Source organism: Cydia fagiglandana, chromosome 19, assembly GCF_963556715.1.
Source record: "Cydia fagiglandana chromosome 19, ilCydFagi1.1, whole genome shotgun sequence".
Classification (NCBI taxonomy): domain Eukaryota; kingdom Metazoa; phylum Arthropoda; class Insecta; order Lepidoptera; family Tortricidae; genus Cydia; species Cydia fagiglandana.
In genome coordinates this window covers 4,385,993-4,858,003 of record NC_085950.1, presented here as the reverse complement: position 1 = coordinate 4,858,003, position 472,011 = coordinate 4,385,993, and the positions used below count along the sequence as shown (strand labels likewise).

At 40.0% G+C, this 472,011-nt stretch overlaps 15 protein-coding genes and 3 long non-coding RNA genes across 26 annotated transcripts; 7 read left to right on the top strand and 11 right to left on the bottom strand.

The window, feature by feature from the left end:
- Positions 1-5,835: 5,835 nt before the first annotated feature.
- LOC134674189 (uncharacterized protein MAL13P1.304-like) lies at positions 5,836-24,590 on the bottom strand. The gene is made up of 9 exons (XM_063532246.1): positions 24,491-24,590; positions 15,384-15,621; positions 14,090-14,194; positions 13,556-13,608; positions 13,395-13,472; positions 11,771-11,854; positions 8,956-9,714; positions 7,109-8,791; positions 5,836-6,764 (listed from the first exon to the last, which is right to left on the bottom strand). Exons 1-9 carry the CDS (start codon positions 24,570-24,572, stop codon positions 5,836-5,838), a joined length of 4,011 nt encoding a protein of 1,336 aa, XP_063388316.1. The 5' UTR covers positions 24,573-24,590.
- A 14,848-nt stretch (positions 24,591-39,438) lies between these two features.
- Positions 39,439-118,231, top strand: LOC134673847 (uncharacterized). The gene is made up of 8 exons (XM_063531885.1): positions 39,439-39,598; positions 40,257-40,320; positions 41,929-41,991; positions 54,359-54,505; positions 113,691-113,837; positions 114,829-115,107; positions 115,344-116,948; positions 118,149-118,231. The coding sequence occupies exons 1-8, from the start codon at positions 39,539-39,541 to the stop codon at positions 118,190-118,192; spliced, it is 2,409 nt and encodes an 802-aa protein (XP_063387955.1). The 5' UTR covers positions 39,439-39,538; the 3' UTR covers positions 118,193-118,231.
- Positions 118,232-118,274: 43 nt separating this feature from the next.
- LOC134673842 (uncharacterized) lies at positions 118,275-162,173 on the bottom strand. 3 transcript variants are annotated; one of them, XM_063531879.1, is made up of 8 exons: positions 138,825-138,984; positions 127,116-127,177; positions 125,331-125,480; positions 124,417-124,518; positions 121,315-121,440; positions 121,036-121,116; positions 118,843-120,957; positions 118,275-118,521 (listed from the first exon to the last, which is right to left on the bottom strand). In XM_063531879.1, exons 1-8 carry the CDS (start codon positions 138,890-138,892, stop codon positions 118,382-118,384), a joined length of 2,844 nt encoding a protein of 947 aa, XP_063387949.1. In that variant the 5' UTR covers positions 138,893-138,984; the 3' UTR covers positions 118,275-118,381. The 3 variants fall into 3 exon arrangements, with proteins under 3 accessions (XP_063387949.1, XP_063387950.1, XP_063387948.1); XM_063531880.1 differs by lacking the exon at positions 138,825-138,984 and adding an exon at positions 162,169-162,173 and having other exon boundaries at positions 118,843-121,116; XM_063531878.1 differs by having other exon boundaries at positions 118,843-121,116.
- Positions 146,843-166,117, bottom strand: LOC134673880 (beta-1,3-galactosyltransferase 5-like). Its single transcript, XM_063531934.1, has 6 exons — positions 166,000-166,117; positions 152,760-152,925; positions 152,150-152,318; positions 151,536-151,755; positions 150,182-150,304; positions 146,843-147,565 (listed from the first exon to the last, which is right to left on the bottom strand). Exons 1-6 carry the CDS (start codon positions 166,073-166,075, stop codon positions 147,279-147,281), a joined length of 1,041 nt encoding a protein of 346 aa, XP_063388004.1. The 5' UTR covers positions 166,076-166,117; the 3' UTR covers positions 146,843-147,278.
- A 4,133-nt stretch (positions 166,118-170,250) lies between these two features.
- Positions 170,251-173,619, bottom strand: LOC134674093 (uncharacterized). Its single transcript, XR_010099560.1, has 3 exons — positions 173,365-173,619; positions 170,772-170,877; positions 170,251-170,480 (listed from the first exon to the last, which is right to left on the bottom strand). It is a non-coding gene; the product is annotated as an uncharacterized LOC134674093 (long non-coding RNA).
- Positions 172,086-173,084, bottom strand: LOC134673806 (splicing regulator SDE2). Its single transcript, XM_063531832.1, has one exon. The coding sequence runs from the start codon at positions 172,954-172,956 to the stop codon at positions 172,231-172,233; it is 726 nt and encodes a 241-aa protein (XP_063387902.1). The 5' UTR covers positions 172,957-173,084; the 3' UTR covers positions 172,086-172,230.
- A 174-nt stretch (positions 173,620-173,793) lies between the features above and the next one.
- Positions 173,794-174,965, top strand: LOC134673715 (ubiquitin-conjugating enzyme E2 C). Its single transcript, XM_063531715.1, has 2 exons — positions 173,794-174,035; positions 174,117-174,965. Exons 1-2 carry the CDS (start codon positions 173,935-173,937, stop codon positions 174,544-174,546), a joined length of 531 nt encoding a protein of 176 aa, XP_063387785.1. The 5' UTR covers positions 173,794-173,934; the 3' UTR covers positions 174,547-174,965.
- Positions 174,966-178,336: 3,371 nt separating this feature from the next.
- Positions 178,337-186,268, bottom strand: LOC134673815 (syntaxin-16). The gene is made up of 4 exons (XM_063531841.1): positions 186,095-186,268; positions 185,457-185,587; positions 185,038-185,210; positions 178,337-184,166 (listed from the first exon to the last, which is right to left on the bottom strand). Exons 1-4 carry the CDS (start codon positions 186,173-186,175, stop codon positions 183,532-183,534), a joined length of 1,020 nt encoding a protein of 339 aa, XP_063387911.1. The 5' UTR covers positions 186,176-186,268; the 3' UTR covers positions 178,337-183,531.
- Positions 186,269-186,861: 593 nt separating this feature from the next.
- On the top strand, positions 186,862-188,678 carry LOC134674246 (actin-related protein 8). The gene has a single exon (XM_063532308.1). The coding sequence runs from the start codon at positions 186,963-186,965 to the stop codon at positions 188,649-188,651; it is 1,689 nt and encodes a 562-aa protein (XP_063388378.1). The 5' UTR covers positions 186,862-186,962; the 3' UTR covers positions 188,652-188,678.
- Positions 188,679-192,167: 3,489 nt separating this feature from the next.
- Positions 192,168-201,560, bottom strand: LOC134673832 (XK-related protein 6). Its single transcript, XM_063531861.1, has 5 exons — positions 201,201-201,560; positions 200,354-200,473; positions 196,894-197,081; positions 194,704-194,856; positions 192,168-193,482 (listed from the first exon to the last, which is right to left on the bottom strand). The coding sequence occupies exons 1-5, from the start codon at positions 201,455-201,457 to the stop codon at positions 193,007-193,009; spliced, it is 1,194 nt and encodes a 397-aa protein (XP_063387931.1). The 5' UTR covers positions 201,458-201,560; the 3' UTR covers positions 192,168-193,006.
- Positions 201,561-202,734: 1,174 nt separating this feature from the next.
- On the top strand, positions 202,735-218,794 carry LOC134673968 (uncharacterized). Its single transcript, XM_063532012.1, has 6 exons — positions 202,735-203,094; positions 203,595-203,855; positions 204,106-204,290; positions 204,869-205,046; positions 205,914-206,011; positions 218,191-218,794. Exons 1-6 carry the CDS (start codon positions 203,038-203,040, stop codon positions 218,288-218,290), a joined length of 879 nt encoding a protein of 292 aa, XP_063388082.1. The 5' UTR covers positions 202,735-203,037; the 3' UTR covers positions 218,291-218,794.
- Positions 218,795-219,592: 798 nt separating this feature from the next.
- On the bottom strand, positions 219,593-225,762 carry LOC134673887 (vacuolar protein sorting-associated protein 28 homolog). The gene is made up of 7 exons (XM_063531942.1): positions 225,577-225,762; positions 225,442-225,502; positions 225,075-225,270; positions 224,040-224,141; positions 223,105-223,239; positions 222,468-222,608; positions 219,593-221,513 (listed from the first exon to the last, which is right to left on the bottom strand). The coding sequence occupies exons 1-6, from the start codon at positions 225,581-225,583 to the stop codon at positions 222,477-222,479; spliced, it is 633 nt and encodes a 210-aa protein (XP_063388012.1). The 5' UTR covers positions 225,584-225,762; the 3' UTR covers positions 219,593-221,513; positions 222,468-222,476.
- An 842-nt stretch (positions 225,763-226,604) lies between these two features.
- LOC134673837 (protein 4.1 homolog) lies at positions 226,605-366,634 on the top strand. 7 transcript variants are annotated; one of them, XM_063531866.1, is made up of 20 exons: positions 226,606-226,912; positions 320,203-320,310; positions 320,489-320,534; positions 321,067-321,214; positions 322,121-322,237; positions 322,695-322,878; positions 326,024-326,176; positions 326,807-326,992; positions 327,409-327,581; positions 340,534-340,634; positions 345,860-345,943; positions 348,998-349,085; positions 349,876-349,940; positions 350,269-356,574; positions 356,787-357,008; positions 357,960-358,064; positions 359,024-359,110; positions 361,009-361,116; positions 362,229-362,339; positions 363,089-366,634. In XM_063531866.1, exons 2-20 carry the CDS (start codon positions 320,222-320,224, stop codon positions 363,158-363,160), a joined length of 8,445 nt encoding a protein of 2,814 aa, XP_063387936.1. In that variant the 5' UTR covers positions 226,606-226,912; positions 320,203-320,221; the 3' UTR covers positions 363,161-366,634. The 7 variants fall into 7 exon arrangements, with proteins under 7 accessions (XP_063387940.1, XP_063387936.1, XP_063387937.1 ...); XM_063531867.1 differs by lacking the exon at positions 320,489-320,534 and having other exon boundaries at positions 320,203-320,356; XM_063531869.1 differs by lacking the exon at positions 357,960-358,064 and having other exon boundaries at positions 226,607-226,912.
- LOC134673915 (uncharacterized) lies at positions 336,220-338,432 on the top strand. The gene is made up of 3 exons (XR_010099517.1): positions 336,220-336,725; positions 337,223-337,351; positions 338,234-338,432. It is a non-coding gene; the product is annotated as an uncharacterized LOC134673915 (long non-coding RNA).
- LOC134673914 (uncharacterized) lies at positions 338,116-340,059 on the bottom strand. The gene is made up of 3 exons (XR_010099516.1): positions 339,635-340,059; positions 339,305-339,537; positions 338,116-338,385 (listed from the first exon to the last, which is right to left on the bottom strand). It is a non-coding gene; the product is annotated as an uncharacterized LOC134673914 (long non-coding RNA).
- Positions 366,635-368,080: 1,446 nt separating the features above from the next.
- LOC134673872 (phospholipase A1 VesT1.02-like) lies at positions 368,081-389,303 on the bottom strand. Its single transcript, XM_063531923.1, has 8 exons — positions 389,216-389,303; positions 385,913-386,176; positions 385,175-385,271; positions 384,286-384,446; positions 374,779-374,901; positions 371,189-371,431; positions 370,555-370,735; positions 368,081-370,378 (listed from the first exon to the last, which is right to left on the bottom strand). Exons 2-8 carry the CDS (start codon positions 386,169-386,171, stop codon positions 370,219-370,221), a joined length of 1,224 nt encoding a protein of 407 aa, XP_063387993.1. The 5' UTR covers positions 386,172-386,176; positions 389,216-389,303; the 3' UTR covers positions 368,081-370,218.
- A 28,353-nt stretch (positions 389,304-417,656) lies between these two features.
- Positions 417,657-444,747, bottom strand: LOC134673912 (protein 4.1 homolog). Its single transcript, XM_063531966.1, has 8 exons — positions 444,483-444,747; positions 428,312-428,433; positions 426,692-426,839; positions 425,388-425,504; positions 425,072-425,255; positions 423,713-423,865; positions 422,185-422,370; positions 417,657-417,777 (listed from the first exon to the last, which is right to left on the bottom strand). Exons 2-8 carry the CDS (start codon positions 428,423-428,425, stop codon positions 417,657-417,659), a joined length of 1,023 nt encoding a protein of 340 aa, XP_063388036.1. The 5' UTR covers positions 428,426-428,433; positions 444,483-444,747.
- Positions 444,748-446,204: 1,457 nt separating this feature from the next.
- Positions 446,205-471,406, top strand: LOC134673853 (nucleolar protein 9). The gene is made up of 7 exons (XM_063531892.1): positions 446,205-446,543; positions 447,370-448,267; positions 448,888-449,041; positions 469,000-469,128; positions 469,635-469,799; positions 470,131-470,286; positions 471,176-471,406. Exons 1-7 carry the CDS (start codon positions 446,336-446,338, stop codon positions 471,398-471,400), a joined length of 1,935 nt encoding a protein of 644 aa, XP_063387962.1. The 5' UTR covers positions 446,205-446,335; the 3' UTR covers positions 471,401-471,406.
- The last annotated feature ends 605 nt before the right edge of the window (positions 471,407-472,011 follow it).

Sequence of the window (472,011 nt, the reverse complement as noted above, 5' to 3'; positions counted from 1 at the left end):
AGATATGACCTAAATTCATATTAATGTTTAATAAATAATAATAATAGCCTACATACGTTCCACTGCTGGGCACAGGCCTCCTCTCACTCGCAAGAGGGCTTGGGCTATAGTCCCCACGCTGGCCCAATGCGGATTGGGGGCTTCACATACACCTTTGAATTTCTTCGCGGATGTATGCAGGTTTCCTCACGATGTTTTCCTTCACCGAAAAGCTAGTGGTAAATATCAAATGGTATTTCGTACATAAGTTCCGAAAAACTCATTGTTACGAGCCAGGATTTGACCCCCGGCCTCCGGATTGAAAGTCGGGCGTCATATCCACTCGGCCACCACCGCTTTTTTTTTAATAAATAAACAAATAATTTATTGCGAAAAGTAAATAAAGTCCAGTGGTTGCTCTTCCTGTTATTGCATAGAGCATAAGACTTCAACGCGCCTGTTACCTAATAGGCTTGCACTTCGTTTCTAAGTCTAGGTCTTATACTTACATAATTTCGTTTAACCGTTTAAATAAGTGACATAATTTAATAAAATAAATGACTGAAGCGTTAGCGAAGTTCTCCGTTTCAACGAGTAGCTACTCGTAGATCAGTTCCCCAAATGCATTATTCCCGATCGCATTTTTCCCCACTAGCGTTACTTCCGCGTAGCATTATTCTCGGTCGCATTTTTCCCCACTTTTCATGGACGTCACACTAAATTAATAGGTTAGGTAGGTTAGGTTCGTTAGGTAGCTTCAAATGCCCGAAGGGCAAACCGCCCAGAAATAGGAGCCCCGCAAAGCGGGGCTCCGTCTAGCTAAGTTGTGAACTAACGCTACGCGGAACGCGGAACTAACGCTGGTGGGGAAAAATGCGACCGGGAATAATGCTACCCGGAACTAAAGCGAGTGGGGAAAAATGCAATCGGGAATAATGCTACGCGGAAGTGTCCTTGGTTCGTATCCCGGTAAGGGCATTTACACACACACAAATATTTGGTCCTAAGTTATGGATGTTTTCTACGTATTTAAGTAACTTTATACTATATATACAACACAAGCCTTCTTGAGCTCACTGTGGGACTTATGGTCAATCTGTGGAAGAATATCCTACCATATTGATTTTATTTTATAAACAGATCATAATGACTCTCAGTCTCAATATCATCTATCAAAGAGGCACGAGTAGTTAACTAGCATTTAAACTTTAAATCAGTCCCATTCCCAGTCCCATAAATCAAAAAGTCGTAACAGACGCGGTGTTTATTTATATTAAAATCCACCATTTCGTAGCATAGATGTTTAATGGCGTGGTTAGGTAAAATGAGCTTTATTGTCATGATATAAGGTACTAATTTGAAGGTTATGTGGCAGTGTAGCAATCGTTCCGACTGGCTGCGCGGGCGACGCTATCACCTTCCGTTCTCATAGGGTTGGCAACGGTTGAAAAGTTATAACTAAAATTCAAATTTAAAAAATGTATTACTTCATAACTATGTTGAAATCGTTTGAAATTAATGACAAAATTACTAAATCGTTTGTTTTTTTTAGCATTAGAAATAAGGTAAACAATCTTGATGTGTCTTTTAATTGAAAAACACGTTTTAAAAATAAGTCACAGCAAATATGTAACAATTATGAATCTAATACGATCATTTATATTCTTCTGCTTTCATAAGTAATCGTTTTTGATTTTTAAAAAGCGTTTTTCAATTAAAAGACGTGTCAAAATCGCCTACCTTCTTACAAGTTCTTTCTAATGCTAAAAAAAAACGAACTATAAGTATCTTAAGAAAATAGAAACAAAAATTTATAACTTTCCGCCAACCCTATTTTAGGAACTCTTTAAAAATATCGATAGTGAAAATTGCACATTATTAATGTGATAAAAAAAAACAAATAAACAGTTTACAATTTAATATCCAAATAATAGAATACCTATAAATACAAAATACGAGTATATACAGCTTAAAACTAAATTGCTATCATTCTGCATAAGCAATCGTACATATACATATGAAGTTAACATAAAATAAACTGATTATATGATAACATGGCGAAATATTGTTTAAAACCAGTATGAAAATTCAATTAAATAATACTGATTTAATTCCATCTACATAAGCTAAGTAAAATCTTTGAAAGAATCATTCTGGATCAATTGCTATCACATTTTAACGTTAATAAACTATTCTATAAAGAACAGTTTGGATTTACACGGGGCAGGTCAACGGCGGATGCAGGCACGACTTTAATCAAACACATATTTGAAGCTTGGGAACAACAACTAGATGCAATAGGCGTGTTTTGCGATCTGTCGAAGGCCTTCGACTGTGTTGATCATGACACTCTTATTCGCAAGTTAAACCACTATGGCGTGAAGTGTGAGGCTCTTGATCTCATCTGGTCCTATCTTATAAACAGAATTCAGAAAGTAGACATAAATAAAACTAAATCGTCGGGGTCTATTACTTCAATGGGTGTCCCCCAGGGATCTATTCTTGGTCCATTCTTGTTTCTCGTATATATAAACGATCTGCCTTATATAGTTAATGAAAAGCATATGTTGGTTCTCTTTGCAGATGATACATCTATTATATTTAAAGTAAAAAGGAAACAGAGTGATTTCAAAGAAATAAATGATGTATTGTCCTCTATAGTTCATTGGTTTACTACTAATAATTTACTTCTCAATGCCAAGAAAACTAAATGTGTTAGATTCTCTTTGCCTAACGTCCAGCATACAAGTAACGCACAGGTTGTTTTAAAAGAAGAAACTTTAGATTTTGAAGATAAAGCTGTCTTTCTAGGCTTAACCTTGGATTCAAAATTACAGTGGGGTACGCACATTTCTACACTAGCAGGTAGACTAAGTTCGGCAGCATACGCAGTTAAAAGTATCCGTCAACTTGCAGATGTTGAGACAGCACGGCTGGTGTATTTTGGATATTTCCATAGCGTCATGTCTTACGGCATCCTATTATGGGGCAAAGCCGCTGACATTAATTCAATTTTTGTTTTACAGAAACGTGCTGTACGTAACATATATAATTTAGGGACACGGGTGTCTCTCAAGGATAAATTTAAAGAAATCAATATTCTCACTGTTGCTTCCCAATATATTTACGAAAATATAATGTATGTAAGAAAAAATATTGACATGTATAAATTGAATAGTGACATACACAATTTTAACACTAGAAATAAAAATAAATTGGCCATTCCAAGATTACGTTTAAACAGAGTAAATAATATGTCATTTATGGGGAACAGTGTGCGCTTTTATAATAAGTTACCATCTAATTTTACGAAATTGTCAATGAATAAATTCAAGTCAATTGTGAAACGACAGCTGTTACATAAAGCTTATTATACTGTTAAAGAATTCGTAGAAGATAAGGATGCATTTATGTTAAAGTAGAATATTGTATATATAGTTATAAGATGACATGTAAAAGAGCTAGCTTAAGCCTACTTACAGAATAAACGTTTTGATTTTGATTTTGATTTTGATTGATTTTTTATGGAAAATGAGGAGGCAAACATTTTTACATACCTACTTTAATAATTTAAAGATACATTTAAAAATATTTCTGCTAATTACTTGACCAACTCACACTTGATTGATATACTCAATCAATAAGGTTGGCGACGTTCCGACTACACTCAAAGAAAGGTTTGCATAACAATAACAAAATATTTTGTTAAACAAAAATTGTGACTTGTCAAATATATGTTACATCTGCCTACAGGCCGATTTGTAACAACAAAATCGGTTTTAGGATACTAATCAAAATTTCTTCATAACTTAAGATCAGTTATTTTATAAAATATACAATGAGTTAGCCATTTTTTTCAGTTTAGCCACCTTTGTGATACTACTAGATAGGGAAAACCTTATGATAGGGTTCTGATATTCAATTCACCCTTCGGATTCGAAACATAAAATAACTACATATTTTGACTATTATTTCAGTTTCGTTTTTGAATGCCTTATGTTGGATATATGTACCTACAGATGAAGTGCATAAATTGTTTTTCATCGTATTTTCTCGTCTGTCATGCTACTTCTGTTAACCTCAGTACTTTTTGTACCGAGACTGTCTGAAATAGCAAGACACGTTCGTACGTTTTCGTGAAAATACGATGGAAAATAACTATGCACTATATCTGTATAAACAATGTTTTTTTTGTGACAAATTACACGATATAAATATTTGAATGAAAAAGTGTTGTTCAATGATAAAAGACATCCATTGTTTTTAAACAACGTCATTCTCATGTATAAATATTAATTTAAATACGTGTAAACTTTTCAACATGGAAAAAAATGAATAATTATTAGATCCTAGTTTGAAAATTACGTAGTAACTAAACTGCTAAAACTAAAATAACAATTTTAATACATTATTTGTCCAGTGCGTATAACTAAAATCATTTATAAGTGGTATATCGTTTATAATAGATGTAATAAAAATCTAACTGATAGATTCTAATGATGTTTATCAAAAATGTGTCAACCCACATTCATTTTGCAATAACTCTACCCAAAAATTAAGTAAAAGCACATAATAAATAATAGGTAGTATACCGTACAGAAACGAAACTTTCTACAAAACCGAAGTTTGACAGCGGTTCAGGGACAAATGATGCTGCCCCTTTCTAAAAAATTACACTATACCTTTCAGCTATTTAGCGTTATCAAAATTCAAGCCATTATCTTATCTGTGGTCGTGCACGCAAAGGGACGTCAGCCGTAATAATTGCTCGGGGCAATGGGGGGGGGGGGGGAGGGGACCGCTGCAGGAGACCATCGATTGCGCCGACTTCTGGCCGAAAGGTGTCGTGTTTCGGAGGTTCCGGGGCAAACTGCCGAATCCGACACAAGAGCAGCCGATGCAACGGAGCCACGCCGTTTTATCGTCTAAATAGTGTTTAGTTTTAAGTTTATAAAATACATATGTATGTTAGTCTGTAACGTATTTGTAATATGGGCCTTGTTGCCTGAATTAAATTTCTAAATAAATAAATAAAAATAAAAAATAAAAATTAAAAAAAAAATGCTGAGCCGAACGGAGAGTTTGCCCGGAGGGAGGAGTTTCGCACCCCTGGTAAAATCTGACATTTCATTGCAAAATCAATGTGGATTGTATAGGTATTTGCTAAGTAAACAGCATTCCTATGATGCTAGTGCCGAATTTCTAAATAATTTATAAATAGTTAATATAAATTAATAATTGGGTCACACACTGATTTAATGTTCTCATGATCGAAACTTAAGAAGGGGACAAAAGATATGTGCAGCGTGATACTTGCAACCTATGAAATGGCTTTCTCTTTAAGCCGACCACTAACTAACAGTCCGCTGGACGATAACGATATAATATAGGTGCAAATGAAAATCATGATTTCTTTCTATCTACTTTTAGCAAACTTTAAGTTCTCTGAAGTCTTCCCTTGGTTAAAAAACTTTAAGAATATTATTGATAAAATGATCACCAATTTGGTAGAAACATACTCCTAAAAAATTTCGAGCTCTATAAGTCACAAATAGAAATTAGGGTCCATCCCAGCATCCTTAACTTTCTGATATAGCCACCTAAGGCCCAGCCATACAAATGAAAAACCCAAAATTTGCCACTAAAATGTGAACTTATAGTGCAGGGAATAGAGTTGATTTTAATTGTTGGAAATTTAACGAAACAAAAGAAATGCAACTCTGTTCCAATTGAATATGGGTTTTTCATCGAACTGAAGAGGCACAATAGGTAGGAGCTTGGCCCTTAGGAGAATGGAAGAGACGTTTAAAATCTGTCTGTGTATGACTCAATTATGGCCTTTTTTCTTCATATGAATTAAGTATTAAAATAACTAGGAAAAACCTCATTATGCATTGAATTTAACTGCGTTACGTCTCTTAAGAGACTTTCATCATCCATCTGAAAAGGATCGTCCTCTGTAGAAGCGCCAATGGGTTTCGGTAGTAAGCTTTCTTCTACTATAACTTTCCTTTTAGTTTTCTCTTCGTCTACTTCTTTCGTAATGGTACTAACATCGCTTTTATTCTCAACTTTCGTTTTCTTTCGTAGACGTTTATTTTTCTTGCGCCTCGACTTGAGATTCTTCGGCGACGGAGCTTTTCCTTTTATCTGTTTTTCGTATTCTTCATTCAGTCTATCAAATTGAGTCATAATTGGGGTTTCTGTGGCTGTAGTGCTATTATCTTTTTTATCATCCGTATCAAAAATAGATCTTTTTGTCGCGACAGATGGTTCTTCCACATTCTTGGCTGATTTGTTCGGTTTTATTTCTATTTCTGATTTCGTTTTTATTTCTGATTTGTGAACAGTTGGTTTTCTTTCTTCTTTTTCAATGTCACCATCATCAATGTTTTCATAAGTAGGGACCGTAGCTATATACACTTTTGGAATTTCATTCCCATTAAAAACCATATCTTCAACGTCAACATATTTTGTAGTTGTTGATGTCATTATGCCTGCAGATGCATCTGTAGTCTTTTTTCTATAGTCATATGGCTCTTCGTTATTTGGCGTCATTATTCGTGTGTCATTAAAATATTGTTTAGCAAAAGTCGAATTATCTTTAAAATCTTCATTTGAACTTTTGCTATTTGAATTGTCATCTTCGGATTCGCTGCTTGTTTTAGTTGCTGATTTAACCTTGGGAAATGAGGGCATTACAGACATATTATTATGTTTCTTAATCAGCTTTATGTCCGGGGCTCGTTTAATCGCATCTATTAGCAAGTCTATTCCATCTGTTACTGTAAGTAAAATTATAAAAGTATTATTATCAATTAGGGTTATTATGACATGTAAATTATGAATGTACAGTCAGCAGCAGAAGTTGCTAAGCCAGCGAGGTGTTCAAAACGCGAAGAGCGTGTTAAGGTAATTTTCAAAAGTCGCGTCAAGATCGTTTTCAACACCTAGCCCGCTTAGCAACTTCTGCAGCTGACTGTATATAATATTCCATGTTCTTATACACATGGCTTGTGGATTGACTCATTGTTATTCGATACGAATTATAAATTGATATCCAATACAGACTGCAATTACCACGACAATTACCAATAGCGGTTTTGTTATTATTTAAAGCGATACATACCTGGAGGAGAATTTACTGGATTATTGTGTTTCAACAAATACTCCATCAGTGTCAGCAGATATTCCACAGCCTGATCATTGTCCATAAGATCTCTCTTTATTCTTCCCTTTGCGCCCATCTTTAGGGCTAAAACCTTCAACTTTTCCAGATTGTAATTGATTTTATTCATATACCTGTCAACAGACTTTTTGATTCTTGTATCGCGCTGATAATTTACGTTTTTTTCGTAAAGTAATGCATTTTGCTCATTTTGTTTTTCCAGATCAGATATTGCTTGATACATGTTTCGCATAAATGAGTTCTGTAGCACGTTAAATTTCAAGAAAAGTGTTTTTATTTTATGTAATGGTTCACTCACTCTATGTCTGGTAACTCTCTTGATTAAAATTTTGCGTTTTCGTAGATTATTGAATTTTATTCTCTCTGTATGTATTATTCCTAAAATATCATTTAGAATAAAAGCAAACTTTCCAATTGAATTTACGAATATTTTTGTATTATTTTTAAGAAAATTTATCTGCGTCATTTCAGTTTCTGTTAGTGGGTTTTTATAACTATCTGTTAATACTGCATTTAATTTTTTTACATAACTCTTGAATGCCGCCTCGTCGTTCATATGTCTGTCAGTGCTATTTCCTTCATCATTAAGTGATTGCAAAATACCTTTGATAATTCTTATAACGTTCAAAGCTTTTTTAGTTTCTAATATAAGTTCAGTAATTTTATAATTCAATACTTCCATTTTATTAGTGCTAATTTTGCAGGGCCCAAAAGTATCACATATCGACTCCATGACAGCAATGTTGTTGAGCTGTGATCTATTATTTTTTGTTGACAGTAATTGACTATATAATTTTTTCAAATATTGTATAGCTAACATGCGATTTTGTATTGAATTATTTTTTGTTGTGTTAATTCTGTTACGAGAAATATTTTGCAACATTTTTTGAAAATCGACTGTACTTGATTTGAATGTTCTGCTGACTGAGGTATTTGGCTTAGCTGGGTACAGATTCACATAAAGTTCATTTGTTTTATTGTATTTTTTCCATTTGTCTAATGTATATTTCTTAAGATCTTTTATAATTTTGTCTATATCTGTAATATAACCTTTCTTAATAATGTTTTCTGTCACATTCCTAAGGTTTTCAGTGTTGTTATTTATTTTATTATCTGTATTGTTAATTTCTAGATTATTTTCGATAACAGTAGTTGTTTCCAAATTTGTGTAATCGGTTATGAATTCTTTGTCAGTAGAAACATTACTACCGGAAGAATAATCGATATAAGTAGTCGTTTCCAAAGCTTGGTTATTTTCTAAATCTAACTGATTAACTTGAGTTGTTGTTTCGTTGATAGTATAATTATTCAAATCTACTGATGTCAAGTCGTAGTTCATTTGCTGAGTTGTGGTTTCTACTTCTATATTCTTATAATTAGGCGTGGCCGTAGCTGTAATATCTCCGGTGTCCATATCATAATAATTATTTGTGATTATGTCTACATACTTTATCGTTGATTCGTAAACAATACCACTGTTTTTCACTTCATCGTCGTATTTTTTCGTAACAATATTATCAACAGTATATCTATAGTTGTTTAGGTCAGATGGAATGTTTTCATTTAATCCAATCACACTCGTCAATGCCTCAACTTGGTCATCGTTTACTATAGAGATGTTCACTGAAAGAAACCATTCATTAATGTATAAAAAATTGCATTAATTACAAGCGGTCACTAGACGATTATGCGATTTTGGTATAAAGAATAGATATTTTCTGAGAGGATCGAATGAATTTACCTGAGTTTGAAGTTAAGCCACACAAATAATATATAATTAAACCTACCCGTGTCATTTGCCATGTTTGTTGAATTAGTAGGAACCTCGAAGAGTGGCAGAACATTCCTCTTATTCCTTCTCATTCTAGGAATAAGAATAAGTGTTTCTTTGTTTTTGTAACTACCATTATCATGCTTTTTATTTTTATTAACACGATGTGCCTTTTTTATGCGTTTCCTTTCATCCGGAGTCAGCAGTTCGTTCTGTTTAGAATAAAAACTGTTAGTGTTAGTGAAAGTTTTCATGTGGTCTCGCTCTATTTTCCTTGACCTCATTTTTATGTTCCAGTCGTTGTGTCCTTTGATGTTCATTGGTTTTCTACCTTTAGCGTTATATTTTAGTTCGAAATGCCTTTTCTGTTTATTGTTCAGTATCTTCTCCAGTTTGATTTCACGTTTCCTACGTTGGGGATTGCCTGGTGTTTTAGTAGCTGCTTCATATTGCTGGTACAGTATCTGTGCCAATTTCTGAGGGTTATCTCTAAACTGTTGCAAAACTTCGGAGTTTATTGGAGATATAGTTGATATATATTTCTTAATGACTACAACTGGAGTATTATTATATATTTGGTCTTTGCGTATAAGCTTCCTTAGCGTCTTTACAGCAATTTTTGGCTTAATTGTTGTCGTGCTAGTCGTTGTAGTCGTGCTTGTCGTGGTTGTTTTAGGTTTAGGTTTTTTCTTGTGTTTAACATCAGATCTTTTGTCGTTTTTCTTTTTCGATATAGCTTTCATTGTGGTTACCTTAGCTTTTGGACGTGGAGTTTCTGAAATTATTAACGACATCGACAGTAGGATGACGGTCGATAGGCCAGTCAAATTAATATTTTTCCTGGTATTAAGTAACAATTCCCAGAAAGCTGGAAATCGTCTTAATACCTTCATTTGGTTTTCAATTAGTGTATCCGAGTTTGTTCCATTCCATCAGTGGAAAAATGTATGCTCTTTTTCAGATTTTTGCTTGTAGTTCAAAACTGTACGTGTGCAACCGAAAATTTTTCTCTAATCATGATAAAAATTGACATATTCGTAGTCAAATATTGTAAAAAATGGCCGCCACTTAGATTTTTTTTGGTATAATCGTTTTAAAATCCGATTTTGCTTCACCAGTGTCTGATCCACAATAACCTAAGTAGTGACATTGTAATTGATGGTGGGTTCCTTCTACAGCGAGTGGTTTTGTCAATGTAAGGTAAAATGTAATCCACACCTCCTGAGATGGAGCAAACTCGGATTTTACGCATTTAGGACCAAATGAAGATATTTAAATGATTTCCAGCTTGCTGGGAATTAAATCCTCAAATCGTTTTTTTTTTGGTCTAATTTGAGTGGCCTACAAATTAGACCATTGTTATTTTAAAACTCTAACCCCCTTATTCATAAACGTGTACTAAAGTTGACAAGCCGATAATAATCGTTTGTCCCTTTCCGACGAATTGGTATGATGAAAAGGGACAAACGATTATTATCGGCTTGTCAACTTTAGTAAACGTTTATGAATAAGGGTTAGTATTTAAATAATACAGTTATAAAAACATTTTTCTATACTTCAAATATCCTCCTAAGACCCAAGGTCCTTCCTGTAGTACTTATTCAGTTCGATGAAATTTAAATCATATTCAATTGGAACAGCTTGCTGGGAATTAAATCCTCAAATCGTTTTTTTTTTGGTCTAATTTGAGTGGCCTACAAATTAGACCATTGTTATTTTAAAACTCTAACCCCCTTATTCATAAACGTGTACTAAAGTTGACAAGCCGATAATAATCGTTTGTCCCTTTCCGACGAATTGGTATGATGAAAAGGGACAAACGATTATTATCGGCTTGTCAACTTTAGTAAACGTTTATGAATAAGGGTTAGTATTTAAATAATACAGTTATAAAAACATTTTTCTATACTTCAAATATCCTCCTAAGACCCAAGGTCCTTCCTGTAGTACTTATTCAGTTCGATGAAATTTAAATCATATTCAATTGGAACAGCGTCGCATTTGTTTTGTTTCCTTCAATTTTCAAACAAAACCAAAATCAACTCTATTCCCTGCACTAAAAGTTCAAATTTCAGTTCATTTGTATGGCTGGGCCTTAGGAGGACATAGGCACTGGTCCCACCGCGAGCTAGTAAGCTATGAGCTATCGGCTATACACACGAACAAAAGATAAGCACTCCCGTGTAAATAAAAGAGACACGGCGATATTTATAGTTACTCGCCCAGCGGTGAGCTATAAATATAGCCGTGTCTCTTTTATTTACACGGGAGTGCTTAGGGGTCATCCATTAATTACATCACACGTTTAGAGGGAGGGAGGGGGTCAAGAAAATGTGACATATTGTGACATGGGGGAGGGGGGACACACAAACTTTGTGACGTCACTTTAACTTCATCAGTAACCGAAAATTTATTTAAATTATTTTATTCGGTGTACATTTAAATAACAAGTTTTTAAAACGATAATCGTTTTTATTCGTTTAATTTTCTTTCCTAAGCAGTTTTAGGTTAGAAAATTACTAATATTTATATCGTCAATAATATTTTGATAATATATATTAATAAATAAATAAATATTAATAATACTTAGGTACTCACTTAATTCGATTTGGCGATTTCGTAGATAAAATGTGACGTCACACTAGGGGGGAGGGGTTTGCCAAATGTGACCAAGTGTGACAAGGAGGGGGGGAGGGGTCAAAAAACCTAGAAATTCGTGTGACGTAATTAATGGATGACCCCTCATCTTTTGTTCGTGTTTATAGCCGATAGCTCATAGCTTACTAGCTCGCGGTGGGACCAGTGACATAAAAAGACATATTCCAACTCACTATCTTCGCAGAAGCTCATGACATGACACTGCCATTCGCCATTGTCATCGCAGTCGCAAACTAAACATCCTGTGCACCAGTCCTCTGAAAAAAAACTTTTAAAGATAAAGATAAAGATAAAAAATAGTTTATTCAAGTAGGCATATTACAAAGCGCTTATGAACGTCAAATAAACCTTTACCGGCTCCAACCGTACACCTCTGCCCCGAGAAGATTTAAATCCCCCCTCAATTGGAGGAGGGTATCCCAATATGGGACCGGCAACAAACTCGGCGGGACACATCTTTTCAAAACATTATTACATCTTATAATTAACATGCATTACGAGTAATTAAGAAAAATACAATTTAAATTACTATAGAATTCATGCAATTATACTCAGTGAGTACATAACTTTATTCAAATACGTAGCTCTTTCAGAAAACATATCAAATTCTTACAAAAGGAAAAGAAATAAAATCAATAAAAGAAATGAGAATACATATTATATTATATGAATCTGACCACTCTCTGACTCTAACTTTAATTGTACCAACATAACAACAAATAACTAATGGAGACCTTTAAGACCAAGTTTTAGATGAAGGTTAGCAAAAATTAAGAGCCCATCAACGAGCACACAAGCGCCACTGCTGAATAATCGTGATTATTTAAATTTAAGAAAAGATATTTAAAAAAGGATGCCGCTACGTACTGTATTTTGTATTCAAGCACCTTTTGAATACATCAAACTAGTTTTTATGTTGCTGGATTGGTCGATCTATGAACTCAAAACAAAAACGGCCGTTTTAAGTTTTGGCGCATTTATTTTTCGTTAAATTTAAATAATCACGATTATTTAGCAGTGGCGCTAGTGTGCACGTTGATGGGCTCTTAATACAAAGGAACAGGAACATTGCGTTGGCAGAACTGCCATAAAATTTCAACTTTTGCGGGATTGTTGCAATTGGTGGTTTCTACGGGCATTTTCGCGTGAAGAGATCCAATCAACTTTTTTTCTTATGTAGGTAAATTTAATATTTTTCCTACTCAGATTCAGTGGAAGTTTGCATGGTAATGTATATCATATATTTTTTTTAGTTTTATCATTCTCTTATTTTAGAAGTTACACACATTTTACCACTTTGGAAGTGTCTCTCGCGCAAACTATTCAGTTTAGGAAAAAATTCTATTAGAAACCTCAATATCATTTTTGAAGACCTATCCATAAATACCCCACACGTATGGGTTTGATAAAAAAAAATAAGTTTCAGTTCTAAGTATGGGGGACCCCCATAATTTATTGTTTTTTTTTCTATTTTTGTGTGAAAATCTTAATGCAGTTTACAGAATACATCTACTTACCAAGTTTCAACAGTATAGTTTTTATAGTTTCGGAAAAAGTGGCTGTGACATACACGGACAGACAGACAGACGGACAGACATGACGAATCCATAAGGGTTCTGTTTTTTGCCGTTTGGCTACGGAGCCCTAAAAACATTAAATTTACCTACCTATTTTAGAAAAAAGTTGATTGGATCTCTTCTCGCGAAAATGCGCCACTGCAGTTGATTCTGTTTCTCAAAAGTTTGCCGACCCCTGGATGCAGTATGATTTGTGATAATAGTCAAAAGTAAAACGTACTTGGTGGACATCCTATACTCTTGCTTGATTTTGGCTTGCACTCTTCGGCGCTCGCTTGCGTCATACTCTTCATCATTACTGAAAAAAAGACAATAGATACAACCACCACCATATTTCGATTGCGATTAATATCGATTTTCCATATATTTGGAAGAACGTACCTTCTTTCTGGCCCTTGTCGAAGAATATCTCCATTAACCCTCGCCGGTATCTTCTGTAAAGACAACACATTTTTGAAATCATCATTGGAATAGGTCCTTATTAAATTGCCTATTAGACAAAATCTCTAAAAACCAAGTGCGAGTCGGACTCGCGCACGAAGGGTTCCGTACTATTACGCGAAAATCGGCAAAAAAATTACGTTTGTAATTACACGCCCCACTTTACGAGTCATATTTATTTTATTCTGTTTTATAGTGGCAACAGAAATACATTATCTGTGAAGATTTCAACTGTCTAGCTATCACGGTTCATAAGATACAGCCTGGTGACAGACAGACAGACCGATAGAGGAGTCTTAGTAGTAAGGTATTTACCGTTTTTACCTTTGAGTACAGAAACCTAATAATAATGTTGTATTGACCATGTACAACATTACTTGCATCACTACTTTACTTTTATTACTTGAATTATTTTACTTGAAGCTAATATAAGTTTTGCATCTTTTATAAGCTATCATTTTATTCTTATCTCACCTGCGTTTATTCTTTTCTGTCTTTTCTGCCGTTTCTTCTACATTCCAGTCTCCAAAATCGGTCTTTTCCACACTAGACTCGTTGTGGTCACAGCGCTCGCTATCCCTGATAGTTGAGACAGTCAGCGCTCGAAGAGTCGCCATCAGATATAACAACCAAGGCCTAAACTAGGTTCTAAACATAGTATTTATTCTTTTCTCACCTGCGTTTATTCTTTTCTGTCTTTTCTGCCGTTTCTCCTTCTTCCACATTCCAGTCCCCAAATTCGGTATTTTCTACACTTGACTCATGGTCACAGCGCTCACTATCCCTGATAGTTGAGACAGCCAGCGCTCGAAGAGTCGCCATCAGATATAAGATCATCATCATCATTTCAGCCTATATACGTCCCACTGCTGAGCACAGGCCTCCTCTCATGCGCGAGAGGGCTTGGGCTATAGATATAAGATATAACATCCAAAGTCGAAACTAACTTCTAAACATAGTATTTAATCTTTTCTCACCTGCGTTTATTCTTTTCTGTCTTTTCTGCCGTTTCTTCCACATTCTAGTCCCAAAAATCGGTCTTTTCCACACTAGACTCGTTGTGGTCACAGCGCTCGCTATCCCTGATAGTCCAGACAGCCAGCGCTCGAAGAGTCGCCATCAGATATAACAACCAAGGCCTAAACTAGGTTCTAAACAGTATTTATTCTTTTCTCGCCTGCGTTTATTCTTTTCTGTCTTTTCTTCTACATTCCAGTCCCCAAAATCGGTCTTTTCTACACTAGACTCGTTGTGATCACAGCGCTCGCTATCCCTGATAGTCCAGACAGCCAGCGCTCGAAGAGTCGCCATCAGATATAACAGCCAATGTTTAAACTAGTTTCTAAACATAGTATTTATTATTTTCTCACCTGCGTTTATTCTTTTCTGTCTTTTCTGCCGTTTCTTCTAAGTACATTCCAGTCCCCAAAATCGGTCCTTTTCCACACTAGACTCGTTGTGGTCACAGCGCTTGCTATCCCTGATAGTTGAGACAGCCAGCGCTCGAAGAGTTGCCATCAGATATAACAGCCAAGGTTCTAAACATAGTATTTATTCTCTTCTCACCTGCGTTTATTCTTTTCTGTCTTTTCTGCCGTTTCTTGTACATTCCAGTCCCCAAAATCGGTCTTTTCCACACTAGACTCGTTGTGGTCACAGCGCTCGTTATCCCTGATAGTTGAGACAGCCAGCGCTCGAAGAGTCGCCATCAGATATAACATACAAAGTCGAAACTAGTTCCTAAACATAGTATTTATTCTTTTCTCACCTGCGTTTATTCTTTTCTGCCTTTTCTCCTCCATTCCAGTCTCCAAAATCGGTATTCTCCACACTAGACTCGTTGTGGTCACAGCGCTCGCTATCCCTGATGGTACAAACAGCCTCGCCATCATCCTTGCAGTAGCAAAGGTAGCATGTGCCAGGGTAGTTGTGGAGATCCTGCCGCTCGAAGAAGTAGCCGACGCTGGGGCAATGGTCTATTGGCTTTTGGAGAGTTTTGGGGGGCTCTGTGAAATAATGAAATATGTTACAGGGTCATTTTTGGACCATTAGCCATATTGCGAGGTGATTAGGTAGGTCATACTGAACAACTTTTTCTATGGCACCGACCCCGAAATCCCTAAAAAAAATTTGGCCTTCCCATAGAAAACGTCGACATCCACTCTACCAAAATGTATGAAACGGCCAAAAAATGTTTGTGATTTCGGAGTTGGTCCCATAGAAAAAGTTGTTCATGTTCAGTATGGTCTACCTAATCACCTCGCACATGGCTAACGGTCCAAAAATGACCCTGTATTTGTAATCCCACCAAAAACATAAATGTAAAAAAGGAGAGCCAAGTTCAATACAAAATTATGCTTGGCTGTGGGGCTCGCCGCAAAAAGAATGGAGATCTAAATGAGTGCCACTGCCAAGTTCTATGCAAAATCCAAATATGTATTTATAGGAACAAAATAACATTATAAACAAGTATTAAACTCTATTTCTTTGCTTTATTGGATACCTAAGATAACAATTGCTGTTATTTAAAAAAATGTGAGATCTTAAAGTAGGTTAGATTTGACTTGGCCAGTTTTCATTACATCAATCATTTTATATATATTGTAATTCTGATAAAATCTGGCCAAGCCAAATCTAACCTACTTTAAGATCTCACATTTTTTAAAATAACAGCAATTGTTATAGGTATCCAATAAAGCAAAGAAATAGAGTTTAATACTTGTTTATAATGTTATTTTGTTCCTATAAATACATATTTGGATTTTGCATAGAACTTGGCAGTGGCACTCATTTAGATCTCCATTCTTTTTGCGGCGAGCCCCACAGCCAAGCATAATTTTGTATTGAACTTGGCTCTCCTTTTTTACATTTATGTTTTTGGTGGGATATCAATACTTTTTGTAAAGAAAACTAGGCAGGTATTGAGATTTAATGTTTTTTCTTGTGTTTCCGCTGTATGGTTTTTACTTCTGTTCTTTGTATAATTATGTGGTGCCGCGCGCCGCCGACGACACACCGTTGGCAATGAAATGAAATGAAATGAAATGAAATGAAATGAAATGAAATGAAATGAAATGAAATGAAATGAAATGAAATGAAATGAAATGAAATGAAATAATTTATTAATAACAATAGTTACATGTCAAATAGGTACCGTTTTTGGTATTATACATACATTTATTGAATATACGTTCGCAACACTGACTTATATTAAAATAGGTAGGCTAAAAAACTCTTCATAGCTATAAAATAAGTGAATCGCGAGCCACATTTTTAATTTATTCTTAAAACTCGCGGTGGTAGCTGCTTTTCGAATACTATCGGGCAAGCGATTGTAAACGCTAGGTCCCGAAATATGCGTCAATTTTGCTGATTTGGCGAGTCGGTGTGTTTCGACTACCAGCCTATTTTTATGTGTGTTACTGCGGAGGCTGTACCTGTCGTTAGTACCTTTACATTTGAACCTGGCAATATTTTCTCGCGTGAACATCGCTATCTGCTGTATGTAAAGACAAGGGAGGGGAAGGATCTTAATATCCCGAAAGAGGTCACGTGCGGGGGCATCCGCTGCCTTGCCGGCCATAGCACGGACAGCTCTTTTTTGCATGGCAAACACGCGTTTCCAGTCGGCTGCGCGGCCCCACAGTTCCGCGCCGTATGTCAGAAGCGAGTGCACTGTGGCAAAGTAGCACTCTCGTACCGCAGGTCTTCCGGCGGTGTGCGTAAGCCTCCGCAGCGCGAAGCACGCACGCCCCAGCTTGCCGCACAGCTCGTCGATATGCGCTTCCCATGTTAAAGCGTTGTCCAGCTGAAACCCGAGGAGACGTGTGCAGGTCACCTGCTGTATAGGGGCACCGCCCGCACACACTCTCAAGGGTGAGCTGGCGTGGCCGTTCAGTTTGATCGTCATGAAGGACGTCTTTTCCTTATTAAGTGCCAAACCGTTTGTTCGGAACCACTCGTACAGCTGGTCCATTACGTCATTTAGCGCTCTCTCCAGCCCCCGTCCAGATGTCGTGCTTACTACCGCCGTTACGTCGTCGGCGTACATAAAAATTTGAGCGCCTTTTATGGTTTTCGGCAAGTCGTTTAGCAGAACACTGAACAATGTGTTGGAGAGGCACGACCCCTGCGGGACACCCATTAGATTTTGTAATTCTGAGGACTTGATTTTCCCGCCATCACCGACAACGATTTGGGCTCTCTCGTTCATGAATGACAATAATAGTCGGGAGGCCGGTCCCCGTATGCCATAGTGGGCGAGTTTGTCGGCAACGAGGGCGTGATCCGCCGTGTCGAAAGCGCGGGACAGGTCGCAGCAGATTACCGCCACGCTGCGTCCTGCCTCGCGATCCAGCATAACGCAGCGCACCACGTCTCGCACCAGGTCGGTGGTAGATCGACCCTGGCGGTATGCATATTGACTGTCAGTGAATACATTCCTAGGTGACCAGAAATCAAGTAGTCTTTTATTTAATCCTACTTCGAGACACTTACTTGGGCATGGGACCAAGGATATGGGACGGTAAGATTTAATAGCTGACTTCTGGCCTTTACCTTTATACAGTGGGCTTATCTTGACCTTCTTAAAGCTCTCCGGGTACACACCTACTCTCATGCAGCAGTTAAATAGCTGAGACAAAGCATACGAGATCGCTGGGCTGGCTTGCCTGAGGAGATTGGCGGATAAGCCGTACACGTCAGTACTGTTTTTTGGTGCTATAGATGTTCTAAAGATCTGAACGACTTCGTCTGGTGTGAAGGGTTTGAGCCTTATTGAGCAGTCGGTGGCGGCGCGCTCGTGTGATAAGGTGGTGATGGAGATGGCGCGGTCGGCGGAGGGCGCGCCGCACACGGTGGCGGCCGTCACGAACTCGCGGTTGAGCGCGTCCACCGCGAGCTGTTTCGTGGCGTACGGGTTGCCGGCGCAGTCCACCAGCAGGTCCGTGTAGTCAACTCGCTCACGGGGGTTCCGTCCCAGCTCGGTGTTAATAGCGTTCCACATTGCTTTGCTTTTGTTTGTGTTATTGCTAATTAAGTTGTTAAAGTAATCTGTCCGTTTAGCTTTGAGTTTAAGGTTGTATAAATTAAAAATTTTGGCCGGTTGTTTAGAGCGTATTACAAGTTTTTTGTATGGGGACACCACTTATTTTTTGACTAAACTTTATTTTAATATAGCAAATATAATAATACATATATTGGGGTAGTTTCAAATATCTGCTTGTAACGGTTCCAACGCTACAATAAAAAAATATTTTTTTGTATAGGGACCCCCCCTATTTTTTTACTTTTTTTTATTTTTAGATTTTTTCCTACGCGTACACACAATAACCGAGCTGGATTCCAAATTTCATCCTTCTAGGTCATCTCGAAGTAGGTTAGGTTTAGGTACTTATATGTCAGTCCCAATAAAAAATGTTTTTTTTTGTATGGGGACCCCCCCCTATTTTTAAACTTTATTTTATTTTTAGATTTTTTCCTACGGTTACACACAATAACCGAGCTGGATTCCAAATTTCATCCTTCTAGGTCATCTGGAAGTAGGTTAGGTTTAGGTACTTATATGTAAGTCCCAATAAAAAATGTTTTTTTGTATGGGGACCCCCCCCCCCTATTTTTTAACTTTATTTTATTTTTAGATTTTTTCCTACGGTTACACACAATAACCAAGCTGGATTCCAAATTTCATCCTTCTAGGTCATCTGGAAGTAGGTTAGGTTTAGGTACTATAAGTCATAAGTCAGTCTTAAAATTTACGACTTTTTGACCTTCATACCTTTTATAACCGTTTGAGCTAGCTTCATGAAATTTGGGCTTCTAGATATCCTTATGGATATAATTAAACACACGTAGTTTTATGTGTTTACGTCAAAGATGTTTTGAGTTATAGAAGGGTCAAAAGTGGCACCAAGTGGTTCCTGTAATATTACACTCGGCGCTGGCTAACCAGTTCCTTTGCTTGAACTTGGCTTGACACGCTGCCGCGTGTCTAGATAGTACGAGTATGTTGTTCAACATAAAAAAATATGCTTAATATTTAATTTTTCGTACATTTAATTTTTCTTGCATTTGTTCTCTGTTTGGCCCGAGGGTTAATTGGTAGAAAATGCCTTCTGGCATTAAGTTCGCCTTTTGTACAATTTATACTGTGCAATAAAGTTTCAATAAATCAATGAAATCAAAAATTATTTTTTGAAAATCATCGATGAAATAGTATCAGAATCATGTAGTAAGAAACCGCATATTATTTATATATACTTAGTATTAGCTGTATTATTTTCTTTTATTGAGGTGTATAATAAATACCTACATGTATAATTGTAGGTTAAAGGATGACTCGCGCTAGACGGGACCGGGCCCGGGCCGGGGCGTCCGATATGTCTTAGATTCTATGTCGGCTGATCGGTGATCACGAAAACGAACTTTCCATAGAAAACGGAGTACATAAGTTCCGTAAAACTCATTGGTACGAGCCAGGATTTGAACCCACGACCTCCGGATTGAAAGTCGGACGTAAGATCCACTCGGCCACCACCGCTTAGTGGAGATATATTGAAGGGAAAATCAAAGCGATTTAACTGTTTAAGACGAAACAGGAACTGCTGAATTGTAATATTTTAGGTAAATATACCCGTCTCGCTAACGGAAGCGGCTCCTGAAACTAGTACGATAAGGACAAGGCGAAAAATCCTGCGTAAAAATCTCAAAATCGAGGTTTCGTACTCGACTGTTTCCTCCTCCAAACCTTAACCAATGGTAACCAAATTTGGAAATCTAAATGATTATGAAATTATCTGTGTCGGACCGTTTTGCTTTTTTGGCTAATTGATATCAGTTTTGAATACTACGCCTCTCATTGCGGCACAGTCAGAGGCAATTTTGGCCATTTTTGAAGGGCTCTAGCGCCTTAAAAAAACAAAAATATCAAAAAAACGCTAAACGGTCCGACACAGATATTGACAATATTAATCTGTGTTGAAAATATCATTGCTCTAGCATCGATACCCACGGAGGAAACGGTCGAGTACGTTTATATGGCGAAATGACCACTCCTGTTGGCTCTTAACGTTGGGATAATTGAAATTAAATAAAATACCAACATACCAAAGACAGTGTGTGAAATAATTACACACAATCAGAGGAACATTCCGATTGCATTGCTCAAACAATGGTGTAAGTCAACATTATACAGGAAGTTTAAAAATACATAACAAAACCATATTGCGAGTGGAAAACTCATAATATTATTGCATTACACAAGTGGCCATATTGAGGCGAGATTCCTCGACACCGCATCTGAAGGCGGGATGCCACCATAGGGTATTTGACTGTCATCATCATCATTTCAGCTTATATACGTCCCACTGCTGAGCACAGGCCTCCTCTCATGCACGAGAGGGCTTGGGCTATAGTCCCCACGCTAGCCCAATGCGGATTGGGGATTTGACTGTATTTAATAGTTATTTTTCACCACAACCAACCCGAAGCAAATACAGGGATACCTGGCTAAGTGAGGCCTGGATAAGTGAGAAACCTCTATAGCTGGGACTCATGGTGCGGTCCCGACACTTTAGCACTGAATTACCTCTGTTAGTGAGATAAAACGAACCTCTATAACTGGGATTAGTTGTTGTGTTTTAAAGTCACATTTACTTCTATAATTGAGACAGAGAGTGTATTTTACCTCTTTTATTACTGAGATTATATTTATAATACATATTACATTTTCCTAACAGTTTTTTAGAATTTTATAGAAATTGACCTCTGTATCTGAGATAACGTCAATCTATGACCTCTCTAACTTGGACTTTATTGATCTATTTCCGTATTACTAACTCTTAGTCTATCCACAAATTCCGCATTTGCTTAATTGTGTCTAAACGACCTCAAGTTTGATTTAGTTGCTTTATGTAGTTAAAACTATCGAAACGAAAGCCGAAATCTTGATAAGTAACACGAATCAAGAGTCCTTCATCAAATCTAGAGTGAACAGGCACCTTCTGGGCGAGCTCACTCCATCGTAGGCCACATCTACGCCTCGGCTAGTCTGTGGCCATGAGTAAGCCCATTCATAATAATAAAAAAAAAGAATAAACAAACTTTTATCTAATAAATTTCTAAGAAGCAATCAAGTCCGCATCATATTTAATTTTATTTGAAAATGTCTATCTTTTGTAGAGTCATTCAAAATAAATTCAAAGAAATATTTAAACAGACTTAGAAAATATTAAGGGTCAAGGATTACAATATAATACTCTTTATTGCACACCTCACATACACGTAGTTTACAAAAACCGGGCAAGTGCGAGTCGGACTCGCGCACGAAGGGTTCCGTACCATAATGCAAAAAAAAAAAAAACAAAAAAAAAGGAAAAAAGAAACGGTCACCCATCCAAGTACTGACCACTCCCGACGTTGCTTAACTTTGGTCAAAAATCACGGTTGTTGTATGGGAGCCCCATTTAAATCTTTCTTTTATTCTGTTTTTAGTATTTGTTGTTATAGTGGCACAGAAATACATCATCTGTGAAAATTTCAACTCTCTATCACGGTTCGTGAGATACGGCCTGGTGACAGACGGACAGACGGACGGACGGACGGACGGACGGACAGCGAAGTCTTAGTAATAGGGTCCCGTTTTACCCTTTGGGTACGGAACCCTAATAAATGGACAATAACATAAACAAAGACAATAGAGGTAACAACAGGCGGTCTTATCGCTTAAGAGCGATAATTGTACTTTAAGTATTTATTTTAAAAGATAATTACAAAATACCTTATCAACCACCTCTATAACTGAAATATACTCTATTCTCACCTCTATTAATGGAACCCTCTGTAAATGAGACAGGAACTTAATTGTACCTGGCTAACTGAGAGCCTGGGTAAGTGGAATACCTACCTCTTTAAGTGAGACAAATCTGCTCGTCCCTTGAAGTCTCACTTATCCAGGTTTCACTGTATGAAATGTAAAATATCAAACAAAATCAAATCCTAATGAATGTTATACATATATTAAATATTTATCATCCAAAATCATCATTTAAAAGTCAATACTACCAGCAAACATAAGAAAACAACTCAAAATTTGCATTTGATTACTTTGCCTCACATGTGAATTTTCACGTTTTTGAAATGCAAAGTAAGCATTTCCGAGCTGGTGTGGTGGAAAATAAATTGGTTTACACCATGTATGAAACAAAGCATCTGAAGATTAATAGAGAAACATAGACAGCAGTTATTTTTAGACCCAATTTATATTTTAAAACCCGTTTTAAACTATAAAGAGTAGGTAATTTGATTGTGACGTCACATGCTAGTGTTTCATATAAATTCCATAGTACAGCGGTTCTCAAACTTTTTTGGTGACGGAACCCTTTTGGAAAGCGAAATATTTGACGGTACCCCAAATTAAATATTTTCATATTTATCTTTTCATATCACTGTCGACCAGATATACCTATACAAGAGCTGGTTTTTTTCTTATTATTACAAGTATTTTCGCGGAACCCCAACAGAGGCTTTGCGGAACCCTAGGGTTCCGCGGAACACACTTTGAGAATGGCTGCAATATCGTTTTGACAGTTCGAAAAAAGAAACTGATTTGACTATTTGACTAATAGGTAGTCAAATACCATAGACTAGGAATCCTCTTGACCGAGTTTAGAGCAATTATTTCATGAAACCGATGATGCCAAAAATGCGGGGGTGCGCGGGACGAGGTGAGCGTAGTCCCGTGCCATGATTGGTCCGTTCAAAGACACGGACGTCACACAAAGACACTTTCGACTCTAACATGCGTGGCAGAGGGGGTAGCGCGACTATGTTAAATCTGGAGGATGTTTTGTCTGTGAGCTTAGGCGATAAATCCTTCGTAAAAATCTCATAAATCTAGAACTCATTCGCGGCATTTTCTTCCTCCAAAACTGAATCGATCTGTCTCTGACCGTTTTGATTTTTGCGTTTATTATTGCTGATTTTGTATGCTAGGCGCCTGCGGCGTATTTATTAAGTTAAGTTAGAAGGAAATGTGACGTCCCACGGCAAAAGGTACCTTATGGCGGCTGGCGCTTACGTTGCATGCGCCGCAATAATATCGGAGCGGCGTTAATAATAGGCTATTTATATAATAGGTTAATAATAGGAAATGGTACCTTATGGTGATTGGCGCTTACGCTGTTATTAACGCCGCAATAATATTGGAGCGGCGTTAATGATAGCGCCAACCGCCATAAGGTACCTTTACCCGTGGGACGTCACATATGTATGTATGTAACTATGTACGGGTCAAATCTAGCATTATTTTTATTAAATTTGACTCACTTCCCGGTTTTCGATGAAGCTGAAAATTTGCATACATAATGTAAGTCGGGTGGCAATACAATATTATGGTGTCATCGAGCTGATCTGATGATGGAGACAGGAGCCATATAGGTGCTCTGTGATAAAACAACGCAACCTAATTGTGTTTGGGGTTTTTAGAATTTTAGTCTCGATCAGTATTATATGCCTATGTAAAGAAAAGCACAGACAGAATAGAGTCAGACCAAGAATAGTCTGCAGTGGATTTGATAGCCCACGCAGTGAAAGTGTTATTTTAAACGTCAAACTTCTATGAAATTATGACGTATAAATAACACTTGCACTGCGTGGGCTATCAAATCCGCTGCAGACTTTTTTGTTCCGACTCTAGAAGCTTGTACCAAAAATTAAATTTTTGCCAAAAACTTATTGACAACCTTAATACGAAGATACGTTTCATGACTTGTCAAAAATCGGAGAAAACCGCAGGTTAGCCCTTAACAGCCCCTTAAGCTTACTGTGGGGCTAGGTTCGTGTAAGAAAGTCCTATAATACAATTAAAAAAAAACAAACCTGCACTGGCTGCCCCGAGCAGCAGCAGTAGCGGCAGCATCGTCGGCGCAAGACTGCAGTCGAGGGAGCAGCGCACGCGCATGTTAGTAAACACGCGCCGGACCCGGCCTGCGCAGGAGCGGATTTGGAATGTGATCAGTGCTATCCGTTATGTGCACGACTGCCGGCCTAGCCAAGGTTACAATCGCTATCGCTTCGACAACGAAAAGCAGCCAGGCCGCGTAGCCAAGATGCCGATCGCTTACGCTCCGTAGCGATCGAAACGCAACTGTCACTGTCGCACTAATATGGAAGTGTGATAGAGAGACATAATGGTTTTCGTTGTCGAAGCGATAGCGATTGTGACCTTGGCTAGGCCGCCTGGTCCGCCCGATTCGAGCTTTAAGATACGTCAAATACCTATCAATGCGTTTATTTACATAAAAGATATACAGAGTGTTTGGTACATCGTTTGCCAAAACGGCAGATAGGTTGAGTTATTTGCTTTCTTCTCAGGCCTAGAAATTTTTAATTTACGCACATTATTATTTCCACTTCTATGCCAGTTTTAGGATAGCAAATGACTCAACCTATCAGCCGTTTTAATTTGGCAAACGATGCCCCAAACACTCTGTATACAGTGGTACTATAGGTACTACACTTGAGGCGTACCAAGGATGCTGGCGGCATTTCTATTATATTTAGTTAATGTACATATTTAGTTTTAAGGATAATTGTCATACCAGGGTGCCATGCGACCCATTTCCATTGTATTATACCATGGTTTGCAATAAACGATACTATACTATTTCCTCGTATCGCAATGCTGATACGTTGTGCGAGGTAGCCGCCAGCTCTTCGGTCACCAGTTACGTCAACCAGACGCTTCGCTATTTCTGGAAACAACTTGTACGCGCTGGGACCCCAGATCTAGAGGCTCTACCGAAGCTCTTAAACTGTTCAAACAAAAACACAAAGGGTAAAAACGGGACCCTATTACTAAGACTCCGCTGTCCGTCTGTCTGTCCGTATGTCTGTCACCAGTAGGGAATGCTGCCGGTACTGAATTTGTATGACGAGAACCGGGAATTCCTGGTTCCGGTACTGTATTGGTATAGAAAACTAGTACCTACCTGGAGCACTCCATAGTCACCAGGCTGTATCTCATCTCTGGCTGTTTCATGATTTGTATGAACCGAGAATACAGTTGAAATTTTCACAGATGATGTATTTCTGTTGCCGAACAACAAATATTAAAAAGTACGGAACCCTCGGTGGGCGAATCCAACTCGCGATTGTCCAGTTTTTTTAACCTTTTCCACGCCGTGTCAAACACAAACGCCCCCGGACCCGGACGCCACGTCACCGAAGTGTCAAAACTGAAATTGAACTTTATGCATACGTAGGTCTATGTTGCTCTGTGATCTGTGACCGATTAATCAGTCTTTGGCGTTGAAGCTGCGGTGCGGATATATCGGTCATTGGCGTCCAAAAGGTTAACTGTGCGTAATTTATTAAAGTATTCAAGGTGACTTTTTTCATACAGTATTGTTCCTTATAAAAAGGAATTCTAGTTTTTTCGTGTCCAAGTCCGTGCCACCAATAACACAGTATCGCGTTACATTACATTCGCCGGTATTGGCGGCAGACATGTTGGTTGCGCTTGCGCTGCTCAGCGCTGTATCCGGTGAGTTTGACATTTCACACTGTCGTACACAAACATTCATTCAAGACTCATAACGTATGTTTACAATAAATGACGTGACGTGGCTCTTTCCCTTTTATTAGGGGTGACAAAAAAAAGCTAGCGACCCGCTCCGGCTTCGCACAGGTTATTTTGTATAATCTGTGCGAACAAATAGGGAATATTAGGCAAAGCTCTGCGTAGGTGGCACCTTTGTGGCACACAACACACAGTAAACAAACCACATTAACACATCACACGTCACGTCAATCACATGGCCTACCGCGAAACAAGAAAATCGAAATTCGTTATCTAATCTCTCTATCACTCTTGCATACTCGAGCGATAAAGAGGCAAATAAGTAAATGTCGATTTTCGCGTTTACCGGTAGGTCCTTGTTAACAAACCGCCTTGATGCATCAGGCCCCGTTCGCACGGCAGCTTTTTCAACGCGCGTTAAAAAAGCGTTTGAATGACGCAAATGGATAACCATGTATGTATTCACATAAAGGCGGTTTTTAAGCGCGGCGCTTTTTTATCGAGCACTGTTCGATTTTCGGCGTTGAGCGTTGGCGTCAAATTGAATAGAACATACGGAACTCTGTGTATCTGTTCTCACAAGCGTTAAAAAAAGCGCCGGCGCTGCTGTCAGTTGGCTGTCAAGTGTCAATTTTTGGTGTCAATCGTCAAGATTATTATTAGTTTCACCTTAAAAATGTCAACTTATGCTTACGAATTCCTGAAATATTCAAGCTATAGTCAAATAATACATGGTAATAGCAAATAAAGTATGGCTTTGCTGAGATGCATACGTGGCAGTACGACTCACAAGTGATTTTTAAGCGTTCATATGACACAAATATTGAAAACGGTAAAAAAGCGCCAACGTCGGGTTTTAACGCAACGCTTTTTAAGCTGTCGTGCGAATGGGGCCTCAATGTCATATTTAATTGTCTGTGAAAACTTGTCTTGTTGTGTATGTATAAGTTAGTCTATGAATTTACTGAGTCGGTAGTGCTGCACTCTGGCGGCAGAACATTGCAATAATATCCCCTATTATACACCTAAACCTTCCTCAAGAATCACTCTATTGGTAGGTGAAAACCGCATGAAAATCCGTTCAGTAGTTTTAGAGTTTATCGCGAACATACATACATAAGCAGACAGACGAGGCGGGGGACTTTGTTTTATAAGGTGTAGATATACCTTAAGGTGGATGTCTAGGGATGGGATGCCGATTATCAGCCAAAAGATGGCGTCACTGTGCACGAATTGTGGATTTTCACTATTTCTCCCAAAATACAAAGTTTCATAAGATGTGTTGATATGTCCGAAAACTATAAAAAATACTACATCCAAATCGAGACATGTTCAACTCAACATTGTCTCATTTCGTTATTATCGGAATCCAACTGCAAAATATTGCAATTTCTTGCATTCACGCACACTTACGTACTTAAAGTCACCTTAAAGTCAGTGTCAAATGTCAGCAGATTCGTAATGTTACAGTAAAGTAACCTAGAGGGCGCAGCGGATGAAATGTTTATTGTTGAAAAAAGATTGGAAATTAAATAATAAATTCTTGTTTGAGCAACGATGAAGAATTACAAGGCATTCAGAAGCAACTAATGTTTTCGACCGTCATCTGTCATGTGCTCGTGGCACCCGTAGCCTCTATTTTGAAAAAAATCAGATAGTAGCTAAGATACATGGTTCAAACCCCGACATAGCCAATTTTTTTTCATTTTATAATTTTATCATTTTCTTTTGAATCATTTTAAGCGTATGTTATTCTTCGAAACTAAACTTACGTGAGTAAAATATTTTCAGTATTTTAATTATTTTTTAATAATATTATGGGAAGATTTATAAAAGTATTTTTATTTTCCGGTTTTCAAAGGATATAAATAATGATTAAAATAATTTAAAAAAAGTCATGCATGAGGCGAATTAGGATCGCAGAATAGGTACATAAGAAGTCAACTATCGACGAAGTATAGCTGGTCAAGCAGATCTTGTCAGTAGAAAAAGCCGGCAAATTTGAAAAATGTAGGCGCGAAAGGATATCGTTCATAGAACATTTGGATTTCGCGCCTTTTTAGGGTTCCGTACCCAAAGGGTAAAACGGGACTCTATTACTAAGACTTCGCTGTCCGTCCGTCCGTCCGTCCGTCCGTCTGTCACCAGGCTGTATCTCACGAACCGTGATAGCTAGACAGTTGAAATTTTCACAGATGATGTATTTCTGTTGCCGCTATAACAACAAATACTAAAAACAGAATAAAATAAAGATTTAAATGGGGCTCCCATACAACAAACGTGATTTTTGACCAAAGTTAAGCAACGTCTGGAGTGGTCAGTACTTGGATGGGTGACCGTTTTTTTTGCATTATGGTACGGAACCCTTCGTGCGCGAGTCCGACTCGCACTTGCCCGGTTTTTTTACTGACAAGATTTGCTTGACCAGGTATAAAATAAAAGTTTCCAAAATTTTATTGAAATGATATACCTACATGAAATAATCAAATACAACACATTTACTTAAAATAACTTTTAAAATAAGGCATATAAAATTACCAAAAAGATGAAATAAAATAAATAAATAAATACAAAAAGAAATGAGTCTTTGTTCGTGGTTTGAACCCTGTCATGCTGTTCAACTTGTTAGACTTATACTCAGTAGCTAAAGGCCACTAGACCATTTGACCATAGTAGACCCGGGCGAAATATGCCTTCTTATTTAAGTAACCCATTACTGTCAAAAATATCAAGTTTGAATTGATTTGAAATATAATTTTTCATTGTCGACTTATTGACATCCAAACGTTGCGAGCATGTTGCCCTTTAAACCAATTGGCAACGTCGCGCGGGGAAACCTTCTATAAATGTATGTCCTTTTATATTTTGTTATTTATTAATTTATGACGATTCTTCTAATACTTATGTTGCAAATTGATTAAATTATCGAGAGAAAAATGCTAATGCAAAGAAAACAAGAAATATCCGTTTCATTTCGCATGCTATGAAAGACGGTCATTGTTGTTGTAAAAGGTGTGCAGGAAATGATAGGGTAGACCGGGGGCAATAGTACCATTTTTTGGATAATGGTTCCTAGTTCAGAATGTATAGGAGTTGAACCAAAACCGTACGTACCTACATATGAAATAGTAGGTTATTGATTTACGTATTTTTGAGGGTAATTGTTGTTAACGGTAAGAATATGGTAGAAAATCCCGTTTTTGGTCAATGATTCCTTGTGTTACAATTAGGGCTTGCAATATCGGATGGTCTCCAATTCCGGAACTGATTTTCGATATTGGATTCGAATTCCGGAATTCCGGAACTGGTTCCGGAATTAGGGGTTATCGTATTTTACTTAATTTTTTTTGTAAAATCCAACAAAAAATGTGAAATTCTGATACTTTACGTTTATTAAAGTTAATATTGTTTGAGAGAAATTTAATTTGAAGTACTAGAGATAATTTCATCTCTTTTTTACCACCTTATTAAAATGGTTACTTTTATTCAATTCTATGATACGGGGTAATTATTCGGGGAAAATTTAGTTGCTAGCAAACTATTCAATGGATAATTTTATAAAATAGTTAAATATAACAGCTCTATAATCAGCCTACTCTTCGTAACATAGTACGTAGTGGTGTTGTTTAAGAAGTTGAAGGTCGAAATTTGGCTTTTTCTTTCCTAGATCCTAATTATGATTCAGAATATCATATATTATATGCTTCTACAGGATCCGAAATCGTTGATAGAGAACACCTTCTATCTAAATCGAAGATTCGCTCATGTAGGATTGAGACTATTCTGACTATTCTAAGCAAGTAAATCACTTTTTTTTTATGAGCCCATATTGTCCCACTGCTTTATCAAAGCGAAAAGTAAAATATACCCATACTATAGGTCACTGAATGACTAAGAGGCACTTATTAACAACAAAAAAGATGAGTATAGTGTAGTTTCTTAACAATTTTCAATAATAAACGTATTAAAACCTGAAAAAAGTACTTAAATCCAATTCCGGAATTTTCGATATTCAGTTGTATCAATTCCGGAATTGTAATATCGGAAAATTTGTCCGAGATTCCGGAATTTCGAGATTCCGGAATTCCGGAATGCAAGCCCTAGTTACAATTGACCCTTCGTGCGGTGCAGGTCAATAGTACCAAAAATTGGAACGTAAATAAAACCCAAACCATATGTTTATTATATAAAGGTTTATTATTTTAGAGCTTAACTGTAATTAGTATTCTAATTCTAGGGTAACCATGCATGTCGTAAATAAATTAATAACTTTTTTTTTCAACTAGACTAGAAAATTTACGTTAACCTCACTGATACTGATACGAAACAGTTGCTTATAATTTACGAAATGCGCAGTGTTAGTCCTGCTCACGTCTCCTGAATCACCCTGTATAGTTACTTTCTATTGCCCCCTGTTACAATCAACCCCGCCTTAAAAAATACTGACATTCTAATTTTTTCACCAATAACAATCGACTTCGTTGTAAAGTATATTATATACATATGTATATATGGGTCAAATCATGACAGTCAAAATTGACTTCTTAGCTGCGTTAATGCGTGCGTGCGTTATGACAAGTCACACCGCTTGCTTGAGGTGTTTTTTTTTCCAATTCATAAATAAATGTACGTTTACGTGTCTGATGAGCGAATGCTCTTTAAGGAACCTTAAACTAACATATCTCATAGTAAGATAATCGCTACTCACAATTATGACAAGTGTAACTCAATTCCTGGCCCCTATATCACCAAGCCGGCAGTGACATATGTCGAGTGTCAATTGCCAAGTGACAGGTGACAAGTGACAATTTAGTAGACTGTTTTTGTATAGAAGTGCTTATAAACTTGACAGGCCTTAAGTTACAATTGTCAATCTTTCATTTAATGACAATGATTTGATGAATCAAGAGTAGTTTTTATAAGTCGACATGTTTGTCAATTTGTCGGTAATTCTTGACATGAAATCGGAGCTGTGTCAGGCTTAGGTGACAATTGTAGTGTTTTCGTTGTTAGCAAACCCCGTTATTGGCAAACGTTGGCAAAACAAACTTTGTACCCTAAATTCGCCTTTAGGGTACAAATAAAAATCGCTTTTAAATTCTTCTTAACAAGCATGAAATCATAATAACACTATAAATAGTAATTGTTGCCTACGAAGGCGTTTAGTACTTCAACATTTAGGATTTGGATTTGGAATAAGTTTCAGTATAGTTTTGATTGAGTTGGGGACAGGTAGCGAAATTAGGTATGTTTAGGTAAATAGGTAGGTATTGTTTTTTTTATAATTTACTTGGGCGAAGTTGGGCACTAACGGTAAAGTTAGGGTTTTGGTTAGCAAATGAATCTCCGCGAAAGTAACAGAGGTGACATTCTTATACAAGGGAATACATAAAGTAGGTAAGAATAGATTTCTACTTTGACGTCACTGCACTTGCATTTGCAGAAAAAATAACTTAAAAGTAACAAAAAAATAATGCTTTCACGCCTTGTCAACAAATAATGTAGGTACGCTGCATTAGGTGGGATTGGGATCTCAATCAATATCATGTTAGTGATGACAACACGGTACACAGAAAGCAATTAACGATATCTTGTCAAGAATTGACAAATATATCGACTAGTAAAAATTACCCTTGTTTCACAAAATCATTGTCATTAAATTTAAGATGGACAATTGTACCAAAATACCTGTCATGTTTATATGAAATTCTATACAAAACAATCTACGAAATTGTCACCTGTCACCTGTCACTTGTCAATTGTCACTCGACATATGTCACTGACAAATGTCGGTGTGGTAAAACAGAGGTCTGTCATTTTTTGACAATTGCCATACCTGTCGTAGTTGGTGAAATAGGGCCCTGGTCAGTACACTCTTCATGAGCCCACAATTGACAATTATCACATTGCACCCATGTTTCATTGGATCTGCTTATACTATAAGGCTCACCACAGACTAGGCAATAGTATTCTTCTACAGAATCCTCCTTGTCGTTGAATATTTTTTCCTTTTCCGGTCCCTTTCCCCTTGTCTATTACCTTGCCTTTTCCCTTCCCTTTTGCTTTTTCCGTCTCATATTTTTCCTTTATTTTTGGTTTCTCCTAATGCTTTTTTAATATTTTTGGTAACGTTGTTAAGGAGTCGTTTGTACCGCGGTGTCAATTGTAACGGTACAATTGTCCCCCCCAAAATTACATAAAGTACTTATATTTCAATTCCTTTACCTAACTCATCCCCATACTGTCCCACAAAAGAAACTTTGATAACTAACTAATCATAATCTAATACCAATCTAACTCTAGGATTATTTAGTTTTGAATAATATGACAAAATATTTCTCGTAAATACTTACTTTGATCACTCGAAAACAAAAATGGTCTCCGCGCACCTCCGTTCCGCGTCGCAGCGAGCGGCCGACTAGTGTAGTGTAGTAAACGAAGCAAGTTGTTGTATGGAGACCCATGCATTAATTTCTCAGTCGATAAAATTTTGCTTGGTTATTGTATAGTATGAGCCGAAACTAACATATACATATCCAAAAAAAAAACCACTCCTAAGTTAGGTATTTATACGTAAAAATACAAATCTGTTTATATATTGAACCGAGTAATTCCTCCGTCCAAAATTATTTTACCAAATAAGTTATTTGTATCAGTATCTGATACTAGAAAAAATCTAAAACTTTTGTCAAACATGAGAATATTTTTTTTACGATAATTCCTTTTTTGGCGCTCATTTTCATCGGAAAATTGCTCTGCCATTTTTTCCTTCTTATATGATCTTAGAATATAATTTGGCGTAGTGGGTAAGAAAATCCAAAAAAAAATGCATACCCAAGTTTATGTATTTTAGAACTATAAAAAACTGAGAGTGGAAAATTTCTCAGCCTGATTTCTTTTTAAATATATACTAAGTAGTCACGTATATACTTAAATCCAAAATATCCAAAAGAACTGTCATCCCTTGTACACCCCGCTCCTATACACTGCTCCCGATATGTTTAGTTTTGAATACGCTCGTTATTTTTTTGGATGTTTTTATAGTTGAATGGAAAGAAAACTGTGAACTTAATTCAATAAATAAAATGGATAGAGAAATTTTCCACAGCGAGTAAAAAGGCAATTTCTGAAAAAAAGTATAGTTACATGGTAAATTTTTTAGATTTTCAATTTGTATGTATAAATCGGCAATAAAATGGCATTCCAGTGAAAAAATTAGACTGAGCAATTTTCCGGTCCAAGCCACGCCAAAAAATTATATTTTGTTAATATTGGTATTTCTGCGGGGATTTTTTTTTTTGATATTTCATATATTGTTGCAATACGTTACATGAACATGTCCGGAGAAGAAAGTTTAAACGGAGCAATTTTCCGTAAAAAGATATTAACGATTTAAGACTTTAGGTATTTACTTAAATACTATTATTATTGTTCTTTGGAAATTTATACAATACTTTTTATTTATTGATACTTTATCATACTGTAAAGCTTTTTCTGGCTGAGGAATTACTGCGGGGTCCACTACCTTTATTTACTACACTAAGTGAGCGGGTCCAGACAAGTATTGGGCTTTATCGTATATACCCACATATTCATATTTCGTTGTAATTGTGAAGATAATAGCGATGGTACTATTGCCCCGTGGTACTATTGCACCCGGTCTACCCTACGCTTCTGCACTAGAGCAGTTTAGGTTCCAATTCCAAGTACGATTTTATTATTCTTTTTACAATAAGGAATTGAAATTTGGGTATAAATGGATTTGTTATACAATTTCCATTCTGATATTTGACTCCCCATTCCATAAATTACTTTTGGCCAAATTGTTAATTGAAAATACCTACTCTCAAAAATACCTACTATAAAAATGTATTTAAAAAAACACATGCATTTTACTTTCCTCGTATGCGAAATGAAAAGTAGAGTGTTTTAACTCGGGTGAAAGGCAGCATTTTTGAAAAAAACCAGGCAAGTGCGAGTCGGACTCGCGCACGAAGGGTTCCGTACCATAAGGCAAAAAAAAAACAAAAAAAAAAGCAAAAAAAAATCGGTCACCCATCCAAGTACTGACCACTCCCGACGTTGCTTAACTTTGGTCAAAAATCACGTTTGTTGTATGGGAGCCCCATTTAAATCTTTATTTTATTCTGTTTTTAGTATTTGTTGTTATAGCGGCAACAGAAATACATCATCTGTGAAAATTTCAACTGTCTAGCTATCACTGTTCGTGAGATACAGCCTGGTGACAGACAGACGGACAGACGGACGGACAGCGAAGTCTTAGTAATAGGGTCCCGTTTTACCCTTTGGGTACGGAACCCTAAAAATATCATCTACTAATGTTATTGTTATGCACAAGCAGAAGATATTATAGAATCTTGTTTATTTACAAGAAGATGACATTTTTCTCCACATACCTATATATTTTTGAGAAAAATATAGCTAGGTATTTTAGTTTAAAAATCATTGTTACAATAAATATCTAGACACGCGGCAGCGTGTCAAGCCAAGTTCAAGCAAAGGAACTGGCTAGCCAGCGCCAAGTGTAATATTACACGAACCACTTGGTGCCACTTTTGACCCTTCTATAACTCAAAACATCTTTAACATAAACACATAAAACTACGTGTGTTTAATTATATCCATAAGGACATCTAGATGCCCAAATTTCATGAAGCTAGCTCAAACGGTTATAAAGATATGAAGGTCAAAAAGTCGTAAATTTTAAGACTGACTGACATACCTATAGTACCTAAACCTAACCTACTTCCAGATGACTTAGAAGGATGAAATTTGGAATTCAGCTCAGTTATTGTGTGAAAGCGTAGGAAAAAATCTAAAAATAAAAAAAAGTTATAAAATAGGGGGGGTCCCCATACAAAAAAAACATTTTTTATTGTGACTGACATATAAGTACCTAAACCTAACCTACTTCCAGATGACCTAGAAGGATGAAATTTGGAATCCAGCTCAGTAATTGTGTGAAAGCGTAGGAAAAAATCTAAAAATAAAAAAAAGTTATAAAATAGGGGGGGTCCCCATACAAAAAAACCATTTTTTATTGTGACTGACATATAAGTACCTAAACCTAACCTACTTCCAGATGACCTAGAAGGATGAAATTTGGAATCCAGCTCGGTTATTGTGTGTAAGCGTAGGAAAAAATCTAAAAACAAAAAAAAGTTAATAAATAGGGGGGGTCCCCATACAAATTTCTTTTTTATTGTGACTGACATATAGTACCTAAACCTAACCTACTTCCAGATGACCTAGAAGGATGAAATTTGGAATCCAGCTCGGTAATTGTGTGTAAGCGTAGGAAAACATCTAAAAATAAAAAAAGTTAAAAAATAGGGGGTCCCCATACAAAAAACCTGTAATACGCGCTAAACAACCGGCCAACGGTGTGTCGTTGGCGGCGCGCGGCACCACATAATTAATACAAAGAACAGAAGTAAAAAACATGCAGCGGAAACACAAGAAAAAACATTAAATCTCAATACCTGTCTAGTTTTCTTTACAAAAAGTATTGATATCCCATCAAAAACATAAATGTAAAAAAGGAGAGCCAAGTTCAATACAAAAATTATGCTTGGCTGTGGGGTTCGCCGCAAAAAGAATGAAGATCTAAATGAGTGCCAAGTTCTATGCAAAATCCAAATATGTATTTATAGGAACAAAATAACATTATAAACAAGTATTAAACTCTATTTCTTTGCTTTATTGGATACCTATAACAATTGCTGTTATTTAAAAAAAATGTGAGATCTTAAAGTAGGTTAGATTTGGCTTGGCCAGTTTTTATCAGAATTACAAAATATATATGTTGAATAACTTTATAAAATGACTGATGTAATGAAAACTGGCCAAGTCAAATCTAACCTGCTTTAAGATCTCGCATTTTTTTTAAATAACAGCAATTGTTATAGGTATCCAATAAAGCAAAGAAATAGAGTTTAATACTTGTTTATAATGTTATTTTGTTCCTATAAATACATATTTGGATTTTGCATAGAACTTGGCACTCATTTAGATCTTCATTCTTTTTGCGGCGAACCCCACAGCCAAGCATAATTTTTGTATTGAACTTGGCTCTCCTTTTTTACATTTATGTTTTTGATGGGATAGGCTTTTCCAGAGAACATTTACCGAAACGTAAGCAGAATTCACAAGGGTTTTCGGTGGACGACCGTAACGCGAATGATTGCTTGGACTGACCTTTCTATATTAATATATAAAAGTATTTTGTTGTGTAATAATCATAATAATTATTTAGTTATATTAAATCTGGGAATGAAATTATATCAGAAAGGAGATTCTTAAATGAGTAGGTATACTCGTAACATGCTTTGTGCATTAAATATACCTCCCTCTATTGAGTGAAAATAAAACAAAATACACAGGTAATCTGTGTTGCGGTTTTAAAGTGCCATCTGTTACACCTTTGATAAATTAAAAATGATTGCTTGTCAAATGAAGTCGCCATGTTAGAATTACACCTACACTATAAGCATCACTCACACAAACAAGCAATGGGGCAAATTTTTACCAATATTCAAAGGCTTTTTTCTTAATAATATTAATCAAAATCTAGTATTTTTTTACGTTAAGCGAAGACAGAAGTATATATACTACCCAAACATTACATATACAAGTGAAGAAACCCTATATAATAGGAGCTAGGGTGCCAAGAAGTTTGTATGAAATTCGAGCAAGCAGAACCACCTTAATGCCTAATTTTATGAGAAACACCTTTCCTTCTTCTTTTTAATGAATTTTTGTTTCTTTTTAAAATAATTAGGAGCGCAAAAAAGTTTTTGGTTTTGGTTTGGTTTTGGTTTATTTCTGTAAGTTTGATTTCATGACCTCTGCGAAATAATTTAATTTATCTTTCATGTGTAAATTTATTAATGTTCTAAAGAAAGTCATAGCTTTTTAGCGATAAGACCGCCTGTTGTTTACTTTTCTACTTCTGTTGCTGTTTTCTGTATTATTTGTGACGTTCCATGGCAAAAGGTGCCTCATGGCGGCTGGCTCTTACGTCGCATAGCACCGCAATAATATTGGAGCGGCGTTAATAATAGCGTAAGAGCAAACCGCCATAAGGTACTTTTATCCGTGGGACGTCACATTTTTGCTATTAAATTGATCAGTAATAGTAATAAGTATATTACCTACATACCTAAGGCAGTAAGGTAAACAATGTCCTAGAGCGCATGGAACTGTCGGCCGAGCCAAAGCCGAAGTCGACAAACGCAGAACAGGCCGCGAAGTCAACATGCCAATTGCTTACACTCCGAAACGCAACTGTCACTGTGGCACTAATATGGAAGAGTAATAGACACATAAAGCGTTTGGCTGTCGTAACGATAGCGATTGTCACCTTGGCTAGGCCGGCAGAAAAGACTATTTGTATTGTATTATACACTCAGCGTCAAAAAAATCGCACATCTTAACTTTTTTCTTTAAAGCGGTTTTAAATCTTATATTATATAAGGCAAGATAAGATTATGGGGCCTTATTTGAAAGGTTATGAAACCCTCTATTGGAAAATGTCGTAAAATGGACGATTTACCCCATGTAAAAAGAAAATTTTCAGGAAAAACGAATCGACGTGTATTCAGGTTAAAATTGCAAAGAATAAAAACACTACAAAATCAACAGATACGGCAAAAACAAATAAACTTAAAACCTAGTGCTGCCTCCACTTGCCCTACGAGTAGCTTCCATGTGATCAGTCATGACTGTCATGATTGCCACAATGCGTTTTTGAGGAAAGTTGTTCCACTCCTCAATAATGGCGTTTTGAAGCCTGTCGAGAGTGGCAGGAGCAGGATCAGGTGACCGAACCCGCCGGTTTAGCTGATCCTAGTGATGTTCGATTGGGTTCAGGTCAGGGCTCCTTGCTGGCCACTCCATTACCGTGATCCCAACCTCCCACAGTTACTCTCACCCAAACAACGCAGTGTGACAGTGGGCGTTGTGATGCATGAACTGGAAGTTGGGTCCTACGAAACCATCATATGGGATCACATGCTCCTCGAAGAACACCGTTGTGGAACGCCGAGTAGTCAGGGATCCTTGGCTGTGACCACCTTCAGTGCGGGAAATGCACAGGAGATCAGTTTACTCATCGATCGAAATGCCGCCCCAGAACATGCGAGATGACGGCCCCTAAGCAGACGGTTTCTTCAGTGCAGGCCTGCGTAAATTGCTCTTCCTGCCTCCTACACACCCCCCCGCACCTGTTGTTGGTGTAAAGGCACACCCTCGTCTCGTCGGAAAAAAGGACATTCCTCTATTGTTCAAACGTCCAATCTTCGTGCAGTCGGCAAAATTGCCTCCTGGCTATTCGATGCTATTGCTTTAATTGGGGGCCTGTAACAGCTCTACGGGGCATCATCCTCTTCTCTTTCGGCTTTCTTAAGATCGTAGAGATGCTTACTGCTGTTTTTTGAGCTGCTTGAAGCTGCTGCTGCAGCTCAACAGCCTCGGAGAAACGGTTCTGCAAAGAGTTCGATACAATGTACCGATTGTCTCTAGCGGAAGAGCAGTGTTGTCTTCCAGGTCCAGGCTTCCTGATGTAACCACCAGTCACCTGGAACCTCAACAAGACTCAACGCACTCGAAAACCGCTTATGTTAAATCTTTCAGCAACTCCTTGCTGCCATACTCTTGTTTGCAGCAGTGCCACCTCTTGAGCAGCTCCTTCTGGACTGGTATCCATGACCAAGGGTTTTTTCTTGCTGTAATGGTTCATTAGTAACCTCAGTGACCTCTGGAGAGCGAATAAACCATAACTAACCTTTACCCTCCATTTTATACTCGTCCCGGATTGCACAACAACGGACCGATTAAAATTGGATCTCGGCCTTTTTTTAAACAAAACGCCTATGTTCGGCGATGGTTGTTTTTACGAACAATGACGATTTATCTTTTTAAAGTTCATTAATTGCGCTTTCAAACGATACCAATATTGATAGGGTACAATGCATTAGATAAGAGCTATATTTGCTTGAAACGAATTTTTGGCGAGGTGCGATTTTTTTGACGCCGAGTGTATCTTAAGGATGACTCACGTTAGACCGGGCCGTGTCCGGGGCTTCCGGCGCATAGTTTTCTACGAAAATCATCACGTGATCGCCTATCATGTCATAGAAGCGTAAGCTGCGGAAGCTCCGGCCCGGACACGACCCGGTCTAACGTGAGTTATCCTTTATGATCCAATCGTATTGCTTTCAGCCTTCGACCCATCTTTAACATTTCACTATGTGAAGTACCCTCGAGTTTTCCGTCGGAATGAGGTGGCTTGCCAAGTCTGCTATGGGGAGTTTGACTGTCTCAGCATGGAGAGGTGCGGCTACAACGCCGCAGTGACAGACATCTTGGTAGAAGGAGACGGAATGGTGCCTATCTCTGTCTAATGATGTGAAAGAAACAAAATAAATTTAAAATATAATGGTAGAGTCGAAAAGTGGTAGACCACTTTCTTGGGTGACTGTACCTACTAAGACTCCACTGACCGTATCTAGTAGGGTCCCATTTTTACCCTTTGGGTACGTTTTATATAACTCCTGATCTCTGATCAAATAATAAATTTAAGTGTACCCTGTGTACCTCTCTCAGCGTATCGCCCTAGCGATACAGAGAGGTAACGCTGCCAGTGTAATGGGTCCATACCACAAGCCGAACTGTTGGACGGGCCTTTATTTTTTGATTGGGTACTTTATAGGTTAGCCTTTTGCACCTCCTAAATAGTTTGATTTTGTTTTTTTTACATTTGTAGTCACCATAGTTTAATTAATATTATCATTTCTCCACTACCTAAAGGTTGTCAGAGATCGCTCTTTAGCGATAAGACCGCCTTTTGTTGCCTCTGTCTTCATGTATTATGTATGTCTCTCTGTAAATGTTTTTATTGAGGTTGTGCAATAAAGAGGATTTGTATTGTATTTAATTTTTATACTGTATTTATAGGAACTAATTTATTTAATAAATTAAGTTAAAGTTTTTATTTAAAACATTTCATCTTTAAATTAAAATAGTCAGTACTCTTTTTTTCAGAAAGTCGTTAACGATGAATTGAAGATTAAAATGGATTCAATGATGTATGATTTAGTTTTAGAAGGTAAGTAATATAAAAGGTCAATGTGGGTAATTCCGTCATAGGGGCTATTCTGTCCACTAGCGTTTTTCTTGAACAACAAACAACATTGATAAGTTCGTCGTCAAAGTAGCGATTGCTTTTAGTTTCAGTAATCAAAAGCAAATGGTTTTTTTCCTACTATTGTAAATATTAAAGAAATATGCCCTCGTGGATGGAATAGCCTCTATGACTGAATTAGCCGCATAGACATTTGTTTGCATTATGTACTTTTTTATTAAAACCAAATATTGTTCACAGTATTGTCCAAGTATTGTTCACAGTTTATTTGTTTGACGACCGGTCTGGCCTAGTGGGTAGTGACCCTGCCTGCGAAGCCGATGGTCCTGGGTTCGAATCCTAGTAAGGGCATTTATTTGTATGATGATACAGATATTTGTTCCTAAGTCATGGGTGTTTTCTATATATTTAAGTATTTGTATATTATATATATCGTTGTCTGAGTACCTACAACACAAGCCTTCTTGAGCTTACTGTGGGACTTAGTCAATCTGTGTAAGAATGTCCTATAATATTTATTTATTTATTTATTTGTTCCTAAGTCATGGGTGTTTTCTATGTATAACTATAAGTATATATTTATCTATATAAGTATGTATATCGTCGCTTAGCACCCATATAAAAGCTTTGCTTAGTTTGGGGCTAGGTACTGGAATCAGTTATGTAACGCTGCCATACATGACCCAAAAATTTTTTATTAAGCTATGAGCTTCATCACATCTGATATTTGAGTAATTCTAAGCATTTCTAGCCTGGGAGGCAAAAAGAAGCGTGCGTCTAATACGGCCGCAACCCGTCATCTTTAAAAAAAATCTATTCTGATCCTGGTGGCTACTAGGGCAAGTTTGGTATCATTTTCGTATAAACCAAAGACGTAGAATTAATTGCTGATATTTGTTTTTTTTCAGTTTCATAGTAATTTTAAGAAAAACGTAAAAAGGTGAAAATTTTGGTTGAAGATTTTTGCTACGCGGAGCCGAAACTACAAAAGATAGAAAGTTGAAATTTGCACACTAGATTACATTTATAAAGTGTACAAGAGATAAGAAGCGATTTTGAGAAATTCAACCCCTAAGGGGGTTAAAAAGGGAATGAAAGTTTGTATGGGGTTCATGTCTTATTTTAAGCTAGGAATTTGAAACTTTGTAAAACGATTTATTATTAAAATACAAGAAAACTAATTTCAGCGTTTTTGAAAATTCATCCCCTAAGATGGTGAAAAAGGGGTTGAAAGTTTGTATAGATATCAAAAAAAATTTCGAACGCGGGACTTGAATCTTTGTATTTGGGGATATTATTAAAAGACAGGAAAAGTAATTTCAGCGTTTTGTAAAATTCATCCCCTAAAAGGGTTAAAAAGGGGTTGAAAGTTTAAATCCATTACAAATCCGAGTAGACGCACATTTCTTATTGCTTCCCAGGCTTGAAATGCTTAGAATTACTCAAGAAACATATGTGATGAAGCTCATAGCTTAATAAAAAAATTTTGGGTCGACTTTATAACTGCTTCCGCTAAGGTTGATCGGTGTAAAGATGTCCCCAATATTTATTTATTTACTTATTTATTTACAGATTCGGTAAAAGAATACAATGTGTGTATTCCTTTCATCTCGTCGTATACAACTTGCAATAGAGGTACGAAGTCCAGTTTTATAATACTTTTAATACTTAGGATTACTCACTATATTATTGGCACTAATAACCCGACTAACTTGATTCAAATGATTCACATTACTTAAGGATGACTCACACTGGAACGGCCCGGGTACGGGCCGAGGCAACCGATATTTGGTTTTCTATGACCGGTGATCACGTGATGCTTTGAGTCATCCTTTAAGGATGACTCACGTTAGACCGAGCCGGGGCCGGGCCGGAGCTTCCGGAGCTTCGTTTACTATGAAAAGCACCACGTGATCACCCAATATAGTAGAAGAGCCGGCCGCAAATTTTCTAACCGACTTGATACCACGATGAAATGCACAATGGTTTCCCATAAAAGTGATGCTAAGTCCGAATTCGATAGTCTGCCACGGCGGAACTTGCCGAAAGTACGAGAAAGAAGGCCACTTCCGGTGCGAAAAAAGGGGGCTGATTTAACCCATCTGATACCGAAATAATAGTTATGGCAGCAGTTAGAAATTTACATGTAGACACATAAAAGCGAAGTCTGCCAGTATTTTTTTTGCCGGAAGTGCTTGGCAGACGCTCTCAAAGGTGGTCAACGGGACCCCTAATTTAACCCATCTGATACCACCATGAAACCAACTCCAGTCGGTAGGTATGAACCCTCATGTCAGGAATATATAAGTCTGCCATGGATTTTCCTGCCGAAACACCTTGGCAGACGAGATTATGTAAGCAAGGTCGGCATCGGTTACCCTACACTAACCCATCTGATACCACCATGAAACCAATTCCAGTCGGTAGGTACGAACCCCCATTTTAGGAATATATAAGTCTGCCAAGGTTTTTCCTGCCGAAACACCTTGGCAGACGAGATTATAAACAAGATGACCATCGGTTACCGTACACTAACCCATCTGATACCGCCATGAAACCAATTCCAGTCGGTAGGTATGAACCCTCATTTCAGGAATATATAAGTCTGCCAAGGCTTTTCCTGCCGTAACACCACGGCAGACGAGATTATGTAAGCAAGGTCGGCATCGGTTACCCTACACTAACCCATCTGATACCACCATGAAACCAATTCCAGTCGGTAGGTATGAACCCCCATTTTAGAAATATATAAGTCTGCCAAGGTTTTTCCTGCCGAAACACCTTGGCAGACGAGATTATAAGCAAGATGACCATTGGTTACCGTACACTAACCCATCTGATACCACCATGAAACCAATTCTAGTCGGTAGGTATGAACCCTCATTTCAGGAATTTATAAGTCTGCCAAGGCCTTTCCTGCCGAAACACCTTGACAGACGAGATTATGTAAGCAGCATCCACATACGAGGGATCCGTATTTTGGGATTATACAGATTACGGACATTATTAATAGCTGTGCTGTAGGCTTATTTATTACTTTATGCTTATACATATTTGTATATAATTATGTTACTAATAAAATATATTTATAATTTATTAAACCTAAACTTAATACATTGGGAATTCATTACCTGCTTACGGCAGTAGTAGGGATAAGTGGGTGAGTTCTGGCTCACTGAGCCAGGCCAACAGTCCCTCCCCCTTTTTTCTCTTGTTGAGGCCCTGCAACCTTGCCTTGAACCCAAACTAATGTCATTGTAGCTCGAATCTAACCTAATTTATTTTTATTGCTTTTAGAATATTTCAATTATCTACTTTTGCGAAGTTAAATGTTGAAATCTCTATTTCGCAAAATGGAATTTTAATGTGACTTTAATGTATGTGCAGTCTACTTAGTAATTGGGTTTAAAGATATAAAAACACACATTTTATTTCCTATCCTAAGTATTCTATCCTAAGTTTATTCAAATAATATTCTGAACATATATAGTAATAAGATTGGTCATATTTTTCATAAAATCGATTTTGACTGGCAAAGCATATTACTTTTTGGCAACCGGGTTTTTTAACCTAATTAGAACCCGCTGAATCAGAATTTGCCGGTTGCTCGATCGAAATCTTGACCGGAAGTGAGATATTTGACATTAAAGGTCCCTTTTTTTCGTTTTTCGTAAATAACTCTTAAACGGTGGCACATAGCAAAAAATGTTCTATTACATAAGTATTCTGCATAAAATTGCCTACAAGAAAGATTCAGTACAATTTTTCGCTAGGATCAATATTCAAAGAGATTTTAACGCGGGAAATTTAATTATAATCACTTCTAAGGTTCCGTTTTTTAGGTTTTCGTAAATAACTCATAAACGGTGGCCAATATCAAAAAATGTTGTTAGACGTTAATAATCTACACAAAATTTTGAACAAAAAAGATTCAGTACACTTTTTGCAGGGATCAATATTTAAAAAGATAATAAAGAGGGAAAGTTAATTATAATAAATTCTAAGGTTCCTTGTTTTTATTTTTTCGTTAATAATTTGAAAAGTATGACTCATAGCAAAAAAAATCTTATACATAAATAATAAACGTAAAATTTCCTACAAGAAACATGCCGAACACTTTTCGCTAGGATCAATATTTAAAAAGACAAAGCAGCGGGTAAGTTAATTATAATCAATTTTAAAGTCCCTTTTTAGTTTTTTGTAAATAACTCGTAAACTGTGTCCCATAGCGAAATAGGTTTTTAAGAATAAATTATCTACATAAAATTTCCTCCAAAAAACATCTAGAACACTTTTCTCTAGGATCAATATTTCAAGCGATATTAAAGGAAGAAAGTTAATTACAATCAGTTCACAGGTCACTTTTTTTTAGTTTTTCGTAAATAACTCGTAAACGGTGGCCGGTTGCAAAACAATATTCTACATAAATATTAAACATAAAATTGTCCACAAAAAAGGTTCTGTACACTTTTTCGCTACGATCAATATTTAAAGAGATATTAAAGGGGGTAGGTTAATTATAATCAATTTCCAGGTCCCTATTTTTAGGATTTCGCAAATGACTCGTAAAATAAGGCTCATAGCAAAATAAGTTCTTAATGTTCTTGTAAATAAATAATCGATATAAAATTTTCTACGAAAGACATATGGAACACTTTTCTCTTTTTAGGCTTCCGTACCTCAAAATGAATAAAAACCGGCCAAGCGCGAGTCGGACTCGCGTTGCAAGGGTTCCGTACATTACCCAATTTTTAACAGTGTATTTTATACATATATGTGAAACGCGAGTGAATTGCCTTTAAAAAACCTGTAGGGATCGGTTCAAAAACTATAAGTAATGTCCGACTCGCGCTTGACTGCATAATTCTAATAGGTTTTCCTGTCATCTATAGATTCTATTTTGGGTCATTCCACCGTTTCGGGTGTTACACTTGAACTCATAAAATAAGGTTTTATTCGATATTGTAACAGGAACTAGGAGGTTATAACTATTGATTCATCTACTACTTTGATAATATTTTCCTTTCCTGTACGCAAATTATTAAAGTATAAGAGAAATAACGAGAGAATCACTAAAAAGTAGCTGTTTCGGGCGTTACGCGAATTGGCCTATACCTTCTGACCAGCAGTACCAAAATGCATAATTAAGCAAATTTTATCAAGTAAGCTCCAGTTTTATTTATGTCAAGTAATAATAGTCGAAACACTGAAGTAACACTTAGTATCACTTCTTATTTAAATTTAATAAAATAAATTACCTATTTCGGGTGGATGGTTAGTTTCGGGTGTTACGAGTACGAAATTAAGACAGATTTATACGAAATTATGGCTCATTTTATTGAAATTATTGTCTTTGTAATAAATTCGATTAAAAATATAAGTAATAAATGCTGAATTATTTTAAAATACATTATCTTAACAATAAAAACTGTTTCTCGAAGATATCATAATTATTTTTCTTTCGATGCGAATATTTCCGAAAATATTCACTTAATCAAAAACTTGTTGATGGTGACACCTATTCATTTTGAAAGATCTATCCAATGACATCCCACATCATAGGTTTAAATGCAAAAAAAATTAAAAAAAAAATTTGTGTACAGGAGCTACCATAAAAAACATTTTTATTCGTTTTTTTTTGTGACATGAAGGTTCGGTATGTTTTCTATGGAAATAGGTTAGTTTTGACTTCTTAAACCAGTTTTCATTTTTCAACCCTTTGGTAGCGTTTCTTATGGAATGACCCTTCTGTGTATCTTTTCAAAATTTTAGACCCAGTAGTTTCGGAGATAAAGCCCCCTTCCCCAAAATAAAACATTAAAATACAAAAAAATACCCCCCCCCCTTTATTTCCGAAACTACTGGGTCTAAATTTTGAAAATAAAATAAAATAAAATAGTTCTTTACCTATATAGACGTAAACCTAAAAATAGGGACCTGGAAATTGATTATAATTAACTTACCCCCTTTAATACCTCTTTAAATATTGATCGTAGCGAAAAAGTGTACAGAACCTTTTTTGTGGACAATTTTATGTTTAATATTTATGTAGAATATTGTTTTGCAACGGGCCACCGTTTACGAGTTATTTACGAAAAACTAAAAAAAAGTGACCTGTGAACTGATTGTAATTAACTTTCTTCCTTTAATATCGCTTGAAATATTGATCCTAGAGAAGAGTGTTCTAGATGTGTTTTGGAGGAAATTTTATGTAGATAATTTATTCTTAAAAACCTATTTCGCTATGGGACACCGTTTACGAGTTATTTACAAAAAACTAAAAAGGGACTTTAAAATTGATTATAATTAACTTACCCGCTGCTTTGTCTTTTTAAATATTGATCCTAGCGAAAAGTGTTCTGCATGTTTCTTGTAGGAAATTTTACGTTTATTATTTATGTATAAGATTTTTTTTGCTATGAGTCATACTTTTCAAATTATTAACGAAAAAATAAAAACAAGGAACCTTAGAATTTAGTATAATTAACTTTCCCTCTTTATTATCTTTTTAAATATTGATCCCTGCAAAAAGTGTATTGAATCTTTTTTGTTCAAAATTTTGTGTAGATTATTAACGTCGAATAACATTTTTTGATATTGGCCACCGTTTATGAGTTATTTACGAAAACCTAAAAAACGGGACCTTAGAAGTGATTATAATTAAATTTCCCGCGTTAAAAACTCTTTTAATAATGATCCTAGCGAAAAATTGTACTGAATCTTTCTTGTAGGCAATTTTATGCATATTACTTATGTAATAGAACATTTTTTGCTATGCACCACCGTTTAAGAGTTATTTACGAAAAACGAAAAAAACGGACTTTTGATGTCAAATATCTCATTTCCGGTCAAGATTTCGATCGAGCAACCGGCAAATTCGGATTCAGCGGGGTCTAATTAGGTTAAAAAACCCGGTTGCCAAAAAGTAATATGATTTGCCAGTCGCATCAGGAAGGAGAGCGATTTTGATTTTTTTTGTCTAGTCTAAATATCATTACTTATTCTGTGTACAGTGGAGAAAACGAATGAAATCATGCAATTTGATTTTGCTATTTTTAAATAAAGAGTAACTAAACAGTATTTTCCACAGTTGTTGGTAATGATACCATCTCTTACAATTTCTCTTCATGAACATTTTATGATACCTAACCTTCCAATTTTTGCCCGAATTAATCAAAAAATTCACCAACTCCATTTACACCAACCAAATAGAAAACGGGTCCGTGTCCGAATTCGCGATCTCGAGTCCGGGTCCAGGTTCAGGTAGAAGTCGAATTCAAAATCTTGCTTGTTTTGCCAGTGGGGTAACTTGCTTAACAATCAATTAGAAAAAGACAAGTCGTCGAGGAGTTCCGTTCTGATCACCATCAGCAATACCACTTCATCAAATGCCACTGTTCTTAATGTAAATCCTTGTTTGCCTGATGAAAATACAAGAGTCACTATACAATGCCATTAAGATTTGTAGAGTTCCCTCGATTCCTTATGGATCCCATCATCAGAACTTGAGCTTCACGATAATATTACTTAAAAATCTAACGTGCTTAACAAACATAACGAAGAGGACAAATCCCCAAACATGAGCTATGCGTCGTTGAAGAGTTCCATTCTGATCATCATCAGCAGTTTCACTTTATCAAATGTCACAATTCTGAATGTAAATGCTTGGTTTGTTTAAAATACACCAGTATCACTATATGTTAGGGTGGTTCAAAAAACATTTTTTTTCCTAAGGGGCACCCCCTTATTTTGTTACACTTATTATGTTGATAAAATACACCAAGTTTCTTAATTTATCTCAACTATACTTCGTTTTTTTTAGCATTAGAAATTAGGTAAACAATCTTGATGTGTCTTTTAATTGAAAAACACATTTTAAAAATAAGTTACGGCAAATACACTCGCGTGCAAAAGTATTGCATCACTTTGCATTTTTTCGTCCGCACCCAATATCTTTGTAATTCTAGAGCCCATTCTGAAAATTTTGGTATCAACTGAAAGCTTATAATCTAACGCATTAGAAAATTGGGAAATTTAATGAAATTTCAAATCTGAAGACTAAAAAAAAATCAGAAACTGAAAGTAGCGACATAATGGTCGAGAAATAAATTTAGGAAAGTTAAGAATAAAAGTCATTTATTTAATACAAAATAAATTATTATTATTAAATTAATACCTGGTGTTGCCACCCCTAGCCCTCCTCACACAAATCAAGCGGTTTTTCATAGACCTAATTAATTTTCTAATGAAATCTTGTGGAATAGCGTCCCACTCCTCCAGCAAGGCTCCCTTCAGCTCCTCAACATTGGCCGGGGCAGGATTCCGCTTCCGAATCCCTTTTCAGGTAGTCCCACACGTGTTCAATGGGGTTAAGGCCCGGGCTCATCGCTGGCCAGTCCATGGTGTCGATGCCCACTTCGAGAAGGTAGGCTGCGGTGGCCCTAGCGGTATGACACGGGCATTATCCTGCATTAGGATGAACCCCTCATCAAAAATACCGGCATAAGGAACAACATGTTCCTCCAGGATGTCAGTAATGTATTTTGCAGCGGTCAATCCACCGCCACGGCCCCCGCCAGGCACGAAAACCAGCTCTGTTCGCGCGTCGTAGGAAACGCCGCCCCAGAACATCACGGATCCACCGCCATAGGCGACCCTTTCGGAGAAGCAACATTGGGCGAACCGTTCTTCTGGCCTTCTGTAGACTCTTCCTCTTCGGTCACATCCATTCAAACATATTCTGCACTCGTCCGAGAAGAGAACTGGGGTCCATTGCTCAATGGTCCAGTCCATATGATTTTCTGCAAACTATCTTCGGGCTGTACGGTGTCGCGCCAGCAATCTGGGCCCTGTTGCAGGCCTCCTGGGTGTCAAGTTCGCTTTCTTGAGTCTTCTTCTTATTGTCCACTCACTGGCAGCCACTCCTCGTATCTCACGCAGACGCTGCTGGATGGCAACGCTTGTTAGGTGTCGATCTCGGAGAGATGTTGTGACAATGAAGCGGTCGTCCCTCTCTGATGTAGACTTTTTGCGGCCGCTTCTTGGTCTTGAAGTAAAGGATCCAGTCCGTTGGAACCTATGGTAAACTCTGCAAACTGTAGATTGACTTAAATTCAGCGTGGCAGCTACTGAACGTTGGCTACGCCCCTCTTGCAGGAGCTGGACGACTTGGCGGACTTCAGCTTCAGTGGTTTCCATTTTTCACAGGTCTTCTTCACGGGAAAATATGCGGAGATCTGTACCGGTCAACTTTTGATAAGTGACTGATAACAACCCCTCCCCTACCCCCCTTTTTATAGGGGTCAAGGGTAGCGCAACTCGTGCGCGTGATAACGCGAAAGCGCTCACAAATCGGGAAAATGCCGATAATTTGAAAAATACTGGGCCGTTTTCCATGTTTTTTAACTTTTCGTAAAGCTAAAACTTCAAGGGACATGATCCCATTAAAATAATTAATGGAAAATAACCGGTTTACAAAATTATTGGGTGCAGTTGAAAAAATGCAAAGTGATGCAATACTTTTGCACGCGAGTGTATGTAACAATTATTAATCTAGTACGATCATTTATATTCGTCTGCTTTCATAAGTAATAGTTTTTGAATTTTGAAAAGCGTTTTTCAATTAAAAGACATGCTAAGATCGCTTACCTTCTTGCAAGTTCTATCTAATGCTAAAAAAAAACGAACTATACAAGGGGGTGCTTAACGACGTTGAAATTTTGTATGTTGTTTGAAACCCAACAAAAAGAGTATTTGTGATTCAGAATTTTATGTAAATATCTGGTTTCACACTATTTGCACATGTGATGTATAAGTTTTGAAGTAGAAAAACATTTTCTTTCAAAATAATATCTTTTAAATCACACTTTCAAATAATGTGAAAACTACTACTTACATAAAAATCAAAAAAATAATTACTTATTTTTTTTGATTTTATACAATTTGAAAAATTTCAAAGTATTTTGAGCACCCCCTTGTAGTTAAGATTGTAAGATTACAAACTTGGCGTATTTTGTCAACATAATAAGTGTAACAAAATGATGGGGTGCCGCTTCTTCTAGCTAGAGTGTGAATTTTTCCCATACAAACGTGAACCACCCTTACAAGATTTGAAGAGTGCCCTCGATTCCTCATAAATCTCACCATCAGAACTGGGTTTTGACAAAGACGGAACCAATCTGTATGTATATACTTACAAGTTACAACTCAACTAGAAAAATAATTTTCAAAATCGATCCCGAAATGACGGAGATATCAAACATTAAAAAACCGAATTAATACCTCCTTTTTAGGGTTCCGTAGCCAAATGGCAAAAAACGGAACCCTTATAGATTCGTCATGTCTGTCTGTCTGTCCGTCCGTATGTCACAGCCACTTTTTTCCGAAACTAAAAGAACTGTTAAAACTTGGTAAGTAGATGTATTCTGTGAACCGCATTAAGATTTCAACACAAAAATAGAAAAAAAAAACAATAAATTTTGGGGGTCCCCCATACTTAGAACTGAAACTTAAAATGTCTTTTTCATTAAACCCATACGTGTGGGGTATCTATGGATAGGTCTTCAAAAATGATACAATACAATACAATACTCTTTATTGCACGCCTCACATATACTTAGTTTACAATAAATGGACAATAACATAAACAAAGACAATAGAGGTAACAACAGGCGGTCTTATCGCTTATGATATTGAGGTTTCTAATATCATTTATTTCTAAACTGAATAGTTTGCGCGAGAGACTTCCAAAGTGGTAAAATGTGTGCACCCTCCCCTCCCCCTTTAACTTCTAAAATAAATTTAACTTCGCACTGAATGATGACATCGTACGGGGCTTAAAGCCCTCGTAACGCAGTGAACGTGTTAAAGTCACATTAAAATTCCATTTTTCGAAATAGAGATTTCAACATTTAACTTTGCAAAAGTAGATAATTGAAATATTATAAAAGCAATAAAAATAAATTAGGTTAGATTCGAGCCACAATGACATTAGTTTGGGTTCAAGGCAAGGTTGCAGGGCCTCAACAAGAGAAAAAAGGGGGAGGGACTGTTGGCCTGGCTCAGTGAGCCAGAACTCACCCACTTATCCCTACTACTGCCGTAAGCAGGTAATGAATTCCCAATGTATTAAGTTTAGGTTTAATAAATTATAAATATATTTTATTAGTAACATAATTATATACAAATATGTATAAGCATAAAGTAATAAATAAGCCTACAGCTATTAATAATGTCCGTAATCTGTATAATCCCAAAATACGGATCCCTCGTATGTGGATGCTGCTTACATAATCTCGTCTGTCAAGGTGTTTCGGCAGGAAAGGCCTTGGCAGACTTATAAATTCCTGAAATGAGGGTTCATACCTACCGACTAGAACTGGTTTCATGGTGGTATCAGATGGGTTAGTGTACGGTAACCAATGGTCATCTTGCTTATAATCTCGTCTGCCAAGGTGTTTCGGCAGGAAAAACCTTGGCAGACTTATATATTTCTAAAATGGGGGTTCATACCTACCGACTGGAATTGGTTTCATGGTGGTATCAGATGGGTTAGTGTAGGGTAACCGATGCCGACCTTGCTTACATAATCTCGTCTGCCAAGGTGTTACGGCAGGAAAAGCCTTGGCAGACTTATATATTCCTGAAATGAGGGTTCATACCTACCGACTGGAATTGGTTTCATGGCGGTATCAGATGGGTTAGTGTACGGTAACCGATGGTCATCTTGTTTATAATCTCGTCTGCCAAGGTGTTTCGGCAGGAAAAACCTTGGCAGACTTATATATTCCTAAAATGGGGGTTCGTACCTACCGACTGGAATTGGTTTCATGGTGGTATCAGATGGGTTAGTGTAGGGTAACCGATGCCGACCTTGCTTACATAATCTCGTCTGCCAAGGTGTTTCGGCAGGAAAATCCTTGGCAGACTTATATATTCCTGACATGAGGGTTCATACCTACCGACTGGAGTTGGTTTCATGGTGGTATCAGATGGGTTAAATTAGGGGTCCCGTTGGCCACCTTTGAGAGCGTCTGCCAAGCACTTCCGGCAAAAAAAATACTGGCAGACTTCGCTTTTATGTGTCTACATGTAAATTTCTAACTGCTGCCATAACTATTATTTCGGTATCAGATGGGTTAAATCAGCCCCCTTTTTCGCACCGGAAGTGGCCTTCTTTCTCGTACTTTCGGCAAGTTCCGCCGTGGCAGACTATCGAATTCGGACTTAGCATCACTTTTATGGGAAACCATTGTGCATTTCATCGTGGTATCAAGTCGGTTAGAAAATTTGCGGCCGGCTCTTCTACTAATAAGCCGTCATAGAAAATGACATGTGGGACGCCCTGCCCTTAATTGCTACCTACCATTAGGGTTGCCAACCGTACTATATTATATAGTATTGTACTATATTTTGGCTCTCTGTAGGTACCAGAGATGTGACTTATTTGAAATACTTGTATTTAAAATGCAAATACAAAATGCAAAATACCTATTTTGTATTTTGTATTTAAATACCTTTTGAAGAAAACTATTTTGTATTTTATTTGAAATAGTTTTTGGGACCTATTTTCTATTTTCAAATTACAAAATACTTTATTTAGGTAGGTAATGTGGGTAGGAGTTACAATCTCTTCTGATGTTACAATCCTGGCAACTCTCTCATTCTTTTAACATGGAGCTGTTGAATCTGTTTAGTAACGTCGCACATGACCACAAGCGTAGCGAGTGGTTAAAAAAGTGGAATCTTGAGTGTTGCGAGGGTTTCAAGGCACGAGAGGAGAACAAACTTTTCTGCCTTGGTGAAACACAAACGAGACGTTTTCATCACACTAACGAGAGGCATTGTACTAGCTGTAAAACATTACAAATTAATGCTTTAAAAGTTGGCCGTTAAAAACCATCATCCATACATCCTACCGGTTAATATGAGCAAACAACTAGAAATTTGCACTTTAGATAGAGGATTGATTTCAAAGAATAAAGATAGTCTTTTCAACTCGGAAATTCCGAGTAAATCTTTTTAATTCAGACTATAGTCCGTTTTTTTTAGCATTAGAAAGAACTTCGCACAAGTAAGCTTGTGGTTCCAAATCCGGCACTTTTAGCGGTAATAATTTGAAGTAAATTATATGTATTGACCATGCTACATTAGATAATTCAATAATTATTAACAATTAAAGAGCCTGATAAAAACTGCACGCGTGCTTCTGTGGAGTTCTTTCTAATGCTAAAAAAAACGAACTATAGGTATTCACTACTGAGAGTACCTTTTATCACAAAGTATTTGTATTTTGAAAAAGTATTTTGAAAATACCTATTTCGTATTTTGTATTTAAATACAAATTCAAAAACTATTTTGTATTTTGCATTTGAAATAGTATATCAAGGAAGTATTTGTATTTTGTATTTAAATACTTTTTATAAAGTATTTTTCGCATCTCTGGTAGGTACTATATACTTTTGGAAATATATATACTCGTAGTATGCTAAAATACTATATTTCCGATTAAACGTGTATTACACTCATGTTTAGTATTTTATCTAAAAGTACTATATTTTTGTGAAATGTACTATATTTTTGATGCATTATTCTAGAAAATACTATATTCCACCAAAAAAAAGTTGGCAACCCTACCTACCATAGACCTAGTATTACATAGATGAGCTATACGCGTGCCTCCGTGAGGGACAAAACATACGCAAAGCGACAATATTCAAAACACGTTTTAACATTCCTGACAACATACCAAAAACAATCTACGTAATTCGGTCGGGTTATTTGTTGCCCACCATAAACCATACTAAATTTATGGTGGGGAACAAAAAGTGAGACTGTGACAAGGACAAGCAATAATACCGCTTTCTCTGCTACTCCTACTGAAATTTCCATAAGTGCATCTCGTTCGGTCGTTTGGCCCCTCCCCCGTGTCATCTCTATATTATTGTACCTCTATGCTACCAACATATATGTATATACTTAAATCCAGATTTTTACCTTTCAGACAACATCTGCCTAGGCTGCGAATCGTGTGACTGCGACGAATCAGGACACTGGAATTGTAGTGAAACCTCGAAATGTAGCAACCTGCATTTGGACATCGACCATCGAATAATCAAATCAGTTGCTGAGAGTTTAAACGATGTTAAACGTAAAGTATTCCCTTAAAATCACATCATCATCATCATCATTCTAGCCTTCAGCCGCCCACTGCTAACAGTGGGATGACACTCCTGACTTCGGGTGAACTCGGCTCTGTTCGGCTCAGCATTGCTCCAAGCAATAGGTTTGGCACCACTTGACGTCCTTTTGCGTGCACGAACGCAGATAAGATAATCACTTTTGACAGCCCTACATAGCCGAAAGGGATATTAGTGCCGTACATTAGAAAGTTTTGACAACCCTACATAGCCGATAGGGACAGTGCCGTACATTGGAGAGGGATAGCATGATTCGACCCTGAATCGCTGTCAAACTTCGGTTTTGTAGGAAGTGTCCTTTCTGTACTATTAGAGGACGTCAAATGTTGTATTGCTATTTCTACATGATTTCTACGTAATGTACAGTCAACGGTAAAAATATGGGTGTAGACAACTTACTCAAAAATATGTCCCATAGTTCTTATTTCACTGACATAAGAGTTATGGGACATATTTTTGAAATGATTTGTACACCCATATTTTTACCGTTGACTGTACATATATAGCCATATATGTCAGTACGTACAAAAGTTTGCACAATTGTGTAAGGTTTTCGGCAGAGGGGTAAGCTCTTAAAGGCGACTCTAGTTATTAAATGCTCTAAGGGACCGGAGCTTCCGGCGCTTCGTTTTCTATGGAAAGCACCACGTGATTCTGATTACGGATCAGCCGTCATAGAAAGTGACATGGCGGATGCCTTGGCCCGGTCTAGCGTGTGTTATGGCTCCTCTACACGATGGGCCAGCGCCGGCCACTCCAGGGGACGCATTTATGCGTTAGAGGGAGCAAGTGATATTGCTATCTCATTCTACCGCATGGCTGCGTCCCTTGGAGTGGCCGGCGTTGGCCCATCGTGTAGAGGAGCCATTATGCTTTCTTCGTGTTTTCACTCGACACGCACACAATCACAGCTCGAGGGATAAAGGATGACTCACGTTAGACCGGGCCGACCGGACCGTGTCCGGGCCGGAGCTTCCGACGCTTACTTTTCTATGACAAATGACAGGTGATCACTTGATGCTTTCCACAGAAAATGAAGCGCCGGAAGCTCCGGCCCGGACACGGCCGGGTCTAACGTGAGTATTACCCTTAAGAGGTGAATGGCTCCAACCCGATTAAAGTGTGAAATCTGCTTGTTTTCTGAAATTACAATTTTGTCTGTTATATTTTCGAGAAAGGTATTCTTTCATCCTGTTGACGACCGGTCTGGCCTGGTGGGCCTTGCCTGTGAAGCCGATGGTCCTGGGTTCGAATCCCAGTAAGGGCATTTATTTGTGAGATGACACAGATATTTGTTCCTGAGTCATGATTGTTTTCGATGTATTTAAGTATTTATATATTATACCACGTACCCAAAATTCAACGATAAGTTGGCACCAGAAGATGGACCTGCTCACTACTACTCGAGGAAAAAAAGAATATATCCCAATTTATTATGGAATTACAAAAAAAACCGGGTAAGTGCGAGTCGGACTCGCGCACGAAGGGTTCCGTACCACAATGCAAAAAAAAAAAAAAAAAGCAAAAAAAAAAAACGGTCACCCATCCAAGTACTGACCACTCCCAACGTTGCTTAACTTTGGTCAAAAATCACGTTTGTTGTATGGGAGCCCCATTTAAATCTTTATTTTATTCTGTTTTTAGTATTAATATTATATATAGCTACAAGAATCACTGATTTCTCATATATATGTTTTATTTGGAAACTGTAAGACTTGGGTTAAAAAAAAAAAGTGATTCGTATAGAGGGCCGAAAATGTAGGTCCAGAAAAATATGGATTTCTGGATTCGACTCCCGGGTCGAAAAATGTTTGACGGCCCGGCCAAACGGTAAGAGGTAGAGGGGGGGTGTTCGACCAAATGTCATAGAGGGACCCTGGCAGTTTTTGACGCCGCCATTTTTTTTTCAAAATGGCCGACTTTTTTTTTTGACGTTTTTTCAAAATTGTCGTAGCGCGCTGAAATTTTGGTCACGGAATCTCGGGGTCCCCTGGATTCGTATGGTGAAAAAATTTTTTGAAAAAATTCAAGATGGCGGAAAAAATGGCCACTTTTATTTTGTATGGCAACTTTTAAACGGTGCGTGATGGGTGGGGGGTGCTCGACCAAATGTCATAGAGGGCCTCGAGAGAAATACAACTGCATTTAAAAAATTTCAAAATGGCCGACTTTTTTTTTTTTTTTTTTTTCAAGTTGGTCCGAGCGCGCTGAGATTTGGCATGCGGCGAGCTTGGGGGCCCAAGATTACCATGTGAAAAAAAATTTTTGGAAAAATCCAAAATGGCCGCTGATACGGGCAATTGAAATTTTCCAAGCAGGTTAAGCGAGCCCGAAGGGCGAGCTTCAGGCTGGGAGGCCGCAGGCCGACCCCGCGACGGGCCGTCAGGCCCGGAGCTTCACCCCGAATGTCCGAGCGCGTCCTACCCCCAGTAATTTTGGGCGAGGCCGAAGGCCTCGCCGCGGGAATGACGAACAAAGCAAAATCCTATACAAAAACTGTGTTGAGCGAGCCCGAAGGGCGAGCTGTAGGCCGGGAGGCCGAAGGCCGACCCCGCGACGGGCCGAAGGCCCGGAGCCTCCACCTCGACTCCCGAAACGCGAGGCCGAAGGCCGAGCTGCGTGAATGCGGTGCCTCCAAGCGTTCTACAAAGTCAACTGTCTCGATAAGCGGAGCCGGCGGGCCGAAGGCCCGACGGCGGAGCGTCGAGGCTCGCGAAGGCCGAAGGCCGAGCTCCGCGTAGGGCCGAAGGCCCGGAGCGTCCCTCACGAGCTCTCAAACACGCGAGGCCGAAGGCCGAGCTGCGTGAATGCGGTGCCTCCAAGAGTTCTACCAAGTCAACTGTCTCGATAAGCGGAGCCGGCGGGCCGAAGGCCCGACGGCGAAGCGTCGAGGCTCGCGAAGGCCGAAGGCCGAGCTCCGCGTAGGGCCGAAGGCCCGGAGCGTCCCTCACAAGCTCTCAAACACGCGAGGCCGAAGGCCGAGCTGCGTGAATGCGGTGCCTCCAAGAGTTCTACAAAGTCAACTGTCTTGATAAGCGAAGCCGGCGGGCCGAAGGCCCGACGGCGGAGCGTCGAGGCTCGCGAAGGCCGAAGGCCGAGCTCCGCGTAGGGCCGAAGGCCCGAAGCGTCACACGAGAGGGGGAAGTTGGAGCTTAAACACGACCCAATAGTAAAAGTGTCTTGACAAGCTCACGTCGGGCCTACGGCCTAGAGGGCCAAAAATGTAGGTCCAGAAAAATATGGATTTCTGGATTCGACTCCCGGGTCGAAAAATGTTTGACGGCCCGGCCAAACGGTAAGAGTTAGAGGGGGGGTGCTCGACCAAATGTCATAGAGGGACCCTGGCAGTTTTTGACGCCGCCATTTTTTTTTCAAAATGGCCGACTTTTTTTTTTGACGTTTTTTCAAGTTTGTCCCAGCGCGCTGAAATTTTGGTCACGGAATCTCGGGGTCCCCTGGATTCGTTTGGTATAAAAAAATTTCGAAAAAATCCAAGATGGCGGAAAAAATGGCCACTTTTATTTTGTATGGCAACTTTTAAACGGTGCGTGATGGGTGGGGGGTGCTCGACCAAATGTCATAGAGGGCCTCGAGAGAAATACAACTGCATTTAAAAAATTTCAAAATGGCCGACTTTTTTTTTTTTTTTTTTTCAAGTTGGTCCGAGCGCGCTGAGATTTGGCATGCGGCGAGCTTGGGGGCCCAAGATTACCATGTGAAAAAAAAATTTTTGGAAAAATCCAAAATGGCCGCTGATACGGGCAATTGAAATTTTCCAAGCAGGTTAAGCGAGCCCGAAGGGCGAGCTTCAGGCTGGGAGGCCGCAGGCCGACCCCGCGACGGGCCGTCAGGCCCGGAGCTTCACCCCGAATGTCCGAGCGCGTCCTACCCCCAGTAATTTTGGGCGAGGCCGAAGGCCTCGCCGCGGGAATGACGAACAAAGCAAAATCCTATACAAAAACTGTGTTGAGCGAGCCCGAAGGGCGAGCTGTAGGCCGGGAGGCCGAAGGCCGACCCCGCGACGGGCCGAAGGCCCGGAGCCTCCACCTCGACTCCCGAAACGCGAGGCCGAAGGCCGAGCTGCGTGAATGCGGTGCCTCCAAGCGTTCTACAAAGTCAATTGTCTCGATAAGCGGAGCCGGCGGGCCGAAGGCCCGACGGCGGAGCGTCGAGGCTCGCGAAGGCCGAAGGCCGAGCTCCGCGTAGGGCCGAAGGCCCGGAGCGTCCCTCACGAGCTCTCAAACACGCGAGGCCGAAGGCCGAGCTGCGTGAATGCGGTGCCTCCAAGAGTTCTACCAAGTCAACTGTCTCGATAAGCGGAGCCGGCGGGCCGAAGGCCCGACGGCGAAGCGTCGAGGCTCGCGAAGGCCGAAGGCCGAGCTCCGCGTAGGGCCGAAGGCCCGGAGCGTCCCTCACAAGCTCTCAAACACGCGAGGCCGAAGGCCGAGCTGCGTGAATGCGGTGCCTCCAAGAGTTCTACAAAGTCAACTGTCTTGATAAGCGAAGCCGGCGGGCCGAAGGCCCGACGGCGGAGCGTCGAGGCTCGCGAAGGCCGAAGGCCGAGCTCCGCGTAGGGCCGAAGGCCCGAAGCGTCACACGAGAGGGGGAAGTTGGAGCTTAAACACGACCCAATAGGAAAAGTGTCTTAGACAAGCGAAACGGCGGGCCGAAGGCCGAAGGCCGTAGGCCCGACGTGAGCTTGTCAAGACACTTTTACTATTGGGTCGTGTTTAAGCTCCAACTTCCCGCTTACGCCCCAAAGCAAAACCAACCCCCCAAGTGTTTTAATAAGCGAAGCGGCGGGCCGAAGGCCCGACGCTGAGCTTCGAAACCCAGCGAAGGCCGAAGGCCGAGCTCCGCGTAGGGCCGAAGGCCCGGAGCGTCCCTTACGATTTCCCAAGCACGCGAGGCCGAAGGCCGAGCTGCGGGAATGAAGTGCTCGCATGCGGACCTTTTCTTTCAAGCAAGAGTACAACTTCACTTCTTTTTCTCTTTGGAAAACAAAACTACAGCACAAACAACAACACCAACAACAGCACCAACAACAACAACAACAAAACAACAACACAAACAACAAGAAGACCGCGGGGCCCTCGGGCCCCGCGCACAACGCACAAAACTAGTTAATATTATATATAGCTACAACCCGATACATTTCTAATATAGATGTTTTATTTTGCAACTGTAAGGGTTGAGTTAAAAAAAAAAAGTGATTCGTATAGAGGGCCAAAAATGTAGGTCCAGAAAAATATGGATATCCTGGACGAGTGGAAGACCACGATTCTGCATAAGAGCACGCCGAAACGGTAAGACTTAGGTGGGGGGTGCTCGACCAATTGTCATAGAGGGACCCTGGCAGTTTTTGACGCCGCCATTTTTTTTTTCAAAATGGCCGACTTTTTTTTTTGACGTTTTTTCAAAATTGTCGTAGCGCGCTGAAATTTTGGTCACGGAATCTCGGGGTCCCCTGGATTCGATTGGTAAAAAAAATTTTTGAAAAAATCCAAGATGGCGGAAAAAATGGCCACTTTTATTTTGTATGGCAACTTTTAAACGGTGCGTGATAGGTGGGGGGTGCTCGACCAAATGTCATAGAGGGCCTCGAGAGAAATACAACTGCATTTAAAAATTTTCAAAATGGCCGACTTTTTTTTTTTTTTTTTTTCAAGTTGCTCCGATCGCGCTGAGATTTGGCATGCGGTGAGCTTGGGGGCCCAAGATTACCATGTCAAAAAAAATTTTTGGAAAAATTCAAAATGGCGGCTGACACGGGCAAAACCAATTTTCCAAGTACTTTAAGCGAGCCCGAAGGGCGAGCTTCAGGCTGGGAGGCCGCAGGCCGACCCCGCGACGGGCCGTCAGGCCCGGAGCTTCACCCCGAATGTCCAAGCGTGCCGTACACCCAGTAATTTTGGGCGAGGCCGCAGGCCTCGCCGCGGGAATGACGAACAAAGCAAAATCCTATACAAAAACTGTGTTAAGCGAGCCCGAAGGGCGAGCTTCGGGCCGGGAGGCCGAAGGCCGACCCCGCGACGGGCCGAAGGCCCGGAGCCTCCACCCCGACTCCCAAAACGCGAGGCCGAAGGCCGAGCTGCGTGAATGCGGTGCCTCCAAGCGTTCTACAAAGTCAACTGTCTGTGTTGATAAGCGGAGCCGGCGTAGGGCCGAAGGCCCGGAGCGTCCCTTACGATTACCCAAGCACGCGAGGCCGAAGGCCGAGCTGCGGGAATGAAGTGCTCGCATGCGGACCTTTTCTTTCAAGCAAAAGTACAACTTCATTTCTTTTTCTCTTTGGAAAACAAAACTACAGCACAAACAACAACACCAACAACAACAACAGCACAAACAACAGCACAAACAACAGCACCAACAACAAAACAACAACAAGAAGACCGCGGGGCCCTCGGGCCCCGCGCACAACGCACAAAACTAGTTAATATTATATATAGCTACAAGAATCACTGATTTCTAATGTATACGTTTTATTTGGAAACTGTAAGGGTTGAGTTAAAAAAAAAAAGTGATTCGTATAGAGGGTCAAAAATGTAGGTCCAGAAAAATATGGATTTTTGGATTCGACTCCCGGGTCGAAAAATGTTTGACGGCCCGGCCAAACGGTAAGAGGTAGAGGGGGGGTGCTCGACCAAATGTCATAGAGGGACCCTGGCAGTTTTTGACGCCGCCATTTTTTTTTCAAAATGGCCGACTTTTTTTTTTGTCACTTTTTCAAGTTTGTCCCAGCGCGCTGAAATTTTGGTCACGGAATCTCGGGGTCCCCTGGATTCGTATGGTGAAAAATTTTTTTGAAAAAATCCAAGATGGCGGAAAAAATGGCCACTTTTATTTTGTATGGCAACTTTTAAACGGTGCGTGATAGGTGGGGGGTGCTCGACCAAATGTCATAGAGGGCCTCGAGAGAAACAAAACTGCATTTAAAAATTTTCAAAATGGCCGACTTTTTTTTTTTTTTTTTTTCAAGTTGGTCCGAGCGCGCTGAGATTTGGCATGCGGCGAGCTTGGGGGCCCAAGATTACCATGTGAAAAAAAATTTTTGGAAAAATCCAAAATGGCCGCTGATACGGGCAATTGAAATTTTCCAAGCAGGTTAAGCGAGCCCGAAGGGCGAGCTTCAGGCCGGGAGGCCGCAGGCCGACCCCGCGACGGGCCGTCAGGCCCGGAGCTTCACCCCGAATGTCCGAGCGCGTCCTACCCCCAGTAATTTTGGGCGAGGCCGAAGGCCTCGCCGCGGGAATGACGAACAAAGCAAAATCTTATACAAAAACTGTGTTAAGCGAGCCCGAAGGGCGAGCTTCGGGCCGGGAGGCCGAAGGCCGACCCCGCGACGGGCCGTCAGGCCCGGAGCCTCCACCCCGACTCCCAAAACGCGAGGCCGAAGGCCGAGCTGCGTGAATGCGGTGCCTCCAAGCGTTCTACAAAGTCAACTGTCTTGATAAGCGGAGCCGGCGGGCCGAAGGCCCGACGGCGGAGCGTCGAGGCTCGCGAAGGCCGAAGGCCGAGCTCCGCGTAGGGCCGAAGGCCCGGAGCGTCCCTTACGCATGCGCTAGCACGCGAGGCCGAAGGCCGAGCTGCGTGAATGCGGTGCCTCCAAGCGTTCTACAAAGTCAACTGTCTTGATAAGCGGAGCCGGCGGGCCGAAGGCCCGACGGCGGAGCGTCGAGGCTCGCGAAGGCCGAAGGCCGAGCTCCGCGTAGGGCCGAAGGCCCGGAGCGTCCCTTACGCATGCGCTAGCACGCGAGGCCGAAGGCCGAGCTGCGTGAATGAAGTCCCAAGCGTTCTACCAAGTCAAGTGTCTTGATAAGCGGAGCCGGCGGGCCGAAGGCCCGACGGCGAAGCGTCGAGGCTCGCGAAGGCCGAAGGCCGAGCTCCGCGTAGGGCCGAAGGCCCGAAGCGTCACACGAGAGGGGGAAGTTGGAGCTTAAACACGACCCAATAGGAAAAGTGTCTTAGACAAGCGAAACGGCGGGCCGAAGGCCGAAGGCCGTAGGCCCGACGTGAGCTTGTCAAGACACTTTTCCTATTGGGTCGTGTTTAAGCTCCAACTTCCCGCTTACGCCCCAAAGCAAAACCAACCCTCCAAGTGTTTTAATAAGCGAAGCGGCGGGCCGAAGGCCCGACGCTGAGCTTCGAAACCCAGCGAAGGCCGAAGGCCGAGCTCCGCGTAGGGCCGAAGGCCCGGAGCGTCCCTTACGATTTCCCAAGCACGCGAGGCCGAAGGCCGAGCTGCGGGAATGAAGTGCTCGCATGCGGACCTTACGATTTCCCAAGCATGCGAGGCCGAAGGCCGAGCTGCGTGAATGCTGTGCCTCCAAGCGTTCTACAAAGTCAACTGTCTTGATAAGCGAAGCCGGCGGGCCGAAGGCCCGACGGCGGAGCGTCGAGGCTAGCGAAGGCCGAAGGCCGAGCTCCGCGTAGGGCCGAAGGCCCGAAGCGTCACACGAGAGGGGGAAGTTGGAGCTTAAACACGACCCAATAGGAAAAGTGTCTTAGACAAGCGAAACGGCGGGCCGAAGGCCGAAGGCCGTAGGCCCGACGTGAGCTTGTCAAGACACTTTTACTATTGGGTCGTGTTTAAGCTCCAACTTCCCGCTTACGCCCCAAAGCAAAACCAACCCCCCAAGTGTTTTAATAAGCGAAGCGGCGGGCCGAAGGCCCGACGCTGAGCTTCGAAACCCAGCGAAGGCCGAAGGCCGAGCTCCGCGTAGGGCCGAAGGCCCGGAGCGTCCCTTACGATTTCCCAAGCACGCGAGGCCGAAGGCCGAGCTGCGGGAATGAAGTGCTCGCATGCGGACCTTTTCTTTCAAGCAAAAGTACAACTTCATTACTTTTTCTCTTTGGAAAACAAAACTACAGCACAAACAACAACACCAACAACAACAACAGCACAAACAACAGCACCAACAACAGCACCAACAACAAAACAACAACAAGAAGACCGCGGGGCCCTCGGGCCCCGCGCACAACGCACAAAACTAGTTAATATTATATATAGCTACAAGAATCACTGATTTCTAATGTATACGTTTTATTTGGAAACTGTAAGGGTTGAGTTAAAAAAAAAAAGTGATTCGTATAGAGGGTCAAAAATGTAGGTCCAGAAAAATATGGATTTTTGGATTCGACTCCCGGGTCGAAAAATGTTTGACGGCCCGGCCAAACGGTAAGAGGTAGAGGGGGGGTGCTCGACCAAATGTCATAGAGGGACCCTGGCAGTTTTTGACGCCGCCATTTTTTTTTCAAAATGGCCGACTTTTTTTTTTGTCACTTTTTCAAGTTTGTCCCAGCGCGCTGAAATTTTGGTCACGGAATCTCGGGGTCCCCTGGATTCGTTTGGTAAAAAAAAATTTCGAAAAAATCCAAGATGGCGGAAAAAATGGCCACTTTTATTTTGTATGGCAACTTTTAAACGGTGCGTGATAGGTGGGGGGTGCTCGACCAAATGTCATAGAGGGCCTCGAGAGAAATAAAACTGCATTTAAAAAATTTCAAAATGGCCGACTTTTTTTTTTTTTTTTTTTTCAAGTTGGTCCGAGCGCGCTGAGATTTGGCATGCGGCGAGCTTGGGGGCCCAAGATTACCATGTCAAAAAAATTTTTTGGAAAAATTCAAAATGGCGGCTGACACGGGCAAAACCAATTTTCCAAGTACTTTAAGCGAGCCCGAAGGGCGAGCTTCAGGCCGGGAGGCCGCAGGCCGACCCCGCGACGGGCCGTCAGGCCCGGAGCTTCACCCCGAATGTCCAAGCGTGTCCTACACCCAGTAATTTTGGGCGAGGCCGAAGGCCTCGCCGCGGGAATGACGAACAAAGCAAAATCCTATACAAAAACTGTGTTGAGCGAGCCCGAAGGGCGAGCTGCAGGCCGGGAGGCCGAAGGCCGACCCCGCGACGGGCCGAAGGCCCGGAGCCTCCACCCCGACTCCCGAAACGCGAGGCCGAAGGCCGAGCTGCGTGAATGCGGTGCCTCCAAGCGTTCTACAAAGTCAACTGTCTCGATAAGCGGAGCGTCGAGGCTCGCGAAGGCCGAAGGCCGAGCTCCGCGTAGGGCCGAAGGCCCGGAGCGTCCCTTACGCATGCGCTAGCACGCGAGGCCGAAGGCCGAGCTGCGTGAATGAAGTCCCAAGCGTTCTACCAAGCCAACTGTCTTGATAAGCGGAGCCGGCGGGCCGAAGGCCCGACGGCGAAGCGTCGAGGCTCGCGAAGGCCGAAGGCCGAGCTCCGCGTAGGGCCGAAGGCCCGAAGCGTCACACGAGAGGGGGAAGTTGGAGCTTAAACACGACCCAATAGGAAAAGTGTCTTAGACAAGCGAAACGGCGGGCCGAAGGCCGAAGGCCGTAGGCCCGACGTGAGCTTGTCAAGACACTTTTACTATTGGGTCGTGTTTAAGCTCCAACTTCCCGCTTACGCCCCGAAGCAAAACCAACCCCCCAAGTGTTTTAATAAGCGAAGCGGCGGGCCTAAGGCCCGACGCTGAGCTTCGAAACCCAGCGAAGGCCGAAGGCCGAGCTCCGCGTAGGGCCGAAGGCCCGGAGCGTCCCTTACGATTTCCCAAGCACGCGAGGCCGAAGGCCGAGCTGCGAGAATGAAGTGCTCGCATGCGAACCTTACGATTTCCCAAGCATGCGAGGCCGAAGGCCGAGCTGCGTGAATGCGGTGCCTCCAAGCGTTCTACAAAGTCAACTGTCTTGATAAGCGGACACTTTTACTATTGGGTCGTGTTTAAGCTCCAACTTCCCGCTTACGCCCCGAAGCAAAACCAACCCCCCAAGTGTTTTAATAAGCGAAGCGGCGGGCCGAAGGCCCGACGCTGAGCTTCGAAACCCAGCGAAGGCCGAAGGCCGAGCTCCGCGTAGGGCCGAAGGCCCGGAGCGTCCCTTACGATTTCCCAAGCACGCGAGGCCGAAGGCCGAGCTGCGAGAATGAAGTGCTCGCATGCGAACCTTACGATTTCCCAAGCATGCGAGGCCGAAGGCCGAGCTGCGTGAATGCGGTGCCTCCAAGCGTTCTACAAAGTCAACTGTCTTGATAAGCGGAGCCGGCGGGCCGAAGGCCCGACGGCGAAGCGTCGAGGCTAGCGAAGGCCGAAGGCCGAGCTCCGCGTAGGGCCGAAGGCCCGAAGCGTCACACGAGAGGGGGAAGTTGGAGCTTAAACACTACCCAATAGGAAAAGTGTCTTAGACAAGCGAAACGGCGGGCCCGGAGCCTCCACCCCGACTCCCGAAACGCGAGGCCGAAGGCCGAGCTGCGTGAATGCGGTGCCTCCAAGCGTTCTACAAAGTCAACTGTCTCGATAAGCGGAGCCGGCGGGCCGAAGGGCCGACGGCGGAGCGTCGAGGCTCGCGAAGGCCGAAGGCCGAGCTCCGCGTAGGGCCGAAGGCCCGGAGCGTCCCTCACGAGCTCTCAAACACGCGAGGCCGAAGGCCGAGCTGCGTGAATGCGGTGCCTCCAAGAGTTCTACCAAGTCAACTGTCTCGATAAGCGGAGCCGGCGGGCCGAAGGCCCGACGGCGGAGCGTCGAGGCTCGCGAAGGCCGAAGGCCGAGCTCCGCGTAGGGCCGAAGGCCCGGAGCGTCCCTCACGAGCTCTCAAACACGCGAGGCCGAAGGCCGAGCTGCGTGAATGCGGTGCCTCCAAGCGTTCTACAAAGACAACTATCTTGATAAGCGGAGCCGGCGGGCCGAAGGCCCGACGGCGGAGCGTCGAGGCTCGCGAAGGCCGAAGGCCGAGCTCCGCGTAGGGCCGAAGGCCCGGAGCGTCCCTCACGAGCTCTCAAACACGCGAGGCCGAAGGCCGAGCTGCGTGAATGCGGTGCCTCCAAGAGTTCTACCAAGTCAACTGTCTCGATAAGCGGAGCCAGCGGGCCGAAGGCCCGACGGCGAAGCGTCGAGGCTCGCGAAGGCCGAAGGCCGAGCTCCGCGTAGGGCCGAAGGCCCGAAGCGTCACACGAGAGGGGGAAGTTGGAGCTTAAACACGACCCAATAGGAAAAGTGTCTTAGACAAGCGAAACGGCGGGCCGAAGGCCGAAGGCCGTAGGCCCGATGTGAGCTTGTCAAGACACTTTTACTATTGGGTCGTGTTTAAGCTCCAACTTCCCGCTTACGCCCCGAAGCAAAACCAACCCCCCAAGTGTTTTAATAAGCGAAGCGGCGGGCCGAAGGCCCGACGCTGAGCTTCGAAACCCAGCGAAGGCCGAAGGCCGAGCTCCGCGTAGGGCCGAAGGCCCGGAGCGTCCCTTACGATTTCCCAAGCACGCGAGGCCGAAGGCCGAGCTGCGGGAATAAAGTGCTTGCATGCGGACCTTTTCTTTCAAGCAAAAGTACAACTTCATTTCTTTTTCGCTTTGGAAAACAAAACTACAGCACAAACAACATTACCAAAAACAACAGCACCAACAACAACAACAATACCAACAACACAAACAACAGCACCAACAAGACCGCGGGGCCCTCGGGCCCCGCGCACAACGCACAAAACTAGTTAATATTATATATAGCTACAAGAATCACTGATTTCTAATGTATACGTTTTATTTGGAAACTGTAAGGGTTGAGTTAAAAAAAAAAAGTGATTCGTATAGAGGGTCAAAAATGTAGGTCCAGAAAAATATGGATTTTTGGATTCGACTCCCGGGTCGAAAAATGTTTGACGGCCCGGCCAAACGGTAAGAGGTAGAGGGGGGGTGCTCGACCAAATGTCATAGAGGGACCCTGGCAGTTTTTGACGCCGCCATTTTTTTTTCAAAATGGCCGACTTTTTTTTTTGTCACTTTTTCAAGTTTGTCCCAGCGCGCTGAAATTTTGGTCACGGAATCTCGGGGTCCCCTGGATTCGTATGGTGAAAAATTTTTTTGAAAAAATCCAAGATGGCGGAAAAAATGGCCACTTTTATTTTGTATGGCAACTTTTAAACGGTGCGTGATAGGTGGGGGGTGCTCGACCAAATGTCATAGAGGGCCTCGAGAGAAACAAAACTGCATTTAAAAATTTTCAAAATGGCCGACTTTTTTTTTTTTTTTTTTTCAAGTTGGTCCGAGCGCGCTGAGATTTGGCATGCGGCGAGCTTGGGGGCCCAAGATTACCATGTGAAAAAAAATTTTTGGAAAAATCCAAAATGGCCGCTGATACGGGCAATTGAAATTTTCCAAGCAGGTTAAGCGAGCCCGAAGGGCGAGCTTCAGGCCGGGAGGCCGCAGGCCGACCCCGCGACGGGCCGTCAGGCCCGGAGCTTCACCCCGAATGTCCGAGCGCGTCCTACCCCCAGTAATTTTGGGCGAGGCCGAAGGCCTCGCCGCGGGAATGACGAACAAAGCAAAATCTTATACAAAAACTGTGTTAAGCGAGCCCGAAGGGCGAGCTTCGGGCCGGGAGGCCGAAGGCCGACCCCGCGACGGGCCGTCAGGCCCGGAGCCTCCACCCCGACTCCCAAAACGCGAGGCCGAAGGCCGAGCTGCGTGAATGCGGTGCCTCCAAGCGTTCTACAAAGTCAACTGTCTTGATAAGCGGAGCCGGCGGGCCGAAGGCCCGACGGCGGAGCGTCGAGGCTCGCGAAGGCCGAAGGCCGAGCTCCGCGTAGGGCCGAAGGCCCGGAGCGTCCCTTACGCATGCGCTAGCACGCGAGGCCGAAGGCCGAGCTGCGTGAATGCGGTGCCTCCAAGCGTTCTACAAAGTCAACTGTCTTGATAAGCGGAGCCGGCGGGCCGAAGGCCCGACGGCGGAGCGTCGAGGCTCGCGAAGGCCGAAGGCCGAGCTCCGCGTAGGGCCGAAGGCCCGGAGCGTCCCTTACGCATGCGCTAGCACGCGAGGCCGAAGGCCGAGCTGCGTGAATGAAGTCCCAAGCGTTCTACCAAGTCAAGTGTCTTGATAAGCGGAGCCGGCGGGCCGAAGGCCCGACGGCGAAGCGTCGAGGCTCGCGAAGGCCGAAGGCCGAGCTCCGCGTAGGGCCGAAGGCCCGAAGCGTCACACGAGAGGGGGAAGTTGGAGCTTAAACACGACCCAATAGGAAAAGTGTCTTAGACAAGCGAAACGGCGGGCCGAAGGCCGAAGGCCGTAGGCCCGACGTGAGCTTGTCAAGACACTTTTCCTATTGGGTCGTGTTTAAGCTCCAACTTCCCGCTTACGCCCCAAAGCAAAACCAACCCTCCAAGTGTTTTAATAAGCGAAGCGGCGGGCCGAAGGCCCGACGCTGAGCTTCGAAACCCAGCGAAGGCCGAAGGCCGAGCTCCGCGTAGGGCCGAAGGCCCGGAGCGTCCCTTACGATTTCCCAAGCACGCGAGGCCGAAGGCCGAGCTGCGGGAATGAAGTGCTCGCATGCGGACCTTACGATTTCCCAAGCATGCGAGGCCGAAGGCCGAGCTGCGTGAATGCTGTGCCTCCAAGCGTTCTACAAAGTCAACTGTCTTGATAAGCGAAGCCGGCGGGCCGAAGGCCCGACGGCGGAGCGTCGAGGCTAGCGAAGGCCGAAGGCCGAGCTCCGCGTAGGGCCGAAGGCCCGAAGCGTCACACGAGAGGGGGAAGTTGGAGCTTAAACACGACCCAATAGGAAAAGTGTCTTAGACAAGCGAAACGGCGGGCCGAAGGCCGAAGGCCGTAGGCCCGACGTGAGCTTGTCAAGACACTTTTACTATTGGGTCGTGTTTAAGCTCCAACTTCCCGCTTACGCCCCAAAGCAAAACCAACCCCCCAAGTGTTTTAATAAGCGAAGCGGCGGGCCGAAGGCCCGACGCTGAGCTTCGAAACCCAGCGAAGGCCGAAGGCCGAGCTCCGCGTAGGGCCGAAGGCCCGGAGCGTCCCTTACGATTTCCCAAGCACGCGAGGCCGAAGGCCGAGCTGCGGGAATGAAGTGCTCGCATGCGGACCTTTTCTTTCAAGCAAAAGTACAACTTCATTACTTTTTCTCTTTGGAAAACAAAACTACAGCACAAACAACAACACCAACAACAACAACAGCACAAACAACAGCACCAACAACAAAACAACAACAAAACAACAACAAGAAGACCGCGGGGCCCTCGGGCCCCGCGCACAACGCACAAAACTAGTTAATATTATATATAGCTACAACCCGATACATTTCTAATATAGATGTTTTATTTGGAAACTGTAGCACATGGGTTGAAAAAAAAAAGTGATTCGTATAGAGGGCCGAAAATGTAGGTCCAGAAAAATATGGATATTCTGGACGAGTGGAAGACCACGATTCTGCATAAGAGCACGCCGAAACGGTAAGACTTAGGTGGGGGGTGCTCGACCAAATGTCATAGAGGGACCCTGGCAGTTTTTGACGCCGCCATTTTTTTTTCAAAATGGCCGACTTTTTTTTTTGACGTTTTTTCAAGTTTGTCCCAGCGCGCTGAAATTTTGGTCACGGAATCTCGGGGTCCCCTGGATTCGTATGGTAAAAAAATTTTTCGAAAAAATCCAAGATGGCGGAAAAAATGGCCACTTTTATTTTGTATGGCAACTTTTAAACGGTGCGTGATAGGTGGGGGGTGCTCGACCAAATGTCATAGAGGGCCTCGAGAGAAATAAAACTGCATTTAAAAAATTTCAAAATGGCCGACTTTTTTTTTTTTTTTCAAGTTGGTCCGAGCGCGCTGAGATTTGGCATGCGGCGAGCTTGGGGGCCCAAAATTACCATGTCAAAAAAATTTTTTGGAAAAATTCAAAATGGCGGCTGACACGGGCAAAACCAATTTTCCAAGTACTTTAAGCGAGCCCGAAGGGCGAGCTTCAGGCTGGGAGGCCGCAGGCCGACCCCGCGACGGGCCGTCAGGCCCGGAGCTTCACCCCGAATGTCCAAGCGTGTCCTACCCCCAGTAATTTTGGGCGAGGCCGAAGGCCTCGCCGCGGGAATGACGAACAAAGCGAAATTCTATACAAAAACTGTGTTAAGCGAGCCCGAAGGGCGAGCTTCGGGCCGGGAGGCCGAAGGCCGACCCCGCGACGGGCCGTCAGGCCCGGAGCCTCCACCCCGACTCCCGAAACGCGAGGCCGAAGGCCGAGCTGCGTGAATGCGGTGCCTCCAAGCGTTCTACAAAGTCAACTATCTTGATAAGCGGAGCCGGCGGGCCAAAGGCCCGACGGCGGAGCGTCGAGGCTCGCGAAGGCCGAAGGCCGAGCTCCGCGTAGGGCCGAAGGCCCGAAGCGTCACACGAGAGGGGGAAGTTGGAGCTTAAACACGACCCAATAGGAAAAGTGTCTTAGACAAGCGAAACGGCGGGCCGAAGGCCGAAGGCCGTAGGCCCGACGTGAGCTTGTCAAGACACTTTTACTATTGGGTCGTGTTTAAGCTCCAACTTCCCGCTTACGTCCCAAAGCAAAACCAACCCTCCAAGTGTTTTAATAAGCGAAGCGCCGGGCCGAAGGCCCGACGCTGAGCTTCGAAACCCAGCGAAGGCCGAAGGCCGAGCTCCGCGTAGGGCCGAAGGCCCGGAGCGTCCCTTACGATTTCCCAAGCACGCGAGGCCGAAGGCCGAGCTGCGGGAATGAAGTGCTCGCATGCGGACCTTTTCTTTCAAGCAAAAGTACAACTTCATTTCTTTTTCGCTTTGGAAAACAAAACTACAGCACAAACAACATTACCAAAAACAACAGCACCAACAACAACAACAATACCAACAACAAAAACAACAGCACCAACAAGACCGCGGGGCCCTCGGGCCCCGCGCACAACGCACAAAACTAGTTAATATTATATATAGCTACAACCCGATACATTTCTAATATAGATGTTTTATTTTGCAACTGTAAGGGTTGAGTTAAAAAAAAAAAGTGATTCGTATAGAGGGCCAAAAATGTAGGTCCAGAAAAATATGGATATCCTGGACGAGTGGAAGACCACGATTCTGCATAAGAGCACGCCGAAACGGTAAGACTTAGGTGGGGGGTGCTCGACCAATTGTCATAGAGGGACCCTGGCAGTTTTTGACGCCGCCATTTTTTTTTTCAAAATGGCCGACTTTTTTTTTTGACGTTTTTTCAAAATTGTCGTAGCGCGCTGAAATTTTGGTCACGGAATCTCGGGGTCCCCTGGATTCGATTGGTAAAAAAAATTTTTGAAAAAATCCAAGATGGCGGAAAAAATGGCCACTTTTATTTTGTATGGCAACTTTTAAACGGTGCGTGATAGGTGGGGGGTGCTCGACCAAATGTCATAGAGGGCCTCGAGAGAAATACAACTGCATTTAAAAATTTTCAAAATGGCCGACTTTTTTTTTTTTTTTTTTTCAAGTTGCTCCGATCGCGCTGAGATTTGGCATGCGGTGAGCTTGGGGGCCCAAGATTACCATGTCAAAAAAAATTTTTGGAAAAATTCAAAATGGCGGCTGACACGGGCAAAACCAATTTTCCAAGTACTTTAAGCGAGCCCGAAGGGCGAGCTTCAGGCTGGGAGGCCGCAGGCCGACCCCGCGACGGGCCGTCAGGCCCGGAGCTTCACCCCGAATGTCCAAGCGTGCCGTACACCCAGTAATTTTGGGCGAGGCCGCAGGCCTCGCCGCGGGAATGACGAACAAAGCAAAATCCTATACAAAAACTGTGTTAAGCGAGCCCGAAGGGCGAGCTTCGGGCCGGGAGGCCGAAGGCCGACCCCGCGACGGGCCGAAGGCCCGGAGCCTCCACCCCGACTCCCAAAACGCGAGGCCGAAGGCCGAGCTGCGTGAATGCGGTGCCTCCAAGCGTTCTACAAAGTCAACTGTCTTGATAAGCGGAGCCGGCGTAGGGCCGAAGGCCCGGAGCGTCCCTTACGATTACCCAAGCACGCGAGGCCGAAGGCCGAGCTGCGGGAATGAAGTGCTCGCATGCGGACCTTTTCTTTCAAGCAAAAGTACAACTTCATTTCTTTTTCTCTTTGGAAAACAAAACTACAGCACAAACAACAACACCAACAACAACAACAGCACAAACAACAGCACAAACAACAGCACCAACAACAAAACAACAACAAGAAGACCGCGGGGCCCTCGGGCCCCGCGCACAACGCACAAAACTAGTTAATAATATATATAGCTACAAAACCACTGATTTCTAATATAGATGTTTTATTTGGAAACTGTAAGGGTTAGGTTAAAAAAAAAAAGTGATTCGTATAGAGGGCCGAAAATGTAGGTCCAGAAAAATATGGATATCCTGGACGAGTGGAAGACGAGAAAAATGTTTGACGGCCCGGCTAAACGGTAAGAGGTAGAGGGGGGGTGCTCGACCAAATGTCATAGAGGGACCCTGGCAGTTTTTGACGCCGCCATTTTTTTTTCAAAATGGCCGACTTTTTTTTTTGGCGTTTTTTCAAGTTTGTCCCAGCGCGCTGAAATTTTGGTCACGGAATCTCGGGGTCCCCTGGATTCGTTTGGTAAAAAAATTTTTCAAAAAAATCCAAGATGGCGGAAAAAATGGCCACTTTTATTTTGTATGGAAACTTTTAAACGGTGCGTGATAGGTGGGGGGTGCTCGACCAAATGTCATAGAGGGCCTCGAGGGAAATAAAACTGCATTTAAAAAATTTCAAAATGGCCGACTTTTTTTTTTTTTTTTTTTCAAGTTGGTCCGAGCGCGCTGAGATTTGGCATGCGGCGAGCTTGGGGGCCCAAAATTACCATGTGAAAAAAAATTTTTGGAAAAATTCAAAATGGCGGCTGACACGGGCAAAACCAATTTTCCAAGTACTTTAAGCGAGCCCGAAGGGCGAGCTTCAGGCTGGGAGGCCGCAGGCCGACCCCGCGACGGGCCGTCAGGCCCGGAGCTTCACCCCGAATGTCCAAGCGTGCCCTACCCCCAGTAATTTTGAGCGAGGCCGAAGGCCTCGCCGCGGGAATGACGAACAGAGCAAAATCCTATACAAAAACTGTGTTAAGCGAGCCCGAAGGGCGAGCTTCGGGCCGGGAGGCCGAAGGCCGACCCCGCGACGGGCCGTCAGGCCCGGAGCCTCCACCCCGACTCCCAAAACGCGAGGCCGAAGGCCGAGCTGCGTGAATGCGGTGCCTCCAAGCGTTCTACAAAGTCAACTGTCTTGATACGCGGAGCCGGCGGGCCGAAGGCCCGACGGCGGAGCGTCGAGGCTCGCGAAGGCCGAAGGCCGAGCTCCGCGTAGGGCCGAAGGCCCGGAGCGTCCCTTACGCATGCGCTAGCACGCGAGGCCGAAGGCCGAGCTGCGTGTATGAAGTCCCAAGCGTTCTACCAAGTCAAGTGTCTTGATAAGCGGAGCCGGCGGGCCGAAGGCCCGACGGCGAAGCGACGAGGCTAGCGAAGGCCGAAGGCCGAGCTCCGCGTAGGGCCGAAGGCCCGAAGCGTCACACGAGAGGGGGAAGTTGGAGCTTAAACACGACCCAATAGGAAAAGTGTCTTAGACAAGCGAAACGGCGGGCCGAAGGCCGAAGGCCGTAGGCCCGACGTGAGCTTGTCAAGACACTTTTACTATTGGGTCGTGTTTAAGCTCCAACTTCCCGCTTACGCCCCAAAGCAAAACCAACACACCAAGTGTTTTAATAAGCGAAGCGGCGGGCCGGAGGCCCGACGCTGAGCTTCGAAACCCAGCGAAGGCCGAAGGCCGAGCTCCGCGTAGGGCCGAAGGCCCGGAGCGTCCCTTACGATTTCCCAAGCACGCGAGGCCGAAGGCCGAGCTGCGGGAATGAAGTGCTCGCATGCGGACCTTACGATTTCCCAAGCATGCGAGGCCGAAGGCCGAGCTGCGTGAATGCGGTGCCTCCAAGCGTTCTACAAAGTCAACTGTCTTGATAAGCGGAGCCGGCGGGCCGAAGGCCCGACGGCGAAGCGTCGAGGCTAGCGAAGGCCGAAGGCCGAGCTCCGCGTAGGGCCGAAGGCCCGAAGCGTCACACGAGAGGGGGAAGTTGGAGCTTAAACACGACCCAATAGGAAAAGTGTCTTAGACAAGCGAAACGGCGGGCCGAAGGCCGAAGGCCGTAGGCCCGACGTGAGCTTGTCAAGACACTTTTACTATTGGGTCGTGTTTAAGCTCCAACTTCCCGCTTACGCCCCAAAGCAAAACCAACCCCCCAAGTGTTTTAATAAGCGAAGCGGCGGGCCGAAGGCCCGACGCTGAGCTTCGAAACCCAGCGAAGGCCGAAGGCCGAGCTCCGCGTAGGGCCGAAGGCCCGGAGCGTCCCTTACGATTTCCCAAGCACGCGAGGCCGAAGGCCGAGCTGCGGGAATGAAGTGCTCGCATGCGGACCTTTTCTTTCAAGCAAAAGTACAACTTCATTACTTTTTCGCTTTGGAAAACAAAACTACAACACCAACAACAGCACCAACAACAACAACAGCACAAACAACAGCACCAACAACAGCACCAACAACAAAACAACAACAAGAAGACCGCGGGGCCCTCGGGCCCCGCGCACAACGCACAAAACTAGTTAATATTATATATAGCTACAAACCGACTGATTTCTAATGTACCTGTTTTATTTGGAAACTGTAAGGGTTAGGTTAAAAAAAAAAAGTGATTCGTATAGAGGGCCAAAAATGTAGGTCCAGAAAAATATGGATATCCTGGACGAGTGGAAGACCACGATTCTGCATAAGAGCACGCCGAAACGGTAACAGGTAGAGGGGGGGTGCTCGACCAAATGTCATAGAGGGACCATGGCAGTTTTTGACGCCGCCATTTTTTTTTCAAAATGGCCGACTTTTTTTTTTGACGTTTTTTCAAAATTGTCGTAGCGCGCTGAAATTTTGGTCACGAAATCTCGGGGTCCCCTGGATTCGATTGGTAAAAAAAAATTTTGAAAAAATCCAAGATGGCGGAAAAAATGGCCACTTTTATTTTGTATGGCAACTTTTAAACGGTGCGTGATAGGTGGGGGGTGCTCGACCAAATGTCATAGAGGGCCTCGAGAGAAATAAAACTGCATTTAAAATTTTTCAAAATGGCCGACTTTTTTTTTTTTTTTTTTTCAAGTTGGTCCGAGCGCGCTGAAATTTGGCATGCGGCGAGATTGGGGGCCCAAGATTACCATGTCAAAAAAATTTTTGGAAAAATTCAAAATGGCGGCTGACACGGGCAAAACCAATTTTCCAAGTACTTTAAGCGAGCCCGAAGGGCGAGCTTCAGGCTGGGAGGCCGCAGGCCGACCCCGCGACGGGCCGTCAGGCCCGGAGCTTCACTGCGAATGTCCAAGCGTGTCCTACCCCCAGTAATTTTGGGCGAGGCCGAAGGCCTCGCCGCGGGAATGACGAACAAAGCAAAATCCTATACAAAAACTGTGTTAAGCGAGCCCGAAGGGCGAGCTTCGGGCCGGGAGGCCGAAGGCCGACCCCGCGACGGGCCGTCAGGCCCGGAGCCTCCACCCCGACTCCCAAAACGCGAGGCCGAAGGCCGAGCTGCGTGAATGCGGTGCCTCCAAGCGTTCTACAAAGTCAACTGTCTCGATAAGCGGAGCCGGCGGGCCGAAGGCCCGACGGCGGAGCGTCGAGGCTCGCGAAGGCCGAAGGCCGAGCTCCGCGTAGGGCCGAAGGCCCGAAGCGTCACACGAGAGGGGGAAGTTGGAGCTTAAACACGACCCAATAGGAAAAGTGTCTTAGACAAGCGAAACGGCGGGCCGAAGGCCGAAGGCCGTAGGCCCGACGTGAGGTTGTCAAGACACTTTTACTATTGGGTCGTGTTTAAGCTCCAACTTCCCGCTTACGCCCCAAAGCAAAACCAACCCTCCAAGTGTTTTAATAAGCGAAGCGGCGGGCCGAAGGCCCGACGCTGAGCTTCTAGACCCAGCGAAGGCCGAAGGCCGAGCTCCGCGTAGGGCCGAAGGCCCGGAGCGTCCCTTACGATTTCCCAAGCACGCGAGGCCGAAGGCCGAGCTGCGGGAATGAAGTGCTCGCATGCGGACCTTTTCTTTCAAGCAAAAGTACAACTTCATTTCCTTTTCCCTCTGGAAAACAAACTACTACACAATTACAACAGCAACAACAACATTACCAAAAACAACAGCACCAACAACAACAACAATACCAACAACAAAACAACAACAAGAAGACCGCGGGGCCCTCGGGCCCCGCGCACAACGCACAAAACTAGTTAATATTATATATAGCTACAAACCGACTGATTTCTAATGTACCTGTTTTATTTGGAAACTGTAAGGGTTAGGTTAAAAAAAAAAAGTGATTCGTATAGAGGGCCAAAAATGTAGGTCCAGAAAAATATGGATATCCTGGACGAGTGGAAGACCACGATTCTGCATAAGAGCACGCCGAAACGGTAACAGGTAGAGGGGGGGTGCTCGACCAAATGTCATAGAGGGACCATGGCAGTTTTTGACGCCGCCATTTTTTTTTCAAAATGGCCGACTTTTTTTTTTGACGTTTTTTCAAAATTGTCGTAGCGCGCTGAAATTTTGGTCACGAAATCTCGGGGTCCCCTGGATTCGATTGGTAAAAAAAAATTTTGAAAAAATCCAAGATGGCGGAAAAAATGGCCACTTTTATTTTGTATGGCAACTTTTAAACGGTGCGTGATAGGTGGGGGGTGCTCGACCAAATGTCATAGAGGGCCTCGAGAGAAATAAAACTGCATTTAAAATTTTTCAAAATGGCCGACTTTTTTTTTTTTTTTTTTTCAAGTTGGTCCGAGCGCGCTGAAATTTGGCATGCGGCGAGATTGGGGGCCCAAGATTACCATGTCAAAAAAATTTTTGGAAAAATTCAAAATGGCGGCTGACACGGGCAAAACCAATTTTCCAAGTACTTTAAGCGAGCCCGAAGGGCGAGCTTCAGGCTGGGAGGCCGCAGGCCGACCCCGCGACGGGCCGTCAGGCCCGGAGCTTCACTGCGAATGTCCAAGCGTGTCCTACCCCCAGTAATTTTGGGCGAGGCCGAAGGCCTCGCCGCGGGAATGACGAACAAAGCAAAATCCTATACAAAAACTGTGTTAAGCGAGCCCGAAGGGCGAGCTTCGGGCCGGGAGGCCGAAGGCCGACCCCGCGACGGGCCGTCAGGCCCGGAGCCTCCACCCCGACTCCCAAAACGCGAGGCCGAAGGCCGAGCTGCGTGAATGCGGTGCCTCCAAGCGTTCTACAAAGTCAACTGTCTCGATAAGCGGAGCCGGCGGGCCGAAGGCCCGACGGCGGAGCGTCGAGGCTCGCGAAGGCCGAAGGCCGAGCTCCGCGTAGGGCCGAAGGCCCGAAGCGTCACACGAGAGGGGGAAGTTGGAGCTTAAACACGACCCAATAGGAAAAGTGTCTTAGACAAGCGAAACGGCGGGCCGAAGGCCGAAGGCCGTAGGCCCGACGTGAGGTTGTCAAGACACTTTTACTATTGGGTCGTGTTTAAGCTCCAACTTCCCGCTTACGCCCCAAAGCAAAACCAACCCTCCAAGTGTTTTAATAAGCGAAGCGGCGGGCCGAAGGCCCGACGCTGAGCTTCTAGACCCAGCGAAGGCCGAAGGCCGAGCTCCGCGTAGGGCCGAAGGCCCGGAGCGTCCCTTACGATTTCCCAAGCACGCGAGGCCGAAGGCCGAGCTGCGGGAATGAAGTGCTCGCATGCGGACCTTTTCTTTCAAGCAAAAGTACAACTTCATTTCCTTTTCCCTCTGGAAAACAAACTACTACACAATTACAACAGCAACAACAACATTACCAAAAACAACAGCACCAACAACAACAACAATACCAACAACAAAACAACAACAAGAAGACCGCGGGGCCCTCGGGCCCCGCGCACAACGCACAAAACTAGTTAATATTATATATAGCTACAAGAATCACTGATTTCTAATGTATACGTTTTATTTGGAAACTGTAAGGGTTGAGTTAAAAAAAAAAAGTGATTCGTATAGAGGGTCAAAAATGTAGGTCCAGAAAAATATGGATTTTTGGATTCGACTCCCGGGTCGAAAAATGTTTGACGGCCCGGCCAAACGGTAAGAGGTAGAGGGGGGGTGCTCGACCAAATGTCATAGAGGGACCCTGGCAGTTTTTGACGCCGCCATTTTTTTTTCAAAATGGCCGACTTTTTTTTTTGTCACTTTTTCAAGTTTGTCCCAGCGCGCTGAAATTTTGGTCACGGAATCTCGGGGTCCCCTGGATTCGTTTGGTAAAAAAAAATTTGGAAAAAATCCAAGATGGCGGAAAAAATGGCCACTTTTATTTTGTATGGCAACTTTTAAACGGTGCGTGATAGGTGGGGGGTGCTCGACCAAATGTCATAGAGGGCCTCGAGAGAAATAAAACTGCATTTAAAAAATTTCAAAATGGCCGACTTTTTTTTTTTTTTTTTTTCAAGTTGGTCCGAGCGCGCTGAGATTTGGCATGCGGCGAGCTTGGGGGCCCAAGATTACCATGTCAAAAAAATTTTTTGGAAAAATTCAAAATGGCGGCTGACACGGGCAAAACCAATTTTCCAAGTACTTTAAGCGAGCCCGAAGGGCGAGCTTCAGGCCGGGAGGCCGCAGGCCGACCCCGCGACGGGCCGTCAGGCCCGGAGCTTCACCCCGAATGTCCAAGCGTGTCCTACACCCAGTAATTTTGGGCGAGGCCGAAGGCCTCGCCGCGGGAATGACGAACAAAGCAAAATCCTATACAAAAACTGTGTTGAGCGAGCCCGAAGGGCGAGCTGCAGGCCGGGAGGCCGAAGGCCGACCCCGCGACGGGCCGAAGGCCCGGAGCCTCCACCCCGACTCCCGAAACGCGAGGCCGAAGGCCGAGCTGCGTGAATGCGGTGCCTCCAAGCGTTCTACAAAGTCAACTGTCTCGATAAGCGGAGCGTCGAGGCTCGCGAAGGCCGAAGGCCGAGCTCCGCGTAGGGCCGAAGGCCCGGAGCGTCCCTTACGCATGCGCTAGCACGCGAGGCCGAAGGCCGAGCTGCGTGAATGAAGTCCCAAGCGTTCTACCAAGCCAACTGTCTTGATAAGCGGAGCCGGCGGGCCGAAGGCCCGACGGCGAAGCGTCGAGGCTCGCGAAGGCCGAAGGCCGAGCTCCGCGTAGGGCCGAAGGCCCGAAGCGTCACACGAGAGGGGGAAGTTGGAGCTTAAACACGACCCAATAGGAAAAGTGTCTTAGACAAGCGAAACGGCGGGCCGAAGGCCGAAGGCCGTAGGCCCGACGTGAGCTTGTCAAGACACTTTTACTATTGGGTCGTGTTTAAGCTCCAACTTCCCGCTTACGCCCCGAAGCAAAACCAACCCCCCAAGTGTTTTAATAAGCGAAGCGGCGGGCCTAAGGCCCGACGCTGAGCTTCGAAACCCAGCGAAGGCCGAAGGCCGAGCTCCGCGTAGGGCCGAAGGCCCGGAGCGTCCCTTACGATTTCCCAAGCACGCGAGGCCGAAGGCCGAGCTGCGAGAATGAAGTGCTCGCATGCGAACCTTACGATTTCCCAAGCATGCGAGGCCGAAGGCCGAGCTGCGTGAATGCGGTGCCTCCAAGCGTTCTACAAAGTCAACTGTCTTGATAAGCGGACACTTTTACTATTGGGTCGTGTTTAAGCTCCAACTTCCCGCTTACGCCCCGAAGCAAAACCAACCCCCCAAGTGTTTTAATAAGCGAAGCGGCGGGCCGAAGGCCCGACGCTGAGCTTCGAAACCCAGCGAAGGCCGAAGGCCGAGCTCCGCGTAGGGCCGAAGGCCCGGAGCGTCCCTTACGATTTCCCAAGCACGCGAGGCCGAAGGCCGAGCTGCGAGAATGAAGTGCTCGCATGCGAACCTTACGATTTCCCAAGCATGCGAGGCCGAAGGCCGAGCTGCGTGAATGCGGTGCCTCCAAGCGTTCTACAAAGTCAACTGTCTTGATAAGCGGAGCCGGCGGGCCGAAGGCCCGACGGCGAAGCGTCGAGGCTAGCGAAGGCCGAAGGCCGAGCTCCGCGTAGGGCCGAAGGCCCGAAGCGTCACACGAGAGGGGGAAGTTGGAGCTTAAACACTACCCAATAGGAAAAGTGTCTTAGACAAGCGAAACGGCGGGCCCGGAGCCTCCACCCCGACTCCCGAAACGCGAGGCCGAAGGCCGAGCTGCGTGAATGCGGTGCCTCCAAGCGTTCTACAAAGTCAACTGTCTCGATAAGCGGAGCCGGCGGGCCGAAGGGCCGACGGCGGAGCGTCCCTCACGAGCTCTCAAACACGCGAGGCCGAAGGCCGAGCTGCGTGAATGCGGTGCCTCCAAGAGTTCTACCAAGTCAACTGTCTCGATAAGCGGAGCCGGCGGGCCGAAGGCCCGACGGCGGAGCGTCGAGGCTCGCGAAGGCCGAAGGCCGAGCTCCGCGTAGGGCCGAAGGCCCGGAGCGTCCCTCACGAGCTCTCAAACACGCGAGGCCGAAGGCCGAGCTGCGTGAATGCGGTGCCTCCAAGCGTTCTACAAAGACAACTATCTTGATAAGCGGAGCCGGCGGGCCGAAGGCCCGACGGCGGAGCGTCGAGGCTCGCGAAGGCCGAAGGCCGAGCTCCGCGTAGGGCCGAAGGCCCGGAGCGTCCCTCACGAGCTCTCAAACACGCGAGGCCGAAGGCCGAGCTGCGTGAATGCGGTGCCTCCAAGAGTTCTACCAAGTCAACTGTCTCGATAAGCGGAGCCAGCGGGCCGAAGGCCCGACGGCGAAGCGTCGAGGCTCGCGAAGGCCGAAGGCCGAGCTCCGCGTAGGGCCGAAGGCCCGAAGCGTCACACGAGAGGGGGAAGTTGGAGCTTAAACACGACCCAATAGGAAAAGTGTCTTAGACAAGCGAAACGGCGGGCCGAAGGCCGAAGGCCGTAGGCCCGATGTGAGCTTGTCAAGACACTTTTACTATTGGGTCGTGTTTAAGCTCCAACTTCCCGCTTACGCCCCGAAGCAAAACCAACCCCCCAAGTGTTTTAATAAGCGAAGCGGCGGGCCGAAGGCCCGACGCTGAGCTTCGAAACCCAGCGAAGGCCGAAGGCCGAGCTCCGCGTAGGGCCGAAGGCCCGGAGCGTCCCTTACGATTTCCCAAGCACGCGAGGCCGAAGGCCGAGCTGCGGGAATAAAGTGCTTGCATGCGGACCTTTTCTTTCAAGCAAAAGTACAACTTCATTTCTTTTTCGCTTTGGAAAACAAAACTACAGCACAAACAACATTACCAAAAACAACAGCACCAACAACAACAACAATACCAACAACACAAACAACAGCACCAACAAGACCGCGGGGCCCTCGGGCCCCGCGCACAACGCACAAAACTAGTTAATATTATATATAGCTACAAGAATCACTGATTTCTCATATATATGTTTTATTTGGAAACTGTAAGACTTGGGTTAAAAAAAAAAAGTGATTCGTATAGAGGGCCGAAAATGTAGGTCCAGAAAAATATGGATTTCTGGATTCGACTCCCGGGTCGAAAAATGTTTGACGGCCCGGCCAAACGGTAAGAGGTAGAGGGGGGGTGTTCGACCAAATGTCATAGAGGGACCCTGGCAGTTTTTGACGCCGCCATTTTTTTTTCAAAATGGCCGACTTTTTTTTTTGACGTTTTTTCAAAATTGTCGTAGCGCGCTGAAATTTTGGTCACGGAATCTCGGGGTCCCCTGGATTCGTATGGTGAAAAAATTTTTTGAAAAAATTCAAGATGGCGGAAAAAATGGCCACTTTTATTTTGTATGGCAACTTTTAAACGGTGCGTGATGGGTGGGGGGTGCTCGACCAAATGTCATAGAGGGCCTCGAGAGAAATACAACTGCATTTAAAAAATTTCAAAATGGCCGACTTTTTTTTTTTTTTTTTTTCAAGTTGGTCCGAGCGCGCTGAGATTTGGCATGCGGCGAGCTTGGGGGCCCAAGATTACCATGTGAAAAAAAATTTTTGGAAAAATCCAAAATGGCCGCTGATACGGGCAATTGAAATTTTCCAAGCAGGTTAAGCGAGCCCGAAGGGCGAGCTTCAGGCTGGGAGGCCGCAGGCCGACCCCGCGACGGGCCGTCAGGCCCGGAGCTTCACCCCGAATGTCCGAGCGCGTCCTACCCCCAGTAATTTTGGGCGAGGCCGAAGGCCTCGCCGCGGGAATGACGAACAAAGCAAAATCCTATACAAAAACTGTGTTGAGCGAGCCCGAAGGGCGAGCTGTAGGCCGGGAGGCCGAAGGCCGACCCCGCGACGGGCCGAAGGCCCGGAGCCTCCACCTCGACTCCCGAAACGCGAGGCCGAAGGCCGAGCTGCGTGAATGCGGTGCCTCCAAGCGTTCTACAAAGTCAACTGTCTCGATAAGCGGAGCCGGCGGGCCGAAGGCCCGACGGCGGAGCGTCGAGGCTCGCGAAGGCCGAAGGCCGAGCTCCGCGTAGGGCCGAAGGCCCGGAGCGTCCCTCACGAGCTCTCAAACACGCGAGGCCGAAGGCCGAGCTGCGTGAATGCGGTGCCTCCAAGAGTTCTACCAAGTCAACTGTCTCGATAAGCGGAGCCGGCGGGCCGAAGGCCCGACGGCGAAGCGTCGAGGCTCGCGAAGGCCGAAGGCCGAGCTCCGCGTAGGGCCGAAGGCCCGGAGCGTCCCTCACAAGCTCTCAAACACGCGAGGCCGAAGGCCGAGCTGCGTGAATGCGGTGCCTCCAAGAGTTCTACAAAGTCAACTGTCTTGATAAGCGAAGCCGGCGGGCCGAAGGCCCGACGGCGGAGCGTCGAGGCTCGCGAAGGCCGAAGGCCGAGCTCCGCGTAGGGCCGAAGGCCCGAAGCGTCACACGAGAGGGGGAAGTTGGAGCTTAAACACGACCCAATAGTAAAAGTGTCTTGACAAGCTCACGTCGGGCCTACGGCCTAGAGGGCCAAAAATGTAGGTCCAGAAAAATATGGATTTCTGGATTCGACTCCCGGGTCGAAAAATGTTTGACGGCCCGGCCAAACGGTAAGAGTTAGAGGGGGGGTGCTCGACCAAATGTCATAGAGGGACCCTGGCAGTTTTTGACGCCGCCATTTTTTTTTCAAAATGGCCGACTTTTTTTTTTGACGTTTTTTCAAGTTTGTCCCAGCGCGCTGAAATTTTGGTCACGGAATCTCGGGGTCCCCTGGATTCGTTTGGTATAAAAAAATTTCGAAAAAATCCAAGATGGCGGAAAAAATGGCCACTTTTATTTTGTATGGCAACTTTTAAACGGTGCGTGATGGGTGGGGGGTGCTCGACCAAATGTCATAGAGGGCCTCGAGAGAAATACAACTGCATTTAAAAAATTTCAAAATGGCCGACTTTTTTTTTTTTTTTTTTTCAAGTTGGTCCGAGCGCGCTGAGATTTGGCATGCGGCGAGCTTGGGGGCCCAAGATTACCATGTGAAAAAAAAATTTTTGGAAAAATCCAAAATGGCCGCTGATACGGGCAATTGAAATTTTCCAAGCAGGTTAAGCGAGCCCGAAGGGCGAGCTTCAGGCTGGGAGGCCGCAGGCCGACCCCGCGACGGGCCGTCAGGCCCGGAGCTTCACCCCGAATGTCCGAGCGCGTCCTACCCCCAGTAATTTTGGGCGAGGCCGAAGGCCTCGCCGCGGGAATGACGAACAAAGCAAAATCCTATACAAAAACTGTGTTGAGCGAGCCCGAAGGGCGAGCTGTAGGCCGGGAGGCCGAAGGCCGACCCCGCGACGGGCCGAAGGCCCGGAGCCTCCACCTCGACTCCCGAAACGCGAGGCCGAAGGCCGAGCTGCGTGAATGCGGTGCCTCCAAGCGTTCTACAAAGTCAATTGTCTCGATAAGCGGAGCCGGCGGGCCGAAGGCCCGACGGCGGAGCGTCGAGGCTCGCGAAGGCCGAAGGCCGAGCTCCGCGTAGGGCCGAAGGCCCGGAGCGTCCCTCACGAGCTCTCAAACACGCGAGGCCGAAGGCCGAGCTGCGTGAATGCGGTGCCTCCAAGAGTTCTACCAAGTCAACTGTCTCGATAAGCGGAGCCGGCGGGCCGAAGGCCCGACGGCGAAGCGTCGAGGCTCGCGAAGGCCGAAGGCCGAGCTCCGCGTAGGGCCGAAGGCCCGGAGCGTCCCTCACAAGCTCTCAAACACGCGAGGCCGAAGGCCGAGCTGCGTGAATGCGGTGCCTCCAAGAGTTCTACAAAGTCAACTGTCTTGATAAGCGAAGCCGGCGGGCCGAAGGCCCGACGGCGGAGCGTCGAGGCTCGCGAAGGCCGAAGGCCGAGCTCCGCGTAGGGCCGAAGGCCCGAAGCGTCACACGAGAGGGGGAAGTTGGAGCTTAAACACGACCCAATAGGAAAAGTGTCTTAGACAAGCGAAACGGCGGGCCGAAGGCCGAAGGCCGTAGGCCCGACGTGAGCTTGTCAAGACACTTTTACTATTGGGTCGTGTTTAAGCTCCAACTTCCCGCTTACGCCCCAAAGCAAAACCAACCCCCCAAGTGTTTTAATAAGCGAAGCGGCGGGCCGAAGGCCCGACGCTGAGCTTCGAAACCCAGCGAAGGCCGAAGGCCGAGCTCCGCGTAGGGCCGAAGGCCCGGAGCGTCCCTTACGATTTCCCAAGCACGCGAGGCCGAAGGCCGAGCTGCGGGAATGAAGTGCTCGCATGCGGACCTTTTCTTTCAAGCAAGAGTACAACTTCACTTCTTTTTCTCTTTGGAAAACAAAACTACAGCACAAACAACAACACCAACAACAGCACCAACAACAACAACAACAAAACAACAACACAAACAACAAGAAGACCGCGGGGCCCTCGGGCCCCGCGCACAACGCACAAAACTAGTTAATATTATATATAGCTACATCCCCACTGATTTCTCATATATATGTTTTATTTGTTAACTGTAAGACTTGGGTTAAAAAAAAAAAGTGATTCGTATAGAGGGCCAAAAATGTAGGTCCAGAAAAATATGGATTTTTGGATTCGACTCCCGGGTCGAAAAATGTTTGACGGCCCGGCCAAACGGTAAGAGGTAGAGGGGGGGTGCTCGACCAAATGTCATAGAGGGACCCTGGCAGTTTTTGACGCCGCCATTTTTTTTTCAAAATGGCCGACTTTTTTTTTTGACGTTTTTTCAAGTTTGTCCCAGCGCGCTGAAATTTTGGTCACGGAATCTCGGGGTCCCCTGAATTCGATTGGTAAAAAAAAATTTTGAAAAAATCCAAGATGGCGGAAAAAATGGCCACTTTTATTTTGTATGGCAACTTTTAAACGGTGCGTGATAGGTGGGGGGTGCTCGACCAAATGTCATAGAGGGCCTCGAGAGAAATAAAACTGCATATAAAAATTTTCAAAATGGCCGACTTTTTTTTTTTTTTTCAAGTTGGTCCGACCGCGCTGAGATTTGGCATGTGGCGAGCTTAAGGGCCCCAGATTACCATGTCAAAAAAAAATTTTTGAAAAAGACTAAAACGGCGCGGGCAGGGTCAAAACCAATTTTCCAAGTACTTTAAGCGAGCCCGAAGGGCTGGGAGGCCGCAGGCCGACCCCGCGACGGGCCGTCAGGCCCGGAGCTTCACCCCGAATGTCCAAGCGTGCCCTACACCCAGTAATTTTGGGCGAGGCCGAAGGCCTCGCCGCGGGAATGACGGACAAAGCAAAATCCTATACAAAAACCGTGTTGAGCGAGCCCGAAGGGCGAGCTCCGGGCCGAAGGCCCGGAGCCTCCACCCCGACTCCCGAAACGCGAGGCCGAAGGCCGAGCTGCGTGAATGCGGTGCCTCCAAGAGTTCTACAAAGTCAACTGTCTTGATAAGCGAAGCCGGCGGGCCGAAGGCCCGACGGCGGAGCGTCGAGGCTCGCGAAGGCCGAAGGCCGAGCTCCGCGTAGGGCCAAAGGCCCGAAGCGTCACACGAGAGGGGGAAGTTGGAGCTTAAACACGACCCAATAGGAAAAGTGTCTTAGACAAGCGAAACGGCGGGCCGAAGGCCGAAGGCCGTAGGCCCGACGTGAGCTTGTCAAGACACTTTTACTATTGGGTCGTGTTTAAGCTCCAACTTCCCGCTTACGCCCCGAAGCAAAACCAACCCTCCAAGTGTTTTAATAAGCGAAGCGGCGGGCCGAAGGCCCGACGCTGAGCTTCGAAACCCAGCGAAGGCCGAAGGCCGAGCTCCGCGTAGGGCCGAAGGCCCGGAGCGTCCCTTACGATTTCCCAAGCACGCGAGGCCGAAGGCCGAGCTGCGGGAATGAAGTGCTCGCATGCGGACCTTACGATTTCCCAAGCATGCGAGGCCGCAGGCCGAGCTGCGTGAATGCAGTGCCTCCAAGCGTTCTACAAAGTCAACTGTCTTGATAAGCGGAGCCGACGGGCCGAAGGCCCGACGGCGAAGCGTCGAGGCTCGCGAAGGCCGAAGGCCGAGCTCCGCGTAGGGCCGAAGGCCCGAAGCGTCACACGAGAGGGGGAAGTTGGAGCTTAAACACGACCCAATAGGAAAAGTGTCTTAGACAAGCGAAACGGCGGGCCGAAGGCCGAAGGCCGTAGGCCCGACGTGAGCTTGTCAAGACACTTTTACTATTGGGTCGTGTTTAAGCTCCAACTTCCCGCTTACGCCCCAAAGCAAAACCAACCCTCCAAGTGTTTTAATAAGCGAAGCGGCGGGCCGAAGGCCCGACGCTGAGCTTCGAAGCCCAGCGAAGGCCGAAGGCCGAGCTCCGCGTAGGGCCGAAGGCCCGGAGCGTCCCTTACGATTTCCCAAGCACGCGAGGCCGAAGGCCGAGCTGCGGGAATGAAGTGCTCGCATGCGGACCTTTTCTTTCAAGCAAAAGTACAACTTCATTTCTTTTTCGCTTTGGAAAACCTAACTACAGCACAAACAACAACACCAACAACAGCACCAACAACAACAACAACAAAACAACAACACAAACAACAGCACCAACAAGACCGCGGGGCCCTCGGGCCCCGCGCACAACGCACAAAACTAGTTAATATTATATATAGCTACAAGAATCACTGATTTCTAATGTATACGTTTTATTTGGAAACTGTAAGGGTTGAGTTAAAAAAAAAAAGTGATTCGTATAGAGGGTCAAAAATGTAGGTCCAGAAAAATATGGATTTTTGGATTCGACTCCCGGGTCGAAAAATGTTTGACGGCCCGGCCAAACGGTAAGAGGTAGAGGGGGGGTGCTCGACCAAATGTCATAGAGGGACCCTGGCAGTTTTTGACGCCGCCATTTTTTTTTCAAAATGGCCGACTTTTTTTTTTGTCACTTTTTCAAGTTTGTCCCAGCGCGCTGAAATTTTGGTCACGGAATCTCGGGGTCCCCTGGATTCGTTTGGTAAAAAAAAATTTGGAAAAAATCCAAGATGGCGGAAAAAATGGCCACTTTTATTTTGTATGGCAACTTTTAAACGGTGCGTGATAGGTGGGGGGTGCTCGACCAAATGTCATAGAGGGCCTCGAGAGAAATAAAACTGCATTTAAAAAATTTCAAAATGGCCGACTTTTTTTTTTTTTTTTTTTCAAGTTGGTCCGAGCGCGCTGAGATTTGGCATGCGGCGAGCTTGGGGGCCCAAGATTACCATGTCAAAAAAATTTTTTGGAAAAATTCAAAATGGCGGCTGACACGGGCAAAACCAATTTTCCAAGTACTTTAAGCGAGCCCGAAGGGCGAGCTTCAGGCCGGGAGGCCGCAGGCCGACCCCGCGACGGGCCGTCAGGCCCGGAGCTTCACCCCGAATGTCCAAGCGTGTCCTACACCCAGTAATTTTGGGCGAGGCCGAAGGCCTCGCCGCGGGAATGACGAACAAAGCAAAATCCTATACAAAAACTGTGTTGAGCGAGCCCGAAGGGCGAGCTGCAGGCCGGGAGGCCGAAGGCCGACCCCGCGACGGGCCGAAGGCCCGGAGCCTCCACCCCGACTCCCGAAACGCGAGGCCGAAGGCCGAGCTGCGTGAATGCGGTGCCTCCAAGCGTTCTACAAAGTCAACTGTCTCGATAAGCGGAGCGTCGAGGCTCGCGAAGGCCGAAGGCCGAGCTCCGCGTAGGGCCGAAGGCCCGGAGCGTCCCTTACGCATGCGCTAGCACGCGAGGCCGAAGGCCGAGCTGCGTGAATGAAGTCCCAAGCGTTCTACCAAGCCAACTGTCTTGATAAGCGGAGCCGGCGGGCCGAAGGCCCGACGGCGAAGCGTCGAGGCTCGCGAAGGCCGAAGGCCGAGCTCCGCGTAGGGCCGAAGGCCCGAAGCGTCACACGAGAGGGGGAAGTTGGAGCTTAAACACGACCCAATAGGAAAAGTGTCTTAGACAAGCGAAACGGCGGGCCGAAGGCCGAAGGCCGTAGGCCCGACGTGAGCTTGTCAAGACACTTTTACTATTGGGTCGTGTTTAAGCTCCAACTTCCCGCTTACGCCCCGAAGCAAAACCAACCCCCCAAGTGTTTTAATAAGCGAAGCGGCGGGCCTAAGGCCCGACGCTGAGCTTCGAAACCCAGCGAAGGCCGAAGGCCGAGCTCCGCGTAGGGCCGAAGGCCCGGAGCGTCCCTTACGATTTCCCAAGCACGCGAGGCCGAAGGCCGAGCTGCGAGAATGAAGTGCTCGCATGCGAACCTTACGATTTCCCAAGCATGCGAGGCCGAAGGCCGAGCTGCGTGAATGCGGTGCCTCCAAGCGTTCTACAAAGTCAACTGTCTTGATAAGCGGACACTTTTACTATTGGGTCGTGTTTAAGCTCCAACTTCCCGCTTACGCCCCGAAGCAAAACCAACCCCCCAAGTGTTTTAATAAGCGAAGCGGCGGGCCGAAGGCCCGACGCTGAGCTTCGAAACCCAGCGAAGGCCGAAGGCCGAGCTCCGCGTAGGGCCGAAGGCCCGGAGCGTCCCTTACGATTTCCCAAGCACGCGAGGCCGAAGGCCGAGCTGCGAGAATGAAGTGCTCGCATGCGAACCTTACGATTTCCCAAGCATGCGAGGCCGAAGGCCGAGCTGCGTGAATGCGGTGCCTCCAAGCGTTCTACAAAGTCAACTGTCTTGATAAGCGGAGCCGGCGGGCCGAAGGCCCGACGGCGAAGCGTCGAGGCTAGCGAAGGCCGAAGGCCGAGCTCCGCGTAGGGCCGAAGGCCCGAAGCGTCACACGAGAGGGGGAAGTTGGAGCTTAAACACTACCCAATAGGAAAAGTGTCTTAGACAAGCGAAACGGCGGGCCCGGAGCCTCCACCCCGACTCCCGAAACGCGAGGCCGAAGGCCGAGCTGCGTGAATGCGGTGCCTCCAAGCGTTCTACAAAGTCAACTGTCTCGATAAGCGGAGCCGGCGGGCCGAAGGGCCGACGGCGGAGCGTCGAGGCTCGCGAAGGCCGAAGGCCGAGCTCCGCGTAGGGCCGAAGGCCCGGAGCGTCCCTCACGAGCTCTCAAACACGCGAGGCCGAAGGCCGAGCTGCGTGAATGCGGTGCCTCCAAGAGTTCTACCAAGTCAACTGTCTCGATAAGCGGAGCCGGCGGGCCGAAGGCCCGACGGCGGAGCGTCGAGGCTCGCGAAGGCCGAAGGCCGAGCTCCGCGTAGGGCCGAAGGCCCGGAGCGTCCCTCACGAGCTCTCAAACACGCGAGGCCGAAGGCCGAGCTGCGTGAATGCGGTGCCTCCAAGCGTTCTACAAAGACAACTATCTTGATAAGCGGAGCCGGCGGGCCGAAGGCCCGACGGCGGAGCGTCGAGGCTCGCGAAGGCCGAAGGCCGAGCTCCGCGTAGGGCCGAAGGCCCGGAGCGTCCCTCACGAGCTCTCAAACACGCGAGGCCGAAGGCCGAGCTGCGTGAATGCGGTGCCTCCAAGAGTTCTACCAAGTCAACTGTCTCGATAAGCGGAGCCAGCGGGCCGAAGGCCCGACGGCGAAGCGTCGAGGCTCGCGAAGGCCGAAGGCCGAGCTCCGCGTAGGGCCGAAGGCCCGAAGCGTCACACGAGAGGGGGAAGTTGGAGCTTAAACACGACCCAATAGGAAAAGTGTCTTAGACAAGCGAAACGGCGGGCCGAAGGCCGAAGGCCGTAGGCCCGATGTGAGCTTGTCAAGACACTTTTACTATTGGGTCGTGTTTAAGCTCCAACTTCCCGCTTACGCCCCGAAGCAAAACCAACCCCCCAAGTGTTTTAATAAGCGAAGCGGCGGGCCGAAGGCCCGACGCTGAGCTTCGAAACCCAGCGAAGGCCGAAGGCCGAGCTCCGCGTAGGGCCGAAGGCCCGGAGCGTCCCTTACGATTTCCCAAGCACGCGAGGCCGAAGGCCGAGCTGCGGGAATAAAGTGCTTGCATGCGGACCTTTTCTTTCAAGCAAAAGTACAACTTCATTTCTTTTTCGCTTTGGAAAACAAAACTACAGCACAAACAACATTACCAAAAACAACAGCACCAACAACAACAACAATACCAACAACACAAACAACAGCACCAACAAGACCGCGGGGCCCTCGGGCCCCGCGCACAACGCACAAAACTAGTTAATATTATATATAGCTACAAACCGACTGATTTCTAATGTACCTGTTTTATTTGCAAACTGTAAGGGTTAGGTTAAAAAAAAAAAGTGATTCGTATAGAGGGCCAAAAATGTAGGTCCAGAAAAATATGGATATCCTGGACGAGTGGAAGACCAGAAAAATGTTTGACGGCCCGGCTAAACGGTAAGAGGTAGAGGGGGGGTGCTCGACCAAATGTCATAGAGGGACCCTGGCAGTTTTTGACGCCGCCATTTTTTTTTCAAAATGGCCGACTTTTTTTTTTGACGTTTTTTCAAAATTGTCGTAGCGCGCTGAAATTTTGGTCACGGAATCTCGGGGTCCCCTGGATTCGTTTGGTAAAAAAAAATTTTGAAAAAATCCAAGATGGCGGAAAAAATGGCCACTTTTATTTTGTATGGCAACTTTTAAACGGTGCGTGATGGGTGGGGGGTGCTCGACCAAATGTCATAGAGGGCCTCGAGAGAAATAAAACTGCATTTAAAAATTTTCAAAATGGCCGACTTTTTTTTTTTTTTTTTTTCAAGTTGGTCCGAGCGCGCTGAAATTTGGCATGCGGCGAGCTTGGGGACCCAAGATTACCATGTCCAAAAAATTTTTTGGAAAAAACCAAAATGGCCGCTGGTACGGGCAATTGAAATTTTCCAAGCAGGTTAAGCGAGCCCGAAGGGCGAGCTTCAGGCTGGGAGGCCGCAGGCCGACCCCGCGACGGGCCGTTAGGCCCGGAGCTTCACCCCGAATGTCCGAGCGTGTCCTACCCCCAGTAATTTTGGGCGAGGCCGAAGGCCTCGCCGCGGGAATGACGAACAAAGCAAAATCCTATACAAAAACTGTGTTAAGCGAGCCCGAAGGGCGAGCTTCGGGCCGGGAGGCCGAAGGCCGACCCCGCGACGGGCCGAAGGCCCGGAGCCTCCACCCCGATTCCCGAAACGCGAGGCCGAAGGCCGAGCTGCGTGTATGCGGTGCCCCCAATCGTTCTACAAAGTCAACTGTCTTGATAAGCGGAGCCGGCGGGCCGAAGGCCCGACGGCGGAGCGTCGAGGCTCGCGAAGGCCGAAGGCCGAGCTCCGCGTAGGGCCGAAGGCCCGAAGCGTCACACGAGAGGGGGAAGTTGGAGCTTAAACACGACCCAATAGGAAAAGTGTCTTAGACAAGCGAAACGGCGGGCCGAAGGCCGAAGGCCGTAGGCCCGACGTGAGCTTGTCAAGACACTTTTACTATTGGGTCGTGTTTAAGCTCCAACTTCCCGCTTACGCCCCGAAGCAAAACAAACCCTCCAAGTGTTTTAATAAGCGAAGCGGCGGGCCGAAGGCCCGACGCTGAGCTTCGAAACCCAGCGAAGGCCGAAGGCCGAGCTCCGCGTAGGGCCGAAGGCCCGGAGCGTCCCTTTCGATTTCCCAAGCACGCGAGGCCGAAGGCCGAGCTGCGGGAATGAAGTGCTCGCATGCGGACCTTACGATTTCCCAAGCATGCGAGGCCGAAGGCCGAGCTGCGTGAATGCGGTGCCTCCAAGCGTTCTACAAAGTCAACTGTCTTGATAAGCGGAGCCGGCGGGCCGAAGGCCCGACGGCGAAGCGTCGAGGCTAGCGAAGGCCGAAGGCCGAGCTCCGCGTAGGGCCGAAGGCCCGAAGCGTCACACGAGAGGGGGAAGTTGGAGCTTAAACACGACCCAATAGGAAAAGTGTCTTAGACAAGCGAAACGGCGGGCCGAAGGCCGAAGGCCGTAGGCCCGACGTGAGCTTGTCAAGACACTTTTACTATTGGGTCGTGTTTAAGCTCCAACTTCCCGCTTACGCCCCGAAGCAAAACAAACCCTCCAAGTGTTTTAATAAGCGAAGCGGCGGGCCGAAGGCCCGACGCTGAGCTTCGAAACCCAGCGAAGGCCGAAGGCCGAGCTCCGCGTAGGGCCGAAGGCCCGGAGCGTCCCTTACGATTACCCAAGCACGCGAGGCCGAAGGCCGAGCTGCGGGAATGAAGTGCTCGCATGCGGACCTTTTCTTTCAAGCAAAAGTACAACTTCATTTCTTTTTCTCTTTGGAAAACAAAACTACAGCACAAACAACAACACCAACAACAACAACAGCACAAACAACAGCACAAACAACAGCACCAACAACAAAACAACAACAAGAAGACCGCGGGGCCCTCGGGCCCCGCGCACAACGCACAAAACTAGTTAATATTATATATAGCTACAAACCGACTGATTTCTAATGTACCTGTTTTATTTGGAAACTGTAAGGGTTAGGTTAAAAAAAAAAAGTGATTCGTATAGAGGGCCAAAAATGTAGGTCCAGAAAAATATGGATATCCTGGACGAGTGGAAGACCACGATTCTGCATAAGAGCACGCCGAAACGGTAACAGGTAGAGGGGGGGTGCTCGACCAAATGTCATAGAGGGACCATGGCAGTTTTTGACGCCGCCATTTTTTTTTCAAAATGGCCGACTTTTTTTTTTGACGTTTTTTCAAAATTGTCGTAGCGCGCTGAAATTTTGGTCACGAAATCTCGGGGTCCCCTGGATTCGATTGGTAAAAAAAAATTTTGAAAAAATCCAAGATGGCGGAAAAAATGGCCACTTTTATTTTGTATGGCAACTTTTAAACGGTGCGTGATAGGTGGGGGGTGCTCGACCAAATGTCATAGAGGGCCTCGAGAGAAATAAAACTGCATTTAAAATTTTTCAAAATGGCCGACTTTTTTTTTTTTTTTTTTTCAAGTTGGTCCGAGCGCGCTGAAATTTGGCATGCGGCGAGATTGGGGGCCCAAGATTACCATGTCAAAAAAATTTTTGGAAAAATTCAAAATGGCGGCTGACACGGGCAAAACCAATTTTCCAAGTACTTTAAGCGAGCCCGAAGGGCGAGCTTCAGGCTGGGAGGCCGCAGGCCGACCCCGCGACGGGCCGTCAGGCCCGGAGCTTCACTGCGAATGTCCAAGCGTGTCCTACCCCCAGTAATTTTGGGCGAGGCCGAAGGCCTCGCCGCGGGAATGACGAACAAAGCAAAATCCTATACAAAAACTGTGTTAAGCGAGCCCGAAGGGCGAGCTTCGGGCCGGGAGGCCGAAGGCCGACCCCGCGACGGGCCGTCAGGCCCGGAGCCTCCACCCCGACTCCCAAAACGCGAGGCCGAAGGCCGAGCTGCGTGAATGCGGTGCCTCCAAGCGTTCTACAAAGTCAACTGTCTCGATAAGCGGAGCCGGCGGGCCGAAGGCCCGACGGCGGAGCGTCGAGGCTCGCGAAGGCCGAAGGCCGAGCTCCGCGTAGGGCCGAAGGCCCGAAGCGTCACACGAGAGGGGGAAGTTGGAGCTTAAACACGACCCAATAGGAAAAGTGTCTTAGACAAGCGAAACGGCGGGCCGAAGGCCGAAGGCCGTAGGCCCGACGTGAGGTTGTCAAGACACTTTTACTATTGGGTCGTGTTTAAGCTCCAACTTCCCGCTTACGCCCCAAAGCAAAACCAACCCTCCAAGTGTTTTAATAAGCGAAGCGGCGGGCCGAAGGCCCGACGCTGAGCTTCTAGACCCAGCGAAGGCCGAAGGCCGAGCTCCGCGTAGGGCCGAAGGCCCGGAGCGTCCCTTACGATTTCCCAAGCACGCGAGGCCGAAGGCCGAGCTGCGGGAATGAAGTGCTCGCATGCGGACCTTTTCTTTCAAGCAAAAGTACAACTTCATTTCCTTTTCCCTCTGGAAAACAAACTACTACACAATTACAACAGCAACAACAACATTACCAAAAACAACAGCACCAACAACAACAACAATACCAACAACAAAACAACAACAAGAAGACCGCGGGGCCCTCGGGCCCCGCGCACAACGCACAAAACTAGTTAATAATATATATAGCTACAAGAATCACTGATTTCTCATGTACCTGTTTTATTTGACAACTGTAAGGGTTAGGTTAAAAAAAAAAGTTGATTCGTATAGAGGGCCGAAAATGTAGGTCCAGAAAAATATGGATATCCTGGACGAGTGGAAGACCACGATTCTGCATAAGAGCACGCCGAAACGGTAAGAGGTAGAGGGGGGGTGCTCGACCAAATGTCATAGAGGGACCCTGGCAGTTTTTGACGCCGCCATTTTTTTTTCAAAATGGCCGACTTTTTTTTTTGTCACTTTTTCAAGTTTGTCCCAGCGCGCTGAAATTTTGGTCACGGAATCTCGGGGTCCCCTGGATTCGATTGGTAAAAAAATTTTTTGAAAAAATCCAAGATGGCGGAAAAAATGGCCACTTTTATTTTGTATGGCAACTTTTAAACGGTGCGTGATAGGTGGGGGGTGCTCGACCAAATGTCATAGAGGGCCTCGAGAGAAACAAAACTGCATTTAAAAATTTTCAAAATGGCCGACTTTTTTTTTTTTTTTTTTTCAAGTTGGTCCGAGCGCGCTGAGATTTGGCATGCGGCGAGCTTGGGGGCCCAAGATTACCATTTGAAAAAAAATTTTTGGAAAAATCCAAAATGGCGGCTGATACGGGCAATTGAAATTTTCCAAGTAGGTTAAGCGAGCCCGAAGGGCGAGCTTCAGGCTGGGAGGCCGCAGGCCGACCCCGCGACGGGCCGTCAGGCCCGGAGCTTCACCCCGAATGGCCAAGCGTCCCCTACCCCCAGTAATTTTAGGCGAGGCCGAAGGCCTCGCCGCGGGAATGACGAACAAAGCGAAATCCTATACAAAAACTGTGTTAAGCGAGCCCGAAGGGCGAGCTCCGGGCCGGGAGGCCGAAGGCCGACCCGGCGACGGGCCGAAGGCCCGGAGCCTCCACCCCGACTCCCGAAACGCGAGGCCGAAGGCCGAGCTGCGTGAATGCGGTGCCTCCAAGCGTTCTACAAAGTCAACTGTCTCGATAAGCGGAGCCGGCGGGCCGAAGGCCCGACGGCGGAGCGTCGAGGCTCGCGAAGGCCGAAGGCCGAGCTCCGCGTAGGGCCGAAGGCCCGAAGCGTCACACGAGAGGGGGAAGTTGGAGCTTAAACACGACCCAATAGGAAAAGTGTCTTAGACAAGCGAAACGGCGGGCCGAAGGCCGAAGGCCGTAGGCCCGACGTGAGGTTGTCAAGACACTTTTACTATTGGGTCGTGTTTAAGCTCCAACTTCCCGCTTGCGCCCCGAAGCAAAACCAACCCCCCAAGTGTTTTAATAAGCGAAGCGGCGGGCCGAAGGCCCGACGCTGAGCTTCGAAACCCAGCGAAGGCCGAAGGCCGAGCTCCGCGTAGGGCCGAAGGCCCGGAGCGTCCCTTACGATTTCCCAAGCACGCGAGGCCGAAGGCCGAGCTGCGGGAATGAAGTGCTCGCATGCGGACCTTACGATTTCCCAAGCATGCGAGGCCGAAGGCCGAGCTGCGTGAATGCGGTGCCTCCAAGCGTTCTTCAAAAGCAACTGTCTTGATAAGCGGAGCCGGCGGGCCGAAGGCCCGACGGCGAAGCGTCGAGGCTCGCGAAGGCCGAAGGCCGAGCTCCGCGTAGGGCCGAAGGCCCGAAGCGTCACACGAGAGGGGGAAGTTGGAGCTTAAACACGACCCAATAGGAAAAGTGTCTTAGACAAGCGAAACGGCGGGCCGAAGGCCGAAGGCCGTAGGCCCGACGTGAGCTTGTCAAGACACTTTTACTATTGGGTCGTGTTTAAGCTCCAACTTCCCGCTTACGCCCCAAAGCAAAACCAACCCTCCAAGTGTTTTAATAAGCGAAGCGGCGGGCCGAAGGCCCGACGCTGAGCTTCGAAGCCCAGCGAAGGCCGAAGGCCGAGCTCCGCGTAGGGCCGAAGGCCCGGAGCGTCCCTTACGATTTCCCAAGCACGCGAGGCCGAAGGCCGAGCTGCGGGAATGAAGTGCTTGCATGCGGACCTTTTCTTTCAAGCAAAAGTACAACTTCACTTCTTTTTCTCTTTGGAAAACAAAACTACAGCACAAACAACAACACCAACAACAGCACCAACAACAACAACAACAAAACAACAACACAAACAACAGCACCAACAAGACCGCGGGGCCCTCGGGCCCCGCGCACAACGCACAAAACTAGTTAATAATATATATAGCTACAAAACCACTGATTTCTAATATAGATGTTTTATTTGGAAACTGTAAGGGTTAGGTTAAAAAAAAAAAGTGATTCGTATAGAGGGCCGAAAATGTAGGTCCAGAAAAATATGGATATTCTGGACGAGTGGAAGACCACGATTCTGCATAAGAGCACGCCGAAACGGTAAGACTTAGGTGGGGGGTGCTCGACCAAATGTCATAGAGGGACCCTGGCAGTTTTTGACGCCGCCATTTTTTTTTCAAAATGGCCGACTTTTTTTTTTGACGTTTTTTCAAGTTTGTCCCAGCGCGCTGAAATTTTGGTCACGGAATCTCGGGGTCCCCTGAATTCGTTTGGTAAAAAAAAATTTTGAAAAAATCCAAGATGGCGGAAAAAATGGCCACTTTTATTTTGTATGGCAACTTTTAAACGGTGCGTGATAGGTGGGGGGTGCTCGACCAAATGTCATAGAGGGCCTCGAGAGAAATAAAACTGCATTTAAAAATTTTCAAAATGGCCGACTTTTTTTTTTTTTTTTTTTCAAGTTGGTCCGAGCGCGCTGAGATTTGGCATGCGGCGAGCTTGGGGGCCCAAGATTACCAAGTGAAAAAAAATTTTTGGAAAAAATCAAAATGGCGGCTGACACGGGCAAAACCAATTTTTCAAGTACTTTAAGCGAGCCCGAAGGGCGAGCTTCAGGCCGGGAGGCCGCAGGCCGACCCCGCGACGGGCCGTCAGGCCCGGAGCTTCACCCGGAATGTCCAAGCGTGTCCTACCCCCAGTAATTTTGGGCGAGGCCGAAGGCCTCGCCGCGGGAATGACGAACAAAGCAAAATCCTATACAAAAACTGTGTTAAGCGAGCCCGAAGGGCGAGCTTCGGGCCGGGAGGCCGAAGGCCGACCCCGCGACGGGCCGTCAGGCCCGGAGCCTCCACCCCGATTCCCAAAACGCGAGGCCGAAGGCCGAGCTGCGTGAATGCGGTGCCTCCAAGCGTTCTACAAAGTCAACTGTCTTGATACGCGGAGCCGGCGGGCCGAAGGCCCGACGGCGGAGCGTCGAGGCTCGCGAAGGCCGAAGGCCGAGCTCCGCGTAGGGCCGAAGGCCCGGAGCGTCCCTTACGCATGCGCTAGCACGCGAGGCCGAAGGCCGAGCTGCGTGAATGAAGTCCCAAGCGTTCTACAAAGTCAACTGTCTTGATAAGCGGAGCCGGCGGGCCGAAGGCCCGACGGCGAAGCGTCGAGGCTCGCGAAGGCCGAAGGCCGAGCTCCGCGTAGGGCCGAAGGCCCGAAGCGTCACACGAGAGGGGGAAGTTGGAGCTTAAACACGACCCAATAGAAAAAGTGTCTTAGACAAGCGAAACGGCGGGCCGAAGGCCGAAGGCCGAGCTCCGCGTAGGGCCGAAGGCCCGGAGCGTCCCTTACGATTTCCCAAGCACGCGAGGCCGAAGGCCGAGCTGCGGGAATGAAGTGCTCGCATGCGGACCTTTTCTTTCAGGCAAAAGTACAACTTCATTACTTTTTCTCTTTGGAAAACAAAACTACAGCACAAACAACATTACCAAAAACAACAGCACCAACAACAACAACAATACCAACAGCACAAACAACAGCACCAACAACAAAAAAGAAGACCGCGGGGCCCTCGGGCCCCGCGCACAACGCACAAAACTAGTCTATATTATATAAAGCCGCAACCCGACTGATTGATTGACATGATTGTTCTCCCGGAAGGAGGTTCGTGGGGTATTCGAGTTTGGTACGGTCGTATAGAGGGCGGTCTGGTGACCTCCAGAAAAATCCGACTTTTGGTCTACCGCTTCCGGTCAGAAAAATGTACGACGGCCCGGCCAAACGGTGGGAGGTAGGTGGGGGGTGCTCGACCAAATGTCATAGAGGGACCCTGGCAGTTTTTGAAGCCACCATTTTTTTTTCAAAATGGCCGACTTTTTTTTTTAAATTTTTTCAAGTTTGTCCTAGCGCGCTGAAATTTTGGTCACAGAATCTCATAGGCTCCTAGATTCCTACGAAAAAAAAATTTTTGGAAAAATGCTCTAATTGTTGGAAAACTGGCCACTTTTGTTTTGTATGGCAACTTTTAAACGGTGCGAGATAGGTGGGGGGTGCTCGACCAAATGTCATAGAGGGCCTCGAGGCAAAACAAACTGCATTAAAAAAAATTCAAAATGGCCGACTTTTTTTTTTTAATTTTTTCAAGTTGGTCCGAGCGCGCTGAGATTTGGCATGGCGAGAGATAGAGGCCTTTAGATACCTACGAATAAAAAAATTTTTGGAAAAAATCCAAGATGGCGGAAATAATGAGCATTTTAATTTTGTATGGAAACTTTTAAACGGTGCGAGATGGGTCGGGGGTGCTCGACCAAATGTCATAGAGGGCCCCGAGACAAAACAAACTGCATTTAAAAATTTTCAAAATGGTTGACTTTTTTTTTTAATTTTTTCAAGTTGGTCTGAGCGCGCTGAGATTTGGCACGCGGCAAGCTTGCGGGCCCAAGATTACCATGTGAAAAAATTTTTTTGGAAAAATCCAAAATGGCGGCGGATACGGGCCAAATTCAAATTTCTTAGTAGGTTAAGCGAGCCCGAAGGGCGAGCTTCAGGCTGGGAGGCCGAAGGCCGACCTCGCGGAGGGCCGTCAGGCCCGGAGCTTGACCCCGAATGTCCAAGCGTGCCCCACCCCCAGTAATTTTGGGCGAGGCCGAAGGCCGAGCTGCGGGAATGACGAACAAAGCAAAATCCTATACAAAAAGTGTGTTAAGCGAGCCCGAAGGGCGAGCTTCAGGCCGGGAGGCCGAAGGCCGACCCCGGCGGAGGGCCGAAGGCCCGGAGCCTCCACCCCGACTCCCAAAACGCGAGGCCGAAGGCCGAGCTGCGTGAATGCAGTTCCTGCAAGCGTTCTACAAAGTCAACTGTCTTGATAAGCGAAGCCGGCGGGCCGAAGGCCCGACGGCGGAGCGTCGAGGCTCGCGAAGGCCGAAGGCCGAGCTCCGCGTAGGGCCGAAGGCCCGAAGCGTCACACGAGAGGGGGAAGTTGGAGCTTAAACACGACCCAATAGGAAAAGTGTCTTAGACAAGCGAAACGGCGGGCCGAAGGCCGAAGGCCGTAGGCCCGACGTGAGCTTGTCAAGACACTTTTACTATTGGGTCGTGTTTAAGCTCCAACTTCCCGCTTACGCCCCAAAGCAAAACCAACCCTCCAAGTGTTTTAATAAGCGAAGCGGCGGGCCGAAGGCCCGACGCTGAGCTTCGAAACCCAGCGAAGGCCGAAGGCCGAGCTCCGCGTAGGGCCGAAGGCCCGGAGCGTCCCTTTCGATTTCCCAAGCACGCGAGGCCGAAGGCCGAGCTGCGGGAATGAAGTGCTCTCACGCGGATCTTTTCGTCTTAGCAAAAGTAGAAATTCATTTAATTTTCCCTTTGGAAAACAAACTACTACACAATTACAACAGCAACAACAACATTACCAACAACAACACATCAACAACAGCAAACAACACGCGTACCGCGGGGCCCTCGGGCCCCGCGCACAGGGCAAAATCTAGTCTATATTATATAAAGCCGCAACCCGATGATTAATTGACATGATTGTTCTCCCAGAAGGAGGTTCGTGGGGTATTCGAGTTTGGTACGGTCGTATAGAGGGCGGTCTGGTGACCTCCAGAAAAATCCGACTTTTGGTCTACCGTCTTTCGTCATAAAAATGTTGAACGGCCCGGCCAAACGGTGGGAGGTAGGTGGGGGGTGCTCGACCAAATGTCATAGAGGGACCCTGGCAGTTTTTGAAGCAACCATTTTTTTTTTCAAAATGGCCGACTTTTTTTTTTTAATTTTTTCAAGTTTGTCCTAGCGCGCTGAAATTTTGGTCACGGAATCTCGGAGTCCCCTAGATTCCTACAAAAAAAATTTTTGGAAAAATGCTCTAATTGTTGGAAAACTGGCCACTTTTGTTTTGTATGGCAACTTTTAAACGGTGCCAGATAGGTGGGGGGTGCTCGACCAAATGTCATAGAGGGCCTCGAGGCAAAACAAACTGCATTAAAAAAAATTCAAAATGGCCGACTTTTTTTTTTTAATTTTTTCAAGTTGGTCCGAGCGCGCTGAGATTTGGCATGGCGAGAGATAGAGGCCTCTAGATACCTACGAATAAAAAAATTTTTGGAAAAAATCCAAGATGGCGGAAGTAATGAGCATTTTAATTTTGTATGGAAACTTTTAAACGGTGCGAGATGGGTGGGGGGTGCTCGACCAAATGTCATAGAGGGCCCCGAGACAAAACAAACTGCATTTAAAATTTTTCAAAATGGTTGACTTTTTTTTTTTTATTTTTTCAAGTTGGTCCGAGCACGCTGAGATTTGGCACGCGGCAAGCTTGCGGGCCCAAGATTACCATGTGAAAAAAATTTTTTGGAAAAATCCAAAATGGCGGCGGATACGGGCCAAATTCAAATTTCCAAGTAGGTTAAGCGAGCCCGAAGGGCGAGCTTCAGGCTGGGAGGCCGAAGGCCGACCCGGCGGAGGGCCGTCAGGCCCGGAGCTTCACTCGAATGTCCAAGCGTGCCCCACCCCCAGTAATTTTGGGCGAGGCCGAAGGCCGAGCTGCGGGAATGACGAACAAAGCAAAATTCTATACAAAAAGTGTGTTAAGCGAGCCCGAAGGGCGAGCTTCAGGCCGGGAGGCCGAAGGCCGACCCCGGCGGAGGGCCGAAGGCCCGGAGCCTCCACCCCGACTCCCAAAACGCGAGGCCGAAGGCCGAGCTGCGTGAATGCAGTTCCTGCAAGCGTTCTACAAAGTCAACTGTCTTGATAAGCGAAGACGGCGGAGCGTCGAGGCTCGCGAAGGCCGAAGGCCGAGCTCCGCGTAGGGCCGAAGGCCCGAAGCGTCACACGAGAGGGGGAAGTTGGAGCTTAAACACGACCCAATAGGAAAAGTGTCTTAGACAAGCGAAACGGCGGGCCGAAGGCCGAAGGCCGTAGGCCCGACGTGAGCTTGTCAAGACACTTTTACTATTGGGTCGTGTTTAAGCTCCAACTTCCCGCTTACGCCCCAAAGCAAAACCAACCCTCCAAGTGTTTTAATAAGCGAAGCGGCGGGCCGAAGGCCCGACGCTGAGCTTCGAAACCCAGCGAAGGCCGAAGGCCGAGCTCCGCGTAGGGCCGAAGGCCCGGAGCGTCCCTTTCGATTTCCCAAGCACGCGAGGCCGAAGGCCGAGCTGCGGGAATGAAGTGCTCTCACGCGGATCTTTTCGTCTTAGCAAAAGTAGAAATTCATTTAATTTTCCCTTTGGAAAACAAACTACTACACAATTACAACAGCAACAACAACATTACCAACAACAACACATCAACAACAGCAAACAACACGCGTACCGCGGGGCCCTCGGGCCCCGCGCACAGGGCAAAATCTAGTCTATATTATATAAAGCCGCAACCCGATGATTAATTGACATGATTGTTCTCCCAGAAGGAGGTTCGTGGGGTATTCGAGTTTGGTACGGTCGTATAGAGGGCGGTCTGGTGACCTCCAGAAAAATCCGACTTTTGGTCTACCGCTTCCGGTCAGAAAAATGTACGACGGCCCGGCCAAACGGTGGGAGGTAGGTGGGGGGTGCTCGACCAAATGTCATAGAGGGACCCTGGCAGTTTTTGACGCCGCCATTTTTTTTTCAAAATGGCCGACTTTTTTTTTTAATTTTTTCAAGTTTGTCCTAGCGCGCTGAAATTTTGGTCACGGAATCTCGGAGTCCCCTAGATTCCTACGAAAAAAAAATTTTTGGAAAAATGCTCTAATTGTTGAAAAACTGGCCACTTTTGTTTTGTATGGCAACTTTTAAACGGTGCCAGATAGGTGGGGGGTGCTCGACCAAATGTCATAGAGGGCCTCGAGGCAAAACAAACTGCTTTAAAAAAAATTCAAAATGGCCGACTTTTTTTTTTAAATTTTTTCAAGTTGGTCCGAGCGCGCTGAGATTTGGCATGGCGAGAGATAGAGGCCTCTAGATACCTACGAATAAAAAAATTTTTGGAAAAAATCCAAGATGGCGGAAATAATGAGCATTTTAATTTTGTATGGAAACTTTTAAACGGTGCGAGATGGGTGGGGGGTGCTCGACCAAATGTCATAGAGGGCCCCGAGACAAAACAAACTGCATTTAAAATTTTTCAAAATGGTTGACTTTTTTTTTTTAATTTTTTCAAGTTGGTCCGAGCGCGCTGAGATTTGGCACGCGGCAAGCTTGCGGGCCCAAGATTACCATGTGAAAAAATTTTTTTGGAAAAATCCAAAATGGCGGCGGATACGGGCCAAATTCAAATTTCCAAGTAGGTTAAGCGAGCCCGAAGGGCGAGCTTCAGGCTGGGAGGCCGAAGGCCGACCCGGCGGAGGGCCGTCAGGCCCGGAGCTTCACCCCGAATGTCCAAGCGTGCCCCACCCCCAGTAATTTTGGGCGAGGCCGAAGGCCGAGCTGCGGGAATGACGAACAAAGCAAAATCCTATACAAAAAGTGTGTTAAGCGAGCCCGAAGGGCGAGCTTCAGGCGGGGAGGCCGAAGGCCGACCCCGGCGGAGGGCCGAAGGCCCGGAGCCTCCACCCCGACTCCCAAAACGCGAGGCCGAAGGCCGAGCTGCGTGAATGCAGTTCCTGCAAGCGTTCTACAAAGTCAACTGTCTTGATAAGCGAAGCCGGCGGGCCGAAGGCCCGACGGCGGAGCGTCGAGGCTCGCGAAGGCCGAAGGCCGAGCTCCGCGTAGGGCCGAAGGCCCGAAGCGTCACACGAGAGGGGGAAGTTGGAGCTTAAACACGACCCAATAGGAAAAGTGTCTTAGACAAGCGAAACGGCGGGCCGAAGGCCGAAGGCCGTAGGCCCGACGTGAGCTTGTCAAGACACTTTTACTATTGGGTCGTGTTTAAGCTCCAACTTCCCGCTTACGCCCCAAAGCAAAACCAACCCTCCAAGTGTTTTAATAAGCGAAGCGGCGGGCCGAAGGCCCGACGCTGAGCTTCGAAACCCAGCGAAGGCCGAAGGCCGAGCTCCGCGTAGGGCCGAAGGCCCGGAGCGTCCCTTTCGATTTCCCAAGCACGCGAGGCCGAAGGCCGAGCTGCGGGAATGAAGTGCTCTCACGCGGATCTTTTCGTCTTAGCAAAAGTAGAAATTCATTTAATTTTCCCTTTGGAAAACAAACTACTACACAATTACAACAGCAACAACAACATTACCAACAACAACACATCAACAACAGCAAACAACACGCGTACCGCGGGGCCCTCGGGCCCCGCGCACAGGGCAAAATCTAGTCTATATTATATAAAGCCGCAACCCGACTGATTGATTGACATGATTGTTCTCCCGGAAGGAGGTTCGTGGGGTATTCGAGTTTGGTACGGTCGTATAGAGGGCGGTCTGGTGACCTCCAGAAAAATCCGACTTTTGGTCTACCGCTTCCGGTCAGAAAAATGTACGACGGCCCGGCCAAACGGTGGGAGGTAGGTGGGGGGTGCTCGACCAAATGTCATAGAGGGACCCTGGCAGTTTTTGAAGCCACCATTTTTTTTTTCAAAATGGCCGATTTTTTTTTTTTAATTTTTTCAAGTTTGTCCTAGCGCGCTGAAATTTTGGTCACGGAATCTCGGAGTCCCGTAGATTCCTACGAAAAAATAATTTTTGGAAAAATGCTCTAATTGTTGGAAAACTGGCCACTTTTGTTTTGTATGGCAACTTTTAAACGGTGCGAGATAGGTGGGGGGTGCTCGACCAAATGTCATAGAGGGCCTCGAGGCAAAACAAACTGCATTAAAAAAAATTCAAAATGGCCGACTTTTTTTTTTAATTTTTTCAAGTTGGTCCGAGCGCGCTGAGATTTGGCATGGCGAGAGATAGAGGCCTCTAGATACCTACGAATAAAAAAATTTTTGGAAAAAATCCAAGATGGCGGAAATAATGGGCATTTTAATTTTGTATGGCAACTTTTAAACGGTGCGAGATGGGTGGGGGGTGCTCGACCAAATGTCATAGAGGGCCCCGAGACAAAACAAACTGCATTTAAAATTTTTCAAAATGGCCGACTTTTTTTTTTTAATTTTTTCAAGTTGGTCCGAGCGCGCTGAGATTTGGTATGCGGTGAGCTTGGGGGCCCAAGATTACCATGTGGAAAAAAATTTTTGGAAAAATCCAAAATGGCGGCGGACATGGGCCAAATTCAAATTTCCAAGTAGGTTAAGCGAGCCCGAAGGGCGAGCTTCAGGCTGGGAGGCCGAAGGCCGACCCGGCGGAGGGCCGTCAGGCCCGGAGCTTCACCCCGAATGTCCAAGCGTGCCCCACATTCAGTAATTTTGGGCGAGGCCGAAGGCCGAGCTTCGGGAATGACGAACAAAGCAAAATCCTATACAAAAAGTGTGTTAAGCGAGCCCGAAGGGCGAGCTACAGGCCAGGAGGCCGAAGGCCGACCCCGGCGGAGGGCCGAAGGCCCGGAGCCTCCACCCCGACTCCCAAAACGCGAGGCCGAAGGCCGAGCTGCGTGAATGCAGTTCCTGCAAGCGTTCTACAAAGTCAACTGTCTTGATAAGCGAAGCCGGCGGGCCGAAGGCCCGACGGCGGAGCGTCGAGGCTCGCGAAGGCCGAAGGCCGAGCTCCGCGTAGGGCCGAAGGCCCGAAGCGTCACACGAGAGGGGGAAGTTGGAGCTTAAACACGACCCAATAGGAAAAGTGTCTTAGACAAGCGAAACGGCGGGCCGAAGGCCGAAGGCCGTAGGCCCGACGTGAGGTTGTCAAGACACTTTTACTATTGGGTCGTGTTTAAGCTCCAACTTCCCGCTTACGCCCCGAAGCAAAACCAACCCTCCAAGTGTTTTAATAAGCGAAGCGGCGGGCCGAAGGCCCGACGCTGAGCTTCGAAACCCAGCGAAGGCCGAAGGCCGAGCTCCGCGTAGGGCCGAAGGCCCGGAGCGTCCCTTACGATTTCCCAAGCACGCGAGGCCGAAGGCCGAGCTGCGGGAATGAAGTGCTCGCATGCGGACCTTTTCTTTCAAGCAAAAGTACAACTTCATTTCTTTTTCGCTTTGGAAAACAAAACTACAGCACAAACAACAATAAAACAACAGCACAAACAACAGCACCAACAACAAAACAACAACAATACAACAACAAAAAGACCGCGGGGCCCTCGGGCCCCGCGCACAACGCACAAAACTAGTCTATATTATATAAAGCCGCAACCCGACTGATTGATTGACATGATTGTTCTCCCAGAAGGAGATTCGTGGGGTATTCGAGTTTGGTACGGTCGTATAGAGGGCGGTCTGGTGACCTCCAGAAAAATCCGACTTTTGGTCTACCGTCTTTCGTCACAAAAATGTTGAACGGCCCGGCTAAACGGTTAGACTTAGTGGGGGGGTGCTCGACCAAATGTCGTAGAGGGACCCTGGCAGTTTTTGACGCCGCCATTTTTTTTTCAAAATGGCCGACTTTTTTTTTTTAATTTTTTCAAGTTTGTCCTAGCGCGCTGAAATTTTGGTCACGGAATCTCGGAGTCCCCTAGATTCCTACGAAAAAAAAATTTTTTGGAAAAATGCTCTAATTGTTGGAAAACTGGCCACTTTTGTTTTGTATGGCAACTTTTAAACGGTGCGAGATAGGTGAGGGGTGCTCGACCAAATGTCATAGAGGGCCCCGAGACAAAACAAACTGCATTAAAAAAAATTCAAAATGGCCGACTTTTTTTTTTAATTTTTTCAAGTTGGTCCGAGCGCGCTGAGATTTGGCATGGCGAGAGATAGAGGCCTCTAGATACCTACGAATAAAAAAATTTTTGGAAAAAATCCAAGATGGCGGAAATAATGGGCATTTTAATTTTGTATGGAAACTTTTAAACGGTGCGAGATGGGTGGGGGGTGCTCGACCAAATGTCATAGAGGGCCCCGAGACAAAACAAACTGCATTTAAAAATTTTCAAAATGGCCGACTTTTTTTTTTTAATTTTTTCAAGTTGGTCCGAGCGCGCTGAGATTTGGTATACGGCGAGCTTGGGGGCCCAAGATTACCGAGTGAAAAAAAATTTTTGGAAAAATCCAAAATGGCGGCGGACACGGGCCAAATTCAAATTTGTAAGTAGGTTAAGCGAGCCCGAAGGGCGAGCTTCAGGCTGGGAGGCCGAAGGCCGACCTCGCGGAGGGCCGTCAGGCCCGGAGCTTGACCCCGAATGTCCAAGCGTGCCCCACCCCCAGTAATTTTGGGCGAGGCCGAAGGCCGAGCTGCGGGAATGACGAACAAAGCAAAATCCTATACAAAAAGTGTGTTAAGCGAGCCCGAAGGGCGAGCTTCAGGCCGGGAGGCCGAAGGCCGACCCCGGCGGAGGGCCGAAGGCCCGGAGCCTCCACCCCGACTCCCAAAACGCGAGGCCGAAGGCCGAGCTGCGTGAATGCAGTTCCTGCAAGCGTTCTACAAAGTCAACTGTCTTGATAAGCGAAGCCGGCGGGCCGAAGGCCCGACGGCGGAGCGTCGAGGCTCGCGAAGGCCGAAGGCCGAGCTCCGCGTAGGGCCGAAGGCCCGAAGCGTCACACGAGAGGGGGAAGTTGGAGCTTAAACACGACCCAATAGGAAAAGTGTCTTAGACAAGCGAAACGGCGGGCCGAAGGCCGAAGGCCGTAGGCCCGACGTGAGCTTGTCAAGACACTTTTACTATTGGGTCGTGTTTAAGCTCCAACTTCCCGCTTACGCCCCAAAGCAAAACCAACCCTCCAAGTGTTTTAATAAGCGAAGCGGCGGGCCGAAGGCCCGACGCTGAGCTTCGAAACCCAGCGAAGGCCGAAGGCCGAGCTCCGCGTAGGGCCGAAGGCCCGGAGCGTCCCTTTCGATTTCCCAAGCACGCGAGGCCGAAGGCCGAGCTGCGGGAATGAAGTGCTCTCACGCGGATCTTTTCGTCTTAGCAAAAGTAGAAATTCATTTAATTTTCCCTTTGGAAAACAAACTACTACACAATTACAACAGCAACAATAACATTACCAACAACAACACATCAACAACAGCAAACAACACGCGTACCGCGGGGCCCTCGGGCCCCGCGCACAGGGCAAAATCTAGTTAATATTATATATAGCTACAAGAATCACTGATTTCTAATGTATACGTTTTATTTGGAAACTGTAAGGGTTGAGTTAAAAAAAAAAAGTGATTCGTATAGAGGGTCAAAAATGTAGGTCCAGAAAAATATGGATTTTTGGATTCGACTCCCGGGTCGAAAAATGTTTGACGGCCCGGCCAAACGGTAAGAGGTAGAGGGGGGGTGCTCGACCAAATGTCATAGAGGGACCCTGGCAGTTTTTGACGCCGCCATTTTTTTTTCAAAATGGCCGACTTTTTTTTTTGTCACTTTTTCAAGTTTGTCCCAGCGCGCTGAAATTTTGGTCACGGAATCTCGGGGTCCCCTGGATTCGTTTGGTAAAAAAAAATTTGGAAAAAATCCAAGATGGCGGAAAAAATGGCCACTTTTATTTTGTATGGCAACTTTTAAACGGTGCGTGATAGGTGGGGGGTGCTCGACCAAATGTCATAGAGGGCCTCGAGAGAAATAAAACTGCATTTAAAAAATTTCAAAATGGCCGACTTTTTTTTTTTTTTTTTTTCAAGTTGGTCCGAGCGCGCTGAGATTTGGCATGCGGCGAGCTTGGGGGCCCAAGATTACCATGTCAAAAAAATTTTTTGGAAAAATTCAAAATGGCGGCTGACACGGGCAAAACCAATTTTCCAAGTACTTTAAGCGAGCCCGAAGGGCGAGCTTCAGGCCGGGAGGCCGCAGGCCGACCCCGCGACGGGCCGTCAGGCCCGGAGCTTCACCCCGAATGTCCAAGCGTGTCCTACACCCAGTAATTTTGGGCGAGGCCGAAGGCCTCGCCGCGGGAATGACGAACAAAGCAAAATCCTATACAAAAACTGTGTTGAGCGAGCCCGAAGGGCGAGCTGCAGGCCGGGAGGCCGAAGGCCGACCCCGCGACGGGCCGAAGGCCCGGAGCCTCCACCCCGACTCCCGAAACGCGAGGCCGAAGGCCGAGCTGCGTGAATGCGGTGCCTCCAAGCGTTCTACAAAGTCAACTGTCTCGATAAGCGGAGCGTCGAGGCTCGCGAAGGCCGAAGGCCGAGCTCCGCGTAGGGCCGAAGGCCCGGAGCGTCCCTTACGCATGCGCTAGCACGCGAGGCCGAAGGCCGAGCTGCGTGAATGAAGTCCCAAGCGTTCTACCAAGCCAACTGTCTTGATAAGCGGAGCCGGCGGGCCGAAGGCCCGACGGCGAAGCGTCGAGGCTCGCGAAGGCCGAAGGCCGAGCTCCGCGTAGGGCCGAAGGCCCGAAGCGTCACACGAGAGGGGGAAGTTGGAGCTTAAACACGACCCAATAGGAAAAGTGTCTTAGACAAGCGAAACGGCGGGCCGAAGGCCGAAGGCCGTAGGCCCGACGTGAGCTTGTCAAGACACTTTTACTATTGGGTCGTGTTTAAGCTCCAACTTCCCGCTTACGCCCCGAAGCAAAACCAACCCCCCAAGTGTTTTAATAAGCGAAGCGGCGGGCCTAAGGCCCGACGCTGAGCTTCGAAACCCAGCGAAGGCCGAAGGCCGAGCTCCGCGTAGGGCCGAAGGCCCGGAGCGTCCCTTACGATTTCCCAAGCACGCGAGGCCGAAGGCCGAGCTGCGAGAATGAAGTGCTCGCATGCGAACCTTACGATTTCCCAAGCATGCGAGGCCGAAGGCCGAGCTGCGTGAATGCGGTGCCTCCAAGCGTTCTACAAAGTCAACTGTCTTGATAAGCGGACACTTTTACTATTGGGTCGTGTTTAAGCTCCAACTTCCCGCTTACGCCCCGAAGCAAAACCAACCCCCCAAGTGTTTTAATAAGCGAAGCGGCGGGCCGAAGGCCCGACGCTGAGCTTCGAAACCCAGCGAAGGCCGAAGGCCGAGCTCCGCGTAGGGCCGAAGGCCCGGAGCGTCCCTTACGATTTCCCAAGCACGCGAGGCCGAAGGCCGAGCTGCGAGAATGAAGTGCTCGCATGCGAACCTTACGATTTCCCAAGCATGCGAGGCCGAAGGCCGAGCTGCGTGAATGCGGTGCCTCCAAGCGTTCTACAAAGTCAACTGTCTTGATAAGCGGAGCCGGCGGGCCGAAGGCCCGACGGCGAAGCGTCGAGGCTAGCGAAGGCCGAAGGCCGAGCTCCGCGTAGGGCCGAAGGCCCGAAGCGTCACACGAGAGGGGGAAGTTGGAGCTTAAACACTACCCAATAGGAAAAGTGTCTTAGACAAGCGAAACGGCGGGCCCGGAGCCTCCACCCCGACTCCCGAAACGCGAGGCCGAAGGCCGAGCTGCGTGAATGCGGTGCCTCCAAGCGTTCTACAAAGTCAACTGTCTCGATAAGCGGAGCCGGCGGGCCGAAGGGCCGACGGCGGAGCGTCGAGGCTCGCGAAGGCCGAAGGCCGAGCTCCGCGTAGGGCCGAAGGCCCGGAGCGTCCCTCACGAGCTCTCAAACACGCGAGGCCGAAGGCCGAGCTGCGTGAATGCGGTGCCTCCAAGAGTTCTACCAAGTCAACTGTCTCGATAAGCGGAGCCGGCGGGCCGAAGGCCCGACGGCGGAGCGTCGAGGCTCGCGAAGGCCGAAGGCCGAGCTCCGCGTAGGGCCGAAGGCCCGGAGCGTCCCTCACGAGCTCTCAAACACGCGAGGCCGAAGGCCGAGCTGCGTGAATGCGGTGCCTCCAAGCGTTCTACAAAGACAACTATCTTGATAAGCGGAGCCGGCGGGCCGAAGGCCCGACGGCGGAGCGTCGAGGCTCGCGAAGGCCGAAGGCCGAGCTCCGCGTAGGGCCGAAGGCCCGGAGCGTCCCTCACGAGCTCTCAAACACGCGAGGCCGAAGGCCGAGCTGCGTGAATGCGGTGCCTCCAAGAGTTCTACCAAGTCAACTGTCTCGATAAGCGGAGCCAGCGGGCCGAAGGCCCGACGGCGAAGCGTCGAGGCTCGCGAAGGCCGAAGGCCGAGCTCCGCGTAGGGCCGAAGGCCCGAAGCGTCACACGAGAGGGGGAAGTTGGAGCTTAAACACGACCCAATAGGAAAAGTGTCTTAGACAAGCGAAACGGCGGGCCGAAGGCCGAAGGCCGTAGGCCCGATGTGAGCTTGTCAAGACACTTTTACTATTGGGTCGTGTTTAAGCTCCAACTTCCCGCTTACGCCCCGAAGCAAAACCAACCCCCCAAGTGTTTTAATAAGCGAAGCGGCGGGCCGAAGGCCCGACGCTGAGCTTCGAAACCCAGCGAAGGCCGAAGGCCGAGCTCCGCGTAGGGCCGAAGGCCCGGAGCGTCCCTTACGATTTCCCAAGCACGCGAGGCCGAAGGCCGAGCTGCGGGAATAAAGTGCTTGCATGCGGACCTTTTCTTTCAAGCAAAAGTACAACTTCATTTCTTTTTCGCTTTGGAAAACAAAACTACAGCACAAACAACATTACCAAAAACAACAGCACCAACAACAACAACAATACCAACAACACAAACAACAGCACCAACAAGACCGCGGGGCCCTCGGGCCCCGCGCACAACGCACAAAACTAGTCTATATTATATAAAGCCGCAACCCGACTGATTGATTGACATGATTGTTCTCCCGGAAGGAGGTTCGTGGGGTATTCGAGTTTGGTACGGTCGTATAGAGGGCGGTCTGGTGACCTCCAGAAAAATCCGACTTTTGGTCTACCGCTTCCGGTCAGAAAAATGTACGACGGCCCGGCCAAACGGTGGGAGGTAGGTGGGGGGTGCTCGACCAAATGTCATAGAGGGACCCTGGCAGTTTTTGAAGCCACCATTTTTTTTTTCAAAATGGCCGATTTTTTTTTTTTAATTTTTTCAAGTTTGTCCTAGCGCGCTGAAATTTTGGTCACGGAATCTCGGAGTCCCGTAGATTCCTACGAAAAAAAAATTTTTGGAAAAATGCTCTAATTGTTGGAAAACTGGCCACTTTTGTTTTGTATGGCAACTTTTAAACGGTGCGAGATAGGTGGGGGGTGCTCGACCAAATGTCATAGAGGGCCTCGAGGCAAAACAAACTGCATTAAAAAAAATTCAAAATGGCCGACTTTTTTTTTTTAATTTTTTCAAGTTGGTCCGAGCGCGCTGAGATTTGGCATGGCGAGAGATAGAGGCCTCTAGATACCTACGAATAAAAAAATTTTTGGAAAAAATCCAAGATGGCGGAAATAATGGGCATTTTAATTTTGTATGGCAACTTTTAAACGGTGCGAGATGGGTGGGGGGTGCTCGACCAAATGTCATAGAGGGCCCCGAGACAAAACAAACTGCATTTAAAAATTTTCAAAATGGCCGACTTTTTTTTTTTAATTTTTTCAAGTTGGTCCGAGCGCGCTGAGATTTGGTATGCGGTGAGCTTGGGGGCCCAAGATTACCATGTGGAAAAAAATTTTTGGAAAAATCCAAAATGGCGGCGGACATGGGCCAAATTCAAATTTCCAAGTAGGTTAAGCGAGCCCGAAGGGCGAGCTTCAGGCTGGGAGGCCGAAGGCCGACCCGGCGGAGGGCCGTCAGGCCCGGAGCTTCACCCCGAATGTCCAAGCGTGCCCCACATTCAGTAATTTTGGGCGAGGCCGAAGGCCGAGCTTCGGGAATGACGAACAAAGCAAAATCCTATACAAAAAGTGTGTTAAGCGAGCCCGAAGGGCGAGCTACAGGCCAGGAGGCCGAAGGCCGACCCCGGCGGAGGGCCGAAGGCCCGGAGCCTCCACCCCGACTCCCAAAACGCGAGGCCGAAGGCCGAGCTGCGTGAATGCAGTTCCTGCAAGCGTTCTACAAAGTCAACTGTCTTGATAAGCGAAGCCGGCGGGCCGAAGGCCCGACGGCGGAGCGTCGAGGCTCGCGAAGGCCGAAGGCCGAGCTCCGCGTAGGGCCGAAGGCCCGAAGCGTCACACGAGAGGGGGAAGTTGGAGCTTAAACACGACCCAATAGGAAAAGTGTCTTAGACAAGCGAAACGGCGGGCCGAAGGCCGAAGGCCGTAGGCCCGACGTGAGCTTGTCAAGACACTTTTACTATTGGGTCGTGTTTAAGCTCCAACTTCCCGCTTACGCCCCAAAGCAAAACCAACCCTCCAAGTGTTTTAATAAGCGAAGCGGCGGGCCGAAGGCCCGACGCTGAGCTTCGAAACCCAGCGAAGGCCGAAGGCCGAGCTCCGCGTAGGGCCGAAGGCCCGGAGCGTCCCTTTCGATTTCCCAAGCACGCGAGGCCGAAGGCCGAGCTGCGGGAATGAAGTGCTCGCACGCGGATCTTTTCGTCTTAGCAAAAGTAGAAATTCATTTAATTTTCCCTTTGGAAAACAAACTACAACTACAGCAACAACAACATTACCAACAACAACACATCAACAACAGCACCAACAGCAAACAACACGCGTACCGCGGGGCCCTCGGGCCCCGCGCACAGGGCAAAATCTAGTTTGTTGTTATAGCGGCAACAGAAATACATCATCTGTGAAAATTTCAACTGTCTAGCTACACAGACGGACGGACGGACGGACGGACGGACAGCGAAGTCTTAGTAATAGGGTCCCGTTTTACCCTTTGGGTACGGAACCCTAAAAAATAATGAAAATCGACACCCCTAGTGGTATTTTATACGACCATGTCTACAATTTTTCAATCTTTTTTTTTCAATTATTTTTCCTCGAAATCCTCGTTGTCTGAGTACCCACAACAGAAGCCTTCTTGACCTTACCGTGGGGCTTAGTCAATTTGTGTAAAATGTCCTATAATATTTATTTATTTCATCATATATATTTTATAATAATGTATAATCCTAAATTTTTAGCATCAAGATACAAAAGATCTTATAATGTCTTAGAAGAGTCATCGACACATAGCGTATTTGAAGACCTCATAGATTGGATGGGAAAGGTCTCCAAAACTAAAGATGTTAAAGTCATCAATCGTATCACTCCTAGGTCTACAGCTATTGGTAAAAACTGTTTTTTATATTATAATTCACTAGATACAATACATACATGTAATACCTACAATTATAGTGTCATTTTATGGAACTTGCTAACTATGTAAACAAACCGCCATATTGGAACTGTCAAAAATGATGAATTTACTAGAGAATTTTGTTTACATAGTTAGCAATTTCCATAGAATGACACTTTACAATTACAATTAGGTATTACAATGATACATACATCCAGAGGCCCCTGTTTCACCAACGTGACAGGTGCGAAGAGTTGTAAAATCACTGTTGCTGACGTCACAGGCATCCATGGGCTACGGTTACCGCTTACCATCGGGCGGGCCGTATTCCTGTTTGCCACCATCATTGTATTATTAAAAAAAAACTTTATGATATCGGAAAAAACAGATATTTCTCTTGCTAAGTTTATGACAATTGTCACAAGAAACACTACAATTGTCACGAAATTCCGACATATAACTCATTACCTGTCAAGAATTACTTACAATTCTTCTAAATCTTTGACAATTATCAGAAACTTCGCAGGAGAAATATCTGTTTTTTTCCGATATAATAAAGTTTTTTAAAATAATACAATGATGGTGGCAAACAGGAATACGGCCCGCCCGATGGTAAGTGGTAATCGTAGCCCATGGATGCCTGTGACGTTAGCAAAAGTGATTTTACAATTCGTCGCACCTGTCACCGATGTGAAATTGGGGCCAGGTATTTTTAAAACATTGGATACTTATTTAAATATCATTTGATATTTACCAGTTGCTTATCGGTGAAGGAAATAATCGTGACGAAACCGGACTAATCCCAATTAGGCCTAGTTTCCCCTCTGGGTTGGAAGGTCAGATGGCAGTCGCTTTCGTAAAAACTAGTGCCTACGTCAAATCATGAATTAGTTGTCAAGCGAACTCCAGGCGGCATGAGCCGTGGCAAAATGCCGGGATAACGTGACTAAGAAAATACTTATTCTAATATCCATTTTTTTCAGTAACAGCTACAGCGTCAACCAAAAATCTTACCAATGATGACAGTAATAACCTGGTGTTTGATGACATACTAAGTAATGATAATCTGGATGACTTTATAAAGTATTCGGAAAACGATATGAATTATGCCAAAAGACACGAAAACAATGATCAGTTTTTTAAAATGCTTAGAAATATTGAAGAAGGCAAGGATGATAAATCACCAGTAGATAACACTCATCGAAATATAAAATTGTTTAAAGATCTAAGAAAATATATTAAAGAAAAGTCTGATGTGAAAGGTAAGGAAACAAAATATTTGAAATTGTTTTGTTGACCTTTATTATTTATTTATTTAAACTGCATTGCACGAAATACAAAATTAAATTACAAATGGCGGACTGAATGCGTAAAGGCATTATCTACCAGTCAACCGTGGGCCTAAGCAGAGATGTAATAAAAATGGATGAATGGATGTAATATTACGCTTTTCATGTAGTGTCCATTTTTATACTAATTAGCTTTGTTTTCATTCTAGAACCTTCAAATGATCAACCGAATAGTATTAATGCTATTTTAACCGAGACTGATGATATTGACCCCGACAAACAACGATATGATATTAATTCTGTCGCTGTAGCACTAAAAAGAAACGTAAGAGAAGTAAATGAGACTTCAATAGGAAATCAAACAAAAACAATAGAAAATCAAAAAACAAAAGCAAGTAACGCGACACCAAGTTTTGATATCAGGAATATAAACGTAACATATTCAGAAAAGGAAATACAACATATTATAGATGTTGTAACCGTATTAATTGGTAATGAACGAAAAGAGATAAATCATTTAAATTACGTGAGAAAGAGTCTCCTAATATTACTCAAGAAATATCAAACTAATTCAAACAGTACTGATATCACACACAAGCAAAATTCTAACAAGAATACTAAAAAACGTGAAAACTGGAGAGTTGATATGCTAAATTTCTATATTAGTAATTTGAAAAGGGATGTGAAAGATACATTAAGAGATATTCACGCAATTATAAAACTTAAAAAGCTAGGAGTAAACTCTATTGCAGGACGTGTCTTAAATATTAAGCCGTTATTATTTGCGTTAACATCGTATTATATGAAAAACTTAAGAGATTATCGACAAACTGAATATGCAAGAAATTATAGCAATATAGATAAGAGATTTATAACAAATACTACACCATCGATAGATATTTCAGCAACACACATAATGGATGCTTTGGAACCAAAACCTCAACGAAGAGTTTTTCAGCCAAATACCAGTAATGTTTACCAAATAAACCTTATAAAGCGAGCGCTTACAAGAATGCTGGTAATGATAGATAACGACAGGCTATCCACAAATGCTTTAAGTCCTCTATCATCTAAAATTAAGGACATTTTGAAGAGGATTATCAATAAGCTATACGTAAAAAAATTTGCCGATACTCATCCATCAATAAGAGATCAAAATTTTAATTTAACAAAATTATTAACATCCCTTGTAGAAGAATGGCAAAACAAGTCAGCTGAAATGCATACACCCAATCCAGCGGATCAACTATATCACATGAAATTATTGCATTTATCCCTTTCGCAAGGAATAGACAAAATAAACGATGCTTTAGTTTCTATCCAATTCGGATTAAGTCGACGAATGAGCTTTATTGAAGAGTACGTTGGCAAGAATTTAATTGCGGACATTTCGAAGTATTTAGCCAGCATTGAACAACGTATTAAATTTTTTGCTATTAATAAAATCGTAACAGAGGCATTGACTCCTAAGAGAAGAGATGAGCAAACAGGATCCCTATGGCATAGCATCAAAGACGCATTTTCGAATTCAAAAAAGAATCTGCGAAAATATGTTCATGGTAAATTAAAGCCTAAGTCATATATAGTAAATGACAAAGTAAAGAAAAGAGTTGAAGAAGTCAATAAGCAGAAATTCTTAGAAGTCATGAAAAAATGGCAACATAATTTTGAGGTATATCGTGCCAGAAATAAGAGATCAATAAAACAGAACACAAAACGATTGAATCACATTATACCTAAGTATTTAAGAGGTATTAAAGCAAATAAGGCCTTAAACGCTCAGTTAGATAAACAAATGCAGGTGGTAAACAAAGGTACGTAATAAAAACATTGAAAATTTGTAATAATATTCACATTATTTTTCAACACCACATTCTAAATTACTTTTTTATTGTAACCCTGAAATTGAAAAAAAATGTTCGGGGGTTTCGTACAATGTTGATATATTACTCGAAGTTTTCTATTGGCAATGCATTTATTGTAACTTCGAGGTTACCTTTAGCTAAAGTCGTTCAGTAGGACCTAATATATACGGAGTATGATCAAGTATTTAAAAATCTATTCTCTCAAAGCTCGGAGTAATTAACAATGGAGCCGCCATTAACAGGCGTTCCCCTCTGTCGAAAATAGGCGGCCAATGGTCAACCACATGTCAACCATATCTGACTGACGTTTATCTGACATGACGTATCTATACATTTGATGTGCCCCTCCCCCGCAAAAAACGGCAGACTATTTTGTACCGAAAATTTTAGACATGGCGTCTCCGTTGGTTATATCCTCTAAGTCTCAAAGGCAACCACAAGCTATCTTGCGAACCGTTCGAGACGGTTCATTTCTCGATACTTTTTCTCGCTCGCAAAAATACTTAAACTCGTCCCCTTACAAAAGGATCCTGCTTTGCAGATCCAGTCATCCATCAGACTGCAACGCACCCACAACATCGTAAATATTATACTCTGCCACCTGCTAAACACCATGGCAGTGCCGTACCTATAAAACGGCATTCTACGGGGACCTCGCTTCCCCATCTAAAAGTACGGACAACTCATCGTCCTTCCACGACCCGAAAAAGGCAGAAGGAAGTTGATAAAACTTTCTTCCAACAACACCCCCCTCAAAAAGGTACCTTTAAAATTTTTTGATCTAGCGTCTCTAGATGACCACAGCCCCAGAGCAGACTATCGCCGACCCACAGACTGAAAAATACTGGGCTAAATGAAGGCTATCAGCTAATATAGGCGCCCACAACAGTTGCTTTTAATTTTAAATCAGTCGCTCGTAAAAATACTTTTGTAAAGCTATAAAAAAATCCACTGCATCAGCAAGCCAAAGTGCCAACTGGTCATATTACTATCTCGTTCACTCTGGTGACTTCGCAAGTTAGAATGAGAAGTTTTGCGACTCCGGTACTAGGTTTGGGGATCATAAATATGTGCAAGAATTGGTTTACTTATTAACTTCCCAAATATTCATAGACACTATTTTAACACATACTTCAAATTTCCTTTCAGGAAACCCCAAAAAAGGCGTTAGAACCCAACACACCCACCACTGAATTGGTTAATCCCTCCCACGACTGAGATATTATGGCCAAATCAATCAATCAATCGGAAGAAAAATAAAGTAAAATATTATGAGTATGTTTTTTATTTCGTCAATTTCATCTAAAAATGTACAAAAATATAAATTAACTTAACTAAAACGTGTTCCTTTTCTACAATACATTCATTTATTTCAAAATATGTTAAGCGGTTTGTACATTTGCCCAAGCGGATTCCAGAGTTTTGAGAAACAGGTCTTCTGAGGCCCATTGCTTATTCGATGGATCTTCTACACTTTTGCGTTTGTTAACTGATATGCGACTTCTCATGACTGGTTTCGATGCTGAAAACAAAAAGTAAATTTCTATATTTTATAAAGTAATATTTTGTAAAAATACTGAATTGAATAATTAGGTATTTCTGAGTAATTTTGAATTTTGAGAAGAGCAAAGATTGTTTAACCCACGAGGGTTGAATCCCTCGCTACCTTTAAGATTCCTCTTGTCGAACCACTCACTATACTCGTGGTTCATTTATAATTTATATAATTTTTTTGCGTTAATAGTCTTCATTACCTGTATGATATGCAAGAAACTCAATTACACTATTTTTTTTCCTTTCATTGCTAAAATTCACGCAAATTATAGGTATTTCAGTATTTTACCTGTTGCACTCTTTTCTCGTTGACTGGTTTCAATTAAAATTTTGTAAAGTTCCCGAGCTAATCTCTCACTTCCCCTTTCTAAATTTGATAGGATCCTTTGAGCTATATCATAACCCATATCTTCAGTTGCCTTTTCAGATTCCTTCATTTTCAGATATTGCGTTACTCTAGTCTTAATGAGTTGATTCATTGTAAGTTCGCTGTTTAATTTATAGCTATCATTGATGTCAGACATTTTATTGTTTGTTTTGATAGCTTGGTTGTTGTTAGGCTGAACATTGAGTCTATTTTGTTTGGGCTTATCGAGATCCCTTACGACTTTTGTGTTTAAATCAAAATTCGTGGTTGCAGTATCAACAAATTCAAGAAGGTCGTCTGTGTCTTTCTCCGGTAGCTTGTTCTCACGATTTAATACAAGCAACTTTCCAATTATGCTTGCATAATTAATAGTCTCCATTAATAAAGTGTTTAAAAACGTTTGCTTATCAGCAGCTGGTATATCTTTATTTAGCGCTACGGATTTGTACGTGTTAGAGTTATTTGATTCCATATTATCTATCATTTTCTTCACTACTTCATACGATTGAGGTTTGACAATTTTTAAGAATCTTCTACCTGATTGAGGATTTTGGTCTAAATTTTTAACTATACGTTCCCAGACTACGACTGATTTAGGCCTTGGACCTGTATTCATACTTCTGCGACTTTGAGGCATTTCTCTAATGTCTTTTTTAATTGCTTCCAAAACACTTTTAATTTTATTTAACAATGCACTCTGTGTATAATACTTAGTTCCTTTTGGTTGATCCTTTTCTTGATTAATAATTTTAATAATACAAGGCAACACATCCGTGATATTGAAATCTCCCAATTTAGTATCTTTTCCTTTTACATTTTGTAATTCAATTAGGTCATTGACTATGGCCTTTAAGTGAAGTTTGAGTTTATCATTTATACTTAACGTATTATTGTTTTCGATATCAATACTTGTATTATTGTCTGACGTTCTTCGACTCTCCTGATATTTAACCATCGTTGGTGTTGGTTGAGTTGAAGTTTTTTGTAGTTTCGGGTCAACAATATTCATAAGGTCGGAGTAAGATTTTATTTTGAAAAATTCAGACAAATTAAGTAATATGTCGCTATGTTTATTCCGAATTGACTTATCTTCTTGCTGATTTGACAATGGACATGGGTTCGACTGTAGTCTATTTATATAGTCCAAAATTAGTTTATCTGCAGATGTAAGTTTCATTCCATCTAAATTGATATTAAATGTTTTCTTAATATCTTCTTCCAAATTATGAACGTTGCTTAACATATTTTGATTTCTTATTCTATTTTTCATCCTTTTATTGTTTGGCATAAGTAAATTGGTTATTTTTTCCAAAATATTGCCAAACAGGTTAAGTGAACTATCTTTTTTATCTGTACGTAAATTAGGTGTTTCAGTAGAGAGAGGCGGTATATCTTTTGGATGTTTTACGCTTTGAAGATTTGTTTGTACGATTTCATATTTTTCTAACAAACCAAGAACTTTAGTTAATTTAGACAAAGCATTATCCACACTTGACTGTTTAATATTCTTGTTCGGCTTTTTTTCTTCCTTTTCTTCTTCTTGTATTTTGTCATCGCCTACAAAATCTTTTCTCATTTTATCCACGGTTTCACACAGTGAAAAATGTTTATTATCTTTATCCTTATTCACTGCTTCTGACAAATGTTCCAAAGCATCTTTTAAGAATACTTCTTGTCTATAAGTCAAAGGTTCTTTAAATAAATCAAGCAAATCAGCAATTTTCTGATTTTTCATATTATCTGTTTCTATTGAGTCATCAGTTGCGTCTCTCTCCAAATGCCAAAGCTTATTCAATAGGTTACCGGCAATGTACGCCATTGCAGTTAGGGTATCTTTTTCAGGGGTGAACGTAATATTAGACGCTACCGGTGCATTTGGGTCACCTATAGTTTCTTCTCCTTTCTTCAATTCATTTACTACAAGTTTAGATAGTTCTTTATCTTTTACGTTTTGGGTGTAATTCACAATATTGTGCATTTTCCCGTTGGCCAGAGCATCGTCTTGGTCAGGATTATGAGATGTCTCAATTTTGTTATCTGTAATGTGATTATTGTATATTGTTGGATGGTTATACTCTATGTGAAGGGGATCACTGGTTGAATTATCAAACACACCGGATCTTCGACTAGTCTTCACGGCAGGGTCGACTTTTCTTACTCCAAGGGTTCCAGATATGTTAGAGTTCTTCAATGTATCTATAAACACAAAAAGTTAATTATTAGTTTTGTAAAGAATTAGGTATATACATTTAATCAATTCTATTCTGCTCTATTCTGTTGTGTTATATTATATTCCATTCTATTCTAATTATTAGGTCTGTTTGCTATTACACATATTTACATAATACCAATTTATTATTTCAGTAAAAACCATTTGTACTTTATCATAGTTACCTTCATTTATTTCGTCTATTGTGTGATAAAACTGAATAGGTCTGTCTGTTGCATTAAGTTCTTTCAACGAGCGTTTCCCCCTCATGATCTCGTGTAGCTCCTTCATTGCGTAGTCGGCGTCAAAGTCTATAAGAAAAATAGTAAAACCTACATTATTTTTACATAAATATCAAATGGATATTTTTGAGCACCTTGGCCGCTCTAATTGGATATTCTTCAATGAAATAAATTTTATCTTTATCTTAAATATGTGATACATCAAATTGAAGAACTGGTCAAAAAGGATGCTATTGTTAACTTTTCAGACTTCTGATATGATTTCCTGCTAAACAATGTCTACTTACCCTCTGGTTAAAAAATCTGTTAAATAAATTACTGGAAAGAAACTAAAGAATATTTAAAGAAGAGTAGATACATATATTTCATCATCATCATCAGTATTTAAGAGCTATGCTCTTGTCGGTGGAGTAATCGCCACTCTTCTTTTTGCTGGGACAGCTTTTAACTCCCTCGTACGACACGACAGAAACTTTTTCTTTTATTTGGCTGAGATATGTGAGATTCAAGTAAAAATAATCAGTAATTGATTTTACCAATAAATACCCCTACCTACTTGAAAGAAGAAATATCGGTCTTTTTAACTTTTATAAACGGTTCATGGTTAATATAATAACAGCAACACTACACTATTTATATTAACGCAATTTTGTTATTATTCCTTTACAAAGAAATATTTACCATCAAACGCGCACCAAACTGAGGTTACTTTGATTCACGGGGTTACATTCATTTTTGAGAAATATCCAGTACATTTTTTAAATAAAATTCTTAAGCTCGCGTGACCAGTGGCCTAGTACCGCTATAGCCTAGTACCGGTCCTAGGGCGGCAAGATATTAGAGGCGGCAAATTGTGACAAAAAATTCGCTATAATAATATTTCGTATTTTATTTCCAGTGTGTCGCTGCCTGCCTTCTTGTCCTCGGTGCATAGTGCTCAAAACCTAATTGGAGGCATTTTATCTCGCTCTCTCGGGGCCATAGAGGCAGCACATTGCACCGAGGCCAAGAATGTTTGGTCACTAACCTGCAGCAACACGGACCCGCCTGCCAATCCTTGCTCGCAGAGGCAATGGGACGAGCCGCTCTGCCGTCTAGTACGGAATAATCTCGTTGATACGTCAACTAGTACGGCGGAGCGAGCTCGTCTCCTTGCCACTGCGGAGTGGGAGTCGGGTCTGTGGCTACAAGCCCTACCCTCTCCATCCATAGGGACCCTATTGGACAACACCACCTTCAGACTGGCGACTTGTTTGCGCATAGGGACTGTAACAAACGTCCCCCATCACTGCCGTTGTGGTGCCATGGTGGACAAATTTGGACATCATGGACTTTCCTGCGGCAGAAGCGCCGGACGCATACCCAGACACGCCAGCATCAACAACGTCATCCGAAGGGCCTTTATCAGCGTCAAAGTCCCGGCCATACTCGAGCCCGTCGGTTTGGCTAGGGACGATGGCAAGAGGCCCGACGGTATGACGTTGGTGCCTTGGAAGATGGGACGGCCTCTAGTCTGGGATGCCACATGTGTTGACACCCTCGCGCCGTCCCACCTTCCGGGCACCAGCAGAGATGCTGGTCATGCCGCGTCCATGGCAGAAGACCTCAAACGCCGCAAATATGCCACCCTTGGCAGTAGTTATATTTTTGAGGCGTTTGGGGTCGAAACGCTGGGGCCGTGGGGGCCAAGCGCGCGCCGTATATACAGGGCCTTAGCGGAGCGCCTTATAGATGCCGCAGGAGACCAGAGGGCTGGCCAGTATTTTGTTCAACGCATAAGTATTGCCATACAACGTGGCAATGCGGCCAGCCTTCTGGGCACACTACCCATCGGCAGTGACTTGGGGGACGTTTTTTATTTTAAGTTTATTTAGTTTAGAGATAGTTTGTATTATTATTTGTAAGCTAATTTAATGTTTTATATTTCGATAACAAGAAATAACTCAAAATGTAGACAATATGTTGTGTGCTGAGTAAGGGGCGGTCACAGGGCCTGGGGCCTAGGGCGGCAAAGGCTGCAAATCCGCCACTTAACGAGACGCGTTAACAGTATAATAAAAGCGTTCAGAAACGAATAGCAGGTGAGACTAAATATTTATAGTTACTCGCCCAGCGGTGAGCTATAAATATCGCCGTGTCTCTTTTATTTACACGGGAGTGCTTATCTTTTGTTCGTGTTTATAGCCGATAGCTCATAGCTTACTAGCTCGCGGTGGGACCAGTGCCTAAGGGCAAAAAAAAATATCAAGGGATGGTTATAAACTTTGCCTTTGTCTTAAATTATATATTAACATGACAGTTCTGTAAGTGTTTACTAAAAGAAAACATTGAAAAATTAAAATAATGTGCAACGTGCATTTATTAAAAAATGTGCAACACACGGTGATTTAACGTAGAACAGCGATGAGATAACCTGCAAAAGAAATGAATGAATTTACTTGATACCGAATATCCGGAATAAGTACGCCATTTTATTAAAAATTTAATAAAAATTTTTCGTGATATTTATGTTATATCTACCTACCCAGAATCATGAGCTCTTTCGATCATAATAGGAGAAAAAATGTGCCCAAAATTTTTTTTATGCCCATTCCGTTATTTCCGTTACCATTTTTGATAGATTTTGTATTGACGCAATGGAAGGAATGAAAAATGAATGGAAATTTTGGGACACTTTTTCTTCTATTAGAATCGAAAGAGGTCGAAATATATGAAGAACACTGAAAAAAGTGTAGTTAATGGCCCAAGTATTAGCAGTAATTCAAGGAATAAAATTAAAGAAGAAATAGAAAAAAACCGGGCAAGTGCGAGTCGGACTCGCGCACGAAGGGTTCCGTACCATAAAGCAAAAGAAAACGGAAAAAATGCAAAAAGAAAACGGTCATGAAAATTTCAACTGTCTAGCTATCACGGTTCGTGAGATACAGCCTGGTGACAGACAGACGGACAGACGGACGGACAGCGAAGTCTTAGTAATGGGGTCCCGTTTTACCCTTTGGGTACGGAACCCTAAAAATAATCATAAGTGTAAAACATGGTTTTAACCTAAAACTGGTGGTACGGTCGGTCTCTGCCTCTTTTCTGGTAGAGGTGCAAGATGTGTCGGGCGTTTCTTTGATCTCTTGTTTGTCTCTTGTTCCGCCAATTCTGTAATAAAATATGTCATATAAATATCTCTTTCGCCCTTTTTTTCCTTTTTTTTTAATCATTTTCATCACCGACGGCGCACAGACTCTCTCTCTCAATAAACTGTCGCTGCAACAATCATCTGTCAAGATGCTGTGGCCAATGATGTATATATATATATATATATAGTCAATTGGACATTCTACGTAATTCGTCAATCGACAAGTTTAAATGGGAATAAATTCATTATAAAGACACATAAATTGGGCCCACGTATGAATCGCGTCGCGTCGCGTCGTGGGCGTCGTGGGCATTATGAATTCTGAACCCTGAAATCTGTATGCTTGGTAATATAATTTTCCGACATGTCATTATAAATTTCACGGTTTAAATAACGCCTTGCATCATACGTTGCGTCTTACGTACGTGGGCACAATTTATCCCTGCCTTAATGGCTTCTAAACCTACCCTCCAAATTTAACGATCAAGCAAATTAAAAGGGTTAAAATTTGAAAATAAAAACATTTTAGCAGTATTTAGATATTTAATTACACAAACGGGTCTACCGCGATATATGATTTCATTGTTTTTACCTTAAATTCCGACGTTAAAGCTGAACAATGAAATCATATCGCGGTAGACCCGTTTGTGTAATGAAATATGTGTACAAAACGCGAGATTTTACAGTATTTAGATCTTGATAGATTGATCGATATTTAAACTTTTTTTCAAGCTTCATAAACTCACACTTTGTAGTAATCGTGATAGCTCTTTTCAAGAAATACCTCTTGGTCATTTGATAGGATAAGGCAAAGGTATACGGTTACACTTACCTTGTAAAATAGTCCCAACAACATTATCCTCAGTACCATCCTCATAAAGTTCGAACTCGTTTTCATCAGCGCAGGTATTTCTCATCTTGTAACAGACCCACTCGCCCTCTGAACTGCAGCGGCATTGATTGCAACCACGGCATGTAGTGTCTGCAAAGTCATTTCTTCATTTTATTCGTTATCAATATCATCATCGTCTTCAGCATCATCAATGTCAACATCATCATTTTAACCAACTTAATCAACATCATCGGCATCATCAATGTCATCATCATCATTTCAACCAACTTAATCATCATCTTCATCACCAATATCATCAACCTATACATATACCTCCGTCCTACTACACGTCTATCATAAAGAATGAGTCACGTTAGACCGGGCCGTGTCCGGGCCGGAGCTTCCGGCGCATCGTTTTCTATGGAAAGCATCACGTGATCGCCTGTCATGTCTTAGAAAAGTAAGCGTCGAAAGGTCCGGCCCGGAACGAACGAGTGACCAAATACACCGTGTTTTTTTTTTTATTTCCGTTAATTTCAAGGGTGCATTCCTGAGCTTAAATCAAGTAACTTTCTCAAAGACACCAATATTCTAATTAACTCCATTTCGGAGTTAATCAATAATTTATTTTTTTCCTACAAGGCCTCTACAAGCGTGTACACTTGCCTTAGGGCCGGTTTACATATTTATTAGTGTTTAGAATGAGTTCATACATTTGCTACTAAACTTAAGTACGATCTCGGTCGATCGATGTTCCAAATGACAGTGATATGTCACAGATTTCAATTGTTTGGTTGAGTTAATAGTACATTATTGCAGAGGCCGGGAAAGGGCAATTCGTGGATGAGTTTCGATTTTGTCGGACGACGCGAAGCGGAGTCCGACAAAGAAGACGAATCCACGAATTGCTATTCCTGCCGAGGCATATATAGTGCTTTTCTCCAAACATGCGAGGAAATAAGCTAAAATAATTATTATTTAACCATCAAGCATCACTCAAATCAAACCTTCACATCCAAAATGTCAAAAACAATTTCCCTCTTTAATTAATTTTTAAAAGTTAAAGTTACAAACTTATTCTGCCATTCAGTATTCGTTCATTCAATATAATTGTGCAATATAGTTGGTCAAACCAACTTTTCAGTCAGTAAGAACCAGGAAAACTATACCCATCCTTTTCTTTTGGGTGCTAGTACTAGTGTAAGACAAAGATAGTATGATTCTCTTTGTCTATGTTTGAAATGAGAAAGTCCTTTGACAAACTATATAAGCTTTATGAACACGGATGAGATTTAAAAAAAATATAAAAATAATCTTTGATTTTATTAAGCAGTATTCGCACGATCATACACGTGAAATGATAGCTGATCGGGTCGTGTAGAAGCGGCTCGCGGCAATAATAATTGGCCGTTTGCGTTTTTTATTATTAAAAAGTAAAAAACACTACAGTAATAAGTTATTACTGTAGTGTTTTTTTACTTCCCGTCCGCTAGAACAGGACAGCGATAGTTTGATGTTTTTTAATTAGAGTTTGACATTAACGAAGAACTTCCCGTAGTATTTTTGCTACAGTAAGGTGAACATTTCCGAGCATATTGGAGAAAATGTAATACCCGTGTTACAACAACGCTGTGCTACATTTAATTACTTTTTAAAAACAATTTTTTTAATTAACTATGCCATTTAATTACTTTAAAAGTTCTTAATCATACCCCGAAGTTAACGAAATTCAATAAAAACAACGGTGTATAATAGATCCCTAATTTATAACAAAAAAATGCTTACATTCACTGCAATCGCTATATGTAGAGACATATGGGATACATTCTTGTCGACTGTGTGCTTGTCTTTTTTGAGCTGAAAATGTACAAGATTATACACAAACACATGTATTATGACGTTTTTTGCGGCACTTTCACACTTTTAAATCCGGTGCAAAATTAGTTTAGATGGCCTTTACCTACTGATAGTGATATTTTAACAGTCATAGTCCTTATCAAATGTATCCTTAGCAAATTAAGTAAATTTTTGATGTTGTCAGGAAAGTACAGCTTTTCTTTTCAATTATTTATTTATTACGTAAAGTCTGACTAGGAATGTATGATCACGCCACGCGCCATGTTGCGGAATTTCACTGGAACTATCTTTTTCATACAATACTGAACTGTCACCATATACATGAGAATAACAGCGCCCATGACGATTCTTCATAAGTTCATAATCATATATTACTGACAATTCTTTATATATTACTTGTCAGGCTTTACATAACTTGCAAGTAGAAGTATTAATCATCATAATGGCTTTAAGTGTTATAATTGTAAATATATAGAAAATAATCTAGCCATGTTCATATCCAGGTCTAGGTTACTATAGCAACATAATCGATTAATGAGAAATAGGTTTGTTTCATAACAGTAACTTAAGAAAAAATAACAGCTAAATTATTTCACCTTCATTCAATTTTTTTTAAATAATTATTTAAAAAAATACATTTAGACCAAGATGCTGACATGTCGTTGACTAATTTATCTGTTTTATTTTATATTTTTGTAAGAACATATCACAAAATGTAACCAGTGAAATATATTCAATCGTATTACATACATACATATACTTTTGTTACAATAAAAGTGACACATTCTGACAAAAATAGTATTTTTAAAATTAATTGATAAAACTTAAATCTAATTTATAAATCGTGACATAACTCCAACAAACATCAACGTATAAGTGCAGTGTTATTAGGTGCAGAAATGTGCAATAATTTGCAGAAAAGTGCAATGTGCTTATGATATTGATAGCGCCGTGAATTGAATAAGGTGGTATTTAATAATATTAAAAACTTATAAATAAATAAATTGACCTAAGTCGTAGTCGCTCGTTGATAATAAATAATCGATTTTTTGATATATTTTTATTAAAAACACGATATAAAAGTAGAAAACATTAAAAAATTACACATCAATAGGTATAGTACAAATTAATAATGAAAAAACTTCTAATTACTAATCACTGAACCATGAAACTGATTATTCTGCAATTTTCAAAGTTAATTGTCAATTATCATGCACTTCATTTTCTTTTACGCTTTTTTCATTTTCTTACTTTACCTAGGAAATTTATTATTTTCCTCTCCCTTATCTTTATTCCTTTTTTCGCTGAATCATGTTTATCTTCTAATTTATAAGTATATCTTTTCCGACTTCAAAACCGCTGTGACATGTGATGTTTAATATAAAAGCAAAAAATACACCAAATGTGTTCTGATGTTCACTTTCAGTTTTTAGACTTTTAGACGGTTAGACGGTATCCGAAATATTTTGCTTTCTCATGCAGATTCATAACCGTAGATGGAACATCATTACTCGTTATATATTTCTGTAAACTGTTCTCTTGTAATTCAATTCAAATCATTTTGTTTGGTCTTAAATTTGTCACAAGGGGAATTACGATTTTATAGTTCTCTGTCTCTTCTTGTTCCTATGCAGGTGAGAGTAATGCAGGTGCAGGTAATGCTGGGCTACCCTGCATTTCCTTAATTCCGCCCCAGGCAGTGTAATGTGTTACAACATAAATCATCTGCAATAATTTTACTGTTTGTATTTGTTTTTTCTTCTGTATTTAACTTTTTAACTTTTTCATTTCCTTTCATGTTTCAGTCATCATTGATTATTAATTTCGACTTCATTTCTTCACTTCCTCACTTATCGTTGTTAACAATGAAATCATCGTAGTCTCCTCTGATGTTGGCACCTTTTTGCATGAGGTCTTCCTTCGGCAGCCTTCTTCTTAGCATCCGGATCTTCGACCGGACCCCGTTGTGGATGTGCCGGCGGTGGCCGTCCGAATGTCCGCAGCACAACGAATCGCCGCCTGCAAGACCAATCTCTTTTACAAATCTGACAAAATATTTCTAAATGAAGTTGGTAAAATTGGGGATAATGACTATTTCAGGGACAAAGTTTTATGTTATATGTATTTGAAAACTACATTGCAGGTATTATAAATGGGTCATAATTGTATAATATAAATATAGACAATTTCGGAAAAATTAAGTTTTATCTTCAAATGTTAGAAGAAAAGATTGGTAGCAAAAGGCGATTCTTTGTGTTGTAAATAACACACACAATTATATATTACACCAACACATCAAATATCACTTTAAAATAAATATAAAAAAACATTATAAGTTTTTTATCTCATTTAATAAAAGCGTTGTCCATCACTTAAAAACACGTAAATTCCGTAATCAAAACGAAGTAAAACTAGTTAGAATGAAGAACCAAAACAAAAGAACCCAAAGCTCCAAATATAAAGCAATCATACCGATATCAATCATATCAATCAACCCCCAATCCATAGTCCTCCTCAATCTAAACGACAGCGATCTAAAATACGAAGGTCGGTCCTGTTGGAACAACTTAGCATAGTATTCCCTCATGGCTCCCCTTTGTCTTACAGTTCTATAATGCTCGCAGAACCAGGGGTCTCTAGGAATACAGCGGACTTGTCTGGCACTAGTCGAACAGACGCAAAAGTAACAGACGGTGAGATCTGGGTAGTCCAGGAGGGAATTGACGTCGTCAGGAACGTCTATGTCTGTGTCGTTTGCTGATTTGCTGTTAGAGTAGTATGAGAAGCCACGGCGGCATTTCGCTTTTGGTTCGTAGGGGATTTCATCGTTGTGCCATAGTAGATCTGTGACAATGACAATAAAACTTTCACTATGTGTAGCAAAAATGACAATCCGAGAAAGGGATTAAAACAAGAGGCTGTTTAAGTTTTGTTAAACATCAAAAATATTTTTGCTCTCGGGGCATATTAATGACAAAAGATAAGTATTAAGTACCTATTTAGGGGTGGACAACTGGACACATACTGCAACCACGCGGGGTAGATAGTTACTGTCCAAAAAATCTCGAAATTTCTAAAATCAACGGGCCTTAGTAACTTCTACAAAAGATTTGGTCGCAGCAACAAAACAAATTGTTTAAATATTCCATTGAATAAAAATATTGTATACAACTTGAATAAAATCATAAAATTACTTTTTTTTATTATGATTTTTTTTTATTGATTAATATATTTTAATTTTTGATCACTATACACGTACCACTATCCCCAATGCACTTTCCAAAGTGCATTGTAAATACTACAATGATATGATGTTTACGTTTATTTTTTATTATTTCCGGTAAATACAGTATGAACAAAAAAGTGTCCGCTGAAATCTTGCACATGCACAATTAATTGCTTACGAAATAGGTCTTAAAATAACCATTTCTGCACCTTATCGCACTGCACAGTCATCTCTCCTTACCCCCATATCTCCTTATCCTATTTGACAGCTCCCTCTCGTGACTGAACGGCATATTACTGTGTAGTTCACCATTTAATCTAGCCAGGACCAGACACTCATTTAGATTCCTGGCCGGCCTCCCAGAACAGTACTCATCCTTCCCTTCAATCGAGCACGTGCATATCTTGCACTCTTCCTTTGACTTATCCTCTTGCCAATTCATATGGGTTCTTCTATAATCATCTTCTTCTTCAGATTCTTGTTTCATTGGTTGTTTCCGTTCCATGAGTACTACTGTGCGGCCAGGTATGCATTTTAGGCCTCTCGCTTTTGCAACGTCTGGCTTCATTGGTTCGAAATCGAGGCCTATAAGGTTTTTAGGTTAGTTTGTGATATTTTCAGTGAAAAGTACTTTTTCGGTTTGTATCTTTACAGTATAGCGACATATTTTAACAATAAGTTACCTTTTGTTCGAGAAAGATACATTAAATGCTGAATTTCGCCGCAAATTTTATTTTACATACTTATACATCATAATAATGTCAATAATTAAATTTGGTTATTGAACTACAAAGTTTTTTTTTACTTACCCCTATTTGTATTTATAGCTAAAAGCAGTTTAAATCAATCTGACGTTATATTGTGTTTAATATATTGCGTTTATAAAAAAGAGCATTCCAATAAAATTGTCTACCGTTTTTCCCGTACAAACGCGAACTTTCGGAAGATTTGCTGCTATAAGAATTTCCTTTTCTATGACAAATGGTTAAAAAATATTTTTATAAACTATGTGTGTGTCCCACAGTCCCACTGCTGGGCAAACGCCTCCCCTCTCCCTTTCCAATCCTCCCTGTGCTGAGCAAGATCCCGCCAATCCCGCTGGAATGCATCCAGTTCGTCCCGCCATCTCTTTCTCGAAATAATTATGCACAGAAAAATAATTGCCTGCTTTAAATGACGAAAAAAAAAGTCGCAACACAGGAAATAAAATTAATTTGTACGGTGGAATGCTTCAAAATATTTTTTTTAGACTGAGTCAACTTACGTGGTTCGCGTTCGCGTTTGTCTTGCTCATCATAATCATTATCATTACCTAATAGAGGATTTAAAAAATCTATTAATTTATACATTCAATATGTTTACTTCATGCAATAGTTATTGTAACTTATCCCAATTATGTTGATTAATTAAATTATTTTTATATTATTTTATTTAGTTTTATTTTTATGGTTCTGAACTTAGGTTTTTTAATTTCTTGTGCATCAAAATTCTAAAAATGTATTTCAAAGCTGATGAGCCTTCCAACAGTCCAAATAGCGTGGCTGCAATCCAAAATCGGTCCGTGAATATCAAAAACCTACAATATTTAATATTAGGATGCCGTCCATTTGGATGAATCCATTGTAACGGCATCCATTTGGAAGACTCGTCAGTGGCCTGCTTTAGACTAAGTCAACTTACGTGGTTCGCGTTCGCGTTTGTCTTGCTCATCATAATCATTATCATTACCTAATAGAGGATTTACAAAAACAGTTAATTTATAAAATTATTATGTTTACTTCATGCAAAGGTTATTGTAACTTACCCCCATTATAAGCTAAAACAAATTTAGATTTATTAATAATTTTTATATTATTTTAATTTTTTATGGTTCTGAACTTACGTTTTTTAATTTTCGCGCACAGCGTATATAAGGAGTGGGCCAAGCGCCTTATAGACGCAACGGGTGACCGGAAGGCTGGAGCTTAACTCGCCCAACGCATCGGCGTACAGCGTGGTAACACCGCCAGCCTTCTGGGCACCCTACCGGAGGGCACGGAACTGGGGCCAATTTTTTATTTGTAGGTTTTTTACTTTTTAGGTAGTTTTAGTTTATTAGTTTAATTCTTTTTTGTCTTTATTATTTTGCTTATATTTATATTTAAGTTTAGTTTTTAATTAGTTTTATGTTTAGATTGTGTAGTGCAGCCATTCTCAAAGTTTTTTTTTTTTTTTTTATTTACACAAAAGGTACATGCTCATAAACAAAATTTACAATATCGCCAAACTGTAACCAGTTTGTTGGCGAATGAAGCGCTCACTTAACTAATGGAATCATGCACCTAAACAAAACAATTAGTAACTTAAACAATAGGTAATCCTTATTATAATATAAAAAAACTAACATGCATAGATGCCTAACAAGTCTTCACATTGTCTCAAAGTTTAATTTTCTAAAAGGTATGTTTTTAATCTCTTTTTAAGGATCGGCTTACTTAACCTAGGTTTACCTCTTAACCACCCTATTTCGTTAAACAGCCTAGGCACTAAATATTTATTTAACCTTTTCCCATAATAATTAACCGCCGCAGGCTGTATTAACTTCCCTTCACGTACCCTCCTCGTGTTGTATTTATTATTGTTATTTATTATTGTAGTGTGTTCCGCGGAACCCTAGGGTTCCGCAAAGCCTCTGTTGGGGTTCCGCGAAAATATACTTGTAATAATAAGAAAAAAACCAGCTCTTCTATAGGTATATCTGGTCCACAGTGATGAACGAAAATTTTTAATTTGGGTTCCGGCAAATATTTCGCTTGCCGAAAGGGTTCCGTCACCAAAAAAGTTTGAGAACCGCTGGTGTAGTGTATTTTTAAATTCTTGTGCATCAAAATTCAAAAAATATATTTTTGACTAAGTTAACTTACGTGGTTCACGTTCGTGATTGTCTTGCTCTATCTCACTATCATTACCTAAAGTATTAATAAAATCAGTTAAGTAATTTACAAAATCATTGGAGTCGATTTGTTTCCCATAAAGTTTTAAGTCATAATGTAAGTTTGTCATATTATCGTTAGTCATAAAACTGAAACCGTTAACTTTTCAGGATTTTCGTAAGGTTATTCTATAGATAGGTTAGGTTAGGTTTGTTTTATGGCAATCCTGAAAGGTTACGCGTTTCTGAGAAAACCCAATTATGACTAACGAAAATTCGGACAAACAATACATTATGACTTCAAACTATTTATTTGGGAAACAATAAAGATCCAAAATCATTATGTTTACTTCATGCAAAGGTTTTTAACTTACCCCAATTATGAGTTAAAACGAATTTAGATTTATTAAATATTTTTATATTATTTTATTTAATTTTTAATTTTTATGGTTCTGAACTTACGATTTTTAATTTCTTGTGCATCGTCCTCATTACTATAACAGCAGGTCGTGGTATGTCCATACAATCATTCCATATTGACAATCATTGAGATTAATTCGTATACATTATTCATTTAAATAAAATGGTTAAATACATTTTTTTAACTTACCCTCATATTGGTTTTCGGCTAAAATAAATGAAATGATTTCGATATTAATGTTTTATTACGTTTCAGATTTTTTTAGCTGGTCGTGCCATGTCCATAGTTGACAATCATTAAAATTAATTCGTATACATTATTTTAAACCTAAATCAATTAAATGTATAGTATTTTCTCTATGTATAGTATTTTTAACTTACCCTCATTTTGATTTTCGGCTAAAATAAATGAAACGATTTCGATATTAATGTTTTACTACGTTTCATGATTTTTAAACAATTCTGAACTTACGTTTCTCCATATCCTGTTCAATTATCTCGTCATTATTCCCCAGATGTGCATCTAGTTGACGGTAATTAAAATTAAATTTATTATTATTTTCGTAATAATGAATATTAACTGCACTGTAACGTAAATGAAAAAAACGTATACTAACCTGCTAAAGTCTTGGAACTACGAGGAATCAGAAGAAATTCTGAATCCTTCCCTAGTGACTCCTATAGTTCGTTTTTTTTAACATTAGAAAGAACTTCGCAGAAGTAAGCTTGTGGTTCCAAATCCGGCACTTTTAGCGGTAATAATTTGAAGTAAATTATATGTATTGACCATGCTACATTAGATAATTCAATAATTATTAACAATTAAAGAGTCTGATAAAAACTGTATGCTTGCTTCTGTGGAGTTCTTTCTAATGCTAAAAAAAACGAACTATAACTCCACGTACTCATAGGTTTACTTCCTCATTCCTCCTCTAGTTCAGTCTCAGTTTTTCACAACGCTCGGACACATCATTCACACACTTTTCACTCCCTTCTCACTATACAAGCTTACAAACACACAAGTTTATACTCCTCTTTCTTTCCTAATTCCTATTCTTATGTTTAATATAATTCCTATTCTTATGTTTATTATATTGGTATCTCGCGATGATCATGACCCCCGCGATACAGGCCATGCCTAGTGCGGGGCTCATTGTAACGTGCCTGTTAAACTTTTATTGTGAATAAAAATATTGTTATTGTTATTGTTATTTCAGTTAAATACAAAGTTTTGTAACTTACCCTGGTCTTTGTCAACTAAAAGATGAAAAAGATCATTATATAATACGGTACTTGACATTGTCAAATCAGTTTATTTTTTCGAACTATCAAAACTGGACTTTATATTAAATGCTAGCATGTGACGTCACGATCAAATTACCTACTCTTTATAGTATACGTGTTTGAAAATAGATATTGTGTTTAAAAATAACTGCTGTCTACGTTTCTCTACTAATCTTCTGGTGTTTTATTTCATGCATGGTGTAAAATATTTTTATTACCTACATACAATAGTAAATTTACAAGATAATCACAAGCAAACATTAAAAACCTAAAATAATTTATTTTAAATACTAATCTAACCGCGAAGAATGGACATCCCTTCTGAGAGCCCTATGTCCCTGGTGAGGGATAACAGGATATCATCATCATCATCATCTAATACCCTATTACCACTCCAACGACATGTTTCAGAGAGCTAGGTCTCCATTTTCAAGTACCACACCGCGCAATGTAGCTTAGTTTGATATTTAATATTTATTTTTTTACCGTTTTAAACTTACGTGTTTTAACTTTAGATTCATTTTCCTCCGCATCATTATCTTGGGTCTCTTCCATATCTAAATAGTTAATCATTAAAATTAATTCAGACAAATAATTAAAAATAAAAGATTTGTACCTACTGTGCGGTGATCGCTTAAGTTTTTCTTTAATAAAACAACAGTTAAATGCAAAAAAAAACTTATTTCTTAAACTAAGTTACACCAAAATGGCATAGTTAACCATCATCTGAATCTGGTACCTACCAAATTTTTATTTAAGTATTTATTTTTTCCTAATAGGTACACTTAAACGTAGAAATTATTTATTTTAGCCATTCGATATAAACAATACGAGTATTTATAATACAAACTTACTGTTGTCTGGATCTTGACCTAAAAAGACACCTCAAATTAATTCATGTAAGTAAGCAGCGAGCGTGTTGGGCACCTTTGCGTCTTCAGTATGTGGCTTCAGTATGCAATTTATTTGATACTTATTTAGTTTATATTTATATTTAAGTTTAGTTTTTAATTATTTTTATGTTTAGTTTAAATAAGTAAATTTTATTTAGGTATTGCTCCAATAACAATAACATGAAAATAATTACAATAAAAATTTAACACTTCCTGTTTATTTTTAAATGAATATTTATTTATTGGAGTATTAATTTAAGTCTATATTTTTTCTTTGCTGACTACTAGTATGCTATAGCCCAAGTCCGTGAGTGGTATTCGAACCTTACTTGGTTATTAGGTTTGTCATTTTTAGGGTTCCGTACCCAAAGGGTAAAATGGGACCCTATTACTAAGACTTCGCTGTCCGTCCGTCCGTCCGTCCGTCCGTCCGTCCGTCCGTCCGTCCGTCCGTCCGTCTGTCACCAGGCTGTATCTCACGAACCGTGATAGCTAGACAGTTGAAATTTTCACAGATGATGTATTTCTGTTGCCGCTATAACAACAAATACAAAAAACAGAATAAAATAAAGATTTAAATGGGGCTCCCATACAACAAACGTGATTTTTGACCAAAGTTAAGCAACGTCGGGAGTGGTCAGTATTTGGATGGGTGACCGTTTTTGTTTTTGCTTATTTTTTACTTTATTTTTTTGCATTATGGTACGGAACCCTTCGTGCGCGAGTCCGACTCGCACTTGCCCGGTTTTTTTATACAATTGCTCTAAGAGCAATAAGTTATACTAGTAGATGTTTTGCCAAAAAGATTTAAGTGACGGATTTTTTTAATAACCAAATATAAATTGATGCATTAGCATCAGTTATTAAACTGAATTTTAATTTGCTGAACTACAAAAATTAAGGTCGTTGCTTTTTTCCCATTTTATACTCTGCCTTAAACTTTGGTAGAGTCTGTGCGGAAAGAGAAGAGTTGTGAAATGTATAGGCACCCTTACATTCCACGACTCTTCTCTTTCCGCACAGATTCTAACTGAATACTTTTTGGCACGTCGGTGTGTATTATGTAGTACTAAATTCCTTTTATGATTCCTTAACCAAAGGATTAAAAGGCAGTAACGGGACCCTCTTACTAAGACTCCACTGTCCGTCTGTATGTCTGGACCGTCTCATCTCATGGACCGTGATAGACAGTTGAAATTTTCACAGATGATGTCTTTCTGTTGCCGCTATTAACACCAAATACTAAAAAGTACGGAACCCTCGGTGGGCGAGTCCGACTCGCACTTATCCGGTTTTTCTATTGAAAAACTGTGGCAGGGAGTTTATTTCACAGTCGGTGCTTTCGAATCCTTTGAATTCCAGTGTTCCAATGCTTAATTACATTTGGTGAATATTTTATCGTAACCTATTTCCAGTAAATCATATCTCACTAGTCTTTGCCCGCGATTTCGCCCGAATAGGAGTCGTTTATAGATTTCATTTTCAATCTAAGCAATTTTCACGTGAAGAGTTGTCTAGGTACGGCCGGTAGTTTCCCGTCTGGAACGCCGCCGCTAACAGTATGTAGGTACCCTAAAAAAGGGTATTCTTAGAATCATGCTTTTATCGCCTGTCCTGGCTTTTATCGCTTGTCGTGGCTTTTATCGCTTGTCGTGTCTTTATAGCTTGTACCGGCTTTATCACCTGTCGTGGCTTTATCGCTTGTCGTGACCTTTGTCGTTGGTCCTGGCTTTTATCGCTTGTCGTGGCTTTATCGCTTGCCGTGGCTTGTATGGAGGAGGGGGGGTTACCTTTTCTGGCAACCTTAACCCCTTAATCCCAGCACATGAAATGGCAAAAACTTCCCAGGTTTTTTGACTCGTCGTACATTTTGTAATCGTAATAAAATTTTGAAATCGCATGTGCGTTTGGCGTCGTCAATGGGACTCGGTTGTAACTTTTCTGCAAATCCGATATCGCGTCCACGGCGACTTGAGGGATAACCACTGTTAGTCCTTAGCATTTTGACATAGGAGAAACAATTTAAAAGGCGACTCCTTTTTATGAATGCTCTAAAATTCACTATAGGCCAATCAAATTAGGTTTTTTCGAATGAATTCTCAGCAAGCTAGAAATCGTTTTGATACCTTCATTTGGTTCTAAATGCTAATCCGAGTTTGCTCCATCCCAGGTGTGAATCTCGAAGTAGTTTCCAGAGAACATGCGTTTCGTTCGTTTTTTATGGTCAAATTGGGATTAAAAAGGTTCTCTAATAGATTTAGACCAAGAAAAGTCTGCAACGATTTTGATAGCTATTTTAAACGTCACACTTCTATGAAATTATAACGTATAAATAACACTTGCATTGCGTATGCTATCAAAATCGCTGCAGACTTTTCTTGGTCTAACTCTACACGGTGGCTAAAAATAACTGCATTCTCGTTGCCAGGGAGATTTTGGGATTATACTGAGCAACTTTTACTATGGGACCAACCACGACAATGAACCGGCCAAAATGTATAAAACAACCAACTTTTTTTCGGGCTTTTGTGGTTGGTCACATAGTAAAAGTTGCTCTCAGTATAATCCCAAAACCTCCCTGGCAACGGGAATGTAGTTATTTTTTAGTCATTTTCTATACCTGATAAGGTAAACGTACTAGTGCTCGACACGCTAATGCCCAATAGATGACACCTTGCCACCTCTATTGACAATGACTTAAGTTTCAAGATGACATGTACTAGTACCGCGTCGAGCACCAGTACTTACCTTAGGCCCACTTGCACCATTCCACTAACCCGGGGTTAGCCGGTTAAACCTGGAGTTACTATGGTTACCAGTACAATTTGACACTGGGTTAACGGTTTAACCACTTAACCCCGGGTTAGCGGTGCAAGTGGGCCTTAGATGTTTTATATAAAAACTTACCAGCTTCAACGTGTACGAAGACCAGGGCGACGACGACAACAAGGCAGAGGAGCTTGTGCTGCATGGTGGCGAGTGATGTGTCCAATGATGGAGTTATGCAGTTTTATAGCATTTCACGCATCAGCGGCTGCGCTGATGCTTTTGTTTCGGACGGCGGACGGATTTGGGTTGAGCGAATAATTAGAATTTATTTATTTACCCCCTTAGGGCTTGTGCACAAATCACGCGAGGTTCGATAGGGTGGGGGGGGTCACGAAAAAATCACGATAGATCACGTTGGGGGAGGAGGGGTATAAGGAAACCTCACGTGTATTTTTCTACAGTGAACGAAACTAAGAAAAAAAACATACCACATGAGTTATACTTTTTCTCGGTTTCGTTAAACATAAATCTTCACTCTGCTTTTCAAAATAGCGAGTCTATTTAACGAAAATAGAAAAATAAACAAGATTTTCTGTAAATAATACAATTTATCTTAAAATTAGCTCGACTGAAAAAATAAAATAAAAATGCACGTGAGGTTGTGTGGGGGGAGGGGGGGGTAGCCAAAAACTTCACCAAATATCACCAAGGGTGAGGGGGGGTCAAAAAGTAGCCGAAAACACCTCGCGTGATTTGTGCACAACCCCTTATTCATAAAACTTTACGAGACTGATTTAGTTAAATTACATCTTATCCCTTTCATACAAATACATATTATTAGCTAATTGCGATTGGTTCAAATTCTGTACTTTTAAATGGTTACCTATCTCATCTCCGAAAATTTAAACACGATTATTATACCTAAGCACGAAATTTTTATTTGACTTAACGCGTTTTTTTCTAAAAACCGTTGAATATTTAGATGGGGTCCCCAATCTAACCTAACCTAACCCAATGGTTTCTCAGGATACTTTTTTTCAATACTTTGGAAAGCTTAAAAACAGATATTGAATTTTTTTTTTTAAATCCCTTCGGTTATCTGAAAATTTTGGCAAATGAAACATCGAGCAAACGCTTAAGGAGTCAGAAACGTGCTTATAATCCACTGGAGTTGCAAGCGTTTACATGCTTTGGGCTTTAGTTGCTTGCTATTTGATAGGAATAGAATAGAATTGATTTATTCGTAAGTACAAACAATCGGTACAATACATTATACAAAAGAAAAAACAAAATAAGATTAAAGTGCCACGAAATGGCCGCATCTCAGCATATTGCTAGTGGCTTCCAGCGCTGATCTTCCGATGACACCATCAAGTGACCAACGCACGCTTATAGCGTGTGTATTAGGCACGCTTGTTTGCCGCCATCGTGGTATAAAACAATATACTTCATCTCTAAGTCCGCGCCTGCCCCGACTGAATGAAGCCAAGCACACAATGTAATCGGCAATAAGAGAATTAATCCTTATCGGCACCTGCTAGAGATGCATGCAATTTCGCAATCACGCATTCCGAATGACAACGCGATAGCGACGAGACTATGGTCCCTAGTTTTAGGTATTAAAAAAAAAGTAAACAAACAATTTGTACATTTTCGGGTAGTTATAATATTTATTGGTTAACCAACCAAATACAAAACCGCCGGGATCTGTCACGGAACGACCGGACTTTAACCTATATTATTCGATCGTGTAATTTTTCTTTTGGCGCTGTGTGTTCGCGCCGTATGTGGTATCCCGCCAACTGACTCTTGTAAAGAACATTTCATTAGACTACGTGTACTAACTCTTCCATGCCTATATATCTATGAAATTGCATGTTATGTTAAGCAAAATAAAAATCAGTTCCAAAGCTTTAATAGTGTACGTCAACAAGGAAAGATTAGCAATACCATCTCATTTAATACGGCATTTTTATCTAAAAGTGTTTTTGGAATGGCATCAAGAATTTTCAATATTTTACCAAACAACATTTTAAATACAGACAACATAAAACTATTTAAGAAACGTCTGTTTACATTCTTATCAAATAAAGCGTATTACTCCATTGACGAATATAAAAGAGACAATAATTTAATTTAACTAATGCAATATTTATTTAATGTTTAGAGTAAGGTAAGACTTATGCATGCACTTTATTGTTAAACTTACCAATGCAAATAAATTTGTATACCCAATGCTGGTAAGACATAGTGATACTAAGTAATTAATTGTAACACCTATGTACCTATGTTTAACAAATAAAAATATTGATCGATTGATTGATTTTACCCTCAACTGGCTTAAAGAGCCATTTGAGGGTAGATTTTGTTTACTTTTATTTAAATACCTAAAGATACAGAGTATAGGTGTTGTTTGGGGTACTATTAATTGGCTGAAAGAATCGAAGTGCTCGTATTAGGATTTAGGAGCATTCCACGGGCTGTCCCGTACAAACGCATTTTATTTCCTGTGTTGCGACTTTTTTTCGGCATTTAAAGCAATCGATTTATTTGTCTGTGCATATTTTTGACTATTTGTCATAAAAAAGAAACTCTTATACCTGCAAATCTTCAGAAAATTCGCGTTTGTACGGGACAAACGGTAGACGATTTCATGGAATGCCCCATTATCTATTGGAGATCCATAAAGCAGGCCACTGCCGAGCCTTCCAAATGGATGCCGTTACAATGGATTCATCAAAATGGAGGGCATCCTAATATTAAACATTGTACGTTTCTGACATTCACGGACCGATTTTGGATTGCAGCCACGCTATTTGGACTGTTGGAAGGCTCGTCAGTGGCCACCTTTAGGATACGGTCACGCTACTACATAGTATCAAATGCGGATTCTTTTTCTTTATCTGTTAATCCTGACATATTGCGGAAAAGAGCATGCTCATTTCATATTCATAGGGGCCCACTGATTAACAGTCCGCCGGACGGTATCGGCCTGTCAGTTAGAACAAAATTTTGACAGCTCCGATCAACTGACAGGCCGATACCGTCCGGCGGACTGTAGGCCCCTTTAGAACAAAATTTTGACAGTTCCAAACAACTGACAGGCCGATACCGTCCGGCGGACTGTAGGCCCCTTTAGAACAAAATTTTGACAGTTCCAAACAACTGACAGGCCGATACCGTCCGGCGGACTGTAGGCCCCTTTAGAACAAAATTTTGACAGCTCCGAACAACTGACAGGCCGATAGCGTCCGGCGGACTGTTAATCAGTGGGCCCCTTTAATATTAATGTGACAACGTAAATAAAACAAAACGTTTATTTATAAACATTTATTCTTTCAGTCTCCTACACAACATTAGAGTTAGACCGTAAAAGTCTGCAACGGATTTGATAGCCCACGGAGTGGAAGTGTTATTTATACCTCATAATTTCATATAAGTTTGACGTTTAAGATGATACTTGCACTGCGTGGGCGGGGGCTATCAAATCCGCTGCAGACTTTTAGTGGTGTAACTATATCACCTCTAGCACAGAATAAATAATCCCATCAAAAACATAAATGTAAAAAAGGAGAGCCAAGTTCAATACAAAAATTATGCTTGGCTATGGGGTTCGCCGCAAAAAGAATGGAGATCTAAATGAGTGCCAAGTTCTATGCAAAATCCAAATATGTATTTATAGGAACAAAATAACATTATAAACAAGTATTAAACTCTATTTCTTTGCTTTATTGGATACCTATAACAATTGCTGTTATTTGAAAAAAATGCGAGATCTTAAAGCAGGTTAGATTTGACTTGGCCAGTTTTTATTACATCAGTCATTTTATAAAGTTATTCAACATATATATTTTGTAATTCTGATAAAAACTGGCCAAGCCAAATCTAACCTACTTTAAGATCTCACATTTTTTTTAAATAACAGCAATTGTTATAGGTATCCAATAAAGCAAAGAAATAGAGTTTAATACTTGTTTATAATGTTATTTTGTTCCTATAAATACATATTTGGATTTTGCATAGAACTTGGCACTCATTTAGATCTCCATTCTTTTTGCGGCGAACCCCACAGCCAAGCATAATTTTTGTATTGAACTTGGCTCTCCTTTTTTACATTTATGTTTTTGATGGGATATCAATACTTTTTGTAAAGAAAACTAGGCAGGTATTGAGATTTAATGTTTTTTCTTGTGTTTCCGCTGCATGTTTTTTACTTCTGTTCTTTGTATTAATTATGTGGTGCCGCGCGCCGCCAACGACACACCGTTGGCCGGTTGTTTAGCGTGTATTACAGGTTTTTTGTATGGGGACCCCCCCTATTTTTTAACTTTTTTTATTTTTAGATTTTTTCCTACGCTTACACACAATTACCGAGCTGGATTCCAAATTTAATCCTTCTAGGTCATCTGGAAGTAGGTTAGGTTTAGGTACTATATGTCAGTCACAATAAAAAAGAAATTTGTATGGGGACCCCCCTATTTATTAACTTTTTTTTGTTTTTAGATTTTTTCCTACGCTTACACACAATAACCGAGCTGGATTCCAAATTTCATCCTTCTAGGTCATCTGGAAGTAGGTTAGGTTTAGGTACTTATATGTCAGTCACAATAAAAAATGGTTTTTTTGTATGGGGACCCCCCCTATTTTATAACTTTTTTTTATTTTTAGATTTTTTCCTACGCTTTCACACAATAACTGAGCTGGATTCCAAATTTCATCCTTCTAGGTCATCTGGAAGTAGGTTAGGTTTAGGTACTTATATGTCAGTCACAATAAAAAATGGTTTTTTTGTATGGGGACCCCCCCTATTTTATAACTTTTTTTAATTTTTAAATTTTTTCCTACGCTTTCACACAATAACTGAGCTGGATTCCAAATTTCATCCTTCTAGGTCATCTGGAAGTAGGTTAGGTTTAGGTACTATAGGTATGTCAGTCAGTCTTAAAATTTACGACTTTTTGACCTTCATATCTTTATAACCGTTTGAGCTAGCTTCATGAAATTTGGGCTTCTAGATGTCCTTATGGATATAATTAAACACACGTAGTTTTATGTGTTTACTTTAAAGATGTTTTGAGTTATAGAAGGGTCAAAAGTGGCACCAAGTGGTTCGTGTAATATTATATCCCATCAAAAACATAAATGTAAAAAAGGAGAGCCAAGTTCAATACAAAAATTATGCTTGGCTGTGGGGTTCGCCGCAAAAAGAATGGAGATTTAAATGAGTGCCAAGTTCTATGCAAAATCCAAATATGTATTTATAGGAACAAAATAACATTATAAACAAGTATTAAACTCTATTTCTTTGCTTTATTGGATACCTATAACAATTGCTGTTATTTAAAAAAAATGCGAGATCTTAAAGCAGGTTAGATTTGACTTGGCCAGTTTTCATTACATCAATCATTTTATAAAGTTATTCAACATATATATTTTGTAATTCTGATAAAAACTGGCCAAGCCAAATCTAACCTACTTTAAGATCTCACATTTTTTTTAAATAACAGCAATTGTTATAGGTATCCAATAAAGCAAAGAAATAGAGTTTAATACTTGTTTATAATGTTATTTTGTTCCTATAAATACATATTTGGATTTTGCATAGAACTTGGCACTCATTTAAATCTCCATTCTTTTTGCGGCGAACCCCACAGCCAAGCATAATTTTTGTATTGAACTTGGCTCTCCTTTTTTACATTTATGTTTTTGATGGGATATCAATACTTTTTGTAAAGAAAACTAGGCAGGTATTGAGATTTAATGTTTTTTCTTGTGTTTCCGCTGCATGTTTTTTACTTCTGTTCTTTGTATTAATTATGTGGTGCCGCGCGCCGCCAACGACACACCGTTGGCCGGTTGTTTAGCGCGTATTACAGGTTTTTTGTATGGGGACCCCCCCTATTTTTTAACTTTTTTTATTTTTAGATTTTTTCCTACGCTTACACACAATTACCGAGCTGGATTCCAAATTTCATCCTTCTAGGTCATCTGGAAGTAGGTTAGGTTTAGGTACTATATGCCAGTCACAATAAAAAAGAAATTTGTATGGGAACCCCCCCTATTTATTAACTTTTTTTTGTTTTTAGATTTTTTCCTACGCTTACACACAATAACCGAGCTGGATTCCAAATTTCATCCTTCTAGGTCATCTGGAAGTAGGTTAGGTTTAGGTACTTATATGTCAGTCACAATAAAAAATGGTTTTTTTTGTATGGGGACCCCCCCTATTTTATAACTTTTTTTAATTTTTAGATTTTTTCCTACGGTTTCACACCATAACTGAGCTGGATTCCAAATTTCATCCTTCTAGGTCATCTGGAAGTAGGTTAGGTTTAGGTACTTATATGTCAGTCACAATAAAAAATGGTTTTTTTGTATGGGGACCCCCCCTATTTTATAACTTTTTTTAATTTTTAGATTTTTTCCTACGCTTTCACACAATAACTGAGCTGGATTCCAAATTTCATCCTTCTAGGTCATCTGGAAGTAGGTTAGGTTTAGGTACTATAGGTATGTCAGTCAGTCTTAAAATTTACGACTTTTTGACCTTCATATCTTTATAACCGTTTGAGCTAGCTTCATGAAATTTGGGCTTCTAGATGTCCTTATGGATATAATTAAACACACGTAGTTTTATGTGTTTACGTTAAAGATGTTTTGAGTTATAGAAGGGTCAAAAGTGGCACCAAGTGGTTCGTGTAATATTACACTTGGCGCTGGCTAGCCAGTTCCTTTGCTTGAACTTGGCTTGACACGCTGCCGCGTGTCTAGATACTCTTGGCGCTGGCTAGCCAGTTCCTTTGCTTGAACTTGGCTTGACACGCTGCCGCGTGTCTAGATAGTACTAGGTACAGAAGACTCACTCTCTAACAAAACGCGTCAGTTACGATCAGCACAGATATGGCCGCTAGGTGGCGACAGCGCCACGCGCGGCTTATGACAAACCCCAAAATTGGGGCCGAACGGATGTACTTTTAGCTACCTGTACCAAAGCGACGAAATCGCGGAGTGAGACACGCCTGCCTCTAGGAATAGGGAATATTAGGCCAAGGTCTGCGTAGGTGGTACCATTAGCACATACAGTAAACGAACTTCAATCACATGGCCTACCTACCCTACCGTGACACACGACAATCGTAAGTTTGGTTTCTGCCTCTCTATCACTCTTGCTGATTCGATCGATAGAGAGGCAGATAAAGATATCCCGATTTTCGCGTTTCGCGGTAGGCCACCTGTAAACAAACCGCCTTGGTGCATCAATGTCATAGTGAAAAGTTTTCAAAAAACTGTTTAAGGCCTAGTATGTTTAAGTTACTCTATGGTTTACTAAACAAATTAGTGCTGCACTCTGGCGGCAGAACATTGCAGTAATACTCCGTATTGCGCTCTTACATTTTGGGCATAGCCTAAGGGCATTAGCCAATCAAGACTTGCCAGAACCACTGCCACCAGTTTTGACATTGACAGATAGGTACGCTCGCGTCTAAGTAACTTTTCTATGCATCTCGCTCCTACTAGCATATTAGTGCAAGCGAGATGTATAGAAAGTAATTTACGTAGACGCAAGCGTATCTGTCAATGTCAAAACTGGTGGTAACCATACAGAGCGGCTACCGCAAAAACCGAAATTCGCAAATTGCGGGGATCTTTCTCTTTTACTCCAATGAAGGCGTAATTAGAGTGACAGAGAAAAATCCCCGCAATTGGCGAACTTCGATTTTCGCGGTCATACTTCAGTACGGTTACCATCAGTTTGTCATTGACATAAACGCCGTCGAGAACGTAATTTACTTTCTATACATCCCGTTTGCACTAATATGCGAGTGCGAGCGAGATGTATAGAAAGTAACTTACGTTCTCGACGGCGTTTATGTCAGTGACAAACTGATGGTAACCGTACAGGTCATTAAGTACAAAGCCGAACATGTCACAACGATACGACACCGACCTGTCAGTGTCAAAAGTGACGTTACTTCAATCAAAAACGTATCAAAATAAAAACATCAATAATCATGTCTTATAAGCTTTCTTCGAATCGGGTCCGTGGGTTGGGAAGCTATATTTTTGTATGGACAAGTGAATATCCAAGGTTTGTATGGGCTCAGTCTTCGATCGTGGGTGAGAGCCGTAGGGCTCAAAAAGATGGTACTAATACAATAATAACTCACTAGTGAAATAACTACAAAATTGACTTTCCTCTAATCTTATCTTCGACCATACAATATCCATCTCCTCAGGACTAACTTAAGACTATGAATGGAAGCGTAGTTTTTGTACGGACAAGTGAATATCCAAGGCTTGTATGGGCTCAGTCTTCGATCGTGGATGAGAAGTACCTAGGGCTAGAGCCCTAGGGCTCAAAAAGACTACTAATACAGTAATAACTCACTAGTGAAATAACTACAAAATTTACTTTCCCCTAAACTTTGAATCTTCGGCCATAGAATCTCCATCTCCTCAGGACTAAGACTATGTATGGAAGCGTAGTTTTTGTACGGACAAGTGAATATCCAAGGCTTGTATGGGCTCAGTCTTCGATCGTAGATGAGAAGTACCTAGGGCTAGAGCCCTAGGGCTCAAAAAGACTACTAATACAGTAATAACTCACTAGTGAAATAACTACAAAATTTACTTTCCCCTAAACTTTGAATCTTCGGCCATAGAATCACCATCTCCTCAGGACTAAGACTATGTATGGAGGCGTAGTTTTTGTACGGACAAGTGAATATCCAAGGCTTGTATGGGCTCAGTCTTCGGTCGTGGGTGAGGGGAAGCCCTAGGGCTCTCTTGGCGACGAGATACGTGAAGTAGACGTCTTCCGTGTTGATAAGGGGGATGTGAAGAGCGGCGGTGAAAATCTCTTTTAGGTTTTTACCTGGAATATAAGTAAAGTGTTTTTAAAGTAATTTTTAGTTTAAACATTGTCTTTAATTATTTTTTAAAACCATAAACATACTTAAAAACAAACTTAGAATAAAAAGTAACCTAAAATTAAAACTACCTACAAAAAAAACTAAACTAATACCTACAAAAATCAAAAAAAAAAAATATATACATATATATAACATGATGTGGGTGATCTAGCCGAATATGTATATGTATATTAGGCTAGATCACCCAGGTCCGAACCCTGTGGAAGGGTTCCCATAAGGCTGGCTGCGTTCCCCCTTTGGATGGCATTTTAAAGTAATTGACTATGGGTTTTCAACCGACTTCCAAATCTCAAAAGGAGGAGGTTATCAATTCGGTTGTATGTTTATTTTGAAGTTTGTTACTCCATATCTCCGTCATTACTGGACAGATTATATTAATATTTAGTACATTGTAGGAGAGGACGGAAAATCGCTAAAAGATGGACGAGTGAGTTCGAGGGCCGACACGTTAGTGGAGGCCCTCGAATAATACGAGTCCATCTTTAGCGTTTCCGGCCGAGGCATTACATAGTGCTTTTCACGACTACTGCGAGGAAATAAGAAAACATTTGCATAACTATAAGTACTAGCCCGCGATTTCTCTGGTAGCAAATTACTAGCCACTGCCTGTACTGTCTCTTGAATTTCGGTAGGCGTAAGAATATCATTTTCTTCACTAGAAGAACTCATTTTTATAGCGAGCGTAGATACGCGTTTCTTATATTTTTTAGTCAAACATAATTTACACTATCCAATTCAGTAGGTATTTTCAGATCCCGCCTTTTTTTACTTTTTTTAACCACTTTTAAGAGGCGTTTTTTCTGTTATTTGCTTCAAACCGACTCTAAAATTAGAAGCGTTTTTGCTAATAAAACCACAAACAGCTACGAAAGTAAAAAACGCCTTAAGCGTCAACTGAATGGATAATTGTTAAAAAAAATGAAGTGAATGGTTTTGATATTTCTTTTTTTTTTTAAACAAGAAATTGGTGCTATAAATAACCTAATTTTATTTTTGAAGGAAAAAGTTGCGCAAAAAAAGACCTTTTATTGATTTTTCACGCCACTGTTCGGAAATGTAGCAATAGATGGTCTAAAACCAAGCTGGAAAGTAGGCAATAGCTGTAGCACCTGAACCACCACTACTACAATGTTTCATTGTTATCATCATCTGTCATTGGTGACAGTTCGCTACAGCAATGAGTATCATTTAAAACATAAAAAAACAATAAAAGGTCTTTTTTTGCGCAACTTTTTCCTTCAAAAATAAAATTAGGTTATTTATAGAACCAATTTCTTGTTTAAAAAAAAAAGAAATGACAAAACCATTCACTTCATTTTTTTTTAACAATTATCCATTCAGTTCACGCTTAAGGCGTTTTTGACTTTTGTAGCTGTTTGTGGTTTTTTTAGCAAAATCGCTTCTAATTTTAGAGTCGGTTTGAAGCAAATAACAGAAAAACGCCTCTTAAAAGTGGTAAAAAAAGTAAAAAAGGCGGGATCTGAAAATACTTACTGAATTGGATAGTGTATATTGTGTTTGACTAAAAAATATAAGAAACGCGTATCTACGCTCGCTATAAAAATGAGTTCTTCTAGTGAAGAAAATGATATTCTTACGCTGACGCCTACCGAAATTCAAGAGACAGCACAGGCAGTGGCTAGTAATTTGCTACCAGAGAAATCGCGGGCTAGTACTTATAGTTATGTAAATGTTTTCTTATTTCCTCGCAGTAGTCGTGAAAAGCACTATGTAATGCCTCGGCCGGAAACGCTAAAGATGGACTCGTATTATTCGAGGGCCTCCACTAACGTGTAGGCCCTCGAACTCACTCGTCCATCTTTTAGCGGTTTTCCGTCCTCTCCTACAATGTACTATTTATGTTTTAAATGATACTCATTGCTGTAGCGAACTGTCACCAATGACAGATGATGACAACAATGAAACATTGTAGTAGTGGTGCTTCAGGTGCTACAGCTATTGCCTACTTTCCAGCTTGGTTTTAGACCATCTATTGCCACATTTCCGAACAGTGGCGTGAAAAATATTTATCAAGTTAACACATATCAATGATACGGGTTATAGTCAAATGGTGTTCTAACAGTTTTAATCTTCTTTCTAAAGATGGCAGTTTTACAGTGGCTACATATTACAAGCTTTGATTTAGTTTCACCTGACCGTTGTCTATCTGTCTGTCTGTCTGTCTGTGTGTAATCAAATCTTGCAAGTTAAATTTGATCCACTTCCCGGTTTCCGATTGAGCTGAAATTTTGCATGCATGTATAAATCGGATGACAATGCATTATTATGGTACCATCGAGCTGATCTGATGATGGAGACAGGAGGTGGCCATAGGAACTCTGTGATGAAACAACGCAACCTAATTGTGTTAGGGGTTTTTAGAATTGTCTCGATGAGTATTAGCTGTTTGTCGTAAAAAAAGTACAGTCAGCGATAAAAGCTTGTACCAAACATTATTTTTTTTGCCAAAAACTTATTTACTTTGACAATCCGCCTCCATAGACTCTATTCTCTTTACTCTTAGCACTTGGCCACCAGCGATTAAATAAGAAACTTACCATTAATAATATATCCTGTCCCGGATAGATATTCTGGTATCAAGTCTTCATTATACAGCCACCGAGGCAGGTACCACTTGGTGTACTCGTCTCTGTGCGGTACACTGTTCTCTTTCTTGTACCCTGGAATATAAATGGACAACAATTTAGTAATCGTACTTCATGTTTAGTATAAATATAATACAATATATACATTGTAAATACAGATGTCAATCAGAATGAAAAAAATCAACGATGATCAACTCTGGCTAACGTGGGACTCGAACCCACGTCCTTGAACTGCCGGTCCAATGGTCCGATATAAGCGTATTTTATTCAAGAAATTCTTAAAACTACTTTGACTTATCCCCGTGCCGCCCAATGTACTTTAGGATGTACATTCCGATTCGATGGAATGTCATAAATAAAAATAGGTAGCATTTCATTTGTCTCGTAAACTTTTCGAACAAATGAAATTCAACCTAATTGAGAATACAACAAGATTCTAAATTCCTTGGCTCTAATTTTATATGGTGGGCGGCACGAGGTTATACATAAGATGTCCACTTGGGAGGCTTTGAATAACTTGTTATGTTTCCCTCATAGACCAGGAATCCTCTAGACCAAGTTTAGAGCAATTATTTCATGCAACCGATGATGCCAAAAATGCGGGGGGGCGCGGGACGAGGTGAGCGAAGTCCCGTGCCGTGATTGGTCCGTTCAAAGACACAGACGTCACACAAAGACAATTTCGACTCGAACATGGAGTAAAATTGCCGTATGGCAGAGGGGGTAGCGCGACTATGCTCGTCTGGAAGGTGTTTTGTCTGTCTGTTCTCTACATATTCTGGGTACGGTGCCGTGAGACCCAAGGTTAGTTCGGTAAGTTTTAAGAGTGAAAGGACGGAAGTTGACTATACGAGAGTTTGGTCTTGGCACTGATAGTCTTATTTTACTTATAAGTTCGGGAGATTCAATGATTCCGTAAAATGTTATGTAGCAAGAGTTGATCTGAAATCCATCGGCGCTTCACTAAAGAAGATAATTTGAATAAATTTAGTCGATCTTTATATGTCGGAAGAGAACGGACTTTCTTTTGATGTACCTATAGATACTTTCTATTCTATATCTTCATGTCATTTGTACTGATGGTTCCATACACTAAAACAGTATTCTAAAGTATTCCTTACTAACGAAGAGTAGGCGGTAATAAAATTAGAGCCGCACTTTGAAAATTTTACAGTTTCGCCATACAAAACCTGATAGCCTATAACATATTTTTACAATATCGTCTTATAGGCTTTATACGATAGCTGACTGTCCAATATGACACTCAAATCCTTTAGCTCAGAGACTTCAAATTAATAATCCTTACCAAACAACGCGGCACCCTTATTATCCTCCAGCACCGTTTCCAAAGTCCTCGGGTTGAGCATCACATCATCATCAGTCTTGAAGACGAACTCTGCCCGCGGACAGCGGTGGAGCGCCCACTGCAGCATCAGCGCCACCTTCAGCGTCAGGTTCTGATAGTGGTCTTGGAGCTCATGGACTATCAGGTCGCTGTGCTGTTTAGCTTCGATGTAGACGTCTGCCTGGAACAAGATGATGGGTATAGTCTTTCGATTTGTAGCTGACTCCGAGCCGCTAATAATTTGACTATTGTTAAGTAAAACCGCACGACCGTTAAGACGAACAATTCAAGCTTGGGATTCTAAATAATAATGTAGGTACTGCACTGTAGCTATCCTGTATTAGTTGTCAAGCGGACCCCGGGCTCTCATGAGCCGTGGCAAAATGCCGGGATAACGCGAGGAAGAAGAACAATAAAATACCTCTCGCCGTAACAGGGATTTTATGAATTTTTTGACACGTACCTTTAATGTGATGTATGTGATGTTAAATAAAGTTTTTCTATGTCTATGTCTACGATATTGTCACGATCTTCATCAAGGAACTTTTCCATAGGAGGAATACACAAATACTCACCATTCGATCATCATCCTGGGTAAGACCGAGGAAGAAATACGTCTCCTGGTGCTTCCCCCAAGTATTTCTGATGACGTCACGGTGACGATAGTGGGAGGGGGTGCTGGTCACTAGAACGAGGACCGGGACCCTTTTCTGGCAGACTGATGATGGTTCTATGAGGAGGTTTCTGGATAAAGGAGAAAATTTGTGACGTTTTCAAGCAAAAAGTACCACAGTTGTGTTTATTCTTATTCCATGCGATTCTTCCATTTAGTGAAAAAGGCATACTATTTAGCGTTTATGTCTATTAAGTACTAAAGACATTCAGTCATTTTAAATTGTAACATTCTAAGATCCAGATGTTTTGCTAAAGAGGCATTTAGCATTCATGTCTATGTTGTCAGAAAGACATAACACAATCCAGACATTTCAGCTATATTGTCCTTTAGCGATAAGGTACATTTGATAGTAACCCGTACTAGCACCCAAAAGAAAAGGATGAGTATAGTTTTCCTGGTTCTTACTGACTGACAAATTGGTTTGACCAACTAAGTATAAAAATTAAACTCTTGATAAAAAAAAATTAAAAATCTCTGGTGTAGCTCAGGGCACTAATCTAGGTACGCACATGTTGTCCAAATAATGAACCAAACTCCTATTAGCTCGCAAATGTTGAAGATTCTGGTCTGGTGGTGGTGGCGGGGTCAGCGCTCGGCCCACCGCTTGGCTGAGCTGCCAGGACACGCAGAAAACTGGCAGTGTGACCAGCACGAAGAGAAGGCCTTTGCGGCTTGCTGAAACATGTTCTATCATTATAATGTTGCTACGAGTTGCAAGTTGGGGGTCCGCTCGGCCCTATGTTCGTTTATAGGGTTCCGTACCCAAAGGTTATTAGGGTTCCGTACGCAAAGGGTAAAACGGGACCCTATTACTAAGACTTCGCTGTCCGTCCGTCCGTCCGTCTGTCTGTCACCAGGCTGTACCTATCTCACGAACCGTGATAGCTAGACAGTTGAAATTTTCACAGATGATGTATTTCTGTTGCCGCTATAACAACAAATACTAAAAACAGAATAAAATAAAGATTTAAGGGGGGCTCCCATACAGCAAACGTGATTTTTGACCAAAGTTAAGCAACGTCGGGCGTGGTCAGTACTTGGATGGGTGACCGTTTTCTTTTTGCATTTTTTTCCGTTTTTTTTTTTGCTTTATGGTACGGAACCCTTCGTGCGCGAGTCCGACTCGCACTTGCCCGGTTTTTTTTAGCATTAGAAAGAACTCCACAGAAGCAAGCGTCCAGTTTTTATCAGGCTCTTTAATTGTTAATAATTATTGAATTATCTAATGTAGCATGTTCAATACATATAATTTACTTCAAATTATTACCGCTAAAAGTGCCGGATTTGAAACCACAAGCTTACTTCTGCGAAGTTCTTTCTAATGCTAAAAAAACGGACTGCAATCGACTAATCGCGAATGATTCGCTAGTTTAATGAATTTCACTCGGTCAAAGTTGCGGCAAAAGCTGGTTAAAGATATTCATGGCTAACGTCTGCCCGAGATTTCGTCTGCATTAGTAATTTTGTAGTAAATTTCACCCCCTTTAAATCCTGACAAGATTTCAGTGATAAAAATTATCTACCTTGGAGGAATCCAAAAGATTCAAACTGCCTCCTTGACGATTTCATCTAAATAAGTTCAGCAGTTTAAGCGTGAAGAAGTAATAAACAGAGTTACTTTTTTAATATTAGGAGGAACTCCTCACTCCTATGACTCCTAACAGGTTTTTAGGGTTCCGTACCCAAAGGGTAAAAACGGGACCCTATTACTAAGATTCCACTGTCCGTCTGTCCGTCTGTCACTAGGCTTTATCTCATGAACCGTGATAGCTAGACAGTTGAAATGATCACAGATGTTGTATTTCTGTTGCCGCTATAACAACAAATGCTAATAAGTTTTTGGCAAAAATTTCATTTTTGGTACAAGCTTTTATCGTTGACTGTACTTTTCTTACGACAGACAACTAATACTCATCGAGACAATTCTAAAAACCCCTAACACAATTAGGTTGCGTTGTTTCATCACAGAGTTCCTATGGCCACCTCCTGTCTCCATCATCAGATCAGCTCGATGGTACCATAATATTGCATTGTCATCCGATTTATACATGCATGCAAAATTTCAGCTCAATCGAAAACCGGGAAGTGGATCAAATTTAACTTGCAACATTTGATTACAGACCGACAAACAGACAACGGTCAGGTGAAAGTATATCCCACCAAAAACATAAATGTAAAAAAGGAGAGCCAAGTTCAATACAAAAAATTATGCTTGGCTGTGGGGCTCGCCGCAAAAAGAATGGAGATCTAAATGAGTGCCACTGCCAAGTTCTATGCAAAATCCAAATATGTATTTATAGGAACAAAATAACATTATAAACAAGTATTAAACTCTATTTCTTTGCTTTATTGGATACCTATAACAATTGCTGTTATTTAAAAAAATGTGAGATCTTAAAGTAGTTAGATTTGACTTGGCCAGTTTTCATTATATCAATCATTTTATATATATTGTAATTCTGATAAAACCTGGCCAAGCCAAATCTAACCTACTTTAAGATCTCACATTTTTTTAAATAACAGCAATTGTTATAGGTATCCAATAAAGCAAAGAAATAGAGTTTAATACTTGTTTATAATGTTATTTTGTTCCTATAAATACATATTTGGATTTTGCATAGAACTTGGCAGTGGCACTCATTTAGATCTCCATTCTTTTTGCGGCGAGCCCCACAGCCAAGCATAATTTTTGTATTGAACTTGGCTCTCCTTTTTTACATTTATGTTTTTGGTGGGATATCAATACTTTTTGTAAAGAAAACTAGGCAGGTATTGAGATTTAATGTTTTTTCTTGTGTTTCCGCTGTATGGTTTTTACTTCTGTTCTTTGTATAATTATGTGGTACCGCGCGCCGCCGACGACACACCGTTGGCCGGTTGTTTAGAGCGTATTAAAAGTTTTTTGTATGGGGCACCACTTATTTTTTGACTAAACTTTATTTTAATATAGCAAATATAATAATACATATATTGGGGTAGTTTCAAATATCTGCTTGTAACGGTTCCAACGCTACAATAAAAAAATATTTTTTTGTATGGGGACCCCCCCTATTTTTTAACTTTTTTTTATTTTTAGATTTTTTCCTACGCTTACACACAATAACCAAGCTGGATTCCAAATTTCATCCTTCTAGGTCATCTGGAAGTAGGTTAGGTTTAGGTACTTATATCAGTCCCAATAAAAAATGTTTTTTTTGTATGGGGACCCCCCCTATTTATAAACATTATTTTATTTTTAGATTTTTTCCTACGGTTACAAACAATAACCGAGCTGGATTCCAAATTTCATCCTTCTAGGTCATCTGGAAGTAGGTTAGGTTTAGGTACTTATATCAGTCCCAATAAAAAATGGTTTTTTTGTATGGGGACCCCCCCTATATTTAAACATTATTTTATTTTTAGATTTTTTCCTACGGTTACATACAATAACCGAGCTGGATTCCTAATTTCATCCTTCTAGGGCATCTGGAAGTAGGTTAGGTTTAGGTACTTATATGTCAGTCCCAATAAAAAGTGGTTTTTTTGTATGGGGACCCCCCCTATTTTTTAACTTTATTTTAATTTTAGATTTTTTCCTACGGTTACACACAATAACCAAGCTGGATTCCGAATTTCATCCTTCTAGGTCATCTGGAAGTAGGTTAGGTTTAGGTACTATAAGTCATAAGTCAGTCTTAAAATTTACGACTTTTTGACCTTCATACCTTTATAACCGTTTGAGCTAGCTTCATGAAATTTGGGCTTCTAGATATCCTTATGGATATAATCAAACACACGTAGTTTTATGTGTTTACGTCAAAGATGTTTTGAGTTATAGAAGGGTCAAAAGTGGCACCAAGTGGTTCGTGTAATATTACACTTGGCGCTGGCTAGCCAGTTCCTTTGCTTGAACTTGGCTTGACACGCTGCCGCGTGTCTAGATAAAAGCTTGTAAAAAGTATGGAGCCCTCGGTGGGCGAGTCCAACTCGCACTTGTCCGGTTTTATAATGTAATATCACTGTAAATGTTATATACACAAAATTTTCGAATATTGAATATCAACATTCGTGTTAAATACGGATAAATCAGCACATACACCGCATTAAAATATTATTGCAACTTAAACCCGAAAAATGTCGCCAGAACCTACTAGTTTTTACAAAAACGACTAGGTACTAATTATTACGGTTTCCTGTTTTTTTTTCTTCGTTAGGCGACCGAATGATATTTCGTACCTACATAAGTTCCAAGAAAGTCATTGATATAAGCCGGAGTTCACAACATTTAGCTGATATGATATGATATATATATCGCTAATAATACCTACTTAATAAACGTGTTAAAAATTGAACGAAAAAAAAAACTTTTGCTTAATAATAACAAGAAGCAAAATAATACTGATAGTGATAACAGTATACATGTATTTCAACTAATTAATAACCGGCCAAGTGCGAATCGGCCTCGCGCACGAAGAGTTCCGTACCATCACGCAAAAAACTGCAAAAATATCACGTTTGTTGTATGAGAATTGCCCCACTTAAATTTATTTTTCACCACACCAGCTCGGAAAGGCTTACTTTGCACTTCAAAAACCGAACCGATAGCAAAGTTGCATTTTATTCACATGTGAGGCAAAGTAATCAAATGCAAATTTTGAGTTGTTTTCTCATGTGTGCTGCTAGAATTGACTTTTAAATGATGATTTTGGATGATAAATATACATTTTGATTTTGAATGATAACATTCATTTGGATTTGATTCGGTTTGATTTTGTTTGATATCCCAACTAGCAAAAAAGTCTCAGATTGCGCACTTTATAAGAGTAGTGAGCTTATAGCGCTCTTATTTTTGTTTTGAACTTGTCATCGCTCTTATATTAGTCTTAGACAAGCTAATACGCACTTTAGTAAGTTTAGTCTTATTACCTAGTCTTATATATGTATATAAGAGCATTTTATAATACCATTATAAGCCTCTCGCTCTTACAATAACATTTACTAAGTCTCATTGAACTTGAGAGTACCTGGTCTTATATCCACATTCTCTAAGTTCATTTGATCTTATAATAGACTTTCTAAATGCTATTATAAGAATGTAAGACTAATATCAACATGGCATAATACTATTATGAGCCTCTCGCTCTTACAATAACATTTACTAAGTCTCATTGAACTTGAGAGTACTTGGTCTTATATCCACATTCTCTAAGTTCATTTGATCTTATATTAGACTTTCTAAATGCTATTATAAGAATGTAAGGCTAATATCAACATAGCATAATACTATTATAAGCCTCTTGCTCTTACAACAACATTTACGAAGTCTCATTGAACTTGAGAGTACGTGGTCTTATATCCACATTCTCTAAGTTCATTTGATCTTATATTAGACTTTATAAATGCTATTATAAGAATGTAAGACTAATATCAACATAGCATAATACTATTATAAGCCTCTTGCTCTTACAACAACATTTACGAAGTCTCATTGAACTTGAGAGTACCTGGTCTTATATCCACATTCTCTTAGTTCATTTGATCTTATATTAGACTTTCTAAATGCTATTATAAGAATGTAAGACTAATATCAACATAGCATAATACTATTATAAGCCTCTTGCTCTTACAACAACATTTACGAAGTCTCATTGAACTTGAGAGTACCTGGTCTTATATCCTCATTCTCTTAGTTCATTTGATTTTATATTAGATTTCTAAATGCTATTGTAAGAATGTAAGACTAATATTAACATAGCATAAGAACACTGTAAGTAAGTACGTACTTTTCTGATCTTACTAAAGCTATAATAAGATCAACAGCAGCACTTTAGTAAGATATTAGAGTGATATAAGATCAAGACACTTATATCACAATAGAGAAGATCAATATCAGATGGTTTGATCTTAAATCGTTTTTGGGAACACTATTGTTAGTATAAGTATTCAACATGGCCACATCATTTGTATTCAGAATGCTTAAAATACTCTAATAGTGCGCTTGAAAAATGCACCTACATCAATGGCTGACTATCAATACAAAATAAAGAAATAAAATAATTATAAAAATATTCAAATACCATATTTGAGTAGGCGCATAAAGTTTGAAGTGTAAAACAGGGTCTACTTTACAATAAATAATATTTTCCCATGTGAATACTTACCCTGAAACATAAACAGACGATGATAAACAGCACGTTATTATATTTAAACATAATTCATAAAAAGTTTGATAAACACTTACACTAATATGTTTTTGTCACGTTGCAGTTAATTTCACCCGTATATTTATACTTCACAAATAGAATGTTTCAAACCAAAATAAGCTTATTTAGGCTTACAAGATTCTAACGTTCGACCAATATAAGCCTATGTAGGCTTACAAGATACTTACGTTCGACCAATATAAGCCTATGTAGGCTTACAAGATACTTACGTTCGACCAATATAAGCCTATGTAGGCTTACAAGATACTTACGTAAAAGCGATATTAGCCTAAAGCAGCTTAATATAGTTTTGAAAAAGATTACTGTGAATGCAAACAACATTCAATTAGACTGATATTAGAACGATATTAAAATAAATACGCTTATGCTTTGTGCCCAAACCCGGGCTTATACGATGATATAAAATCAATATAAGAGCGACAAAATTGTAGTCTAGAGACTGTTGTTAGCGTGATTTTGCTAGTTGGGATTTTACATTTAATATTTGCTTCGGGTTGGTGTGGTGAAAAATTTTGTGTTTCACTCGGGGGCAAATTTTGTTTAACCCTCGTGCTTTGAAACCCTCGCAACGCTCAAGATTCCATTATCGAACCACTCGCTACGCTCGTGGTTCAATTTTGGAATCTTTCGCTTGCTCGGGCATCAATATTAGCACGAGCGGTTAAACAACAACTTTGCCCCCTCGTAAAACAAATAACTATTATATGGCATTTTTGTCTCTAAATATTCTCAGTAATACGCTGTTAAAATTATTCGGTTTCCTCATGTTACACACACCGTGTATTCACCCGCAAAATACGTATAACGTCGGAAAATCACCCACTATGACCTCCGAATCCGCGGGTCAAGTCACAAGTACCTAATAGAGGTTAGATGTAGGTAGATAAGTCACCACCACTACCACCCACCACCACTGAACCCATTCGTACAAACAGCAACACTCCTGTACATCGGTGGACCTTATTACAAAAGGCATAAGGTCCACCGAGGTACAGTTAACATTGTGGGCGATGGTAGGGAATCGCACGCAACTCGCAAGCCAAATTATTTTTATATCCGTACCGACCGTATGACGACCGGTCTGGCCTAGTGGGTACTTGGGTAGTGACCCCGCCTGTGAAGCTGATGCTCCTGGGTTCGAATCCCAGTAAGGGCATTTATTTGTGTGATGACACAGATATTTGTTCCTGTGTCATGGTTGTTTTCTATGTATTTAAGTATTTATATATTAAATATATCGTTGTCTGAGTACCCACAACACAAGCCTTCTTGAGCTTACTGTGGGACTTAGTCAATCTGTGTAAGAATGTCCTATAATATTTATTTTTATTTATTTTATTTTATCCGTCGGTGGCAAAGAAGTACCTATACATCTATGATGGTACGCGGTAACGGTAGCCTATTAACGTAAAATTCTACGTAAAAAAAAACGTAATTCAAGACCAAAAAAAGTAAGACAATGTTGCCACTGCAATAATTTGTTAGTAAAATAGTAAATTCCTTTTGATAAATAATCACGCTAAGATAATTAATTTCATAGGAATTTTACTTGTACGATTTAAAAAAGTACTTTTATTCATTTATTTTTACATAAATACAAGAAGACGCACTAATAAAAAAGTGGCAACATTTTTTACTTTTTTGGTCTTGAATTACGTTTTGCAGTTTAATGGCTCCTCTACACGATGGGCCAACGCCGGCCACTCCAAGGGACGCAGCCATGCGGTAGAATGAGATAGCAATATCACTTGCTCCCTCTAATGCATAAATGCGTCCCTTGGAGTGGCCGGCGTTGGCCCATCGTGTAGAGGAGCTATAATAGTTCAGTCTAAGTCAAGTGAGGTATCATTTGAAATAATACAAACAGTCCCGACCTGACTGTACAACTGTACATCGGTGGACCTTAGGGGTCATCCATTAATCACGTCACACGTATTTCTAGGCTTTTTTACCCCTCCCCCCCTCCTTGTCACACTTGGTAACATTTGGCAAACCCCTCCCCCCTAGTGTGACGTCACATTTTTTCTACGAAATCGCCAAATCGAATTAAGTAAGCACCTAAGTATTATTAATATTTTATCAAAATATTTTGACGATATAAATATTAGTAATTGTGTAACCCAAAACTGCTTAGGAAAGAAAATTAAACGATTATCGTTTTAAAAACTTGTTATTTTTTACAGCGAATAAAATAATTTAAATAAATTTTCGGAACCTCCACCTTGAGGATGGTACACTACAAAACATTTTTTTTTAACGTAAAAAAGCTTGTTCTTTGATATATAAAAGAAAATGTAAAAAATATACCATGTCTTCCTAAGTCCGAAATTTGCCGAAGAAAAATATGGAATATTTACATAGCTGCATAGGTAATCATTAGTATTATCTTTCTATCAACTACCGTTGAGTCATTTCTAAATCTGTCATGTTATCAGCTGCACGTTGTATAACGATGGCCAAATAATAACTGCATTCCCGTTGCCAGGGAGGTTTTGTGATTATACTGAGCAACTTTTGCTATGGGACCAGCCCCGAAATCGCGTAAACATTTACCGTCCCATAGAAAATGGACCAGCCAAGATGTGTGAAACAGGCAAATTTTTTTTCGGGATTTCGGGGTCCCATTAAAAGTTGTTCAGTATAATCCCAAAACCTCCCTGGCAACAGGAATGCAGTTTTTTTAGTCACCCTGTACAAGTTAACACCATAATGTACCTACAGTTATTATTATTAGACGGCGCCGGCCTGTAATTTGTGTATGTTAGGTACATACTAGGGATGTACCGACTAGTCGCCGATTAGTCGGGAAAGCCGACTGTCCGACCTCATTTCTAGTCGGCGATTAGTCGGCGACTAGTCGGCAAAAATGGCCGATTAGTCGGCACTTTATAAGTGACAGAAAAACAGCGCAAAATAAATAAACAGCAAATATTTACCATAAGCTTTTCACATGTTTTACCCAAATTCCTATTTAGGGTGCGTACTAAAACTTTTGTCGAATTATTGACCGTGTGATCGCTTTCTTGTCTAATTTGTGGTATAAAATATAGCCTTAGGATTATTCTATTTTTCAGCGTTACTTTTTATACCTAATTATGATGAATAGCGCGACGAAAGGGGTAAAACGATTGTTTTTAAGTGCATGCGAACTTATACGAAATTAATGATCTGGCCGACTAGCCGACTAATCGGCCATCCGAGCACCGATTAGTCGGCTAGTCGGCCAAATCAATAGTCGGTACATCACTAGTACATACGTTTAAGTAAGAAAAAATAACTTTTACACATAAGTTTTACAATGCCATTTCAAAGTCTGTCCGTCTGTCCGTTTCAGTCCGTCGATGTCGGTTCATCAGGCCCAACGGTGTATAGGTATAGTGTTATGTGTACTGTTAGGCGCCAGACTGCCGAAATATTGCCCTTGCTTGGCGAGCGTGACGTCATGGAATCGAAATTGACGAAATTGGGTCGAGTATGCTGATGCAGGCCAAAAGCGGTACAATAGGGGTTGACACGTGTCGGATTTTATGGTATAATCTAGTTTAATGGAAAGAAAATAAACATGTCATAAAGTGTCAGTTTAAAAATGTGTCGCTTAACTTCAAACTCGGGTATCAATCTCGAAAACCACGAAACTTTTACTAGACCTATAAGTACATTTTCTGGACCAGCCTAAGGTGCCCTGTCGATGGTTAGAAGGTTGTCCATTAATTACTGGGCACCCTGTATATGTGACGTCCCACGGGAAAAGGTACCTTATTAGGGTTTCTAGTTTCGGAGATATTGTGTGTTTTGTAAATATGTAGGTAAAAAATGCTATTTTTTTTATTGTGTGATCTCAAACCTTAATGCTTAACATTTATATAATTTTTATTAAAGTAGGTACTACATGTCAGTCAGTCAGTCATTCAGTCAGTGCTAAAATTTACGACTTTTTGACCTTCATATCTTTATAACCGTTTGAGCTAGCTTCATGAAATTCGGGCTTCTAGATGTCCTTATGGATATAATTAAACACACGTAGTTTTATGTGTTTACGTTAAAGATGTTTTGAGTTATAGAAGGGTCAAAAGTGGCACCAAGTGGTTCGTGTAATATTACACTCGGCGCTGGCTAGCCAGCCGGCCTAGCCAAGGTTACAATCGCTATCGGTTCGACAACGAAAAGCATTATATCTCTCTATCACTCTTCCATATTAGCGCGACCGTGACAGTTGCGTTTCGATCGCTACGGAGCGTAAGCGATTGGCATTTTGGCTACGCGGCCTGTTCCTTTGCTTGAACTTGGCTTGACACTAGATTTGGAATTTATATGAAACACTAGCAAATGACGTCACGGTCGAGCTACCTACTCTTTATCGGTCTATATGATATATAAAACAGATTGAGTCTAAAAGTAACTCCTGCCTACGTTTCTATATTAATGTTCTGGTGCTTTATTTCATGCATCGTGTGAAATAATTTATGGCCTACTATATATGTATTATATTTCCTCTAATTATCAATGTGAGGCGGTAATTAGTATGATACTACTATATATGTATTATATTTCCTCTAATTATCAATGTGAGGTAGTAATTAGGCAGGCGCGGCTCACTCCGCGATTTCGTCGCTTTGCTACAGGTAGCTAAAAGTACATCCGTTCCACACCAATTTTGCCGCGCGTGGCGCTGTCGCCACCTAGCGGCCATATCTGTCCTGATCGTAACAGACGCGTTTTATTAGAGAGTGAGTCTTCTGTACCTAGTACTATTTATATATTCTGTGAATTAGGTAATAAATAGTTGTTTATTGTTATGCTTAATTAAAGGAGCCCACTGATTAACAGTCCGCCGGACGGTATCGGCCTGTCAGTTGTTCGGAACTGTCAAAATTTTGTTCTGACAGGCCGTTACCGTCCGGCGGACTGTTAATCAGTGGGCCCCTTAACTGACTGATTAAAGGATTGGTTTGCTGTCTGTGCTTTGTATTATATTATGGTAATTAAGTAAACTGTCGGGAATTAGAACAGAAGTCGTTTATAAAATCTCGCTTACACCCCTCGTTGCACAATGTGCTTTTTTTAATATACCTATACATTTTACACATATTGAGTAAGACCCACAGCAGGCGTGGCTCACTCCGCGATTTCGTCGCGTCACAACAAGTAGCTACAAGTAATAAATAATAGTACAGAAGACTCACTCTCTAACAAAACGCGTCTGTTACGATCAGCACAGATATGGCCGCTAGGTGGCGACAGCGCCACGCGCGGCTTATGGCAAACCCCAAAATTGGGGCGGAACGGATGTACTTTTAGCTACGTGTAGCAAAGCGACGAAATCGCGAAGTGAGCCACGCCTGGTTTTGTAGGAAGTGTCCTTTCTGTAGGGTAGTACTATTATTTATTCTGTGCCTATAAGTGACGTCCCACGGGTAAAGGTACCTTATGGCGGTTGGCGCTTACGCTATTATTAACGCCGCTCCAATATTATTGCGGCGCTATGTGACATAAGTGCCAGACGCCATAAGGTACCTTTTACCGTGGAACGTCACATATCATTTCATTAGTGTAATGGTAACGCGCCCAATGGCGATGACTCGCCTTTTAAGCGGCAAATATTTATATTATCTAATCGAGGTTTTCCCTCTGTATACGTTTACACCAATCCATTTTGGAAACAGAGCTAAAGGGGCCCACTGATTAACAGTCCACCGGAACATCGGCCTGTCAGAACAAAATTTTGACAGTTCCGAACAACTGACAAGCCGATACTGAGGGGCTACCGCGAAAACCGAAATTCGCAAATTGCGGGGTTCTTTCTCTTTTACTCCAATGAAGGCGTAATTAGAGTGACAGAGAAAGATGCCCGTAATTTGGAAAGATTTTCGCGGTTATAGCCCCGTCCGGCGGACTGTTAATCAGTGGGCCCCTTAAGTATGTCGTATTAATGCGAAAAATATCTGGGAGACCGAGCTTTGTTCGGAAAACATATAGAAACTCAAAAATGCGTGTTTTTCCAGAGATAATACCTAGCTAGATCGATTTATCGCCCCCGAACACCTCCATATAGCAAAATTTCATCGATATCATTAGAGCCGTTTGCAAGATCCCAAAAAAATATGTATATAGTAGTATACCCTATAATGGACGTGGAACCAGTAATGGGACAAAAAAACATAATTCCTCTAAGATAAGTATTTAAAAGTAGTTTATAAACACTGGCTGTATATTATCATAAATTAGAGTCCTAGAGCTGTTTCAGTTAGAAGTTTCATTAAATTTGGTTGCTTTTTAAGAAATTGGCGTCAACCCAAAAGTTGTCGTGTCACTGAAAAAAAATACCACTACGAATTCTTAACAACTTCGCTAAGAGAGGTGAGTTAATTTATTAAATTTTAATTAATTAATACTTGATGAAAACTAGAATGTGTTTTGTTAATTGCATTTACCATGAGATAAGGTATACAACACACGATGTTGTGACTCCACAGATGTAAAAAAATAGTGGTATTTGGCCCAATCCCATTATAGGAGCTGTAAAACTGCGTACCTCCTATGATGGGACAATTGACAGAATGATGCTTGCCATGCCATAATTTCATGTTTAAACAATACAGAAGTAAAATGTAGTTACGAAATATGTCAATCAGGAGGTATTCTCGGACTTCGGATAAATTAATATCGTTTTTCCAAACTTTTATTTAACTTGCCCTGTTAGTTAGTGTGGGTCCAGTCTTGGTAGCTGAATTTAAGCCACTTTTCGATTTCCGATTCAGTTGAAATTTTGTGTAAGTACGTAATTAAGTATGCAAATCGGATGATAATGCAATATTATGATAACATGGACCTAATCTGATGATGGAGACAGGAGGTGGCCATGGGAACTTTATCGCAATAAACCCTAACTAATTATGTTTGGGTATATTAGAATTGTCTCGATGGATCTAATACAATAATAATTGGCTGTGGAAAGAAAAATACATTCAGCGATAAAAGCTTATACCAGAAATTGATTTTTTTGCCGTAACTTATTCCCCATTTCAATATTTTATACTGATAGAGCAATGTCCATTATAGGGGGCCCATTACTGGATCCACGTCCATTACCGGGGGCCCATTACTGGAGCTTTGGTGTCCATGACTGGAGAAAAAAAGCATAGTTTTAATTTGTTAAATATGTGGAAACTAATTGCAGTATCTTTGATACAACACGCCTAAAACATGAAAGACGGATAGGACTTTCATCTTTTAACACGCTAAGCAGTAGACCATTTACATATATAAGGGAAATATCATAAATACTCCAAATTTCCTCTTAAATGTCCCATGACTGGTGCTGTTACTATATATACATAATATATATAAATAAACAAAAAAAAAACAATAATTGCTCGTTTAAAGGTATCAGGTAGATAAGGTAAACGTCCCAATTAGCGACAGCGACGTATTAATTAGGGACAGTGACTAGCACTCGGACATCTACCTTATCAATTTATTATAGGTAAACAAATATTGCGTACTTAACCTAAAATTAAGCATACCTATTCTGTATTATGACACTCACCTATAAATTTGCATATCCGTCTTCGTCTCATATTAATAAAATACAACTGCCTTTCAGAAAAACAGCTCGTAAACATCACTTTTTCCAATTTTTTCCGTCACCACTTCACTTGTGTATCTTTTAACATTATCACTTTCACTTCAGTCACGAGTGTCACGACACTATATAACCTTTAAGGTATCTGATTTTTTTTTTCACTTAGTGGAGTTTCACATTTGGAGCACACAAAAATAGACTAAACGATTTTACATATATACATATACCTATATATAATAATAATAAACACACAATAGATTCCTATCAGAAAATTTTAGCAAAAAAAATTGTTTAGTTTCGTACAGTTGTTTTTGTTTTTCTAAATTTGAGCACTCTTCGAAACGACGTATCCATCGTGCGAAGTCTTGTAGACTAACAAACTTTATTAATAAACCTGACCCCACATGTTCAACCCGTCTCTTTCCTTTCAAGAACAACCGAAAGAGAGCGGAAGTGTAGCAAAACAAGTCAGTCACAAAGTCACGCCCAATTTTTTCATGGCCGAATGCGGTCGCGGACGCGCGCGCTTTGTTTTTTTATTAATTGTTTTTTTTTTGGCACTAGACGTTTGGGCTATACGGCCGCTGCGAGCGACATTCCAATGATCACTAGTAAATACCTTGGACAAAGATAGTCCGGCGGCTTATCTGTTCGAACTTATCCATATTGATAATGTGATAGTCACGATGGGCATGTGTAAATTATTAAAAAGGTAGGTATATAACCTATGGACTGGGCGTGACACGTTTGCCGTCAGCCGACTGACTTGTGAGCTAAAACCACAATTCGGCCCCACAAAATCGAACCCAGAGCGGCTACCGCAAAAACCAAATCTCGCAAATTGCGGGGATCTTTCTCTTTTACTCCAATGAAGGCGTAATTAGAGTGACAGAGAAAGATCCCCGCAATTTGCGAATTTCTGTTTTCGCGGTAGCCCCTCAGGGTCGCGGCAAACCTCGACTTTGATAGGAACTAGTGGGAGACGGGTTATACCGGGATACGCGGAAAGGCCTTTGCGCAGCGCAGCAGTGGGACATGAGTGGACACTCAATACCCACATTTTTTTTTTAATTCATGATGGCATCTTATCATCTATCAAAGCATCAACCGGGAAGCGATGACTGACGATATATACTCCTGGCCCACAATCTAAAATTAAAACAATAGTTATTTGTACAACATGAGATTAGTTATTTGTTTTACAAGGGGGCAAAGTTGTTGTTTAACCGCTCGTGCTAATATTGATACCCAAGCAAGCGAAAGATTCCAAAATTGAACCACGAGCGTAGCGAGTGGTTCGAAAAATGGAATCTTGAGCGTTGCGAGGGTTTCAAAGCACGAGGGTTAAACAAAATTTGCCCCCGAGTGAAACACAAAATTTTTCACCACACCAACCCGAAGCAAATATTAAATGTAAAATATACAACAAAATCAAACCAAATCAAATCCAAATGAATGTTATTAAATATTTATCATCCAAAATAATAATTTAAAAGTCATTTCTACCAGCAAACATGAGAAACCAACTCAAAATTTGCAGTTGATTACTTTGTCTCACATGTGAATAAAATGCAACTTTGCTATCAGTTTTTGAAGTGCAAAGTAATCCTTTCCGAGCTGGTGTGGTGAAATAGTTATTTGTACAACAAGAGATCAAAGTTTGATATTTCTTCGAGTGGTTATTTTGAGTTCCGTGCAAGCGAAAGATTCTATAATAGATTCACGAGCGTAGCCAGTCCATATCCTAGTCCTAATCAAGGTCCATATCCCGGTCGATATAAAACTACTGAAACTAACCGTGAATCATTCAAGTTACAGCACTGATACTTAATACACACCACAAACGATATAAATTAGATATACATAAACACCATATAAAAATACCTAACCAAATAATAATTGAAATGTATATTTTTCAAACGCGAAGAGCCACCCAAAGAGCATTATTATCACGACGTTTCAAATGCGAAGAGCCACCCGACTGGGTGACATTGGATTTTTTTTATTCAATGCCTTTGACGTTTCAGACCAGTCTTTAATAAATAGTTAGACCAAGAAAAGTCTGCAACGATTTTGATAGGAACGGATTTGATAGCAGCCCACGCAGTGTGTCATTTAAACGTCAAACTTCTATGATAATATGACGTGTAAATAACACTTGCACTGCGTGTGCTATCAAATGTGAGTATTATATTCTTTGTGTCAAATCCGCTGCAGACTTTTCATGGTCCGACCTTATGTGGTTTAGTAAACCGTAGAGCACCATAGAGTAACTTATACAAATATACATATTCGGCCTTAAACAGTTTTTTGACAAGTTTTCACAATGACATTGATTCATCAAGGCGTTTTGTTTAGTATGTTTACAGGTGGCCTACCGCGAAACGCGAAAATCATCTGCCCCTCTATTGCTGAGCAGCGCGCACCGCTACGGAACGGACGCCAGGGGCCCGATTTTTGAATTTCGACTGCTCGATTTCGTGTATTTCGTTCAATAATATGGGCATTAAAATTCTACTAATAGAATTGAAAACGAGTGGTCACTGGTCAATACCACTCGATTCCAAATTTCTATCGCTCGTATTTCAAAAATTAACATTTCGCCGTTTTCCACCGATTTTCGAGTGACGAAATCGAGCGATCGAAATTCAAAAATCATCCCCCTGGTGTGGTTACTTATAACATAGAGTAGGGGCCCATTCCTCGAACGTTATTAGACTAATATTATTAGTCCACGAACTGTCAAATCGTACAGGATGCCATGACAACACACTAATAATATTAGACTAATATCGTTCGAGAAATGGGCCCCAGGTAATACTTATATTACTCTATAGTTTATAACGAGCAAAATGCGAGAGAAAGTCCAATTCAGTATGGCATGGTTTTCTCAGAATATAGCCAGACAACTATCTAGATATAGTAGTGTTTGCCCTGTAAACGGCATTTAGCGAGGCATGCACGTGTTTGCACACCATGTTTTGATAACGGACAGCTGACACGTACAGTCGGCCAAGAAAGTGGTAGACTACTTTCTTGGCTGACCGTACTTACACGGTGTATGTCTGAGGGTAAACATCATTATTGCTGTCTGGGGAATGGAGTTTAACATTTTAGCTGTAACCTGAGGCACAGAATAAATAATAGTACTAGGTACAGAAGATTCACTCTCTAACAAAACGCGTCTGTTACGATTCGGACAGATATGGCCGCTAGGTGGCGACAGCGCCACACGCGTCTTATGGCCAGCCACCAAAACTGGTATGGAACGGATGTACTTTTAGCTACCTGTTGCAAAGCGACGAAATCGCGGAGTGAGCCACGCCTGAGGCTAGTAAATACCGGTGATTTTGATATCTCGTTGCTTATCATGAACAGTGGTACAACTAAAAATGAAATGCTATTGCATTTAATATTCTATCTTTTACTGGTAAGATTTAAAGTCGAATGGCATTTCATTTTGTTTTGTGTCACTGTTCATGATAAGCGTCGATCTGTCATGTATGGTAAGGTGGGGTTAGACTATCACCGGAGCAATACATACACGTGTATGGAATTCTCCATAGAAGGTAGGATCGCATAGAAGTGGTACACGCGTGCCTCCGTGAGGAACAAAACATACGCAAATGCGACACTGTGATTGGTCGAATTCATTTGTTGCCCACCATTCTCCATACTAATAAAAAGGTGGGGAACAAACAAAAAGTGAGACTGTGACAAGGACAAGCAATAATACCGCTTTCTCTGCTACTCCTACTGAAAGATACATAAGACTATCTCGTTCTGTCAGTTACCCCCACCACTCATGCCAGATCCAGGTATATCCTAGATTCATGGAATTCTCGTACTGTTTTTCTTGCCCCGAGCATAATAAACTATGTTCGTCTAACCCCACCTTACCTTATGGAGGTAAATTGCTATTTTTTTTATGTGTAAGTACTTATGAGCACGCGTTGGCGGACCGACGTAATTGCTCATACGAAAACTACAGGCGTTATAAACGAAACAGTAAATCTCTGTAACATCCCTAGAAAATCCATTTAGGTATTATTGGTATTAACAAACAAAAAAGGAGTAAAACAATAAATGTTTATTCAACAACAGAACAATTCAACGATATCTTTGGTTTTTACAAAAAACAGAACTTACTGAAACAGCGCCATCTCTACAACCAAGCAGAAACTAAAACTAATCGAGCTCTTACTAAACTAAACCTATAATCTATTGATACTTATGTTTCCTTTAATTTAATTTAATACTAGTAATACATAATATATGTCTATGATTAATTAATTAATTATAAAAATGCTTATGGTTCATAATAACTAGTAGCGCCATCTAGCGCTAATCGTCCGAAGGCTGCTTGACCCAAAAGCCCCATGGTGCGTATCCGTCGTGCTTGGTGGGTCCTCTGTAAACCTTTATTTGTACTCGGGCTACGTCGTCTGTTGGAAAATAAATTGAATTAATTAATAATTTGGGGCCCTTTTTGAAAGTAAAGAAAGCGAATTAAACTAACATTTTTCTAGTATGATCTTCATTTATTATGGGCAATCAAATATACTGTTACTGTCTGTCCTTCGGGGCCCCCTGAAGATGGGGGCCCTGGGCACGAGTGTGTTTTCAGTTTGGGCGGGTACCATCTTGAATAAACGCTAACTTGGTTATTTCTTGCTACATTTGACAAAAGCGCCATCTTTCGCCCAACTTTGCAACTATAATAGCTTTTATTTTACCTTTTTTCTCTTCAGCTTGGCTGTGGTCTTCATCTTCATCAAACTCCTGTGGTCTCGCAGCGGAGAGGACGACCAGGGACAGCAGTAATAAGATACATAAGCGTTTCTGCAATAAAATATAAATATCTTTAACTTAAAGTTCTGCTAGTGGTCACTAGATGGCGTAATAACATAGATTTAAAACTTAAAAATGATTTCAATGCGCGAGTGGCCTAGCAGTAAGAGCGTGCGACTTACAATGCGTAGGTCGCGGGTTCAAACCCCGGCTCGTACCAACGAATTTTTCGGAGCTTATGTACGAAATATCATTTAATATACACCAGTCGCTTTTCGGTGAAAGAAAACATCGTGAGGACTCCGGACTAATCCCAATAAAGGCCTAGTTTACCCTCTAGGTTGGAAGGTCAGATGGCAGTCGCATCCGTAAAAACGTGTGCCTACGTCAATTCTTGGGATTAGTTGCCAAGCGGACCTCAGGCTCCCATGAGCCGTGGCAAAATGCCGGAATAGCGCGAGGAAGATGATCCATTTCATTCCAGCCAGTAGATAGCTGCCTCTAACTCTTACTTCACTGCAATAAGCCAGACTGATTATGTTTTGTCGTTACAATACAATTAATACATGACATGATAATGTCTCCCGTTTTCTAAATTTACAGTAAATTGATAGCCTCTTCTATACCAATTTTATTAAGTAACTTTATTCATGTAGTCAAAAATACTTTATTCATGTAGGCCTATGTGTAGCTACCTGCCTTTTACCATTCAATTCAATGGATAAGCTGAACTGATTCTGATAAAATTATGCATCTTAAATGCTTTGCTTAAGAAAGTATGATTATGAGCGTAAAAAGTACACAACTTTATACATCACAATCATGGTACAGTCACCTGCAATAATATGTAACACTTCGAAGGCCGCAAAAATATGTGACACGCTCTTATGGCTCTACAAATAAAATCGTGTCAGATATTTTTGCGGCCTTCCTTGTGTAACATACTATTGCAGGTAACTGTACTATACAAATGAAGGGGCTTGGTATGTGAACTTTACACTCAATATACACAAAATTAGTGAAATAAAACAAGGCACTTAACTTAAACTAATTTATTTAAAGATAATTAACTTTACAAGTAGTCCAATAGCCATAATCTTAAATATTATACAATTAAATGTTACAATAATATCAATATACAACAGTGGCAGCCCGTACAGTCGCCATCAGATATATTGGAGCGGCCAACATGTTCACAATATCTGAACACGCACTCTAACGCCTTGACAATAGAGGCGTGTTCAGATATTTGTGAGCGCCTTGGCCGCTCCGATATATCTGATGGCGACTGTACATAGAACTCAATTCCCACCAGCATGCCTAATTCTCAGCTAGATGATGAGTATTTGAGTATCCCTTCCCTTATGAGTATTTTGATGCGCCACCACTGACACATGGTTAAATCTACACTTTACTGCTTTCTGAGACCTTGTCAGACTCATTCCCACTGTCCGTAGACACAGCCTGTGCTGGGCTTTTCCTTTCCACTTCTTCCTCATCTTCACTTAACGAAGAACAGTCCGACAACTCCGCGTCTATCCATAGCTTCTTCTTCTTGGCCTTAGTTTTTTCTTCTGCAAGCTTTCTTTTCTGGCCAGTCTCGTTTGATGACCCAGCCGCTTGCCAGCCAGCATCTAAAGCCGCGCTTACACGCTCCGGCAGCTCCTGACGCTCGCGTTCGTAACTAGGATGCAAATTCACGTCAATCTTAGGCTCGGCTATAAGACGTTCAATTTTTTTTTGCTTTCGCTCGGCCGCCTCTCGTTCCCTCTCTTCCTGCCCTTCCAACCACTTCCTGAGACGTTTTTCTTCGTTAATATCTCTCAAACGACGCCCTGATAGATCGCGGCAAGCTTCACGATTTGTGGTTTTCTCAATTTGGGCCCCGATGGCACGTAGCATTGAACCAAAACCACCTTTTCCTCCGACGAGTTTTGTGAACACTCTGACCACATTATCGATGTTTTCTAACGTGGAATCACTTGAAGCAGCCTTCCCATTGATTGTCACGAATAGATCTTCACTTGGAATACCATATTTTTGAGAAATATTGCACTTCAATGACCCCACATCGTGGACATTGTTGATATCCGTTACGACGGTGTCCTCGAAGTAAATCTGGCACGGCATTTTGATGAAACAATTATTTATTGGCTACTTTTTATTAAACTTGGTGGTGATGTAGAGAAAATGTCCAAAATGAAATGAAAATCGAAAAACACTACGTAGCTGTTGTGCAAACACAAAAGGTAAAGAAAGAATGAATGAATCATATTGTCATTTTGACATAGAATTGATTGAACGAAAAACGAAAAATATAGTTGAATGAATGAATGACAATTATGACACTTTTTATAAACAGTATTGCCAGATATTCCAGATACAGCAAAATAACAAAAAAAATAACGTTAACGGTGACATTGTACTTTTTGCGTCAGAGTTTCAAAAGCACGTATACAAACATTAAACCGGATAACTGAAACTATTCAACATAAGCGTTTGCCAATCTATATTAAAAATTATATACAAAATACTCACTTCCATAATCGTTGTGAAGTTAGCAGCTACCTTAAAATATCTACGACGAAATCTTTATTGTTACTGAACTCCATAATGATTGGGAGCTCTTAAATAGATAACCGTGTTTTGTTAAATAATAAGAACCCTGCTCTCTTTTTTCACGCTTCAATGAACACCTAATAGTCGGAAGAAAGTGAAAGCACAAAATAATTGTGCAAAAAGAAAGGCCAGAACAAATCTATCTTGGATGTAATCGAAACTTTATTTATGCTTAATTAGGTAATCGACATGATTACTTGGCAGCGAATACATTTCCAATTAATTCTTAGATGTAAAATGTAATTTATGTAATCCAACATTGCATAACGCGTTATCCAGTGAAATAACAAAAAAACAATTAACGTTAAAACTGCTTTACCATGAAGTCCGAAAGATAACATAGATGGCGCCAAAAATTTTAATACGTTGATTGACGCCATTACAGTCTCCTGTCAAATGAGCAATTTGATTGGAGCTTTTTCAAATTAACAGGAAGTCGCCTTTTATAACAGAAAATTGGAGACACCTGATTTCGTTGCTCGTGTTATTATGGCTCAAAATATCAATCCACACTACGCTTCATCGTCAAATCCGGCTAAACAGAACGAGGATACGATAAAACTGAAGGACAATCATGCAGTAAGCAAACGGTGAGTTTTGGAAACAAAGCGTTCGATTTTCTGCTTTCCTCCAAGGCTTTGGTCACGAACGAGTGATTTTCTGTGTTTCAGATTGCAGAAAGAGTTGATGGAGCTGATGCGCTGCGCGGACAAAGGAATATCCGCGTTTCCAGAAAGCGAGAACCTGTTTAAATGGATCGGAACCATTAACGGACCATTGGATACCGTTTACGCGGGACACAAGTACAAGTTGTCGTTAGAGTTCCCTAATTCGTACCCGTACGCGCCTCCCGTGGTGAAGTTCGTGACGCCGTGCTTCCACCCAAACGTGGATACTTGTGGGTTAATATGTTTAGACATTTTAAAAGACAAGTGGACGGCCCTGTACGACGTTCGCACGATATTACTGTCCATCCAGAGCTTGTTAGCGGAGCCCAACACGCAGAGCCCTCTGAATCAGCAAGCATCCTTCCTCTGGCCGAACCAGCCCGCCTACAAGAAACATTTAGACGATTTCTATAGTAAACACAAAGACTCTTAGTTTATTATAATGATCACAGTTTGATTTGCGTTGTTTGTGTTGTGGATGTTTGTGAGTTTGCCGAATGGAGTTGACGGGAGCTTTTTTGTTTTAAGTTTTTCTGTTTGTGATTATTTTCTATAAGTTGTTAACGAAAAAGGCTTGTATAAGGTTGACCGGGGCTGTTTTTAATAGCATTCCTTTATGTTTAGTTTTCATCGAGTTATTATTTTTATTTCTTAGCTGTTATCTGACACAACTTTCTTTAAATAGTAATTATGGTTAACTAATGATTTCCTTGGTAACTTTCTCTAATTGTGTAGCTAACATTATTTATTTTTGTCAATAAGCCCGTCTCTTCAAACATGGTTTTATTCCGAAGTATGAATTAATGTATATTGAAAGATCATTGACAAATATAATTCTTTAGTGCAATTCACTATTTGCTTTTTCTTTATTCCTGACTGTCCAAATAATACTTAAGAGTTGATCATATCATTTGGACATCTTAATTTTTTTTTATGGCTTTTAATCCTGGTGAAATTTAGCAAGGTGGATTCTGCCAATGTCGAGGTGTAGACTATTGAGAAAATTCGAAATATAAACTTGGTCAAGCAGATCTTGTCAGTAGAAAAATGCGGCAAATTTGAAAAATGTAGGCGCGAAGGGAGATCGTCTCATAGAAAATTTGAATTTCGCGCCTTTTTCTACTGACAAGATTTGCTTGACCGTCTATAACTTGAAAAAAAAATTAAACGTTATTGTTAATTTTGATTATGATTTGGTACTCAAAGAATCAGGTCACTCTTTCAATCCTTTCATTGATGATTACTTATTGTATTATTTTAAATTACTATAGGCAAAGATTTTGTGCCATGAAAATATTTTATGAAAATTAATTCAAAAATTAACCCTGTGGGAAATCTTTAGTAACAAGATTTTGTTTGACTACCCAGTATAACCTTCGGACCACCATATATCAGAACAGAAATAATATAAAACTCTAGTCGGTTCACCATACTTAATAATGAATAATTTGTACTAGTATTAGGACTTTCAACCTTAAGAGGACAAAGAAATTAGTTTGCTAAAAAAACTTGTACTCATTCTATTTTCATAAAATTTTAGCAATAAAAACTAGTACCAGATAAATACCTATATGTTAAAATTATCATGCCAAAGGGTCTAGCCGTGTTTGTATGGGGCATCGGCCCCAGAAGCCAAATTGATTGCCGTTTTGCCAATTTATTAGGCCAGATGTAAGATGCTATTTCACCAAAAAAATAACCCTAAAATGCAGCAGGTTTTTGAGAAAATTAAAAAAAAAGAAAATTGGTTTTAATTTTTTTTTATCTAAACTACCGAACCGATTTTTTTGTAACTTATACACATTATGTAAGTAATCTAGATGCATTATTTAAAAAAAAATGGAGTTCCAAATATCCTTATAATTAGTAAAATTTTCACTTTTAATTTTTCAAAAAAAAAATTTTTATATTTCCGAAATAGGGACACACACCAATTTTGGGTATTTTATGTATAAATTAATGTTCTATAACATATATTTTTTTCAAAAATATTCATTTGGCTCAACAGGGTAAAAATACCGTATGTATGTATGTAATGTATGAACAGACACAACCGGGAGAACTCCCGGTCCCATATCAACCACCGCGCCGCTCTGTACGAATTTGAATTTCGAACGTAACAAATTGCTAAAATGGACTATATTATTATTGGCTGTATGCGGCTTGGTTGTCGTCGCGTCACGAAATTAAAAAACCGGCCAAGTGCGATTAGGACTTGCGTTTCTAGGGTTCCGTACATAAGTCCGACTCACGCTTGACTGCACATTTCTAATAGGTTTTCCTGTCATCTATAGGTAAAGAACTATTTTGAGTATTAATATTAATTTAAATATTAATTCATGATTTTTTGAGTATTTATTTCAAAATTTTAGACCCAGTAGTTTCGGAGATAAAGGTCATTTTTTGGCTATTTTCTTAAATAACTTCGAACCTATGTATTTTAAAATTATATAAAAATATGTCCATCTTTGGGTCACGAATTTACATATGTGTACCAAATTTCGACTTAATTGCTCCAGTAGTTTCCGAGAAAATAGGCTGTGACAGACGGACAGACAGACAGACGCACGAGTGATCCTATAAGGGCTTACGTTTTCCTCTAAGGACAGCGGGCTTTTTTCTATATAATCAATCGCATATTCTCGAAGCCGTTTGCAGATATTGCTAAGAACGTATAGTTAGACCGTAAAAAGTCTGCAGCGATGTTGATAGCCCACGCAGTGCAAGTGTCATTTTAAACGTCAAACTTCTATGAAATTATGACGTATACTAAACACTTACACTGCGTGGGCTATCAAATCCGCTGCAGACTTTGTTTGGTGCGACTTTAGTAATGTAACGATCTTGGAGATTTTGAAAATATTTTGTGTATAATCTCCTTTTTTTCCATTGCAAGATCAATATCAACGCAGCTCATATTAAAACGGAACTTTTTAATGAGCCGCGTTTCCCGCCTTTTTATTTTTTAATTTCGTGACGCGACGACAACCAAGCCGCATACAGCCAATAATAATATAGTCCATTTTAGCAATTTGTTACGTTCGAAATTCAAATTCGTATAGAGCGGCGCGGTGGTTGATATGGGACCGGGAGTTCTCCCGGTTGTGTCTGTTCATACATTACATACATACATACGGTATTTTTACCCTGTTGAGCCAAATGAATATTTTTGAAAAAATTATATGTTATAGAACATTAATTTATACATAAAATACCCAAAATTGGTGGGTGTCCCTATTTCGGAAATATAAAAAAAAATTTTTTGAAAAATTAAAAGTGAAAATTTTACTAATTATAAGGATATTTGGAACTCCATTTTTTTTAAAATAATGCATCTAGATTACTTACATAATGTGTATAAGTTAAAAAAAATCGGTTCTGTAGTTTAGATAAAAAAAAATTAAAACCAATTTTCTTTTTTTTTATTCTCTCAAAAACCTGCTGCATTTTAGGGTTATTTTTTTGGTGAAATAGCATCTTACATCTGGCCTAATAAATTGGCAAAACGGCAATCAATTTGGCTTCAGGGGCCGATGCCCCATACAAACACGGCTAGACCCTTTCTTAAAAATTAAGCATATTTCAAAATGAGAGCGTCATGTTCGATTGTATGGGAGCACAACAAGTACGTGAGTATGTCGGTAAGCCAATGTTGATTAAAATATTGTTGTGGGTAAATTATTAAAAAAACGTAATGTAGGTAGGTACTTCTTCGCTAACAACAATAAAACCAGTCTGCCCTCCTAAACTAAAAAGCGGTATTTGCATTAAATTTTCATTGGAAATTTAGCTTAGGAGGGAAGGACGTATTTTCAATGAAAATTTTATGCAAATACCGCTTTTTAGCGTAGGAGGGCAGCTTAGCAGTGTATTCACCATGTCTCATTACTTGAATTATATATCAGCTGTGTAGCACAATTAAAAATCTAGATCTATTTATGCAATACCTACCTATACTATTATATGACCTACTATATTATTCGTTTGGCCATCACGCAGTTCTACTCTGGTGTTTGCAGTTTTGTGGATAAGCATTTAATGCAGAGTAGGGCAGCCTAAGTCGGTGTTTACAAAAAAATTAAATACGAACAAAAATATTTTTTTTGTTCCAAATAATTACTAAATTATATCGCACCGTGTTTGACTTTATATTCACTTATGGAGGTAGTTAATTTCTTTCATTTAATAACAGTGGTGTGGTAGTACTAAAATTAAAACAAGAGTAGTTATCAATTTCATATATTTTCATTTTTATATCACTTAATATAAATAAATGAACAAATAGCAACAAATACAGCTATATACAAACAACATTACAGGTATAGGATGTTCCATATTCGAACTCGACACTGAATTACAGGAAGTTTCGTTTTAGTAGTTTAACAAAGACAGCTAAATTAGATGGCGCTTTACAGCTCGGTAAAATGTGTGGTAAGTACCTATACTCTGTATCTTTAGGTACCCTCAAATGCTCCTTAAGCCAGTTGAGGGTAGATGAAAACATTACATGATCAAATAATGTAGTTTACGTATCAGGTCGTTCAGTGACTGATCCAGGCGGTTAAGTATTTGGTTAGTTAACCAATATATGTTATAACTACCCGTAACTACAAATTGTTTGTTTAATTTTATTGAAATACCTAAAGATGCAGAGTATAGAAACCTCCAACCCCCGCCCATCTGGGGCAGCATACATCTGCCGTGTGTGGTGTGTGGACGCGGGATCCTCTCTCGCATAGGACTATACAGAGTATACAGCCACGAACGCTAGTGTCGTCACCTGGATACTGCTTAAAACTAGAGATGCACCGGATATTCGGTTACTATCCGGTATCCGGCCTAACCGGCCATGATTTTAATATCCAGCCGGATACCGGATAGTAACATTGCTAGATTTCGGAGTAAACTAATGGATTTAAGAAACAGTCTTGATCATAATCGCACTTAATCATTATTTTAAAACAATTTAAACATTCCACTGACTTGCAGGCTCACTCATTTCGAACCTAGAAATGTGACCGCGCGTACGTTTACTAGGAAACAGGTCAAACCTACAGAATGCGCACCTGTAAAACCGAAATGTAGGTATAGTTCCGCTGGCCGAATATTCGGCGGCCGGATACCAGATATTCGGCCAATGGTCAGGCCGAATATCCGGTATACGGCCAAACAACTATCCGTTGCATCTCTACTTAAAACATCTGACACAGATGATAAGGCCTATTATTATTATTAATAGATACAGTCAGCAGCAGAAATTAAGAGCGTGTCAAGGTAATTTTGAACACCTCGCCCGCTCGACAACTTCTGCTGCTGACTGTACCTAGAGTTAGACCAAGGTAAGTCCGCAACGATTTATCAAAATTAAACAGTGCAAGTGTTATTTTAAACGTCTAACTTCTATGAAATTATGACGTATACATGTATAACACTGCACTGCGTGTGATATCAAGATCGTTGCAGATTTATCTTGGTCTAACTCTAAGAATCCTAACTATCATATACCTATCTAAGATCAATGTGGCTAATTCCGTCATAGAGCCTATTCTGTCCACTAGCGTTTTTCTCGAACAACTAACATTGATAATTACATCGACAAAGCAGGGATTGCTTTTAGTTTCAGCAAACAAAAGCAAATGTTTTCTCCCTACGATTAAAAATCAAAGAAATATAAGCTCGTGGCACAGAATAAATAATAGTACTAGGTACAGAAGACTCACTCTCTAACAAAACGCGTCTGTTACGATCAGGACAGATATGGCCGCTAGGTGGCGATAGCGCCACGCGCGGCTTATGGCAAACCCCAAAATTGGGGTCGAATGGATGTACTTTTAGCTACCTGTAGCAAAGCGACGAAATCGCGGAGTGAGACACGCCTGGGGGCCGATTTTTGAAATTCGACTACTCGATTTCGTGTATTTCGTTCAATAATATCTCCACTACTAGGCATTTAAATTCTACTAATAGAATTGAAAACGAGTGGTCAATACCATTCGATTCCCAATTTCTATCGCTAGTATTTCAAAAATTAGCATTTCGCCGTTTTCCACCGATTTCCGAATGACGAAATCGAACGATCGAATTTCAAAAATCGGCCCCCTGCTCGTGGACGGAATAGTCCCTATGACGGAATTAGCCACACTGACCTGATAGTAATTATTTTGTGACAATAAATAAAGACAAATTAAACATATTACAATACGAGTATATTCACACTCATTGGCACACTTATACAATCACCACATCCCAGAATATTTTTTTCTACAAAAGAATATGTGACGTTCCACGGCAAAAGGTACCTTATGGCGTCTGGCGCTTACGTCGCATAGCGCATCTTTAACCAGTTATTTTAATAATTAAGTACCTATCTATCTTTTCATATCACTGGTTAAAAAATGGCAAAATAAATAAATTTATTAATTTCACCATGCCATACTCGTATTCGAACAGAATTTTGATATTTTTTAAATAACATTGACGAAAAGTAGAATGAATTGCACGTACCACTTAAAACTATACAAATATTTAGGCGATATCTATAAAAATAGTTTAATAATACAAAACTTAAATGCATTTTTGGGTGTTGCCGCCGAAAATTACCGTAACTAACTAAAGTACGGCTGCCAAGCACAAAAAAGTTCGTACAATGACCCCCGCTCATACAGTAGCATGTAGCATTGACCGGCGGCACCATGGGCGAGACAGCAACATAATTAGGTTGACATAGGGTCAATGTACGACATCCTTCGTGCTTTTTAGTGTCCGTCCAAGCTAACTCTGCACCGACTGTTATAAGCGAGAGTGCCGAGTGTGAAAGTCAATATAAACGTTATATTTGCATAGAAATTGACGTTTATACGACATTCCCACACTTTGTCATTACGAATGTATCTGCAGTGTTAGCTTGGTCTCAAATCACGAAACACATAAGTACATATATGTATTTTAACTTAAATTCATTATGGTATTTTTTGGCGGCAAACACATTTTATTAGTTATTATGTATATCAATAAAATACATGATACCTAATGTTAAGACTAGAATCACGTGCGAGAATTTATACACAATAATTTTGCAGAAATAAGTTTTTGATTAAAAATTTAAAATAGTTGACATCAAAAGTTAAAAAAATAAAGGTATCTTTCCAACCCAATTAAAACAAGTATCAATTGCAGTCAAGTCGGAATGAAACCTTAATAAAATACCCACAGGGTCAAAAATAAAAAAAAAATTATAATTTAAATTGATACCTAAATAGGAATGATTTTGATTGCTAATGTGCTAAAGCTATTTACATAAATTAGTCCGATCAACAAGGTCTGGGTACTGACAATAATTCATTCGTGAATTAATAGAATTAAAATAGAACATATACATTAAAATATATTATTAATTGCGAATTATTTTAAATATGTGTAGTCTATTGTAAGTTCAAAAATAAGGGACGAGAAATTAATGAAATATTTACATACAAAAAAACTATTGGTTGGTTATTTATTTCGAATATAACTACGTAATATAAGGCAGTGTTGAACCTTAGATTTTTCAGTGCCTATAAACTTTTAAAACAAATCTATGCGAGTACTTTTTACACTAATTATGTCAAACTTGAATATTTTGCACAAAAAAGTCTAAAAAAGAAGATAAAAGTCAATATGTAACAATAAGACAAGCGATAATAAGTTTTTCTCAAACATGCAATGAAATATTGATGTTATGTTCCTTATAATAAGCTGCGAAGTATGACGTTTCAGGTGCGGCTAGGACAAAAGGTCGTTAATGGAATTTCATACACATCTTGCAGGCCTAGGCCGGCAAAGTCCTCTTTTTTAATTTTCATTTCACAGATATTTGTGACAAAGCATCGTGGCATTCATCCATTAAAAAAAACTAGAGGCAGTATTTGCTTTATGGTTCGTAATGACACTCTGCCACTACGCCTATAAAAAAAACTAAAAACAATGTTTGCTATAATTTGCGGTTTTATTTGTATAAAATCAACATGAACTAAATAAAAAATACATTCTATAATTTTAAATTATAAATTTAACTACACAAATAAAAACATTTAAAATATTTCATTTAAACGTTAGCGGTAAAAAGGTCTACTCAAACACGCGTAGTTATATTTTTTTAATTGTTATGGAGGTAAAGTTGAAAAATATTGTATTGTATTGTATTGTATTTATTTATTTGCTTTTATTTATTCATTCTGTTTTATTGGATTTATGGTGCGTTGTTGATTTTTTGACTTTAATATGAGTTCCGACGAAATAATGAAATTAATATTAATTGTAATCGTAGGTGTTGGAATTGGCAGCGGAAGCAGAATTGATTTTAAATAACTTGCTGCCTCTGCCGCCAAGTCAAAGACGAAGTATGTATATGGTAGCTTATGGCAATTTTATTATTTGAGAAACTAAGAAAAATGGCTTACAGTTTATTAGAAACAGTTTTGTGGCATATTTTAAATGAATGTAACTACAAATTCGTCAACACTGTGGAAATTATACTTATTTACTCCATGCATAAAGCAACGATGTATGTGAAACATGATATCAACATGAAAGACTATGTAAACTTATGTGACGAAAACGACAGTCAGACGGATACAAGGCGAAAAAATCAAAGATACATGAAAATATACGGGTAGTAAAAATACACGACTCGTGTAAAACATACGCGTGATAATGATATAGGTACGTGTTGGTTATATTTTGGGTGTAAATAGTTTACTTTTAGTTTTTTCTATAAATAAAACTTGGGTTTCGTGGATTTTTTATTTTATTCATTTCATTGCATGTTTGAGAAAAGCACTATACATACCTCGGCGGGAAATGGGGTTGCCCGCGCTCAGACCTATCCGGCCTCGCTTCGCTCGGCCGTCTATATGTCTTCGGCCGGCAACCCCTTTCGTCCCGGCCTCTGTAGTAATGTACTATTTTTTGTCAAAGATTTCATTTTAGTCAACTACTCAGTACCGTCTTTACCATAAGGGCACACGGGGCCCGTGCCCAGGGCCCCCACCCTCAGGGGCCCCGAAGGACGGACAGTAGAAAAATGTTAGTTCAATTTGCTTTCTTTACTTTCCAAAAGGGCCCCATATTATTATGTGCCCAGGAACCCTAGCATAGTTTAAGAAGGCCCTGAGCACAACAACAAGTATGCGAAATGATCGAATTTTTTTCATGTTTTTATTTGATGTTTTTTTTTGTTAGTGCTTGAGAAAGGAGACCTAGGCTCTCCGAAACATGTCGCGCGAGTGACTAAAAACAAGTTAGTCTAAACCGTAAAAATATTCAATATGCGAAATGAGTTTTATGCGTAACATTACAATTAGGACGATCAATTATTATATGCCCCATAAATAATGTAAAAAGCACTCCCATAAATTTCCCAACAAAATTAAAACAACAACTAACTCTTAACAATAATCAATAACACCACCAAAATGATAATCATCACCGCTAGAACTAATATACAATGCATTTTTCTATTCTTCCTCTGATACCTCTCCGCTTTCTGCAATTGTTTGTAACCTTCCTGCACTTGCACTTGAGTTACTTCAATATTATAATCAATCCTATCTAATATAGTTCCCTGTTCATGCACCATATGACCTAAATCTTTGAATATTTCATTTAAATCTACTATAGAACGAACTATCTTATTAACCTCCTGTTCTCTCTCCGCTACCATTTTAGTATTTTCTTCCTGCATTAACAATAACTGTTTTTGATTAAGCGAAGGTTTTTCAAAATCTTGCTCTTCGTAATCATCCATGAAATTATTTTTCTGCGTACCTGATGTACTGGGTAAAGAAAAAAGTAAGTCGGTCTGATTATTCGTCAGATCTGGTAGCAAGTTGTCGTCTTCAAGACTTAGTTCCTCAAAGTTGGGTAAGTCGAAGTAGGCGTTTGACCGTTCTTCTCTGGATGTTAGGGATTTTAAGTAGTTGGACTGGGCGGTTCGGAAGGTCACGCTTAGCTCTTGGAGTGTGGTTACTAGTGCTAATACTACGTTGGTTGCTAGTTTTTGCTCCGTTTTGTTACCTGAAAATGATAATGATATATTAACACTAAAAAATGTTTTGTTTTTACATATTCAACTCACTACGGAAGACCGGAAAACATACAAAAACTATAAAATGCGCGTTTTCCCTGGGATAAGACCTAGCTAGATCCATTTTCTTTCGCCCCCGGAAACCCCCAGATAGCAAATTTCATCGAAATCTTTAGAGCCCTTTCAGAGATCCCCGAAATATGTAAATAAATATATAAATATACATATAAACAAGAATTGTTCGTTTAAAGGTATAAGATATAGCCGGTCAAACAACTTTGTCAGCAGAAAAAGCCGCAAAATACAAACTTTCTATGGAACGATAACACTTCGCGCCAAAATTTTTAGGGTTCCGTACCCAAAGGGTAAAACGGGACCCTATTACTAAGACTTCGCTGTACGTCCGTCCGTCCGTCCGTCCGTCCGTCTGTCACCAGGCTGTATCTCACGAACCGTGATAGCTAGACAGTTGAAATTTTCACAGATGATGTATTTCTGTTGCCGCTATAACAACAAATACTAAAAACAGAATAAAATAAAGATTTAAATGGGGCTCCCATACAACAAACGTGATTTTTGACCAAAGTTAAGCAACGTCGGGAGGGGTCAGTACTTGGATGGGTGACCGTTTTTTTTGCTTTTTTTTTGTTTTTTTTTTTTGCATTATGGTACGGAACCCTTCGTGCGCGAGTCCGACTCGCACTTGCCCGGTTTTTTAAATTTGCGGCTTTTTTCTATTGACAGAAACGGCTTGACAGACTAATTCATCTTTATAGTATGGGTGAAGTGTTGACAAGTTTAAGTAATGACTAGGCCCATCATTCCATTCTTTTCCACAAGAATTTAATAGAATGTACATACCATGTCTGACTTGAGCCTTGATAGCCGTAAGATGTGTGTAGGCATGTGTGAAGTGCCGGCCTATCTCCGTGGTGAGTCTGCCAATGTGTTCCTGTTCCCCCGTATCGTCTAACGCCGGTCGTCGGATCTGGCGCGAGTGACAGGATTGGAGTTCTGATAGTTTTGTTCTTAGCCTGAAATTGTATGGAATTACGATTTTTATCCTTTAAGCTTATGCCTGTTTTATCTGTATCTTATGGCCTCTATTGGCATTAAACTAAAAGTGAATGTGAAAGTTCCCAAATTGTGGTTTTCTAAAGCAGCGGTTGGCAACCTTTTAGCAGCCAAGGGCCACATAGTAGTTAACAAAGTTGGCGCGGGCAGCACATGGTTAAATATTTATAGGCCTAGTCCATTTACGATAAATATAATGTACAAACCTAGTGATAATATAATGGGCCTCCTCCAAGGCGTCTGTCCAGGGCGGCGGCGCGGTCTCTGACCGTATCTCCAACCCCGCCTCCATGTCGTTGGAGCTGCTCCGCATGAGCCTGACCCGTTCCGACTCATTCTGTAAATCAAGTTATACATTTACTAAGTATTTTTAATTTTCTTGATTTCTACTTGCTAATTTGTCCAAAGGATGTCTGGAAGCTGCTTTTCACTTAGCAGGAACAATGGTTAATACATCACCACATAAAAAATAAATCTAAAGTGCAAAAACAAATTACAGCCTAAAAGGTTGGGAAACATTTGACTATTTAACTTTTTTTCCACTTGCAGATATTAATCAGTATAATGCAGCTGGCAGATATTTATTATAAATACCTTGGTGGTGTATACGCAAACCAGTAATAAACAAGTAAACCTCGATAGGAAAAGATGATGCAAGCTACATAAACATCGTATAGATAGGTATAACTTTACTCACTGTCCAAGTCATTGTAACAAACATATAGATGATAAAGTAACGTCCTACTTTATCACCCTAACATTCTACCAGTACTTAGATCTTGTATTTCGCCAAGTTATGGTAAATAGAGCTTTAAATCGACATTTTAATCAATAAAATGCGTACCTGTTCTGAAAACAACTGTCGACTGTGGATAGCATTGTTACGCATTAGCACGAAAACTTCGGTGAGACTTCGCGACACCATTTTAATAATAATTTACCACTGTATTTGCTAATAAATAGAAATAATTATTTTATTGCACTTTGGGTCTGACACAGTTCGGTGCTGACATTTCGGTGAATGGGTTTTATTTGACAGCAGGCGGTTGTATTTTAATTTTGTACCTCAAATTTGTCGAACCTAATTGGACTAATGAAATATTATTTTATATTTATAACAACTTTATGAGAGCTTTATTGTATATTTATTTGTCATTCATAATGTTTTTAAGATACTCGATAAACTTATGGTTTGAACTGAAAACAAGACTTAGTTAAATATTTTTTAGTTAGTCATTCATAAATATGTGGCACAAATTTACTATTTGGACCAACGTACAGAAAAGTGCAAAACTTATGGAAAAATAGATCTGCATATTGTCATCTGTCACTATCCATAGGTGTTTATGAAGTTTGCTATAATTATATTAAATTTCTTTTGAAGAACTTGCAAAAGGATAAACAATGAAATAAATATATATTTATAAAATTACTTGAGTATATAAAAAATTATAATACTATTTACTAAAATATGTGGTTTAATAAAACTATCATCTGAAAAACTTTAAAAATATTGCTGCACTTATAGCAAAAAAAAAACAGTAAACGCTCGATTGACAGGTATCATTTTTGGTTAGAATAGAATGGAATAGACAGTCAATAGAATTGTTTATTCAACAAGAAGATTGATTTAAAGAAGAATTTCATTCGTATTCCTTTAAAGTAATTACAGCATTTATTCAATTAACGAACAGCCATAACTTTATTTCAAAATGAGTATGCCATCACACGACCCCGGCCCAGAGCAGTTCCACCAATTTCCATCAAATAGGATCATCGTAATACACCCCGGATCCCTCTACGTCCGCATCGGACGAGCCTCCGACCTCCTACCAGTGAAGCAACTCCACTGCATCGCGAGGAAACGTCGACCCGGAGGCAAAATCTATCGCGATCCATTCGTACCGCCGAGCGTGCCGAAAACTAAAGAATTGATTGAGGAATTAGAAGAATGCCGACTACAAATATCGCATACGTTGCAGTCTTGTATGCAGTCCAACGGGGCGCGGCGGTACGCTACACCTCCGCAGCAAATCGCTGCTTTTAACCGCAGATCTTTACCAGAAACTGTCAGCGACGGAGAACCGTGGGCCCAAGTGGAATGCGACATCGTCGTTGGCGACCTAGTCTTAGATATAGACCCAGATTTACCTTTCAATATACATTTTCCGTACAGAAGAGGTGATTTTAACATACACTCTGAAGTTGGTGGCTCAATATCCTCAGTACTCAACGATTTATACATCATTTGGAGTTCAATAATAGAACATAAGCTTGGGATACCTTTAATAGAACTCATAAAGTACCGATGTGTACTTTTAATACCAGATTTATATTCTAGGGGCCATTTGAAATATCTGATGTCTCTACTTTTGAAGGATTTGGGATTCGGTCATTGCTTTTTGGTCCAAGAAAGTGTTGGAGCCACATTCGGGGCTGGAATCGGATCAGCATGTGTAGTTGACATTGGTGACCAGAAAACTGCCATATCCTGTGTCGAAGACGGTATCTCTCATAAAACTACAAGATTACGGATGGATTACGGAGCTGGTGATGTATGCCAAGCTTTATCTTGGATGTTTCATAAAAGCGCATTCCCTTATAAGAATTGGAACGAAAATATACCAAGAGATGTAGTTTTAATGAGGAATTTGTATGAGAACTTCTGTCACGTAAACTTAGATGTCTGTGGTCCACTAGAAAAATCATTTCTAGTCGATCATCCAGGGGATATTGTCAATAAATACACGCTGCAAGTCGGGGACGAATGCATCATATCTCCTCTATCAATGTTCTACACAGACCTGCTAAAGATAACAGGCTTAAAGGCAACTAAAATACAGAACCGACAACCAAGTGATCCAGAAGATCCGTTTGACGCTGAATTTCTAAGAGAAACTGGCAGAAAGCGAGAAACAGCCGACCCTAGTGCTAATGAAAGTCAGCAGTTCGAAGCTGTTAACGAGAGTCAGCTAGCGACAAACCCGGATGAAGATATTGTAGTAGATACGTTAGAAGTAGGTCCCGGAGATGCCGTCTTAGCTCCCGGTCAAGTTTTAGCTCTAGATGCAGCCATATTGCAAAGTATAGACCGAGCTAGCAGCGAGGAATTGAAACGTAAGATGTACAGCAGTATTTTAATTGTCGGTGGAGGTGTTAAAATTCACGGATTGTCCATGTGGTTGCAGAATAGACTAGCATTACAAATACCTTACGCTTACAAGACGGAACAGTTAGAAATTGTGACATCACCGAAAGATATAGATCCTGCGAGTACAGTATGGAAGGGTGCTGCGGTTATGTCATGTTTGGAGTCGGCAATGGAGCTATGGATCAATCAGACGGAGTGGAATAAGTTCGGTTTGAGGATACTGAGGGAAAGAGCACCATTTATTTGGTAGTCTTAGAAATAAATACTTTAAGGATTATCCTGTTGTTTTCTTAAATCCGTGGTCATACAATGTAATGAATAAAATTTTTTTAATAATTGTATAAAAAGCGCTGGTGGTCTAGCGGTAAGAGCGTGCAACTTTCAACCCGAAGGTCGCAGTTTCAAACCCCAGCTCGTACCAATGAGTTTTTCGGAACTTATGTACAGGCCTGTCTCCATATTGCGCGGTAAACTATCGAACATTGGCTCGCGAGGCAGCCGCGCGCAATGGATACCGGGTTGGCTCGCGGGCATGTTCGATAGTTTGCCGCGCAATATGGAGACAGGCCTTAATGTCATTTGGAACATCAAATATAAATAAATATACCAGTTGCTTTTCGGTGAAGGAAAACATCGTGAGGAAACCAGACTAATCCCAATAAGGCCTAGTTTCTCCTCTGGGTTGGGTCAGATGGCACTCGCTTTCGTAAAAAACTAGTGCCTACGTCAATTCTTGGGATTAGTTGTCAAGCGGACCCCAGGCTCCCATGAGCCGTGGCAAGATGCCGGGATAATGCAAGGAAGAAGAAGAGGATATTCATTGTAATGAAACATTGTTTTAAAAAGTACAAAAATTATTTATTACAAAAAATACTGTAAATTTGGCGATATTCATTATGATATTAAGTACAACTTTAAGTATTATGATTTTGCCATAAATAGCAACATTAATTAATATCAGAATTAATTAAATAGAAATAATAACCTTTTACAGTGACTTGAAACCGTATCTAATGTAGGCGATATGTTCGATTATTTACTAAATTTTAGACAATACCATTTTTATTACTTATCCTAATACATATTAATCAATAAAAGATAACGTGCTATTTAATCAGTGCTAAAAGTAACAATGCAGTGGGTAATTCGCCAGTAACTAGCCACCCTAAACTAAAAATGAATTCTATGCACCTATAAACAGAATTCAATGTTGTACATATAAGGTTTCAAAAACTGGCCAGCTTTCAGTAACTAGCCACCTTATATTAAAATGAATTCTGTTTACAGGTGTATAGAATTCATTTTTAGTTTAGGGCAAGGGCGAGTGTCTAACAGTCGCCAGTTACTGGCGAATTACCCTATCAAGTGTATTTTGTATTAATTAATATAAAAGTAAGTAAAAATAAAAACGCCTGATTCTATTCATTACTCCTAATTCATATATTATGTTTAGAAGCACAGCTCACAATTATCACTGTATGTGTATACAGACACCATCAAAAATACTGCAGTAAATGGCGCCTAAAGTGGCCACAAGTGCTCACTGCCACTACTGCTAACTATCAAGTCTTTTCTCTTTTGCAATAGTTTGGTGATATATTGCATATTGGCACACCGGGTTAAAACTGCATTTTTAAATTTGGTATACCTAATTTTATTCAGTTTTGCAATGCAAACTACCTACGCAAATATACAAAAAAGTTGCGTATTTTCATAAAAAAAATTATAGCAGCAGAATGGTAATTTTTATTCATATTAGGTAGCTTAAAAATAATTACAACAAAGAGTATATTATGTTTTATCTTAACATATGTTACAACAAAATTACTAATAATTTTATATAAAAATTATTGCCAAATGCATTGAGATTCATTGATTTACAAAAAATTGAGCATTACAATAATTTTTTGACACATATTTTTACATGATACCCAAGCTACCCAAGGCTCAGAAGAGAACAATTTTTCGCCAATCTGATTAAATTGTCCGATCAAATCAGGCGGTGCGGACGCAAACGCCAAACAAGAATCATATCATATCGTACCACCACAGGTGCGTACTAGGGCAGTCTTTAACTAAGCTGGGGCCCCTGAGCACATAAGAATTTGGGGCCCTTTTGGAAAGTAAAGAAAGCTAATTAAACTAACATTTTTCTACTATGATCTTCTACTTATTATGGATAGTCAAATATACTATTACTGTCTGTCCTTCGGGGCCCCCTGAGGACGGGGGCCCTGGGCACCGGCCCCGTGTGCCCTTATGGTAAAGGCGGTACTGTGCGTACCACAGAGTGTTTGTTTTAAATATTGAGTTCATTGTACATATTTGTATGAAGGTAGAAAATTCAATCTTTAAAAACCTATCAATCACAGACTAAAATTTGCTAGGTACTTATCTAATTAGTCTGTTTAAAAAGATATTTAATATTGTTGCACCCACATAAGATCACATTACATGATATGTTAAAGAACCATTTGAAACTTAAATAATTGTGACATTCCACGGCAAATGGTACCTTATGGCGGTTGGCGCTTACGCTATTATTAACGCCGCTCCAATATTATCGCGGCGTTATGCGACGTAAGCACCAGCCGCCATAAGGTACCTTTTGCCGTGGAACGTCATATATTACTTCGAGACCCTTTGCTCATAAGAAAAAATTATGTACATTGTGCATTGTACCCAAAGATAATTTGAAATATAGCCGGATTGTCAAGGTATGTAGACGTAGCCACAGTAAAACTGCCAGCTTTCGACCATAACCTTTGGCCTACTGTCGAGTAGATGGCGTTACTTTAAAAATTTAACTACGAGTAATTAACACATATCAGTGAAAGAATAATGATCAAAGTCAAATGACGGTCTAACAGTTTTAATCTTCTGTCGAAAGATGGCAGTAAATGTACTGTGGCTGCATAATTTACCATGACTACCATGACAGTAACACGGTGTAACATGAGGAAACCGAAAAATTTTAACAGCGTATTCCTGATCATATTTAGAGACAAAAATGTCCTATAAACTTTTTTTGAAATTCGCCTAGTTTCAGAGATAATATTAATTAAAAAAAAAACAAGTTTTTATTGTTACATAGTGTAAAAGGCCTTTTTGACGGTGATGTTGCTGCTATGGGACGTAGTCTAAATATCCTTATTGATAGATGTCAAAAAGTGACAAGTAACACTTTGCAAAAAGTAGATTTTACGAAAAAAAAATATTAAAATCAATTTTAAGTAACAAGTTTACCAATAACATTTGTTTTTTATGTACAAATACATTCAAAAAATTTAAAAAAATAAAACAAAAATAAATCTTTTTTGGCGAAATTGACCTAAACTAATATAATTTTTTTTCCTTCTTTTGGCCTCAGAAATGAGTGGTTAAAATTATTCGGTTTCCTCATGTTACACCGTGTATATACACTAAGTATTCTCTTTGATTGTACCTCAAAATTGAAATAATTCAATTAAACATCCTAGGCATACACATAGTTTCAATATAGAGACATATATAACATTGTTCATATTTAAAACCCGTCCGTAATATCGCGACAGAGATATAACAGTATAAACATATTAAAAAGATATTATTTATCGACGACATTAAGGGCCCCCCCCACATCTGGCGTCTTTCGAGCGTCGGCGTCGGTCCAGCGCTATGGAAAATGACGTCGCTGCGCAACTGCGTCGACGCTGCGTCGACGTTGCGTCGACGTCGGCCATAGAATTGTAGACGCCGACGCTCGAAAGACGCCAGATGTGGGGGGCCCTAAGGCATTCGTCTCTTTCTATCGAGCACATAAATATGAGAAGGAAAAAACTAGTCAACCTAATACACTGAGAAGAGAATAACTGGAGTATTCCACGTGCTGTCCCGTACAAACGCATTTTATTTCCTGTGTTGTGACTTTTTTTCGACATTTAAAGCAGGCGATTATTTTTCTGTATATTTTTGACCATTTTTCATAGAAAAGGAAACTCTTATACCTGCAAATCTTCAGAAAATTCGCGTTTGTACGGGACAAACGGTAGACAATTTAATGGAATGCTCCAACTACAGTTAATCAACTAATAATTATAAGCTAAACAATACCATTGTGTATGTGGGGTTTTCCATAGAGAACGGTCCCTATGCTTCAAGTGCAATGCAATAAGGTCCTTTTTATCTGAAATTCCAACAGAAATTCCGATAAAAAGGTCCTTATTGCATATGAAGCATAAGGACCCTATTCTATGGAAAGCCACATTTAGCCAGGTGAAAACCAAAACTCGCTAATTATTATCACAAATTAAGAGAAATAGTGAACCGCGCTAATACCAAAATAAGGTTATTTTTTTTTTTAATTGTAATAGGGTGACTGCTGTGTTATTGGCCACTACATAGTAATCGGCCACTTTAACAATAAGGCTTCAATTGGCTTGCTTCTCTCTGAATTGTTAGGAGTGGCCAATAACTAGCTGTCACCCCAGTGAGTTCTGGTAGTCACCTTTATAAACTATTTCATTTAAAAATGGTTTGGTAACATTTGTACTGAATTAATTAGTATTATTACTTTAAAATATTAGAAGTCATTAATTCATTATGCAAAAAAAAGTCTCACAAATGCTAACTAATTTCAGACAACTCTTCATTAACTTTAAAAGTCACATTAATATCTTTACTCTCCCGTCTTAATTTAGGATGGAAGAAAGAATAATACACCACCATTAAAATTAAACCTACTACGTATGGCACTACGGTAAGAATTAACGCCGGTAAATACATTACCGAATCTCTCATAGCATCAGTCGTGTATAAATACCAAAGTATACCACAAATAACATTCTGTACAAAACATATAGCATAATAAATAGCGTATCTATATCTAGTCTTACCTTCGATCGGTAAAATGTAAGTGAAAAGATACACAGCGGCTAAAGCGAGCGAGAATGACAGTTCCGCCATTTTGTTGTGCGCACAAAATGGCGACCGGTCGAAGAGTTGGAGCCACGTGGTCATGATTATTATGTGGATGACGCAGGCGAGGATTGTCCAATAGGGAAAGAGGTATGCGATCATTGATATGGACATGACTCTGCTCACTGGAACAAGAAATAATACATTTTGATGCAAGCGTGCAAGGTAGGTATGCGTATGCACGGGACCTGTAATATTTTTCAAACTCGAAAGGTAAGATGACACCTATCATCTCCATATAATTTATAATATAACCTAAAAACGCCAAATATCGCAAAATTTTATTGAAATGACAGGTGTCTGTCTACCCTTCGAATTTGAACGTGTTTGATAGCACATAGTGTGCAAGTGCTATTTTGAACATCCTAGCATTCGACGTTCATAGAAAATTGACGTTTATCATAACACTTCCACACTCTGTCACACACAGCGTAGAGTTAGCTTAGCCTAACTCTAGGTCTATAATTTTAATTATGTAGAATGTAGATTAAGGAGAAGGTACACCCAACGCTTGTTAAGGTTCTACTAACCTCTCAGCCGGTCCGTGACGTTGCGGTGCAAGTAAAACCATACAACCGCGACGACTGTAGTAAACTTACGCATGCGTACGTGGTATAGCATCCATGAGGATAAATAGAAAAAACATAGATCGTATCGAAGAAACGCCAGGGCGTCTCCAGTACGGAGCCGGTCCTTACGTTACTCTCGTCTTGTTGGTAAAAAGCAAAAACATACACCAGCGATTACTGTTCTATCAACCTCTCAACCGCTCCGTTCTATTGCGGGGTAAGTAAAATCATACAACTGCAAGTACTGTAAAACTTGCGTGTTTCTAGGAAATGCCAGAGCGTCTGCAGTATAGTACCGGACCAACTCACGTTCTCATCTTGTTAGTAAAATGTAAAACCATATACCAGCGACGACTGTTTTATCGTCCTCTCAGCTCCGTTCTATTGCGGGATAAAATCATACAACTGCAACTACTGCAAAACTTCGTGTGACCAGGAAATGCCAGAGCGTCTGCAGTATAGTACCGGTCCAACTCACGTTCTCATCTTGATGGTAAAAAGTAAATACATATACCAGCGACGACTGTTCCATCAACCTCTCAGCTGCTCCGTTCTATTGCGGGGTAAGTAAAACTATACACCAGCAAACATTGCAAAACGTACGTGTTACTAGAAATGCCAGAGCGTCTGTTCTGTAGTATGGAGCCGGTTCAACTCACGTTCTTATCTTATTTGTGAATAGTAAAAACATATACCTGCGATGACTGTTCTATCAACCTCTCAGCTCCGTTCTATTGCGGGATAAAATCATACAACTGCAACTACTGCAAAACTTACGTGTGACCAGGAAATGCCAGAGTGTCTGTAGTATGGAGCCGGTCCAGCTCATGTTGTCCTTGTCTTGTTGGGCGAAGCGCACGGCGCGCTGGTACGCGGCCAGGCACCAGCCCATGCCGATGATGGATGAGCAGATGGACAGGATTTGGTGCACTGAAAGCAAAGTTAATGTCCTTTATTTCTCAATTCAGACGTTATCACTACACCCTTAGATCATTTAATAACTGGAGTCGCCTTTAAGAACTTACCCCTCTGCCGAAAAACTTGCACAATTGTGCAAACTTTTGTATGGACTGACATGGCTATTTGTACGTTACGTACAAATCATGCAGAAATACGAGTAGCAATACATTTGACGTCCCCTCCCCCGCAAAAATCGGCAGACTGTTTCGTAAAGAAAATGACAGCGATGACAGATCGTCTGTCGGTTTGTGTGTATGTATGTTCGCGATAAACTCAAAAACCTACTGAACGGATTTTCATGCGGTTTTCATCTATCAATAGAGTGATTTTTGGGGAAGGTTTAGGTGTATAATTTGTTAAGGTACTACCGATGCAAAGCGGGTCCCTAGTTACAGTTATGAATATCAAAAAAATTGTCGTAGGGAAAAACTCGTACCTATTTATTGGCAGAAAGCTCTCGAAGATCCTAATAAGCAGGGGTCGGACAAAATGTGCGGATGACGTAAAAATGACGTAATCTTGCACACAGGATGATGTTTGAGTTTGTATTTAAACTTCCGTGTGACATGTAGTAACAAAGTAGTATTAATGAAGTAACAATATAATCGTAAATAAATCCATGGAATTAATAATACAGGTGGTAGGGTGATGTAGTGAATAAAATAAATTTCACGAATAAATGTCTTTTAATATTGCTTACCTTCGTTGGTATATCTTGATTACAGCAAGAGCAGTATACGTGTTTGTCACGTACCTCCAAAAACGGAAAATTGCCACAATATTCGAGTAAAGATGACATTTTAGAGCGTTTTCTTATACATTAGTAAATATAAATTTTAGCTAAATATAATCGTGAAGATACAATAGCTAAACAATAACGAAGTCAATTTATTGTTCATCTGATTGACAATGTGTCAGTCAAAAACGTACTTACTCATTTCAAGTGGCGATATCGTTTAATAAAGAGGTTGATAAATGATAAGTGATAATTGTTTATGAAAATCAAAAATACTATTTGAAATCATCCTATAAGTGGTTTGACGTCATCCGCACTTTTTGTACGACCCCTGCTAATAAGTAACGCCGCGTTTTCTTTCAACATTCTTATATACCAAATACTAGGACGACAGTACCCTCGTGCCGCCCAATGTACACCAGGATGTACACTCAGTTTCGATCGAATGTCAACCTTAATTAAAAACAAAGTAGGTAGCATTTCATTTGTCCCGTAAAATTTTCGAACAAATGAAATTCAACCTAATTGAAAATACAACACGATTCTAACTTCCTTGGCTATCATTTTGTATGGTGGGCGGCACTAAGGTATGGTTGTCCTAATTACTACCACAGAGTAAATAATAGTACTAGGTAGGTAGGTAGGTTACTACCCACTCATTCCGTCTCCAAGAAATTCCACTGATATCTGCCTTGGCTAACTCTTCTCCAAATAGATCCCGCTGTCAATTTTAGATCCTATCTTTTTAACTGATTTCCTCCTTTCCTTGAACCGTGTTTTGGGTACCAATCTGATCTTTTTAGGGCTCCATACCCAAAGGGTAAAAACGGGACCCTATTACTAAGACTCCACTGTCCGTCTATCTGTCTTTTTGTCACGAGGCTGTATCTCATGAACCGTGATACCTACAGTTGAAATTTTCACAGAGCATGTATTTCTGTTGCAGCTAAAACAACAAATACTAAAAAGTCGGAACTCTAGGTGGGCGAGTCTGACTCGCACTTGGCCGGTTTTTTCTCCATTTTTCTGTCTTGTCACATGCGTCGCCAGGCCGGTCGGTCCTGGGTCGTCTCTGGTCTTAGATTTCCACTAAATTGCACTCTGTATTTTAGTAAAGACGTATTTTAATTTTATTTAGTATTAGTTTTTAGTTTTAATTTAGTTTTATTTTATAGATAAGTTAGTTTATTTTTCTTTTTATTGTATCCACCACCTACCTGAAACTTAAATAAATAAAATTCTTATATTATTAATATAATAATTAGACTTACCTCTGAACTGGTTGGCCATAGCGAACAGTAGACTCGTCTGGAGCACCTGCTGCGGCGCGGCTTCCAGGAAGCACTCGAAGATCCTCAGTAGGGCCGCATCGGCGTCCTCTTTCAACATCAGCTTGTAGTAGTGACGCTGAGAGGCGTGGTCGCGTTTCCTCTCGGCTTTGCGAGACTTTATGGCGTAGCTGAAGCAAAAGAAATAATAAATATTCTATGGTCCTAAGAGCCAACAGGAGTGGTCATTTCTCCATACAAACGTACTCGACTGTTTCCTCCGTGGGTTTTGATGCTAGAGCAATATTTTTTTCAACACAGATTAATATTGTCAATATCTGTGTCGGACCTTGCTTTTTTTTTATTTTTGTTTTTTAAGGCGCTAGAGCCCTTCAAAAATGGCCAAAATGGCCTAATTGACTATGCCGCAATGAGAGGCGTAGTATTCAGAACTGATATCAATTAGCCAAAAAAGCAAAACGGTCCGACACAGATAATTTCATAAACATTTAGATTTCCAAGTTTGGTTAGGATTGGTTAAGTTTTGGAGGAGGAAACAGTCGAGTACGAAACCTCGACTTTTAAGATTTTTACGCGGGATTTTTCGCCTTGTCCTTATCGCACTAGTTTAAGGAGCCGCTTCCGTTAGCGAGACGGGTATATTTACCTAAAATATTTAAAACTCAGCTCCTGTTTCGTCTTAAATAGTAGAAGACCGACTATAGAAAGGGCTTAGAACTAACACAAAAGTGCATGTTAGGTGAATTTAAAAAACATATAAAATCAAGATATTTAAGTTATTTTCCCCTAGACAAATAACCATTGCAACGAGTGACATTAAAAAGCTTATAAATTAAATAGGGTATAACACTGTATTTAAAATAAATTATTTTACACCATGTATGAAATAAAGCACCAGATAATTATTACAAAAACACAGATAGGAGTTATTTTTCAGCACAAGTTGTATTTAATAAATCGGATAGAAATACAAAAAGTAGGTGAGTTGACCGTGACGTCACAATGTAATGTTTCCTTCGAGCAACACGGAAGGGAGGCGGCATTCGCACTATTTCCCCTCTGCCGAGGTACAAGATTAGCGCGTCAATCTAATCCCATCAAAAACATAAATGTAAAAAAGGAGAGCCAAGTTCAATACAAAAATTATGCTTGGCTGTGGGGTTCGCCGCAAAAAGAATGGAGATCTAAATGAGTGCCAAGTTCTATGCAAAATCCAAATATGTATTTATAGGAACAAAATAACATTATAAACAAGTATTAAACTCTATTTCTTTGCTTTATTGGGCCCCTATTTTTTAACTTTTTTTATTTTTAGATTTTTTCCTACGCTTACACACAATTACCGAGCTGGATTCCAAATTTCATCCTTCTAGGTCATCTGGAAGTAGGTTAGGTTTAGGTACTATATGTCAGTCACAATAAAAAAGAAATTTGTATGGGGACCCCCCCTATTTATTAACTTTTTTTTGTTTTTAGATTTTTTTCCTACGCATACACACAATAACCGAGCTGGATTCCAAATTTCATCCTTCTAGGTCATCTGGAAGTAGGTTAGGTTTAGGTACTTATATGTCAGTCACAATAAAAAATGGTTTTTTTGTATGGGGACCCCCCCTATTTTATAACTTTTTTTTATTTTTAGATTTTTTCCTACGCTTTTACGCAATAACTGAGCTGGATTCCAAATTTCATCCTTCTAGGTCATCTGGAAGTAGATTAGGTTTAGGTACTATAAGTCTGTCAGTCAGTCTTAAAATTTACGACTTTTTGACCTTCATATCTTTACAACCGTTTGAGCTAGCTTCATGAAATTTGGGCTTCTAGATGTCCTTATGGATATAATTAAACACACGTAGTTTTATGTGTTTACGTTAAAGATGTTTTGAATTATAGAAGGGTCAAAAGTGGCACCAAGTGGTTCGTGTAATATTACACTTGGCGCTGGCTAGCCAGTTCCTTTGCTTGAACTTGGCTTGACACGCTGCCGCGTGTCTAGATCTAGCGCGGGTAATAAAACTAGTTGCACTTGGATTTTTCACTAGACCGAGTCCAGACGCGCGCGTGAACCCTGCTGCACAAAAATGCCTGTTTGCTCGGTTTTTTGTTATAAAAAGAGGTCGGGGACATCAAATTTACAAAAAGAAAGTGTTACTTTTCACATGTAATTTTTTTTTTTACATATACGTTATATTACATTTTTTAGTCTCAAGTAATTGTTGGATTTATCGATTTTGTTCGCTCAGTACAAATTGCGGATCGGTCGAGCAACAAATCCGACTTCTCATCTCTCAGAATACAATGATATGTCATTGTATTCTGAGAGATGAGAAGTCGGATTTGTCGCTCGACCGATCAACGAAAATGTGTTAGTGTGCGTGTTGTGACACTAGTCACTCGTCCGTACACAAAAAGAGATCGAGGTTTGCAAGATTTGTCTTTGACGTGTGTCATTTTCTATGTATTTGTGTCGTCATTACAGATTGGATTTTGTATGTAAGTGTGTGAGAAATGCGACTGTGTGCACCTTTCCCCCCGCGAAAAATGGCAGAAAGATATGTACGGTGAGATATCGCTTGGGCCCCTCCCTTCCGACGTGTCGGAAGCCGGTGTTGCTCGAAGAATGTTTCATATAAATTCCATATTAGCAAATCGTTTTCCCTATTGGCAAGCTAGATGAAACAAATAATACTTAAATATAAATAGTATAAATATTATATGGACATTCTTACACAAATTGACGAAGTCTCACGGTAAGCTCAAGACGGCTTGTGTTTTGGGTACTCAGACAACAATATATGTAATATAGAAAACATCCTTGACTCGGGAACAAATATCTACACAAGTCACACAAATATATGCCCTTACCGGGATTTGAACCCAGGACCATCGGCTTCACAGGGTCACTACCCACTAGGCCAGACCGGTCATCAATACTTACACTAAAGCATCAATGAATCTGAGTATGGGCGCCATCTGTAGCACCAGAATGAAGATACGGAGCCAGTGACGCATCGTCACCTCGTTGGTGGAGTCTTGCTTGTCTTGTTAAGCAAATAATACTTACACTAAAGCATCAATGAATCTGAGTATGGGCGCCATCTGTAGCACCAGAATGAAGATACGGAGCCAGTGACGCATCGTCACCTCGTTGGTGGAGTCTTGCTTGTCTTGTTAAGCAAATAATACTTACACTAAAGCATCAATGAATCTGAGTATGAGCGCCATCTGTAGCACCAGAATGAAGATACGGAGCCAGTGACGCATCGTCACCTCGTTGGTGGAGTCTTGCTTGTCTTGTTAAGCAAATAATACTTACACTAAAGCATCAATGAATCTGAGTATGGGCGCCATCTGTAGCACCAGAATGAAGATACGGAGCCAGTGACGCTTTGTCACCTCGTTGGTGGAGTCTTGCTTGTCTTGTTAAACAAATAATACTTACACTAAAGCATCAATGAATCTGAGTATGGGCGCCATCTGTAGCACCAGAATGAAGATACGGAGCCAGTGACGCTTTGTCACCTCGTTGCTGATGGAGTCTTGCTGCTTGTCTTGAGCATACCTGGTAATTAAATAACAAGTTTTCAATAAAAATAATTTTATCATTTCACGCATTCTCGGCTCCCATTGGTCGCGTTAAAATCACCAAATATCATTAAGGGGGAGGGGGGATCAAAAATAGGCCAAATATGATCACATGATTTCTGGACAACCCCTAAGATAGCTAGCAAATAAGCAACAAACCAGTTTATTCCCACTGCTACTACACACTACAATTTTTTTAGATATTTACTCAACCCATACAAAAACTGTGACATACAAAACATGCAAACTCTGTTTTGCTAATTTAGATAAAGAAACTTAACACTTTCGGTGCCGGGTGCCTCATTTCCAGTACAAAATGAACACACATATGTGGTCTTGGCAGTGAATGTGTTAATAAAAATGTTGTATGTCATTGAGATGAAAGTGGGAGCCACAGGTAGCTAAATTAACCGTCAAAGATTGCCTGCCTGGAGAGAAGAGTCGAATGTTATGCTCTAGACTTAAAAAAAATAGCACAATCAACCAAGTTGAGGCAGTTTGGTCCATGGTCTAAGCCAGGACGTGTTTTATTTTAAAAAATGCACTAAGCAACTTCCTAGGTGTAAATAGGCAGACATATTATTCGAACAGACCTTGAAAACTAGCCAGTGGGCAGTGAGTAATAAGCTCTCGCCATCGAATTGGCGGACAGCAGGCCTTTGATTCGCTGTGAAATACAAGATAACTTAAAAAAGTACACTTACATGCGTATTGATACTGCAGTATTTACGAACGCTGGTAAAAGTATGAAAGCCAGCGTCCAACCAAATTCCATCATATGGCCGGCCAAGGAATACTGTACAGCTACATTAATATCCACTCCCAAGTCCACAAAGTGCCCAACAATCGCCACAACGTACATAATAATATCGAGGTTGGTTATTGTTATGTTATCTGGCATTCGGTCCGTTTCGTCGTAAGAATTCCCATTTTGAAAAATTTCACGCATTGCCTTAGGCATTTTGAGAGCATGTAGGTATCGGAAATGAAAAGTTTTTAATAGGAAATATAGCTTTTGCTAAGAAATAACAAGAATGGGCGCGCGTTTTATAGATAACAACACAAACAACAAAATGAGACATAAAATTTGACGTTTGACGTAAAATTGAACGAATGGAAAGAGCAAATCAATAGTGATGTACTACGATTTTGCTTTACCAATAATTCGAATGGCAAGCACGAAAATATTATTGCGAATTAAAAATTGGGACCACACTATCATAGGACAAACTTTTGTAAAAAAAAACAATCTGACAACTGGTAAAGCCGTAACAGGGCTATAACCGCAAAATCGAATTTCGCAAATTGCGGGGATTTTTCTCTGTCACTCTAATTACGCCTTCGTTGGAGTAAAAGAGAAAGATCCCCGCAATTTGCGAATTTCGGTTTTTGCGGTAGCCGCTCAGGCTACCGCACTGCACCGCGCTTCACTAATCTTATTTACTTTGATTTATCAATTTGGTTAGTAAGTAGACATACGTTCCATTTACTTATGTACAAAAAAATATTCTAAAATGACGTCAGAAAGTTTGTAAGGTTTACTCGGGTAATTCCGAATGTCGAAAACTGTCGGATAATTCCGAAAAGAGACTTTTATTATGATGGAATTAAGGGTGATTTTCATCTGAATTTCGGAATTATCCGACATTCGGTATTACCCGAATACACCTTAATTCTCTCTCCCCTTGTCACAACATGTTACATTTTCTTGATCCCTTTCCACCCCTTAAAAGTATGACGTAATTAATGTATGATCCCTAATACTGCTTGTCCCATGGTTCTACTTAGTTCGGTTCAATTTAAATAATTTTTAATAAGAATTGACTTGCATAATTCTTTATTTAATTCAATTTTAAGAATTGTAAGAATTAAAACAAAGTAAAAGCGTAGGTTAAAATCACTGGACTTGTAGATATGTTTGGAGCTTATGATTTGGACAAATGTATCCTACCTAACTTTAGTGTCGTCAGTGGCGGATTTGCCCAAGGGCCGGGCCTAGGGCGGCAAGTAATTAGGGGCGGCAAAATGTGACAAAAAAATCGGTGACGATAGCAAGAAATAACTCAAAATGTAGTGAATATGATCGGCGTTGAGAATGGGGCGGCTATAGGGCCTGGGGCCTAGGGCGGAAAGACTGCAAATCCGCCACTGAGTGTCGTTACGTCTGCATTTTATTATACTGCGCAATTGTTACCATCAACTTGCGTAGTTATACTCGTTATACAATCACCCACGTAAATACTACAATCGAAAGTTATGGCCATGCGTAGCACAAAACTAATCAAAAAAGCTATAAAATTACGATTTTAAGTATCCACATGTACACGTAAATTTAATTATTTCACTACTCATCGTAGTTTCTGAAACCTAGTCATTGTTCAAGCATTGCCACCATTTTGAGCCATAAAAAAATAAGTTTAAAACTATTAAATAAAAAAACGTTAAAAGTTAAAACTAGATCACAACTTGTCTTTGTAACGTAATAAAAGTACTTACATTTATTTGTAGTCACATATATTGTGTTATTATTCTTTATTAATAATGATGCGGAGGAAAATGTGTTACGTCGCACTTATTTTAATTATATATGTGTATAAAGTGAGTATTTTATTGATTATTATATTTTAATTTATTACCAGATCACTGATATTTACCTACATTTAAATAAAAAATTATAGAGCTAGACCAAGAAAAGTCTGCAGCGATTTTGATAACCCACGCAGGCCACGCAGTGCAAGTGTTATTTATGTCATAATTTCAAAGAAGTTTGACGTTTAAAATAACACTTGCACTGCGTGGGCTATCAAAATCGCTGCATGCTCTTGTAGGTCTAACTCTAAGTACATTTAAATAAAAAAAATACAGTACATATGGTCCTACTTTCTCGCACTAGTGCGGGAAACAGCACTTTTCGTGCGTATGTCAAAAGTTTAAAGGGCCATATATACTGTAAAACGTTGTACGAAACACGTGCGAATAAGTAATTCGCGTAAGTAATTTCCTTTTTTCCGCATTTGTATCGTAAATAACTAATGTCTATATTTAACCCCCCCTATGCAAAGTTTCGCGTAATATTCCCTATTCAAAAATTGTTTCAGAGTTCGCAACTATCGTACGATATCGACAAAAAGTATTACCTCGTAACTGAGGCCCGTAACTTGTCTAAAATGATCTTCAACCGAGGCCGAAACAATTATAATGAGCTCAAACAAAAATCCTTAGACACGATCGACACATTTCTAGATTTGGTGAAGATTATGAACGACATTATGGGACGGGAGTTGCGGGGCGCCATTGTGAAGTTTTACAAAATAAAATATTTTCACGATTTCACGAATTATATGATATCGATGGAGGAGGTGAGCATGAGTTTTTTCACTGCTAAGCTACGCTTAGAAATATGAACCATAAGTACTTACCTAAATATTTTTCGATAGTAAAAAAATATGTCTTATACTGGAAAACTTTCTATGGTGGGTCTTACGAGGATAATCGCTACGCTCAGGATTCAACTATAGAATTTTTCGCTTCGTTCATGATCCAATGTACCTACGTGCTCGCCGTAAATGTGTCATTTTGCTCTCTTGTGACACAATCTACTATTTCCAGATAGTAAACATCACAGAGCATTGTCTAATAGAGCCGTTGGAAAAGCTGGCAGACCTCAGGGAACAGTTTCATGACGTCATCAAGAATTTTGAGGATGTCAGGAATTTTGACTCGGTCAATAAATGCAACGATCAGCTGCCTGACGAAGTCGCTACGGCACATTGTATTCTTCACCAAGCTGTATTGTAAGTATTGTCAAAGAGAATAAATGTGACGTCCCACGGGTAAAGGTATCTTATGGCGGTTGGCGCTTATGCTATTATTAACGCCGCTCCAATATTATTGCGGCGCTATGCGACGTAAGCGCTAGCCGCCATAAGGTACCTTTTGCCGTGGAACGTCACACATTGTAGTCACAGTTCAACATTCTACTAAACAAGTGCCGGACAAACACGACGATCTCCTTTGGGGTCGTCCAGAAATCATGTGATCGTTTAGAGGGGGGGTGGGGGTAAGACAAAACATTATGAACGATCACGATGGGGGAGGGGGGCACTTAGATAAGATATCAGATCACGTATATATTTTTTTAAAGCGTTTAAGACAAAAACAACAATATTCCTCAAAAATTTGTAAAACAAATAACTATAGAGTCAGCGACCAAAGCTTGTAAGTACTCTAGGCACAGAATAAGTAATAGTACTACCGCTCTAGGTACCGAAAAAAAAATAGTGAGGTGCAATGACATTGAACCAAGATATTGGACAGATGGCCGGAACTACCCTTAAGTATATCCAAATCTACATGAATTCAAATATTCCAGATTCAACGAAGTGATGCAACAAAGCCTGGGTACCATAGTGACCGTGAAGACCCGACAACATGCGCAAGACATGAACGAGTCCATTTACAACGTCCAGACATGTCTAAACAACTTCGTGCCGAAGTTTTTCGACCAACTCCTGGTCGATGTTTATACGGACGAATGCGAGTATTTAAAGGTGAGTTTATTGAATGTTACCTGTATTTCATGATACTTAAACATAGTACAATCAAAAAGTAATATTTAAAACAAATATACAAATTAAAATAGGTTATCCCCCGCAGCGCAGCATGCACCTATATTGCACATCATTTGATATTTACCGGTTGCTTTCCGGTGGAGAAAAACATCGCGAGGAAACCGGGCTAATCCCAATAAGACCTAGTTCCCCCTCTGGGTTGAAAGGTTAGTTGGCAGTCGCTTTAGTAAAAACTAGTGCCTACATCAGTTCTTGGGATTAGTTGTTAAGCGCACCCCAGGCTCCAATGAGCCGTGGCAAAATGCCGGGATCACGCGAGGAAAAAGATTCCCCGCAGAAGCATTATGGTACCGTATGCCTGTGCTGGCAATGTTTGCCCGCTGTATTGCAATATGAATTAAGAGCCCATCAACTTGCACACTAGCGATTTAACGATTTAGCGAATTTAACAAAAGATATTTAAAAAAGGGGCCCTGTATTTTGTATTTAAGTACCTTTTGAATACATCAAACTAGTTTTTATGTGGCTGGATTCGTCAATCTATGCGTCCAAAGTTAAAACGGCTGTTTTTGTTTTGAGTTCATAGATCGACGAATCCAGAAACATGAAAACTTTTTGATGTATTCAAAAGGTACTTAAATATATTAAATACTTAATACAGTACGTAGCGGCCCTCTTTTTTAAATATCTTTCGTTAAATTTGAATAAACACGATTATTTAGCAGTTAGTGTGCACGTGTGTGCACGTTGATGGGCTCTAAGCATCTTCAACCAAACTCTTTGAAGACGGGGGGATCCTACGGACCGTGGATTTCGACCTAATTTTTTTTTGTTATGCTTCTGCAGGTGGTGAACGCGTCGATCACGGACTTGATGAAGGACAAGCCCAACGTGACTCAGTTCCCGAGCAAGTGGAAGCCTTTAACGGACCTGCTTAAAGCTAAGTAAGTTCAGCATTCAAAATTCATTAAAAACATCCTTCAATAGGGTATTTGACTGTACTATATTGAAAATAAATTATTTTTCTCAAACATGCAATGAAATATTGATGTTATGTTGCTTATAATAGGCTGCGAAGTATGACGTTTCAGGTGCGGCTAGGACAAAAGGTCGTTAATGGAATTTCATACACATCTTGCAGGCCTAGGCCGGCAAAGTCCTCTTTTTTAATTTTCATTTCACAGATATTTGTGACACAGCATCGTGGCATTCATCCATTAAAAAAAACTAGAGGCAGTATTTGCTTTATGGTTCGTAATGACACTCTGCCACTACGCCTATAAAAAAAAAACAAAAAACAATGTTTGCTATAATTTGCAGTTTTTAACCGACTTCCATTTCATAGAAGGAGGAGGTTCTGTATTCGGTTGTGGCTATTTTTTTTTTTTTTTCTATGTACGTTCACCGATTACTCCGACATCCGTAGTCCGATTTGAGTAATTCTTTTTTTGTTTGAAAGGAGCTACCTCCGAGTTGGTCCCATTTTAATTTGGTTCTGTTCTGATGATGGGATCCATGAGGAATTGAGGGAACTCCTCAATTTTTAAAGGCACATGCATGGTGATTTGGGTGTTTTCTTAAGCAACTCGAGCATTTTCTCCCGAAAACCACCACATTGATGAAGTAGACCTGATGATGATGATTGTTTTGATGATAATGATGATGATTTTTTAAATGTAGTATGTTCAGCGATTACTCCGGCACCTGTGATCCGATTTGAATAATTATTTTTTTGTTTGGAAGGAGTTGCCTCCACGGTGTTTCCGTATTATTTTTGGTTCTGGTCTGATGATGGAATCCATGAGGAATTGAGGGAACTCCTCAATTTTTAAAGGCACATGCATGGTGATTTGGGTGTTTTCTTAAGCAACTCGAGCATTTGCTTCCGAAAACCGCCAATTTGATGTAGTGCAAGTGTAGCCAAGTGTAGCCTTACCACGAGTTTGACATTGACATATTCGCTAAGTTAGCGACGCTAACGTCTTCGTAACTTACTATTTATGCATCTCGCTCGCACTAATATGCCAGTACGAGCGAGATGCATAGAAAGTAAGTTACACACACGCTAGCGAATAAATCAATGTCAAACTCTTGGTAAGCTGGTAAGGCTACTGATCGGGGGTTAGGGTTAGGAGTTAAGGCGAAGCGAAGTTAAGGGAATGGCGGTTGAAGGGCTGCTGGTTCAGGGTCGAGGGGTTCATGGATCAGGGGTGAGGTAGAGTGATCGGGGAGTTGAGGGATTGGGTCAGCGGCGGGGCGGAGGATGAATTTAGTGTAGTGACAGGAATTATAATTTCCCAGACGGACTCGAAAAAATTCCTGATTAAGTACATATTTATTAAAGTAGGTACACGAATTTAGTGTTAATCATGATGTTGTTTTTCATTCATGCGTCGCGCACTTAACAATGCGTTAAAAACTAAAAATTGAAAAATAAAAACTTTTTACAAAAAAAAGAAAACCGACTTAAAAAGGATGAAATAAAATATTATCCTTTTTAAGTCTATGCGTTACCAACTGATATGTTTGAAGTCGGTGCCAAGCCAGGTAGTAACAATACCCGTCAAAAATAATCAGCTTTAAACCCCATTAGAACTGTACTAATGAGTATTATAAATGTGTAAGTAATTCTGTCTGCCTCTTTGTCGCATTTTCATGGCTAAACAACTGAACCGCTTTAGGTGAAATTTGGCAAGAACGTAAATTCCTTGATTTGTTTTATATTTTGAAATGTAGTCCTCTGAATAAGGGACGGGAAATAACTCAGTCCCAATCCCACGCTTGCGTGCCGACAAACATGGTACGAACTGTACCAAGAAGGTTTGATCGTGTGTTCTTAGGTACAGTCGACGTCAAAGATATGTTTACACTTTTGCACCGTACTCCTTTGTAATATGTAATATAAGACGAAAAGTGTAAACATATTTTTAACGACGACTGTACCTACAGAAAGTACGTTCATTGTCGTCGTGTAAGGCAATCCAACGTAAATCATTATAGAATCGCACCAAAATCATGGTATGCTTCAAAAGTTGGCTTGGCACCGACTTCAAACATATCAGTTGGTAACGCATAGACTTAAAAAGGATAATATTTTATTTCATCCTTTTTAAGTCGGTTTTCTTTTTTTTGTAAAAAGTTTTTATATTCGTATAAAATCAACATGAACTTAATAAATAATACATTATAAAATTTTATAATTTTAAATTATAAATTTAACTACACAAATAAAAACATTTAAAATATTTCATCTAAACGTTAGCGGTAAAAAGGTCTACTCAAACACGCGTAGTTATATTTTTTAAATTGTTATGGAGGTAAAGTTGAAAAATATTCATTCTGTTTTATTGGATTTATGGTGCGTTGTTGATTTTTTGACTTAAATATGAGTTCCGACGAAATAATGAAATAAATATTAATTGTAATCGTAGGTGTTGGAATTGGCAGCGTAAGCAGATTCATTTTAAATAACTTGCTGCCTCTGCCGCCAAGTCAAAGACGAAGTATGTATATGGTTGCTTATGGCAATTTTATTATTTGGAAAACTAAGAAAAATGGCTTACAGTTTATTAGAAACAGTTTTGTGGCATATTTTAAATGAATGTAACTACAAATTCGTCAACACTGTGGGAATTATACTTATTTACTCCATGCATAAAGCAACGATGTATGTGAAACATGATATCAACATGAAAGACTATGTAAACTTATGAAACGACGCCGCACTCTTGTTGGTGTATATTTCACGAAATGAAACAATAAAACAATGTTCAACAGTTCACAATTATATTGGCAATAATGTATTCTTTACAATCGACCGTTACGATTCCAAACTGTCATACGACTGAACTCGTTTCAAATCTGATGCCCGTTCATTCTTCAATCTACCCTCAATATCAAATAAATCAACTGTCAACTTAATAGGTCCGTCTACCTACAACTAAAATGTTAGTGGGTGGTCTCCTTCATTATGAATTAATGTTACAGTCGGCCATCCGATTTTAAAACGAGTCCCTTCGTTTAAGAGATAACTCATTGAAACAGAAATCACTCCATTATATATTATACATCATTCAGATTCTTCATATAGGTATATTTTTTCATGAGGAAATATTTGAGCAAATACAGATCATGTTACGTTTTCATTTACGATATTACATAAATCTACATGATTTTAATCTAAGTTAAATAACAAAAGGAAACAACATTTGACATACAGAATATAATCAGTCTTAAAACTAAGATGTCAAAGATCCGTCTTTAACATTCAGACATGACTCATGATGAGCCATGTTCAGTCATGATAACCTTAATCATGCTCCAAACGATTACCGGCATTGATTCAACATCTCATCCTAAAGGTAATAAATCTTAATATGTCTAACGTATAGAATCTACTCTTCCGAGGAACTGTCATCAGTAGAAGATTTGCTAGTAGGATCATTATCATAACTCATCCACGGGAATATCTTATCAAGTGAGACTATACCTTCATAACGTCTACCTTTCTTCGTAAGGGGTGTGTCTTCAATTACAAAGCGGTCATGGGGCAAAACTTTTTTTATTCTATAGGGCCCTTGACACTTGGACTCAAGTTTCTTCGACTGACCTGTTCCTCCAACTATAGCTCTAACTACCCTAACTAGATCTCCTTCTTTATACTGAGTACCCTTCTTCCTACTCCTATCAAATCTTTCTTTATTATTTTCTTGGTGTTTTTCTATGGAATCTTTTGCCTGTTCCCTAATTTCTTCTAAATTTGGTTCTACTACATCTCTATCTATGTCCTCTATCACCTCGCTTAAAATTCCCTGAGAAGTGTTGGTCGCTTTTATGCCAAAAAGTAACTCGTTTGGTGACTTCTTCGTTACCTCATGCACCGTAGAATTAATTCCAATTTGAACGTCTTGGACATATTCATCCCATTTATCAGGGCTTTGGCCGCAGTGGCGGATTTGCCCTAAGGCACAGTAGGCCCGGGCCTAGGGCGGCAAGATATTTAGGGGCGGCAAATAGTGACAAAAAATTCGCTTCGCTGATGGTAACAAGAAATAACTCAAAATGTAGTCAATATGTGACGTTCCACGGCAAAAGGTACCTTATGGTGGCTGGCGCTTACGTCGCATAGCGCCGCAATAATATTGGAGCGGCGTTAATAATAGCGTAAGCGCCAACCGCCATAAGGTACCTTTTCCCGTGGGACGTCACATATTATGGGTGCCTTGTAAGAGGCGGCTACAGGGCCTGGGGCCTAGGGCGGCAAATACTGCAAATCCGCCACTGTTTGGCCGTGAGACATTGTGCTAAGGGCAGATAAGATGGTACGATTATATCGCTCCACCTGGCCATTTGCACGTGGTGTGGCCACTGCGTTTAATAAATACCATACCCTGTACAAGTTGCCGCTCCGAATGTGACATCCTATATGGTCTATAAACAACAGGTTCCGAGTCTTTTAGCTGGATAACCATTTCAGCTTCGGTTGTGAACCCTAAATCACGTAAACCAGTTGAGAAACAGGTTTCATATTTATCCAGTAATCTATTCAGTTTATGCTTTACATCGGAAGGCAGATTGTCTCCACATCTAATCGATTCATCTGAAATGTCTTTCTGTCCAGCTGTAACTGGCACGTTCTGCACATGCTTCACCGCATTCAAATATCTGGCGCGAGTAATGAGTGAATCCTTAAGAATGGTTAAAGGCTTTGCACCTAAATTCTGTACGAGTAGCAAACAAGTCCCTAAATTGATTTCATACTCCCCCGGCAAAAGGTAATATTCACTACCAATACTCCCTCTAACCGAGCCACTAACGTAGACAATTCCGCTGAATTGTTTATCCGCAATGACACGAACTGCACTCATTGAGCCTTCAGCGATTGTTACGTCTTTTTCCGCTTTAAGTAACAGTTTCGTGTCATTGTCTTCATCTACCCTCACAAATCTCAATTCCGATGATGTTTTTATAATGCAAACATTTGGTCGTTCTGTATATGAGTGTCCTAAAAGCAATGAACAGTTAATAAGATGGTCGTCAACTATATAAATCTCTACACCCTTTTCAGTGACGCCCTGAACATCAATAATAGCTTGGGTATGCCCCAACGGAACGTATGGTATTAAACCTAGCCCCTTCAAAACAGTACCATTAACTGTTGTCCACTCTAGTCCTAACGTTTCCGCATCAGACTTACGGATAAGTGTAGTCTCAGAACCCAAATCTACGAGACTGGGTATCAGTTTGCCATTAATTTCAATTACCATCTTATATTTACTGCTGGTATTGTCATTTGATGAGTCATGCAGATCCTTGTCATCTTTGTTCACATGGATAACTCTCATAACGCTTTTATCCTTTACTTCAGGTTTAGTTGCCTTTTTGGGACAGTCACTAATAGCATGACCTATAAAATGGCAATACGAGCACTTAACAATGGGTTTTGGGCATTTAGAACATGGGTGACCCTCTTTGCAATTAAAACACACCACACTATCTGAACTTTGCCGTGGTTTAAGAGGGGTTGCGTCGCCACTGCTAGTTCTGTAACTTGGTTTACTAAACGTGTTATTATTATTAGAAACTTTTCTATCTTTCTTCAGGTCTGTGCTGTTTTCTTTATTCTGAACTTTAATGGTTTTAAAGAAATGCAAAACTTGTTCTGTTTTCTCAAAATGTGCCGCTTGAGCGCCTACCCTGACCCCTCTGTCGTCTACGCCATGTATAATGCAGTCTATAGCTTCCCTACCGAAAATTTTGCAGCGATTTAATAAATTTATTTTCGAGAAATAGTACAATTCTAAGGATTCGCCGAAACGAGCCCTCTTCGCTAGCATCTCTGTTAATAAATCTGCATAATTCTCGGTTGCAGGGAATGATTCCGCTAGAAGAACTTTCCATTCGGGCCAAGTTCGTTTCAGGGATGGTAACCCTTGGTACCATAACTTAGCATGACCAGTAAGCTTAGGCAAAGCATAGTGGATAGTTTGTCTGTCGTTCCATTTATACATTTCGGCACATTCATCCACTTTGCTTAGCCAAACAGTAATTGGTTGCTCCCTACTCAATGGGTCAAAGTCCGGAATAACATTGTTTAAGACAGGAAAACTGTTATTTTGCTCATTATTCTGTTTCTTCATAACCTTTAAAATAGAGTTTCTGGTTTCTCGACCTTTTTAATTTCTCGAGGCACGGGAATTCTCGACCAAGATTTCTCGAGTTTCTCGAGTATTTCGAGAAATTTTGAAAGCTCCAAAAAAACCATGTTGTTTAATTTTTATTTTTGCTTTTTTATAAATCAAACTCGTAGGAATCGTAGGTGAGATCAATAATCAAACATATGGTACATTTTAGTCACCATAAATTGCACTTAATAATCAAAAATACAACAGCAAAAAAACTATAGGTCCAGGCGTGCGCACCGGCGATGTGTTATGCTATAGTGTATTTCTTTAGGTATTCAACAAAATGTAAACAAACCACAATATGGTATTTTATATAATATTCAAGTCAATAAATTTAACTCGATGTGACAAAACTTACAGAAGTTTTACTACGTAATATTAATTACTCGTACTTACTCAAGTACTCAACGTAACAATAAAGCTGCTAAAATTTTAATATTTTGCTAATAGGAATATATCGGGATGATTTGATTTATCAATAGTACTTTAGTTTTGTTATATTTGTTATTACACTTATTACATGGTCCTATAATTCGTTACAAAAAATTTTAAAGCTTTTTTCAATAAAGTCACGTGAATGTCATGAATCATGATAGTTCAAAAGTTTCAAAACATGAAAATCGGTTAAAACTTTAGAACGATAGGGGACGGATCAAGATAGTTTTTTATTTGGTTGGTAATAAATGTTTTAAATAGTTTCCTACCTGAAAATGTAAAAAAACATTGTTCATATTGATTTAATTACACTGAGAGAAAAGTACAACAAAAATACACTTAGAATTACAAAAATAAACTTAATCCGGGGACAAGGAGAGTTAACTAATAGGAACAAATTGACTTTTGTAATTTCTATTAGTTCTTGCAATTTCTATTATCTGTTTGTTGAAATTATATTTGGGATTACTGAGCTGTTTGTAGAAATAAATAAGCTTTACAGAAATAGTGAAACGTCCATAATTATTACTAAAACTTCATTTTTTCCCCCAGTACAGAACTGTTTTTTAATTCCTGGTGATGATTTTTCTCTCAGTGTACCTAAAGAAATGCATTATCTTAGACACATCATGTGTTATACGTGTGTTTTCTTTTTACTTATCACAAGAGATTTATTTCTCGAGTTCTCGAGGCATTGAATATTTTTTTCCCGTCTCGAGTTAGGACAAATTTCTCGAGATTTCTCGCCTCGGGAATTCTCGAGCAGAAACCCTACTTTAAAAACTCTTCAAAGAAACGAGATGTTGAATCATACCTGACCTCGTCGTCCCTTCCAGGGCTCAGTCTTCGATCACGAAGCTCCAAGTACCTCCCGGTACTCTCATTGTCCCTTGCAGGACTCCGTCTCCGATTTCGAAGCTCCATGGACCTCCCGGTCTCCACACTGTCCCTGTCCGGAGTTCGTCTCCGAATAACAAGCTCTGTGAACCGCCTGGTCCTCTCACCTGCTTCAGGGCTCCGTCTAGAACTGCGTAGCTCCGAATCTCTATGACGTGCGCGTTCCTGATGTTCCTGTCGATCACGCTCGTTCCTCAATTGACTTTCTAAAACACGTAAGCGCTGTCTCTCGAGCTCCAGCTCCTCCCGTAGCCTCTCGTTGCGCAGGGAACTACGACTACGAGTACGACTTCGCGTGCGATCATGTCTCCGATTGTGAAGGTCATTTTGTTCGTCGTTAATCAACCGACTACGACTCCGACTGTGCCTTCTAACGATTGAGCCAACACTAGGGTTTCGAGTACGACTGCGACTCCTAGCCGTTCGAGCACTACCGGTACGGCTACGGTGACGACTCTGTCTAGGAGTGGATAAGATTCTCTCTGACCTTATCTCTTCTCGGTGACCGGCAATCGGCACACGGTGTACGGCAATAGTAGTCCTTGGTCTTTGTAGCACGGGGCTGCTTGGAGCTGGCTGACCATTTTCATCATCATCCTCCATTATTAACTTTTATCTGAAACTTGCAATAAACACACCTGTATATGTTATCATAGCTTTGTTAGAACTAAGAAAACTAGAATAGTGTCTTTAGAAAATAAGTACCTAATGATTTAATGACTCAATGTTCATAGGTTCACAAAAATATAATGCATAATCTTTACTACTACTGGAGGGTCAAACATGTAAATGTTCATTTCATCTTAACATGGGATCATTCAACATTATACCCTACATAATATTATGACAATTATTTTAATGCAATCACGTGTCTCGTCAACTGAAGGGTCAATTGTAGCTTATTTGCTACAAGCACTTGTGTACCATTACTTACTAAGGAAATGTATTTTTGGTAGGTTAAACTGCCTTAATGTAAGGTTGAAGCAGTGCCCTAGAAACATGTAACTAAAAATTCTAAGTAATGACTGTGTTTAGTTTTAACACGGTATATAGATAAAGAATATTTCATAGGTCATGCCTTCATCTTTATTACAGTAAGAACAGAACGCTGGTGGCACCATGGAATATAACAATTTATTAACAAAACTATTTTGTAATAAGTAGCCTAATACTACTGCGTTTCAATCACAATTAGGCAAAATAAAGTGTCAAATCTTATGTAAGTACTCCAACAGTATAGACTGAGTACTTTTTATACTTTTAACATTTTATATACCTACCTACATATGTCGGTTGCAATGCAAACCTTACGTCTTCGAGAATAAGGTAGGAAGTGACATGCACCCTTACTGATAGACTACGGTCGCATAATTCGGTTTCTTTTTATGATTTGGCAGGTTTAAATTCAATTTCAGAATCAAGTCAATTTAAAACTAAATCATCAACAGATATGAAAAATAATTAGACTCGCTTACAGTAAAATCGCAATCAACTCACTTTTGTTTTGTTTTAATATGGTTACCATTATCATAGTACAACTTTTGAAAATTGTCGGTAATCACGTTCTATTTAGACATACTAGTTAGACTATATTTTAATATTTATTGTCGTGAATCCAACAAATACCATTGATTATGACCATTCGTTATCCAAGCGGAAAAGAAAAAAAAACTAACCGAATTAACGGTACTTTACCTTTTCGTGGGCCTGTGTTTTTATCCCGTCTTCTGAAGTTGAAACGACGCCGCACTCTTGTTGGTGTATATTTCACGAAATGAAACAATAAAACAATGTTCAACAGTTCACAATTATATTGGCAATAATGTATTCTTTACAATCGACCGTTACGATTCCAAACTGTCATACGACTGAACTCGTTTCAAATCTGATGCCCGTTCATTCTTCAATCTACCCTCAATATCAAATAAATCAACTGTCAACTTAATAGGTCCGTCTACCTACAACTAAAATGTTAGTGGGTGGTCTCCTTCATTATGAATTAATGTTACACTTATGTGACGAAAACGACAGTGAGACGGATACAAGGCGAAAAAATCAAAGATACATGAAAATATACGGGTAGTAAAAATACACGACTCGTGTAAAACATACGCGTGATAATGATATAGGTACGTGTTGGTTATATTTTGGGTGTAGTTTACTTTTAGTTTTTTCTATAAATAAAACTTGGGTTTCGTGGATTTTTTATTTTATTTATTTCATTGCATGTTTGAGAAAAGCACTATACATACCTCGGCGGGAAATGGGGTTGCCCGCGCTCAGACCTATCCGGCCTCGCTTCGCTCGCAGAGATGCGAAAAATACTTTATAAAAAGTATTTAAATACAAAATACAAATACTTCCTTGATAATACTATTTCAAATGCAAAATACAAAATAGTTTTTGAATTTGTATTTAAATACAAAATACGAAATAGGTATTTTCAAAATACTTTTTTAAAATACAAATACTTTTCGATAAAAGGTACTCTGAGTAGTGAATACCTAGTCTGAATTAAAAAGTATTACTCGGAATTTTCGAGTTGAAAAGACTCTCTTTATTCTTTGAAATCAATCCTCTATCTAAAGTGCAAATTTCTATTTGTTTGTTCATATTAACCGGTAGGATGTCGGTATGGATGATGGTTTTTATCGGCCAACTTTTAAAGCATTAATTTGTAATGTTTCACAGCTAGTATAATGCCTCTCGTTAGTGCGATGAAAACGTCTTGTTAGTGTTTTACCAGGGCAGAAAAGTTTGTTCTCCTCTCGTGCCTTGAAACCCTCCCAACACTCAAGATTCCACTTTTTTAAACACTCGCTACGCTTGTGGTCATGTGCGACGTTACTAAACAGATTCAACAGTTCCATGTTAAAAGAATGAGAGAGTTACCAGGATTGTAACATCAGAAGAGATTGTAACTCCTACCTGGTCTACATTACCTACCTACTATAAAGTATTTTGTATTTTGAAAATGGAAAATAGGTCCCAAAAACTATTTCAAATAAAATACAAAATAGTTTTCTTCAAAAGGTATTTAAATACAAAATAGGTATTTTGCATTTTGTATTTGCATTTTAAATACAAGTATTTCAAATAAGTCACACCTCTGTTCGCTCGGCCGTCTATATGTCTTCGGCTGGCAACCCCTTTCGTCCCGGCCTCTGTAGTAATGTACTATTACAGTACATATGGTCCTATTTTCCCGCAATAGTGCGTAAAATAGCACTTTTCGTGCGAATGTCAAAAGTTTAAAAGGCCATATGTAGGTACTGTAAAACGTAGTACGATACACGTGCGAATAGGTGATTCGCAACTCGTGTCGATTTAAAACACTCCCTTCGATCGTGTTTTAATTTATCGCCACTCGTTTCGAATTTCCTCTTTTCCGCACTTGTATCGTAAATAACTATTTCACCATGCATGGAAATAAAGCACCAGAAGATTAATAGAAAAACGTAGACACAGTTATTTTTAGACACAATTTCTATTTTTAAACCCGTATAAAACTATTAGAGTAGGTAATTTGATTGTGACGTCACATGCTAGTGTTTCATATAAATTCCATAGTAGCAAAATCGTTTTGACAGTTCGAAAAAAGAAAGTGATTTGACTAGTAGTCAATACCCTATTGCCGCTATATTATAACGGTCATGGTTCATACTTTCATAGCACGAGAAACCCTTATCACATGCAGTGTTGGCCGAAACGTTAATGCAATTGAAAATGTTGGCCATTAACCATTATAAATTGAATCGTAAACTGTAATCGTCCGTTACGGTTAAAGGTTCAATTTATAATGGTTAATGGCCAACATTTTCAATTGCATTAACGTTTCGGCCAACACTGATCACATGTCACATTTGGACCCCCTCCCGCCCCTAAACGAATGGCGTAATTAATGGATGACCCTTTGATAGCTAATTAAAATCATGCATGTGTCATGCATCCCTCATGTCATATTTAACCTCCGAAGGCCCAAGGTCCTTCCTATGGGGTCATCCATTAATTACGTCACACGAATTTCTAGGTTTTTTGACCCCCCCCCCCCTCCTTGTCACATTTGGCAAACCCCTCCCCCCCTAGTGTGACGTCAAGTTTTTTCTACGAAATCGCCAAATCGAATTAAGTAACCTAAGTATTATTAATATTTTATCAAAATATTTTTGACGATTTAAGTATTAGTAATTTTATAACCCAAAACTGCATTAAACAAATAAAAACGATTATCGTTTTAAAAACTTGTTATTTAAATGTACAGCGAATATAATAATTTAAATAAATTTTCGGTTACTGATGAAGTTAAAGTGACGTCACAAAGTGTCTCCTCCCTCCCCCATGTCACAATGTGTCACATTTTCTTGACCCCCTCCCTCCCCCTAAACCTGTGATGTAATTAATGGATGACCCCTATAGTACTTTTTCAGTTCGTTGAAATTTAAACTATATTCAATAGGAACAGAGTTGCATTTTTGTTTCGCTTAGTTTTCTGACAAATAAAAATCAACTCTATTCCCTGCACTACAGGTTCAAGCTTCAGTGGCATGGGTTTTTTATATGTACTGGGCCTTAATTATATTACTTTATAATTTATTTCCGCTTTTCAGACTAATATCCCCAAGCCATGTGTTAAACAAGCCAATCTTTGCAACGATATTCGCCATCGTCAATAATGCAAGTGACGACGCCACGAGAAGACTACACTAGAGGGCGCCACTAGTTTCTTAGGGAAACAATTGTAAATACAGCTTGGCAAAAAAAAGAGTAGAAATTAAAAAGTGGCAACACTGTAGTGTCGTCCCCTTCAAACCAATTTATACCGGGTGTGGCCTGTAATATGAGCAAAAAATTTAACTGTAGACTGTACTCCTCATACTGACCAACATTTGTTCAGCAACTTTTAAAAACAACTTGTGGTTTGATTTTTAATACACTTTAAAGTTTATTTTAAGACGCAATGTATTGCGAATTTTGTTATGTTTAAGGCGTGACAAGCAACGTCAATCACAATGATATGGCGTGGCGATCCATTGAAGATAATATTTATTTTGTATGAAAATAGCGAGTCTATATACTTCATAATTTTTTAAAGTTGTTGAACAAAAGTGTCACCGTTTGAGGAGTACAATCTATGTATTAATTATTTGCTCGTGTTACAGGCTACACCCGGTATAAGAAATCGGGACGACACTACAGTGTTGCCACTTTTTAATTTCTACTCTTTTTTGCCAAGCTGTACCTATTCTATTTGTGTAAAGAGCAAAGTAAGGTTTTGCTGCGAGTGCTATTTGAGTCCTGGGTGCGTAGCCAACATGCCAATCGTTTACTCTCCGTAGCGAACGAAACGCAACTAAGCTGTCTTTGTCACATATGGAATAGCCGTAACAGACTACCGCACAAAGCTCGCGGTGCGGTGCGGTAGTCTGTTACGGCTAGAATAGTGATACACAAAGCGTTTCGTTATCGTAGCGCAAGCGATTGTCACCTTGGCTAGTCACCCTTAATAAGCGAATGATTCTATAATGGAATCACGAGCGTAGCGTTAAAAAGTGAATGATTTCAGATTTAATTTATTTTATTTTGCACACTATTTAATTTATTTTTGTAATGTGTAGGTATATCTTAATTTAAAACATCAGAATAAATCTTTTGTATATATGATTCGTTTTTAATTGAGTATACATACTAAGAATCCGGCCAAGAACTATAGCCATACATACGAAGGTATGGGAGGGGATTGCCGAAAGTATAGTTCGTTTTTTTTAGCATTAGAAAGAACTTCGCAGAAGCAAGCGTGTAGTTTTTATCAGGCTCGTTAATTGTTAATAATCATTGAATTATCTAATATAGCATGGTCAATACATATAATTTACTTAAAATTGTTACCGCTAAAAGTGCCAGATTTAGAACCACAAGCGAACTTCTGCGAAGTTCTTTCTAATGCTAAAAAAAACGGACTATAGACAATGAAATATTTATTTTATTAGCTACTAATTAAAAAAAAAACTATCAGGTTTACAAATTTTAATTTAAAATCACTTAATTATCTTATAAACACATGGTATTGTCGATATAGTTGATATAGTATAACATATTTGAATACGTAACTGAAGTATTTAATATATGCACCTATACATTCGTAAATTACTAATCGATATGATAAAAGTATTACGTTTAAAATTAAATTAAAAAATAAAACCACATTAATTTGTGTAATCCAAACACATTACTTTTACTACAAGGGCACTCCTTAAAATTTTGCATATCCCAAAAAATACATTCAGTATTAGTACATTATTGCAGAGGCCGGGAAAGGGCAATTCGTGGATGAGTTTCGATTTTGTCGAATCCACGAATTGCTATTCCTGCCGAGGCATATATAGTGCTTTTCTCCAAACATGCGAGGAAATAAGCTAAAATAATTATTATTTAACCATCAAGCATCACTCAAATCAAACCTTCACATCCAAAATGTCAAAAACAATTTCCCTCTTTAATTATTTTTTAAAAGTTAAAGTTACAAACTTATTCTGCCATTCAGTATTCGTTCATTCAATATAATTGTGCAATATAGTTGGTCAAACCAACTTTTCAGTCAGTAAGAACCAGGAAAACTATACCCATCCTTTTCTTTTGGGTGCTAGTACTAGTGTAAGACAAAGATAGTATGATTCTCTTTGTCTATGTTTGAAATGAGAAAGTCCTTTGACAAACTATATAAGCTTTATGAACACGGATGAGATTTAAAAAAAATATAAAAATAATCTTTGATTTTATTAAGCAGTATTCGCACGACCATACACGTGAAATGATAGCTGATCGGGTCGTGTAGAAGCGGCTCGCGGCAATAATAATTGGCCGTTTGCATTTTTTTTATTAAAAAGTAAAAAACACTACAGTAATAAGTTATTACTGTAGTGTTTTTTTACTTCCCGTCCGCTAGAACAGGACAGCGATAGTTTGATGTTTTTTAATTAGAGTTTGACATTAACGAAGAACTTCCCGTAGTATTTTTGCTACAGTAAGGTGAACATTTCCGAGCATATTGGAGAAAATTATATAACCTTTTTCTAATGCTGAATAAACGAAGTATAGGCCCCGTGCATGATCTATAGGGGGCAGCATAGGAGCCGTCAGATTTTTGGCGAGAGCCGTAAATGTGTCGTTTATGCTTCCGATGTAGCCCACAAGGGATCATCCATTAATTACGTCACACGAATTTCTAGGTTTTTTGACCCCTCCCCCCTCCTTGTCACACTTGGTCACATTTAGCAAACCCCTCCCCCCTAGTGTGACGTCACATTTTTTCTACGAAATCGCCAAATCGAATTAAGTAGGTACCTAAGTATTATTAATATTTTGTCAAAATATTTTTGTCGATATAAATATTTGTAATTTTATAACCTAAAACTGCTTAGGAAAGAAAATTAAACGAATAAAAACGATTATCGTCTTAATAACTTGTTATTTAAATGTACAGCGAATAAAATAATTTAAGTAAATAAATTTTCGGTTACTGATGAAGTTAAAGTGACGTCACAAAGTTTGTGTCTCCCCCTCCCCCATGTCACAATATGTCACATTTTCTTGACCCCCTCTCTCCCCCTAAACGTGTGATGTAATTAATGGATGACCCCCAAGATGGCAGAACCTCTACTATGCACAAGGAAACGTACCGATAAGAACGGTAGATGGTAGCACTTGCTTTGGCAATGTACATGTATTTCTGATTCAGGCCACAAGATGGCAGAGCCTCCAACGCGCATGGTCCCTATAAACAGTTTAATTTTGAAACTTATTGAGATAGCGATTATTCGATTGGTGTTGGTGCCCATTTCTTTAATACATTGTGTATGATAATTATAATTAATAGATATAGTGAAGCTACTTGAGTATGAAATACACAACACTTTTGAGCTCCGTGAGATACCTGCAACAAAAAATAATCATGTTTCTGTTCTGTTGCCCAACCCCTGGAAGCAGTGAGATTTAAATAAATATATAGTCTGTCAAGCAAAGTAATGCTTATCATGAACAGTGGTATAAAACAATATGCAATGCCGTTCGATTTTAAATCCTACCAGTAGAAGATAGAATATTAAATGCAATAGCATTTCATTTTGAGTTGTGCCACTGTTCATGATAAGAATCGGTATGTCAATCAAGTCAACACTCAAAGAGCAGTATTGCGCTAAGAAAAGCAGCAATGTACATCAAACCAAAACATGTAATTATTAAATTTTACAAATATTTACAATCATCGAGCATGATTGTACAATGTGCATTGTAGGCATCTTGACTTTTCTTCAGTTCATGCACAATCTTATTTAATATATTGGTATTTAATGGAGACATCATAATTTTTTCTTGAAATAGCAACAATTCATAATGTAAACAAACAAGATGGCTGTCATTCACGATCCACATTCCACAGATAAAACACAGCTGGGACATTCGGACACAGTGTTGCTAACCCGCGATTTTTCAAATTTGCCGCCTTTTGCTACTGACAAGATTTGCTTGACCAAGTATAGTCTATTTTATTAGGTGCAGTTAGCAGCAATAGTTGCTAAGCGGGCGAGGTGTTCAAAATTACCTTGACGCGCTCTTATTCTCTTAACAATATGTCGCGTCAAGATCATTTTGAACACCTCGCCTGCTTAGCAACTTCTGCTGCTGACTATACGTACCAACCTACATTATAGTTTCAGTCCTTGTGCAGGAACTTGTTGAAGGCCTGGTACGAGGTCTCCAGGTCGAAGATGAGCTGTCGGCCCTGGGCCTCGGACAGCTCGTCCGAGGCCGACATCTCTGACAGCTTGTGCAGCCATTCTTGGACCTGCGCAGAGACAACTTCTGCTGGTGACTGTACCTACCAACTTACATTATAGTTTCAGTCCTTATGCAGGAACTTGTTGAAGGCCTGGTACGACGTCTCCAGGTCGAAGATGAGCTGTCGGCCCTGGGCCTCGGACAGCTCGTCCGAGGCCGACATCTCTGACAGCTTGTCCAGCCATTCTTGGACCTGCGCAGGCAAAGATCACTTCATTATATTTGCCCATAGCAGTGGGGAGACACTCCTCACTTCGGGTAAACTCGGCACCGTTCGGCTCAGCATTGGTCCGAGCAATTGGGGTTGGCACCACTTGACTTCCTTTTGCGTGCGCGACCACAGATAAGATGATCACTTGAATTTTGGCAACTCTAAATAGCTGAAAGGGATAGTGCCATATATTAGAAAGGGAAAGCATGATTCGATCCTGAACCACTGTCAAATTTCGGGTTTGTAGGAAGTGTCCTTTCTGTACGGAAGTAATATTATTTATTCTGTGCCCATAGTAGTCAAGGCTCGGAAAAACGCCCGTCATTTCGAGAACAACCTACATTTAGGGCCAATTTTATGAGTCGAAAATGCGTTGGGGCATATTTAATCATTGACATGTGTCCCTTAAGCCCCGGAGCTGGGGCTGGGACTCCAGACGGAGCTCATCCGGCCCTTTAATAAAGTGGCTGACACTAACCTTCAGTTTCCCCTCAAAGTCCTCCGGCAGCATCATGAGACGGTCCATGGTGTCTCGCAGGTCCCGGAGCTCGGGCTGGATCATGTCCATGGCGCGGAACTCTAGACGAAGCTTGTCCATCAAGGTGATGAACAGCTGAAATCGTACAACAGTTCATTAGAAAACAGTTCATCAATATTTTTCAATCTACAGCTGAGATTCTTCTTTATGGTCGTGACCTCAAGTCTGAGGGTTGCCATATGGAAGAATTAAATGTCCTGAAATCACCTTAAAAATCCGGACATTTCTTGTAGCAGAGATTTGGCGTAGCTTGAACGGCGGTGTGCTGCTCTCTGCGGTGTACTGTATCGTGGATCTACTTTTCCCTTTCCCTTCGCCCGATCCCGTAGCTCCGGGCCCCGGGCGCGAATTTTATTTTTATAAGGTCATTCCTAAAAATCCGGACACATGCCAAGTCCGGCCGCAATCCGGACAAAGGGTTAAAAATCCGGACATGTCCGGACAAATCCAGACGTATGGCAACCCTATGTTCGAGGGACGTGACTCCTATGGGTTATTCTTCCTACCACTGCTCTCCAGGCCTCTCGATCTTCGGCCATCTGCATCGTTGCCTGGAGCGAAGTCTGGGTAATATTTTGGACCACATCTGGCCATCTACTGGGTGCACGCCCTCTAGTCCTTCGTCCGTCGTCACCCTGGTAATAATGCGCCTTTACGCATATTTCAAATGCGAGAATCGACATTTAGTTATCTGCCTCTTTATCGCTCGAATATGCAAGAGTGAAGAGGTTAGATAACGAAATTTCGATTTTCTTGTTTCGCGGTAGACCCCCAGGTTGTGACGGACAGTGGTAGTGGCGCTTCCTACACAGAGTTTCGCGTAATATTCCCTAATGGAACACTCTACAGGTTATCAATTTCGATTAGGTACTCACCGATACAATCTCAGCAATGTATTTGTTGGTGTTGCCCTTGTCATCCTTGATGAGGTTGGGTTTGTTCTCTCTTATCCGCTCCAGCGCAGCCGGGCAGTCTAACTGGAAATATTAACAAAATATGTGAGCCAACACAAATCATTAGTGCGTCTGTCTGTCTGTCCGTCCAATCCCAACCCTTTTCATCCGAAACTACTTGGTCTAAGATTATAAAAAAAATAATACACAAAATAGTTAACTATACATGACCAGACATGAAAACCTATTAGAAATGTGAAGTCAAGCGTGAGTAGGACTAACTTAGTTTTTGATCCAAACCCTATGGGATTTTTAAAGACATTTCATTCATGAATGCGAGTCCGACTCGCACTTGGCTGGTTTTTATATTACATACTTAAATGTTACAATACTAAATAAATTAATGTGCTAATATTTAAAAAAATGTGTGGAATAATCACGGTTCATATCACGGTTGATGTAAGTCCAATAGAATGGTATTCCAATACAAATTATTGGACCCAAGAAATCATTAAAGCAAAATATTTTTTTGTAGAGTGATGAAATAATTTAAAGAGAAGGAAGAGGACCGCCAAACATGGAAATTGCTCCACTGACAAGAGTCATACTCTTAAATAATCTTATTTACTACTAAAATAGGACAGTAACATTGGCAAATCTCACATTTATTGGTAGTTACACCATTATAAATACATTTTTAAGTTATTAGCTAACATAATTGAAAAGTAATAAACATCATTATTGAAGCAAATATTGTATATGGACCATGAACCTTTTAGTGAAAAATTGAAAATGTAAAAATCTATCCAACACTAGAGTTGACTTACTCTGAACTTACACAGGACGGATCTCAAGACAGAGGAAGACCAAAACAGAGATGGCGGGACCTTGACACATTTTATAAACAGTGGCGGGAGTGTGCATTGGATAGGACCAAATGGCGGGAAAGAGGAGAGGCCTTTGCCCAGCAGTGGGACACTCCTATAGGCTAATAAAACAAAAGTTAAGTGGACTTACTCTGAACTTAGTAATGAAGGCCTCAATATTAGGAAACTCCGTCCCTTGCACCTGCTTAAACGCGACCTTGTACTGCACCAGCAGACGGCTACACGCCGCAGTGTACTCTTGAGCCCGGACCAAGTCCCTCATATAAGCTTTCTCGAGGTGCTGAAGTGTACTAACTACAGCGTATAATTCTGCCATGTTATCATGCCTGCAATTAGTTTAAAATGGCATAAACCTCCTTATAAACTACTAAAGAGTCTTAAACAAGACTATAAAGCTAGTGAACGCGCTAATAATCGATAATTATAAGCTATAGTCAAATATTGACTAAGATACGTTAGTATGAGAAATTAACGGGGTTTTCAGTCAATATACTTACTTTTCACGCTCTCTGGCATTGCGATAGAGCTTAACCTCTTCGTATAACTCGGGTCTTGTGTCTGTAAAAGTGGTAAAGTGCTGATAATTGGGAAAAACAAAGGATAAATATTAGATCACAAAGAAGAGTACAAACCTTGCATTGTAAACGTATTCCGGAGATGATTAAACGTAAGGCAAGCTTATTAAGGTAATAATTGAGTGGAACACGCACTAATTTGAAGGAGAATAAAGAGAAAACAAATATTTATTTTATTAAGACGATGACAAACCCATTCGCCCTTTAATCGAGTTTTGACGTAAAATTGAACGAATGAAAAGATTGGTGACTAATAGTGAATAGTGATGTCCTTAAAATTTTGCTGTTGCAATAAAATTTGCCGCTGAAAAAACGCGGCCTGCGAAACGTTCGTGTATTGAGGCCTTAGTCTGTATTATCATTTTATATAATTTGTGTTTACTTGACCGTTTTTGTGTCTCCTATTAAATTTGTGTGTTACGGCTATTAACCCCGCTCTACACCCGTGCGCGAATCACTGCGCGAAGCGAAGCAGAGGGCCTACCGCGACCACGTTCAACGTGTTGTCTCTCTGTCGCAAATTCGTACGTAAGTGTGACAGGGAGGCAACACGTCGAAAGCGGTTCGCGGTAAGCCCTCAGAGCGGCTACCGCGAAAACCGAAATTCGCAACTTGCGGGGATCTTTCTCTTTTACTCAAATGAAGGCGTAATTAGAGTGACAGAGAAAAATCCCCGCAATTTGCAAACTTCGATTTTCGCGGTTATTGCCCTGAAGTCAACTCAACACGCGCGTTTGCTTAATACGTGTGTATAGTGGGCTTAATCCGAACATTGCTCTCAAGTCATAGTGATGTTCCCATTTTGCCACTGCAATAATATTATTTCCACAATGCAAAACGCTCGTGTGTAAGCGCTCTGAATTTTTTCGATCACTTGTAAATTGAATCTGTAGTTGGTATTTGCGATAGTAGTGTTAAAACTCGTTTTTTATTTGTATATATTTGTTTTATGTATGATATTTTGTGAAACTGCTTTTGCTTAATTTGTTATCGGTACTATCGGGTCCTCTTTACAGCATTGCAACACTGGCATACTGGCAAGATGACGTAATTGTCCAATATGGCGGATGACGCGCGCACACCCTGCCGCCCGCGCCCGTAGTATCTTCGGCAACTGCCATTCGTCTCAAACGATTTCACCTTGCTATGAATAAAAACGGTGAATAACTCGTGTACGAAATTGTTCAAGTAACAATCTGATTCTTGGACCTCAAAAGTGCGTTGTGAAACTGCGTTTGTAAAGGTGGATTCGTGGTTAGTGTTGTATTTACCAGTTCCGTCTTTATTTTGTTGAAACTGAAGTGTTTACGTGCTAAAACCGGAGTATTGTGAGTTAACATAGCGGTGCTCGGGCTTCGCACTTGCCGTTTAATGGGATCTTGTTGATTATCAGGTCAGTATTTTTGAATTACGAATGTAAACTCAACATTCTTGAGTTAGCCGTTCTTATATGACTGAAAATGTTAAGTTTTCATACATATTTTGGGCTAATTTTCAATTGAAAAGTAGTTAAAAGTGTAAAACCGTAATATGACGTTACTATAGTATTTGTATAGTAGTAAATAGTATTATTCTTATTGGAATGTGCTTGGACCGAGCGTGTTGGGCGCGGTGCCGGTCGTCCTAGATTTCTTTGAGTACATCCACACAGGTAGTTTGGCACGTAGGCTGGTCCGAAGGCGACGCTTTTATGGTCAGTTTTTGTCACGAAATCGTTATCGTGTGGCTTTTGTCGCGTGCTGAATTAGCGACGTTTTTTTGAGCAGTTAAGTTAAATGGTTGAATTTAGTCCTGATATATTAAATATTACCAAATTGCTTAGAGAGAGCATGCTTTATGTATATAAAGATGTTAATAGTAATGAAAATACCTACTTTGCACAGTACAGTACCTAGTTACAAATGTTAGATTTTGGCAACAATTAAATAAAATAAAACTATTTCAACTTATTTGTTTATTTTACCTGACTTATGAAAACAATTCTTATCAGTTGGCATCTATACATTCAAACAACATCAAATATAATCATCAAATTCCTAAATAAAACCAATATCTCAATTAATTGATTGCTAAAATATAAACTTTAATCTAAATAACATGTGATATCATTTAATGTTAAGATTATCAAAATATTAGCCATCACATGTAAAAGTAAAATTAAGTTAAAAAGAAAACACAGGTAAAAAATCGAAATAAAATCTCCTATTCAGAAATTGATGATGATATATTTTGACAGAATATAATTCACATCACTGACTTCAGGACATGAGGTTTTCAGTGTCATTATTCACCTAACTAAAAAGTTAGATTAATTCGGTTTACACTAGACTTATATATTAACTGGGATATGAACCGTGATTACCATTTGTATTGTTTTCGAGCTCCCAATATTTCCACGCAGTTAGATGCATCTTGTTCACGGGTAACTGATATAAGTCTAGTGAAACTAACTGTGAATCATTCAAAACTGTTAATTCGGTCTACTCTTTATTTTTCCTGAAAAGTATACAAAATAGTTGTCAAAGACAAGTATTTTACAATGCATTTTTGTAACTATGTAAACTACAAACAAAAGGCTTAAGCCCCTTAAGTTTTATACCTATTTGCTTATAGTCTGTATCTTTAGGTATTTAAATAAAAATAAACGAATAATTTGTACTTTTCGGGTAGTTATATCATTTATTGGTTAACCAACCACTTTCTAAACCGCCTGGATCAGTCACTAGACAACCTGACTTTAACCTACATTATTTGATCGTGTAATGTTTACATCTACCCTCAACTGGCTTAAGGAGCCGTTTGAGGGTAGATTTTGTTTACTTTTATTTAAATACCTAAAGATACAGAGTATAGTAATCTTAGTATTATTCAATTAGTCTTGCGTAATTCGCAATTTAGGTACCTACATGAAATAATCCCGAACTTCCTTTTATTAGTCAATGCCTAAAATAACAGTGACTAACAGACAGATAAGTGACAATTCTGACTCCAGTGCTCCTGGTGACATCATGCCAGTAAATTACTGTTTTTTACCGTTTTATGTTATCAACAAGTTATTTTTTAGTTTTATAAATCTACATATTGTCGGGTGACAAGCAAAAGTCACTAACTAACATCATTGAAATTATTGGACAATAAACAATGTTACAAGTGTAATAAGTACTTTAATTTTTGATAGTACTTATAGTTCGTTTTTTTTAGCATTAGAAAGAACTTGAAAGAAGGTAAGCGATCTTGGCATGTCTTTTAATTGAAAAACGCTTTTTAAAAATCAATAACTATCACTTATGAAAGCAGAAGAATATGTAATATATTTTTGATTTTTAAAAAGCGTTTTTCAATTAAAAGACATGTCAAGATCGCTTACCTTCTCGCAAGTTCTTTCTAATGCTAAAAAACGAACTATAGTTTCTGTGTGGTGTATGTTTTGATAAATATTGTGTAATCGAACAGAAGGCATAGTTTTGGAAAAAGTCTTGACTGTATTTTTGAATACATTTAGATTTAGATATCTATTAATCTTAAATTATTTATGAACCATTGACATTCCAGTCTATTCAAATGTGTGTGATGGATATGCGATAGCCCATATAATGAGATTAATGAGTAATATAATGAGATGAGCTCAATTCTGGCCTATTTTTATGCCTTTACCGATATGCTTCCAAATAACTCATAAAATGAAGCTATGAAAATAAACTAAGGATCAATTAAAAATTCCACAACACGAGATCAACCTATATTTCACAACTTCCTTCATATATTTATATCTGAAATGTCAGATGTCTTGGGTGGTCCACATTTTCTATTTCTCACCATCATCTCATGCAAAAACGAACCTTATTTGATATGTCGTTGAGTTCATATTTGAAGGAAAACAACAAGGTATGAAAATAAAACTACTTATTAGTACTAAGGTTCTGTTAATGACTATTTTAATTTGTCCTGTTAATTTATGTCTGTAATAAATTTCCTATTGAATTGTTTCAGTAAGTTGTGTGACATTGTTTTATATTTTAAATTTATTAATTTGGATTGTGTTAAGATTCTACCTAGTTGTATATATAGAATAGAATATTCTTTATCCGTAAACACACATACAAGACCATCAAGAGAGAAATAATCACGGAAGGTAACAGACAAAAAAAACCGGGCAAGTGCGAGTCGGACTCGCGCACGAAGGGTTCCGTACCATAACGAAAAAAAACCGAAAAAAAAATGCAAAAAAAAAACGGTCACCCATCCAAGTACTGACCACGCCCGACGTTGCTTAACTTTGTTCAAAAATCACGTTTGTTCTATGGGAGCCCCATTTAAATCTTTATTTTATTCTGTGTTTAGTATTTGTTGTTATAGCGGCAACAGAAATACATCATCTGTGAAAATTTCAACTGTCTAGCTATCACGGTTCGTGAGATACAGCCTGGTGACAGACGGACGGACGGACAGCGAAGTCTTAGTAATAGGGTCCCGTTTTACCCTTTGGGTACGGAACCCTAAAAATGAGTCGAAATAGTACATTAACTTACAAGTGCGAAAAGTAGAAACTCGTGGCGATTTACAGATTCTCCCTTCGGTCGTGTTTCAATGTATCGCCACTCGTTGTGAATTACCTTTTCGCGCGTATATTGTACGTTTTACACTAGATATGGCCCTTTTTGACATAGGCACATTTTGTTCTAGGGCGGTAAAGTAACACCATACAGGGTGTCCCAGAATTCGACGTCAAGCCGTAAACGGATGACAGACCAAGTCATAACAGTTATCATAAAAATACAAAAAAAAATCCAAGTCATGTTCTTTAAAAATTATGGTCACTTTAAAAATTCACTAAGAAATCCACACCCTGTAATTATTCAAGATTACACACAATAATAAAAAATTATGGAATTTGTAGTAACAAGAGTTAAAGAACCATTACAGGGTGTGGATTTTTTAGTGAATTTTTAAAGTGACCATAATTAAAAAAAAACATGAGTTGGATTTTTTTTTGTATTTTTATGATAACTGTTATGACTTGGTACTTGGTCTATCATCCGTTTACGGCTTGACGTCGAATTCTGGGACACCCTGTATGTACAGTCACAATCAGATATATTGGAGCGGCTAAGGTGTTTACAATATCTGAAAACGCACTCTAACACCTTGACAATAGAGGCGTGATCAGATATTTGTGAGCGCCTTGACCGCTCCGATATCGTCGGGTGACAAGCAAAAGTCACTAACATCATTGAAATTATTGGACAATAAACCGTGTTACAAGTGTAATAAAGTGCATTGTTACTTTAATTTTTTGATAGTACTTAGTGAGTTTTGCTTGTCACCCGACGATATACCTGATGGCGACTGTACTGTAAAGAAAATTACACACAGATTATACAAAGAGATACGATATATGGGGCATTACCTATGAAAAGGGCCTTATTGTCGATGGCGCTTACGCCGCACAGCGTGGCGCGGCATTGTATTTATATCGGAGCATCGTTAATAATGGCGTAAGCGCCATCGACAATAAGGTCCCTTTTCATAGATAACGTCTCATATTATGTTTTCTCAATGGCCCAAATTGGATGAAAACGTGCAGATACAAAGTGCATAGAGTGCTGTCCGTAAGTAAACGGCGCCCAAGGCCGACTACGCTTAATCTCGAGCACGTAAATTGCATTTAATTGTCACTGGCTCGTGATGGATGGTGTCACCTCTATTTATAATATATATCTGTGTATATGTTGGTACCTAATCTAGTTGACGGACGAAGTGCGTGATGAGGACCTAAAAGCGACGATAACGCATGACTTGTTTGGGATCAAAACTGTCATTTGACTTTCGTGTCGGCTAGGGTTGCCAACCGTACTATATCATATAGTATTGTACTATATTTTGGCTCTCTGTACTATATACTTTTGGAAAAATATATAGTACGCTAAAATACTATATTTCCGATTTAACGTAATATTACACTCATGTTTAGTATTTTATCGAACAATTTTTTTGATGCCTTATTCTGGAAAATACTATATTCCACCAAAAAGAAGTTGGCAACGGACAGAACATATTTGTTGCTACATTGAACCTACCAAAGAAAATAGTATTTTTTATTGAAGCGAATGGAATATAATTATAGGAATATGGTAATTTCAAAATACTGTATTTTCCATTTTTCGGAATTGTTCTCTAACTTATATATATTGACGTCGGGACTCGTTTTCAAAGTGTTTCTTTTCAGCGAGTCTTATTTACCGGACAAATGTGACGTCACTTGGCTTGCATGCTCGTTAGGTTATTTTTTGGCGGACCCCTTAACGAGGTCTCGAGGGCCTCTAGACTCCACAAAAGACGCTTTGAGTATAGTGAACTAGATAGTATGCCATCTCAGTCACACATTCAATAATGATAGTAGAGGGGAGTAGGTTGACTTTTAGTTATGGAAAATGTTGAAATACTTGTTAGACATTCACCCCCCATAACAAGGGGGAGGCCTATGTTCAGCAGTGGACGTCTTATGGCTGAGATGATGATGATGATGATGACTTGTTAGACAACCCTGGGCTAGTGGTAGACTTCTCTAATAATCAAGATATTAAATGACAACAATTTTGTTTGTTATTAAAAAAGTGATGTTTTCAACTCACAAGTTTTATTCTTTAAATTGAACAGGTGTATAGTTTCTGACTAATGGCTCGTCTACACGATGGGCCAGCGCCGGCCACTCCAAGGGACGCATTCATTCTACCGCATGGCTGCGTCGCTTGGAGTGGCCGGCGCTGGCCCATCGTGTAGAGGAGCCATGAGATATTAATATTATTAATATCAGGCCTCGCTCTCGCTCGTCCTTAGAAACTGCTCTCGAAGAGATAACTCAAAAATGCAACAAAATTGAGCAACATTAACAAATATAGAGATAACCTAGAAACCCATTCCCTCACTAGAGCATTGTTTCAAAGATTACTATAATCACCTTGAGAACAATGTTTATGTTTACTTAACTAATCTTATCTTAACTGACAGTCCAATTCGAGTTTTAGTTATTCGATCTGTTTCCGATATGATATATCTGTCTGTGTCAAAAGTGAAATTTCTTCAACCAATAACGTCATTTTCGATACTGACAGACCAGTACAGTATCATATCGGAAACAGATCGAATAACTAAAACTCGAATTGGCCTGTATCATACATCATGTATGCAGAGAAACACGGTCCTTATGACTGAAATATTTAGGTCTAGAATCGCGTGCTACCTACGGCGGTATCTTCTAATACAAAGTTTCATCAATGAAGCCTTAACAGCATAATAGTTCTGGTGAGTCATTCATGTGATTATGTCTGGCTTTTGACGGACGATGTGTTTACTACACTCGAGTTCTGATAAATATTTGTTTTGTATAGAAACTTACAAACTTGTATTAAGACGGACGAACCTAAAAGTTTTACATACAATAATTTATTCTTCGTATAATATTTTTTAGGGTTCCGTACCCAAAGGGAAAAAACGGGACCTTATTACTAAGATTCCGCTGTCTACCCTCAAATGGCTCCTTAAGCCAGTTGAGGGTAGATGAAAACATTACACAATTAAAATAATGTAGGTTAAAGTCGGGTCGTTCACTGACTGATCCAGGCCGTTTTATAATTGGTCGGTTAACCAATAAATGTCATAACTACCCGAAAATGTACAAATTGTTTACTTTTATTTAAATACCTAAAGATACAGACTGTAGGTAAGTGAAAGCTATGTTCATAAGCAAAAAAGCCCGGTTTCCGCACGAAGACCTCTAATTAAAAAACCTTGCGTAAACGGGCGCTGTGGCGTAAATTATATCGGATAAACACCTTGTCATGCCGCTTATCTCGATTTTTAATTAATCGTCTATTTAATGCAATTTTCTGTTGTTATAGCAAAGTATTAAGCCACCAACCATAGGCAACATATAAGCGACAGTTCGCGGCGAGACAGAGACCTCTCGCGTCTCTGTCGCCTGTCTCTGTCTCATCGCGAACTGTCGCTTATATGTTGCCTATGATCAAGTGATGGTCGCGGTCTCCCAAGCCCCCTACTCTGTCTGTTCTCTTTCACGGCGCAGCAACTAGTATCATTTCTCTCTCCTTGCTCTTTAAAAAATGCCGTTTGTCAAAAAAGGACAACCATACTGTTGACAAGATGGACTTCAAATCCAAGTGTCCCCTTTTTAGGCGACCCAGGTTGTGCATGTGTGCGTAAAAACGTATATGTGTGCTCTTTTAGGGATGTGAAAAGTCGATTTTAATCATGTTATATATCGATAAACGCTACACAGCGGAACGAAATAGAGATTAATTGAAGCTTCAATATCTTCGTTAAACATAAACATAATTGAAATTCTAATGGATAATGAATATATTATAATGTAATAAAATAATTCAATTATTGCGGACCACCTATTTTAGTAGGTATTTATGTATTTTAATTAAATATCTGAACTTTCCCTTGGTTCTCTCCTGGGGCGTGACTATAAAATTGTGATCTGATAACCACAAAAAGAAAAAAAGCGTTTTTGTTCATTTTAGGTATAGTTAAACCTTTGAAGTAAAATTAAAATTGCAAGAAATGTCGATAGTTTATCGATATGACTTTATCGACATGGCTACAGCAAAGTGGGTCGCTTTGTAAATCGTACACTAAACCAAAAGTGGTCCCACTGACAGCTCGATTGGAAGGTATCTGTTTATATTCTTATATCTATGCGGTCTCCGGTCGCGGTCTCCTGTCTCGGTCGCTTGTCTCTGTCGCGGCGCGAACTTCCACCTTTAGATGAGAATCAGTATGAGAGAGGCCGCGTATAGTCAGGCCGCGGGGGCGCGCCTGGGCGCTGTCTTTAGCGGTCACGCACACTACAACAAGCATGCCTACACACACGCATACAAAAATAAACATCGGTCCGACAGTTGACGGGGGGCTCCGACAAGGCAGAATTTATCGGAAGCGCCTTTCCGATATCGAATGTCGGAAGGCGCCTACGACAAAAACAGCTGCAGGAGAGTGCCATTGGCATTAAGTTCGCCTTTTTTGCGTTATTTAGCGTTTATTAGTAATCAGTAAATGCATAATGAAATACAGAGAAACACATATCTTCATTTTACTTCCTTCTATTCGATATCGGATCGGAGAATGTGAAAACTTTATAAGTAACTATTCAATTCATAACGGTCAAAATTTACTTCTTAAGACGAAAGTGGAGGAGGCTGACCTCCGTGAAATCGCCTTTTCATATTCTTCATTTTCCTCTGGAGTATCTATAATACATACATACATACATACATATAATCACGCCTATTTCCCGGAGGGGTAGGCAGAGACCACGGATTTCCACTTGCTACGATCCTGACATACCTCTTTCGCTTCCTTCACATTTATAACATTCCTCATACACGCTTGCCGGTTTAGGGTGCTCTTGACCTGGCCTTTAGAATTTCTCCTATCTGATCAGAGAAAGTCCGCCGAGGTCTACCCCTTCCAACTCCCACTTCCACTTCTCCCTACTCATACACTCTCTTTGTCAGCCTTCTTTCACTCATTCTTTCCACATGTCCAAACCATCTCAACATACCTATAATGTAGGTACATATAAAGCGCAAGCGTATAATATAAATCATCAATGGTGTCGCAGCGAACTAGTTCCAAAGATACATCCGATCATTACCCGGTCGAGCCTTCGGCAATTAAAGTTCCAACTTGTTTGTGTACATTTCACCGTTGACTGTCGCATCCGTTGTGTACGCATTCCAAAAACATGTATTTATACAGTCAGTATTAAAAGTAGATCTACTACAGATGTAGTGTCAGGCATGGCTCACTCCGCGATTTCTTCGCGTCGCTACAAGTACATGTGGCCCACACCAATTGTGGTGTCTAGCAGTAAGTAGGTAAGGTAGTAGTTGCCGCGCACCGCTACGGAACGGATGCCTGCTCGCGCTTACGCCATCTTGCGGTCATATCTGTCGTTAATAGACGCGTTTTTACAAGCTTTTATTTACTTTCACCTGACCGTTGTCTGTCTGTCTGTCTGTAATCAAATCTTGCAAGTTAAATTTGATCCACTTCCCGGTTTCCGATTGAGCTGAAATTTTGAATATATACGTAAGACGGGTGACAATGCAATATTATGGTGTCATGGAGCTGATCTGATGATGGAGACCGGAGGTGGCCATAGGAACTCTGTGATAAAACCCCAAACACAATTATGTGTTTGGGGTTTTAAGAATTGTCTCGATGAGTATTAGTTGCCTGTGGAAAGAAAAGTACAGACAGCGATAAAAGCTTTTTCTCAAACATGCAATGAAATATTGATGTTATGTTCCTTATAATAGGCTGCGAAGTATGACGTTTCAGGTGCGGCTAGGACAAAAGGTCGTTAATGGAATTTCATACACATCTTGCAGGCCTAGGCCGGCAAAGTCCTCTTTTTTAATTTTCATTTCACAGATATTTGTGACACAGCATCGTGGCATTCATCCATTAAAAAAAACTAGAGGCAGTATTTGCTTTATGGTTCGTAATGACACACTGCCATTACGCCTATAAAAAAAAACAAAAAACAATGTTTGCTATAATTTGCAGTTTTATTTGTATAAAATCAACATGAACTTATTAAATAATACATTCTATAATTTTATAATTTTAAATTTAACTACACAAATAAAAACATTTAAATTATTTCGTCTAAACGTTAGCGGTAAAAAAGTCTACTCAAACACGCGTAGTTATATTTTTTAAATTGTTATGGAGGTAAAGTTGAAAAATATTCATTCTGTTTTATTGGATTTATGGTGCGTTGTTGATTTTTTGGCTTTAATATGAGTTCCGACGAAATAATGAAATTAATATTAATTGTAATCGTAGGTGTTGGAATTGGCAGCGTAAGCAGAATTGATTTTAAATAACTTGCTGCCTCTGCCGCCAAGTCAAAGACGAAGTATGTATATGGTTGCTTATGGCAATTTTAATATTTGTGAAACTAAGAAAAATGGCTTACAGTTTATTAGAAACAGTTTTGTGGCATACTTTAAATGAATGTAACTACAAATTCGTCAACACTGTGGAAATTATACTTATTTACTCCATGCATAAAGCAACGATGTATGTGAAACATGATATCAACATGAAAGACTACACTCTAAAAAAAATTTGGTTGGCCCTATCAATATCTTGATGGCCGTAATCAAGCATCTTGATTCCATACGAGCCTAACAAGAACTTAAACACATCAAACAAGGTAATTCTGATTGCTATTACTATTGTTAGGTAACTGAACCAATTGAGATCTTGTTCAATATTTACACGAAAAATAATTATGCTAACTAATTGATCCTAGTAAGATCAACTAAGGGCTTGATAATGAAAACAAACAAGTTAGTTTAACTAAGATGTAAATCAATGTTAACATGAAGAATTACTGTATTAACTATTTGACCCAAATAAGTTCAACTAAGAACATGATTACACCGACTTATGGCGTATTAGCCTGAACTAAGATATTGGTCAATTTGAATCTTAATTGTTTAATCATTTCAACTAAGATGTAAATCAATGTTAACATGAAGAATTACTGTATTAACTATTTGACCTAAATAAGTTCAACTAAGAACATGATTACATCGACTTATGCATCTTATTAGCCTGAACTAAGATATTGTTCAATTTGAATCTTAATTGTTTAATCATTTCAACTATGAAGCTTGTTTAGTACAATACCATTCTTGTTCAATTGTACTATGACTTACTTTGTCGCATTTACTAAAACATTTCTTTCAGATCTCTAGTTTTTATACGCGCCGTGCTGAATAATGCTGGTGGTCCTCGTTATTATTCTCAAGGAATTAGTCTTAAATACTAAAATATACATTATACATTTATTTCAGATCTTTTTGGCGATCGGCTTAGACCGGTTTAGCTTTACAAACACGGGAGGAGGCGTGCTTGTGAAATGTGAAGCCATATCGGCCTAGGCCGATCCTCAAGAAGATCTGAAATAAATCTGTAATCTGTATTACCTACTTAGTATTTAAGACTAATGCCTTGAGTATAATGCGAGTACGAGGACCAGCATTTATTCAGCACGGCGCGTATAAAAACTAGCACAAAGAAAATGTATAAAATTTAAACGAATAAGTAGTAAATAAAATATAACAACAAAGAAAGGGATAAAACATAATTAAACTAAATCAAGCCCGTAGAGTTTTATAAAAAGGGGGTAAATGAATAAAACAAAAAAATATTATAATAAGATGTTATTTATTCATTTAATAATTTTGAAAGTAAACGTTTTGCATTTAAATTCACGCGCACGGATCCGTGTCTAAGCTTACGAGGGGTTAACACTCGTTGGTCCAATCACGTTCACACTTGTTGGTCTATCCAAGCACACTACACTCACAGTGTCACTACGCGAGTTTGATTCGGATGTCACTGGTTGTTTTTTAGTCAAACAAATCACAAGATTCCACACATTTGACAGTTTAAAAACCCATCTTCACGATTGTATTTGTGAATTAAGGCTTCTCTTACCAATCTTGGTATATAGTGGCGTGCTGTCGAAATGACCTTGGGACTATGCAGCTCGATCCATTGACTTATACTCGACTCAAGGTGACACTGAGCAATAGCTGACTTGTGAGCGTCGTTGTTCTTGACCGCAGCGATGTGGTCTTTAATTCTGCAGGCAATAGTGCGTTTGGTATGCCCACTGTACGAACTACCAAAACTGCAATCAACTTTGTACACACCAGGTTTTTCCAGAGGAATAAGTAATTGAATGAGCTTAACGCAACTGCGTGCTACAGAGACTGACTGCTCGGTCGCACGCGCCACGAGAGGGGCGCGGGCGGGGCGGAGAGCGGGTGTACAGGCGATCCCCCTACTTATCTCTTGATTGATCGGATTAACCGATTATTTAATTTAATTATTAAGAAAATCGATTTAACAAATAATTCTTAGTAGAATGGAATATTAGTTTCGTAATCAATACAATAACTTGATCATAATGGGATTGAGTGTTTTATCTTCGTTGTTCTAAATAAATTATATGTTTAGTTGATTCAACTAGCAAATCTTATGTAAATCAACAAAGACAAAATAATCAAAAAAACTATTAAAATGTTCATACCTATTAACATATTTATCTGTTTTAATTAAATTGTTAAGGATTGAATTAACCTACGTTACATAATTATGCCAACAAGTTAATAATAGATGCAAAGTATACACTTGTTAGGATTAATAACATACCTACTTTATTAGTTCAATCACAGATACACTTATTGTTTTAAGTAATCAGCTTTCTTTGATTTATATAAGATCGTTATTGTTGTAATTAACTTAACGTCAACGAAGAGAAAACTGCTCTTAGTTGGTCTTCATTTTTTAGAGTGTATGTAAACTTATGTGACGAGAACGACAGTCAGACGGATACAAGGCGAAAAAAATCAAAGTTACATGAAAATATACGGGTAGTAAAAATACACGACTCGTGTAAAACATACGCGTGATAATGATATAGGTACGTGTTGGTTATATTTTGGGTGTAGTTTACTTTTAGTTTTTCCTATAAATAAAACTTGGGTTTCGTGGATTTTTTATTTTATTTATTTCATTGCATGTTTGAGAAAAGCACTATACATTCCTCGGCGGGAAATGGGGTTGCCCGCGCTCAGACCTATCCGGCCTCGCTTCGCTCGGCCGGCAACCCGAGGTTCGGTCTATATGTCTTCGGCCGGCAACCCCTTTCGTCCCGGCCTCTGTAGTAATGTACTATTACCAAAAATGAATTTTTTGCCAAAAACTTATTACCTAGAGGGTGAACCTTCCGTACCTATAGTCGCACCAAACAAAGTCTGCAGCGGATTTGATAGCCCACGCAGTGTAAGTGTTATGTATACGTCATAATGTCATAGAAGTTTGACGTTTAAAATGACACTTGCACTGCGTGGGCTATCAAATCCGCTGCAGACTTTTTACGGTCTGACTATAGTACTATTAATTTATTCTGCGGTCGCGGGCAGTCGCTAGTAGACCTTATCTTATGTAATCTTATGACCAGACTTGTTTTCCATATTACCACGATCCTTATTCTCATTTTGACCTTAATTGCAACTTTGCAAGGTCATTGACTTGCATTCAGTAGTAGCACTCCTTGACATTAAACCTTTCTGTTCATATAATGATATTTAATTATAATTATGAACATGTTGAAGCTTTGACCTAATTTTATTTGCATTTTTACTCGTTTGGAAAAGACGGAGTGTGTCTATTTTTAGGGTTCCGTTCCGTACCTCAAAAGGAAAAAACGGAACCCTTATCTTATAGGATCACTCGTGCGTCTGTCTGTCACAGCCCATTTTCTCCTAAAGTACTGGACCAATTAAGTTGAAATTTGGTATAATATGTAAATTCGTGACCCAAAGATGGACATCTAACGTAAACAAATTAATTTTAAACTCGGGGGCTACTTTTGGGGGGTAAATGAGAAAATTAAAGTCTAGCGTGAGTCATCCTTAATAAGAACATATTTTATTTCATTCATTCGCAGTTAAATTTACTTTGAACTCGATACGGGAAGGACGAATATAGGTATTTAAATTTGTAACTCGTTCTGAACCGGTTTGGGTCGGGGATCATAAATTAATAAAGGGTTCAACATGGCGTCCGTTTTAATAACGCGAACCTTTTGGGTTTAGAATTTTGCCGCGATCGCTTTAACAATTTCGTAACTTCTTTATTACGCGTTAGGACACTGCCGCAGAATAAATAATAGTTTAATAGTACTAGATACAGAAGATTCACTCTCTAACAAAACGCGTCTGTTCCGATTAGGACAGATATGACCGCTAGGTGGCGACAGCCACAAAAAAAACCGGGCAAGTGCGAGTCGGACTCGCGCACGAAGGGTTCCGTACCATAATGCAAAAAAAAACAAACAAAAAAAAGCAAAAAAAAAACGGTCACCCATCCAAGTACTGACCACTCCCGACGTTGCTTAACTTTGGTCAAAAATCACGTTTGTTTTATGGGAGCCCCATTTAAATCTTTATTTTATTCTGTTTTTAGTATTTGTTGTTATAGCGGCAACAGAAATACATCATCTGTGAAAATTTCAACTGTTCTATCACGGTTCGTGAGATACAGCCTGGTGACAGACGGACGGACGGACGGACGGACGGACGGACAGCGAAGTCTTAGTAATAGGCTCCCGTTTTACCCTTTGGGTACGGAACCCTAAAAACCACTGAAAAATGTAATTTCTAATAAGATTTTCATCCATCATCGCAGTAACGAACGGATCACCTCAAAAACATCTGACATTAAGTACTAATTATTAAATTTTTCACAAGCAGAAACTTCAGCCACCGATGCTATTAAGCTTAGAATAAATTTAAAAGTGGAAAAAGTACTTTCTTGGGTGAGACTTGAACTCACGGCCTCTGGATCGATACTCCAAGTACGTTAGTTCAAGTTTCACACATCACAGTAATTTTTCCACTTTTAAATTTATCTGACATTACGATGTCTAATGGATTTGATGTTTGTCGTAAGGATGAATACACAGGTATAAGAATAAGAATAAGAAATGTTTATTAGCACAAATAATAACAGAACTAATAAAATAACACAAAACTAAAATTCAATTACATAAATATTTGTGCCAAAAGGTCCTCACTCAGCTTCTTGTCACGTTGTGTATCCTAGGACACACTCCTGTATACTCCTCATCCAAGGCCGTTAAGATGTTTAAGACCACTAACTCAGAAAATGAGACGTTATCTATGAAAAGGGACCTTATTGTCGATGGCGCTTACGCCATTATTAACGATGCTCCGATATAAATACAATGCCGCGCGACGATGTGCGGCGTAAGCGCCATCGACAATAAGGTCCCTTTTCATAGATAATGCCCCAAATGTGCATTTTAAAACAGCATAGTAAGTATGCGAAGCTTATATCTGAAAATCAGAACGTCCTAAGTCCGTAGCAACTTTCCCACAGCTTTAGGTCTTAAAATTACACCAGGGCCCAGTTTTATAAAATTACAAGTTACAGGTTACAAGAGTACAGGCTACAGGCACCTGTAATGCACTGTGAACGGCTACAGGTGTTTTATAAATACACATAAATTATTACAGTTGTAAAGAACCACGGTCAATCTCGATTACATGTGAAATCTACAGGTGTGAAGGACATCACTATTTAAAAAAAAACGTCTGTCATAGATACTCGGTGCTCTACTAAATGATGTGTTTTTGTTTGCTGTAAAATATTAATTACTGGAAAAATGGCCAGAAATGAAGGAAAAATCGAGTGGGAGAGCGGCGATCCATGCCAAGGATATACTTTTTGGGCCGTTTTCAGATTCAGATTAAGTTAGATTTCATGAAATATTTACCTAATAAGAAAATAACATGTAAATAAGTACTCTTTCACATTTTTACATGTATCGTTTCGGTAGTGAAAATTATGAATAGTACACTTTACCATAATGCGAATGCACTATAATACTTAAATAAAGAGACGAATGCTAATAAATCAACGACAAATATCGGGAATAATCCCTTTCCATTTCCAAGTAGATAAAATAAAACGAATCGTCAATAAAATCAGTATCAAACATATTGTCACTTTATTTCCTATTTACTATATATTACAGATACATTAACAAAAACTGATAAGGTCAGTGCATGGAAAAGTATGCATGCCCTGGCACAATCGTTGGCGTTGGTGCTTAACAATAAAGAGTAAAGTTTAAAATCTCTCAGAAAACGAGTCTACAAGTAACTGCTGTTGTGCTGTTACAGGACTCAAGACGTATGTAAGTTTTTGTTACAAGTGTACCAATCTACACTTGTAATTTACAATATTTTTATAAAACGCTTGTTCGATTATGAGTTTAAAACTATAAAACTCCCGTATTTTCGTCTATGGTTGAGCTACAGGCACTTGTACCTGTAACTTGTAAAATTGTAACACAGTACTTTTATAAAACGCAAATTGTAAAAAACGGAGCAAGTGTTGCCAGTAAACGCCTGTAAACTTGTAACTTGTAACTTTATAAAACTGGGCCCAGTAAGAACTATAATCGCGTGGGTGTTTATTCCTGAGAATGTTGCGTTGCGGTAGGAAAGTAGTTAGCATTTTAATAGCTTTAACGAAGTGTTTAACATAAACACGCTTAACATTTAATGTTGCCTTATGTTACTGGTGAAGTAAGGTTATGTACTTATAGTTCGTTTTTTTAGCATTAGAAATAAGGTAAACAATCTTGATGTGTCTTTTAATTGAAAAACACATTTTAAAAATAAGTTACGGCAAATATGTAACAATTATGATTCTAATACGATCATTTATATTGCTCTGCTTTCATAAGTGATAGTTACTGATTTTTAAAAAGCGTTTTTCAATTAAAAGACATGTCAAGGTCGCTTACCTTCTTTCAAGTTCTTTCTAATGCTAAAAAAACGAACTATATGTCAGGATGGCCATTTGTATGCTCTGGACGACTACCGTGAAAATCGAAAATCGTCAATTGCGGGCATTTTTCTCTGTCGCTCTAATTACGCCTTCATTGGAGCCTTCATTTTCGCGGCAGCCCCTCTGTATATACTTTTACCCCCTTATTCATAAACGCGCTACAAGCCTCGTGCTGTAAGCTAATAATCGTTTGTCCTTATCTGTCCTTTTGTCCTATCTATTTGTCGGAAAGGGATAAAACATAATTTAACTAAATCATGCCCGTAAAGTTTTATGAATATGAATCGTAAGGGGGTTATTACTTGGACAAGAAGTCTAAAGGCTTGGCCACATACAAAGCGCGACGCAGCGCCGCGTCCGCGCCGCGTCCACGCCGCGCGACCGCGGCACATGCTAACGGGTTACCGACGTCAAACAGACTGCGTCCCGCCGGTATCACGCCCCGCTTCTGTCGCGCCCCGCGCCGCGCGGCGCGTGCGCAGCGCTGCGCCGAGCGGACGCGGCGGCCCGCCGCGTCGCGCAAGGTCACATCAGTAGGATCGGACGTTAGGCAGCGAGCGGTGCGCCGCGTTCCCGCGCGGCCGCGCCGCGTTCACGCGCGCCTTGAGGGCGTGTTGAGAGCGTGAGGCCGGCGCGATCGGGGCGCGCCCTGTTTGACCAGGCTTCGCGTCGGCATCACGCGGCGCGGACGCGGCGCTGCGTCGCGCTCTGTGTGTGGCCAAGCCTTAAAGGAACTAATACAGACATAAGTTTTTGTGGCAAAAACGAGTGTTTCAGATAATGAAACATCGATAAGTCACAGACAAAAGTGAAAGAGATGGCATTATGACCTGACTCGCCACTTAGTTTTGCGGCAATAGTTAACCTTTTGGACGCCAATGACCGACATATCCGCACCGCAGGTCCAACGCCAAAGACGGATTAATCGGTCACATCACAGACCACAGAGCAACATAGACCTACTGCATATGCATAATGTTCAATTTCAGTTTCGACACTTCGGTGACGTGGCGTCTGAGTGACAGCTTTAGTGTTTGACACGGCGTCGAAAAGGTTAAAGGCCTGTGCACACCGGCTTGCGTGTGCGTGACGTGCGCGTGTGCGTGCGCTAAAATGTTGGAGCCGCACACGCACACGTCACGCAATCGGTGTGCCGTCTCTCATAAGGATCTGTGTACTACAACGCTGCACGCACACGTTCACGTCACGGACACGCAGCCGGTGTGCACAGGCCTTAAGAGTTGGAAAGTACCGGAAAGAACGCACCTGTATGTTTAGCATTGCCTTTAATATCCGCCCTTATAACGAATTCATAAAGCTTGCCTCGGCCAATTATGTGAAGTTGTCAATGTAAGAGACGTTTCCTTTTCATATACAGTTAATAGTTACATATATGGTCTTCGCTGTCAGTTACATCAACTCAAAGCATGGACAGGTTTATGCTTAGACGTTTCAATGTTAACGATTGAAATAATTAGACCCTTAGCACACGGAGCGTAAGCGTAAAGGTGACAGTCCATTTCTAACGACAGCTGCATTACTGTTCATTTTTCTATGGAAATTGACAATGACAGCGACGCGTTCAGGTACCGGTAGTCCAGCTGCGGTTAAAAATGGAATGTTACCATAAGAGACGCGTAATGTCATGCAAGTAGATATTGCTAATATTTTCCTTGTTTTGTGGTTTGCTACTACTATTTACCTGGCCATAGGCATGTTTTAGAGTTATCCAGCCGATTTTCTAACATTTGTGCCGTTTTTCTTTCGATATTTCGAAAAAAATCACTATCTGGACATATATGGCACTCTAGTTAATAATGTAAAACATATAAGATATTTCGATTAGTTGAAATTGCCCGTAATTAAAATTGTCCCCCCTGCTTATCCAAGCATTACTTAATCCCAATACATTGGAATAGTTTTAAAATATCAGAAATATTTTGGCTGAGGCTTCTGCATCTAGGGTTGCCAGATCGAAAGGCGCTAGTATCGGGAAACAATATAAATTTTTCGGGATTTTGGGACTTAAGTCGGGAAAAAAAAAACATTCAAATTAAAGTAAATGTATTAAAACAACGATATTTTACATTATTGGCACTACGTCAGCTGCGCTGCCCATAGACGTATTTAAATCAAAATAGTATACATTCTTTGAGATCTTGAGTCGCTCGCTCGCTCGACGACAGTTCGGTACTCGAAATTATTGTTTTATAACGTGAAGCTGTTTTTCGGGACGGTTTACACTTTGTCGGGAATCGGGAACACGTGCTAAAAATCGGGAGAATCCCGCCAAATCCCGACCATCTGGCAACCCTATCTGCATCGCTATCTGTTTCCAAGGAAGATACAAATACAATATTTTTAGACATGTAGACCTATCAGGCCGAATTTCTTGAATTAATAGAATACTTCCGTAGTAGACGATCGTTAGTTTCGTCGAAGGAAGTTTTAGGCGTTATTACAATGAGGTAAGGCTTACTATTGGATGTGAAGTGTCAATTTAGACCGCCTCCAGTCCAACCTACGTGGGCGCCATGGTCTAGGCAATCAAGTCTGGTAGGGTAATGCTCCTTGCTTACAAAAGATTTTCAATTCATTCTTATTGAACTCCTTACAAAAGAGCATGTTTTTGTGGTCTTTAGTGTGATCGAGGTAGAGATAGGAGGGTGCTTGCTCCGATTATGAGCCAGAAAAAGTAAAAATCCGAAAAAAAAGAAAGAATGGAAAATGGAAAACATGTAAAAAGAACATCAGTCCGTTGATTGCAAGAACTTAACAGCCGGAGTGAGTTGACGCTAGAATGAATAGAAATTTGACTATGATTCTGACTTAAATATGTGCAATAGGCTCTTTTTTACCTCCCTGAAAAGTAGTTTTTCATATCTCATGCTCTGAAAGTGAGTCGTTGTTGTTCTAAAAGGTGCGCAGAAAGTGATACGTTTATGCTCTAGTGCAGAAAAGTGGTGTACTCCTCTGCGTCCTCGTCCCACAAAAAACAGGGTGGAAACAAAATGGAAAAATAGTGTCTTTATTTCCTCGCCTGAAACAATTGGTATTTGTTTAATTTTACTAATCCCACGTTGATCCTTTTTTTAATAAAAAATTATGTAAGTGAATTGTTAAAAACAAATTATTCTTGATTTCTTTCGTTGAATTCTATTTACTCGATTTCATAAGACGGGAACCAAATAGAATACACCAAAAATATTTTTTAAACCTCACACTTGCGTAAATGAGCAAAGGCAGATTCTTATACAGCCACAGTTAAACGTTTTTATGATATTAAATTGATTTTTAATGTTATTTAGCACTATATTCATGAAAATAATATAAAATAAAAGATAAAAATTACTTATATTAGTAATTAAATTGTTATTTTATATTTAAAATACTTTTATTGTGTTATTACGTGGTGCGGCGCACCAAGGTCGCGGTGCGGTCCGGCAGTCTGTGGCGGCTTTTAGAACGAAAAAGTATAAAATTAAAAAGTAAGAGGCAACCCGCTGATTTTCATACTATAATGAACAAATTATGTTTAAATTACTTCAGTTTGTTAAAAAATGTGTGTTTTCGTAAATATTGCAATCTAAATGATTTTCGCTAGGGGTTATTAATCTTCACACATGTAAAGTCTCCGATTATAAGTAAGTCCTAAGGAAAATAAATAATGGCCGTAGATCTATTAGGTACTTCCATTACTGATTTTGCAGAATTGCCTTGTCTTGTTTGGTTTCCTCGCATTCGATATGAAAAGTAGAGTGTTTAACTCGGGTGAAAGGCACCATTTCTGTCTCGGACTATTGGCGCTCTCACTGCGTTCGAGCGCCAAACTACCTCGACAGAAATGGGTGCCTTTCAACCCTTGGTTAACAATCTACTATTGTCTTCTTGTTCATAAAATAACACTAATATTGAAACTGATTATATCGCGTATATTAAATTCATACTACATCTCATATATTCAACATACGCGATATAATCCGTTTCAATAGTTTTATTTCAGGAGTAACTATCGCGGTAACAGCAGACAATATTCTTGCTCATAAATTTTAATACAGTCGATCATATTGACAAGAGTTTGTCCAGTCTTCCTAGCTTCACAAAATTGATTGACTTCCATTCAGCCTTAAATGCATGCATAGCGTGACTTCTAGGTTATTAAATTAAGCAGCAGTAAAATCGCTATTTATAAATACAGCAGTTTTCTGAACTGATTTGCATTCTGAGTCACCACTCACCAGTGACATAATGCAGGAGGTCACCGTTATGACGTGACCGTATGAGGTTTAAACTAAAAATAGAAGGTGACAAAGGATACAGTTGATGAGTGTCTTTTCAAAAAAAGCTTATTTCTCTATGAAAACCATACAAAAATAAGCCCTTTTGAAAAGACACTCCTCAGTTTTTGTTAGTTGTAATGTAAACAAATTCATGGATACATATATTATGATTACGTCATACGTAAAAAAAATGCTTGGGATGGAATTATTAGTCTTACTTGTTTACTGCCGCAAAGTATTGTTTTTCAAAAATTTTATGACGAACTATAAATGTACGACCCATTGACAGATTTGCAATAACCGTTCCTCAACATCGATTTGAGAAATGTCTCAACGACAACCTCAGATATAAAATGATAGGTCTGGACCGGCAGGCTAGAAGCTAGATTACCTGGTTCGATGAACCGTTTGATCTCTAATTCGATACCGTTAACGTCTAGTCGTGGTTAGCCAAGGCAATCCTCGTTTAAAAATTGGTGTACCACAAGGTTCAGAACTAGGTTTCCTACTATTTTAACAATTAATTTTGGAGTCCCACAAGGGACTGTATTAGAACCCCTAATATTCACTAGCCTTTAAAATTAATTCTAAATATTGCTCAAGTTATATAAAATGATAGGTCTAGTTAGACCGGCAGGCATTTAGCTAGATTACCTGGTTCGATGAACCGCCTGATCGCTAATTCGATCCCGTTAACGTCTGGTCGCGGTTAAGGTTATGTTCACTGATGCACATTGGTTTTACTATCTCGTTATTCTGGAAATACAGACGCCTCATTCAAATATTTATATATTGGATTTCCACATTTAATATGTTTGTACGTCAATGACGAAGGTTTTTCACGATTTCAAAAATATTTAAAAACGTGGGCTTAAAATAAACCTGAGTTTTGGTCAGGTATTCATTAAATTTTGTAATGATAAGATAACTGTAGTAAAAATGTGTAGTTAATAAATAATCAAGAAAACTGCAGTAAGACTTAAATTGTGTTTAAAATTGGTTTCATTAAAATTTCATTTACATTTCTCTCTTGATACTTGCCAAGAGACAGTATTCTCTCGTATTCTTTATATTCTCGATTAATAAAGAAAATGAAAACTTGAAGAAAGTTTCCTTTAAGCAATACGACCACGAATTCCGTCTATAAATGGTGTATTTGCAAACAAAGTGGGCAGATAAAAAGTTTTCTCTCGAGGGAGTAAAGGAAAACACAGTGGGCGGCGATTTTCTATTTTCGTTTCTATTGGATTACTTCAATGGTTTGTATTCTACTTCTATATCATGGACAAGTTTTTGTTGAACTTTTGTGGTGTTCTTGTATTATTGTTGTGTAAATGAAGTAAAAATAGAACTAAACCACAACTAAGTAGCGCGAAGCCTTTTATTATTTATGCATAACTTTATGTCTACGGTATTCTCTACTAATCAACCACAGGGCATAAAATATTAGGCCATATTTAGAGTCTCAAGGCTGTGCCCTCCATCTTCGTTAACCTTAAAGGTCAATTGGTCAATAGAATAAGTATAAAAAGGGTCGCCCACTACCCGCCTACGCTTGGGCATAAAACAATGGCTTTTTTTGCCTTAGCCTATGTTGTGTCCGTAAGATGCAGTTAAATTCAACGCGTATTTGTAGCAAACAAATCTTTCCTCCATGAAGTGAAGTGTTTTACAAGTTTAAAGAAGTCAATTTCGCTTTCAACAATGTTTACTTTACATAACGAATCCCAAAAAACTGAGTTGTTTTCCAAAGTTTTTCTGAAGTCAATTGTTTATGTAGTGTGTGAATCTTCTTATGCTCACCTCTGTATTCGTGCTTTTGTCCTAAACCTAATTGTAACGAACATTGCAATAAAGTAGTAGTGAATCATTGCCCACATTGTTAGTCTTATCTGACTATTTTTAGACCTTAATTCATAGGCATAAGGTCCACCAATGACCTCTGTTACTGTCAGTACGTCTTCTAATTCAGGATGAAATAGCTCCCGTTGTCGTTGTAGTGGACGGACCAGAGGTCATCACATTTAGTCGTGATTTATGATGTCAATTGATACAAATTACTATCCAGTTGACGTCTACTTTGGTGTTACTATCAAAGTACTACACAACGCACTCGAGAATGAAAGTGTCCATCACAATAATGAAGGTATTACTGTTCTAGTTCTGACCCTTCAAAACCTCAAAACAGTGATTGTGAGAAAATTGTGGACAATGGTAAATCAGATGTTACAAATTATATGGTGGTTTTTGAAATCGCACTAACGTTTTGCTATAGTTTGTGCTTTGGAAACTGTACTTAAAAACTTTCTATTCATTTTAAGAACTGTTAAAACTTGGTAGAAAATTGAGTTCATTTTTAGTTCGTCTTGCTTGGGTAAAACATGAGTGAGTAAATTTTACATCCAAAGGTTATCCGATAGGTTTTGTAGTCGACATATCAAATTTTCTTTGACCCTCTCTCCCTAAGTTGATGTGGTCCATTTTTTTGATCGAGCGTTAGCAAAGGTCTTCGATTCAGCTTCGAGAAAATGATTTCGTATGTCCGGATGTTCTCCCTCTACAGGGCGCAATTCTCAACTTAGCTGATTTTAGTGAAACATTTTGTGAGCAGTTTCGATGATTCAATATATTATTTTGGTCGATTCATTTTTTGGATTTTCGTCAAAATTACGGAGCCATACATTTCTTCAGCTCTAAGCTATACGCATCAGATTTACAGCTCACATAACCACTAGTGATATATTGATGAATCTTTCCTTGTTGCTCTAAAATATTTTTTCGCTTTTATTTTAGGAATTTAAGGAAAAGTAACAATCCCTGTCTGTATTCATCGCTTAACATTCCTTAAAATGTTGCAAGCGATAAGAAACCATTTAAAACACATGATCTTGTTGACATTTGGCACTCTTATTGGAAAACATACCAAGATATCAGTGTCGACACTTATATGACTTTAATTAGACCCTTATCTCCTCTCTATAAGGTTTACAATCTGTTACTTGACCGTGTCTCAGTTTGTTTGAGACATCCTTTAGGGCAGTGATTCTCAAACTTTTCTGACGGCCCCAGTTCCCGAGAGCCAACTTATATTTGATTTTAAGTCATAGATATAAACTATGGATGAGCGCATGCATATGAATTGCCCGTTGCGATCTTCATGTCAGCAAAAAAGCGCCATCTGTTACACACTGCGTACAACTACGTGAGCTCGACTCTCGCGATAACTTTGTACGGGCGTACAAGGCTTGTTAAGTTTATTCGCGGTTTATATCAGAAGAGCGTCGATTAAGTTTATGGTTAATCAAAATTATTTGTTGTATTTGTTGGCGTTGTTTGATATCCGTGTCGTCGACACTGACGCTCCTTCTTACCTCTCAAGACCCGTGACATCTGTACTAAAATCAGCTGAAGACGAAAAACAGAGAAAATATTCCACGGCCTGTGAAATGCGACATGCAACTTTCACACCACTTGTAACATCTGTTGACAGCGTCTATGCACCCCAAATGTCCTCCGTTATAAAACATATGGCAGAAACCATATCTCAACGTTGGAACCGATCTCTAAGTACTGTACTGGGCTGGCTGAGATGCAGGATCAGTAACGCCGTTATACGTGCCACCACCATGTGCATCCGAGGCACACGCCACCGGTTTAAGTCCCCCGCCTGGTGACTTGGGTTCGACGACGGTGCCGCCCTTCCACACATCGACTGAAACCCCTTTTCTACCCTACCCACATATGTCTTAACCTAACCCTTTGCCTATGTATTACTTATGATTCTCGTAATAAATGCTTTAGTTAACATATTTATTGTATTAAAATGGGTGAACTTATCCTTATAAGTTTCCGTTCTTCTACGTTATTTCGTGATGTCATTATCGTCTCAGGTGGCAATGCAATATTTTAAACATTCGCGCAGTGCGGTGTGCCGCCCTGTGTAAGCCGGCTCTGTCAAGGTCGACAAGTTGGCCGAGCTACTAGCTACAGCAGTACAGTTCGATAAGTACCTCCCGAGCTTTCGCGAGTAAAATGCGGCGAACAACTATTTCTGTTAGTTTCTTGCTTGCAAAACAGGTAGAGTAAAAAAGAAGGAAACAGCAATACAAACTAACTATTTTGGCTCAGTGATCCAAAGAGAATCTTGGCCTCCGAAACGAGAGCGTGCCACCTGTCCACAAATATGATGCAAAAATATAAGTAGGTAATGGAAAGTATTAAATACAGCGATGTGAATTAATCGGTGTTTGAAAATGCGCGCTTTGTTTCTAGCGCTCACCTGTTAATTTTTTTTGAGTTTTACCTACAGTTAATTAAAAACTTTAACCTGACAAGAATTAATATACTAGGTACCTAAGTCAACGAATAAAACAATAACAAATACTTGATCTTGTTATTTCGAATGTTTTTAATAATTATGTAAAAGAAACGGGAACAAACTCTGTAAGACAGACAATAGGTACTTTAATTTCGGTAATTATATCCGGTAGGTAATCAACTAATCATATTTAAGTAAATTTACCTATACAAATCACGCAGTATGCATTTCTACTTCATAATAACTTCCAAAGAGAAATGACGTCCTTACAAGGTTAATGCATTAGCGCTATGACGTACGAGCGAACATTAGTTGCTCGTGAGAATGAAATAAAATTATCGTTTAAAATTGGTTTTAAGCAATAAATAAACCTAATTGGAAATTACTTACCGATGATATGAGATCCCATTTTTTTTCTTATACTTCCTATAATGGTTTTTGCACCCTTTTACAACGCAATAAGGCATTTTTGTGTTATGCTGCGTGACAACTTTCTACTGCGCAATTCGCCACACGACTGAGCGCCGGGGTGTGATAAATGCAAATATCACACCCATGTAGCGGCCCCCTTTTTAGTGCTCGTTAGCCGCGTCCTTACGAAGTAATATATATGTCCATGTTTTAAGTATTAAAAACACTCCATAGAACTTAATAATCTTCTAATTACATATTTGTATAACTGATCCCTTTTGAGTTATAGGTTTTGTCGTCATCGTCATAATTAATAAGTCATTTATTGACAAGGTACAAGGAACCCTACAAATATTGTTTATTTTGGTGTACTGCAAAGGACGATACTTCAATCTAGGGATGTAACGATACCGATACCGATACGATATATCGGCCGATATAATCGGCAGACCGATATATCGGCATCGCCGATTTAAATTCAGCCGATATTACAGTTTGAAAAGCGCGCGAAATGAATGACGCTGCTAATAATTTGAATACACTTTGTTTCCATAACAAATAACCCTCCTTTTGCGTTGCCTTAGTCGGGTAAAAACTACCTAAAGTGAACTATAATTACTGATTTGGATTCACTTTTGCATTGATTGCTTGGTGGTTACCTAAATAAATGTTTTCTTTGATTTTGATTTGGCATTTTTCTTTATTAGTTTTACAGTTTTTCACACTTCACAAAATCGAGTGTCTACTAAAAAGTATATAATTCCTTATTTATTATATCTATTAGCTAACTACTGTGCCATTGATATCGGTATCTGTATCGGTATCGCCGATTATTTACTTCAAAAATCGGTATCGGTATCGTATCGGCAAAATAATGTATCGTTACATCCCTACTTCAATCCCTACGGTTTATGCTCTACTTTGGTGTGCCACAAGGATAAAAACTAGGATCCCAACTATGTTTACAAGCTTTTATTTACTTTCACCTGACCGTTGTCTGTAATCAAATCTTGCAAGGTAAATTTGATCCACTTTCCGGTTTCCGATTGGGCTGAAATTTTGCATGCATGTATAAATCGGATGACAATGCAATATTATAGTACCATCGAGCTGATCTGATGATGGAGACCAGAGGTGGCCATAGGAATTCTGTGATGAAACAACGCAACCTAATTGTGTTAGGGGTTTTTAGAATTGTCTCGATGAGTATTAGATGTCTGTCGTAAGAAAAGTACAGGCAGCGATAAAAGCTTGTACCAAAAATGAAGTTTTTGCCAAAAACTTATTCTCCTAAACATTTCTTTGGCGTTCCACAAGGGTCAGTACTAGGTTCCCTATTATTCACAAATATATTTTTTACAGCACACTTTGACAATACCTTAATCGCTGTGCATCCCGCGCCGGTTGGCTGACATCATCGTACCTAAATACAGGCGTCGCCAACCGGTTCCGCCTGCAGCGAGTTTGGCCGGTGGCTTTAAACTGTGCGATTAGCTGCTATTTCTCCATCTCATCTTTATACAAACGTATAGCTTTCATTGAGATATACCGCTATGCGTTGACTAAAATCTTATATCTAATACCTTTAAACGAGCAATTCTTGTATATTTATTTATTTATATATTTCGGGGATCTCGGAAACGCCTGTAACGATTTCGATGAAGTTTGGTACATGGGGGTCTTCGTGGCCGAAAAATCGATCTAGCTAGGTCTTATCTCTGGGAAAACGCGCATTTTTGAGTTTTATGTTTTCCGAGCACAGCTCGGTTTCCCAGATATTTTGTAATTAACTGACGTTACAAGCCGTCAGATATAGCGTAGCGGACGAGGTGCTCAAAAATATCTGTACATGAATTTTAACGTCTTGATTCAAGGCTTTGTTCTGATATTTGTGAGCATCTAGACCGCTTCGATAGGGGTCATCCATTAATAACATCACACGTTTAGGGGGAGGGAGGGGGTCAAGTAAATGTGACATATTGTGACATGGGGGGAGACACAAACTTTGTGACGTCACTTTAACTTCATCAGTAACCGAAAATTTATTTAAATTATTTTATTCGCTTTACATTTAAATAACAAGTTTTGAAAACGATAATCGTTTTTAGGGTTCCGTACCCAAAGGGTCCGTCCGTCCGTCCGTCCGTCTGTCACCAGGCTGTATCTCACGAACCGTGATAGCTAGACAGTTGAAATTTTCACAGATGATGTATTTCTGTTGCCGCTATAACAACAAATACTAAAAACAGAATAAAATAAAGATTTAAATGGGGCTCCCATACAACAAACGTGATTTTTGACCAAAGTTAAGCAGCGTCGGGAGGGGTCAGTACTTGGATGGGTGACCGTTTTTTTTGATTTTTTTTTTTTGCATTATGGTACGGAACCCTTCGTGCGCGAGTCCGACTCGCACTTGCCCGGTATTTATTCGTTTAATTTTCTTTCCTAAGCAGTTTTGGGTTATAAAATTACTAATATTTATATCGTCAAAAATATTTTGATAAAATATTAATAATACTTAGGTACTTACTTAATTCGATTTGGCGATTTCGTAGAAAAAATGTGACGTCACACTAGGGGGGAGGGGTTTGCCAAATGTGACCAAGTGTGACAAGGAGGGGGGGGGGGAGGGGTCAAAAAACCTAGAAATTCGTATGACGTAATTAATGGATGACCCCATATATCTGACGAATTCAGTACAACGTGTTGTGTCAGTTGTAAGCTCTCCAACAAGGTTGAACATCGATCTGGTCAAGATTGCAGGAAAAATTGGATGACGCTTATCGGAGAGACCCCTCTGATAAAATGATGATATTAATAACTTGTTTATGCAAATGCCTGTTTACTGACCATGCAGCCGTCCTTCAAACTTTTAAAATAAAATGACATTCACGTTTTTATAACCTATAAAAACGCTACACCACCGTAAAAATGCACTCTTAAGAAACAAGCTTAAAACAATGGTACAAAAAACAGCGCGGATTTCAAACGTAGCGACTCTAACCGACCATTCAGAACTCTAATGGTAACCCGACCAAATACAAAATCCATCCACATACATTTTCTTGTCTACCACTATGTTCGTTTTTTTTAGCATTAGAAAGAACTCCACAGAAGTAAGCGTACAGTTTTTATCAGGCTCTTTAATTGTTAATAATTATTGAATTATCTAATGTAGCACGGTCAATACATATAATTTACTTCAAATTATTACCGCTAAAAGTGCCGGATTTGGAACCACAAGCTTACTTCTGCGAAGTTCTTTCTAATGCTAAAAAAAACGAACTATACACGCGGCTGGGTAAGAATATGGGATTGACTAGCAAGAAGTGATGTTTTAGGATTAGGACTAAATCCGATGTAGGTATATGTCTATTACATCTTTTACTTACCATAGTTTATCATGTCCCACGCTGTTAACTGTACATCGGTGGACCTTATGCCTTTTTTAATAAGGTCCACCGATGTACAGTTAGGAGTGTTACTGTTTGTACATGTACAAGTCAGCTTCATGCAGCCAAGCTTCAACTCAAAGAGTCTTCTTCTACCTAGGGTTATCCTGGCCTTTGCCAGGGTCCGCTTTCCTACTTGCTTTCCTCCACTTTGCGCGATCCTGGGCGTCGTCTCGCGTAAGCCCGTTCACGCTCATATCTGCTTTCACGACATCGACATCGAGCCATCGCTTTTTTGGTCTGCCTCAAAGAGTAATACTTATGAAGTATTTCAACCTGTCTGTAGCTGACGATAATATCTTCATACCAACCGCCTCAGTTAAACCTACATATTTAATAATAATCGAACTTCGCGAATCGGTCGTTATATTCGGCAATACGCACGACCGGTTATTTGTTTTTGCGGATTGCGAGGTTCGGCCGAAAGGGTCTATTGAACTTTAGTTTCTCTTTTATGTATTGTTCTAGACACGCGGCAGCGTGTCAAGCCAAGTTCAAGCAAAGGAACTGGCTAGCCAGCGCCGAGTGTAATATTACACGAACCACTTGGTGCCACTTTTGACCCTTCTATAACTCAAAACATCTTTGACGTAAACACATAAAACTACGTGTGTTTAATTATATCCATAAGGATATCTAGAAGCCCAAATTTCATGAAGCTAGCTCAAACGGTTATAAAGGTATGAAGGTCAAAAAGTCGTAAATTTTAAGACTGACTTATGACTTATAGTACCTAAACCTAACCTACTTCCAGATGACCTAGAAGGATGAAATTTGGAATTCAGCTTGGTTATTGTGTGTAACCGTAGGAAAAAATCTAAAAATAAAATAAAGTTAAAAAATAGGGGGGGTCCCCATACAAAAAAAACACTTTTTATTGGGACTGACATATAAGTACCTAAACCTAACCTACTTCCAGATGACTTAGAAGGATGAAATTTGGAATCCAGCTCGGTTATTGTGTGTAACCGTAGGAAAAAATCTAAAAATAAAATAAAGTTTAAAAATAGGGGGGGTCCCCATACAAAAAAACCATTTTTTATTGGGACTGATATAAGTACCTAAACCTAACCTACTTCCAGATGACCTAGAAGGATGAAATTTGGAATCCAGCTCGGTTATTGTGTGTAAGCGTCGGAAAAAATCTAAAAATAAAAAAAAGTTAAAAAATAGGGGGGGTCCCCATACAAAAAAATATTTTTTTATTGTAGCGTTGGAACCGTTACAAGCAGATATTTGAAACTACCCCAATATATGTATTATTATATTTGCTATATTAAAATAAAGTTTAGTCAAAAAATAAGTGGTGTCCCCATACAAAAAACTTTTAATACGCTCTAAACAACCGGCCAACGGTGTGTCGTCGGCGGCGCGCGGTACCACATGATTATACAAAGAACAGAAGTAAAAACCATACAGCGGAAACACAAGAAAAAACATTAAATCTCAATACCTGCCTAGTTTTCTTTACAAAAAGTATTGATATCCCACCAAAAACATAAATGTAAAAAAGGAGAGCAAAGTTCAATACAAAAATTATGCTTGGCTGTGGGGCTCGCCGCAAAAAGAATGGAGATCTAAATGAGTGCCACTGCCAAGTTCTATGCAAAATCCAAATATGTATTTATAGGAACAAAATAACATTATAAACAAGTATTAAACTCTATTTCTTTGCTTTATTGGATACCTATAACAATTGCTGTTATTTAAAAAAAATGTGAGATCTTAAAGTAGGTTAGATTTGGCTTGGCCAGGTTTTATCAGAATTACAATATATATAAAATGATTGATATAATGAAAACTGGCCAAGTCAAATCTAACCTACTTTAAGATCTCACATTTTTTTAAATAACAGCAATTGTTATAGGTATCCAATAAAGCAAAGAAATAGAGTTTAATACTTGTTTATAATGTTATTTTGTTCCTATAAATACATATTTGGATTTTGCATAGAACTTGGCAGTGGCACTCATTTAGATCTCCATTCTTTTTGCGGCGAGCCCCACAGCCAAGCATAATTTTTGTATTGAACTTGGCTCTCCTTTTTTACATTTATTTATAAGAACACGTACGGTTAGTGCAATGCAATGCGATTTAGGTATAATGACAGGATTCGTTGTTTGTTCATGTTCAACTAATTAGTAATTTATTCGGTTGTTTATTTCTAAATCTACACCTAAATCGTTTCATTTCTTCCATAATCGTTTCTAGATCAATTAATTGACGTATCTTAAAGTTCGAATTGGGTCGTAAGTTTCTGTACCCACTGATTTAAAATATTGTTCAGTTTTTGACTTACCTTGTTTGTCTTTTTTTTGCAGGTAATGCTTTTCCTGTCAAGCGTTGATTATGACTTTAACTGGAACTGTAATGTAAGTAAGATAGAAGGGTCAAAAGGCACCAAGTGGTTCGTGTAATATTACACTCGGCGCTGGCTAGTCAGTTCCTTTGCTTGAACTTGGCTTGACACGCTGCCGCGTGTCTAGATTGCCGCTTGATACCAGAGCGGCTACCGCGAAAACCGAAATTCGCAAATTGCGGGGATCTTTCTCTTTTACTCCAATGAAGGCGTAATTAGAGTAACAGAGAAAAATCCCCACAATTTGCGAACTTCGATTTTCGCGGTTACAGCCCAGGTTGCAAAAGCTGAGGTGTTAAAAATGGGCCTTATGTACAGTCACCTGCAATAATATACTCTTCGAGGGCCGCAAAAATATGTAACACGCTCTTATGGCTCTACAAATAAGATAGTGTCAGATATTTTTGCAGTCTTCGTTGTGTAACATATTATGCCAGGGGACTGTACGTTGGCTGTAAATATGTTTGTGAACTCCGCTGTACCATCGCCCACACTGTTAACTGTACATCGGTGGACCTTATGCCTTTTGTAATAAGGTCTACCGATGTACGGTTAGGAGTGTTGCTGATTGTACAGTGCCCGTAACAGTACCAATCAGTGTTCTTAATTGACAAATTCTATACGTCTTATCACGGCATTCCTTTCAATTGACAGATGGACGTGTTGCCTCCCTTTCACACTTACGTACGAATTTACAAGTGCGACGGAGAAGCAACACGTGAAACGTGGTTCGCGGCAGGCCCTCTGAGGTCACAGTTGTGTACTCCATTGTGAATTGGAAAAAGGTTCGACCAATTGACCCGTATAAAGGTCCGTAACGCTCTATTGGTCATTGCAAGTGCAATCGAAGGCTGCTTTTTTAGGGTTCCGTACCCAAAGGGTAAAACGGGACCCTATTACTAAGACTTCGCTGTCCGTCCGTCCGTCCGTCCGTCCGTCTGTCACCAGGCTGTATCTCACGAACCGTGATAGCTAGACAGTTGAAATTTTCACAGATGATGTATTTCTGTTGCCGCTATAACAACAAATACTAAAAACAGAATAAAATAAAGATTTAAATGGGGCTCCCATACAACAAACGTGATTTTTGACCAAAGTTAAGCGACGTCGGGAGGGGTCAGTACTTGGATGGGTGACCGTTTTCTTTTTGCTTTTTTTTGTTTTTTTTTTGCATTATGGTACGGAACCCTTCGTGCGCGAGTCCGACTCGCACTTGCCCGGTTTTTATTTACGCAGGATATACATAACTTACTCAAAATAAGGCCCATAGACCCCATAGTTCTTAATTCGCTGACAGAATGGGACATATTTTTACAAGCTTTTATTTACTTTCACCACCTGACCGTTGTCAGTCTGTCTGTCTGTAATCAAATCTTGCAAGTTAAATTTAATCCACTTCCCGGTTTCCGATTGAGCTGAAATTTTGCATACAAACGTAAGTCAGGTGACAATGCAATGTTATGGTGTCATCGAGCTGATCTGATGATGGAGACCGGAGGTGGCCATTGGAACTCTGTGATGAAACAACGCAACCTAATTGTGTTAGGGGTTTTTAGAAAGGTCTCGATGAGTATTAGTTGTCTGTCGTAAGAAAAGTACAGTCAGCGATAAAAGCTTGTACCAAAAATGAAATTTTTGCCAAAAACTTTTGAGTATGATGTGCGCACCCATATTTTTACATTTGACTGTACTAGGTATATGAGTTTGGCATACATTTTTTCCCATGGTATTTTTTGTAATCAATCAATTCATCTTTATTTACCCGGTGGATATTTCTGTCGCTATTTGATATAAAACATAGTTATTCTATCCTCTTTATGTGACTGTAAACCCAAAGAGAATCACACAAAGAACCGATAAAAACGATCAGCACCTCATTACAATGTTAAATACGAGAACGTCAAAATTTTGAATGCAGCCATCAATACTAACGACGACATGTTAAAATGGACCTTACTGCTCGCTATCAAGGTTTACGATCCCATATCTGAACAACGTGCAACGCTATGAATTTTTGATGACGGATTTGTATGGCCGATTATTTTCGCAAGCTCGCATTTCGTACTCACGTGCCATTGGATTCCTAATCTTACCACATTGATATAAGAGTCAAGTTCTAATAGTTCACAAATGTGTGATATAGCCTGCATGACTATTAGGGTCAGAGGCATGGACATATATATTACTTCGTAAGGACGCGGCTAACGAGCACTAAAAAGGGGGCCGCTACATGGGTGTGATATTTGCATTTATCACACCCCGGCGCTCAGTCGTGTGGCGAATTGCGCAGTAGAAAGTTGTCACGCAGCATAACACAAAAATGCCTTATTGCGTTGTAAAAGGGTGCAAAAACCATTATAGGAAGTATAAGAAAATAAAAACTTTTTACAAAAAAAAGAAAACCGACTTCAAAAAGGATGAAATAAAATATTATCCTTTTTAAGTCTATGCGTTACCAACTGATATGTTTGAAGTCGGTGCCAAGCCAACTTTTGAAGCATACCATGATTTTGGTGCGATTCGATAAGGATGTACGTTGGATTGCCTTACAATGAACGTACTTGCTGTAGGTACAGTCGACGTTAAAAATATGTTTACACTTTTCGTCTTATTACAAAGGAGTAAGGTGCAAAAGTGTATAATACATATCTTTGACGTCGACTGTACCTAAGAACACACCTCAGAACACACGATCAAACCTTCTTGGCACAGTCCGTGCCATGTTTGTCGGCACGCAAGCGTGGGATTGGGACTGAAGTTATTTCCCGTCCCTTATTCAGAGGACTACATTTCAAAATATAAAACAATTCAAGGCATTTACGTTCTTGCCAAATTTCACCTAAAGCGGTTCAGTTGTTTAGCCATGAAAAGGCGACAAAGAGGCAGACAGAATTACTTACACATTTATAATAGTTCTAATGGTACAGTTCTAATGGGATTTATAGTCATAAAGCTGATTATTTTTGACGGGTATTCTTTACTACTTGGCTTGGCACCGACTTCAAACATATCAGTTGGTAACGCATAGACTTAAAAAGGATAATATTTTATTTCATCCTTTTTGAAGTCGGTTTTCTTTTTTTTGTAAAAAGTTTTTATTTTTCCATTTTTAGTTTTAACGCATTATTGTTAATAGGGCGACGCATGAATGAAAAACAACATCATGATTAACACTAAATTCGTGTATCTACTTTAATAAATATGTAATCTGGAATTTTCTCGAGTCCGTCTGGGAAATTATAATTCCTGTCACTACACTAAATCCATCCTCCGCCCCGCCAATGACCCAATCCCTCAACCCCCCCCCCCTTCAACCACCATTACCCGACCCCTTAATCCCCGACCCCTTAACTCCTAACCCTAACCCCCGATCAGTAGCCTTACCAGCTTACCAAGAGTTTGACATTGATTTATTCGCTAGCGTGTGTGTAACTTACTTTCTTTGCATCTCGCTCGTACTGGCATATTAGTGCGAGCGAGATGCATAAAAAGTAAGTTACGAAGACGTTAGCGTCGCTAACTTAGCGAATATGTCAATGTCAAACTCGTGGTAAGGCTACACTTGCACTACATCAAATTGGCGGTGTTCGGAAGCAAATGCTCGAGTTACTTTAGAAAACACCGAAATCACTTTACACGTGCCTTTAAAAACTGAGGAGTTCCCTCAATTCCTCATGGATTCCATCATCAGACCAGAACCAAAAATAATACGGAAACACCTTGGAGGCAACTCCTTCCAAACAAAAAAAGAATTACTCAAATCGGATCACAGGTGCCGGAGTAATCGCTGAACGTACTACATTTAATAAATCATCATCATTATCATCAAAACAATCATCATCATCAGGTCTACTTCATCAAAGTGGTGGTTTCCGGGAGAAAATGCTCGAGTTGCTTAAGAAAACACCCAAATCACCATGCATGTGCCTTTAAAAATTGAGGAGTTCCCTCAATTCCTCATGGATCCCATCATCAGAACAGAACCAAATTAAAATGGGACCAACTCGGAGGTAGCTCCTTTCAAACAAAAAAAGAATTACTCAAATCGGACTACGGATGTCGGAGTAATCGGTGAACGTACATAGAAAAAAAAAAAAATAGCCACAACCGAATACAGAACCTCCTCCTTCTATGAAATGGAAGTCGGTTAAAAAATGGGACCTCATATCATCGGTAAGTAATTTCCAATTAGGTTTATTTATTGCTTAAAACCAATTTTAAACGATAATTTTATTTCATTCTCACGCGCAACTGATGTTCGCTCGTACGTCATAGCGCTAATGCATTAACCTTGTAAGGACGTCATTTCTCTTTGGAAGTTATTATGAAGTAGAAATGCATAATGCGTGATTTGTATAGGTAAATTTACTTAAATATGATTAGTTGATTACCTACCGGATATAATTACCGAAATTAAAGTACCTATTGTCTGACTTACAGAGTTTGTTCCCGTTTCTTTTACATAATTATTAAAAACATTCAAAATAACAAGATCAAGTATTTGTTATTGTTTTATTCGTTGACTTAGGTACCTAGTATATTAATTCTTGTCAGGTATAAGTTTTTAATTAACTGTAGGTAAAACTCAAAAAAATTTAACAGGTGAGCGCTAGGAACAAAGCGCGCATTTTCAAACACCGATTAATTCACATCGCTGTATTTATTACTTTCCATTACCTACTTATATCTTTGCATCATGTTTGTGGACAGGTGGCACGCTCTCGTTTCGGAGGCCAAGATTCTCTTTGGATCACTGAGCCAAAATAGTTAGTTAGTTTGTATTGCTGTATAGATTCCTTCTTTTTTACTCTACCTGTTTTGCAAACAAGAAACTGACAGAAATAGTTGTTCGCCGCATTTTACCCGCGAAAGCTCGGGAGGTACTTATCGAACTGTACTGCTGTAGCTAGTAGCTCGGCCAACTTGTCGACCTTGACAGAGCCGGCTTAAGGCTCCTCTTCACGTTGGGCCAACGCCAACGCCAACGAGGGACGCAGCCATGCGGTAGAATGAGATAGCAATATCACTTGCTCCTTCTAACGCATAAATGCGTCTCTCGTTGGCGTTGGCGTTGGCCCAACGTGAAGAGGAGCCTTTACACAGGGCGGCACACCGCACGGCGCGAATGTTTAAAATATTGCATTGCCGCCTGAGACGATAATGACATCACGAAATAACGTAGAAGAACGGAAACTTAGAAGGATAAGTTCGCCCATTTTAATACAATAAATATCGTTTTGATTAACCATAAACTTATTCGACGCTCCTCTGATATAAACCGCGAATAAACTTAACAAGCCTTGTACGCCCGTACAAAGTTATCGCGAGAGTCGAGCTCACGTAGTTGTACGCAGTGTGTAACAGATGGCGCTTTTTTGCTGACATGAAGCTCGCAACAGGCAATTCGTATGCATGCGCTCATCCATAGTTTATATCTATGGTCAGAGGCGGTCAACATTCCGTCACGGTACGGTAATGGCGTGTCATTAATTGTTTATGTCCCATGCATGCATTGTAAACCTTTTTATTCGGATTCCCATTCCATGAGAGCACGTGTAGAGGAGGAAATAGTTTCTGATAAAAATTTAAAGGTGTATCAAACGTTATTGACAATTTTTCTTTACTGTCAATAATAATACAATTTGTACAATAAGTTTTTGGCACAAAAAAAATCATTTTTGGTACAAGCTTTTATCGTTGACTGTACTTTTCTTACGACAGACGACTAATGCTCATCGAGGCAATTCTAAAAACCCCTAACACAATTATTAGGTTGCGTTGTTTCATCGCAGAGTTCCTATGGCCACCTCCTGTCTCCATCATAAGATCAACTCTATGGTAGGTACCATAATATTGCAATGTCATCCGATTTATACATGCATGCAAAATTTCAGCTCAATCGGAAACCGGGAAGTGGATCAAATTTAACCTGCAAGATTTGATTACAGACCGACCGACAGACAGACAGACGACAGACAGACAGACAACGGACAGGTGAAACTAAATAAAAGCTTGTAAAAACATGTAATTTTCGTTACACACTTTTAATATCGACTCGCGACTCAAAGTAGGTACAATCGCCATCAGATATATCGGAGCGGCCAAGGTGTTCACAATATCTGAACACGCACTCTAAAGGCTCCTCTTCACGTTGGGCCAACGCCAACGCCAACGAGGGACGCAGCCATGCGGTAGAATGAGATAGCAATATCACTTGCTCCCTCTAACGCATAAATGCGTCCTTCGTTGGCGTTGGCCCAACGTGAAGAGGAGCCTTAACGCCTTCGCCTTGATAATAGAGGCGTGTTCAGATATTTGTGAGCACCTTGGCCGCTCCGATATATCTGATGGCGACTGTACGAGAATTGAAGGGGCCGGTTACACAATAACGGCACATTAGATTAAATGATGACATCATAACTGCGGGCGGATATTTTTATACTCGGCCCTGCTACTGGGCTTTGATTGTTGCTACGAAACCCAGCCACAGTTAAAAGAGTAGTCCATCTTTAACTTCTTCTTTAGATTAGACCTTATAGTACAGTCGCCATCAGATATATCGGAGCGGCCAAGGTGCTCACAAATATCTGAACGCGCCTCTATTGTCAAGGCGTTACGAGTGCGTGATCAGATATTGTGAACACCTTGGCCGCTCCGATATATCTGATGGCGACTGTACTAGACGAAATAGAGGAGCGGGATTTCCTGATACAGGTATTTCTTTACCTAATACACTCTAAAAAAAATTTGGTTGGCCCTATCAATATCTTGATGGCCGTAATCAAGCATCTTGATTCCATACGAGCCTAACAAGAACTTAAACACATCAAACAAGGTAATTCTGATTGCTATTACTATTGTTAGGTAACTGAACCAATTGAGATCTTGTTCAATATTTACACGAAAAATAATTATGCTAACTAATTGATCCTAGTAAGATCAACTAAGGGCTTGATAATGAAAACAAACAAGTTAGTTTAACTAAGATGTAAATCAATGTTAACATGAAGAATTACTGTATTAACTATTTGACCCAAATAAGTTCAACTAAGAACATGATTACACCGACTTATGGCGTATTAGCCTGAACTAAGATATTGGTCAATTTGAATCTTAATTGTTTAATCATTTCAACTAAGATGTAAATCAATGTTAACATGAAGAATTACTGTATTAACTATTTGACCTAAATAAGTTCAACTAAGAACATGATTACATCGACTTATGCATCTTATTAGCCTGAACTAAGATATTGTTCAATTTGAATCTTAATTGTTTAATCATTTCAACTATGAAGCTTGTTTAGTACAATACCATTCTTGTTCAATTGTACTATGACTTACTTTGTCGCATTTACTAAAACATTTCTTTCAGATCTCTAGTTTTTATACGCGCCGTGCTGAATAATGCTGGTGGTCCTCGTTATTATTCTCAAGGAATTAGTCTTAAATACTAAAATATACATTATACATTTATTTCAGATCTTTTTGGCGATCGGCTTAGACCGGTTTAGCTTTACAAACACGGGAGGAGGCGTGCTTGTGAAATGTGAAGCCATATCGGCCTAGGCCGATCCTCAAGAAGATCTGAAATAAATCTGTAATCTGTATTACCTACTTAGTATTTAAGACTAATGCCTTGAGTATAATGCGAGTACGAGGACCAGCATTTATTCAGCACGGCGCGTATAAAAACTAGCACAAAGAAAATGTATAAAATTTAAACGAATAAGTAGTAAATAAAATATAACAACAAAGAAAGGGATAAAACATAATTAAACTAAATCAAGCCCGTAGAGTTTTATAAAAAGGGGGTAAATGAATAAAACAAAAAAATATTATAATAAGATGTTATTTATTCATTTAATCATTTTGAAAGTAAACGTTTTGCATTTAAATTCACGCGCACGGATCCGTGTCTAAGCTTACGAGGGGTTAACACTCGTTGGTCCAATCACGTTCACACTTGTTGGTCTATCCAAGCACACTACACTCACAGTGTCACTACGCGAGTTTGATTTGGATGTCACTGGTTGTTTTTTAGTCAAACAAATCACAAGATTCCACACATTTGACAGTTTAAAAACCCATCTTCACGATTGTATTTGTGAATTAAGGCTTCTCTTACCAATCTTGGTATATAGTGGCGTGCTGTCGAAATGACCTTGGGACTATGCAGCTCGATCCATTGACTTATACTCGACTCAAGGTGACACTGAGCAATAGCTGACTTGTGAGCGTCGTTGTTCTTGACCGCAGCGATGTGGTCTTTAATTCTGCAGGCAATAGTGCGTTTGGTATGCCCACTGTACGAACTACCAAAACTGCAATCAACTTTGTACACACCAGGTTTTTCCAGAGGAATAAGTAATTGAATGAGCTTAACGCAACTGCGTGCTACAGAGACTGACTGCTCGGTCGCACGCGCCACGAGAGGGGCGCGGGCGGGGCGGAGAGCGGGTGTACAGGCGATCCCCCTACTTATCTCTTGATTGATCGGATTAACCGATTATTTAATTTAATTATTAAGAAAATCGATTTAACAAATAATTCTTAGTAGAATGGAATATTAGTTTCGTAATCAATACAATAACTTGATCATAATGGGATTGAGTGTTTTATCTTCGTTGTTCTAAATAAATTATATGTTTAGTTGATTCAACTAGCAAATCTTATGTAAATCAACAAAGACAAAATAATCAAAAAAACTATTAAAATGTTCATACCTATTAACATATTTATCTGTTTTAATTAAATTGTTAAGGATTGAATTAACCTACGTTACATAATTATGCCAACAAGTTAATAATAGATGCAAAGTATACACTTGTTAGGATTAATAACATACCTACGTTATTAGTTCAATCACAGATACACTTATTGTTTTAAGTAATCAGCTTTCTTTGATTTATATAAGATCGTTATTGTTGTAATTAACTTAACGTCAACGAAGAGAAAACTGCTCTTAGTTGGTCTTCATTTTTTAGAGTGTAGGAAGTCTCTACCTTATTGTCATATTGTCAAAAAGTTTTTAAGGAAATAAATATTTTCGATTTGTTTTTCTTGCTTGCGTTGTCCCGGCATTTTTGCTACGGCTCACGGGAGCCTGGGGTCCGCTCGACAACTAATCCCATGATTTGACGTAGGCACTAGTTTTTACGAAAGCGACCGCCATCTGACTTTCCAACCCAGAGGGGAAACTAGGCCTTATTGGGATTAGTCCTGTTTCCGAGGTGAGTTAGAACAGAGGTCAGTTGAAACGTCAATTTTGCGGTATTTATAAAAATAATGTCTTGAGGCAAGAACGCACCTATTGAAGGATCAGTGGACGGTGGGACGCAGCTTAAAATAGTTTTTTTAATACAGTTGCTCAAAAAGTGCTACTTTACGTAGCTGTTTAGCGTGCGGAAAGTTGGTTATCTCGAACTAGTGCTTTTTACTTTCCCAATTTTTTTAAATTTATACTTGTTCCAATTCACGACTACTTATTGATGAGTGTTAATATTAGTTTCCTTTAAACGTCGTAATCAGCATAAAAACCTACCGTTAATGTAAGAATACGAAAAATATTACATATTTCATATTTAATTACTTACCTCTTCATCATTATAACACGTTTATTTTTTAATATTCAATATTGAAAATTCCGTTCTTAATAAGTTGACTGAATGGAACGGAATAGCTGCCAAACGCCCATAGATATAATATACTTAAAGACGACGTCTAACCGAGCTGTCACTGTTACCACTTTTGTTTAGTGTACGATTAACAATGTTTTTCTTATTTTTTCGCAACTGTATTAAAAAACGTCGTTCGATACACGTGCGGAAATGTCATTCTTCACTCGTCCCGAGTCTTGCCACTCGCCTGCGGCTCGTGGCAAGATATCTCGGTACTCGTAGTAATGACATACCTTCCGCACTAGCATCGAAATGTACTATTTCCAGCTGGATAACATTTGTAGATGTCTCAAAATTGACGTTATTTCAACTTATACCTCTGTTTTAACTGACCCCGGTCTCCCCTAGTAGGTAGTACACATATTGACAGTAAAATAGTTAAGCCTTTAGTTATGGTATCTACCTCCGTCTACAGTCGTAAAAATGCGGTGCCAGACAGTCGGGCATCATCGAGAAAGTGTCGAGACGTTTCCATTCAGCCGTATTACCAGTCGGCAAATGTTGAAGTACATATTTCTAAAAGTTAGATCATAGTCTAATAAAACATGGTCTTCTCTTCCCAGAGTGACACAAGCCTACGTCACAATAACATGATCGCTATATATAGCGCTATCGCATATTGTCATATAGCGCTGTCGCATGATGACTTAGGCTTGTGTCAGTCAGGTGACCTAGAAAAGACGGGAAGAGAGTACCGGCGGAGTATATTATTATACCATGAAGTTAGATCATATTGGTGGTCCTAATTGAATTATTATAGGGACCGCAACAGAGATGACTTCACCCGTTGGTCGTCTAACCGTCCAAGGCCAGTCCCAGCCTGCTTCTGACCCATTACCACCAATAAAAGTTTATTACTCGTTTTACTACTCCATTAGGGCTCACATGGTCTTTGGCTTGGGAATATTTATGAGAAAAAACTACACCGAATCAAGCACAAAATCTGTCTCCGAGATTTAGATCTTAAACAACTTAAAAGTATTTTTAATGCAGTGACTACAGTTTTATCTTTTTTGCATATATTTCATAAATATAGGTACTAACATTAAGTTTAACCTTAACTTAACCTTGCCTATCCTCTGTACCTTATACGATAATACCTAATTTCACTTCAATTACTGATTTATATGTACTTATTCCACGGATATGATTATATCATGCTCTTAATCATCTTTCCACGACCTGTGAATCATCTATTATGAAGATATTATGTAACTATGAGCATGCTTCATTATCATTAATTAATTACCTCCTCTCCCGTTTAATAAACTAATTACTCTATACATGTCGATAGTCAATTTAGAATTTAACTATCGCCCAACACAGCTACCGAACGCAGGCATCGCTTCGATAAATTGTTTCCAAATATCATTAGTCTGGCATCGACAACCCTAACTATATAACGTATAGATACGTCACTTCATACTCTGACTTATTGCCTAGCCAATAGGATTGACAACGCTGCTCATGGTGTGGCTAGGGCTGCAAACGGGGTTGAAAATTGATTGCAAATCAGATTAGACTGCCATCAAAAGTTTCTGATGTGTCTGTTTTAGATAGGGGAATAGTTAAATGGCCTATTATTGTCTAGAGTTAATTAAGGTTATCGGCGATAAGGTTGTCACTAACACTGGTTGAGAGCTATACAATGTTTATGTAATTAATGAAAGTAACACACAATCGGGACTCTTGGTGACAAAACATGTCTCGACAATGCTCCTGATCCGAAATAGTTATTCTCCGGTATACACATCTCGTCTGTGACTCTGCAGTCTATCCCTATAAATTATGCATATATCCCTATAAATTAAATTGGACTCGTTACGTAAACACCAATTTTTCTGACGGTATTGAACCTCCATTTGACCTTTCACTCCGCTCTTATCTCTTACATAACCACTAGATATATTCGTATCGTGACAACCCTACCGACGCTGTTAATGGGCCCGATGAGTCATTGACGCGTCGATAATAGACTGTTGATCCCAATCAACTGCCCTACGAACTTAGTGCAACTAGCTGTCTACTCAGTCTAGTCATTGATGCCTCTTTAAAGGCCTGTGCACACCGGCTGCGTGTGCGTGACGTGCACGACGTGCCTTAAAGCGGAATTTGAACTAAATCATCATTCGCTTGCCCTTATCCCATTCATTTGGGGTCGACGCAGCATGTCTTTTTCTTCCATACCTCTCTCTTGCCCGTCATCTGATCATTCACTCGCGCGTTCGTTTCATATCATCTCTCACACAGTCCATGCACCTTTTCCTCGGTTTAATACGGTTTTAAAACGCTCATAATACGATAATAAAAAATTACATCTGTACTTTTTGATTTATATTATGATCGGAGATGTGAATTCAAAGTTTATTTATGTTATTCGGCAGAAAAATGAGCTTTAATTAAAAATGTTGACTGCTAGGCTAGAGGTTGAGGAATTATGGAAGACGTAGCTTGGAAAAATATTCAATAAGGTTTCAAAGTTGACCGAAGTGGGAAGACCCTCGATAGTGGACCGAAAATCAGGTGAAGATCTTTTTAACCGTCAGATAATAGCAGCCCGATCGTTATGGACCCTAAAAAGGCCTGTATCCAACAATTTTTTAGTTGAATTATTTCAGAAAAAATTTAAATGGCTTAACAGTTCTACATATCTGAAAATAATTCATAATGTTATCATAACATATGTAAATTATAACCCCTGAACCTTTGTCTGTAAGATAACAGTTATTTATGGGACTGACTCAGATTGTTTACATTTAGATAAACATACTCTTTGTCATTCCATTGATGGATGATGTTATTATGTATTTAGAATGCTCATGTGGATCTTGTGAATGGTATTCAGGCCCCTGTTTCGCAACATAACATATAATCACGCCTATTTCCCGGAGGGGTAGGCACTACGATGACCTGAACCTGATAGCCTGGAAAAGGCTCTGCCAGATGGGCCTGTTGAAGGTCGTCGAAAACAGGGAGGGATACCCACACGCTGGTCCAACGCCATTCAAGAGGTTATTACACGCGAGGGGTTCCAGGGTTCCTTAAGGAAGGCAATGAATCGGCCAGGATGGAGAGCACTATAGCACAGAGCGACTTATGGTGGTCACGACCCTCAGACATGAGGATTCGACTAGGAAGGCACTACGATCCTGACATACCTCTTTCGCTTCCGTTACTCATTAACAATCCTCATACACGCTCGCCGGTTTAGGGCGCTCTTGACCTGGCCTTTCTTCAGGATTTCCCCGATCTGATCAGAAAAAGTTTGGGTCAGACAGAGTGTTTGGACAAAACAAAAACAGCCATCTAGTATGCCAACATAAGGAACTCCGTCTGTTTCAATGGCCGGCTAAATATAGTGACCATTAAAAGTTATATCCGTAGCAACGGGAATAAAAGCGTCTTTATAACTCATTACGCTAGCATTGCGTAAGTGCGTTCAGTCGGCGGTTATTTTTGTGTTTCTGCCCTATTTACACCGCATAATTGCCGTTTTGTCTGGATTGTTTGGAATGTTGCATAATAACCAAGCGCTCGAAAATATTTCGGTCAGTTTACAACCAAAACTCGCTAATTACCATCACAAGTTAAAAACCATGGTGAACCGCGCTGGCACTAAATTTGTTTTTGTAATTGGTCATGAGTTTTGGTTGTCACATGATTTACTTATCAGTGGACGTCGTCTCAGTTTCCCCGTAGTCTACTTTGTGTTTTATGCTGGGCGAATGTCTTTCCACCTGTTTTGCCAAGTACTCCTCATGGCTTACTCGTAGTATATGCTACCGTTAGTCTTTTTTACAAGCTTTTATTTAGTTTCACCTGACCGTTGTCTGTCTGTCTGTCTGTCTGTGTGTCTGTCTGTCTGTAATCAAATCTTGCAAGTTAAATTTGATCCACTTCCAGGTTTCCGATTGAGCTGAAATTTTGCATGCATGTATAAATCGCACGACAATGCAATATTATGGTACCATCGAGCTGATCTGATGATGGAGACAGGAGGTGGCCATAGGAACTCTGTGATGAAACAATGTAACCTAATTGTGTTAGGGGTTTTTAGAATTGTCTCGATGAGTATTAGTTGTCTGTCGTAAGAAAAGTACAGTCAGCGATAAAAGCTTGTACCAAAAATGAAATTTTTGCCAAAAACTTATTTAAGTAATCTATCTTTCTTTTATTGAAAAAGGATAAGCATTTGTTCACAATCTCACCAGACGATAAGTGCCTAAATCTCAATGTATAACACAACCTCTGCTGAACACCGAAGTAAAAAAAATTGAGATTCTAAAGTCCATCATTTGCACACTCATGCACCGGGCCAGCTAGATATGCTTTTCTTGACACGCAAAGGGACAGTTTGGTGTGCTTTTGGTCCTAGACCAAACCATTTAGGGAATATCCGCCATAATATGGCTGGTTTTAACTCGCTGTGTTATTTACCTACCTTCAGCATCGACAATGCATTTCGATGCCACTTCGCTTCTCTCCCTCGTTATTAGATCGTGAGGATATGATCGGCACCAAAGCGTGAACTCGTTTGAAACTTGTAATAAAGCTTTCAACGCGGCACGCGAGAAAACAATTAATTTTCTACCTCGTAGGGTAAAACTTACCTAAAATAGTTTACAATGGTGTATGTATAAACAAACTTAAGATGCATTCTGTTCTGTGGTGAAGAATGGAGTGTTTTTGTCCCATTAAACCTTTTAAATTTCTTGAAGCATTTTTAACAAGGTTAACCGACAAAACGTTATCCTAATTTACGAGTATTAAATTGCTTTATTATAATGTTTCAAGCACATTGTTTTCTTATCTTATTGTTTTCGGGGGTCCTTGCGGATACACTTCGACCCATAGAGATCTTTAGGGATTTGCCGAAGAAGCATACACTGTACAGCAAACTGAATTGCGACCTTAAGATAAAAAAAATATCTAGATAACCAGGACACCATAGGATCAGTTAAGTTCTGACCTGGCTGCTCTGTGGAGGGTTATTTCCCTTAATATTTTTCTAAATTCAAATATCATATGCCATCTAATCTTCATCATTTATATTATTTTTGATTCTTACAATATCTAATTGTATTGTACCTAAACAATAAATGCGAACCATCTCATATGATCTTTCACAACTTTCTACGCACGTCGGCTACAACTTCACAAACTTATTTCTCCTCAGAATGGCTGATCTAGTTAAACTTACCCCTACTTCCCCTATTTCCAATCTCCCCTTCCGTCTCACCCCCACTTCCCGTTGAGAGAGCACGCAACTTTGTTTGGGAAACATTGGCTTGCCTTATTATTGTTTGTGTACTTTTATCATCTTCGATTTTGAATTCTGTATCTTTAGGATTAGGTCGTTTTTCTATTGACAAAAACATGTTGGGATTGTCTATATTGATGGTGTTGAATTATGAACTGTACGTTATTACTGTCATAAGGTTGGTTTTCAATTTATTGAGTAATAGTTTTTTTTTACGGATGCTTTTAGTTCTGCCCAGAGGATTTTAAAAGGTTTGCAAAGTCAAGCATTGGTGGTAAAGTAATATGATAGGAGGAAGAAACATTTTATATTTATAATGTTTGTGTTTCCTCATGTAAGTACTTGACATTCAACGCTACGCACTTGTATTATCAGTGCACCTAAATACCTACTCTATAATCAACGCTTCCTTTGTATGTATAATAAATATGGAATAAATCAAACTTTATTTACGTAAAATACCATTTATGTTTTGGTCTTCTACTAATTAAGACATAACATAGGTCAAAAAATATGTACCTACTTTTTATTATTAGAATAAAATAACTGAAAAATAGGCCCCAAATTCCCTCTCTTAAACACACATATACACACACACAAACACAAACACACAATAAAGGTAAAATAAATCACAGTGTCCCCAAACATCGAAGCCATAATCATGAAACAATTTGAACTACGCATAGTACCATAGATATAAACTATGGATGAGCGCATGCATACGAATTGCCTGTTGCGAGCTTCATGTCAGCAAAAAAGCGCCATCTGTTACACACTGCGTACAACTACGTGAGCTCGACTCTCGCGATAACTTTGTACGGGCGTACAAGGCTTGTTAAGTTTATTCGCGGTTTATATCAGAGGAGCGTCGAATAAGTTTATGGTTAATCAAAACGATATTTATTGTATTAAAATGGGCGAACTTATCCTTCTAAGTTTCCGTTCTTCTACGTTATTTCGTGATGTCATTATCGTCTCAGGCGGCAATGCAATATTTTAAACATTCGCGCCGTGCGGTGTGCCGCCCTGTGTAAAGGCTCCTCTTCACGTTGGGCCAACGCCAACGCCAACGAGAGACGCATTTATGCGTTAGAAGGAGCAAGTGATATTGCTATCTCATTCTACCGCATGGCTGCGTCCCTCGTTGGCGTTGGCGTTGGCCCAACGTGAAGAGGAGCCTTAAGCCGGCTCTGTCAAGGTCGACAAGTTGGCCGAGCTACTAGCTACAGCAGTACAGTTCGATAAGTACCTCCCGAGCTTTCGCGGGTAAAATGCGGCGAACAACTATTTCTGTCAGTTTCTTGTTTGCAAAACAGGTAGAGTAAAAAAGAAGGAATCTATACAGCAATACAAACTAACTAACTATTTTGGCTCTGTGATCCAAAGAGAATCTTGGCCTCCGAAACGAGAGCGTGCCACCTGTCCACAAACATGATGCAAAAATATAAGTAGGTAATGGAAAGTAATAAATACAGCGATGTGAATTAATCGGTGTTTGAAAATGCGCGCTTTGTTCCTAGCGCTCACCTGTTAAATTTTTTTGAGTTTTACCTACAGTTAATTAAAAACTTATACCTGACAAGAATTAATATACTAGGTACCTAAGTCAACGAATAAAACAATAACAAATACTTGATCTTGTTATTTTGAATGTTTTTAATAATTATGTAAAAGAAACGGGAACAAACTCTGTAAGTCAGACAATAGGTACTTTAATTTCGGTAATTATATCCGGTAGGTAATCAACTAATCATATTTAAGTAAATTTACCTATACAAATCACGCATTATGCATTTCTACTTCATAATAACTTCCAAAGAGAAATGACGTCCTTACAAGGTTAATGCATTAGCGCTATGACGTACGAGCGAACATCAGTTGCGCGTGAGAATGAAATAAAATTATCGTTTAAAATTGGTTTTAAGCAATAAATAAACCTAATTGGAAATTACTTACCGATGATATGAGGTCCCATTTTTTTTCTTATACTTCCTATAATGGTTTTTGCACCCTTTTACAACGCAATAAGGCATTTTTGTGTTATGCTGCGTGACAACTTTCTACTGCGCAATTCGCCACACGACTGAGCGCCGGGGTGTGATAAATGCAAATATCACACCCATGTAGCGGCCCCCTTTTTAGTGCTCGTTAGCCGCGTCCTTACGAAGTAATATATATGTCCATGCATAGTACTCATTCCTTGACGAATATGATATTCTTCCCCAGCGTTGACAACGCCATTGATAAAACAACACATTGTTTTTCACAAAAAAACTGCATTTTCATAGAAATAACACGTCAGTTACGTTATTTTGACTAAAACGGCTCTAAGGCACAAATTGATTTCAAAACTCAAAACACAACTTTGTGTTTAAAGTATAAAGTACAAAATCGAATGGCAAAAAGCAACGGGGCGAAGATGATTGCGGTCGCTTTATTTTATTGTTTATGAATACCCTTCTTATTAAGGAAAGGAAGTATGTGTTATTAAAGTTCCTTAAACTTCTTCCTTTTGACGGAGGGATAGCGTCCCCTCTGATTTTACGTTAGTAGAAACAGCGCTTTCAAACTTTCCCCTAATATCGTATGAGCCCTATGAGCACGCATTTCTATTTCTACCCAGCAAGAATAGTGTAACATAGTCTACATGTGTATGCAATTCTATATTGTAAGCGTTAAGGAATTCGTAACATAATCGCATGCAACTTAATAGAGTTTGAGTCTTTATGGCATCCGTTTATAGATTTTTTAGAATGGGTATGCGTAAAGTTAGTGTTTTGAATGCATCATGCCACATTAAGGGGCGAGGAGCGAATCCAGAATTTTTTGTATTAATTTACATGCATTTTGGTTAAACCTGATTTTTCACTCTTCCGCTCTTGTAGGACTGCGCAGGGCGTGAGGACACCGTTTTAGCGTCATCTTCACCGAACAGTTCAATCCATCGTAGTTAAATAAAATAGTGTTTGGGTAGACTAATAACAATAATACTAAAAGGCACAATAGAAGAACAGAGAGGCAGAGGAAGACCGAGATGTGCATATATTGACCAGGCCAAAGAGAAAATTAATGTGATGACGTATCAGGAGCTCAAAACAGTGACAGAGAAAAGAACGGAATGGCGATTACTCCACCCACAAGAGCTAGGCTCTTAAGAACAATGATGATGGGTAGACTAAGCTCTCCCAAACAGAGCTTAAACTCTAGCCTGGTGTCTACCACATATACCATGCGGCCATGTTAAACAAAACGTATAAAATTATCATTTTATTAACATGCGCGTCAGATGAGTTAAAACTGGAATCCGGCCTGAATGGAATTAGGGTAGGGCTCCACAGCTGTTCGATCGACCCGCCCGGGTTCCGATCTGAACTGGGTCAGATGATCGAATTAGACAGAGGTTAGTTGGTGTCGGTCCTATTCTTGCCCGCCGAATTCCTGACCGGAAAACCGGCACGGATTAGATTGCCACGCACTTCAGTAGAGACTTGTCACCTCATCATCATCATCATTTCAGCCTATATATGTCCCACTGCTGAGCACAGGCCTCCTCTCATGCGCGAGAGGGCTTGTCACCTGAAAATGATAATTCACCGCACAATCTACTCTGTTGCTGAGTAATTTTATATGGTACCTGTGCCTGTTCCTTGCTTGGCCACGCAAATAATTGTCTCCTGACACTGATAAATTCCTGTACATCTTTAGTTCGGTAAGGAACGGCGGTACCTTACGCCAGTTTTTTTCTTTTTTTGGACTAGCAAGGTACAGCGAATTGTCACCTAACAAAATTCACTGCACATTTCTTGTCCAACATGTAAACATTGATAATACCTATGCCCTGTTGATCACGGGCCATATAAAAGGGGCCCCTAGACGTCATCGCCGTGTTGTTCATTCTGGTTCCATCAAAATATTCCATTGTTGCTTTCCAAAAAAAATCCACTTTCGTTAATTTAACTCGGCCAATAGTGTGATAGTGTTAACCGGTTGGCGTCGCCAGTCGTCAAGTGTTTTTCCGACGTCCGGAGCCATTCCAGTACACTTTCCATTTCCATTCTCACTGTTCATCGTTATTTCCTACAATAGGTGTGATATCTTGCTTCTTTCGGCAGAGAAGAGAGTCTCTCATATTAAGGACTGTATCGTTTATTATAAATACAGATAAAACCTGGTCTAACCGTTGACGTGTGTAATATTTTGTATTACTATGTTCTTAAGGTATAATCTGGGGGTATTTTTAAGCCATATCTGATATAAGAAGGTTTTACATTTATTTTATTTTAGGGACTTTATGATGATTTTAATACCGTCTAGCAAATGTAATTTGGACAAGCCTATCGAGCTTAATTTGAGACTATTTCACCGATTCCTTGGTACGATTTAAAGAAACAAAAGGTTAATATGCTGCCAAAATATGCCATCTAAGTGTCCTTTTCATTATTGCTCAATTGAACATCAACAGAATAAATGTGGTGAATTTTTATCTTTACATGAAAACGACTTTTTATGCAACATTTTGGATTCCTGTCAATTTCTGACACCAGCGAAATGAGGGAAACAGCTAAAAGAATCTACCGAAATCCAAAGCCTAACGGACATTCATGGCGTTGAACCATGGCTAGAACAGGTCGATAGAAACACTCCATGATGGTTATATTGTATACCAAAGTCGGGGTTGTCGTAAGTAACATGCCATATTCTCTAAAAGGCCACCAAGCACAGATCCAAAACTTTTTTTTCCTACTAAAAGAAATTATTAGACTATGCCCAGATGTTTCGCTTTACGAATCATATGTAATTGCTGTTTACTTAGTACGATTTTTTTGTGTAATATCTCGTCTTGTTCGCAAACCGTAAATTTTCTTGTAGTATTTGTCCAAAATCGTCGTAGTTACTCGGGAGGATTGGGTAAATATTGTCTAAACCATATGCTTTACGTGATCTCCCAGGACGAAATGTTACTTATTATTAAAGCACTAATTAAACTATATGTGTATTTTTTTAATAAAAATATAATACCAGAAAAAACGGCTAAGTAAAGTTGTATTCATAATAAACGATACAGTCCTTATACTCATAGCTATGCCTCTAAAGTGGCAGAATTCGTGTGCAAGGATCAAGGAGCTAACTTTTTAAAGTCATCTGCAACATGAGGAGTTTGCTAACCTTAATGGTGTCATTCTATGGAACTTGCTAACTATGCACCTAATCAAACCGCCATATTGAAATTGTCTCTGAATGATGAATTTGCTAGTGATTTTTGTTTACATAGTTAGCAAGTTCCATAGAATGACACTTAGAACAGGGTTGGCGAAGGCATTACCATTACCGACAACCCGTCACGTAAAAAAAAGACTAGCCCATTGAGAAAAACTAGCCCGTCATCGTCATACCCCTTGGCCTTATTCGGCGGAGTTTCATACATTTCAGTCGGGTCGCTTTAGGATTGGTCCCATTCATAATAAAATATCACTGTCAGCCGTATTGCAGTATGACCTACATCACATCTCGTTTAGCAAAGGGTTGAAAACACCTAATGAAATTGACCCCTCATTCACAATTGCAAAGGTTAACAGGGTTCGCCAATTATACCGAGTAACACTGACTCTGTGACATCACAGCGAGACAATGCGATTTGCATTCGCAATGTCAATGCCCCGTGCCGATTATGCGGCGCGCCTACGCTTTGAACTTTCATGTTGACTTTTATTAGTTCTTAATAGTATTTTATGCAACAGTTTTATAAGAGGGGTCAAAAAATGTGAGTGGCGTGGGTAACAATGTGAGCCGAAGGCGAACATTGTTAATAAATACGCCATGAGCATTTTTTGACTACTTATACAACGTTGCATACAATGTTTTTTCTATGAGTAGGCAATATTAAATAAAATACAAAAAATTATAAACAAAATTTTATTTATGAAAATGTCAATGTAAATTTTGGATAGTAATAGGTATTACTATATGTATGTAGCTCTTATCTGCGACAAGCACCCATAATACCAAATATTACTGCAACCTGTAACAAGAAAAAGGATTTATTAAATTTATTAAATAATTATTCAGTTTCAATGTAAAAATATAAAATGTACATAAATACTCGTATATCTCGTTGTACTGTGTACTCTAAATCAAAAAATTTAATAACATAATTATACCAACCTTGCTTAAAAGTTAGATCTGATCCGGTGCTTCCAATTAGTCTTTAAAAATACATCAATAAGACGTTTTCAGAGAATGACGAAGTTTTTTGTGCTCCAATCTCCACGCCATGAACTCATAAGATTTGTCGTATATGTGCTGCGATTTAGTACTTAGGCAACACATTTTGGTCGCTGCTTGTGCTGCAGCGGATATTTCTTCAGGTGTAGAAACAATGTTGTCCTCTTCGTCCATTTTCAACACTTTTTATGAACGCAAATCAAATAATAACGCAACGTACTCAAAGAACAAGAAATTACCGGGAAAGGCGGGAAACGTAAAAACAAACGAGTAATGTCTATGGTTATGTTTTTTTTTTAAAGCCGTTACACACTATCGCACCGCACCAGGGTCATGGTGCTGTAGGGTATAAGTGTGTTACAGGCCTTAGAAGTCCACCTTCCAATAGTGATGATACCAAAAAAAGTATATTTTATTATGTTGGTAGCAATGTATCGGTACTAGCTTACCGTGTCGTAATGTCTCTAAAACGACACAAGTGCTTTTTTGGGCAATAGACTATAGACTTTTAAGGAGTATTAATAATGTATGGCCTTATATGTTAGTTCGTGGCTATGTAAATGACAGATAAAAGTACACGAGTAGAAAAAGATTGTAAAAACTTTAAATAATTTTTAAGAAAAAAAAACCGACTTCTATGGGCCCCGGTGAAAGATTATGGTAGATGGTGCACTATGTAGAAAAGGAGGTAAAACCAGTACCTACTTTCTAGTAGCATTTCGTTTCCGTAAGGGTCGTAGTTATCTAGCCTAACCTAACCCACTTCTCTGATAGCAGTTCGGTTCTGTGAGGATCGCAGTTCGAACCTAATCAAACCCACTTTTCTAGTAGCATTTCGTTTCTGTAAGACTCGCAGTTCTAACCAAACCTAACCCACTTTTGTTCGGTTCTGTGAGGATCGCAGTTCAAACCTAACCTAACCCACTTAACGGCGCATGCGGTGCGGTGTACGGGAGTTTGAGCGGGAGGGGTTTGGCATCATCATACCCACATTTTATGGTAGGTAATCATAGTGGTTTATTTAGTTTAGGTATCATAGTGGTTTTCCGGGTCAAGGTCCGGGTCTCTGAGTCAGAGTCCGGGTCCGAGTCCCGGTCCAAGTCCGGGTCCGGGTCCGAGTCCGGGTCCGAGTCCGGGTCCGAGTCCGGGTCCGAGTCCGGGTCCGAGTCAGAGTCCGAGTCCGGGTCCGAACCGGTAGTACAGTCATTATAGATTTTGACCCGTGAATAATTAGTTCTTGGATTTTTTTTTCGTAGGTCCCTCGGGGGGGTCACTGGGAGTGTAAATTCAAAAAGTAGGCTTAATCAGGCTCCTGCGTATATTCAAAAAATGGTTTTTTTCCAAAATAACGGTTTTTCTTCAATAACTCGGCCATTTTTGATTTTACAGTAAAACCGTAAGGACAAAAATTGTAGGAAATTTGATTCTCTACAAGTTAGTCCAGTCATTATATCCAAAAAAACCGACCCTTCCCGTGAATAATCAGTTCTTGGATTTTTTTTTCGTACGTCCCTCGGGGGAATCACTGGGAGTGTAAATTCAAAAAGTAGACTGAATCAGGGTCCTGTGTATATTCCAAAAACGGTTTTTCTTGAATAACTCGGTCATTTTTATTTTACAGTAAAACCGTGAGGACAAAAATTTTAGAAAATTTGATTCTCTACAAGTTTGGTTCTCACAATTTTTCTTCTAGGATCGATAGTTTGGAAATAAAATTTGAAAAAAGCGACAAATTCAAAATATTTTCGACATCTCGTTTATTTTCAACTTTACGACATAAATGAAGAGGACTAAACTTGTAGAGAATCAAATCCTGAACAATTTTGGTTCCCACCTTCTTCCCCCAAAATCGATATTTTAGAAATTAAACCTGAAAAACGCGACAAATTCAAAATATTATCATTATCTCCTATGTTCCACGCTTTACGGCATAAATGAAGGGAAACAAAGTTGTAGAGAATCAAATTCTGAACAATTTTTGTCCTCACGGTTTTACTGTAAAATCAAAAATGACCGAGTTATTCAAGAAAAACCGTTTTTCGAATATACACAGGACCCTGATTCAGTCTACTTTTTGAATTTACACTCCCAGTGATTCCCCCGAGGGACGTACGAAAAAAAATCCAAGAACTGATTATTCACGGGAAGGGTCGGTTTTTTGGATATAATGACTGGACTAACTTGTAGAGAATCAAATTTCCTACAGTTATTGTCCTTACGGTTTTACTGTAAAATCAAAAATGGCCGAGTTATTGAAGAAAAACCGTTTTTTTTGGAAAAAATCCATTTTTCGAATATACGCAGGAGCCTGATTAAGCCTACTTTTTGAATTTACACTCCCAGTGACCTCCCCGAGGGACCTACGAAAAAAAAATCCAAGAACTAATTATTCACGGGTAGGGTCGGTTTTTTGGATATAATGACTGTACTACGGATCCGGGTATGAGTCCGGGTCCCAGTCCAAGTCAAAATCGAAATTCGAAATCACCAAACATGTACTATGCGTCGTTGAAGATTTCTGTTCTGATCATCATCAGCAGTTCCACTTCATCAAATGCGACAGTTTTTAATGTAAATGCTTGATTTTATGATGAAAATACAAAAAATTCTATACGTATGCCTTTAAGATTTGAGGAGTTCCCTCGATTCCTTATGGATCCCATCATCAGAACTCGAGCTTGACAGAAATGTGGCTTAAAAACTAAACTTGCTTAACAAACATAACGAAGAGGACAAATCGCCAAACGTGAACTATGCGTCGTTGAAGAGTTCCGTTCTGATCATCATCAGCAGTTCCACTTCATCAAATGCGACAGTTTTTAATGAAAATGCTTGATTTTCTGATGAAAATACAAAAATCTCTATACGCATGCCTTTAAAATTTGAGGAGTTCCCTCGATTTCTCATGGATCCCATCATCAGAACTCAAGCTTGATAAAATTGTGGCTTAAAAACTTAACTTGCTTAACAAACATAACGAAGAGGACAAATCGCCAAAGGTGAACTATGCGTCGTTGAAGAGTTCCGTTCTGATCATCATCAGCAGTTCCACTTCATCAAATGTCACGTTTTTGAATGTATATGCTTGATTTGTTGATAAAAACACAAAAATCACCATATGTATGCCTTTAAGATTTGAGGAGTTCCGTCGATTCCTCATGGATCCCATCATCAGAACTGGATTTTGACAAAAACGGGACCAATCTGTATGCATATACATACAATCAAAAAAATAATTTTCAAAATCGGTCCAGTAATGACGGAGATATAGAGTAACAAACATAAAAAAAAAAAAAAAATAAAAAAAAAAAAAAAAAAAAAACATACAACCGAATTGATAACCTCCTCCTTTGGGATTTGGAAGTCGGTTAAAAATTGACCCACATAGCATTCGTCAAGGAGTGAGTATTCAGCGTAGTTCAGATTGTTTCATGATTATGGCTTCGATGTTTGGGGACACTGTGATTTCTCTTACCTTAATTTTATGTGTGTGTAAAGAAGGGATTTGGGTGCCTATTTTTCAGTTAATTTATTCCTAGCTTGCGTGTGCTTGTAGTCTTATCTACAACTGGTATCAGAACATTAGTTCCAGTTGAATGCTCCATACGAGTCATACGACCAATATGATAATTTGCACCATTGTAAACATGCGTTCTCATGAGTTTACTTCCCCTGTTATTCAAGTAACGGTCTAATAGACACTGGAGTCTAGGTTAAAGAGCAGACTCAACGGTACAACCTTTTTTATTAGGAAAATTTAATTGCTTAGATAAACTCATGCGATTCATAATACTGACTGAAATACTTATGTTATAATTATAGCTATAAGTTTATCCTCTCAGATAACACCACGTGGGGGTCATTTCTGGACTGGTATCAGACTAATATTACCAAGTAGCCCACGAACTGTCAAATCCGATTGGTAATCATGGCTGTTGCATAGTATCAGTCTTATAAAATTCGAGATATGAGCCCCAGCGATTTCCTTAAAATACAAAATGTATTAACCGTAAGTACCGTAACTCAAACTGAACTTCTTAGCGTCTGGCAAACGATAAGTATCGTATTCTCAACAAGTGATAAGCCTTACAAGCCCCAGACTGACAGACAGACATACAGCAAAACACTTCTACCACAAGGCAAAGCGATTAACGTTTCGCACTTCGCTCCGGTGAGTGAGCGAGCACTATGCACGTGTATAGCGATGTCCCATCCGCACACCGCTTCGGTGTGAAGACCGGGCGAGCTTCAGACGTTTGTACGGCTGTAAACAGTTCTACCACAACAGGTAAAGCGATTAAGTGTCGTGAACCCGAGCAATTGATTCGGCGGGCTGGCCGGCCGCCATACGTTGTAACTGGCTATAGTTCAATCATTATAGATTTTGACCTGTGAATAATCAGTTCTTGGATTTTTTTTCGTAGGGCCCTGGGGAGGGGGGGGGGGGGTCACTGGGAGTGTAAATTCAAAAAGTAGACTGAATCAGGCTCCTGTGTATATTCGAAAAACGGTTTTTCTTGAATAACTCGGCCATTTTTGATTTTACAGTAAAACCGTGAGGACAACAATACGAGTTTAAAGTTAAGTTGAAGCAGTTTGTGATGAACCATAATTTGCCAAAGATACAAACAGTTACGCGTGACGCAATCCGGAAATTGCGATTCTAAAATAATTAGCGAGACCAAAGTGGCCAATTAGCGCCTTCCTTTCGGCTATTAATTAGTGATTACCGACACCGACCTAGACAAGTGTGATAAACACTAGTTTTTAGAGGACGTTTCCTATTCTTGTACTGTCAGCAGTTGTAGTTGTGTGTGTCTAGTTAAGCAGGCGAGGGATTCAATATGATCTAAACAAAACTATATTATTAAGACAATAAATTGTCTGTATACCAGTGGCGGGGCGTCTAGATTGTTCGTAGGCAAGCTTTAGCTAAGTTGCTCTTTCTTTTCTTCACAAGTTTAAAAAAACTGGCCTAAGAGCCTGAATATCAGACAAGCCGATGGGAATCGAGTTCTATGGACGCTCCGCCACTGCTGTATACTGAATACAGTGAATACCTGACTCGATGTTTGATAGAGATTTTTTCAAAGCCAGGCAATGTAGATTAAGGAGGAGGCGGAGAGGGAGCGAGAAGCGGCGGCTGACGCGCTTCCTCTCCGACGCAGGCGGCAGGGTCGAAGGCGAGGAGCGTATGCTCGCCTCGAGCCCTAGTGGGGCCAGTGGGTACCGAACCCGCATCGCATCGGCCCCACACACGTCGTAGGGGTGGGGATCAAGCGTTTCTGGTCCCCCCCTGCATTGTGAGGGTGCCCTGGCGACAAGCCGGGGCTGCCGGAGGGCGCTGTGGTAGAATGACCTCGATCCCAGTGCGCCCTCACGAACGGCAAAGAGGGTGAAACGCCGGAGTGGGTTTAGTGGGTAGGGCCAAATTCTCCCTCCCTCTCGCTAAGAGAGGGATAAGGAGCGGCGAGTCCCACACACTGTGCGTAAATGCATTCCCACTCCGTCAAAAAAAAAAAAAAAAAAGGCAATGTAGATTAAGATTACAGTATGTACAGTCAGCAGCAGAAATTGGTAAGCGGACCAAGTGTTCAAAATGATCTTCTCGCAACTTTATTGTTAAGAGAATAAGAGCGTGTCAAGGTAATTTTGAACACCTCGCCCGCCTACCAACTTCTGCTGTACTGTAGGGAACCAAATTAATCGCATAGAGAAAACCGCTGATATTTGTAAGTATAAAAAAAATTGTATCTAGTAAGTTGTATAATAAATCTTTATTTTCTTTTCAGGTAAATTGAAAACTCAGTTATCTCTGCTCCATCGCGATGGCATATCCGATGAGGGCGATGAGGAATACCAGATTATATTAATGGAAGCCTTCTCTCGGTGAGGTCAAATTTAAAGCTATTAAGAATATTAATATGTATCTATTACATTCGGCAGATTAAGGTCCGGTTCTATTAATGTCTGATATATCTTATTATCAAATTCGTACAATTTTAAAATTGTAGTAGGTACTTACTTGGCATATTTCATATGTGCGTGGCGGTCAAAAACTGTGGCTGCAAACCTGGGTCGAGTCGCATGGAGCAAAAAAACACAATTTGTCGAGAAAAATGCAAAAAGTTGACTAATAACATATACAGACGAGAGATTCAAATATCGGCTTCTAAGCAATCTTAGAAAGTCTTAAGTGTAGCGTTCGAAAACGCTACTGATAGAAATCGAATCAAGCAGATTTAATTTCATATATCGCTGCAAAAAGTCGCTGTATGCGATGATATTGAGCCATAAGAACCAATCCTTAACCCATTCGGAATACCGATGTGTACGAAGATGAAAGCTCGAACAATGGCCTGTGTGAACAAATTTGTAAGGCGCCATTGTTAATAACTTATTATGTGCTAATGCTGTGGAAAATTCGGTTTCTATTTGCTTAGAGTATTGAGATGTTCAGTGTTAACTTGTTAAGCGTTCGGTGCCTTTCAACAGCTCATTTATTTAAGCCAGCGGTCGGCAATCTTTTAGTAACCAAGGGCCACGTAAACGAGGTTGACGCGGGCCGCACTTTGGTAATATCTGTGACTTTAGCAGACATTGTCGTTTGTCAATATTACATACAAAATAGCCAGGGAGGCGCGCGGGCCGTACGTGGCCCGCGGGCCGCCGGTTGCCGACCGCTGATTTAAGCAATGGCAGAAGTAGAAGGATGTTATAAGACCAGGCTCTCTAGAAAAGTGTAGTATGCATAACTATTAGTTTCCGACCGAAACCGGATTTTTTGCTGACACCGAAGGTTCGGTTTTATTCTAATTTCGGCCGTAGGTGACTTTTATGCTGATACAGAAATTTCGGTCGGACACTACCCAAAATATAGTTTCGGCACGGCCGAAGGGTTCGGCAGTTGTTTAGCCGAACCGAAACTAAACCTTCATCGTAACATGATTTTTTTTTGCCGAAACTTGCCAAAACTGAAACAGTAAACTTTGGTTGGACACTAAAGATGGAAATAAGTTAATAACTGTTAGACCGCAATTTGACTTCTGAATCTTCTGATCCTTAAGAGTTCCTAGGCTTCAAGAAACCCGATGTTGCCAGGCTGAAAAAAGGTGCTACCCCCACCGGCCCCTTGAATTTCCCCTCATAATTCTCATAAATTCGCCGTAAAAAAAAACAAATCGGGGACTAACCACACACAAATCGCAAATCGGACTAAAGTAATAAATAAGCTGTCTTTCTCAGTATTTTCGTACGAATTCAATTTTTTTCTAAATCTCTTCATCTCGTTAATAGGTACCTACTGTGTGAGATAAGATTACTATGACGAAATGAGTTTTTACACACTTGTAACGATAAAAACTACTACGCTAGTAAAACGTGTAAAAGCTTATCCGATGACCATTACGCCATCAACACCGTGACTAAACCTTTAATAAAAGTCTTATATCATCTGTAACAACACTTCTAAATTAAACTTTAAGTTCTCAATAATAAGGTTTACTTTCACAGAGTAGAAAGAGAATTCAGACACCTTTGGAACGTAACTGGTCTTGACGTAGTAATCTTTCCAAAAGTCTTATATCATCTGTAGCACCACTTCTAAATTCAACCTTAAGAATCATTAATAAGGTTTACTTTCACAGAGTAAATAGAGAATTAACACACCTTTGGAAAGTAACTGGTCTTGACGTAGTGATCTTTCTAAAAGTTTTATATCATCTGTATCACCACTGTTAAGTTCAACCTTAAATATTTAATAATAAGGTTTACTTTCACACTACAGAAATAATATTAAAACCCTTTCAGTAAGTGGCAGATCGTGTAGTTGACGGTTACAAATGAGTCACCGTCAGTTCGTGATTTAGAGATAGACGGATGATAATCATTATGCGTATAGTGATTTTACGCTATACTGTTATTTGAAAGCTTTTGTGACAGTAGCTTCAGAATCTCTGACATTGCATTAAATTAAATAGAACGCAAAGAAATTCTGAAAAGTCGCGTGTAATCTTAAAATTGAATAGATTTATGAGCCTTAATTGATATTAAAAGATCTTAAATTAACTATTCAAGATCATTTTATAATTTTACTGTCTTCACTTTCCATTTGTTGTAAGTAAGTAAGTAAGTAAATACTCTTTATTGCACCACAAAGAAAAATAAAATAACAGATTTACAGTGTAAATAATGGTAGCAACAGGCGGTCTTATCGCTGTAAGCGATCTCTTCCAGACAACCTTGGGGTAGCAGGATATAAAGAATAGAAAACTTTTAAAAACAGGTAGTGCACGAAATAAGTTACAGGAATAAGAAGATTACACATTCGGTCATATACAATTATATAAATATGTACCAATAGGTACAAACAAATAGTTTAATATATATAACATACATATACATATATATAAACACATACAAAAATACAAACACAATATATATATATATATATATATATAAATATATAATATATACACAGGGGCACATTAAGGAAGAGATAAGTAATGATTCTTTAGAAGGTTTTTAAAGCTTTGGAGAGTTTTAGCACACCTAATGTCTAACGGCAGACTGTTCCACAGACGAACAGCTCGAAACGTAAAGGAGTCATTATAAAATTTCGTAGAAGAAGGAGGGGGAACAAGTTGATATTTCCTTGAAGGCCTGACGGAGGAGAGATAACTAAAACGTTCTTTAAGGTATGAAGGAGTAGCGGGGTTGAAAAGAATGCTATAGAGAAGAGCTAAGATATGAGAATTACGTCGAAGACGTATAGGGAGCCACTTGAGCTGGGCACGAAAGTTGGAAATATGGTCAAATTTACGCAGGCCAAATATAAATCTGATACAAAGATTTTGAAGGCGTTCAAGTTTACTAAGCTGGTCTTCAGTAAGATCCAGATAACAGGTGTCGGCATAGTCTAATATAGGCATAAGAAGCGATTGTGATAGCGCAATTTTCGTGGCGAAAGGCAAGAAATTACGTAGTCGGCGAAGAGCACCCATTGATGCAAACATCCTCCTGCTTACCTCGCTAATCTGAGGGATCCAAGATAAAGTGCAGTCTATTATGATCCCGAGATTTTTTACCTGTTTAGCGAATGGAATGTGGACACCATCAAACGTAATGGAAGGCAGCACAGAAAAATCAATCCTAGGAATAAGTTTAGAGCTACCTACAATTATCGTTTGGGTTTTGGTTGGGTTGACTAAAAGTCCGTAACGCCTGCTCCAATCCGAGATGTTACCCAAGTCACGATTTACGGAGTTGATAATCATAGGTAGATCGCTAATGGTGCCTTGAGAGTAAATTTGTAGGTCATCGGCATAAAGGTGGTATGAGGAAGAAAGATTACTAGTAATTGAGTTTATAAAAATAGAAAAAAGAAGAGGAGACAACACGCCACCCTGCGGAACGCCGGCCAGCGTGCTGCACCACGAAGAACAGAGAGAATCTACTTTTACGCGTTGCCGACGACCTTTTAAATAACTACTAAACCAATCAATCACCGCAGGAGATATATTAAAAGAATGCAGGATTCCGAGCAGAACGTCAAAATCAACCGTGTTGAAAGCGTTACTAAAATCCAACAGCGATAACACGGTTACCTTTCTGTTGTCCATTCCTGCACGGATGTCGTCGGTAATGTCGTAAGTGTTGTAACTAGGGCCAATCACCGATCAGTTAAAATATGCTGTTATTGATATTATTATTACTATACTTTGTTACAGTACATATATATACCGGGTGTAATATGAGCAAAAAATTAAACCGTAGGCTGTACTCCTCATATTGACCAACATTTGTTCAGCGACTTTTAAAAATTACATGTGGTTTTATTTTTAATACACTTTAAAGTTTATTCTAAGACGCATTTTGTTATATTTAAGGCGTGACAAGCAACGTCAATCACAATGATAATGGCGTGGCGATGGCGTCCATTTTAATATATAATATTTATTTTCTATTAAAAATAGGGAGTCTAAATACTTCATAATTTTTAAAAGTTGTTGAACAAAAGTGTCACCGTTTGAGGAGTACAATCTACCTATATGTTTTAATTATTTGCTCATGTTACAGGCCACACCCGGTATGATTCTCCTATAGTTCGTTTTTTTTAGCATTAGAAATAAGGTAAACAATCTTGATGTGTCTTTTAATTGTAAAACACATTTTAAAAATAAGTTACGGCAAATATGTAACAATTATGAATCTAATACGATCATTTATATTCTTCTGCTTTCATAATTAATAGTTTTGGATTTTTAAAAAGCGTTTTTCAATTAAAAGACATGTCAAGATCGCTTACCTTCTTGCAACTTCTTTCTAATGCTAAAAAAAACGAACTATAACACTATTTAACGCAGAGCAAGATACTCTTATTGTTAAGTGTACAGTCAACGTCAAAGATTATATTTAATTTTTTCGCCTTATTACAAAGCAGTAAGGTGCAATAGTGTATACATATATTTGACGTCGACTGTTAGTTTAGTACCTACATTAGAGTATTTCGGCTTGAGCGGATGCGGTTCCGCTGTACGCGGTTCCGTGAATACAAATGAGGCCCTTTCGCCATTACCGATGCATTACATGCATGCTTTGTACAATTTTTGTACCACTTTTACATTTCACGTTTTATTATTCGATTTTGTGACGACCGGTCTGGACTAGTGGGTAGTGACCCTGCCTGCGAAGCCGATGGTCCTGGGTTCGAATCCCAGTAAGGGCATTTATTTGTATGATGATACAGATATTTGTTCCTGAGTCATGGGTGTTTTCTATGTATTTAAGTATTTGTATATTATATATATCGTTGTCTGAGTCCCCACAACACAAGCCTTCTTGAGCTTACTGTGGGACTTAGTCAATCTGTGTAGGAATGTCCTATCCCATCAAAAACATAAATGTAAAAAAGGAGAGCCAAGTTCAATACAAAAATTATGCTTGGCTGTGGGGTTCGCCGCAAAAAGAATGGAGATTTAAATGAGTGCCAAGTTCTATGCAAAATCCAAATATGTATTTATAGGAACAAAATAACATTATAAACAAGTATTAAACTCTATTTCTTTGCTTTATTGGATACCTATAACAATTGCTGTTATTTAAAAAAAATGCGAGATCTTAAAGCAGGTTAGATTTGACTTGGCCAGTTTTCATTACATCAGTCATTTTATAAAGTTATTCAACATATATATTTTGTAATTCTGATAAAAACTGGCCAAGCCAAATCTAACCTACTTTAAGATCTCACATTTTTTTTAAATAACAGCAATTGTTATAGGTATCCAATAAAGCAAAGAAATAGAGTTTAATACTTGTTTATAATGTTATTTTGTTCCTATAAATACATATTTGGATTTTGCATAGAACTTGGCACTCATTTAAATCTCCATTCTTTTTGCGGCGAACCCCACAGCCAAGCATAATTTTTGTATTGAACTTGGCTCTCCTTTTTTACATTTATGTTTTTGATGGGATATCAATACTTTTTGTAAAGAAAACTAGGCAGGTATTGAGATTTAATGTTTTTTCTTGTGTTTCCGCTGCATGTTTTTTACTTCTGTTCTTTGTATTAATTATGTGGTGCCGCGCGCCGCCAACGACACACCGTTGGCCGGTTGTTTAGCGCGTATTACAGGTTTTTTGTATGGGGACCCCCCCTATTTTTTAACTTTTTTTATTTTTAGATTTTTTCCTACGCTTACACACAATTACCGAGCTGGATACCAAATTTCATCCTTCTAGGTCATCTGGAAGTAGGTTAGGTTTAGGTACTATATGCCAGTCACAATAAAAAAGAAATTTGTATGGGAACCCCCCCTATTTATTAACTTTTTTTTGTTTTTAGATTTTTTCCTACGTTTACACACAATAACCGAGCTGGATTCCAAATTTCATCCTTCTAGGTCATCTGGAAGTAGGTTAGGTTTAGGTACTTATATGTCAGTCACAATAAAAAATGGTTTTTTTGTATGGGGACCCCCCCTATTTTATAACTTTTTTTAATTTTTAGATTTTTTCCTACGCTTTCACACCATAACTGAGCTGGATTCCAAATTTCATCCTTTTAGGTCATCTGGAAGTAGGTTAGGTTTAGGTACTTATATGTCAGTCACAATAAAAAATGGTTTTTTTGTATGGGGACCCCCCCTATTTTATAACTTTTTTTAATTTTTAGATTTTTTCCTACGCTTTCACACAATAACTGAGCTGGATTCCAAATTTCATCCTTCTAGGTCATCTGGAAGTAGGTTAGGTTTAGGTACTATAGGTATGTCAGTCAGTCTTAAAATTTACGACTTTTTGACCTTCATATCTTTATAACCGTTTGAGCTAGCTTCATGAAATTTGGGCTTCTAGATGTCCTTATGGATATAATTAAACACACGTAGTTTTATGTGTTTACGTTAAAGATGTTTTGAGTTATAGAAGGGTCAAAAGTGGCACCAAGTGGTTCGTGTAATATTACACTTGGCGCTGGCTAGCCAGTTCCTTTGCTTGAACTTGGCTTGACACGCTGCCGCGTGTCTAGATAATATTTATTTATTTATTTATTTATTATTTTTGAGTAAAACTAATCTTTGGTATGTGATAATGAAAAATAAATATCAGAAGACATGTTAGACATGTGTACCTAGCCCCAAACTAAGCAAAGCTTGTACTATGGGTGCTAGGAGACGATAAGAAACACCTAGATATCCATAACCACTCCAAAGGTCACTGAAGTTTGTGTAACATATGGTGGCAGACCACGTCGGCGATGGCGAGACGAGTTAGTCTCCTTTTAGGGTTCCGTAGCCAAATGGCAAAAAACGGAACCCTTATGGACTCGTCATGTCTGTCTGTCCGTCCGTCCGTATGTCACAGCCAATTTTTTCCGAAACTATAAGAACTATACTGTTGAAACCTAGTAAGTAGATGTATTCTGTGAACCTCATTAGGATTTTCACACAAAAATAGAAAAAAAGCATTAAATTTTGGGGGTTCCCTATATTTAGGACTGAAACTTGATTTTTTTTTTGCATCAAACCCATACGTGTGGGGTATCTATGGATAGGGCTTCAAAAATGATATTGAGGTTTCTAATATATTTTTTTTCTAAACAGAATAGTTTGCGCGAGTGACACTTCCAAAGTGGTAAAATGTGTCCCCCCCTGGTAACTTCTAAAATAAGAGAATGATAAAACTTAAAAAAATATATGATGTACATTATACCATGCAAACTTCCACCAAAAATTGGTTTGAACGAGATCTAGTAAGTAGTTTTTTTTAATACGTCATAAATCGTAAACCGCAATTTTATTATGTTACTTGCTGCTACGGAACCCTTCATGGGCGAGACCGACTCGCACTTGGCCGCTTTTAAAGGAATGGCCAGAGACTACACAGGATCGGGAAGACGGAAAAAGTGGGGGGAGGCCTTTGCCCAGCAGTGGGACATTATAGGCTCCCAATAATAATGGTGTGCATACAAAACTGAATATTATTCACGCGCACATTTAGCCTTATCATCACGTACGCGTCGTAGTTCTGCTAACAGTACTAACACGAACTAGGCCACAGAATAAATAATAGTACTAGGTACAGAAGACTCACTCTCTAACAAAACGCGTCTGTCACGATCAGCACAGATATGGCCGCTAGGTGGCGACAGCGCCACGCGGCAGGACAGGAATGACAACAATAACAGTTGCATAACATCATTGTTATGACAATTCTTTGTGTCGTCCTGTTTTGTTTGTTATAAATTATACTGATTAACAGTCCGTCGGACGGTATCGGCCTGTCAGTTGTTCGGAGCTGTCAAAATTTTGTTCTAACTGACAGGCCAATACCGTCCGGCGGACTGTTAATCAGTGGGCCCCTTTAGTTATAAATATACTGAAAATATACCCCGGTATATGTAGAGTTTCGACTAGTATCTAGAGAATCCGACTTCGAACATATCTCTTGACTAGGATATTTTTAAATTGGGCATCCGAAAGGTTCTAGCCAAATAGTTCTAGTATTCGTTTTTCAGTTAAGCAGGCAATTTGTGTATTTTTTTAAATGCACGTTGTGATACAAGTCAGGTTATGTGTTAAATAAGCCCTAATATAATAAGTATCCACTTGCTTTTTGAATTAGAATGGTTAGGGTACTTACAGTGTGTTACTAAAAACCCTTGAATAATTTCGCGAAAAATTTTCTACTCAATCATCGTCTCGGAGTAATTAACAATGGAGCCGCCATTAACAGGCGTTCCCCTCTGTCGAAAATAGGCGGCCAATGGTCAACCACATGTCAACCATATGTATGGGCTGACGTTTATCTGACATGCCGTACCTATACATTTGATGTGCCCCTCCCCCGCAAAAAACGGCAGACTATTTTGTACCGAAAATTTTAGACATGGCGTCCCCGTTGGTTATATCCTCTAAGATCATCGTCAATAGCATTAAATCGCTATACCTACCCTACCTAATCACTAGAAATACCTGTTATTAGTGAGAATTTAAATACCTGACCCGTTACTAAGCAGAGTATTTTTATACACGGTGAACTCACGATATGATGTCATAATGTAGGGCAGACTTGTTCATAATGTGCTGGAATTGTATTTATTTCATCTCTTCATCTCTGGGAAAATATACCTTATGTTAGATTAAGATAAGATAGATTTTTTCAGGAAATGTTTTATAATTTTCGGTTTGTTTTTTGGGAGATTGCGCGATGGTTATGACCTGATTAATAATGAAATAGGGATATTTTGATAGATAACATTGATTTTTTAACATCACTATTTGACGCTACGTGACTTAAAGGACAGCTGTCTTTATCACGCTGTCATCCTGACAAATGTGACCATCGTAATCCGTACCTACTGGTATAAATGTTATTTTTTGATATTTTATGTTTTTTGTTACACACGTAGGTACTGTCACCGGCAATAATATGTTACAAAACCAAGGCTGCAAAAATATCTGACACGATCTTATGTGTAGAGCCATAAGAGCGTGTCACATTTTTTTGCGGCCTTCGCTGTGTAACATATTATTGCTGGTGACTGTATTTACAGAACTTTATTTCAGTAGTGTTAGGTTAGGACTTTTAAACTCATTAAGAGATAAGATAATGTGCGAGTTAAATACGCATATTTCTACTAAAAACTCGTCTGTTGAGCAATTACTCGGCAACTTATAAAAAAGTCAGCTTTGCGGACTTGACAATTTAACAGAGCAAAAGTCAAGTCATTTAACGTGTTTCAACTTTTTTATCACACTTTTCCCAGGCATGTTTGACATGTTAGATACATTACATACGACACAGTTCATGTACACATGTTTGAAGAAAGTAACAACACGAGCCATTTCATTTCGCGGAATTTTACAAATGCTTATGCAACGATTTGACATCCTCTAATTAGAAACCTAGTGTTTTCTTTGAAATATTTTCTTTTTAACCGACGACCGACCGACGGTTGTATGTTTTTTTTGAGTTATGCAGTTAAAAGTGTCTCTACGAAAAATCGGCTAACATACATGGGGTCTATTCTGCAAGCCTATTATGGATTGCTTTATCCACATTTATCCACGTGATAAAACAACTGTCACTTTTTAACTCTGCGGTATAGAAAGAGACGGACACCATTTTATCACGCTGTCACGTAGACAAATACGACCATCATATCCGTACTGATAGCCGACGTTTGGACCATCCTGTACCCATTATTTATGATAACCCATAATAAAACCCATAATTATGTATGTTAGTCCGTAAGGTATTTGTAATATGGGCCTTGTTGCCTGAATTAAATTTCTAAATAAATAAATAATAATCCAACTGTCAACGTCACATCCAGCTCCATAAAGCTAGGGCCGTCAGGACCCCTGGCACAGTTAGGTATGACGTCATCATGCGGGTTCAGTGACCCCGGCACGCAGTCATGTAGATCTTATGCTCTATGGTATAATGGTTATGATTGTTAGGAAGGTTGAGGAAGATTGTGAGTGTATTTTTGCGGTAGAAAAATAATCTCATGTTATTATTATAACAAAAAATTACGAAAATAGAAAACGCGAGTAAAGAATGGATTGTTCTTTTGACTTTACATACGAATACGAAGCGCTTTAAATATTTGTTTGTTCAATTGTATTCTATAAGAACGAGTGTGATATTAACAGGCGAGCGATGCGAAGTCGTTTAATAACTCAAGGCTGACAATGAGAAAACTAAAAAAAAGAAGTAAAGTTATTACCTAGACGATGTACTTTTACTGAGACTGTTCGAGAAAAGTTATTCTAAGGTTTTGAAAACTAGACATGACTGTAGGTGGTTTTACGGTACTTACTATAGTTTTAAATGCGCTTTAACGTTTCCCCTGCATCGTTAGCCAGCGTAACATCTTTGTAGACAACACAATGGGGCCCGTTCGACCTTCAACGGTTTCTGATTTCACCAAAACTTATATCAACCAGTAGCTCTACTATGAGTTCCGTGAATGACAGTGAGAAGTGAAGATAGTGAGAAAGTTAAGGAAAATGTATGGAGTAATTGTACAGTGCCTCTACCGGTCACGTAAAGAACTAAAAATTTCAATTTGTACCATGAGTTACAAACGTTTTTACGCGAGTTTTCCATACTTGCCTAACTTCACACCTAAAACGCTCTCTTTCTAATTATATAATGAAAACTGAGCCAGAATTATTCTGCGTAAATACTTTACGCGAGTAAACGTGACAGATGTTATGGAAAAATACGTGCGTTTCCAACGTGACATTTCTGTCAACTTGTAAACACAACAAATACGCAGATTTTTCACGAATATTAATGCAATTTTCAACGTAATATGTATAAATTTATAACAGTATGTGAACTTCAAGCAAAACTTTAAGGGATAAATCAATTAATAGTTCGATAAAAGGCTGATTTAGTACAAAGGTAATGAGTTATACTTGACATCATATTTTCCTATTTCTACTGCTACATTTGCGAAAATCACATTGCTTACGAGCAGTTTTTGGTTTTAGGCAAGAAGCTGATTGAAAACAACATTTCCCTGAAAACCCGGATTGCATCATGTATGCATGCGTATGCATGTAGAAGTTACATATGTATTAAGAATTAAGGCTCAATACAAGGAGCGGTACATAGACATGTTGCTGTTTTTGTTGCTGGGTGCACATAACACATAGTAAGAACATACACATAGTAAGAATATTTACACAAGAATTGCTACGTATTTTATTAAGCATTATTATCTTAAATAAAATAAAACATACAAATGTTCTGTGAGTTTATTTATTTTTCTTTGCTAAGTAAGTATTATTTTATTTTCCGTTGTTCAAATTATTGTGTTTGGTAGGTACTCGTTTTTCATGTCAACTTGGTAACAGGAAATATAAAACTTTCTTCAAAAACTTTTGCTGGTGGTTCAGAATCTGAAAATTTAAACCCGCTGCGTGGGTTCATTTTGTATTGGAAATGGGGCGCTTGGCACTGAAATATACTCGAGATCATATAGGTAGTATAAAATTAAGATCGCTATTAAGGTCATACGTAGGGTCTGTGCAGAAAGAGAAGAGTCGTAGGTATAATGTATGGGCTCCCCTAAATTTCACGACTCTCCTCTTTCCGCACACTCTATTAGATAATGTTACTTAGCAGTAGGAGACGGCCGCTGTCATGATGCGGACTGAAGCGGACCATTATAATACATACCTATTTTAATATTTTAAGATTTCTTCTCATGTGTTTACTATTTTCATCATAGGTAATAAATATGTAGCCAAAAGTAGCCTGTATAATCGCGCCGTATACTTTGCTTCCTATTTTTTAACACGCAAAGTCATAATTTTAACTCGATTATTAATGATGTTTACGTAATTATCATATTTTGCAATTTTTGTCTTGAATACAATATATTTTAATTTATACATTGTTTACTAACATTGATGTGTTTATTATTTTCGTTTAACTATGGCAACGTCAAATCTTTAAAACATTGTAGAATGAAGGTTGAGTCAGTAACAAAGTGACAAAATTGGTCTTAGAGCATTTAATAACTGGAGTGGCCATTGAGTGCTTACTGTTAGGATTTAGGATTAGGGTTCCAAGCAGGAAAGAAAAGCTTGTTTTAACACCATATAGGTAATGTTTATTAATCTCAAGCAAGACTACATAGTAATGGCGTCTCATACGGGAAGAAAGAACACCTACATTTGTTTTATATTGACAACCGAATAAATCAAATATCATAGTCGTAGTAGTCTCGTAGGTATACTCTTTATTTTTTTGTTGACATTATTACTTACCCCTCTGCCGAAAAACACAATTGTGCAAACTTTTGTATGGACTGACATGGCTATTTGTACGTTACGTACAAATCATGTAGAAATAGCAATACATTTGACGTCCCCTCCCCCGCAAAAATCGGCAGACTGTTTTGTAAAGAAAATGACAGCGATGACATCTCCCTTCTAAATGCTCTTAGTGGATGGTAGAGGTAAGGAATACAATCTCCATGAAATTAATAATGAAAAAGTGTCCGTCAAAAACCTTAAGAGGGAAGTATACTACGTAATCGTCCATACAAAAAGAGAAAACGTTTTTCCACTTGTAAATACGAGTATCTTCCATTCTCCATGATTTTTAGTACGGTATTGATACAATTAAAAACTAGGTTTATGGGTTTTCTTTTTTTCGCTACTCTGGAGAGATTTAGAAAAATTATAATAGCTGACAGCGTGCCCACTTTTTGCAAATATTCTCCCATAAAGGAGTTTTCTCATAAAGTCATAAAGGATTCTCCTTACCTCTACCCTCCATATTCACGGCTACCATCAGTATATGTAACATTACTTTCTGTGCATCTCACTTGCACTAATATGCGAGAGCGAGATGCATAGATAGTAAATTACGTAGACGTGAGAAAATGTGTCAATTTTGTTATTTAGTTCTATAGGTGAATCCTAGAGGCGCTGTATAAAACTCCGATATAACTCTTGCTCTGTTTTATAGTATACTTAGAAAGGGACAACATCGTTTGGAGTGGAGTGAAGTTAGGTACATAAGACCGTAAAGAAACGTAAAACGTGACACACGGCACGTTTATTCACTGAAAGTAAGTGAAAAATACTCTGCCAACTGATAGTAGAGGCACAGGGTTACTATACTAAGTATAGTACCTAAATACATAGCTGAGTAGGTGCTGTGTTCAAAATGATCTGAACAAAGTTTTATAGGCCCCGTGCATGAACTATAGGGGGCAGCATAGGATTCATAGGAACCGTCAGATTATTGGCGCGAGCGCGAGCCCACAAGATGGCAGAACCTACTATGCGCAAGAGAAACGTACCGCCGAGAACGGTAGATGGTGGCACTTGCTTTGGCAATGTACATAGGCACATATGTTTTTGATTCAGGCCAAAAGATGGCAGACCCTCCAACGCGCACGGTTCCTATAGTACCTAGGTACATCATTTTAAACACCTCGCTCGTGTTAGCTACTTATGATGCTGGCTAATGTGTCTATATTCATTTACCGATCATCATTCGCTGGCCCATATCCCATTCATTTGGAGTCGACGCAGAATGTTTTTCTTCCACACCTCTATCAATATCATGCCCGTCATCTCATCATTCACTCGCGTTCGTTTCATTCCATCTCTCACACAGTCCATCCACCTTTTCCTCGGTTTTGCTCTTCCGATAAGTGCAATTGAGATTTATGAATTGGAATCTTTTTAATGCTCAAGCTTGTCAGAAGCTTTAGTGAGATCAGGAGGGATTCGAAATTTTGAAGTGAAGACTGGCATAGAGGTTTACAAAAACAGTAACCATTAGCATTTTTTTAAATGTCAAATTAAACAAAAAGCGATAGCAGAATGCCGCTAATGTAACCTTTCAGCTTCCCCTGTCTGTCTGTGGGTTGTTGACATATATCGGTGCTTAAGTTCAACTTGCCAAAAAAGGTCTTGTCAGTCTTGTGGCAATGTTTAGTGAGGGTAATAGATAATGTTTTCCAAAGAGGCGTTCTCTTTACGAAAGTTGCTAACTATAATGCTGACTGTTTTGCTTTTTGGAGTGTAGTAGCCGACAACAATATATATATTTTTTGGATGTCTACTGGTTACAAGGGAAGTGTAGATACACTCTCTTCTGATAATTGACCCTAGAAAAGGTAACTTGTGGGCATTAGGCAGCTTTCTATATTTTGAATTGTCACCCACATTGAAACCGTGAATGACAACCGTTACGCGACACAGCTACTGTATCGCATGCGCACATTGTCCCGAATATTTCATATTGTTATTCGGATGTTTTGACATGCGTGGTATGCACGACACGCATGTCGCATGACATTTACACGCACGCTCAACGAGCGTTAACAAATGCTTTGACATACTGTGCGTTCTTTGCCACGTCACGGATGTCCGATGTTTTTATAATCGCCAAATTTTATATTAAAGGAGACAATGGAAAAAAGTTACGCTTCCGGCAGAACTTGAACCGGCAACCTCCGCAATGCGTGCGTAAAAAATTAAAAAAAAAATCCTCCGCAATTCGTGCATAAAATTAGGAGTATCGCTCGCAAACGTATCTGCTTGTTAAAAAATGATTGTATCTTTAATTGTTTTACCTCTCTGGCTGAACCTCTGGAGCCTGGCTCCCGCGGGCCGGATTGGAATGCGTCGCGGGCCGGATTTGGACCGCGGGCCGGGGTTTGGAGACCCCTGCTCTATGCTATTATACAAGTTCAAACCTGGTTACCACTCCAGAACTCTCTACTCGAAGCACGTCGGTTGTAAGAGACGTGACCATCATGTCATTCATGTCACATAAATTCATGCATCTTGTGTTTAATTGGTGGTGATCATTAGGATAGTAACTGTGTGGTTACTGCATGTTATATTAAATATAGAAATTCTATTGAATTAATACAGAATAAAGCTGCTATTACGCTAAAAGGCCATAAATATTAAATAATATCTTTGTGACCTATATTCAAGTTATGCTATTACGTTGACGTAAACCTGGGTGCGGTACAGACCGCTAAAGGGCGTGAACTGGCTAGGTGTGAGCTTTAGTTTTTAATTAATTGGCTTTGAATGACCCTTCAAGGACGAGGTGCGTCCTTATTTCAGGTTGATATCGTTTTAATTCCCGCCGATGCTGCTACTAAATTAATTAAATCATTGTGCAAAATTAAATTAAGCTGCAGGAAAGTCGCCTCCTATGGTATGGCCATATACGTCGCAGACCAGTAGACTACGTCGGAAATATATGCCTCAACCTCACTATCCAAGGCCCTAGATCACGCGGCCGCGGTAGGTCTAAGAAGCGCTGGCTGGACTTCGTGACAGCGGACATGGAAGAGAACAATCTCACGCCTGATGATGCCGAAGACCGGGCAAAGTGGAGAAGATTGAGCAGGAAAGTGGACCTTGTCGCTAGGCCGGGAAAACGCTAGGTTGAAGAAGATTCTGCATGGTATGGACATGCTGGAACTCTTTTGAAAGTATCAGACCTGGGTTCTTAACATCTTATTCACAAACTTAGCTTTACCTCCGTGTACAGTCGCCATCAGATATATCGGAGCGGGCATAGTGATCACATTATCGGAACGCACGCTCTATCGCATTGTCAATAGAGGCGTGTTCAGATATTTGTGAGCGCAATGGCCGCTCCGTTATATCTGATGGCGACTGTACTTTCGGTCTTGTTCCGTGTATTTTCCGTTCTGATACTGTCGTGTCATGTCAAATTCACAGCGATCAATTTAGCCACGAATAAATAACGAAATTGCGTGCGTGCATGCGACAAGAAATCGGGAGGGGTTCCAGAATTTTCTAACTATGTACGGCTAACGATTGAAGCATTTATTACAATAATACTATTTGAAATACAGTTAAGCCCGCTTAAGAAGAGTCTGAAGACTCTTAAGGGACCACGCCACAAACACGTAAACGTGAAAAAAATGTATAAAATAAATAGTACATTGTAGGAGAGGACGGAAAACCGCTAAAAGATGGACGAGTGAGTTCGAGGGCCGACACGTTAGTGGAGGCCCTCGAATAATACGAGTCCATCTTTAGCGTTTCCGGCCGAGGCATTACATAGTGCTTTTCACGACTACTGCGAGGAAATAAGAAAACATTTGCATAACTATAAGTACTAGCCCGCGATTTCTCTGGTAGCAAATTACTAGCCACTGCCTGTACTGTCTCTTGAATTTCGGTAGGCATCAGCGTAAGAATATCATTTTCTTCACTAGAAGAACTCATTTTTATAGCGAGCGTAGATACGAGTTTCTTATATTTTTTTGTCAAACACAATTTACACTATCCAATTCAGTAAGTATTTTCAGATCCCGCTTTTTTTACCACTTTTAAGTGGCGTCTTTCTGTTATTTGCTTCAAACCGACTCGAAAATTAGAAGCGTTTTTGCTAAAAAAACCACAAACAGCTACAAAAGTCAAAAACGCCTTAAGCGTGAACTGAATGGATAATTGTAAAAAAAAATGAAGTGAATGGTTTTGTCATTTCTTTTTTTTTAACAAGAAATTGGTTCTATAAATAACCTAATTTTATTTTTGAAGGAAAAGTTGCGCAAAAAAAGACCTTTTATTGTTTTTTTTTTTTAAATGATACTCATTGCTGTAGCGAACTGTCACCAATGACAGATGATGATAACAATGAAACATTGTAGTAGTGGTGGTTCAGGTGCTACAGCTATTGCCTACTTTCCAGCTTGGTTTTAGACCATCTATTGCCACATTTCCGAACAGTGGCGTGAAAAATAAGTTGCTGGCGCCAGCGTAATATGCGGGAAATAGTATTAAAAAAATCGCATTAAGCGGGTTTTTATATTAATTAAAGATACCTATTCTAAATCTAATATTCATGCCAATTATCTTTTTTACCAGACTACAGTAGTAGATAGCAGTAACTGCTGAAGATATAATTTTATCCATGTGATAAAATATGTAATTTGCTCTCCTGCTGAAACTGCTAAGACAGATTTTGATCACGGATTATCGTTAGATTCGTCTCACTTGAGTTTTCTACGAATATATTTCCAACCTGATTTAACATTTTAATTTTAAATGCCAAAACAAATTGCACCTGAACTGAACGCAGCGATAAGCCAGGCAAATATTTATATATCGGTGACACACCTCGGTGATAACGATAACGTATACTGATTTGAGGTCTATATGCAGGTTCAACGTTTTGTGACTCGATTATTTACAGTCACCGATTTATATTTACTACTTTACGCAGGCAGATAGAAGTCGGGCCCATTGGAAATTTTATTATGGCCGACGGTAGCTCAGATTGGAATCATACCGACGTGCCCGACGTCTCTGAATTGCCAATCAAGTTGGCTTACCGCTACGCTCCCGGCCACAAATCAATTTTCAGTGTCCTATTTGGGGTAGACACAAGTTAATAGTTTTTTTTTTTTTTTTATTGTAGGCAGTATTATAGTTATCTGATAATATTTTAAATCACATAACAACTAGTGAATGTAAACCTCTACTCGTATTGTTTAATTGTATTATTTGCAGTGTTGGACAAACAAAATCAAACATGCAAGTCTACTTTTAAACTGAATTTAAGACAGGTAAACCATTTACAAACGACTCGTAAATTACTATTGACATTGATGGGGCAATAGTGAATGAATGACAACACTGATTTACACCGTTTACGTTTCATCTAAACCATTCTAGCTGTAATTCAAACAGAACATAAACGGTTTCGAGTGAATTACTACAATTACAGTAATAAAACAAACATGTCGAAGTATAGGATAAGAAACTATATTTGGAACAGTACGGAAGCCGTATGTTTTAGGCGAGGCGTTTGACTAGTCCTTAACGGCGTTAAGTAAATAAAATACACTTCTATTACTCATAGTTACTGTTTATATCTTATACGTTACTGTATTGAACGAAGCAAATCATTCGATGACTATATTTGACGACATTTGCTCAAGAATCCTTTGAGGTGTACCTAAAGGTACTATACTAGGCCTTATTAAGCTTAATGATGATTGTTAAACATGAAATGAGAGCATGATGAACACCAGTAACACAAAATTAATACAATTAATTATCTCATCGTTCAACAATGACTAAAATAACAGCAATATAAATTCCCTAGCAGAACACCAGATATTTCGAACGACATTAGCGTGGCGTTTGACAACTCTGGCGTTCCGCGCCATAACAATATGGCTGCCAACGTAAACAAAGATGTAGCCCACATCTACGGGAAACGCAGAGCTGCATCGTAAAACTGGCATTTTTATAAGCGTTTGATTGTTCTAAAACCTGTATTGTTTTAAGGGTTTTGGAAAACTATCCTGGAAGTGCCGCGCCTCAAAATGTGACGCGAAATTATAGTCCGTCACTAGTCATTCATTCTTCTCTATGCTTTTACTTTAGTTCCTGTGGCACAACGGCCTGTAGAATGTATCATTAAATTTGACCGATTGTGGAAAGTTCTTGTTGAATTCTTCCGTGATATTGATACCACCTTGGATACCATAAACACTATAAATAGAACATTATATCAAGACAAAAATAACCACACAAACGAATTCCAACGAAATTGAATCAATAGCAATTCCATTTGACTAATACGCGTTCTAAAACAACAACGTCCACTTGAGACAGACGTCTGCCAGCCGAATACATAAACATATCCGAATACAGCCGAATATATTATTCATTGCCTCTTCAAAACACCGTTCGAGTGTTCTTGGGGTAAGCCATTCACCTAGCCACAGATAATTTATAGTACAGAAATAAGTTTTGGTTTACTACCTAACCGAAGGTAATACGAGCCCCGATGCATATGTTTTCGTCTAGTTCCGCGCAACAATTTTGTTTATTTTAATAAATTTTACATATGAACATATAATGACCCAGTAATGGGAACCATAATAGCAATGTTTAATGTAGTTTATTTTGATCGGATAATAAAATTGCATAAGACTTTTATTGCTGAAAAAAAGGACTTTTCAAAAACGTTGTCCAAATCATATTGTCCTCTCTTACAGCACTGCTGCATGCATGGGCTCGAAACAAAATTGTCAGTACATTGGCAGAGCCCTATTGTTTTCCCTGGTAATAGCCCTTTTCACATATGTTGTAATCCTACCCGTCAAAAAAAATATATAAAATCATTATTTTTTTCTTTCAGTACAAACGGTATTTCTTGTATTTGGATTTAATTATTGCAGAGTATTACCATATAAAATTAAATTACATTAGTATAAGCATTAAATATTAGTAATTATTAAACAAAAACATTAGTTTTGAACAAACGCGAGAACCTCAAAAAATGGGGTCACCTGACGAAAACATATGCATCGGGGCTCGTATTGCCAAGTTTGACGGTACGTTAAAACAGTTCTGCCCTGCTTATCGTACCATATCGCCCACACCACACTGTTAACTGTGCATCGGTGGACCTTATTACAAAAGGCATAAGGTCCACCGATGGACAATTAAGAGTGTTGTTGTTTGTACAGTCGCCATCAGATATATCAGAGCGGCCAAGGTGTTCACAATATCTGAACACGCACTGTAATGCCTTGACAATAGAGGCGTGTTCAGATATTTGTGAACACCTTGGCAGCTCCGATATATCTGATGGCGACTGTACCATCAGACTATCACGCTCCGCGATTGTTGCGCCATTTAGGGTCCTAGCCTCCTAGCTGAATTGGTTGTCAATACTTACGTTATAGAATTTATAATTTAGCAAGAACCCTAAATGGCTTAACAATCCAATGTCCTCTGGTGGACAAGCAAAAGTAGGGACTTTTGCTTTTGATAGTACTTAGGGAAGTACTAAAGCTTGAACACGCCAAAACGTGGGCACATAAAATTACAAATAAATAGAAAATAAAGGTCTAATGGAGCGAAATATATATTGAATATAATTGAAAATATTATAGTTTATCATGCTAATATACTAAACTATCATTTCAGCCTCAGGATTTGACATGTCACAGACTTCATGATGACCAGGACACAGGCACTTTGCACGACATGATTACTGTATGTTTAAGTAGTCCAAGCCAGAGTTATTTGCGGATAAGTTGATAATATAACTTTAACAGGTGTCTTTTTCAAATATTCATTGATATGGGCCCAGTCCATTGCCATCCGCCTTCATTTATTACCATCCGCCAAAAGTACCCTTTTGGCATTGTCAGCATGTCCATCATGTTAATACCCCTTCGTGACTGTTATAGTGTAATGACAACACGATGAATGCTACCAAAATAGTAACTGTGTGCTGTGGCTTCTTTAAAATAGGTTTAGGTCATTTTCGCAAATGTTTCTTGCATACATTTCTATAGTCAATGTCCCTTATGCGAATCAATTAACGGCGTCGCTTGATGCAATCACAAGTAGCAGGCTCAACCAATAAATAATGGGGATACTTAGCATTATTTTTATCTTGCAATCTTCGGGAATGTATTAGCAACTCATACAAGTCAAACTTTTTATTTTGTGTATTGCTTGAAGTATGTATTTCTATAGAACCATTGTCTAACACCTAACTCGCTCAAATACGTTAAAAATGATCAAACGTTTTAATGTCCTACATTTTGCATACAAATTTCATTTAGCACCACTATTTTGGGAGAAGATAAGCTCTTGCTAGCTCTTAATCTAACTTGACTTCTCTTTTTGTACATAAATTTGAGATATTTGTACGTTTTTTGCAACATAAGAAAAATTAGGTTTCGGTCTTTATGTAAGAACGCTGTATGTTCCTAGTTTCTTTTGTTTTCTCATTTGTATCTCGTGTTTTTCTGCTTTCTGGTTGTCTTTCCATTCATTGACGTCTCCGCAACATTTCAAAAACACCAAAACTAATCGATCCTCGATATATTAACATTTTCACAAGTTTCTTTAGCCTAATCGACTTTTCCAATGCTATTGGTGCAAAGTGATTTCGCTCCGTTATTGTTTAAAGCTCGTTATCATGAAAACGAATCATACAATAGACAACTATTGTGGTATCATATATTCCTCATACTATAGCGATTTTAATTTAAGTAAAGAAATAAAATTTAACCACCCTTTACAAAATTTATAAGCAAAAATGTGTGCCCACGTTTTGGCGTGTTCAAGCTTTATCAAAAAAATAAAGTAACAATGCAAAGTATTACACTTGTAACACGGTTTATTGTCCAATAATTTCAATGGTGTTAGTTAGTGACTTTTGCGTGTCAACCGACGATGTGATTACTGCACTGTTAGCACGGCAGAGTTAAAGACAGGATTAATAAATAGGCAACTGAAATTCAGTTTCCCAAATGCAAAAGCTGGATTCGTTGAAGGGACGGAACAGAATACACGCAAAGTATGCAAACAAATTGATAGGGGATTGTTTACTATGCCAAACAAACATTCGATAGCTTTTAGGGTGTAAGGGAAATTCACCAACCATTCTGAATTCGGGCATTATTGATTGGACAGTTATTACTTATGTACATAAGTTCCAAAGGGAAATGACTGGGGTGGGGAGTGATCGATTTGGTTGAGTAGATATTGTAATTGTTAATACAGATTGTTAAATATAAAATATTTTCTTGTCAAAAGTTTTGCGTTCGAAAACCTTAAGAGCCAACAGGAGTAGTCATTTCTCTATACAAACGTACTCAACTCGAAACCTCTATTTTTGAGATTTTTACGCGGGATTTTTCGCCTTGTCCTTATCGCACTAGTTTTAGGAGCCGCTTCCGTTGGCGAGACGGGTATATTTACTTAAAATATTTAAAACTCAGCTCCTGTTTCGTCTTAACACCACAGCCAACGTCCAGTCAAGCCACCTTACATTATAAATACCTATTGCATTCGCGAATAACAATGCAAAGGAGTAACATTTTCTCCCGTCTTCGTCCCGCTGTGTGCAATAAAGAAAAGGAGTTTACTCTTCAATGAATGAGAATATAGTAACTCAAACCTCTGCATTATTATAATCTGTGCTGTCGGATAACAGAAACCCCGTCTAGGCTCAGATGGCTCAGACTATTCCTCGCCCGAAGCTATTGCCAGTCTTACCAACAACTTGATCCTTAAGCCCTTGTAATACGGTATACAAATGGTCAAAAACTATGTCCACCGTAGTAGACTTAAAGGATTCATTCTTGTGTTCAACAATGGGGTATTGGGTACGGTCTGGTGCTTCAAAATGCAATAGTAACCCTATTGCCTCGTGAATGAAACCGGTTACCAAATTCGGAATATTCTGTTATGTTACGAGGCGGGCGCAGCGTTGCGTGTCGTCCGCGGTCACCCCTAAATCAAAAGTGCGCATTTGAACTAAAGAGGTACCTATTTCGGATTTGAATAACCTGTGAGTGGCCAGCGACGCGTGCATTTTTAGACGACATTGCTTTTAAAACTGATGATATTTTGCCTTAAAAATACAGGAAAATGCATTTAGCATTGTAAAAGTTTCACAATTTATTATAAAACTCCCAGAATGCATAAATAAAAAAAGTTGGAGTTTTACCCCTGCCTTTGTTATCCCTAAATCAAAACTGTGCTTTAACTAAAAGCGTGTTTTGAAAATTTTAAATAACGATGACTAGAGCCAGCGATGCATGCGTTTTTAGAGGATTCAATAACAAAAGTCGCTGTAAAATCGCGATCTTTTGGTTCAAAACCACATTTAATTGCGTTCAGCGTCGTCGAGTTGCAAGAAACGATTTGAATTAGAGATGCACCGGATATCCGGTTACTATCCGGTATCCGGCCTATCCGGCCGTTATTTTACTATCCGGCCGGATACCGGATAGTAACCTGCTATCCGGCCGGATACCGGATAGTAACATAGCTTGATTTCGGAGTAAACAAATTGGATTTAAGAAACAGACACGGTCATAATCGTACTTGTTTATTATTTTAAAACAATTTAATCATTCCACTGACTTGCACGCGCACTCATTTCGAATCTAGAAATGAGTCCGCGCGAACGTTTACTAGGAAACAGGTCAAACCTGCAGAATGCGCACCTGAAAAACCGAAATATAGGTATAGTTCTGCCGGCCGAATATCCGGCGGCCGGATACCGGATATTCGGCCAGTGTCCAGGCCGGATATCCGGTATCCGGTATCCGGCCAAACAATCCGGAATACTTATCTTAACAAGATTTGTTTAGGCTATTAAATGGGGGTGGGAAATTCAATTAGGATTAGCTTGGGTTACTGGGGGTCGGATTAAGATGTCCCTTTTCGGGTGGAATTTATGGACACAAGAGCGGAGTGAGGAAGACTGGGATTAAAGGTAAACAAGGCATACTATTAACTGTGTTAGATTGTTTTGTCTTTCATAGTCGGCATCAAAAGTAGATATCAGACTACGAGTCAAAAGTCTGTACCATCTAGTAGCTTAATAAAAACATATGTCTCTGTATGTAGAACAATAAGACTGTAACAGTGGCTCCGTTGATTCGGCTGGTGCTGTGTTGGATATGGCAGTTTGCCCCGGAACCTCCGAAACACAACACCGAAGCCAGAAGTCGGCGCACTCGATGACCCCAGGTAGGGTTGCCATATGGAAGAATTAAATGTCCTGATTAAAATCCGGACATCACCATAAAAATCCGGACATTTCTTGTAGCAGAGATTTGGCGTAGCTTGAACGACGCCCCGGCGGCGCGCTGCTCTCTGTGGTGTACTGTAGGTATCGTCTGTATCGTGGATCTACTTTTCCCTTTCCCTTCGCCCGATCCCGTAGCCCCCTCCCGTAGCCGTACGAATGTGAATATTGTTGAGTGTCCCAGTGCCAGGTCAAGCTGACAAATTGCTGACTTTTTGTCACATTTCATGACAGCAAATAAATCAACGATGACAAGTGTACTGCATACCGGAAAACAAACGAATAACAAATATATTACACTGAAACTGTTTGAACATTCCGTTACGTAGTCATGTATCAACAGACATAGTGTCTGGATAATCAATAACAGTACTGAGGTAATGAGGTATGAGGTATTTGGCGCGGAATCCTAATTATCCTAGACTAGACTATGATGTTATAGGTTCAAGACGATTAAGTTTTATAAGATTTGCTCGGATAGGAACTCTATACAGTACGCGTATACATGTATGTATTCATTTAAATACCATCACGCTCCACAATTGTTGCGCCATTTAGGGTCTTAGCTAAATTGGTTGTTCAATACTTACGCTGTAGAATTTACAATTTAGCAAGAACCCTAATTGGTATAACAATCCCGTGTGGTGTGGTGGTTGTACCGTCAACGACGACGTCAAAGATATGTTTACACTTTTGCACCTTATTCCGTTGCAATAAGATGCAAAAATGACAACATATCTTTGACGTCGACTGCACAAGAATGTCAGTCCAATAAATATTAAACCCAGGGGGGCCAGGGGTTCCCATTGCTCCCGACGTAAATGAAGATACCTGCATTACTTTCCGGTGACCTTTAATCTGTAACTATAAATCCCACCAAAAACATTCTGTAAAAAACTAGCCAAGTCTCGATGGAGCTGCTTGTTTATCTCTAAAAAGTAATGAAATCTAGACAAAGTCGTGCCAAGTCTAAGGTTCCTTACTGCGATTTCTTTATTATTATAGTTAATGTTGTGTGACTTGGCCGTTGAAGGGTACACAAGGGTACAAAACCAGGTGCTCCATTACAAATCTTTCTTTTCTTTTTTTCCGGTTCTGATTCTTGTACAGTAGCAACAGTTTTTTGTATTGCCCATTCATTAAATCTAATAATTAAATAATAATCAGTAATCCGTCACTAATCATCATATAATGACTTGGCAATCGCACATAATGCTTTACTCGTACCGTACTCGTAAATATGTGTAATGCTCAAACTGCAATTAGCGCTAGCGTTATGTTCAATTAGAATTATTTTTAATAGGTGACGATGATCATTTTGTCATTATGCAGCCGTGCGATGGCCAAGTCATTATACGTATTACAAATTAAAGATATCTTATTGATACGGTTTTAACACCCCCTGGCACTGATTAAAATAACCGACTTGGTTTCACATTACATCTCAAAACTTTTTTGTAGTAAAAGCGTTGCGAGACTTGCACCTTTTTACATGTAATGTTTTTGATGGGATCTCATCTCTTTTTGTAGGCAGTCCTTCTTTTCGGGTACTCATACCCATTGTTGGCGACTGGCTGGCACGCGGCCTCCTTCGAACGTATTGTTTGTGAAGTATTTTAATTTATGTTTGACAATCAGTCTGCCTGTCACCGCCTATATATAAAGTTCTTGTTGTTCTTTCTTAAATAATTTAATTATAATATTTGTATAATATCTGCGTGTTTCCATTATATCACCAATTCATCATACAGTCCACTTCACTAGCTATCACCCATACTATGTATACACATATCATAACTAAACATATCTTCATTCATACTCACATCGTACATCGTAGTGTACCTTTACTTTACCTACTATTTGTAGGAACTGCAACAGTAACTTTGTAATATCATATATTTATATGGGATTACAAACTTACTTATGCAGTTCTTAGATCTTTAAAACGTGACTGATATTGCAATATTTTTAGGTTTTCCCTTTATGTGGCCATTAAACCCTAACTCTGTACCAAATTTCAGCTCTCTGAGTTTATGGGAAGTACTAGTTCTATTCTGATGATCATGAGTGAGTTTCATAAATGCGAAACTTTGCTTTCGCTTAACTTCGGAACTAAATGACCTACAGACTTGAAATTTTGGATTTTAAGTACGTGATTATAGCTTACTGGATGACCAAAATTTCTGCGTTCTGGTCTTATCCAGAGGTTCTCAAATAGGGGCCTGAAAATGCGGCGAAATGGTTCCAGTAAAGGATGGTACGGCAGTGTTTGCTTCGCGCTCGACTTGGCGGGGGCACTGCCGTGCCCCCCGATGTATAGCTTTTGCCCAAAAATCTTTGATGAAATTTCATGTTATGACGAACATAAGGCCAATTTTGTAAAAACTGCTGGCATTTCCGTCCTGACTGTTATCTTTCTGCATTTAGTGAACTTCTAAACAGCCCGAGACGAATCTATTTTCATACATTCCCAGAATTAAAAGGAAAACATCATCAGATGTTTCTAGACATGCCCCAGCTCTCTAGCCGGTCGCACAGTGATGTCATTTAGGACAAGGCCCACTAAATATAAAATACAACAGAACTAATAGAATGGTGGAATTATATATGTCAAGTTTAAGTTGCAATATTTCAGAACTTCCCTCATTCAAAAGGAAAACACCGTCAGATGTTTCTAGACATGCCCCAGCTCTCTAGCCGGTCGCACAGTGATGTCATTTAGGACAAGGCCCACTAAATATAAATACAACTGATAGAATGGTGGAATTATGCGGCCTTACGTCAAGTTGTTTCAAAGTCAAGAATTTCGGAACCGGTTTTTGGCCAATTGACTTGACCAGAGATTATAATGGCGAGGCGTGGGATGTTGTTGATGATTTTAATCTGAAAATTCGTACAAGTCTGATTAGTAGTGAAAAATATGTGTAACGCAAAAAAATATGCTGAAAGTATTTATTAGTAGTTATTAGTTAAAGTGTGGTCAGGTGTGCGAGTGGGACATTGATACATACCTTAGCCTTTGTCTCGCTCACACACCGAAGCGGCATGCGGTCACATCAGTGTGATAACAGCGATACAACGACTAATAATACGTTTCGACATGTATCCGTCAGTGATCCCGGCGCCAATTTGCCGAATTAGGGTCACCCAGAGGCCTCAGGACACGAGGAGATAAAGATGGCGCCTGTGACAATGAATGAAAATTGTTATTTGTTTCACAAGGCGGCCGATTCGAGCTTTAAGATACGTCAGTTGTTTATACGACAACGGTTTCACTCACTTGAATTTTTAGTCGCTATAAAAAAAAAATGTCTCACAATGTAACAATATAATACGTCTCATAATATGTGTCGCAATCTAAAATATGTCTCGCGAAAGTTTAATATCGATACGTCACTTAACAGATTTAGAAACGATAAGTATTGGATATCTCAGTCTCACATGTGACGTTTCTTCAAACAAAAAAGTCACTTTTGACACTGACACATGTAATTCATATCGTTTCTAGATCTATTAATTGACGTATCTTAAAGTTAGAATCGGGCAGTGAGTCCTCGTGCTAATATTGAAACATTTGAAACCGAAAGAAGCAAGCGGAAGATTCCAAAATTAAACGCGAGTGGTTCAATAAAATTGTGGAATTGTGAAATGTGTGTTTTGCAAGGGTTTCAAGGCACTTTGCTGCTGAGCGGAACACAAAATTTTTCTCTACACCAACTTGAGGAAAATAACACAAAAATTTTCTCCACACCAACTTGAGGAAAATATTAGCTGTAACACATTACAGATCTAAACTTGAATACCTGTTTTTCTACCTAATAAGTAATAACACTGGTTGATTTTGGGGTCGTGATTGGGGTCAAAAATGTATTAAGATGGTCATACTGAATAAGGCTCCCATGGAGCTGGTATGAAAATCGTAAAAATATCCCTGGGTCTTCGAATCCCCAAGGTATCCGTTAGGTAATTTTCGCGATTTTATGGTTAGTCTGACACATTTTTCATGATCACAACCCCTGAATCACCCAGTATGTGTGAATTAAATGTATGGCACTGAATTTAAGAAATCTTTTAAACATGTTTATTCATATCCTTTGGCAAGAGACCTTCCGCATTGCGGTGGCATTTACAGCAGTTTCCGGTTGATCTCATCCTACCAAGATAAATATGAAACTGACTGAATTCATAAACTTTTATAGGGAACAGTGAAGTTTGCAATTTTACTTAAAACTATTCTTTATTTAGAGCCAAATTTGGATAAAACGCAATAATAATGGAATTGGAAAAGTTTATCCGTCAAAGCTTCAAATCACGGCTCGTCCTTACAATACAGGTTAATTCGTACTAAGAATGAAGTTATAGTAAAGCTGGAACCAGTGGCAGATTGGATTTTGTGAGTTCAAATTGTTTGAAAGAAAAATTAACTGTCAAATTTCTTGTTTCTCAATTTAACAACATTAAGATTGAAGCTGACAGCTTGACAAACTGACAACAGAGAAAATATAAATCATAGGCTAAATACAGACCTGTTGAACGGACCCTTTCTCAAGCCTTTGTACAGTCAGCCAAGAAAGTGATCTACCACTTTTCGACTCTATAAATCAGATGATAGAGTCGAAAAGTGGTTGAGTGGTGACCACTTTCTTGGCTGACTGTACCTAGATTTTTAGGGTTCCGTACCCAAAGGGTAAAACGGGACCCTATTACTAAGACTTCGCTGTCCGTCCGTCCGTCCGTCTGTCACCAGGCTGTATCTCACGAACCGTTATAGCTAGACAGTTGAAATTTTCACAGATGATGTATTTCTGTTGCCGCTATAACAACAAATACTAAAAACAGAATAAAATAAAGATTTAAATGGGGCTCCCATACAACAAACGTGATTTGTGATTGTGACCAAAGTTAAGCAACGTCGGGAGTGGTCAGTACTTGGATGGGTGACCGTTTTTTTTGGTTTATTTTTTGTTTGTTTTTTTGCATTATGGTACGGAACCCTTCGTGCGCGAGTCCGACTCGCACTTGCCCGGTTTTTTTTTATAGGTTTGAAAATCGCTTCGGTCAGGAAATATTGCGGGCACAGTTCATTCTGTAGTGAGCAATTTGTAGTTTTTCGACTCCATCCATATCTATAGTCCGTTTTTTTTTGCATTAGAAAGAACTTGGCAGAAGTAAGCTTGTGATTCCAAATCCGGCACTTTTAGCGGTAATAATTTGAAGTAAATTATATGTATTGACCATGCTACATTACATAATTCAATAATTATTAACAATTAAAGAGCCTGATAAAAACTGCACGCTTGCTTCTGTGGAGTTCTTTCTAATGCTAAAAAAAACGGAACTATATGTGATTTTTTTTGCGACAGTATATTTTGCTGGAATAGAACATGGACTTTCATTATCCAATCCACTGTGGTTTAGCGTAGCCAAATTTATTCATAGCAAAACCGGCTATGTCCATCTCTCGTGTCTATCAATTGAATTCGTTACGCGCATCTGTCCTTGACCGCACAACGGCTATGACATCACCCACGCTGTCATGTCCCCCGTCGATACGCGAAAACTTGCGCGAATGACATTATCTGTCTGTACAGTCAGCAGCAGAAGTTGCTAAGCGGGTGAGGTGTTCAAAATGACCTTGACACGCTCTTATTCTCTTAACAATAAAGTCGCGTCAAGATCATTTTGAACACCTCACCCGCTTAGCAACTTCTGCTGCTGACTGTACGATTTAAACAAGTTCAAACGCTCTTTGCTAGAACAAGCCTATTATTATAATCATCATCTTAATTATAGATATGTGCTATTCAGTTACCTTTTCTTGATGAAGTTTTGTTCCACTGTTCATACATTTTTGCTCGCGAACTGCATATTTTTTTATTATAGGACATTTTTACACAAATTGACTAAGCCCCACGGTAAGCTCAAGAAGGCTTGTGTTGTGGGTACTCAGACAACGATATATATAAGATATAAATACTTAAATACATAGAAAACAACCATGACTCAGGAACAAATATCTGTATCATAATACACATAAATGCCCTTACCAGGATTCGAACCCGGGACCATCGGCTTCATAGGCAGGGTCACTACCCACTAGGCCAGACTGGTCGTCATATGAATATAAAGATAGTTTATTATTCAAGTAGGCATATTACAATGCGCTTATGAACGTCAAATAAAGCTACACTGGTCTAATTAACCCTACACTTCTGCCTCGAGAAAATTTAAAGTGTCTAGAAAAAATAAAGAGCAGAGTCTGGCCACGCTTCATTCCAAGTGGTACCTACGTCAAGTATGGAGCTTGTAAGGATATGGATGCATTCTTACTGTCAATTTTGTGCAAATCGTGATCCTAGCCTTTTCATAGTTATGTGTCATATTCATATTTCTGGAGAAAACCTGTTGGCATATTTTATAAAAATTAATATGATCATAAAAAATTTAGTAATAACAGTCTCACAGCTATCAAAATAAAATTTGGTCTGTTCTATCTGTAATACTTTACCAAATGGCCATTAGCTGATTGAGATAATGGATATACTTTAAACAGTATCAAAACTAAAACAAACATTTCAAATAACGCTTAAGTAAAGATGGGCTTCGTCAAGTTTCAGAGTTAGCAAGTTGGCCTAAGTCGGGGGTTGAGCCCCTAATTTAGAGAGGTCCTTACCCCAGATTGGAGAGACCTAATGTTTATATAAAATTAAGTGGGGCTAGTGGTGAGTCCCTCATCCGAAGATTAGCAGGCCTCAGATGGTATATAGTTCACCACTGTGTTGTGTTTGTTATCTTAGTCCACGGCCACGGCTATAAAAAATTGCTCTTCTTTCCCACCATGATTATGACTACAGATCAATTCTGTGTAATATATCCTGGCGTATCTCCAAAACGCTGGATCGATAGCAAATGATTTATACTCGTTTAGCTGGAATCGAGTCTCGATGAGTATTACTCACAACGGCAGATGTCTGGCATGCGCCCAGTAATACAAGCATTAGTGTCGACGGTAGACATACTAGTGATACTGATGGAATGATGAGTAATGTATCAATATTGTCTGTGATTAGGTCAATCATGGGCATCAAATTAATGTAAAATCTTCTTGTTATCTATCTAGTCTCAATGGTTACTCATGAAGGCAGATGTCTCTGGCACGCGCCCAGTGATACAAGCATTAGTGTCGATGGAAGACATACTGGTGATACTGATGGGTTGATGAGTAATGTATCAATATTGTCTGTGATTAGGTCAATCATGTGCATTAAATTAATGTAAAATCTAATTGGTATCTATCTCGTCTCAATCATTACTCATGACGGCAGATGTCTCTGGCGTGCGGCCAGTGTTACAGGCATTAGTGTCGATGGAAGACATACTGGTGATACTGATGGGTTGATGAGTAATGTATCAATATTGTCTGTGATTAGGTCATTAATGTAAAGTATAATTGGAATATTTGGAATCTATTGACTATCGAATAGTGTCGACTCTTGTACTTCAATCATCACTACATCTTATAAAACAAGGTCCCCGACGCGTCTGGCTGTTTGTGTGTTTGTTCGCGATAAACTCAAAAACTACTGAACGGATTATCATGCGGTTTTCACCTATCAATAGAGTGATTCTTGAGGAAGGTTTAGGTATATTTGCCAACCCGTGCGAAGCCGGGGCGAGTCGCTAGTATTGTAATATAACCAACTTGAAGATGCTTCAAACCTTCAATGTTGTTATTCGTAACTTAATACAGTCCACATCATAGATATGTTTACATTTTTCGCTTTATTACCAAGGAGTAAGGTGCAAAATAGTGTCCGACCGAAGGTTCAGTTTCGGTTTCGGCCAGTTTCGGCCAAAAAATCATGTTTCGGCCGTAGTTTCGGTTTCGGCCAAAATACGGCCGAACCTTTCGGCCGGGCCGAAACTTACGAAATGGTACTTCGGACAAAGACCAAAAGTTGGGGAATACGTAGGACAACAATATTAATGTACATATACCGATTCATGTATAGGTATAAATTAATTGGTTTATTACAAAACACAATTCCACTAGTGAGAGCGCCACTGGACGTTCGACTCAGTCTTAAGAGGCTGTCAATACCTATAACGCGCAGGGTGCGTCTCTAATTGTGTAGGAGTGAATGAGATAGCACTGTCGCACGTAGCCGTTGGCCGAGTATCCGCTCGGCCCGAGTCGAACGATGTCATTTTCGCTCTTATTCAATCACTTATTCGGTCATTTTCCTATCTACCTCTAATGACAAATTTTAAGCGAGGCTAAAGGTTACGCTCAACTAGTGCTGCAAAGTTGATTTTCTCAATAGTTAATATTTTGCGAGGCTGAACAGCTGACTAATTGATTAAAACGAAGAAAAAACTCTTAAAAGTGCTCCAGTACAGTTTTTCATACGAATGCTCAACCTTAGCCTCACTTTTTACCTCAATTTACCATTGGTTTGTGTTCCACATGTCCTCTACTTCAGCTTAGCCTTTGGCCTCGCTAAGCCATGCTCGGCCTGCGGTCTCGCTTTTTAATACAACGGACATTGGTTGGAGTCTGTGCTCAACTACTTATTTTGAAGCCTGAAGCACGGCTTTGACTTCGCATGAAAGTTCGCCTCACTGGGGCACTTCCGACTTTTAGGCCCAGGTGAAGATCGGTACCCGGCCTTGCGATATTATTAACAAAAAAATTTGCGCTCGCTGCGCTCGGGTTTTTGGTTGACCCTGTATCTACATGTTAATAGCTTCACTGGTGAATGAATAGAGTTACACCAAGAAAATTCTGCAATGATTTTGATCGCATACGCAGTGCAACTAGTGCAAATGTTATTTATACGTCTTATTTCATAGAAGTTTTGACGTTTAAAATAACACTTGCATTGCGTATGTTATCAAAATCGTTGCAGAATTATCTTGGTCTAACTCCAGTGATTTTCTTAAAAAACTGCTTAAGTAACATACATTTCAAGGATATTGGGTGTTGACAGCCCCATAATATGTGTGTAAAAGCGGTTTTATGACATTTTTTCAACGATTCTAACAAATCTACTAAAGTTTCGGTTTCGGTTTCGGCCGAAACTAGAGCCAAAGCCGAACATTCGGTTTCGGTTTCGGCAAAAAAACATGGTTCGGTCGGACACTAGTGCAAAAGTGTAAACATATCTTTGACGTGAACTGTACAAACAACAGCATAGTCATTAGTCAAAGATCTTAAAGCTTGACTCAATCGGAATCACGTAGGCGTACCGGCTTCTGTCATTTAATGACAGACGATGATGGTAACACAATCTCAAGGTGTCAGCTCGGATAGCAACTTCCTGTGACAGTGATGTCACGAATTGGGGTCTCGGATACGTCTATTTTAGATGTAGAGGTCAATTGGGAATGATTGCATGAAGTGCCGTCTAGTGTAAAAATATGGGTGCACACATCATACTCAAAAAGATGTCCCATAGCTCCTAATTGTCTTATGAGACATATTTTTGAGTGAATTATATGCACCCATATTTTTACATATGACGATATTCTTTTATTTTCACTTTCCTTTTCCTTTCCACATTTAGATCCCGATTCGTTATCTCCTAGCCTTGTCTCGGCATTTTTCCACGGCTAGCATAGTATCACCCAAAATCCTATCATAATAAGAGTCCCTTTTCGGATTTTTCCGACGTTTTTCGACATTCGGAATTAACCGAATACAATCTCAATTACTAGATTAGAATGATGTCGCTGATATTCTAGAAGGTCACAAATTAGTATCTCGTTTAGGCGACTTTTCCGGTTTTCCTTTATTTTTAAGTGCTATAATTTTTTGCTGGTATTTCACAAACCCGTCTCTGCATGTAATGAATTCGTTGGTCAATCGGTAAATCGCTATTCGCTTCCGATGGCCTTTGTTGCTCCAGCGGACAGCGCATAATGCATGTTGCATTATCCTAGATGTACTTAGATATGGGTAACAATAGTTCATGTTTAGGCCTTCAGGCCAGCCTAGGTTTCAATCAAATCTGAGTATTTTTGTCAAGTTTGGCGATCTTGCTTTTCGTAAATGTATTTTTTCGTTAGTTAGTACTCCACTGCTGGGCAAAGGGGTAGCCTAATTTCCCCCAGTTCGTTGGAAATTTGACTACCTACTCTTTACAGAATTCATTCGTTCCGCCATCTCATTTTTGGTTTGCTTAGTCCCGGTAGCTACTTATCTTGCGGGATAGTCTGTATCATTTTGGCCCACATTTCCGGGCCTTGAAAGACTTCGGATTTTAGAATAATTTTTTAAGGACCTATAATGCATATTTAGCCGATAAAAGACTTGGTCAAATTGTATCTGTAAGGTGCGAAGCGTGAATCTTTAGACTTCAAAATCTGTATTGGCTTGTCCTTTTCTTATTAACAGCTGACGTCAATTCATCAATCTGTTGTGAATATTAGCAAATACGACATTTAAATATATCAAAATAAATAACCTCTGTACAAATTGGGCCAAATGACACAAGAACAAGTTACTCCAATGTAACGGAACGCTTGTGTTTATAATTACAAGTGTCCGTCACGGTCGGATCAATTACTAAAATAGTGCCTCTACGACATATGGCAGTTTGTGTTCTTTTACACCCACTTACACACACGTCTTTTGTCTATCTTAACTATTAAAACTTGCACGTTTCGTTTATCGTCTGTCAACAAAAAAAAACTTCCTGCCAAGTTAACAAAAAATCTACTTTTACAGAGTTGTAAGTAGCTTAGCTTAATGTTCCACCTTAGCGTCGGAGCTGATGAACCAAATTTCCTGGATGAGGTGTGTTAATCGTTTCGTCTTAATTAATACACAGTTACACACAATATGGGTCTCCCCAGATATGTCGACGCGCATTCGGCAAAATCCGACAGGAAAAAGCTTTATGTCCGCGCAATAATGTAAACACGCACTACGCAGAATGTAAACGCGTCTAAAGGATCGTTTACCGATCGTAATACCAGTGTTGGACGCTGACAGGATAAAACTAAACATCCAGACTTTATTTACCTTCTGCTAAATTCCTCATAATTAGTTGGTCACAACGTCACGTTTCTCGAACAATGGATAGGTGGATGTTCCCACGTGGTAGTGATTTATACCTCTATTGTGATGACCGCTGCAGTTGCAGAGGTCATGCCATTGCATTACTCATAGGTGTTTAGTGAAGAGATTTCAGATAACATAGTGTCTTGAGCACAAAATAGATAACGGTAGAGGTAGACATAGACTCTCGACGACCACCTATGTTCACATTTAAAGACGCAACCAATGAGAGTTGAAACTTAGGCTAAGTTTGTGTGTGGGTCTATATAACATTGAAGAAGACTAGAATAACATGGAATCGGTAGCGTTAAGTTATCAATATATTTTTATATTCAGCGATGACCTCAAGGCATTTGTGTCGCTTGAACTCGATTGTTTACTAAACATCCGGTAAGTTCAGATCTGACGAATGTACCGCCGCGCCTAATTAGAGTAACACACACACGCATTCGCTATACATGTAGCACTAACCAATTTTGCATGCGCAATTGTACAAATTATTTATTAAACCACTCTCTTTCTTTCCAGGTGTTGAAGAGCCGGCAAGATGCCGGAGGGAGTGGCCAAAGAGGCCAAAGATGAAAAGAAGTCCAAGGAGTCGCCCCGGCGGCGGCCCGCGGGCAACACCGCCCATGTCCGGGTGGAACTGCTCGACGGGTCCACCATGACATTGGACGTTGAAGTGAGTATCCTTACTGTTTCTGCTTACCTGGTACTTAAAGCTACATTTGCTCCATCTGAAGTAGGTGTAAATGGTGTCAAAGAGGCCAAAAATGAAAAGAAGTCCAAGGAATCGCCCCGGCGCCGCCCATGTTAGGGTGGAGCTCCTTGATGGGTCCACCATGACATTGGACGTTGAAGTGAGTATCCTTACTATTTCTGATTACCTGGTACTTTAAGTCACATTTGCCTCATCCGAAGTAGGTGTTAACGGGGTCAAAGAGACCAAGGATGAAATGTCCAAGGAGTCGCCCCGACGGCGGCCCGCGGGCAACACCGCCCATGTCCGGGTGGAACTGCTCGACGGGTCCACTTAAAGCCACCCATCTGAAGTAGGTGTAAATGGGGTCAAAGAGGCCAAAGATGAAAAGAATCGACGGTTCCACCATTAGTAATTGAAGTCCTTACTGCTTCTAATTGCCTGGTACTTGAACCCCCATGCAAATATATTATGGCTCCTCTACACGATGGGCCAACGCCGGCCACTCCAAGGGACGCATTTATGCGTTAGAGAGAGCAAGATATATTGCTATCTTATTCTACCGCATGGATGCGTCCCTTGGAGTGGCTGGCGTTGGCCCATCGTGTAGAGGAGCCATTACACCTGTATTATGTAGCGCTATCTAAGAATTGTCTGCCATCGATTTTTAATTTGATCTAATCACTTTTCAGAGAAAAATCCGCGGCCACGAGCTCCTCAGCAAAGTCTGCGACAGCCTGAATCTCGTGGAGAAGGATTATTTCGGTCTTCTGTACTCTGATCGCGGCGATAATAGAGCATGGATCGACCTGGACAAGCGCGTCTCCAAGATGCTCAAACGTAAGTAACTGATTCCCTATTGGCGTTGTACTCATTTATTGATTGCTGTAAAGTACCTTCGGGTAAATGCAAGGGTGGCAGAACTGGCAGACAATATCTGCGATACTGGGACGTCCAACGCCCAACGCCACCTGTTTGCAACCGTTATATCTAGTGCGTCCGAGGAGCTTGCTCCTCGGAGTTTGAACTGGAAAATTGCGCTGAACGTGTCCTATAATTATAACAGAATGTGTCACTGTCTATAGTCTGTATCTTTAGTTATTGAAATAAAAGTAAACAAACAATTTGTACATGGGTAGTTATAACATTTATTGGTTAACCAACCTGAACGACCTGACTACCCTACATTATTTGATCATGTAATGTTCTCATCTACCCTCAACTGGCTTAAAGAGCCATTTGAGGGTAGGTTTTGTTTACTTTTATTTAAATAACTAAAGATACAAAGTATAGGTGTCTCCGTCGTTAGTTAGGTCTGGGAGAACATCGTCATCATCAATGTTTTGTGGACAATTTTATGCCGCAGCGTGCGATTTGACTTCCTTCACAAAGAACTTTACATTTAACACGATAATTATTAATTCTCCATAATAATTTTTCTCGAAATATTTGATTGTTCTTTATCTTAAAAGAACCTACGTATATATTTTAGTAGACGACCGGACTGGCCTAGCGGGTAGTGACCCTGCCTGCGAAGCCGATGGTCCTGGGTTCGAATCCCGGTAAGGGCATTTAATTGTGTGATGAGCACATATATTTGTTCCTGAGTTATGGATGAGTTCTATGTATTTAAGTATTTGTCTGAGTACCCACAACACAAGCCTTCTTGAGCTTACCGTGGGACTTAGTCAATTTGTGTAAGAATGTCCCTATAATATTTTATTTATTTATTATTTATATTTCCAGATGAGCCATGGCAGGTGCGTTTCGCGGTGAAATTCTACCCTCCTGAGCCGGCGCAGCTTCAAGAGGAGCTGACGAGATACCAACTCGTGCTGGCTGTCAGGAAAGACCTTCTCGAAGGTGAGGGTTTCTCTTATCTATTAGTTTAATGATTATTATTTTCGTAAACACAAATGATATTACTCAATGGAGGAACAGAAGGCAACTCTGGTATTTTGTAAGTTGTAATGTCAACAAAACGCACGAGTTTTTTTTATCTTTTACTCTCCTACAAGTTAGTGTGTATTGCTTGTCAACTTTTCGACGTAAGTATTCAAGTATCCTATGTGATTTCTAAAGATTTTTACGTCATGTCCTCGGTAACTGAAGCATCAGCAGGTCTTTAAGAAAAGTTACCTTCCATTGAGTGGTAGTAATCATAGAAGTTACAGATTTCAATAGCCGAAGTCTACTTTTTAGAGTGGTTACTTCAGATTTCTTTCCTTATCCTGATCTAGCATAAAATCAGTTGTTCCCACTAGGTTACACGTTGCATATCAAGTATCAATATTTATATCCACAAACCATGCTTTTCCAGGCCGCCTGCCCTGCTCAACGGTGACGCACGCGCTCCTAGCGAGCTACCTCCTCCAATCAGAGATGGGAGATTTTGAAGAGTCCGAAGTAGGCGCCGGCCGCTGCAAGCAGCTGAAGCTAGCCCCGCCCTCCGCCTGCACTCCTGAACTTGAGGAGAAGGTGGTGGAACTGCATAAGACGCACCGGTGAGTTCAGTACATCCTCGATGATGATGCTCCAAGCTAGATACTTTCAGGAATGGAAGATTGAAGTCTGAAGTAGGCGCCGGCCGCTGTAAGTAGCTGATGCTAGCCCCGCCCTCCGCCAGCACTCCTGAACTTGAGGAGAAGGTGGTGGAACTGCATAAGACGCACCGGTGAGTTCAGTACATCCTGATGCTGGTCCACGTCTACTTTCAGGAATGGGTCTGAAGTAGGCGCCGGCCGGCCGCTGCAAGCAGCTGAGACTAGCCCCGCCCTCCGCCTGCACTCCTGAACTTGAAGAGAAGTTAGTGGAACTGCATAAGACGCTCCGGTGAGTTCAGTACATCCTCAATGATGATGCTCCAAGCTAGATACCTTCAGGAATGGAAGAATGAAGTCTGAAGTAGGCGCCGGCCGCTGCAAGCAGCTGAGGCTGGCCCCACCCTCCGCCTGCACTCCCGAACTTGAGGAGAAGGTGGTGGAACTGCATAAGACGCACCGGTGAGTTCAGTACATCCTCGATGATGATGCTCCAAGCTAGATACCTTCAGGAATGGAAGATTGAAGTCTGAAGTAGGCGCCGGCCGCTGTATGCACCACTCTCCCGTGGTGGAACTGCATAGGACAGACCGGTAAGTTTAATGTTTGTAGTTCAAAGGCATTCAAGGTACTCAACCTGCGGCCCGCATGGCTTTTTTAGGTGGTTCGCCAGGTGATTGGTGTACGATTAACCTTGCCATACTAATCACATTTATAAAAAAAAAAAATTACGTGAGTGGACCGTTGTTATTTAGATATTTAAAAATATGTCTCACGAAAGTTTAATTTAGAACATTAAGAATTAATGTGACAATTGTGACTATTTATATTATAAAGGTGGCCACTAACGAGCGTTCCAACAGTCCAAAATTCCAAATAGCGTGGCTGCAATCCAAAATCGGTTCGTGAATGTCAAAAACCGGGCAAGTGCGAGTCGGACTCGCGCACGAAGGATTCCGTACCACAATGCAAAAAAAAACAAAGCAAAAAAAAAAACGGTCACCCATCCAAGTACTGACCCCTCCCGACGTTGCTTAACTTTGGTCAAAAATCACGTTTGTTGTATGGGAGCCCCATTTAGTTAAATCTTTATTTTATTCTGTTTTTAGTATTTGTTGTTATAGCGGCAACAGAAATACATCATCTATTCTGTCAAAATTTCAACTGTCTAGCTATCACGGTTCGTGAGATACAGCCTGGTGACAGACGGACGGACGGACGGACGGACGGACGGACGGACGGACGGACGGACGGACGGACGGACAGCGAAGTCTTAGTAATAGGGTCCCGTTTTACCCTTTGGGTACGGAACCCTAAAAACGTACAATGTTTAATATTAGGATGCCGTCCATTTGGATGAATCCATTGTAACGGCATCCATTTGGAAGGCTCGTCAGTGGCCTGCTTAACACATTTATATCGTAGATAAATTCCAGTAGCACTTGCTGACCGCAAACAATTATTTCTTGCCTCTGTTAGGTTTGCGGTCGCTAATGTACACCTACATGTTTGATACTACGTTTACAGTTTGTATTATTATAGTGTCCAGAATTTTAGATATTAAGTTTTTCAATATCATCTATGCATTGCATTTGTTTTTCAACAATTAAATGGGTCGATCAACTATTTCTTGTTGTTATTCTGTCCCATCAGCCAGGAGACAATAGTAGCATAGTTAGTTAAAAGAACTGCTGAACCATGTTCTACTAACCTGCTTAGTAGATGTCCCATTATGGAAAGGCCTTATAAATACCAAAAAATTCAAGTTTGGTTTATTTAAATACGAAAAAACTAGTATTTTAAAAGTGACCTAGGAGACCGTAACCATGGCAACTAGTGACAAGAAAAAGTTGCTTCACCCAAATATGTCTAATGTGAATAGAAAACTAGCACAAAATAGATAAGTACAGAAGTCAATCACATGTATGTACTTTACTTTTCATACCTACGGTCGGCGGTCGCTCTAGGGTTGCGATTGTTGCGAACTATGACTTATGCACAAAAAACTATCGTGGTAGTGGCAGTTGGCACTCGTATCTATCATATCGTATCTCGTATTTAGTTTGATATATTGTTGAGGATGAAACGGGAAGAATGGAAATATAAATTAATAATAACATTAATAACTCAAATAGGTATTTTAATTTTAATGTCATTGTTATATTACAAATTTGCCACAGAAAATATCTTGCGATGATTCCGAGATTGGCGAAATACACGATTATTATATTTTTAAGTGTAATAAATTCGCATTCTCATGTACAATGTAATAAATTCGCATACGCATTCTCTCTGAAACCACTGGTAGCTTAAAAACCGGGCAAGTGCGAGTCGGACTCGCGCACGAAGGGTTCCGTACCATGATGCAAAAAAAAAAACAAAAAAAAGCAAAAAGAAAACGGTCACCCATCCAAGTACTGACCCCTCCCGACGTTGCTTAACTTTGGTCAAAAATCACGTTTGTTGTATGGGAGCCCCATTTAAATCTTTATTTTATTCTGTTTTTAGTATTTGTTGTTATAGCGGCAACAGAAATACATCATCTGTGAAAATTTCAACTGTCTAGCTATTACGGTTCGTGAGATACAGCCTGGTGACAGACGGATGACGGACGGACGGACGGACGGACGGACGGACGGACGGACGGACTGACGGACTGACGGACGGACGGACGGACAGCGAAGTCTTAGTAATAGGGTCCCGTTTTACCCTTTGGGTACGGAACCCTAAAAACGACAATTCACCGTTTAATGTTGAATTTAAACAACCGTCCACTGTACAGTTATAATAACTTTTTGTTTTGTTTCTCCATTATTGAATGAATGAATGAAAACATTTATTTTCAGGCAACTATTGGCCCATAGATAAATACCTTAAAACTAGCACTATTTCATTATTGCACAAAAAAGTTCACAGACGCGTGTCTCAAGCGGATGGCACTCGCGCTCGCACTGGTCCCAACTGGTCCGAGATATCGTGTCCGTGAGCAGTGTCTATGTGTGCGTTGCTCGAGCGCGCTTTGTATGTAGATTGATTTCTGTACCTATCTGTTTTGTGAAACTAGACTGTTTCATGTAATCTCATCTGATAATATGTTTTTGTTTAACAGAGGCCAGACCCCCGCGGAGGCTGAGCTCAACTACCTAGAGAACGCAAAAAAACTGGCCATGTACGGAGTGGACCTTCATCCCGCCAAGGATTCTGAAAACGTTGACATTACTCTAGGAGTCTGCTCTTCTGGTCTCCTGGTGCATAGAGAGAAGTAAGTACACACACACTTAGAAGCCAGGTTACACACATACATAAACAGAGGCCAGATCCCTGGAGACAAGAAGCTGGCCATGTACGGAGTGGATCTGTGGATTCCGAAAATGTTGACATTACTCTGGGAGTCTGCTCTTCTGGTCTCCTGGTGCATAGACAGAAGTGAGTATTGCAAATTCCTCCTAAATAATTCAACGGAAGTAAGGGATTTTTTTTTTAAAGAAGATAAAATAATTTTATTGAGTTAATAAAGGTGCTTAAACGACTTACATAACTTACATTGTGTTATGGTACAAAACCAAAAGGCAAGTAAGCGTCCTCTGACCCCCGTACTAGTGTGAACTTTATCATGGTGGATCAGGATTCACCGTCCTACACCGCACCGCCTACTACGCCGCTACGCGACACCGCAGTGACAATTCGACAGACACCAAGAGAGATCGGACAGTTCGATTTCTTTGTCCAATCGATTTGTCATAAAACATAATTATGTATAAAATGGAAGATGAAACGGTATTAAATTATATTTTAGTATTTGAAATATATTTCATCACTTTAGCACTGTATTAATTATAAGCTTAAGTCTCAATAACAACGATCAGATATTAAAATTCCATTCTATTTTCAGACTACGCATCAACCGCTTCGCCTGGCCGAAGATCCTTAAGATCAGCTACAAGCGCCACAACTTCTACGTGAAACTGAGGCCAGGAGAGTTCGAGCAGTTTGAATCTACCGTCGGCTTCAAGCTTGTCAACCATCGGGCTGCTAAGAAGCTTTGGAAGACTTGTGTCGAACATCATACATTCTTCAGGTAACATTTAGAAACAAGCCATTGTCACTTATTACTAAGACCATGGACATGGGGTCCACCCATGGACAGTTCAGAGTGTTACGATTAGTACTTCTACCTGAAACTGAGGCCTGGAGAGTTTGAGCAATTCGAATCCACAGACGGCTTCAAACTTGTAAACCATCGGGCTGCTAAGAAGCTTTGGAAGACCTGTGTCGAACACCATGCATTCCTTAGGTAAGTTTTTTTGTATGAGGATTCAGGGCTGGAGGTCGAACAATTTGAATCCACTTTTTCGAAACGTGACCCAAATGGTTAACCCCGGATTAGGGGTGGTGCAAGTGACGCCTCTATAGGCGTTACGCGTTAAAGTTTGCGATTCACGTCACGAGGTGACAGAATGTCCAACGCGCATATTAACAGTATTTTTTTTCTAGGTTGATGTCTCCGGAGCCGCCACCGAAGGGAACGCTCTTCCCCCGGCTGGGCTCGAAGTACCGCTACAGCGGGCGCACGCTGTACCAGACGCACGGCGCGGCGCCGCAGCGCACGCAGCCCAACTTCGCCCGCACGCTCTCCTCCCGCCAGCTCTCCTCCCGCAGCATGGACGGTGAGTACACTTTTAACCAACAATTATACTTTTAACGCTATATGTCAGTGGTTCCCAAAGTTGCCTGGGCTCCGACCCACTTAAGGCCTGTGCACACCGGCTTGCATGTGCGTGTCATGCACGGGCGCGTACGATAAAATGTTGGAGCCGCACACGTCACGCAAGCGGTGTGCCGTCTCTCATAAAGATCTGTATACTACAACGCCGCACGCGCACGTGCACGTCACGCACACGCAGCCGGTGTGCACAGGCCTTTAACAAAAACTGTCAAATTCAGGACCAGGATAAAAAGTATTACATGTCACACTATGCCAAAGATACAAGTCTTAAATTCGCCTGACCTGCAAGAAAACATTATGTATATAAACTCTACCTATTCTCAATACCGTGGACTATAGTTATTATATCGGAGATCTTAATAGTACAGAAAATTAGGTCACAGATGCGCAGAATGTAGCAGTAAGACTATTAGAGCATCGTAGAGATAATGTAAACACTCAACAAAGTACAACCATACCCGTTTATTACATTCCGTTGCCAAATTGCACCACCTATTTATATCTGCACCTACACGTATAATGGTATATAATGCAACCTACGTTAGTTTTTTTTCGAATTTTTAAGTATTCAGGTTGTGGTACTGGTGTTCGACACGATCCCAGTACATGTCATCTTGAAACTTAAGGTCATTGTCAATAGAGGATGAAATCTATTTTTCGTTTCAAATTTTTACCATAATCGAAAAAATTGAAACGTAGGGCCATAGCTATGGTTAATATACATACAATTATGTAATAGTACATTACTACAGAGGCCGGGACAAAAGGGGTTGCCGGCCGAAGACATATAGACGGCCGAGCGAAGCGAGGCCGGATAGGTCTGAGCGCGGGCAACCCCATTTCCCGCCGAGGTATGTATAGTGCTTTTCTCAAACATGCAATGAAATAAATAAAATAAAAAATCCACGAAACCCAAGTTTTATTTATAGAAAAAACTAAAAGTAAACTACACCCAAAATATAACTAACACGTACCTATATCTTTATCACGCGTATGTTTTACACGAGTCGTGTATTTTTACTACCCCTATATTTTCATGTATCTTTGATTTTTTCGGCTTGTATCCGTCTGACTGTTGTTTTCGTCACATAAGTTTACATAGTCTTTCATGATGATATCATGTTTCACATATATCGTTGCTTTATGCATGGAGTAAATAAGTATAATTTCCACAGTGTTGACCATTTTGTAGTTACTAATATGCCACAAAACTGTTTCTAATAAACTGTAAGCCATTTTTCTTAGTTTCTCAAATAATAAAATTGCCATAAGCAACCATATACATACTTCGTCTTTGACTTGGCGGCAGAGGCAGCAAGTTATTTAAAATCAATTCTGCTTACGCTGCCAATTCCAACTCCTACGATTACAATCAATATTAATTTAATTATTTCGTGGGAACTCATATTAAAGTACAAAAATCAACAACGCACCATAAATCCAATAAAACAGAAATACAGAATGAATATTTTTCAACTTTGCCTCCATAACAATAAAAAAAATAACTACGCGTGTTTGAGTAGACCTTTTTGCCGCAAACGTTTAGATGAAATATTTTAAATGGTTTTATTTGTGTAGTTACATTTAAAATTATTGAATTTGGTTAATAATGTATTATTTTTTATGTTCTTGTTGATTTTATTTAAATAAAACTGCAAATTGTAGCAAACATTGTTTTTTGTTTTTTTTTTTATAGGCGTAGTGGCAGAGTGTCATTACGAACCATAATTAAGCAAATACTGCCTCTAGTTTTTTTTAATGGCTGAATGCCACGATGCTGTGTTACAAATATCTGTGAAATGGAAATTAAAAAAGAGGACTTTGCCGGCCTAGGCCTGCAAGATTTGTATGAAATTCCATTAACAACCTCTTGTCCTAGCCGCACCTGCAACGTCATACTTCGCAGCCTATTATAAGGAACATAACATCAATATTTCATTGCATGTTTGAGAAAAAATATTTTCCATAATGTTAATATCCAGAGAGCAAAATGGGGACTACGTTTGTATGGAGAAACAGCCGTCCCTTTTCCTCTTAACAGACTGAAGTCTCTTTTCTCTAAGAATATCACATATACCTTTTAGTTTTTATGTCTGGTGAATAAGATTCATAATTGTATATTTTCTTATGTCCGTTCAATACGATAAATCAATGCATCATTACCACAAATTCGTTTATTACATCATACTGTAAGCAATGTAAACGGATTCCGTGAATAAGTAGTCATTTGTTCTGAGAAACGCTTCTGTGGCTGTCTGTTTACATTACAGTCTAGTTATATTGTTGGGTTTAAAAAAAGTTAGTTTAGGAAAGGCGTTATGCAACAATTTGAAACGCAATTTGAAGGCAAAGTTAGGGTAATTCTATTATAATTTCTCGACATATATTGTGCTTTGTGTATGTATTGTGATTTGTTGGCGAACAGTTTTCACAATAATAGTGACTCAAAATGTTCGCATATCATGGCGCTTCGGCCGAGAGAAGTCGGGCCGTCTTAAACTATGCTGGGGCACATAAGAGTTTGGGGCCCTTTTGGAGAGTCGAGAAAGCAAATAAAACTAAGATTTTCTACTATGATCTTCTGTTTATTATGAGTAATCAAATATACTGTTACTGTCTGTCCTTCGGGGCCCCCTGAGGTTGGGGGCCCTCGGCACGGGCCCCGTGTGCCCTTATGGTGAAGGCGGTACTGGGTATTCGGCCAAAATCAGTATTCGGGGCATCTCTTATCATGTTTCGCCGCACACGCTGTGTCACACGTCACACGTAAAATAAGCTCAACCACATATAGACCGGGAGATAGTGACACATTTTACTGGGTCATTTGTACCAGTATGGCGGTTCGTCAGGGGTCTAAGTACGTAATGAACGAAATAAAAATGATGGTCATAGCGCTGGTACCGGCGGCCCAATCGCGTGGGCGTTAGTCGAACGTGTCGGATAAAATACGAGTGTCGAACGATTTGTTCCACAAAAATCCTCGTATTTTTCGATAGTCCATAAAAAAGAAGTAGACGGTACCGTAATGCCATACTTCTCCGGTGTGACTTACAGCCCGCCATACTGAGGCGAACACATTAATTAAAAAAAATCAATTAAATCATTTGTGCCAAGCTAATTTTTGCACAGGTGATCATCGTCGAGCAGCCATTCATGGACATCACCATGCCATACTTTTCGGATGGTTCCAAATGGCCGCCATACCGCCGCAAAGGAGTTAATTTTTTTTTATTGCTAAACGATTTGTACCATCTTGTAATTTTTTTTCAAGACTTTCTGTGTGATCATAAATGGAAATCTCATAATGCCATACCTGTAGGCGGTGGCAAATGTGTACAATATTTTTTATTTATTTCAAGTATGGTGCCCCTTTTTCCCTCTATTAGAAGTATGGCAAATATAATAATGGTCACATTGCATCATATAATTTCCAAAAATCCAAATGCCATACTGGTACAAATCGGCAAAAAATTGTTTTTTGTTTTAAGTCTTGGCTTAAGTCTCACAGTCGTCCGCCCCGTAGTTATAATCTGAAATATTTTTTTTTTCAGGTATAATTGTATCCAAACAAACAGAATATGATGATACCATGCTGTAAAAAATTATTTAACGTATACATAGTCGTATTTTTGAAACGTGTCGATTAAATAAGTTTTTCAAGTATGGCAGCACTTTTTCCCCCTACTATAAGTATGGCAATTATAATAACGGTCACATTTTATCAAATACTTTCCAAAAATTTAAATGCAATACTGGTACAAATCGTTTAGCAAAAAAAAAAATTAACTCCCTTGCGGCGGTATGGCGGCCATTTGGAACCGTCCGAAGAGTATGGCATGGTGATGTCCATGAATCGCTGCTCAACGATGATCACCTGTGCAAAAATTTGCGTGGCACAAATGGTTGAATTGTTTTTTTTAAATTAATGTGTTCGCCTCAGTATGGCGGGCTGTAAGTCACACCGGAGAAGTATGGCATTACGCTACCGCCTACTTCTTTTTTATGGACTATCGGAAAATACGAGGATTTTTGTGGAACAAATCGTTCGACACTCGTATTTTATCCGACACGTTCGACTAACGCCCACGCGATTGGGCCGCCGGTACCAGCGCTATGACCATGATTTTTCTTTCCTTCATTACGTGCTTAGACCCCTGACGAACCGCCATACTGGTACAAATGATCCAGTAAAATGTGTCACTATCTCCCGGTCTAATAATAATTAGACAAATGGTATCATCCTGCTTTCCCCGAAACTGTGTCATCAGTGACAGCGCGCGACCTTGTCCGCGCGGGTCGCCGGTGACGTATGGTGTTCGCGATAAGTGAATTTTAGCACTACCGTACATATATTACTCATACTAATTGTCACCTTGCCAGCCAGATGCATTATAGGATGGTGTTGTGCGAGAATGAGCAATTTTTTTTTTACTTTTTTTAGCTTTTTTTGATAAGACCGCCCGTTGAATAGGATTATTCTGAAACTATTTTATTAGATCTGCTATAAATGAACATTCTGTCTATTTTTTTTACTTTTATTTTTAAGTTGCATAAACCATCAGATATCTTATTATTACGAGTATATCGTCGATAAATGTTTGTACGGCGTATTTTTTATCACTATACTCAACCATTTACGATGAACGAAAGTAGGTGCTTATTTAGTCCAAATTTTTTCGTAATAATCGTGATGAAAATATGATGGAAATAGCTCATCATCCCTACTTTGAAAGTTTTGAAATTGCTCATAACAGATTATTAAACCTTATTAGGTTGATACTATTGAGTAGGTAAAACATAGTACCTAGTGTACCTAATATTCTTGATAAATTAGCTTCACCGCTTAAGTCCTTTGTCCAAAAAATGCCTCTATATTTTTTGGTTCTCTCTCGCACCGCGCGCTCCAAACATCAGAGCACTAAAGTGAAGTAGACGATATTAATAACATTATTTACTCGACCGGCGTTACGCGTAACGTACACAGTCCGGCCCAGACTCTCGCCAGTGTAGTGTCGGTCAGTGAAAAATACCTAATTATAGATTACAGTGAAAGTGCAAGTGAAAATGGTTATCATGGATTACTTACAATGACAATGTTAAGTTTTTCTAAGAATGTAACAACATTCTTGGTTCTCTCTCGCACCGCGCGCTCCAAACATCAGAGCGCTAAAGTGAAGTAGACGATATTAATAACATTATTTACTCGACCGGCGTTACGCGTAACGTACACAGTCCGGCCCAGACTCTCGCCAGTGCAGTGTCGGTCAGTGAAAAATACCTAATTATAGACTACAGTGAAAGTGCAAGTGAAAATGGTTTTCATGGATTGTTGTCGGGCGCGTTAGTATTTTGGTTATGTTTTTTGCTTTAAATTTTAAAAGTCCTATGTTAAAGTAGGTAGTTGTGAATGATTTACATTTATATAGACAAACAAAAATAGTGCCTTCTTTACTAAATTATGTTATGGGCTGTAGGCTGATTCAACCAAGTTTATTTATTTAAACTATATTGTAAAGTAGAGAGTCTGGCCGGAGCGCCATAGCAAAATCGCCCCTGGCTGAATTTGAGATATTGTTATTGAGATATGCACGATTATTCGTTTTATTATTACATATACTTTTGGTGAATATTATGCCTTAAATCAGCGGTCGGCAACCTTTTAACAGCCAAGGGCCAAATAGTAGTTACCGAAGTAGACGCGGGCCGCACTCTGTTAATTTAATTTAATTTATGACTTTATCAGACATTGTCGTTTGTCAATATCACATACAAAATAGCCAGGGACGCCGCAAGTGAGAGGTTCGCGGGCCGCATGCCGCACTGGTGGTGGTAGTGAAGGTGGTGGTGCGGGCCTCACTGGTGGGGGAATCGAAGCATAAATCGGATGACAGTGCAATATTATGGTACCATCGAGCTGATCTGATGATGGAGACAGGAGGTGGCCATAGGAACTCTGTGATGAAACAACGCAACCCAATTGTGTTAGGGGTTTTTAGAATTGTCTCGATGAGTATTAGTTGTCTGTCGTAAGAAAAGTACAGTCAGCGATAAAAGCTTGTACCAAAAAAGATTTTTTTCCCAAAAACTTGTTTATTTTTAACAGACAACTAACATCAAGGCATTTCTAACTAATAAGGGGTCATCCATTAATTACGTCACACGAATTTCTAGGTTTTTTGACCCCTCCCCCCCTCCTTGTCACACTTGGTCACATTTGGCAAACCCCTCCCCCCTAGTTTGACGTCACATTTTTTCCACGAAATTGCCAAATCGAATTAAGTAAGTACCTACCTAAGTATTATTAATATTTTATCAAAATATTTTTGACGATATAAATATTAGTAATTTTATAACCCAAAACTGCTTAGGAAAGAAAATTAAACGAATAAAAACGATTGTCGTTTTTAAAACTTGTTATTTAAACGTATAGCGAATAAAAGAATTTAAATAAATTTTCGGTTACTGATGAAGTTAAAGTGACGTCACAAAGTTTGTGTCTCCCCCCTCCCCCATGTCACAATATGTCACATTTTCTTGACCCCCTCCCTCCCCCTAAACGTGTGATGTAATTAATGGATGACCCCTAAATACTATAGTACTAACATTTTATAGCAGTGGCAGCCTTGTGGTAGATTTTTCGGTCTCGAATTCCGGTGGCGAGTTTATATCTAGAAAGTAAACAAGGATGTATTAATAAGCTATTAAATAACGTTGTTTATTTTAAGCGTAATTGCCCGTCATTGCTGTGAACCCATTAACTAGATAGCGTTATGTTTACACTAGTCGAGTGGTTAAAATATCACAGCTGGATATAATTGTGTTATTTTAAGCTTCTCAGTTCCCAGTTGAGAAGCTTAAAATAACTGGGAAAGGGAGGCTGAAGATCGCGACCACTGGAGGAAAACCCTGGGTGAAGGGGTAGTTGCACACGATGAAGCGTGGTTTAGCCTTCTTCACACGAGGCGAGAACTGAGACACCAGCGCGCCGCCCTCCCACCTTCGTCACCGGGCACGGCATTCTCCTGCCAGCTATGCGGTCGCGGCTGCCGCTCTCGCATTGGACTTAATAGTCATTTACGGAAGTGCCGTACTCTTAATATAGACGCTGCTTAAACCATCATCTTATTGATGTGACAGGCCATTGATTTTAAGCTTCTATTTGTTTTTGGTACTTTTATCGCATACCTTTAAACGAGCGATTCTTGTACCTATATTTATTTATTTATATGTATATTTCGGGGATCTCGGAAACGGCTCTAACGATTTCGATGAAATTTGCTATATGGGAGTTTTCGAGGTTGAAAAATCGATCTATTAGCTAGGTCTTTTCCGAGGAAAGCTCGGTCTCACAGATATTTTTATGATTAAAGTATTTACTACTTGTGAGTCTTAGAATAGCAGGGGGCCTAAAAGGATAGCGCTTATAGCCGACATTATTTATTCTTATTCTATTCTTATTTACTTATTTTAATTTTTATTTATTTATTTTGACGACCGGTCTGGCCTAGAGGGTAGTGACCCTGCCTATGAAGCCGATGGTCCCGGGTTCGAATCCTGGTAAGGGCATTTATTTGTATGATGATACAGATATTTGTTCCTGAGTCATGGTTGTTTTCTAAGTATGTATTTAAGTATTTATATATTACATATATCGTTGTCTGAGTACCCATAACACAAACCTTCTTGAGCTTACTGTGGGGCTTAGTCAATTTGTGTAAAAATGTCCTACAATATTTATATTTATTTATTTATTTTATTTATTTCCTCAAGTATGTACGTATGAGTAATTAAGCGTGAAAATAAGTTAGTTTCATTTAATTTCAATCTTATATGACTACCTATAGAGTTCTAGTGTATCTTCATTGATAAATTTAGCCGTTTGTGGTGTGCAATATTATCTCAACTAGGCCGCGCTGCCAATTGCATTGAGTTATTACTCTAGCCGATCGCTTGTGCAACATGGAATGCGATATTCCTTTAGATAACTCGGCCGATTCATTCATTGATGTGAATAGATTTTATCTAAATTAGTGGCATTTTGAAATAATTACCGTTTAATGTAGTAAAGATTTGGGGACAATGTTTCTAACGGTCTGGCGAAGATAACTTATTCGTTCGTTCGTAAATTTAAGAGTTAGACTCTTGTCGGTGTAGCTCTCTCCATTTGACTCTATCCAGGGCCGCCTCCTTGATTTCCTTATACGACATTACAGCTACCTTTTCTTTTATTTGTGTTATATAGCTTATCCTACGATTGGTCATCTTATACGATACATCACGCTTTTATAAATAACATAATAGAAGGAAAGATTGCAGGCAAGAGAGGAAAAGGAAGGCCGAGGATAAGCTACATAACTTATTATAAGGGATGGAAAATATTGTCTATTTCAAGCTGAGCCTATTGGCTTAGTTATCACCGTTATATGTATTATAAAAATCATTATTAAACAAAATGTAGGAATTGATTCATATAGCAACTAAGAAACGTTCGCTTTCCTCTGTTCATCCCGCAAAATCACACCAATGAATTTTTACTTTGTTCATTGAATTTTTTGAGGTTTTGTCGTTTTTGCTAAACTCTAACAGCCGTATTCATAAACAGTTAGAGCATTGATCATCAGTTGCTGATAACCGGATGTCACAAAACGTGATTCATAAACACTTTTTAGCGCTAAACAGTTGATCATCTCTTTATTAAATCCTCGGAAAGTTACGGAGCCGAGGACCCTTCTTTATCTGTTTATTATCTGCTATTTTACAAGATGGCGGTCACGAAACAGCTGATTTTGGCAAGAGTGACAAGAGCAAGAGCAAATAGTACGTTTTGGTTAAAATCCCAAATGTGAATGGAAAACAACTTTAATATGTGCAATTACGTATTACATACCTGGATATAGTGCGAAAATGGCGCGAAACCTAAATATCCCGCTTTTTATAAGTTGTTTATGTGATTTTGTGTATGGTGATTTTCGTTTAACCAAAATATCGAAGAAGGCAACAGAATTCTATGATCGCGTAGTCGGAAAAATGCATCATAAACGGAGCGAGTTCCTCCCTCACAGCTATTAGGCGTTTGGAGAAATAGGTAAACCGCCAGATTCACTTAAATCTATGCGGGCCAGCTTCATTGCTCGCCATACAATCGCATTTTCGAAACCAAGTTTGGCTTGGCAAGTAATATTAGAGCGTTCCATGTTCCTAATTAAAAATATTTGGAGGAGTCGCCATCGTCGGACACGGCGAGGACTTACTTATATTTGTGCGTAAACCCTTTAGTTATTCGTTATTACCACTTGCCAGAAACGTTGTTTTTAATTTAAGATCAGGGTGTTCGCATTTCGCAAACTTAAATTTAATTGCATTTCTTGCGCACATTATACCTACCTATATAATATTATAGACCCTGTAAGAGTACATCAATCTCGTTCATAGTTTGCAATTGAATAACTAACCATTATACCTAATGAGATTATAATATTTACCATAAGTTAACTTGTTTTATAGACATATTTAACCGACTGTGTTTAATAAAAAATATCACAGGTAAGTAGGCACTACTTAAAAGTATCAACTTATTTACAGGTAAAAGAAGTGTGCACTCTTGTCAGTCTGGTAAAGTGATGAAAAATCTGAAAAAGTCACGGGTATATGCAGTCATTGCATAGGCAGTTTGCTCAATATTGGCTTTGAGCATAACAATTTGGCCTCCAGGTAAAAATATTGCAAGCTGAACTTTATAGAATGAAAGTTTCATTTATGTCAACTAATTATTCAGTATGGTCATCCAGGTTGGATTCTATACCTACCTGTTCTTGACGCTAAGGTTTCCAGTGCTCCCAAAAATGCACTGTCGGCTATTTGTAACTCCGCTAGTTGCCTGTAGGCTGCAGTGCTTAATATCAGATGGGCAGCACTAAACTTGTCCTTGTCATTGTCTGGTATTCAAAAATACCTTTTAATTTTATTCTACATAAGAACCATTAATTACCAATATTATTTTTGAACTTCTTTGAACTAGGTACATAGCATGAACTTACCTATGAATATCTACTTTACTTTATATAAATTGTACACTTTCATCAGAACAATATTGCAAACACATGAATATCATAAATATGTGCAAAATAGGGTCCTACTTTCCTTTTTAGAACTCTCAAAATGATTTGCTATTATGGTATTTATATGAAAATTTATTTTCTAATAATAATCTGGTGCTTTATTTTATACATGGTATGGTGTGACATAATTTATTTTAAGTACAGGAAACATCCCTATTAGACTGCTAGATACATTTAAGACTTTATTGCATTGTAATTAGAAAAATGGAATTTTGAGTATTTCAATATGGGTACAGTCGCCTGCAATAATATGTTACTCTTCGAAGGCTGCAAAAATGTGCAATGCTCTTATGGGCCTTTGTTGTGTAACATATTATTGCAGGTGACTGTACATCATTAATAAAAATTGTACAAACCTTAACAAGTCAAAAAATATATTTAATTAGTAAAATAAAACACCAATTAAATTAGAACAATTTTATTACTTCAACCTAAATCAAGCTAGGTTTTCATTTTGATGTTTTTTTTCTTTTAGGTTTCTTGCTGATTTCCTGCTGGGACTTGCAGTGTACGGAGTCAGTTACACTTCTCTGACCAATATTCACAGCTGTTCACAGGCCACAGCTTTTCTTCCAAAGCCTGGAGTTATTCAACAATAACAGTGGCTAATGATGGTACTTTCAGGATCTGAAAAGATGCAATAATTTGAATAAAAGTATTTTTGTATTCAACAATTTTCTTTAATTTTTAGCTTATGATATAATGGATGTACTTAAGTTAGGGTCACATGATTCAATATAGTTATGGTAACTAAGTATCATTTTAAGCTATAGACAGAGATCAATATGACTTCATTTATTATTCATTACCTATTAGGTACTATAATATGATATCATTGTACATTGACCTTGCAAACTCTCTGGAATAGATGTCCAAACTGTCTGATGAGATATAGATTAGCCAACTTAATTATAACCAACTGTACGCAGAAAACATCTTATTTTTAATCAGCAGGTACACAGTATCTATACACACACCTGTACACTGGTATTTAAATACTGCCTAATTTGTGAACCATCCTTCCTCGTAGTAAGTAGGTTGGCTAGGTGATCGAGTATAATAACCATCGCATTGTTCCATGCATAAAATAAATACCATTACAAAATTATTACTAATGACACGATGACAAGAAGTAAACTCGCGACACAACGGCTTGTTACAATAAAACATCACTTGTACATATAATTATCATTTGGTTCCATTGTATGGTTAAGAAATATAATACCTATAATAGGTAGGTACCTATGCATAATTTTAAACAAATACACCAAGCTCCACAAAGCACGGATAAATTTACCAAATTTATAAGTGTTATAACCTTTAAATAATGTCAAAGCCGTCAATGCAAGTGTCAATCTTAACATGTTCAGATACTACATTTTATGTTACGTACCTATGTCTATAATATATTATAAATAGATGGTCATGCCCAAAATTTGAACTGTACCTAGAGTTATCATCAAAATCGCTGCAGACTTTTCTTTGTCTAACTCTAAACACTGCAGGTATGTAAGGTAAACAAGAAAGTATAGGACATTGTTCATACCTGATTTAGTGAGTCTGAATGGACTTCGTTTTGTTGACCCGTTGTGAATTTCTGCCGCAACCAGAATAAATTAGTGTGAACTCATGAACCATTATTCAATGGTTCTTCTTGCGGAGGCGAGTGGGGTCTGGTACGGTATCTGGCTTCGACTTCTTCTCTTCGCTAATTATGCACTTCTCGGTTAGTTTGAAAGAACCCCACTTCTTTCGACTCCATTCCACATAATATTGAAACTAAAAGCAATAAGATATAGGTATATCAACATTGCAGTGAACTCATATTATTACTTGTTGCTGTATAAGATACTTGTCTGTAAACGTAGTTACTCACCAAGTTTTATAAAATTTCCGGCCATGCAGCAATCTTTAATTATTTTTGTGGCACAGAAGCTATTTTAATAAGAGATAATTCCGAAAATTAGTCAAAATAGTAAATCAACTTCTTCATGATATTACGATTGGCCGCTAGTGCTGCTGTCAAACTTTTTTTTTAATTTAATGTTCAGCCATATTTTAGTCTATGATGCGCCAAGATGCCAACATAACGCGTCTAATCTGCTTATTAGTTAAGAAGCCCCTAATAAACGTTTATAAATCATGGTTCTTATCAACGGCTTATTAAGCCTAAACAGCGGATTAGCTAATAAGCTGATCATTCCTCATTTAAGGATTTTTTATGAATACGGCTGTAATTCTATGGCAGTTATGGCTTGCATTTAAATAAAATAAATATTAAATTAATATTAGGGGACATCTTACACAGATCAACCTAACCCTAACTAAGCAAAATTTGTACTATGGGTGCCAGGCGACGGTTACATACTTATATACATGAATATATACATAGGAAACACCTATGACTCAGGAACAAATATTTGTGTTCATCACACAAATAAATTTCCTTACTGGGAAATATATCACACAAATATATGCCCTAACCGGGATTCGAATCCACGACAATCGGCTTCACGGGCCGGGTCACTACCCACTAAGCCAGACCGGTCATCGGTATTTGTCCATAAATTTGTTGCCAGTGTCCTTAAGCTACGAAGTTCACATATTATTAGGCTAGCTGCTTGTTTGTAACCATCTTGGCATAAAAAATGGAAATAAGTTAAAGTTTAAATAATCCATCTCAGGCGTCGATCTCCAACTTACCTTCTTACTTCTTAGCTTATAATAATCATCGTAATCTAAAATTGTTAATTTTTTTATCTCTCTCCATTCCAGCGCTAGCCGCCGAAGAGAAAGCGAGCACGCTGCCACCGGAGGCGGCTAAGAGATACACCATGCCGCCGCAGCCTGCGCCGCGGCCCCCGGCCAAGGACAAGGTAGAGTGAACCTTCGGTCATCGTGTTAAGGTTGAATTTTAACTGATACTGTGTGTAATACAGTCCATTGTTTTCAAGTATATGTTTTGTGAGAGAATTTCCATGCTAAAGAGCTTATGCCATTGAAATAAGGTTTCATTTCATCTGGCATGTTGTAAAGGACTATTCACTATAGTTCGTTTTTTAGCATTAGAAAGAAGGTACGCGATTTTGACATATCTTTTAATTGAAAATCGCTTTTTAAAAATCAGTATCTATTACTTATGAAAGCAGAAGATAAATATAAATGATCGTATTAGATTCATAATTTTTACATATTTGCTGTGACTTATTCTTAAAAAGTGTTTTTCAATTAAAAGACACATCAAGATTGTTTACCTTTTTTCTAATGCTAAAAAAACTAACTATAGTTCTATAAACGCCCCTTGCACCAACCCAAACCGTTAACCCAGTGTCAAATTGTACTGGTAACCATGCTAACTCTGGCTTTAACCGGTTAACCCCGGGTTAGTGAATGATGCAAGTGGCCCTAGGGACGTTAAAATTGGAAGTTTGAAAAATTAAAATTTTGATACCGCCAGTTTTCAATTTGTCTCAGGAAGTGAATTTTTGTCTCAACGTTGGCAAAAGTGTGTTAGAATGATTCACCGGGGTCGGGTGAACATCGATAGCTCAGTTGATCAGAGCGATCGGACCAGTGTTTTAAAAGGTCTCAAGTTCGAATCTTGACCTTCTTGATGAATTTTTCCATTTTATTTTCATAAAAAATTCGAGATAAAACAATAATACATAAGAATGTACATTGTAGTTACAGTCGCCATCAGATATATCGGAGCGGCCAAGGTGTTCACAATATCTGAACACGCACTCTAACGCCGTGACAATAGAGGCGTGTTCAGATATTTGTGAGCGCCTTGGCCGCTCCGATATATCTGATGGCGACCGTATATAATAATATGATTTTAGTATTACATCTCATGGTATTTACGAGATATGCATGAGGCAGCTTCTTAGGGAGGACGAATGTCATTTACTTACTGTCATTTTTAATGTAGCTAATGACATGGTTTTCCCTGTATTTGGTGTAATCGTGTCACTAAATCAATACACAGTAGTTAAAAAAATCTTAGAAGCAACTGATCGGATGTCATGGATGTCAGAAAAACTTAATAATCTCTGTATGTAAATATAGAATGTAGAAAATTGAAATCAGTAAAACCACAGATGTATGCATAATTATTTTCACGGAAACGTACGAACGTGTCTTGCTATTTCAGTCAGTCTCGGTACAAAAAGTACTGAGGTTGACTGAAGTAGCATGACAAATACGAACGTTTCCGAGAAAATACGATGGAAAACAATTATGCACTACATCTGAACTATAGTATTCTTCAAAGGGAGTACAGTCAGCGTCAATAGTAACGGATGAAACACCTCTCCAAAAGTATCTGCCACCCTGGATTGCCCTGGAATTATTTTCCAAATAGAGATACATCTCTACAGTTCGTGTTCTAAAGTATATTTCGTGTGATGTATCGCTATTTAGCAAAATAATTCCTGGGCAATCCAGGGTGGCAGATACTTTTGGAGCGTTGTTTCATCCGTTACTATTAATGCTGACTGTACCTACACTGATAGATGGTATCTGAATACAATTTTGCGAGATTTTCCATTTTTAGGTTGTTAATTGTATGGAGATGACATCTATCGCCAGGGTACGCTGATCCTATTGGAAAAATACTAGATATATTTGACTGTATGTACACACATCCGCCATATTGCTTCTAAGATACATATAATAACAGTGCCGTTCTTAGATCACTCACATAGTGAGCAATTGAGCATGTTGCATCACTAACCATTTCGGCGTAGGAGATCAGCACATTCGAGGAATGGCTTTTGTTCATATAATAGTTGTCTTGTAAATTCGTTGTGTCTAAGTGTCAAAAAATCGATAATACATACAAATATTTTAATGAAAGTCTCCCCGATTCAGAAACCATATAAATCTGGGTACATATTAGTTGTTATTGAAAAAACTAAATTTGACCGTCAGCGTTCCGAGTTGAGTGTTTTGTTTACATACGATAGAAAACGAGCTAGTAGTTCCCAAATCGTGCGTTGTGAGGTATTTCGGCGTTGTTCTATCCTCTAGCGGCCCACCATACAAGGAAAATTGGCAATCGAATTTGAATCAACGGTATTAGAAAATAGAGTTGAATTTGTTTTGTTTTAAAATCGAACGAAACGAAATAAAAGAAACTCTATTCTATTTCATTAAGATTTAAATTTCATTGGAGGTAATTTGTACTAGTATTAGGACATTGAACCCCAAGAGGCTATAGTTCGTTTCTTTAAGCATTAGAGAAAAGGTAAACTATCTTGACGTGTTTTTCCATTGAAAAACACAAAAAATAAGACACGGCAAATATGTAACAATTATGAATCATATACGATTATTTACATTCTTTTGCTTTCATAATTAATAGGGGGTCATCCATTAATTACGTCACACGTTTAGGGGGAGGGAGGGGGTCAAGAAAATGTGACATATTGTGACATGGGGGAGACACAAACTTTGTGACGTCACTTTAACTTCATCAGTAACCGAAAATTTATTTAAATTATTTAGTTCGCTGTACATTTAAATAACAAGTTTTTAAAACGAAAATAGTTTTTGATCGTTTAATTTTCTTTTCTAAGCAGTTTTGGGTTATAAAATTACTAATATTTATATCGTCAAAAATAATTTGATAAAATATTAATAATACTTAGGTACTTACTTAATTCGATTTGGCGATTTCGTAGAAAAAATGTGACGTCACACTAGGGGGGGAGGGGTTTGCCAAATGTGACCAAGTGTGACAAGGGGGGGGGGGGGTCAAATACCTTGAAATTGGTGTGACGTAATTAATGGATGACCCCTAGTTACTGATTTTTTTAAAGCGTTTTTCAATTAAAAGACTCGTCAAGATCGCGTAGTCTTTTTATAATGCTAAAAACAAAACGAACTACTTATAGGGGTGTGAAGTCTCTGACACGATACCTATTTAACAGTAGTACAATAACAAAACTTCAGTGAGAAACAGAGCACACAGACGAAGTCGAAAGTTGGTCGACATGTTACAATTCGTATCGAGAAGCATCATCGGGTACACGCGTTGGAGGACCGTCGCACATACATCTCCTTTTCGACTTCTGACCGCGAATGACCCAGCTTTATAATACACATAGCAGTTTTTTTTTACAAAACACCCTACTTTTTTTATTCGAAATTTTACAAAACAATACAATATTTAGTACTTTAATCTAATGTTTCGCCAAAGTGCGAGTCAGTTTGTTGGCGGTGCGCTCTAAAATAATCTTAAGCTAAATAGGTAGGTACACTAATAATTATGTAATTTAAACCTATCTTTGCAACAATTCTCGTAACACGGCGTTGAATAATTTTTTTTTTACAATCTTAGGGTAGAAAGGGGTAATGGGGATCACTTAAGCAAGAATTAAAATAAAAAAATAAAATGAAACGAAATCTTTATTGCAACCGCCTCATAACAAAATCTACTTAATTGACTATTATTTGAGATCAATAATCGTCACATTACTAATCATCTTTGGCAAATATGAAAGTTACAAAAATTAACTGTTTTGACTCCCATTGCACAGAGGTATGGGCTATTGTGGTCACCTTGCGGGTAATGAGGATCATACAAAAATCCATCTTCTTCTATAAGTTTCACTGCTTTTTCCAATGTGTCAGAAGACCAGGAAGCTTTTGTGGTAGTTCTGACTCGTACTTTCGGCATCTGAAACCAAAATAACAAATTATATTATACCTTTTACATTGCGGGCAATGGGGGTCACCTGATCCTCATTACCCACAAGTATTTTATGAAGAAAAAAAAATAAACACATGATACGTGTTAACAGCACGCGAGATTTAACTATGAAATCGGTACACTTAATGCACAAGTAAAGACATAAAAAAGTCACATATAAGTACATCAATAATTATAGTACTTACCGTCTATTTTGCGTACGTAAAAATTTACATCGGCGAGCCGCAAAAACAAAACACACCTCTTAATCCCGATGCCGTCGCCATACTGGCGCGGCGCTGTCGCAGCGCTAGCGCGGGGCCAGAGGGGGGCGGGAACGCCCGTAAACGTATTTCTAGTGTTTGTAGTTTTGGAGATGTGTGGGTGACCACCATTACCCGCTGACTCCCATTACCCGGTCTTCCCCTACACAAATCGACCTTGGCCCAAACTAAGCAAAGCTTGTACTATGGGTACTAGACGACGACATACGTACGTATATAGATAAATACATACTTATATACATAGAAAACAGCCATGACTCAGGAACAAATATCTATGTTCATCACACAAATAAATGGCCTTACCGGGAATCGAACCCGGGACCATCGGCTTCATAGGCAGGGTCACTATCCACTAGGCCAGACTGGTCGTCATTTTGGACTACTTTCCCCTTAGTTTTTAGGGTTCCGTACCCAAAGGGTAAAACGGGACCCTATTACTAAGACTTCGCTGTCCGTCCGTCCGTCCGTCCGTCCGTCTGTCCGTCTGTCTGTCACCAGGCTGTATCTCACGAACCGTGATACCTAGACAGTTGAAATTTTCACAGATGATGTATTTCTGTTGCCGCTATAACAACAAATACTAAAAACAGAATAAAATAAAGATTTAAATGGGGCTCCCATACAACAAACGTGATTTTTGACCAAAGTTAAGCAACGTCGGGAGTGGTCAGTACTTGGATGGGTGACCGTTTCTTTTTTGCTTTTTTTTTCGTTTTTTTTTTTGCCTTATGGTACGGAACCCTTCGTGCGGGAGCCCGACTCGCACTTGCCCGGTTTTATTAACTTTTCGGCACTCTGCTGATCTAATTGCAGTATTGAATAAATGACTAATTTATGAAAAAGGTGATAAGATAAAATGGGTTGAACTTTCGAAAATCTCCAAGGACTTTGAATAATTTCACGGTTTAGACTCACTTGTTTTTAGTCACTCGCGCGACATGTTTCGGAGAGCCTAGGTCTAGGTCTCCTTTCTCAAGCACTAACAGTGCGAGCAGCGTGTTAGTATGTCTCACAACAGTTTAAATTCGATCTCTAAGGACCATTCCTAAACGAGTGCTCATCTCCTACGCACCTGTGCTATACTATTGTTATACCGTGGCGTTTCTCGCACGCCGCCGGGAAGCTGCGGCGCGGCTCCAAGGGGACGGTCAGCGTGTCCTCCGCCAGCTCCATAGAGGGGGAGTATCTGGCCGATAGAGGGGAGAAGGTGGGGACATACTTAGTGCTGACAATATGGATGGTGTTTAGCAAAAACGAGTCATCCCACATTCATTTTGCAATAAAATGTCAACTTTAAGCGTCAATATTTAGAGTAGACATCTTATTGAAAAATTAATGTGGGTTGACACATTATTGCGTATCAGCATCCATATATGGTTTTTACACACTTTTTACTACACACTTTTATTTAACTTCAATGCGTATATCTCTTTGTATACCGGGTGTGGCCTGTAACATGAGCAAATAATTAAAACATAGATTGTACTCCTCAAACGGTGACACTTTTGTTCAACAACTTTAAAAAATTATGAAGTGTTTAGACTCCCTATTTTTCATACAAAATAAATATTATCTTAAAGGGACGCCATTGCCACGCCATATCATTGTGATTGACGTTGCTTGTCATGTCTTAAACATAACAAAATTCGCAATACATTGCGTCTTTGAATAACCTTTAAAGTGTATTAAAAACCAAAGTACAAGTTATTTTCAAAAGTCGCTGAACAAATGTTGGTCAGTATGAGGAGTACAGCCTAAAGTTAAATTTTTTGCTCATATTACAGGCCACACCCGGTATATGGTGCCTCAAATCTTGTAACTTAAATTTGAACCACTTCCGGGTGTCTAATTGAGCTGAAATTTCGCATACTTCCATATTTCCGATGACAATGCAATAATAAGCTAACATGGAGCTGATCTGATGATGCAGTCGGAAGATAGCCAAAGGAACTCTTCGATGGAAAAACATAAACACATTGAGTTTAGGCTCATCTGAAAGGTCTCGAGAAGTACTTGATAGACATGCAAAGGAGATAAAGTACAGTCAGCAATAAAAGTGTGTATCAAAAAATATTTGTATTGACTTATTTTTGAATTAGATTTTCAGTGAATATAAACTTTTGTCCTTCACATCTCGTTGGGTGACAAGCAAAAGTCACTAAGTACTATCAAAAAATTAAAGTAACAATGAACTTTATCACACTTGTAACACGGTTTATTGTCCAATAATTTCAATGGTGTTAGTTAGTGACTTTTGCTTGTCACCCGACGATCTGATGTCACTAATGATTCAATCATAATCATGAATCATATTCACAGTAACCTGTACATTTTGCATTAGTCTCGTAGAGTAGAACTTATATTTGTCCTGTTTTAAGGCCTGTGCACACCGGCTGCGTGTGCGTGACGTGCACGTACGCGTGCGGGGTTGTAGTATACAGATCCTTATGAGAGACGGCACACCGTTTGCGTGACGTGTGCGTGTGCAGCTTCAACATTTTAGCGCACGCACACGCGCACGTCACGCACACGCAAGCCGGTGTGGCTCGGCCTTTAACAAAAAGCACTCATTAGTGTACCTTACGTGTTTACATTATGGTCTACGAATTACGAGTATAAATAAAGTAAGGACGCGAAGCACGAAGAATTACGTACATTGATCCGTCATTTCCTATCTCTATCGCACGCATATGGGGCATTATCTATGAAAAGGGACCTTATTGTCGATGGCGCTTACGCCGCACAGCGTCGCGCGGCATTGTATTTATATCGGAGCATCGTTAATAATGGCGTAAGCGCCATCGACAATAAGGTCCCTTTTCATAGATAACGTCTCATATATTTATAATGCTTTCCCTCTTTGACAGTGTCATTGACCGGTGGTATCATCTGCGGAACAGCAATACACGGTGTAACATGAGGAAACCGAATAATTTTAACAGCGTATTCCTGATCATATTTAGAGACAAAAATGTCCTATAAACTTTTTTGAAATTCGCCTAGTTTCAGAGATATTATTAATAAAAAAATAAAAACAAGTTTTTATTGTTACATAGTGTAAAAGTTTTGATGGTGATGTTGCTGCCATGGGACGTAGTCTAAATATCCTTATTGATAGATGTCAAAAAGTGACAAGTAACACTTTGCAAAAAGTAGGTTTTACGACTTTTACGAGAAAAAAAAGTAAAAATCAATTTTAAGTGATAAGTTTACCAATGTACAAACAACAGTTTTTTATGTACAAATGCATTCAAAAAATTGAAAAAACAAAACAAAAAAAAAATTTCTCAAAAATGGACGGCAAAGTCGACTTTGCCGTCTAAAAAATAGGTCGCGAAGCGCATAGTTTATGGTCAGTCAACAATTAAAAAGTTAAAAACATTGCAGTCTCGATTTTGGGACTGCAATGTTGCATACAAATTCCATTATTTGTCGTGTTCCAAACTTTTTAAAAGTTGAAATGGCCATATCAAATGAAGGCACAGGCCCATTAAACAGCCAAATAGATGATTAGTACCGCGACTATTTAGCTGTCTCAAATAGGTTGGCGTATTTTCGGCACAAAAATACACTTCTATTTTTTTATTAACCTCTAGCGGCCCACCATACAAGGAAAATTGGTAGTCAAATTTGAATCAATGATAGTAAGAAATAGAGTTGATTTTGCTTTGTTTTAAAATCGAACGAAACTAAACAAAAGCAACTCTATTCCATTTCATTATGATTCATTATTCATTGGAGGTAATTTGTACTAGTATTAGGACATTGAACCCCAAGAGGTTAAAAAAATAAAAAGGCGGCAAGGGCTTTTTTCTGTGAAAATATATACGTAAGAACGTTGCTTTTGTAAAATATTTCTATGATATTTATATTTCTTGCACCATTTTTGAGAAAAGCACTATATATGACTCGGCTGGAAGGCTACTTGCTGGCTTCGGATTCAATTAAACGGACTCCCAAGGTCGTCCGTTTAAAACGAATCCTCAGCCTGCAAGTAGCTACTTCCGAGCCTCGACAATAATGTACTTTTTTTTTGGCGAATTCAACCTAAACTCATATTACATTTTTTCCTTCTTTTGACCTCAGAAATGCGTGGTTAAAATTATTCGGTTTCCTCATGTTACACCGTGTGTAATTATGCACGTGCAATAGAGATAGGAACAGAACAGGGGCCGGTCAGCGTACGATATTCTTTGTGCTTCGTTACTTCAGATGCTATAATTATTTATTTTATTTTTAATATGATAACTGTTGCTTTCAGAAACCACCCCCTGGTGCTGTGAAGGTAATGCCGACACCTGAGAAGAAGGATGAAAAGAAGGTGGTCGAGAGTAAACCCGCTGAGAATGGTAATTTACATTAAATAAATAAAATAAAATAAATAAATATTATAGGACATGTTTACACAAATTGACTAAGCCCCACGGAAAGCTCAAGAAGGCTTGTGTTGTGGGTACTCGGACAACGATATATATAATATATAAATACATACAACAACACAATAACACATTATTATTAATAATACATTATGTTACTAAATACAAAACTGCTACAACTAAATATACGTTCGTTATGAACTTAAGGAGTATTTCTTATTCTTAATTTAAAGGCCGGATTCGGACTAACGGATATTTTTCCAACATTAGCGTTCTATCTGTAGGTACGTATACTATTTTTCAAAAAAGATTCATCATCATCATCATCATCATCAGGCTATATTAGTCCACTGCTGGACATAGCCCTCCCCTAAAAAAGATTCAGTCCCTTTGTTGTAGAAAGTTCTATTTGTAAATTCTTCAAACTTGTAAAATAATCTGTTTAAATAGCTTTTAATGATGTAAGAAAAGGACACGCAATCCAAGCATATTTAATTTGAAACACAAAACTTACATTAGCTTACAAGTGACACATTTTCATGCGAAAGCACAGAATAAATAATAGTACTAGGTACAGAAGACTCACTCTCTAACAAAACGCGTCTGTCGCGATCAGCACAGATATGGCCGCTAGGTGGCGACAGCGCCACGCCAAAATTGGGGTCGAACGGATGGAGTTGTAGCTACCTGTAGCAAAGCGACGAAATCGCGGAGTGAGCACGCCTGGCGAAAGTCAATAATTTCGAAAACGTGTTCGTTCCAGGAACTGACACTGCCAGCGATCCAGGCGTCACTAATAACGTGGACACCACTCCCAAGAAAAACAAGGTGAGTCTATAATATCTTATTAAGTAAGCAACTGTCCATATTTACACAATTTTGTAACTTTTCTAAGATCCGTAGAAGCATTTTGCTAAACATTTGGATGTTTCTGGAAGTATTTTGTACAGAATTTGTAAATACTTGATGTTAGAAGCGAATAGAGAGGCATGCATATTGCAATTTTATTATTTTGCCGTGCGACATTTTATAAGTTACTGTAGTAAATGCAAAAGAATGCTTATACTGTCACACATTGTCGCATTTGTATTTCGTGCGTTTTTTAATTATTTTTTTAATTCTTTTTTTGTCCTTCCCTCGTCCTTTCCTACCATAGAGCGGAGGTTTTGGCCTATTCGGTAGTAAAAGAGAGAAATCGCCTAAAGAAGACAAATCTCCTAAAGATAAGTCACCAAAACAGAAATCTCCTAAAGATAAAGATACAAAGAGCAAAGATCCCAAAGGCAAAGTGGCGGTGCTCGATACATCCAACGAGAGCTCTAATCTCGACACCTCAAATGAAAAGAGTCCAGAAAAAGAAAAACCAGGCTTCACAAAACCTTACGAATACACGGACACTGAAAAGAGCCCATCCCGTACCAAACCCAAGCTCCAAGGAGCCTTCAGTTACGAAAAAGAACCCATTTCAGACGAGAGACAGAGACAGCTCAACGACAGTCAAAGTCCGACGACGAGGAAAGCTGGACTCGCTTTCAATTATGCTCCTGGAGAAGATAAGAAAGTCGCTGAAAGCGCCGAGAAGAGAAAGACTCCAGAAGACCCAAGCAAACTTAAAACTCCAGGCATTGATTATGTCCAGTCAGCTGCGCTTAAAGAACAAGCTAAAGCTAACCTCATCGATCCTACTTTAGCGCTATTAGATTCGGAAAGAGCTATTCATGAAGTAGGCGCGCCATTAGCTGCCGTAATCCCAGCAGCTGCACCTAAACCAGAAAACGAAATACAAGTCGTCATTATAACTGGACGATACAATCCCAAGAACAAGAAACTTGACGACGCCAATGGTACAGTTCTGGTTGTCAAAGGAACGCTTGACAAAGCCACTGGAAAAATCCAGACTGAAAGAGAACTCATCGATACCAAGTCAGGACAAATAACATACACGAATCCTGCTACCGGTAAGCAGGAGAGCAAAAACGGTCACGTCGATTCCAAGACTGGACATATCTTGTTTACTTCTAATGTCATTGATCCTAAAACTGGCAAACTTGACCCAACATTGGCTCAGCAATATTGCTTTGCTGAACAGGCTGCCGATAAAGTTGGAGCTAAACCAGGGAGAGAGGTCAATTTGGTGGTAATCACAAGCAAATATGACGGCAAGCACAAGAAACTAGATGCCGCGCACGGACATGTAGATGTTTCAAGAGCAGTAGTGGGCCCAGATGGCAAAGTCAGCTCCAATTATGGCGTCATTGACCCGCGCACTGGCAAAATCGATTACATCGATCCGAAAACAGGGAAACAAGAACCTAAACAAGCGTATGTTGACCAGAAAACAGGCAATATCCTAGTCACAACAGGCGTTGTTGATCCTAAATCTGGCAAAGTCGATTCATCGCTTGGTCAACAGTTCAGCATTGTTGAGAAAGATGCCACCAAGGCCAACAGGGAAGTCAGACTAGTTGTTATTACAAGCAAATATGATCTTAAGAGCAAAAAACTAGACCCCAACTTCGCTCACGTTGACGCAGTTAAGGGCGTACTAAGCGGTACCGACGGTAAGATTTACACTGACTACGGTATTATTGACCCTAGAACGGGCGATATTCAGGTCACTGACCCTAAGACTGGCAAACAAGAAACCAAACACGCCGTAGTCGATCCTAAGACAGGCAATATCCTTCTTCTATCGGGTGTGGTTGATCCTCGTACAGGACAACTCGATACGACATTAGGACAACAATACAGCATTGTTGACAAACCTACTGACACTTTCGCCTCATGCCCTGGAAAGGAAGTTCAGCTCGTTGCTGTCACAGCCAAATACGACTCTAAGAACAAGAAGTTGGATACACCCAACGGATTCGTCGAAACCTCACGAGCCATCATCAGCGACAAAGACGGAAAAGTACATACCAATTTCGGTATTCTCGACCCTAACACCGGCAAAGTTCACTACACTGACCAGAAAACTGGCAAGCCGGACTCGAAGCAAGCCGTTGTTGATGCTAAGACAGGCAGCTTCATTGTAACCTCAGGCGTTATCGATCCGAAGACAGGCAAAACTGATTCATCTCTCGCCCAGCAACTTACAGTTGTCGATAAGGACGCACCTAAAGGCATTCCTGAGAGGCATGTCAACTTGGTTATTATAACCACTAAGTACGACCCGAAGCACAAGAAACTAGACCTAACCAATGCTCACGTCGACAGCATACCTGGAACTGTCGGGACCGATGATAAAGTACACACAGCGTTTGGTGTCGTCGATCCTAGCACTGGTGAAATAACTGTAACTGATCCAGTGACAGGCAAACAAGAAGTTAAGAAGGCGTCTGTAGACCCGAAAACTGGCAATCTACTGCTTACTTCAGGAGTTGTGGATCCCAAGACCGGACAAACTGATCCTTCTTTGGGACAACAGATCAGCATTGTAGACAAGCCTAAAGACAAATTCGCTTCAGTTCCCGGCAAGGAAGTCCAGGTAGTCGTTGTCACGAGCAAATACGACTCCAAATACAAGAAACTAGACCACCCCAATGGCCACGTAGAAACGTCCAGAGGAATAATGACTTCTGATGGCAAGGTCCATACTAACTTCGGTGTGATTGATCCTAGGAGCGGAAAGATTGAACATGTCGACCCTAAGACAGGCAAACAAGAGATCAAACAAGCAGTCGCTGATCCCAAAACAGGACACCTACTTATCACATCTGGAGTCGTTGATCCAAGAACAGGCAAGACTGATTCGTCTCTCGCTCAACAACTCACTATCGTCGACAAAGATGCTAAGCCGCAAGAAAGAGAAGTCCGTTTAGTCATTATCACTTCCAAATATGATCCTAAGACTAAGAAATTAGATCCTAACGGTCATGTCGATTCAGTGAATGGAACTCTAGGTTCTGACGGTAAAGTCCATACATCGTTTGGTGTAGTCGACCCAGCTACTGGCGAAGTGGTCACCATCGATCCAGTGACGGGCAAACAAGACGTCAAGAAAGCCACCGTTGACCATAAAACAGGCAATCTTTTGGTCACATCAGGAGTTTCTGACCCGAAGACTGGTCATGTCGATCCTACATTAGGACAGCAAATAAGCGTTGTGAACAAACCTAAAGACACATTCCAATCTGTGCCAGGAAAGGAAGTGCAATTGGTTGTCATTACTAGCAAATATGATCCTAAGACCAAGACTCTTGAAAACAGCAACGGACATGTTGACTCATCAAGAGGTATCAAAGCCGCTGATGGCAGAATCCATACCAATTACGGCATTATTGATCCTAAGACAGGAAAGATTGAGTGCGTCGATCCGAAAACAGGCAAGACAGAAGTCAAACATGCAACTTTCGATCCGAAGACAGGACATCTCCTGCTTACATCGGGCGTGGTCGATCCGAAGACCGGAAAAGCAGATGCGTCACTCGCTCAACAGCTTAGCATTGTGGACAAGGATGTTAAACCACTAGAAAGGGAAATCCACTTGGTTATTATCACTACTAAATATGACCCTAAGACCAAGAAGATTGATCCTAGCCAAGGATACGTAGACACTGTTAGCGGAACTATCGGGCCTGATGGTAAAATCCGTACGGCTATTGGCGTCGTCGACCCGGCTACTGGAGAAATCGTCGTGACTAACCCGGCGACTGGCAAGCAGGAAGTCAAGAAAGCGCAGGTGGATCCCTCAACCGGCCAGATGCTCGTCACCAGCCAAGTGTTTGACCCGAGAACAGGCAAAGTCGACCCGACTTTGGCGCAGCAATTCAGCATCGTCAACAAGACGGTTACACCTCATACGAAACCAGCGTCGGTCGGCGAGGTCCGCCTAGTAGTAGTGACGAGCAAATATGACCCAAGGACCAAGACAGTGGATGCTGGTGCTGGGACTATTGACGCCTCAAAGGGTTACGTCAGCGCCGAGGACGGAAAGATACACACCGACTTCGGTATCATAGACCCACGATCCGGACAGATCCTCTACAGAGATCCCCTTACCGGCAAGCAAGAGCTGAAGCAGGCAGATATCGACCCGAAAACAGGCAACTTCATCGTGACGACCGCGGTTGTAGACCCCAAGACAGGCAAGGTAGACCCCTCATTCGCTCAACAGTTGACGATTGTTGATAAGCAGAATGTGTTGGCTAAAGCACCACTAAGCGTTTCCCCCGTGAGGCAAACCCCATCACCAGTCAAGACTCCTGCTTCCACGCCAGTCCATACACCGTTGCAATCGCCCGTGTCCAAATCCTCGCCAATCATCAGCCAAGTGCAAAGGACGTCACCTACAGTCGCAACTATTCCCAAAACACCACCAGCCAAACCGACCACAGCCCCACCGGCACCTCCTAGAAGGAAGATTGTTAAAATCATGGTCATCTTCACCAGGATCGATCCTAAGACCAAGAAACCAGACTTACACACTGCTGAAGTTGAACACCTCACTGGTATTTTGGACCCTAACGGTGTAGTCGAAACTAAATATGGTGTTATTGACATCAACAAAGGCACCATCGTCGCTACTGATTCCGCTGGACAGCAACAGCAAAGAAATGGAGTTATCTTACCCGAGACAGGACAAATCTTCATCAACTCTGGCGCGATTGATCCTAAAACCGGCAAAGTTGACCCCAACTTAGGTATGATTTTGAGCGTCACGAAACAAGATGACCCAGTTGTAGACATAACGGCCATCACTGGCCCTATCGATCCTGCTACAGGCAAAGTTGATGTTGACAACAGCACAGTTGAGCTCACTAAGGGCAAAGTTGACGCTGAAACTGGTCACATCTCCACTAAATACGGCGTCATCGATCCATCTAATGAGGTCATCTTCGTAACGGATACTTTGGGAGGACAGGACAAGAAATCTATCCGTATTGATGAAAACACTGGTCTTATCACCTTAACTGGAGTTACAGATCCGAAAACAGGCAAAGTAGATCCAAAACTGGGACAACTAATTGTCGTTGGTACACATATCGACCCCGTTGTAGAAGTCACGACATTTGTCGGTAAGGTTGATGCGAAGAAAGGCCTAATTGAGCCCAAACATTCCGTCATAGAGAGCACAACCGGTCAATTTAATCCCGACACTAACAAGATTGACACAAAGTACGGTCAAATTGATCTGGTTAAAGGTACTGTTACATACAACGATCCTAAGACTGGCAAGTTGGAAAGCAAGGAAGTTAAAGTTGATCCTGTCACCGGACAACTTTTACTACGCAGCGGACAAGTCAATCCCAAATCCGGGAAGCCCGATAAGGACATTGGCAGGCTCATTTGCCTGAGGATAATCCAAACTAAAGTCGACCCCGTCTCCGGCAAACAAATCGTATCCAATGAACCCAAGAACGTTAAGGTTGATCCCAAAACCAACCAGATCTGGACCGCTGGGCCGAAAGACCCTACAACAGGAGAGGTTCTGTACACCGCTGGACAAATCGACCCAGTCACTGGTTATATCATCACTATCTACGGTCGTATGGACCCGAAGACTGGAAACATAGTGAGAGCACATGAAATCGACAGGTCGCTTATCAAAGTCGATCCTATTAGTGGACAAATCTATACTGCTACCGGTCAAGTTGATGAAGACAATCAACCTTTGTATTCCGCTTCTCAAGTAGATCCATCCACAGGAGAAATCTACACGAAAGTCAGCAAAATTGACCCGAAGACCGGCAGGTTGGTAATAGTGAAGATTTACATCATAACGCAGAAAGACGAGAAAGGACGCGTCAAGGAGGTCGATCCTAAAGAATGCACGATCGATGAAACAACAGGCAGAATCATCACAACAAAGACTGTCTACTTGTATCAAATCATTGACCCAATTACTGGTGAAACTATCGATGTAGACCCAGATGACCCAAGACTTAAAGGTGCAAGAACCACTGTCACACAAACCATGACGTTATCAGGCAAGATAGATCCAGTCACCGGCAGAATCAAGACGGAATACGGAGACATCGACCCAGATACGGGAGATATAGACCCGAGTACCGCCGTCAGAGACCCAGTTACCGGACAGCTAATATTACATTACTCACAAATAGATCCATCGCACTTCGAAGACAAGAGCGGTAACTACACGATAGAAAAGGAAACTCAAGATCTCCCAGCCACTATTGATATCCAGAAAGTCAATACCCATAAATTCTCAACGTTCGGCAAAGACGAAAGCCCTGTAAGAGGTGACGAGCCCAAGGCATTCACAGAGTTCACAACGAGCGAGCATATAACGCACCAAGGCTACGTGTCGTCAAACACCCCTCTATCCTCAAAGATCCCAGTCTCGCAGCGAGCCAAGAAGACCCCCACTCCGCCCGTCGTCGTCAAGACCACCACCAAACAGCTTCTGACCAAGAATGACGAGGGCGTCACGCATAATGTCGAGCAGGAGGTCGAGAACCTCGGCACTGGCGAGGTCACATTCTCCACACACACCAATAAGGTTCGTTTATGATTTTATACCCTCATTTTTCTCATACCAGGCCAGACGCCATTAATCAAATCTCATTTCATTTGTTGTCACGTGTGGCCTTCTTTTACTTTTAATTTTACCCCCCCTTTTTTTCAAGCTTAATAGAGAAGCCTGTCTTAGTAAATGTGTTCTATAATTGTGTAAATAGTTTTGATGCATGCTAGTCTAACCCTTAACTTTAGGCGGAAAGCCTAGAGCCGCTGGAGACTGGAAAGAGCCCGTACGTCACGGCGAGGGCCGTCACCACCAGGACGGCGACAACGCACCACGATCTCGACACCAAGGCGAAGACGCAGCAGATGGAAGAGAAGACAGTAGCCCATACCCTAACTTCATCAGCCACGAGGCAAGAACAGCGGGTTTTGACGCAGGAAGTCAAAACTATGGTCACTACCGGTGATAAGGTAATTGACAACCCTAATTGATCTGCCATTACCATTGGATGGTTCTTGCATGCGTTTGGATCATTTAAATTGTTTCTGATTTGTTTTTAATATCATTTGAATTCAGTTACGATTTAATTTTGTCATCTCTATGACTGCTCTTTCATTAAATTTAAAGGATCGTCCTGATTCAAACTTAAAGCTGAAATAACTCACGAAATATGTTTACAATTACGTCTACTACAGGTACATGCATAATTGTTTTCCATCGTATTTTTTCGGAAATATTCGTATTTGTCATGCTACTTCAGTCAACCTCAGTACTTCTTGTACCGAAGCTGACTGAATTAGAAAGACACGTTCGTACGTTTCCGTGAAAATACGATGGAAAATAATAATGCACTACATCTGTAAACGGTTTTCAAATATATACAGTCAAAACTTAAAATTTTCTCAGAGGAAAATGTTTCCCAGTTTTGGTATGGTCGGTCCTTAAGTCTTCTCAATGTTTTTGGTTAACATCATTGAAACAGCAGTTTTGCACGACATTTATTATGTTCTAATTTTCGTTTTTTTATTTTTTTTCCATCTCGAATCAACTCCGACTGGTTGACGCACGGTCCTGAATGAAAACTGAATGGTCTTGAATTTGCAATCCGAACCTAACCTAAACACTTCATAATCGTGATAACTCCATCCATTTCGCCATAACGGCACAATTTTTCCACCACATCGGTGTTTTACATTCTAATGATTTAAACATTTGACATTCTGGGTGTTTTACATCATAATACATCAACGTACCTTATTTTCACTAAACTTGAATTATTCCAAAAATCATCATTGTGACGGTGAATCACAAACTCTTGAAATGCTCCTGTACACCTGATCCTTCATTAATACTCCCGAATATCTCCGAACGTGCCCGAATCCCCCCGAATGGAATGCCTAACATCGCGTGGCTTACAACAGCATCAGATAACCCGACGCGGCTCAGAGAGCTCAATCTCTAGCGGAGATTCCGGCACACCCATCGACTTCGAAGAAGGCGCCGGGGAAGGTCACTACTACACCACCGTAAGTTCTAGCGCATAAGGTTTAGTTTCCAACTGCACAGTGTAGAGCCATATGTAGAGTCTACACCAGCAGGACTATTGATGGCTTTATCCACGTGACAAAATATCCGTCACTTTTTAACAGAGCGCGAATGAAGGATACCGTTTTATCACGCTGTCACGTAGACAAGAACGACCATCCTATCCGTACAGTAAGGTACCTTTTTGAAGCATGGTTTGAAGTGCATGGTCTTAGAGAGTAACTATAGAAATGTGTTTTCTTGTAAGCTTTCAATCAGTTTGTGCATTAGAGTTTGATTTTGCACTGCACTAGGTAAGTGCCTGTAGTTTTGTCACAGATGATGAAATACTGAAAACAGGTAAGAATTTGGGTTTTTGATATAATCCTAGTTTCAACAGCATTAGTTAAATTATGTTTTATCCCTTTCTTACAAATACATAAGTCAAAATGACTGATAAAGACACACGATTCATAGCTAATTCAGGCTTGTAATGCGTTTATGAATAACGCCATTATTTTGTGAATTAAGGCCTGTGCACAACTGCACACCGGCTGCGTGTGCGTGACGTGCACGTGCGCGTGCGTCGTTGTAGTATACAGATCCTTATGAGAGACGGCACACCGCTTGCGTGACCTGTGCGTGTGCAGCTCCAACATTTTAGCGCACGCACACGCGCACGTCACGCACACGCAAGCTGGTGTGGCTTGGCCTTTAGTTACCCACTCAGGGAATTAAAGGACAAGATGATTGTACCTGATTTTTCTGGCAGGATTTAACTTTAAAAAAAATCGAATTTCACATGGCATTGTCATCAGAACCTGTGTTAGCCAAATACCAACACAGTGTAACTTCATAATGGCTAAAAAATATTCTAGTTTTAGTGTAAAAAGAAATGAAAGTATAAGCTTTAGAAGGCATACAGCTTCAAATGATATTATAATATGTCCTTATGATTCAGGAACCCGGATCGTATAGGACTACCACCACGACCAGCGTAATGGGGAACGCTCCGTTCGGCAGCATGGTTCACGGGGCCACCACCAGGGTAAGAATCTTAAATACACTGGAAAAGATCCCATACAGGGATAAGTTCGCCTTTGTGGTGTTGGAATGGAAATTTGCTCAGCTTTTTAGGGTTCCGTGCCCAAAGGGTGAAAACGGGACCCTATTACTAAGACTCCGCTGTCCGTCTGTCTGTCACCAGGCTGTAACTCATGAACCGTGATAGCTAGACAGTTGAAATTTTCACAGATGATGTATTTCTGTTGCCGCTATAACAACAAATACTAAAAGCAAAGTAAAATAAATATTTAAGTGGGGCTCCCATACAACAAACGTAATTTGTCGGCGTTTTTCCCATACAACCAGTGCCGGATTTACCACTAGGCTGAGTAGGCTGAAGCCTAGGGCGGCAGATTTAAGGGGGCGGCAAATTTGGGTCAAAACAATATTTTATGTGCTGTTCAGATAGGGTAGACCAGAATTTATTTGTAAAATTTAAATAGCAAGCATAATTTGTCGATTTTGCCGCCCTCTGTCATGTCAAGACCTTTTTGAAGTACGGAACCCTAAAAATGTACCTACCCACCTACCATTTTCTCGAAAAAATTTCGCGCTCGCTGCGCTCGCGTTTTCATTTAAGTACCTACATTATCAGTGACCCATCTGACTATACTTCGTTTTTTTTAGCATTACAAATTAGGTAAACAATCTTGATGTGTCTTTTAATTGAAAAACACATTTTATAAATAAGTTACGGCAAATATGTAACAATCATTAATCTAATACGATCATTTATATTCTTCTGCTTTCATAAGTAATAATTTTATATTTTTATAAAGCGTTTTTCAATTAAAAGACATGTCAAGATCGCTTACCTTCTTGCAAGTTCTTTCTAATGCTAAAAAAACGAACTATATATACATTGTAAATTTGGGATGGTCGTCGATTCTTGTATCTTCCTGGTATTATGGGTTCCGTTTTTTTTCCTTTTGAAGTACGGAACCCTAAAAATTTACCTACGTACTATTTTCTCGAAATAATTTCGCGCTCGCTACGCTCGCGTTTTCGTTTATCCAACTACATTTTATTGTGACCCATCTGACCATATCATTGAATGATAGCACAGAACCTAATAGAACGCCAGCGGTAATGTCCACGCTATCGGAGCAGCTTCCGTCTACTATACGGCTCATATGCGTCTACCGGATAAAAAGCTAGCGATCCATTTGTAGGGCATAGTCTTTCGAGCAGACTCAATGCCAGACCCGACCGAACTCCTTAGCTATATCCAGCCTGACTGCCAATGCCTCACCTTGATTCTCAATGGCCAAAACCCAGCGGTACCCACCGGTCACCGATCAGATCAGGCAAATATAAAGAGGTTGCATCGTCATTGATTGAGTGACAAAAACGGCCCATATAAATTTGTATCTAGAATGTGACATTTGTGACGTTACCTTATATGCATTTTAATATGGCTATGGTGTGTTGTACTATAAAATTAAACTCCTCTGACAGGAAAGTACTTTAAAAAACCTATGAACGAGGCGGATAGGGGCGGCAAAATCGGCATAGCCTACGGGCGGCAAATCTCTAAATCCGGCACTGCATACAACAAACGTAATTTTTCGGCGTCTTTTGCGTAATGGCACGGAACCCTGCGCGCGCGAGTCCGACTCGCACTTGGCCGCTTTTTTCCTTCTATTATGTTCTTCTATGATGGTCCTGGGTTCGAATCCCAGTAAGGGCATTTATTTGTGTGATGACACAGATATTTGTTCCGGAGTCATAGTTGTTTTCTATGTATTTGTATATTATATATATATCGTTGTCTGAGTACCCATAACACAAGCCTTCTTGAGCTTTCTTTGGGACTTGGTCAATATGTGTAAGAATGTCCTATAATATTTATTTTTATTTAACTTGTGTGTTTAATTCCAGACAACAACAAGCGCAGGGGAGCCTGAAGAGACGACGATCAACGAGGACGGCGAAATTGTGTCCTCGCAAACCATCAGCTCGAAGACGCGCACGGTCGAGACCATCACCGTAAGTCCTATTACCACACGCCATTATGGGCAATTTTCTTTGTGTGATAGCAAACGAGCAGACGAGCCGCCTGATGGGAAGCGGTCATCGTCGCCCATGGCCATAAGCAACATCACAGGAGCCACATATTTAATTACACAAACGGGTCTACCGCGATATAATTTCATTTGTGGTCTTTCCGTGACCACAGCTGGTGAAACTCGGCTGAAACGTCGGAATTTAAGGTGAAAACAATCAAATTATATCGCGGTAGACCCGTTTGTGTAATTAAATGTGTACAAAACGCGAGAGTTTAAAGTGTTATATCACAGGAGCCACTTAAGCCTAAATACCCGCTTCTTGAAGAATCCCATGTCGTAGCGCAAAGGAAATACCTCAGAGGAGGCAAGTCATTCCACATTCTGCACGTTCTGGGAAGTTACGAGCGAGATACCTGCTTATTCTTGAAAACGCGAGAGTTTAAAGTGTTATATCACAGGAGCCACTTAAGCCTAAATACCCGCTTCTTGAAGAATCCCATGTCGTAGCGCAAAGGAAATACCTCAGGAGGCAAGTCATTCCACATTCTGCACGTTCTGGGAAGTTACGAGCGAGATACCTGCTTATTCTTGGTGTGCCATGTATCTAAGAAGTCAGGATGAACTTTGCTCCTTTTGGCGGGAGGTCCCAAAACTCCGCGTAGGGGGCGCCATTGGCGCATACTGAGAGCCTGCCGCGAATAATGAATAATGACTGTACAGAAAGATCTTCTATAAAAAGTTTTTTCCAAAACTGACTGTACTTTTCTTACAACAGACAACTAATACTCATCGAGACAATTCTAAAAACCCCTCACACAATTAGGTTGCGTTGTTTCATCACAGAGTTCCTATGGCCACCTCCTGTCTCCATCATCAGATCAGCTCGATGGTACCATAATATTGCATTGTCATCCGATTTATACATGCATGCAAAATTTCAGCTCAATCGGAAACCGGGAAGTGGATCAAATTTAACTTGCAAGATTTGATTACAGACAGACAGACAGACAGACAACGGTTAGGTAAAACTAAAAAAGCTTGTAAAAGTTATACCCGTAGGACGCTACTGACTTTATAATGTTTTTTTTTCAGTACAAGACGGAGCGGAATGGAGTAGTGGAGACGCGCGTAGAACAGAAGATCACCATTCAATCCGACGGAGACCCGATAGACCACGACCGAGCGCTCGCCGAGGCCATACAGGTACATACTTTCATTGAACTGTTTTGTTTACATTTCATCGTTGTTCGATGTACATTGCTGCTTTTTGTTTATTTCCTACAGATACCATACTTTAGTTACCTTTTCTCAAAAATGGACGGCAAAGTCGACTTTGCCATCTAAAAAATAGGTCGCGAAGCACGGAGTTTATGGTCAGTCAAAAATTAAAAAGTTAAAAACATTGCAGTCTCGATTTTAGGACTGCAATGTTGCATACAAATTCCATTATTTGTCGAGTTCCAAACTTTTTAAAAGTTGTAATGGCCATATCAAATGAAGGCACAGGCCCATTAAACAGCCAAACAGATGATTAGTACCGCGACTATTTAGCTGTCTCAAATAGGTTGGCGTATTTTCGGCAGAAAAATACACTTCTATTTTTTTATTAAAAAAAATAAAAAGGCGGCAAGGGCTTTGTTCTGTGAAAATATATACGTAAGAATGTTGCTTTTGTAAAATATTTCTATGATATTTATATTTCTTGCACCATTTTTGAGAAAAGCACTATATATGACTCGGCTAGAAGGCTACTTGCTGGCTTCGGATTCAATTAAACGGACTCCCAAGGTCGTCCGTTTAAAACGAATCCTCAGCCTGCAAGTAGCTACTTCCGAGCCTCGACAATAATGTACTATTACATTGCTACTGACATATCCGGCTTGACAGACATTAACATTTCCCATACCCGCCAGAGCCAATAAGACCAAATTAACCATTTTTATTTTTCGCAGGAGGCAACAGCGATGAATCCAGACATGACGGTCGAGAAGATAGAAATCCAACAACAGAGCACGCAGCCGTAACAGGACACCGAGTCGCCAACCCGCACCGAGAGCGCGCGAACCGCTCCACTAGTCGACCATACAAACACACAACCTTAGATATACACCATGGTTGTTGCACAATGCTAAGTTTAAAGACGACTTGTTAGACTTTAACAAATTAAAAAATATTTGAAGTACAACCCTTTGCCAGGCTGACATTTCAATAATGACTATCGATTTTCAGTCTTACTCATAGGAAATAGAACACATGTTTGTGCCGTATGTGGGAAAATATATCCCTTAGCCTGGTCAAGGGTTAACCTCTCATGGGGTAGAAAAAAATGACATTCATAGCGTTTTCAGTTGAATTTTACCCCTTTTTAAATAAACCTATGAGTATTTTAGTAAATTTTTTTTAGAACAACAAACTAATTTTACCGGAAATAAGTCCTTTTTGTTCGTTTGTATTCTCTGGTATGGTTGACTAGTGAAAGCGGTTTAAATAAAATAAGGTCGACTAGTGCAATGCAATCAAAATGGCGGATCTCCACAAAATGGCCGCCACGTTTCTTAAACTTGTATGTAAACTCTACATACGATAGTTCTAAGCGACAACACTGCGAATATTAATATAAGTTACGCTATACTATTATTAATTAATTATGAAAGTTAATTAATCTTTTATTGGATGTTGTGACGTCGAAACGCACCTACGATTTATTTTATCTTGCAATTTTATTTGTATAAATAAATGTAAGTTTGGCAATGATATTCAAGCATTTTTATAAGGCTTAGTATAGGTTCAACGCATTTCATACAACCAATTTTATCAGGTCTACCGCGAATTTTTTTGCCTCTCTATCGCTCGAATACGCAAGAAAGAGATGCAGAAAACGAAATTTCAATTTTCGCGGTGTGTTCTCAGGCTTTGTAGAAATAAATGTTGCCATAGTAAAAAAAGTGTTCGTGTATTAAAAATATAATAACGTTTCAATATTAATAATGTTTTCAATATGGGATAGCTTTAAAACAATGTCACACGAGGTAAACCACCGTTTTTTAGATTATAAAAAATGATATTTTCTCTCTCTTGATTAAAACCACTACAATGTAATGCGGGACTAATAATAAATTGTTTAACGCTCGACTTTCGTTACTTCAAAAGAAAAAAAAATACGTAAAAAATTGCCAACCCTAAAAATATAAAGTACTGGTAATATTAAAAAACTCTGAGGGTTTAACAAAATGGTTAACCAGACGAACGCAAAGTCGGGCACTTCAAAAATTATATGTTAAATTAAATATATAATATATGACGTGTTGCTACAACTTCTAATATATTTCACTACTTAGGTGCTACTACTTAGTCGATAGGATCAGAGGTCGGACATGCTCAGTCGAAGCGAGTGCAATTAGGGACTCTAGTGCCTTGACGATAACACTCATTATCGCATAACTTTTTCACGTAAAGTGAAATCGTTTGACCAATCAGCGTACTCGATTTTAAACCAATCGGAGAGCTGCAAGTTGGGCGATTGCTTAGGGTTGTCAAAAAGCCCGGTGTAATAAAAAGAAAATATTAAAGCATGCGTTTTGACTGATCGTTTTCGACCGACTGCGTAACTTGTGTTTGCGTCTCGTGTTCGTTTACGAAATTCATTTTAATTAATGACGATGCATAGTGGTCAATGTTTAGGATTAATGTTAGGGCCAGTTGAGCATTTTTTTCTATGCATGCACAATAAAAATGACAACCGTGGAAGGGTCCGCGGCGGAACAAAAATGAACCTCATTACAATATACATAAGGTACTTTTTAGTGGGCCCATTATAAAGCAGCTATATAGCTTGAAGCTCATCGATGTCGTGTACCGTAACTCCATTATATAAACGTTATATAACTCATATAAGTCATAATTCCGGACATTCCAGTATACCTGATATATCACAAATTCGTATAGTAATTTTACGCTAGAACATGACAGTTTCTTTTTTTTTAATAATTTTAATCACAAACTCTGCGGGTAAAGTAAAAATCTGTAAAAACTGCCGTTCGAAATCATACCTTATAAAAAGGTGAATAGGATTGATTTCTGAACGACAGGTTGAATATGATCTTGCGAAAATAATAGATCGATTCAACTTTGCTTTATACCACATACGCAATCCCAGTTATCTTTATATTGTAAATGAGTATGTGGATAAAATACCCGCAGAGTAATCACATTTTATAAATAATATGCAGTAGCTTAATTTTTGAATAATGACAATTAATTGTTTGAAAAAGTCTTGGTTGATTCTTTACGAAGTGGTAACCCTAGATTTTGTTGCTGATTAAAGTTGGGCTACTGCTTTTATTTATTTACTGTGGCATCAGGTAAGTCAATGATACTGATATTGTACAATTATTATTAATATATTTCTTACACGCTAGACGTAATGTTTTGTATTAGTATAAGTTTATATTATGAAGTTGACGCTGATTTTAAATCAGATTTAAGTGTAATATTCTTTTCTGTACTTTTTTATCAATTTGACATATGGATCTTCAATATGTCACAATGCGATATGTCACTATTTAGATTTAATATTTCGATATATCTCTTCCATACCTATATTATAATAGCATTTGCATCATGGTATAATAATATACTCCGCCTGGTACTCTCTTGCCGTCTTTTCTAGGTCACCTGACTGACACAAGCCTACGTCATCATGCGACAGCGCTATATGATAATATGCGATAGCGCTATATATAGCGGCCATGTTAATGTGACGTAGGCTTGTGTCACTCTGGGTAGAGAAGACCATGTTTTATTAGACTATGCATTTGCATCATATTGTACCTAAAAAGCTACCTAAGTCCAGTCCATCGTATATAGATGAAGTGCATAATTGTTTTCCATCGTATTTTCTCGGAAACGTTCGTATTTGTCATGCTACTTCAGTCAACCTCAGTACTTTTTGTACAGAGACTGACTGAAATAGCAAGACACATTCGTACGTTTCCGTGAAAATACGATGGAAAATAATTGTGCTACATCTGTGTAAATATTTATGAAGCTTAAAGAAGATAAACCACATTGTGACATGTTGAAAATTATTGACAAAATACGTTCTTTAGGAAAAAATATCACACAAATGATATCTGCAACTTTTTGAAGAAACAAAGACCTTATGTGTTCTGTTCAGAGTTGAAAATAGAGTGACAGATATTCTTAAGGTACAGTCGTCATCAGATATATCGGAGCGGTCAAGGCGCTCACAAATATCTGAACAAGCTTCTAATGTCAAAGCGTTAGAGTGCGTGTTCAGATATTGTGAACACCTCGGCCGCTCCGATATATCAGATGGCGACTGTATATGTGATATTTTTGCCTAAAGTCCGCCTTTGACTTGTGTTTGTCGTATATTTATTGAGATGTTTATTTTTCTAAGAGTCCCATCTCCGTATTATTTTGTATTTAACGAGAAGTTATGGAATAAATTACAATAAAGATGCTTTGTTTTAAAACTTGCATTTCATTTCGACACAGACCACCGGTATTTTAGTTTTAGACTTCTTAGTGTCTATTATTAGGCGTGACTCACTCCGCGCGTACGTCGCTTGCCTATAGGTATCTAAAAGTACATCTGTTCGACCGCAATTTTGGGGTTTGCCATAAGCCGCGCGTGGCGCTGTCGCCACCTAGCGGCCATATCCGTGCTGATCGTGACAGACGCGTTTTGTTAGAGAGTGAGTCTTCTGTACATAGTACTAATATTTATTCTGTGCTAATATAGACATTATTTAAGCCTTTAAGACATTTCGCCGCGGTCTGATATATAAGATAAATCTTCGTGTAACTTCGTAGGGACCCGCCGGCGACACGAGCACGCTCGATAAAAATTTTTATGGCGGTTAAAAGGGAGGAATTATTTCCCACCTGATTTTGAACTTTATTTTCAAAGTGATAGGGTTTCATCATCATCATCTCAGCCATAAGACGTCCACTGCTGAACATAGGCCTCCCTCTTGGACCTCCATAAGTGCCGGTTGGAAGCGACCCGCATCCAGCGTCTTCCGGCGGCCTTAACAAGGTCGTCTGTCCACCTTGTGGGTGGATAGGGCTTAATTTTGCATAATTTCTGACACCGTTATGCCTTATAATAAAGGTTAACCCTTTCATATGTCTGTAGTGGTAAAAAACCGTGAGTTAACCTTTTGGATGCCAATGACCGATATATCCGCACCGCAGGTCCAACGCCAAAGACCGATTAATCGGTCACAGACCACAGCAATATAGACCTAACGTGCATATGCATAAAGTTCAATTTCAGTTTTGACACTTCGGTGACGTGGCGTCCGAGTGATAGCTTTTGTGTTTGACACGGCGTCGAAACGGTTAAAGGGCGTTTTCTAAAATAAATATCGAAAACCTGATTCTTTCAAATCTGGACATTCTTGGGCTCATTCTACTCAGAATCGACATCATTCTCCATCCTTCCATTAAAAAAAGATGTCCCAAAATGTCCATTCCATTACGTCACGTTTTATTATGAGAATTTTTTTCATTTGTATGGGCGTGACGTAGTGGAATGTACAATTTTCATACAAATTTTTGGGACACGTTTTTTATCATCAGGATTGAATATGCTAGTGATTCCGAGTTGAAAGAACCCAAAAACACCAGGATCTGTGAGAATAGGGTTTTCAATATTTATTTTAGAAAACGCCCTAAAACGTCGGCTGTACTGTAGAGAACAGAAACATCGTTCTCGTACAGTCAACTATAAAAATATGGGTGTAGCCAACTTATTCAAAAATATGTTACATAGTTCTGGATTCGCTGACATAAGAGATATGGGACATATTTTGATGATTTGTGCACCCATATTTTGACAGTTGACTGTACCTATGCTAAAGGATGACTTTTTTAAATCTGGTGTAGTTTACATTATTAGGGTAAAAATAAAACAATTTAATTTTTGTATTTGATGTTGGTACAAATATTATTTAATAAATTAATAATATCACAATCCATGATAAAAGATAAGATAAAGATAAAAAATAGTTTATTCAAGTAGGCATATTACAATGCGCTTATGAACGTCAAATAAACCTTTACCGGCTCCAACCGTACACCTCTGCCCCGAGAAGATTTAAATCCCCCCTCAATTGGAGGAGGGTATCCCAATATGGGACCGGCAACAAACTCGGCGGGACACATCTTTTCAAAACATTATTACATCTTACATGTACTATTGAATCTCTATTGAGGTATTGATCTACAATATAAAACTATTTAAATTATTTAGGTAAGGCACCGCGAGCTAGTAAGCTATGAGCTATCGGCTATAAACACGAACAAAAGATAAGCACTCCCGTGTAAATAAAAGAGACACGGCGATATTTATAGCTCACCGCTGGGCGAGTAACTATAAATATCGCCGTGTCTCTTTTATTTACACGGGAGTTCTTATTTTTTGTTCGTGTTTATAGCCGATAGCTCATAGCTTACTAGCTCGCGGTGGGACCAGTGCCTAACTATGTCAAACTTAACAAACACACAAATATGATTGTCAAATCAATAGGAGCATCACAACATGCTAAATATTAATAAATTATTAAATATATTAAGTTCTAAGAACTGAAACGATAATTGAGCGTAAAATGGCGGGTATTGTTCACCGTAAAATAGCCTATAGTGTAAACAACATTATTTGCGGTATTTGACGTCTGTCACTCACAACAGCAATACTACGTAAAATGTCTTGCACATCTAAATCACAAAGGAAAACAACTGCACTGCGAACGTTTACGTTCTACGTCTTTTTTTTTTAATTTTAGGGTTGGCCGGACACCACCGTCATGAATCGGTAGTCGTCTAAATAAATCGATATGAATTTTTCATTTTTCTTTTAATAAAAATAAGGAAAAGGTGGATAATTAACTGTAAATATGGATATATTTATCGTCACTTAACAGACAACAAATTTGACACAGAAATAACATAAATAAACTTTAAAATAGATCCCCAGTTAGTTTCAATTTTGACAGTGGGTGCAACCTACTCGGTCGGTGTATTAAATGCATTTAGCTTGCGGGAAAACCATATAATTCTAGCTTTATTTAAATCTCAAATAAAAATTCATTATACGTCACAATTCGATACCTCAGTGTCTACGTGCCATCCAATCGTAATCGCTTGCTGTGACAATCGATTTGCGTTAGTTACATCTCTATATACGTCAGTCACAATGTGTCAAATAACGCAAATAATGTTGTTTATACTTATAACGTGCTATTTACTTAATTTACTCCTTTTAATTAAAACATACACAACGCCTACTGGCAAATGAACGGCAAACACGTGAATACCATATAATCAGGCAATGAAAAAAACGAATACGCAAATGACAACAATGCAATTGTCCATTTTACATTTGCATTAATAATGTCAATATAATATTTTTAAAATCTGTACACACCCATCCTTACAGGTACAGTAAGGTACCTACCCCCGTCGCCATACTAGTTGTATAGAGTTAGACCAAGAAAAGTCTGCAGCGGTTTTGATAGTCCACGGCACGCAGTGCAAGTGTTATACGTCATAATTTCATAGAAGTTGAAAATTCGTTGACGTTTAAAATTACACTTGCACTGCGAGGGCTATCAAAATCACTGCAGACTTTTCTTGGTCTAACTCTATCCACTTTTCTAAAGTCAGACCAAGAAAAGCCCGCAGTGATTTTGATAGCCCACGCAGCGCAAGTGTTATATTTAAACGTCATACTTAATTTCATAGAAGTTTGACGTTTAAAATAACATATCCACTGCGTGGGCTATCAAAATCGCTGCAGACTTTTCTTGGTCCAACTCTACTTATGTTAGGACACATATTGTACGGTATTTTATCCTATCGTCTAAAGCAGGCCACTGACGAGCTTTCCAAATGGATGCCGTTACAATGGATTCATCCAAATGGACGGCATCCTAATATTAAACATTGTACGTTTTTGACATTCACGGACCAATTTTGGATTGCAGCCACGCTATTTGGACTGTTGGAAGGCTCGTTAGTGGCCACCAGTATTCTGTGGTGGTCACCTTAACATTTAACCGAATAGGTTGGAAACTTTGGCGCCAATGTTCCTCACAATGCCCTCGTTGTTTTTCCACGTCAGGCCCTGCTTGCCGAGCCCGTATGGGCTATCTTCGCCGGTCTGCAGATAGTAGCGGCCTGTCGTGCCGGGCTTCGAGGCGAAACCCATGGGACTGTGAAAAAAAGTGAAAATGAGTGTTAAGATAAATAAAAATAAATAAAATAAAAATAGTATTATTTGCCAAAAAGTTTACAATCTCCTTCACTGACTCCGCGAAGTACAACCACGCGCGGCACGTCTGGAACAGACAACTGGGCTGCTCTGAACCGCTGTATGGGAAGTATTTACCTGATACTACTCTCGCACTGGCCCTTCTTGAACGTGTCATAATCCTCGCACCTCCGCGCGGGGAACGCGTCAGGGGTCTTCACCGACTCCGCGAAGTACAACCACGCGCGGCTGTGGCTACACGTCTGGAACAGGCAGTTGGGCTGCTGCGAGCCACTGTTGGGGAAGTAGTCCACTTGACCTGGGAAAGAAAATAATAATGTGAACTTAGCCTCCTGAGACCCAGAAGCATTGTTTTGTTTTTGAAATTAGAACCCTTAGTTACACAATAAAAGTTCAAAATAGATTTTGAAACATGTATAAAAAATTGTACGCTGGGACTTAGGAGGTTAAGTACCTATATATAAGGGTGTTAAGGGTGGGAACTAGGGGAGAGTGGGGTAAGATAGCTTAGAAAACTGTGACAGGTTATACGTCAAACTTCTATGAAATTATGACGTATAACACTTGCACAGTTGCACTGCGTATGGTATCAAAATCGCTGCAAACTTTTCTTGGTCTATAACTCTAGGCGCTTTTGAAATAACTCCTCTGGATAGCATTTAAGTATCACTACTAAAGATCCACCAAACCCATTCGCTTCCCTAAAGGGAAGGTTGAGATTTGAAGGTTTCACTAAGACACAAGAACTTACCAACAGGATCCTTCAATCCATAAACCCCCGCGTCCGTGTGTATAACATCCACGTAATCCGCATCCGTGGCCTTGAGCCTCAACTCGGGTTCCACGTGGCTGAAGCACGGCCCGGCTGGGTCGAGCCCGGTTATCCGGCCCACCCGGTAGCCGGTCAGGTTGGCGAAGGTCTTGCCGGTGAAGCCGGAGATGTGAGCGCCGAGGCTGTGCCCGATTATGTGGATGCCGGAGGGATTGTGGCCCTCTGTGGGTTTAAAGTTGCTTAGGTTAGAATTACAGATTCATTAAACTTATTGTATACGATAAGCAAAGAGAATAGACGGTATAGAGGGCTATTGCCAAAGTAAATTTTGTAGTCACGGTACATTTACTGCCATCATCACACGATTAAAACTTAAAATAAAATTGAAAATGTATAAATTAATCAAAATATGTTTACGGATAAATGATTTTTAATTTTTATTGTTCCATACCATACTGACCCATGTTCTTTCACTGATATGTGTTAAAGTTGTTAAATATCAAACGGTGTCAACGCCATCTAGCCGAGAATAGGCCAAAGGTGTGTGCGCCATCTATTCGAGAATGGCTTTTCTTGATTTCCGAGGCACGTTTTTTTCTTAGACTTTATTTATCTTATACGGAGTTATATATATCTCTGCGATAAGGCGATAAGAGAGGAACTAGCAGTACTGATAAATTCCGCTACTTGACGCTAGATGTCGACTACGAAATAACGCACTTTTTGGTAAAAAAAAATGATACAGGGTGTCCCAGAATTCGACGTCAAGCCGTTAACGGATGATAGACCAAGTCATAACAGTTATCATAAAAATACAAAAAAAAAAATCCAACTCATGTTCTTTAAAAATTATGGTCACTTTAAAAATTCACTAAAAAATCCACATCCTGTAATTATTCAAGATTACACAATAATAAAAAAATTTGAATAAATTATGGAATTTGTAGTAACAAGAGTTAAAGAACCATTACAGGGTGTGGATTATTTAGTGAATTTTTAAAAAACATGAGATGGATTTTTTTTTGTATTTTTATGATAACTGTTATGACTTGGTCTATCATCCGTTTACGGCTTGACGTCGAATTCTGGGACACCCTGTATATGCAGTTGCAGTTACCACTCTTTCTTTACTTAATATTACTCTATGCCTTAAGTAAGTGAGTAATAACTAACTACCTTGTTACAAAATAACCTAAACAAGTTTTTTTTTTACCCTGCATACGAGTAATGAGTAATATTTTTTCCGGATAAAATAACACTTTTATCTGATCATCACTAAAACAATACAATGAAAAATAGAATTTTCCTACGATCAAAGCGGTTGCGTGTCAACAATAAGAAGGTACAGGTAGGGAATATGTGACGTTATCTATGAAAAGAGACCTTATTGTCAATGTCGCTTACGCCGTTATTAATGATGATCCGATATAAATACAATATCGCGCGACGCTGTGCGGCGTAAGGGCCATCGACAATAAGGTCCCTGTTCATAGATAATGCCCCATAATAGAGGCATATGTAGTTTACAAGTTTACATGACGTAAAGTGGCAGTTATAAACAGATTTATGTAGCAGTAGTACTAGTAATAGTAGTATAACATGTCTGTTTTGTAATCGACCTCAAGAGTATCATTTGCTTGTGGGTAATTTACTTCCTAGTATGGAAATTGTGCGCCTTTGACAATACGAACATAACTTTACAAACTGCTAGTAAACTGAATGTTAAAAAAAAAACATAAGTAGAACTGACATTTTGAAATGTAATTAAAAGATGCTGATTGCTGATACTTCTAACAGAAAATTGGCTGGAAAGCATTAATGCTGTAACTCGAACTACAATTATAGTAGGTACTATTATTGGTTATATTGGTTATATTATTGCATGGTTACATTACAGCATTTTTAGGGTTCCGTACCCAAAGGGCAAACCGGGACCCTATTACTAAGACTTCGCTGTCCGTCCGTCCGTCCGTCCGTCCGTCTGTCACCAGGCTGTATCTCACGAACCGTGATAGCTAGACAGTTGAAATTTTCACAGATGATGTATTTCTGTTGCCGCTATAACAACAAATACTCAAAACAGAATAAAATAAAGATTTAAATGGGGCTCCCATACAACAAGCGTGATTTTTGACCAAAGTTAAGCAACGTCGGGAGTGGACAGTACTTGGATGGGTGACCGTTTTTTTTTTTGCTTTTTTTTGTTTTTTTTTTGCATTATGGTACGGAACCCTTCGTACGCGAGTCCGACTCGCACTTGCCCGGTTTTTGATTTCCAGCGACGATATGTATAAGGATCAAGTGTTAAATGTTGTTGGGTTATTATTCGTTCTTTAAAAATGCTTGATTATTATTATTTTTTGTGTGCACGACCACAGATAATAGCTTGAATTTTGACAACTCTAAATATCCGAAAGGGATAGTGTCATATATTAGAAAGAACAGCATGATTCGGTACCCTGAACCACTGTCACATAATAAATAATAGTACTAGGTACAGAAGACTCACTCCCTAACAAAACACGTCTCTTACGATCAGCACAGATATGGCCGCTAGGTGGCGACAGCGCCACGCGCGGCTTATGGCAAACACCAAAATTGGGGCCGAACGGATGTACTTTTAGCTACCTGTAGCAAAGCGACGAAATCGCGGAGTGAGCCACGCCTGCCACTGTAAAACTTCGGTTTTGTAGGAAGTTTCCTTTCTGTACTGTAGTACTATGATTTATTCTGTGTTTAGATAGGTACTTTACCTAAATTATACGAGTTTGCTTAAGTAGCCATTAAAGTTTTGCTTATCGCTAGACGATTTCTATGTAAAATATCTCTTTATAAGGATACGTCTTGTTAACTGGTGGAAAATACCGTAACTGACCACAAACACGTACTTAAATAAGACAAACAAGAAACAGGGCCCGATTCGGATTTTGAAATAGACATCTATTAGATATCTTTTAGACATCACCAAGATACGCTAACGATATGTTTAAGATCTAACCTGTCAAATTTGACGTTTGCGCGATTCTGGAGATATGTACCTATTCTTGAACGATTTCCACGGGATATGACTTAGAGATCCAATTCACATCTAATAGATATCTTACTCTATCTAACGTAAAAGTGACATTGGTTGCCCGAATTCCGCTGCAAAAGAGAACTAGTTGATATCTAAACTATAACGTATCTAGAATGGATCTAGTACGTGTCGGCTCTTGTGAATATCTTGAAGTTCGAATACGGCAGACAAGCACATACCGTTTAGAATAATTTAAATGATGTGAATAATTATGCTAACTCGTTTCGAGAACACCTTGGTTATAAATAACGACTATAATTATATTAATTATAATTATTATGCTATTAATAAAATTATAAACACTGTCAATTAATAACTCAAGACCAGTAGTTACTTTAAATGAGGCTTCCATACAGTAGTTCGTAGGTTTAAAATCGCCGAGTTCGCTACGCTAAGGTCTTTCTGCACTTCGTCTCTCCAGCGGTACCTATGGCGTCCAGGCGGCCTTCGGAGCATGGGTGGAGGTTAAAAGGTTAAATTTTATATTACTTACTGTTAACCATGGCAGCGAGCACTTCTCCCAGCTTCTCTCCTATGAACCGCACGTAGGTAGACGACCGTAGGTACAACCATTTGATCAGAGAGCTAGCGTCCAGGGCAAGAACGTTGGATTTTCCTGGAATACATTAAATAAAGATGGTCAAGCAAATCTTGACAGTAGAAAAAGACGATATCCCTTCGCGCCTACATTTTTCATATTTGCCGCCTTCTACTGACAAGATCTGCTTGACCATCTATATATTCCAAAGCAGCTGCTTTCAAGAATCAAGAATCAAGGCCGTTCTTGTCTACGTGACAGCGTGATAAAACGGTGTCCGTCACTTTCTATCCCATCAAAAACATAAATGTAAAAAAGGAGAGCCAAGTTCAATACAAAAATTATGCTTGGCTGTGGGGCTCGCCGCAAAAAGAATGGAGATCTAAATGAGTGCCACTGCCAAGTTCTATGCAAAATCCAAATATGTATTTATAGGAACAAAATAACATTATAAACAAGTATTAAACTCTATTTCTTTGCTTTATTGGATACCTATAACAATTGCTGTTATTTAAAAAAATGTGTGATCTTAAAGCAGGTTAGATTTGACTTGGCCAGTTTTCATTATATCAATCATTTTATATATATTGTAATTCTGATAAAACCTGGCCAAGCCAAATCTAACCTACTTTAAGATCTCACATTTTTTTAAATAACAGCAATTGTTATAGGTATCCAATAAAGCAAAGAAATAGAGTTTAATACTTGTATATAATGTTATTTTGTTCCTATAAATACATATTTGGATTTTGCATAGAACTTGGCAGTGGCACTCATTTAGATCTCCATTCTTTTTGCGGCGAGCCCCACAGCCAAGCATAATTTTTGTATTGAACTTGGCTCTCCTTTTTTACATTTATGTTTTTGATGGGATATCAATACTTTTTGTAAAGAAAACTAGGCAGGTATTGAGATTTAATGTTTTTTCTTGTGTTTCCGCTGTATGGTTTTTACTTCTGTTCTTTGTATAATTATGTGGTGCCGCGCGCCGCCGACGACACACCGTTGGCCGGTTGTTTAGAGCGTATTATAAGTTTTTTGTATGGGGACACCACTTATTTTTTGACTAAACTTTATTTTAATATAGCAAATATAATAATACATATATTGGGGTAGTTTCAAATATCTGCTTGTAACGGTTCCAACGCTACAATAAAAAAATATTTTTTTGTATGGGGACCCCCCCTATTTTTTTAACTTTTTTTTATTTTTAGATTTTTTCCTACGCTTACACACAATAACCGAGCTGGATTCCAAATTTCATCCTTCTAGGTCATCTGGAAGTAGGTTAGGTTTAGGTACTTATATGTCAGTCCCAATAAAAAATGGTTTTTTGTATGGGGACCCCCCTTATTTTTAAACTTTATTTTATTTTTAGATTTTTTCCTACGGTTACACACAATAACCGAACTGGATTCCAAATTTCATCCTTCTAGGTCATCTGGAAGTAGGTTAGGTTTAGGTACTTATATGTCAGTCCCAATAAAAAGTGTTTTTTTTTGTATGGGGACCCCCCCTATATTTTAACTTTATTTTATTTTTAGATTTTTTCCTACGGTTGCACACAATAACCAAGCTGGATTCCAAATTTCATCCTTCTAGGTCATCTGGAAGTAGGTTAGGTTTAGGTACTATAAGTCATAAGTCAGTCTTAAAATTTACCACTTTTTGACCTTCATACCTTTATAACCGTTTGAGCTAGCTTCATGAAATTTGTGCTTCTAGATATCCTTATGGATATAATTAAACACACGTAGTTTTATGTGTTTACGTCAAAGATGTTTTGAGTTATAGAAGGGTCAAAAGTGGCACCAAGTGGTTCGTGTAATATTACACTCGGCGCTGGCTAGCCAGTTCCTTTGCTTGAACTTGGCTTGACACGCTGCCGCGTGTCTAGATCCCACGGTGTTAAAAAGTGACAGTTATTTTATCACGTGGATAAAGATGGATGAAGCCATCCATAATACGCCGGCAGGTTCAAATACAACTATTAACTCCTCAAGGCCCTTACCAAAGATATGTATATCTGTGACGCTCGTCACGCTGGCAGCTTTCTCAAAAAGACTTGCCATCGCGATATAGCGCGGAAATGCTGCCTGCGTGATGGGCACCTTGCCGAGAGACTTTGTCTGTGACTTTGTAGTGAAGAGATAACAATCTTTTCACGGTGAATCGATTTAGATGAAAATTAGTTTTTATAGTTTCCACGTAAATCATGATTCAATAAAGTATAAACATGGCCTATATTGGCCTATAATGAATATTAATTTATTAAGGATGACTCACGCTAGACCGGGCCGTGGCCGGGCCGGAGCTTCCGGAGCGTCGTTTTCTATGGAGAGCATCACGTGATCACCGGGGCTCGGGCGTGGCACGGTGCGGGCCCGGCCCGGTCACGTCCCGGAGCCTCCTGACAACCTATTTTTCTCTTCGGGTGGTATTCTACTTGTTTAAGATCTTTGTCCAATATGTATTGCGTCTCACTCTCTCATTAAGCAAAATGTGAGACGCAAATACACATTGGACCAAGATTGGACAGATGGAATACCACCCCTGTGTCGGAATATATTTGCCAAAATAAGAAGGTTGCAAAACGTCATAAATTTGTTTGTTAAATATGATGGTATAGCTAATTTGTTACTTGGTCGGTTTATATTAGGTACAGCCGTCTTTGATATAATATACGTCAAGATTATATAGGTTGGATAATGTCTTGATTTATTTTGTGAAATATGGAAGTGTTGCTGAAATGTAATTTAGTCGGATTATATTAAATGAGACATCTATTGATGTTACTGCTTGTAAAAATGATTCAATAATGAGAATGTAGGTTTATAATGAATATTAAGATACTATAGTTTTTTCTCACATTACCACTTATTATATGGAGTGTAGAAGTAACTTATTACTTAGATACTTTTTTATTTCGTACGAAGTTCATAGAGATATATATGACAATACCGTATCTATAATTGGTCACACCAAATTTGTCAGTAAATAAGAACAAAAAAACTATACTCATCCTTTTCTTTTGGGTGTTAGTACTAGTGTAAGACCAAGATAGCATGATTCTCTCTATCTATGTTTGAAATGAGACAGTCCTTTGACAAACTATAATAACCATTTTTATTCATTCATTTAGACTTCAACTAGTTCAACTGATCTTCTCTGCCTGCACAGAGTACAAATTTACATCATAACTATGCCTTAAAAGCAGACTCCACACTCGTGCGCGAATCTTGGCTTCGCACTGCGATTCGCACACGAGTGTGGAGCGGGCTAAACAGTTTTATGTCAACTTTTCACCATGATATTGATGCATACTTACTTTACTCTTTGCATCCAGGTGACTTGTTTACAAATGGCTTACCGCAAAACGCGATAATCAAAATTTCGTTATCTGCCTCTGTCGATAAGAAAAGCAGATATCGAGTGATTGCCTCTGTCGATATGCAGGGAAGCAGATATCGAGTGATTGCCTCTGTCGATATGCAGAGAAGCAGATATCGAGTGATAGAGAGGCAGAAACCGAAATGTTGGTTTTCGTGTTCCGCAGTAGATCCTGGGGTTAGTGAGAGTAACGCCCCATACGCAGAATGTTCCGTAATATTCCTAAGGAGCATTCCATGAAATTGTCTACCGTTGTCCCGTACAAACGCGAAGTTTCTGAAGATTTAAAAGTATAAGAGTTTCCTTTTCTATGACAAATAGTCAAAAATATGCACAGAAAAATAATCGCCTGCTTTAAATGCCGAGAAAAAAGTCGCAACACAGCAAATAAAATGCGTTTGTACGGGACAGCCCGTGGAATGCTCCCTTAATTCCTGCCTAAAATTACCCAAAGGCACTAACTACTGAAATAATACAATAGTACTCTTCGTATATTTTATTGTTCTTATATAAATGTCTAAGGGTGGTATTCCACCGTCCTATCCAATTTCTTTGTCCAATGTCATCGCCTCTCACTCTCTGATGTGAGACTCAATAGAAAGTCAGACCAAGAATAGTCTGCAGCATATTTGATAGCCCACGCAGTGAAAGTGTTATTTTACACGTCAAACTTCTTTATTATGTCGTATAAATGACACTTGCACTGCGTGGGCTATCAAATCCGCTGCAGACATTTTTTGGTCCGACTTTACACATTGGGCAAAGAAATTGGATAGATGGAATACCATCCTAAAAGCTTGTAAAAATGCGGTATAATCCAAGATTTCACAGGTCCACCCGCCATTCTGATGTCAGGATGGCGGGTGGACCTGTGAAATCTTGGATTATACCGCATTTTTACAAGCTTTTATTTAGTTTCACCTGACCGTTGTCTGTCTGTCTGTCTGTAATCAAATCTTGCAAGTTAAATTTGATCCACTTCCCGGTTTCCGATTGTAAGTCGGGTGACTATGCAATATTATGGTGTCATCGAGCTGATCTGATGATGGAGACCGGAGGTGGCCATAGGAACTCTGTGATAAAACAACGAAACCTAATTGTGTTTGGGGTTTTTAGAATTGTCTCGATGAGTATTAGTTGCCTGTGGAAAAAAGTACAGTCGACGATAAAAGCTTGTACCAAAAATTATTTTTTTGCCAAAAACTTATTATTACATATCAAACTGCAAAGAATAAAAATTTATTGAATAGGTATTCATGATCTCCTTAGATGTGGCTGCTACAGTCTTGATTTGCCGAGTGATCATCGCTTTCCGGTTGCAACTTGGTGCCATCGAGGAATGTCCATGGTACATACATGAAAAAAAAATCGTTTATAATACAATTAATTGTATCACAATACCTATTTTGATTCTATCGCGAGCATATATACACTCTTTGGTACTTTGTTTTATAAGCTAGGTGTACCTAGTGATTATACTAGCTGTGGCCAAGGCTTAGCCCGTACGGAATTTGGGCAGTTTCTCTTCCTTCCTCTCTATAAGTGCCAGTTGCATCAACCACATTTGACAGACTGATCATCGTCAGCCGGCGCGCCCCGCGCCTTTACTATGAAACTTTCCATACATAAAAATTTAGCGAACTCTTTAACGTTCGTAACAGTTTGGTGCAACCGACCCTAAGTAATATTTTTATTAATAAAAAATAATCAAAACATATACCATCAAAATTATTTACCATACTTCATGTCATAACAATAAAATTATAATACAGTCGCCATCAGATATATCGGAGCGGCCAAGGTGCTCACAAATATCTGAGCACGCCTTTATTGTCAAGGCGTTAGAGTGCGTGTTCAGATATTGTGAACACCATGGCCGCTCCGATATATCTGATGGCGACTGTACCTAAGCACCGAAACCTTACATAGCGCTGTTTTTTGGAAATACTGTAGGTACATTACATACATACATACATAATAATTATTACTATTTGATTTATCTTCACAGGACCGTAGGTCTACGCTACGAAGTCTAGGAGTATATAAAAGGTTTCAACTCAATACGGACCCGTTCCCGAAATAAAGGGTATCGACAGACAGACGGCCGGACGGGCAGACGGACAGACGGAGGACGGACGGACAGACGGACAGACGGACAGACGGACAGACGGACGGACGGACGGACGGACAGACGGGCAGACAGATGGACGGAAGTGATCCTTTAAGGGTTCCGTGTTTTCCTTTTGAGATAAGGAACCCTAAAAAATAACTTTTGCTTATCATAGCGCTCTTTCTTTGGACATACGTATGTGTACAATAATATTAAATTTATTTTACTCCTCTTCTTATTTCTCACGTATGCAAGTAGTACGTACCTACTTGAAAAAATAAAACGTGAAAGACATCACTGTTAAGGTTACTAGGTCTAGGTATTACTTCTAGAACCAAAAAATATACTTACAGACAAACCTACGTACATACAATACACTTACAAATATTTTAAAAACAATCCTCCTACTTCAATATCATGGGTGCATGCCTGCATGGGTCCCATATGATATAGACATTTGATCCTTTACAAAAAACTTATCATCTAGCCTAGCCTATTGGTAGTATTTTCTCGAGCTTTACGCAGTTAATTCAGGAAGTTGTCATACCTACAAGACAAAAGCATTTCGAAAGCCACATTAATCATGGAACACCTCATCTATGTGTAGTTAATGCAAATGCTGTATTTGTCAAAGAAAATAAAATCTCATCACACGGTCAGGGTTTCACCCTTAAAACACAGAAATAATTTGGGTTCGTATGTTTTGGCGCAAGATAAGGAAAGCTGGAAGATACTCCATCGACAAGAGAATAACTCTTAAGTTAATGATGATGATGATGATGTTTTGGATAGCTAATGAAATCCTAAAATACAGACAGACAAACACCCTCGAGGAGAGAACAGCATCAATGCATACTAATATATAGGTATTACGAGTACAAAGGCGAAAGCGGGTTCCTATGCAGATTCAAACGGCACTACACCATAATCATACCTATTTTTGCCAATACCTTGACGCGCGGGGTAACACGATACATTACCTGCATTCAACGTGTTCTTGCATATTCAAATACATTTAGTATCTTTCTACAAATTTAATATCACTATTTTTTCTTTTGACATGTTTATTATACTATTCGAAAAACATGACAGCGTCAAATATTTAAAAGTCGTAAAATGTAAAAAGGGATACGTGGAGAAATAAGAGGGAGGCCTTTGCCCAGCAGTGGGACAATATAGGCTCATAATAATAATAATAAAATGTAAAAAGGCATAAGAAAAGAGTCCAAACATATTATTTAAGAGTCGGACCAAAGAAGGACTTTTTTTAATATTAGATCTAAGCATTAGAATCTTAGTACTTATAGGCTAAGCCTAAAGTGCCATTTCAATGCAAGCTAATGAATAAATATAAACTAGCAACCCATATTTAAAATCAATTATATTGTTATCTTCTTCTGCACGACTTACAAAATATACCTAATTTCCAAATCGTTATCTTATACTTTTTGAGTAAAATAGCTGTGACATATGGACAGACAGACAGACAGAGACAGACAGACAGGCAGACAGACGGACGGATATGACGAAACTGTAAGGGTTCCGTTTTTGCCATCTTGGCTTGTTTTTCACCAGAGGAAAGTAAGTAAGTAGATAGTTTATTTTTTGTAACCGACACAATTCTATCTTAGTGTAACGAGCTTAATAGTTTTTATTTACTTACTTATTTTATTGAGAGCGCACCACCGACATTCTTAGTGGTATTCGCTGTGGCCGAAAACAGCTTGTAGATAATTATCTTATACCGATACTTTTTAAATTTTTGTTACTTTGTGGGGCGCCATTGCCATTGGAAATTTCTCCTCTTTTAAACTCGTTTTTCATGCATGGGTTCCTGAAATTGAACATATCTGAACTGAACACATGAACACTGAAGAACGTGGCATTGATGGGAGAAAATAATGTCAAAACCAGATAAGCTGAAAAATCTACATTTGTAGAATGTAACTAAATGCATTGGGTACCACTACAATTTGCTGACGACTACCTAAATATTCCATAATATCAATATCCAGTGAGGAAAACGGGAACTATGTTTGTATGGAGAACCGGTCATTCCCTTTCCTCTTAATAGCTTAATATACTTCGGCACATGATTATACATATTTATTAATAGGTACATGCACTGTATTTCCATACCTTAAGCAGAGAGCCAGACGGTGAATGCTGGATATTGGTTTCTGAAATCTTGTTATTGTTTTACCAAACGTTGTTTAATTCTGCCGTGTGGACGGCTTCGAAAGAATCTTGAGTCATATGTAAATAAAGCTCTTTACATCATGTTGTATGTACCTCTTCTTATTTTTCCGAACGTGTCGACGTGGATGTACGCCCTAGAGTATGCAGTAGCCTCTTAATCAGTCATTAAGGCAGCTAGGGCCAATATTTTGATTATATTATTTCCTTCCGTATCCGCTTGCTTCCGATCGAACCATTGTTTTCAATCTGATTGACATTTATTATGACATTTGTCATGAACAGTCAGCTCGGACGTCCCGGTCGGCTCGGATAGGGCTGGGTAGGACTCGAGCCCTTTGAATCCTCTGCTTGAAGACTACTCAATTTTCTGACTCTTATAATTAAGTTTAAACTCGAGTTCTTTTCAACTAGATAGAGACCAAAGTCTCTTGTAGAGACTTGAGTACTTTTCAGAGAATTCTCGTTTTTTTACAAAAAAAAAATCGAATTGCATTGTCTTTATGTATAATTTGTAGATTAGATACGTACATAAATCATAAAATAACGCTTAATTTCGTTACTGTTATATAGGAAAAACCTATAAATTTTTTCACGGAGTCTTTATTTGGAGGCTCGAGTCCTTTTGAGTTGCTCTTAAAAAGGACTACAAAGGACAGAAGTCGGGAGAAATTTTTTAAGCGCAGAGTCTCGTAAAAACGAGCTGTGCCTACATCAAATTCAGACTCAAAGGACTCGAGTTCCTACATGTAAACACTAGAGGCTCGGACATTGCTTGGACAGCACTAGTGTTAATGTAATAAACGGGTGGCCCTGACGCCCCGGCCCCGGAACGGCCCGGTCACGGTGGCGCTCCTGACAGCTCCTGCGTCGGCTCGCTCCGGCCCGCCCCGGTCCGGGCACGGCCCGGTCTAGCGTGAGTCATCCTTTACCCGGGTGACCCGGGTCAGGCTCATATAAACAGTTAGGTAAATCCGACGTAAAATGTTATCAAAACATCTCACAAACTGTCGATGTCGTGCTCTCATTAAAACTGTATCAAAATGTAACAATAACAATTTTCTACTTAACAATTTAATAGGCCTATTAAAATGTAGGTACTTGATCATAAATTGCCTACCACAATGTTGCTATGCTCATTATAATTCTATTGTGGCATATAAATGTCTACAATTACCATAATTATCTTATCTAACGGTATTGCGTTATTCTTTTGTTTCTATTTTTATTATATTATAGATGTTATAAGTTAGTTATGATAGTTATCTTTTAAAATAAAATAAAATAAACTACTTCCGACCTTGTTGCTTTTCAATAAGGTTCAAAATGGGAAAATAGGGTTAAAATGGTGGTCGCGATCTAATTTTAATATAAGAGTAGGAACTACAAAGGTACATGTAAAAAATAAACTGTCGCCTAGAAGCAAGTTATTAGAACGCTGATCTATCTCTGACGTCATCTAAATAAAAAAATGTTTAAGTATAAGAGTTGGTTAGCTGATATCATATCACTTGCATCAGGCCGCCTAGCCAAGGTTACAATCGCTATCGCTTCGACAACGAAAAGCATTATGTATCTCTATCACTCTTCCACATGAGTGTGACAGTGACAGTTGCGTTTCGATCGCTACGGAGCGTTAGCGATTAGCATCTTGGCTACGCGGCCAGGTCATCAATGAAACCATGGATGAAAATAATACAGTTTCTGAGCGGGGATGAATTGTCACCCAAGTATGGTTGAAAAGTCTTATTCTAAAATTACACTACCTTGACTCAGCAACGCTTCACTGATAGCTGTATTACTCTTTTTACTGGGATCATCAGTGAATCCATGGATGAAAATGTACAGTAGCTGCGCGGGGTTGAATTCCCGTGCCTCAGGTATGAGCTCCGCTGCGGTGGTGATGTTGTATATCGTGACGACGCCACTGCGGAGTTATTTATGCGGTAAATAACTAGTATAACTATTCACACATAATTATCTATATTTGTACAGTCAGCCAAGAAAGTGGTCTACCACTTTTCAACTCTATCTTCTGATTGATAGAGTCGAAAAGTGGTAGACCACTTTCTTGCTGACCGTACATTGAACTATTATACGTATTACTACGTATAGAATAGGCACAGAGAACCAACGTTTTGCGCCATGTGTTGTTGTCGGCGACTACAAACTATGGAAGCGGAGCGTGAATCTCACGATACGCATAAACGCCATTAATTTCACGGCACTTACGACGTTTTGGTCGCGTTGTACATGTTGCGATTACGACAATTTTATTGTTTTTTTTTTCAACTCACAAGTTATTTATTAATAACAAACAAAATGAAAAAAAGCCAAACGTTAAAATTAAAACTAAAATTTTATTCTTTGGTATGGCTTCTCTATCTATATAGGTATGAAGTTATATTCGGCCGAAAGACGGGCTGAATATTTGGTATTAGGTATTAGGCCAAATTCACTATTCAGGGCATCTCTAGTCATAAGTGTGACCGTTATATATGCATTCGTCTGTCTGTGGCACCATAGCTCTTAAACTGGTAAACTAATTTAAATGTGTTTTTTAATTTGGTCGCTGGTTTTCTACCGCTGGTTCTGGTTCTTAGACATGTTTTATCAAAATCGGTTCATCCTCGTTGGGGTTTTTTTTTTACTTACGGAGCCTTGAACTCCAGAGTCAGTCGGTCTAGTTCGGGCTCGTCATCTCCCTCGTAGTCCTCGTACGCTACTCCGAGGATCTTCTTCACCTTTGTACCTGTACACAAAGCATCATCAACAAACTGAAAGTTGTCATATATCAGCGGTCGGCAACCAGCGGCCCGCGGCCCGCATGTGGCCCGCGAACCTCTCACTTGCGGCCCGCGAACCGCCCTGGCTATTTTGTATATAATATTGACAAATGACAATTTCTGATAAAGTAATAAATATTAACAAAGTGCGGCCCGCGACCACTTCGTTAACTGCTATGTGGCCCTTGGCTGCTAAAAGGTTGCCGACCGCTGTCATATATGAATCTTGTGCGTTGCGAGGGTTTCAAGGCACGAGGCCCTCGGAACCTAAAATACTCTAGTGCAGAAACGTATCATTTTCTGCACGCCTTTTAGAACAAGAATGACCCTCTTTCCGAGCATGAGAAATGTAAACTTTAAACGATGAATCGAGAGAAGAATATTTTATCTCCCTTTTTTAAACTCTACCTATGTTAATATCAGATTTTTTTTAACTTCTCTATGGAACTAAGTAATACATATGTATGTTAAATTTAAGATTCTAGAGATAGTTCAAAAAGGTATACATGTTTATAAATATTATGACACTGACTATGTATTAACACTATGTCTTGGCATCCTGCAGCTGTAAAAACTTATACCTAGTGTTTGTCTGAATGATACTTACATTGGCTAGACCCGATATAGGCAATAGTCTCATCTATAGGCTGTTTAACTGCAGCTATCTCTTTCTGCACCTCCCTTCCGAAGCTACCGGCGGCGTTCGAAACGTTCCCTGTCACTGCGTCGCGCACGTTCACCGCATCACCGACAGATGGCACTGACGGGGTGGGGACTGAGGGGAGGGCTTGCTTCAGCCCCGAGAGCGGGTTGTCGGCCGAACACATGGCGAGGGAGGCTATGAGGAGAGGTAGTAAGCCCGCCATTTTGTCTAAAAAAAGAAATACAGATATAAACGAAATGAAGTAGCTCCCCGATTCGAACTTTAAGATACGTCAATTGATAGATATAGAAACGATATGGATTAGATGTGTGAGTGTCAAAAGTAACTTTGTTTGAAGAAACGTCACATTTGACACTAACATATATAATCCATATCGTTTTTAGATCTATTAACTGACGTAGGTATCTTAAAATTCGAATATGGCCGTTGGTAGTTTCACTAAATCTAAATCCAATATTATATATGTAGCTAGGTATTATATACTGTATTTAGGTAAGGGCTACGCTTGTAAACAAGAATTACCGATAAGATAAGGAAATGCTTATGATTACATAATATTTGTATAGTTCATGTAAATAATTTACATCCTAATTTACTATTGATAATACCAGAGATATATATAACTCCGTATAAGATAAATAAAGTCTAAGAAAAAAACGTGCCTCGGACGGCCAAGGTAAAGTAATTCTCGAATAGATGGCGCCATTACCTTTAGCCTATTCTCGGCTAGATGGCGGTAACGACACCGTTTGGTATTTAACAATTTTAACACATATCAGTGAAAGAACATGGGTCAGTATGGAACAATAAAAATTAAGAATCATTTATCCGTAAACATATTTTGATTATTTTATACATTTTCAATTTTATTTTAAGTTTTAATCGTGTGTCGATAGATGTCAGTAAATGTACCGTGACTACAAAATTGACAATGACAGGACCCCTCTATACTATCTATTCTTTTTGATAATACCTACCGTCTTACTATACTGGATTACAGTTCGGCGATTTTATGGTACTTTAGATCACTAAGCTTAGCCGCGGGTGGACAGACGGACATACATATATGAAACTAGTTGCCTAGAGAACCCTAAAAAACCGGTCGTACCTTATTTGATGCAAGGTGAAATGTAATACAATTCGATACCAAGGAATACCGTAATACCATATAAACTCATCGACCTCGGTCTTATCTTTAATTCTTTTATTCGCTTAACGATCGCAAAGGTTACCTACCTACTTGCGAATCGGAAATGCATTGTGATAGTCTAAATTCATCCCTTAAGGTGGTGAAAAAGGGGATGAAAGTTTGTATGGAGGTTAAACATTTTTTTAAGTGGGACTTGGATCGTTGTATAAAAGCATATTATTAGAATTGAAGAAAATAAAAACAACGGGGTGCACTCCGGGAGTGCCGGCAGAAGTGAAAACTCAACGACATTGTAACTCAAAATTTTAATGACAGCGCCATCTAGTGCAAAATATCTGCAACACTATGTATGACTTACTTGACTTACTACAGTTATATTAATAGTTATAGTTTGAGGGAAACTCACTAGATGGCATTTAAATCAAAAAGCAATGACATTATATTTTAAATGGCTACAAATATAATGACCACCAAAAAATATTTTGGTACCCTAAATAAAAAAATCATGATTACCAAAAAAAATTACTGAACACCAAAAAAATAAGGCCTAAAATTACAAATGTACCACCATTTTAATTACGACTGCACTTCAAATTGTATTTGAATACCAAATATATTGAATGATTACCAAAAATCATTAATGATCACCAAATCTTGAAGACCAAATAAATGCGATATTTTCACCTAAATAAACCACTATGATACCAAAAAATTTATACATATTACCAAATAAAGTAAAATGATGCCAAAATTACTAGCCCCTCCCGCTCAACCCCCGTACCCCGCACCGCATAACTTAGGTAGGCATACTGAAATGCTACTAGAAAAGTATGTTAGGTTAGGTTTGTACTGCTATCAGTTAATAAGTGGGCTAGGTTAACACTGCGACCCTTACAGAAACGAATTGCTACTAGAAAAGTGGGTTAGGTTAGGTTTGAACTGCGACCCTTACAGAAAAGAAATGCTACTAGAAAAGTGGGTTAGGTTAGGTTTGAACTGTGACCCTTACAGAAAAGAAATGCTACTAGAAAAGTGGGTTAGGTTAGGTTTGAACTGCGACCCTTACAGAAACGAAATGCTACTAGAAAAGTGGGTTAGGTTAGGTTTGAACTGTGACCCTTACAGAAACGAAATGCTACTAGAAAAGTGGGTTAGGTTAGGTTTGAACTCCGACCCACACAGAAACGAAATTCTACTAGAAAAGTGGGTTAGGTTAGGTTTGAACTGCGACCCTTCCAGATAAGAAATGCTACTAGAAAAGTGGGTTAGGTTAGGTTTGAACTGCGAACCTTACAGAAACGAAATGTTACTAGAAAAGTGGGTTAGGTTAGGTTTGAACTGCAACCCATACAGAAACGAAATGCTACTAGAAAATTTTGCTTTACTTTAATAGGATAGCAAGATTTAAAAATTTGGTTATAATTTTACATTAAAATGGAGTTCTAATTTTGGTGGTCATTTACTATTTTTGGGTTTACAATGATTATTTTGGTGTCATTTTATTTTATAGGATAGCACGATGTAATAATTTGGTTATCAATTGACATTAAATTGGGGTTTGAAATTTGGTAATTATTTACAATTTTTGGGTTAATAATGATTAACTTGGTGTCATTTCCTTTAATAGGATAGTAAAATGTAATAAAATTGGTAATCATTTCACATTAAAATGGTGTTATAATTTTGGTGATCATTCATTATTTTAGGGTGGTAAAGTAGATTTTTTTGGTATTAAATTTTATTAAATCTGGTGATCAGTTAAATAGCAGCCATTTTAAATTGCGTCCAGGAAAACAATAAAATTAATTATTTTATAATGAGAAACATTTTAAGTAAGTATATAGTCAGCCAAGAAAGTGGTCTACCACTTTCTTGGCTGACCGTACCTATTCGTAATTTATATTTTGAAATTGTACCTATAATATTAATTTTCAAATATTTTGTCAATTTTACACTTACGGGATTCTTTTTCAATTTGTTTCTCATTTTAAAACATAAAATAAAACAAATCTAAAATAATAAAAAAATAAAAACTTGAAAAAGGCACCTTTACGTTTAAGGCATTGTTAGTTTTGTTAAAATAATTAAAGACTGACCTTATTTTAAAATAATCCCAAGTACCTCTTCACACTGTCACTACCGATACTCCCGACTTGCGTCCGAAGACTGGCATAATTGCCGTTCTACCATCATATATAAAAGCATGTTGACGCAAATAAACTTAATTTTGATGTTTAAGTTCTTGGAATTGTTTTCACCTGTGTAAAGAACAATTATTAAAATAATAGTTGTTTTAAATTATTGTTTCAATCGAAATTAAAGTCATTCAGTTGAATTAATTCAATTAAAAAAGAAGAACAAAGTTGAATAAATTAATACCGGATGTTTTATGTTTTAGATTTCTACTTTTAGGGTCGGTTGCACCAAACTGTTTAGTTTGATTTCAATACACTTTAAAGGTTATTCAAAGACGCAATGTATTGCGAATTTTGTTATATTTAAGGCTTGACAAGCAACGTCAATCACAATGATATGGCGTGGCGATGGCGTCCATTGAAGATAATATTTATTTTGTATGAAAAATAGGGAGTCTAAATACTTCATAATTTTTAAAAGTTGTTGAACAAAAGTGTCACCGTTTGAGGAGTACAATCTATGTTTTAATTATTTGCTCGTGTTACAGGCCACCCCCGGTATACCTACGAATCCTACGATCCGATTTTAAAGTAGCACCATGTATTGTAATAGTACATTACTACAGAGGCCGGGACGAAAGGGGTTGCCGGCCGAAGACATATTATTATAGACGGCCGAGCGAAGCGAAGCCGGATAGGTCTGAGCGCGGGCAACCCCATTTCCCGCCGAGGTATGTATAGTGCTTTTCTCAAACATGCAATGAAATAAATAAAATAAAAAATCCACGAAACCCAAGTTTTATTTATAGAAAAAACTAAAAGTAAACCACACCCAAAATATAACCAACACGTACCTATATCATTATCACGCGTATGTTTTACACGAGTCGTGTATTTTTACTACCCGTATATTTTCATGTATCTTTGATTTTTTCGCCTTGTATCCGTCTGACTGTCATTTTCGTCACATAAGTTTACATAGTCTTTCATGTTGATATCATGTTTCACATAAATCGTTGCTTTATGCATGGAGTAAATAAGTATAATTTCCACAGTGTTGACGAATTTGTAGTTACATTCATTTAAAATATGCCACAAAACTGTTTCTAATAAACTGTAAGCCATTTTTCTTAGTTTTTAACCGACTTCCATTTCATAGAAGGAGGAGGTTGTGTATTCGGTTGTGGCTATTTTTTTTTTCTATGTACGTTCACCAATTACTCCGACATCCGTAGTCCGATTTGAGTAATTCTTTTTTTGTTTGAAAGGAGCTACCTTCGAGTTGGTCCCATTTTAATTTGGTTCTGTTCTGATGATGGGATCCATGAGGAATTGAGGGAACTCCTCAATTTTTAAAGGCACATGCATAGTGATTTGGGTGTTTTCTTAAGCAACTCGAGCATTTTCTCGCGAAAATCGCCACTTTGATAAAGTAGACCTGATGATGATGATTGTTTTGATGATAATGATGATGATTTTTTAAATGTAGTATGTTCAGCGATTACTCCGGCACCTGTGCATCGGCATCCGATTTGAGTAATTCTTTTTTTGTTTGGAAGGAGTTGCCTCCAAAGTGTTTCCGTATTAGTTTTGGTTCTGGTCTGATGATGGAATCCATGAGGAATTGAGGGAACTCCTCAGTTTTTAAAGGCACGTGTAAAGTGATTTCGGTGTTTTCTAAAGTAACTCGAGCATTTGCTTCCGAACACCGCCAATTTGATGTAGTGCAAGTGTAGCCTTACCACGAGTTTGACATTGACATATTCGCTAAGTTAGCGATGCTAACGACCATAACTTACTTTTTATGCATCTCGCTCGCACTAATATGCCAGTACGAGCGAGATGCAAAGAAAGTAAGTTACATGTATACACGCTAGCGAATAAATCAATATCAAACTCTTGGTAAGCTGGTAAGGCTACTGATCGGGGGTTAGGGTTAGGAGTTAAGGGGTCGGATAATGGTGGTTGAAGGGCTGCTGGTTCAGGGCCGAGGGGTACATGGATTAGGGGTTGTTGCGCTGTGAGGTAGAGTGATCGGGGGGTTGAGGGATTGGGTCAGTGGCGGGGCGGAGGATGGATTTAGTGTAGTGACAGGTATTATAATTTCCCAGATGGACTCGAGAAAATTCCTGATTACATATTTACTAAAGTAGGTACACGAATTTAGTGTTAATCATGATGTTGTTTTTCATTCATGCGTCGCGCTCTTAACAATTAAAACTAAAAATGGAAAAATAAAAACTTTTTACAAAAAAAAGAAAATTGACTTCAAAAAGGATGAAATAAAATATTATCCTTTTTAAGTATATGCGTTACCAACTGATATGTTTGAAGTCGGTGCCAAGCCAAGTAGTAACAATACCCGTCAAAAATAATCAGCTTTATGACTATAAATCCCATTAGAACTGTACCATTAGAACTATTATAAATGTGTAAGTAATTCTGTCTGCCTCTTTGTCGCCTTTTCATGGCTAAACAACTGAACCGCTTTAGGTGAAATTTGGCAAGAAAGTAAATTCCTTGAATTGTTTTATATTTTGAAATGTAGTCCTCTGAATAAGGGACGGGAAATAACTTCAGTCCCAATCCCACGCTTGCGTGCCGACAAACATGGTACGGACTGTGCCAAGAAGGTTTGATCGTGTGTTCTTAGGTACAGTCGACGTCAAAGATATGTTTACACTTTTGCACCCTACCCCTTTGTAATAAGACGAAAAGTGTAAACATATTTTTAACGTCGACTGTACCTACAGAAAGTACGTACGTAAATGTTTTTATTTGTGTAGTTAAATTTATAATTTATAATTATAGAATTTGGTTAATAATGTATCATCTATTAAGTTCATGTTGATTTTATACAAATAAAACTGCAAATTATAGCAAACATTGTTTTTTGTTTTTTTTTTATAGGCGTAGTGGCAGAGTGTCATTACGAACCATAAAATCAAATACTGCCTCTAGTTTTTTTTTTAATGGATGAATGCCACGATGCTGTGTCACAAGGGTCAATTTCACCAAACGAGCATTATTGTCTAATTCCCATGGAATTTTGAAATACCAACATTACACAAAAAAAAATATGCTGAGAATTTGATAAAAAATATAATAAATATTAATTTTCTTATGGGATAAAAATATTCATAAAACTATAAAAGTTATTTAAATTTAAAATTTTGGTCAGGGCACGGGAATTAGTGTGTCCATGGAAATTAGATTTTACTAGGACGGAAATTAGAACACGGCACGGGAATTGTTTTCTTAACTTATTTTGGTACTTAAAACTATTATTTATGTATATTTTAATCTACAATAATATACTGCAACCATACTGAAGTGGCATCGGACATATTTACCTTCTTTAATTTTAGTTTCGAACGACAAATCTACGAAAGTATGTTACACTAAAAACTACGTATTTGAATAATCCTTTCCTTCATTTTAATGGCAACTAATCTCTCTTTCTTAGTAAAATGTACATATTTCAAAACAATAATTTGAGTAGTTTCGTAAACTTGTCCGCCTTTACATACAAAACTATTCATTAAAAAGTGTCATTATGTATCTGCATGTAGATAGGTACAAGGTGTATGATCTGGTATATAGTCTTATAGGAAATGATACTAAGAAATAAATAGGGGCACAGTGAGAAGTAGTTATTGTGTAAGTTAATCTGAAGAAATCGAATATGCTGCCTTCATAAATTAATAACCCAAAAAATTGTTTGAACACATATGAGGTAAGGTGGGGTAAGACTATCACCGGGATAAGACTATCACTTGTATGGAATCCTCATACTGTTAGTCTTGCCCCGATCAAAATAAACTAAGTTAGTCTTACCCCGCTTTACTTTACACATAGGTATACGGGGTGTCCCTGCCCTGCGGGAAAATCTTCAAAGTGTAGGTTGGTTAAGTAATTTCTCAAAAATATCATAATCTTCTTAAAAAAAAAACTTGCTAAAAAATACCCCCTGGCACTGACTAAAATAACCGACTTGGTTTCACATTACATCCCCAAACTTTTTTGTAGTAGAGTAGAAGAACTGCGTTGCGAGATTTGCATCTTTTTACATGAATTCTTTTTGATAGGATCCCATCTCTTTTTGTCGGCTGTCCTTCTTTTCGGGTAATAATACCCTTACCATACTGATACTATGTCATATTATTATTACATATAATATATATTCAATGCCAATATATATACAGGGTGAAATTTAAATCACTGGCCATATTCATTCCAGGCACTAGGTTACACTTAAGGAATCTATTTAGCGAAAAAAATGAGTACATTTTTTTTTATTTTCATTTTTCTATTTTTAAATATTTTCCACGAGTCGTGGTCACCCTATTACCACAAATGTAAACAAACCTAATAGTAGGTTTTAACAACAACATCAGCAAAACCCTTATCTGACCTTCACTAAACCTTATAATCGTTGCAATAGGGTCCACCTAGTTAGTGTTGGCGATGGTAGGCAGGTTTATCAATTTCGAGGGTAGTCTAAACCATTCCGCGCTAGCGGTAAACATAACGGTTAGCATAAATGATTAGTCACTCGTCACTCGCCAACCTTAAAATAATAATCGCGCGCGTACTAAGGTTTAAAAAAATGTTTTCGAACCGAGAATATTAGGAAATGGTACGGTGTTATTTATCAAGTGGTGAGTGTTTACGTGGTGCACAAAGATTATACGAAATGGAATCAGTTCCACGCCTTCGCAGACAAGGATTGAATCCAAGAGTACCATCTCGTGGGACTTTCGTTAATTGCGTCGACTTTTAATCAAATGTAAGTACATAAGTTGATTCAATTTTTTAAATACGCCTGAATGCAAAGATTCCTGACCTAGTTTTTACTCATTGTTTTTAAGCCACGGACGTTTTGTTAATAATCATTAGTCAGAAATAATATTTTAGATTAAAAATGGGTTGCCTTTACATTTTGATGCTTCTAAGCCCGTTAAAGTATGAAGGAAAAATTAGCAACTTATGTAGGTAAGCGTCTTATCTCGCTGCAATAGGGTTCATAATTGGTGACGCTATTGCAAACAGCGGGAGGGGTGTCAATGACCTTAACTGATAAGAGAGAAGCGGGTGTAGTGGGTAGTTGTCGGTTCACCATAACGTACGAGGTTTTTAGGACAACTTGATGATGAATTATTTCGAAAAAAATGTACTGAGCGGTATTAAAAGAAAAAACACGTGTTTAATATTTTTTCGAGTTCTTTCGGGTGTTTCAATTTGGCCAGTGAATTAAATTTCACCCTGTATATGTAATAATAATATGACGTAAACATTGCCAATTAACTTACAGTGCCCCCAATTAAAAATTTGTTGACAATAAATGTAAAACTTACTAATTCCCGTGCCACTTAATCAGCTGTTTTAGGTAAATATTCCATGGGAATTAGGGCATGGAAATTAGAATTCGTAATAAAAAAATTCGCCAAAAATTTAAATCGTGTTTAACCAAACTGTTATGCTATCGCTTACATAAAGATACATAAAGGGCTCCTAAATATGACAATTATTATTGAAAAGCTATGTGGGAAATAAAATTTATAAGGGGCATCGAAATTAGAAAAAAATTGTCGCCCACCCGGATTCCGAAATACTTATGCGATTTGCTCGAACACGCCGCGGCTTGACGTACATCCGCTTGCTTTGAGAAACAGCCGAATACTGCCAGTACAGGTGAGGCGGGACACGATGCGGTTCAGATACAGACGTCGGCTGTCAGAGCCCTTTGAGTTTTGCCGACGAAATTTTACTCGCGCGCTCGGACAAAATTTAAACTTCGATCACGAGTTATTTACCACAATGAAGTTAATAGTGTATGTGCTCAGTGATAGTAAATATCATCTAGTTTAAGTATTTGACACTAAATTAGTGATACTAATGTAGAATTTTTCGTAGGATTTTTCATTATGCTCAAAAGTAGATTCCGGACAGGGCACGGGAGTAGTAATTTGAGCCTTTAGGTATTTTTAAGTGTACTCTAAAAACCAATTAATCAGTGAATTCATATGGAACCCGGTGTGAAAGTGTGGCTTCTTTATGTAAAAAAAAATGGTAAGTATTATCTGATGCTAACCCGCGATTTTCATCACGGACAGAAAAAAAATCGTGTTCAGAAATTGACCCACTGTAAATATCTGTGATCATCATCATCATCATCATCAGGCTATATTAGTCCACTGCTGGACATAGCCCTCCCCTAAAGAGCGCCATAGCGCCCTGTCTTCAGCTTGCCGCATCCAGCATCTGCCTGCAGTCTTTCGCAGATCGTCATCCCACCTGGCCGAAGGGCGTCCTACACTACGTTTGCCGAGTCGCGGTCTCCACTCAAGAACACGTTTCCCCCAGCGGTTGTCGGTTCTTCGTGCGATATGGCCAGCCCACTGCCACTTCAGCTTGCTAATTCTTTGAGCTATGTCGATAACTTTGGTTCTCTGTCGAATGTATTCGTTACGAATCTTATCCTTCAGAGAAACTCCGAGCATAGCTCTCTCCATAGCTCGCTGAGCGACTTTGAACTGGTGGACCAACCCTACCGTGAGTGTCCATGTCTCGGCTCCGTAGGTCATGACGGGTAGGACGCACTGATTGAAAACTTTTGTTTTCAAGCATTGCGGTATGGATGACGAGAAGACTCGGCGTAGTTTCCCAAACGCTGCCCAGCCCAGCTGGATCCTCCTCTTGGCCTCCTTCTCGAAATTGTTTTTACCTAACTGTAGAATCTGCCCGAGGTAAGTATATTCCGAAACGATTTCGAGAAGGTGGCCATTTACGACTATCGGTATTGGATCAATGTGGCCATTGATCATGACTTTAGTTTTATCCAAATTCATGCCAAGACCGATGCGTCGCGAGGCCGCAGCTAGGCTGTCCAGCATCCGGTTCAGCTCCTCTAGCGACTCCGCCACTATGACTATGTCATCTGCGAATCGTAGGTGTGAGATGTAGTCGCCGTTTATGTTAATGCCCTTACCTTTCCAGTCCAGCGTCTTAACCATATCTTCCAACGCGCTTGTGAACAGTTTCGGGGATATAACATCCCCCTGTCTCACCCCTCTGCGCAATTGGATAGGTTTAGACTGCTGACCCTGTACTTGGACACTCATGGTGGCGGCTTCGTAGAGACATCTCAACACCTCGATATAACGATAGTCTATTTGGCATCGCTGTAAGGATTCCAGAACAGCCCAGGTCTCGACAGAGTCAAAGGCCTTCTCATAGTCCACAAAGGCTAGACACAGGGGCTGATTATATTCTTCGCACTTTTGTATAATCTGCCTCACTGTGTGAATGTGGTCTATGGTGCCATATCCTCCGCGAAACCCTGCCTGCTCTGGCGGCTGGAACTCGTCGAGTCTCCTGGCGAGACGGTTTGTGACCACTCGTGAGAACAGCTTATAGACGTGACTCAGGAGCGAGATGGGTCTGTAATTTTTAAGGAGGGTTTTGTCCCCCTTCTTAAAAAAGAGCACCACCAAACTCCCGCTCCACGCCTTTGGAGTTCTCCCACTGTGAAGGACGGCGTTGAAGAGGTTCTGTAATTCCTGTATAACAGGGGTTCCTCCAGCTTTCAAAAGCTCTGATGTTATTCCGTCCTCACCGGGGGCTTTTCCATTTTTAAGCTGCCTCAGAGCTAACACGATCTCGTCTTGACTGATGTCTGGCAGTTCGTCGGTGTAATGGCGTGTCAGGGTGGCTCTGGAATCATGATCGTCTCGTTGGGAATGAGGGGCATGTGCAGCATATAACCGGTCATAGAAATCCTCAATCTCGGCGGAGATCTCCGGCTTCGACAATACGGTCCTCCCGTCGCGAGTTTTAAGCTTCGTCAGGTGGCTCCTGCCAAGCTGCTGAGTGAATACTTTGGACCCTCGGTTTTGCTCTATCGCCTCTTCAATGAGGCGTGTATTGGAGCTCCGAAGGTCGCGCCGTACCATCTTCTATATCTGTGATATGAAAATTAAAAAAGAGGACTTTGCCGGCCTAGGCCTGCAAGATTTGTATGAAATTCCATTAACGACCTTTTGTCCTAGCCGCACCTGAAACGTCATACTTCGCAGCCTATTATAAGGAACATAACATCAATATTTCATTGCATGTTTGAGAAAAATATATTTACCCGCTGCTACCCGCAGATTGTGCCTTCCGACTTTTTATAACCGCGGAAGCTAAATGCATCCATATGTCATCATATACCAACTTGTCATACAGCCGGCGAAGAATGCAAGCGTAAAACGTAGTGATTATATGCTCTTTGTGCAAGCGCTGCGCCTTCGTATATATCAGTGCGTATGAATAGGGTTTATGACTATGTCGCTGTGAACTGCAAATGTAAGTTGGTTGGCTAACAATGTCTTATGATTTATTTGCTTGTATTTCGTAAAGTATTTATTTCAAAAGGCTCTAAATGTAATAGTTGAATGATAAGGATGATTGATATGTCGGCGGCCGATCGTAAGATCAGGCATATCGTGAAACGTGAAAATCTTTAACTGGTTCCCTGAGTCGACGGAGCCGACAGGGCAGTATGCCCTTCGGGCATCTGAAGCAACCTCACGAACCTGTCTTACCTATACCTATATTGGTTTAATGTGACTATCGTCAAAACATTACACAGGAACATTACGATCTGCCTGATCTTACGATCGGCCGCCGACAGATACAAATCATGTAATAAATTAATACCTGGGACAAATATCTGGGAGACCGAGCTTTTCTCGGAAAACATATAAAAACTAAAAAAATTGCGCGTTTTCCCAGCGATAAGACCTAGCTAGATCGATTCGTTAGAGCCGTTTCCGAGATCCCCGAAATATATAGGTATATATAAATAAACAAGAATTGTTTGTTTAAAGGTAGGTATAAGATTAACATATACATACATTGATAAGTATTAAATTCTCGATAAGTGACACTCAGAAAAAACAGTGAACTTTTAAATTCGGCTTACTCCGATTTAAAGTTCAGAGGAATTGTTAAGGAAACTTATATTGTAAATTAATAAAGTTGAAGGTTAAACAGTAACGTTGAACTTCCGCGAATGAATATGAGACAGTTTCAAATATTTTATATAAATTTAAGTATCCAAAGTTCCTTTACATTAAATGTAAGCCAAGAAAGTGGTTTACCACTTTTCGACTCTATCATCTGATGGATAGAGTCGAAAAGTGGTAAACCACTTTCTTGCTGACCGACCTACCGTACACTGTACACGGGTAAATCCGAATAAGTAAACGTACTAGTGCCCGACATGCTAATGCCCAATAAATGACACCTTGCTGTCATCTGATTGACAATGACTTAAGTTTCAAGATGACATGTACTGGGACCGCGGTGAGCAACAGTACGTTTACCTTATATGAATAGATTAAGTACCTAAAATTAAATAATAATTACTGCCCAGCCGTAGCAAGCATCAAAACATGAGCATCTATCTATCAGAATGCATGGGAAACCAAAATGAATCATTTATAATTAAAATTCCGTACACGTATGACTTTTTACGTAGTAATATGCTTATTCAGACGTTACCATACATATTTTAATGTATCGGAAATTACGGTATGTGTTTTCCCAAATCAAATATTTGTATTTAGGTATGCCGTATTCGAACTTCAAGATATTCACAAGAGACCACACGTACTAGATCCATTCTAGATACGTTATAGTTTAGATATCAACTAGTTCTCTTTTGCAGCGCAATTCGGGCAACCAATGTCACTTTTACGTAAGATAGCGTAAGATATCTATTAGATGTGAATTGGATCTCTAATTCCTGTGGAAATCGTTCAGAGTATCTCCAGAATCGCGCTAATGTCAAATTTGACAGGTTAGATCTTAAAACATATCGTTATCATATCTTGGTGATGTCTAAAAGATATCTAATAGATGTCTATTTCAAAATCCGAATCGGGTCCATAGTAGGTTAAAACCGCAATTGCACTGCGCAAGTTACCTACCGTTCCCCCAAACTGTTAACTGTAAGTACCTACATTGGTGGACCTTATGCCTTGTGTAATAAGGTCCATTTATTTTGAATGAAATGGATATACCGGGTGTGGCCTGTAACACGAGCAAATAAGGTCGTTTCTCAAAAAGTTGGCACCGCCACCTGTAAATAGGTTTATGTTAGAACTTTTTTTTCATTATGTATAATTTTTATATATAAAAAATTAACACATATTTAGAGAGACTTTTTACACAGAGGCCTAATACTTTGAAAAAGATTTAATAAATATTGATTACAAAAAAAAATATTGTAACTACGTTTATCCGTTAACCTGCCGTGTCCCAACGCGAGGTACTGATTTTCCGAGCTATGAAAACCACACAAATTATTAACTTAATTTAACGTCATTACCGTATTTTATTAACATATATCCTTAACTTTTAAAGTATTACTATCGCATAACAATATTATACTTATATTTTAAGTTATTCGGCTTCAAAGTTTGTCCAAGGCAATTCTTAACAGTCACCTGGCGCGTCACGTTCACGACGATTGTATAACCCCCACCGCACCTTTCCCGTCTCACTCCACACGAGCCGAAGCCGTCACTCATCAGCTATCACCTGGTAGGACGAAGACGTGGCTATTGTGCTTCGCAAATAAAACACAAACGACAAAGTATCGGAAATTGGAGTTTGTAATGGGTAAGTACTCTTTATCCTGGCGTCAATATCTTGCTAATTATGTAACCTATCGCATTACTATCAAGATATGTAACGTAAACAATAGTTTAGTTTTATATGCCTAAGTATGGAGTTCATCAAGCTAATACATTTTGTGTATTCGCGATATAACTGCCATTTTCCCCATCACCTGCATATCGTCCACCTGGCTAAAACTGCCAGGTGGCTGAGATTTTGCGGCAGGTTAATGTCACTGATACCACAACTAATACTCGTAACTATATAATTATATAGCGGTTATATCGCTTTTGTGTGTTAATTTAGGAATAAAAACTACCCTGTCTGTTAAAGCTGCATATTATTGAAATTTGTGTACTTTTGTCTTAAGTCTCGTTAACCTGTCCAAAGAGTCAGGTGAATGATGCAATGGCAGGTGAATGAAGCGTCATTCACTTGCCATATGACAGGTGATCGATAACTATTTAAAACCCACGTTACATATACTCAAACTAGATTTGTGATGTCCCACGAGAAAGGGTACCTTATGAGGGTTTTTAGTTTTAGACATATATTAAATAGTTTTGTAAAAAGGTGAAAACATGCTCATTTTGTTTATTGTGTGATGAGATGACGGGCGAGAGAGAGAGGTATGGATCAAAAGAAAAAGACATGCTGCGTCGACCCTAAATGAATGGGGCAAGGGCAAGCGAATGATGATGATAATCTGAAACCTTAATGCTTAACGTTTGTTTTCCTGACCGATTTTGAAATTTTTTTTTGATTGTATGTATATGCATACAGATTGGTCCCGTTCTTGTCAAAACCCAGTTCTGATGATGGGATCCATGAAGAATCGAGGGAACTCCTCAAATCTTAAAGGCATACATATAGTGATTTTTGTGTTTTTATTTACAAATCAAGCATATACATTCACAAAAGTGACATTTGATGAAGTGGAACTGCTGATGAAGATCAGAACGGAACTCTTCAACGACGCATAGTTCACGTTTGGCGATTTGTCCTCTTCGTTATGTTTGTTAAGCAAGATAAGTTTTTAAGTCACATTTTTGTCAATCTCGAGTTCTGATTATGGGATCCATGAGGAATCAAGGGAACTCCACAAATCTTAAAGGCGTGCGTATAGTGACTTTTGGATTTTCATCAGAAAATCAAGCATTTTCATTAAAAACTGTCGCATTTGATGAAGTGGAACTGCTGATGATGATCAGAACAGAACTCTTCAACGACGCATAGTACACGTTTGGCGATTTAGATTTCGACTTGGATTGGGACTGGGGCTGGGACCCGGACCCAGACTCGGGCCCGGACTCGGACCCGGACTGTGTCTCGGACCCGGATCTAGACTCAAACCCGGAGTCGGACCTAGACTTGGATCCCGGCTCTTATCTGAACCTAAACCCGGACGTGACCTGACCTGACCTGCACCAAACCTGAGTTCCACTAAGTACTGCGAGGGTTCAGCATCAGCTCTATCTTGGGTACTGCTCTCCCAAGTGCTCATCAAGACGTGTCGAATAACCAAAACAGCATGTGTCTATGTTGCATCAAACCTGAGTTCCAGTAGGTACTGCGAGGGTTCATCATCAGCTCTATCTTGGGTACTGCTCTCCCAAGTGCTCATCAAGACGTGTCGAATGACCAAAACAGCGTGTGTCTATGTTGCACCAAAGCTGAGTTCCACTAGGTACTGCGAGGGTTCAGCATCAGCTCTATCTTGGTAACCACTTTTCCAAGTGCTCATCAAGACGTGTTGGATGACCAAAACAGCGTGTGTCTATGTTGCACCAAACCTGAGTTCCATTTGGTGCTGCGAGAGTTCAGCATCAGCTCTATCTTGGGTACTGCTCTCCCAAGTGCTCATCAAGACGTGTCGAATGACCAAAACAGCATGTGTCTATGTTGCATCAAACCTGAGTTCCAGTAGGTACTGCGAGGGTTCATCATCAGCTCTATCTTGGGTACTGCTCTCCCAAGTCCTCATCAAGACGTGTCGAATGACCAAAACAGCGTGTGTCTATGTTGCACCAAACCTGAGTTCCACTAGGTTCCACATCAGCTCTATCTTGAGTACCACTTTTCCAAGTGCTCATCAAGACGTGTTGGATGACTAAAACAGCGTGCGTCTATGTTGCACCAAACTTGAGTTCCACTAAATGCTGCGAGGGTTCAGCATCAGCTCTATCTTGGGTACTGCACTTCCAAGTGCTCATCAAGATGTGTTGGATGACCAAAACAGCGTGTGTCTATGTTGCACCAAACCTGAGTTCCACTAGGTACTGCCAGGGTGAATAGATAGCAAGATTGAATGTTTACTTATTCACAGAAACTTGTTGTTAAATTGGGAATCGAATCGAAGGTGAGGTGGGTTAGAATCCAAAATTTTAATCATTGTGGCGGACAATAAGGTCCCTTGTCCCTTTTTATCGAAAATTACACATTTTTCGATTTTTTTTAGAAGGCATTAAATGATGTGGTGGACAGGTGGATGACACTCATTACAGGTGAATGATGACAAGAAACCAGGTTAACGGCAACGGACACAGGTTAATGACGCCTCTCGATAACCTGTCAATATTTTCATTGGAATTTGTACTTATTTCTCGATAACCTGCTTCTACTATCGATAACCTGGAGACAAAATATCTTTCACCTGTCCTTGATATCATTCACCTGAATTTCAAACGCCTATATCTTCTAAACTAATTGAAGGAATTGCTTCCCTTCCACATTTTCTAATACTTTAAGTTGCCTTTTAACGATCCCAATAAAAAAAAATGCGAAAATGCAAATTTTTTGAAAAACATAAATTTTGACCTGGCGGTGCCAACTTTTTGAGAAACGACCATAATTAAAACATAGATTGTACTCCTCAAACGGTGACACTTTTGTTCAACAACTTAAATAATAATTTTTAAGAAAAAAAAATCCGACTTCTATGGGGCCCGGTGAAAGATTATGGTAGATGGTGCACTATGTAGAAAAGGAGGTAAAACCAGTACCTACTTTCTAGTAGCATTTCGTTTCCGTAAGGGTCGTAGTTATCTAGCCTAACCTAACCCACTTCTCTGATAGCAGTTCGGTTCTGTGAGGATCGCAGTTCGAACCTAATCAAACCCACTTTTCTAGTAGCATTTCGTTTCTGTAAGACTCGCAGTTCTAACCAAACCTAACCCACTTTTGTTCGGTTCTGTGAGGATCGCAGTTCATACCTAACCTAACCCACTTAACGGCGCATGCGGTGCGGTGTACGGGAGTTTGAGCGGGAGGGGTTTGGCATCATCATACCCACATTTTATGGTAGGTAATCATAGTGGTTTATTTAGTTTAGGTATCATAGTGGTTTTCCGGGTCAAGGTCCGGGTCTCTGAGTCAGAGTCCGGGTCCGAGTCCCGGTCCAAGTCCGGGTCCGGGTCCGAGTCCGGGTCCGAGTCCGGGTCCGAGTCCGGGTCCGAGTCCGGGTCCGAGTCCGGGTCCGAGTCCGGGTCCGAGTCCGGGTCCGAGTCCGAGTCCGAGTCCGGGTCCGAACCGGAACCGGGTATGAGTCCGGGTCCCAGTCCAAGTCAAAATCGAAATTCGAAATCACCAAACATGTACTATGCGTCGTTGAAGAGTTCTGTTCTGATCATCATCAGCAGTTCCACTTCATCAAATGCGACAGTTTTTAATGTAAATGCTTGATTTTATGATGAAAATACAAAAAATTCTATACGTATGCCTTTAAGATTTGAGGAGTTCCCTCGATTCCTTATGGATCCCATCATCAGAACTCGAGCTTGACAGAAATGTGGCTTAAAAACTAAACTTGCTTAACAAACATAACGAAGAGGACAAATCGCCAAACGTGAACTATGCGTCGTTGAAGAGTTCCGTTCTGATCATCATCAGCAGTTCCACTTCATCAAATGCGACAGTTTTTAATGGAAATGCTTGATTTTCTGATGAAAATACAAAAATCTCTATACGCATGCCTTTAAAATTTGAGGAGTTCCCTCGATTTCTCATGGATCCCATCATCAGAACTCAAGCTTGATAAAATTGTGGCTTAAAAACTTAACTTGCTTAACAAACATAACGAAGAGGACAAATCGCCAAAGGTGAACTATGCGTCGTTGAAGAGTTCCGTTCTGATCATCATCAGCAGTTCCACTTCATCAAATGTCACGTTTTTGAATGTATATGCTTGATTTGTTGATAAAAACACAAAAATCACCATATGTATGCCTTTAAGATTTGAGGAGTTCCGTCGATTCCTCATGGATCCCATCATCAGAACTGGATTTCGACAAAAACGGGACCAATCTGTATGCATATACATACAATCAAAAAAATAATTTTCAAAATCGGTCCAGTAATGACGGAGATATGGAGTAACAAACATAAAAAATAAAAAAATAAATAAAATAAAAAAATAAAACATACAACCGAATTGATAACCTCCTCCTTTGGGATTTGGAAGTCGGTTAAAAAATTATGAAGTATTTAGACTCGCTATTTTTCATACAAAATAAATGTTATCTTCAATGGACGCCATCGCCACGCCATATCATTGTGATTGACGTTGCTTGTCACGCCTTAAACATAACAAAATTCGCAATACATTGCGTCTTAGAGTAAACTTTAAAGTGTATTAAAAATCAAACCACAAGTTATTTTTAAGTCGCTGAACAAATGTTGGTCAGTATGAGAAAGCCACACCCGGTATACGGTACGGTAGCTAAAACATAATGCATTCCTATTGCCAGAGTTTGGAGTTAGTCCCAGAGTAAAAGTTGCTCAGTATAATTCCATAACTTCCCTGGCAACGGGAATGCAGTTATTTTTTAGCCACCCTGTATATTTCTTGGTAAAATAATTTAATTTATTTGAATAATTATAATTATTACTTGGGCGAAGTTGGGCACAAACGGTGAAGTTAGGGTTCCCTACTGTACATACAACATTGAATTACGACATTGGATATATATTATATTGGATTATATTTTTAATTGAAAATTTTACAAAAAAATACAATATTTAGTACCTTAATTTAATAATGTTTCGCCAAACTGTGATACAAATGGTCTAGTCATTTTGTAAAAATCCAGAAATGTCATGGCAGAAAGTCACGGGAAAGTACATATGACTCCTGCAACATTCAAAATAATAATAGAAAATGATAATGAAATAATTATACTGGTTACATATGAATTACAATTTTTTCCTTGAACTTGTACATGAAATTATAATATAAATTATGCAAATGTATGAGTCTAGACGATTTTAAATGCATCTCTAAAAATTATCACAAGAACTACTTAATTTTATGTAAAAACATTCCCACTTACGCTTTTTGTGCGATGAAATTATCATCTTCTTTTCGATCCGCCCGGAAAACATCTCTAAATGTGGCGTAGGCACTAGTTTTATTGAAAGCGACTGCCATCTGACCTTCCAACCATGCTGGTCCTGAAAAATGAGAACTTAGATCTGGTACTTAAACCTAAAAGGTGGTACTAGTGCTCGACATGCTAATGCCCAATAGATACCCTGCTGTCACCTCTATTAACAATGACTTTCAGTTTCAAGATGACATGTACTGGGACCGCGTCGAGCACTAGTACCACCAGGCTACAATTTACTTATCATTAAGTTCCCCATTCTTGATCCTGACAAGGTGACATACATATAATTATTTCCTAAGAAATGCTACTTAATATACTATACTACTATACTTACTTAATATGCAGTTCACCGTGAAAAAGCCAGTTTTAGTCCTTGCCTTATTCTATAATAGTAAAACTGACTCACTGGCTTAGTGGCTTAGACGCAGAAGGGTTATCGGAAAATTGAATCTATTTTTTAATTATGCAACTGACGTTTTCAATGAAAATGATTAAGTAAGCTAGGGCACTTGCGCACTAGCCAAATTTTAAAGTATTTATTTGAGAAATACCTATACAGTGTGTTACTGACCAAGGCTCGATTCTACTCGCTAAATTGCGCTACTTTTATTATGGCACCAACCCCGAAATCCCGAAAAAAATTATTACTTTTTCATATATTTTGGCTGATCAGATGTCGACGTTTTCTATGGAAAAGCTAAAAAAATTTCCCCGATTTCAGGGTTGGTCCCGTAGTAAAAGTAGCTCAGTTTAGCGAGTAAAATGAAGCCCTGGATTTAAAGCCTAATTGTCATGTAAATATACAAATTTTATGAATAAATAATTAAATATTGAAAGGAACAGAAAACAGCTGTAATATTGTAACGAATTAATATAATAATTATGTGTACTCAATGACTCGTACTGTCGTCATACTACATTAAAATTCAAGCTCTTTTGTGAAAAAAAAAATTGTACTAACAATTTTTGCAAATAACGAAATGTTAAAAGTTAGCGTATTACAACTGGTCAAACACGATTATGGACTGGGTGCCCCTTAATACGCCTAACATTAATTGATATAATATGAATTCGCAGAACAGATTTGGCATAACATAATTGTTCATAACATTGAACAGGCATAATAATAAAAATGCATAACACTTATTGCGCATAATAATGAATCCACATAATTGAAATATGCATAACATTATTAACTATAATTTTAACTGTCATAAAATGAATGCGCATTATTTTATAAAGCGAGCGAATTAGATAGATCAGGGCAAAACCAACTTTGTTAGGTTAGCCTTCGATGTTAGTTTTTTTTAACAGCCAGATTATAGATATATATATTCACATCCTAATTAAATCCTCAAATCTAATTAAATTAATAAAACAATATATACAATCAAAATTACATTTGTCAGTACCTACCTATATACAGTTATATGTTTACTAGTGTTTACCTATATGTTTACCGGTTATAGAACCTATACCTATAAATCGGTAGGATGGAAAAAATCGTCCAAACTAGGTGATGTAACAATATTTTTCTTCCTTTTATATTTATACCATTTAATAATTATGCAAAATAACGTTATGCTTATTACATTTATCCCAATTCATCGTTATGACAATTTATGTTATGCGTATTAACATTATACGTGCTCAGTTATGCGAAATAATGTTATGCGTTTTAAAATTTTGCGTAATATGTTATGCCAATTTGAATTAGGAGTATTACGGTATGCGAATTGACCCTTATTATATGGACGGCTTACAAGTACCTATAAAATAGTTGTTTAATGTGACTGCTACTATAGAATAAACAATAGTACTGGTAGGTACAGAAGGCTCACTCTCTAACAAAACGCGTCTATTACGAGAGATACAACTAGGTACTACTGCTAGACAACAAAATTGGTGTGGGCCGCATGTACTTGTAGCGACGCGACAAAATCGATGAGCTGCAATCATCATCATCATCATTCTAGCCTTCAGTCGCCCACTGCTGAGCATAGGCCTCTCTTCGTGTACGCCACTTATCCCGGTCCTGGGCTAAGTCGGCTTATGAGCTGATACATGTTTAATATGCTAACCCCATTTAGGGTTCCGTACCCAAAAGTGTGAAAACAGGATAGGGTCCTAAGGTACTAAGAGCCCACTGTCCGTCTGTCTGTCACCAGGCTGGATCTCATGAACCGTGATAGTTAGACAGTTGAAATTTTTACATATGACGTATTTCTGTTGAAACGAAATGGAATGAAAAAGTTGGGCCTTAAGTCTATTTGATTCGGATTTTTTTGTGAGTAAGTCCCTCTTATGATGAAGGATATTTTTGCTGAGTATGAACATCCTACTAGTGACAGTTTTTGACTTATGATTTTTTTTCTTTGATGTATTTTTTTTTGGGATGTATTCAAGCGATTTGCTTAATTTTTTAACCGACTTCCAAATCCCAAAGGAGGAGGTTATCAATTCGGTTGTATGTTTTTTTTTATTTTTTTTATTTTTATTTTTATTTTTTTTATTTTTTTTATTTTTTATGTTTGTTACTCCATATCTCCGTCATTACTGGACCGATTTTAAAAATTCTTTTTTTGATTGCACGTATATGCATACAGATTGGTCCCGTTTTTGTCAAAATCCAGTTCTGATGATGGGATCCATGAGGAATCGACGGAACTCCTCAAATCTTAAAGGCATACATATAGTGATTTTTGTGTTTTTATCAACAAATCAAGCATATACATTCAAAAACGTGACATTTGATGAAGTGGAACTGCTGATGATGATCAGAACGGAACTCTTCAACGACGCATAGTTCACCTTTGGCGATTTGTCCTCTTCCTTATGTTTGTTAAGCAAGTTAAGTTTTTAAGCAACATTTTTGTCAAGCTTGAGTTCTGATGATGGGATCCATGAGAAATCGAGGGAACTCCTCAAATTTTAAAGGCATGCGTATAGAGGTTTTTGTATTTTCATCAGAAAATCAAGCGTTTTCATTCAAAACTGTCGCATTTGATGGAGTGGAACTGCTGATGATTATCAGAATGGAACTCTTCAACGACGCATAGTTCACGTTTGGCGATTTGTCCTCTTCGTTATGTTTGCTAAGCAAGTTTAGTTTTTAAGCCACATTTCTGTCAAGCTCGAGTTCTGATGATGGGATCCATAAGGAATCGAGGGAACTCCTCAAATCTTAAAGGCATACGTATAGAATTTTCTGTATTTTCATCATAAAATCAAGCATTTACATTAAAAACTGTCGCATTTGATGAAGTGGATGATGATCAGAACAGAACTCTTCAACGACGCATAGTACACGTTTGGTGATTTCGAATTTCGATTTTGACTTGGACTGGGACCCGGACTCGTACCCGGATCGGCACCGGACCTGGACTCGGACTCGGACTTGGACCCGGACTCGGACCCGGACTCGGACCCGGACTCGGACCCGGACTCTGACCCGGACTCGGACCCGGACTCGGACCCGGACTCGGACCCGGACTCGGACCCGGACTCAGACCCGGACTCGGACTCAGAGACCTGGACCTTGACCCGGAAAATCACTATGATACCTAAACTAAATAAACCGCTATGATTACCTACCATAAAATGTAGGTATATAGTATGATGATGCCAAACCCCTGCCGCTCATACCCCCGTACACCGCACGGCATGCGCCGTTAAGTAGGTTAGGTTAGGTTTGAACTGCGATCCTCACAGACCAAACAAAAGTGGGTTAGATTTGGTTAGCACTGCGGGCTTTACAGAAACGAAATGCGACTAGAAAAGTGGGTTTGATTAGGTTCGAACTACGATCCTCACAGAACCGAACTGCAATCAGAGAAGTGGGTTAGGTTAGGCTAGAACTACGACCCTTACGGAAACGAAATGCTACTAGAAAGTACTGGTTTTACCTCCTTTTCTACATAGTGCACCATCTACCATAATTTTTCACCGGGCCGCATAGAAGTCGGTTTTTTTTTCTTAAAAATTATTTAAAATAGTGTTCTTTATTTAGATATGCATCGATAGGTACTCAAAAAACAAATACAGTCATATAAAAAATGAAAAAAAAAGTAACCAAAAATAAAACATTTTTTTATGTCGTGGTGAAGTAGTGACACCTCTAATTTTTTTTAACCGACTTCCAAATCCCAAAGGAGGAGGTTATCAATTCGGTTGTATGTTTTTTTTTATTTTTTTTATTTTTATTTTTATTTTTTTTATTTTTTATGTTTGTTACTCCATATCTCCGTCATTACTGGACCGATTTTAAAAATTCTTTTTTTGATTGCATGTATATGCATACAGATTGGTCCCGTTATTGTCAAAATCCAGTTCTGATGATGGGATCCATGAGGAATCGACGGAACTCCTCAAATCTTAAAGGCATACATATAGTGATTTTTGTGCTTTTATCAACAAATCAAGCATATACATTCAAAAACGTGACATTTGATGAAGTGGAACTGCTGATGATGATCAGAACGGAACTCTTCAACGACGCATAGTTCACCTTTGGCGATTTGTCCTCTTCCTTATGTTTGTTAAGCAAGTTAAGTTTTTAAGCAACATTTTTGTCAAGCTTGAGTTCTGATGATGGGATCCATGAGAAATCGAGGGAACTCCTCAAATTTTAAAGGCATGCGTATAGAGGTTTTTGTATTTTCATCAGAAAATCAAGCATTTTCATTGAAAACTGTCGCATTTGATGGAGTGGAACTGCTGATGATTATCAGAACGGAACTCTTCAACGACGCATAGTTCACGTTTGGCGATTTGTCCTCTTCGTTATGTTTGCTAAGCAAGTTTAGTTTTTAAGCCACATTTCTGTCAAGCTCGAGTTCTGATGATGGGATCCATAAGGAATCGAGGGAACTCCTCAAATCTTAAAGTCATAGGTATAGAATTTTCTGTATTTTCATCATAAAATCAAGCATTTACATTAAAAACTGTCGCATTTGATGAAGTGGAACTGCTGTTGATGATCAGAACAGAACTCTTCAACGACGCATAGTACACGTTTGGTGATTTCGAATTTCGATTTTGACTTGGACTGGGACCCGGACTCGTACCCGGATCGGAACCGAACCTGGACTCGGACTCGGACTTGGACCCGGACTCGGACCCGGACTCGGACCCGGACTCTGACCCGGACTCGGACCCGGACTCGGTCCCGGACTCGGACCCGGACTCGGACCCAGACTCAGACCCGGACTCGGACTCAGAGACCTGGACCTTGACCCGGAAAATCACTATGATATCTAAACTAAATAAACCGCTATGATTACCTACCATAAAATGTAGGTATATAGTATGATGATGCCAAACCCCTCCCGCTCATACCCCCGTACACCGCACGGCATGCGCCGTTAAGTAGGTTAGGTTTGAACTGCGATCCTCACAGACCAAACAAAAGTGGGTTAGGTTTGGTTAGCACTGCGGGCTTTACAGAAACGAAATGCTACTAGAAAAGTGGGTTTGATTAGGTTCGAACTACGATCCTCACAGAACCGAACTGCAATCAGAGAAGTGGGTTAGGTTAGGCTAGAACTACGACCCTTACGGAAACGAAATGCTACTAGAAAGTACTGGTTTTACCTCCTTTTCTACATAGTGCACCATCTACCATAATTTTTCACCGGGCCCCATAGAAGTCGGTTTTTTTTTCTTAAAAATTATTATAGTTGTAGGCCAGACATTGCCCTACTACTTATCTAAATATCAGAATCTTCTTCTTCACTTCACCACGACATAAAAAATGTTTTATTTTTGTTTAACTTTTTTCCATTATTTTATATGTCAACTTGTATTCGTTTTTTGAGTATCGATGTATACCTAAATAAAGAACACTATGTAAAAAATTTAAGCAAATCGCTTGAATACATTCCCAAAAGAAATACATTAAAGAAAAAAAAATCATAAGTCAAAAACTGTCACTAGTAGGATGTTGATACTCAGCAAAAATATCCTTCACCATAGGAGGTACTCACAAAAAAAACCCGAATCATATTGACTTAAGGGCCAACTTACTATGGAAAACCGAGTATGGCCTTTAGCGAACTCTTTAACGATACGAAATACGAACAGTTTATTGCAACCGACCGCGACCCTAAAAAACCGGGCAAGTGCGAGTCGGACTCGCGCACGAAGGGTTCCGTACCATAATGAAAAAAAAAAACGAAAAAATAAAGCAAATAAAAAACAGTCACCCATCCAAGTACTGACTCTACTGACCACTCCCGACGTTGCTTAACTTTGGTCAAAAATCACGTTTGTTGTATGGGAGCCCCATTTAAATCTTTATTTTATTCTGTTTTTAGTATTTGTTGTTATAGCGGCAACAGAAATACATCATCTGTGAAAATTTCAACTGTCTAGCTATCACGGTTCGTGAGATACAGCCTGGTGACAGACGGACGGACGGACGGACGGACGGACAGCGAAGTCTTAGTAATACGGTCCCGTTTTACCCTTTGGGTACGGAACCCTAAAAAGAACATGTAGGTATCTCATTATTATCCGTGATAGTAAGACCATTGAAATTTTCACAGATGATCTATTTCTGTTGCCGCTATAACATTAAATACTAAAAAGTACGGAACCCTCGGTGGGCAAGTCCGACTCGCACTTGTCCGGTTTTTATCTCTAATATCGACTACTTATTGTAACAACAGATTAAACGAACGCCAATTGGCTATCACGTGTGATTAATGGGATTTTCGAGTATTTACATACCACATTATTTGCGCATGATTTTTCCGCGCATGCCATGTTTTTTACGACTTCAAAATTTCATGGGATATATTTCAAATCTTTTTCATTTCTCATGCTCTGAAAATGGGTGATTGATGTTCTATGAAGTGTGCAGAAAGTAAGATATGGCTCCTCTACACGATGGCCCAGCGCTGGATCAGCGTGATGGCCATGCGGTGGTTGAGAGCACGTGCTATGGAACGGGCCACGAGTAGGTGCGAACGCACTATCGCTGGCCCACTACTTATGATGTGCGGATGAAATAAGTTTTTGGCAAAAATTTCATTTCGGGTACAAGCTTTTATCGCTGACTGTACTTTTCTTATTTTATTTTTATTATTTATTTATTCCATAATTTAACATTTACAGTCAAGCTACACATGTTAAAAGGAGTGACATTATATAAACATTGAGAGTAAGATTTTACTTAAGTACTAACTATACAATAATTGAGCTCGGCGTCGTTATTGACTCCAGGTATCGGCTACTAACTGACAAAAACCTAGGTTCCGTGGATTGGAATATGTCAAATTCGCTGTCGCTGTCCAATATATCGTTCAGGAGAGACAATGCGCGGTGCAGCGGTGAGTGGGATAATGCCCGGGTCCGCGCCGCCGGGACTGCAAACAGCGCGCGGCGACGAGGGCGCAGCTGAATACTGCTGTGGACAGGTACTCGAAACGGGACAAGTGCTAGCAACTGAGGGTTATGTATTTGGCCACGGATTAGGAGATAAAAGTATCTTACGAGTGCCACATTTCTTCTGGCCTCGAGGGTGGTGTAGTTAACCATTCCGAGAATATATAGACTGGGGTACATGTATGGATAGTAACCATAGAGTTTATTATATAGATGACGAATGAACGATTTCTGGACCCTCTCCAACATAAGTGTGTAGTGTTGTTCATGGGGACTCCAAATTATCGCATTCGTCTCAAGTCGGCTTCGTACATACGCGTTGTACAGTATTCTAAGTGCATTCTGTGCACTGAAGGATTTTGATTGGCGGATTACAAAACCTAGGCATTTTCTTGCAGCCTTACTGGCGCTGACAATGTGGTCATTGAATGTGAGCTGTTGATCGAATATTGTGCCAAGATCATGAACTGATGCAACTTGCTGCAGAGAATTATTTCCGATCCTGTAATAACATTTTTGAGGATGTCGAGCACGGGTGTATGACATGACTGAGCATTTCTCTACGTTCAGAGACAACGACTTACGACAGACAACTAATACTCATCGAGACAATTCTAAAAACCCCTAACACAATTAGGTTGTGTTGTTTTAGCACAGAGTTCCTATGGCCACTTCCTGTCTCCATCATCAGATCAGCTCGATGGTACCATAATATTGCATTGCCATCCGATTTATAGGTACATGCATGCAAAATTTCAGCTCAATCGGAAACCGGGAAGTGGATCAAAATTTGATTAAATTAAAAACTTGCAAGATTTGATTACAGATAGACAACGGTCAGGTGAAACTAAATAAAAGCTTGTAAAAACGACACCCGTGGCCGTCCCATCGCCATCCCGCCACGCCATAAGGAAGTTATATGGCTCCTCTACACGATGGACCAAAGCCGGCCACTCCAAGGGACGCATTTATGCGTTAGAGGGAGCAAGTGATATTGCTATCTCGTTCTACCGCATGGCTGCGTCCCTTGGAGTGGCCGGCGCTGGCCCATCGTGTAGAGGAGACATAGGTGTAATAATTTGTTAACACGTGCGAAGCCGGCGCGGGTCGCTAGGTTATTTTAATAAACCCCTTGATTTACACTTACCTAGGTAATGTTTTTAACATATTTGTAGCAAATGATTTAACGTGATTGCCGAGCAATTTGTCTCGTTACCAATGACGTCATCAGATCGACAGTCGCCATCTTTAACTCGTACTATCACGAAGACAAGTGTTATCATTAAACGATATACAGGATGGTCCAAACCGTGATGTACAAAAATATTTTTTAGATTCCTCACGTCGTGGGCTGTCAGAATATAATATTAGCCGATTTTTCGTAGTTTTCGGGTTATGATTTTTTAAACTTTTGTTATGAAAGTCTGGGGTTCCCATACATTGGCTAAAAAATAACTGCATTCCCGTTGCCAGGGATGTTTTGAGATTATACTGAGCAACTTTTACTATGTGACTAACCCCGAAATTGCGAAAAAAAATTTTGGCTGTTTCATACATTTTGGCTGGTCCATTTTTTATGGATCGATGAATAGGTGGTGCTTTCCATAGAAAACGAATCTTCGGCCCGGTGTGGCGTGAGTCATCCTAAGCCCGTTAAAACTAGAACCTCGAAATTTCTTAAAGTATTGTAGATGGATCGCAATATTAAGAAAGGGTTTTTTACAGGGGTGAAAATTGGTTCAGTTGTTATCACATTACCCTTTAGGATTTGTAGATACGATATACTCTGCTTCTAATCGCTACTTAATTATTTGCTTGTAAGTAATTACTAATTATGTAGGTACTTTTATCTTATCTATTATTGACGGTTTGGAGTTGTTCAAACTACTTTTGTTTTAATTACTCTACGAACATGTTAGTCGCCTACTAGCTGCATTTAAATTGCTGATTTCATTACCTACTTACCTATAACCTATTATTGTATTTTGAACCTTAATTTTGCGTAATAAGGTCACAATATCTAATATTATCTTGACATATCAAAGTACTTAGGTAAAACCATAATCAATTTTTGCAAGCTTCATCGCATTGGCCGATATTGACCTATAATAAGGTATATTGGGGGCTATTCATAAAGTCATTTCAAATTAGGGGGGCGGGGATCTGGACATCGGATGATGGTAGCACGACGTAGAAGGAAACAGGGTCATTCGAAGCATGATTTTTGGATGATTTTAGGGGGGGGAGGGTCAAAAATCGTCAAAAATCGATGACGTAATTTATGGACAGCCCCTTGTTTCATGGTATATCTTTTAAAAAATATTTATTTATTTATTTCTAGAATATTAAAGACTTCTGATCAGGATTGTCTCAGAGTGAGCCATTTTTCAAATTGCGTCAGCAGCATGCTAAGTACTTATCCCACTTACTATTCTCGCGTGCGAGCTATTTAAATTATCTTGTTAGGAATCTTTAGTTTGTCATGTGTTTCCTAGAATGGCATCAAAGCACGTTTTACATAAAGTAATGTGTGCAAAGTAAACATAATCAAAACAAAATTAACTAAAGTCAGACCATGAATAGTCTGCAGCGGTTTTGATAGCCCACGCAGTGTGTTATTTATACGTCATAATTTCATAGAAGTTTGAAGTTTAAAATGACACTTGCACTGCGTGGGCTATCAAAACGCTGCAGACATTTCACGGTCTAACTCTATGAAAGTATGACGTAAAAATGACACTTGCACTGCGTGCTATCAAAACCGCTGCAGACTTTTTTTTGGTCCAACTATAGTGGCACCACCGCGCCATTAAGAATGACTCACGTTAGACCGGGCCGTGTCCGGGCCGGAGCTTCCGGAACTTACTATGACGTGACACACGCTTAACTTGCGCTTAACGCTTCACACCTGTCACATCACACAATACACTTAAATCGTGTTTTTCGACTTAAATTACGTGAGTGACCCGTTCAACCTTTTGGACACTAATGACCGATATACCCGTACCGGAGGTCCAACGCGAAAGACCGATTAATCGGTCACAGACCGCAGAGCAACATAGACCTACGTGCATAAATGCATAAAGTTCAATTTCAGTTTTGACACTTCGGTGGCGTGGCGTCCGAGTGATAGCTCTTGTGTTTGACACGGCGTCAGGCGTGTCTCACTCCGCGATTTCGTCGCTTTGCTACAAGTAGCTAAAAGTACATCCGTTCGGCCCCGATTTTGGGGTTTGCCATAAGCCGCGCGTGGCGCTGTCGCTACCTAGCGGCCATATCTGTGCTGATCGTAACAGACGCGTTTTGTTAGAGAATGAGTCTTCTGTACTTAGTACTATTATTTATTCTGTGACGGCGTCGGAAAGGTTAATATATTTAATTGATATTTAATAAGTACCTCTGTCTGTGTCTCACGGCAAGGAAGTCTTGTTATTAAAATGTCTAGGTACCTACATTTATTTTTATTTTATTTTATTGAGGTTTACACAAGGACGTAATTTAGAAAAAAAAACAGTGTTTTCTAAGAACATTTATTATATTTACTTATTGACTCATACAAGCCATACAGCAACATTTACACAAAATTAACTATTTCGATAAACAATCCTTTTCTGAAATAATTCAGTATTAGAGTATCCGTAATATTCGACGATCCGTTTACATGGCACTTACGCAAATACGCATTTTCTATAATTTTACAATACATACATATATCTAATGATTTATTATTTGTAATTATTAATAATAATTGTTTTATTAACTATCCTGAGGCACTTATCTATAACCTACATATATTAATGTTATACACATGTCTAATTGACTGAAACTATCTCCAAATTATCATAAACTTAATTAGGGTTCCGTACCCAAATGATAAAACGGGACCCTATTACTAAGACTTCGCTGTCCGTCCGTCCGTCCGTCTGTCACCAGGCTGTATCTCACGAACCGTGATAGCTAGACAGTTGAAATTTTCACAGATGACGTATTTCTGTTGCCGCTATAACAACAAAATATTAAAAACAGAATAAAATAAAGATTTGAATGGGGCTCCCATACAACAAACGTGATTTTTGACCAAAGTTAAGCAACGTCGGGAGTGGTCAGTAGGTACCTACTTAGATGGGTGACCGTTTTTTTTTTTGCTTAATTATTTAGACTTAAATTCGTTTCGAACTAACCTCACGTGGCCGTACTTAGATACATACCTGAAAGAGTACTAAGTACCTTCATATAAACTATTTGAAACAGAAAAAAAACCGGCCAAGTGCGAGTCGGACTCGCCCACCGAGGGTTTCGTACAAATTATTTTTTGGTATTTGTTGTTGCAACAGAAATACATTTGCGAAAATTTTAACTATTAAGCTATCACGGTTCATGAGATACAGCTTGGTGACAGACAGACGGACAGGGGTATATTAGTAATAGGGTCCCGTTTTTACGCTTTGGATACGGAACCCTAAAACGGTAATTTGCCACTCATCAGACCCCTCCTTCAACACACGCATTGTCGCATAAATAATAACATCTGGGAGACCGAGCTCTGATCGGAAAACATATAAAAACTCAAAAATGCGCGTTTTCCCAGAGATGAGACTTAGCTAGATCGATTTTTATAATAAACATCTTTTTATGTAGATTATGTTATATCTAGAGATAAGAAACATTTTTGACGTTTTATATTATAAGGGACCTTATTGTCGATGACGCTTACGCCATTATTAACGATGTTAAGGTCCCTTTTCATACAAACCACAAACCGGTCACCATAGGGTCGCGGCGATACGCCCATAAGGCTAGATAATATTAAGTTTTAATTTGTATTTGTATTTATGTATAATGTAGACTTGAATTTATTTGTAGAGTAGATTTTAAATTTTATTTTATTGTAATTTTATGGAAGTTATTTCTGGAATAAACAATTTTTATTTCATTTTATTGATAATGCCTCATTTTCATCATCATCAGGCAGTGATCTCTCTCGGTAGATCCCGCATCTGGCGCAGCGTGCGGCGGCAGGAGAGGCGGCGCGAGCCGAGGCGCGGGAAGCCGGCGATGCGCTCCACGGCCACGGGCGCTGCTCTCCTGTAACAACAATTATTTTTCATATCTCATGCTCTGAAAGTGGGTCGTTGTACTCGTTGTTGTTCTAAAAGGTGCGCAGAAAGTGATACGTTTATGCTCTAGTGCAGAAAAGTGGTGTACTCCTCTGCGTCCCCGAACAACTGGGTAGAAACAAAATGGAAAAATAGCGTCTTTATTTCCTCGCCTGGAACAATTGGTAATTATTTAATTTTACTAATCCCATGTTGATCCTTTTTTTTATAAAAAATGATGTAAGTGAAGTTAAAAACAAATTATTCTTGATTTCTTTCGTTGAATTCTATTTACTCGATTTCATAAGGCGGGAACCAAAAGGAATACACCAAAAATATTTTTTAAACCTTACACTTGCGTAAATAAGCAAAGGCAGAATCTTATACAGCCACAGTTAAACGTGTGTACGATATTAAATTGATTTTTAAAGTTATTTAGCACTATATTCATGAAAATAAAATAAAATACAAGATAAAAATTGCTTATATTAGTAATTAAATTGTTATTTAATATTTAAAATACTTTTATTATGTTATTACGTGGTGCGGCGCACCAAGGTCGCGGTGCGGTCCGGTAGTCTGTTGCGGCTTTTAGAACGAAAAAGTATAAAATTAAAAAGTTAGAGGCAACCCCGCTGATTTTCATACTATAATGAACAAATCATTTTAAAATTACTGCAGATAGTTAAAAATGTGTGTTTTCGTAAATATTGCATTCTAAATGATTTTCGCTAGGGGTTATTAATCTTCACACATGAAAAGTCTCCGATTGCAAGTAAGTCCTAAGGAAAATAAATCATGGCCGTAGATCTATTAGGTACTTCCATTACTGATTTTGCGAAATTGCCTTGTCTTGTTTGGTTTCCTCGCATTCGATATGAAAAGTAGAGTGTTTAACTCGGGTGAAAGGCACCATTTCTGTCTCGGACTATTGGCGCTCTCACTGCGTTCGAGCGCCAAACTACCTCGACAGAAATGGGTGCCTTTCAACCCTTGGTTAACAATCTACTATTTAAAATAACGACCTAATTGAATAACTTAATAGCCCATCAACGTGCACACTAGCGTCACTGCTAAATACTAGTGTGCACATTGATGGGCTCTTAATTCAGTCAGGCGTGGCTCACTCCGCGATTTGGTCGCTTTGCTACAGGTAGATAAAAGTACATCCGTTCGGCCCCAATTTTGGGGTTTGCCATAAGCCGCGCGTGGCGCTGTCGCCACCTAGCAGCCATATCTGTGCTGATTGTAACAGACGCGTTTTGTTAGAGAGTGAGTCTTCTGTACTATTATTTTATTCTGTGATTCAGTATTGAACCAACATCAGCAAGCCTATTATGGATCGCTTTATCCACATTTATCCACGTGATAAAACAACTGTCACTTTTTAACTCAGCGGGATAGAAAGAGACGGACACCGTTTTATCACGCTGTCACGTAGACAAATACGACCATCATATCCGTACTGTACAACATATTTTGCCGCAAATATGACAGATGTAGTTGATAATTGTATAATACGTCACTATTTAGATACATTTAAGGTGGTTCGCTTTTCATACAAAATTCAATCAAAGCTCATTAAGTAACTACACACTATTAGTACACATATATTTCCGCATTTATCTTCTTTCGAATATTCGTTTGCGCGAAATTAACAGGAAAACAATGTTTCATACAGAAATCATGCAAAAATCATAGTTAACTTTTCATCAATTTTACGTATGTGTGTGTCACAAATGTCGTGTACAGATACATTTGCGACGTTGCCATACCATTTCCGACGTTGCCGGGCCGACCACGGCTCGAATTTGGAGTGCCGTCATGTTTAGTGCAATTTTGTTGACACTGATATTTGACAGGTAGTTAATTGACCTAAGCGAGAAGTTCGTCAGCTTAGCTAAGAACTATCATGGCGTGTTATGCAAACAGTCACTTTTTTGCTTGCAAACGGAAGATTCCCGGTTCGATCCCCAGTCATTGTATGCTGGAACATAACTTTTTGTATTTTTGTTACACCTAAATTTCGTATTGTTTTTTTATTTTTATTTAATTTTTCTTATTATCATAAATCGATTATTAAGTATGGGCTACACGTATTCTTTTATTTTTACAAAGATAATTAGAAATTATACTCTTCCTAATCTCTCTGATTTTTACAATCAGGACATCCTCACTGCAATAAAAACCGGGCAAGTGCGAGTCGGACTCGCGCAAGAAGGGTTCCGTGCCATAATGCAAAAAAAAAAACAAAAAAAAGCAAAAAAAAAACGGTCACCCATCCAAGTACTGACCACTCCCGACGTTGCTTAACTTTGGTCAAAAATCACGTTTGTTGTATGGGAGCCTCATTCAAATCTTTATTTTATTCTGTTTTTAGTATTTGTTGTTATAGCGGCAACAGAAATACATCATCTGTGAAAATTTCAACTGTCTAGCTATTACGGTTTGTAACGTAGCACATTTTTCTAAATTTAATATAAATATTTTGGGTCGATTGATAATTAAAAGAAAAATACCTCTTCTTATTTCAACGTTTTTAACGGTGTCCAAAACAAACCTCCGCCCTCCGATGGTCAAGTTTAGCTGTATGTTTAGGTGTTCGTGAGATACAGCCTGGTGACAGACGGACGGACGGATGGACGGACGGACAGCGAAGTCTTAGTAATAGGGTCCCGTTACCCTTTGGGTACGGAACCCTAAAAAGAAGTGTATAAAATTTCATGTGGTTAAAAATAATGGATTTTGTCTATGAATGAAAAACACAATTATTACTATAGTTTGTTTTTTTAGCATTAGAAATAAGGTAAACAATTTTGACGTGTCTTTTAATTGAAAAACACATTTTAAAAATAAGTTACGGCAAATATGTAACAATTATAAATCTAATACGATCATTTATATTCTTCTGCTTTCATAAGTAATCGTTTTTGATTTTTAAAAAACCTGATAACACTGAGTATGTGGGGGAAGCGCTGCTGGCCTAGCGGAAAGCAATTCGGAGGTCGCGGGTTCTAACCCCGGCTCGTACCAATGATTTTTCGAACTTTTGTACGAAATAGCATTTGATACCTATTTATACACCGATACCTATTTTTCGGTGAAAGAAAACAATGTGAGGAAACCGGACTAATCCAAATAAGTTTACTCTCTGGGTTGGAAGGTCAGGGCAGTCGCTTTCGTAAAAACTAGTGCGCATGCCAATTCTGGGATTAGTTGCCAAGCGGAGATTGAATATCTGGGAGACCGACCAAAGCTTACAAAACATAAAAACTCAAAAATGCGCGTTTTCTCATAGACCTAGCTAAGAGATCAAACCCCTTATAGCAAATTTCATCGAAATCGTTAGAGCCGTTTCTGATACCATCCAAATATATAAATAAATAATTATATATCTAATAATTGCTCGTTTAAAGGTAAGATAACACAAGGGAGAAACAAAAAGAAATTACCTACTCGCACCAGTCTTGAACCCCAATCCTCTTGCACGTATTTCCACGAACATACCGTTACGCTATTGCAACATACTTACGTTGTGTGAAATTGTCTACTACAAGGATCACGGAAACACTGTTTGCATGTGTGAGTAATAGTAGGAAAAAGCGTGACAGCAACACTCCGTCGAATTAAAAAGGTGGTTTTTGCACAATGAAGTATTCAATGTTTATTTTAATAGTTCAATATTTACTTAAAGAGTGCGCGAAACATACTTTTAAGTATACAAATACCAAGACCATTTCACAAAAAAATTAAATCTGAAATTTTGCAAAAGTGGTGCCATCTAGCGAGAGTTAAGTTTTGAGTAACCTAGGCGAACCACCTTAAGGTCGGACCGTTACATATTTTTCTGCACGTATAGTATACGGTAGTTTCGGCATTTTGCGCTTACACGCGCGCTACATTTTGCTACATTTTGGCATGTAAGTATACGCGCCTACACGCGCTTCCAAAAACGAGCTTATACGCGCGTATAAAACGGTAGTCTGAAACCGTCCTTAAAGAGTCAGTCAGGTACCTACATATGCGCTGGCGTTAGCTCTAGTTTCTTGCCACGCAGCGCGTATAATTTCAGAGACGAAGTGGGTGTTATGTCAAAGTGAAATAAAATAATCTTTACCTGAAGACCATATGGTGTTCGACGGAAAACGCCACTTTTGTCAGCGCGTATCGAAGCCGGCTTAAACTCCAAATATGTCTCAAACTGATCGAACTCGCTCGCGCGCAGTCGGAGCGTGTATACGCGCTTATTATTACCTGAAGAACATATGATGTTTCACTGAACACCGCCACAGTTTCTTCCCAGCGCATGTTGAAGCCAGCTTGAAGCCGAGATGTGTCTCAAACTGGTCGAACTCGCTCGCGCGCAGTCAGAGCGTGTATACGCGCTTATTATTACCTGAAGAACATATGATGTTCCACTGAACACCGCCACAGTTTCTTCCCAGCGCGTGTTGAAGCCAGCTTGAAGCCCAAATGTGTCTCAAACTGGTCGAACTCGCTCGCGCGCAGTCGGAGCGTGTATACGCGCTTGTTGTAACTGATCTTGGTGATCTTGGCCCACGGGAAGCGGTTCATCAGGACGCTGGAAGCAAGTGGAAAACGTTCTCTGTGCATTTAAAATCGTCGGTGACGGAATGAACAATTCGTAATATTAGCAGCTCAAAAAATCAGTAGCGACAGAATATTCGCACACAAGACGGTTTAAATTTTTTTATCACGGATGTTGATAATATTTCATACTATCGAATATCCGCTCGCGATGATCATTATTAATATCATTACATTCATTACACACTTCTATAGTTCGTTTTTTAGGGTTCCGTACCCAAAGGGTAAAACGGGACCCTATTACTAAGACTTCGCTGTCCGTCCGTCCGTCCGTCCGTCTATCACCAGGCTGTATCTCACGAACCGTGATAGACAGTTGAAATTTTCACAGATGATGTATTTCTGTTGCCGCTATAACAACAAATACTAAAAACAGAATAAAATAAAGATTTAAATGGGGCTCCCATACAGCAAACGTGATTTTTGACCAAAGTTAAGCAACGTCGGGAGGGGTCAGTACTTGGATGGGTGACCGTTTCTTTTGCTTTTTTTTGCTTTTTTTTTTTTTGCATTATGGTACGGAACCCTTCGTGCGCGAGTCCGACTCGCACTTGCCCGGTTTTTTAGCATTAGAAAGAACTTGCAAGAAGGTAAGGGATCTTAATTGAAAAACGCTTTTTAAAAATCAAAAACTAGGTATTATTTATCAAAGCAGAAGAATATAATTATTAAGTTACATAGGTATCTGCCGTATCTTATTTTTAAAATGTGTTTTTCAATTAAAAGACACATCACGATTGTACCTTATTTCTAATGCTTCGCCGCCGGTTCGATAGGCTGCCTAAAGTACGTATTGCTATTACATTTTATCAGGCGCATATTGCTAAAGCACATTGCGAGAGGACGGCAAGATATTAGGGGCGGCAATTTGTGACAAAAAATTCGCTGATGGAATAACTCAAAATCTAGTCAATATGATGGGACCTGAGAAAGGGGCGGCTACAGGGCCTGGGGCCTAGGGCGGCAAAGACAGCAAATCCGCAACTGGAAAACATGTTGCACTTCCAAGAGAGTTTAGTCAGACAGTGGGATGGTAAAATTATGATGATAATGGTAGCGTTGCCTAGTCTGCTTAGAAAAGTAACTTTTGTATTATGGACTTACCCGTCTCTGTAAACAGCGATGCCACCAGCAGCAACTGCTAGCACCAGATCCACATCCTCAGAGTCCCTGACGCAGTGCAGTTCTGCTCCGTATAGGGGCAGTTTTTTGGCGTCACCATTGAATTCTTACTCATTAACCTGGTTGTATCCTTCTTTACTACGTCTTTTCTAAAGAGTCCTTTTAACGTCATAGTTAGGGGAAAAAGTACTTACCCGTCTCTGTAAACAGCGATGCCACCAGCAGCAACTGCTAGCACCAGATCCACATCCTCAGAGTCCCTGACGCAGTGCAGTTCTGCTCCGTATAGGGGCAGTTTTTTGGCGTTCTCCAGGTAACATAACTCGGCCTCCGCTGGGGTTTGGCCTCTGAAATAGATGATCCAAATCAGCACCTTCTTTATTTGGGTGTTAGAATGTTGCTCTATCAAGTAGAGAGTTAAAAATCTTCAAATCGGACAAATAACCTTGAAATCATAGCCTAAAGTGGTCTTCACATTGGAAGTGGATCCTTACACCGGTTCGGTCTGCGAGTGTTTAACTATAATTAGGTATACCTACGCGATTAGTCCGGTTTCCTTACAACGTTTGCCTTCACTGAAATAATATTGTACTGGTTCAATTGGTAGACGCAAAACTGCGTAGGACGGGATGTTCATATGGGTCTAAATACTCATACCATGCTAGATTCGTAGTTGTTTATTATCTACTCTGTACATGGCCGTCTTGAACTATGGCCCCTCTTGGGCACATAAGAATTTTGGACCCTTTTGAAAAGTAAAGAAAGCTAATTAAACTAACATTTTTCTACTATGATCTTCTATTTATTATGGGTAGTCAAATATACTGTTACTGTCTGTTCTTCGGGGCCCCTTGAGGATGGGGGCCCTGGGCACGGGCCCTATGTGCCCTTATGGTAAAGACAGTACTGACTTTTGATGATTATCTTACTTGTGTTTCATATAAAGTTCCTTTATATGGTCATCCAATTCCTCAGTCCTGACGCTAGGTGGCGCCGCGCTGTGGGCAGCTATGACGGGAGGCGCCACGTGTCCTGGCTCGTAGTCTCCCAGCTCTGCTTGGAGCACGTAGGATGCTAGGAGCACGTGGGTTATCATACAGCAGCTAGGAGAGGCGACCTAAAAGTAATTTGTCTTACTTGTGTTTCATATAAAGCTTCTTTATATGGTCATCCAACTCCTCAGTCCTGACGCTAGGTGGCGCCGCGCTGTGGGCAGCTATGACGGGAGGCGCCACGTGTCCTGGCTCGTAGTCTCTCAGCTCGGCTTGGAGCACGTAGGATGCTAGGAGCACGTGGGTTATCATACAGCAGCTAGGAGAGGCGACCTAAAAGTAATTTGTCTTACTTGTGTTTCATATAAAGCTCCTTTATATGGTCATCCAACTCCTCAGTCCTGACGCTAGGTGGCGCCGCGCTGTGGGCAGCTATGACGGGAAGCGCCACGTGTCCTGGCTCGTAGTCTCTCAGCTCGGCTTGGAGCACGTAGGATGCTAGGAGCACGTGGGTTATCATACAGCAGCTAGGAGAGGCGACCTAAAAGTAATTTGTCTTACTTGTGTTTCATATAAAGCTCCTTTATATGGTCATCCAACTCCTCAGTCCTGACGCTAGGTGGCGCCGCGCTGTGGGCAGCTATGACGGGAGGCGCCACGTGTCCTGGCTCGTAGTCTCCCAGCTCTGCTTGGAGCACGTAGGATGCTAGGAGCGCGTGGGTTATCATGGAGCACGAAAGGCGACCTGAAAAATACGGAAATTTGAGGATCAGGATAAGGAAATTTGAGGATTAGTGCAAGACTTTTAAAAATAAACAGTTCAAATCAATCCACGTTTCATAATGCTGCGGTGATGAAACATTAAGTCCAGACCCACCTTCCATAAGGTCCCTCCTGACGGCCAAAGCGAGCTGGTTGCGAGTCTCATCGTCGTTTAGCTCAGAAGGTTCGGGTGGGTAAAACTTGACGGCAAAACGCATGTCCCAGGGTTCATCTGAAATAAATAAATATTTACTATATTACTTATCCTTGGTTATGCTGTTGGCAAAAAGCGCTGGTGGCCTAGCGGTAAGAGCGTGCGACTTTCAATCCGGAGGTCGCGGGTTCAAACCCCGGCTCGTACCAATGAGTTTTTCGGAACTTATGTACGAAATATCATTTGATATTTGCCAGTCGCTTTTCGGTGAAGGAAAATATCGTGAGGAAACGGGACTAATCCCAATAAGGCCTAGTTTCTCCTCTGGGTTGGAAGGTCAGATGGCAGTCGCTTTCGTAAAAACTAGTGCCTACGTCAAATCATGGGATTGGTTGTCAAGCGGACCCCAGGCTCCCATGAGCCGTGGCAAAATGCCGGGATAACGCCAGGAAGAAAGAGGTTATGCTGTTGGCAAGTCGGAAGGTCGGAACTCATTTGCTGCATGTTTTTTTAGCAGGACTCCAGGAGTCTAGTAGGAGTAGGACGATTGACCACCTAAATGTAGGCGAGCGCTCATATTATTACATAGATTTGAACCTTAAAACCAATACGATACATCTGCTTTTTAAACGCCATTGTTGCTTTGCCACGCGCTCAAAATGGGAGCTAACCGATCGCACAAAAGAAACAATGGCTTTTGTTTAACTTTTTATTAACTTGTAAATGATTTATTTCTACGTAAACAATATACCAAATACCAATATATGGAGGAGACAGTAGGAGTTACATAAAAATATAAGTAGATATATATACAATTTCTTGAGGGATCTTCACTCTTCAGTATAATGTTCAGTAGAGGATTCCTGCTCCGTCTTCGCATTCTACAAAAGCTTTGATGACGTCATTTCGTACCTCTGACTCTTAATGTTTAACTGTTTAACAGAAGGGTCTTAGGTCTAAAAATCATTTGAGAATCATATTCATACTATAGTAACGCCCTCAACTTACGAGTAAGAAAGCAGTTGGGAATAGAGTTCTACTTACAGACACGTTTTTGCTAGACTTGAGTGTATTTGTGATGTCCCACGGGTAAAGGTACCTTATGGCGGTTGGCGCTTACGACGCGTAGCAGCGAATTCGTATTGGAGCGTCGTGATCAACAGCGTAAGCACCAACCGCCATAAAGTACCTTTTCCCGTGGAAAGTCACATTTGGTCTATGAACTTATTTGAATTTTCAGTAATCTATGTGGAACGAATACTTACTTTTGAAGGTCTTGGAGAGTCTTTTCCCTAAGTCCACCCATGTCCTCGGGTCTCCTCTTTGCGCGTGTAGTAGACCGAAGTAGTCCCTCTCTGTCAGCTGAAGCTCGGCGCATATTCGGTCTAGCAGGTCGCCTCCTTTCGCCTTGCGCTGGAAAATAAGAACAAAAGATTGAGAACAAGAGAAAGAAGAGAAGTGTTCGTTAACCATCATTTATCATCACTGTTCTGATCGTAACAAACAAGGGTTTGGAAACTAGAAGTTATGGAGGTAAAATTGTGATAGATGCAACCAAGATCAAGCGGACCCCATGACTCCCATAAGCCGTGGCAAAATGTCGGGATAACGCCAGGAAGAAGAGGTGCAACCAAGATCATATCATCATTATCACCATCATCTGATTGGGTATCATCTGATTGATAGAGTCGAAAAGTGGTAGACCACTTTCTTGGCTCACCGTACCTATCAAATCTATCAATCAAGTATCAATCAGATGATAGAGCCCTAAAAGTGGTAGACCACTTTCTTGGCTGACTGTACCTATGGGGATTTTACGTGCATAAGCAGAGCCTAGTATACCTCTTTCCTCGATCACACAACTACACACCCAGAAACAACGCGTATACCGATAGCGCCGAGTTTCTGACAACAAAACACTTTATATACAGGGTGGAGGGGTTTATTCCGTAGGCGGCTGGGAGGAGAACTTCCAGCGCAGCCGAGCCGGGCATGCTGCCGGATACCGGGCCGGAACTATCCGATGAGGATTACCTCCACCTCTGACAAAAAAAAGTATCGGGTCCCTTTGTTTCCCATAAAGTTTTAAGTCATATAATGTATTGTTTGACATATTATCGTTAGTCATAAAACTGAAACCGTTAACTTTTCAGGATTTTCCTGAGGTTATTCTATAGATAGGTTAGGTTAGGTTTGTTTTATGACAATCCTGAAAAGTTACGCGTTTCTGAGAAAAACCAATTATGACTAACGAAAATTCGAACAAACAATACATTATGACTTAAAACTATTTGGGAAACAATAGAGACCCAAAAAGTATACATCTAGCATAAGATGATAATTTGATACTAGTACTACGGTGTACCTATGCATAATATTTTTGGCTTACCTATATGAAGAACCAGAACTCGAGCTCTCCAGAGCTCGTAAATATATTTAATGTGAGTACCAGTAATAAAACAAACTTAACTGCAGCAACAAACGTCCAGCGAGACTGATTTATCGAGGACGGGCTATTTTCAGGCAGATTGAGATGTTTTGAAGATTGATTAGATGAAATTTGGTAAAAAACTTGCATGTGGCGGTGAAAGTGTTCGCATCGTTCTATAAGTATTTGAAAATATAAGAGCCTCGGTACAGAGTACCATTTTGTACCTTTTGGAGTTCCTTTGGGGTCCCAGCGCGCACAAGTTGGTCGCAGAAATCGCGAAGCGTCTGGTTGACGTAACTGGTGACCGAAGAGCTGGCGGCTACCTCGCACAACGCATCAGCATTGCGATACAGCGGGGAAATGCCGCCAGCATCCTTAGATTTAAGCTAAGTGTATGTAGTTATTAATTTCGTTAAATGTTTTTGTTTTAGAATAGGTATGAATATGTACTCACGTCAACATCAACATTGATGTGTTCGCCGTTCAGTAGTTCGATGCGCGCGCGCCGCTCGTTCCCCATTGGTCGATCGCCGTCCTCCGACGCCAGCCGGCGAAGGCTCTCGCGCATTATGCCACCTGAAAATAAAAATAAAAATGGTTGTCTGTGAAGTCGGCATCGGACGATAATTTTGAGTGATAACGTCATAAGAAAACATTACCATTATATTACGTAACGTTACCATGGAGATCAGTTCACACTTCACAACGTTACCATGGAGATCAGTTCACACTTCACAATGTTACCATGGAGATCAGTTCACACTTCACAACGTTACCATGGAGATCAGTTCACACTTCACAACGTTACCATGGAGATCAGTTCACACTTCACAACGTTACCATGGAGATCAGTTCACACTTCACAACGTTACCATGGAGATTTGTCCACAACGTGACACTTTTTTTCGTGCATGCTACCGGTGTTCATCGATTTATAAGACGTTATCATGACAAAATATAGGTTATTTTAAACTTCAAACTCTGATGAAATTATAACGTACCTAGGTACGTATAAATATCGCGTGTGAGTGTTTTATCAAAATCGTTGCAGACTTTTCTTGGTCCAACTTTAGCTTCGTTAACTGTCACTGGCAGTCATTTATTTGACAAATAAAAAAGCTGGAGAGTAGAAAAAGGTTGATTACCCATCGCTACAATTTGGCCAGCAAATCCATTAATGGATGTTTTGTAAAAACCAACTCGAGAATCGAGATACAATTAGAAAAGTAAAATTCGCGAAACCGCTATGTTTACGGTCGATTGTGTGCGAAAGAAATCTTTGGTCTTATTCCGATCGCTTACCAAGTTAAAATTTCAGGATGACTATACTTGCCACAAAACTAACCCCGGCTACACACGTTAACGATAAATCGTAGCGATTAAACTGTGCAGTCCGATTTGCGCAGTTTTATCTACCGTGTGTATGACATACCGTAACGATAATCGACAACGATTTGTCTGCACAAACGACTGCACAGTTTAATCGCTACGATTTATCGTTACATATGTAGCCGGCATAAGTGGCGAGTCAGGTCATAATACCATCTCTTTCACTCTTGGTTCTACAAGGGCACAAAGGATAGCAATATAACCTCTATGTACTCATAAAATCACCCAATAAAGCGTGGGTAATTAAAAGGGACAGAGAAACATGCCCGCAATTTTCGAACTTCGTGTTCGCCGGCCCTCAGAATCTCAGAAAGGATTTAATGATCGAATTTATCATAAAAAATTATCGCAGTTTTCTATGGTGAGATTAGGCCCAATCGTTCACAAGTCATGGATTTTGAGGGTCATGTAACATTGGTTTAAATGAGAATTGGACGTTTGCGCTTGCAAATAGTGTACATGGGAATACCATAGAAACCAGCGGGGGACCTCAGTAGCCGTGAGATCAGATGGATATCGTGAAAGTGATGACAACAACTCATTTTCTCAGAAAACTTAGCGTCCACTACTTCACTACACAAACGTAACTGGTGACCGAAGAGCTGGCGGCTTCCTCGCACAACGTATCAGCATTGCGCTGTCGGCGGCCGATCGTAAGATCAGGCATATCGTGAAATTCCTAGGCATATCGTGAAACGTGAAAATCTTTGACTCGTTCCCTGAGTAGACGGAGCCCCGCTACGCGGGGCCGTCCGCCGATTTAAGCTAGTTATTATCATAAGTTTAGTAGAGTTTAGTAGTATCACTGTCTTAGAGGATATAACCAATGGAGACGCCATGTCTAAAATTTTCGGTACAAAATAGTCTGCCGTTTTTTGCGGGGGAGGGGCACATCAAATGTATAGGTACGTCATGTCAGATAAACGTCAGTCCATACATATGGTTGACATGTGGTTGACCATTGGCCGCCTATTTTCGACAGATGGGAACGCCTGTTAATGGCGGCTCCATTGTTAATTACTCCGAGATCACTGTAGGTATAATATATCTTGTATGTAAATAAATGATTTTTACTCTAAAGTCCTAAATCGGTTAAAGAAGGTTGCCTTAAAAAAAATACAGTAGGTAAAATCAGGTGCTCCATTACGACATCCTGTGCAATAATAAGCACATTACGTAACTACGTCAAAAATTTAAGGGCCATATGTACTGTACTTAAAACGTTATAATCTGAACACTCACTCTTAGCGCCTTGACAATAGAGGCGTGTTCAGATATTAGTGAGCGCCTCGGCCGCTCCGATATATCTTATGGCGACTGTATACGATACACGTGCGAATAGGTATTAATTCGCACGTGTATCGTAAATAACTAAATATAGACTATTATCAATATGCGCGACCACTCGCATTCTTAAAATCTTGTTATCGTGTGCGTTGAATCTATAATGTGGGGTCAAAGACTTATTTAAATTAACTATGTTATAGCAGTGGGCAGACACTCCTCCTTTCGGGCATTATCGGCTCCGCTCGGCTCAGCATTGCTCCGAGCAATTATTAGGGTTAACTTGAAGTCCCTTTGCGTGCACGACCAGAGATAAGATAATCACTTGAATTTTGCCAACTTGGGGTTGGCAAAATTCAAGTGTATAAGTATATGTGATTTATAACTTTTCAGTTAATTTCAATTTTTATTTTATTGACCGAAGCGTAGCGTAGGTCTACGTTTTGACTCGGGCATTTTGCTTTTGTATGTCCGGATGTTCTCCTCTACAGGTCGCAATTCTTAACCGATTCTCGTGAATTTTTTTAACCGAATTCTATGATTCGATAAAAAATTTTGTCGAGCCGGTTTTTGGAATTTTTATAAAACGGAAAAGTTGTGACAGCTCGCGCTTAAACAAATAGTTGTATCAGTATCATAAGAGTGTATTCTTTTTGAGACATGTTTACAGATTAAATGGCCAAAAATTAATATATTTCGCTGGTTTTGGAGGTATTAAGATATAGATTTGGAGGTATTGTTACTTGAAAATGAGTAGCTTAATTTCGTCACCTTAAGTAAGAACCCTCATGGCGTATTTTGCAAACGTTCGCATTTCTTGTTTGCACAGAAGGCCTGGGTTCGATCCCCAGTAATTATATGCTGGGATATAACTTTTTGTATTTTTTTTTACACTTTTCGTATTGTTTTTTTATTTATTTACTACGAGTATATTGTTATCGTCAGGCGTGGCTCACTCCGCGATTTCGTCGCTTTGCTACAGGTAGCTAAAAGTACATCCGTTCGGCCCCAATTTTGGGGTTTGCCATAAGCCGCGCGTGGCGCTGTCGCCACCTAGCGGCCATATCTGTGCTGATCGTAACAGACGCGTTTTGTTAGGGAGTGAATCTTCTGGACCTAGTACTATTATTTATTCTGTGTTATCGTGCCCAATAAGATTTGCCTGCGAGGTCTAGAGCTCACACTAGGTTATATTTCTAGCAAGTCTCGGTCGATCGGGCTCGGTAACTGGGAAGACATGCTTGAGTTGTGATGATGATGCTTTCTCTGATTACTGGGTCGTGTCGGAACGTCTTGGTTATGATTGTAATTACTTTGCATTGATTAACTTCCTTAGTTGCCTATATCGCCTTTTCATACTTACTTATTTTCCTCTCTGGATATTTACATTATTGAAAATATTATGATATAATTTTTTTATTTTTTTTGATATAATTTATATAATTTTTAATTATTATAAGAGATAAGTGCATTAAATTTTTTTTATGAAATCTGGTTTTGCTCCTTATTTGTACAATAATTAAAAAAAATCAAACGTAGGGCCATAATTATGGTTAATACATCAAATTATGAAAAAATATTTCCCATAATGTACCTATAGCTATACCCAGAGAGGAAATCTCTTAAAACACTTTATATGGATTTTTTACAACGATATATTTGTATAAATACTATAAATATGTTACCCGGCTACGATTTCCTCATTTCAGACGGTCTTTTAGGTCGTATACATGTCGGCGGCCGATCGTCAGATCAGGCATATCGTGAAATTCCTAGGCATATCGTGCCGCTACGCGGGACTCCTATTTCTGCACAGTTTGCCCTTCGGGAATCTGAAGCAACCTAACGAACCTATATTATCTATATATTGGTTTAATGTGACTATCGTCAAAACAATACACGGGAACATTACGATCTGCCTGATCTTACGATCGGCCGCCGACATACATACCTCGTATATAATATATTGTGCTGATTTAAGGATGACTCACGTTAGACCGGGCCGTGTCTAAGCCGGAGCTTTCGGCGCATCGTTTTCTATGGAAAGCATCACGTGATCGCCTGTCATATCATAGAAAAGTTAGCCCCGGAATCTCCGGCCCGGACACGGCCCGGTCTAACGTGAGTCATCCTTTAAGAACTTAATTTAAATACATAACGCATATATATTTATTTTAAATAGGAAGGCGTCGTTGTCAAGATATGACGCGGCCTTACTCGATAAGGATTGCATTATGTTCCTGTCAATAGGTGTCATAGTGTTTAGGACCAAGCGATTTTGATAGCCCACGCAGTGCAAGTTTTATTTGAAACGTCTATGAAATTATGACGTATAAATAACACTAGCACTGCGTGGGCTATCAAAATCGCTGCAGACTTTTCTTCTAACTATATTGTTTTAAATCATTTATTTACATACAATATATATACAGTAGTACAACTAAACGAAATTAATAACTAACTTAAATCTAAAAATATATTTTATACTATATTTAGATTGCATAGGTATATAAAGTCAAATATGATTAAATTTAAAGTACCTACCTATTTAAACCTATTTATTTCTTCAGCGACTGTGCAAGAAAAGTATCGAGGTTCTAATGTCAAATTTCTGTGAAAAAATTACGATTGGTCCACTTCCATACTTCGTCAAAGTCGTTGAAAAGACTGACTCTACCATTAATACGACCTGAAGTCACGCTTGTTGTGTGGAGTCGCGCGAGAACGCAACTCATGCTAGACCGTCAGATAAAGAGTTTCACAGCATAATCCAGGTCACCTATTGCTTGGATTTTAGGTGACAATTATTTTGACAGTGCCCAACACTGGGAAAACATTTAAAAGTTTGTCGTCCACGCGAGTGCGCGACCTATAGTCTGTATCTTTAGGTATTTAGATAAAATTAAACAAACAATTTGTACATTTTCGGGTAGTTATAACAATTATTGGGTAACCAACCAATTACAAAACCGCCTGGATCTGTCACTGAACGACCTGACTGAACCTACATTATTTGATCATGTAATTTTTTTATCTACCCTCAACTGGCTTTAGGAGCCATTTGAGGGTACATTTTGTCTACTTTTATTTAAATACCTAAAGATACAGAGTATAGTTATAGATATATCTGTGCTGTTACTATTGATATTGATACCTATTACTATATTTCGACGTAAACTAAACAACTTCAAGTATAAACAATTTACTGTATGCCAGCATTCATAGTTTCTGGCAAAAGGCCCAGTTTACATTTACAAACTGTTCCATAATTGGATTTATTATCCTGAACACTGTTATGATTTTAAGACCTTGTTTACCTATCTACCTACGTATGTAGGTACTATTATATCGCGTGGAACAGAATGAGGGACTTTTCTGAAAATGGAGAATTCCCCTTTGGTAGGGAACGATATAAGATATAAAACTGAAAGTATAGGTAGGTATCCAATTATTAAATTGCATTCGGTCTTGAGGTGTAAAAACAATGATTCGACATTAAATGCACGTTTCACAAGTATAAATTCAATGTACATGCAGTGCACAAGGACAACACGTTCAGTTTTGGCGGTAAATGCCAATCCTTTTATGAAAATGTTATTGACTTTTTTTTACGCAACGCATAATCGTTTAAAGTTAAAGGTATAATCGAGTTTTGCAAAACTAAAGTAAAGAAGAATGATGAGAAGAACCCATATTTAGAGGGACCGGCGTTAAAACAAAAACACTGAAAAAAAGCGGCCAAGTGCGACTCGCCCATGAAGGGTTCCGTACTAGCGAGTAACATAATAAAATTGCGGTTTACGATTTATGACGTATTAAAAAAAACTACTTACCAGATCTCGCTCAAACCAATTTTCGGTGGAAGTTTGCATGGTAATGTACATCATATATTTTTTTTAGATTTATCATTATCTTATTTTAGAAGTTACAGGGGGGGGGACACATTTTACCACTTTGGAAGTGTCTCTCGCGCAAACTATTCAGTTTAGAAGAAAATGATATTAGAAACCTCAATATCATTTTTGAAGACCTATCCATAGACAACCCACACGTATGGGTTTGATGAAAAAATTGAGATTTTTTTTAGTTTGAATTCTAAGTATGGGGACTCCCAAAATGTATTGTTTTTTTTTTATTTTTGTGTGAAAATCTTAATGCGGTTCACAGAATACATCTACTTACCAAGTTTCAAGAGTATGGTTCTTATAATTTCGGAAAAAAGTGGCTGTGACATACACGGACTGACGGAGAGACAGACAGACGGACAGACATGACGAATCTATAAGGGTTCCGTTTTTTGCCATTTGGCTACGGAACCCTAAAAAGGTCTATGGAGCATACATTATTAAAGTGATTTTATTAAGGTTAACTGCTAGATATTAATACCTATTTCAATATCAACTAATGTACGTTCGTTCGTACGTAACATAAGTACGAACAGTAAATTTTACTGCTTGTGGTTCGATAGGCTCATATAAGGAACTGTTTAAAGCATTAAACGTCATGCAATTTCAATTGTTTTACACGATTTTTTTTTCTCAGTGTAGGTGTAGGGACCGGAAAAGAATTCTTTATTTCTCATCAGTTTTTGAAGAATAAAGCATTTACGAGTTAGTGTGCTAAAACGTAATTTATTCGTTCCCTCGTTCTAAAATTATGGTCATACGTCGTCTCGTAGGTATCGGGTGTCCCTAACACATTGCCTCTATTCTTGAAACAGCCGGCGGATTATGGATGGCTTTATCCATCTTTATCCGTGTGATAAAATTACTGTCACTTTTTAACACCGTGGGATAGAAAGTGACGGACATCGTTTTATCATGCTGTTTATAAACTATTCTGAAATATAATCGTTCGCAAGGTTGAGCACTGTTTATACAATAATAAACTGCTTAGTACAATTAAACTGGAGCATACCTACCGAGTAATTCGTTTCATCTTAGTTTACGTGAGATGCTTCATCGTCGGATGGAGGCGATTTCTATCGAATATTGAGGCCAAACGAAGGAAACACTTCCCTAGTAGCATTTTCGTTGGGGCCCACGGTGCCAACGGTAGGGAAAACGTTGGGATGAGGTTCGTTCCGTAGCCAACATTAATTTTGTATTGGCCCACCATCGCATTTACCAACATTCGCTGTGGCACAGATGCCCAACAATGGGCCTTTGTGTATTTTGGTACCGTTGGCTAAACAACGATAATATTCGTTGGCCCAATGATGACATATATCGCATTTACCAACATTGGCAGTGGCAGTGATGCCCAACAATGGGCCTTTGTGTATTTTGCTACCGTTCGCTAAACAACGATAACATTCGTTGGCCCAATGGTGACGAATACCGCATTTACCAACATTGGCTGTGGCACGGATGCCCAACAATGGGCCTTTGTGTATTTTGGTAACGTTAGCTAGTCAACGATATCATCCGATGGCCCAATGATGACAAATATCGCATTTATCAACATTGGCTGTGGCACTGATGCCCAACAATGGGCCTTTGTGTATTTTGGTAACGTTGGCTAATCAACGACATCATCCGATGGCCCAATGACGACAAATATCGCATGTACCAACATCGGCTGTGGCACTGATGCCCAACAATGGGCCTTTGTTTATTTTGGTAACGTTGGCTAATCAACGACATCATCCGATGGCCCAATGACGACAAATATCGCATTTACCAACATTGGCTGTAGCATTGATGCCCAACAACGGGCCTTTGTTTATTTTGGTAACGTTGGCTAATCAACGATATCATCCGATGGCCCAATGACGACAAATATCGCATTTACCAACATTGGCTGCAGCATTGATGCCCAACAATGGGCCTTTGTGTATTTTGGTAACGTTGGCTAATCAACGATATCATCCGATGGCCCAATGATGACAAATATCGCATTTACTAACATTGGCTGTGGAACTGATGCCCAACAATGGGCCTTTGTTTATTTTGGTAACGTTGGCTAATCAACGATATCATCCGATGGCCCAATGATGACAAATATCGCATGTACCAACATTGGCTGTGGCACTGATGCCCAACAATGGGCCTTTGTTTATTTTGGTAACGTTTTGGCTAATCAACGATATCATACGATGGCCCAATGATGACAAATATCTCATTTACCAACATTGGCTGTAGCATTGATGCCCAACAATGGGCCTTTGTGTATTTTGCTACCGTTCGCTAAACAACGATATCATCCGATGGCCCAATGACGACAAATATCGCATTTACCAACATTGGCTGTAGCATTGATGCCCAACAACGGGCCTTTGTTTATTTTGGTAACGTTGGCTAATCAACGATATCATCCGATGGCCCAATGACGACAAATATCGCATTTACCAACATTGGCTGCAGCATTGATGCCCAACAATGGGCCTTTGTGTATTTTGGTAACGTTGGCTAGTTAACGATATCATCCGATGGCCCAATGATGACAAATATCGCATTTACCAACATTGGCTGTGGCACTGACGCCTAACAATGGGCCTTTGTGTATTTTGGTACCGGTGGCTAAACAACGATAACATTCGTTGGCCCAGTGAGCACAAATATCGCATTTACCAACATTGGCTGTGGTACTGATGCCCAACAATGGGCCTGTGTGTATTGCTTGTGGCGTCACTAGATGGCGTTACTGTCTCCAAACATCGAAGTTATAGTTATTTTCTCGATTATTCCGGATATAATCATAATATTTTTTTAAAGTAAATTATAAATCTAATAGCTATAACTATATAATTTATACATAAATTTAAAAAATTGTATTTTACCAACATTTTCTCAATTTAAATCTCAAAAAACATAAATCTCGCTTACGAAGTTTCGAAGTGCGGTTAGTATATATACAAATTAGAGTGTATAGTAAGTGTACTTGCTTCGGCAGTACATATACTAAAATTGGAACGATACAGAGAAGATTAACAACAACTGCTGCCTAGAGCCTTCATGTGGATACAACCAATGCCTACCGTAGTGTAATTGTAATATTTATCAGCAAAGGTCCAACGTCGTATTACACAACCACTTACCTAACGTAGGGTAACTGTAGGACTCGTAAACAAAAGCCCATTACATAATTAGACTGTAGGCCCACTATAAATTACACAACTATTTACCTACGGTAGTATTGTAAGAATCCTACACAAGGCCCAACGTTAAAGTTACAATGTTGGCCCTTTGTGGAACAAGCTGTGTTGGGCCTTCAACCTGGTGCACGACTACCTACCGACCTACCTGACTTGCCGTTGGGTAATTGTTGAATTTGCAAACAGAAGCACAACGAAAAAATTGCCCTTTTATAATTTTTTGCAGTTGGCCCTACAGCAAGCCATACGGCCAAATGTAACAATTAACCAACCATCAAACAAATGAGTATAGGCCCAACCACGGCCCAACCAAAACCACCACCGTTGAATAATTGTATGATTTATTTAAATAGGCCCAACGATTTATGGCCCTCTGTTGAGAATCTTCGGGAGGGCCTTTGTCGAGGGCCCTCCAGCAAATCGTACGGCCAAATATAACGGTTGCCCAACTAATACGTAAACAAAGGCCCGACAAAATCCCTACAAGAAAATGCTATTAGGGTTACAGATTAAACACTTCAATTTACCCGCGTATGTCGGTTTCCATTTCAATCAAATGCAATGCTTGTAGGTACTTTCAGTAGCAAATAGTTCTACTTTGGTCACTTGTTGCGCGTGGTTCACTTTTGGAATCTTTTAAGAGCCAATCTACGTGCACACTAGCGCCACTGCTAAATAATCGTGATTATTTAAATTTAACGAGAGACATTTTCAAAACAAGTGCGAGTCGGGACTCGCACACGAAGGGTTCCGTACCATAATTAAAAAAAAAAACAAAAAAAGCAAAAAAAAAAAACGGTCACCCATCCAAGTACTGACCACTCCCGACGTTGCTTAACTTTGGTCAAAAATCACGTTTGTTGTATGGGAGCCCCATTTAAATCTTTATTTTATTCTGTTTTTAGTATTTGTTGTTATAGCGGCAACAGAAATACATCATCTGTGAAAATTTCAACTGTCTAGCTATCACGGTTCGTGAGATACAGCTTGGTGACAGACAGACGGACAGACGGACGGACGGACGGACAGCGAAGTCTTAGTAATAGGGTCCCGTTTTACCCTTTGGGTACGGAACCCTAAAAAAAGGGGGCCGCTACGTACTGTATGTGGCGCTAGTGTGCACGTTGATATTGATGGGCTAGCTGAGGGGTAAACATTCAAAATATTTATTTAGATGTCATATACGGAAGAAAAACAACCAACCAAGTTGTAGGACTTGCAGATAATTTCAATATTTCCGAAAATTTGTGGAAACTTTCATGAGAAAATTTTCATCCTACATCTATTTAAATTTAATATTATTTTAGTTCTACAATCATACTCACAGGTGCACATTTAAGGTAAAATTTTCAATTTTTTAAGTTATTAAATAATATAGGTATATATATACACGACTAAAGGCAGTGAAATGTCAAACAAACACTGTCCATTTTTCAGCACAAGTTCAGAACTGTCCAATATCCAAGGCCCGAAGACAAAAGCGAACATTTTAGGAGTTTGGTGTTCATTGAAAGTAATTGAGTTAATTACGTTAAATGGTGCCTTAATACGGCTAAATGATGGTGAGAATTGCTCTGTTTACGTTGAAACTGAAGGCTAGAGATGCCACAAATATTCGGCAACTATTCGGTATTCGGACTATTCGGCCGAATATTTCATGCTATTCGGTCGAATACTGAATATCTCTTACAACTACCTAAAAAAATAAATTATACAGAGATGCCACTAATATTCGGCATTCGGTAACTATTTGGTAGTAGGCTTATTCGGCCACATTGCCAAATATTTGGTATTCGGGCGAATATTGCGTACTATTCAGCCGAATACCGAATATCTCTTACACTTAAAAAGATAAATTACATAACAAAAATAACCGCAAACCACTTTTCATGTTTAAAATTTTTCCTTGGAAAGTTGTTAAATACGAAGATGGTTTTTGAGCATTTGTTGATGGTTATCAATAATTTTATTTTTATCATGGGTACGATTTTATTGACTTTGACTACATTCGCTCGTTCTGAGCAACAAAAAAATAATCTTAGCAAACGTTGTGCTTTGTTGGCGAACAGTTTTCATAATAAATGTGACTCAAATTGTTTACCATGCTAGATTTTATTGTTTCTCTGCAAAAAGGATATCATAGCGGGGTTCATTAACATGCTAAGATCGGAAATAGACTCCCCTTCTTGCCTCATATTTAGAAAGCATCTTACAGTAAACATTCTATATTTAAAGACTGTTGAAAATATGACAATCGTTGATAGAAAACGCCAATGCAATCTTGAATAATGTATGGAAATAGTCACAAGACACAATATTCAAATTGGACGTAAGTATGTTCAAACAATATTAATTACCTAGCAGTAGCGGCGCGTCCATAAAAGCCGATTCCCACCGGCTTGCCTGTTTTCGGACGTTTGAGCAGAGTCGTAAAGGAAATATCTAAGCCAAATTAGCCCCGGCTTGCCTATGGATATATTTGACGCGCCGCCACTGTTACCTAGACCGAAAATATTCGTTTTCATCAAAACCACAAGAGCGAAAGTAAATCTACCTTACACATGACACATATTGATTGCTGTAACCACACACCTATTGTTATGCGTGCTCTACACTTGGATGAATTTAAGAAATAAACATTAGAGATGCAACGGATAGTTGTTTGGTCGGATACTGGATACTAGACATGTGTAAGTAATGCTCGTAATATCACAAATGAGATATCTCTCGAACACGTAATATGCCATTACTCGTCACTCCGAGAAATCAACCATTACTTCAAACATTACGCATCACGCGAGCCGAGCGCCGAGCGCGCGACCACGCGAACGCCAACGACCGGCCGAAGCGCGCGAAATGGATTCAATTCCACTTAGGTTGACGCGCCGATATGAATGGTCAGTTAAAGTCTACTCACAGAGCGCGTAATGTGTAATGCCACTTGTGATAGTGTCATGTTTGTTCGCCATGCCATGATTGCTTTGTTATCTCACTCGCACTCGATCTCAGCGCTCGGTCGCTCTCGCTCTGCGATGCTTTCGGCTATCTTCGGAATAATTCGGATCGGTCCGCTCGGCCGATCGCCGCTGTGCGTTTAAGTAGTCGCAAATTTCACTAATATTCTTACGAATAAGATTTTCTGCATCTGCAATAGATTTAAAACTCTAATGCGTCCGCGTAGAGTTTAAAATGTTTTCTTATAAGAAGAGAAGGACGCGGCTAAATCGAGTAATTAATTTGAAATTTTGAAGTTGACGAAAACAAAACCGTTTTTTATTATTGTTGTGAAATGTTTGGTTGACTTTCGCGGTTCGCGGCGCTAAGTACGACTTATTACTTGTTTATCCCGTAATTTAATTGTGGATTAGTGCATATGAGTGTAGAAATTTGATTTGTGTATATACTGTATATAGGCTGTTTATTTATTTATTTATTATATCCGAGACGCCATAGAATCACTAGAGTGCCGTGGATGCGCTGCGTAATTGAGGAGATAACTGTAATGTGGCCATCTCGCGCGCGCCCGCGCGCTGTTTCACGTTCGGGTCATGTTTCGAGTGATGAGTGATGTGATATCTCAGTGTACCATTACGTGTTCGGAAAAGTGATGTGATATAGGATCACTTTTCGAAGCACTGTTTCGCGCATGTCTACAGGATACCGGATATTCGGCCCGACCATCAGCCGAATATCCGGTATCCGGCCGCCAAATATTCGGCCAGCGGAACTATACCTACATTTCGGTTTTTCAAAGGGACCACTGATTAACAGTCCGCCGGACGGTATCGGCCTGTCAGTTGTTCGGAGCTGTCAAAATTTTGTTCTAACTGACAGGCCGATACCGTCCGGCGGACTGTTAAACAGTGGGCTCCTTCAGATGCATATTCTGCAGGTTTGACCTGTTTCCTAGTAAACGTTCGCGCGGACTCTATTCTAGGTTCGAAATGAGTGCGCGTGCAAGTCAGTAGAATTATTAAATTGTTTTAAAATAATAAACAAGTACGATTATGATATGACCGCGTCTGTTTCTTAAATCCAATTTGTTTACTCTGAAATCAAGCAATGTTACAATACGGTATCCGGCCGGATAGTAAGTCGTCACTATATAGTACTGGGTAGTAAAATAATGGCCGGATAGGCCGGATACCGGATAGTAACCGGATATCCGGTGCATCTCTAATAAACATAACATTAAATTAAAATGAGCAAAAGTTAATTTTCTTCTACTCAATTGAGTCACTCGCGCCTCATATCTCGTGGGATCACTTTTAAGGTTCCATATCCAACTAGTAAAAACGGGACACTAAGATTACTAAGACTCCACTGTCTGTCTGTGACCAGGCTGTATCTCATGGACCGTGATAGCTAGACTGTTGAAATTTTTACATGTATTTCTCTTACCGCTATACTATAACAACATGGTATAATAATATACTCCGCCTGGTACTCTCTTCCCGTCTTTTCTAGGTCACCTGACTGACACAAGCCTACGTCATCACACTGAGAGAAAAATCATGACCAGGAATTAAAATACAGTTCTGTACTGGGGGAAAAAATTAAGTTTTAGTAATAATTATGGACGTTTCACTATTTCTATAAAGTTATTTATTTCTACAAACAGCTCAGTAATCCCAAATATAATTTCAACAAACAGATAATAGAAATTGCAAGAAGTAATAGAAATTGCAAAAGTCAATTTGTTCCTATTAGTTAACTCTCCTTGTCCCCGGATTAAGTTTATTTTTGTAATTCTAAGTGTGTTTTTGTTGTACTTTTCTCTCAGGGCATGCGACAGCGCTATATTTAGCGGCCATGTTATTGTGACGTAGGCTTGTGTCACTCTGGGAAGAGAAGACCATGTCTATAACAACAAATGCTAAAAAGTACGGAACCCTCGGTGGGCGAGTCCAACTCACACTTGTCCGGTTTTTGAGCTCTATAGTTCGTTTTTTTTAGCATTAGATTAGGAATAAGGTAAACAATCTTGATGTGTCTTTTAATTGAAAAACACATTTTAAAAATAAGTTACTACAAATATGTAACAATTATGAATCTAATACGATCATTTATATTCTTCTGCTTTCATAAGTAATAATTACTTTATAAAGCGTTTTTCAATTAAAGGACATGTCAAGATCGCTTACCTTCTTGCAAGTTCTTTCTAATGTTAAAAAAACGAACTATATAGGTAGTCAGACTTCTACTATTAGTTATTCTAGTTCGTTGATACGGAGATGGCTCCGTCTAAGCGCCATCTACTTGAAATGTAGACCACGGCCGTTAAAAACAATCTTTTGTAAATTTGTATAGCGACACTTATTTGTGTTGATTAAATGAACGACAATACTATCAAGATTGATCAAGATCAATTTAAAACAAAGTGAAGTAAGTGCCGTGTTGCGCGGATTGTTTTAAATTTTAAATAACAAGTTGTAAATGATAATAATGATATGTGACGTTTTATATTGAAAGGGACCTTATTGTAATGTTTGCAAATATATGTCAGCTGTCACATCATCAAACATACACCACCTGGTATGATTAAACCTCAAGTTATAAAAACATGGGACATCTGAGTATTTCCACCAGTATACATTTCTGTGTCCCTAGTAAAAAAAAGGTATAAGTCTCGGGCAGCGCGGTTGTAAATGGGTATAAGTTCCAAGTAACACCTGTGCCCTTTTACTCCTAGGCTGCGTGAGACTTGTACCCTTTTTCACTAGGGCCACAGATTTATATTATTAACAATATATGGGGCATTATCTATGAAAAAGGGACCTTATTGTCGATGGCGCTTACGCCGCACAGCGTCGCGCGGCATTGTATTTATTTCGGAGCATCGTTAATAATGGCGTAAGCGCCATCGACAATAAGGTCCCTTTTAATATAAAACGTCACATATATCTACATAAGGCATTAATGTGGTGTTGAGTATCGCTTGTCCTAATTAATGAATTGAGCTTATGAGGTTTCATTACAGAGTAATTTAAACCTAATAAGTCTTCCTTTCTCTTTATAATACAAATACTCAAGTTACATTACACCACGAGTAAGCATCTTATTATCTTAATATAATACCTATTATAGGTAGTAGCAGTCACTTGCATAGGTTAGGTATAAAATATGATCTTAAGTTAAGACCACGTTAAGAATTCAGTTCTGTCTGTATTTGGAGACAAAAAACTGGTTCCTGTAGGTACCTACCTAGGTACAATACAACCGGCATATACAGATACTTGTTACCGAAGAAGTAAAATGAAATTGTTCTTATAAGGCCCTTCATTATTAATGCTATTTAAGGTTTTAGGACCTTGTGAAATAATGTATGGATGTGTTTATTGAGCTTAAACACAGTATCTATCTGCTTATTTGTTTTGTTTTTACATTTGACAGTGGCGAAAAAGCCTACGGCCAGCTATATGATAAAGATTTACAACTCAAAAGTGGTGTCACGTGCGCGTTGCTAAGACTTATACGACGATTTAGGGCTCTTCACGTATATATACATCTTCGCCGATACTTACTGTAAATATGTAAGTACCTAGTATCTACATTAAAACTAAAAGCTTTAGTTAACTATAATGAATAAGCAATACGTAATTAATTAATGTAAAAATACTCATAATAATTAATAAAAACAAATTTTATGAATAAAATTTTACCTTGTTCCAAAAAAGGTAATTTATCGTTACAATATCACTTTCTTATCAATCTAGCACGAGTCACACGATAATGCCAGAAAGCTTGTTAAACGAGTAAATAACGTGGAAAGTGTTCCAGAACGGGATCTCTCCGGTCAACGCCTCCTCTCAAGGCGACTTAACATTAATTAAAAACATTGTCCTTTTGAACCCACCTTAATTACAGCTCTAGACGCTTGCACTATAAAACACCTTACTGGCTGGATGCAAAAACGAGACCTTTTTATTTTTTAATTTGTTATCAGAACTTTTTTGGCAAAATACACTCGCGCCTAATTTTTTTTTTTTTTCTACAATATACAGACTAAGGTATGAATTTTAAAACTTTTTTAATTTACAAAACAGTTTATTTCATTCATGAAATCTTATTAAATGTACGATATGTGCTGTCGAAATCTCTCGCGCTGTTGCCACGCGCGGTTTCCCGGTTAAACTAGTTTTGGTACGGTTCGAGGCTCGCGCGGATGCATCCATGACGTCATGCGTTCCCGGCGAGAGTGAGAGAGATGGATATCGAAATGTGGAATGCATGTTTGTAGTTATGTTAATGATTCATTGAAGCGCTACAATGCAACTCACGTTTAGAATTCTGGTAAATAATGAATTATGAATGGTAATGATATTGTTACCATGTTATCTTTTCTTTCAATGGAATGGTGATTCTAACATTTGACTATTTTGTAGACCGTAGACCCATATTAACTAATGAGTGATTATGAATAGGTACTTATCATTAAATAGTAAAGGTAAGTACCTACTTTTTTATTTTTTATTTAGGTAAACAAACAGTCACTACAAGAAAGGCTTAAATATAAAGTATTTTTAATACTATATACAGTGTGGAAAGATAAGTCGGGCCCTGGAGGAAAACTACCTTAAATCCTTAAGCTGGCTCATTTTACTTAAAGGAGACATTCTTTTATTTTTAAAAAGAAACAAAACTGCATTCAAAGAATTTCTTTCGACCAACACCGTTCGCCACTTAGGTACTTTAGAAAATAAATTAAAATAGGGTGAGATTTTTTTTGATACACCTATTCCTAATTTCGGTAGTGAAATAATATTCAATATCGTAAAAGTAACCAGTGAGTAACTTCAATAATTATTATACATTGATTTCACTGAATCCGGTTATAAAGGACCAATAAACATTTATGACAGGTGCAAATATACTCATTTTACTTTACTTTGACGGTTAAAAACAAATTCCAACTTTTATAATCAATCTTAATATTATTACGTTAAAGTCTTTTATTGATAAATCCTATGAAATTTTGCTTTTACTTGTATTTCGTTGTACGAATAAAACAAAATAAAGTCTCTTTTTGACTCGGAGTAATTAACAACGGAGACGCCATGTCTAAAATTTTCGGTACAAAATAGTCTGCCGTTTTTTGCGGGGGAGGGGCACATCAAATGTATAGGTACGTCATGTCAGATAAACGTCAGTCCATACATATGGTTGACCATTGGCCGCCTTTTTTCGACAGAGGGGAACGCCTGTTAATGGCGGCTCCATTGTTAATTACTCCGAGCTTTTTGAAGTAAATTAAGACATGCCCTCTTCAAACCTTTTAAGCTATTCGTTTTACCTGAACGTAATGGCCTCTTCAAACGTCACTGGTAATCATTAAATTTGTGATACATTGCGGCGTTTGATCGATTGTATGAATTCGTTGGTCCTACTTAGCCGGCAATTATACTTGGTCAAGCAGATCTTGTCAGTAGAAAAAGGCGGCATATTTGAAAAATGTAGGCGCGAAGGGATAGCGTCTCATAGAAAATTTGAATTTCGCGCCTTTTTCTACTGACAAGATTTGCTTGACCATCTATATCTAACATTGCATGTCATTTGTTGCAGCGTCTGTAGAAGCCTTAACACATGTCAATTGTGTCAAATAGACAAGTGACACCTCCATGCTTGAAACTGACGTATAACCTATAAAATTGTAAACATTGCGCATACTTGCTGTATTTATTCCAAAATAAAAGATTAATTAACTCGAATATGAGTGAGGAAGTTCAAAATGAAGTGCAAAGTGATCCCAACAAACGTAAAAATAAGAAAAAGCCCAAGAATTTCCTTAAAAATGCTAAAAAGTACGCTAAGAAAGGCCAGTGGGGCAGAGGCACCAAAATGAGTGAAGAGTTGTACCAATATTTCTTGGGGATTCTGGATGCTATGAAAACAGGTATCGAGGATGAAGATCAAAGACGTAAGTCGAGTCCTTGAACTATAACTAATAAATAACCAGACAATTTGGTTATGCTACTGACAATAAAATTACAGTTTTCAAGTCAGTTTTGATTCCTTATGATTCAAAATGTGTTTAGATAATCTAATATAAGTACTTAGACTTAGTAATTTGCCTGTATCAGAATACCTCAATACCTAGTGTTAGAGAAAAATTATATTTTATGTGAATTGTTGTTATACATTACCCGTCGAATGCTTGTCAAAAATATGCTACTGAATGCTATTTCATTCTGGATGCTATGAAACCGTATCGAGGATGAAGATCAAAGGCGTAAGTTGAGTCCTTGACTTCTTATTTTTGTACGCAAAAGTTATAAATGTTGTATGTTAGTCTGTAAGGTATTTGTAATATGGGCCTTGTTGCCTGAATTAAATTTCTAAATAACTAAATAAATAAGCAGACAATTTGGTTAGGCTGCAGACAGTAAAATTATGGTTTTCTATTCAGTTATGATTCTTCATGAGTAAAAATCTGTTTAGATAATCTAATCTAAGTACTTAGACTTAGTACTTGTATCAGAATACCTAAATACCTTGTTTTAGAGAAAAAATGTGCTTATATTATATTTTATGCGAATTGTTGTTATACATTAACCCCTCAAATGCTTGTCAAAAATATGCTACTGAATTGATAACCTTGAAATCGTAAATTACAGTTCAAATTGTCTAAGACGGGACCAGGTGTTCGATGGGTTAATCATTATTTATGTGCATTGGAAATTATATAAGTAAACTAAAAAATGTTTTGTAGATTATATGTAATTAATAAAATTATGTCATTTCAGAGAGCTTAGTAAACAATGTATTGGACCGAACAAAAGGAGAAGAACTAAACATAATCGGCAATCAACTTGGCTGCCGAGTCGTAGAGTTACTGCTACCCTACTCATCTCCCGAAGACTTGGAACGGTACTTTGAAGTGTTACACCCAGAACTACGTAGGCTCTGCTCTGATAATTTCACGAGCCATGTTGTTGAGACTGTTTTAAGGGTAGCGAGCGAGCGAGCAACTGATCATTTACAAACAGGAGAAACAAACGAGGAAAGTGACGAGGAAAGTGACAATGAAGTACCGAAGAAAAAGATAAAATTAGAACCAAAACAATCCAAATACAGTGACGGCCATGTTAAAAACTGCTATGAATTCGCTTTAAAGATATGTAAATACGCTTTAAATAATTTGGAAGACTTCGTCTGGGATAATTATGCTAATCATATTTTGAGAAGCGCTTTAAAATGTCTCAGCGGAATCACATTGCTACCGAACGAAAAGCCTAAAGCAAACATGTTTGTTATAGAGAAAACTGATAAGCAGACGCCACCGTCACCGTTTATAAAGAAAATGGTGTACAAAAATGTGCCGGATGATTATAAGGAGTTAGTAACAGAGTTTGCGAGAAGGTTATCAGTGTGGCCGCAGTTTAAAGACTTACCTTATCAGAATTTAACCTCCGGTTTGTTACAAGTGTTGCTGTATGCCATTAAGAATGTTGATAAAAACTTGACGAGGGATTTGTTGAAGCAGTTGTTGAATGAAAGCTTTGCTCCAGACAATTGGGTTTCAAACGGTAATGATACTGATGATAAGAAGGAGGCGAAGGTGGATTTAGATGAGGAAAATCAAGAAAGCATTGTTAAGAGTGGCTCGCTACCACCTGTGTTTGAGTCAGAACCTGCGGTCAGGTAATATAAGATTTTTGTTTTTTTAGCTAGCTTAGTTTAGTGTCCCACTACTGGGCAAAAGCCTCCCCTCTCCTCCACTCAACACTGTTGTTTGTACTTTTCCCGTCAATCCGGATAATATGCCTCCAAGTCGTCCTGCCATCTCCTTTTCTGTCTATCTGAAACCCGGCCTGCATCACACCATTTATGGTGTACTGTGGGTCCCACTACTCGGTAACCCTCTTTTCTATGTTATGACTTTTTTTTAAATTGTACTGGAACTAATTAACATGTTCATTGCAGTATAGGGTCGAAAGACGAATAAGAATTACGGTTACACTAATTGCCACAGCAAAGGTGTTAATGAGGTTATAGTATAACCTGTATAACCTTTAATGTAAAATTTTCATAACCGTTATACCATCTACATTAAAATTTTCAAACCAAACTAACATAATAATAACAAAGTTTTATAAAAACACCTTCCTCAAGAATCACTCTATTGATAGGTGAAAACCGCATGAAAGTCCGTTCAGTAGTTGTTGAGTACATAAAGACAAACAGACAGACGCAGCGGGGGACTTTGCTTTAGATGGAGTGATATTTAGAATATTATTAATATATTTGCCTTCAATTTTCAGATTACTAGAAGCAGCGCTGCTAGTGGCAAAGAAGAAGATGTACACACAGATATATGCGAAATGCTTCATCAACAGACTGGAGCAGTTAGCTTGTATGCCGATGTTAAACTACACGGTTCAGAGGCTGTTCGACAACTGTCAGATCAAGGAGGAGGTGAGTCCTACGCATTATTATTATTATATTATATAGCCTTTTCTTTTCCACAATTTACATTTTTTCATTTCAAACTATATATATTTCTTTAATTTTTTGTGGTCCCTGTTTGGGTAAAGGCCTCCTCCAAGCTTTGCCATTTTAATCTATTTTGTGCGGTATCCATCCAGTCCCTTCCCGCTGCCTCCACAATGTCGTCAGCCCATCTTTTTCGTGGTTTTCCTGCCTTTCTCTTTCCCGTGGGGCCTGGCCATCTGGTTGCATGGAGAGTCCATCTCTTGTCTCGGTATCTCGCCAAATGTCCTGCCCATTTCCATTTCTGGGATAGTGCATGTTGAAGGGCATCTGTCAGCTTAGTTTTCTTCCTTATTTCTTCATTTCTTGTTTTCTGGATTCTCCTTAACTTCAAGATGCTCCTTGTGTGTGTGAACCTAGCATATCAAATGCTAGCATCTCAAACTTTTATGAGAGTTCTAGTAGCATCCCTAATAGTTCTACAGTTCTAGATGGTTTTTTTAAATAGTTCTGCTCATTTTCGCGAAAAAAATGAAATTTTACAATGAGATGCTAACTTCACATTTTGACACTCCAGCATCCCAGCCATTACCCACTCCACAGCCTCGAAATAGCATTTAAATGAAAGATACTAACATTTCTAGACGATATATAATGAGTTCTGGTCAAAACTGTAAAAAAAAAATTTTCATATATGTATGGGACACGAACATGAAAAATAATTCTAGGTAAATTTTGATTAATGCTAAGTTTGAGCAAAAATCCGAGTTTTGACAACCAGCATCTCAGCAGTTCTGGATAGCGAGCTCCCACGTGCACAAGAATAACCACAGTTCTATCTTCTAGAAGGAAATTTGACAGAGTTTTGGTAGAATATCTCCGAAAATATTCTCAAAATCGATTAAATGCTAAGTTCTGAGCGTAGCAGCCCAGCCATTGCAGGTCTGATACCCAGCATCTCAGCAGTTCTGGATAGGCAGCTTCCTTGAGCACTAGGATAACCACAGTTCTATCTTCTAGAAGATGATTTGACAGAGTTTTGATAGACTATGTCCGAAAATAGTCTCGAAATCGAGTAAATGCTAAGTTCGGAGCTGGCATCCCAGCCAATGCGGGCTAGATACCTAGCATCTCAGCAGTTCTGGATAGTCAGCTCCCTAGAGCACTAGAATAACCACAGTTCTATCTTCTAGAAGGAAATTTGACACAGTTTTGATAGACTATGTCCGAAAATAGTCTGAAAATCGAGTAAACGCTAAGTTCTGAGCGTAGCATCCCAGCCAATGCAAGTCTGATACCCAGCATCTCAGCAGTTCTGGATAGGCAGCTCCCTAGTGTACTATAATAACCACAGTTCTATCTTCAAGAACGAAGTTTGGCAGAGTTTTGGAGGATTATGTTTGAAATAGTCTCGAAATCGAGAAATAGCTAAATTCGGAGCTTAGCATCCCAGCCAATGCGGGCTAGATACCTAGCATCTCAGCAGTTCTGTATAGCAAGCACCCTAGTGAATTAGAATACATGTAGTTCTATCTTCTAGAACGAAATTTGGCAAAGTTTTGAAAAGATAGTCTTTCACAACTCCGAAAAATGTATCGAAATCGAGGAATTGCTAATTTCTGAGCTTGGCATACCAGCCAATGCAGGGCAGACACCCAGCATCTCAGCAGTTCTGGATAGCCAGCTCCCTAGAGCACTAGAAGAACCACAGGTCTATCTTTTAGAAGGAAATTTGACAGAGTTTTGATAGACTATCTCCGAAAATAGTCTCGAAATCGAGTAAATGCTAAGTTCTGAGCGTAGCATCCCAGCAAATGCAGGTCTGATACCCTGCATCTCAGCAGTTCTGGATAGGCAGCTCTCTAGTGCACTAGAATAACTACAGTTCTATCTTCTAAAACGAAATTTGGCAGAGTTTTGGAGGATTATGTTTGAAACAGTCTCGAAATCGAGAAATAGCTAAGTTCGGAGCTTAGCATCCCAGCCAATGCGGGGTAGATACATAGCATCTCAGGAGTTTTGGATAGCAAGCACCCTACTGAATAAGAATACATGCAGTTCTATCTTCTAGAACGAAATTTTGCAAATTTTTGAAACATAGTCTTTCAAAACTCCGAAAAATCTATCAAAATCGAGGAATTGCTAATTTCTGAGCTTGGAATCCCAGCCAATACAGGTCAGACACTCAGCATCTCAGCAGTTCTGGATAGCCAGCTCTTTAGAGCACTAGAATAATTACAGTTTTATCTTCTAGAAGGAAATTTGACAGAGTTTTGATAGACTATATACGGAAATAGTATCGAAGTCTCGAAATCGACTAAATGCTAAGTTGTGAGCTTAGCATCCCAGCTAATGCAGGTCTGATGCCCAGCATCTCAGCAGTTCTGGATTGCTAGCTTCCTAGTGCTCTAGAAAAATTACAGTTCTATCTTCTAGAAGGAAATTTGATACAGTTTTGATAGACTATCTCCGAAAATAGTCTCGAAATCGAGTAAACGCTAAGTTCTGAGCGTAGTATCCTAGCCAATGCAGGTTTGATACCCAGCATCTCAGCAGTTCTGGATAGGAAGCTCCCTAGTGTACTAGAATAACCACAGTTCTATCTTCTAGAACGAAATTTGGCAGAGTTTAGGAGGATTATGTTTGAAATAGTCTCGAAATAGCTAAGTTCGGAGCTTAGCATCCCATTCCCAGCCAATGCGGGCTGGATACCTAGCATCTCAGCAGTTCTGGATAGCAAGCACCCTAAAGCATTAGAATACATGCAGTTCTTTCTTCTAGAACGAAATTTTGCAAATTTTTGAAAGATAGTCTTTCAAAACTACAAAAAAGTATCCAAATCGAAGAATTGCTTAGTTCTGAGCTTGGCATCCCAGCCAATGCAGGTCTAATACCCAGCATCTCAGCATTTCTGGTTAGCCAGCTCCTTAGAGCCCTAGAATAATCTCAGTTCTATCTTCTAGAAAGAAATTTGACAGAGTTTTGATAGACTATGTCCGAAAATAGTCTGAAAATCGACTAAATGCTAAGTTCTGTGCGTAGCATCCCAGCTAATGCAGGTCTGATACCCAGCATCTCAGGAGTTCTGGATAGCTAGCTCTCTAGTGCTCTAGAAAAACTACAGTTCTATCTTCTAGAAGGAAATTTGGCAGATTTTTGGAGGATTATGTTTGAAATAGTCTCAAAATCGAGAAATAGCTAAGTTCGGAGCTTAGCATCCCAGCCAATGCGGGCTGGATACTTAGCATCTCAGCAGTTCTGGATAGCAAGCACCCTAAAGCATTAGAATACATGCAGTTCTATCTTCTAGAACGAAATTTTGCAAATTTTTGAAAGATAGTCTTTCAAAACTACAAAAAAGTATCGAAATCGAGGAATTGCTAAGTTCTGAGCTTGGCATCCCAGCCAATGCAGGTCTAATACCCAGCATCCCAGCATTTCTGGATAGCCTGCTCCCTAGAGCCTTAGAATAATCACAGTTCTATCTTCTAGAACGAAATTTGACACAGTGTTGATAGACTATGTCCGAAAATAGTCTGAAAATCGAGTAAATGCTAAGTTCTGTGCGTAGCATCCCAGCCAATGCAAGTCTGATATCCAGCATCTCAGCAGTTCTGGATAGGCAGCTCCCTTGAGCACTAGAATAACCACAGTTCTATCTTCTAGAAGATAATTTGACAGAGTTTTGACAGTCTATGTCCGACAATAGCCTCGAAATCGAGTAAATGCTAAGTTCGGAGCTGGCATCCCAGCCAATGCGGGCTAGATACCTAGCATCTCAGCAGTTCTGGATAGCAAGTACCCTAAAGCATTAGAATACATGCAGTTCTTTCTTCTAGAACGGAATTTTGCAAATTTTTGAAAGATGGTCTTTCAAAACTACAAAAAAGTATCCAAATCGAGGAATTGCTTAGTTCTGAGCTTGGCATCCCAGCCAATGCAGGTCTAATACCCAGCATCTCAGCATTTCTGGATAGCCAGCTCCTTAGAGCCCTAGAATAATCTCAGTTATATCTTCTAGAAAGAAATTTGACAGAGTTTTGATAGACTATGTCCGAAACTAGTCTGAAAATCGAGTAAATGCTACGTTCTGTGCATAGCATCCCAGCCAATGCAAGTCTGATACCCAGCATCTCAGCAGTTCTGGATAAGCAGCTCCCTAGTGTACTATAATAACCACAGTTCTATCTTCTAGAACGAAGTTTGGCAGAGTTTTGGAGGATTATGTTTGAAATAGTCTTGAAATCGAGAAATAGCTAAGTTCGGAGCTTAGCATCCCAGCCAATGCGGGCTAGATACCTAGCATCTCAGCAGTTCTGTATAGCAAGCACCCTAGTGAATTAGAATACATGCAGTTCTATATTCTAGAACGAAATTTGGCAAAGTTTTGAAAGATAGTCTTTCAAAACTCCGAAAAATGTATCGAAATCGAAGAATTGCTAATTTCTGAGCTTGGCATACCAGCCAATGCAGGGCAGACACCCAGCATCTCAGCAGTTCTGGATAGCCAGCTCTCTGGAGTACTAGAATAAACACAGTTCTATCTTCTAGAAGGAAATTTGACAGAGTTCTGATAGACTATGTCCGAAAATAGTATCGAAATCGAGTAAATGCTAAGTTCTGAGCGTAGCATCCCAGCCAATGCAGGTCTCATACCCAGCATCTCAGCCATTCTGGATAGCCAGTTCCCTAGTGCACTAAAATAACTACAGGTCTATCTTCTAGGAGGAAATTTGGCAGATTTTTGGAGGATTATGTTTGAAATAGTCTCGAAATCGAGAAATAGCTAAGTTCGGAGCTTAGCATCCCAGCCAATGCGGGCTGGATACCTAGCATCTCAGCAGTTCTGGATAGCAAGCACCCTAAAGCATTAGAATACATGCAGTTTTGTCTTCTAGAACGAAATTTGGCAAAGTTTTGAAAGATAGTCTTTCAAAACTCCGAAAAATGTATCGAAATCGAAGAATTGCTAATTTCTGAGCTTGGCATACCAGCCAATGCAGGGCAGACACCCAGCATCTCAGCAGTTCTGGATAGCCAGCTCCCTAGAGCACTAGAATAATCACAGATCTATCTTTTAGAAGGAAATTTGACAGAGTTTTGATAGACTATCTCCGAAAATAGTCTGAAAATCGACTAAACGCTAAGTTCTGTGCGTAGCATCCCAGCTAATGCAGGTCTGATACCCAGCATCTCAGGAGTTCTGGATAGCTAGCTCTCTAGTGCTCTAGAAAAACTACAGTTCTATCTTCTAGAAGGAAATTTGGCAGATTTTTGGAGGATTATGTTTGAAATAGTCTCAAAATCGAGAAATAGCTAAGTTCGGAGCTTAGCATCCCAGCCAATGCGGGCTGGATACTTAGCATCTCAGCAGTTCTGGATAGCAAGCACCCTAAAGCATTAGAATACATGCAGTTCTATCTTCTAGAACGAAATTTTGCAAATTTTTGAAAGATAGTCTTTCAAAACTACAAAAAAGTATCCAAATCGAAGAATTGCTTAGTTCTGAGCTTGGCATCCCAGCCAATGCAGGTCTAATACCCAGCATCTCAGCATTTCTGGATAGCCTGCTCCCTAGAGCCTTAGAATAATCACAGTTCTATCTTCTAGAAAGAAATTTGACACATTGTTGATAGACTATGTCCGAAAATAGTCTGAAAATCGAGTAAATGCTAAGTTCTGTGCGTAGCATCCCAGCCAATGCAAGTCTGATATCCAGCATCTCAGCAGTTCTGGATAGGCAGCTCCCTTGAGCACTAGAATAACCACAGTTCTATCTTCTAGAAGATAATTTGACAGAGTTTTGACAGTCTATGTCCGAAAATAGCCTCGAAATCGAGTAAATGCTAAGTTCGGAGCTGGCATCCCAGCCAATGCGGGCTAGATACCTAGCATCTCAGCAGTTCTGGATAGCAAGTACCCTAAAGCATTAGAATACATGCAGTTCTTTCTTCTAGAACGGAATTTTGCAAATTTTTGAAAGATAGTCTTTCAAAACTACAAAAAAGTATCCAAATCGAGGAATTGCTTAGTTCTGAGCTTGGCATCCCAGCCAATGCAGGTCTAATACCCAGCATCTCAGCATTTCTGGATAGCCTGCTCCCTAGAGCCTTAGAATAATCACAGTTCTATCTTCTAGAAAGAAATTTGACACATTGTTGATAGACTATGTCCGAAACTAGGCTGAAAATCGAGTAAATGCTACGTTCTTTGCATAGCATCCCAGCCAATGCAAGTCTGATACCCAGCATCTCAGCAGTTCTGGATAAGCAGCTCCCTAGTGTACTATAATAACCACAGTTCTATCTTCTAGAACGAAGTTTGGCAGAGTTTTGGAGGATTATGTTTGAAATAGTCTTGAAATCGAGAAATAGCTAAGTTCGGAGCTTAGCATCCCAGCCAATGCGGGCTAGATACCTAGCATCTCAGCAGTTCTGTATAGCAAGCACCCTAGTGAATTAGAATACATGCAGTTCTATCTTCTAGAACGAAATTTGGCAAAGTTTTGAAAGATAGTCTTTCAAAACTCCGAAAAATGTATCGAAATCGAGGAATTGCTAATTTCTGAGCTTGGCATACCAGCCAATGCAGGGCAGACACCCAGCATCTCAGCAGTTCTGGATAGACAGCTTTCTAGAGCACTAGAATAATCACAGATCTATCTTCTAGAAGGAAATTTGACATAGTTTTGATAGACTATCTCCGAAAATAGTCTCGAAATCGAGTAAATGCTAAGTTCTGAGCGTAGCATCCCAGCCAATGCGGGCCCAACACCCAGTATCTTAGCAGTTCTGGATAACCAGCTCCCTGGAGTGCTAGAATAAACACAGTTCTATCTTCTAGAAGGAAACTTGACAGAGTTCTGATAGACTATGTCCGAAAATAGTATCGAAATCGAGTAAATGTTAAGTTCTGAGCTTAGCATCCCAGCCAATGCAGGTGTGGTACCCAGCATCTCAGCAATTCTGGATAGCCAGTTTTCTAGTGCACTAAAATAACCACAGTTCTATCTTTGTGAGAGTGTTGGAGGATTATGTTTGAAATAGTCTCGAAATCGAGAAATAGCTAAGTTCGGAGCTTAGCATCCCAGCCAATGCGGGCTAGATACCTAGCATCTCAGCAGTTCTGGATAGCAAGCACCCTAGTGCATTAGAATACATGCAGTTCTGTCTTCTAGATCGAAATTTGGCAAAGTTTTAAAAGATAGTCTTTCAAAACTCCGAAAAAAGTATCGAACTCGAGGAATTGCTAAGTTCTGACCTTGGCATCCAAGTCAATGCAAGCCATACACCCAGCATCTCAGCAGTTCTGGATAGCCAGCTCTCTCGAGCACTAGAATAACCACAGTTCTATCTTCTAGAACAAAATTTGACAGAGTTATGATAGACTATGTCCGGAAATATTATCGAAGTCTCGAAATCGAAAAATAGCTTAGTTCTGAGCTAGCATCCCGGCCAATGCGGGTCAAACACCCAACATCTCACCAGTTCTGGATAGCCAGCTCCCTAGAGCACTAGAATATTCACAGTTCTATCTTCTAGAAGGAAATTTGACAGAGTTTTGATAGGCTATGTCCGAAAATAGTCTCGAAATCGAGTAAATGCTAAGTTCTGAGCTAGCATCCCAGCCAATGCGGGTCAAACACCCAGCATCTCAGCAGTTCTGGATAGCCAGCTCCCTGGAGTACTAGAATAAACACAGTTCTATCTTCTAGAAGGAAACTTGACAGAGTTCTGATAGACTATGTCCGAAAATAGTATCGAAATCGAGTAAATGCTAAGTTCTGAGCGTAGCATCCCAGCCAATGCAGGTCTGATACCCAGCATCTCAGCAATTCTGGATAGGCAGTTCCTTTGTGCACTAAAATAACCACAGTTCTATCTTCTAGAAGGAAATTTGGCAGAGTTTTGGAGGATTATGTTTAAATAGTCTCGAAATCGAGAAATAGCTAAGTTCGGAGCTTAGCATCCCAGCCAATTCGGGCTGGATACCTAGCATTTCAGCAGTTCTGGATAGCAAGCACCCTAAAGCATTAGATTACATGCAGTTCTATCTTCTAGAACGAAAGTTGGCAAATTTTTGAAAGATAGTCTTTCAAAACTACAAAAAAGGATCGAAATCGAGGAATTGCTAAGTTCTGAGCTTGGCATCCCAGCCAATGCAGGTCTAATACCCAGCACCTCAGCATTTCTGGATAGCTAGCTCCCTAGAGCCCTAGAATAATCACAGTTCTATCTTCTAGAAATAAATTTGTCGGAGTTTTGATAGACTATGTCCGAAAATAGTCTGAAAATCGAGTAAATGCTAAGTTCTGTGCGTAGCATCCCAGCCAATGCAAGTCTGATACCCAGCATCTCAGCAGTTCTGGATAGGCAACTCCCTTGAGCACTAGAATAACCACAGTTCTATCCGCTAGAAGATAATTGGATAGAGTTTTGACAGACTATGTCCGACAATAGCCTCGAAATCGAGTAAATGCTAAGTTCGGAGCTGGCATCCCAGCCAATGCGGGCTAGACATCGCAGCAGTGCTGGATAGCAAGCACCCTAGTGAATTAGAACAAATGCATTTCTATCTTCTAAAACGAAATTTAGCAAAGTTTTGAATGATAGTCTTTCAAAACTCCGAAAAAAGTATCGAAATCGAGTAAATGCTAAGTTCTGAGCGTAGCATCCCAGCCTGCTTATCCAGAACTGCTGAGATGCTGGGTATCAGACTTGCATTGGCTGGGATGCTACGCACAGAACTTAGCATTTACTCGATTTTCAGACTATCTTCGGACATAGTCTATCAAAACTCCGTCAAATTTATTTCTAGAAGATAGAACTGTGATTATTCTAGGGCTCTAGGGAGCTGGCTATCCAGAAATGCTGAGATGCTGGGTATTAGACCTGCATTGGCTGGGATGCTACGCTCAGAACTTAGCATTTACTCGATTTCGAGACTATTTTCGGAGATAGTCTATCAAAACTCTGTCAAATTTCCTTCAAGAAGATAGAACTGTGTTTATTCTAGTACTCCAGGGAGCTGGCTATCCAGAACTGCTGAGATGCTGGGTGTTTGACCCGCATTGGCTGGGATGCTAAGCTCACAACTTAGTATTTAGTCGATTTCGAGACTTCGATACTATTGCCGGACATAGTCTATCGAAACTCTGTCAAATTTCCTTCTAGAAGATAGAACTGTGGTTATTCTAGTGCTCTAGGGAGTTGGCTATCCAGAACTGCTGAGATGCTGGGTGTCTGACCTGCATTGGCTGGGATGCTACGCACAGAAATTAGCATTTACTCGATTTTCAGACTATTTTCGGACATAGTCTATCAAAACTCCGACAAATTTATTTCTAGAAGATAGAACTGTGATTATTCTAGGGCTCTAGGGAGCTAGCTATCCAGAAATGCTGAGATGCTGGGTATTAGACCTGCATTGGCTGGGATGCCAAGCTCAGAACTTAGCAATTCCTCGATTTCGATCCTTTTTTGTAGTTTTGAAAGACTATCTTTCAAAAATTTGCCAACTTTCGTTCTAGAAGATAGAACTGCATGTAATCTAATGCTTTAGGGTGCTTGCTATCCAGAACTGCTGAAATGCTAGGTATCCAGCCCGAATTGGCTGGGATGCTAAGCTCCGAACTTAGCTATTTCTCGATTTCGAGACTATTTAAACATAATCCTCCAAAACTCTGCCAAATTTCCTTCTAGAAGATAGAACTGTGGTTATTTTAGTGCACTAAGGAACTGCCTATCCAGAATTGCTGAGATGCTGGGTATCAGACCTGCATTGGCTGGGATGCTACGCTCAGAACTTAGCATTTACTCGATTTCGAGACTATTTTCGGACATAGCCTATCAAAACTCTGTCAAATTTCCTTCTAGAAGATAGAACTGTGAATATTCTAGTGCTCTAGGGAGCTGGCTATCCAGAACTGGTGAGATGTTGGGTGTTTGACCCGCATTGGCTGAGATGCTAGCTCAGAACTAAGCTATTTTTCGATTTCGAGACTTCGATAATATTTCCGGACATAGTCTATCATAACTCTGTCAAATTTTGTTCTAGAAGATAGAACTGTGGTTATTCTAGTGCTCGAGAGAGCTGGCTATCCAGAACTGCTGAGATGCTGGGTGTATGGCTTGCATTGACTTGGATGCCAAGGTCAGAACTTAGCAATTCCTCGAGTTCGATACTTTTTTCGGAGTTTTGAAAGACTATCTTTTAAAACTTTGCCAAATTTCGATCTAGAAGACAGAACTGCATGTATTCTAATGCACTAGGGTGCTTGCTATCCAGAACTGCTGAGATGCTAGGTATCTAGCCCGCATTGGCTGGGATGCTAAGCTCCGAACTTAGCTATTTCTCGATTTCGAGACTATTTCAAACATAATCCTCCAACACTCTGCCAAATTTCCTTCTAGAAGATAGAACTGTGGTTATTTTAGTGCACTAGAAAACTGGCTATCCAGAATTGCTGAGATGCTGGGTACCACACCTGCATTGGCTGGGATGCTAAGCTCAGAACTTAGCATTTACTCGATTTCGAGGCTATTGTCGGACATAGTCTGTCAAAACTCTATCAAATTATCTTCTAGCGGATAGAACTGTGGTTATTCTAGTGCTCAAGGGAGCTGCCTATCCAGAACTGCTGAGATGCTGGGTATCAGACTTGCATTGGCTGGGATGCTACGCACAGAACTTAGCATTTACTCGATTTTCAGACTATTTTCGGACATAGTCTATCAAAACTCCGTCAAATTTATTTCTAGAAGATAGAACTGTGATTATTCTAGGGCTCTAGGGAGCTAGCTATCCAGAAATGCTGAGATGCTTGGTATTAGACCTGCATTGGCTGGGATGCCAAGCTCAGAACTTAGCAATTCCTCGATTTCGATCCTTTTTTTGTAGTTTTGAAAGACTATCTTTCAAAAATTTGCCAACTTTCGTTCTAGAAGATAGAACTGCATGTAATCTAATGCTTTAGGGTGCTTGCTATCCAGAACTGCTGAAATGCTAGGTATCCAGCCCGAATTGGCTGGGATGCTAAGCTCCGAACTTAGCTATTTCTCGATTTCGAGACTATTTAAACATAATCCTCCAAAACTCTGCCAAATTTCCTTCTAGAAGATAGAACTGTGGTTATTTTAGTGCACTAAGGAACTGCCTATCCAGAATTGCTGAGATGCTGGGTATCAGACTTGCATTGGCTGGGATGCTACGCACAGAACTTAGCATTTACTCGATTTTCAGACTATTTTCGGACATAGTCTATCAAAACTCCGTCAAATTTATTTCTAGAAGATAGAACTGTGATTATTCTAGGGCTCTAGGGAGCTGGCTATCCAGAAATGCTGAGATGCTGGGTATTAGACCTGCATTGGCTGGGATGCTACGCTCAGAACTTAGCATTTACTCGATTTCGATACTTTTTTCGGAGTTTTGAAAGACTATCATTCAAAACTTTGCTAAATTTCGTTTTAGAAGATAGAAATGCATTTGTTCTAATTCACTAGGGTGCTTGCTATCCAGCACTGCTGCGATGCTAGATATCTAGCCCGCATTGGCTGGGATGCCAGCTCCGAACTTAGCATTTACTCGATTTCGAGGCTATTGTCGGACATAGTCTGTCAAAACTCTATCAAATTATCTTCTAGCGGATAGAACTGTGGTTATTCTAGTGCTCAAGGGAGTTGCCTATCCAGAACTGCTGAGATGCTGGGTATCAGACTTGCATTGGCTGGGATGCTACGCACAGAACTTAGCATTTACTCGATTTTCAGACTATTTTCGGACATAGTCTATAAAAACTCCGTCAAATTTATTTCTAGAAGATAGAACTGTGATTATTCTAGGGCTCTAGGGAGCTAGCTATCCAGAAATGCTGAGATGCTGGGTATTAGACCTGCATTGGCTGGGATGCCAAGCTCAGAACTTAGCAATTCCTCGATTTCGATCCTTTTTTGTAGTTTTGAAAGACTATCTTTCAAAAATTTGCCAACTTTCGTTCTAGAAGATAGAACTGCATGTAATCTAATGCTTTAGGGTGCTTGCTATCCAGAACTGCTGAAATGCTAGGTATCCAGCCCGAATTGGCTGGGATGCTAAGCTCCGAACTTAGCTATTTCTCGATTTCGAGACTATTTAAACATAATCCTCCAAAACTCTGCCAAATTTCCTTCTAGAAGATAGAACTGTGGTTATTTTAGTGCACTAAGGAACTGCCTATCCAGAATTGCTGAGATGCTGGGTATCAGACCTGCATTGGCTGGGATGCTACGCTCAGAACTTAGCATTTACTCGATTTCGATACTATTTTCGGACATAGTCTATCAGAACTCTGTCAAGTTTCTAGTGTCCGACCGAAGGTTCGGTCTCGGTTTCGGTTTCGGCCAGTTTCGGCCAAAAAATCATGTTTCGGCTGTAGTTTCGGTTTCGGCCAAAAAACGGCCGAACCTTTCGGCCGGGCCGAAACTTACGAAATGGTACTTCGGAATAAGACCAAAAGTTGGGGAATACGTTACGAAATGGTACTTCGGAATAAGACCAAAAGTTGGGGAATAAGTAGGACAACAATATTAATACCTACATATTATACTGATTCATGTATAGGTACAGAAATTAATTGGTTTATTATAAAACACCGTCGACGTCGGCGTCGACGGTCACTGGACCGTCGACGCAGTCTTAAGAGGCTGTCAATACCTATAACGCGCACACTGTCTAATTGTATCGGAACGAATGAGTGATTTTACCTCAATTTACTATTGGTTTGTGTTCCACATGTCCTCTACGTCAGCTTAGCCTTTGGCCTCGCTGCGCGATGCTCGGCCTGCGGTCTCGCTTTTTAATACAATGGACATTGGTTGGAGTCTGTGCTAACTACTTATCCTGAAGCCTGAAGCACGGCTTTGACTTCGCATGAAAGTTCGCCTCACTGGGGTACTTCGGACTTTTAGGCCCAGGTGAAGATTGGTACCCGGCCTTGCGATATTGTCAACAAAAAATTTCGCGCTCGCGTTTTTAGTTGGTTTTTTGGATGACCCTGTATGGCCTGTATCTACATGTTAACTTGACTGGTGAATGAATAGAGTTAGACCAAGAAAATTCTGCAATGATTTTGATAGCATACGCAGTGCAACTAGTGCAAATTTTATTTATACGTCATAGTTTTGACGTTTAAAATAACACTTGCACTGCGTGTGTTATCAAAATCGTTGCAGATTTATCTTGGTCTAACTCTAGTAATTTTCTTTAAAAAACTGCTTAAGTAACATCCATTTCAAGGATATTGGGTGTTGACAGCCCCATAATATGTGTAAAAAAGTGGTTTTATGACATTTTTTCAACGATTTTAACAAGTCTACAAAAGTTTCGGTTTCGGTTTCGGTTTCGGCCGAAACTAGAGCCAAAGCCGAACATTCGGTTTCGGTTTCGGTTTCGGCAAAAAAACATGTTTCGGTCGGACACTACAAGTTTCCTTCTAGAAGATAGAACTGTGTTTATTCTAGTACTCCAGGGAGCTGGCTATCCAGAACTGCTGAGATGCTGGGTGTTTGACCCGCATTGGCTGGGATGCTAGCTCAGAACTTAGCATTTACTCGATTTCGAGACTATTTTCGGACATAGCCTATCAAAACTCTGTCAAATTTTGTTCTAGAAGATAGAACTGTGGTTATTCTAGTGCTCGAGAGAGCTGGCTATCCAGAACTGCTGAGATGCTGGGTGTATGGCTTGCATTGACTTGGATGCCAAGGTCAGAACTTAGCAATTCCTCGAGTTCGATACTTTTTTCGGAGTTTTGAAAGACTATCTTTTAAAACTTTGCCAAATTTCGATCTAGAAGACAGAACTGCATGTATTCTAATGCACTAGGGTGCTTGCTATCCAGAACTGCTGAGATGCTAGGTATCTAGCCCGCATTGGCTGGGATGCTAAGCTCCGAACTTAGCTATTTCTCGATTTCGAGACTATTTCAAACATAATCCTCCAACACTCTCACAAAGATAGAACTGTGGTTATTTTAGTGCACTAGAAAACTGGCTATCCAGAATTGCTGAGATGCTGGGTACCACACCTGCATTGGCTGGGATGCTAAGCTCAGAACTTAACATTTACTCGATTTCGATACTATTTTCGGACATAGTCTATCAGAACTCTGTCAAGTTTCCTTCTAGAAGATAGAACTGTGTTTATTCTAGCACTCCAGGGAGCTGGCTATCCAGAACTGCTAAGATACTGGGTGTTGGACCCGCATTGGCTGGGATGCTACGCTCAGAACTTAGCATTTACTCGATTTCGAGACTATTTTCGGAGATAGTCTATCAAAACTATGTCAAATTTCCTTCTAGAAGATAGGACTGTAATTTTTCTTCTAGAGCTCTAGGGAGCTATCTATCCAGAACTGCTGAGATGCTGGGTATAAGACCTGCATTAGCTGGGATGCTAAGCTCACAACTTAGCATTTAATCGATTTCGAGACTTCGATACTATTTCCGGATATAGTCTGTCAAAACTCTGTCAAATTTCCTTCTAGAAGATAGAACTGTGGTTATTCTAGTGCTCTAGGGAGCTGGCTATCCAGAACTGCTGAGATGCTGGGTGTCTGACCTGCATTGGCTGGGATGCCAAGCTCAGAACTTAGCAATTCCTCGATTTCGATACTTTTTTCTGAGTTTTGGAAGACTATCTTTCAAAACTTTGCCAAATTTCGTTCTAGAAGATAGAATTGCATGTATTCTCATTCACTAGGGTGCTTGCTATCTAGAACTGCTGAGAGGCTAGGTATCTACCCCGCATTGGCTGGGATGCTAAGGTCCGAACTTAGCTATTTCTCGATTTCGAGACTGTTTCAAACATAATCCTCCAAAACTCTGCCAAATTTGGTTTTAGAAGATAGAACTGTGGTTTTTCTAGTGCACTAGAGAGCTGCCTATCCAGAACTGCTGAGATGCAGGGTATCAGACCTGCATTAGCTGGGATGCTACGCTCAGAACTTAGCATTTACTCGATTTCGAGACTATTTTCGGAGATAGTCTATCAAAACTCTGTCAAATTTCCTTCTAAAAGATAGATCTGTGATTATTCTAGTGCTCTAGGGAGCTGGCTATCCAGAACTGCTGAGATGCTGGGTGTCTGCCCTGCATTGGCTGGTATGCCAAGCTCAGAAATTAGCAATTCTTCGATTTCGATACATTTTTCGGAGTTTTGAAAGACTATCTTTCAAAACTTTGCCAAATTTTTTTCTAGAAGACAAAACTGCATGTATTCTAATGCTTTAGGGTGCTTGCTATCCAGAACTGCTGAGATGCTAGGTATCCAGCCCGCATTGGCTGGGATGCTAAGCTCCGAACTTAGCTATTTCTCGATTTCGAGACTATTTCAAACATAATCCTCCAAAAATCTGCCAAATTTCCTCCTAGAAGATAGACCTGTAGTTATTTTAGTGCACTAGGGAACTGGCTATCCAGAATTGCTGAGATGCTGGGTATGAGACCTGCATTGGCTGGGATGCTAAGCTCCGAACTTAGCTATTTCTCGATTTCGAGACTATTTCAAACATAATCCTCCAAAAATCTGCCAAATTTCCTCCTAGAAGATAGACCTGTAGTTATTTTAGTGCACTAGGGAACTGGCTATCCAGAATGGCTGAGATGCTGGGTATGAGACCTGCATTGGCTGGGATGCTACGCTCAGAACTTAGCATTTACTCGATTTCGATACTATTTTCGGACATAGTCTATCAGAACTCTGTCAAGTTTCCTTCTAGAAGATAGAACTGTGTTTATTCTAGTACTCCAGAGAGCTGGCTATCCAGAACTGCTGAGATGCTGGGTGTCTGCCCTGCATTGGCTGGTATGCCAAGCTCAGAAATTAGCAATTCTTCGATTTCGATACATTTTTTCGGAGTTTTGAAAGACTATCTTTCAAAACTTTGCCAAATTTCGTTCTAGAATATAGAACTGCATGTATTCTAATTCACTAGGGTGCTTGCTATACAGAACTGCTGAGATGCTAGGTATCTAGCCCGCATTGGCTGGGATGCTAAGCTCCGAACTTAGCTATTTCTCGATTTCAAGACTATTTCAAACATAATCCTCCAAAACTCTGCCAAACTTCGTTCTAGAAGATAGAACTGTGGTTATTATAGTACACTAGGGAGCTGCTTATCCAGAACTGCTGAGATGCTGGGTATCAGACTTGCATTGGCTGGGATGCTATGCACAGAACGTAGCATTTACTCGATTTTCAGACTAGTTTCGGACATAGTCTATCAAAACTCTGTCAAATTTCTTTCTAGAAGATATAACTGAGATTATTCTAGGGCTCTAAGGAGCTGGCTATCCAGAAATGCTGAGATGCTGGGTATTAGACCTGCATTGGCTGGGATGCCAAGCTCAGAACTAAGCAATTCCTCGATTTGGATACTTTTTTGTAGTTTTGAAAGACCATCTTTCAAAAATTTGCAAAATTCCGTTCTAGAAGAAAGAACTGCATGTATTCTAATGCTTTAGGGTACTTGCTATCCAGAACTGCTGAGATGCTAGGTATCTAGCCCGCATTGGCTGGGATGCCAGCTCCGAACTTAGCATTTACTCGATTTCGAGGCTATTGTCGGACATAGACTGTCAAAACTCTGTCAAATTATCTTCTAGAAGATAGAACTGTGGTTATTCTAGTGCTCAAGGGAGCTGCCTATCCAGAACTGCTGAGATGCTGGATATCAGACTTGCATTGGCTGGGATGCTACGCACAGAACTTAGCATTTACTCGATTTTCAGACTATTTTCGGACATAGTCTATCAACACTGTGTCAAATTTCGTTCTAGAAGATAGAACTGTGGTTATTCTAGTGCTCTAGGGAGCTGGCTATCCAGAACTGCTGAGATGCTGGGTGTCTGACCTGCATTGGCTGGGATGCCAAGCTCAGAACTTAGCAATTCCTCGATTTCGATACTTTTTTCTGAGTTTTGGAAGACTATCTTTCAAAACTTTGCCAAATTTCGTTCTAGAAGATAGAATTGCATGTATTCTCATTCACTAGGGTGCTTGCTATCTAGAACTGCTGAGAGGCTAGGTATCTACCCCGCATTGGCTGGGATGCTAAGGTCCGAACTTAGCTATTTCTCGATTTCGAGACTGTTTCAAACATAATCCTCCAAAACTCTGCCAAATTTGGTTTTAGAAGATAGAACTGTGGTTTTTCTAGTGCACTAGAGAGCTGCCTATCCAGAACTGCTGAGATGCAGGGTATCAGACCTGCATTAGCTGGGATGCTACGCTCAGAACTTAGCATTTACTCGATTTTCAGACTATTTTCGGACATAGTCTATCAAAACTCTGTCAAATTTCCTTCTAGAAGATAGAACTGTAGTTTTTTAGAGCACTAGAGAGCTAGCTATCCAGAACTGCTGAGATGCTGGGTATGAGACCTGCATTGGCTGGGATGCTAAGCTCCGAACTTAGCTATTTCTCGATTTCGAGACTATTTCAAACATAATCCTCCAAAAATCTGCCAAATTTCCTCCTAGAAGATAGACCTGTAGTTATTTTAGTGCACTAGGGAACTGGCTATCCAGAATGGCTGAGATGCTGGGTATGAGACCTGCATTGGCTGGGATGCTACGCTCAGAACTTAGCATTTACTCGATTTCGATACTATTTTCGGACATAAGTAGTCTATCAGAACTCTGTCAAGTTTCCTTCTAGAAGATAGAACTGTGTTTATTCTAGTACTCCAGAGAGCTGGCTATCCAGAACTGCTGAGATGCTGGGTGTCTGCCCTGCATTGGCTGGTATGCCAAGCTCAGAAATTAGCAATTCTTCGATTTCGATACATTTTTCGGAGTTTTGAAAGACTATCTTTCAAAACTTTGCCAAATTTCGTTCTAGAATATAGAACTGCATGTATTCTAATTCACTAGGGTGCTTGCTATACAGAACTGCTGAGATGCTAGGTATCTAGCCCGCATTGGCTGGGATGCTAAGCTCCGAACTTAGCTATTTCTCGATTTCAAGACTATTTCAAACATAATCCTCCAAAACTCTGCCAAACTTCGTTCTAGAAGATAGAACTGTGGTTATTATAGTACACTAGGGAGCTGCTTATCCAGAACTGCTGAGATGCTGGGTATCAGACTTGCATTGGCTGGGATGCTATGCACAGAACGTAGCATTTACTCGATTTTCAGACTAGTTTCGGACATAGTCTATCAAAACTCTGTCAAATTTCTTTCTAGAAGATGTATTATGCTGTCGAATGCTTTGGTATAGTCTACAAACGCCACATACAGCGGTTTGTTGAATTCTTTATATTTTTCTATTATTTGTTCTGTAGCCTGTATGTGGTCGTTTGTAGAGTAGCCCGGTCTGAACCCTGCTTGTTCGATTGCTTGGTTTTTTTCAATATTCGGTGTTAGTCTGCTTAATAGTATTGATGCAAAAAGTTTGTATGTTGTTGCAAGCAGGCTAATGGGTCTATAGTTTCCAATGTCCAGTGGGTTGCCTTTTTAGTACAACAGTATAATGTGTGACTGACACCATTGGGTTGGAATTTGTTCTGATTCTAGTGCCATATTAAAAAGTGAAGTTAAGTGTGTAGCCAATATCGGTGCTCCAATTTTTAGACACTCATTTGTTAGGTTATCAGGACCTGGGCTTTTTTCGGGCTTGAGTTTCTTTATGTGTCTCACTGTTTCCCTCTCACTTATTGCCTCGACTGCTGTTTCTACTTCTACTATAGTTTTTTGTTGGTCTTCAGTTTCTGTTTCTATTGATGGTTTTTTATATAGTTCTTGGTAGAAGGTAGTAGCTCGCTTGATGATGTCTTCTCTTGTTTTGGTTTCACCTTGTTTGTCTGTGAGTTGTCCAATCCAGTTTTTATGAGTTGCGAGTTCTTTATAGGCACGCTTGGAACTCCTAAATGTTGTCATGTTTTTTGCAATAACTGTTCTTCTATGGTTCTCATAGTCGTGTCTTATTGCTTTGTTTGTTTGTTTGAATATTTGTTTTAGTTCTTCTCTATCTTCCTTAGATTTTATTTTGATGGATAGTAATTCCGCTCGTCTGGATATCATCTTGAGTGTGTCATCAGTTAATATTTTTTGTTGATTATTCTTCATATTTTTATTTGGTTTTAAGCTTTTTGTAATTTTATCTTCCAATATGTTGCTGTATTCTTGTATGTCTGTTGTTAGATTGAGCTTAGTTGTCTGCGAGAAGTTTTCTTTCAGGTTTTCAATGTAAGTAATTTTCTCTTCTTCTGTTTTCAGGGCTTTAGTCCTACGCATTATAGCATAGAATTTACAGTCAACTGTAAAAAAAACAACGGGTTGCACTCCGGGAGTGCCGGCAGAAGTGAAAACTCAATGACATTGTAACAGTTTCGATCAGGTCACGTGTCCGTCTTACGAAGCGTCTTACATCTTACGCTCTCGCGAGTTTAACATTATTTCCCCATCACGAAAAGTGCACATCGCCGCTAAAGAAGTTTTCACTTCAATATGGGTGTACAAATCATCTCAAAAATATGTCCCATAGCTCTTATGTCAGTGAATTAAGTACTATGGGACATATTTTTGAGTAAGTTGTCTACACCCATATTTTTACAGTTGACTGTACATTATGGAAAAAAAAAATATTGCCCCTGACGAGATTGCAGACGAGTGTAAGTCCTGATGTTTCTTGGAGAAATTTTAAGTATGTTTTAACATTAACTGTACCTATAGACTAGTGCAGGGGTCTCCAAGAGCTTGGCTCCCGCGGGCCGGACGCTTTGGGTGTCGGCGGGCCGGATTGGAACGCGTCGCGGGCCGGATTTGGTCCGCGGGCCGAGGTTTGGAGATCCCTAGACTAGTGGAATAAAATAGCGAGTGTATTTTTTTTTGAAGGAATAAGAAGGTGAATCTGGAATGAGAAATGTTGCTAAACATTTACTGAATATTTTTATGTTACAGTTGGAGCCGATGTTCGACGAGTTGTCGAACAAGTTTGCGGATTTGTTGGCCTGCGGGAACACTGGAGTGTTAGTGTCCATCGCCAAAGCCTGTCTCAGAGTTAAAGCGCGGCAGGCGCAGTTTGTTAATGTAAGCATTTGTAAGACTGACTGTCTTAAAAAAAAAAACTCGCTACCTTTTATCAAAAAGAATAGATAGTATAGAGGGGTCCTGTCATAGTAAATTTTGTAGTCACTGTAAATTTACTGCCATTTATCGACACACGACTAAAACTCAAAATGAATACGTATAAAATTATCAATAAAATGTAAATATATGGATAAATGATTTTATTATTTTTATATCATTTTGATCCATGTTCATTCACTGATATCTATGTGTTAAAATTGTTAAATATGAAACGGTGTCGTTACGACATCTAGCCGAGCATAGGCTAAAGGTCTATTCGAGAATGACTTTTTCTTGTCTTATACGAAGTTACATATGTCTGTGCATGTCTTTGCTTTCACGAATAAATCAATAGATACATGTCTACCATCTCTAAATTGCCTACTATTGCTGCTGACTGTACAATTATTGTACATCGTATTGCACGTTGGGTTTCACAAGGTTAACATAACCGTTTTTAATTCCAGAGTCTAGAGTCAGCCCTTAAAGTGACCCCCGACAATCAAAAGTACTTCCCCGTATTCGTACTCCGATTACTGCCCTCGGACCGGGTGGAAGTCTCCAAGTTGGACAAGGAATACTTCATTAATGTCCACGGATCGGTTATACTGCAAAGTATACTGGATTATCAGGTTGGTTTTCATTCTAAAAGGTAATTTCCTACTTTTCCCATTTGTATCGGAGTGAACTAATAATATATTCAGCAGAATAACAAATTTTCGTTGCAATCAAAGATAAGTAGAGTGTTTATTTTGACGACCGGTCTGGCCTAGTGGGTAGTGACCCTGCCTGTGAAGCCGACGGTCCCGGGTTCGAATCTAAGTATTTATATATTATGTATATCGTTGTCTGAGTACCCACAACGCAAGCCTTCTTGAGTTTACCGTGGGACTTAGTCAATTTGTTTAAAAAAAATGTTCTATAATATTGATATTTTTATATATTGATTGATATTTTTTCTAGCGTCCAGCCAAAGCGGTCAACGGTCTGCTAGAGCTGACTCCGGAACAGCTCCTCGTCATATTCTCCGACGCCAAGGGCAGTCACATAGCCGATGCCTTCTGCAAGGGGCAGTTCGTCGGCGTGAAGGCGAGAGACAAGATGATATGGAAGCTGAAGGTTAGAGAGAGACGAATATATTTTACTGCGTTACATTTGGCGCCTGATCGCGAACAGTTGTCTTTTGGGGATAATCAAAAATGTACCTTAATGACTACTAGTTAAAGTCGCAAATCCATTGTAGTCTCTACTGGTGTCTAGCTCTTAAGCTGGCTTCTGATACGCGTTGTTATTGAGAAGGCAACTGTAATGCCATATAATTAAGATCGATTTTTCTTTGTTTCTCAAAAAATTACTATGATGAACGTTCTTGCTGTTTTCTGAACTCCTGGTATTATTTATCGCAACATAGCACAGATATCGCTTAGTTCTATACATGTGATGGTGAGAGTGATAGAGAAGAACATACAGGGTAAAAGTGAAATAGCTATAGACTTCTCTAAGGTCTGCTAGAACTGACTCCAGAACAGCTCCTAGTCATAGTGTTTAACTCGGGAGCAAAGTTTGTGTAACCCTCGTGCCTGAAAACCCTCGCAACGCTCAAGGTTTCATTTTTGAACCACTAGCTACGCAACAACTTTGCCTCCTTGTAAAACAAATAACTATTTCACAAGCTTTTATTTAGTTTCACCAGCCGTTGTCTGTAATCAAATCTTGCAAGTTAAATTTGATCCATTTCCCGGTTTCCGATTGAGCTGAAATTTTGCATACATACGTAAGTCGGGTGACAATGCAATATTATGGTGTCATCGAGCTGATCTGATGATGGAGATCGGAGGTGGCCATAGGAACTCTGTTATGAAACAACGAAACCTAATTGTGTTTGGGGTTTTTAGAATTGTCTCGATGAGTATTAATTGCCTACAGGAAAGAAAAGTACAGTCAGCAATAAAAGCTTGTACCAAAAATATTTTTTTTGCCAAAAACTTACTTACCATTTCTTCCACAGGGCTACTACCAAACCTTAGCTCTCTCCCAGCACGGCTCCCGAGCCCTAGAACGCATCTTCGAAGCAGCATCCCTCGAGCAAAAGGTCAAGATCATGACCGAACTGGCAGACAAGAGCAATTTGCTTAACAGCACTAAGTTCGGCCGGCTGATCGCTGTGAAGCTAGATGTGGAGGGGTTCAAGAAAGCGCAAAAACAGTGGGAACAGAAGTTTAAAGGAAAATAAATTATAAACGAGCAATTTTGAGTTTTATTCGTAGCTTCACTACACCTTTATAAAACAAAGTCCCTCGCCATTTGTATTAGAGATGCACCAGACATTCGGTTACTACCCGGTATCCGGCCTATCCGGCCGTTATTTTAAAATCCGACCGTATACCGGATAGTGACCTACTACCCGGCCGGATACCGGATAGTAACTTTGCTTGATTTCGGAGTAAACAAATTGGAATTAAGAAACAGTCACGGTCATAATCGTACTTGTTTATTATTTTAAAACAATTTAATCATTCCAATGACTTGCACGCGCACTCATTTCGAACCTAGAAATGAGTCCGCGCGAACGTTTACTAGGAAACAGGTCAAACCTGCAAAATACGCACCTGCAAAACCGAAATGTAGGTATAGTTCATCCGGCCGAATATTCGGCGGCCGGAAACCGAATATTCGGCCGATGGTCAGGCCGAACATCCGGTATCCGGACAAACAACTATCCGTTGCATCTTTAGTTTGTATGTTCGCGATACACTCGAAAACTAGATTTTCATGCGGTTTTCACCTATAGAGAGTGAAGGCTTAGGTGTATAATTTGTTAACCCGTGCGAAACCCGTGTCGCT

Coding starts and splice junctions, on each gene's coding strand:
- LOC134674189 (XM_063532246.1), bottom strand. CDS start 24,572: ATGCGCGTGCGCTGCTCCCTCGACTGCAGTCTTGCGCCGACGATGCTG. Junction 11,855..13,394: donor GAGTATAGGATGTCCACCAA/GTACGTTTTACT, acceptor GTTTTTTTTCAG/AGGACTGGTGCACAGGATGT. Junction 9,715..11,770: donor CATGAGCTTCTGCGAAGATA/GTGAGTTGGAAT, acceptor TAATAATTTCAG/AAACTCCACGTCCAAAAGCT.
- LOC134673847 (XM_063531885.1), top strand. CDS start 39,539: ATGGAGAGGTGCGGCTACAACGCCGCAGTGACAGACATCTTGGTAGAA. Junction 40,321..41,928: donor GTATGATTTAGTTTTAGAAG/GTAAGTAATATA, acceptor ATTTATTTACAG/ATTCGGTAAAAGAATACAAT. Junction 116,949..118,148: donor AATGCAGGTGGTAAACAAAG/GTACGTAATAAA, acceptor ATTTCCTTTCAG/GAAACCCCAAAAAAGGCGTT.
- LOC134673842 (XM_063531878.1), bottom strand. CDS start 138,892: ATGCAGCACAAGCTCCTCTGCCTTGTTGTCGTCGTCGCCCTGGTCTTC. Junction 127,178..138,824: donor GTACACGTTGAAGCTGGTAA/GTTTTTATATAA, acceptor AGCTCAAAAAAG/ACAAGCACACAGTCGACAAG. Junction 121,117..121,314: donor AATAGACGAAATAAATGAAG/GTAACTATGATA, acceptor TTGTGTTTATAG/ATACATTGAAGAACTCTAAC.
- LOC134673880 (XM_063531934.1), bottom strand. CDS start 166,075: ATGTTTACGAGCTGTTTTTCTGAAAGGCAGTTGTATTTTATTAATATG. Junction 150,305..151,535: donor TAAGGGTGCCGCGTTGTTTG/GTAAGGATTATT, acceptor TTTATATTCCAG/GGTACAAGAAAGAGAACAGT. Junction 147,566..150,181: donor GACAGGATATATTATTAATG/GTAAGTTTCTTA, acceptor CTTATATTCCAG/GTAAAAACCTAAAAGAGATT.
- LOC134673806 (XM_063531832.1), bottom strand. CDS start 172,956: ATGCCGTGCCAGATTTACTTCGAGGACACCGTCGTAACGGATATCAAC.
- LOC134673715 (XM_063531715.1), top strand. CDS start 173,935: ATGGCTCAAAATATCAATCCACACTACGCTTCATCGTCAAATCCGGCT. Junction 174,036..174,116: donor AATCATGCAGTAAGCAAACG/GTGAGTTTTGGA, acceptor TCTGTGTTTCAG/ATTGCAGAAAGAGTTGATGG.
- LOC134673815 (XM_063531841.1), bottom strand. CDS start 186,175: ATGGTGTCGCGAAGTCTCACCGAAGTTTTCGTGCTAATGCGTAACAAT. Junction 185,588..186,094: donor GACAGTTGTTTTCAGAACAG/GTACGCATTTTA, acceptor CTTGATTTACAG/AATGAGTCGGAACGGGTCAG. Junction 184,167..185,037: donor CAAGGCTCAAGTCAGACATG/GTATGTACATTC, acceptor TATCATTTTCAG/GTAACAAAACGGAGCAAAAA.
- LOC134674246 (XM_063532308.1), top strand. CDS start 186,963: ATGAGTATGCCATCACACGACCCCGGCCCAGAGCAGTTCCACCAATTT.
- LOC134673832 (XM_063531861.1), bottom strand. CDS start 201,457: ATGCCTAAGGCAATGCGTGAAATTTTTCAAAATGGGAATTCTTACGAC. Junction 200,474..201,200: donor ACTGCAGTATCAATACGCAT/GTAAGTGTACTT, acceptor TTTAATTACCAG/GTATGCTCAAGACAAGCAGC. Junction 193,483..194,703: donor CTGGCATTTCCTGGTCACAC/GTAAGTTTTGCA, acceptor TTCTTGTTCCAG/TGAGCAGAGTCATGTCCATA.
- LOC134673968 (XM_063532012.1), top strand. CDS start 203,038: ATGATGCGGAGGAAAATGTGTTACGTCGCACTTATTTTAATTATATAT. Junction 203,095..203,594: donor TAATTATATATGTGTATAAA/GTGAGTATTTTA, acceptor AAATTGTTTCAG/AGTTCGCAACTATCGTACGA. Junction 205,047..205,913: donor ACGAATGCGAGTATTTAAAG/GTGAGTTTATTG, acceptor ATGCTTCTGCAG/GTGGTGAACGCGTCGATCAC.
- LOC134673887 (XM_063531942.1), bottom strand. Junction 225,271..225,441: donor AATGCCAGAGAGCGTGAAAA/GTAAGTATATTG, acceptor AACTAATTGCAG/GCATGATAACATGGCAGAAT. Junction 222,609..223,104: donor ACTTTGAGGGGAAACTGAAG/GTTAGTGTCAGC, acceptor TTGCCTGCGCAG/GTCCAAGAATGGCTGGACAA.
- LOC134673837 (XM_063531866.1), top strand. CDS start 320,222: ATGCCGGAGGGAGTGGCCAAAGAGGCCAAAGATGAAAAGAAGTCCAAG. Junction 340,635..345,859: donor GGCCCCCGGCCAAGGACAAG/GTAGAGTGAACC, acceptor GCCGCCGGGAAG/CTGCGGCGCGGCTCCAAGGG. Junction 349,086..349,875: donor GAGTAAACCCGCTGAGAATG/GTAATTTACATT, acceptor TGTTCGTTCCAG/GAACTGACACTGCCAGCGAT.
- LOC134673872 (XM_063531923.1), bottom strand. CDS start 386,171: ATGGCGGGCTTACTACCTCTCCTCATAGCCTCCCTCGCCATGTGTTCG. Junction 370,736..371,188: donor TGGATTGAAGGATCCTGTTG/GTAAGTTCTTGT, acceptor TTTCTTTCCCAG/GTCAAGTGGACTACTTCCCC. Junction 370,379..370,554: donor CAGTGCGAGAGTAGTATCAG/GTAAATACTTCC, acceptor TTTTTTTCACAG/TCCCATGGGTTTCGCCTCGA.
- LOC134673912 (XM_063531966.1), bottom strand. CDS start 428,425: ATGCGCGAGAGCCTTCGCCGGCTGGCGTCGGAGGACGGCGATCGACCA. Junction 423,866..425,071: donor GAGCTTTATATGAAACACAA/GTAAGACAAATT, acceptor CATCTATTTCAG/AGGCCAAACCCCAGCGGAGG. Junction 422,371..423,712: donor ATCGCTGTTTACAGAGACGG/GTAAGTACTTTT, acceptor ACTTGCTTCCAG/CGTCCTGATGAACCGCTTCC.
- LOC134673853 (XM_063531892.1), top strand. CDS start 446,336: ATGAGTGAGGAAGTTCAAAATGAAGTGCAAAGTGATCCCAACAAACGT. Junction 469,129..469,634: donor GGCAGGCGCAGTTTGTTAAT/GTAAGCATTTGT, acceptor TTTTAATTCCAG/AGTCTAGAGTCAGCCCTTAA. Junction 470,287..471,175: donor AGATGATATGGAAGCTGAAG/GTTAGAGAGAGA, acceptor TTTCTTCCACAG/GGCTACTACCAAACCTTAGC.